The sequence below is a fragment of the Hesperophylax consimilis genome, unplaced genomic scaffold (genome assembly GCF_061612785.1).
Source record: "Hesperophylax consimilis isolate HC1 unplaced genomic scaffold, BYU_Hcon_1.0 scaffold_34, whole genome shotgun sequence".
Classification (NCBI taxonomy): Eukaryota; Metazoa; Arthropoda; class Insecta; order Trichoptera; family Limnephilidae; genus Hesperophylax; species Hesperophylax consimilis.
The window spans coordinates 537,457-1,114,172 of record NW_028301264.1 but is presented as its reverse complement, the minus strand read 5'-3'; the positions used below and the strand labels follow the sequence as shown (position 1 = coordinate 1,114,172).

At 37.3% G+C, this 576,716-nt stretch overlaps 6 protein-coding genes, 3 long non-coding RNA genes and 1 pseudogene across 10 annotated transcripts in view; 2 read left to right on the top strand and 8 right to left on the bottom strand.

Annotated features, from left to right (window-relative positions):
* The window catches only part of LOC149409163 (breast cancer anti-estrogen resistance protein 1-like), a 186,713-nt gene extending 233 nt beyond the window's left edge, over nt 1-186,480 (bottom strand). The window contains exons 1-7 of the mRNA XM_089650089.1: nt 186,328-186,480; nt 111,711-111,854; nt 86,248-86,454; nt 3,255-3,730; nt 2,424-2,632; nt 864-1,016; nt 1-615 (exon numbers count right to left, since the gene is read on the bottom strand). The exon at nt 1-615 is cut by the window's left edge and continues 233 nt beyond it. Coding sequence (XP_089506215.1) covers nt 1-615; nt 864-1,016; nt 2,424-2,632; nt 3,255-3,730; nt 86,248-86,454; nt 111,711-111,854; nt 186,328-186,378 — 1,855 coding nt within the window. The 5' untranslated portion in view covers nt 186,379-186,480. The remainder of the gene's footprint in view (nt 616-863; nt 1,017-2,423; nt 2,633-3,254; nt 3,731-86,247; nt 86,455-111,710; nt 111,855-186,327) is intronic.
* Nucleotides 186,481-211,695: 25,215 nt separating this feature from the next.
* On the bottom strand, nt 211,696-294,387 carry LOC149409160 (uncharacterized). The gene is made up of 4 exons (XM_089650088.1): nt 294,238-294,387; nt 293,860-293,918; nt 285,134-285,360; nt 211,696-211,901 (listed from the first exon to the last, which is right to left on the bottom strand). The coding sequence occupies exons 1-4, from the start codon at nt 294,385-294,387 to the stop codon at nt 211,696-211,698; spliced, it is 642 nt and encodes a 213-aa protein (XP_089506214.1).
* Nucleotides 213,589-214,523, bottom strand: LOC149409162 (nucleolar GTP-binding protein 2-like). The gene has a single exon (XM_089650094.1). It carries the CDS (start codon nt 214,462-214,464, stop codon nt 213,748-213,750), a length of 717 nt encoding a protein of 238 aa, XP_089506220.1. The 5' UTR covers nt 214,465-214,523; the 3' UTR covers nt 213,589-213,747.
* On the top strand, nt 225,118-263,793 carry LOC149409161 (uncharacterized). 2 transcript variants are annotated; one of them, XM_089650107.1, is made up of 3 exons: nt 225,118-226,384; nt 226,957-227,260; nt 261,529-261,636. In XM_089650107.1, the coding sequence occupies exons 1-3, from the start codon at nt 226,235-226,237 to the stop codon at nt 261,531-261,533; spliced, it is 459 nt and encodes a 152-aa protein (XP_089506233.1). In that variant the 5' UTR covers nt 225,118-226,234; the 3' UTR covers nt 261,534-261,636. The 2 variants fall into 2 exon arrangements, with proteins under 2 accessions (XP_089506233.1, XP_089506232.1); XM_089650106.1 differs by having other exon boundaries at nt 225,118-227,260; nt 261,529-263,793.
* Nucleotides 294,388-296,875: 2,488 nt separating the features above from the next.
* LOC149409159 (uncharacterized) lies at nt 296,876-299,982 on the bottom strand. The gene is made up of 5 exons (XM_089650097.1): nt 299,796-299,982; nt 299,263-299,442; nt 298,167-298,275; nt 297,345-297,563; nt 296,876-297,162 (listed from the first exon to the last, which is right to left on the bottom strand). Exons 1-5 carry the CDS (start codon nt 299,939-299,941, stop codon nt 296,902-296,904), a joined length of 915 nt encoding a protein of 304 aa, XP_089506223.1. The 5' UTR covers nt 299,942-299,982; the 3' UTR covers nt 296,876-296,901.
* Nucleotides 299,983-303,263: 3,281 nt separating this feature from the next.
* Nucleotides 303,264-571,090, top strand: LOC149409154 (G1/S-specific cyclin-D2-like). Its single transcript, XM_089650087.1, has 5 exons — nt 303,264-303,497; nt 333,368-333,583; nt 457,097-457,253; nt 570,735-570,817; nt 570,890-571,090. The coding sequence occupies exons 1-5, from the start codon at nt 303,264-303,266 to the stop codon at nt 571,088-571,090; spliced, it is 891 nt and encodes a 296-aa protein (XP_089506213.1).
* On the bottom strand, nt 423,064-427,770 carry LOC149409158 (uncharacterized). The gene is made up of 5 exons (XR_016305248.1): nt 427,513-427,770; nt 427,338-427,436; nt 426,588-426,745; nt 426,157-426,350; nt 423,064-424,876 (listed from the first exon to the last, which is right to left on the bottom strand). It is a non-coding gene; the product is annotated as an uncharacterized LOC149409158 (long non-coding RNA).
* On the bottom strand, nt 434,023-438,196 carry LOC149409157 (uncharacterized). The gene is made up of 6 exons (XR_016305249.1): nt 437,972-438,196; nt 437,760-437,851; nt 437,305-437,412; nt 437,010-437,084; nt 436,564-436,716; nt 434,023-435,479 (listed from the first exon to the last, which is right to left on the bottom strand). It is a non-coding gene; the product is annotated as an uncharacterized LOC149409157 (long non-coding RNA).
* LOC149409156 (uncharacterized) lies at nt 482,063-484,013 on the bottom strand (annotated as a pseudogene).
* Nucleotides 547,993-550,213, bottom strand: LOC149409155 (uncharacterized). The gene is made up of 3 exons (XR_016305254.1): nt 550,038-550,213; nt 548,689-548,774; nt 547,993-548,359 (listed from the first exon to the last, which is right to left on the bottom strand). It is a non-coding gene; the product is annotated as an uncharacterized LOC149409155 (long non-coding RNA).
* Nucleotides 571,091-576,716: the final 5,626 nt, after the last annotated feature.

Genomic DNA, 576,716 nt, shown 5'->3' with positions numbered 1-576,716 from the left:
AGACTAGTCTATGTGCATGCAGCACTACAAACTTTCCGTGAGCCAAAAAGGCGGCAGGAGGTTGATTGCGTTCAACCGACTGCAAAAAGGCATCTATAGCGGTCGTCAGATATTCAAAATACGTCATTGTCTGTTTGGCGTAATATAAAATCAATTGTTTATCATAAGGGGCCATATTATTTTCATTCAATTGTACATTTGTCGTTGAATAATCGGCATCCTTTATAACAGTGTCGAAAGACTTTTTAAGTTCATTCGGCAGAGAATCTTTTATTTCTGCCTGTTTTTTATCTACAGACTCTCTAGATTCTAGTTTAACATAGTCGTATTCTTTGACCCATTCTCCTACGCCGTTGGTTTTGGATTTCTTAAAGAGCAAAGTGGAGTTTCCTTGAATGAAGGATGCAGTCTGGCGAACATCCTCGGTGAGAGCTCGGGCGCAGGCTATCAGCTGGTCCAGAGCATCGGGGCTGGAAGTGTCGTGGTTTTCGTCGTCTGGCCTGCAGAGGAGTTCTATGGACCAATTCAAGGCGTCCAAATTCTCAATAACATTATTTACAAGTCTATCGGCATCTCTCAGTGCCTTAATGAGGGGACGAAGTTTAATGGTCAAACCTAAAACAAATTAAATATAAAATTAAAAATTTCATGTTTTAGGTTTAAGTTTTTTTTTGTGTTCATGAGTTAAGTTAATTTCATGTTTTAGGTTTAAGTTTTTTTTTGTGTTCAAGAGTTAAGTCATTTCATGTTCTGAGTTAAGTCAAATGTTTTCCTTTACACATTTGTTATTGAAAAGTCCAGCAATAAAAGATAATTGATTGATAAGAAAATGATTGATTAGCTGGTTGATAAATAAGTAATACCTTTATCGTGTGCATTGGCAGCATTCCCCAGGGTGCCCTCGGTGAACTGAGCAAGGTCGTGCAGGGCGGCCCTGAGCCGGGTGGAGCCCAGTCTTACGTCCAGCAGCTGATTGCTCATGGCAGCGTGAGAACGCCATCCAGGTCGAACAAAACCTGAACAAATAACCACAAAAGTTATAAAAGAATTTAAATATTTAAGACAATATTAGTGATTTTTAAACGAAAATCTGAAACAGAAAAATCAGAAAAGGAAACGGTCACATCTGGGACTCGAACCCAGGACCCTTGTCTTTCCGGGACAATGCTCTACCAACTGCGCTAATGGGACCCTATCCTACTCGGTCATTTTTAACTGTATCATACTTCGAATAAGAACTACCAACATTGTCTTCATTTTTTCACCGCACATTTTTATTGGCAACTATCTTTATGTATGATCGCAAGATTCAACCCGAACTAAATGCAATCCAGACAGCGTCTTTTTAGATACAGTTAAAAGTGACCGAGTAGGATAGGGTCCCATTAGCGCAGTTGGTAGAGCATTGTCCCGGAAAGACAAGTTCGAGTCCCAGATGTGACCGTTTCCTTTTCTGATTTTTCTGTTTCAGATTTTCGTTTAAAAATCACTAATATTGTCTTCAATATTTTAATATTACAATTTGAGGTTTTACTCAATAAAGTTATTCCGAAAAACTTAATATTCATTCTAGACTTGCAGAAAAGTCAACAGATGTCGCACATTAAAAATAAAAAATAAGATAGGTTTATCTAAAAAGACGCTGTCTGTATTGCATTTAGTTCGGGTTGAATCTTGCGATCATACATAAAGATAGTTGCCAATAAAAATGTGCGGTGAAAAAATGAAGACAATGTTGGTAGTTCTTATTCGAAGTATGATACAGTTAAAAGTGACCGATGAGGATAGGGTCCCATTAGCGCAGTTGGTAGAGCATTGTCCCGGAAAGACAAGGGTCCTGGGTTCGAGTCCCAGATGTGACCGTTTCCATTTCTGATTTTTCTGTTTCAGATTTTCGTTTAAAAATCACTAATATTGTCTTCAATATTTAAATATTACAGTTTGAGGTTTTACTCAATAAAGTTATTCCGAAAAACTTAATTAACAAAAGTTATACACAATGCTTTGCAAAGAATTGCTTGCTATTTTCAGTGTAAGAAGAACAGAATTCTATATTATAAAGATTGTATGTAATAAACAAGTTCCAATACAACTTGACAAATTAATCATAAGATACAGTGAAACTATCTTGCAAGCTATAAAAAAACATAAATATATGTATATGTACATAAATATATGTAGGACAATCTTATGTGCGGTTTTCATATTCAGTAAATTTTTAAATTCAGTTTTCAAGGAACTGCAAAAAAAAAACTTCTCGAGCTTGAAACCTATGATATGTGAATCTTGTGTGCTGGTTTAAACTGTTCTATTCATAAATCTAACAGCTTACTTGTTTAGATTTACTTATAGTTCTAGAATATTGTCTTTGTGTTTCTTCCAACACATTATGTTAACCATTATAATAAGTAGTTGATCCGCACCTAATAATCTAGAAATGGAGTCTGCGGCCTCCATCTGCAGCCTCTCCAGCATGTGGAGGGCCTCCGCCCACTCCAGGGGCAGCGGGTTGGGAGGCGGCACGTCATAGGTCTGGCCGGGCCCGGGGCTTTGGTTGCGCAGCGTGTTGGATGTGTAGTTAGATCCACGCGACTTAGGGATGTCGTAGTCTGGCATGTTGGCCAGGGAAGACCTGGAAAAAATTAAAGTTTGTAAAAACTCCCCTGTTATAAAATCTTATAAATAAAATAAAAAATAACATTTTATAATTTCCTCTATGATATTATTATAATGGAAATAAATTCCCATAATAGTATGGTAATTAGTGTCAATTTTATGTAAAATGTTGCTTATTTTTAAAATAATATACTTTACTTTTCAGCCTAAATGTACTTCAACATGTCTCTGGTAGTAACAAATGCTTCAACGCGACTTTTTTTCAAACTAACAAATAGTATTTTTAGAGTATCATGCCGTGTTACGCAACCTCCTTCTTTAGTCAATGTTTCGGACAGTATTACAGTGTCCATTATCAGGGCAGTATGTGATATGTGTTGCTGTCCGAAACGTTGGCTAAAGAAGGATGTAGTGTAATGATGCACAACATGGCATAATACCCCAAAAATAAATTACTATAATACTTTTGGCTGCGAAAATCGCAAATCATATCCAACAAATCATTATATTTCTTCATGGTTGTTTTCTATCGTAAACATTTAAAAGCACCCTTTATCTATATAACTTATTTATATAACCCCCCTTTCCCCCACTAAAGGGTAGATTAAAACCTACATTAACTAGATAAAAATCAATACCTGTTACTAGAAGACATGGAATCCATTGTAAGTGAGCTGGCACTGCTTGAAGGTGTCAACTGCTGTTGGTGAAACAGTGTCAGGCTGGCGGGGGCCCTGGGCACATCGTACCAGTCCCCAGAGCCCGGGTTAGCTGATACACAGCCTGGAGGAGCAGTTCCGTGCCCCTGACCCTGGAACCTCGGCAGCAGGGATCTCGGGGCATCATAAGTGGCAGAAACTGGAATGGATCGTGGCACATCGTATGTTTCCATTCCTCCTTGCATGTGGGGAGGGAGGTGTGACTGGTTGTTGTGGATTGAGTTAATATTGGGGTGGGGAGAATGAAGGGACAGGTGCGGGGGTGTTTGTGTGCGGGGTGAAGTAAGGTGTGACTGGTGCAGGGATATGTGGGTCTGTGAAGGGGAGGGGGAAGGACAGAGATTCTGCGGTTGCTCGTAGATGTACAAGTCTCCCACTCGATGCGGCAACAGGACCTGAAATAGAAAAAAAAATACTTTGAAATAATAACACACTAACGGGAAGAACACAAGGGTCCCATTAGAGAAAATGGATTTAGTTTTCAAACAGCTATATCTTTGAAAATAATACATATATTTTAGTGATTTTTTTACGTAGTACTCACCACACCCCAACTATAAATTTTTTGTCTCAAATTGAGTTTATTTTTGTAATACGACTCCATAATTTAAAGTTGAAGTCAGTGTTCGGCCATTTAGTGATGTTTTATTTGTAAAAATGTAGGTAATTTTTATTACGTTACAATTTTTTTTGCTCAAAGCATTACATAAAACTTCCTCATTTCTGGTGCAATAAGTGGAAGGATGTATTACCCGTTCTACAGGTTTAAATTTAGTTTACTTTTGATAAAAAATATCCTTCCATACGAAAGACAAGGATTAGATATGCGAAGACTTGGTTCACATTTTTTAATACATATACATTTAGTCGGGGCCCTTACAAAGAGATTAGTATAAATGCTGTATTTAAAATTATCGGACAGCAATGCTTTTGGACCGGCGTAAAAGGTAGAACTACCCTTCCCGGACAAAGTGTGATAATGTCTGCATAATCAATCCATCAACTGCAGGATAATAGCCCTCTAAAAGCATTTAATAAAACAAATAATCAAAGGGTTAGGTAAAAACAAAAATAATTGCATATGAAAATACTTTTCTGTTCAAATGCAATTCAACCATTTTTTCTCGTTTATCAATTAAAAAAGCAACTGCCAGCATTCCCGTGTAGTGGCCATTCACCGTAGTTTCCATTTGCGCAGTTCTGGGTCAATACCTACTCAGCAGTCGGCACTACTATCCAAATACTACGAAACGTAGCGTGTGATGTAGCCTCTCGTACCAAACATCCGTAGTACGCCTAGCTCTACCTATACTAGATGAGTAGGTGAGTAGCTACTACGGTCGTAGCACGTTCCGGCTCGTGGCCACGAAGTATGAATAAACTCTAGGCCGTTTCGCTATTCCAGGAGTTTTTTTTATTCCACGTTCGTTATATACAAAGCCCCTTTCCATTTTTTGCGACAGTTCAGTGAAGTTTATTTTGCATTCATTTAATTTCGTTACATTTACACTATTCGCCGAATCTAGAATAAACCATCATTATGGTTTTATAGGAACGTAAATTACTTGCTTTTGTTTGCAGTTCTTTCGTCCATTTTGTAACTTTGGATTTCCACAAAATCGGGTATACGTAGTTTAAGCAATTTTATTAATGAATTTCATAGAATTATTAAAACTTCATTGTTTTTTTTTTTATTTATGTTCCAGGTCCAGTCAATCCAGTGAAGATGGTAGCCGTGTTTGAGAGTTCCCTTTTATTATTACACCAGTTAAAAATAAATATAATCATCTTACATTAAAAAATAGTATCTAGTCAAAATGTTTCTAAAAAAAATTTAAGTAGTTTATAGCACCTATTTACAAGACTTGACGCAGCCCTGACAGTATGGAAATAATGCGTGGCAATTTGGCTACCTAGTACCCTAGTACCTACGCAAGTCTCGGGTTTAAATGATGTTATTACAAAACCCTTCATCAAAGTCTGAAACTAGGCACTCGGAAAGATATAAGAAAAATTAATCCTAAACTGTTGTCAGCTTTTAAGGGCGTACTTACACGCCTACTTATCTGGGGGCAGTTCTTACCCTTCGATAAGCCGGATCGACTGGTGCGGCGTCGGACACGGAGCATACATATACGGGTTTATATTATAATATTCAATATGCCCCGTGTCACTGGAGTACAGGTAGGCGGGAGGTATTTTATATTTCATGGAGATGAAGAGCCCGATACGTGATACACCTGACCTAGTTGGGTTGGGCTAAAGGATGCCAATCAAGTTGCCACTTCGGGGCAGAATGGATTACCGTGGGATAACGGTAAATTACGTTCATCCACATTGTATACACAGCACGTAAGATAATTACTTAGTACCTACGCAATTTACGGGATACGCCGAATTTTAAATATCTGGGATAGGTTGTAACATTATTGCCAATAGATGGGTGATGAAAAGATTAATTGTATTAATTAATGATGGATCGAACGATTGTGACATTAATTGGTGATTACCAAATACAATAATCTAGTCATCTACGCACACGCACTGGACACAATGTATGTAGGTAGAGATGAGATCTGATAAGGAAGTTAAATAATAGAAGGTTTTAAATATCAACAGACGCTAATTTATTAAATAACAATTATTAAAATACTTGATCAATAAAAATTAACATGAGACTCTAATAAACATCTTATCTCCGGGCGTGTCAAGAATGTACGCAAGTTTAACGCCATCTTGATAAAAATATGACTAAAGAGCAGGTAACATTATTAATTTAAAACATTAAAAATCTTATAAGGAATGTCTTAGTGGGCGCCAGCATAGTATAAAATCACTATGCAAGAAGTTAAACAAGTAATCCCTATTAGAATGATAAGCTACATGATTAAAAAGTTAAAAGAGAAAAAGACCTTTCGTGACTTGCAAAATAGACCCTCATGTTCCAGTGTCGCACGAACACACCGCAGTCTCCTGAGTCCGGCCAGCAACTGAACTCGACGAAGTGCGCTCCGCATTGAGAGCTCGAAACAGTAGTGCCAATTGGAGAAAATTGACCAATGTTTATTCTAATCGGGTAGGAACTGCGCCGCCCAGAAGTAAGCACTTCTACAAGGTACATTGGTGAAAATTACGGGAAACTTTCCGAATTATTTTAGTTAAATAAATAAAAAATAATTCGAGCTATTTTCAACGATATAAATAATGCGACTTAATACGAAAAGAGAAGAATTTTCAAACTCATTGAAGAATGTGAATGTCGAGAGCGCACATCCAAAAATAAACCAAGCAGAAGAATAGTAATATTCTAACCTTACTTTATTGAGGTATGTTATTATAGCCTTCTTGTCACTATATTTCGTGCAGTTGAACACATCTACAATTTCTGCGATACATTGCCAACTGTATGCAATCTAGGTACAAGCGAGTATCTACGAGTAAATGACTCAGTCCTGATATTCTTGTTATTGTGTAATTTTCGATCGAGTAGTTCTGTTGGTATGCTGAAAGTGATTAGTAAATCAGTTCTGTATATAATTCCACTAACATTTAAAAAAATAAAAGTCATGTCGGAAACAAGCCGTCTATCTGAGAGTTTTAATAATTTCATCAATTGTTTTTATTTATAGTTTCTATAGGTAGACATGGTTTTGAAAGAAGCGAGGAGTGCTGCCAAGACATAGTTATGTGGCGGTCTATCTCCTTTGACTACCCCTTTATGGAAACGGCGTGGTGGTTTGTTGGTTAACTATAACAATATCCATTTGGTATTTGACGGCCTCCGTGGTCGAGGGGTAAGGCTCTTGACTAGCAACTAGCATGCCGAAGGTAGTGGGTTCAAATCCCGGCCTGGGCAAGTACATTTTACTTGATTGATTTGTGATATTTCGCAATTTATTCATTTAAAATAATATATAGTGTACTTGCGGCACGATCCAGAGTGGAAGATACTCTCTGTATCGTCTTGGTGTACCGCCATTCAGAATTGAAACGTCGCTTGAAATGACTTTAGCTGTCTTTGGTGACCAGATCTGAATGGCCAGGTACTCCCCCAACTTCATCTTCCCCAATACCTTCAGCCTTACAATATGCCAGAATTGGGGATGTCATAGTTTCACTGGCTCCAGACGGTTGGTAGCAATTGGGACTCTTGTGCGGTATTCACATTTAAATAAAACAGTTATTTTGCAATACCTACAGTAAAATAATAAAAACCTCCCTACACCCCTAAACTCTCCAACGTCCGCCCACAGATGTTCCTGGATCCTGGGAACGCTGGGAACTGAATAAGTCCATTTACAAATCTACATGGTTTACTTAGGATCCCCATTCCCAAGACATTTCCTTATTTATTATTTCCGTGTTCAAAATACATTTGATCGCAAATCTTATACAGATAGGAATTTACGCAGTCTTTTATGAGAGTTTTTATAAGAAATGTTGTATAATGTTATTTTAATGGAAAAGAAAATAGTGGCCATGATACATTTACGTTGTTATACTCGTATGATCAAAAAATCGTTACTTTATCTACAAAGCAGAAAATCCGCGTGTTGAAAGAGCAAAAACTCTTGAACAGTGAATTCTGGCATCATGAAATTTACACATACATTTATGCCTGGAATTTTCAGGTCAGCACATCTATTTTCAGCCAACAATATCAGCTTTTAGATACATATACCATACCCCCTACTAATAAACGTCTTTTAAATTGTACACAATTGATAAACAACGATTCACCATACTTAACGATTGTGTAAAATTTAAAACACGTTTATTAGTAAGGGGGTAAGGGTGTAATAAAATAAGACAAGCCAGATTGCTTGATCCATTTTGTTTTAAATCTTAAGTGATTCCGAATAAAGTGCTAAGTGCCCTAAAGTGATTTTTGACAACATGGCGCTATAGGAAGTATTAATGTGTTACTATACAATATACAAATCCAATGTGGGGGTGGAGAGAAAATCTTCATTCACGACAAACAAACATTACACGGGTTTCGCCACCGTCATCTTTATTAACGCTATAAAGGTTTGATAAATGTTTTGTTTCGTAAATTTTTCGTTTTAAATAATCTTTTGTTTTGTATAAATATTTGAATTAATATTCCTTTCTTAAAAAATTTAATTTACTTATTCCTTATTATGCCCGAGGAAGACATGGCACGATCAAGTGAATCAGATATTCGAGTCGGGCCATGTCAAGAGTCAGAATAATAGAAGAGTTTGTATGAGACGATGTATGAATGTGAATGAGGCAAGGAGTGTGTGCCAAGACCGAGTTGTTTGGCGGTCCGTCCTCTCTGCCTACCCCTGCGGGGAAACGGCGTGATGGTTAGTTAGTTAGTTATTATGCTGTCTCAGTAGAGGTAAAGTCACAAGGATGAAATCCATAATTGGTTTTATTTTGGCTATACAGGGTGTCTGGGGGTAAAGTGCAGTAACTTCGTGGGGGGATTCTACATGATCGTAGGAGTAAAAAAGATAAATAACTTTTTCAGAAATTCTAATTTTTTATTTTTCATACAAAAAGACATACCTGCTAAAAAGCCATAGTGTAGGTGCAAACTTACCCGATAAATTCGCAAGTGAGAACGTGGCAACGTTGCATATTTGTGAGTGGCGCGTATCCATGGAAACCGCATGTGAATTGTAAATAATAACAACACAGAGTTCGCCGTATGTTTTGATATTTTACCAAATTCAAAAAGAGAACTGCACTAAAATCACGTTACACTTTTTATTATAAAAAATATTAATAACTCATTGAACACTTAACAAATTTCATCGCTTTTTTACTAATAGGCCACTTGCATTATATTTTTTATTTTTTTTTTCCGGTTAAGGAAAATATTCTAAGACATTCTGTATTATTATTATTTTTTTAATCGTATTTTTGAAACCCTGGGGATTTTTTGAAAATTTCAATCCAAAAAATCAGACCTTTTTTTATAAACCGGAAAGACGGGACATAATTTTATAGGTGAGAAAAAACAATGATAACATAGCCGAAAATCATTTAAAAAAAAGAACGTTTTCCACACGAATGACACAGCAGAATAACGAGGCATACCAAAAATATTACATTTCATAAATATTTTTTTCCTTGATCCATCTTATTGATCATAAATCATTATAATGTACAACGTCTATATTAATAAATCCAATGTAATATACTTGTACTTGTAAATTATAATAATAATAAGAATATTATAAAATTTGATTTTGATAAAATCAGCACCATAACCATTATACCTCTAAAACACGTACCGACATCTAAATTGTACGGGGTTCTCTTCACATCAGTCAAAAATTCAAACCAAATGAAAAGTTCGCAGAGAACAAACAATAACTCTAGTGAACGAATTCAAAAATTCTTAGATAAATTAAATTTTCAAAGTTGTTTACTCCGCCCGTCAAATTTTGTGACACATTACATTCAAAGCACGATTTACTAATAGCGGGGGGTGCAGGAGGGGGTGCGGGGGACAGTTTACCAGCTGACCGACTGAATTCGGGTGCCGGGGGTAGCGGGGATTAGTTACCGGGGGGGCGCGGGATGTAGATTTGGCAACGACGAAAAAAATAATGCCGTCTAGGCACGTCGGAGAAATTTTTTGTTATTAGCTTAAAAGTAGATCTAAAAGTTGGAATTTCAAAAAAAGTTATTTATCTTTTTTACTCCTACGATCACGTAGAATCACCTCCCGAAGTTACTGCACTTTACCACCGGACACCCTGTATAATACTTGGGTACAAACTGAAATAAATTTAAACTGTCGATTTCCCGAAAATAAATTAAAACAGGGCGTGCTGTAGAAAATAAACTGACAGTAAAGTTAGAGACCTGTTTTCTGACTTTTGCACTGTGTTAATAAGGGTTAAGTACTAAATCCCTGCTACTAACCTATACTACTATATTATGTATATGTATACTAACCCAGTGCAAAAGTTCAAAAAAGATGGCGGTGGTTTCCTCATTTGCATGCAATTCCTTTCATCCAAAGGAACAGATAAACACAGCTGATGTGTGATCAGTGTGTTGCAGTCTTGCATGGTACCTACCTCCTCCCAGCATAGGTAAACAGTACCGAGTATAAACCATACACTAGGCTAAAGGCCTACCGCTGATAACTCCATAGTAACCTCTCTCTCTTCCTCATTAACGTTACTAGTAACATGAAAGAGAGGTCCCGTTGGACCTCCGGTATCAGCAGTCAGCACTACATACAGCGATGCCTGATGGCATTATGTTGACGGAACGTGAGGAGAGTGACAAGGGATCGAGGGTGCCAAGAAGTGCCAAGTTAGATAATTAGAAGCAGAGAACACCGCTGTTTGTGGAGAACATCTCGCCAGCTGGGCCTCCAATGTGCCCTCCGCAATCCAGAGCATACCGGCGGATAAAAAAGCAAAGTCGACCGTCACGATAAATAGCGGCGCCGGCGCAGATACTGAGAAGGTGCTCGGTCTAGCGTGGGACCCAGTCGGCGACCACTTCATTTATGATTTCAAGGAGACGGAAGCAGCTGAGCTCGTCCGGCACCCAACAAAGAGGCAGCTGCTGAGCACAATTATGAAGATCTTTGACCCGGTGGGATTCGTGGCCTGCCTCACCGTGCGATCAAAAATCCTCCTTCAGGACGTTTGGAGGTCCAACGTCGGCTGGGACGAGCGTACCCACGACACGCACGCGGCGCGGTGGGCCGGCTGGATAAAGGCGCTGAAGGCGATTGACATCCGAATCCCACGGCGTTGCCTTCGACAAAAGAATGAAGAGTTTGAGCTTCACCTCTTCTGTGACGCCTCTGAGGCCGCATGTTGCGCAATAGCGTACCTGGTGGAGACAAACCAAGAGGGAAAACACGCCACCTTTCTGGCGAGTAAATGCAAGGTGGCGCCCCTCAAACCTCTTTCGATCCCGCGGCTCGAACTACGAGCGGCACTCATAGCAGCCCGCCTCGCAGTCAGCGTTAGAACTTTGACTTTGACTTTGCTGAAGGGGGCCTACAAGAAGGCCTACAGGGCGATGGGTGCTACCAGGCGCAGCGGTTTTAAGAAAGAGGAGATCGCTGCCCGCAAGGGATGCCTCAGCGCCGCGCGTAGAACCTTCAAGTTGGCCATTCTCTCGGCAAAACGAGCTAACTGGCATAATTGGGTTGAAGAAATAGGTAACGCCAATCCGTGGGAAATCCACAGCGCCTTTGAGAAATCCGGAAAAGGTTCTGAACGGTATCTTTCAAGCGTAATCAATAATTTAGAGGGAAGGGACGTTGAGACAGTGGATGTGGCGTCCACTCTCAATACACTTCTGGGAAAGTTAGTCCCCGTAGACTCAGTAGTTGGGGAAAGCGACCACCACAAACAGATCAGAAATCTGTCAAGGATTCCGCCGAGTACCCTCCCCCAGGAGGACAAGTTGCGCCTTACTAGAGAAGAAATGGATATCATAATAAAGGGTTTAGGTCCGAAGAAGGCACCTGGGCATGATAGAATCAATGAAATAATCGTGAAGAATGTATGGCTCTATGCCCGGAAGGAGTTCTTCCAGGTCATGGAGACGTGCTTGCGAAGAGGAGTCTTCCCTTCGGAATGGAAGAGGGGCGTGCTTAAGATTATACCAAAGGGGTCCGACAAACCACGCTCGGACGTTAAAGCCTTGTGATGAAAGGCTTAAATCACAGTGAAAAAAAACAGATAAACCATAGCTGCAAAAAATATGCAAATTATTTATGAAAACCGTCATTCTAGCGACATCTGTTGATTTAAAAAGTAATTCAGTTTGCTTGCAGTAGGCACTTGTAATAGTTGGAATTAAATCAAGGTTCCGGGACGAAAGCAGAGAGGTCGTAAAATCGTCTAAGACGAGAAAGGAACCCCCTATCTAGGCCTGAAAATAAATATTGAAGGGTGTCAGCCAATTAGATCTAAACGAAAGCTATAAAATTTTGAGTAACCAATCAGTGAACGGAAAGGCGTGTGTCTACGGAAGACAAAAGAAATGAACTTTGGACACGGCGATAAAAAAGATAAGTAATGGCTTCTTCTTTCCCACAAAAATTAGAGGTAAATGCACTATAGAGTAAACATCGACGTTCAAGGGAACAAGTCCTGGGAATGTTTACAATAACTGAGACATTTATGAGGTATCGAACCATTAAAATCAAGGGCTTTGGAAGTTTTACAAGTTTTAAAGCACACACACAAAAATACAATGAAAAAAATTATAAACGTGATAGTATAAGAGAGGGCGGAAAAACTTAGGGAAATTACTGGCAGAATTTTCAACTGTAGTACAATTATTTATGATAGAAAGAGGGTGTCAAGTTCGATAAAGATCGTACTAAAGAGAGGTGAGAGTTTTGGAAACAATGAAAACTAATCGTTATCAATTTAAGATGAAGCGGACATATTGGTAAATCAATTTTGAATGAAAATCTCGCAAAAAAAATAGACATTTTAGAAATGTGCGGCGACCGAATGGAAGGATAATACAGAGATTTTGAGCTGCTACAAAGGTCCTAGGGACATGAAAATTGAGTATCAGAGGAAGGCAGTAAAGTTAAACATATAGCGATAGATTAGATTCAGGAAAAGTAGACATTTTACATGATTATCAGGGTAGATAGATATGAGAGTTACACAAGACTGCAGAAAAGTGACATGAGATAAAAGGTTGACAGTCTCATGTGTATTTCAGAGGATAACAAAGATGAAGCCGGGGCGCCATCGTGGCAGCCGGCAGCGTTTTACAATCGCTCCTCGTTTATTTTTAAAATATTGAGAAATTCTCAATTTTTTCAGTGTAAATATACCATTAAATAATCATTATAATTTTTAGGTTAAGTGAATAAACTCGAAATAATTTTAAAGTTACCAGTGTGGACGTAATTCGGAATTTCAGAATAATGTTTGTTACGATTTAAAAATCAATCTAACAGTGTTTCTAAATACAATACCATAGACCGAATATTTTGTGCCCTGACCATTGACCATTGACCACATGTTTTGTCCCTTCGGGTGCCGGGTCTCATCTCACTAACACCTTGTTTTGTTTTTTCGTGTTACTGAAAATATGTACCCGATAATATAAATGTGCAAGCCGGTTAGTTTATGGCATCAGTATGGTGATTGTGTACGATAGAGAAGAACTAATTGGTTTAAAAAACACTCGTGTGGCATTAAAACCTTAAGCGGCTGCAAAAATTAACTTTTACAATCTAAATCGCAACCCTGCTAAGAAAATAAGATTAAGAGGTTGTCGGGGAGGACGAAATCGCAAAAATAAATCAATAAAAATTAGTGCAGTAACCCACAATCCTGAACATGAGAAGACAGATGAAATAAAAACTTCAATTAGAGGCGTATCCATACAGCGCCATGCAAATTTACAAACCCGGCGACTCGCAGTGGAAAATTGGAATGCACGCTCAGTGAACAACAAGGTGGATGATGTTCACGATATTATTAGCCAGAAGAAACTGAACATCCTATCGATTACTGAGACGTGGCATGAAAACTATGACTCCACCTCCATAAAAAAGTTGCGAGCTCTTGGCTATACGGTCGTAGAACAGGCAAGACGAAAATCGCCGGACGACCCTAGAAATAATAACATCTCATTTGTGAATCATGGAGGGGTGGCGATCATCGGTCGTCAAGGACTGCGTATATCCAAAATCAATATTGGAGATTACCAAACTTTTGAATCTCTGGGATGTTGTATTTCTTCAATGGGGGCGTCTTTCACACTAATCACTATCTACCGACCGGGGTCGAGGATCATCACTGCGGATTTTTATAACGAATTTGCGCAACTTTTAGGGCGGGTAAATCCTGGTGCCCTCATTATAACCGGGGACTTTAATATCAGAATAGATAGAAAAACTGACATTAACACAAGAAATTTTTTTGATGTCTTAGAGTGCTACGGATGTAGGCAATGGGTAGATATTCCGACTCATGACGCAGGCGGAATACTTGATATTTTTGTATCTAGGAATACTGACCCACCGCTAAAAACCGAAGTAATAGACGTGGGTCTCTCAGATCACAGGCTTGTGCGTACCGAGGTAGACTTTAATCCTTCCAAACCTGTCTACAAAACGAAGACGACCAGAGCGTGGCGAAAGTTTGACTTTGCCCTCTTTGAGGAAGAACTGAAGACTTCCATCCTTGCAAAATACGACTTAAATGGTAATGTAAATTCGACATCTGGCCTAGTAGAAGTCTATAATGATATTTTAACTACACTAATAAACAAACATGCCCCCTTTTCGACCAAAACCTGTGCTGTTCGCAAGTCTGATTCCTGGTTTGACGCAGAATGCCGGGAAAAGAAGAGGGCTATGCGCCGACTTGAGAGGACATACAGGAGCGGAAAACTAGCCAGCCAAAGGGAAGCGTGGGTTAGTGTGCACACTGAATATAGGGAAACAATTCGGAGAAAAGGAGCCGATTACTGGATTACGAAGATTGAGAGTGAAGATTCGGACCCCCAGCAACTTTGGAATTCGCTTAAAACTGTCAGAGGTGAGTCTGAAAACTTAACCACGGCAGCGCTCAGTCCGAAAGATTTTTTCGACTTTTTCCAAGAAAAAATCGACAATATTCGGGCCACAACAGCATCTGCACCTCCACCTACGTTCACCACCTACAACGGCGAATCCTTTACTAAGTTCACACACACTACATCGGAAGAAGTCACCGAAATTGTGTCCAGTTCACTAAACAAACAATGTGCTTTAGACCCAATCCCAACGTGGCTTCTGAAAAAGTGTCTGAAACATTTATTTATTTATTTTTATTTATTTATTTATTTTATTTTAAATGCACATTTACAGTTATACATAACCAATAATAAACATACATTTTATTTTAATTTATTAAGTAATAATAGCGTTTTTGAACTGGTGAATATTAAGTTGGAAAATATCTATATCTGGGGACAGGTAATTTAATAATAATAATAATAATATTTGGCTAATTTATATAGCGCCGTTTTCGTGAGAAATCACCTCAAGGGCGCTGTACAAATATATTTCTTAAATATTTAATACTAGAACTACTGACTTATCTCTAGACTTATATCTTAGTAACATAATCATTTTTCCGAGCGGCATTACTAATGGTAAGTTGGTTCTGCATTTTGGAACGACAAAGGTTCTGTGCCTGCGCGCTCTTGTATAATTGTCGGGGACATAAAACTCAAATTTTTCTATAATATCGGGAATACAGACGTTACCATTTAGAAGTTTATATGCTGTTATCAGCAAAGCAGTTTTCCTTCTATCGGTGAGGCTATTTGTTCGCGCAATATACAGGGTGTCCGGAAACTCGTAGTACAAGCGGGAAACTGGTGAATCTACATCACATTTGGAGTCGATTTTGTAGTATAACTTTTTTTTATTTGAGCTTCCGTTTTCGAGTAAATCGAGTTTGAAGTTGATTTTTTTTTTTTTGTTTTTATTTTTTTTTTAATCAAATTCTTATAAATTATTACTGAAGATCAAAGTACCCAACTAATTAAAACTATTTGAAAGTAAAACAAATGAAGAAACTCGAATTTGAAGCATTATTTTGAAATCACCCTTCATTTAACCCGGTGTAATCATAAAATATTTCTGCTCTGCAGGGTTAAAACATCTGTTATTCAACCCTAAACACCAGAAAAAACTTTAACCCTAAAATAGCCGAAAAATATTTTTTTTTGGTTTTTTTTTTTTTTTTTTGAAAATGCTCAAAAAAAAAAAACTTTATGTTTTTTTGGGTTCTCCATGTGGTGTAGATTCTCCAGTTCCCCGCTTGTACTACGAGTTTCCGGACACCGTGTATATGGGATTGTTAGGTATGCATCCACAGGCTTAATGGACAAGTGTAATGTCAATACCAAATCCTGCAAATGTCCTACCTACCCTTTTACCCATCCCAAAATGTCACCATATTAAAAATATTGTTGCGACACATGTAAAATCTGACAAGTGGTGTCAGTTGCTTATCAGAGTTCGGAGTGATAATTAATATCAGACAGGGCGAATATACATATAATTTGTGAAGTGAAATCAACTAATACTCCTGGAGACGTGTGATAGTCATCAACGGGTGAGTCCATCTTTCCTGCATTCCAATCTGGGCTTATCTTGTGCTCCAGAAGCCCAGATTTATACCTTTGATTATTGCACTGTCCATCGGGTTTGTCGGATGCATATATCGTCCCATACCTATCATTCGGAGTAGTTTGGGACTGGTCCTTTGGGCGTGTGGCATAGGGCCTCATAGAGCCTCTGCACCACCTCTAAAATATAGTGGAGTCGCAGCTTCGCGACACCATTTTTGGTTCTTTCGAGCCGGATTACCAACGGGGTATTTAAAATTAACATATTTAAAGTTATAAATAAATATTATTTCCTCTTTATACTTTGTTAATTTGTATGTACTAGGTTGCATTTGTAATTATTGTTGTGTTTAAATTCCTGCATACAATTAATCATGGCGACTAGCGATAGTACTCAGGATATTAAAATCAAGTTAGTAGAATCGAAGATTAATTTGATACATAATCGTGTTAATGAATTATACGAGAAAGCGAAAAGTATTGCGGACAGGGAGACGAGAAGTTCGGAGGATTTTGTTAAACAAACGGTTAATATAGCTACATATTATGCACAATTTAACACGTTTTGTGATGAATTTCATACACTTCAGTTGAAAAAGGATTCAAATTACAATATGAATTTCGATTTATGGAGTAAATTCGAAAATAAGTACTGTTTTGTAGTTTCTATACGCGAAAGCATTATAGCAAAGCAAGATTCATCACGTGATCGACAGAAGTTAAATAATTCACCATTAATTAAACTCCCACCGATCGAGATGCCATCGTTCGATGGTAATCAAGAGAATTGGTCGATATTTTATGAAGCTTTTAAATTAAACATTCACTCAAATCAAAATTTGAATACGTCGCAAAAGATGCAATATCTGATAGGGAAACTCCAAGGAAAGGCGTTATCAGTTTTTGCGGGAATACTTCCGAACGAACAAAATTATTTTTTAATTTGGGAAGCTCTCGAAAAGAAATATCAGGACAAACGCGTGCTAGGTACCTTTTATCTGAACAATATTTTGAATTTAAAATTATTGGCACCTAGTAACCCAAATGAGTTAAATAATTTTATCGAACGGTTTGCGTCTTCCATAGCTGCACTCAAGGAATTAGGTATTGATGACCTAACCGATTTTATAATATTACATGTTGCACTGAAAAAATTAGATATACAGTTGGTGCAAAATTTCGAAATGTCTATACGGGAGAAAGCTATACCTACATATACCGATTTAATAGAATACATTCGGTCGCATGTTAAAATCCTAGAACGAACTGGGCAAAATGATAATAAAGTTGTTAATAATAAAAACAAAGTTACGCATTCATTCGCTGTGGTCGAACCGAAGTCAAGTAATAATAATCGTAACAGGTGACGGAAATGTAATCATTCTGATCATGTTGAATTGTTTAAATGTGAACAATTTAACGAATTAAGACCAAATGCTCGCTTTCAGTTTGTGAAATTAAATAATTTATGTGTAAACTGCTTAAGCGATAAACATAAAACTGTGAAATGTCCATCTAAATCGGATTGTAGAATTTGTAAAAAACGACATCACACCGCTCTGCATTTTGAGAGCACGGTGAATACTGAAAGTCAATCGAAAAACGAAGCCATTACATTAATAGCGCGTAATAATAAACATTATAATAATTTTTCTGCGGGTAATATAGCTACGAATGTACTACTGTCAACCGCGCAGTTATTTGCTTATGACAATAAAAATAATCAAGTAACCGTAAGGTGTTTAATTGATTGCGCCTCGCAACAAAATTTAATCAGTTTAAACACTTGTAATGAATTAAATCTTAAAATAATTCCTTTAAATAATTCAGTAGTTAAAAGTGTTGGTTCAGTAGAGACACCAATATTGGGACACGTTGCGTTAAAAATTAAATCCCGCGTTTCAGAAGATACTTATAAAATTAGTCTATTAGTTGTCGATAAAATAACTGATAAGCTTCCTACACAACATGTTGACACAAAGTCATGTGAGCATTTAGTGGGTTTAAACTTAGCGGATGAATCCTGGAACGTTCCATCCGATGTTGATATCTTATTAGGTGCACAGTTATTTCCATATATTCTGCTGGGGAATAAGGTTTTATCTAAACATAATACGAATGCACCACCGGCTATACAGACAGTATTCGGGTATATTGTAATGGGTGAAATACCTACGTGTACGCCGGAGGTTTCGTGGACGTTCGGCCCCATAACCAATGTAGATTTATATAATGCGTTATCCAAGTTTTGGACGATGGAAGACATGCCTATTAAGTCGTTGATGAGTGCTGAAGATGCAGAATGTGAGAAAATGTACCTCGAGTCAGTCCAACGGGATGAATCGGGAAGGTATATTGTATCTTTACCGTTTAAGATAGATCCTAATAATTTAGGTGATTCGCGCCGTGTCGCGCAGCGTCGATATGAATATTTAGAACGGAAATTTAATACTTCCCCAGAATTGCATTGCAGTTATAATGAAGTAGTTTCTGAATATCTGGAAAAGGGATATATGAGGGTTGAAGTTCCGTCTTCATCTAATATTGATGAGGGATATTTCATTCCTCATCACGCAGTAATTCGTAAAGATAAATCAACAACTAAAACTCGTGTTGTATTAGATGCAAGTACAAAGACCAGTTCAGGGTTGTCACTTAATGATATTTTGTATACAGGTCCAAATTTGCAATCTAATTTATTTACACTTTTAATTAAATTTCGCTTATTCGCTGTAGCATTAACCGCAGATGTTAAGCAAATGTATCTACGTATAATGGTAACGGAAAGCCATCGAAAATATCAAAAAATTCTTTATAGATTTCACAAAGATGAACAAATTGGAGTTTATCAATTTAATTCACTCGCGTTTGGTTTGAAATGTTCACCATTTCTAGCAATGCGAACTATACGGCAGCTATAATAGCGAGCGATGAAAGAAATTGTTATCCGAAAGCGGCGGAAGTTGCAATTAATGATTTATATATGGACGATTTTGTATATTCTGTAAATACTATAAGTGAAGGCATCACTTTGGCTACAGATTTAATGGCGATGTTCAAGTGTGGAGGATTTGAATTAGTCAAATGGTCGAGTAATTCTCCTCATTTACTGGCCCAATTACCAGAGTCGCACCGCGCGACAATGGATTTTTCGGATAAATGTAGCATTTTAGGATTAAAATGGGATCCGATATCTGATTGTTTTCGATTTATGATATGTCCGACGGAGGAAAAAACTATATGTAAAAGATCAATTCTTTCCACAATAGCTCGTTTATTCGATGTATTAGGTTTGGTTGCTCCGGTAATTTTATATGCCAAATTACTTTTACAAGAGCTGTGGTTAGAGAAAGTAGGATGGGACGAGGAACTACCCCAAAGTATTGTTAATAGATATGTCAAATTCAAGGAAGAATTACCGATGCTTTCTAATTTAAATTTACCTCGATATTTGGGAGTAAAGGAGGACTGCACGATAAATATTATCGCCTTCGCAGATGCGAGTATGAAAGCATACGGTTGTGTAATATATCTTCATGTCACGGATAAGGGTGGCAACACTACAATGAATTTGATATGTTCTAAATCCAAGGTGGCCCCTCTGAAAACAGTGTCGCTCGCTCGATTGGAATTATGCGCTGCGCTTATTTTATCTAGACTAGTTAGATCTATTATAGATACTTATAGAAATCGCGTTTCGATAAACGATATATTTGCTTTTTCAGATTCAAAAATAGCACTTTCTTGGATTCACTCGTCCCCGCACCGGTGGCAAACTTTTGTAGCTAATCGAGTTAGTGAAATTCAGGAAAATTTACCCGCGAAACATTTTTATCACATAGATGGCGTTACCAATCCTAGTGATTGTTTATCACGAGGACTACTGCCTGCTCAGCTGGTCGATCATTCTCTTTGGTGGCACGGTCCGCCCTGGGCTGCGAACCCAGTATCCGAGTGGCCTGTCGAAAGATTTTCCCCCTCACGAGAGGAGGAGAACACTTTGAAATTGAAAAAATCGCATACATTTACGATAACGTCAATAGAGGAAAATTCTCCGATATATAATCTCGCTTTAAAAATTTCCTCATGGCCAAAACTGCTGAGAATTGTGGTATATATTTTACGATTTATGCGAAAGTTATCACGCTCAACAGTTATAAATTCCACGGAATTAAACATTGCTGAAATGAATGTATTAAAAGCTTTACAGAATAGGTATTTTAGTGCCGATATACAATTAATACAGAGGGATAAATTATGCTCACCTTCAATCCGAAAACTAAACCCGTTCCTAGATCATAATGGCTTGTTACGTATAGGTGGTAGATTAACAAACGCGAATATACCTTTTGAAAACAAACATCCAGTACTTTTGCCAAGACAGGATCATATTGTCGATATAATTATAGACTTTCACCATCGTGTGAATTGTCATACTGGTGCACATCTCCTTATGTCAATAATTAGACAGCGTTATTGGATCTTATCGGGGAGAAATCTAATACGCAAAAGAGTACATGCTTGTAATTTCTGTTTTAAAACTGCACCTTCTAATATTATACCGCTAATGGCAGATTTACCTACAGCTAGAGTTCAGGAAGCAAAGGCATTGACACATACGGGTGTAGATTTTGCCGGACCAATAAATATAACCCTTTCTAGGCGTCGTGGGGTAAAAAGTCAAAAGGCATATATATGTCTATTTATTTGTTTAACAACGAAGGCTATACATATGGAAGTGGTATCAGATCTAAGCACGGACAATTTTTTAAACGCATTTAAGCGTTTTCTATCCAGACGCGGACCGGTTTCATGTATGTACAGTGACAATGCGACAAATTTCATAGGCGCAAAGAATTGTCTGGATGACTTATATAATTTTTTAGAGGCAAATTCAACTAAAGAAGTTCTTCGCAATGAATTTAACATTCGGAGAATTGAATGGAAGACGATTCCACCCCGCGCTCCTCACTTTGGAGGATTATGGGAGTCAAATATTAAATGCATTAAATCGCATCTGTATAGGGTTGTGGGTACTCAACTCTTATGTTATGAAGAGCTTCTCACAGTTCTGACACAAATAGAGGCTGTACTTAATTCACGGCCATTATGTTTATTAAGCAGTTCTCATTATCCAGAAGCTCTTACTCCGGCTCATTTTCTGATGTCTACCCCGATTCAGCATCTACCTGCTTATGATTTGACTAATGAACGCATTAGTCTACTGAAAAGGAAAGAGCTTTTGGACCACCTCGTTCAATCTTATTGGAAGAAGTGGCATATAGAGTATCTTCACTCTCTGCAGATGAGAAAAAAATGGAATAGTCCCGCGAATAACATTCTAGTAGGTACCATAGTATTGGTGCATCAAGAGGATGCGCCTCCACTTTATTGGCCGGTGGGCGTTGTTGAGGAGGTGTTCCCTGGTAAAGACGGAGTGGTTCGTGTCGCACGCGTAAGGACCCCTTCCGGGAACTTTAAACGACCAGTCGTAAAATTGTGTCCTTTGCCTACACAATAATTATTATTTCTTTATTTCATTATTTTATAAATTTTCGTTTTAACTTTGCAATATTAATAGCGTATTGATAAGAATATTTATATTTCATCTTTCGTTTTACATTTAACTTTTTACTTTATTTGAAAGTACTTAAAATTTCGGAAGGTACTTTCAACGCCGGGAGAATGTTCGCGCAATATATATGGGATTGTTAGGTATGCATCCACAGGCTTAATGGACAAGTGTAATGTCAATACCAAATCCTGCAAATGTCCTACCTACCCTTTTACCCATCCCAAAATGTCACCATATTAAAAATATTGTTGCGACACATGTAAAATCTGACAAGTGGTGTCAGTTGCTTATCAGAGTTCGGAGTGATAATTAATATCCAGCATGCCGGACAAAAAGGCTGATGGATATAACCAGGGATAATATCCGAAGTCTCTAAGATATAAATATCTCAGAAACTTCTTTTGTACTTTCTTTATCATTTGAGAGTAAGTTAAATCCATTGGTCCCCATATTACAGAACCACTTTCCAAAATGCTACGTACTAAACTATAGTATAGCACACGAATCGGGGCCGAGCTGCAAAAATGTCTGGAGTTGCTTAGCACAAATCCTAGCATTCTTAAAGCTTTGTTGCATATCGTTTCTATGTGGACGTGAAATGTTAAGTGCGTATCAAATGCGATTCCCAAATCTCTTGAAATAACAATGTGCTGAAGAGATGAATAAGACATTTTGTAGTTATAGTAAATCGTTTTGTTTGCCTTGGTGTAGCACATAATGGAGCATTTCTTAATATTAAACCCTAATTTATTGGTATGACTCCATTCGACGATAGAATTTATATCACTTTGTAGCTGCAAGCAATTTTCCAAAGATTTTATTAAAAGGAATAGTTTCATGTCATCCGCGAATAAGAGAAACTTGGAAAATTTTATGCAATGGTAAATGTCATTGATAAATAGCGAGAAAAGTAAGGGTCCAAGATTCGACCCCTGTGGAACTCCAGAGTTTGTGATGAAGTTGGAAGAGTGGAAAATACCATAAGTTACGTATTGTTGTCTATTTGAGAAATAACTTACAAATAGACATAGAAGTTTCGCTGAAAATCCAAATTGGTCGAGTTTATTTAGGAGAATAAGCGGATCTACTGAGTCAAAGTGTTGAAATGATAACAACAATATAAGACTAGTGCTGCCATCTATGTATTTAATATGTAAACTTATATGAAATAAATGATAGTCTATTCTCCATCTTTGATCAAACAGCGTTTCATTACAGGTTATGGGCCGTTCGCTTATAAATCTTCGCGATTTTGTTGTTTTTTTTGTTTGACCAGTATAAAAAACACGATTACAAAACGCGATTGAACTGTGTCGTGACGGATTGTTATAATAAAAGTGTACAACTTTAGTATATCGCAGTTTAAAAATGTCGGCGAACTATCTTGTCAACGTACCCAAGCTAACGGGACGTGATAATTACGACATATGGTGTTTTGCGGCACAGAATTTTTTAATCCTCGAAGGCATGAAGCATTGTGTGCAGCCAGAAGTCGGGATTGAAATAAAACCTGCAGATGATGCAAAAACCAAAGCAAAATTGATTATGACAATCGACTCGTCTTTATATGTTCACGTAAAAGATGCTACATCCAGTAAAGAGTTATGGGATAAATTAAAAAAATTATTCGACGACAACGGATTTTCACGGAGAATAAGTTTGCTGAGAAATTTAATTTCGATTCGCCGAGAGAATTGCAGTTCGATGACGTCTTATGTGACGCAGATTATCGAAACAGCACAGAAGCTTTCAGGAACGGGATTCGAAATTAATGACACATGGACAGCATCATTGCTACTCGCTGGTTTGCCAGATCGTTTCTCGCCGATGGTTATGGCATTAGAACATTCAGGAATTCCTATAACGACAGACTCCATAAAAACAAAATTGTTAGATATGGATTCAGCAAGTCATGACGGGAGTGAAGTTAGCGGAGCTTTAGCAATTCGTTCAACTTCAAAGTACAAAGAAAAAAATAATACGAATATGTCTATGGCCAGCAAAAGTTATGTTGGCAGCACTGGCTTGTCAAAGTCAAACGTCAACAAGCATATAAAGTGCTACAGATGTAAACAAATCGGGCATTACAAGAACCAGTGTACAAATACAGAAAATAACTTGTCAAATCAGATAAATAAGGATCGAAAGCAGTATAATGCGTTTAGCGCAGTGTTTCTGAGTGGAAATTTTAACAAAGACGATTGGTATATCGACTCGGGCGCGAGTGTACATCTGACAGCAAATGAAAGTTGGATTATAAATGCGCAGTATGAACAAGAAAAAATAATTGTTGTCGCAAACAGTGAAAAGGTGTCAGTATTGTGTTCTGGCGATGTAAAAATCATGACTAAAACAGATAATCATGAGTATGACATCATGGTGAAAAACGTATATTGTGTACCAAGTCTAACAACGAATTTATTATCTGTTAGCCAACTGATTATGAAAGGCAACCGTGTATCTTTCACTGGAAATGGTTGTTCAGTTTATAATAAAAATAACGAGTTGGTTGCTACGGCAGTGTTGGTCAATGGAGTATATAAAGTGAATTTGCTAAAACAAGACTGTTTAGCAGCATCAGTTGTGTCAGGAATGACTTGGCATCGAAGGTTAGGACACATAAACAAAGATTATTTGAATCAGATGGAAAAAGCTGTGCATGGTATGTCACTTGATAAAAAAGTTGACATAAGCAAATCTTCATGCACAACATGTTGTGAAGGCAAACAATGCCGGTTACCTTTTAAGAGCAGTGGCCAACGAAGCAGTAATCTCCTAGATATTGTGCACACAGACATATGTGGGCCTATGGAGAATGTGTCTATGGGCGGCTCGAGATACTTCTTGTTATTTGTTGATGATCATAGTAGGATGACATTTGTTTATTTCTTAAAACACAAAAATCAGGCTTTGAAGTATTTCAAGATTTTTAAAGCTCAGGTGGAAAATCAAACAAAAAAAACAATCAAAGTATTAAGGAGTGACAACGGACTGGAGTATTGCAATAAAGAATTTGATAATTTCCTGAATAGTGCCGGTGTGATTCATCAGAAAAGCAACCCTTACACCCCACAACAGAATGGATTGTGTGAACGATTTAATCGCACAATAGTTGAAAAAGCAAGATGTCTACTTTTTGATGCAAACTTAGGCAAAGAGTTCTGGGGTGAGGCCACCAATACGGCAGTGTACCTGCAGAATCGGATTGTGGCAGCGGCATTGGAAAATAAAACTCCATATGAGTTGTGGACTGGCTCCAAACCGGATATAAGTCATATCAGAGTTTTCGGTAGCACTGTGATGGTCCATGTAGCTAAAGAAAAGCGAAAGAAGTGGGATAAGAAAACAACCAAATGTATTCTCATAGGATATCCAGATAATATAAAAGGATATAGGGTCTTCAATCCAAAAACAAGGAATGTAACGACTAGTAGAGATGTGATCATCATTGAGAAGGAATCAAAATCTGAAAATTTAATGGAAGTGCAAGGTCAGAATATTGATTCAGTGGGGGATAGTAAGGAACTTGATGATACAGAACAATGTGGTCAGAATGTTGATTCAGTGGGGGAAAGTAAGGAACTTGATGATACAGAACAATGTGAAATTGAACCTGTGCCTAGTCAAGAACACTCAAGTTTCATGGACAGTTTTATAGATAATGATGAAACATATGTTCCCAGTGATTATGAAGATGCAGACAGTGAGAAAGAAAGCCCGCAGTGCCGACCTAACCGGGAGAGGAAGATTCCAGAGAGGTATGGGTTATCAAATCTGTGCGTTGACAGTGAAACATATGATAATGCGGCTGGTTTGTCTCTGCATGACGCTTTAAATGGACCAGAAAAAGAACAGTGGGAGTTGGCTATAACAGAAGAGTTGCAGTGTTTCAAAGACAATGATGCGTGGGAGTTAAGTGATGCTCCAAAAGATGGAAGAGTTGTACAGTGCAAGTGGGTGCTTCGTAAAAAGTATGATAGTGAAAATAAAGTCCGCTTTCGTGCACGTTTAGTGGCAAAAGGTTTTTCACAAGTTGAAGGTGTGGACTTTACAGAAACATTTTCTCCCGTAGTGAGACATACTACATTAAGATTACTTTTTGCATTGTCAGTACAACTAAATTTGAAAACAACACATCTTGATGTAACAACGGCTTTCTTGAATGGTACACTTAAGGAAACTGTTTACATGAAAATACCAAAAGGTTTTTCTGAAAAAACACAAAATGGTCAAGTACTTAAATTAAAAAAGGCCATTTACGGGCTTAAACAATCATCAAGAGCTTGGTATAAAAAAGTAGATGAATGTTTGTTAAGCATAGGTTATATTAGATCTAAAATAGAACCATGTATGTATACAAAAATGAAAGATCAGTTTAAAACTATTGTCGCATTGTTTGTAGATGACTTTTTTGTTTTTTCAAATGATACTAATGAAACTAAGCATTTAAAGGATGTCTTAACAAGTCATTTCAAAATAAAAGATTTAGGAGAAATAAAGAAATGTCTGGGTGTTAACATAACTGTTAACAAATCTAAGCAAACAATAATATTAAGTCAGAAAGATTATATTGATCAGCTGTTGCATAAGTTTAATATGAGCCAAAGTAAACCTGCACAGACTCCAATGGAAACAAAGTTAAATGTGTCAAAAAATGAACATTGTGTTGGTAATTTTCCATATCAACAAATAATTGGATGTCTTATGTATTTAGCGGTTCTAACCAGACCGGACATTGCATATACGGTTGGTTTTTTAAGCCAATTTAATAATTGTTATTCCAAAGAACATTGTTCTTATGTAAAAAGGTTATTGAGATACCTAAAATGTACTAAAGATTATGGTTTAAAGTATTCCGCTAGTGGAAGCTCAATATTAAAAGGGTTTGTAGATGCTGATTGGGGCGGAAACATTATAGATAGGAGGTCATACACTGGAATTTGTTTTACTTTATCCGGTTGTGTTATATCTTGGGAAACAAAAAAACAGAATACTGTTGCACTATCTAGTAGTGAGGCTGAATATATGGCCATCACCGAAGCCTGCAAAGAAGCAATTTATTTGAGAAATTTACAATATGAAATAACTCAAAAAATGTATACTATTGATATTTTCAATGACAATCAGAGTGCGCAAAAGTTAACAGCAAATCCAGTTTTTCATAAGCGCACCAAACATATTGATATTAAATATCATTTTTGTAGAGAATGTGTAGCAAATAATATTGTAAATGTTAAGTATTTGCCAACAGCTGAAATGCCTGCTGATTTGTTCACCAAAAGTTTGGGTTCCACAAAACATTATGAATTTTTGGATAAACTAGGTGTGCAAATTGTTTAATTTAATTGTATTTATATTGTTAGTTATAGTGGGGGTGTTGAAATGATAACAACAATATAAGACTAGTGCTGCCATCTATGTATTTAATATGTAAACTTATATGAAATAAATGATAGTCTATTCTCCATCTTTGATCAAACAGCGTTTCATTACACAAAGGCTTTTGCGAAGTCATTGTATGATACATCTACTTGATTGTTACTATCAAGAGCTTGAGATATGTACTCCGTAAAAACCATTAGATTAGACACAGTAGATCTGCCAGACCTAAAACCGTGTTGCTGGTCAATTATAAAGGGTTCAACTTGGGTATAAATGCATTTATGAATTATTAGTTCAAACAACTTGGCTGGAGAGGATAGGATCGCCACTGGTCTATAATTAGAGACTGAAGCCTTATCACCAGTTTTATGTAACGGTGTAACTTTAGAGATTTTCCACAGGTCTGGGAATATTCCGGAGTTAAGTGAGAGATTATAAATATACGCGAGAGGTGTTAATAAGGGCTCAAAGCATCCCTTTAACACGAATGACGGAATAAGATCCGGTCCAAAAGAAGTTTTGGATTTTAATTTTTTAACAGCAGCGGTGATGTCAGTGTTTGTAATATTTTGAATATCAACATTCTGTGCTTTTGTTGGCGTATTTTTTCCAGGTATAAAAGATTTCAAGTCCGCAGCTTCCTTACTATAAGTTGATGTAAAATAGTCTGCAAATGCTTCTGGAATATCTGCTCCTGAGAAAGACTGATTATTCCAAGTAACATGGTCAACAAACCCGCCATCACTTCTTCTGGACGAGATATACTTCCAGAAAGATTTGGGATCGCATTTGATATTTTTTTCAATAGAATTAATATATTGCACATGTGCTAATCGAATACTGCGTTTTATTTTTGTTCTAAGTAGACAAAACATTTCCCGGTCACTCACCATTCCAGTTTTCTTCCATTTTTTGTAATGTTTGAATTTGAGTTTTATGTCGCTAACAATCTCACTAGAAAACCATTTAGGATATTTTCTACCATTCCTCGGAGTGCGCTTAATTTTGAAACACATATCAAAATATTTATAAATTATGGAATAGAAAAAGTGTGTCGCTAAATTAACATCATTTATGTCCTTCAAAGGTTGCCAGTCATGAGATTGTAAATGGCAATAAAGAGCTTTAAAATCGCCATGTTCGAAGTTCCATCCTCGCCTAACACTATTATCAATATTATTCCACAAGTTTCGTGTTTGACAATTGGTTGTGTTTTTGTTCGGCGAAATCTCTATACACAACGATGGATGATAAGCGTCTTCTTTAACTAGTGAGTATAAGGATTTATATACTTTTAAATCAATGTTGCTGATAACAATGTCCAGCGTGCTTCCCTTCACATTTGTAATAGAGTTGCTTTGTTCCATTTGGAAAAGATTCATAAAATATATGAGATCCATTTCGGTGCCTTTGTTACTAGATTTTAGATTGAAGTCGCCTATTATAATAATCTTTTTATTGATTAAAAAATTAAAATTCTCAGTAACCTTATCAAAAAAATCGGTATATGTTTTATTTGGCGATGCCGGTGGAATGTACACAACACATATGTAAATAACACCGAAATCATTTAGGCATGTCTTTATCCACATATTCTCGTCTTTACTTTCCAGATAGGTAAGTCTCTGGGTTTGAGTTGCACGGTCACGTCTCGCGGCTAGCAGTACTCCTCCTCCCCTTGAATGTCCCGAGGTTCTGTCCTTTCTGAACACGTCATACCGTTGATCGAAGAGTTGACTATTGTAAATGCTGTCGTTAAGCCATGTCTCTGATAGTAATATAAGATCGTTGTTCTGTATTATTACACTTTGTAGGAAATCATCGGTTTTGGATCTTAATCCCCGTACATTTTGGTAAAAAATTGTGCAAGGGAGAGAATTCACTTTTAGGGGGTTCTCTAGTCATTTCGCGGCGGCATTTTCATTCACTTTGGTCCGGTTTTGATTATCATCAATAGGATTTTGTTTTGGTTTTAAGTACCGATAATGTCTTACCGGTACTCCTCGAGGCCATAAATCTTCCCGTAAAAGTTTTTCGTATAGATCCTCCGTTACACCTATACGGAAAGCTGCGTATTCTTGAGAATGTGCGATAAATTTTTCTATTTCACTTTTTGTTATTTCGTTTTTCTCCAGATGTGCCCGGATCTCTTCTACTGTTGTGTCCTTATGTAATCTAGACACGATAATATTCTTTATTCTTGGATATGATTTTATACTCGAAGACTTATCGGAGTTACCGATAGTTAAATTCTTCACTGTGCGTTGTCTGCGTTTAATTTTTATCCAATCTTCCGTATTAGGAGCGGTTTTTGATTCCGGCTCGGAAATTGGAACGTGTGGTTCCGTGGCGTGCGTTTTGGGGATCGCGCCGCTAAAAGATGCGGTTTCAAATTGACCGGCGTCATTTTTTGCTTTGGTGGCCGCTCTAGTTCTCATCCTTTCCTTGGTTTGCGTTACTGCTGACAGGGTAGCGGGCGCGGTGTGCGGTGCAGCGGGGGCCGCTACGTCAGCCCAGCGCTGAGTCGCGGGATTTGTAGGTAGTGCATTTTTGTTGTCACTTTTGCTTGTTACCTGCCGATTTAATGTCGCTTCCACGGCCTTTACACGGTCCAACAACTCGTTAATCGTCCTACTTTGTTCGAGAATGATGCTCTTCAGCTCTAGGAGCACGACGTCACTCATTATTCGATCCAGCAGTGAACAAAATTCGCGAAAAAAAATTTTTTTAATGACAGCGCGACAGTAAGACGTGCGTACCGTATCAGTGATACCGAGTTTATACATATAGTACCATTCCTAGTTTACTTATAACAAATCTTTTGACTTAGGCGAGGTACCACAACTGCTTAAGAAGGCCCTTGTCTCACCAATTCTAAAGAAACCCCAACTAGATTCTGAGGATTTAAGTAATTATCGTACTGTGTCAAATCTACCGTTCATCTCAAAAATCCTAGAAAAAATTGTGATCAGGCAGATAACCGCCCATCTGGCGAAAAATGAACTGCTGTCAAAGTACCAATCAGCTTTATAGGAGGTACCATTCTACAGAGACTGGATTACTGCGCGTGTTGTCAGATTTGATGCTTGCAAATGAGTCAGGTAAGCTAGCTTTGCTATCACTATTAGATCTGAGTGCAGCATTTGACACCATCGACCACAATTTCCTGATCGACAGACTGGAAAAACTTTTGGACTGGGTGGTGAAATTATTAAGTGGATAAAATCATACCTCTGTGGCCGAACCCAATCTGTACAAGCATGCGTTAAAAACTCTCCCTACGTGACCCTGACTTCTGGAGTCCCCCAGGGTTCAGTCTTGGGGCCCCTACTTTTCATTCTGTTCATCAACGATGTTGCCAAAATTATAGATTCATTCGGACTTCTTTCCCATTGCTATGCTGACGATCAGCAAATCTATTTCTACTGTGCACCGAATGAGAAAGACAAATTAAAAGATATTACTGTTAAATGCATTGGTGCCATAACAGAGTGGATGTCTTCGAACAAACTTAGACTAAATCCATCCAAAACAGAATTTCTCTGGACAGCAACAAAAAAAAGTCAGTCAATGTTAGACAAAACTCCTCTCATTACTTCTGGCTGCAACATCATCCCTAAAAATGGCATTAAACTCCTAGGTGTTCATCTAGATGAAGATCTCTCACTCAAATCCCAAATTAACAAAACAGTAAGCGCAGGTTTCTTTCACCTGCGTCAAATCAAATCTATAAAAAGAAATATTCCAGCTAGCGCCACAAAGATGTTAGTAAGCTCCTACGTTGTATCACGACTCGACTATTGCAATGGCATATACGCAAGTCTCCCTAAAATATACACTGACAGACTTCCGTCAGTTTTCAATGCTGCAGCAAGGCTGATAACTGGTGTTCCCAAATATTCCCACATCTCACAACATTTGCGGAACCTTCATTGGCTTAAGTGCCCTGAGAGAATCCAATTCAAACTCTGCTGGATGGTTTTTAAAGCCGTACATGATATGGCGCCACCCTACTTGTCGGAACTCTGCATTCCAAACGATGTTAATGTTAGGCAAGCAACGCTTCGATCAGCATCTTCAACAGCCATAGGTAGACTTTCAGTACCTATGCGCAATCACAATACCAATTTTGGAGACCGAGCTTTTGCAGTAGCAGGCCCAACAGCTTGGAACAAACTCCCTTCATATTTGCGAAAGATCGACAGCTCATCTGAGTTCAGAGCAAAACTAAAGACTCACCTTTTCAACTTGTCGTATCCAGAATGATGAATGATGACCTTTTTTATTGTTTTATTCATCAGTAGTATTTCATTGCTCAGTCCAGGGGATTTTCTATTTGAATTTTTTTTTTCACCGTTATTAACCGTTTATTACGCGTAAACAATTTTTTTAAATATTTTATAACTGACACCACGCGCAGAAATCATAACAATCGGTATTTGTAAATATAAATTAAATATGTATGTTAGTCGTAAATCTCTAGTTTAAGCCGTAGTTGTAAGTCGTTTTGTAGCGGTATTGTGTAAAAATGCCCACTTGGTCATAAAAATATGTATAGCTTAAGTCATTAGTTAAAAGTCTTAGTTGTAAATCACTCGACATTAGTCTTAGTTATAAGTCTCTCTCTATCTATGAAACTTAGTTATAAACCAAAAGTAATTAAGTCTAAGTGATCAATGCATAAATTAAGTTGTTAAGCGCCCTTGAGGTGATTTTCTCACGAAAACGGCGCTATATAAATAATCCAATCATTATTATTATAAACAATCGAAATTCGAACATGATTTTTATTTACGTTAAGGTAATAAACGATTAGAAAAGCGATTAATTTTAACGTGGGACTTATGAGAATGTTTATTTAAAGCAAAAGATATTAAAATAAATAGTTTTGAAATTAAATAAAATTTACGACCGTAGTACCTAAAATCAGAGACGTAAACAGGTGTCCAGACATATAATTTATGTGAAATCTTGTATGACAAAGATAGAGGATGGGGCGGAGATTGGGTCAGGCAATAAAAGTGACAGATATCCCAGAGTCAAATTAGGTATATCTCCCATAGAAGTTTGGAAAACTATATATTAATTAATAATAAATGAAGTATGAAATTTTCCAGGAGACCACACATATGCAAAGCCTGAGAGAAAAAAAAATTAAATATCGGTCATAGCCAAGAGAGAAGAAAATTTTATATTGTTTTAAACAAAGAAAAGAATGGCGAAAAGATGGAGAATATTACAGCCTACCGCCCGGTCACCTTGCTGCCTATAATGGGTAAGGTCCTCGAAAAACTGATTAGAGAACGCCTGCGTCGGACTCTCTCCACCCCCCAGCCCGAGCCAGTTCGGTTTTGTCCCCGGTAAATCTACAGAGCACGCCCTTATGCATGCGCTTGAATGGGTGAAGGTTCGACCTGAGAGGTATGTGGTGGGAATCTTTTTAGATATCACAGGTGCCTTCGATCATGCGTGGTGGCCGATGATACTTACCAAGCTCAAAAGTAGAAACTGCCCCCCGAGGCTCTTTAAAATTTGCTCCGATTTCTTGAACGACAGAACCATTATACTCACTTTCGGTGACTTTGTCATCGAACGTGAGGTGGACATGGGTTGCCCACAGGGGTCGGTTTTGGCCCCCGAATTTTGGAATATTGAGTTTGATGATTCCTCCAGGCTGCCCTTGCCTGCTGGATGTATCTCGGTTGACTACGCTGATGATAAATTGTTCTTGGTTGCAGGGAACAGCAAGAGAGAACTGGAAAGAAAGGCAGGGGAAGGTTTAAACATGATCCTCCAATGGGGGAAGAGAAATAGACTGAACTTCGCTCCCCAAAAGACCATGGGTCTTCTGATGAAAGGGTTTCTGAGTAGAGAGAGAAATCCGACCATCAAAATGGGAGATACCAGAATCAAGTTTGTCGAGACAGTAAAATATCTTGGGGTCACTTTAGATCGATCGTCCTCTTTCTTAGCCCATGTTAAGAAAGTCTCCACCGAGGCTCAGGCCCTTTTTCTGAAGCTGAGGAGAATCTCCACCACGGAATAGGGATTAAGGACACCAGCGATCCGTCTCCTATACAGGGGGGTATTCGTGGCGCAAGTCACCTATGCCGCCTGCGTCTGGGAACATCGTCTGGATAATGCCCTTATACTCTCGGCTCTCAAGAGGGGACAGCGAACTCCCTTGTTGGCACTTTCTGGTGCCTATAGAACAGTTTCTTCGGACGCACTTCCAGTGTTGGCAGGTGTCCTGCCAATCGATCTAGAGATTAGGGAGGTGCTCACTAAGAAAAAGCTGACCAGGGGTCTCCCGGCCAACCACCTCGGTATTACGATTACACCAGGCGGTGCCGGGACCCTACCTGGCCGACTTAAACAAATGCGAGAGCTGACACTCAACGAGTGGCAATCTCGGTGGGATAGGTCGAATAAGGGAAAATGGACCTTCTCCTTCTTCCCTTCAGTTAAACTCAGAATGGAAGGGGCGTTCATTAATACGGACCACTATAAGGTTCAATTAATAATAATAATATTTGGCTAATTTATATAGCGCCGTTTTCGTGAGAAATCACCTCAAGGGCGCTGTACAAATATATTTCTTAAATAGTTAATACTAGAACTACTGACTTATCTCTAAGACTTATATCTAGTGACTTACGACTAAGGCCTATAACTATTATCTTAACGACATATATACGAGTATTTACATATTTAGCAACTTACAACTAAAATTAATATTAACAATCTAATCTTACTAACGCCAGAAGAAGAAGGAAGTTCCATTATATTAGGGTGTTTTATGGTTAGCTGGATATATATGTTAAATTAATGAAATTAATGAATAAAATCAATCGTCAATCTTAAACGCATTTAGATGATTCATCTGCCAACAATTAAACCGATTGACTTGTTATGTTCCCGCTGATATTGTCCATTGTCCATTGGTAGGCAAGTTAATAGAAAAATTGAATTTTTTTTTTTTATAGTGAATAGCTCACAAGAGTCCCAACTGCTCCCGTCTGGAGCCAGTGAGACTATGGCATCCCCAATTGGGGGATGTTGTGAGGCTGAAGGTAAGTGGGGAAGGGAAAGAGGAAGGTGGGGAAGTACCTGGCTATTCAGATCTAGTCACTAAACACGGCTAAAGCCATTTGGAGCAACGTTTCAATTCTGAATGGTGGTCTTACACCAGGGCGATACTGGTAGTATCTTCCACTCTGGAACGTGCCGCAAATATACTATATATTATTTTAATTAATTAATTGTGAAATAACACAAATTAATCAAATAAAATTTATTTGTGCACGCCGGGTTCGAACCCGTGACCTTTGGAATGGCAGTCCAATGCGTTACCACTGGACTATGCCGGCCGTCGGCAATAGTAATAAACGGAATCGCTAGATAATGTAACAATTACAGTATAAAAAATGAAAAAAAATATATATTTGGATAGAATGACGGATTTATGGAAATGAGTGTCTGAAAAAGTGAGTTTTTAGTTTGGATCTAAATTCTGTTGGGCTGGTTATACATCTCAATTCCATAGGAAGTTTATTCCAAGCCTTAGGGCCGGATACTCCAAATGCACGATCACCAAACTTAGTGTTCGGATTTCGCTTAGGCTCTTTCAACCTTCCAATTGCAGATGATTTCGCTGATCTAAGACTTGACTGCCTTAGACCAGTATTTTCCGGAATGCATAGCTCAGTAATATACGGTGGCGCCATTTCGTTGATAGCTTTAAACACCATCCAGCATAGCTTGTACTGGATCCTTTCTGGACACTTCAGCCAGTGAAGATTTCGGAGGTGCTCCGAAATGTGCGAAAACTTGGGTACCCCGGTGATAAGCTTTGCTGCGGCATTGAACACTGATTGTAGTTTATCAGTTTCGCATTTAGGAAGATTTGCATAAATGCCGTTGCAATAGTCAAGACGTGATACTATATATGAGTTCACAAGTAATTTAGTTGCCTCTGTTGAAAGGTTCCTACGAACTGACTTAAGTTGTCTAAGGTAGAAGAACCCCGTGCTAACGGTCTTATTTACCTGACTTTTTAAAGAAAGGTCTGAATCCAGATAAACTCCCAGAAGTTTGACGGTTGTTTTAGCATTTACGTCTTAGCCGGAAATAGCGATTGGTGAGTTTTCTATTAAATGTTGGCGTCTATGTGTGGCTGCCCAGAGAAACTCCGTTTTTGAAGGATTGAGCTTAAGTTTATTTGGGGACATCCAGAGATTGATTGCTTCTAGACACTCAGCTGTGCGAATTTTTAGGCCGTCGATCTCATTTGGTGAGCAGTAAAAGTATATTTGCTGATCGTCAGCATAACAGTGAGATAAAAGACCAAATGACTCGATAATTTTTGCGACGTCATTTGTAAAAAGGATGAAGAGAAGTGGACCCAAAACGGATCCCTGGGGTACCCCTGAAGAGGGTTTTGTGAAGTTGGACTGTTTATTTTCAACCTTTACTGCTTGCGAGCGATTAAATAGATAGGATTCTAGCCAATATTTGACGTTAGAATGTAAACCAAACGTTACTTCTAGTCTCTTAATGAGAAAGTCGTGGTCAATGGTATCAAATGCAGCGCTCATATCCAAAAGTGAAATAAGTGCTAACTTACCTGACTCTATGGCAAGGGTTCTATCTGACAGGACACGAAGTAATCCGGTTTCTGTTGAGTGGAACCTCCTATATGCAGATTGACGATTGGTGATTAACTTATTCGATTAATTACTGTCGGGCCATGGGGAATTCAGGGGGAGACTTCGCAGACTCTCACTGTCACCCCATCCCAACTGTGCCTGCGGCAGTACGGACCAAACCGCCGAGCACATTCTGTGGCACTGTGAGATTTTGATGGATGCCAGAGATGAATCTGGTAAGAGGCGCTCTAGGGGCGGCCGGCTGCTTTTTTAAGCGCTCCGCGTTTATTTTGAAAAATCTTGGGAAGTTCTCAATTTTTTCGGTGTAGATAAAGTGTAAAATAACCGCAATAATTTTTAAGTTAAATGTATAAAAATAAAATAATTTAAGTGTCGCTGATTCGAGATTAATTCAAGTTTTAATACAAAAATTTCAAATATTTTAAGTTCAAATCTGCAACGTTGTCCTAGAAGTGCATAATAACGCTGCATCATCGTTAAAATCAGTCGAAAGAATTGGCCACATGTGCAGTGTGAAAGACAAGCGAGCAACCGTGTCAAGTGTAAATGCGTCAAGTGATTTATAATGGGTATTCTTTGAACTATTGTGACTGTAAACAATATCCGATACGACAGGGCGACACTACTACATCTCAAAAGTGAAAGTGTTTTTTTGGACCCTAAATTAGCCGCAAAAATATCATTATATGACCTTGGACGCGATAATTATACTACTCGTAAAATTAGATCTCGAGGTTGCCGTGCTGGACGCTATCATAAAAAACATACACTGTGCATCAGAAAGGAACAATATGACACAATACTTTGTGATGCAGGACAGGCCGAAAACACTCCTGCTGTAAGTGATCGGGCTACACTCCTAAGTTTTAAAAGTGAAAGTGTGTTGAACCCTTCAGTGACTGCAAAAGAAACCATATACAATCCAGTCCGTGATCCGAATGTGAAATTTAGATACAGGGGGTGTCGTGGTGGACAAAAAACAAAATATTTATGCAGGGAGGAACAATACGTTACGAAAATTATTAATAATAACAATGGTAATGAAAATAATAATAAGTCTCCGTCAGTACAGGATGTTCAAGTAGTCGAACCGATCGACAAACAGAATTACCTACCGTCTAAAGCCCTAAGCGATTCTGATAAATTCCACAACAACTTAAAGGAAATTAGATTAGAACGACATGCCAACTATAGGAGCAGACAGCTTGCGATTGGTTCCTGGAATGCTCGATCCCTTAACAACAAACTAGAGGTGGTGGACGATATTTTCAGAGACCAAAAACTCCATATCCTTACTGTCACAGAAACTTGGCACGAGAACAGTGATTCGTACTCAATTGAGAGACTTCGAGCCTTAGGGTATGTGGTTCTTGAAGAAGCCCGACCTAGTAGGGACCTACCATCAAACAATATCTCACACGTGAATCACGGGAGTGTCGCGATAATATCCCGACCAGGATTACGGCTAAACAAAGTAGCTCTCGGTACATTTAACACGTTTGAGTATATTGGATGCAGGGTTTCTTCTTCAGGAACGTCGTTCATGTTGTGCACCCTTTATAGGCCCGGATCGAAACCAATCTCTGTCGAATTTTATAATGAGTTTTCACAGTTTTTGGAAGTTTCAATCGGACTCTCCGACACACTCATTATAACAGGCGACATTAATATTCGTCTCGAGCGCGTGACATCACCAAACACTGTTAAATTCTTAAATCTATTAGCCAGCTTTGGATGCCACCAATGGGTCGACGTCCCAACTCATGATGCTGGTGGTACATTAGATGTACTAATTTCAAAGAACAGTGATCCACCGCTTTCAGCAGATATTCTTGATATAGGACTGTCAGACCATCGGCTCGTTTGCACTGATATTGATTTTAACCCGCCTAAAGTACCATATAAAACAATTGTATCAAGGGAATGGCGTAAATTTTGCTTTAGCGATTTTCTGGAAGAGTTACAGACCTCTCTCTTATGTACACCCAATGTTTGGGAAACAAAGACCCCTACCGAACTTGTCAAGACATATAATAAAATACTTTCATGTCTGTTAAATAAATATGCCCTGACATCATCAAAAACACGGAAAGTTCGAAAGTCTGACGGCTGGTTTGACGATGAATGTCGAAACCAGAAGAGACTTATGCGGAAATTAGAGAGGACCTATAGGAAAAACTCTTCTGTAACTACAAGAGACGAGTGGATTCTTGCTCAAAAACAGTATACGTGTAAAATTTATTCCAAAAGATCAGACTATTGGAAAGAAAAGATTAACTCTGAGCGAACCGACCCGCGACGTCTTTGGAACTCAATAAAGACAGTAATTTCGGAAGTCACTGTTCCAACGAAAATAGATATTACCCCGGAAGCTTTCTCAATTTTTTTTCGGGAAAAAATTGAATCCATTCGTGCTTACGCATCTCACGCCCCTCCGCCAATATTCACTTTAAATTCTAAAGGAATTTTGTCTTCCTTCAAACCCACAACGCTGGAAGAAGTAATAAAAATTATTTCAAGCTCGCCTAATAAACAGTGCAGTTTTGATCCCATACCGACGTGGTTATTAAAACAATGTTCTTCTGTTTTAGCTCCATTCCTAGTTCATGTTTTTAATAAATCACTTAGCACGGGTGACTTTCCTGAACCACTCAAGTCAGTTGTAGTTACACCAATCCTGAAAAATTCACATCTAGACGCCGATAACTTAGGTAATTATCGGCCCGTTTCAAACTTACCATTTATTTCAAAAATCCTGGAGAAAATTGCTGCCGCACATATAACTAGTCACTTGAATTCAAATAAATTATTCGCAAAACGTCAATCTGCGTACAGAAAGTTCCACTCAACTGAAACCGGACTACTTCGTATGCTATCAGACATAACTCTGGTCGTAGAGTCAGGTAAGTTATCACTTATCTCACTCCTAGGCATGAGTGCAGCGTTTGACACTATTGATCATGAATTCCTCATTAGGAGATTAGAGGAAACATTTGGTTTGAATTCCGACATAAAAATTGGCTGGTATCCTATTTATCCAATCGCTTACAAGCCGTGAGGGTTGGAAATAAATTATCCAACTTCGCAACACTTTCTTCAGGGGTACCCCAGGGATCCGTTTTGGGTCCACTTCTCTTCATCCTTTTTACAAATGATGTCGCCAAAATAATCGAGTCATTTAATCTCTTGTCTCACTGCTACGCTGACGATCAGCAAGTTTATTTTTACTGCGCTCCAAATGAAATCAATTTATTTATTTTTTTATTTTTTTTTTTATTTATTTAATTCAAAAAACAGTTTTTACATAAAAAGCATACTCTGCACATCTCACTAGGGCATTCCTGTATCAAGATGTGCAGCTTTACAATAATATCATTTAAAAAAATACATATATGTAAATTTAAAATAATAACAACATTAAATTAAATTTAAACAAAAAAAGAAAAGTTTATGACACGGACGTTTCGAGACCGGTAGACAAAAATAAACAAAATTTTAGTAACAAATGTATGAAAAAAAATAAAAACAAAAAACAAAATAAAAAACAAAAAAGTCAACAAAATAAAAGAAAAGAAAAGAAGCATTATTAAGTAAGTTGGCAACAATAATATTCTTCTGTTAACTAAAGTACAAGGTACCTGTGCTGGCTTATCAGACACAGGCATAGGGAAACCATACTGACAATTACAACATGGATAGTATGAATAATAGATTATAAGAAAAAATAAAAAATAACTAAATAAAAAAAGGTAAATAATAACCGATAGGTAAGTAGATAATATTATAATAAAAAGTAAGTAAGTAAATATTTTAGCTAGACAATAATTCTTCTTCTTCTTCTTCTTTCGTATGGTGGGGGGTCAGAGGGGGACATCTAGATCTGCGAGCCATTTTAGGGCCTCAGGCGTCGCCATGTGGACCTCATCAATCCCGCCGGGGAATGAATGGAGCGGGCATTCGTTGACCACATGTTCGGTAGTCTGCACCGCACCACATTCACACATCGCCGACTCTTTAAGGCCCCATCTGTGCATCATGTGGGCACAGCGGCTATGGGAGCACCTTAACCTATTGATGGCGGACCAGGTTTTGCGAGGCAGTGAGAACCCAGGCTGTCTCTCGGTGGGGTCCTGTATGAGATGGGCATTTCCCACGTTGGCCGTTTGCCACTCAAGTTTCCACCTATCTTCTGGGGTGAGAGGTAGTCGGAGGAGTCTCTCTCCTTCCACCCAGAAGGGCTTTCGGGACTTCAAGCGGCATGCCGGGTGGGAGACGACATCTTCGTGTAGAGGTATTGCGCTTTTTTGCAGCGCCTTCTTGTATTCCCTCAGTGTTGCAATTTCTCGCCTGATGTTTGGCGGGGTTATGTTTGCAAGTACGGGGAGCCAAGGGAGAGGAGTAGATTTTAAAGTCCCGCTGATGGTTCGCATTGTGGCATTAAGCTGAACGTCTACCATGGAAGTGTGGGCGCTTCTAGCCCATACTGGAGCACAGTATTCAGCCGTTGAGAAAACCAGGGCAATGGATGCTGTTCTGAGCGTGTTGGCGTCGCATCCCCAGCTAGTTCCAGCTAGCTTAACTAAATTAAGCCTTGTCCTGGTTTTTTTACCCACTGTTTCCATGTGTTGCCGGTAGTTCAAGCTCCTGTCCAAAGTAACTCCGAGATAGCGGGGGTGGGGGTCATGGTAAATATTTTTTCCATCAAACTGAACACAGAGTTTGGCATCCGCTTGTGAATTGCTAAGATGAAAAGCTGTCGCAACTGTTTTCGACCCATTTGGCTTTAGTCGCCAATTGTAATGGACCTGTTTGGGGTAAAGGAACGTAAAGAATTTTTTTTATATAAATTAAAATACGTTCAGAGAATAGGGAGGAACGAACAGACTATGGACATCTTTGGGACATACTAGAAGCTTTATTATAGAAACCTACGTCGGTAATAGGTGTTAACCACGTAATAATTGAAAAGAGGCGTGATGGAGCTCAACGAATCAGATCATTCCCAAAATCAATTAAATAATTTTTCGCCAATCACGGAGACTAAGGGCGGTCTAAAGACACGAAACACTCTAGGTTGATTTACTGTTGAGCTAACCTTGGGATCCGGTCTCACGATGCGTGTAAGGGCACTTGGAGAACGACGATAAATTTGCATTCTAAGGTAGAAACGAAGCGATACCCAACCATCGATAACGAGACAGGGGGGTGACGGTTTGGCGAAAGAAGATGGTTTTTTAGAATGTTTTGGTCCAGAAGACATATTACGAGGTGATCCTCATAGCGAGAATTGTTTACGATCGCTGAAGTTCTGAGTGCTATTTCAAGTGTTGACAATGGACACGAATTTTAACTTAAGATGGGATGTTTGGCCGAAATTGCCTAATTATATTAACACGGGGGAGATGCAAGTTGGGTAATTAAGAAAAGACATAAAAGTTAATGGGTCACGAAGTCTTTGATTAACGATCAAAATTTTACGACCTTTTTTGCGCGTAAACAAAGTTACGAGGATAATATATTGAAATTCCTGGATGAAGCGAGAAAAGAGTATATGTGTTGGGCTAAAACTAGACGCAAAAAAACTGTAAAAACAGGGATGTACTGGGCGTAGATCACCGAAAAGAAAGGACCAGGAATCGAAAAGAAACCCGAAAGGTAGTTTAGCTCATGATGGAAGAGGTGTCACCGACTCGGGTAGTGGACAGCGATGGGTTACGAAAAATTACCAGAAGATATGCGGCGGATATCACGAAAAGAGTCAAAACAGGTAGGCGAAATTACAAAAAACGTGTCGAATCAAATTTTGGAACGAATGCCTACGTATGTCATCACCGAGAGGAAGGTATATGTGTCCTGGGATCACCCACGGATCGTGTAGACACCAATCAAATGCTAGAAGGCAGCACACAAGGAAGGATACTGGATTGCGCAAGCGCTGGACATAATAGGTGAAAAGCTTCCGTTAGTTGGGATAATTTATCGATTATATTATCGATATCAATAGCGAATTTCTCGGAAAGATTTCGAAAACAACGATATAGAAATGAGCTACACCTAGTCTATAGGCCGGAAATCAACCAATATTACGGACACAACACGCGTACGAGGAAAAATAATCAAATAATTTTGCGCAATAATCTACATCGCCGAAAATCATTTACGGGAAGGCGCCCGTAAGTCAGGTCACCGAGTACACGCCTGTACCCGTCTCGGCAGGGGGGTAGGTGTCTACCTCAAAATCGGGAGGCGGGAACAAAAAAACCCTGAAACGGGGTTAGGCAATTCTAAACTTAACGGGAAGTGAAACCTTGAATTCATAAAGGCGAAAGTCGCACAAATTTTAAGTCGATTGATTCGAAAGAACATTATTAAATAGCGTTGTTTGGAGGAAATCAGGGCTTTTTCGTTTTAACTTGGTTGGAGTCGGGCTTCGAGAACTTAACGTCGCGACAGTTTGGTGTGCTATCTTTAAACTAAACTGATAGAGAAAAAATATAGTGAAGTTGTGGTTTTAATACTAATTGAAATAATTGAAGTGTTTTAAAATTTAATTAGATTCAACCAAAAAAAAAGGGTAAACTCATAATTAGACGATACTAAATTCACGGGTTGGAGTCTCTTGGTTCAGACTAATATAAAACGATGAAACTCGACTGCGGTAATGTTTAATAATAACGCGTGTGCCATTAGAGGAGGAAAAAATAGAGAACCATAATAATTATCGAATGACCAGACGAAAACGGCTAAGTCAGAGTTCCAAATTGATTGTGAAATTGAAGAGACAGTGTTTTCCTTGCGAGCACGGGAAGGATTTTTAACGGTTTACACGATATAAGAATTTAGTGAAAAAATCGAAGTGAACGTGGCAAATAATATATGAAAGGTTCTAGGGAGGGGGAGGGAGTTTGGGTAGATCTCGGCAAATACTTACTGAGATACTCTAAAATAGTCGATAGGGAGAGATATCTAGACTAGGTACAGTGGAGGCCAACAAATACCTATGCATGTCAACTATCAACTTACGCAGTAGCGGCGTTAGGGTAGGGCGCGGTTGGGCGACCGCCCAGGGCGCCGGATTTAAAGGGGCGCCACAGGCGCCCGGCGCGCCCCATTATATCCCTCGTTCTTTGAACGAGGCCTACTTAACTACTTACTCGTAAATTCCCTAAATATAAGGAAAAAATTGTTATGGTTGCAACGCTAGAATCTAGAATGGAACCTTCGATTGCACCGCATGCAGTTCATTTTACCGGGAATCCCCAACCAATTGGCAACCATAGAGAAAAACAATAAAAAAACATTATCCATCTCTTTTTTTACATATCCTCTTAAATTATTACATCAGCATTTAACTACAACCAACGGCTTATTGACACAAATGAATGTAATGTACCTACTTTTAAAATAATATCAGCTCTTCTATTCAACTGTTAGAATCACCTACCACCTACATTTAAATTGAAATGTATCTAATAATATTATTTTATTTTACTACATCTATTTATCTGAAACTATAATGGCACTACTCCCTAATTCAAACACGAGAAATTGCTTCTCAATTGAATTGGGTAGTTTCGTATACAAACACCTTCATTGTTAATAGTTTTTAAGAACCATAATATGTTTTTACTTCTGTAAATAAATAAAATAAATAAAAATAAAAAAGGCGATTTTACGTACTACCGTCTCCGTGCAAGGCCCCCGCAAGCACCCGCCTGTTCAGTCTGGCCGAGGCCTTAGAGTTAAAAATCCCACGATTTAACATTATATCTTTTGAAGTTTATTCAGCTATTCAACCTGTTTCCTCGGAACATTATCAGTTTCTGGCTACAATTTTTAATTACAAGAAATATGAATTAAAACAGCACTCTAAATTATATTATCACAACGCATATAAACCATTCTTGTGTTGTGACTGCAGTATTTGCGTGCATGAGAATCGCATTAAAAACGCGCATTCATATTTACTGCGGAGAACTAATGCATTCTAGTGTTCTGGCTGCAGCTATTCATGTTTTAAAAAGCTGTATTTGGAAAGGTGCTTTTTTCCAAAGTTATAAGTTTAGGCATCAAGAAAGCTTAGCTTTTGATCGAGCTCGATAATGAATGCTTTCCATATTAGTGGAGGTGTTAAAGTTTATTGTAAATTCGCTTCAATTAATTACGTTATAGTGACTTCTTCTGTGAAAAAACCTTCCCATGTTGTGAAAAAAAAATACCATTCCGATGATTTGAGGGAAAAAAAATAAAGTTCTCTTTAATAATCTTTAAAAAATCATAATTTTCTCGCGAGTTCTGCCAATAAACCATTTCCTTGTTCCGAATGAAATGTTTTTCATCTCTAAAATAAAATTTATTGAGAAAATTATTAGAGGTAATTGGGGCAGAAATCATTCCCATGTTCTGAGTGCAATGCATCATTTTCTATTAAATCATCTCAAATTAATCATTTTCGGGCTAGCTCTGTAAAGAAACTTTTTTTTTTTTTCTTTATTCATGAAATATTAATGTGTACAGTTTTTACAAGCTTTTCGACTACCACACTAGACACACGCCCGTATTATGGTAGTCGAAATTTATATACATAGGTTTATATAATTATATAAATGTAATATTTGATAACTTGTTAATCTAAGTATTTTTTTCTTACATGCAATGTATGTGTATAATAGGTCTTACTTTTACTGGTTCCCAGTTCAGTAGATTGCTCAAGTGTACATCAACCGTATTTTAAACTGTTGATATTAATGAGATAAAATGAACACAATCAGCAAATAAAAAGGTTACTTTACTTGTTAAAATAATGAAAATAAAGTAGAAATTATGAAAATGAACTTGTTGAAATAATGAAAATAAAGATTAATTAATTAATTATTAAACTTTTTTCTTTACAGAATTGAATGAAAAACAAAAATGACTAATAGAGAAAATGAGCTTAGTTTAATGATGGCAGGCATTCCTTGAAAAAGTTCCTTCCCTTTATAAATAACCAATTTTGAACACTTATGACATACAAATTGTGAGTTTTTGATTTTCTGATATCAATACTCAGCGAGTTGAATATTTTGGGAGCAATATAAGAAAACTGCCGCTGGGCGAAAGCTGTTTTCGTTTGGGGAATTTTACAATTTAGGTGTGACGAGTAACGGGTGTTAATTTTTTGTTGTGTTTTATTCACCAAGTCATTTTTCCGTATGTATATGAGAATGGTCTTAACATATAATTGTCGAATATCTAATATTCTGAGTTTTCTAAAAAGTGGTTCTGATGGGTTTGTTGGCTTACATTTGAATATTATCCTTAGTAACAGTTTTTGAATTAAAACCATGGGATGAAGAATCGTTTTTGCACAACCTCCCCATCCCACTATACCATATGTAGTAATTGATTGAAAAAGTGCAAAGTATACACATCTTAGTGTTTGTAGGTTAAGGATAGATCTGAGAGAGTAGAAAATGTAGCATAATTTGCGAAGCCTTTTTGTTGTAGAATTTATATGGGCCTCCCATCGCAGTTGATTGTCTATAATGACCCCCAAGTACTTAATTTCGTTTGATATTATAAGGTTATCGCATGAACAATTTTTGTGAGGTGATGTAGCCATGTTGAAGTTCTGTGAACATGAATGTATGGTAAGTTTATGATAGTTTTGAGGGAGATTAGGTTTGCGTATGGAAAAAAGTAAGTATTTAGTTTTCTCAATATTTAGAGTGAGGAGGTTGGAATCTAACCAGTGTTTTATTTCATTTATACCATGATTTGCTTTTTCAAATGTTGAATTCAAATTTTCATCTGCAAATATGATAACCGTATCATCGGCAAAAGATATTATAGTGCCACCAGTATCCAAATTGCATAACGAGTTAATGTATATTAGAAACAGAAGTGGGCCCAACACACTGCCTTGGGGCACGCCATATGTGATTGGCAAACTTGTACTTCTATACTCTTTAGCGGAGTTAATAATAGTTGACTGGGACCTATTTGTTAGATAGCTCTCAAACCATTTAAGAGGAACACCTTTTATTCCTATCTGTGAGAGTTTTTTCAAAAGTATGCGGTGAGATACAGTGTCAAAAACTATTTCCATGTTATGAGTGCAAAGCAAAATTTCTCTATGATCATGAGTTGGTAAACGCTGTACTATACTACACACTCTCTACTACTATATTTTTCTCTCTCTGCTATCTATCGATCTCTATAACATTTGCTTGTATGTTTAAACGTTTGGGGCGGGGAAATCTTTGGAACTAATTATACTATATTGATGAAATTTTGATACGGAAATAATATAAATCCCGAGGAAATAAATAGATTATGTACCTACTTTTAATGCGGGAAAAATCTCATTCCCACGGGAAAAAGTGGATGATCGTGACTTTTTCGTTCAAGTCTAAGCACTATTGCGAAACACAAGCTAGTAAATAAAACATTTCACAAATATTCTGCTGCCATGTCAATGTTACTAGATTTTTTGATCTTCCTTCCCGTGTTTAACGCTATCCCAAATGTAATGCGTTTTTGGTAGTCCTCGCTAGATAGCGTTGTAATGAAATTTTATTGTAATCAATTTATTTTTAGAAATGTTTCGACTTACAGAGATTTAATTTGTTGCAGATTTTATTGATTACTACTTACCTGATTGGTAAAAAAAATGTCTGAACACGTTGATCTTATCAAAAGAAAACCATCTGGGTCAAAATATAGAAAACGGAAAGCAGAAAAAGAAAAGGAATTTCAAAAAACAAAAAAGTTTATGAATATAGATGACATTTATATAATCAAAGAGATAAATATATCACAACAAAAAATCAAGACCTGAATGTGGCATCTACATCTGGAATACAAACGAATTCATCGGTAGTGGAGCCTCTGTCTGACAAGTCAGATCAGATAGCTGCTGAAGAGATTGTGAAGGAAGTTTCCCGAAGTGAGGGAACAAGTTGTGCTACAATTACAGATGCTGCTCAGGATGACTCCATTGGTGATGTACAACAAATACAAATGCTAGATGACGTTAGTACCTACTGTTGTCCCGAATATAGCGGATCCAGCCACTTGGCCACTCATTCGAAATAGCAAATATCATATAATAACAAGTGGCCCAGTGCAAACTCACATTGATAATTATCCGAAGAACGATACAGGGCGACATTTCTCTAATTCTCATTTCATAAAAAACTAGCGAACAATGAAACAATTCAGCGTCGTTGGTTAATATACTCCGTTTCTAAGGATCGAATTTATTGTTTTTGTTGCAAGCTATTTGATAGTAGCTCAACGTCGAGTTTAGTATCTGAAGGATATAACAACTGGAAACACTTGTCTGAAATGTTAAAAAATCATGAGAATAGCACTTCATAAGCCTGAAATCTTTTTTGCCTAATCAGAATGTGGTTACCCCTGCTTATGTTTTAAATTTTATCAAAGATCGCAACCTACAAGAACTGTATCCACATGTGTGGATAGTATTGCGTATATTATTGACTATACCTGTAACGGTTGCTAGTGGAGAGAGGAGTTTTTCTAAGCTTAAGCTGATTAAAACCTATCTGCGATCGACAATATCACAATCTAGATTGACAAACTTGGCAACTTTGTCAATCGAAAATGAAATTGCTGAAAATATCGATTTTGATAACCTTATAAAAGAGTTCGCCGATAGAAAGGCTAGAAAAGTGAAGTTTTTTTAAATAAATAGTTTTTTTTTTAATAAACGGTTATTCCATTATACCCATTGCCTTTTTTCGTATGAAATTGAATTGCAGTTAGGGGGCGCCGTAAAAATCTCGCCCAGGGCGCTGATAGTACTAAAACCGGCCCTGAACTTACGGTCAGGGAGGAATAGATATTCTATTGAAAGAAATGATCCGCTTAAACATTCCGAAATCTAGTATTCGGTAATTTATGTGCTATCTACGGGGCGGCGTATGAAAGTAGGGATTTTAGCTAGAAAAATTAGATTCAATATGGTTATAGTTCCTACTGGCGAGTAGACGGGTGACATAGATAATCGATTTCGAATTTAATACGAACCCTTAACGGCTTAGGGGCTTCTACATCCTACCTACAGTTCCTGGACGCGGATTAATGTACATGTCGTCGATATCCCGACTGGACTGGTAATATAACGATTTTGGGTGAGTGATCTTGCATGAATATATATTTCCAGAACGCTAAAATTGCGACGAAGATGGGGCTGCAACTGATAAAATAGTATCACATTTAGAACTGTTTGCTTGCTTCTAACAGCTGTGTTTAGCACGAGGCCAATGACCTACTTATTTGTAAGCAGTTAGTGGCGACACACGACCCAAAAGGAAGAAAAGGGACCCCATAAATCACTCGACGTCCGTGCCTGACGACAAAAGTCGTACACTCTACCGAGTTGGCGGCCGCGCAGAGGCACCTCAAATCAACATGGAAGCGACTAGCTGCAACCAACTCATGCTCAAAACAAATAAAAAAATAAAATTAATAATATTTGTATAACCTTATATGTTCACTAACAAATTCCTAAATACCTTTGGCCTCGGCTTAGAACTCACCGTTGGGGTATGTTGTCCGTAAGCTGTCTTGGGAAAGCACACAACTTCCTCGGCTCAGAAGATTTTCTACTTTCCTCATCACGCGATTTCGGGGCGTCAACGTTGTATGGAGAATCACGAAGAGTTCGGAAGGTCATCCCTCTTCGCGGAACCGGGTCGGATGAGAGGACACGAGAGGCAGTATGAAAATTAATGTCAAGTTGGAATGTTTGGGCCTTGATTCGCTGCGAAGGCGTTTAATTGAACGGGCTCCAAGTCTTTCAAAATCGCGTGGAGGGGACGTCGGCGTGATGAACGAGGGTTCAAAATCGGAGGACGAACACATACTAAAGCGGGGTTTACCCGGAGGTTGATGCAACTCGACTGGAAAACCCTCGAGATCCTTTGCAGCAACCTTCGTGAGGTGGATAGTAGGCCTGGCGGCTAGTGGACGTTGAAAGCCTCACCAGAACAAACCTATTTGAAACATGCACGCGTTTAGCATCATGACAAGGGAAGCAATGAAAATTCCCCTTTTACAGTCAGTAAAGTAGTCTGTCGGAGGAAGCGGGGCGGGGTGATTTGGGATATTCCAACAGGTGCATTACCTCTCCCTCTGACGTGAGCGGTCCGGAGGTGTCAAGGCGACTATAAGAAGAAGTTAGACCAGACCTCGGGGAAAGCCAGACACGTATTGGTTCTTGGGGTTTTGCATTTGGAAGAATAGCGACCATTTCATTTGGGGCAGTGAGGTGCCGACCCAGTTTGCAAAAAAAAAACCTTTTTCTCGTCATTCAATCCGTTCCCATCTCCTTTTCTCTCGTTTCCACTTCCATCCGCAACACCCAAAGTTTACTAACCACAGCTAAATCCATTTATCTAGTTTCAGTACATCGTTACAGAGGTCGACGAGAGAGTCCCAGTACTTATGCGGAAACAACACACTATTCAACGAAGGGTTTAATAGCCCGTACACAGGAGGGGGGGGGGGTACGGTTCTATGTCACAATCTAGAATTTATAAACACAGGGGCATTAGAAATGGCGGGGATACAAGGCAATTGTAAAGATATGATAGAAACTACTAGGTCAATTAGCAATAGGGTCCAGTATTCGAAAGTTAGGTGAGACACGTACTCGTTTCTTGTAGTACTCGCTGAGGGTCGATGGACGTTTTTCCCCACACTTTGGCTAAAAAGAACCGGGAGTTACCATGGAAAGGAGACATTAAATACCTACCACCCCATAACGGTGGGCTTCGAATTAACAAATCACACAACGTGAAGTTAAGGGATTTATTGTAGATCAACCCCACAGCGAAGGCCTTATTTTACTGTGTCCAATATCGCAGGGGCGGGGGATGTTCAGAGTTAGCTAGGCTCAGCACGATATCATTTTGCAAAAGCGAACTGAACGCTGGGGATAAAGAGGTATAAAAACCTCATTCAAGCGAGTTAGGACAATTAGGAGGCCGAGTCAACACATTTGGTGCCTTGAGAACCAGGAGCCGAGAGTTTTACAAGTTGGGGTGGCTTCATTGACCTTATAAGCGATAGAGGTACGAGTATGGTGTCTCAAGAAAAAAAAACATGTCAGGAGCGAATAGGAAAAAAAATAGGTCGAAACGAATGTGGGTCAGTTGTAAAATAGTCTAGACAGGTGAACAAAAATTAAGCTGGACGCACTGTTAGACTCTAGTGTCATTTATGATTTAATTACTTACGATGGAGACGGCGAGGCGCCGGACAATAGTGGGAAAAAAAAAGGTTACCTACTCTTACGTATCTACAGCCGGTGGTAGATTTATCGCTCTGAACACGGCAGGGATGTCGGTCGGCTGTTTGTTGGGACTCGTGTGGCGCCGTTTTGGGTAAAGTCGCCTCAGGCGCGCCGTACAAATGAATAAAGAGAATTAATACACAATACGGTAGTTAGTAATGAATAATATAAATTGAGTACTTTCACGAGACTAATAATAAAAGGGAAAGGTTACACAGTTAAATGGAAAAAAAAAAACGTAAGCTGATGTTAATCAACATTTCATGAGAAAAAAAAAAGAGAAAATAAATAAATAGACAAGTTAATTACGGAATCTTTATTTGAGTGGAGATTTGTATTAGTTGATATTGCGAAATGTACGCCAACCTTCGATAAGAAAAAAATATACAAATCAGTTAAATGATCATAATTTGAGAAGGGCTCGCATTTAGATGGTGAAACGTAAAGCATCTGACTAGTATTTTGTAGACCGCTTGTAAAAAAAAATAATATGAAATGAATATTATTCAAACATTTTAAATGCCTTACGAAAGTGGGTAAAAACCGTACTAATATCGGTTTGTCGTTTCGAAGAGACCTATTGATGGTCACTTGAAAATTATTGCAAGCTAAAAGGAACTAATAGACCTTTTCATGATTTACAACGGTCGGGTCATAAATCTTAGAAAGAAAAAAAATATCCACCGAGCATTTGCGAGACGATTTGTAGTACATAAAAACGGTTTGTTATCTTTGGATAGCGTGATATTAAGGGGAAACCTAACCGGTGAACATTTTGAAGGAAACAGCTTCGATAAATAATGACAGATCAAAATCCTGATATATTTCAGGTGAAAGCTATCACCGACAACAAAAGAAATAAGTCCCACAATATAATTGTCGAAACAAATGGAAACATGAGAGATTACCTTATAAGAAAAAAACGTGTCAACTTAGGATTCTTGAGGATATATGTTGAAGACTGCTACCCTTTAACGCAATGCTACCATTGTCTAAGATTTGGCCATACTGCACATAAATGCCTAGATAAAATAAAGGATCCAAGATGTATGCACTGCGCCGGGGACCACCAATACCGGGAATGCAAATCTCTGGACTGCCCCCCCAAATGTGCCAACTGCTGGGATTCTAATCAAAAGAAACAAAAAAATTTCCCTACGGATCACCTACCAAATAGTATAGCATGTAAGTTTAGAAATTATATGTTAAAAGTTGCCAAACAAAAAATTGATTACAATGCAGAATAAATTAACTACGTCAAACTTGGTTATAACGATCACGGAAATAGCGAGGTCATGGTTATAATGAGCAATTATAAAATGATATTTTAATTCGTGCTTGTTTTCATACAATCGTATGCTGTTATAACGAGCTTTCATAATTGATGTAACGTCCAAATATTTTTGTCAACACGATTTCTAAATAGGTAAATACATAATTGAGTTTGAAAAAAAAACCCGATTCTCGAAACCAGTCATAAACAAGACAAAAGGATGCCGCCCGGCGGCTCGGACTTCCCTTAAAATACCATTAGGGACGGATTATCCCAAGCTTTTATGACATTTAGCCTGAGTTGCCGCTCTACGAAACATTTCTATTCGGTAGGTACTATCGCGAACTATGTAAAAAGGGTCATATAAAACCTAAGTCATACGAATATTGGGGCTTCCAATTTGGTTCCCTTTTTACAACTTCTTTCGTTTTGCTACTCATTTTAAATTTGTGTCCGGTTTTCCCAATTTCGTTCGAAAATCAATAAATTTAATGTTATGTAGGATGAGTAGGTACCTACGTACACAGTTTATTAAAATCATATCTTTAGTGATTAGTCAGTCAGAAGTAAACCCTTCGATTACAACCATGTCTAACAAGAGGAAATGTCTCTCAATTCGCGATAAAGTCCATATTATTCGGGAATTGGAACGCGGCGCAAAAAATGTCGAAGTGTGTAAAAAATTTTCTTTGTCATCTTCAACGGTTTCAACATTGTGGAAAAATAAGGATGTTTATTTATCTGCGTTGGAGAATAACATCACAGAAACTAAAAAATTTAGAAAGTGCGTGGTTCCTGACGTTGACGAAGCGTTACTAAAGTGGTTTAGTGTGCAAAGAAGTGCTGGATTTGCTATTGATGGGCCGATTTTGAAGGCGCAAGCGGAAAAATTCGCGAACCAATTCGGAAATGACAATTTTAAATGTAATAACGGTTGGCTTGATCGTTTTAAAAATCGGCATAACATTGTTTATTCAAAAATTAACGGTGAAGCTGCATCTGTGGATCCTGTAATATCAAGTGCGTGGGTTCAGAGTGTTTGGCCAGAGTTGAGAAAGGATTTCCGTGACCAGGACATTTATAATGCGGATGAGACAGGATTTTTTTATAACTTAACACCCACTAACACCTTTAAATTTAAAGGTGATAAATGCATTGGCGGGAAAAAGTCAAAAGTTCGTTTGACAGTGCTTGTGTGCGCCAATATGACCGGAACGGATAAACGAAAACTGTTTGTTATTGGGAAATCACTAAAACCGCGATGTTTTAAGAACAAAAAATTGCCTGTTGAGTACACAGCTAATAACAAAGCATGGATGACTTCTGAGATTTTCCGCAAATATATTTCCGACTGGAACAGGGAGCTTTTTAAGAAGAAGAGAAGCATTCTTCTTGTAGTGGATAACTGTCCTGCGCATCCAAAAATAGAAAATTTATCCAATATAAAACTTGTTTTTCTGCCGCCGAATACAACATCCATATTACAGCCAATGGACATGGGTGTAATAAACAGTCTAAAAAAATTTTATCAGAGGTTTGCGGTACTTCATCTTATTGGCCAGAGGGAGAAAGGGTTGAATGAGAATTTAACAATATTGGATGCGATCATTCTTTTAAATGATGCGTGGACTAATGTATCACTGAGTACAGTTGCCAATTGCTTTATAAAATCTTCATTGAAAACTAGAATTGATGATGTGCATGAAGAATACGACGAAGAAGACAACATGCCATTATCAGAGTGGCTAAGAACGAATAATATTAATGATTTTAATAATGACAATATCGCAGACTTTGTGCGTGTTGATGAGGGTTTATCGACATGTGGACTTCCAACGGATAGTGATATCGTAGAGTCTGTGTTGCATAAAGACAATGAAGGTGATGAAAGCAGCGACGATGATAATATGAGTACAGAACCGGAACAAATTACAATAGGGGAAGCTAGTGATATGATGGATAAATTAGTGAGTTTTTTCGGTAGCAGTGAACCAGATGATGAAACTTTTAATGCGTTAAGTGTTTTGAGGGGGAAAATAAGAAACATTAAAGTGAAAACATTAAAACAATCCTCGATAGTGAATTTTTTTAGTACGATTTAGAGTAAAATAAAAACTTTTGTTTAATGTTAAGTGTTTGTACAATTTATTACATATAATAATTAGTGTAGTTGTAAGTTTAATCGTTGTATATTAGGGTAAGTACCTATATTACATATATTTACAAAAAATTAACGCGTTTGATTTATAATGCATATGTATGTTTTGTGAGAGCTTTATACTATGTAGGTTTATGTATATAAATTCTTATAAACCTATTTTGGATATAACGAGTAATGGCTATAAGGAGCAAATTTAGTCGGTCCCCTCGTGCTCGTTATAACCAAGTTTGACTGTATTTTAATTAAAATCAATAATTTAAATATTCAGCCTGACGGCATAGTGTTAAACAAGCCATTTACAAATCATGAGTCACTGCCGATTGCTTATCAACGGCGGCACTCTTATTTTAAATATATTCAGACGACAATAAACAAAAATAATAATAGAGGTGTTGCAGTACTCATTCTGACGAAATTCATTATTGTTAATATTTTAGATTACCCAATAATTCTTACAAACTGCATTAAAATTGAAATAAATATAAAAATGACATATGTAAACCTACCTTTCAATCATTACTCAAATAAATACTTAGGTATAGTAACCAGAGAGGTTGTAATAAATTATCATATTAATAGCACAGAATTTGAACTAATTATTTTATAAAACATTGCTTTAAGTAATTATCTAGAAGAAGATAATGAAGTAGATTTTTTAAGAACTAACGATCTACAACAGTGGATAAATATTAAAAAAAGTGATGTAGGGGAATTAATTTGTATTCATGTAAATATCAGATCATTATGTAAGAATTGGGATGTTTTGCATGTTTATTTAAGAAATTGTTGGGAGCGTATAGATATTTTAATGATTAGCGAAACAAATATACAAGCTGACCAAATTAATATGTATGAGATTCCGGGCTATTCAAATTACAACTATTGTCGTAATAATAAATCAGGTGGGGGCATATCGCTATATATAAGAAATAGTATGGTATTTAAACAATCACCACTAGAATCAAATTATTTTGAAAATGTTTTTGGTATAATTACTCTTCCAAATAAACAAAGTTTGAGTATATTAGCGATATATCGACCACCGAATCTTAACAAACTATCTTTTATCAGGGAAATTGAATCTATTCTGACGGATTTCATAGGCCTTCGAGACAATGTTTTGTTCTTTGGGGACACTAATATAAACTTGATGAATTTTAATGATCCTGTAGTAAACTCATATGAAAATATTCTTGCAAGCAATTATTTGATCAAATGCATAGACGGTGTGACGCGTGAAGCAATTGTTAGCGGGCGCATAACACAATCATGCATAGATCATATATACGTTAGGTACAGTAACGGGCTTAAAAAAGTGGACTCGCTATCAGCGTGTGTATGCGAGATTTCCATAGCAGATCACTATATGACAGCCGTTAATATTAAATATGATGTGCAAAAAGAACCATTAAAAAACATGAAAAAGATAACAATTTTGTCCCAAAAACATATTGATAATCACATCCGAGAAATACATTGGAATTCTTTACTTAATGAACAAGAAAGTACCTTTTTGTATCATCAAATTAAAAATAATTTCATTAATTTATATGAAAAAAGTACTGTGTCATTTTTTGAAAAACCTACCAAAAGACCACATGCGATCAAAAAATGGATAACTACAGATATTTTAGAGTTAATAAAAAAAAGGGATTTATTGTTTCGAAGATGGAAAAATTCTCCTTGTAATAAAACTTATGAAAATGAATACAGGTACATGCGAAATAATGTCAACAAATTAATTACTAAAAGAAAAAATTGTTATTTTAAAGATAAATTCAAACGTAGTTTCAATAATACTAAGCAAACATGGGATGAAATAAATAAATTGTTGGGAAGAAAAACAAAAAGTAATTGTGATGAAGTCATCTCACGATATGTGTTAAAGGAACAAACGGTGGAGAGTGTAACAAACCAATATGTAAATTATTTCTCAGATAGTATAAGCCAAATGTTGCACAGATGTGATTTTAAGGCATCCAATGTTAATCAAATAGAATTACCTCACAGTATGTATTTACCAAAGGCAACTCTCACTGAGATAAAAAATATTGTTAAGAAAATGAAAAATTCAAAATCCTTGGGAATGGACAACATAAGAATGTACGACATAAAAAGACATATAGATATTTTAGGACCTATTATAACGCACTTAGTTAATAGACTTATTATAGAAGCTGAATTGCCAAATGATCTTAAATGTGCTATTATTAGACCCATATACAAAGGAGGAAAGCACTCAGAAATAGGAAACTATCGACCTATCAGTATAATGCCTGCACTTGAAAAAAATTTTGAAAAATATATTTCCTTAAAATTAAATAAATACTTAGAAAAATTTGACATTATAGACCAAAAACAATATGGCTTTCAAAAGAAAAAAAGCACAGAGCATTTATTACAGGATTTTTCAAATTATATTAATAATGAATTAAACCATAAAAGACATGTTTTAGTACTATTTATAGATAACTCCAAAGCGTTTGATACAATTGACCCACAAAAATTATTAAAAATCTTAGAAGCAATTGGAATTAGAGGTAACCTACTTAATTTGTTTAAAAATTATTTATCTAATAGACATATATGTGTAAAAATATTAGAAAAAATGAGTGGGAGGAAAAAAATCTGTGCTGGAGTCCCGCAGGGGTCGATTTTGGGTCCAACCCTTTATATTATATTTGTATCAATAATGAAAAAAATATTTAAATATGTAAGACACTTTGTATATGCTGACGACACTGCTCTTGTCATATCTGATGAACAATTATCCATTGCGATTAAATATATGCAACATGACTTTACGTCCCTGATAAAATGGTCACATGACGCAGGTCTAATCATTAATACCAAGAAAACTAAATTGATGCACATACGGTCTCCACATGCTTCATTTCAGATCATGCCTAAAATAATTTCACATAACTTTATATGTATTCATCAAAACATTTTACAGCCATGTATGTGTGAAAGTATTGAACTGGTAAATGAATACGTTTATTTGGGGGTGACTGTTGATTGTCATTTCAAATGGGATACACAAATAAACAAAACTTGCAAGCGGCTGAGAGCGATAGTGGGTAGGATATACAAACTGAAATGTTTCGTTCCGGTGAATATTTTAAAAATTATTTACCTATCACTCGCAGAATCAACTTTACGGTATGGTTTAACTACTTGGGGTCACTCTTGTAAAACTAATTTAAACCACCTGCAATCAGTACAAAATTCTATGGTGAAGTTATTAGCCCAAAAACATATTTTTTCACAGAGACGAAACATATCATTGTTGTATCGGAATTTAACAATATTACCGGTGCAGGCCTTATTATGGTACAAAATATTGATTCAACATATATCTGAGTCTGATTATAAAAGAAAAGTGGAACATGAATATAATACAAGGTTTACGAAGAATGAAGGAATGCTTGTTCCAAAATATAATAATAAATACGGACGGCGAACCCTAGAATTTAACGTGCCAAAAATGCTTAACATGTTACCCATTAATATAAAAAATTGCGATTCCACAAATAGATTAAGATATAATACTGAAACAATGGTTACTAAATAGAGATAGTTTATATTAATTTATGTGTGTTAATTGTATAGTTATAGTAATAATATTATGTGTGTATGTATGTAATTGATCATTAACATCCTGTTGACAAACTGCTTTATTGAAGTTTAACGGGATTGTAACTTGAAAACCAATAAAAAAAAAAAAAAAAAAAAAAAAATACAAGCTTTCATACAAAAGGGATCCGTCTATCCTCTTAATATAGAGTTAAACTTCGCAATGGGTGGTGATAACAGATAACAGATATTGTATGCGCTTTTGTACGACGTAGTTTGGAAACGTTATGCGTGCAGACTTCGGTAGTCTCGGAATGTGTATATTACAAAATGGTCGGTAGATAACGGTTTTTCGATACCTAGCAAGCAATATAAAGAGGGAGAAAGAGTGGGATAGTAATAATAATAATGTAAACCGAAGACTAGTGAGATTTGACTTGGTTACGAATCGGGACAGCCGGGATTGTGAGAGAGGGAAGATAATAATTATTTTGTTATGTTTTCGAAAAGGTTTAAATTAAACGTAGTGAGTACAAGCAGGGATACAATACGTTTGCGTACCACGACGAGTTCATTGAACCTACAGTGAACATTACCGGTGATTACTATTACATGTTTTTCGGTGAAATAAATGCAGTGTTCTTGTGAAGTGAATAGTTACAACCATTGGATATAATCTAACTTATTATTTGAATAAAGTGAAAACAGTGATATTATGAGAAAACTACAGCGTGAAATAGTGACTAAATTCTGTGAATAAGAATAAATAAATCCATTTCAATTAGTTCAACAAGTAAACAAAACACGTTCGGTACAATACGAATATTAAAACAAAAGATAGGTAGTCTCGCAAAGCTACTACTTGGATGACTTAGTCATATATTTGTGCGGAAATTTCGATGAACATCTAGGACACGTAAGTGCAGTTTTAGGGAGGTTTAGTATTGTCGGGCTCTCGGAGCAGCCTGACGCGTTTTGGTCGGTCTCGTCTTTCTTCGACAATTACAAGTGAAATTTCATATATTCCGCCCTTAAAAGTGTCAATAAATGTTCCTTACTGTATTTAAGTTGCTTAAGTGTACTAAAAACTAATTTTACTGTGACCAGTGTGGACGTATAGCGACTTTAAGAAAAGATGACAAATAATATTGTTAATCCTAAGATGTGTGAATTCCTGTGCCTATAATACGAGATCAGTGCTTTGAACATTCACCAGATGTGATCATCCCTTCGGCCCCTGCCCCTTGCCCCTCGTCCACCCGCACCAATACTGCAAACCCCGCTGTCCGACGCATACAGTGCTTATTCAGTGCCGTTATAGAATGTGGGCCATATGACATTCCTTAGGCCACAGAATCATCGTTTCTCGGAATCTACCCTGAACCCGCACAAGAAAAGAGTCATTTGGCGACTCATGCAACCCCTGCCGCAACCTCCGCTCCCCACCGCTCGTGCCCTTCCGCGCGTGGAATAATGACATCGGAAATGAAGGATGAAATCGGAATGAACCCGCGCTCTTTGGTTTGCTGTCTACATGGAGTGTTTTAAAACAATTATATAGTGATAAAATAACTATTTTTAGTGGTAGTTTATTTGTTAAGTTAAATGTTATATTAAGCGTATAAATATGTATTATTTGTTTTATGTGTGTAACGATATGATAAGTTGTATAATTAAGATGTTTAAGTAGTACTTGGAAGGGAATGGCCGACAAAGATGTCGATGAGGTTCGCTATCCATCACATCGCCAACCCTTCGGTGGCGCAAAGAGGAGGACGGAACGTGATCAATGTCGAATTGGTACATGGAACATTAGAGGAGGAATGGAAAGAAAGATGAACGAACTGTGTGATACTATGGTGAGCAAATGTTTGGACGTACTTTGTATAACAGAGAGTATGAAAAAAGGTAGCGGTACAATGCAGCATAATGATAGGCTCGTCATTTGGTCTGGGAGACCAGATACGGAGAGGGCTTGTCAAGGTGTTGCAGCGCTACTGTCTCCCAGAATGATTGAATGTATGTTGCAGTATGAATGTGTAAGTCCGAGAATAATGTGGATCAGATTTAAAATCGGTTTGACAAGGGTGTTTCTTGTTATTTGCTACGCCCCTGTTAATTCCGAAAGCGATGAAGTGAAAGATGATTTTTGGACTGGTGTGAATGTTGTAATGAGACTAAAAAATATGAACGAAAGGATTATAATGGCAGGCGATTTGAATGGGTGGGTGGGAATTAGACGTGACGGATTTGATTCGGTCTTAGGTATGTTTGGGGATAAAAGAACGAATGACAACGGGAACAGAATGCTTGAAGTATGTTTAGAGTGGAACCTGTTTGTGTCGAATACTTTCTTCGATCATAAAGGTATCCACCAATATACGTGGGAAAGAGGAAATGAGAGGTCAATTATTGATTTTGTAGTAATTGACTCTAGGTTGAGAGCTGTTACCGAGGACACAAGAGTTTTCAGAGGGGCTGAGGTCGAAACTGACCACTTTCTTGTAGTGTCGAGAGTAAACCTCTTTCGCGGTTGGCGCTCTAAAGTGAAAACGGTACCAGCTCCGACAAGAGTCAAAATAGAAAAACTGCAAAACGATAATGTGAGAAGTAAGTATGTGAATTGTGCAGAGATAAGATTGAATGCGAAGGAAATGGATGGTCTAAGCATAGACGAAACATGGAACCACATAAAAGTGTGTCTTTGTGAATCTGCTAGGGAGGTTTGTGGAATAAGTACGCAAGGTAGGAAGAAAGGTGATGCATGGTGGGATGATGAGATTAAAGCACTGGTCTCAGAAAAGAAGAAAGCATGGTTGTGTCTGATTGCGGCTGGCAGTGCTTCCAGCGAAGAGAAGTATCGAGCGAAAGAAGTATATAAGGAATGTAAGAAAAAAGTAAGAGTTGGAGTGAAAGAACGAAAGAAACGCCTGGAAGAGGAAGAAGGAATGAAAATGACAAACCATTTCCAAGAAAACATTAAGTTGTTTTGGAAAGAAGTCAAAAGGTCCCGGAGTGGCCCAGAAAACGGAAGCATGAAAGTGATAAAATCAAAAGATGGAAAAATGTTGACGAATGAGGAAAAAATAAAAGAGAGATGGATGAATTATTTCGAGGAAGTCTTCGAAAGCGAAGTGAATGACAGTGATTCCAGTGGCGAATCAGATATGAATGACGATGGAGTGAATGTTACCGAAATTAGCATGGATGAGATAGAAAGCTCGATTAAATGTATGAAGAATGGTAAGGCTGTTGGGTTTGACAATATTGCTGCTGAATATTTTAAAGGAGGTAGCCGTGTAATTCTCACATGGTTGTGCAATCTTTTTAACCAATGTTTAAAGGAAGGTTACACGCCTTTAGATTGGAGAAGGGCTGTGATCATGCCATTATACAAAGGTAAAGGGTCACGTATGGAATGTGGGAATCATAGGGCTATTAGCCTGCTTAGTTCAGTTGGCAAGCTGTATGGTAGAATTTTGATTGAAAGAGTAAGAAAGGAAACAAAGGATAAAATATGGGATGTGCAAGGTGCTTTCATGAGTGGAAGGGGGTGCATGGACCAGATATTCTCATTGCGTATGCTCACTGAGAAGTTTCTGGCAAAAAACCAGAAACTTTTCTGTGCCTTTGTAGATTTACAAAAAGCATACGACCGAGTCGACAGGAAAAAGCTATGGAAGGTGTTGTCCAAGTATGGAGTGAATACGAATCTGATTCAGGCAATTGCGTCTCTGTATGAGGGAAGCGTTGCATGTGTTAGGGTAAACGGTGGTTTTACGGGGTGGTTTGATATCACAAAAGGTGTTAAACAAGGCTGCGTAATGTCACCGTGGTTATTCAATCTATACATGGATAATTGTATGCAAGAATTGAAAGAGGTGGGATTGGGCGCGAATTTGAATAATTTGAAAGTATGTTGCCTGTTGTATGCTGATGATGCGGTGCTGATTGCTAATAGTATAGATGATCTACAGTCTCTCGTGTCTAGGATGAACGAAGTATGCATGAAGAATGAGTTAATGATGAATGTAAGTAAGTCTAAAGTAATGGTGTTTGAAAGAGAGAGTACGAAAACAGTGTGCAATATAATTGTGAATGGGGAATACTTGGAGCAGGTGGATGAGTTTGTGTATTTAGGAAGTATGTTTACGAGAGATGGGAAGGCTGACAGAGATATCGAAAGAAGGGTAAATGCAGGTAATTCCGTTAATGGAGGACTAAACGCCGTAGGCGCTAACAAAAAATTGTCCAAAGAAGCGAAGTTAGCAGTCCACAACGGAGTGCTGGTACCTACCTTGATGTATGGAAGTGAGGCATGGAACTGGCAAAGAAAGGATGAAAGTAGATTAAATGCTGTTGAAATGAGATCCCTGAGGCGTATGTGTGGTAAAACCATGTTTGATCGTGTGAGGAATGTGGAGATCCGCAAAGAGTGCAAGGCTGATGTAAGCGTAATGAGTAAGATTAAGAAAGGGACGCTTAGATGGTTTGGGCATGTAGAGCGAATGAGCGAAGATAGGAGTGTAAGGAGGATATATGATGCAAATGTGAATGGTAGCAGAAGTCGGGGACGCCCGAGGAAGACATGGCACGATCAAGTGAATCAGATACTCGAGTCGGGCCATGTCAAGAGTCAGAATAATAGAAGAGTATGTATGAGAAGATGTATGAATGTGAATGAGGCAAGGAGTGTGTGCCAAGACCGAGTTGTTTGGCGGTCCGTCCTCTCTGCCTACCCCTGCGGGGAAACGGCGTGATGGTTAGTTAGTTAGTTAGTTAGTGTCCAATTCAATAAACCAGATTTAATCCAATTCAAGTTTTATCAAGGCTTATTGATAACCGGCCACACATACGGATTATTATTTATTAAAGAAAACGAAAAAATTATAGTCACGCGAGAATTCAAAAAAAAAAACAGGAAAAAAAAACCACATGCAAAATAGCTACGCGTTTTAAATAGATTCATGTTGCGTGCATACCATCATGGAAAAAAAAAACATACAACCGAGACTTCAGTCAGGTACCCATAGAACTTTGCTTCGACCCTTTGGGGGTGCAACAAAAACTTAGCCATAAATGTGTAGTTAAGAGGAAACACGTCTACTGACGAAGCGCCTAGAATATAAAGCAAAGTTACGAGTTTTGTGACAAATGAAACCGTGTTTCGTCTTAATGAAATCACGAGTGGTAGGAGGCGGCAGATTTATGAATGGCATTGTGCCTTACGTTTTGTTTAAAGGCATTTGAGTTAAGACACGTACAGGGGCGAACTTCGTGGGAAGCAGATAAGCCAAAAATTAACGGAAGATTGGAAAGAAAAAAAAGGAAAAGACCCATTCTAGAATTTATTTTGCATTTAGGGAAAATAGGAACATCTCCTCTTAGGGAGGTAAGGGGTACGCAACCTTTGGAGTACGAAAAAAAAAAATTGAAAAGGAAGGAAAACGAGTAATCTAAAACTATTGTTAGTAATGATTTCACCAACTAAACACCAAAACGTGTTTATCCGCTGTAATCCTTACTAAAGGGAGGCTGTAATGGACCTGTTTGGGGTAAAGGAACGTAAAGAATTTTTTTTATATAAATTAAAATACGTTCAGAGAATAGGGAGGAACGAACAGACTATGGACATCTTTGGGACATACTAGAAGCTTTATTATAGAAACCTACGTCGGTAATAGGTGTTAACCACGTAATAATTGAAAAGAGGCGTGATGGAGCTCAACGAATCAGATCATTCCCAAAATCAATTAAATAATTTTTCGCCAATCACGGAGACTAAGGGCGGTCTAAAGACACGAAACACTCTAGGTTGATTTACTGTTGAGCTAACCTTGGGATCCGGTCTCACGATGCGTGTAAGGGCACTTGGAGAACGACGATAAATTTGCATTCTAAGGTAGAAACGAAGCGATACCCAACCATCGATAACGAGACAGGGGGGTGACGGTTTGGCGAAAGAAGATGGTTTTTTAGAATGTTTTGGTCCAGAAGACATATTACGAGGTGATCCTCATAGCGAGAATTGTTTACGATCGCTGAAGTTCTGAGTGCTATTTCAAGTGTTGACAATGGACACGAATTTTAACTTAAGATGGGATGTTTGGCCGAAATTGCCTAATTATATTAACACGGGGGAGATGCAAGTTGGGTAATTAAGAAAAGACATAAAAGTTAATGGGTCACGAAGTCTTTGATTAACGATCAAAATTTTACGACCTTTTTTGCGCGTAAACAAAGTTACGAGGATAATATATTGAAATTCCTGGATGAAGCGAGAAAAGAGTATATGTGTTGGGCTAAAACTAGACGCAAAAAAACTGTAAAAACAGGGATGTACTGGGCGTAGATCACCGAAAAGAAAGGACCAGGAATCGAAAAGAAACCCGAAAGGTAGTTTAGCTCATGATGGAAGAGGTGTCACCGACTCGGGTAGTGGACAGCGATGGGTTACGAAAAATTACCAGAAGATATGCGGCGGATATCACGAAAAGAGTCAAAACAGGTAGGCGAAATTACAAAAAACGTGTCGAATCAAATTTTGGAACGAATGCCTACGTATGTCATCACCGAGAGGAAGGTATATGTGTCCTGGGATCACCCACGGATCGTGTAGACACCAATCAAATGCTAGAAGGCAGCACACAAGGAAGGATACTGGATTGCGCAAGCGCTGGACATAATAGGTGAAAAGCTTCCGTTAGTTGGGATAATTTATCGATTATATTATCGATATCAATAGCGAATTTCTCGGAAAGATTTCGAAAACAACGATATAGAAATGAGCTACACCTAGTCTATAGGCCGGAAATCAACCAATATTACGGACACAACACGCGTACGAGGAAAAATAATCAAATAATTTTGCGCAATAATCTACATCGCCGAAAATCATTTACGGGAAGGCGCCCGTAAGTCAGGTCACCGAGTACACGCCTGTACCCGTCTCGGCAGGGGGGTAGGTGTCTACCTCAAAATCGGGAGGCGGGAACAAAAAACCCTGAAACGGGGTTAGGCAATTCTAAACTTAACGGGAAGTGAAACCTTGAATTCATAAAGGCGAAAGTCGCACAAATTTTAAGTCGATTGATTCGAAAGAACATTATTAAATAGCGTTGTTTGGAGGAAATCAGGGCTTTTTCGTTTTAACTTGGTTGGAGTCGGGCTTCGAGAACTTAACGTCGCGACAGTTTGGTGTGCTATCTTTAAACTAAACTGATAGAGAAAAAATATAGTGAAGTTGTGGTTTTAATACTAATTGAAATAATTGAAGTGTTTTAAAATTTAATTAGATTCAACCAAAAAAAAAGGGTAAACTCATAATTAGACGATACTAAATTCACGGGTTGGAGTCTCTTGGTTCAGACTAATATAAAACGATGAAACTCGACTGCGGTAATGTTTAATAATAACGCGTGTGCCATTAGAGGAGGAAAAAATAGAGAACCATAATAATTATCGAATGACCAGACGAAAACGGCTAAGTCAGAGTTCCAAATTGATTGTGAAATTGAAGAGACAGTGTTTTCCTTGCGAGCACGGGAAGGATTTTTAACGGTTTACACGATATAAGAATTTAGTGAAAAAATCGAAGTGAACGTGGCAAATAATATATGAAAGGTTCTAGGGAGGGGGAGGGAGTTTGGGTAGATCTCGGCAAATACTTACTGAGATACTCTAAAATAGTCGATAGGGAGAGATATCTAGACTAGGTACAGTGGAGGCCAACAAATACCTATGCATGTCAACTATCAACTTACGGTCAGGGAGGAATAGATATTCTATTGAAAGAAATGATCCGCTTAAACATTCCGAAATCTAGTATTCGGTAATTTATGTGCTATCTACGGGGCGGCGTATGAAAGTAGGGATTTTAGCTAGAAAAATTAGATTCAATATGGTTATAGTTCCTACTGGCGAGTAGACGGGTGACATAGATAATCGATTTCGAATTTAATACGAACCCTTAACGGCTTAGGGGCTTCTACATCCTACCTACAGTTCCTGGACGCGGATTAATGTACATGTCGTCGATATCCCGACTGGACTGGTAATATAACGATTTTGGGTGAGTGATCTTGCATGAATATATATTTCCAGAACGCTAAAATTGCGACGAAGATGGGGCTGCAACTGATAAAATAGTATCACATTTAGAACTGTTTGCTTGCTTCTAACAGCTGTGTTTAGCACGAGGCCAATGACCTACTTATTTGTAAGCAGTTAGTGGCGACACACGACCCAAAAGGAAGAAAAGGGACCCCATAAATCACTCGACGTCCGTGCCTGACGACAAAAGTCGTACACTCTACCGAGTTGGCGGCCGCGCAGAGGCACCTCAAATCAACATGGAAGCGACTAGCTGCAACCAACTCATGCTCAAAACAAATAAAAAAATAAAATTAATAATATTTGTATAACCTTATATGTTCACTAACAAATTCCTAAATACCTTTGGCCTCGGCTTAGAACTCACCGTTGGGGTATGTTGTCCGTAAGCTGTCTTGGGAAAGCACACAACTTCCTCGGCTCAGAAGATTTTCTACTTTCCTCATCACGCGATTTCGGGGCGTCAACGTTGTATGGAGAATCACGAAGAGTTCGGAAGGTCATCCCTCTTCGCGGAACCGGGTCGGATGAGAGGACACGAGAGGCAGTATGAAAATTAATGTCAAGTTGGAATGTTTGGGCCTTGGTTCGCTGCGAAGGCGTTTAATTGAACGGGCTCCAAGTCTTTCAAAATCGCGTGGAGGGGACGTCGGCGTGATGAACGAGGGTTCAAAATCGGAGGACGAACACATACTAAAGCGGGGTTTACCCGGAGGTTGATGCAACTCGACTGGAAAACCCTCGAGATCCTTTGCAGCAACCTTCGTGAGGTGGATAGTAGGCCTGGCGGCTAGTGGACGTTGAAAGCCTCACCAGAACAAACCTGTTTGAAACATGCACGCGTTTAGCATCATGACAAGGGAAGCAATGAAAATTCCCCTTTTACAGTCAGTAAAGTAGTCTGTCGGAGGAAGCGGGGCGGGGTGATTTGGGATATTCCAACAGGTGCATTACCTCTCCCTCTGACGTGAGCGGTCCGGAGGTGTCAAGGCGACTATAAGAAGAAGTTAGACCAGACCTCGGGGAAAGCCAGACACGTATTGGTTCTTGGGGTTTTGCATTTGGAAGAATAGCGACCATTTCATTTGGGGCAGTGAGGTGCCGACCCAGTTTGCAAAAAAAAAACCTTTTTCTCGTCATTCAATCCGTTCCCATCTCCTTTTCTCTCGTTTCCACTTCCATCCGCAACACCCAAAGTTTACTAACCACAGCTAAATCCATTTATCTAGTTTCAGTACATCGTTACAGAGGTCGACGAGAGAGTCCCAGTACTTATGCGGAAACAACACACTATTCAACGAAGGGTTTAATAGCCCGTACACAGGAGGGGGGGGGGGTACGGTTCTATGTCACAATCTAGAATTTATAAACACAGGGGCATTAGAAATGGCGGGGATACAAGGCAATTGTAAAGATATGATAGAAACTACTAGGTCAATTAGCAATAGGGTCCAGTATTCGAAAGTTAGGTGAGACACGTACTCGTTTCTTGTAGTACTCGCTGAGGGTCGATGGACGTTTTTCCCCACACTTTGGCTAAAAAGAACCGGGAGTTACCATGGAAAGGAGACATTAAATACCTACCACCCCATAACGGTGGGCTTCGAATTAACAAATCACACAACGTGAAGTTAAGGGATTTATTGTAGATCAACCCCACAGCGAAGGCCTTATTTTACTGTGTCCAATATCGCAGGGGCGGGGGATGTTCAGAGTTAGCTAGGCTCAGCACGATATCATTTTGCAAAAGCGAACTGAACGCTGGGGATAAAGAGGTATAAAAACCTCATTCAAGCGAGTTAGGACAATTAGGAGGCCGAGTCAACACACAATTGAGGAAATAATTAAAGTAAATAGACAATAATTAAAGTAAATATTAATACGATAATTAAGTAGATAATAATAATAATAAGTAACATAATAATAAATAACCAAAAGTTATTTTAGAAGTAAATAAGTGCATGCGCAGTAAGTAAATGAGGATTGTATCGAAACAGAGCTTCCACAAGGAATTATGATAAAAGCGACAACATGGGTGATCCAAAATCATCATTCTCAGCTAGTACGGAGATTTTGACCATTTTCTTGAATGAATTTAACGTAGGTACCTATAGTTTTTATATTTTCTCCAAGCATATTATATAGCAACGGAGCTTTATATGAAAAACTCCTTTGTCCGAAGGATGTTCTGGTATACACCGGCTGATACATTAAAGAAGAACCCATTCTAGTGCTGCGCACTTGTTGAGATCTTTTGGCAGTAATAGTGTTGTTGAAAAATTTACAGAGAGCCTGTATTATGTACAACTGCCTTATTGTCATAATTTTGCTTTCACTATATAATAACTTTGATGGATACATAAAATTTCTCTTATACATTATTTTTAAAATTAATTTTTGCGCAACATTCAAAGGCTCTAAGGTAGTCTTGTTACAAGAACCCCAACAGACAACATTATATGAAAGCATTGATTGAACTAGAGCATAATATACAGTTTTTAATGTAACTTTGTCCAATATGTTTCTTAGATTTTTGAAAATGTATGCTAGCCTTCTTATTTTGTTTCTTAATGTAGTAATGTGATTGTTCCATTTTAAATTTTTATCAATAATTAAACCCAGGTATTTGATGTTGTCTACTCTTTCCAAAGATTGACAGTTACACTCCTGCACACAACAATGTATTTTTAATGAACGTTCCAAAGATGGTTGATTTACAGAGGAAATGCTAAAAGTAATATATTTAGTTTTGTTCATGTTTAAGGTTAACAAGTTTTGATCAAGCCAATTTTTGACTGCCCTTAATCCTGCCTCGCACTTAGCATACGTTTCGTTCCACGTGTCAGCAGCAAACACCAAGACAGTGTCATCTGCAAATACAATTGAAGATCCAGAAAATTTCAGTTTACAGAGGTCGTTAATATATAACAAAAATAGAATTGGACCCAGAACACTACCTTGAGGAACACCATATACAATTGATTTATTTGAGCTAATGTGATGATTAATTATTACTCTCTGTGTTCTATTTTCAAGATATGATCTGAACCAATCTAAAGATTTATTAACAATACCCATTGAACTGAGTTTTTTTAAGAGTAAACCGTGGGATACGGTATCAAATGCCTTCGACAAGTCTAAAAAGACGGCCATTGCTTTATTGCCAGTATCAAGAGCTTCTACGACTGTGGTAATCATTTTTAATGCAGCATCACTTGTTCCCATGTTCTCTCGGAAGCCAAATTGATTATCTGAGAGAATTTCATATCTTTTTACATAAGACATCAACCTAATTTTAGCTAATTTCTCTATTATTTTTGATAACGTATTTAGCAAGGAGATAGGTCGATAGTTATTTACATCTTTGTTATCTCCTCCTTTAAATAAAGGAATAACTTTGGAATTTTTGCAATGATTAGGGAACAAGCCATTCTCAAAACTAACATTTACAATGTGTGTAATAGGTATTACTAGTTCAGAAGCATTTTGTTTGTAGACCATTGCACTTATATTGTCATTTCCACTCGAAAAACCTGATTTTAGCTCATTAATCACATTTAAAACTTCATTACAATTCGTTGGTTTGAATTCAAAGCAGGCATTTTGCATAGATTGTGTTGGATTATAATTTTTTACTAAAGATTCTTCACTGGTGTTATTTGCACTACACAAAAGATTAGCAAAATTTTGACCTATATCACTAAAAAAATTATTCACATGGTTAGTAATGACTGTTGGATTATCATTTATGGATACAATGTTATTATTTACTTTCAGTTTATTTATGGGCACTGATTCCTTTTGCAAATCCAATGCTTGTTTTATTATTTTCCATTCTTGCTTTATGTTTCCTTTTACCTCGTGAAGCTTCCCTTTATAATATGTCTGTTTGGTCGTTTTTATAATTTTAGAACACCAATTTCTGTATCTTTTATAATATGCAAACAGTTCGATATTATTTGGTTCTTTACAACAACTCTTGTGTAATTTGTCACGTTTAATGAGGCAGTTAACAATTCCAGAAGTTATCCATGGTTTCAAGTGCTTTTTATTACAATGGATTCTCTTAGTATATGAGCAATTTCCAATATGTAATTTTAGACGTCTTATGAAATTATCAGCTGCAGTATTGACATCACTGGTGGATAAGACTGTATCCCATGTTTCCTCTTTCAGTGTCGAATTTAGTAGGTCATTATCCACAGTTAGTCTAAGCTTTACGTCTATTTTTTTTGATTTTGTTACTCTGGATTTAGGATATTTCAATAATTCAATTCAATTCAATTTGTTTATTAATTTCAAAAACATTACAAAATTGTTAATTTTAAAGCGTTTTTAAAATAATTTTTATAATAAGAATTAAAAGATTAATATTTACAGTGTGTATATCAACTATACCAGTGATAATAAAGCTTGCCTTTTAAAGGAAGCTTCATCGATGGCAAACATGTCGATATCCGAATTGATTCTGTTCAACAGCAAGATTGCTCTCCCCACAGGCATGACCATTGGCAAGTTAGTTCTGCAGGCTGGGAGATAAAATAGTCTATGTTGTCGGTGACGTAGATAACCATCGGGAACATAGAAATGAATGTTCTCCATGATGACCGAGTTTTCAAACCATCCACGAATCAGTCTAAAGAAATGTGTAGCAATGCGCACATCTCTCCTGACCCGTAGATAGTTCATTCCGAGCATACCCAAAAGAAAGTCAGTGGGATAGAGCCACGGGTAGTAGCCATACTCCCTCATGTAGAGAAATCTCAAGAATTTCTTCTGAACTCTCTCCAACATGAGAGAATACTTAACCTGGTGTGGACTCCAAATCACCGACCCACTTTCAAGTCTACTCCTTACTAAGGAATTAAATAAAACTATAAGCACCCGGTTATCTCTGAAATTCCTTGCAGTGCGTAGAACAAAGCCCAGAATTCTAAGTGAAGTGCTACATGCCGCCTCAATATGAGCATGAAATGTCAGTCTACTATCAAACATGATTCCAAGATCCTTCATTGTCGAGACACGTTTTAAACTTCGGGCGTCCATTTTATACCGGTAATACCAGGTATGACTCGCCCTAGTGAATGACAAAATTAAACATTTAGAAACATTAAACTCAATCCGATTTATTTTACTCCATTCAACAATTCTATTAATGTCTGACTGGAGTTGATTGCAGTCTTCTAAATTTAGTATTTCTAAGAAAAGTTTCAAGTCATCAGCAAAGAGAAGAAACCTAGAATGCAGAATTACTTCTGAAATATCGTTTATAAATATGGAAAAGAGGAGTGGGCCTAAATTACTGCCTTGGGGTACCCCCGATCGTACAAAGAAATGGTTGGATTGGAATAGTCCATGAGACACAAACTGTTTCCTGTCTGCAAGATAGCTAGCAAAAAAAGTAAGTAGTCTTATGGAGAATCCTATTGTAGCCAGTTTATTGAGTAAAACGTCGTGATTTACAGTATCGAAGGCCTTTGAAAAATCATTGTATGAACAATCTACTTGATGGCCTTTGTCTAATGATTTAGATACGTAATCCGTAAACACCAATAGGTTGGTTTCTGTCGATCGACCTTTTCTAAATCCATGTTGTTCAGAAATTAGAAACGGTTCAACTTGTGGTAGTGCGAATTTATGAAGAATCGATTCGAACAATTTAGCCGGTGCAGATAGTATTGCTACCGGTCTGTAATTTTCCACAGAAATCTTTATGCCGCTTTTATAAATCGGACAAATTTTTGATATTTTCCACAAATCAGGAAATACACCAGTTTCTAGGGAAAGGTTAAATAAGAAGCTTAGTGGCAGTTTTAAAAACTCGGCACAACCTTTTAAGAAGAATACCGGAAGAAAATCTGGACCAAGTGAATGTGTATTTTTCAGTTTCCGAATTGAAGATTCTATATCCGATTCATCAATTTGACCAATATCGATATTTTGGGCTCCCTTTACATTCAACTTTGCAGCGGTATTGATATTTAGAAATGGAGACTCATTACTATACACGGATTGGAAGTGTGTTGCAAATGCGTTAGCTACATCCACTCCTCGAACTTCCCGATCACGATGCATCATGGTGTCTTGAATACCACCATCTTTACGTAGTGATTTGACGTAGTCCCAGAACATCTTTGGATCATGTTTGATATCGTGTTCAATGGAATTTATATATGATTGGAAAGCAGTTTGAATGTTGCGCCTGACCACGGCTCTATGCGCACTGAACAGATCATAGTCACATCGACAGCCAGAAGCCTTCCACTTTTTATGGAGAGCATGTTTCACTTTAATGCTCGCGATGGTATCTCGACAGAACCATTTCGGATATCGACGACCACCTCTACTGGGAGGTTTTCTGGGAAAACAGGCATCAAAAATACTATAAATACTAGCATAAAAATGGTGTACAGCCTCATTTATAGTGCAATAATTATAAAGTTCTTGCCAATCTAATTGGCTTATCATATTATATAACTTATCAACATCACCTCGTTCAAAATTCCATCCACAAAAAGCACGCTTGTCATTTTTAGGAATTGTTGTAGCCTTGATGTTGTTTTTGCATGAAAAAATAAATTCTAATGCGGGATGATGTTGATCTTAGGTTAAAAGAGGAGAAGTGCTATGAATAACATGTATGGCTGTATTGCAATAAATTAAATCTAACACTCTTGAATTTATATTTAGAATGTTATTGAATTGGGAGAGACCGAAAACGGCGCATAAAAAATTCAGGTCGTTTTCAATATCCTTGCTACCTCTTGATGAGTGTAGGTTGAAATCTCCTAGCACAATTACATTTTTTCCACCAATAACATCTACATTTTGATGTATTTTGTTGAAAAACAACTGATATGTGTCAAAGTTTGACGCAGGTGGAAAGTACACAATACATACATAAGTTACACACGAATTAAATGTAATTTTAACCCATAAGTCCTCGTTGACAGTTTCCAGAGCAGGTAAGTGCTCTGCCTTAATAAGGCCATTCTCGCTCTTCGCGGCTAATAGACAGCCTCCTCCCTGCCTACGGCCACTACCACAATCTCTGTCTTTTCTAAATACTATGAAACTGTCATCAAAGAGCTCTGGGTTGAACACACTTGAGTTTAGCCACGTCTCAGTGAGTCCAATTATGTCATAATTGTTTGCCAAAACATTAGAAAAAAATGAAGCGCATTTACTTTTCATTCCTCGAACGTTTTGGTAAAAAAAATGTAAATTATTTGTATGTCAACTGGGTTTGAAACCAGGAAGCCGCGGGGTATTCACTTTATTTTCCCATTCTTTCAAATACGAATATTTGGGCCAATTTTCCGGTTTGAGTACCTCACTTTTAATGGACATAGGAATGCCTATCTTAAATGAGGCGTATTCTCCTTTAGATTTTATTTTATTCACTTTAAATGAGGCGGTACTCACAATAGATTGTAAATATGCAGATAAATCACTACTCGAAGTATCAGGATGTAACGGGTACAGGTGGAAGTACGAATGGGTGCTTTCATCCTTTAGATTTCCTCTTATAGTAGCAGGCCGTTTCTTGCGACCAACAACAGTCCAGGGTTGGTCACAATTAGCCGGAGATTCCGTCGAGCATGATGGCCCTGCCGAGGTCTGCATGCTCGAGGGCTGCGTCTCCTTAGTTGGTTCGTGGCCATCAGAAGTTCCAACAGATGTTCCTGCCAAAGATGTAACTGTTTCAGGTTGCTGGCTGTCCTTTAGGCAGGTAGGAATCCTTGCCCTTTTCTCCTTACTCTTTGTGCCAATATGGAGTTCGGTCGAATTCGATCCCTTAACTTGCGAGCGGGTGACTCTGCCAGACGGTTTATTTATGGCAGGTGCGGCGGGTACATTTACAACTCGTTGATTTTCATCAACAATAGTGGATAGTAGTAGGTCTCGCATGCCGGACGGGCCGGGCGTGGGGGACACGAGAGGTGCGAGGGGCAGGAGAGGCACGGGCAGCGGCAGCGTAACGCGTGCATTGCTAGGCGGGAGTTCGTTGTTGGGCCGAGGGGGGCGCGGGGTTTCGGCGGTGGACGCACCTTCGGGTGCGGTGGGCGGACCCTTTGCGCAATCGTTCAATTTCGGAATTTCCGAAGACGAATCACTGACACTTTGTGCACTGTCATTGCAAACTGAGTTTGAAACACTTTTTTCAAGACTAATTATACGCCGTAATACGTCTTTAATGAGGACTGTCTGCTCGGTGATGATATTCATCAAATCACGGAGCGTTAGATCTGCCATTCTAGAACACTCTTACGTCTAAAATAGCTGGCAAAAATATTTTTAAATTCGCACGGAAAAAAAACACGTCCGTACAGATCTGAATATTGTTACTCAAATAAATAATGTAGCAAAATGGTCTGTAATAATAATAATAATAATTGGATAATTTGTATAGCGCCGTTTTTGTGAAAAATCACCTCAAAGGCGCTGTACAATTTATTTCCTTGGATCTACATTTGTTATTTAGACCAACTGTGCCAGCACGAGGTTCGTCATCCGTTCAGGCATGTGTCTGCCGCCAATATAGCGCTGACATGCGTCTGCTGCCAATAAATAGCGCTGACACAACATCCTCACATAGACAACAAACCTTGGCAGCACGCACCGCTGTAACGCTCGACGAAGACAGAAGATGGAGACTCTGCTGCAAGAATAGAATAGGTAGCGAAGGAACTGTACCAGCTGCTGCAGCGAGAGAGACTACCCCGTCCACCAACTGTGCCAGCACGAGGCTCGTCATCCGTTCAGGCATGTGTCCGCCGCTAATATAGCGCTGACATGTGTCTGCTGCCAATAAAGAGCGCCGACACAACATCCTCACATAGATAACAGACCTTGGCAGCACCGCTGTGCAAAATCACCTCATCCTAGTCTACCTTAGTCACTCCAGTCACCCCCCAGCCATTCATGCCACCTAGTGAATCCTCTCGACCCTTTCAGACTCCTTCCTAGCTCCAATACCTAAATAAAATCCAGCAAAAAAAAAAAAAAAAAAACAATTCTTTCTATTGTCGTGATCCGACGATTCACACCTCTGTCTCAGACCCTTAGGGCTCGCTTATCGCAGGCTATAAGTAAAATCTTGAACCAAAGTCAAAGTGAAGTTTATGTGTGTCATCTGTAACAAAATACATAAACAAAAACAGAAAATAAAAACAAAAACAAAAACTTTAAACAAAATATGTCTTATCTGTCCTCCAGGCGACATCCTCGGTTGCAGAGGTCCCGTAAATCCCGACACCACTTGACACTTGAGGGGTCAGGTATAAAATCTTCGACTGCATTGAGAGTCTAATAATACTGTTCTAGCTTCACTTTCAAAATATAATCGGTTTAAAATGCTATAATAATTGCAAATTCCGGCTAAACGGTAGAAGTTACGCGCATTTCGTGAAATAAGAAGGTAAGCACTATATAAAACACGGATGCTGAACATTTTTCAACGATCTCTTAACAAGGGAAACCTTCTGAAAGGATTAAACAAACCGGAGCGGTTAAAACACGTCCGCTCTCTGTGCAAAACTGGTAATACTGGTCCTGAATACAGCACTCTGAGGATCGTCTTTTGACTTAACCATAATGTGATCAATACAACTCTCAGTACTTGATGTTACTCTAGTCGGTGAAATAATTAATGGTTTTAGACCGTGGTAAATCAAAAATGAAAGATATTGTTCACTTTTTATGCTGTTCATATCCAGAATATTTATATTTATATCACCACATAAAATCACTTCATGGTTATGTGTTGATACAGAACGTAGTAAGTCATTTAGGTGGTCAAGAAAGGTATCAATGTGTGCTTGAGAAGGAGATCTATAAACTGCTAAAACACATACATTATAAGGTAGTTGTAATTTAAGACAGTTGGCATGTGGAATAGTTATTTCTTCAACAGAAACTATGACATCATTCCGAGTGTAAACGACAACTCCATCATTTTGTAAATAATTTTTTTTGGTGCTATGTGATGAATATCCAGTAATACTTGGGATATAGATTGAATCTTTCAACCAAGCCTCACTAAAAACGATAATGCCAAATCTATGTTGTATTGCGTCGAGAACAGCTATAGTATCATCGAAATTTTTTTTTATGCATCTTATATTCATACAATATATAGAGAGAGCAGAATGGTTAAGAAATTCATTACATACTGATGGGTCATCTATGTATGTTGATATTGATTTCCTTGTCGTCATTTAGTTCTTCATCCAATATAGAATCCATATTAATACTTTTTTATACATGTTGCTGTTGGTGGTGTGACTCATAAAACAAAAGCAAATAATATGCGATGTAATTAATAATAATAATAAGAATAATAATGGGTGTATATTAATTTGAGCCCGTGAAAACTTGTCGAAAATGTAGGTATATCCCGTGAAGGTACAAACGAAGGAAATTATGTTTACATAATTATCAATCTTAAAGTAAATATTTATAATAAAGTTAATAATAGCAATAAAAGTGGTTATAGAGTGGTAGTAGATCTTTTGGTGGTAATAGATTGGTAAGATAAATAAGTTAGCATCAAGAACGCAACTAAAATGACAAATACATTCAATAACATTAGAAATACACAGAATGTGACTAAAATAGTGCGCAGGTATTTGCAATGATTTTATGATATTAACAAAACAACAATTATTAAATGATATTAACAAAAAAATATAGCTCAGAGCATGGAGCGTACTTAAGTTGTAAAGATGTTGCAAAGAATATGTTGACATAAAATAAATACATACAAAAACATTTGAAATACACAGCGATGTGGCCAAAATAGTGCGTAGGTATTTGCAATGAAAAATTTTTTTTTCAGGTATATGCACAGTTGTTATTTGTATGTTATTACCTAATGACAAATTATATGTGATAACAACAGCTAAGGGTGGTAGGTAAATATAGAATACATCACATTGCTCATTCATTATCCTATTGAAAATTATGAAATGAGTCTTAAATGAACAAGTAATGAATTTCATAATTACCGACTTATTATTCTTAATCAGAGCACGGTGAGTACTCAATCTGTAAATATGTAGGTGCGACGGGTGTGTTGCAATAGAAAAAGAAGTTACAATTACCTGCGAACTATTCCAAAATCTGACCATAAAAGGAATATAGATATATTCATTTATTTTTTCCCAGATTTATATAGATTTACTAGAAGTATGAGGTAGCATGAGATCTTACTGATTGTGATAAAAATAAATGAGTATATAAATATTCTATAACAATATATTACAATATGAGAACATGAAATGATATCTTCATTAACAGCCATAATGACAGAGTGAAATAGAAGTCAGATAGATTGACTTTTTAAACGTTGCAGGTCATTGGCATTATTTATTGTTATGATTTTTGAGCTGTCAATTTTCTTCAGTAAGATACGTCCTGAAGATGTCCATGCATATTTAAAATTATTTTCTCTGGCGAATCGTTTAGTTTGTCCTAGGAGGAATTTTGCTTTTTGTGTTAAGTGATCCGATATATATATTCGTTGGGCATCTTGCGATACTCCTAGATCGTATGTATTTAATTTATTTGTGCTGGGAGTTGTGGCCTTTGTGTATGTTTTTATTTTGCATAAGAAATTATCTCGATCTAGTGTGTTATTAAAGGTCGCAATGATTGATCTGGGATTTTTTTCAGCAATTTTAGGCCCCATTCTATAGATTTTTTTTATTACCGAGTTCACATTTCCTGGAGAATCCTCAAAGTTGATAATTTTTGTTATTTTATTGAGAATTTCTAAATAGTTATTAGAGATGGATTCTGGAATGCCTCTTATTTCAATATTACATATTTGAGACATATATTCTAGTCTGTCGATTTTGACGTCTTGTTGTGAGATTGTATTAGTTAAAATGTTGTTTTGGTTTTTTAATTCGATTAGATCAGCATTATCTTTAACCTGTAATTTTTCCATAGAAGTCACACGCTTTTTTAGATCTTCCTGTTGATCCGCCATGAATTGGAATGACTTTAGTAGATCATTGTTTTGTTTTAATATTTCTTCATATTTGTGATCATAGATGCTTAGTTTATTGTCTACAAAAGAAATCATTGTTGTTTTAAATTTTTCAAGTTCCTTCAAGAATATTTCCAATGTTAACGGCTGATTAGAGCCATCTGTGAATGATGAAGCTAGATTTTCACTGGTTATTGTAGGTGTGGTTGTAAGCTTCGCTGTTTGTGCAATTCGTTTTTGATTTTTGGCAACAGGTGTCAGGTCTTGATTGAGTTCATTCATGTTATTATCGATAAGTTTCTGTTTAGTTGATTTCGGAATTTTAATGCACTTCTTACATTTCCATTGTTGCGATTGAGATTGATTTTTTGCACCTCGGCGAGAAGTTTCCACTATATCCGCACACAAAATGTGATATCCATCTTCACATACAGAACATGCTATAAAGTCGGCCGGAACTTCAATGTTTTTTTCGCATGAAGTACATTGAGTATTCATTCTAAATTCGCTGAGCGTGAAATTCACACTAAAAGAGCACTATTGAATAATTGTTTCCTTTAAGGATGGATAACTTTGCTACACTTGAGATCTTCACTCTTTGATATTCAAGAACTATGGCACCGATTTTTGAGTTTATGACACAAGCTCTCGAGGAAAAACAAAAAACTCTTTTTGGTGCAAAAAACACACTTTTTGTGAAAAGAAATACACTGCACAGTGCGCAATCTTCGATTTAGATGAATATATCAATAGTCTCAAGATCCGTATAACTGAATGTCTAGAAGCAATAACTCGTTGGATGTCTTCAAACAAGCTGAAGCTCAATCCATCTAAGACTGAGTTTCTCTGGGTAGCCACAAACAAACGTCAACATTTCATAGACAATTGACCTATGAGGTACTATTTCCGGCAGCGATATCATCCCAAAAACAACAGTCAAACTTCTCGGTGTCAATTTAGATTCAGACTTTTCGTTTAAAAGTCAAATAAATAAGACTGTAAGCACCGGTTTTTTTCACCTAAGACAACTCAAGTCTGTCCGAAGAAACCTTCCTTCAGAAGCATCAAAACTACTTATCAACTCTTACGTAGTCTCACGTCTCGATTACTGCAACGGCATTTATGCCAGCCTTCCAAAATATCAAATTGACAAACTTCAATCAGTGTTTGATGCAGCAGCACGGCTCATAACCGGGGTTTCAAAATATTCGCACATTTCAGAACACCTTCGTAACCTTCACTGGCTCAAGTGCCCTGAAAGAATCCAGTACAAACTGTGCTGGATGGTGTTTAAATCCATCAATGAAATGGCCCCACCCTACATCTCTGAACTATGCTTCCCGGAAAACACTGGTCTAAGGCAGTCAACGCTTAGATCAGCAACATCAGCAGCTGAAGGCAGACTGATAGAACCTATGCGAAAGCCAAATACTAAGTTTGGTGATCGCGCTTTCGGAGTATCTGGGCCGAAGGCTTGGAATAAACTCCCTCCGGAACTAAGATCCATAACAAGTCCAACAGAATTCAGGTCTAAACTGAAAACTTACCTTTTTAAGCTGTCGTACCCGTAAATCAAATATACCAATCCTAAGAGAAAGTCCAGTTATATTCAATTTTTCAATTACGTCCTAAATCCTGTATCTAAATTTCGCCAATAAACAATTAGATAATGTTAATTAAGTGTTAATCACAAGTGACCTACTAGGTAAGTATTGAATTCTATATTTTCTCCATAAATAGTTAAGTAATAACACTGTAGAAATGTATTATAAGTTTGTACAGCGCCCTTGAGGTGTTTTTGCACAAAAACGGCGCTATAAAAGTCATCCAGGTATTATTATTATTAATTACTGAAGGGTTTGGATGTTATTACGAGACCGGTTTGGACTACCGATCTCGTTTCGAATAAAGTGAATTTTGAATGCTTGCGGAAATTTACGAAGACATGGGTTGAAAGATGGTCGGTTTTGAGAGTCGAGGATTAGCTAATTCAGCACCCAGGTGTATATGCTCCTGAATCTTAGGTACACGCTATTCTTTACTCTTTTACCTTTACGCACTGATCTTCTTCAGTACAATGTTACCTTTATGCACTAATTATCTCTTCCTAACCTTATATGTACCAAATTGTTCCTTGCTATCCACCTTTTAGCCTGACCTCACCGATGCACCCAATCTACTGATCCCCGTCAACCCGTGTACCGGCCGTGAAGCAAACTGATCTCCGTTATACTACCTGTCTGACACAGCTATTTTCATAGCTAAGAAATTTATTTCTTATTTGATGCATCTTACAGGAGTCCTCGTCATCAGCTCATCCTCACCGATCACTAATTTTGGCAACATCTGTAATTTGGTCACACATCCATCGTTCGCTTTACTCATCTTGTTTTAAATTGTTTCCCTCCCAAAATCTTCTCCCTTCCTCCATCCACCTCGTTCCAATTAATCTTTCTTGTCTTTTTCTAATTGTAGGATTGACATATTAGTTCTTACACCAGTACGTAGAGTGAGAGTGTTCTTGCTCCAGATAAGACTGAACTGTTTGTTCTGTTTTGTCCTACTCCCCTTATGGGGGTCGATCTGAACCTCGTCCCCGCGCACTGACTACCGGGCTAACGCATAACGTGGAGTACAAATGGTTTTGCAAACTGCTGGTATTTCTCTCCGGGCCCTTCTCATCGTTTCGACAGTACTTGTTTGTTCAGCTCGTAATTTCTCTGCCAGCTTCATCGAAGCAAATTTTTTTTTCAGTTGTGATGTTTCGTCTTTTCTTGAGATGCGGTTATAATAGTTTCATTATCACATATTCTGGTAGTGACTCATTTGAACTTTCTTTAGTTTTATCTAAATATGGAAATTCATTACATAGGTATTTAGTATCTACGGCTACCACAAGCCAATATTTTTCCAAATTTGTGAGGCTTATTTGCTATATTGCTAGGAAATAGCTTTTCATCGCCCGTTAAATTTTCACCAGGAACGTAACACAGATTACAGTTTTCAATGAACTTGTTCCAAGTTGCCGATGCTAGTGCAAATTTATCAGTTGCCAGTCGTGAAGATCTCGTAATTCACAAATATTTAATAATTTTTTGAATCTGTTCTTACTTATAGTTTCTTTGAATATGAGGATTCCCCATAATGTCGACTATAAGTCTTTTAGAACTTTATTGTTTTCAACATATCGCTTCGCATAAGGTGTTGGGCCTGCAACTTCTCTGAGTACATTTTGTCAATTACGTCGTCCTTGCTGGCTGGAAGTACTCTGAGTATGTGATGTACAGTGTACACGTTCATTCTGTATCTCCAATTTCCGGAAGGTCTGTTACTCTTGCAGAAAAACGTCCTCCAAGTTGTGTAAATCTCCCTCCACGGCTTCCTCTTATTCTAACCCCTCGACCACGACGATTTGAAATCGGATTTCTAGGAAAAGATGTCGATGTCATCTGAAGATCTTCATGATCTTCATGTCCGATGAAAAAATGTTGGGCTCCAAAATAAAAACGGTGTCATCAATTTTACTGGCACGACATTCTTCATCTAACTGATCCTCTGCAATGTTTTGAAGTCTTGCTAGTTCTTCCACTATATCCGACTCGGTAAGATTTCTACGAGCATTCATATCGATATGATATTATGTTATATCGATTAGTAACATGTTTGGGGATAAAAGAACAAATGACAACGGGAACAGAATACTTGAAGTATGTTTAGAGTGGAACCTGTTTGTGTCCAATACTTTTTTCAATCATAAAGGTATCCACCAATATACGTGGGAAAGAGGAAATGAGAGGTCAATTATCGATTTTGTAGTAATTGACTCTAGGTTGAGAGCCGTTACCGAGGACACGAGAGTTTTCAGAGGGGCAGAGGTTGAAACTGACCACTTTCTGGTGGTGTCGAGAGTAAACCTCTTTCGCGGTTGGCGCTCTAAAGTGAAAACGGTACTAACTCCAACAAGAATCAAAATAGAAAAACTACAAAACGATAATGAGAGAAGTAAGTATGTGAATTGTGCAGAGATGAGATTGAATGAGAAAAAAATGGATGGTCTAAGCATAGACGAAACATGGAACCACATAAAAGTGAGTCTTTGTGAATCTGCTAGAGAGGTGTGTGGAATAAGTACGCAAGGTAGAAAGAAAGGTGATGCATGGTGGGATGATGATATTAAAGCACTGGTCTCAGAGAAGAAGAAAGCATGGTTATGTCTGATTGCGGCTGGCAGTGTTTCCAGCGAAGAGAAGGATCGAGCGAAAGAAGTATATAAGGAATGTAAGAAAAAAGTAAGAGTTGGAGTGAAAGAACGAAAGAAACGCCTGGAAGAGGAAGAAGGAATGAAAATGACAAACCATTTCCAAGAAAACATTAAGTTGTTTTGGAAGGAAGTCAAAAGGTCCCGGTGTGGCCCTGAAACCGGAAGCATGAAAGTAATAAAATCGAAAGATGGAAAAATGTTGACGAATGAGGAAAAAATAAAAGAGAGATGGATGAAGTATTTCGAGGAAGTCTTTGAAAGCGAAGTGAGTGACAGTGATTCTAGCGGCGAATCAGATATGAACGATGATGGACTGAATGTTACCGAAATTAGCATGGATGAGATAGAAAGATCAATTGAGTGTATGAAGAATGGTAAGGCTGTCGGTTTCGACAATATTGCTGCTGAATATTTTAAAGGAGGTAGCCGTATAATTCTCACATGGTTGTGCAATCTTTTTAACCAATGTTTAAAGGAAGGTTACACGCCTTTAGATTGGAGAAGGGCAGTGATCATGCCATTATACAAAGGTAAAGGGTCACGTATGGAATGTGGGAATCATAGGGCTATTAGCCTGCTAAGTTCAGTTGGCAAGCTGTATGGTAGAATTTTGATTGAAAGGGTAAGAAAGGAAACAAAGGATAAAATAAGGGATGTGCAAGGTGCTTTTATGAGTGGAAGGGGGTGCATGGACCAGATCTTCTCATTGCGTATGCTCACCGAGAAGTTTCTGGCAAAAAACCAGAAACTTTTCTGTGCCTTTGTAGATCTACAAAAAGCATACGACCGAGTCGACAGGAAAAAGCTATGGAAGGTGTTGTCCAAGTATGGAGTGAATGCGAATCTGACTCAGGCAATTGCGTCTCTATATGAGGGAAGCGTTGCATGTGTTAGGGTGAACGGTGGTTTTACGGGGTGGTTTGATATCACAAAAGGTGTTAAACAAGGCTGCGTAATGTCACCGTGGTTATTCAATCTTTACATGGATAATTGTATGCAAGAATTGAAAGATGTGGGATTGGGCGCGAATTTGAATAATCTAAAAGTATGTTGCCTGTTGTATGCTGATGATGCGGTGCTGATTGCTAATAGTATGGATGATCTGCAGTCTCTCGTGTCTAGGATGAACGAAGTATGCGTGAAGAATGAGTTAATGATGAATGTAAGTAAGTCTAAAGTAATGGTGTTTGAAAGAGAAAGTACGAAAACAGTGTGCAATATAGTTGTGAATGAGGAATACTTGGAGCAGGTGGATGAATTTGTGTATTTAGGAAGCATGTTTACGAGAGATGGGAAGGCTGACAGAGATATTGAAAGAAGAGTAAATGCAGGTAACTCCATTAATGGAGGACTGAACGCAGTTGGCGCTAACAAAAAATTGTCCAAAGAAGCGAAGTTAGCAGTCCACAATGGAGTGCTGGTACCTACCCTGATGTATGGAAGTGAGGCATGGAACTGGCAAAGAAAGGATGAAAGTAGATTGAATGCTGTTGAAATGAGATCCCTGAGGCGTATGTGTGGTAAAACCATGTATGATCGTGTGAGGAATGTGGATATCTGCAAAGAGTGCAAGGCTGATGTAAGCGTAATGAGTAAGATCAAGAAAGGGACGCTTAGATGGTTTGGGCATGTAGAGCGAATGAGCGAAGAAAGGAGTGTAAGGAGAATATACGATGCAAATGTGAATGGTAGCAGAAGTCGGGGACGCCCGAGGAAGACATGGCACGACCAAGTGAATCAGATACTTGAGTCGGGCCATGTCAAGAGTCAGAACAATAGAAGAGTATGTATGAGACGATGTATGAATGTGAATGAGGCAAGGAGTGTGTGCCAAGACCGAGTTGTTTGGCGGTCCGTCCTCTCTGCCTACCCCTGCGGGGAAACGGCGTGATGGTTAGTTAGTTAGTTAGTTAGTAAGGTGGAATGGGTATATTTTAAACTTGAATAAAGAATATCCTAAACAATCCCAGCTTAAAATGGCGCCAACGGTCACATTGACCGTGGCGGTCTTTGTAGGTATAAATCATCATATTTCGATAAATAAATAAGGTAGGTACCTGTTTTTTTTTCACCATGGTCGTTAAATCGTGAATTATGAAAAGTAAAAAAAAATCAGATCATTACCATAAATTTTAAGCAAAATATCGTCATATAACATCGTGAAACGGTCAAAATGACCGCTTCGGTCTTTCTAGTGTTAATATGTATTGAAATATTTAGACTAAGTTTGAGAGAGTTCGGCCGTAGATATTACGAAATAAAAGACATTGATAAAACGGCCAGACTCTCCTTAGCATAACTGGATAATAAGAATTTGTGTAAAATTAAATATAAGAAAATTAATTACGATTTCCCCTGAATATGTTGGGCCGGGGACCCCACACTGAATGAATGTATGTACTTTATAATAAAAACACATAAATTTGTTTTTGACCACGATAGTTTTATTTTCACTCTACCGGTTTCGGAAAATCCCTTCCTTCGTCAGGAGAATATTTAAAGGAGAATGTTTTAAATATTCTCCTGACGAAGGAAGGGATCTTCCGAAACCGGTAGAGTGAAAATAAAACTATCGTGGTCAAAAACAAATTTATGTGTTTTTATTATAAATTATGATGAGCCACAAAGTGAATGCTTTTTACAATTACGGAATGTATGTACAACTGATTGAAAAATAAAAATGCTAGAGAGGAGTGGTTAGGATCGATTAAAAGAGCATAAAGAGTAGAGTAGTTCTAAAGGTTGTGACCTCTGCTAATTAAATCTTAGCGGACGTCACAGCCCGCGTACCGTCAACAACCCGCGAATGAAGGCAGCGCGTCGACCCCGCCCTCTTCAAAGTCGGGAGAGGGGGATTGCGCAATAAATACGGCACGCCAGCCTTCAGCTCCCTCTCTCTCCCCCCCCCCCGCGCCCCTCAATATGCAATAGACGCTCTCACCAGAGCAACAGAACAGTTGCAAGCCTTCATGCAACAATTCCACCTAATGCTATCTAATACCCAAGCATTAATCACCTCACTAATGCAATAAAATCATCATTTATAGCACTCAATAGTCACTCAAACACAACAATGGCTTGTAATGTCTCGAACAACTCGCCAACCATTATTCATCAAAAGGATCCCAAAACGTCCGCCGAACCTACGTCTGTTCGGAGAAAATGTGCCATGGCGCATCGATGAAATACAAAAAGCCCAAACAAATCCTCAGGAAGGAATAAACTTATTGCAGTCAACTCCCGCAAAATTGACGACCACAAACTTGTAAATTAATAATTTATCTTGTAAAATCATGCCCATCATTATAAAGGAGCTAGAGCTTGTAAACCAAGCTAATTACTCTATTTGCCATTCTATCAAAGTCAAAGTCTCTCTGCCTTGGACCGCCACCAGCTACTCTACTCTGCTTTTCCTGACTGCTTCCCTCTGGATCTCAACTTGGATACTTCTTTGACTTGGCTCCCCCCTGGATTTCTGCCCCTGCCTACCTCCTCCCGCACCGAGGATAAAGCAGATTCCGGCCCCGAACTGAGCAAGGACAAAAGCAGATTCCCTTACCGACCGGAGCAAGAATAAAAGTAGATTCCTTTACCGACCCGAGCAAAGGTAAAGCAGATTTCTACCCGGACCTAGCGGCTAACTACGGACTGACCGGCCCCCTATTTTACAGTATGTGTAAAAGACCTAGCTGGTCGATTACAAGTTTAAAATTGTTTGAATTTATATAAGGTGTGGTTGTACGCAACTAATAGGTCCCATCATTATTATTCTTGTTCAATGTTATTCTTGGAAACAGTGAAAGCCCTGACAAGTGCCCAAGGTGATTTATTATTCCGTCCGCCGCCTTTTATTTCGGAACAATGCACCACTAACATAATCACCAGAAACAAGTGTACAAGGAGATGGACCTTCCGAGCGTCACAAGGTTTGTTATCTATGTGAGGATACTGTGTCAGCGCTTAATTAGCAGCAGACACATACCTGGACGGATGACGAACCTCGTGCTGGCACTGTTGGTGGCGCGGTGCACTCTTTCGCTGCAATAGCTGGTCCAGTTTCCTCACCACCTGGGATTCTTGCTGCAGAGTCTCCATCCTCTACCTTTGTCGAATGTCACAGCGGTGCTGCCAAGGTCTGGAATCCATGAGAGGACATTGTGTCAGCGCTCTATTAGCAGCAGACACATACCTGGAAGGATGACGAACCTCGTGCTGGCACTGTTGGTGGACGCGGTGGACTCTCTCGCTGCAGCAGCCGGTCCAGTTTCCTCACCACCTAGGATTCTTGCAGCAGACTCTCCATCTCCGTGTCACCTGTTTCTGTACTTCATTTTATTTAACTTAATTTCAATTTGTAATATTTATATTATTTTTTTTGTAATATCTGCATTAACTGTACAGCGCCCCTGAGGTGATATTTCGCAAAAGCGGCGCTATAAAAATCATCCAATAAATAAATAAATAAATAAATTATTATAATATCGTTTTACCTTATTGGGCTGTGTGTTGAGCGAGCGCCTCCGACTGTGCCCCTTGAAGAGGCTGTGCTGACTGGCCGAGTGCGGGGGCGGCGGCAGCGGGCGCGCGTGCTGGGCGGGGGCGGGGGCGGGGGCAGGCGTGGGCGGGGGTGAGGGCGGACACCCGCCCGTGTCGTACACGCCGGCCAGGAGGCGCAGGCGGTTTCCTGGGCAGATTCCCTGGAGGAAATAAGATTTAAATTTAGTTATAGGAATTGGTGAACAAAACATGCGTGAAGCTGGTTGATAATGTGTCGAAGGTTGAAACGGCTGTCACGAAACTATCAGCTTTGTGATATTTTTTAACTTGGTAAAACGCACCGATTTGAAGCTGCAAGTGATAGAGAAGGGGTGTTTAGACTGTTTAGTATCACATGCATCCTCATCAGATACCATTATCATTCTCTGATGATATTAGAAATACATTGAAAAACTTTCTGAAGTCTCTTCAATTGACTTAAATATGGTGTTTGAAAAGTACCCTCAAATGATGTATAAAGTGGTGCCGCAGGGCCGGCCCTATGCAGGCGCAATTGGAGCAGTCCGCTCAGGGCGCCAAAATGCCAGAGCGCTGATAATACCTAACACACAGCCCTTGAGATTATTTTTCATAAAACTGCGCTACACAAATCATCCAAATATGATTGATTATAGTGATCACCTATCTAAACATGTACTAGTTTTTGACAAGAGGCGACAAAATTGTATTCGCGCCAGGCGCGCCGTTTGGCTCAGGACCAGCTCTGAGTGCCGGTTCAGGATTATTTTATAACTTGAGCGAGAAAGAGAGACTATAATCCATCTTTAATTAAGCAATTTATTTTTAAAAAATACATGTTTAACACACATTAAAATATAGCTTTGTGAAAGTTCATATATTATCTACAATATCTTTGTTTGATAAACTTTTCGAATTCCGCCTCACGCAAACTATATAAATAGCTTTATTATTTTTCGGAATAACTTATTGAGTAAAACCTCAAATTATAATATTTAAATATTGAAGACAATATTAGTGATTTTTAAACGCAAATCTGAAACAGAAAAATCAGAAAAGGAAACGGTCACATCTGGGACTCGAACCCAGGACCCTTGTCTTTCCGGGACAATGCTCTACCAACTGCGCTAATGGGACCCTATCCTCATCGGTCACTTTTAAGGCCGAGTGTAGACCTGTCAAAATCAACTATTTTCGACACACAAGAACTCTGTTGTTCATTTCCAAAACAATATTTTTTCTAACTAGAATTTATTTTAAAAACGTTTGCCTGAAAACAGTAAGATGGCGGTAATGTAAATCTTCGTTATCATCGTTATAAAAGTTATGAATTTCAGTTACCAGATGGCACTATTTTTTTGTATTATTACGCATTGTAAAAAATATACCTACATTCCTCTTCCTAGCATCCCATGTTTGTATTGACATAAAAAAGATAGTGCTATGTATTTGTCTTTGAGAAAGGAATGAGGCAACCGCAAACAACGCATAACGCTGCTTGCGGTTGCTTCTTTCCTTTCGTTTCAATGTGTTTATAAATTAATACTGTCACTTTTTCATACAACATTTTACATTTTATCTTTGGTGACACCTATAGCGGAGCGGGTGGGACTTCAACACTTCTCATTTTAAGCAGCCATATAATGTTGGAGATTTATTGCTTTCCCTACTTGAGATAGACAATAGATAAGCCGCCACCATTCTCGCCTTCACCGCCGCCGTTATAGACATCTGTTTCTGTGGGCCATATAGCCTGTCCGTGTTTCCGTCACTGAATCGCCAAAGACCATCGCCCTTACAAGAGAATCATCTGGCGATTCCTGCAACCCCGCTGCACAACCCCCGCGTCCCTACGCCCTTGGAAGTAAGAAATCCAACTGAAGCCGTGCCCTTTGTCTTCTGTCGGTACGCAGTAATATTTTCAACAATGAAATGACGATGAAATTAAAAACCGATTTACTTAGAAAATCATCGAGTGAAGAGTGCCTCACCATGAGTACCGTTAATTTACCCCCCCCCCCTTCCTTTAATCATAGCTGGTTGATTTTAATTTCTTTGTAATATACAATTACATTTTTACAGCATAACATCCCTTTACTACTTTGTTTTATTGCAAATCATCAATCTTTTACCATGTTCACCAATTCATTACTACGCGGATGACAAAACAGTTCATGATAGATTTTTGTTTTACAAGCCCCCGAAGGGCACGAGGGAAGAGTTTTTTTTTATTAAATCTATTTTTTTTAATTGTTTTATCTACCTATTCTTAATCAAGGTGTCAGATGTTTGTTTAAATAAGCAGAGCTTGGTATGTTTATTTAATTTTTAAATTTGTTTTAAACACTCGAGAATTTTTTGGCATACAAATATGGCGTGTTTGCAAAACATCTTAGTAGTACTATTAGGTACTACCTAGAGTACTTATAGAACCTGAAAATATAGACGAGCCAATTTTGTAGAAAAAACTCCAAGTTAGGACAAATAACGGTAAAAGGTCTGTGAATGTTTTTTTTTCATGACCAGATTTTTTCATTATTACTTCGACGGTCTCCGTGGTCGAGGGGTAAGGCTCTCGACAAGCAATCCGAAGGACGCGGGTTCAAATTCCGGAATGTGCAAATAAATTTTATTTGATTATTTGGTGTTATTTCACAATTTAATTAAATATAATATATAGAATATTTGTGGCACGTTCCATAGTGCAAGATACTCTCAGTATCGCCCTGGTGTAACACCACCATTCAGAATATTAAGCTAGCTTGGAATGGCTTTGGCCGTGTTTGGTGACCAGAACTGAATATCCTGGTACTTCCCCACCTTCCTCTTCCTCGTCTCATTCCCCTCACCTACCTTCAGTCTCGCAACATTCTCCAATTGGGGATAGGCCATAGTCTCACTGACTCCAGACGGGAGCGATTGAGACTCTTGTGTGGTATTCAATTCAAAAATGTACTGCTAGACGTAAAAAGTAAAAGAAAAAAATAATATAACTGGAAGTGGGTGTACAAGCGTGTCTCCTGGGCCACGGAAAAAATATCACTGTGGTCCTGCCCCATGGTTGACCTTGGTTAATCTCGGTAAACCATGGTTATCGTAATAAATATTTAGAAAAAAAAAATCTACTTATTTAGCCCTGAGTGGTTTTACATGTAGGTAGTACAATTTAACATCATTATTTAAATTTAGACCGCAGAACGGGTATTATTTATTGAATAAGTGAATCTACCTGGCTATTCAGATTTGGTCACCAAACACGGCAAAAGCCAATTCAAGCAACGTTTCAACGAAAGATCTGTTTTTGAAAAAATAATAAAATACACAGATTTGGGAAATGAGTTCAAAAGAATTTGGCATTCTCACTATAAAAATATTACCATTTGTAATTTCGGCTACTGGCATTATACCTAGCTCTCTTAAAAAAAATTTAGGCGTATTAGATCTATCAAAAAATTTATATATAAAAATGCAAAAGTCAGTCATTTTAAATACATGTATGATTACAAAATATTATCATATATGGCTTGTAGAGCATTTATAGGCCCTGTTAGAAGTTCTACCGAGCCGAACCCTCTGATATGAAAATATCTGGAGACGGTGAATTTTTTTTCCCATTTGATATCTGGTGATTTGACGTGTTGTTGTTCTTGTATTGTTTTGTATTTATTTTACTTATATAATGCACTTACATAGTGTTGATTGACTAGCTGATCATTTGTGGAAAAGTGAGTGGAAGGGTTAAGTTTTTCCTTTGGGGAAGACTTAACCCGGACAACTAAATCGGAAGTTTAAAAATATTAAATTATATGACAATTATTAAAATATATATTATAATTTTAATTATAATATATATTTTAATAATTATCATATAATTTAATAAATAATAACTTAATAATATAATCGGTTTGAAAAATAAACAATAACCAAGACTCCGACCATGATAGCGCCATCTGTTGGGATATTTAAAAGAAGCTTTTAGTTCGATGTTCTACCGTATTAAAATTTTCAAATAGGCGCCACTAGACGGCCTATTTTAAAAGTAATTTAAAAATCTAAGTGTTCTTTCTTAAATTATAGTATAAAAAATATTAAATTAACTTTAAAAAATGGAAAAATATAATACCAATAATTTATCGTTTAGTTTTGTTAAATAAACGTATCCAAAGTTTTATAATCTGCATTTTAAAAACAAGAACAATTAGTGTTTATGAAAAAATTAAACTACGAACCTATTTTATTTATTTTTTAGTTTTTTTTTTCGTACGTTTAAAGAAAACCCCTTTTTGACGATATTCAGCCTTTAATAGTATTTTTTAAAACGCACGTATTACGGTCTGAAAAAGGTCATATTTTCGATTTGATTTTGATAATTACTAAGCCTATGTTAATTTTAAAAATGTATAAAAAAAATTTACTTGTTGAAAACACTATTATTATCGATTTCCTTAATAATATTATCATTTTTTTAAATTAATAAAAAACTACACTCGGCCTTAACTGTATCATACTTCGAATAAGAACTACCAACGTTGTCTTCATTTTCAATCTTGAATCATACATAAAGATAGTTGCAAATAAAAATGTGCGGTGAAAAAATGAAGACAACGTTGGTAGTTCTTATTCGAAGTATGATACAGTTAAAAGTGACCGATGAGGATAGGGTCCCATTAGCGCAGTTGGTAGAGCATTGTCCCGGAAAGACAAGGGTCCTGTTCGAGTCCCAGATGTGACCGTTTCCTTTTCTGATTTTTCTGTTTCAGATTTGCGTTTAAAAATCACTAATATTGTCTTCAATATTTAAATATATAAATAGCACTTGCACGGAGAAAAGTGAGTATTGCGGATTTATTAAAATGGTTTAAAAACGGGATTTCAGGCCGTTAAACTTTTAGTACATTCCTAATAAATCTGTTAATGCACCTTCATTTGTCTTGATAATATATAATGACGAAATGCGAAAGTATTATGATTTTTATGAACACGTGTTTCGACATCGTGATAATACATTCGTGTTTCACTGAAAGTTTATTAGGAAACCTATCAATTCATTCGTTAAAGGCCTGCAATCCGGTTTTTATATGAGGATTAAGAAAAAAAATTAAGAGATTTAATAAATTAGCAATATTTTAGTATATTAATTTTTTCGGAATAACTTTATTGAGTAAAACCTCAAATTGTAATATTTAAATATTGAAGACAATATTAGTGATTCTTAAACGAAAATCTGAAACAGAAAAATCAGAAAAGGAAACGGTCACATCTGGGACTCGGGTTCGAGTCCCAGATGTGACCGTTTCCTTTTCTGATTTTTCTGTTTCAGATTTTCGTTTAAGAATCACTAATATTGTCTTCAATATTTAAATATTTTAGTATGTTTTCTCCTTGTGGTTTCAACAATTATTACAAGAACCAATTATTTATGTCGGGGGAGAAGGTAAAGGATGCATTAAAGATCCATTTTTCTCCATCAAATATAAATTTGAAGGTTTGGTTATACGCATAAATTATTAAAATAACCCAATCTAACAATCTAAAACCCTATTTTATGTATGTTTATACATCTCCCCCGACTTAAGTGGTTGTTTCCATTTTAGTAAACAAGTTGTTTTTCTTTTAGGTATTTACATTCATATATCTGTGGTATTTACCCATTATATTTTCGTAGTATTCAATAGTTCGTGTTATTATATCAAATTCCCGCTGTGTAGCATGACACCAAGATAAATATAAAATAAAGTTATTTATGTCCCCTTATGAGAATACTTTGGTTAAATGTCAGCGGTTGACATATTTTATAAGAACTGTGACATTTACAAAGTTAGAAGGTGAAAAGAAAGATTAACTTTAGCAAAGGAGTCCATTTCAATTCGGACGAAAGTGATGCTATGTAGATTGCGTAGTGCATTAATTCAGGCGCTCACTCTATTATGAATAAAACTGTACACGCGGAATACGTCATTAAAAAGTGCTAATTAAATACAACATAGATAATAACAACATTATCTTAAAGCTATCTAGATGGTTACGTCAATAATTCTTTAAATAAAAAACTAAATTAATTAAGTGCCTGGTACTTCGTGCGTGAAAAATAACTGATGACTGAATTACAAAGGAGCAGATAAACAAATTTTAGATGGTAGATGTAGCAAAACATAATAATTTGATAATTTGTATAGTTAAAAAGTCATCTCGAGGGCGCTGTAAACAAAAATAATTAAATAAAATTAAAGGCACGGTAATATCATTTCACCAAAACGTCAATCGGACGGTAGAATAAAGGGGTGACAGAAAATATGTTATGTTGGAGAAATAATAGATGACGTAGTCGGGTACGTCCAAGGATGACATATAAGTTTGAATATTAAAAAAGAGTCCCAACTGTGAGCCAGTGGAAATATGGCGTTCTAGATTTTGGGAAATAATGTTGTCGCGGAAAACTGTACCTGAAGAAGGGATAAAATAGAAAGATTGAGTACAATTATCACCTTAAAGAAGATACATTTGCATGTATTTTTTCCCACTGATAGTATCAAAAGTTTCAAAACGTTTTTGGAACTAATTTGGAACATCTGCCTACAGTCCCCTCTAACCCCTGAAATTTCCAAAGGTGGGTGCTTAGCGGACGTTTATCGACTCCGTTTAAATTTAGACTTCCGAAAATGTTATTTTTGGGTTTTTTGTTTCATTCTTGGAAAACCAAAATAATTATTCAAATAAATCATTTTTGATTCATCCAGTACACCACTAGAAGATCGAGGGTCTTTATAAAATGATTTACCTGTGCCTCAGTATTAATTCAGGTCTTGTTAAATAACTCTTCCATTCCGAATAAAAATGATAATTCAACAGAGTGTCTGTACCGAGGTGCAAATATGCAATATGTATTTGAAAAACTCATATTAAATTAACATATTTTGAATCGTTCTCGCCTGATTTTGAACTCACTATATTTGTGTCGAGACCCAAATAGCTTTTTTTTTTTATATTTACTCCACACAGGAGGCCCTGAAGAAAATAATTTCCCCCAGGGCCTATGTCATCTTTGGGGATGCTGTGTGGAGGGTCTTTTTGTGGAGAGGAAGGAGTGAACATGGGTCTTGAAGAGTCCCATGTTGTAGGAGGGAGGAAACACAGAGGCCGGCAGTTCGTTCCACAGCCGAGCTGTTGAACTTAAGAACGAATCGTAGAAGCGACCCGTTCTCATGTGACAAGTGTCAACTGTGTACAAATGTTGGGCGCGCGTTTGGCGTGTATCCCGACTACGCACCGGTGCCGAAGGGATCAATGACGCTAGTTCTTCAGAGCATCTTCCATTGTAATACCGATAGAACAAGGACAGCATACCTACCTGACGCCTGTGCTCTAAAGATTGCAGTCCGTTTGTTAAGATTGGGGAATCTATCAAACGGACCGCCCGTTTCTGCACAGAGTCAAGGGTTTTTTTCAGGTATTTTGGGGCTCCAGACCAGAGATGGCTGCCAAATTCGACAGTAGGGCGCACTTGCGATTTGTACAGGGTGAGCAGTTGTGTACTATTAAAGTATCTGCGGGCCCTGTACAGTACGCCCAGCTTCTGAGAGGCCAACTTTACTCTAGCTTCGATGGAGCCCCCGTACCTGAGCTGGTCACTTATAGTTACACCAAGCATATCAATGGAAGACCTGTTCGGAAGATTGCTTCCGTTGAAGGAGACTAGATTATCATTTGGATCCCTTTTAGACGTAATCAGACAGGATTGGGTGTTTGAAACATTAAATTCGACGAGATTATTTTTACCCCAGGAGGAAATACTCTCGAGATAACCGTCCATTCTCTGCTTCAAAGCCCTCCGAGCCGTTGGAGTTTGTGTGCCCTTTGGGGGCTTGTCAAACAAAAAGCTATCATGAACTGTACTGTCATCCGCGTAACAATGAATCGGTGCACATGTCAAAAGGTCATTGATGTGCAACAAAAACAAAGTTGGAGACAGAACCGATCCCTGTGGGACGCCAGCATTTATGGAGTGCGAGGAAGAGGTGAAACCGTCAGCAACCGCCTGAATCGACCTATCCCTTAAAAAGTCAGCAATCCACGTACACAGGGATGCGGGAAGTCCGTAAGAATGCAATTTGTTGACAAGTCCTCGGTGCCAGACCCGGTCAAAGGCCTTGGATATGTCTAGTGCGACCGTTTGGGTCTCACCGTGACGTTCCAGGCACCGCCCTCAAACATGCGTCACATACGCGAGAAGATCACCGCACGAGCGGTTCCGCCGGAATCCGTATTGACGGTCGTTGATAATTTTGTTCTTCTCGAGGTATGTGAGCAGTTTGTCGTTGATCACACGTTCCATCACTTTGGACAGAACTGATGTGATCGCTATGGGGCGGTAGTTGGCCGGGTTGGAGCGGTCACCTTTCTTGGGAATAGGGTGAATTACCGCTTTTTTCCAACCAGAGGGCACAGTGCCACACTTCAGGGACATTTTGAAGAGCTTTGTCAAAACTGGAACTATTTCCGCAGCACACCTCTGCAATACCAGGGCAGGTATTCCATCAGGTCCACTAGCTTTGTTAACATCGAGCCCCCGTATGACGTGGAGTACATCCCGATGCCGGATCCTCAGCTTTTTCATATAGAAGCCGCAGTGAGGAACCGACGGCGGAACAGCACCCCCGTCGTCGAGGGTCGAGTTTTCCGCAAACATTTTCCCTAAAAGGTTTGCCTTTTCGGTGGCGGTGTTTGCTAGTGAGCCGTCAGGTCTGGTAAGAGGTGGCAAACTGGGTTTGCAAAAATTTCGACCTATTGAGCCCGCAAGCGACCAGAATGCTCTGCTGCCATGCGGGCAGGCAGCCAGCTTTTTGCTGATCTGCAGGTCGTGTTCGAATTTTGACCTATTGATGATTCTCTTATTTTATTTATTTTTATTTTTTATTTTTTTATTTAAACGCCCATTGGGCTTTTACATACATTGTTATTAGTGTTATTACATTAACTATGTGACATTGAAAAGTTTACGTACATATATAAATAAAATAGTTATTATATCTGTAGTACATAAATGTTTTACAAATAATACAGAATACCATTATGGAGAACAGTTTTTTTTCTTCTTTTTTTACTTACTTAGAAAAATAAATGGATTAAAATTAATCAGCATTTATAGGGACTTAAAATCATATTCGAATTGTTATTTAAATTACAATATTAATTTGTAAAGTTAAAACATATATATTAAAGTTAAAAAGTCATAAAAGAAGTCATAAAAGAAAAGAGTGAAAAAACAAAAGCTAAAAAATGGGTTTTTTACTATGGAGTGGAGAAGTCATACATATCAGCAAAGTGTTTATGTAGATTTCGTTTGAGCACTGCTACGGAATCTCTAAATATATCAACAACATTACCAAATTTATTACCAAAATTTTGTATTCGATTTAACGATATGTGCGCATGATAATTAGATTTGAAATTGTTACAGAAAAAGGTGGAATTTTGTCTCGTATTTTTGGAAGGTACAAATAATTTTATTGTGGCAAGAATTTCAGGGCTGTCGATTCTATAATTAATAATTTTATTTAGTAGAACAAGGTCGGAGATAATTCGCCTATCTGATAGCGTAATCAAATTTAGTTGATGCATGAGTTGGATATAATTTATATTTTGGATTGGAATATTAAGTTTAAAGTTAATAAATCTTAAAAATTTGTGTTGTACCCTTTCAATATTGTTGGAATGTACTTTATAAAACGGGGACCAAATAGGCGAATTATACTCTACTTGACTTCTTACTAAAGATGTGTACAGTGTGTTCAAACATTCTAGTGACTTGAAGTCACATGCGGTTCTACATATAAACCCAAGCATTTTTAGGGCTTTATTTGTGATTTCATTTATATGCGGATTGAATGTTAACTGTTCATCAAATATAACACCCAAGTCCCTGATTTGAGTGACAGCTGTCAATTTTACATTATTAAGCGAATATTCATAAATTGTATGATTTCGTATTTTACAAAAACGAATGACCTGACATTTTTTAATATTAAGAAACAGAGAGTTGATGATGCACCAACGATATAGTTTATTTAAATTAAGTTGCAAAGTATAACAATCGTCTAAACTGCGTATTGTTTTATATATTTTCAAATCATCTGCGAAAAGAAGAACTTCTACATCTTTAAATATGCTAACAATATCATTAATAAATAACAAAAAAAGAATTGGTCCCAGGTGAGACCCCTGAGGGACCCCACTTGTGGCTTCGAAAATGTAAGATTCCACAGATTTTATTTTGACACATAGCTCTCTTTTACTAAGATAACATTCAATCCAACTTAACAGATTACCCTTGATACCCAACATACTTAATTTTTGTACAAGGATATGTCGCCTAACTTTGTCAAATGCTTTGGAAAAATCAGTATAATATACTATATTATATTGAATCCACTTGATGCTTCAAGGCAAGAGAATCAGTTATGTAATTTTCGTATATGATCAAGTTACTTAGGGTGGATTTACCTGTGATAAAGCCATGCTGGTTGGGTACAATAATATTATTAATTTGTTTACATATTACATCTAGGACTAACGATTCAAATAGTTTGGGAATAGCGCACAATATACATATTGGTCTGTAGTTCGATACATCGCTTTTATCTCCCTTTTTATGAATAGGCGTAAGATAGCTTTTTTTCCACTGTTTTGGAAAACACCCTGACGACAAAGACTTATTAAATAGTAAAAATAATGGATAAGTCAAACTGCGAACACAAGATTTTAAATATATTGGAGGGAAACCATCCGGTCCAGCGGATTTATTAGTATCTAATGCTTTTATAGCCTTTTCTATAGCGTTTATTTCAATAAAACAATGGTTTAGGTTAAGTGATTCTTCAAGTGATATATCATTTGGGATTTCATTATCGGTAATATTATCATCATAAACACTTTTGAATAAATCTGCAAAAAGATTGACAATGCCTTCGGTATTATCCGCACAATTGTTATTCAGATACATAATATTTGGTAAACTACCATCATTTTTACGCTGAGCATTAGAAAAGTTCCACAATTTTTTAACATTATCATGAACCTCCATTTCTATTAAACTAATATAATCATTATAACATTTTTTAGACAATTCTTTGCACTGCTTTCTTATGTTAGTAAACATTATATAATCATCGACGTTTCTAGATTGCTTATATATTCGGTGAGTTTGTTTTTTAGTATAAATCAATTCTTTTAATTCTTTTGAAAACCATGTAGGGTAAAGGGATGCAATAAAATTAACTTTTGGAACATGACGTTCTTTTGAAGTGTTTAGGATTGAATAAAATTGTTGGACTTGATTCACAATATTGTTTTCATCTTCTAGAAATGACCAGTCTATATGGTCAAGATAATCAATTATATTTGGGTAGTCAGCTTTTTTAAAATTGTACGATGAAGTTTTTAATTTCTGCAATTTTCTAGACTCATTTGTGATAATAATATCTAACGCGGGATGGTGTTGGTCTAAAGGTAACAACAATTCATCCGATTGTTCTACCACTGTACTTAAGTCACTAGAAAATACTAGGTCAAGCCTTCGGTTATAAGAATTATGCACTTTATTTAACTGTTTTAGTCCAAGGAAAAAAGACATATCAAGCATTTCCTTAGATTTGACACACTGCACTTCTGTTTCGTTAATAATCACTTCATTGTTCTTATCGAAAGACCAGTCGATTTTCGGAAGATTGTAGTCGCCTACAATTATAAATTTGGCTTTAGGATATTTATATTTTAGTGTTTCTACATCCTCGATGTGGTTCTTGTATATTTGCAGATCTGACATTGGTGGAATATAAGTACAAGCGATAATGATTTTTGTGGATGAAATATTTAGCATTACAAACATCTGTTCAACGCTTTTGTGTTTAACTGGCAATTTTTTAGATGAAATGTTTTTAGATATGCACACCATTACACCTCCTCCTTTTGATTTGTTGCTTGTAATGGGGTCACGGTCAAGACGATAGATGTTGTATTTATTGAGACCTAATTCCGATGAATTGATGTCCTCATTTAACCATGTTTCTGTTAATAACATGTTATGAATAAGAATTTGACACAATGTTACGATACTTACTTAGCCCATAGATGCGTTAATAGGCTGTTATTGTGTGTGGTTTTTCTAAGTACATTATTGACTGTTAATATGAATGAATAGTGGGTGGCCAAGTTTGACTTTGTTGGTCTTTGAGGGCCAACGCGCCAGAGTCCCTTCCAGTGGTTGAACTGGAAAAGAGCTCGCCAAACCGACCTACCGACGGTAGAGCATAATTCTCCATTCAGGGCGGGGAAAAATATATCCCATCTACATGATGTTTGAAAGGAAGTTGCAAGGTTGTAGAATGAAAGTAATCTGGATAAACTTTGGACTGGCCGTAACAAATTATATTTGATAAATTTCACAGAGAAATACAAAAAAGGTGAAAACTTACCCCCATCGACCAGAACGTAGAATCTATCTACCCTGTCTAAAATAATAAGAACGTATTTAGTTATGAGGAACGAACACTGAGTGCCGCGAATGGCGGAGTAGATGAATCAGCCATGTAGCTAGAGGACGGCAGCATCAGGATGTGGCTGGCCGACGGCCCAGTGTGGTCCAGCCAGTAGGAGTAGACGGCATCAGAATGTGGCTGGCCTACGGCCCAGTGTGGTCCAGCCAAGAGGAGTAGACGGCATCAGAATGTGGCTGGCCTACGGCCCAGTGTGGTCCAGCCAAGAGGAGTAGACGGCATCAGAATGTGGCTGGCCTACGGCCCAGTGTGGTCCAGCCCTGAGTAGACGGTTAATCCGTAAGTTGCCCTTCCACGAAGGCAAGGTGGAACTTAATAATGCTCTGAATCAAAATGCACACGGCGAAAACAGATTATCGGCAGAAATAATCACCGATCGCTTGAATAAACTCGGATTACCACCATGGCCACGCATGGTAAAAACGTTTTCATTATTCACGCCACCCGGGGCGAATTCCACTCGCGGGAAATATGACTAGACTTCTAATCTCGAAGCACAAACTGAACATTTCGGTATTAATCGCAAATCCATGAAATAACTTTCGATTAGAGCCTCAGACCTCCAGAAATAATAATTGACCCCCCGACCGGACAGCCTGTCTCTCTTGTGCTCGGCCGGGAAGTGCCACCATCTTGAATTTCTTCTCACTTCCTGTTAAAGTTCTAAGTTGCCAGAGCATAAACAATAGACAAGATAAATCACAGATTTGACAGGTTCTTACTTAGAGTGAAAATCGTATGTTATTTTCATAACATTACCCCGGTCGCCCCCAACGTGTTTGCCCTCAAACACAGGGAGAACAAAATAAAAGCCTGAGCTAAGAGATACCCTAACTTGGTCTGATGGGTTCCTAAAACATACATGATATAATAACATAAAAAAACGAGTTATATAGCAGAAATGTACTAAAAGTAATAGTATGCTTGCAAAAGGGTGTGCCACAAAATCAGTCGCGCCCATCATGCGTAAGACATGATGGATGAGTCTGCGGCGCATCCAATTGAAGTTCAGAGTATTAGATATAACAAAATCAGAACTTAGAAATAAAGACCTTAAATTGTACACAATTAGCAGTAAGAAGTTACGTGGACGGGGCCCGTAATCACCCGCAGCATGTACGACGCTGGGTGATGTATTCTGACTCTCGTCTGGGACTACCGTAGACGTAGCATCTATAACAGAATAGAACTTAAAATTAGTATACAAATATTATCACTAAAGCATGACATCAATATACATCAAAACATTAAATATGCACAAAGCATCACTGTTCAGATTCACTTTTTTAAATAAGCCAAAGTAGGCTACACTCGTAGATGGTGTACCATCTGCACTTTATCACTGATTCTAAATCCATTTTGGAAAAGAAGAGTTCCTCTATAGAAGAGTATTCCTATCTAACTCCCTAAACTGGTCTCGTGGGTTTAGTTTTTCTGACAGTTATACAATAGAAAACAATATATAAGTTTATTTTACCATTGGTATATGAAATACAGGATATAACCAACCATTGTAAATAAATGGTGCTATAAATAGTCTACAACCATCGTTAAAAATGGTGCCAATCAATTTAGTATTCGTCTTTTGTCCCCGAGGGTTCAATTTGTAAATTGTAGTATTAGTGTAACTAATTACCGAGGTTCTCACAGGAACCAATCAATCACTAATTTATTTTTAGGATTGATTTACATTTTTCAAATGATGAAGTTTTAATATTATATAAATTTATTAATATTAGTTCAGTAGTAACTTGTTTATAGAAACTTAACAAGAATTTTTTTTGTAATAGTAAAGATACTTACATAGACAAATGGGCAATGAGACCTATGTAAGCACAATATATTTAAACTCGGAACATCTTGAAATACTGGGCGAATAACTCCATATGTTTTTACTTAAAGTAATACAATATAAAGGTATATGAACACAGTTTATATGATATTAAGCTTAGAATACAAGAGGATATGCGGGTTCATATCGTCGTATAATCCAAGTTGACATAAAAATAAACTTAAAAATAAATATGAGCTAAGTTGAACTGATCGTGACCAGAAATATGTATGTATTTGTGTTTCGAAGCATCTCACATTTGTATATATATTTTATAATCTACCAAATTTTAACTTATTATTTTAATGAGAAATTATACTCGAGTAATCAACTGGAGTAAAATTAATTTTCCGTGAAGGACAAACTTAAAAATATGTATATTTTATAATCTACAAAATTTTAACTTATTATTCTAATGAGAAATTATACTCGAGTATCAACTAGAGTAAAATTAAATTTTCCGTTTTTCTTCGGCGGCGGTACCTCCACCTCAGAACTCGAGCCCGAAAGAACCCGTCTAACCAAACGGAGCCAACTCTGCACTCGCACTTCCTCTGCGCAAAGGAAGGCGCGTGAACAGAGCGACTCACATTTAGTTTTTTTCCTTTTTTTTTTTGAATCTCCATATTTTAAAGAAGCAACCCTAGGTTTAGAGTTGTTGTGACTCTTCTTCCTACATTCCGATATTAGATGCCCCTTTAATTTACAAAAAGAACAATAAATATTGTTCCCTGAAGAATTTGTTTCAGTATGACACATCTCCTTTTCTCATTGATGTTGTCTATTATTGTCGACATTTTGAAGTTTACTTATGAAACCGCAAGTATTGAATACAAAATGATAATAAATTAGCTAATGACGATAGCTATGAATATATTGCACTCCCGCGAGGCAAATATATAATTAAATGCACTTATAAGCACTGTATAGTATTGGTTGCATAACATAATTATCGAAACTTTCAAAGTGTATTATTATTTTGACAGTTGTTGTCAAAATCGCGATGTTTGTTTACGCTTGACATTCCTAGCTGTCAAGTTGACACATAGTATTGTGTTGCCCGTAAAATAAAATAATATTGCCCGTAAAATAAAAATAAATTATAATAATGCGTACAAATCGTTATTTATGTTGGTTGCACTGATGGCACTTTAATAAGTTCGCACTGTTGACTGACATTTATGTACCTAATAACATTTATAGGTTATGTTTTATGTGAGACACGTCGAAACAAAACAAATACACATGATTACTAAAATGCTTGCAACTTCGATTCAAAATCAAATAATAAGAACAAATACGAACCAACCACGTTGATGCGCCATGTTATGAATAAAAAATTCGGGGCGGAGAAAATAAATAATAGATGCATGATGTTTGAAAGGAAGTTGCAAGGTTGTAGAATGAAAGTAATCTGGATAAACTTTGGACTGGCCGTAACAAGTTATATTTGATAAATTTCACAGAGAAATACAAAAAAGGTGAAAACTTACCCCCATCGACCAGAAAGTAGAATCTATCTACCCTGTCTAAAATAATATGAACGTACGTAGTTATGAGGAACGAATACTGAGTGCCGCGAATAGCGGAGTAGATGAATCAGCCATGTAGCTAGAGGACGACGGCTTCAGATGTGACTGGTATCGGCCCAGTGAGTACCAGCCAAGAGGAGTGGACCGCTGCATCAGGATGTGGCTGGCCAACGGCCTCGTGAGGTCCGGCCATGTAGGTAGTAGACGACGGCATCAGATGTGAGGTTCAGCCATGTAGGTAGTAGACGACGGCATCAGATGTGAGGTTCGATTTAAAAAATGCTCCGAATCAAAATGCACACGGCGAAAACAGTTTATCGGCAGAAATAATCACCGATCGCTTGGATAAACTATGATTACCCCCACGGCCACACATGGTAAAAACGTTTTAATTATGGACGCCACCCGGGGCGAATTCCACTCGCGGGAAATATGACTAGACTTCTAATCTCGAAGCACAAACTGAACATTTCGGTATTAATCGCAAATCCATGAAATAACTTTCGATTAGAGCCTCAGACCTCCAGAAATAATAATTGACCCCCCGACCGGACAGCCTGTCTCTCTTGTGCTCGGCCGGGAAGTGCCACCATCTTGAATTTCTTCTCACTTCCTGTTAAAGTTCTAAGTTGCCAGAGCATAAACAATAGACAAGATAAATCACAGATTTGACAGGTTCTTACTTAGAGTGAAAATCGTATGTTATTTTCATAACAAACAACATATCATGTGGGAATGTGGGAGAAGTTATTTTAAGATGTTGTAATTTAGTTCTCATTCCGCGGACATTTTGGTAGTACCCAAACAATTTTAGGTGCTGTTTAAGTTTTTTGGCACGTTTTTTATTATTTTTTGAACAGAGTTTATGTACTTAATTGTTATGTTTGTTTCCCCTTCCGCTTTTCTCGTTTCAAACTCTTTCCAAACATCCGTCATTTGTTTCCTTTGCAGCTCCGTGAGATCTTGTTTAACTTTGATGCCATTTTTCAGTTTATATTTATTTATGATTATTTGCTTAGCTTGATATGAATCTTGGAGTTCTATTTTTATTGGCCTGATCTTGTCAGTTTTTCTTACGCCAAGCCTATATATTTTAGAAATATTTATCTGTAGTGTATCATCGATAATTTTTAACGTTGAACATACTTTGTTGTTGTCATCAGATATCCTGTTGGTTTGATTCTCGTCTCTACTTTCAGGTACGTTCAGCAGAATTAGATTTTTCGAACGTAAATTCCTTTCTGTTATCTCGGTAATTGCGTCACATATTTCCATTGAAGTAGATTGAGTAGTTCCAGTTATTGCAGGTTGGTTATTAATAATATTTTTGTATGCGGATAGTTCACCCTCCATAGTCCCCATCTTCACTGCCATCTGTCCCGCGACGCCCAGTAACTCGGTAGTTTTTGGCATTATTTTTGCAAGTTGTTCTTTATTGAACTTATTAGATGAGTCGGTAATTATTAAATGTATTTGGTTAATAATTTCCTGAGCCTTCGCCATACATTGATTAGCATCCATTTTTATTTTAGAGGTTCGTAATATTAAGTTAGGAAGTGAGTGATGACCCTGCACCCTGCACACTCAACTGCGTCCGGAGTGTTTCTGCGCTGCTTGCACTTACGGGTGATAGTGACCTACTATGATGTCGCACCGCTCACACGCACTGGAATCAGTAATGTCTGATAATATTTTATAGAATTTAGTGAATAACCGATTGATACGTTTGGATCACTACGATTATGGTAAAATTATATTTCACAGTGTTTAGAGGGATTTTTATAATGTGATTCACACAACCAATTGTTTAAATGATGCTTATAAATAACTATTTTAACTGAAATTCGCAAGACAAATTCAAACGTTACTTGTCACTTTTAATATCACGACAATACATTCCTCTCTTGCATTCCTTTGCCGATTTGTTGTATGCTGATCTGCTTTCGGGCGTTCGAGATGTGTTGTAGGCTCGGTAAGCCGCGTTTTTTCGACGAACTGCTTCGGAGCATTGTCGACTGAACCACGGCTTTGAGCCCACACCAGTTTCTTTAGTAGTCGATTGTATGAAGCCATCCATCGCCGAATTGATGACTTCACCAATCTCCTGGGCACATCTTGAAGGGTCCGAAGTCCGAAAACAAGGGCTTACAGCCCTTCCCACAGAGGTCGTCTAGTTGGTGATGTGATGATTAATTAATTAGTAATCTTTTAACTCCTGGCGTGGAGGTATATTACTTAATGGTGTTCAAAACAATATTAATTATATTTCAGGCACGTGCGTATAATTGATGGATAAAAGTCTCCCCATAAAGTTACCGAAAGTAAGATTCATAGAATTCAAAGGGAATTAATCAACCCCAAGTTGTGTTCCTACTTTCTAGTTCCTTCGGGGATGAAATATCCAAGAATTTTGCGATTATGGGTAATGCCTGCCAACCATTTCGATATAATCTTCAAAAGGGTTGTACCTTCCTTCTGATATATGCTAAAGCAGGTTAAGCATATATCATTGTAGAAAATCGAACTCCAGAATATAATCATTGATTATTTTTGTTTTTTGTTTTTGGGGTGTTATGCCGTGTTGCGCTAACTCCTTCTTTAGCCGACGTTTCGGACAGCGTTGCAGTGTCCTTCATCAGGGCAGATCCGGTAGATCCGAAGATGATGAACACATCTGAATACATCTTCGGATCTGCCGGATCTGCCCTGATGATGGACACTGCAACGCTGTCCGAAACGTCGGCTAAAGAAGGAGTTAGCGCAACACGGCATAACACCCCAAAAACAAACAACAAAAATGCTTTTGGCCGTGAGAATCTAAAAACTTACCTAATCATTGATTACATCATTAATCATTTATGGTTCGATTCGCACCACTTTAGGGTGGCCGTTTTTGACCAGGAAATCTCTAAATATTATAAAATAAAGTCAAGATTCGCGTCTGTCTGTTTGTGCGCTTAATTCTTCTAAACTACGGAACGCATTTTTATAGGGTTTCAACTGTCGTTTGGAGATTTTTTCCGGAAGGTTTATATATATAATACATGCATATTATATTTAAAGAACGTAGAGAAAAGTCGTGTTTTATAATCATCGTAAAAATATATTTTCGGGCGCAGTCGTAAAAAATATAGCAGGTAGTGTAGGTCGGTAGCCAACACATATATGTAAATAATGTATATTTTTTTATTTAACGAATATGTACTGAAAAAGATAACAACTAGACAAAGTGAATCTGTTGTACTGACGTTCAAGAACTAGCTTCCTAAGGGCACCCCTTGCCATCGCTGCTCCCCTGGCACCCCTGCTAGTGGCAACTATCAGTATCGCAACAGAAACAGGTTGGCTCGCTATGAATGAATGAACTTGGTTAGTTGATAAAGCGTGCTGGCTGCAAATCGATATTCGATCTGAAATTGTCGTATCGTTGGTCCATTTAATAGTTTGATGGTCTCATTCATTAATTTCAATAGTTTGGGGGTGTCATTGGTTAATTTCATTAGTTTTATGGTATCATTCATTAATTTCAATAGTTTGGCGGTCACATTGGTTAATTTCAATAGTTTGATGGTCGTATTGTTTAATTTCAATTGTTTGATGGTCTCATTGATTAATTTCAATAGTTAGATTTTTTCATTGGTTAATTTAAATAGTTTGGTGGTCTCATGGAACGTGAATAGTTTTATGGTCTCTTTGATTTATTTGAGTAGTTTGGCTGTGGTGAATACTTTGTGAATCTCGCATCGCCGTTCCTACAAATATGCTCAAACATTTTCAAGTATAAGATGGGTTTTGAAGCTAATTTTTTGAGAATTATTATTGTGTTATTTATTGTTGGTAGGGAGTGTTTAGAGATTGGTTTGAATGGTAGAAGTCGGGGACGCCAGAGGATGTCTTTACGCATCTTTGCACTGGAATGAGATACGGTCAAATGCATTTTTGTCTCCAAATAAACTAAAGTAGTTATTACCTACGTGAAATGTGCAAGATGCTTTTATGAGTGGAAGGGGGTGCATGGACCAGATCTTCTCATTACGTGTGCTCACCGAGAAGTTTCTGGCAAAAAACCAGAAACTTTTCTGTGCCTTTGTAAATCTACAAAAAGCATACGACCGAGTCGACAGGAAAAAGCTATGGAAGGTGTTGTCCAAGTATGGAGTGAATGCGAATCTGACTCAGGCAATTGCGTCTCTATATGAGGGAAGCGTTGCATGTGTTAGGGTGAACGGTGGTTTTACGGGGTGGTTTGATATCACAAAAGGTGTTAAACAATGCTGCGTAATGTCACCGTGGTTATTCAATCTTTACATGGATAATTGTATGCAAGAATTGAAAGATGTGGGATTGGGCGCGAATTTAAGTAATCTGAAAGTATGTTGCCTGTTGTATGCTGATGATGCGGTGCTGATTGCTAATAGTATGGATGATCTGCAGTCTCTCGTGTCTAGGATGAACGAAGTATGCGTGAAGAATGAGTTAATGATGAATGTAAGTAAGTCTAAAGTAATGATAATAATAATAATAATAATTGGATAATTTGTAGAGCGCCGTTTTTGTGAAAAATCACCTCAAGGGCTCAATGGTGTTTGAAAGAGAAAGTACGAAAACAGTGTGCAATATAGTTGTGAATGAGGAATACTTGGAGCAGGTGGATGAATTTGTGTATTTAGGAAGCATGTTTACGAGAGATGGGAAGGCTGACAGAGATATTGAAAGAAGAGTAAATGCAGGTAACTCCATTAATGGAGGACTGAACGCAGTTGGCGCTAACAAAAAATTGTTCAAAGAAGCGAAGTTAGCAGTCCACAATGGAGTGCTGGTACCTACCCTGATGTATGGAAGTGAGGCATGGAACTGGCAAAGAAAGGATGAAAGTAGATTGAATGCTGTTGAAATGAGATCCCTGAGGCGTATGTGAGGTAAAACCATGTATGATCGTGTGAGGAATGTGGATATCCGCAAAGAGTGCAAGGCTGATGTAAGCGTAATGAGTAAGATCAAGATAGGGACTCTTAGATGGTTTGGGCATGTAGAGCGAATGAGCGAAGAAAGGAGTGTAAGGAGAATATACGATGCAAATGTGAATGGTAGCAGAAGTCGGGGACGCCCGAGGAAGACATGGCACGACCAAGTGAATCAGATACTTGAGTCGGGCCATGTCAAGAGTCAGAACAATAGAAGAGTATGTATGAGACGATGTATGAATGTGAATGAGGCAAGGAGTGTGTGCCAAGACCGAGTTGTTTGGCGGTCCGTCCTCTCTGCCTACCCCTGCGGGGAAACGGCGTGATGGTTAGTTAGTTAGTTAGTTACATTTGTTATTTAGACCAACTGTGCCAGCACGAGGTTCGTCATCCGTTCAGGCGTGTGTCTGCCGCCAATATAGCGCTGTCATGTGTCTGCTGCCAATAAAGAGCGCTGACACAACATCCTCACATAGACAACAAACCTTGGCAGCACCGCTGTGACGCTCGACGAAGACAGAAGATGGAGACTCTACTGCAAGAATCCTAGGTAGCGAAGGAACTGTACCAGCTGCTGCAGCGAGAGAGACTATCCCGTCCACCAACTGTGTCAGCACGAGGCTCTTCATCCGTTCAGGCATGTTTCCGCCGCTAATATAGCGCTGACATGTGTCTGCTGCCAATAAAGAGCGCCGACACAACATCCTCACATAGATAACAGACCTTGGCAGCACCGCTGTGCAAAATCACCTCATCCTAGTCTACCTTAGTCTCTCCAGTCACCTCCCAGCCATTCATGCCACCTAGTGCATCCTCTTGACCCTTTCAGACTCCTTCCTGGCTTCAATACCTAAATAAAATCCAGCAAAACAAAATTACAATTTTTCTATTGTCGTGTTCCGACGATTTCACATTCTATCTCAGACCCTTAGGGCTCTCTTATCGCAGGCTATCATAAGCAAAATCTCGAACCAAAGTCAAAGTTAAGTTTATGTGTGTCATCTGTAACAGAATACATATACAAAAACAGAAAATAAAAACTTTAAACAATATATGGCTTATCTGTCCTCCAGGCATACATCAACGGTTGAAGAGGTCCCGTAAATCCCGACACCACTTGACACTTGAGGAGTCAGGTATAAAATTTTCGACTGCATTGAGAATCTTTGTTCTAGCTTCACTTTCAAAATTTAATCGGTTTAAAATGCTATAATAATTGCAAATTCCGGCTAAACGGTAGAAGTTACGCGCATTTCGTGAAATAAGAAGGTAAGCACTATATAAAACACGGATGCTGAACATTTTTCAGCGATCTCTTAGCAAGGGAAACCTTCTGAAAGGATTAAACAAACCGGAGCGGTTAAAACACGTCCGCTCTCGTTTGTAAATCTCACTTTAATATTAATAATATGGCTGTAGCTCGAGAAAGAAGGTAGAATTTGCTGAGTGCGAATATAGAATACCCACGATTATAAAATTCCGTTCAGCGGGTTTTATATTCATGTAGGTAAACTAACTAACTAACTAACTAACCATCACGCCGTTTCCCCGCAGGGGTAGGCAGAGAGGACGGACCGCCAAACAACTCGGTCTTGGCACACACTCCTTGCCTCATTCACATTCATACATCGTCTCATACATACTCTTCTATTGTTCTGACTCTTGACATGGCCCGACTCAAGTATCTGATTCACTTGGTCGTGCCATGTCTTCCTCGGGCGTCCCCGACTTCTGCTACCATTCACATTTGCATCGTATATTCTCCTTACACTCCTTTCTTCGCTCATTCGCTCTACATGCCCAAACCATCTAAGCGTCCCTTTCTTGATCTTACTCATTACGCTTACATCAGCCTTGCACTCTTTGCGGATATCCACATTCCTCACACGATCATACACGGTTTTACCACACATACGCCTCAGGGATCTCATTTCAACAGCATTCAATCTACTTTCATCCTTTCTTTGCCAGTTCCATGCCTCACTTCCATACATCAGGGTAGGTACCAGCACTCCATTGTGGAGTGCTAACTTCGCTTCTTTGGACAATTTTTTGTTAGCGCCAACTGCGTTCAGTCCTCCATTAATGGAGTTACCTGCATTTACTCTTCTTTCAATATCTCTGTCAGCCTTCCCATCTCTCGTAAACATGCTTCCTAAATACACAAAAAAAAGTAGTATTTCATTGCTCAGTCCAGGGGATTTTCTATTTGACTTTTTTTTTCACCGTTATTAACCGTTTATTACGCGTAAACAATTTTTTTTAAATATTTTATAACTGACACCACGCCCAGAAATCATAACAATCGGTATTTGTAAATATAAAGTAAATATGTATGTTATTCGTAAATCTCTAGTTTAAGCCGTAGTTGTAAGTCGTTTTGTAGCGGTATTGTGTAAAAATGCCCACTTGGTCATAAAAATATGTATAGCTTAAGTCATTAGTTAAAAGTCTTAGTTGTAAATCACTCGACATTAGTCTTAGTTATAAGTCTCTCTCTATCTATGAAACTTAGTTATAAACCAAAAGTAATTAAGTCTAAGTGATCAATGCATAAATTAAGTTGTTAAGCGCCCTTGAGGTGATTTTCTCACGAAAACGGCGCTATATAAATAATCCAATCATTATTGCGTACTTATTCCACACACCTCTCTAGCAGATTCACAAAGACTCACTTTTATGTGGTTCCATGTTTCGTCTATGCTTAGACCATCCATTTTTTTCTCATTCAATCTCATCTCTGCACAATTCACATACTTACTCCTCTCATTATCGTTTTGTAGTTTTTCTATTTTGATTCTTGTTGGAGTTAGTACCGTTTTCACTTTAGAGCGCCAACCGCGAAAGAGGTTTACTCTCGACACCACCAGAAAGTGGTCAGTTTCAACCTCTGCCCCTCTGAAAACTCTCGTGTCCTCGGTAACGGCTCTCAACCTAGAGTCAATTACTACAAAATCGATAATTGACTTTCCCACGTATATTGATGGATACCTTTATGATCGAAAAAAGTATTGGACACAAACAGGTTCCACTCTAAACATACTTCAAGTATTCTGTTCCCGTTGTCATTCGTTCTTTTATCCCCAAACATACCTAAGGCTGATTCAAATCCGTCACGTCTAATTCCTACCCACCCATTCAAATCGCCTGCCATTATAATCCTTTCATTTATATTTTTAAGTCTCATCACATCATTCGCACCAGTCCAAAAATCATCTTTCTCTTCGTCACTCTCAGAATTGACAGGGGCATAACAAACAACAAGAAACACCATTGTCAAACCGATTTTGAACCTAATCCACATTATTCTCGGACTTACACATTCATACTGCAACATACATTCAATCATTCTGGGAGACAGTAGCGCTGCAACACCTTGACAAGCCCTCTCTGTATCTGGTCTCCCAGACCAAATGACGAGCCTATCATTATGCTGCATTGTACCGCTACCCTTTTTCATACTCTCTGTTACACAAAGTATGTCCAAGTATTTGCTAACCATCGTGTCACACAATTCATTCATCTTTCTTTCCATACCTCCTCTAATATTCCACGTACCAATTCGACATTGTTCGAGTTCCTTCCTCCTCTTTGCGCCACCGAAGGGTTGGCGATGTGATGGATAGCGAGCCTCATCGACACCTGTGTCGGCCATTCCCTTCTACGAACTGCTTATCTAGTCTAACATACTGATACTTAGGTATAAATCACTAACATACAAATTAGTATAATATTTAACTTAATCCTAACGCCATCAAAACTATTCCAGTTGTCCAAATGAAAAAACTTAATTCTAAAACAAAAAGTATTATAATCACTATAACAATACACTAATCACAATAACAAATGTAGATCCTAGGAAATAAATTGTACAGCGCTCTTGAGGTGATTTTTCACAAAAACGGCGCTCTACAAATTATCCAATTATTATTATTATTATTATAACCATGCTAAAAAATGTTTCATGTGGTCTAGATACATTTTTTGGTGATCGGTAAAAACCACATCTTCCAGGGTATAAATGATCCAAAAAACATGAAAACATGCTAAAAACCATGCTTCTGTCAACACTGGTCACCCCTGAATATTTCACTAAAAACCGAAGGATGAGTGGTATTTTCGTATCGGAGTTGCTGATGAGGATTGGTCTGTTCGGGTAGTCAAAACCAGAGGAGGTCAAAGTTGAAAGGAACGGATAAAAATAAGTATTGCTAATTTATTAGGCACCTCTTCAAATTACTGTTAATCCGGTTAAAAACGGGATTGCATGCCGTTTCCTGATAAACTTTTAGTAAATTCGTAATAATATTGGAAAATTTGTTCATGCGTTTGTCATTGATAATATATAATGATGAAAATATTAGGATTTTTATGAACATGTGTTCCGATATCGTGATAACACATTCGAATTTTACTAAAAGTTTATCCTTTAACCTATCAATTCATTCTTTCTGCAATCCCGTTTTTAACCGGATTACGAATAATTTGAAGAGATTGTTAATAAGTAAGCAACATTCAATGAAATACTGGTAAGTGAGAAAGGTGTTGGTAGGTAGGTACCTGTCTCCCCCTGAGCGCGCACAGCCACCAGCCCTCCGTGCCAGCCGTGTTCTGTTCCAGCACGGTCAGCATGTCTCCTTTACGGAAGGCCAGTTCGTCAGGGGTGTCCGCCATATTGTCGTACAAGGCGCGAGCCATACATCTCTGAAACAATGCACAAACATAACCAATTAATAATTAAACCACTTATGCGTAGGAACTCATGATGACTGGTTAAGTTAGAAAATCAGGAAAAACCGAGGAAGATCGCCGAGGCGTTGTACTGTAATGGTTACCTATTCTAAATTGATGTGTGTAATTTATTTATTTAACGCCCAGAGGGCTTTTACATGGTTGGTAGTATAATTTTAATTTGACAGATACTTTGAAACATAAAAAATAAGAAAAAAAAATACATTTGATAAAAGCTATGCAACAAGTCATACAAACACAAGAAACAAAAACAGAAAATTACAGCTATTTGTAGGTTTACATGATGTGTTTAGGAGTATTGTTGAAATAAATGTTTTAAATGATCCACAAAACTTGCCAAGTTGGTATTGAATATGTCGACATCGCCCAAGTAATGATTTCCCATGGTGTGAAGTCGTTGTATCGGAGAGTGGGCAATGTAGTTACGCTTATGTGTGATGCTGTAGAATATTGTATTTTTTCGTGTTGTTACTGTGGGTGTATGTATGTTTATAAGTTGCAGGAGTTCACAACAGTCGAATTTAGAAATAAGTATTTTGAATAAGAACGTTAAATCGTTTATTTTATCTTCTAATGTGAGTATTTAATAAGAAATTGTATTTAAAGTCTTCGACAGGGATATTTAATTTAAAATTTATAAAACGTAGAATTTTTTTTGTATTCGCTAAAGAATGTTTGCGAACGCTTGGTAAGGGCTCTTTGTCATTCAGATTCCACCCACAACCTTGTAACAGTTTTACTCTTTTGTTATTTCAAAGAACCCGCGAACATCACATTGGCGCAGCCGGTAGGAACAAGTGTTACAAGCGTCTGGAACGTCGGTGTCCGCGGCTCTCCATGGAACGACCAAGGAACCTAAAGAGGATGGAACGTGAAGAGTGAACGAACCTAGTTCTAATTGTAGAAGGCGTCACGATCCTCAGCAATTAGTGTAGGTACGATTAAAGACATAATATGCAGAAGAACCAACATTTGGTGTGGTTCTGCCGCTGAGAGCCCTTTTATAAATTCTCCTTCTGTTACATACAGTGGCGGTTTTCTCTAAAGTGCGTTTGTGCGGCGAACCCCCAATAAAAATATGAGAAAATAAAACAAACTTGTTTTATAATAATATAAGCACATTATAGATAGCACGCTATTAAAATTTCGCCTTCAAAACCCGCGCCACCGAAAAATACGATACATATTCCAAGTGTGTGCGAGTTGAAATCCGCGCCAAACTCTTCATACAAAAGAATTTTAGCCGGTACAGACCCTATGATGGTGACATATACAAAATTTGGTCTTTCTTTGCAAAACTAAGACAAATTGTGTGCGTCGATCACGCGGTATGATATCACGTGACCTCCGAACATTGACGAATGTAACCGAAGAAACCCGAGAACTTCACGGAATGACTGGCCGACGTTTGACTTTTGAACCATAGGGAAGCAAGTGTTATTTTTTATGTTATATTATTATGTTATATTTATGGTATTTAACTTTGTAGTCATTTTTGTACATATTTTTGTTTTCTTGTTTCTGCATTTCTCCAACCGTTTGCTTATGGCATTTGTAAATCTACTACCTATTGAAGTAGACCGATTTTGATTTCTGTTTTCGTATTTTTTTTTAGATAAGTCGTTATATTCCCTAATTATATTTGCGAAAGTTTTGGCAAACGCCCCATTGTCGTCGCTAGTTATGCAATTTTGTGTTTTGTCTTCTCCAGTATTCTTTCGGATTTCAAATTGAAAGCGTTTGCGTATATGTTTATTTATGCGTTTGCGTTTATTGATTGTCGCGAATATTTTGTCATAATTTTTTTATACAATGGCGGAATACAGTGTTGTCTATATAAAAAAAATAATGCCAATACTTATGAAAAAAGGTTGGAAATTAAAAATAAAGGGCCTCCGCGTCCTGACCTCTCATTAAACCAGGTTTGTGCCGCGAAAACCGAGAAATTCACTCGAGTTTTTAAACGTGAGTGGTACGCGAGGTGTACTTGGTTATGTGGTTGCGAGGAAACCAATCGGTTATTTTGCTTCCCCTGTTTAGTTTTTGGAGGCGACCCATCGTGGTGTAAAATTGGAGTAGACGATCTTTCCTTTATTAATAATTATAAATATAATTTAATTCCTATAAAACTTTTCGCATTATCTAATAATTGTGTCTAGTGTAAAGTGATTTAAAAACAATAATATGTAGGTACCCCTCCCACTAACTTTATTTAAGTTGTGTGACTGCTGCCGTATTCGACTATTTGACGAAGGACAACAGTAAGTAAATTTTAATTAGATATGTTTATCTCCTCTTGAATTTCTGAACCCCCTGTTAAAAAGACCACGAACCGCCACTGGTTACATACGTAGTCCATAAGAAATAGGGAGAGTTACCCCTATACCAAAACCAGAAGATGTGAAAGGAAGTAAATTGTACTTTTAAAAATAATATTTGAGTCTTGCATTATCGTCGCGCGATTTCAAATAATTTAAAAAAGAAATGTATTATTTTTTCAAAGATTTTCTTCAGCAACTGAAAGCTTTACAATCCGAAGAAAAAAAAACATAATTTTCTTAACCACGTATGGGTACATTTTATTCTATTAAATACACAAAAGTTTTACTAAATTATCGATATAAAATACAACTTAAGATTCAATAAAAAATGTTGAGCGTTTTGGAGTTTATTAAAATTTGTAGGTGGGTAGGGACTATCATTGATGTGTTGTATTTAGATGAGATATGAAGCGAAAAAATAGGTTCCACCTTTTTATCTTCAAGTCACCTCCAACGCTTAAACTACCGAATCCGGTCTACATGCACCGCTTATCGCGTTCTAATGGTGGAACACGTTTCGAAAAAGTATTAATTATTTGAGATTTTCACGGCCAAAAGTGTTATAGTGATTTTTTTGGGGGTATTATGCCGTGTTGCGCTACCACATTTTTTAGCAAACGTTTCGGACAGCATCTTCATACATAAACACACATTTCACGTCAACCTTAGATTACACATCTGCCCTGGTGATGGACACTGCAATGCTGCCCGAAACGTTGGCTAAAGAAGGAGGATGCGCAACACGGCATAATACCCCAAAATCACTATAAAGTATTAATTAGTACGTAATAGCGCCTCTATTTGTATAACTCAATGAGTACTAAAGATTTTGGTTTCGTCGATTTTTAAGACCAAACGATTATACAATGCGACACTAATGCTGCAGTTATTGTCCCTAATTCCGTCAATATAGAGACTATTAACACTTTTATTATAGTCGTCATGGTAAAGCAAGTTTGATGTAAGGCCGATCCCTAATTTCCACCAATTTGAACAGAGCTATTCCACCATAAAACATGGCGTCATGGGGATATTAGACTTAATGTTGCATGTCCCGGTTTTGGGATTCCCTTTTAGAGTTTCGCAAATTACACCGGATATTATTAGTATTGCCAAAAATACATACTGCCAAAGGTAAAGGGTACCGTGTTTTATGAGAATATGACATGCATGGATATGAAAGGGCTGGCAAGCCGCTAATCGCTCCGTTGTAACCTCTCCCTCTTTCTCACAAACGACGCGTGTATTGGAAAGAGTAGTTATAATGAAGCTCTTAGTGGCAGGACTACATAAATATTCATGAAAATCTACCCACATTATTTTAGGTTAATACTATGACTATTCAAAACTTCTTGTAACCCAGTCAATGAAGGGAAAAAAAGACCCAATGTCGGAACTAATTCCCCGGAAGCTGATTTTTTCACAGATGTTAGAAGACCTTTAGAAATGTATTTTTACAAAAGTCCCCGACTTTCCCCCTTGTGCTTCCTTCCCCACCCCCCCTTGAATATATTTTTCAAAGCCTTTCGGAATACGCTAATATCTCCTTAATGGTTTTATAAAATCAGATTATTTTTTTTTTTTTAGTTTTTAATTAGTTATTATAAAAAAATTGTATTCTTTTATTATTGTGAGAAAAGCTATACAATCGCTACAATTTATTAGTAAAGGAAAAATATCAGTTTTTAAAATAGTATTTCAGAATATATTTGCACATAACTTTTTTCTGAGCCCGTTAACGAAAAAAAATAAATCAACAAAACTTGTAGACAATACTTTTAGCTATAAAATAATGTATATAATGATGGGTTTTAATTTATAATAAGGCACGTAGGCTGTGAATAAAGAGCACGGCTCGCGGCGGCTCGAACGCGCGAGAAATTACAAAAACCTAAGGAAAGTAATGATTAATTCATGTGTTTGCTTTTTTTAATAACAAATTCATTTAACGTTGAAGAGTTTTATTGTTATTTACAAGTTTTAGTTCGGAGGGGAGGGGGGTAATATAAATATTTTCCCCTGCCCAATGAAGCGCTTTCATTATCCACCAACCGCCGTGCCCCGGTCTGGCTAAACAGTCATATTATGTTGTATGATTGTTTGTTACTTACAATTTAAATAAAGTTATGTGAAATAAGCCAAAAATACCTACAACAGCGTGGGACTACCCTTTCACAACATTAAAATATTGCAGACCTTATGTTATGGCGAAGTTCTAAAAAATTTGTTTTTCGAAATTCTCACTTGTTTTATTATGTGCACCTACCTATCAACAATAAAATACCGAAACAACGAATCACTTAAAATAGTGCATAGGTAAATCTAAAATGGTTTACTTTCAAACAAGCTTCTTAAAATATAGGTACCTCTAAAAATATTATAATGACAAAACGGTGTGTAAATTATATTATATACTTATCAATATTATCTATTACAAAATTAAGCAAATATTCAAATAATTTTCTAGTCAAGAGAGTCTTCCATTTATTCGTCATACTGGGGTGTGTTCAGACACGATAATCCGTTACGGTTGTAGCACATGGCAGAGCAGGTAAATCCAGATTTTCTGCAGCCACAGTAATTTCCACATCCAGACTTGCAGGAACAGGACACCAGATAAAGAAGGTCAGGAGCAAATGGTTTCAAAAATTTCTTCTTTCCACCATTTTCATTTACATTTTCATACCTCCATCCCCAGTTTATAGAGTTTAATTTGTTTCCTAACCAAAACTGTACTTGCAAATAAACTCTCAACAAATGTTGATGACACGATTCTGAAGTCGGTGGTAGTTTTGCCAAGTCAAATTTAGATTTAAAAGCTGATTTTGTCGTTAGTCTGGTAAACTTATAGTATCCAACTTCGTTTCAATTAGAGTAGCTACCAAGACCATACATGGCGAGATGAATTTTTCTCCATTTTCATAAGTTCTCTTCAGTTGCATCTTTTTCCAGAAATGCCTCTGCTGCGCGTTTTGCTTCGGGATTGTTTTTCATCATATCAACAGCTTTTATCTTTCCTAACCCATATAAAGATGGGGTCGTATCACAGCCCGTAATGGCATGGGTAAATAGCATGTGTTTTCGAATATCTTTATGTAACATTATAGGTTTCTCTATGACGTAGAAAGTTCTTGAAGGGGCCTTTCCACCAACATCTTTACAGAAAATAACCACTTTTAAATAAATACTGTGCTATTATGTTTTTTTTATCAAATTAAGGCAGTAATCAGATATGGTTGGATAAACCGATAGAAGTGTTTTTTTACATTACACACGGAGTATGAGTATTGCTGATTTATTAATAATCTATTATTATTTTTCAGAATAACTTATTGAGTAAAACCTCAAATTATAATATTTTAAATATTGAAGACAATATTAGTGATTTTTAAACGCAAATCTGAAACAGAAAAATCAGAAAAGGAAACGGTCACATCTGGGACTCGAACCCAGGACCCTTGTCTTTCCGGGACAATGCTCTACCAACTGCGCTAATGGGACCCTATCCTCATCGGTCACTTTTAACTGTATCATACTTCGAATAAGAACTACCAACGTTGTCTTCATTTTTTCACCGCACATTTTTTATTGGCAACTATATTTATGTATGATCGCAAGATTCAACCCGAACTAACCCGAAAGACAAGGGTCCTGGGTTCGAGTCCCAGATGTGACCGTTTCCTTTTCTGATTTTTCTGTTTCAGATTTGCGTTTAAGAATCACTAATATTGTCTTCAATATTTAAAATATTAATAATCTCATCAAAATTATTGATAATTTGGTTAAAACGGGCCTGCAGGCTGCTTTCTGATAAAATTTAAGTTAATTCGTAATAATATCGAAACACGTGTTCATATTCCCGCGGTTATCTTAATAACATACAATGACGAAATGCGAAAATGTTACGATTTTTATAAACACGTGTTCTGACATCGTTAGAATTCATTGGTATTTTATTAAAAGTTTATCAGGACACCTATCAATTCATTCGTCAAAGGCATGCAATCCCGTTTTTAACCTGATAAAGAATAATTTGAAGAGATTCTTAATAATATACATTTTTATCAGTAAGTTGACTCCGTGTACGGGAGGCCTGGAGAAAATAATTTCCCTCGGGACCTATATCATATTTGGGGATGATGTGTGGAGGGACTCTTTGAGGAAAGAAAGGAGATAATAATAAACCTGGGTCTTGAATAAGAAAGAAGAAAGGAGAAAACACAGAGGCCGGCAAATGATTGCTAATTAGGACGAGTCGTGGAAACGACCCATCCTCATGTGAACTGTGTACGCTAGTTCCTCGGAACATCTTCGATTGAAATACCATTACAACAAGCGTGTTTTGGGCGTCTCTAGTGTGATTCAATTCATCATACTTTTTCAAATATCGAATTTCTTTCTTGAGCAGATAATCAATTTCTTTGGCCTGTCCAGAGTAGGAAAGTCTTATGTAAATTAGCGATATCAGTTTTCTTTCAAGTCGTTACAGGTCAAACTTCTAGTGAATAAATACTAATCGATATCATTTTGCAAATAGTAACAGAGTACATACCTACTTTAATCAATCGATGAAATTATCAAATTGATTAGTGCAAAAATAAAGATTAAATACGAGAATGCGTTAATAAACATCGCATTACTTTTTGCCATAAATAACAAAAAATGTCACTTTAACAATATCAGTATTAATTCAATTCGACTGGCCGACGCTAAAAAAAGTTTTTGAGGTAAGACAGTATCGATTGGATATTTAATACTACCTCATACTGTGTCTATTATAATATACTGTGTCTATGTAATAGTAGGTACATGGAGAAAAATGAGTATTGCTAATTTATTAATTATCTCTTAAAATTATTGGTAATACGGTTAAAAACGGGATTGCAGGCCGTTTCCTGATAAAATTTAAGTAAATTCAGAATTCGGAACACGTGTTCATGCACCTTCATTTGCCTTGATAATATACTATGACAAAATGCGGAAATATTAAGATTTTAACGAACACGTATTTCGACATCGTGGTAATAGAATGGAATGTGCATATTTTACTATTTTTGTTCAGTACAGGCAGATAATATACAGGACCGAACAAGTACACCTAACATTATCAGTTTTACTCGATCCACTTGCATGATGAAGGCCTTTCCATAAACTGTGTACCTTCTTTAACATGGCGGGTTTAGTCGAAACAAACAAGATCAAAAAATTGTACATTTTATTGGAAGCATAGTTTGGCAAAAATATTTTTTTCAAAATGATCCCGTCGGTAGTACTCGTAGAACCCAAAACCAAGACGGTCGGTTTACGTAAAAGTGAGAAATAAATAACCGAAGCATAATTACGAAGGTAATAAGAAGAATTTTTTTAAAGAATTATTCTTCAGGAAACGTTGAAACGGTGAGCTCTGGCGGTAACTTTGGTATGAAATTTAACTGGCACTCTAGAATTTACAGGTCATAATGCGCTATGGAGCTTTGAAATGTTTATTAAAATGGATAAGACGCCAAATTGCTTATTAAAAAATGTTCATAGATCAATAAGAAAATAACATTTCGATATAAGTTGAAGCCGGGTAATAAAATATATTGATAAAATATCAATTAAAATATTTTGGAAATAAATATTCTCTGGGTAGGTGTACTTAAATCTACGTCTGAAGGGACCGTACCTTCCTGGATCCAAAATCATACACCCTCAACTTATGCGAAAAATAAGTTAAACAAAAGGTCAACGCTCAAAAAATGCGAAAAATATATTCTTCTAGCCCTAAATTCAGGCTTCACTGATTTTGACCGGAGTTAAATAACACGGAAATAAGTCAGAAATATAAAAAAGGCGAGTTGCGAGGAAAAACTTTTAGGTAAAAGAAAACTTTTGAGGATTTGTAATCGGGAACGCTTGTGTGAAATAATAACAAATGGGCTCGTAAAACGGTTTTAGTGGGAATTTTATCCGTTTATATTAAAAATCGAGTTCGCAGAGGAAATATTACTTTGGTTTATGAGTTAGTATATTAAAAAAATTCAAGCAGGTCCCTATTAGCAAACTGTTCATTGGAAGGCTGAAATCAAAATGAAAAAAATGTCAAAGGTAGCGAGCAGTCGACAGTGGAGTTCTGATACAAACCCTGATTTATGACAGTAAGGCAATGGGCAGAGGATGAACGAAAGTACGTTAATTGGCAACAGAAATGTCACCTCTGAGACGTATAGATATGTACGACCGTATTACGTATGTCACCTCTGAGACGTATAGACATGTACGACCGTATTACGAATGTCACCTCTGAAACGTATAGACATGTACGACCGTATTACAAATGTCACCTCTGAGACGTATAGACATGTACGACCGTATTACGAATGTCACCTCTGAGACGTATAGACATGTACGACCGTATTACGAATGCGGAAATTCGAACATAAAGTCAGATACACAAAAATTTGGACATGGGAGGAACGGAGAAAGGAGTCGAAACAATGTGTAACGCTCAATAGAATGGACGAAGAAGTCGAAGAAACCCTTGAAAGATATGAAACGATCAAGTTAATCAAATACTTGAGTCGGTTCAGGTCAAGCGTCGGTACGACAAAACCGGCGAATGACTGAGAAAAATATTACTATTGCTAATTTATTAAGAAGCTTTTCCATTTAATGGTAATTCTGGTTAAAAACGGGATTGCAGGCCTTACGAATGAATTAACAGGTTTCGTGATAAACTTATTAGTTCATGAAGAACCTAATTTTTTTGCAATACAACGAAAATTATTTGTATCGTCATGATATATTGTCAAGGTAAATCGATAAAACATTCTTAAATTGATGTTTTATTAATAAGGCCTGTTAATTTATTGTGAAGGCAAAAATGGATTTCTCTCCGTGTATGTTGTGAAGACATCTTATCATTGATGTATTATACTAAGTCAATTCATTCTATCTATCCTATATGACAACTGAAATGCATGATGACATGTCATCTATATTTTTCACTCGATCTTTGGTGGTAAGTTGGTTAGTTTGTTAGTCAGTAAGTAAAATAGCGCAATTAAGTAAGTCTAGATCACATGCCTGTTGACCTACTGCGCAAGACAGATTGGAGGTAGAAGCAAAATGATAAATGGGAGCCCTGTGAACAAAGTTAACTAACTTTACAGTTTAATCAAACGAAGTTCTAAATTCGATATACACATATTTGTGTAAGTATCTACGTGGTGTGGACGTCGCGTCGCGTCGTTCGAATTGGTGCCGTACCGACACATTTGGCTAGCGTACTAGCGTCTACTTCAATAAAAAATATTACGTTTGCTTTCTTGCGTTTAATAGTGCTATATTTTCAGTATAGAGTCAACGACCCTTTTTAAAGCAAAGATATTGTTTTCCGTTAAAAGAAAAGTTCCATCTTTTTCGAAGAACTATGTTAACGCAACTATAAGCATCTGCCTTTAACAAACGTTCCTGTATTCCTCCACCCAATCACCTGTCCCTGTCTGGCAGTTTGGAGTACATACTTACCTACACCAATAACATTTCAACAATTTATAATACATTAATAGTCTGTTAAGAAAACCTGTGCAGTTTTTTTTTATTTTTTTTTATATTTACTCCACACAGGAGGCCCAGAAGAAAATAATTTCCCTCGGGGCCTATGTCATCTTTGGGGATGCTGTGTGGAGGGTCTTTTTTTGGAGAGGAAGGAGTGAACACTTTACGATATCTATAAAGAAAATATTGAAAGTATTCAAAAGAAATTTCTGCGTTGCCTCAATTACAGAATGAGCGCACCCAAACGCGGGTACATAAATATGCTCTCGAGTTATAAAGTCTCCACTCTATCTAACCGGCGAACATACCTTGATCTCATGACTCTGTATAAAATCTCTAACAACGTTATTGACTGTCCCGACTTACTGAAATTAATAAACTTCAAAGTACCACCCAGAGTAACAAGGCTTAACGACTTATTCCACATTAGCAGGACGCGTACAAATGCTGGTGTCAGGGATCCAATCAGAAGAATGTGCGAATCACTTAATCAGAACCAAAACCTCAAGGACTCTGACTTATTCTTTGATACACGCACTACTTTTAGTAGAAAAATGAAGACTGTTTTCCTACAAAGTTCATAGTAAAAAACTTAGACATACATACTTGTTTAAATATGTATATATTTTTTAATTTCTGTTTAACATTGTTTATCTATTTATATATATATATATATTATTTTTTTTTGTTTTACTCTCTAAATTTTTTCAAAATAATTTGTAAATTCTTATAAGGATATTGCGCATTTCTTTCATATCTCTATTTGTAAAATAATATTCTTATGTATATATTCCCCTATTTATAAGTTAAAATATTTGTAAATGTTTTTAACTGCTGTTTAAGTTAATTCGTGAGAAATAGTTTGGATGCAGGTAAATTCTCTAGTTGATGTTTTGTATATTCTTGTCAATTGATATCTGTATCTGTTTTTTCTCCTAAATAAAAAAAAAAAAAAATAAAAAAACATGGGTCTTGAAGAGTCCCATGTTGTAGGAGGGAGGAAACGCAGAGGCCGGCAGTTCGTTCCACAGCCGAGCTGTTGAACTTAAGAACGAATCGTAGAAGCGACCCGTTCTCATGTGACAAGTGTCAACTGTGTACAAATGTTGGGCGCGCGTTTGGCGTGTATCCCGACTACGCACCGGTGCCGAAGGGATCAATGACGCTAGTTCCTCAGAGCATCTTCCATTGTAATACCGATAGAACAAGGACAGCATACATACCTGACGCCTGTGCTCTAAAGATTGCAGTCCGTTTGTTAAGATTGGGGAATCTATCAAACGGACCGCCCGTTTCTGCACAGAGTCAAGGGTTTTTTTCAGGTATTTTGGGGCTCCAGACCAGAGATGGCTGCCAAATTCGACAGTAGGGCGCACTTGCGATTTGTACAGGGTGAGCAGTTGTGTACTATTAAAGTATCTGCGGGCCCTGTACAGTACGCCCAGCTTCTGAGAGGCCAACTTTACTCTGGCTTCGATGGAGCCCCCGTACCTGAGCTGGTCACTTATAGTTACACCAAGCATATCAATGGAAGGCCTGTTCGGAAGATTGCTTCCGTTGAAGGAGACTAGATTATCATTTGGATCCCTTTTAGACGTAATCAGACAGGATTGGGTGTTTGAAACATTAAATTCGACGAGATTATTTTTACCCCAGGAGGAAATACTCTCGAGATAACCGTCCATTCTCTGCTTCAAAGCCCTCCGAGCCGTTGGAGTTTGTGTGCCCTTTGGGGGCTTGTCAAACAAAAAGCTATCATGAACTGTACTGTCATCCGCGTAACAATGAATCGGTGCACATGTCAAAAGGTCATTGATGTGCAACAAAAACAAAGTCGGAGACAGAACCGATCCCTGTGGGACGCCAGCATTTATGGAGTGCGAGGAAGAGGTGAAACCGTCAGCAACCGCCTGAATCGACCTATCCCTTAAAAAGTCAGCAATCCACGTACACAGGGATGCGGGAAGTCCGTAAGAATGCAATTTGTTGACAAGTCCTCGGTGCCAGACCCGGTCAAAGGCCTTGGATATGTCTAGTGCGACCGTTTGGGTCTCACCGTGACGTTCCAGGCACTGCCCCCAAACATGCGTCACATACGCGAGAAGATCACCGCACGAGCGGTTCCGCCGGAATCCGTATTGACGGTCGTTGATAATTTTGTTCTTCTCGAGGTATGTGAGCAGTTTGTCATTGATCACACGTTCCATCACTTTGGACAGAACTGATGTGATCGCTATGGGGCGGTAGTTGGCCGGGTTGGAGCGGTCACCTTTCTTGGGAATAGGGTGAATTACCGCTTTTTTCCAACCAGAGGGCACAGTGCCACACTTCAGGGACATTTTGAAGAGCTTTGTCAAAACTGGAACTATTTCCGCAGCACACCTCTGCAATACCAGGGCAGGTATTCCATCAGGTCCACTAGCTTTGTTAACATCGAGCCCCCGTACGACGTGGAGTACATCCCGATGCCGGATCCTCAGCTTTTTCATATAGAAGCCGCAGTGAGGAACCGACGGCGGAACAGCACCCCCGTCGTCGAGGGTCGAGTTTTCCGCAAACATTTTCCCTAATAAGTTAGCCTTTTCGGTGGCGGTGTTTGCTAGTGAGCCGTCAGGTCTGGTAAGAGGTGGCAAACTGGGTTTGCAAAAATTTCGACCTATTGAGCCCGCAAGCGACCAGAATGCTCTGCTGCCATGCGGGCAGGCAGCCAGCTTTTTGCTGATCTGCAGGTCGTGTTCGAATTTTGACCTATTGATGATTCTCTTGCATTCCTTTGCCGATTTGTCGTATGCTGATCTGCTTTCGGGCGTTCGAGATGTGTTGTAGGCTCGGTAAGCCGCGTTTTTTCGTCGGACTTGTGATGAAATAGGTTTCTTCCAAAAGAAAATGTATTTAATGAAAGCTAAACCTCAATTACGAAGAAATCGTCACACTAGAGACACCTAGCGAACTTTATTGAAATAAATGCAGGAGACTGTAATTGGAAAAAAAGAGGCGTTTTAGTGGGATGTGCCTACTCAAATTTATTACTAAAATTAGCCAATCACAGTGGGTTTTTGACAGGACAAAGGAGAAATCTACATTATTTATTAACATGGGAACGAAGACATTGAGTCGGAGGGTAATGTACTATAAAGTAAACATGTTCTCACGGGGGAAACATCGGTTATAAACTTTCGGTGTAAGAAACGAAGAGAGATTGATACAAATGAAAAAAAAAGGATTGATTGTCATTCGAAATCAAGTAAAGTATGATAGACTGCTATCTGGAAAGGACAAGAAACTTCTAATAAGTAAAATTAACGCGTGAGGGTAGGGTAGACTCAGGAGAACCTGAAGAAAACTGTGTAGAGAGGTGAAAACAAAACAAAACTAAGTGATTTAATTATAGTTTGGAATGATGGAGGGAAATACATCTACAGATCAACAAGAAAAACGCGTAATCGATATGCAAATTTGAGAGGATCGTACTAGGAAAATACCGGCCGAGGAACCAATGGTTTTGGATCAGTGAGATTAAATACAATGGCCTGATTCATAAATTTATGTGTTTATATTGAGATAAACAATACAAGATCCACGATCATTAGAAGGACAATTAAGATGGAATTGGTCATAAAATTTAACATGGGACATATGGGACTATTTATTTAAAACCAAATGCATTAGATTGACAGGCAGACACATTAGCTACAATTGATGGCTGAGGTACAAAGATTTCATAATAATGACTCCATATAAATCAAAAATTAATGGCTAATTTTTGAGGGAACAAGATGCAATACGGGTAACGCCTTAATATTTAATTACTTTACAGTGGCGAAACGGTGAAAAGGGGCGAAAATAATGTTCATTTCTGGTCAAATGACATTAAGGTGAATAAGAAATTGAGATGGTTAGAAGTACTACCCTGTACGTTTAAACTGAGATAATGCATAAAGATATAAATGAAAGCATTTGAACTCTGTTTTCCGAGCGAAATTTGAACAGGACGCGTACAGACCGACAGATTGGCAAGAACTAGAATATACACAAAAATAGCAGCATTATGAAGTTGATTTCGGCATCATAGGAGCGTGGAGACAAATTTAAAGTGCCATAATAACCAGAGGAAGGATGAAATAAACGTAAGCACTAATAAACATGATTGGATTGAGGGAATCCAATGCGAACATGAACTTGCCTGCTAAGACAGGAACAATAGTGACTGAATTATGAAGCGCAATCCCGAAAAGAACAAAAATTAGAGGGAAAATTATTTATAAGATAAAGAATTAGATAAGGAACGTTGAATGTGAAGTGTGCGTAGGGAGTACGGTAATGGACTGATTATATTCCCAGAAAAATAAACGAAATTAAGCACAGCTAGAAAAACACATCTAACCTTACGACGAACTCTATGAAAACAATTAAAGGATGCTGATCCAGCCCTGCAACTGCAGAGGACAAAGACGGTAAATTTGAAGGCGTAGCCGAGAGATGACTATGTCGTATGAATAAGTGACCAGATTTAAATAACCAAAATTAGTGACACATATGTATGTTCCAATTTACGAGTTGATTGATGATCTAATTGCCTGAAGGGTGAAATCGACTTAAGTCATTTTGGTATTGAAGACAGTATAAAAACGAGCGCATGAGAGGATTCGAGACAGTTTTCGGGGATTTTGGTGGAGCTTGAAAGTACGGGAGGTGCGAATTACGCGTGTGTGTACGTCGTAAAAAGGTAACTAATAAGTCCCTGGACTTATTAGTTACCTTTTCAATAAAAGTATTAAATTCAGTTTTAAGTCTCTTTGAAAAAAAATCCAATCAGTGAAATTTGAACAAGTCAGTTTTAATTAATTAAACAGTGTTAATAAAATAGGGTTATATTCAGTGACTTTCAATAAAAGTTAAATTCAGTTTTCTAAATCCTCTTTGGAAATCCCATCAGTGGAATCTCATAATAAAATAGAGTCTAAACTCAGTGTTTAAGAGTGTTAAAGTGGAAAGTGCAAAAAGGTGTTTAGTGAATATTTGAATTCTAAACTAATTATTTCATTCAAAGTGAAAATTATTTAAATTCAAATTAAGTGTTTTATCGGATATCTAAAGTGAACGTGATCGCGTATTGATATTTAAAAATAGATTATAATTTAGTATCAATTTTGAAAAAAAATATATTAATAGTAGATACGTACATCTTAGCTTAAAAAGAAACACAATTTAGACAGTTCGAAAAGTAATATCAATGATTAGATTTGATTAAATTTAATCCCTTTGTGATTTTATTGTTCAGTTAAAATAAGTACGTAGAGAACTCGGAAGGATTAAAAAAAAGTGAAAATGATAAAAATAAATATTGTCTCTTTGTTTAAAAAGTAATAATGAAATAAATTTGAAAATAAAGGATTCATCGGATACTTTAAAGTTAAGTTTAAAATTAAAAATAAATGTTACCTCTTTGTCTTAAAATAGTGGTCCGGGAAAAATAACAATAATCACTCTCCTTTGTTTCAAGATAAAAGTAATAATAATAAATGACTAGTTTAATATTAAATATCTAATCATTTGCGATATATTTTGGAAAATATTAACCTCAGTCCTTACGTCAATCAACACTTACGAAAGCTAAATCAATACCTTAAAGCCGCGGTCAAATGGAAAAAAAAATGGTAGTCACGAATCAATTTAATTAAGTCTACATTCTAAACAGCAAGTAGGTAATATTTTGGAACCTTGATCGCAAATTTCGTGTAAACCCGAATGGATATATTTGCATGATCGATCAAGGTGGGTGAGTCAAAAGAAATCAAAATATAAAATAAAAAGTTCAGAAATCAAAAGACAACGTTCCTGAGAGCCGAGAGGGGAGAGAAAATCATTGGCGGCAACGTTCCTGAAAGCCGAGAAATCAAAAAAATGAAATCTTATAATATTTTATATTTTATATATACAGGTTATAATTCGGTCCAGCCTCTGGTTGCGATATTTCAGCAACTAGATCTATCCCAAGAATTAGGTACATATGATACCTATAATATAGTATAACTTTGCACCATTTCACATATAAAGATGTATATATCACGAATACCTATTATCACACTTGTGTCATGCACAAATGTCTACTTCAAATACCTATTACCACATTCGTGTCAAAAACAAATACCTACTTCTAAATATCCTTTCATAATCAGGTACACCTTATTTACCAACATGTACTATGAAAATCCAAAAACGATAATGTACGATTGGTCTTCTAAACTATCAGCTGATGTAGATATTACGTAACTGATATCAGATACAAATATAACCCACAAAGAATTCATAAGACCTTAAAATAGGTCAAAGTCCTCTTAATTACACGAACTGCATTCCAGTCGAACTCTAAAATAAATAAAACATCGTGTCTGGTAAGGGCAGGTTTCTCAAAGCTAGTCCTTCATACCAAATCACAGCAAGCATATTCATGTGTGTTTTATACACTGGCTAGAAGTCAAAATAATATCAATAAGAAAACATCCTAAATACCTAACTACGTACGTCAGAGATGAATAGCTCACTCAAGATACCTATTCGGTTAATTATGGTTCAATTAAGTCGCACATACTAGTTATGTGATCATATCCTAAGTGACCAAATCTAAGCGTCATAATAATTTTGTACGTATGAGTACAACCTATTTCCACCCAATGTTAAATAACTCAGTCAAATTCAATCAAAAGAGGGGGTGGTCACTCCTTATAAAATCCATCAACGAAAACAAAAACAAAAAAATGTGGTTGTCAGACCGCGATACCAAAACTGTAAAAACAAACAAACAAGTATATTACTTAGTATATCGTATTTATTCGTATTTCCTATTAGTATTTATGTATCGAGATATCGGACTCAGGACTCACAACCCTGGGATTTGAGATTCTTGGTTCCCAATGTTTCATGTGAGAAAATGTTACATTGTGAATTATAAAAAAAACGTATGTATACATATATGTATTTGAATGTATAATCCACTGGGTGATGTGAACCCGCCTACAGCTGGCGTTTTAGGCCTAAGAATGGTCATGTCACATCGCTTCTTGGAGTGGTGGCAAGCCTAGGAAACTTGTCATTACAACAACCGTGAGTATATGATTGTTCAGAAGACGAAACCGGTTCGCTTCAGTAGTCGTAAATCCGGAGGTGATGGAATTTGGAGTGTACTGGACCCAGGGGAGGTTCGATCGTAGCGCTAGAGGGTTGTGGATCTGGAGGTGTGGGAAAGCCTCGCAAGTACCTACCACTAGAGGCACCTGACGACGGTGTGAAAGTCTTATTCGACCTTGGTTCACCCGGTTACATTGCAGGAGGAGGCGCCAAATTATTAACAGCAATATTGCTTTCCGAGTTCGTCTTCGTACAAAATCATAAACACTAACCATACTTACAAAGATTAAATCAACATGTATGTACCCCACAGGTCGTCGCAGAATTGGAGAGAATTTTGGAGAACATATGTTTCATAACTAATATTGTACTAACCTATATTCGATTGTTTTAACTATATATGTATGCTATGACACTAAATTAAATGTTATGTATTTTCCACAGGTTTTACGGTTTCTAAAGGAATTAGAACTAGGAGATAGGGATTATCAGGAAAAATTTAGTTAGGTTAAATGATACCAGCGTTCGCAATATCTCGACGTAATCCAATCTCCTTACCCAATCACTAACCTGAAAAGAACCAAAGTTACCACAAAATGAAAGTAATTAAAATCCTATATCATAAATCAAAAAAATTACACAACGTTTGATGGAATTTAATTACAATATAAATACGAAAATATTTGCGTTCAAGGCCGTAAATAACGTATTAATTAGTTAAGTACATATGTCTATAAAGATATATAGTACAAGAGAGCTTTAAGTGGCTTTCTGTAGTTATCAAAGAAATTAAGGGTCCAATTTTCATGGAGGCTTATGTGTTGTAGGGGAAGAATTTTCCAACCCTACGAACACATATGTAAAGCCTTAGAAAAGAAAAACAAATATCGATCATAGCCAAGAGAGAAGAAAATTCTATTTGTTTTAAACAAAAAAAAAGAAATATATAAAATTACTCTCACACCCAAAAAGGTGAAACATTACAGACTGCTTCGGAGCATTGTCGACTGAACCACGGCTTTGAGCCCACACCAGTTTCTTTAGTAGTCGATTGTATGCGCCAGCGCCCTTGAGGTGTTTTTGCACAAAAACGGCGCTATAAAAGTCATCCAGGTATTATTATTTATTATTATTATTATTATGAAGCCATCCATCGCCGATTTGATGACTTCACCAATCTCCTGGGCACATCTTGAAGGGTCCGAAGTCCGAAAACAAACAGCTGACCACGGAAAAGCGTTGAAATGGGCCCGCATACCGAACCAATCTGCTGACCTATAGTGCCACACTTTTCTCCTCAGCCTCTCATTGGTTGGTCTGAGGCTAACGGGGATTGATGTCGTCACTAGGCAGTGGTCAGATGATCCCAGAGGCGCTGTGACGTCAATCTTATAACCGTGTGGCACAGTAGTTAAGAATAGGTCTAACAGATTGGAGCGGTGAGTCTGGACATCAGGAACCCGTGTAGGCTCCTGAACCAATTGCTCTAATCCGTAGCAAATGGCAAAGGATTCCGCCTGTCGGCCAGCCGAGTCCGTTGGGCCTGAGAACTTCAACCATGGTTCGTTATGAACGTTGAAGTCCCCCAGAACAACAAACTCGGCCGAAGGGTAGCGGGGCAAGAGATCATCAATAGTATCGCTCAAATGTTTGAAGAGCTCGGAAGTGTCTGATTCGCTATGGTTCGGTGAGCGGTATAGACATGCGTAGAATCTTGCCGTACTGGCAAGATTGACGCGCACCCACATTACGTCGAATCTGGAGTTTTCCAGACTCAATAGTCGCACACAGTTGACGTCAGCTCGACTATAGAGGCAGACTCCTCCTTTCAGTCGGAATTTGCTTGTGAGGGTAAAGCCCGGGCAGCCCAGATAGGAGGAGTCTGGCGGCTCGGCTATCTGAGTTTCGGATAGGAAAAGAAGGTTGGGACGTTGGGACAAAAGATGGTGATGGACGGAATTTAAATTTGTGTGCAGGCCGCGAATGTTGGCAAAATTTACCAACAGTTTTGGCCCGCACCGGGGACGCCTGCTACTCGCCACTGTAACGATGTTAAAATTGTTGTGTTGTATGTTCATGAATTTTTTATTTTTTATAAGGGTAGGAGGTGAAAGGAAAGGTCTGGAAAGGAAAGGTATGAGGGGTGGGTAGGAATCTGGGGTTCAGGCTGTCCAGGAGTGATGAGCGTTTGGTTCCAGCCCACCCACTGCGGTGCTAGGCGATAGGCTGGGAGAGTCCGGCTGGAGAGGGCGTCCAATGCGCCCCAAACGCTGCTGCTGGGTCCCCTCCGGTCACGAACCGGCACAACAGCAGTTTTTTCACTCGCTGATGGGGCAGCCCACCCTTAGTCGTGAGCCTGAGGGCCGGGCCGCTGTACTATCGAGCGGCCCGGACAGCGGTAACCGGTTGTAAAGGGTCTCCCTCAACCAGCTTCTCCCAACCGGCCCGCCACGCAGAAGGTGGGCCGACGCACCCGCCACCAACACCTGGGCAAACCTTAACCCATGAACCCGGGCACCCCTGCTAAGTCACCAAACGTAGCGAACCACTTGGGGTGAATACCCGCCTACCAAATTATTGAATTTAAGTGAACATATTCCCTCGGTGCGTTAAATTCGAGTATATTACGAAAGCTTGTGCAGTGATCACCCGCAGCGTCATATATCGATTTATATGTCAAGGCCATAATATCGATTTGCAACGAGGCGTGTTTCAAAGACCAAGGGTAAGTCAGAATCCGTTTCCAATTCTAATTGTTAACCACAGCAACCCCAATAATTGTTTCAAGTATTATTTAAAGTCCAAAACAAAACCACATTCGATTGATTAGCATGCAATATTTGCGACTCCAGATTATTTCATAGACCTTTTAAATTTGTCAATCCTTCTAAAATTAGATACTGGCCATCTTGAATAACCAATTTGTGTTTTTTAACCAACTTCTTGTTTCTAGCCAATGAACACTACTCTGGTAACAATGAATTGTGACACTTGATGACACTCTTTTGGAGCTGCCATTGTCTATAAAAATACACCGGTAGTAAATTTAGTCAATTTAAGCAGAAATACCGTATCTCTACTGAAAAAATTCTTCTAAAAAGAGAATCGTGTGAAGTAGGATATTTACGTTATTTTAATATAGTAAGTAAGAAATGTTATCTATATAGGAAGGTTTTGCACCCAGACACTTCAAACGTCTATTATGATTTATGATTAATATAAATATTATTCACGACGGCTAGCTACGAGCCGCTAGAAACTAATTGATGATTGTAAAAATATAGTTTTTTATAGCATATTTCTTCTAGCTGAAATTTCGACAGTCACCAAAACGAATGACCAAACACGAAGTAAAACTGCACTCGAGCAAGCGATTCGCAGTATAAATCTCATCGATAATTCACTAAAAAGAAAGTTGAACGAGACGCCGCTAAACGTACGTTAGGCTGGGCCATGGAGTTTTTTCGTTGAGATTAACACATTCTTTCAGGGGTCTCAACAGTTACGTATAGTTATTTAGATTAGACATAACCCCATTTTGACCCCTTACCGAGACAATGTGTTATTATTATTCATGTTTCAGCAATGTTTCGAGTGTGAAAAACAACAGAAACGGAAGCTATTTTCCACGTATTGTGCACGTTTCACTAATCGTCGGATATCGTTATACGTAAAAAAAATTACGTTCTAATGTACCTACCCAAAATGACCTTATTCTATTAAGGCAACCCGCAGACGAGAGAATTTATTTGCGGGTTTAACAATCAATTACGGTATATGTGGAGGTAAGCACACAATCGACGCGACATTGGGGGATGTTAAAAAAAAATTATATACTAATATTGGAATAGTTTCATACTTTCATGTCACCGCAACTAAAGTCTCTCGTGTGCGGGCGGCCCAAGATACGTGCTGTGGGGGATCAATTAATAAAGTTTTTTGCTTGCATTTTCAGCATATAATAATATTTTTTTAACGAAAAAAAAGGAAAGAAATTTTTTTAATTACTCAATTTTAGATTCTTTATGTACTTGCTAAAATTGAAAAGAAAAAAAAACTTTGGACAGCCTAACGTACGTATACCTAGTTAAGCAAGGTAGATTCATGGTCTATCTATGAGATATGAGAGATGGAAGGTTGCTTGCTGAAAGTGTCCCCCCCGTATGAGGGGGGTGGTGAGTGACCTGTAGGAGGGAGGGGGGTTGTGACCTTACTAGGCCGTCCGATGCATCACCAGTAGTAAACACTCACCTACAGTCAGCGGGCGCCAAGTACCTACCTGGTACAAGCTTGCGGCCGAAACCGGTGCGTCATAGACGGATGCCACGATGACCAACAACAAAGATATCTCATGCGGTTATTTAATGAATAAATGGATCTTTGATTTTATATAGCAGACCATTTGAACAAATTAATTTTAAATATGTATATATAAAGATGTCTAAAAATACGGTATAAATTAGGTTACAAAGTCAAATAAATTACTAAAAATATATATAAACATGCTGAAGTCCCCGGCGTTGCCAGGGCTTCACACAGAGTTTTTCGAAATTAGATGGAGACAGTAATTTTCCTCTTATTTTGAAGCGTACAAAATTTCATGAAAATTCGGATTTAAATGGTGGAAAAACGGGGTGGGGTGGTTTTCCGAAATCTGAAGTAGTCAATCACAGGCTCCTGTTTTGAAGGTCAAGTTTGTAAAGTGTCATTAATCTCACAACAGAACAGTAGATAAGCTGAAAAAATAAACCCAGATCAAGAAACTCTTATTTACAGATATTATGTAGATAACAAACTAACTTACCATTTGTCTGTAGTGGTGGGCATAGAGGATGGTACTTGAATCACTTGATTTGGGACGTAACCGACTTCTCACATTCACCTCATTGAGCTTGACAATCCCAAAGTCGTCCCGTGTAAACAAAGGTATCAATCAAAACTTTTTAAAATCTATTTTTAATCGAATAATAATTTTTTTTTTAAATAACACTTTCGGTTGTGCGTGAGTCCTGCTTAACTGGTAAAATGAACCTTGGAACTCAAATTTGCTTTGAATTAATTGTGTGAATAATTCAGACAAGCGATAAAGTTTGTTTTTTTATGTTATTTTAAAAATTGGAACTGATTTGTGAAGAATTCAGATTAACCCGTGATATTTCACGTGCCTGCGCTAGTAAGCAATATAATTTCGGTTAAAATGTTACAATGAACGTAACGTCCTAAAATTAAAAGAATATACATAGTTTCTATTATTTTTAGTAAATATAATGAATTTATGTCGCAGTCGGTGGTAATGGTTAACATAGTTGCCTTCCAAGTAGTTGCTCAGGATTCGATTCTCGACCGTGTCAGTATACATATATTTAATTAAAGAATGTTGTACTTACACCTTTTTTAATTTTGATTTTTTCTTTAATGCTCTAGTATTAATTATAAAAAAGAAAAGTTCACGGACGCTCAAAATTTTATAGGGAAGTTGATATCATTACTTTTAAATACCTTATTATAATTATAAATAAATAATTTGGTTGAAATTAAACCTTTTTACGTCGCAAGTTTTAACATTGCCATTTATGGTCTACTTCTTTTACTTGTGAAATGTTTTGAGTTGAGTTGGGTCCATTATTGAAGTTGAGTGAAGTTTGGTCTGAGAAATGTGGAAGGCTATGTGTCATTTGCGCTAATGTTATGTCTGCTAATTCACTTTTTAAGATGTCTTCAAAAACTAGTATTTACCTTATTTTTTGTGTTATTTTAAAACTTTTACATGTTACATGATTTAGTTTATTGTATTGTATCTCTACAGTAACTCTTTTAAAATAACTTAAATTTATATTTAATATTGTATCTTCACTTAAACCATAGAAATAAGATAAAAATACTTATAATACCCACACTTAGGCTTCGCCTTCGTGGGATTTTTTTTAATTATGTACATTTATTTCAATAATTTTTTATACATTTTTCAATATTTTATGTAACCATGTATGTATAAAAAAAAAATTCAATAAATAAATAAAAAAATAAAAAATGTGCGAGGTTCGGGAGTTTGGAAACTCCGGCTTTATTGAAGTACTTCTCCAACTTTCTTAGTAAAAGAACATAGAAAAAAAAACAGGAAATAAGAACTAAAACTTGAGATATATGTTATAAAGTTATAAGTAACGCGAACTCACTCGCCAGAAAACATTATAAACAGTTGTGATTTGAAACTTACACGGCCAAAAGAATTATCGTGATTATTTTTTTGGGTTATCATACAGTGTTGCGCTTCCTCCGTCTTTCCAAAGCCAACAGCGTTACAGTGTCCATCTTTATCACATTTACCCTGATGATGGATACTCTAACGCTGACCGAAACGATGTCCAAAAAAGGAGGAAGGGTAACACTACATAATAACCCAAAAAATAATCACGATAACTTATTTTTTTCACGATAAATAGAGCTTCTAAATTTTAATTAAATAGTTTAAAAATTATTCGAAACATGATGTGAACTTTTCACTTACTGAGCTTTAATCGGTAAAAAAATTACATTTTCCTTAAATTTTCATTTCACTTGAAGTTGGGATATTAAAATGCAGTTGGCTGAGAACAGCGAAGTCCTGTTTTGACTTGACTACTTTGAATTTCGTCAGTCTGTAAATTTGTCTGTGTGTTCCGTGTCCGGTCAATCCTGACAAGATGGTATACGCGTTTGATAATATTTTTTCTCCGCCAGAGCGCATGAGCGAAGGTTAGAGAAGTCCACAGTTCACAACGCTTTTAGTAGAAACTTCGACAGTACAGTTTATTCTTACTATTTATTTTCTTATCTAATCGAGTGTGTGGCTTTGATTTTATAACAAATCTAAAAACTTTGAACACTTGACCTTCAAAACAGAAGGGAGGTCACTGTCTACATGAGATTTCGAAAATTGACAACCACTCCGTTTTCTAATCCTCGTGCAACGCCGGGTCTTTGAGCTAGTACTTCATAAGCACTGTGTATGCTCCTTTAATATTATGTCGATGTTTATTATGTATGTAGGTACGTTTGAGGTAGTAGGTATCAGAGGAAGTTAATTGCATTAAAATACTGCAAATTCGCCTAAACAATGGCCAACAATAGCCAATGAATCAAAGGTTAGAACTGTGGTCAGTTCACTCAGTGCTCGAGGCGGGCTTCGTAAACAGCCAATAATTATGTATTTAAATTAGAGACTGCCATTGTTGACCTGTACTTAATTCTAACCGGTTCGGGAATAAAAATATCCGGACTTTCAATACCATGAATACAACGGACAATACACAATAGCACACATTTATCAAGTCCATTGATTGTAGAATGAAGAACTTAGTACACTCTATATTTAATTAATTAGAAGTCAAGTGGATTATAATTCACCTATTTGCTTCACTTTGTTTAAAGTTAATTTTGACAATGGTTCCACGATAACCCAACACAGTGACAATTCACACACCATTAAAAAGTGATATAAAGTTATTAAAAACGATGCAAAAAAAAGTAACATAGGTATAAACCTAACCTTCTTCTTCTTCGATGGCGCTACAGCCCATATCGAGCTTTGGCCTCCTGCAACAGTCGCCTCCAACTCATCCTGTCCTCAGCGGCTGACTTCCAGTTTGTCACCTGGAGAAGTTGTGCTGCATCCCCTCTTACCTCATCTTCCCACCTCAGTCTGGGTCTTCCCACTTTTTTCTTTCCACCTGGGTGACCAGTCAGAATTCTTTTTGGGACGCGTGTATCCGGCATTCTCTGTACATGCCCATTTTGGAGGAGGCCCACCACTTCCCCGCCCTGTTTTAGGTACTGATGGTACCCCTTCAGAGCTCTCGCAAGGACGCTAATTTTTTTGAAAGAATGAGTCTACATTTAAAATTTCAAAACAAGACCTCCAAAATGTCCATGCATACGATGTTATTCGCAGTATGCAAGTGCTGTGTTTTAATAATTTTAGTAAGTTCTATTCTACTTGGTTAATATAATAAAAACACATTTACAAAATGTCAACAATAGGTAGAGAAGAATTAAAATGATACACAGCCACCTACCAAAAGAACAAAAAAGAAAAATGGTAAAGTATGCGCCTCTTTCTGTGGTGAAGGGGGTGTCGATACCCACTAACAGGCAGACCTAGGGAGAGAAAACTGGGCGTTGGATTGGCTTCACGAGAATCAGGTTCCGCGCCTCTAAGCCAGGAAACCGGTTGTGCCTCGACGAGAAGTGTGAGTTGGGGTTGGGAATATCCCGAAGACCATGAGGAGAAAGCGTCGGAATACCTGGGGGCAGGGCGGAAGGTTGCCGATCCACGTTCGGCCCATCCTCAGTCCAGTTCCTGACCTCAGGGGAAGCGCTGCGAGCAGACGATGACACAGATCCCTCATCGTGATTTGATCTTGAAGTTTGATATGCACGGACGAGGTCTTCTGTCACCCCAGAGTTGGGGTACGCCGGACTACATGTACATGTACATGCCCAGCCCATCTCAGCCTGAGGAGTCTCATGTGTGCAGAGATGCTAGGGGCCTTATATATATCGTACAATTCTGTATTGTGCCGGATACGCCACTGTTCGCCCTCTTTTACGGGTCCACATATTCTTCTCAGCACCTTTCTTTCAAAAGTATCCAGCATTTCAGCCATCTTTACCGTCAGTGTCAGCGCCTCACATCCATATGCCAATACAGTTCTTACAATGGTCTTATATATGGTTATTTTGGTTTTTCTGTGGACACTACGTGACTTAAACACTGGCAGCAAAGAGAAGTATGTTTTGTTGGCTGCTGTGATTCTCCTTCTGATTTCTGCTGGATCCTCATTGTTCTCTGTCAGACTGGAGCCCAGGTAGGTGAATTGATCGACCACTTCGTATAAGTAGTTGTCTTTAAATAGGGCACTACTTCTTCTTCTGTGTGAAGGGTTAAGACGATCTCATATTCCAGATGTCCTTCGAATTCGGAAGGGGCGCGGCCTATTGGCATGGGTTATAAAAAACTTGAGAACCAATAAAAGAAAGCCGAACCCCAGACTTATATTTAACCAACTACGCCCATAAACGCACACTGGTAAAATTTGTCAAAAATCCGGTATAATATAATATCGGCATAATGCATAACTCTTCCATTTATCATATAAGGAGATGCACTACGTCGTGTCATATTTTAAATTGAGCCGCTACCAATAACAACCCTTACTTAGATGGCGATAAGGTTTAAATTCCCGCTTAACACCATCCGCCTGTTTTGATTTATGCAAGAAAAAAACATGGCCCAAATTTGCCTTTTATTTTATTTTGTGGATGTTCAGGCATAAATATTTGATTTTTTTAAATTATTTTATAAATAATTTCATTTGCCACATTATACAATAAAATCATCTACAAAAATAAGTTCGTAAGTAGGAGATTTTGATCTTTAAAGCAGTTTTCATAGGCCTCATACATTATTTTTTTCTGGGCTTATAAAAAGATTGATCTAAAAAATACTCGATTATTTTAAAATTCAAGATGTATTCTACTCGCAGTATTTAATTAAAGCATCTGAAACATTTCTAGGCGACCAAATTTTCAAACAAAAAACACATGATTTTTCATTACTACGTATGGAATAAACTAAAAATCTCCAAGCCTGGAAATTTGTTGGATGAAATACTTAATCAAATTTAATTTAAAATAAACCAAATGCTACGCAAAGACAAATTATAAACATAAAAATGAAATAAAAGCCGATGTGAAGTAAATCACAATAATAAATGCCAATTGTCTCAAAATTTTATTTGGAAAGCAATCAACTATGGTATCAATCTATCGATCAAAAGTTTGTCTTATTGGAGATTTACATCATTATTCTGGATAATTGTGATCCCTAAAAAAGTATCTAAGGACTCTCATGGTCTTTTTTAAGCCTTATAAATGAATTCACTCGAAAAATAAACTTAACCCTTGGAACCTTTTAAGACTAAATACGTCCCAAATTTCGTTAAATTTTACCACTGTGCGTCGCTTCGGTACGCAGAAGCGCGCGAAATTTGAAATTGGTTTTACACTCTACACTCTTTAATCTTTGTTTTGTTCAGGTGCGTTATTTACATATTTTTGGCAGAAAGAAGTAATAATAAATTATTGTATGGTTGTTTTTTAAATAGTATCATATAAATCGACTAAATTAAATAAATTACAATACCTAATTATATTTAGGAATTATTGAAACAGCAGTATTTTTTAATCTTTTTTAAGGAAAGATTGCGTAGAGGCCTGTAAAAAACATTTAGATAAGTATATTACAAAAGACATTGCAAGCATCGAAAATTAAAAATTAATTCCTACTCCATGAGTATATTTTACCTAATAGTCTAATCGTGTTCGATAATTATAATCGATGATGACCGATTTATAATAATTTTTTTGTATATTTAAATAATGATTGTAATTTATTTTACTGTGCGGTTATTTTGCAATGTATATTTGTTATTATTCATTATATATACCTTTCTGTTTGATTTCTAAACATAATAACATAAAATAAACAAATATTTCTTGCGTTATTGTTTTTAGGTACCTAATTATGAAAAAAATTATTTGAAGTAACCCCAAATATTCAAGCATATTTTTGTATTTTGTTTTAGGCCACTGAGCGTACCCAGTTTTTTTATTATCTTTCCTCCCCATTGTATAAAACTAGGAATTTAAAAAAAAACGATTACACGTAAACTGATTTTAGTTGAAATAATTTCACAGAACAAAGCGGCACTAAGATAAAGAACGTCTTTACCCCGTCAGCGCCGGGCGGTAACTAAATACAAAAGCGTGTAACCCTTACGTAGACGGCATAGAGTTTATTTCACAATGGCAAATTCAATGGTTACCTCCCCGAAAATCGATCAATATTCGTGTAAAAATGAACAACGCGAAAATGCATATATTGTTTTATTTTGTGAAGTTCTGGTACAAATTTGAAAATTTCCTTCGATTATCAAATAAAAAAATGAATTTCCCACATTATACAATAAAAAAATATCCGAAAATGGGTTTGTAAATGGGATATTTTGCACTAGACAGGTTTTTTTAGGCCTGATACTTTATTTTTTTCTAGGCTAATAAAAGGTCTTATCAAAAAAATGATCGATTGCTGACAAGCCCAAGATGTGTTCTACTTGCAGTATTTAATTAAAGCATCTGTAGTATTTCTAAGCAATCAAATTTTCAAACCAAAAACATCCGATTTTGCATTACTTGGTATTGGATCGCCTTAATGGCTGAAATTGATCTTCCGACAATGTTGATGTCATCCGCATATCCGACAACTTGACTGCTCTTGAAACAAATATTGGAGCCAGTGTCTATTAGTGTTTTTCGTATTACATGTTCGAGCACAATGTTGAAGAGAGTGGGAGCCAGACTGTCCCCCTGTTTAAGTCCCTGTGATACTGTAAATTCTTCCGACAATTCTCAGTCTATTTTGACCTGACATCTTGAGTCTGACATTGTGGCTTTTATGAGCCTAACCAATTTAGGTGGAATCTGGAATTGTAGTAGTATGTCATATAGACACTCCCGATCTATGCTATCATATGCTTGCTTGAAATCAATGAATAGTTGGTGTATGTCTATGTCTATGTCAAATTCCCAGCACTTTGCCAAGATCTGTCTGATGGTGAACAGTTGGTCTGTTGTGGATCTACCGGTGCGGAAGCCTGCCTGATACTCTCCCAGTAGGTTTTCTGCATATTTATCAATTCTTTGTTTCAGTATCATGGTGTAGATTTTATATGCCGTGCATAGAAGTGATATGCCAATATGATTTTCGCATTTTAATTTGTCACCTTTCTTGTGAATTGGGCATATTATGCTTATTTGCCATTCCTCTGGGATTTTTTCCAATGTCCATATTTTAGTTATTAAATTGAGTAGCAGATTTCCCAGATGCTCATTTCCATATTTGAACAACTCTGCCGGGAGGTTGTCTTTCCCAACCTTACCTACGTAACCTATTTAATCTATTTTTTGTTTTATCACTTTTCATGACTTTATACCACGTTTTAAAGGTGTGTTGGATTGTCATCTTGATGAGTTATCCGGTCACCATCGTTGTTATATGGGTTGGGTAGAAACATGTGTGCATACGCTTAGATAAGGCGTGATTATATTATCATTATGATCATCCTATTATCACATTTTCTTTTTTTGTTACAAAACAAGATCAACTTTTAAAAACCAACGGCTCCTCCCTCTCAGGTATATTGTAGCACTTAATCTGATCATGCAAAGTAGATCCACGTAACCAAGAGCAAAGTGAAACCGTTTTAGTGAACTTATTCCAATTCTTTTCGCGTCAAACATCGGTAGATAAGGCTTGAGTTTGTTGAAGAAGCCTACGCCTTAGCAGCCCCGACATCTCACCCCTCAGATCGCACCCCCAGAGGGAGGGAGGTGAATCCTGTTCGTTTTCAGTCCCGGGGGATTATACAATGTCACCCTCCCGAGGCATACTGTACTAACCGCACTTCTTGAGATACTTTATCCAGGGCTGGTGGGCGCACCCCTGGCAGCTGGAAAATATTCAAAAACTCCTTGAACACGTTCTTTCTCGTCTTTTATAAATCTATGAATAAGCAATCTTTGAAGTATCAAAATAATAATATGCTCTTAAAGAGAACTGCAAAAATACGCTGAAAACGCTGCAAGGAAAGGTATTAACAAAATCCATTGTAAAAAATCCGAGGGATAATTAAAACATATATTTATATCATCATTTTCCTCATTTTTTTTACATAAACTCCACACACAGGAGACCCTGAGGAAAATAATTTTTCTCAGGGCTTATGTCATCGTCGGGGATATTGTGTGGAGGGTCTTTTTTAGGAAAGGTAGGAGAGGAAGTTATGGGAAGGAAAAAGATTCGAGGGGTGAGTAGGAATCTTGAGGTCAGTGTGTTCAGGAGTGACAGATGTATGAATTCACCCTTATCCCTCCCACTGCGGTGCAAGTCGATGTTTAGAGAAAAACCTGACGGAGAGGTCGGTCAAAGATAACCACCAACCTGTCTCTACCGATCTGGCCCGCCACGCAGTTTGTGAGCAGACGCATCTGCCGCCAAGACACAGAAAAACCTGAACCAATGAACCCGGACACCCCTTGCAAAGTCACTAAACGTAGTACCTATGGAAGAGGTGTTGGATATCCAATCAATGGTTCCCGGGGCGGCGGTACCCATACCTACATCCCATATTGAAAAAAATACGCTCTCAGTAACAGAGTACACCAGTTGAAAACGACTCCCTTGATTGTGTTAAGAAATGTATTATTTCGTATCTAATAAATAAATATCTAATTAGACTAGACGACATATAAATATATAATAATTGTAAGATAGATAATTGCATGTTAGCTGAAAAGCATGGACCTTTGAAAAATCACGAAATATGAGTTTATTTGTAACGATGAACCCTAAGAAATTTAAACGAAGAAATACACATTTCAAATTTAGAATGAAAATAATACTCTGGTAAAAAAATATTATATTATTGGTAGGTACCTACTTTATCGCTTGTTCGAATTCTTGACGTTGACATCAGTTCCATTATTTAAACCATAGACATATGAATATTAGTAGACCTGCCCTAAGTGATTAAAAGCGTATTATCCCCACTCCCCATACCGGTTCCATTGGAACCGGCTGTGCTGGCGGATGGCCTCAAGTGAAATTTGAAAACGTGACGTCATCATTCTTGTGCGAACTATGGTCGAGGCATCATCGGTTCATTTTACGAAATAACACGGCAAAATGTTGACTTGTACTATGAAAACTTGTAAAAATAGATGTGAAAAAGAGAATAAACCCAATTGTCGTATTACATTCCATATATAAGCATTATTTTACTTTATTTTAAGCATATTCACATCGTATAATATAGATCAGTTTTAGAAACATATTATACTATCACATCGAGAAACGTCTGGACGCGAAACACAAAGCTGGTTGGTTGCTGGGAAGTAACTAACTAACTAACTAACTAACCATCACGCCGTTTCCCCGCAGGGGTAGGCAGAGAGGACGGACCGCCAAACAACTCGGTCTTGGCACACACTCCTTGCCTCATTCACATTCATACATCGTCTCATACATACTCTTCTATTGTTCTGACTCTTGACATGGCCCGACTCAAGTATCTGATTCACTTGGTCGTGCCATGTATTAAAAGTTTGTCTTTGTGTTTAAGTGTTTGTAAATTCTTCGCGTTGACACTATATTTAAAAAAGTTATGAATTCGAAATTTTTTATCTATTAAAATTACAAAAAAATGTGACAGGTTGAAAAAGGAAGCGTATTTCTTGTTTATTTGTTAAAAATAATCAAATAAAAATAATTCTCTTTTAACAATGATTTTCTCTTTTTTTATATCATTATATTTATGTAGAAAACTATCTTACTTAAATGAATTCAAAATTAAACGAATTATAGGTCCCGCAAAATCGAAACATATTTTTTCCCAACTTTTTTGGGAAATACTAGGGAGCTGGTATTACTCAATACGCTTACAGTGACGTTAAGCGCTTACGTCAACGATATAAATTGCGTATACTTGTGTGCGTGAAACGCACACAAGTATTTCAAATCTGGCCTGTTCTTTCTGTCGGAATATCAGTGCGACACTCTATCTAGACTCTATTTAGACATTTACATAATCAAAGCTTATAACCTACAACGATCCTAAACCTAATGAGAAGTTTCTACTGATCGCAGCTTAAGATCTTTTAATTATTATTTTTGGTAAACTAATGTTTTTAAGACAAGGTTTTTTATGCATAGCACAAAGGGTAACAATTATTTTACAAGCAATAATTGTTCGCCTGAAACACTCATCCACATTGAAAAATCTCCTGAACAATTTATTGCTTGTAAAATAATTGTTACCCTTTGTGCTATGCATAAAAAACCTTGTCTTAAAAACATTAGTTTACCAAAAATAATAATTAATATTTGACAAGTTCAAGTATTTTACCTAAAAATGTAGACAATTTGTCTCGACGCCATCTAGTGAGAGAGTTAGCACTTACAATGCCTTTCTCATATAAAATAAAGTTGGTTGTTTTCAGGTGAAAAATGTAACAAGCAGTAATTGTTGAATGAAACACTAGTATATATTGAATAATTTCGCGGGTAAGAGATAAGCCGCCATAGCTCAGTGGTCAGAGCTGTCGACCGGAAATCGAAGGGACACGGGTTCGAGTCCCGTTGGCGTCATGTATCTTTTATCAGGAGATTTTTTAATGTGGATGAGTGTTTCAGGCGAACAATTATTGCTTGTAAAATAATTGTTAAGATCTTAAATAATTGGAAAAATCTTGTAGTAATTTTTCAGTATTTTTTTTTCTTTGAAAGCCATATTGATTTGGATCTATGATAGCGAATTTTTCAATGTAATTATTCAATTTATTTAATAAAAATTTTTCGAGAATTTTTTCTAACGCAGTTAGTATACTAATAGGCCTATAATTTCCCAGTTCAATGTGTTTTCCACCTTTAAATATTGGTCTAGTAATGCTACATTTAAATTCTTGTGGAATTTTTGCTTGCTTTATTATCGTATTGATTAAATGAGTAATTATTGGCCCAAGAGTTTTTATATTTCTTTTTAAATCAAACATTCTTATATTGTCAATACCTGTGCTTTCAGAGTTTTTCATTTTTTTTAACAATGTTTTCAATATCAGTTATAGTAGCTCTTGGTATAAATAAACTGTGAGGCAGTTCTTCCAGTACAATATTAGTAGCTTTGTGATTGCATTTATGTAACATGTTGCTGATGCTATCCGAGAAGTAATTCACAAAATCATTTGACACCATTGATGTATTATTTAGTCTATTTGTATTTAGTCTATGTTTGACACAGAATCCTCAGTTCTATCTTTTAACATATAGGTATCGTGTTATTGTTTCATCACAATCGTTTTTGGGTTTACGTCCGAAAATATTATTTATTTCGTCCCAGGTTTTTTTTGTATCATTAAAACAGTTTTTAAAATTATTATTATAGTAGTTAGTTTTATCTTTATTTATAAGTTTATTGACAAGGTTTCGTGATTTTTTGTATTCTGTTTCATATGTTTTGTTTGTTGGTGTACTTTTCCATTTTTTATATTGTTTATCCCTTTTATTTATTTGACATAATAATTCACTGCTTACCCATTCATTTATTGCATAGGGTCGTGTTTTCGGTTTTTGCACTATCGTTTTAGAACTGCTCTTGTAAAATTTATTAAATAAAGATTTTATTTTTTCATATAATGAAATACAATCCTTATCCTCTATAAGTTTACTCCAGTTATAATCTCTGATATGTCTATCAATATCCTTTTGTGAGATGATTTGAATATACTTATTTGCAAAGTCTACCTGACGTTTATGACATTTTATATTAATAGCAGTGATAAAATGATCGGCAATATTATTTTCACAGACGCAAGCTGTTATTTTCTTGCCTCTAAATTTGGCAAATACCTATATGGTCAATACACGTGCGAGTAATTTATCCATTTGATACAGCTTCTCTGGTTACTACATTGATGCATTTAGTTAAATAATGGTTAGTAAGTAAGTTTTCATACGAAGTTACAATATTATCTTGTTCATCAAGCAAATTAAGATTTATATCTCCAAGTAAGATAATATTTTCCTTACTATTAATTGTCTCAAGATTTGATGATAATTCCGTCAGAAATGAAGATTTACTGAAATTAGGAGGTCTATAGATAGCTATTATATTGACTTTAGTTTTGTCCTGGAGTATGAGCTTTCCTGATATATTTTCAAAATGTATTGATTTTAATGTTTTTAGTCTAAATTCAAATTTGTTTATTATATACAATATAATACCTCCTCCTGACTTATCAGTCCTGCAGTAGTTATATGCATTATATCCAGGAATATTGTAAATACACATACTTTCAGTTTGAACAGATGTTTCACATAGCATCAGAATGTCAATATGCTTCAAACAATTAATTAAATAAATATGCAATACATTCCAATATTTTTGTATAGATCTAATATTTAATTGAATACAAACAAGATTATCAGACGAATTTATGTTTTGTTTTTTTATCCAATCTTCTAAATTATTTACTGTACTACTTTCTATTTCATTATCATTATCTATATAAGAAAAATTATTCTGCGCCATTTAATTCGTGATGGTAATTAATTGTTTTTTTGTTTTGTTTAACAGACATATTTTGAGTATAATGGCGACTTGCACCAACTATCGCAAATTTTATCTTAAATTGTATTTAACTAAACGTATTTAAGACCCTAAATACATTTAACTTAAATGCGTTTAGTTGCGTCCTGCACCACGCAGTTCGGTGGCAATTTTAGTTAAACGTGTTTAACGCGTCGGTAAAACAGTTACCGCGTGGTTACCGCCATTAACGCGTAAATAAAACAGCTACGATGTTTCATTTTACTTGAAGTGTCAAAATATTTTGTGATTGTGTGTGTGGTTTAATAGTGTGTTCATTTATTTTGAAGAAAAAGTTAAAGCAAATAGACATAATGATGAAATAAGACAAAAAGAGCTTCTGTTGTTGGAATTAAAAATAAAACAATTATCCGAGTAATTTTGTTTTTTATTTCTTTTACATATTATATTGTTTTAAAGTATTATAAGAATGCTGTAGGTATGATTAGATGTTTACAACCTTGCAAAGTACTCCTCGATAAGGAGTGTTAGCTTCAAGTTACGAGCACCTCGCTGATGTTTTTATTGGTGTTGAATTTTAACTGAGGTTTAATTTCTTGCACTATGATGTCGTTTTTTTACAGAGACGAAATCTTCTTTGAAACTTCTTGGCACTGAGTGTTTCAAATAAATTTGTTCTTGTGTTTACTTCTCTGACTATAAACGGTCTACTTATAAACTCTATAATTTCTTCATCATCGTCAGAATACAAATCCCAAATGTTCATTGTGAATACAAATTAAAATGATATAGATTTTAACCACAATCAGAAATCTAAGGGATAACCTAAACAATTTTTGACAGTACTGCTTTATGAGTCGGGCTAAACGCGTTTAACTCGGTTAAACAGCCCATTTTGGGTATTTAACTTTGACAGTTCTTTAAACGCATTTAACGACTTAAATTTTGTGGTGCAAGACGCCAAGTCGACTTAAATCAAATAATGTGTTTAAAATTATATTTAAATCAAATTTAACTTATGGTGCAAGCCGCCCTTAATTGAATAATTTAATGTTAAATATTTAACAAAATAAAAGTGATTGTATTTGAAGCTAATTGGTACAAGTAATTTTTGATAAAGGCTTAACAAATATAAAATAAACTGTATGTTCACATCTAGTGTTATATCAGAATATTTGTCATATTTAAAAAAAATTTAAAAGCTGTTTTTATAATTATGAATGTGAAATATAGTACACAGTGAAAAAATGCATGTTTACGTAAACAAAAAAATGTTGTTGAAGGTGACGTTATGATATTACTATTAAAAAAATAATGTAATATAATAATGTTATTTTTGTTAGTTAATTTGTGATTTTTTATAATTTTTATAACGATATTTATGTAATAAAATGTAATAACACTAAATCTACTTTGAGACAGGTTTAATCTTATTTCTAGTCAATATTCTATTTTTTCTTTTGCTAAAAAGCTCATTTTTTTATACACAATACATTTCGTTTTATCGTTTGCAGAATGCCTGATGTCAATATTCCAGTTCATTTTTTTTATTTTTTTATCACAATTTTTACATTTAGGTTCTTTATCTTTGTTAGAACCTTGTCCTATTTATTTGACTTTTAAACGAAAAGTCTGAATCTAAATTGACACCGAGAAGTTTGACTGTTGTTTTTGAGATGATATCGCTGCCGGAAATAGTGATAGGTGAATTGTCTATGAAATGTTGACGTTTGTTTGTGGCTACCCAGAGGAACTCAGTCTTAGATGGATTGAGCTTCAGCTTGTTTGAAGACATCCAACGAGTTATTGCTTCTAGACATTCAGTTATACGGATCTTGAGACTATTGATTTAATTTGGAGCGCAGTAAAAATAAACTTGCTGATCGTCAGCGTAGCAGTGAGACAAGAGATCAAATGACTCGATTATTTTGGCGACATCATTTGTAAAAAGGATGAAGAGAAGTGGACCCAAAACGGATCCCTGGGGTACCCCTGAAGAAAGTGTTGCGAAGTTGGACAATTTATTTCCAACCCTCACGGCTTGTAAGCGATTGGATAAAAAGGATACCAGCCAATTTTTTATGTCGGAATTCAAACCAAATGTTTCCTCTTATCTCCTAATGAGGAATTCATGATGAATCGTGTCAAACGCTGCACTCATGTCTAGGAGTGAGATAAGTGATAACTTACCTGACTCTACGGCCAGCGTTATGTCTGATAGCATACGAAGTAGTCCGGTTTCAGTTGAGTGGAACTTTCTGTACGCAGATTGACGTTTTGCGAATAATTTATTTGAATTCAAGTGACTGGTTATTTGCGCGACAGCAATTTTCTCCAGGATTTTTTAAATAAATGGTAAGTTTGAAACGGGCCGATAATTACCTAAGTTATCGGCGTCTAGATGTGAATTTTTCAGGATTGGTGTAACTACAGCTGACTTGAGTGGTTCAGGAAAGTCACCCGTGCTAAGTGATTTATTAAAAACATGAACTAGGAATGGAGCTAAAACAGTAGAACATTGTTTTAATAACCATGTCGGTATGGGATCAAGACTGCAATATTTATTAGGCGAGCTTGAAATAATTTTTATTACTTTTTCCAGCGTTGTGGGTTTGAAGGAAGACAAAATTCCTTTAGAATTTAAAGTGAATATTGGCGGAGGGGCGTGAGATGCGGAAGCACGAATGGATTCAATTTTTTCCCGAAAAAAAATTGAGAAAGCTTCCGGGGTAATTTCTATTTTCGTTGGAACAGTGACTTCCGAAATTACTGTCTTTATTGAGTTCCAAAGACGTCGCGGGTCGGTTCGCTCAGAGTTAATCTTTTCTTTCCAATAGTCTGATCTTTTGGAATAAATTTTACACGTATACTGTTTTTGAGCAAGGATCCACTCGTCTCTTGTAGTTACAGAAGAGTTTTTCCTATAGGTCCTCTCTAATTTCCGCATAAGTCCTGGTTTCGACATTCATCGTCAAACCAGCCGTCAGACTTTCGAACTTTCCGTGTTTTTGATGATGTCGGGGCATATTTATTTAACAGACATGAAAGTATTTTATTATATGTCTTGACAAGTTCGGTAGGGGTCTTTGTTTCCCAAAAATTGGGTGTACATAAGAGAGAGGTCTGTAACTCTTCCAGAAAATCGCTAAAGCAAAATTTACGCCATTCCCTTGATACAATTGTTTTATATGGTACTTTAGGCGGGTTAAAATCAATATCAGTGCAAACGAGCCGATGGTCTGACAGTCCTATATCACGAATATCTGCTGAAAGCGGTGGATCACTGTTCTTTGAAATTAGTACATCTAATGTACCACCAGCATCATGAGTTGGGACGTCGACCCATTGGTGGCATCCAAAGCTGGCTAATAGATCTAAGAATTTAACAGTGTTTGGTGATGTCACGCGCTCGAGACGAATATTAAGAGTGATTGTATACCTGACAAAATCAACTATTTTCGACACACACGAACTCTGTTGTTCATTTCCAAAACAATATTTTTTCTAACTAGAATTTATTTTAAAAACGTTTGCCTGAAAACTGTAAGATGGCGGTAGTGTAAATCTTCGTTATAAAAGTTATGAATTTCAGTTACCAGATGGCACTATTTTTTTGTATTATTTATTTAATTAGAATATAAACGAATATATACAAGGTAACATTTAATTTAATTGTATGTATTTTAATATTTTTACAGAAAGCCTGACATTTCTTTTTTTTTTATGCTTCCGATTTTGTTGTCCGGGTTAAATCTTCCCCATAGGAAAAACTAAACCCTTCCACTCACTTTTCCACAAATGATCATCTAGTCAATCAACATTATGTAAGTGCATTATATAAGCAAAATAAATACAAAACAATACAAGAACAACACGTCAACTCACAAAAGATCAAATGGGAAAATAATTCACCGACTCCAGATATTTTCATGTCAGAGGGTTCGGCTCGGTAGAACTTCTAACAGGGCCTATAAATCCTACTGATCCCTCAACATAAATATTTAAAAAATCTTTTGTTATCCTACATGTATTCAAAATGACCGACTTTTGCATCTTTATATATAATTTTTTTGAAAGATCTAATACGCCTAAATTTTTAATTAGAGAGCTAGGTATAATGCCAGTAGCCGAAATAACGAATGGTAATATTTTTATAGTCTGAGAATGCCAAATTCTTTTTATTTCATTTCCTAAATCTGTGTATTTTCTTATTTTTTCGCTAATGATAACGCTATCAATGATATTAGTTAATTTTTTAAATTTTTTCATGTAAAACTATATCGGGTCTATTATGACTAATCGCTCGGTCTGTTAGTAAAGTTTTATCATAATATATTTTATAAAATTCGTTTTCCAAAAATGAATTTGGTTCGTATTCATAATATGGTACTATATTACGGCAGTCAATCAAGTTATGTTGCAATCGCTTATATTATTATTATTATTTCTTCATATATCTTTAGTCCTGATTTTCCATATTATGACATGTATGATGAAGTATGTGCCAATTTCTTAATTATGTATATCTCTATTAAAAACATTTTGGCATTTGGTTTTACATAGTTTTATGCACAATAATTAACACATTAAATTCAATAGATAACAATGAATTAAATGAAATAATATAAATAAATAATTTTTTAAGTACTTAAAATTTTAAATACCAAAATACTTTTAACAAAATAAAATTTTATTGATTCTGTGGTCCAGAATAAATATCTAGGTTCAGATATAAATGCTAATACTTCTTTATTTGCGTACACCGGGTTCGAACCCGCGACCTTCGGAATGGGAGTCCAAAGCTTCACCACCGGACAGGCCGGCCGTCAGATGCACGCATTGTAAAAAATATACCTACATCTGGTCAAAAAACAGAGTACCTCTGTTCGTTCTACCTCGGTCAACAATAAGCGTTATAAATAACATTATTGTTTTCTAAGGCCCACAGAAACGCCATCGGGCCCAAAATTCGCTTGTATTCAACAGTCCTTGGTGAAGCAAAACCTCAGGTTTGGCAACATTCAGTTCATTTACAACGATGCCACATAGCACTCAGAACTAAAAAGCGCCTTGCGCGGGTGGACATTTTTGTAAGTTGTTTTACAGTGGACGGTAAATTGATATCCCGACCTAAAAATGTCAGGTTATTTGTGTTTTGTCTTTTCATTCATGTTTTTTTAGAATAATTTACAAAAACAATAATAAATATCGAGATATGGCCCGACTCAACAGGATGACGACCTCCGTGACGTCGCGGGTTACAATCTTGGCGTGCACGAATACCAACCTACATTTTATTTTAATAATTTGTGTTATTTCACAATGTACATAAGTATTACATTTGCGGCATTTTCCAGAGCGTTAGATACTGTCAGTATCGCCCCGATGAAAGACCACAAATCATTATTTAAATTTAGACCGCAGAACGGGTATTATTTATTGAATAAGTGAATCTACCTGGCTATTCAGATTTGGTCACCAAACACGGCTAAAGCCATTTCAAGCAACGTTTCAATTCTGAATGGTGGTCTTACACCAGGCGATACTGAGAGTATCTTTCACTATGGAACGTACCGCGCATATACCATACGTATATTAATTCATTAATTGTGAATAACACAAACTAACCAAATAAAATTTACTTGCCCATTCCGATATTCGATCCCGCAAACTTCGAGGCGAGAGTTTTACAGTATAGTGTACAGAATAGCATAACCTAAGCCAGTGGCCGTTTGGCTTGAATAACTGAAACCGATTAATACGTTGAATATTGGCTTATGACATAGGAAGAGTCAATAGCGAACCATGATAGCGCCATCTGTTGGGATATTTAAAAGAAGCTTTTAGTTCGATGTTCTACCGTATTTAAAATTTCAAATAGGCGCCAGCAGACGGCCTGTTTTAAAAGTAATTTAAAAATCTTAAATTTCTTTCTTAAATTGTAGTATAAAAAATATTAAATTAACTTTAAAAAATGGAAAAATATAATACCGGTAATTTATCGTTTAGTTTTGTTAAATAAACGTATCCAAAGTTTTACAATCTGCATTTTAAAAACAAGTACAATTAGAGTTTATGAAAAAATTAAACTACGAACCTATTTTATTTATTTTTTAGTTTTTTTTTTCGTACGTTTAAAGAAAACCCCTTCAGGTATTTTTTGACGATATTCAGCCTTTAATAGTATTTTTTAAAACGCACGTATTACGGTCTGAAAAAGGTCATATTTTCGATTTGATTTTGATAATTACTAAGCCTATGTTAATTTAAAAAATGTATAAAAAAATTTTTACTTGTTGAAAACACTATCATAATCGATTTGCTTAATAATATAATCATTATTTTAAATTAATAAAAAACTACACTCGGCCTTAACTACTTATGGAGAAAATATACAGTACAATACTTACCTGGTAGGTCACTTGAGATTAACACTATTAACATTATCGAATTGTTTATTGGCGGAATTTAGATACAGGATTTAGGACTTTATTGAAAAATTGAATACAACTGGACTTTCTCTTAGGAATGGTATATTTAATTTAAGGGTACGACAGCTCAAAAAGGAAAGTTTTCAGTTTAGACCTGAATTCTGTTGGACTTGTTATGGATCTCAGCGCCCTTGAGGTGATTTCTCACGAAAACGGCGCTATATAAATTAGCCAAATATTAATATTATTAGTTCCGGAGGGAGTTTATTCCAAGCCTTCGGCCCAGATACTCCGAAAGCGCGATCACCAAACTTAGTATTTGGCTTGCGCTTAGGTTCTATCAGTCTGCCTACAGCTGATGATGTTGCTGATCTAAGCGTTGACTGCCTCAGACCAGTGTTTTCCGGGACGCATAGTTCAGAGATGTGGGGTGGGGCCATTTCATTGATGGATTTAAACACCACCCAGCACAGTTTGTACTGGATTCTTTCAGGGCACTTGAGCCAGTGAAGGTTACGAAGGTGTTCTGAAATGTGTGAATATTTTGAAACCCCGGTTATGAGCCGTGCTGCTGCATTAAACACTGATTGAAGTTTGTCAATTTGATATTTTGGAAGGCTGGCATAAATGCCGTTGCAGTAATCGAGACGTGAGACTACGTAAGAGTTGACAAGTAGTTTTGTTGCTTCTGTAGGAAGGTTTCTTCGGACAGACTTGAGTTGTCTTAGGTGAAAAAACCCGGTGCTTACAGTCCTATTTATTTGACTTTTAAATGAAAAGTCTGAATCTAAATTGACACCGAGAAGTTTAACTGTTGTTTTTGGGATGATATCGCTGCCGGAAATAGTAATAGGTGAATTGTCTATTCAAAGGTCTTGACAAAGACTATACCGAAAAAGAATTCTTAGAAGACATCATTGAACAAAACAACGACATCAAAATGATATGTGAAAAATACCAAGACAAAGAAATATTACAAGTTAAGGCCATCATTACAAACAAAAAAACTAACAGCAAAAACTTAATACTACAAACAAATCCCGAAATGAGACTACATCTTATTAATAAAAGAAAAATTCATCTAGGATTCATGAGAATCTATGTAGAAGACTGCAGTCCTCTTACCCAATGTTTCCACTGTCAAAGATTTGGACACACAGCACAAAAATGCTACAATAGAATGAATAAACCAACATGCAAGCACTGTTCAGAAGATCATCCCATCTCCGAGTGTAAATCCCTGGAACTGCCACCCAAATGCGCTAACTGCAACACAGCTAACAAGAAGAAAGAAATAAACTCCTTGAACAGTAAAATGAATGAAGTAGACCACCGAACAAACAGCGAAACATGTAAGTTCCGATCTTACATGCTTAAATTAGCCAAAGAAAGAATTAACTACGACATTGAATAAAAATCTTATAAATAATTTTGTAAAATACAACCGAAAATGCATTAAATGGATGATTTCTCAAATAACGAATTAGAGTTAAATATTAAAATTCAAGAATATGAATGTATATGTACCGATTCGTGTAACAAAATTATTTCTAAAAACATCAATGATATAATTATTATGCACATAAACATCCGTAGCGCTCAAAAAAATTTAGATGAATTAATTCTAAAAATAAATAATTTAATTAAAAAACCGGACTTTATAGTGTAATCCGAAACCTTTACAAACGATGAGTCACCGTCTTATCACTTACCTGAGTACAACTATATTTCTACCAAATTAGACATCAATAAAAATTCGGGAATAATAATATTTGCAAGCAATAAATTTAGTATTGTTAACATAATAGAACATCCAATACACTTAGTAAACTGCATCGAAGTACATTTCAAACTCGGCAAATCAATATACCATCTAATAGCTATCTATAGAACGCATGGCTCGAATATTATTACATTTATTAATGACCTCAAATACATATTATTAAAATTAAAAAATAAACTTTGCTTCGTCGTAGGAGATTTTAACGTTAATATTAATGAAAAAATAGAAAATAATAACAAAAATGAATACATCAATTGTATGACTGAACAAAATTTTATATCTTGCATAAATAAAAATACTAGGGAAATAAAAGAACATACTCCATCTTGTTTAGACCACATTTGGACAAATGTAAACATTAAAGATCTTCACAAAATAAAATCAATTGTTTGGAAAACTAACATAACTGATCATCACTCATGCTTACTTCTGTATAATAATAATATTAAACATAAAAAACATAATTTAATAACCAAAAAATCAACAATAGATATGACTATTCTCTCTGAAAAATTAAAAAAGGAGGGTTGGAATAATGTTTTAAACAGTGATGATACTGAAATTTGTTCGACTAACTTCGAAAATATTATGTCACAACACATTAAAAATTCGACAACTGAGATAACAACACACATAAAATCAAAATTAAGATGTTTAAAGCCTTGGATTACCAAAGGGCTTATTATATCTATCAGAAATAAAGAAAAACTTTACAAAATAACTTTAAAAAATCCCCAAGATGAAAAAGCATATATTTTCTATAAAAAATATAAAAATAAATTAACATCTTATATTAAAAAAAGTAAGGAAGAGTATTTTAAAAATAAAATATTATCTTCAGAAAATAACCATAAACAAATGTGGAAAACTGTTAATTTCGCCATAGAAAATACAAAAAAAACACAAAACATTAAGTACATTGAACATGATAAAAAAATTATAGATGCCAATATACAGCCTAAACAATGTGCAAACATACTTAATTCCTTCTTTGCAAACGTTGGGAAAAATCTTGCGAAAAATATCCATAAGCCTTCAAACCAAGAAAACCATAAAAATAAAAATATACAGAAACATAATATACTTTCAATGTTTGAAACAACAACAGAATGTGAAATCTCGAAAATAATAGAAAATATGAAAGGAGGTTCGTCTCCCGGTTTTGATTCTATTACGACACACATGTTAAAAACTATGAAACCTCACATAATAAAACCTATCACTCATTTAATAAACTTAAGTTTAACAAATGGAATTTTTCCAATGAACTACAAAACCACAATAATCTCACCTATTTACAAATCTGGAGATCCACATCAAGCAACGAACTATCGCCCAATATGTCTAATTTCTAATATAGGAAAGATCTTTGAAAAAATAGTAAAAAAACAATTGGTAAATTTTCTAGATAATAATAAAATATTACACAAAAACCAGTTTGGCTTTATAAAATCACTCAGCACACAAGATGCTATTGCTAACGTAACTTCATACATTCACGAATCATTAGATAAAGGTAAAAAATGTGCGGGTATATTTATTGACCTTAGAAAGGCATTCGATAGCATATCCCATGAGATGCTATTAAAAAAATTGAATAATATCGGCATAAAAGGCAACGTGATTAAATGGATCACCGACTACTTAAAAAACCGTCCTCAAGTGGTAAAAATCAATCGTGTTAAAAGTGATCAAGAGATTACAAGCTTTGGAATCCCCCAAGGTACAGTGCTTGGACCAATTCTATTTACTATATATGTAAACGATATTTTTTTTCAACCTTTACATGGTCAAATCACGTCATACGCCGATGATACAGTATTAATAATAAGTGATAAGACTTGGGAAAAAGTAGAATTAAAGGCCACAGAAGACATCAACACGCTCAAGAATTTTTTCGACACCAATTTACTGTCACTTAATAATGAAAAGACATTTGTAATTCCATTTGCAATCCATACAAATGATACTCCTAAAAATTTTAACATTGTTATACATAATAATACTAAAATTCACAGCCAAAACTATTGCAAATCAAACTGTACAGTACTAAAAACAACAAATGAAATTAAATATCTAGGAGTAATTATTGATAAAAATCTGAAATGGAAGGAACAAATATGTCAAGTAGTAAAAAAAATTAGAAAATTAATATATGTATATATTTTTAAGAATTAGAAACTTTCTGTCGATAAAAAATCTATATTTAATTTACTATGCCTTAGTTCAATCCACTTTACAATACGCTATTATTAGTTGGGGATCCGCGTATAAATGTAACCTTCTTCCAATTGAAATTATACAAAGAACAATTATTAAAATTATATTAAAAAAATCCTTTGACTACCCAACAGAACGCCTGTTTGAAGAATTTCAAGTACCTACATTTAAAGACCTATATATTAAAAACTCATTAATCCAAATTATAAAAGAAAAAGATAAATATCAATTTTTAAATGAAAACAGAACGCGACTTAGACATGTTTTTCTATGCCCAAAACTAAATACGTCTTTTGCACAACATCATTATACTTACCAGGGAAGAACTTTTTTCAATCGTCTACCAGAAGAAATCAGAAGCATTAATGATAAAACCCAAATACTGCTCTCTGTCAAGAGACACTTTAAAAATATTCTGAAAAAAAAAACTACTGTCACTTAATTAATCTCACAAATATCCTTAGTTTTCCATAACTTTCTTTCTTTATTAAAATTTATTATATTAATATATTATCCTTCACTACTATCAAAAAAAAAAATACTACAGCAAACATACATTTATGTACAATGAATTATCTAAGTACTAACTAACAACAACATTTATGTACACTCCCCTTCCATACACAAGCAAATGCTTTCAATGGAAGAGTAGTAAAAAAACCCAAGATGTAAAATGAATTATGTACCATGTAAACTTATTATTAAAAATAAAAAATAATTCCAAAAAAAAAAAAAAAAAAAAAAAAATGTTATAATAATAATAATAATAATAATATTGGACAATTTTTATAGCGCCGCTTTTGTGAATTATCACCTCAGGGGCGCGACGTTTGTTTGTGGCTGCCCAGAGAAACTCAGTCTTAGATGGATTGAGCTTCAGCTTGTTTGAAGACATCCAACGAGTTATTGCTTCTAGACATTCAGTTATACGGATCTTGAGACTATTGATTTCATTTGGAGCACAGTAAAAATAAACTTGCTGATCGTCAGCGTAGCAGTGAGACAAGAGATCAAATGACTCGATTATTTTGGCGACATCATTTGTAAAAAGGATGAAGAGAAGTGGACCCAAAACGGATCCCTGGGGTACCCCTGAAGAAAGTGTTGCGAAGTTGGAGAGTTTATTTATTTAGTTGAAGGGTTCAACACACTATCACTTTTAAAAGTTAGGAGTGTAGCCCGATCACTTACGGAGTGTTTTCGGCCTGTGCTGCATCACAAAATATTGTGTCATATTGTTTCTTTCTGATGCACAGTGTATGTTTTTTATGATAGCGTCCAGCACGGCAACCTCGAAATCTAATTTTACGAGTAATATAATTATCGCGTCCAAGGTCATATAATGATATTTTTGCGGCTAATTTAGGGTCCAAAAAAACACTTTCACTTTTGAGATATAGTAGTGTCGCCCTGTCGTATCGGATATTGTTTACAGTCACCATAGTTCAAAGAATACCCATTATAAATCACTTGACGCATTTACACTTGACACGGTTGCTCGCTTGTCTTTCACACTGCACACGTGGCCTATTCTTTCGACCGATTTTACCGATGCTGCAGCGTTATTATGCACTTCTAGAACAACGTGGCAGATTTGAACTTAAAATATTTGAAATTTTGTATTAAAACTTGAATGAATCTCGAATCAGCAACACTAAAATTATTTTATTTTTATACATCTAATTTAAAAATTATTGCGGTTATTTTACACTTTATCTACACCGAAAAAATTGAGAACTTCCTAAGATTTTTCAAAATTAACGCGGAGCGCTTAAAAAAGCAGCCGGCCGCCCCTAGAGCGCCTCTAACGCCATCAATTAATAATGTAATTTTGTATTTTTTTAGTATTTTCAAGGGAAATGAGGCAACATCCCTTTGAAATTATTTGTAAAATCAATCAATCAACATTTGAACTTAAATAAAAATAAACTTTATAATTATTAGAACTTTATAATATGTGATTTGAGTGCAGTGTTTTAAAAGTGAATAATCGGACATTTGCTCAAAAATATTGGACATTCGAAACGAACGGCAATCGGTAAATGCACTCCAGATGTTTTCAACGTAATTCTCGGAAACTGGGGAAGTTTGGACCGTTGCAAGTTTTTTTTCTAAGCCCAGGGTAATTTATTAACTGTCGATTTTTATTGCGGGCATAATGCACCACTTCAACAATTACCAGGAACAGGATTACATGGAGATAAATGATGGACTCGCCGAACGTCACAGCAGTGCTGCCAGGGTCTCTTATCCATGTGAGGTGTCAGCGCTTTATTATTAGCAGCAGATACATACCTGGACGCTGTTGTTGGACGCGGTGGACTCTCTTGCTGCAGCAGCTGGTCCAGTTCCTTCACCACCTGGGATTCTTGCTGCAGTCTCCATCTTTTATCTTCGTAGAACGTCACAGCGGTGCTGCCAAGGTCTGGTATCTGTGAGAGGATAGTGTGTCAGCGCTTTATTAGCAGCAGACACATGCCTGAACGGATGACGAACCTCATGCTGGCACTGTTGGTGAACGCGGTGGACTCTTTTGCTGCAGCAGCTGGACCAGTTTCTTCACAACCTAGGATTCTTGCTGCAGAGTCTCCATCTTCTATCTTCGTGTCACCTGTTACTATACTTCATTATACTTAACTTAACTTCACTCTATTTTTGTAATATTTATATTTTTTGTAATACCTTCATCAACTGTAAAGCGCCCCTGAGGTGATATCTCACAAAAGCGGCGCTATACAAATTATCCAATAAATGAATGAATGAATGAATGAACCAGGAATCGAACCCATGATCTCTTGTCTTACAGGACAGCGCGCAGCGTCTTAACCACTCTACCATTGGGTTCAGGTTATTAAAAATTCTTAAACTAAAAAATCCTGGCCACGACAATAAACCATTTTCAATAATTAAAAGTGTCGTTTCAAATGTTATTTATTTGACAGTACAGTATTTATAGCCATTCATGTCGAATGAACCAAATTACCTACCCCAGCATACAGAAGCCGTAACCCTCAAAAACTGCCAACATCTTGAGCGTAAGAAACAAATGAAGAAACTGGTAAAGTTTTCGTTAGCGCTGTTATAAGTCTGTATCCACACTGTATAATCCAGTCCGTATATCACAAACTTGCTCTAGACTTACGTAAAAATACACGAAAGCTTAGCAAATAAAACCCAACGCGCCTATTCGACTGTTGACGCTTGGTTGGTCGAGTTTGTCTAATCCTTGGTGAAGATAAGCCACTGCGGTATTCGAAAAAGACACATCCGGCAGACAACATATTGACGTACCCATACGGCTTAGATCGTATAGTGATCCATTTAGTTCACTTTGACGTCTCTTTTCCGGTTCTTTGTTCACACTTGGGTCTGTCTCAAGTCAAGAACCGGTTTCGCCATTGTCTTTTTGGGATTTTGGATAGTCCATCGTCTACGTGTTATTTGGTGAAGATCTATTTCAAGCTAATCGCTTCCCGAACTTCATGCCAAGTGGTTTAGTACGATTTATTGTTTATGCTATTTTAGTTACGTAATATTATAGTATTTTCACTGTATTCAAGTAAATAATTAGCCAATTTTCTAGTCCTAAGTTCAGTTTACTTCCCGGTCTATATTTTTCTTTAACGCACGGAGAAAAATGAGTATTGGTAATTTATTAAGAATCTCTTCAAATTATTCGTAATCCGGTTAAAAACAGGATCGTAGGCCCTTAACAAATGAATTGATAGGTTTCCTAAGAAACTTTTATATCACGATGTTCGAACACGTGTTCACAAAATTCCTAATATTTTCGCATTCCGTCATTATATAGTATCAAGGTAAATGTAGGTCTATGATCCTATATACATATTAAGAATTTACTAAAAATTTATCAGGAAACGGGTTGAAATTCCGTTTTTAACCTTATTAAAATATATTACTACGCAATACTCATTTTTCTCTGTGCACTTTTACTGCCCACTTGAAATTATATCACTCCATTTCAGTAAAAATGTTGACTGATTCCTATTGTCTTGACTTTTCCTATTGTATTTTCATAATTACTTAACTTTTTGGTGTTTTTTCTCGCAAATTCAAACGTCAACACACAATTATTTTTAAGATACATAACATCAATAAGGCATTGAAACATTAGTTTATTATTTTGCTGGATTAGGTTTAATCCAGAAATTTCATCAAACAATTAACATCTTCATAGAGCATGTTTCTTCTCGTATTATACTTGCCACTATTGAAGATAGTGGTAAACGTCATTTTAAACCCATTGTAATAACAACCTGTCACTGGGTACCTACTACTTCTTGGAAGGATTCATTAACTAATGCCCCGAAGGCCACGTCTAGGGGTTCATTGACAAAGATAAAGCTTTCACCAAGGAAGTGTGAATTGGGTTCATTGTTAAACGCAGGCCATCACTTCCATTGACGACGGATGAATGACAGACCTAAAACACCATTCATACTTACAATTGTTGCTTACAATTTCAATTTCGTATGTAGGTACTTCTTGCTAAAAAATACTTTTGGTTATAAAATCAACTGATTTCTGCAAAAATGTAGAAACTATACATAATTAAAAATTTCATATCTAAAGACAGGTAAAGTTTCAATATGTTTAAAATACGGTAATATTATATTGAAGAATATGGGAATTAATTGAGGATAATTATACACGTAGAAAATGACAGGCCGTTTCCTGATAAACTATCAGTAGATTCCTAATATATCGGAACACGTGCTCATGCACCTGCATTTGCCTTGATAATATGAAATGGCGAAATGCGAAAATATTAGAAATTTTTTGAACACGTGTTTCGACATCCTGATAATACATTCGTATTTTATTAAAAGTTTATCAGAAAAAATATCAATTGATTCATCAAGTGCCTGCAATCCCGTTTTTAACAGGATCACGAATAATTTGAAGAGATTCTTAATAAATTAGAAATACATAAATTAGTACCTACCTAATTTCTTTGATTGACAAAATTTACGGAAAATAATCAGGTCTCAATAGCTTAGTGGTTAGACGATTATCCCGGTCAGACAGAGATCGTGGTTGCGACCGTTACCTTTTTATTTAATGTGTCTTATTCTATTTCATGTTTCGTTTAGATTTCTTACGATTATCTTCTTCTTAAATGATTAAAAAATATTAGATTGATTTGTACAACTATCAAAAGTTATTCCAATAAATTGAAAATGAATATTATTTAACTGAATTACTCTCTTTCGAAATGCCTGTTTGGATGTTTATATCTCTTTATTATTAACGTAAACATTTTTAGTGGAACAGAGTTAGGTAAGTATGTATGTACCAGTATATTATTTTATTAAACTTTAATTTGATCTAATCGCCTCGTTTATGTCGATCATCAATCATATTTAGCCACGCATTCCATTCCTCCCATATTTTAAGTAATAGAATAAATGGGTAGAAGGTATGTCCCAATAACCAATAACACGAAACACGGAGATCGATCATTCAGGTCCATTAGCGCGCAGCCTCCTCGAGTGTTAGCATAATCCATAAGTATGGAGGTACTAAGTGCCACCTCTCATAAAACTCATCTCTTTATGAAATCGAAATTGAAAACGTATTTAAGAGGCACATTACTGATACATATTAGTCCAGTCAGCCTGTGTCGTAGAACACCATTTAGACCAACTAAATAGTATAAAGCTAATTTTTTCCCCATCGACTACTACCATTTAGACAAGTGTTTAGAAAAAAGTCCCCGCCCCTACCCCCCTTGCTTCCCCCCCTGTGCCCCCCCAAACATGAAAAGTGTAAGGGTTTCGTAAATCGCGTCTATCTCAATTATTAAACAATATATCGGATTGGAATTTTTTTTATTCTCTTTGCTGTAACATTTTCTACAAAAAAAGTTCAGTTAACTTTCGTCGTAAATTTTACCGTTTGTTTGTAATTCGTATGATAAGGTAAAAATTTGTATATTTTTTGGCACATAATTTTATATTTTGTCACAGAACTTTTCAGGCCGACATTTTATGAAAAAATATTTCCTACAAAAGTTGTAGCCCCTATTATTACCTTTAAAATGATATAAAATAGTACTTACTTTGTTGGAGATCCAGCGAAATTATCATGGCGGGTTCGGTCGAGGTGGGGCCGGCCGGCGCGGCGTTGCAATGCAGATATTGTTGTATAGTGATAGTGTTTTTTATCTTCAAAGTACACTATTGCATTTTCCATAAATAAAACTAATCGAGTCTCGGTGAAACCTAAATTTCCCACTTTTTAAATTTGTTTCAAATAATAATAAGTCCTTGTATACAGCGAAAATAGGTATTTTAAATAGTTTTTGGTTTGAAAATGCATATAATATTTTTTAAAGATGTTATTTTAGAACAAAATAATTGCAAAATAATCTTAATTTGATCATATCCTAAACTTCCATGAGAGGTTCTTCATTTTCCTCGACTTCAACCAAAGTTACATTGCTGCATGATCCACCACAGCTCCCGCACATTTCTGTGCAATCAAGTGATGCTTTAAAGCAGCTACAATTATTTTTGCAAGCCTTTTTGCAGTTGCAGGAAACTAAGTTTATAACTTCTTCAGGTGCCGGTGGTTTTTTTGAGTGCACTGGGTACAGCATGTTGTCTGTTAAAATCCATCCCCAGTCCGTAGCGCTGATTTCCTTATCTCTAATCCATTTTTGAATCGGATAGTATGTTCGATAGGCGTGTTTTTCAGCAGCATCAGATGTTGGAGGGAGGGACGCCATTTTAAATTTGGATTTTAATGACATTTTTGCAACAGCTTTAAGGTACATTGAATATCTACTGTCATTCAGACTTGCAGACCTTGTGCATCCATATAGTTTCAAGACAAAAGCCTCTCCTACCTCTTTGAGAATATTTTTGTCTGCCTGTTTTTCATAAAACTTTAAAACTTTTGTGCGGAGATCATTTGATGAACTTAGCAATTTGTACGCGTTAATTTTGCCTTTGCCGAATAAATAAGATGTGGCATCACATCCTGTGATAGCATGCAAAAATAATACCACATCCTTCATATCACCAATCTCTTCACGAATCTTGCTGATGTCATACGTTGATGGTGTGCCAAAGGGTTTGTGAAAGAATAGTTGCACATTTTGACACTGTGGTAGCCCTAACAATAGAACGAAAAGATCAGTATCCTGTCCGACAACAACTACAGGCCTCCCACTTTGAATCTGGGAGACATCTATTGCTCTTCCGACCACTTTAGTATCTGCATCTTCCTCCGCCACAATGGTTGGAATGTTTGCTTCATTAAGCTTCTGAGAGAGCTGTTCAATAAGCTGGCTTTTGTTTTTTGGATTTGCCAAAAATTCATTTTGCTTCACAGAGCATTCCATATTAACGTTGAATTTCATTTCTAGAGATGTTTTTTTACTTCTCCGCATATGTTCGACCCCTTTTGTGGTGGGATAGTCAGGATACCCATCGAACACAACATGACAATCTTTCCCATACCGTTTCATTACAGTATCAACATACTTCTCTATGATGCTGCTATATGTTACTTTGTCAGGCCAAATAACACTGTGCAAAAGATACCCTCCATCTACTACATATATTTTTGGGGGCAAATTTTTAAAAACTTCGTTGCTAACTGTCCACTTTTCAAATATTTTCATAAGACTTGATTTAGTTCCCTTTCTTATCATTTTATTGTTTTCAAATAAAGACAAAGGGTATGGGCTAAGTTCATAGTCGAAGTATTGTTTGAGATTATTTGTTCCTTGAGACATACATATAACCCTATTAAACAGCTGATCAGGATTAATTGGCACTTCTTCAGATCTCACATTTATACCACTTACTACGGAGCCTATAGTTTTAACTTTATTTTTTCTTTTCAATTTAACATCTGCAAAATTATTTCCTTCGATGTCTTTCAAGCATTTCATTCCTACATCATACGCTTCATCGCAGTTTACACCCGAACTTGTCACTACTAGACCAGAGGATAAAGAAATTAAATCGTTGCTCTGTCGGAAAGGATTATGGATACGCAGCCACCCGAGAAATTTATTAATATCTTGCAAGTCCCTTTCTCTTCTACTGCATCTAAGTTCAGTGTGCTGTTCGTTAAACTGAGTCAAGCAGCCAGAGAACTTCTCGAAAGCCTCACAAATTTGTAGGGATGCAGGAGCGCAAGCAATGAACTTGGTTAGCGTCCTCTCGCTTAATCCTCGTCCATGAGTAGGCCACCTATGGATTTTGATGATTGCATTAATGTCTGCTCTATGGTCATGTCCGTCCAGATACCGGTAAAAAATCCATCTGTACGCCGAACTGTAAAAAAACCTTTATTGACGAACCTTTCGAAGTCTTCATTTGACATCTTCGATTGTAGACTCAACATTTGTTGTAAGTATATGTGTGCGGATTTGGCGTAGAGCAAATGTCCAGCAGCATGGAAATACGGTATCATTTGCTTGACTGTATTAATGTGCAAATTCCAATCGCCGATTCTCTCTGCCAGAATAAAGTCTAGAGCCAAATTCACCAATTTAAACTCTTGTAGCCACAGTTTTGAAGTTCTACTAGTTTTAACCAAATCTTCATACACTTCTTCTAGTATTGTCATTATTTCATTTGTTTTACACTCTCTCACGGCGTCTTCAACAGTTGTTTGTTTGTTAATTGTTTGGATATGAATATCATTAAAGTTGTTTGTAATCATTTCTTTAAGAGATGAACATTCCTCGAATAGCAGTAACATCAAAGCTGCCTGGGTCATCATGTGAGCTCTATAAGACCTTGCGTAAGCATGTCCTGACATAAGGTGAGGAATTGTTGATTTTCCATAAACAGAGGTCCACATTTCTTCGATTCCACTACCCTCCATAAACTTTCCTAAGCAACCAAGGAAACTCATTAGAAGATGGAATCCGCCTAGTCTGACGATTACTCCAGATATTTCACTTTCTGTAGAAGAACTTGCAACAATGTCTACTGCTTTCAGGAAAAGTGGTTGGTCAAAAGTGACAATACACGGCTGGCCAGCTAACTTGCTCTCTTTAGAAGCGTAAGCTGTGGTGGATCATGCAGCAATGTAACTTTGGTTGAAGTCGAGGAAAATGAAGAACCTCTCATGGAAGTTTAGGATATGATCAAATTAAGATACCGCAATTATTTTGTTCTAAAATAACATCTTTAAAAAATATTACATGCATTTTCAAACCAAAAACTATTTAAAATACCTATTTTCGCTGTATACAAGGACTTATTATTATTTGAAACAAATTTAAAAAGTGGGAAATTTAGGTTTCACCGAGACTCGATTAGTTTTATTTATGGAAAATGCAATAGTGTACCTTGAAGATAAAAAACACTATCACTATACAACAATATCTGCATTGCAACGCCGCGCCGGCCGGCCCCACCTCGACCGAACCCGCCATGATAATCTCGCTGGATCTCCAACAAAGTAAGTACTATTTTATATCATTTTAAAGGTAATAATAGGGGCTACAACTTTCGTAGGAAATATTTTTTCATAAAATGTCGGCCTGAAAAGTTCTGTGACAAAATGTAAAATTATGTGCCAAAAAATATACAAATTTTTACCTTATCATATGAATTACAAACAAACGGTAAAAGTTACGACGAAAGTTAACTGAACTTTTTTTGTAGAAAACGTTACAGCAAAGAGAATAAAAAAAATTGCAATCCGATATGTTGTTTGGTAATTGAGATGGACGCGATTTACGAAACCCTTACACTTTTCATGTTTGGGGGGGCACAGGGGGGGAGGCAAGAGGGGTAGGGGCGGGGACTTTTTGCTAAACACTTGTCTAGATGATAGTAGTCGATGGGGAAAAAATTAGCTTTATACTATTTAGTTACACATAAAAACACAGGCTGACTGGACTAATACGTGAATTGACGTTCGTTGCGCGCGTTGCGAATTTATTTTTGAATTGAATTGAATTTATGTTAACCGCTGTTCCTAGTTCCTAGTGATAATGGCAGACAAAACCGTGGAAGATTATTTAATTTCTTGGAATCTGGAGGCTTACATAAAAATATTTAAAGGTGAGTTTTCTTTTTTCATTTTTTTATTGATTTAGAATTTAGATCATGGAACTATGATATTATATATTATGATAATATCCATTCTATTTGATTTAGAAACTGGCACCTTCATTATTCCATGACTCAAGTACCTACGCAATAGATTTAGAAGATTTGTATTTATTATGTACCTAGTTTGGAAAGTGCGTGTGGACGCTACAGCCAAGATTAGAACTAGCTTTGAAATCGTACCGATGGATGTGTCAATCATAGCAGGTTATGTTTAATTTTAATAAATGTGTATTGCAAATTATTAATTCGGACATAACATTTTGAACATTGAATTCTGTTGTTTTTTTTTGGGTGGGATATGTTTTTTTAAATACAGGGTGACCACCCATTGCTAATGTTTACATTTGAAATTTTCATATAAATGACATAATTTCATTATTAAAACTATTTTATCTCCGCTTAATTCATGATACAGGGTGTTCGGTATCTGCTGTTGTATAAATAAACATTTTTTTAATGAATAATTTTCATTCCTTTGAAAAATAAATTTTTATTTTCTTGTTTTGAAAATTTTTGTATATTCTCGTCGTTTTTTTTCTTTATTTCAGACTCAAGCCATAGACTCGAAAACACTCCTGATAATATCTCAAGATGATATTAAAGAATTGATTCCGACTGTAGGGCACCGGGCACTGCCTACAGCACACATTAATGCGCTCAAGGATGTTATTAATCCACCTGTCATAAGTGTAAGTTTTTAAAAGCAGTAATGATGACATATTGTATACCTAGGCCTTTTTTGGCTAACCATTTGGAAATAGTTGTACCGGACGCGATTTTGATACAAAAATAATAGTATTTAAAATAATAATTCCTGTAATTAATGAATAAATCGACTGCCGGGGGGGTCAAGCAATTCCAAAGGGATAAAAACAAAGCTTGACCCCTTCACCCTTTCTTTCCCCTTTGTGTACATTAGGGTGTCCCAAAAAAATTAAAGTTGTTATTTTTGAACGCATACCCTCTAATTTTGTTTTAATAATGAAAAAACACTTGTAAAAAAAATTTCGTTTACTTTGGACAACTGCAACCCGTGCCGACTTGCATCGAAAGATGTTAGTACTTGTACATTAAGACGCCAGCGAGCAAACGTGTTGATGAGCTTGTAGTAACATGCTTTTTTGTTAGTAAACGAAAATCACTGGTTCAGGCAAGATGTGGTTAGATTTACGCACTTCTAAAAAGAGTATATTTTTAATAGGAGTCGTAAAACACCAAATATCGGGTTCTAAACTACCATCTAATGGACAAGTTCTTGAAGTTTTGTTCTACAATATCCGGAAAGTGAATTTAACTGTCAATTTATACCAAATATAGCCATAGTTGGTATTAAAAGCTGTGTTTGAAGTAAAAATCAGTCAAGTGACTACAAGCCCTGACATACAACTTTTCAAAAAGTTTCGAGATAACTGTAAAAATGTTGATCCCGATAAAATTCAGTGCTACAGAGAAAATCTCACATTGCACCTAACCGCTTCCGAAATCGATGATTTGGTTGACTTTTACCGTACTGCATTGACAACAAAAATACTTGGAGATGACTATTGAGAGTTTTTAGAGCTCTGTGTGATAGTTTTAGGAGGAGATACAGCGAGAAAATTTAAGATTCGGCCTCCAGGTGCTCGATGGATGGCAAAGGCGCTTTATTCCTTGAAAATATCATTAATTTGTGCGCAATTTAAAATTACCGGTAAGTATAAGGCGGCACTTTTAGACGTTTGCCTGTTCATAGTAACATCTTATGTCAAGCCATGGTTACAATGTATTATAGCAGTTAAACCACCTTACCAGGACTTGGGCTTTTTGAAATCGATGAAGGCTTACGAAAAAATTGATGAAAACATCTCAATGGCAGCTTTATTTCTGTTCAGTAAGCAGTTATGGTATTTGACCGATGAAGGATCTATTTTATCGCTGTTTGACGACGCTGTGGATCAAACAACTAAAATAAAAATGCTCGAAATATCAAAAAAATAATTTATCAACCCATGACAAACGTTATATCCCATCGAAAGAAGATCTTGATGGTAAATTGTATGGTAAGTTTATTAAGTAGATTAAATTATGTTTTGTATTGAGGTGTTTGTTCATATCATAATTTAGTGACTTTTGTTTCAGAGAAAAATATTTACGACTTCATTTCAGTCAAGAGCAAGTATTTGTTTGATCGTCTGAAAACAGATGCCAGTTTTCTTAACGAATTCCCTACGATGTGGTCAAATAATGCTTCGTATCAAGAAGTCAGAAAGAAGGTGTTGCCGCTGAGGGTAGTGAATGATACAGCTGAAAGAACTGTTAAGTTAATGCAAGATTTTCATGGCTTAATCTCACGGTCGAAGAGGAACAAAAATAATTTTTGTTACGATGCGTTCAGGAACACCGGAAGATTTATCCTGACTGTAAAAAACAAACTATGAAGACCAAATTGAATCAATAAACCATTTTTAAATATAAAATACTACATAATTGAACATTTGTGCATTTTTAAATTTTATTTATCCATCAAAAATGAAAGTTGAAAATCCTTCCATATTAACTCTGTACCATATGTTTGGCATCAAGTCGGCACGGGTTGCCGGTGTTTAATCAAAATAATATTTATTAAATGAGTTATTCGGATCAAATGAAATAAAATAAGAGGGTATGCATATTTAAATTCATGAAAAAAAAATTCTTCCTTATGTCCTGGGACACCCTAGTGTACATACCCGCTTTTTGTTTCAGATTGAAGATATACCTTCACTTCCAAACAAACAACGCCCATATATTATCAACACGATGACTTCGTTGAAAATGACATTTCCTTGTTGGAAAATAAAAACAAATTACAAAGAATAACGCAAGAAGCTTTTGAAGAGCAAATTTCGAATGTAAGTTAAATAATTTTAGTAAGTTTCAGATACCTAAGTAACTTAGGTTAATTGTTTTATACATTCCGATATATGTATTTTAGTAGTGGCAGCGTAGAATAGCCGTCCTGTGACTGATATTATGATGATTATAGAAGTGGTTATTAGTTATGTAATCTAATATGCAATTTAATTTTGTTTTCTAGGACTTACGCAATCATCTCCTATCAATCAATGAAGGGCAAGCACTTTTAATGCAGTTTGAGTCAAAGGGTCTGTTGGACAATTCTGCCAGACTGTGCAGTAATAATAATAATAATAATAATAATTGGATAATTTGTATAGCGCCGTTTTTGTGAAAAATCACCTCAAGGGCGCTGTACAATTTATTTCCTAGGATCTACATTTGTTATTTAGACCAACTGTGCCAGCACGAGGTTCGTCATCCGTTCAGGCATGTGTCTGCCGCCAATATAGCGCTGACATGTATCTGCTGCCAATAAAGAGCGCTGACACAACATCCTCACATAGACAACAAACCTTGGCAGCACCGCTGTGACGCTCGACGAAGACAGAAGATGGAGACTCTGCTGCAAGAGTCCTAGGTAGCGAAGGAACTGTACCAGCTGCTGCAGGGAGAGAGACTACCCCGTCCACCAACTGTGCCAGCACGAGGCTCGTTATCCGTTCAGGCATGTGTCCGCCGCTAATATAGCGCTGACATGTGTCTGCTGCCAATAAAGAGCGCCGACACAATATCCTCACATAGATAACAGACCTTGGCAGCACCGCTGTGCAAAATCACCTCATCCTAGTTTACCTTAGTCTCTCCAGTCACCTCCCAGCCTTTCATGCCACCTAGTGCATCCTCTCGACCCTTTCAGACTCCTTCCTGGCTCCAATACATTCTTTCTATTGTCGTGATCCGACGATTTCACACCTCTGTCTCAGACTCTTAGGGCTCGCTTATCGCAGGCTATCATAAGCAAAATCTTGAACCAAAGTCAAAGTGAAGTTTATGAGTGTCATCTGTAACAAAATACATAAACAAAAACAGAAAATAAAAACAAAGACAAAAACTTTAAACAAAATATGGCTTATCTGTCCTCCATGCAGACATCCTCGGCTGAAAAGGTCCCGTAAATCCCAACACCACTTGACACTTGAGTCAGGTATAAAATCTTCGACTGCATTGAGAAATCTTCGTTCTAGCTTCACTTTTAAAAATTAATCGGTTTAAAATGCTATAATAATTGCAAATTCCGGCTAAACGGTAGAAGTTACGCACATTTCGTGAAATAAGAAGGTAAGCACTATATAAAACACGGATGCTGAACAATTTTCAGCGATCTCTTAGCAAGGGAAACCTTCTGAAAGGATCAAACAAACCGGAGCGGTTAAAACACGTCCGCAACGAATGAGTGGACAACTATAATCCTATTATAAGTAAGGAATTGCAGGGTAATCCAGATAGATCCATTACAAGCAAGAGATTTTATGAATTTGCTTTTCAAATCACCAAAATCTTTAATAAAGAAAGCGCAGCTGTATATTTCACCCCATAGGTATGTGTGTTTTGGGCCTGCCCAAACAATTGCTGCTAAAGGTAAATTACTAGACACATACAGGCAGCGCCGAAAAGAATTTGCCAAATCAGGACACAAACATCTTTTACTATATTTAAAAAAAAATTATAATAAAAAATTATAATATAAATGTGTGTATGATCAAACGTGTTTTCTTTTTTGAGGCTTTGCTGGTAGCTGGAAACAATATTTTGAAAGACGATTCTTAACAAAATAACTTTTATATGAATGAGGTTTTTAATAAGTACTTTCTAGTCTTACAAAACATAATATTTATTTATTTAGGTTTCATCTCTCAAAAGGGTTGTAATAAACTACCTGCAACTCAAAGTATTTAACCCATGATTCTGAATTATGGGCATAATCCTTCGAGTTGATGGTGGTTACATTTACACCCTGTATTGTTTTCAGCTAAACTGCAAATGCTGCACTTCCTATTTAATATAGATAATCTAACCAAAAAGCTAAGCTACAGTACCTAAAGCTAGCTAGCAGTATAGAGCTAAAACACCTATATCGGTAGGGCTATTCCAACCGAAGTTTAGTTAATCAACCTAACCATTTTGTAATATTTACTAAATAATAAGGTTACTACATCTAAACAGTTAAGTTTTTTTAACCGAACACTACAAAATGGTTTAGGTATATAATTTTTAGTTTAGGTAACACAACTAAACACAAAGCTGTCTCAACCGATTAGTTTAGCTAGAATACCTGAATCGTTAAGCTGTCATAAATACAGTTTAGGTAACACAACTAAAAACAGAAAGTTAGAGAGCTGTCTCAACCGATTAGTTTAGCTAGAATATCTGAATCGTTAAGCTGTCATAAATACAGTTTAGGTAACACAACTAAACACAGAAAGCTGTCTCGACCGATTAGTTTAGCTAGAATATCTGAATCGTTAAGCTGTTATAAATAAACTGCTGTTTAGCAAACAGTAGCTAAAAGTTCGGCAGTCACCACAGCAACTAAACTGTTTAGTAGATAATTACTGAAAATTTGGTAAATCGGACCTAAACATTTCTTTCAGTGTTGGCGCCACAATGCTCATGTTATGAACCAAGAGATTAATAGGGCAATATGCAAATTGCACTGTGCACATACATAATGCCAAGAGAAGTAGCCGGGCAGAGTGAGTAATATCATCTGTGAATACATAGGTAATGTTTAAAATGCTTAAAATCAACCAAGTGTGAATGGTTTATTCTAGGAATTTGTATGGAATGCATGAATCTAACATACAAATCATATTTGGTACACTTGACACGAAATTGAATTTAAAATTTGCCGAAAAATTTATCGGCAATGGATTATAATATTTAGGTAAACTAACGAAGCCATAATTTAGGTAAATCATAGAAGCCAGAGTCTAGTTAGCCTCTTAGAAGTTGGGCGTATTGTACATGGGTGGGGGCTCATCGAAGCCAGAGTCAAGTTAGCCTCTTAGAAGCTGGGCGTATTGTACATGGGTGGGGGCTCATCGAAGCCAGAGTCAAAGTAGCCTCTTAGAAGCTGGGCGTATTGTACATGGGTGGGGGCTTATCGAAGCAAGATTCAAGTTTACCTCTTAGAAGAATTTTGCATCCACCTCTGCAGCAAAAACGGTATCTTAATAAACGGATTGCAATCTTTAGAGCAAGAGCGTCAGGTAGTTATGCTGTCCCTGTTCTACCGGTATTGCAATGAGAGATGCTCCGAGGAACTTGTGCACAGGTGGATAGTCGGGAAACACGTCAAACGCGCGCCCATCATATGTACACGGTTAACATGTGTCACCTGGTCGTTTCTGCGACTCGTTTTTGAGTTCAACAGCTTGGCTGTGGAACAAATTGACGGCCTCTGTGTTTCCTCCCTCCTACAACATGTTCACTCCTTCATCTCCTCAAAAAGACTATCCACACAGCATCCCCAAAGATGACATAGGCCCTGAGGGAAATTGTTTTGTTTGTTTTGTTAATGTAAAAAATATATTTAAAAAGTTGTTTAAAGATGCTGTTAGTTATGATTTGAGATTCTCACGGCCAAAAGTATTATAGTGGCTTTGCCTATTTCAACATATCGCCCGCCGTACAATCTCATTGGTAGTCTACCTTTTGCCATGTTGCGCTACCTCCTTCTTTAGCCAACGTTTCGGAAAGAATTACAGTGTCCGAAACGTTAGGTAAAGAAGGAGCTAGCTAAACAGGCAAAAATAAATAATTGCTGTTGTTTAAGTTTTTATTTTAAACGGAGTTATTTATTTTATTTAAATTTAATATAAAGAATTTGGTTGGTTAAAGTTTTCTTCTTCTCGATCGAAAGTTGGACAACACTTGTCGTCCCCTGATCCCCGATATTTCCGATTCACTTTGGTGATTAGTCTATCGAAGAGTAGAATAATGCCTTCCAGCGTGCTCTTCTCAATAGTGAGGCCGAATGAATTAAAAATTTGAACTCCTTTAGGACCAATCGTGTGCAGCAAATGTTATTAATAAATGTAAGTACTGTACTTCCATATTTAAGAGGAATATAAACGCTGGAAATATTTCGATTCTTGTGCTTTATAAATTTTAAAACCGAGCGCCTTGCACCGTCATATTTTGGCCTGATTTGCACGAGGCAAGTAATTTGAAATAAATATTGTTGCCATGACGCGGTGCTTGCAATACGTAAGAAGCGCCCAGCGAGATCTCCGTTCGCCGATGCTTCCATACGCTTGTTAATACCTTGTTACCTGGTGGATGAATACCGTCCATCCTATTTTGCCAGCAGCGGCTGAGCCGGCAGCGTAGTCAATATTATCGACAATCCTCAAACTATGGGGAACGCTCATAAAAGTAAATATTTATAAAATTTGAATTGATTTTATTTATTTACAATCCAAACAAAAATATTCTGAAAGTGAATTATTAATAGGTACATATAAATATTAATAAAAAGAAACTTGATTAAGTTAAATATAATATGTACCTATATAATATATTAACAAAATGTAACTAATACGTTCTTTTACAAAACTAGGTATATGTACTTTTATCAAATTTACATACACTTTATCAAATTTCCACATCTAAAATTTTTGTAAAATTTATTTACAAATAAATTTTTTGGAAACAAATCAACAAACCAATCTCAATATTAGAAATGATGATGGAACAACTCACAGCTAGGTTTAAATATATTCTACAATAGATGCATCAATTTATGGATACATACACTTAAAAAAAAAGGTTAAAATAAATAACTTGCATCTAGCTATTCTGAATTTATCCTAAAAGAGCATAATTAAAACAAATACAATAGATATCGCGGGTTCGAACCCCGGCAAACAAATCTCAGTATTAGACATTTTCAAGGAACAGCTCACAGCTACATATATTTAAAAATTATTCTTATAAAATATTAACTCTGATCTACCAATACTGAATTTAAGCATTATATTCGTCAACCTAAAATTTCTCAAATGAAAATATTCTACATTAGATACATCAATTTATGGATACATAGACTTAAAAAAAAACGGTGAAAATAAATAACTTGCATCTACCTATGCTGAATTTATTCCAAAAAGAGCATAATTAAAACGAATACAATATATATTATTTTAAAACAAAAAGTAAAATTTCGACGGCCTCCATGGTAGAGGGGAAAGGCTGCCAGCTAGCGATCCGGAGATCGCGGATTCAAACCCGGCAAACAAATATCAGTATTAGACATTATCAAGGAACTTATCTACCCACGAGGTACTATAAGACTGGGGTTATACTCGCAATTAAAATTTACGGATTACATAATATTTTGAATTTTGACAGGTCACTCACAGCTCACAGGAGCGTTTACATATGCATCCGACTTGTGGTAATTAATGATCACGGAAGTTGTTCGGAGGTTCGACCTGTGCCTGTGTAAATGCTCATGCGACCGTTTATATCAATCTGTAAATTTATTTGCGGTAAGATGGCTTCCTTTCAACAACGACACTGAATACACTAGCATAATGAAAAAACTGATTAGATTACTTACCATTTTTACCAAACTGGTAAAAATAGATGCGAAAAAAGAGAATAAACCCAATTGTCGTATTACATTCCATATATAAGCATTATTTTATTTTATTTTAAGCATATTCACATCGTATAATATGAATCAGTTGTTACTATCACATCGAGAAACGTCTGGATGCGAAACACAAAGCTGGTTGGTTGCTGGGAAGTAAATTATGAACATTTATAAAAGTGTCTTAACTAAATACTCTGAAACTAACTACGAATCTGAATATAGAAGCTGCCTTACTTTGCCGAATTTGGACTTCGCAAATTTGTTCATAACGTGGCGAGTAATTTGCGCTCCCATGTAAAAATGTCTATTCATTCAAAGCAGATTTTACTTTTAAGAAGTAAATGGTGATATTATAATGCGAGATGCCTATTTACTGTCAGATTGATTTATTGACGAATCACAGTCATCTTCACTCCCTTCGTTCTTCAACAGTTGATTTTACCCCTCGCCTTTATCTTATCGTCTATTAATTCCTATGTCTGTGGAGAATTCTCAAGAGTTGAAAAGATGTCGACGCGTTTGAATTCGTTTGCCCCAATTCAACTTTCTGAACTGCATCTGGTGGTGAAAAGGAAGACTTTGACGAGGTCACTGGTGGTGGTGGTCGCAACAAAGCTCTGACGAGATCTCTGGTTGTACTGAATTTTTTAATTTTAAACTAGAAAATAATTTACTTTAAAAATAAATTACGGTAAATCGTAGCGGTACGATTTACTAAACCACTTGTGGTACGATTTAACAAATTCTGAGTTTTTATGAAAAAATGACAACAAAACATGTAAACGACAGGTGACAATATGATTTTTCAATCGTAATTTGCAGAAAACAAACATGCTAAGTGAACTTAATTTGAGAAAAAACTAACACACCTACCTTTGAACACGAAATCACCTTACGCAGGAGCCGAAAAGATTAGATGAAAATTGTGAAAAATCAAAAATACTCCACTGCCAGCGAACGCACGATCCAACCCTAAATAAAAATGGCGGGACAACTATGACGCTTCAAACGGTTGGCAGAATATTATCAGGATTAAAAAATAGTGACCCGTAGCAAAAATATCGAGGTGGTACGATTTACCGGCCGGTACGATATACCATACTCTCCCCTAAGTGCAAATAATTAAATTAAATTAATACATTTATGTTATTTCACACTTAAGTAACTAAAATAGAGAATAATATATATTACCTATACCTATTTGCGGCTCGTTCCAGAGTGGTAGCTATAGCTAGAGATGGCGAAATTTCTTTTTAACTAAAAACGCGAAAAAATATTTATATTTCGAAAATAGGGCATTTATAAGTTTTCTTTGCGTTTCAAGGCATTTGAAAGTGTTTCCAGTGATTTCTATTTCGCTTGATTTTGGCCGTATTTCAGCTAAATTATTCTATTTAGCAAAATAGGCGCGAATTTCCCGAAAATACCGGGTATTAAAATAATATGTGAGAATTTAAAAAAATCGATATTTACATTACGATTTTTTATAATTTTGTTACTATTTTATGTGTAAATATTTAATATTATTGTACTGTAGGCTAAAATTGCTTTTTGACATTACACAAATTGTGTGAAATAAATTACGCCTGTTGATGTTAATCGCAATCTGCATTTGTTGTGTTTGTGTTTGACCCGTACTTAGAGTTTCCTTTCTTATTAATTTAATATAAACTATAACTATAAACTATAAAGGTGTTATGCCGTGTTGCGCTAAATCCTTCTTTAGCCGACGTTTCGGACAGCGTTGCAGTGTCCATTATCAGGGCAGATCTGGTAGATCCGAAGATGTGTAAATTTTTGGTTGACGAGTTTGTGCTCATTTGTTTGTGGCCTGGGGCCGTCCAAGTACGAAATGCCAACGGAAGTGGCGACATCTTGTGGCGAATTCTGAAAGCACAGTATTTATGTTAGCCTGGGGCCCGTCCAAGTGCGAAATGCCAACGGAAGTGGCGACATCTTGTGGCGAATTCTAGAATTAGAAAACCGTTTGACAGCGGTTAAAGTACATGTACCCAATATCAAGGTATAAATACAATGGTTTTATATTGTATTATTATATGGTATTGGAGTATACCTAGACATGTTATTTGCGTTTAGCTTTGGTGTAGCCGTCAATTACCGGATACCAAGAGCTGTTGAGCTTAGCTCCGTCGTCTCTATTGATATTAAATGGATTTTTGTAGATTTCAATTGCCTCCATAATCAGGCGTGATCTAAAAGTTTTGGGTCTTCCCAGGACCTCAGGAGCAAATCCAAAGTAATGCCCGGTTTCAATTAAGTGTTCGGCGATTGCCGATTTATCAGGGTGGCCAAGTTTACAAGCACGAAAATGTTCTGCTATCCTTTTGGAAATCGTCCGCTCTGTCTGGCCTATATAAACCTTGTCACAACCAGAGCAGCTGAGTTTGTACACTCCATCTGCTTCCAGAGGAAACTTAGTCTTTGCAGACCTCAGTAGGTCTTGGATTTTGGTGGTGGTTCCGAAGACAGTTTTGATGTTTTCTTTTCTCAACATTCTGTCTGTCACATGGAAACGTCGGCTAAAGAAGTAGTTAGCGCAACACGGCATAACACCCCAAAAACAAACAACAAAAATGCTTTTGGCCGTGAAAATCTAAAAACTTACCTATAAACTATAAACTATAACTATAAACTCGGTCTACCTATAGAATCAATAAATTACAATCACTTGATGAAAGAATTAAACTTACTTAAACTCTCAGATAGAAGACTTATTTCCGATTTGACTTTAATTTTTAAAATTGTCAATGGTATTATAGACAGCCCTGATATATTAAGCCTCATTACCTTCCATATACCCACTAGAACCACTCGATCCAAAATTCTTTTTAATTTTAATAACAATATCAGGACTGCGTCATTTAGAAACTCGCTTATACCTAGATTACATGCAGTTGGCAATGCTTTCTCAGAAGTAGTAGATGTGTTCAACTGCACGGAATATAGTTATAAGAAGGCTATAATAACATACCTCTATCGTAATTATCAATGTTATTAGGCATTATACCATTCTATTCATAAATTATCACAGAACCTAAACTATGCACTTACATCAGATATCAGACAGAAGAGTGTTATCTAATAATTTTATATACTTAATCAAAACTATAATTTTTCCCAAAATTGTTATGAGATGTCTTACTGACAACCCTGATTCAATAAAGCTTACTCTTAGTTCTCAGCAAATTCAACCAAATTCAATATTGGAGGTAACAATAACCTCAAGACTAAACTACTGTACGGATTGAAAATAAAAATGCTAATGTACCTATGTATACCAGATGTTATTTTTGATTAATTTTCAACACAATTTCTCAGTAATTATTCTGTTTAACATAATACTGTTTCGCTCCTGTGAACCACTGTAAACATAAATCATGTATATTGTAAAAGCCTTTTACGGCGTCTAAATAAATAAATAAATATTAAAATTAATTATTTATAATCTTTCACATGGAAATACTTGCAAATGAAGATTAAACATATATTTTAACAAAAATACTTAAAATATGCGCTAAAAAAAATCAGGAAATATATTTTTTTTCTATTTTGCTACAAAACGCTAAATTATGCCTCAAAATGCTATAAAACGCTAAATTTCCTATTGTTAATGCTAAAAAATCTGAAAATTAATGCTAAATTTTGCCATCTCTAGCTATAGCTACTCTCTGTTGCTGTTTGCATAAACAATTATTAAAGAATGTACAGTAGGGTGTATCGATTTTTAACTTTTTTTTGTTTTCAAATTCCAAGTTGAGAAAAAGTTGCTACTAGGTACCACAACTTACCACAAAAAGTTTTGGATTTTTAAAAAAATGTTTAGGTCTCCCGCACAAGGCTTAAAGTTTTAATTTTTTTCAAAAAATATAAAAAAAAAAATTAAATTTAAAAAAATAAAATCGTAACTTTTGTGTTCTGAACTCATTTTATGCCTTCTGTAAGAAAATTAAAATTAATTCCGGTGGTTTAAACTTAAAAAAAAAACATGGTTCATATATGTACACAAAATTACAAAATTTCATCAAAATTAACAAACTTTAGGGCTTGTGCGGGAGACCTAAAATCCATTTTTTATAAAAAAAATCGTTTCTTCCTTATTTTTATGCCCTAATATTACCGTTTTTTAACTTGGAATAAACACAAAAGTTACGATTTTATTTTTAAAAAATTGGATATTTTTTGAAAAAAAATTAACACTTTAGACCTTGTGCGGGAGACCTAAACATTTTTTTAAAAATCTAAAACTTTTTGTGGTAAGTTGTGGTACCTAGTAGCAACTTTTTCTCAACTTGGAATTTGAAAACAAAAAAAAAGTTAAAAATCGATACACCCTAATGTACAGGGCCGAAATATGGTCCGCGGCCCGAAGAGGTTGGACAGCTCTGGTGTAGATCTTTTACCAGTCGATTTGAAATCTGACATTTTGATGAAGTCTCGAGGCATTTCTTTTGATACTTTTGTTGCGTTTTATGTGAGACTATTTAATGCACATTTACATCCCCGGAGGCGGATTTCATCACGAAGGTGTTCCGTTAACGACAGGTAATTATTAACCTCTGCACCAAAGGGGTAAAGCCATTCAATTACATTTATTTGAATTAGTATTTCAGTGGTTTTATATTTTACTCGGTGCCATTTGTTCATAATATGCTCTTCTCAGGTAGTTAAGGTTTTCTAGACAGGTAGTGATTGGTTTTATTCGATTTTTAATCGAAGCTTGTAGGTAATAAAAGGGAATATTTATGTCTAGGATGTTATCTTTAATAAACACGGCTTTCAAAACTGTAACGAAGTAAGTGGATCATATACATATATTATGAGGTATTTTTATTACATTTTAATGTGATCTCGTTTAACTATATACCTACATTTAATTCAATGGTTGCAATGTATGTACCGTTTTTTCCCTTCAATGTTGTTTAATTGGTGTAAAATCGGACGGTCCACTTGCAAGATTCACCCATCAACCTACATAGACGCCGCGTCGGCTGGGAATGCTGTGTTCGTGCTACTGGTATTACAACAGGAGATGCTCCAGTTGGCATGAATTATTATTTGTACACGGTTGACGACATAAGCCCTGAGAAACCTTAGCGCATCGTCACATCAGGAATACCTCAGGGCCTCCTGGGGGAGTAAGTATAAATACGTACTTAATCAATTTTGTTATTTATTTATGAATTTATTTATTGGATGATTTTTATAGCGCCGCTTTTGCGAAATATCACCTCAGGGGCGCTGTACAGTTAATGCAGATATTACAAAAAAAAATATATAAATATAATAATTAAAATAAAATAACTTTGTTTAAATACCACTTTATTGTATATATTTATAACCAACCGGTTTCAGTTCAGCCCGAACCTTCATCAGGGTTAATAAAAACATATTAAACATATTAACCCTGATGAAGGTTCGGGCTGAACTGAAACCGGTTGGTTATAAATATATACAATAAAGTGGTATTTAAACAAAGTTATTTTATTTTAATTATTATAATTATGTATACCCACAAAGTGTTTGCTACAAGTGAAAAAATATATAAATATTACAAATTGAAATTAAGTTAAATAAAATGAAGTACAGAAACAGGTGACACGGAGATGGAGAGTCTGCTGCAAGAATCCTAGGTGGTGAGGAAACTGGACCGGCTGCTGCAGCGAGAGAGTCCACCGCGTCCACCAACAGTGCCAGCACGAGGTTCGTCATCCTTCCAGGTATGTGTCTGCTGCTAATAGAGCGCTGACACAATGTCCTCTCATGGATTCCAGACCTTGGCAGCACCGCTGTGACATTCGACGAAGGTAGAGGATGGAGACTCTGCAGCAAGAACCCCAGGTGGTGAGGAAACTGGACCAGCTACTGCAGCGAAAGAGTGCACCGCGCCACCAACAGTGCCAGCACGAGGTTCGTCATCCGTCCAGGTATGTGTCTGCTGCTAATTAAGCGCTGACGCAGTATCCTCACATAGATAACAAACCTTGTGACGCTCGGAAAGTCCATCTCCTTGTACACTTGTTTCTGGTGATTATGTTAGTGGTGCATTGTTCCGAAATAAAAGGCGGCGGACGGAATAATAAATCACCTTGGGCACTTGTTAGGGCTTTCACTGTTTCCAAGAATAACATTGAAAACATCTGGCGTACAACAGTTACCGATTCTCGTCCCAAGTTCAACTTCAACTTCAGCGAATTTAGAATGTTTTTAGCACAATTTTCGATTATTCATTTTTGAAACACTGCACTCTAGTCACATTACTATTAAGTTCTGATTACTAATTGGTAAGTTAATTTAAAATGTTGATTCAGTGATTTTTTAAATAACTTCAAAGGGATGTTGCCTCGTTTCCCTTGAAAATACTAAAAAAACACAAAGCGGTTGGAGACGGCATGACGCGTCCAGCTGCCACAAAGGGCGCTACCATAAATATACCACTCTCGGCGCTACTCAACTGGCTATTGCATATATTTTAATTGCATACAATAAAAACATTATTTAGTACGTTTTCTGTTTAGACAAGGAAGTTATATTTTTGATATTATAATGATTTGCTTGTGGTGAAGAGATAAACTGGTTCACACTGTCCCAGGTAATTATAAATATATACATATTTATAAACCAGGAAAATTGCACTCATATCAGTTCCACGAATAGCACTTCTGTTTGTTTTTCAGATAGCGTCAGATAAGATAATAAACCCACACAAATTATACAAAATACCACATGCTTTAAGATTGATCAACTTCGGTAAATGCAGTATTTATTACAAGTATTAACATTGTAAATGGTCACATGATGCAGGACTATTAATAAATGCTAAAAAAACCAAAGTTATGCATATAAGGATATAAGATCACCTAATGCCAGATTTCAATTTAATCCTAATATTATTTCTCATAGTTTTAATTGCATCCATAAAAATATCCCGACTAATTGTAAATGTGAAAGCTTAGAATTAGTTACAGAATATGTCTATCTTGGTGTTACAGTAGATTGCTTTTTCAAATGGGACAAACATATTAAAAAAACATGTAAAAGACTCAATTGCTGGCAGAATGTACACATTAAATTTTTTCCTATCAATTGAAACACTTAAAATAATTTATATGTCAATGGCAGAATCTATTATAAGATATGGATTAACCATATGGGGAAATACTAGTATAACCAATCTGAAACAAGTCCAAGTTGTACAAAACGCAATTGTAAAATTACTAGTCGTCCCTAATATTTTTAAACAGAGACATAATACACCGTTGCTTTTTTTTTTTTTTTTATAGTGAATACCTCACAAGAGTCCCAACTGCTCCCGTCTGGAGCCAGTGAGACTATGGCATCCCCAATTGGGGGATGTTGTGAGGCTGAAGGTAAGTGGGGAAGGGAAAGAGGAAGGTGGGGAAGTACCTGGCTATTCAGATCTAGTCACTAAACACGGCTAAAGCCATTTGGAGCAACGTTTCAATTCTGAATGGTGGTCTTACACCAGGGCGATACTGGTAGTATCTTCCACTCTGGAACGTGCCGCAAATATACTTTATATTATTTTAATTAATTAATTGTGAAATAACACAAATCAATCAAATAAAATTTATTTGCGCACGCCGGGTTCGAACCCGCGACCTTCGGAATGGCAGTCCAATGCGTTACCACTGGACTATGCCGGCCGTCCAATGTTATCTACGGTAACATTGGAATTCTTCAATTATATATTTAAATTGAAGTCTTTTAAAACCGCACAAGACTCCCAATTGTTCAAAGAATAATTGTTCGGTAAGAAAAATATGTTTAACTAACAGCACAGAACACGACCACAAAATCAAATACATTTATCGTCATCTACTTACACGACCAAATTTGGAATTAACTCCTTACAATACATTGCACATAAACAATATAACGCATTACCTAGTAATTTAAAACTTCCGGCAACGAACAAAAAAATATTGGCAAAAGCTCTTAAAAGCTATTTCCTTCGCAGTTTCATTAATGACTAACACAATGTTTCTCTGGAACTCCATAATAACATCTGCGTTTATTTATTTTAATGTATTTTATTTATTTACCTTGTCCTTTCTAATGTTGTCTTTCCCAAAATGAGTTTTATAAACTCATTGGTTTGTTATCATTTTGTAATGTATTATCTTGTAATAAACTCATTCGCTCTACATGCCCAAACCATCTAAGCGTCCCTTTCCGAAAGAGAGGCCTGGAAGCGGAAGAAGGAATGAAAATGACAAACCACTTCCAATAAAACATTAAATTGTTTTAGAAGGAAGTCAAAAGGTCCCGGAGTGGTCCAGAAAACGGAAGCATGAAAGTGATAACATCGAAAGATGGAACAATGATGAAGAATGAGGTAGAAATAAAAGAGAGATGGATGAAGTATTTCGATGAAGTCTTCGAAAGCGTCATGTGAGAGTGACAGTAATTCCAGCGGCGAATCGGATATGAATGATGATGTGGTGAATGTTACCAAAATTAGCATGGATGAGATAAAAAGATCTATGAAATGTGTGAAGAATGGTAAGGCAGTTTTGAAAATATTGCTGCTGAATATTTTAAAGGAGGCCGTATATCCAAAAAAATGGTTGGTATATTATAAATCTAAAAACTTAAGTAACCTTGTGAATATTTTTTTTATCCCGAAATTTGATGATGTCACGATTCGTTGTGTGAATAGTGAAATAAAATTTGACGGTGTCACGATTCGTTGTGTGAATGGTGTAACAAAAATTGACGATGTCACGGTTCATTGTGTGAAGAGTTAAGAAAAATTCGATGATATCACGATTCATCGTCTGAATAGTGAAATAAAATTTGACGGTGTCACGATTCGTTGTGTGAATGGTGTAATAAAGATTGACGATGTCACGATTCGTTGTGTGAAGAGTTAAGTAGAATTCGATGATATCACGATTCACCGTCTGAATAGTGAAGTAAAATTTGATGATTTCATGATTCGTTGTGTGAAGAGTGAAATAAAATTTGATGATGTCACGATTAGTGGTGTGAAGAGTGAAATATTGTTTCAGAGTGCCAAAATTTTACCTGTTAAGGCTATACTATGGCAAAAAATCATAATTCAGTATATATTTACCCCGCAGCATAAAGAAAAATTAGAACATAAATACAGTACTAGATTCACGCGCAATGACGGGTTAATAGTTCCGAAATTTAATAATAAATACGGACAGAGAACGTTTGAATACAACATACCGAAGATATTTAATTTATTACCTGATACTATAAAGCAATGTAAATCTATGAATAAGGTTAAATATATGGTGAAAAATTGGCTATCGGAAAAAAAAATATTTATTTTAATATGTATGAAAAATTGTTAATTCTGTAGATATAAGATGTAAATTATAACTTTAAAAAATGTATTTGAAACTAACTTTAAGCACCTGTTGACAAGCCAATTCAATCGGCTTAGCAGGACTTGTTTATTGATATTATGTATTAACTATTTATTCAATAAAATAAAAAAAGCATATCACAGACAGGGCCGCTCCGAGCGCCGAATTGCCAAGGCGCTGATAAAACCTAAAAACTAACAATCCTAACACATTACATTTGAGATTAATTTTCATAAAAACGGTGCTACACAAAAATAAAAATCATCCGAATATTATTGAAAACAGTGATCACTGATCACCTACCTAGGCGTCCATTGGTTTTGACAAGGGGCGCCAAAATTTCACTCGCGCCAAGCGCCGCTTGGCTCAGGGCGGGCCCTGATACACAGAAAGGACTACGGAATGGATATGAATATCAAATTATTTTATTTAACTCCTGTAAAGGATGAATGTAATAGACAATTGAAGTGTACGTTGTTGTCAAAGGAAAATATGAAAGCAGTTCACTGCGAAGTTCCGACATAAATCTGATGGTTCCATGATAAATCAACACATCGACAATTCAACACACCTTTTGAAGTGATATAAAGTCATTAGAAACCAAAAAAAAAATTTTAAACCTAACCTAAACTAACCTACTTAACCCAGTTAATAAAGTTTTTTGTTTTATCACTTTCAATACTTTGTTTCATCACTTTCAATGACTTTATATGTATAACTTTTTAAAGATGTGATGAATTATCATTTTAATGATTTATCCGGTCACCAAATCTGATGGCATTGGTAAAATAAAAAGTCGGTAACCTCTCAAGAAGAAGACATTGTACGTTCAAAAGTTGTAAGCAAAAGTAATAAATCCTTTTAAATAAAATACTAGTAGAAGTCTCTAGTTCCGGCTTTGCCCGGACTTTATGCTGAGTTATTCGAAAAGTGATATTGACAGTAATTTTCCTATTTGAACGTGAGCAAAACTTCATTTAGAATAATCAAAATTCGGCTGTGGAGGTTTTTCGCAATCTCACGTAAACAGTGACCTTCCTCTTGTTTTGAAAGTGTGCCAAATTTCATCAGTCTCGGAATAAAACTGTAGATTTATATAAAAATTTAAATGTACGCCGCCCGCCACAGGCCACAGACACTCTTATTTGTAACGTGATAACAAAGTTATTGTAGAGAAAACAAAGGCTTATTCAATAAAATGTGCACAGTTATGTTGTGTAGGCACCTACCTACAATATTTTCTGGAGGGATGAAACAAGGAATGGAGACAGTAGACAGCCTCTATTCTCATTGATATAGTTTATACTAAAATACCAAAACTGTCCATTGTTTTAAATTAAAATGTATTGTTTGCAAAAATATCAATATATTACAATAGCATTGTTCTGGTAGGAGATAGACCACCGATAGGTTTCTACATCATTTTTCTCAACCATAGACATTTAAATTGTGTCTACGTTTACGACATTATTTGCTGAACTACCAAAAATATTCGATGAATATATGAAAACTAGAAGAGTTTTAAAAAATCGGGTATACCTATCTAGGTATGACAATAAATTATGGATACATTGTATATATGTAATTGTATTTCAATACAGGTAGTAGGTACTTCAACGAAAATCAAGGGTAACTTTTCTGCCCAATGACAAGACAAATTTAATGTTTGGGGCTTAGAGATTTTATTTTAGAAAAATTTAATGAATTGACAACTGAAAATGCTTGATTTTGATTGAAATGGATTCAAAATATTTACGCGAAACACTGTAAAAATTAAAAACAAAAAAATACAGGGACATTGTGCGTCTTGTTGAAAATCAATATATCCACTTACCGGGTTAGTCTTGGGGGTGACGGTGTCTCGCACCGAAGAAGGCATGGTCATTTTCTCAAATCAGGCAATCAACTGCGAATACGGAGTAAACTGCACACACTAAATTACAATATTACTCAATTTTCACGAGTCGCACAAAAAACTATTCAACATTCTCGGTTATTTTACCAAAATATCCGGAAAAACACAACACTCTTTTTCTAAAGTCGAGAATTAAGTCATCTTCACATTAACTGTCAGATTGTACGATATAGTAATGAATTTAATTTATAAACATTCAAAATAGGGATGTTTTAAATTAAAACTTTTTGCGGCCGAGCGACGTGACCATACCCGCAGAAGGTTTCACTCAAACTGATTTTCAGAACCAGTTGTCATTTTTCAAAACAAACCAAACGCCGCGAAAGCCTCTAGCGAATTTTAAGAGAACTAATCACTTGCTTCAAAATAATGCGGGAAACCATAAGTTATTTATTCATTTTTATTTCTCCATCTGAGTATAGGTACGCCATGAGTACGCCCTGCAAACATTTCATTATTGTTTGTTCAAGTTCGAGACGACTTTAGTTGTATGTATTAAAGGTGGCCCTTGAAACATATCCTTAGGATCTTATTTATTGTGTTGTGGGTAAGTAAGTATGGAGTACGCCTACTTGCGTTGCATTTCCAGTAGTGTCGTCATTTGAGGCTAGTTCTTTGTCACGCAAATTATTATTTTTATACGTTTGTTACGCAATATTATTATTGGCGTTATTTGACACTTATTTATGTTTGACAAAGTTTAATTTATTTTCATGATTTTATTGAATGGTTTATTTTATGTAAGAATTTAAATATGTCTTGTTCAATGAGTACCATAAGGTCTTACAGTGAATATATTATATTTTTAATGCACCTTTATGTTTATTTTAATGTCTTGCAATAATTGACATAAAGTAACGGTCTCCCTTGCATTTACTTTTACAAATATTCTGAAACTAAACTGGAACAAAAGATAGTTTGCATTTGCAAAATGTTTAATAATTGTTTATTGTTGTTGTTATACGCCCATAGGGGCTTTTACATAGATTATAAATAAGTTTTACATAAGTTATCGAGTTAGAATTTATACTAAGAGTTATAAAAGTGAAGAATTTAAAAAAAATATACAAGTAGTTTTTGAAGAATATGGCGTAAAGAAACATTTTAAACAACATAATATTTAACAATAACAAAGAACAAAATATAATATAAAACATTACAATAACATATCTAATCGTTAAATCTATTACAATAATTTGTATGATTCCACAAAGTGTTGGTTTAATTTGAATTTAAGATTATAAAGGGAATCATGGAATATATCTATAATACCACCAAACTTGTTGCCCAAATCATGCATCCTATTGGTAAGTGAGTTTGACTGATAGTTGGTTTTATATGTGTCGCAAAAGAATGTTGTATTTTGTCTAGTATTTCTTGTCGGTACATAGAGTTTAATAGCAGCAACGATGGCAGGGCTGTCAATAAGGTTGTTCATGACTCTGTATAATAAAATTAGGTCTGAAATGGTTCTTCTGTCAGACAGCGTAATTAAATTAAGTCCATTCATCAAATTTACATAATTAATGTTTTCTATTGGAATTTTAAGCTTGAAATTTAAGTACCTAAGAAATTTGTGTTGAACCCGTTCTAATTTGTTAGAGTGTACTTTATAGAAAGGAGACCAAATAGGTGAATTATATTCCACTTGGCTTCTAACTAGTGAAATGTAGAGTGTTTTCATGCAATCCAATGACTTAAAATCAGTTAGGGTTCTACAAAGGAAGCCAAGAATCTTTAAAGCCTTATTAGTTATATCATCTATATGCGCTGTGAATGTTAAGTTTGATTCGAATATAACTCCCAAGTCACGAATTTGTGATACTGGTGTTAATTTAACATTATTTAAATTATATTCATGTAAGATATGAGAATGAGTTCTGGAAAATCGTATTACTTGACATTTCTCAATGTTCAAAAATAACATATTTTGTTCGCACCATTTAAAAAATTTATCTAAATTAGCTTGTAAAATTAGGCAATCATATATATTTCGTATTCTTTTAAACAATTTTAGATCATCTGCAAAAAGTAGGACTTGTACATCTTTAAATATGTTTACAATGTCATTAATGAATATTAAGAATAATATTGGGCCAAGGTGGGACCCTTGCGGGACACCACTTGTGGCCTCGAATACATAATACATATAATAATAATAATAATAATATTTTGATGATTTGTACAGCGCCGTTTTTTGCAAAATTACCTAAAGGGCACTGTACAAATATACATATACATAATACATTTCTAAAGTGATCTATGTTATTACTAACTATGTGGAGATAATATACAGTACCATATTTACCTGGTAGGTTTGCACTGTACTTGACTGTACCGCTCGACACTCAACACTATATTTTACACACACCTTTGCTAAATAATTATATCTACCCATGTAGGAACCAGTGGCGGTTTTCTCTAAAGTGCGTTTGTGCGGCGAACCCCCAATAAAAAGATGAGAAAATAAAACAAACTTGTTTTATAATAATATAAGCACATTAAGATGGAGACTCTGCAGCAGGAATCCTAGGTGGTGAAGGAACTGGACCAGCTGCTGCAGTAATATATATGTATAGCGCCCTTCGTGGCAGCAGGACGCGTCCTAACGCTTCCACCAACCGCTTTGTGTTTTTTTGTATTTTCTAGGGAAATGAGGCAACATCCCTTTGAAATTATTTTTAAAATCAATGAATCAACATTTGAACTTAAATAGAAATAAACTTAATAATTATTGGAACTTTGTAATATGTGATTTGAGTGCAGTGTTTTAAAAGTGAATAAATAATCGGAAATTTGCTCAGAAATATTGGACATTCGAAACGAACGGCGATCGGTAAATGCACTCCAGATGTTTTCAACAAAATTCTCGGAAACTGGGCAAGCTTGGCCCTGCAAGTTTTTTTACTAAGCCCAGTATAGTTTATTACCCAACCGCCGCCTTTTGTTGCGGACAGAATGCACCACTTCAACAATTGCCAGGAGCAGGAATGCATGGAGATAAATTATGGACTTGCCGAACGTCACGGCGGTGCTGCCGGGGTCTCTTATCTATGTGAGGTGTCAGCGCTTTATTGGCGGCAGACACATACCTGGACGCTGTTTTTGGACGCGGTGGACTCTCTTTCTGCAGCAGCTGGTCCAGTTCCTTCACCACTTAGGATTCTCGCTGCAGAGCCTCCATCTTCTATCTTCGTAGAACGTCACAGCGGTGCTGCCAAGGTCTGGTATCTGTGAGAGGATAGTGTGTCAGCGCTTTATTAGCAGCAGACACATACCTGGACGGATGACGAACCTCGTGCTGGCACTGTTGGTGGACGCGGTGGTCTCTTTCGCTGCAGCAGCTGGCCCAGTTTCTTCACCACCTAGGATTCTTGCTGCAGAGTCTCCATCGTCTATCTTCGTGTCACCTGTTCCTATACCACATTTTACTTAACTTAACTTCACTCTATTTTTGTAATATTTATATTTTCTGTAATACCTGCATCAACTGTAAAGCGCCCCTGAGGTGATATCTCACAAAAGCGGCGCTATACAAATTATCCAATAATAAATAAATAAATAAATAAATAAATAAATAAAATTATAGATAGCACGCTATTAAAATTTCGCCTTCAAAACCCGCGCCACCGAAAAATACGATACATATTCCAAGTGTGTGCGAGTTGAAATCCGCGCCAAACTCTTCATACAAAAGAATTTTAGCCGGTACAGACCCTATGACGGTGACATATACAAAATTTGGTCATTCTTTGCAAAACTAAGACAAATTGTGTGCGTCGATCACGCGGTATGATATCACGTGACCTCCGAACATTGACGAATGTAACCGAAGAAACCCGAGAACTTCACGGAATGACTGGCCGACGTTTGACTTTTAAACCATAGGGAAGCAAGTGTTATTTTTTATGTTATATTATTATGTTATATTTATGGTATTTAACTTTGTAGTCATTTTTGTACATATTTTTGTTTTCTTGTTTCTGCATTTCTCCAACCGTTTGCTTATGGCATTTGTAAATCTACTACCTATTGAAGTAGACCGATTTTGATTTCTGTTTTCGTATTTTTTTTTAGATAAGTCGTTATATTCCCTAATTATATTTGCGAAAGTTTCGGCAAACGCCCCATTGTCGTCGCTAGTTATGCAATTTTGTGTTTTGTCTTCTCCAGTATTCTTTCGGATTTCAAATTGAAAGCGTTTGCGTATATGTTTATTTATGCGTTTGCGTTTATTGATTGTCGCGAATATTTTGTCATAATTTTTTTATACAATGGCGGAATACAGTGTTGTCTATATAAAAAAATAATGCCAATACTTATGAAAAAAGGTTGGAAATTAAAAATAAAGGGCCTCCGCGTCCTGACCTCTCATTAAACCAGGTTTGTGCCGCGAAAACCGAGAAATTCACTCGAGTTTTTAAACGTGAGTGGTACGCGAGGTGTACTTGGTTATGTGGTTGCGAGGAAACCAATCGGTTATTTTGCTTCCCCTGTTTAGTTTTTGGAGGCGACCCATCGTGGTGTAAAATTGGAGTAGACGATCTTTCCTTTATTAATAATTATAAATATAATTTAATTCCTATAAAACTTTTCTCATTATCTAATAATTGTGTCTAGTGTAAAGTGATTTAAAAACAATAATATGTAGGTACCCCTCCCACTAACTTTATTTAAGTTGTGTGACTGCTGCCGTATTCGACTATTTGACGAAGGACAACAGTAAGTAAATTTTAATTAGATATGTTTATCTCCTCTTGAATTTCTGAACCCCCTGTTAAAAAGACCACGAACCGCCACTGGACTAGGAACTTTAGCATTTTCAGCATTTTTATTCATTTATTTTCGGGAAATCGACAGTTTATATTATGGATTTTGTGACTGGACCTCTAATAATACAACACAATAAGAATAAAAAATATTGGAATTTAAAGAAAATTATATTAAAATAAAATTATTCTTGTGAAAAGTAAGAAAAAAACAATTGTTTTATGGAGCTTATTCTGGTGTAATTGAAAGGTGTCATATTAAGAAATCGTATTGTATTATAATAAACCAGCCTTTAATGTTAATTTATTAATCTCATGTTAGATAACATCAACTACTTTTGAGTTAGGCAGCCACTTTTGATAAAGGACAGAGGAAGGGGGTGGGTAAAATGTAAGTACCCTAAGTTTATGTATATTTTGGACAGCGGAATACCCATTAGCCATTCACAGTAAAGTTGATGTTGGCTTTATGAGAATGGGTTGTTTCTTCGAATCTTTTTTGTGTAAGTCGGCTCGTATTTATTTATTTATTTATTGGATGATTTTTATAGCGCCGCTTTTGCGAAATATCACCTCAGGGGCGCTGTACAGTTAATGCAGATATTACAAAAAAAAATAATATAAATATTACAAATTGAAATTAAGTTAAATAAAATGAAGTACAGAAACAGGTGACACGGAGATGGAGAGTCTGCTGCAAGAATCCTAGGTGGTGAGGAAACTGGACCGGCTGCTGCAGCGAGAGAGTCCACCGCGTCCACCAACAGTGCCAGCACGAGGTTCGTCATCCTTCCAGGTATGTGTCTGCTGCTAATAGAGCGCTGACACAATGTCTTCTCATGGATTCCAGACCTTGGCAGCACCGCTGTGACATTCGACGAAGGTAGAGGATGGAGACTCTGCAGCAAGAATCCCAGGTGGTGAGGAAACTGGACCAGCTACTGCAGCGAAAGAGTGCACCGCGCCACCAACAGTGCCAGCACGAGGTTCGTCATCCGTCCAGGTATGTGTCTGCTGCTAATTAAGCGCTGACACAGTATCCTCACATAGATAACAAACCTTGTGACGCTCGGAAAGTCCATCTCCTTGTACACTTGTTTCTGGTGATTATGTTAGTGGTGCATTGTTCCGAAATAAAAGGCGGCGGACGGAATAATAAATCACCTTGGGCACTTGTTAGGGCTTTCACTGTTTCCAAGAATAACAATAATAACAATAATTGTATGTGTAACAAGCTACCAGCATCTGCTTTTCCTCCTTCATATAATCTGGGCCTTTTCAACATAGTTCCCCTACCTTTACACTGTACAGACAGGGGCTCTCTTGTGAGGTATCACATAAAAATAAAATCAGAATCGTAGCTTCAAGACTTTTATTATTATTACTAGCTGCCGTGTGCCCGGCTTTGCTCGGGGACCTTTGAATGGTTTGGTGGATAGTTTTGAGGGTGTGATGATCTCATAAGGTTTAGCCAGCTTTAGCAATGTTAGACTTGATTACAGAACATTGACTTTTCTCTACTTTCTATAAATATAATATGCATGTATTATTTATATATAAACCTTCCGGAAGAAATTCTCTAAATGATAGTGAAAGCACTATCTAAATCCGATGCATGTTTTAGAACAGAGGTTCCCAAAGTGGTCTATATGGACCCTCAGGGATCGATATCGGCATGCTGGGGGTCTATGTCAGCGAGAAAAAATTGGGGGGTCCATGAGAATCAAATGGGGGTACATACGAGCGGACCTATTAAGACCTATTAAGACTTTATTTAAATTATTAAGAAATTATTAAGAACAGTTTTGATGGCGTTAGGATTAAGTTAAATATTATATTAATTTGTATGTTAGTGATTTATACCTAAGTATCAGTATGTTAGACTAGATAAGCAGTTCGTAGAAGGGAATGGCCGACACAGGTGTCGATGAGGCTCGCTATCCATCACATCGCCAACCCTTTGGTGGCGCAAAGAGGAGGAAGGAACTCGAACAATGTCGAATTGGTACGTGGAATATTAGAGGAGGTATGGAAAGAAAGATGAATGATTTGTGTGACACAATGGTTAGCAAGTGTTTGGACATACTTTGTGTAACAGAGAGTATGAAAAAGGGTAGCGGTACAATGCAGCATAATGATAGGCTCGTCATTTGGTCTGGGAGACCAGATGCGGAGAGGGCTTGTCAAGGTGTTGCAGCGCTACTGTCGCCCAGAATGATTGAATGTATGTTGCAGTATGAATGTGTAAGTCCGAGAATAATGTGGATAAGGTTCAAAATCGCTTTGACAAGGGTGTTTCTTGTTGTTTGTTATGCTCCTGTCAATTCTGAGAGTGACGAAGAGTAAGATGATTTTTGGACTGGTGCGAATGATGTGATGAGACTGAAAAATATAAATGAAAGGATTATAATGGCAGGCAATTTGAATGGGTGGGTAGGAATTAGACGTGACGGTTTTGAATCGGCCTTAGGTATGTTTGGGGATAAAAGAACGAATGACAACGGGAACAGAATACTTGAAGTATGTTTAGAGTGGAACCTGTTTGTGTCCAATACTTTTTTCGATCATAAAGGTATCCATCAATATACGTTTGGAAGAGGAAATGAGAGGTCAATTATCGATTTTGTAGTAATTGACTCTAGGTTGAAAGCCGTTACCGAAGACACGAGAGTTTTCAGAGGGGCAGAGGTTGAAACTGACCACTTTTTGGTGGTGTCGAGAGTAAACCTCTTTCGCGGTTGGCGCTCTAAAGTGAAAACGGTACTAACTCCAACAAGAATCAAAATAGAAAAACTACAAAACGATAATGAGAGAAGTAAGTATGTGAATTGTGCAGAGATGAGATTGAATGAGAAGAAAATGGACGGTCTAAGCATAGACGAAACATGGAACCACATAAAAGTGAGTCTTTGTGAATCTGCTAGAGAGGTTTGTGGAATAAGTACGCAAGGTAGGAAGAAAAGTGATGCATGGTGGGATGATGAGATTAAAGCACTGGTTTCAGAGAAGAAGAAAGCATGGTTATGTCTGATTGCGGCTGGCAGTGCTTCCAGCGAAGAGAAGGATCGAGCGAAAGAAGTATATAAGGAATGTAAGAAAAAAGTAAGAGTTGGGGTGAAAGAACGAAAGAAAGGCCTGGAAGAGGAAGAAGGAATGAAAATGACAAACCATTTCCAAGAAAACATTAAGTTGTTTTGGAAGGAAGTCAAAAGGTCCCGGTGTGGCCCCCTGAAACCGGAAGCATGAAAGTGATAAAATCGAAAGATGGAAAAATGTCGACGAATGAGGAAAAAATAAAAGACAGATGGATGGAGTATTTCGAGGAAAACTTTGAAAGCGAAGTGAGTGACAGTGATTCTAGCGGCGAATCAGATATGAATGATGATGGACTGAATGTTACCGAAATTAGCATGGATGAGATAGAAAGATCAATTAAGTGTATGAAGAATGGTAAGGCTGTCGGTTTCGACAATATTGCTGCTGAATATTTTAAAGGAGGTAGCCGTATAATTCTCACATGGTTGTGCAATCTTTTTAACCAATGTTTAAAGGAAGGTTACACGCCTTTAGATTGGAGAAGGGCAGTGATCATGCCATTATACAAAGGTAAAGGGTCACGTATGGAATGTGGGAATCATAGGGCTATTAGCCTGCTAAGTTCAGTTGGCAAGCTGTATGGTAGAATTTTGATTGAAAGGGTAAGAAAGGAAACAAAGGATAAAATATGGGATGTGCAAGGTGCTTTTATGAGTGGAAGGGGGTGCATGGACCAGATCTTCTCATTGCGTATGCTCACCGAGAAGTTTCTGGCAAAAAACCAGAAACTTTTTCTGTGCCTTTGTAGATCTACAAAAAGCATACGACCGAGTCGACAGGAAAAAGCTATGGAAGGTGTTGTCCAAGTATGGAGTGAATGCGAATCTGACTCAGGCGATTGCGTCTCTATATGAGGGAAGCGTTGCATGTGTTAGGGTGAACGGTGGTTTACGGGGTGGTTTGATATCACAAAAGGTGTTAAACAAGGCTGCGTTATGTCACCGTGGTTATTCAATCTATATATGGATAATTGTATGCAAGAATTAAAAGAGGTGGGATTGGGCGCGAATTCGAGTAATCTGAAAGTATGTTGCTTGCTGTATGCTGATGATGCGGTGCTGATTGCTAATAGTATGGATGATCTGCAGTCTCTCGTGTCTAGGATGAACGAAGTATGCGTGAAGAATGAGTTAATGATGAATGTAAGTAAGTCTAAAGTAATGGTGTTTGAAAGAGAAAGTACGAAAACAGTGTGCAATATAGCTGTGAATGAGGAATACTTGGAGCAGGTGGATGAATTTGTGTATTTAGGAAGCATGTTTACGAGAGATGGAAAGGCTGACAGAGATATTGAAAGAAGAGTAAATGCAGGTAACTCCATTAATGGAGGACTGAACGCAGTTGGCGCTAACAAAAAATTGTCCAAAGAAGCGAAGTTAGCAGTCCACAATGGAGTGCTGGTACCTACCCTGATGTATGGAAGTGAGGCATGGAACTGGCAAAGAAAGGATGAAAGTAGATTGAATGCTGTTGAAATGAGATCCCTGAGGCGTATGTGTGGTAAAACCATGTATGATCGTGTGAGGAATGTGGATATCCGCAAAGAGTGCAAGGCTGATGTAAGCGTAATGAGTAAGATCAAGAAAGGGACGCTTTGATGGTTTGGGCATGTAGAGCGAATGAGCGAAGAAAGGAGTGTAAGGAGAATATACGATGCAAATGTGAATGGTAGCAGAAGTCGGGGACGCCCGAGGAAGACATGGCACGACCAAGTGAATCAGATACTCGAGTCGGGCCATGTCAAGAGTCAGAACAATAGAAGAGTATGTATGAGACGATGTATGAATGTGAATGAGGCAAGGAGTGTGTGCCAAGACCGAGTTGTTTGGCGGTCCGTCCTCTCTGCCTACCCCTGCGGGGAAACGGCGTGATGGTTAGTTAGTTAGTTAGTTAGTTATTAAGACTTCTTCTAATGAAACTATTAAAAAACAATAAACGCACCAAAGAGTTAATATTATGGATTTCTCTTTATGAAGTGTACTTAAAAAAATTAAAGGAGTTGGCTTTAACATTGACATAGTAGATTATTAGCAGTAAAGCACGAGTTGAGGGTTACAGAATGTTGTTGGATTGGTTGGAATTTAGATTAAAGCAGAAAAGATGTACGTAATATGTAAGTGGTGTGGAAAAGAACCAATGAAATTATTACTTTTATCAGAAATTACTTTAAATTCGCAATAATATTAGATAAGATAATAAACATTGTTAAGCATAAATAATCATGTATGTATTTATCTAATTATGTACAAAACACAAGATAGACTTCAGGTACAAACAGGGGCCAAATATTAGTTACTGTAAACATAAAAACTTAAGACATTGAACAGTAAATGGTTAACTTCAAATCAAAAGACAAACAGAAATCCTTGATTCGGCATGCAATCTCTAAATAGTATAACATAATGTCGCTTTCCGTGTCTGTCTGTTTGTGCGCTTAGTTCTCCTAAACTAGGCAACGGATTTTGATAGGGCTTTAACTATCATTTAGAGAATTTCTTCCGGAAGGTTAATATATATAATACATGCATATTATATTTATAGAAAGTCGATGTTTTGTAATAAAGTCGTAAAAAAAACTTTGGGGCACTTACATTGCTAAAGCTGGCTAAACCTTATGAGATACATCAAAATAGTGTACTACCACAGACATAGGAATTTGTCTATGTGTACTACGGAATTGTATATCTTAAAAAAGCCTAATGAAAAGTCCACAAGAGTATATGTCTATCTCCTGAGGGTAACTCCCAGCAACGCCGGGTACACGTCAGCTAGTATACGCATAATTCGAAATGTGGCATAAATCTAATTGAATGAGTCTCTTCAAAATCTTGATACAGTGCTCTTTCACTAATTACTTTAATGCATATACGAAACACTTAAAAAAGTTAAAACGGGCATTGACCAACGTTGGATAAATATTGTTGCAACATAACTAAATGAAACATCGCTATCGGTCGTTGGTAAAATTTCCATTTTTCAGTTTTTTTTTTTTTTTTTTTTTTCTTTATTAAAAATTTTCTTTTGTTACATGCATAAAGAAATAATTACAAAAATCAAGTATTACAAAAACAAGTATTACATCAAGGTACTGTAAAAAATAAAAAAGGTAGCTTTAAGATAAGAAAAATAAAATGATACAATTAAATAAAAAAATATAATAGAATAGTATGCATATACAGGGTGTATCGGCACGTACCCGACAAACTTTAACCAGCTTTTCCTTAGCACATTTGGAGTAAAAAATCTTATGGGCACTTTGCTGTTCGGTAACATTTTTTTTCAATTAAAAACAAAAAATTATAAAATAATCCACACTCCGTCACTGTCATTAGCATTGTTTCTCGTGTTCAACAGCTGTTATTAGCAAGTGTGTCAAAAAGCGTCTTCGCTCTTTCATACACACTAAATAATAATAGTTAAAAATGAGACGAATGGTGCCATGCCATTTCGTTGTGATTGTAAAAGCGCGCCAATGTAGGTACGTACGTATATTATTCAACGAAACACGAATAAAATATTGCCAGATGGGTTGTCAAACTGTGACAAAGGATAAAACAGTGGTGACATGTGGTGAAAATATGAATGATAAATTTTTTATTAAAAAATAATGTTACCGGACAGCAAAGTGCCCATAACATTTTTTACTCCAAATGTGCTAAGGAATAGCTGGTTAAAGTTTGTCGGGTACGTGCCGATACACCCTGTATATCAAAAAAAAAATTCCACATAGGCATCGCCAGTTCGTGGGTATACATATTTTGTGTAGTGCAGTTTATAAAAACAAATAAATAAATAATTCCGTTTTTACAAAATTATAATTAAGAAAGAAGGTTAAAAAATAGAAAATAGAAAAATTAAGGATTTGTAAATTTAAAATAAAATTTAAAAGGTAGGATTTTATAGCATGTAAGTATTTGTGTCAATGGTGGTGATCCAAGTCTTTATTACATTTTTGTATATGCTGTAGGACGATATATTTTTAGATCTAATTTCTACAGTCTGATAGAGTGCATTTGTATCAGACGTAATCGTGTGACACACAAGACTGTAAGGGGCCGGTGATCCCAATCTGTGGAGGCGTGAGATGTCGTCCTTCAGTGGCGTGGAGGGGTAGAACGGGGCCGTCTCTGAAGCCGCTGTAGAGCTGGTCCGTTCGCTTGTCGCTTATTCTTGATACTGATTCCGGGTCTGGTCCAAAGAGGTAGGCAAGTCCGTGGTCCAGGGTGAGGCGAGGGTCAGAGTGAAAGAAGGCGAGCAGAGGCAGAAGTCGGAGCGAGGTAGAGGGCAGAGCAGAGAGAGAGGTGTAGAGCTGGTGGTGGTTGCTGGATATCTATCGTTTCAAGGGACTGTTCCCGTTTTATAAGACCCCGGCGGCCTTCGCTGGCCGAGCGACGCTCACACGGGCCTGCTTTCTCTTTGATTCCTGGAATCGAGGCCCGTGTTTTGTGACGCGCCCGCGGCCCGCCGCCGGGTTAGCTACCGCCTCTCGGCCGGTAATTTCGGGCCCTGTGGTCGAACGTGACCACGGCCTCTCTTTGTTCGGGCACGGTCCTCAGAATCGCGCTGGTGGAACGTTCGGGCGGCAAACCACCTCGTACGCTATGACGGCGCACGGCCCTTTGCTTCGGGTCGCGGCCGAACGTTCCCTCTCGTATAAGCACGATTCTCATAACCGTGCCCGAATTAAGTGCTATACTAATTAAATGCTATTAATCCACCAGCTCTCTCGGTATACTTCTCTGCCCGTGTCTCCTAGCCAAGCTCCGACGTTTCATTTATTGTTTATATATTCATTTACATTACATTTTTACAAACAGAGGGTTATACAAGTTATCTTTTCATACATTGACAGTTTCATTTTTACATAATTTACTCCAGTTTATTTAATTTAAAGACAGGCAAAGTTAAGGAAAATAAAGGATTTTAATATGGGGCGACCACGTCCGATCACGGAGCAGTACGTCCGTTACACTCCCCCCGTGGAGCTCGGCTACACCTTTTTAGCAAGAGGCGTGCTGCGACTGCGACGCGGCGTGGTCCCTGGCGTCCGGTCCCTCTGGCGAGTGGGTCTCGGTGGCGAGTTCGGTGGGGCGGCGTCGGGACAGGCCCCCGGCGGCATGGTCCCCGGCGGCACGGTCCCCGGTGGCATGGTCGGTCTCCGGCGGCGTGGTCCCGGGCGTCGGCAGCGAGGCCGGTGGGGCGGCGTTCGGACAAGCCATCCTCAGCGTTGTCCCGGCGTCGGCGTCGGCGTCGCGCCGGGTGCTCCCATGCGTGATCCAACCGAGGGCTGTCCGGGACGTCATCTGGCCGCTCTCTTCCTTCCGCACCTCCCGCGACACGATAAGCAGCCCGTTATCTTGTCCGATCAGCAGCCGGGGTTTCACCTGCCGGCGGCCGGCCACTGTTTGTCGCGGGAGGTCTAGGTCTGTTACGGTGTGGGCCGTCACCGTGAACGCGTCTCCGTCGCCGCGCACCGACAGTCTCACCCGCCGGGACGTAGCATCGGACGAGCACATCCCATTAGCGCCCCGAATTCGCAGGCCACGTACCGGACCCGCGGCTCCAACGATGTCTGCAACATCTGCCTCGACTAGGGTTATTGCAGAGCCCTCGTCAAGCAGCGCGTGCACGGTCGCATGGCCCCCGGGGCCGCACAATGTCACGGGAATCACTTTCAGTAGCACGTTTCCCTCACTTTCCCACGTGTTCGTGACTGTGTGCGTCTCGGGGTCACGAGTGTATGCGTCATCGTGCAGCAAGCGATGATTTTATTTTATTTTTATTTTATTTTATTTTATTTGGAAAACCAACAGTTATAATAATTACAAAGTATGGTGTATTAAGTGTTAATTATTTAACCAATAATAGGTTTTCACTTAAGTATTTTAATTATTTAGTGAATATATAATATTTATGTAATAAAAAAGTTACATTAGCCTATTGGGATGGGATGGGGAAGGGAGGGGTATGGGATGGATCTAGTCTGTGTAATGTGTAGCATGTACGTAATAAAAAATAAAAATGATAATATAATTATTTATTGATTTTAGGTTTGAAATTGTGGGGTGCTGAGTTAAATAAGTCTAATTCACAGTATGAAGTATTAAAATTGTATGAAGCACGGTGAATAAAAGCAGATGCGGGGCCCGGCACGTGCCCACTCCGCAGTTGGTCCGGTACTCGCACCGTTTTGTATGGTGCGCACCGTCCAGACACTTAAAACACAACCGTGCACTTTTTACAAGTTCCCAACGCGCACTGATTGTTTGTTCGGCGAATCGGGGACACTTGTAGAGCTTGTGCGAATCGTCTTTGCACAGTGTGCACCAAACTTCACTGCGGGGTTCCGGGCGCTCGTCGGTCACGTACACATTTTCACGATACGGGCGGGCGGCCCGCTGATGTTCGACCGAGCTGCTCAGCCGCGCTGCTCGGCCATTGTCGGTGAGGCCCGACCGCGGCACCGCGTTGGTCAGCCGCTTCAGGAACGCGGCAAGCTGCACCACGGTGGCCGCGTGCGTCTGGTCGGCCACCTTACCAAACCACAAGAGGCGTAGGGCTAACGGCATCTTCGAGGCGATTTCGCTGAGGAGGGCCGGGTTGGAGAGGTAATCACCCCGCAGATTCCCCAGCGAAGCCACGATGTTCTGCACCGTGCCCGAGAACTCCACCAGAGCCTCGGTCGATGCGTCCTCTTGCAGTCGGGTTAGCCGCTTTATCCGGTCGAACATGACCGCGGCGACCGAGTGCGCGCCCCCAAAGCGGTGCTCCAGGACGTCCATGATTTCCGGCACCTGCGCCGGGTCCAGGAGGAGAGGGCTGACGGCTTCGCGCGCCTTTCCCTTCAGGGCACGCTGCAGCCGCATCAGATTTTCGGCCGCCGTCATCCCGCAGGTGGCCGTCGACTGGAGGAATTGCGCCTTCCAGGCTTGCCACTCTATGGCGTCGCCAGCGTAGGGCGGCAAGTCCTTTGCGCTGGACTGCCGGGCGATGAGGGATGCCATCCGCTCATCTTCGGGATGGTAGCGAGGTGTGCCACCGGCCTGGGACTGCCGGAGGGCGTCGGCGAACATGGCCGTCACCTGGGCGAGAGGGACACTCCCTTGATGCACCCAGTCTCGTGTCTGCCTCGCTGCCTCACCCGCTCGGTTGCAGGCCCCGTATCCGTCAGCGGGGGGCTGCGAGTTTCCGCTCGGGGCAAATGCTGGAAACTGTGTAGTAGCTTGCGGAACAGTGGGCTCTCCCCCCACTGTGTAGGCAAGGCTGTGACTGGGGCCGCTAGAGGGCGCCGCAGTCTGTGGCAGGCCCACCCTTGGGCCAGTGGTTTGCGCCTCCGCTGCGTACCCAGGGCGCGGCGCAGTGGTGTGTGTCTCCGCTGAGTAGCCAGGGCGCGGCGCAGTGGTGTGCGTCTCCGCTGAGTAGCCAGGACGCGGCGCAGCGGTGTGTGTCTCCGCTGAGTAGCCAGGGCGCGGCGCAGCGGTGTGTGTCTCCGCTGAGTAGCCAGGGCGCGGCGCAGCGGTGTGTGTCTCCGCTGAGTAGCCAAGGCGCGGCGCAGCGGTGTGTGTCTCCGCTGCATACCCGAAGCCGTGGGTGAAGCCGCTAGATGGCGCCGCCGTCGGTTGGTATTCCGCCCGTGGTGTTGTAGCTTGCGGAACAGTAGGCTCTCCCCCCACTGTGTAGGCAAGGCTGTGACTGGGGCCACTCGGGGCCGCCGCAGTCTGTGGAAGGCCCACCCGTGGGCCAGTGGTGTGCGCCTCGGGTGCGTAGCCCCAGCTTTGCTCGGGGCCGCTAGATGGCTGGCTTCCGGGATAGGCTCCGCCGGGTTGCCAGGCTGCAGGTAAAGCGGTCCGCGTGAGGTCCTTCAGCGTGGCGACAAGTTCTGCCATCTGTCGGGCGTGGTCGTCCTGCAGCTTCTGGGTGCGCCGCCTCTCAGCTCTTAGCTCGAGCTGCACCTGCCGGAGCGTGTCCTCGCTAGAAGCCTCGCTTCTTGACGAGGCGTCGGCCGCGGCAGGGGGCGTTTGTGGTGGTGATGCGCCGGAAGGACCAGGCAGTGGGTCCGCTCGGGGATCAGAGGGGGCCAGGGGGGCTGTTGGCCGGAGTCCGGGGGGCGCGGCTGTGGCCGCCCCGGTTGGTGTGGGATCATCGCTTCCCTGCGATGAATCCCCGTCAGCGCTGTTCTTCCCAGAGCGCAGTGAAGGTGACATGATTTCCACAGAAAGATCCGGCGGCGAAGGACCACTTATGTATCAGACGTAATCGTGTGACACACAAGACTGTAAGGGGCCGGTGATCCCAATCTGTGGAGGCGTGAGATGTCGTCCTTCAGTGGCGTGGAGGGGTAGAACGGGGCCGTCTCTGAAGCCGCTGTAGAGCTGGTCCGTTCGCTTGTCGCTTATTCTTGATACTGATTCCGGGTCTGGTCCAAAGAGGTAGGCAAGTCCGTGGTCCAGGGTGAGGCGAGGGTCAGAGTGAAAGAAGGCGAGCAGAGGCAGAAGTCGGAGCGAGGTAGAGGGCAGAGCAGAGAGAGAGGTGTAGAGCTGGTGGTGGTTGCTGGATATCTATCGTTTCAAGGGACTGTTCCCGTTTTATAAGACCCCGGCGGCCTTCGCTGGCCGAGCGACGCTCACACGGGCCTGCTTTCTCTTTGATTCCTGGAATCGAGGCCCGTGTTTTGTGACGCGCCCGCGGCCCGCCGCCGGGTTAGCTACCGCCTCTCGGCCGGTAATTTCGGGCCCTGTGGTCGAACGTGACCACGGCCTCTCTTTGTTCGGGCACGGTCCTCAGAATCGCGCTGGTGGAACGTTCGGGCGGCAAACCACCTCGTACGCTATGACGGCGCACGGCCCTTTGCTTCGGGTCGCGGCCGAACGTTCCCTCTCGTATAAGCACGATTCTCATAACCGTGCCCGAATTAAGTGCTATACTAATTAAATGCTATTAATCCACCAGCTCTCTCGGTATACTTCTCTGCCCGTGTCTCCTAGCCAAGCTCCGACGTTTCATTTATTGTTTATATATTCATTTACATTACATTTTTACAAACAGAGGGTTATACAAGTTATCTTTTCATACATTGACAGTTTCATTTTTACATAATTTACTCCAGTTTATTTAATTTAAAGACAGGCAAAGTTAAGGAAAATAAAGGATTTTAATATGGGGCGACCACGTCCGATCACGGAGCAGTACGTCCGTTACAGCATTGTAGATTTTTGGGGCAATGAAAAAAGCATGTCTCTGCGCAAGCCTAGTTTTGCATAGAGGAACCTTATATGCATTATTTACTCTACTGCTAGAACGATTTTCGTTTTTTGTAAAATGTACATTTCTTGAAAATATATATTTCAGACATTGCATAAAGTAAATTTTTCTTATATCTAAGAGTTTAGCTTCTTGAAATAATTGCAAGGAGGGGAAGGTAACATCTTTTTGAAACATTATTTTTAGTATTAATTTTTGAGCTATTTCTAGCGGCTTAGTGTGGTTATTATAGATACCCCCCCATCCAATTATTCCATAGGATATTGATGATTGTACCAATGCATGATAAACCAGTTTCATTCTTTTGATATCAACTATGTTATTTAATCGTTTAAAAATGTAAGTTAAATACCTAAGTTTATTTACAAGCTTTTCTACGTGATTTGTCCATTTTAGTTGGCTGTCTATAGTAATTCCTAGGTATTTAACTGTGTTCCCCGAATTCATTTCTACACAGTTAGAACACGAAACAGGGTGGCAAGTATTGTTATGAAACCTTATATTTAGGTGAGTTAAGGGAGCCGTCCTTTTGGTGTTATAAAATGGAATATAAATAGTTTTTTCACAGTTCAGAGTTAGAAGGTTTTGGTTTAGCCATTCTTTGACAATGGATGTGCACTTATTTGCATTTTCAGAGACTTCTTTCCAAGATTTACCATCGACTGTGATTGCAGTATCATCAGCATATGAGTATAGTTTTCCCGGAATACTGATATTACACAGATCATTGATATAGATTAGGAACAATAACGGACCGATAACTGTTCCTTGTGGAACCCCATGTCTCACAGATTCTAGTTTACTGATAATATCACCAATTTTTGTACATTGTCTGCGGTCAAGTAAATAATTTGTTAAAAGTGACAGACAATTATTTTTAATTCCTATATTATTGAGTTTTCTAATCAGTTTATTATGATTAACTGTATCAAACGCCTTTTTCAGGTCTAAAAAGATTGTTAAACTTTTCATATTTAAGTCAAGATTGGTGTATATATTTTTTGTTAGATTAAATAAAGCATCATCTGTACTAAGACCTGTTCTGAAACCATATTGATTTGTGGACAAAAGTGCATTTGATTCTAAAAACTCTAGTACTTGTATTTTAATATTTTTTTCTAATATCTTTGCTAGTTGGGATATTAGCGATATTGGTCTGTAATTGTCTAGTTTAGAGATTGATCCAGATTTATGTATTGGTACAATATTGGAGAGTTTAAATGCGTCTGGGAAAACGTTTTTTTCAAAGCAGGAATTAAAAATGTGTTGCAAGGGCTTCGAAATGTATTGTTTAGTAGACTTGATAGCGATGGCGCTCAATTCATCTGGACCATTGGCTGTATTTGTGTTAAGATTATCAATGTGTTTTATTATTTCAGATTCGGTAACACGTTTAAATTGAGATAATTTAGGACAATTTTCAGAGTGTTCGTCCATTTGAGTGGGTTGATGTATATGGTTTTGAAATGCGGGATTGTTATTTATTATATCTGAGGCAACATTTGTAAAAAAATCATTGAATTTATTTGCAATATTTCTTATATCCGTTATGACTATTTTATCATCTGTAACAATTTTTTCAGGGAATGTTTTTACTTTATGTTTTCTATTTGTTATTTCATTTATGACTTGCCAGGTTTTTTTAGAATCATTATCGGCTTTTTGTAATTGTTTAATATAGTACTCATGTTTACATTTTTTTATAAGAATATTGAAAAAATTTCTATAAGTGATGTATTGTTGTCTTAAATTTCCATTAGGTGGAATATTTTTTGTCATACAATAGTTCTCATGATTTTTGTAAATTTTGTACAGTTTATTCCTGTGTTGGCTTGCAATTATCAATCCACGCGTGATCCAAGGTTTTATTTTTTTATGTTTCCTTCTAGGTGTTGATGTTGGTTCAAGACTATTCTTGATATTATCATTTAATATTGAATAGAAGGTGTTTAGTGATTGATTTGGGTCATCATTGGATAAAACTGTGTTCCAATTTTCTTTTTTTAGTAGACTGTTTAGGGTTTGATAGTTAATTTTATTTTTTTCCATTTGTTGTTCTTTAGTTGGATGGTGATACTTTAAGGTACTATGGCCGTAAAAAGTTGGAAAATGATCGGTTATATCAATTTTTAGGACAGCTGATCTAGGTATAAAATTTTTATTGGTTTTGAGAAATATATGATCAAGACAAGAACCGTATCTTGTAGGGCTATTTATATAAGATAGATATCCTTCGCTATACATAACATTAAGATATTCATTTGCAATTGGGCTTAGGATAGAATGTTCTATGTTAATATTTATATCCCCTACTATAAACGAGAAATCTGATTGGTTGCAGTTATTTTCTTTTATGTAATATTTTAACTCTGTGATAAAAGATTTAGAATCTAAGGAAGGGGAGCGATAAACAGCAATTATAGAATATTTTTTATTGCTTAGCGTGAATGATAAATGTATGGCGTTTGAAAACTTAAATTTGGGGATATTTACTGTTACATCAGTTATTTTATGTGTACTATAGAATATCGTTAGACCGTCATGCGTAGTATGTTTAGAGGGAAGTGAGTAAGTGATATAATCAGAGATGGAGTAAGGGATAAATTCACGCATTTGCGTTTCCGTAAGTATAATCACATTTGGTTGAAATCCTAGAGAATTGAGGAAGATACAAAATTCATCAAAATGTTTATAAATACTGCGGATATTTAAATTTATTATGTTGAAGTCAGTAATTCCTTCACTTATGTAGTTTTTTAGTTCTGTAGTATCTTCACATACCTTTGTGTCTATTAACGTATAGACGTCAGTGGGATCCATTATCACAAGGTATAAAAATTCTTCCTTCTTGTCCAGTATATGTATATGCTTATTGCAGTGGTATGTCGTTTGCATCTTTTATACGTATGATAGGGGAGTCGTCGCTCTTTCTAAGTAAGATTTGTCCGTCCTTCGTCCATACATATTTATATCCAAATGCTTTTGTCGTCTTGGCTAATCATAGGAGCTGTTTATTTGCTGGCGTTAGTTTTTCATTGATGTAGATTTTCTGTGTTGACTCCGAGTACTTCATTTCTTGAGGGGTAAGAATTCCTTTATTTTTTTTTTGTTTAATTACCTTATCCTTTGTTTCTTTTGAATTGAATTGAATAGAAATGGTCTTCTTGGCCGGATTGTTGTAGTAGCTTACCAAGGAATTGTTTTTTAATAAGTCGCTGCAGTCTAGGGCCGACATCAGTAGTTCGATGGGTTTTCGTACATTATCATTTTTCTCCACTTCAATTCCTTGTATTTCGATAGAATTTTCAAGCGCGCTCTGTTGGATATGGTTTACCGTTAATTTTAGATTTTTAACCTCTTTTTGCAATTCCTCAATTTTCGCTTCATTTTTTTTTGGTGCTCATTTGTTTTTTTTATGTCTTTTTCGAAATCATCAATTTTGCTTGAGCAGAATTCTACGCTTTTTACTAGGTCTTGAATTTCATTTTTTATTTCCATAAATAATTTATTTATGTCTATATTCCTCTTAAATATGGAAGTACAGTACTTACATTTATTAATAACATTTGCTGCACACGATTGGTCCTAAAGGAGTTCAAATTTTTAATTCATTCGGCCTCACTATTGAGAAGAGCACGCTGGAAGGCATTATTCTACTCTTCGATAGACTAATCACCAAAGTGAATCGGAAATATCGGGGATCAGGGGACGACAAGTGTTGTCCAACTTTCGATCGAGAAGAAGAAAACTTTAACCAACCAAATTCTTTATATTAAATTTAAATAAAATAAATAACTCCGTTTAAAATAAAAACTTAAACAACAGCAATTATTTATTTTTGCCTGTTTAGCTAGCTCCTTCTTTACCTAACGTTTCGGACACTGTAATTCTTTCCGAAACGTTGGCTAAAGAAGGAGGTAGCGCAACATGGCAAAAGGTAGACTACCAATGAGATTGTACGGCGGGCGATATGTTGAAATAGGCAAAGCCACTATAATACTTTTGGCCGTGAGAATCTCAAATCATAACTAACAGCATCTTTAAACAACTTTTTAAATATATTTTTTACATTAACAAAACAAACAAAACAATTTCCCTCAGGGCCTATGTCATCTTTGGGGATGCTGTGTGGATAGTCTTTTTGAGGAGATGAAGGAGTGAACATGTTGTAGGAGGGAGGAAACACAGAGGCCGTCAATTTGTTCCACAGCCAAGCTGTTGAACTCAAAAACGAGTCGCAGAAACGACCAGGTGACACATGTTAACCGTGTACATATGATGGGCGCGCGTTTGACGTGTTTCCCGACTATCCACCTGTGCACAAGTTCCTCGGAGCATCTCTCATTGCAATACCGGTAGAACAGGGACAGCATAACTACCTGACGCTCTTGCTCTAAAGATTGCAATCCGTTTATTAAGATACCGTTTTTGCTGCAGAGGTGGATGCAAAATTCTTCTAAGAGGTAAACTTGAATCTTGCTTCGATAAGCCCCCACCCATGTACAATACGCCCAGCTTCTAAGAGGCTACTTTGACTCTGGCTTCGATGAGCCCCCACCCATGTACAATACGCCCAGCTTCTAAGAGGCTAACTTGACTCTGGCTTCGATGAGCCCCCACCCATGTACAATACGCCCAACTTCTAAGAGGCTAACTAGACTCTGGCTTCTATGATTTACCTAAATTATGGCTTCGTTAGTTTACCTAAATATTATAATCCATTGCCGATAAATTTTTCGGCAAATTTTAAATTCAATTTCGTGTCAAGTGTACCAAATATGATTTGTATGTTAGATTCATGCATTCCATACAAATTCCTAGAATAAACCATTCACACTTGGTTGATTTTAAGCATTTTAAACATTACCTATGTATTCACAGATGATATTACTCACTCTGCCCGGCTACTTCTCTTGGCATTATGTATGTGCACAGTGCAATTTGCATATTGCCCTATTAATCTCTTGGTTCATAACATGAGCATTGTGGCGCCAACACTGAAAGAAATGTTTAGGTCCGATTTACCAAATTTTCAGTAATTATCTACTAAACAGTTTAGTTGCTGTGGTGACTGCCGAACTTTTAGCTACTGTTTGCTAAACAGCAGTTTATTTATAACAGCTTAACGATTCAGATATTCTAGCTAAACTAATCGGTCGAGACAGCTTTCTGTGTTTAGTTGTGTTACCTAAACTGTATTTATGACAGCTTAACGATTCAGATATTCTAGCTAAACTAATCGGTTGAGACAGCTCTCTAACTTTCTGTTTTTAGTTGTGTTACCTAAACTGTATTTATGACAGCTTAACGATTCAGGTATTCTAGCTAAACTAATCGGTTGAGACAGCTTTGTGTTTAGTTGTGTTACCTAAACTAAAAATTATATACCTAAACCATTTTGTAGTGTTCGGTTAAAAAAACTTAACTGTTTAGATGTAGTAACCTTATTATTTAGTAAATATTACAAAATGGTTAGGTTGATTAACTAAACTTCGGTTGGAATAGCCCTACCGATATAGGTGTTTTAGCTCTATACTGCTAGCTAGCTTTAGGTACTGTAGCTTAGCTTTTTGGTTAGATTATCTATATTAAATAGGAAGTGCAGCATTTGCAGTTTAGCTGAAAACAATACAGGGTGTAAATGTAACCACCATCAACTCGAAGGATTATGCCCATAATTCAGAATCATGGGTTAAATACTTTGAGTTGCAGGTAGTTTATTACAACCCTTTTGAGAGATGAAACCTAAATAAATAAATATTATGTTTTGTAAGACTAGAAAGTACTTATTAAAAACCTCATTCATATAAAAGTTATTTTGTTAAGAATCGTCTTTCAAAATATTGTTTCCAGCTACCAGCAAAGCCTCAAAAAAGAAAACACGTTTGATCATACACACATTTATATTATAATTTTTTATTATAATTTTTTTTTAAATATAGTAAAAGATGTTTGTGTCCTGATTTGGCAAATTCTTTTCGGCGCTGCCTGTATGTGTCTAGTAATTTACCTTTAGCAGCAATTGTTTGGGCAGGCCCAAAACACACATACCTATGGGGTGAAATATACAGCTGCGCTTTCTTTATTAAAGATTTTGGTGATTTGAAAAGCAAATTCATAAAATCTCTTGCTTGTAATGGATCTATCTGGATTACCCTGCAATTCCTTACTTATAATAGGATTATAGTTGTCCACTCATTCGTTGCGGACGTGTTTTAACCGCTCCGGTTTGTTTGATCCTTTCAGAAGGTTTCCCTTGCTAAGAGATCGCTGAAAATTGTTCAGCATCCGTGTTTTATATAGTGCTTACCTTCTTATTTCACGAAATGTGCGTAACTTCTACCGTTTAGCCGGAATTTGCAATTATTATAGCATTTTAAACCGATTAATTTTTAAAAGTGAAGCTAGAACGAAGATTTCTCAATGCAGTCGAAGATTTTATACCTGACTCAAGTGTCAAGTGGTGTTGGGATTTACGGGACCTTTTCAGCCGAGGATGTCTGCATGGAGGACAGATAAGCCATATTTTGTTTAAAGTTTTTGTCTTTGTTTTTATTTTCTGTTTTTGTTTATGTATTTTGTTACAGATGACACTCATAAACTTCACTTTGACTTTGGTTCAAGATTTTGCTTATGATAGCCTGCGATAAGCGAGCCCTAAGAGTCTGAGACAGAGGTGTGAAATCGTCGGATCACGACAATAGAAAGAATGTATTGGAGCCAGGAAGGAGTCTGAAAGGGTCGAGAGGATGCACTAGGTGGCATGAAAGGCTGGGAGGTGACTGGAGAGACTAAGGTAAACTAGGATGAGGTGATTTTGCACAGCGGTGCTGCCAAGGTCTGTTATCTATGTGAGGATATTGTGTCGGCGCTCTTTATTGGCAGCAGACACATGTCAGCGCTATATTAGCGGCGGACACATGCCTGAACGGATAACGAGCCTCGTGCTGGCACAGTTGGTGGACGGGGTAGTCTCTCTCCCTGCAGCAGCTGGTACAGTTCCTTCGCTACCTAGGACTCTTGCAGCAGAGTCTCCATCTTCTGTCTTCGTCGAGCGTCACAGCGGTGCTGCCAAGGTTTGTTGTCTATGTGAGGATGTTGTGTCAGCGCTCTTTATTGGCAGCAGATACATGTCAGCGCTATATTGGCGGCAGACACATGCCTGAACGGATGACGAACCTCGTGCTGGCACAGTTGGTCTAAATAACAAATGTAGATCCTAGGAAATAAATTGTACAGCGCCCTTGAGGTGATTTTTCACAAAAACGGCGCTATACAAATTATCCAATTATTATTATTATTATTATTTCTTTATAAAATTCTTGAGTTGAAGGTCGATTCTATCGCTCATTGTTTGTAGTAGTTGGTCTTTGAAGCTTTCAAATTTTTGGTCCATGTCACTTTTTGGGGGCATTTTTTAAAGATGGTTTGTAATTGAGTTTAGTTATTTTAAAATTTGCGATGCACTGACATCTATCGACAGAATTTCTTATTTAGACAGATATGTCTACTGGTCGATAGATGGTGTGACAATTAAAAAAATTATCAAAAAAATTACTTATTTTAACAAAATATAATATATTACGTATATAAGTGCTATTTTTATAATGTTATTGAATTTATCGGCAGATAATTTAATATCACTTCGATTGCCTTGATAATCACTTTTATGCATCCACAAAAAATGAATTTGAAACTGCACAAATGTTATTGAACTATTGAACTGTCACTTCCACATTAAAAGTTGAATTAGTTCACTTGTATAATTTAGTAAGTCACTGTTTATTATGGAAAACTATCAATTTATGTTTATAATTATATTTATACTTATAAAATAGGCGTGAGTAAACTTTTTACTATATTAAAAATGCTTTAAAACGGAGCGAGTTTTGTACGTGCTGCAACTGACATTTGATGAAATTAATATTTTAAAGTGAAATTAGTTTTTTAAGTTTAAAGTGAAGGTGTCATGTTTGTTGCGAAAAGACTCCGTTTTCTAAACCTATTCAAACAAAAAACGTGGATGTACGAAATAAACAGAAACACATGCGACAATTCACAGAGGACCTGATTTAGCTTTCAATTAGAAAAAATAACAGCGGATTATAGTAGTTGTTGGATAATGAAGCAGTGGATTACCAAGAGAGTACTGTATAAATATTTACCCATCTCTCCCTCTGTTGTATATGGAGATATCTTCCTCTATCCCTTCCTCCTTCTTGAAGGACATCCAGTCTAGTTTGGTTTTCTCCAGCACGCTGACCTTGTCCTTTTTACCAATTTTCCCCATTATGGAGGCGAGACCTCCGCCGGTTTTCCTGGCCCCGGGCAAACTTGATGCCGGCAAACTGGATGAGGCTGCCTTTGCTGTAATACAAAATGTGCATAAAGCATTAGGAATAACAAATAATGTATGTTATAAATAAGAACTCTCTAACAGTAGGTAGGTCTTTGTGATGTTCCTACTAGATAGCAGGATTTTATTTTAATGTGATACGGCACAATAGTTCCATGAGCCCGGACATACTGGGTTTAAAGCCAAGGATCTAATGTTTAAAAGACGCAACATTACGTATTTTACAAACCACTGGACAAGTTAAACAACGATTTGAATGTTAGGTTTCCATTGTAGGTTTCTTTCAACGAGAACAATGGGAAGTGGCTGAGTTGGCATCGCGTTTGGGTTCCATCCAGGTGCTCAATTCCTCGGCTGGCAACAAGTTATGTGGGAAAGCAACATTTCTCACTTACTGTGGTGTTAATAGGAGATTTTTAAATATAATATCAGGTTATTCATAACCAGGAATGTTTGTCATTCTTTAAAAAAAATAATAATTTTAAAACTAAAAATTATATTAATAAAAACACAATAAAATCATTTTAAACCTTTTATGTCAGCAATGGACGCATCAGGGACATTTTTATTCACTGGATCAGCTTTCACCGATGTGAACAAGTCCTCTAATGTTTCACTTTGAATAATATCCGGTGCCAGTTTCTTTTTATCGGTCATCACACTTGTGGAAGTTTTACTAACTTGTGACTTATCCGTGTTGACCTAAGTTTTATCTTCATTGATTTTAGGTTTACTCTGAGCTTTCTTGGTTTTCCTAAAAACGAAACCCAAAGATCGTCCTGATACTTTTTTTCGTCAACGGGATCTGCCCTTTTTTCTGGAATATTTTTGGCAGGCGATTCATCAGAGCTCTCATTGGATATCTTAACTTTTTTTCTTATGCTTTTTTTGGACGACTGTTTGGCTAAACGTTTCTGTTTTTTCTTGGCGACTTCTCCTTCGAATTGAGCTTCTGTTTCCTGATCTGCTTCTTCCGATTCACATTCTGAGGCAGCTTCTTCTACTCCGGGCACAAAGTCAACATCACTGTCTGAAGGAAGATCCATAGCTAGAATTCAACAAAATTAAATTTAACCATAAATAAATAATAATTCATCAACTCTTGTTGTGCAGACACAAAATTTTCACCGTCCGTCAGTTGAATTCTATTTTCGTTACAACTTATAAGTTTTTGTACATTGAACTGTCTTACCAGATAATGTGTCCATGTTTTAGTAAAAAAAACCAACCCATAAAGTTTGGACTATAATACATCTGTTTTCAATTTTCGACCTAGTTGTGCCATGTCTTGGGACAGCTAGTAACCAATTTCAAAGAAAAAAAATGGTTTGACTGAGGATTGAACTTTCCTCTCAGGGTGTCATTTAGTGAATAAACAGATGTAATGTCATCCAATTTTAGAGAAATGCACATAACGAGTATGTCTGTTTGATTGCCACCAAAAGTTGATAGAATGCATTGTCATTGACAACAAGTCTGTCTGGTGAGTTTCTTCAAGTTATTTTTAAGTTTGTTGTTACTGGGCTGTTAAAACCTCCGATGAGTCGCATTACAATAAAAATAAGAGGAATATAAACCTCGGGCCTAGAGTCAATATTTTTTTCAATTGCAAATTTGTTACATTGGAAGTTTTAATTTTATTCAGCCCAGCAATATTGTTTTAAAAAGAAACTACAATAATATTTTCAGGATGTTTTATTGGAACAATTTCTATGCATCATAAAAAAGGAAAAAATAAATACATTCAATAGATCGTCTTATTACAGCAATTTTATAAGTCGGCCCCTTCATACATTTTCATAACAATTATAATAATTCAATATGGAAGTAAAAAAAAAACTTTTTGCGCCACAACAATTATCGGACAGTCTTCTTCTTCTTTATTCTGTTTCTGTTTTTGACGTTTGCTACTTCGTAGAAATTACTTCCGATAGTCTTCCTTTTCCCTACCCTGTCGATAGCTCTTCTCTGTTTAGCGGTGGTCTTCTTGACAACATGAGTTTCTCCAGCGACCTTTCTAATTTTCTTGGAAATTGCTTCGTTGATTTCGTGAATTGAGAATGCTCCACAGGATGTCTTTTGTTTCTTGGAGACCTTGTCATCTGGGCCAGCCATGTTGTCCTCAATGTCACTGCAGTCTTCTTCACTGTGGCTGTAGAAGTCGCTGAAGTCTGAAGAGTCTTCCTCTTCTGGGGCCGTGGTTTGTGTAACATCTAAAGATTTATCTGCCGCACTTTCATTCAGGTCTTCTTCATCATCTTCTTCCGCTTCGGGAACTTCCTCGGTCACCTCCAAGGGTTTCACGTCTTCTACATTGTCAAACTGAAGTCCCATGCGAATCCTTTTAAAGTCTTGCATAACCTTGAAGGACTTTCCTTGCTCCACGATTGGATCCACGGGAGGCTGATCATCTTCTTGAGTTTGACATTCATTGGCTGTGTCAGCGGTGGTATCTGAAGTTTTGAGTGGCTCTGTTGAGATTTCTTTGGGCTGGGTTTTACTTAAGGGGATTTCAAATCCAGGCGGTGAAACATAGAAAGGCAATTTTCCTCTTTGCCAATCATTTAATACCATTTTGGATATAGTACTTATATCGGGCTCTCCTTTTTTGAGTAGCTTACCACTCCTTGCAGCAAGTTTTTCTAAAAATTCTTGGGGAGTTTCCCAGCCATCAACTTTGTATGTTTTAGCGAGATATTCTTTCTTCACGCGTTCCATCAGAACCGGAATATAATCTTCGGGACTTTTGACTAATTCTATCCCAACTACTCCTTTCAGAACCTTCTCAGTATCAGTCTCGGCTGAGGGATACACCACTCCGGGGCAGTCTATCAGGATGATCCTCTTCATCAGAGTGATGTACTGCCAGACCTTGGTTTCACCATCAATGGGGGCCACTTTGCACACTTTCTTTGATCAAAGGGATGGGTCAAGGAGGCGTGGAAGGCCACGGTGGGGTAGTCTGCGCTGAGGATGGCCACCCAGCGCTGGGTGACCCAGGCGGGAACCAAGTCCACCTTATTCAGAATAAATATAAGATGTTTGTGTGGCTTTTCCTTCCTTAAAAAGTTTTCAATGTGAGGACAACGTGTCCCTTGAGGGTCCCTGGCATCCAAAATTTGAAGGAGAACTTCTGAAGAATCGATGACCTTGTACAATTCATTCTATATTCTCCTGCTTTGCCCGGCTCCAAAGATCCATTCCCTCACCCCGTCTTTCATCCCTGGATCTTCTTTGATCAGGTCAAGGTCTTTATCTTTATTGTAAGTTTCTGATCTGTCATTGGCGGCCTGCGATAACAACTCTCGATCTGTGAATTTGATGTTTGCTCTTTTCCGACTCTTGTTCGGTCCAAATGTTTTCCCGAAGCCTTCCGTATCTAGCAAATGGACTCGTGCATTTTTGGCAGTTTCATTTAGCAGAGTGATTGGCAACTTTGTGGGTTTCATGACAACTTGGTATGGATTTTTCACAGCTACGCCAAGTTCGTTTTGGAACTTCTGCAACGCATTTTGAGAAATAACTCTGGAGTTGCCGAACCACTTTTGGTTAGGGTCTACGCGCGCTCTGGACCCTGAAGGTAAACTCCCTTGAAATGGGGCGGCTACGATGATATGACCGGTTTTATCCCTCTTGGCTTTGAAATTTCTGTACATTTGTAACCTTTTAATTGTGGATCTGGTCCTGGCATTTCCAACTCCCTTGAGACCTTCTGTGGGCCTGTCTGGATTCATGGAGTGGTTAGATTTATTGAAACCCTGCCTCCGAGGGGCTCCCGTGGTGGAGCGTACTTTACCCATTGTTATGGGTTAAAATAAAAACAACAGACAGAACTTAACAAACCCGCACCAAATGATAAAAAACACGTGCGACGAAACTGACAAGAGAAAAGACAGAACAAAAAACAAGAATGTCTATTCCTTAGGTTGCAAGACTGTATAGTCAAGTTGAGATGTCTTCTCAAGTTGAGAAGATGGAAGAATCGAAACCTAAACTCAATGTTATTTTTTCACTTACCGAATCTGAAGCTTATCTAATATTAGTCCGTATATCAAAGTAAATATTTTTTCTTTATTATTATGTGTATTATATTCAATATAGTGTTTATAAAGCCGAACAAACATCAAAGGCAGAGCCGGCCAGAACGGCAATAGAATAAAAACAATGATTGAAGCATAAATGAACCACTCACGTTAGGTTTGTTCTTTAAAAACCAGGTAGGAACCGGTTAGTTAAGCGAGCAACATACAGATTACAGAATTGAATATTATTTTCGAAGCCTATTTTTTCATAATTGAAGTTGAGAAAGGACAAGAGGGTATGAAATTCAATTTTTAGAATTTACGCAGTGTTTACTAAATTAACAATGAGATATTTTTTTTTCATTTGTGATAAAAGAAAATAGGATGGTTTCAATATGTGAAACAATCAATCAGATGCACGTGAAAGAGTGCCAGGAGAATACAGTACAATATGCAAGAATGCGAAGAAGAAGTTAGGGCCCAGCTCTATCAAATGAAGTAGATACACGAGTATGGTAATGCCAAGATCCTGAAAAAAGGTCGCTTTTCGCTATGTCGGGATAATAAGGTAATAATAATAATAATAATAATTGGATAATTTTTATAGCGCCGTTTTAGTGAAAAATCACCTCAAGGGCGCTGTACAATTTATTTCCTAGGAACTACATTTGTTATTTATACCAACTGTGCCAGCACGAGGTTCGTCATCCGTTCAGGCATGTGTCTGCCGCCAATATAGCGCTGACATGTGTCTGCTGCCAATAAAGAGCGCTGACACAACATCCTCACATAGACAACAAACCTTGGCAGCACCGCTGTGACGCTCGACGAAGACAGAAGATGGAGACTCTGCTGCAAGAGTCCTAGGTAGCGAAGGAACTGTACCAGCTTCTGCAGGGAGAGAGACTACCCCGTCCACCAACTGTGCCAGCACGAGGCTCGTCATTCGTTCAGGCATGTGTCCGCCGCTAATATAGCGCTGACATGTGTCTGCTGTCAATAAAGAGCGCCGACACAACATCCTCACACAGATAACAGACCTTGGCAGCACCGCTGTGCAAAATCACCTCATCCTAGTTTACCTTAGTCTCTCCAGTCACCTCCCAGCCTTTCATGCCACCTAGTGCATCCTCTCGACCCTTTCGTGCCAAGAGAGCGAGTGGTTTATTTATGGCCAAGACTGCCAAACCATTCCGAGATTTTTCACTTAATCTGCAAATGTTATGTAAACCACACAACGCGTCGTATAATAATGCAGCGATAGATGACTTGACCCATCAACCCCCCATAACTTTCAGCATGAGAGCCTTCGAATAACAAGGGCTGGGCAATCATGGACATGTATGACGTACGTACAACGAGCGGGGGAAGATCGAGCGATTGAACACATAGGTAAGTATAATAACCCGAGAAATATAGCATGTGCTAGTTGACCTGGAGAGGCTGGGAGAGAAATATTGCTGGGAGAATGGATAGTTGGAAGTGGACTGACATCGTAATAGTGCACATCTGTCATTTATCTAAAATATATGTGTTGGCACCTAGCATCGTGCTACCTACCTTTATTTCCTTTGTAAAATTATTGTGGCCTATCTACCCAACACCCACCTCCTCTCCTCTCCTATGCCGACGTTAGTTGAGTTAAAATATTCGTCCTGTCAACATTGTTTGATTACGGAGCCCCCCTTTATCGACCGTGTCGAAAATCAAAGCCATCGTGAGCTCGCGCATGGTGAAATTTGTGATTTGTTGTGAACCAGCGCAAAGAAGGATTTGAAAACCGTGGAAGAATAGAAAAGGGTAAGTCGGCATTCCGAACCTTTCCAATTCTTATTATTCCGCGTTGCGACGGTGCTATATCCGTCCCCAACAATATGTATAAAATAATGATTCACCTTTGTGAAAATACATATGTTTTAATTAGTAATTTAATCATAGATTTTAATACTGACTGTACGCAATTTAAATTATTTTTTCAAGAAAATGAAAACTTTGTTAGGTATGTGCTTGTCATAGAAGTTACATTTTTTACGCTAACCTCGTGCTTGAGCCCCTTAAAAAAATAATTTTCCTCAGGGCTTATGTCATTATTAGAGGTGCTGTTTGGAGGGTCTTTTAAAGGAAAGGAAAGAGATAAAGTTCTGGGAAAGAAAAATGTGTAAGGGGTGGGTAGGAATCTAGGGTATGTCCAGAAGTGACGAACATATGAATCTATCCCTCCCGGTGAGGCGCAAGGCGATGGGTCAACAGAGTTCCCAAACCAGCCTCACCAACCAATTATCTAAAGAGTCTAATTAAATAAAGCTGAATCCTTCTAATTAGATAGTATTTCTCCATGTTCTTGAGTAAACGGATCCGAAATGCAACCTCCATTAAGAAAGACCCATACTTAAAAATATATATGTAAATCCACTCTCAAAAAAAGTAATAAATCTTTAATGTATGCCAACGGGTAGTAAACCCCGGGCACGATCGTGCGGCAGGCAGACCGCCGCCCGGCGTTTGTCACCCCTGTCAGTCCATATAAAGTCCCTCCCATTCCTAGCCCATACTCATTTGCACCAGATCTCGGTACACGATACTGTCTCTCCGCTGCTTATCCAGATGTGATAAACCGCGGGCATGGACTGAATTATTCATGAACTGAACGGCTGTAGGATAGGCCTGCAGAAGTCAACTCCTTTAAAGGAATTGTAGGAGAGAATACCGGCAAATAATTGAAAAAAATAAGGCAGAAATATCTACGATTATAATCAATACCTTTAAAACAATAAAAATTCTCCTTTTTAACTAGTTCTTGTACTTCGCAGATTCTGTGTGTGTCGAGTCTAGAGTCTAGACGAATTATTTAATTTTATGATCCGATCTGAGTGCAGTTCATGTTTTTAGAAAGCGTCATTATTTCTCTTTGTAAATAGCGGCCCAGACCAAGTTTTTTAAAGTGAGAATTTAATATATCATTGAAGAAGATGATAATACTGATAAATCTAAGCAATACATGAAACAGAACAAGACTTAGAAAAAAACGGTCTCAAGTGGGAATCGAAATCAGGATAAAGAGAATATTGAATAAAGTCAACAGGAATTCCATATGAATAAAAACTAGGTTAAAAAACCGACTCTTTAGTACTTTGTGACCATTCATGCCAAGCTGCCAAAAATATGGGATAAATAGTTTGCAAGATGATATCGTTAATTCTGATTTCGAAATATGAGATATATCACTTTTCGAAGGTGTGTTGAATTGTCGATCTGTTGATTTATCATGGAAACAATATGACTAGGTCGCAATAGACGAGTGGATAAAGACGTTGTCCCCGTAAGACAGAGATCCTGTTTTTAACTCCCAAATATCACCGTTTTCTTTATACTTTCTGTGTCATGTTCTACTTCATATTTCAGTTAGATTTGTTTATATTATTATCATCTTTAATGATATATCAATTTTTTCTCTGATACTGTTCAGAAATAACACATTTAAACACAATTGAACACGAACGAAATTATCGTAACATCTATTCCAATATACTGAACGCGCGGTCCAGGAATAAACCACGCTCCCTTCATAAATAATATGTATTATCACCAAAACGCAATGTAACGTTCATTCGATTCACTGTCAAAAGCTCAATAATTATATTTACAAACTTCTGAAAAATAGTAATAATTATATGTAGATGGTAGCTAGTTTTATTTTTCAAAAATAAGGGATTGAATGAACCTTTTCTAAGCCTTACGCTGAGGATTAAATTTGATTTAACTTGGCATTAGCTTAATTTAGAGTGGTGACGTGGCGGGTGGTTTTAATTTCAATGATATAAATAATTTTATTAACTAATACTGATCGCATGTCATTTTCCTATGAAAAATACACTGCCTAAAAGTTTATCTAATTACAAACTAGTTGAAATAAGTTTTTCAACTAACGCTCTTGTCTAGAGATTGCATGTCAAAAAATACTGTGTTGGGTGCTTTTAATGGCACAAAATCATGCAAATGTTGCAAACTAAACATAAATTATCTTCGTAGATATAACGTAGTAGTTTTAATGTGCATATCTGCCTAACTACCTATCTGCTTACCTACACTGCTTTTTCTCAATCAATTTATTGATGTTTATTACCTTGCCCACTATTACCTATCATTGGGTAACTCTTAATAGGTATTACACCATTTGTATGAAAACATAATGTTATATTTATCTCAACAATTACATCAAAATAAATGAACATGTGTAATAATTAATCTAAAAGCAGATAAACTTAGGATATCGGAACGGCTGACACAAGTAATAGAATAATATCAAAACAATCTAAAGTTCCACCAAAAATATGTTCATCATACCATTTAAATTCCCAATAGTTTAATAGTATATATCTATATCAATCTTTAATTTGGGAGGTGGTCAATGGGTACCGCCGCCCCGGGAACCATACTCTGGGTTACCAACACCTCTGCCACAGGTCACCTGAAGTGGTTCGCTACGTTTGGTGACTTAACAGGGGTGCCCGGGCTCATGGAGGGTTGTGCGTTCTGGATCACACTGATGAATGGGTCGGCCTACTTACTGCGGGGCGGGCCGGGCTGGGAGAGGCCGGTTGAGGGAGATCCAGTAAACCGGTTATCGCTGTCCGGGCCGCTGGATAGTACAGGGGCCCGACCCTTGGGCTCACGTCCAAGGGTGGGCTGCCCCATCAGCCAGCGAAAAAACCCTGCCGCTTATGTTGTGCCGGTTCGTGACCGGAGAGGACCCAGCATCCAGCGTTTGGGGCGCACTGGGCGACCTCCACAGCCGGACTCTCCTGCCCATTGCCTGGAACCGCAGTCAGAAGAACATACCTTACATTTAGTGTATCCAGTTGCTCCACTCTCCAACTCCCCACCCAACCTTTTTAACCTAATCCTTCCCAACCCATCCTAAATCTCACAAACAAATAAAAAAAACTTAAAAACTATGAACTCACAACAAATTAATATAAACTCAGCGACAGCGAACAGTAGGAGTCCTCAGTGTGGACCGAGGATGAAGGTGAATTTCGCTAACATTCGCGGTCTGCACACCAACCTAACTCCCATCCACCACCACCTTCTCTCACAAAATCCCCATCTCCTCTTCCTTACGGAAACACAGATTGCCGAGCCCCCAGATACCTCCTATCTGAACTGCCCAGGATATCATCTGGAAAGCCTTTTCAGGCCAAAAGGAGGTGTCTGCCTTTACAGCCGTGCTGACATCAGCTGCGCTCGTCTCGCAAATATCGAGAGCGCAAAACACGAAGTGTTATGGGTACGTGTGGATCTCACCGGTATGATGAGAATTTATGCGTACCTATATCGCTCACCAAACCTTGCCAAATCAGACACTGTTGAGTTGTTTAAATACTTGAGTGACACTGTAGATATTCTCTTGCCTCGTTACCCATCGGCCGAGTTTGTAATCCTGGGGGACTTCAATGTTCATAATGAACAATGGCTGAAGTTCTCGGGCCCAACAAACTCTGCCGGTAGATCAGCGGAATCCTTTGCTCTTATCCATGGACTAAGCCAACTCGTAGAATCTCCGACCAGAATACCAGACATCCCATCACATCGAGCCAACCTACTCGATTTGTTTCTCACTAGTGAGCCACTCGGGTACAGAGTGGAGGTGACAGCGCCCTTAGGATCCTTTGACCACTGCCTGATTACCACCTCTGTCCCATCCTCCATGAACCGTCAACCCGACAAACATGTAAAGAGGAAGGTATGGCACTACAGGGCAGCAAAATGGGACGGCATGCGGTCTTTCTTCGGCGCCTTTCCTTGGAGTACTGTATGCTTTAGCTCCGAGGACCCATCAATTTGTGCACGCGAGGTAGGAGAAGTAATCACATCAGCAATGGATTGCTACATTCCCTTCTCCGTCAAATCCTCTGGAGCGGGCACAAAACCGTGGTTTGACCATCGCTGTGCTGAAGCTGTCAGACTAAAAAATACGGCTTTTAATGCACTCCGGAAGATTAGCTCCATGAATAACCTTTCGGAATACCGAAAACGGGCAAGGGATTGTAAGAGAGTTCTTAATAGAGCTAAGAGCGATCACGACCAGAGAATTGCGAAAAAGCTGGCTGACTGCCCCACTGGTAGCCGTGCTTTCTGGTCACTCGCTAGCTCGATCGGAAGAAATTTCTGCAGAACCACTTTCCCACATCTGACCAAGCCTGATGGTCGGCTGGCTAACTCGGCCCGCGAGAAAGCTGAATTATTAGGCAAAATTTTCGCGGAAAACTCAACTCTTCAAGATAACGGAGAGACTCCTCCTTCCATTCCGCACTGCGGTTTTCAAATGGAGGAACCGAAGATCCGGAACAGAGAGGTTCTCAGAGTCTTGAACGAGCTGAAAGTCGACAAAGCCAGTGGGCCGGACGGAATACCTGCCTTAGTCCTCAAGAGGTGTTCTGCAGAAATGACTCCAGTGCTCGCGAAATTATTTAGGCTCTCTCTCAAAGGTGTAAAGGTGCCAGATCTTTGGAAAAAGGCAATCGTCCACCCAATCCCAAAAAAGGGGGACCGTTCCGACCCTTCTAACTACCGCCCCATAGCCATCACTTCCATACTCTCAAAGGTATTAGAAAGGGTGGTAAACAACAAATTGCTCACATATCTCGAGAATAACAATATCCTAAGCGATCGGCAATATGGATTTCGTCGAAACCGATCGTGTGGCGATCTACTCGGATATGTAACGCATATTTGGGGGCGGTACATGGAACGTTTTGGTGAAACCCAAACCGTTGGGTTGGATATCTCCAAAACCTTTGACAGAGTCTGGCACCGGGCGCTTATCGGGAAGTTACCATCGTATGGGATCCACCCAACCCTGCATAGTTGGATTGCGGACTTTCTGAGGGGAAGAACAATTCAAACCGTGGTTGACGGCTCTTCTTCCTCACCGCACCAAATCAATGCGGGGGTGCCACAAGGATCTGTGCTGTCTCCGACGCTGTTTTTATTGCACATCAACGATCTCGTTGAATGTGCACCAATTCACTGCTACGCTGATGACAGCACCGTTCACGAGGGTTATCTTTTTGACAGGCCCCCTTCCACCTATGATGTCCGAACAGCTCGGGAAGTTTTGAAGCGAAAAATTGACCACCACCTAGAGATGGTTCGTGCCTGGGGTAAGGCCAACTTGGTCAGTTTCAACGTCTCAAAAACCCAAGCGTGTCTGATTTCGGCAAAGAGGGAGATCAATGACTGTCTGGTGCAATTTGATGGGAGCACTCTCCCCAATAAAGACTCCATTGAAATGCTTGGAGTTACTATATCAGACCAGCTCAAGTATCGGGGATCCATAGAAGCCCGAGTAAATCAGGCCTCCAAAAAGTTGGGCGTCTTGTACAGGGCTAGGAAATTCTTCAACAGTGACCAGCTGCTGACCCTGTACAAGTCTCAAGTCCGCCCAACTATTGAATTTGGGAGCCACCTTTGGGCTGGTGCCCCAAAATACTTGATAAACCTGCTTGAATCTGTGCAAAGGAGAGCGATCCGTCTGATTGACAATCCGTTGTTAACAGACCGATTGCCTTCTCTAATGCATGGACGCAATGTAGGCATGCTGTGTCTTTTCTACAGGTATTTCAATGGAGCCTGCTCCAAAGAGCTAGCAGCATTGATTCCTGATGCACCTGTGCACGTGCGCGAAACTCGACGGACACGAACTGAACACCTGTTCACGGTTGACGTTGGCTTCATGAGAACGGGCCGTTTTTACGACTCGTTTTTATGTAAGTCGGCTCGTATGTGGAACGAGCTACCGGCATCTGTTTTTCCTCCCTCCTATAATCCGAGCCTCTTCAAGGCCCGCATTAACAAATCCCTTCCTACAGCCCCTACCTTACTCCGCCTCACAACGCCGCCCAACCGGGTGGTGACATAGTTCCCCTGTCTGTGCACTGCACAGGCAGGGACACTCTTGTGAGGTGTCACATAAAAAAAAAAAAAATTAACAAAAACCTACATAAGAGGGGATTCAACCCCACCCCCCATCGACCCCGGTATTGCGGAGGAAAAAAATATAATAGTTTTTTTACATTAGCTCCACACAGAAGGTCCTGAGGAATATAGTTTCTCTCAGGGCCTATGTCATATTTGGGGATGCTGTGTGGAGGGTTTTTTTTAGGAAGGAGGGTCAGTGTATCTAGGAGATCCGCCTTGCCACGCAATTGGATGGGCAGACGCATCCGCCGCTAAGATCCGGATAAACCTCACCTCACGAACCTGGGCATCCCTGCTAGATCACCAAACATCGCAAACCACTTGGGGTGACCTATGGCAGAGGTTGTCCAAAAAATGGTTCCCGGGGCAGCGGTACCAAATTAATAATATGTAATAAATTTTCTAACCCCCCCCCCCACCTTCTTCGTTGCCTCGACACCAGAGTCGACCCCACCCTCCTTTGGGGTCAGGTGAATGCTATAGCTCAGGTTATTCATATTAAATCAAATTCGTTAAGTACACATCATTCTTATTTTACACATACGTACGTTTTTATATGTATACACGGTGTCCGGAAACTCGTAGAACAAGTGGGAAACTAGTGAATCTTTATCGCATTTATCGAACTTTTGTTTGTGAGAAAATGAGTCTAAAGTATATTTATTTTTATTTTAAGTCATTTCTGAAGAAAAAAATAGTTTAGTTTAATCACCAGTTGGTTAATATCAGCTGTTTAACAGATTTTAAAATGTGTCGGTGCGTGAACCCATTGAAAAGTCTGTAAACGTTTTAAAATGTGTAGTTGCCTTGTTTGACGACCGGTCGGTGGCCGAGTTGACATCGCGCTTGGGTCCCACCCGGGCGTAGTGTGTTCAATTCCTCGGCTGGCTAAGTCCTCCCTCACAACACAAGCATCATTTTCAGCTTACTGTGGTGGTACTAGGAGATTTTCAAATATTGTCAGGTTATTCGCAACCCGGGAATGTTTGTCTTTCTTTAAAAAAATAAATAAATAAAAAAATGGACCAAAAAATAAATAACAAATAATAGAAAGGCTCAGGTCGAAAAAAGTTCTTGTTTGTTTCCTATGTGATGTGGATTAACGAGTTACCCGCTTGTACTCTAAGTTTCCTAGCACCATGTTTGATGAAATATTGCTTACATTATATTTAAATTTAACTGAATAAAATAGGTAGAAGTAAATAAACAAATAAAAATTGTAGCAGTGCGTACTTCTGGACGGGCAGTTCCTACCCGATTAGAATTAACATTGGTCAACATTCTACGATTGGCTCTACTGTTTCAAGCTATTGGTGCAGAGCGCACTTCATCGACCTCAGTTGCTTGCTGGACTCGTGGGATTACGGTGTGTTCGTACAGCGCTGGAACAATGAGGGTCTACTGTGCGAACTACGAAAGGTCTTTTTCACTTATATCCTTTTAACAATGTACTTATAATTCAAATAGGGATTACTCATTTTAACTTCTTGCGTAGTTATTTTATAACTCGCTGGCGCCCGCTCAGACATTCCTTACTAGATTTAAGTGTTTTTAAAATTCATTAATGTCACATGTTCGTTAGTCAAAATTTTATCAAGATGGCGTTTTATTCACGTACATTCTTGACACGCCCTGAGATAAGTTGTTTGATAGAGTCTCATGTTTATTTTATTTGATTAATTATTTTAATTATTGTTTTAATAAATTAGCGTCTGCTGATATATTAAAATATTCTATTATTTAATCATCCTTATCAGTTCTCATCACTACCTACCTACATTGAGTTAGTGCGTGTGCGTAGATGACTAGATAATTGTATTCGGTAATTTACCAATTAATGTCACAATCGATAGACCCATCATTAATTTATACAATGAATCTCTTCATCACCCACCCATTGGCATTAAATGTTACAAATGGCAGCCCTTGTGGGTGAACCTAAGTTTGACTAATTAATGGATGCAGTATTTTATTTCTTTCATTGTTTTAATCTTGTATTGGGATGTCTGATTTTTTTTTCATAATTTTCTTGTATAATCCCTTGAAAAAGACCTTTCGTTTTGCATGGTAGATGTTCGGGTGTTGTTCGAAATTCATCGTGTCTCTGAGATTTTATTAATTTTTCATATTACGCAGCTTTTTAATCTGGCACAACTCATGACGTTTTTCGTCTTATTATCGTGTTCGTTAGTACGCTGACGTCACACTTCTTTTATATTTTTTGTTTTGCGGTGATTGTGGTTGTTGTATTGTTGCTTGCATGTTCTAATGATTTTTTTCTACCTACCCTGTTAGTTAGGTATGACGGATTCGACCATTTAACAAGAAGTCGTGCGTTAATCATGTCTAAACCAGAGGATGGCACTTCTTCGGCAAATTCGGCGGTCGCGCTTAACACAGTTCCGGTTCACAAATGGAACTTAACCTTCGACGGTACGGGGAACGTACATAATTTCATTGAACGGGTCAACGATTTGTCTATATCTCGGAACGTAAGTACAGCTTCTCTTTTTTCATCTGCGGTGGAACTTTTTACAGGTCATGCTTTAGACTGGTTTAGAGTCAACCGTTCTTCTTTTAAGTCATGGTCGGACATTGTAATTGCTCTAAAGGAAGAATTCGAGCTACTGGACCATGAAAGACGTTTAGTTGCTCAGATCAGAGCCACGTACCAGCAACAAAAAGAGAACCTGGGTTCATTCATAACACGTGTCTTGACTTTAAACAATCAATTGTCGTCGAAATTACCAGATGACGAAATTCTGGAAATATTGCAATGTAATATGTTACCGAGATACATTCAAAAATTGTCGCTCTCTGTCATCTCGGACATTAATTGTCTAAAAAAATTGGGAAAAATGATTGAACTAGCAGACAGTCGGTCTGATTCCAGACTTTCCCCGCCAAATGCAAATACAGTTAATTATAATAATGTTTCTCATTCCTCCTCAAATAATGCATTTAGCAGAGGGAATAACAGAATGTCTCAGAATAATCCCAATTTCAGGAATCATCGTCAATCTTTTGAGTTCAGTAAACGTAGCCCGTCAAATATGAGTTCTAGGGAGGTGAGATGTTTCCGCTGTGGCCGTCCTGGGGTGAAGGCGCCTTCATGCAACTGCCGGCAGGCAAAAAACTAGATGTCCTGGGGGTCCTGTCTGCGGGCGGCAAGTCGACACCGTTCGCTGACATCACCGCCAGGCATCGGCTTGCTGTGCTGTCGGAAACCAGAACTTTCTTCAAGAACCTTTGGACTTCGAAGGTGGTGAGTGCGGCTAAAAGGGATGGCCGTCCACACATCATTTTCCAGGTTCTGGGTTCCAACTTTTCTGGCCTTCTCGACTCTGGTTCGCATATCTCAATTATTGGTAATAATTTTCATCGTCAATTTTTAAATCTAGGGTTAAATCTTTCTGTTCTTAAGAAAACATTTTCACTCACTTCTGCTACGGGTCATACTGTGGAGTGCGTTCACAAAATTGCGGTTCCGGTAGTTCTTGGTAACGTTAAGAAAATTTTTAATTTTGTGGTTATGCCAGATATAAAATCTAACATCATCCTCGGTTGCGACTTTTGGAAAGTTTTTAACATTTGTCCCAAGTTAACTAAATTAATGAATATTGACTCTGACAATAGTTGCGTGTCTGAGGTAAGAGGACTGGATAGCTTTGAGAACTTAGATTCATCTCAACAATCAATCTTAAATAACGTTATACTGGAATTTAAAGCCTTTTCTGGTAATCGTTTGGGTAGAACGTCTCTTGAAAAACATGTCATTGACACGGGTGATTCTCAACCTATTAAGCAACGTGTTTATCCGATATCTCCTCATTTATTGCCGGAAGCTCACAGAGAACTTGACAGACTATTAAATCTGGGAGTAGTAGAACCCAGCAATAGCTCGTGGAATAATCCTATTGTTTTAGTGCCTAAGAAAAATGGTTCTTTTAGACTTTGCTTGGATAGTAGAAAACTCAACGCGGTCTCGCGACGGGACGCGTACAGTCTACCGTTGATATCTGATATCTTAAATAGTCTCGGAGGAGCACGTTATCTATCAACTTTAGACCTTAATGATGCTTTTTTTCAAATCCCGTTAGAGGAAGATTCTAAAGAGAAAACCGCATTTACTATCCCTAAACGAGGCCTATTCCACTTTGTAACAATGCCTTTTGGTCTTCATGGTGCAAGTTCTCGGATGATGAGGCTAATGGACAAGGTCTTGGGTCCGGAATTCGATGGGAAGGTCTTTTGTTATCTAGATGACATAATTATCATTAGCTCTACCTTTGAAAAACACATTGATCTTTTAAGACGGGTTAAACAAAAGTTACAAGCCGCAGGTTTGACTATTAACGTAGAGAAGTCAGTCTTTTGTCGTGACTCCCTTAAATACCTAGGTTTCGTGATTGATAAGGATGGGTTGAGAACTGACCCGGGAAAAGTAAAAGCTATCGTTGACTTCCCCATTCCAACGTCGCAAAAGAGCTTGCGTAGGTTTATCGGTATACTTTCTTGGTACAAAAGGTTTATTTTAAATTTTTCTTTAATTGCAGCACCTTTGCATAATTTAACCAAAAAGGAGTTTGCTGGTAAAAAATTTGTATGGAATGAACAGGCTGATGCTGCCTTTACTAAATTAAAGAATATTCTGGTCAAGGCTCCTGTTCTTGCTTGTCCCGACTTTAGTAAACCCTTTACAATTAGTTGCGATGCATCGAACACCGGTTTGGGGGCGGTCCTTTCTCAATCTGACGTTAATGGTATAGAACACCCTATTTCCTTTATTTCCAGATCACTATCTGCACAGGAGAAAAATCACTCCACAACCGAGAAGGAGTTAAATGCTATGATCTTTGCACTAGAGAAATTTAGGGGTTATATTGAAGGTTCGCCAATTCCTGTCAAGGTGATCACTGATCACTATAGTCTAAAATGGCTTACAAACTTAAAGTCTCCGTCGGGTAGATTAGCGCGGTGGGCGGTTAGACTACAGCAGTTCAATTTTGAAATAATTCATAGGAGCGGTAAAGACAACATTGTTCCGGACGCACTGTCTCGTGACCCTTTACATGTTGACTTGATAGATCAGTCCTTTTCCACTTCTGACCGTTGGTACTTAAGTTTGGAAGAGAAAATTTTGGCTAATCCGGAAAAATTTCCAGCGTTTAAAGTTTGCAATGGTGTCATCTTCAAACACATTCAGAGCATGGAGGCTCTACACAGGTCTTATGACTGGAAGGAAGTTCTCCCAAAAGAGTGTAGGAAAAACGTCATCGTTCAAAATCACGTTCCGCCTTCTTGTGCACATTTTGGCATCTTAAAAACGTTAAATAGGATTAAACTTAAATACTACTGGCCAAAAATGGCAGCTGATGTGAAGTCTTTTGTAAGTAAATGTCATACTTGTTTAGGTTATAAAAGTTCTAACTTACTGCCTCCTGGTTTGATGGGTGACCCGAAACTTGTACAAAGGCCGTGGCAAATGATTGCGACAGATCTATTAGGTCCTTACCCTAATTCTTACAAAAAGGGTTATACTTACCTTTTAGTGGTTTCTGATTTCTTTACCAAGTATACTAGACTTTTTCCACTTAGGAAAGCAACGGGTAGTGTTATTGCGGAAATTTTGGAAAATGATATCTTTTATAAATTCGGTGTTCCAGATACGATTGTTTTGGATAATGGCCCACAATATATATCGCGTGACATGAAAGCGCTGGCCAATAAATTTCATATCCGTCACTTGTTTTATAATTGCAGATATCACCCGCAGAATAACCCTGTTGAGCGTGTAAACAAGGTGTTGGTAGCAGCCCTGGGTTCTTTTGTGGGATCTGATCACAGATCCTGGGCGTGCCATCTACCTGAAATTGAACTGGCTATAAACACGGCTGTTCATGAAGTCACAGGCTATACTCCGTTCTTCCTTAATTTTGGTAGAGAGATTGTAATTTCGGGAAATGACTACAAAGGTGTAAACTTTAACGCGGTAGACATTAGATTCTCTAAACGCGATTCATGGGCATCTGATTTACATGAATTAAATGACATTTTCTCCCAAGTTCGCACGTCCTTAAGACAATCATACGAACGTAATAAGGTTCAATATAATCTGCGTCGTAGGGACGTTCAATATGAGGTTGGGGACATTGTCTGGAGAAGGTCATTTGCTTTGTCAGACGCTGGTAGATACTTTTCAGCAAAATTAGCCCCCAAATTTATACGTAGTAAAATTATTTGCAAGATATCGCCGGTTGCTTATCAATTAGCGGATATGACAGGGAAACCTGTGGGAACTTTTCATGTTAAGGATATAATCAAGTTAGAAGAAGCTAACTGACCTTGGGGTGGGTTAATTGATGAACTATTTTTCTTATGTTGTAATCGTTATACTTTTATTTGAGAATTAATCCCTTTTCTCTTGTTATATATTAGGTTATTGCTTGCCTAGCCCTCAGGTTTGCAATTTTTCTTGTGTTCTCTCTTTGTGAGGACATGACTAGTATTTTTGTGTCTTCACATTGAGTGGATTTTTGTATAAGTTTTGTTTTGTCCTTGTGTACATGTGTAGTATGTGTTTTGGGGAGTAATTTGTCCATTCCGATTCAACGCGGGGGATTGACGTTTTTTAATCTCAAGCATTGAATCCACATTTTTTTTGGATTTAAGTGCAATTATATTGTATTGAACATTTTGTGATCTCACGATTTGAATCCATTGTATCATTTTATACGTTATCCTAGGGCAGTGAAGTTCACAATCTCAGTTGGCCACTGTTTTGTGCTATTTTTCTGTTCGAGGGATCTTTTAATAGCTGATTTTACTTTGTGAGATGTTACTAATTGTTCTTTAATGAACTAAGTCCGCGATGGCGACTTGTTTTGAGGTACGGTTTGTCCTTTCTAGAGGGACATACTGTATTTCAATTTTGGCATATACGAAGCTGTATTTCGGTTTAACAGTTCTGTACCAAGCTTGGTCCTCGTGTCATTTTAATTGTGTGCATGGTTGTTCTTTATATGTTGTTCCTTAGTACTTTAGTTTGCCTTGGTGTTGGTTGACTATTTTAATTCATTAATTTAGAAAATACTTCATGCAGTTTTCCGCGATAGCCTCAGATGCTCATAACATTCTATTTTTCTCTGGTTTTAGGAAACCATTGGCATGGTGTTTTCTTTGATTTAGTCACTGTTGAATACACTTTTCAAATATTTTTAAAAAAAAGTTTTATGTCATAATAATTAATTTAATAATTTATTTATTTATTTAATATTTATTTTGAAATTTAGTGAGTTTTCACTCGCTCAGGTTATTTGAGATTTACAGATTCATATTTTTGTTAACATTTAAAAATTGCATCCTTTCATGAAATTTTTTTTTACTTTTATTGCTCTTAATGTCCTTGGCTTGAATTATTATTAAATTAATATTTGTTCATATTATGAATGTAAATGAGTAAAATTTTTTACATTTTCTTTTAACAAATACTATGCGTTTTCACATGCAATTGCTGTGGCTTCTCTCTGAGCTCAAGATAAGTCGCATCAATTTCATTTGGACTTAGCTGTATTTTGTCAATATTGGGTCATCAATATATGGTTCTGTTTGAGCCGGTCTCTTCTATCTTATTATGAATTTGGGTTTGTTTCAGGGATAACTTTATAATTTTTCATCTCTGCGCGCAGAGGGCAGTAACTTCAATGTGGATATAGACGTTATTAGTTTCATTTTATAGTGTTTTCTTTTAGCTTCAATTTAACTTTTGTTGGGCGCTCAGCTTTCACTTTTAGCTAGACTCGTTTTATAAATTTTTTTTTTTTTTTAATAAATTTTGTAAGTCTTTACTACAGTTTATCTTTTCATTTGTTATTCTATTCAAGTTTTTGTTTACACTTCAGTAGTTGTTAAATTCCTTGCTCAGTAATCCATTTTGTCAAGCATAGCATACCTTTCTTTTCACTTGCCTCAAGGAAGTCAGTCGCCTTCATCACTCTTCGGTTCTTCACGTCAAGATAACTCAAGATAATACAAAACTTCAAGGTTTACAAACTTTTATCAATTCTTCGAGGAAGCAATTTTTGTTCAAGATCGAGTCTTCAGGGAAGCAACATTCTTCTACGGGAAGAGTTTAATAGGATACTACCTGGCCGTTCACTGCTATCAGAAAGAGGGTGCAGCTTCTCAAGATTGCATTTGTTGTCAACATTGGAGAATGGTGATACAATTATCGGGGCTCATTATCTTCGCCAAGCAAGTTCAATCTTTTTCACTGATGTCAGAAGAGGGTCATTCAGATATTCCATCAGCGAGAATTCTTCCTTCTACTTCCTGGGTGTTGGCGCTTCAATCCTTGCTCAGCGAGCACATCACGGACTTCTACAGAACGTGCTGGACTCTTCTTCTAAGGCATTATCTGAATTTTGTGACTCCTTACCACTTATTGGACTTGGATTTGGAGGCATGAGGAGAAATTCAAAAAAAAATTATCGTGCCGAAATTTTTTTTCCTTTGGAAGGGGGGTAATGTAGCAGTGCGTACTTCTAGACGGGCAGTTCCTACCCGATTAGAATTAACATTGGTCAACATTCTACGATTGGCTCTACTGTTTCAAGCTATTGGTGCAGAGCGCACTTCATCGACCTCAGTTGCTTGCTGGACTCGTGGGATTACGGTGTGTTCGTACAGCGCTGGAACAATGAGGGTCTACTGTGCGAACTACGAAAGGTCTTTTTCACTTATATCCTTTTAACAATGTACTTATAATTCAAATAGGGATTACTCATTTTAACTTCTTGCGTAGTTATTTTATAACTCGCTGGCGCCCGCTCAGACATTCCTTACTAGATTTAAGTGTTTTTAAAATTCATTAATGTCACATGTTCGTTAGTCAAAATTTTATCAAGATGGCGTTTTATTCACGTACATTCTTGACACGCCCTGAGATAAGTTGTTTGATAGAGTCTCATGTTTATTTTATTTGATTAATTATTTTAATTATTGTTTTAATAAATTAGCGTCTGCTGATATATTAAAATATTCTATTATTTAATCATCCTTATCAGTTCTCATCACTACCTACCTACATTGAGTTAGTGCGTGTGCGTAGATGACTAGATAATTGTATTCGGTAATTTACCAATTAATGTCACAATCGATAGACCCATCATTAATTTATACAATGAATCTCTTCATCACCCACCCATTGGCATTAAATGTTACAAAATAAATATTTTAAAAATTCTTCCAAAAAAAATACACTGCATTCTTCCAAAGCTGTCGTCTGTAGTGCTAATTGTGTACTTTATAAGGTTTTTTTTACCAAGTACATAGAATACCAGTTTATTGTTTATCTCAGTTTATTGTCGCACTATCAAAATGGACTGATGCGAGACTCAAGAAAATAAATGTACTGCCGGTTTTTTTTCTGTCATAATAACAAAACCTAACACATGAAGTTCATTTTGTAAAAAAAAAACTTATTTTTACGAATGATGCTGGATGAGGTTTTAATCGGGTTAAATTTAAAATTATTTCATCTATGGTCATTAAGGTAGTGCAGAAGCTGTAATACATATTTAGTCGGTTTTTGAGTAGTAAAAAAAATTGTAGATTTAAGGTCGATATCATCCATTGCGATCTAGTAAAATTCTTTATAACCTTTTTCAATTAACTTCATAGCTTCCTAATAGGAAAAAAATCATTTAAATAATAAGCAAAGGATTTATGAAGACAATGAACAGGTTTCATACGTGCATCTTGAAAAACCGGTAGCAACATTTGTTGAAGAAGCTAGAAAGAGGTTTTAGATTTCGTTCCTTCAACAACAAGGTTCTATCTGACATATAGCCAAAATTGACAAATTATCATAAAAATTCTTACGTTAAAACCTATACAAGATGTTCAAGTTCTGAGATAATTTTTACAAAGTACTATTTAAATTTATTTTTTAGAACAATAAGTTTTCATTTGTAAATTTTACAATAATATAATAACTAAGTTCTATCTGCCACAGATAAAATATTTTTATAGCAAAATGGTTCAATTTCCGTTGAACTTTGAGATGTCCTTTGGACAACAAGATGTCATCTGAAAATGTTATAATTGAATTTTATTGAATGTATTTATTTAGTACCTACAGGATATGCATATTGTAAATTTGTAAGATGATTTGACTGTCCAACTAGGAGGATTTCCCGTTTTAGGAAAGTCAATAAGACTTAAGAAAATTACAAAAAATAAAATTACTTTATGTTTAAAAAGTTTTTAATGCAAAACACATCTTAATTAGCAAAAAAAATCTACAAAACTATTGCTCTGAGTTAAGCTGATTTTCAAAGCTATGAGGTTCTATTTTTGTGTTTTTTTGTGTAAATACCATTTTTATATGGAATGTTATGAAATATATATGGTTCAATTTACACACGTTCTTCATATTTAATTTTTCATAACATAACTTCATTTTTCTAATATGATTTAAGATTTTCACGGCCAAAAGTATTTTTGTTATTTGTTTTTGGGGAGTTATGCCATGTTGCGCTAACTCCTTCTATGGCCAACGTTTCGGACAGCATTGCAGTGTCCATCATCAGGGCTGATGATGGACACTGCAATGCTGTCCGAAACTTTAGCTGAAGAAGGAGTTAGCGCAACACGGCATAACACCCCAAAAACAAATAACAAAAAAAAACATCTATTTTATTTTATTCGTGATTCAAACTTTGAACCTCAATATCCCTGTTTCATGATTTATTTTTGGGGTACTATGCCGTTTTGCGTTACCTTATTCTTTGGCCAACGTTTCTGGCTGCATTACGGTATCCATCATCAGGGTAGATTTGTAAAATACTCAATATATCATATTAATTTTTAACTTATTATTACAAGGTAGCAGGTGCAGTGCCTCCACGATATTCACATAAGAGAGGGTGCACTCAATACCCGCCTTAATTACCTTAAGAATGACCTCCCTGATGGACAATCCTTCAATTTACACTACTTGATTGAAATCTGGGGTAACGCATATGAAACATAATATATAAATGAACTACAGGCAACATAAAACAAATTAATCAAAAATCTATTTCACTTCAAAGCTAGAACATCAAAAAAATATTTGGAAACAAAACTGTTAACATAAAGAAAATTATATGAATATAATAAATGTCTCTTTATATATAAAATAAATAATAAAATCATACATACAAATACTGGACTCATTAAAACTTCCCAAGTACACACGCAATTTACACTTCAACACGATAAAATACATTTAAACACCATACACACTCACTATGGTAAGCAATCCATTGGTTACGAGGGGGAAAACACCTTCCAGACAAAATTAAAAATGAAAAAAGTGCAGTTTCATTTTAAAAAAATTGTTCACTTTTATGCTCAATCAACAAAAAAAGAAAGTGAATAATATTGTAATGTTTTTTTGTTTATGTGTAATGTATTAGTCATTTCTAGTTAAATAAGTGAAAATTTAATTTTCTTTTATCTAGAATAAAACTTTTAAAACAAATTTATTTTAGTTTGGTTTAAATTTGACACTTACGTGATTTAAAAAAATTTAATTTATGTTTTGATTACCAATTTTTTTACATTTAAATATGTAATAGTTGTAAATAGATCATGTAATATGGGATCGCGCTATCCTCCCAGTCCTGCTGTATTAAAAACTTAAATAAAATAAAAACACATAAATTTGTTTTTGACCACGATAGTTTTATTTTCACTCTACCGGTTTCGGAAGATCCCTTCCTTCGTCAGGAGAATATTTAAAACTAATCTACTACACAAAATATTGACACATAAATACAAAAATGTTAAGTGTTTGAGAGAGATTTCGACAAAGTGGAAGGGGTAATTACGGGAATTCCAGGAAGAACAGAGCGGTTAACTGGAAATATGTCAAGAATAGGACTATAAGACAGATTAATTTGGTTATTTATTATACTGGAGTTATTATTGATGGCTTTTCTGATTTCAAGTGCTTCTAAATTATCTAATTTTTTGCCTTTATTACTACGGTGAAGAATTTTAACCCCTGTATCTTTACTAAAAGTATGATCGGTGGAAATGAGATGATTGGCAAACTCCGAAAAATTATTGTTATTTAAACATCTTAAATGTTCGGTGATTCTAATATTTATATTTCCTGTTGTCTAACCTATGTAGAACGATTGACAATCATTGCAACATAGTTGGTAAATGCCTGAGTGGCTAAATTTGTGATCTTTATCTTTAGTATTTTTAAGTAATTTTCCCAAGTCGTTATCAGTATAGAACGCGGGTTTAATGTGGGTAGGCAAATTTTTTGTACTAAGTGAAGAAAAATTGGATATGTATAAGATTTTACGCCATTGAAAGGGATTTATGATTTTATTATTAGTTTCAGGTGTACCAAATTAAAATGTATTCGTCGAAATGAGTTTAAGTTTCTTATTCAGGATTTTATCAATTAAGTGTGTCGAGTAACCATTATTTAGAGCAATTTGTTTTATTTTTGACAGTTCAATTTCGAAATTTACAGCTGATAGTGGGATTTTTACTAAGCGGTGTACCATTGAATGATAGGCAGAATGTTTGTGTGATATCGGGTGGTTTGATGTGTTATGTATAGTTATATCCGTGAATGTCGGTTTACGATAGATTTTAAATTCAATTGTATTATTTATTGAAGTTAGTGTTAAATCTAGAAAATTAATCGATGCATTACTGCCTACCTCTACAGTGAATTGAATTTTTTTATGAAATGAATTTATAAGAAGAAGGAATTTAGTTAGTTGCCGCTCTGTTCCCGTCCAGATACAAAAAATATCGTCTACATATCGTTTCCAAGTGAGAACATTATTTAAGAGTGATGACTTGCTGTTATGTACCAATGCAACCCATGCTATCATTTGTTATCATTGTTATCAATATTCTTGTGCATGCGTAGTTATAACAACAATCAGTTGGACCCTATTAATAATAAGTAAATATTTGTAACAACTAGTTAGTTGGAACCTAGTAATCAATAAATACATAGAGATTGCAATAAACCTAATTGGACCCTATTAATCAATAAGTACATAGTTATAAGAACAATATTGTTAGTTCTAATATTAGATAATTATTTATTATATAAGAGAAATATAGAGAAGAAGCACCAGAGTGAACATTGTAGCCGGACCAGACAGTATCGCTGTCCGTGCATTCCTGTAACGTAATACCGATAAATAAACTATATACAGAAATTATACCGAGTACTGAATTAACATTGACAATCACCTACCGGACCCTAACATTAAAGTGGTGTCAGAAGTGGGATCCTCGAAAAAATATTTCCTGAAAGATTGAGGAACTCTAACAGGGTTTAACGGTACAATTGGTGAAATTGTTAATTCACAAGGAAGCGAATTGAGACAAGGGACTTCTACGGCACATTAAACCGACAGGAACGTCAAATTAAAGAAGAACACATAAAATCTCCGTCTTCTGCTGAAGCTGCTGGAAAATCTCCGTCTTCTGCTGAAGCTGCTGGAAAATCTCCGTCTTCTGCTGAAGCTGTTGGAAAATCTCCGTCTTCTGCTGAAGCTGCTGGAAAATCTCCGTCTTCTGCTGAAGCTGCTGGAAAATCTCCGTCTTCTGCTGAAGCTGCTGGAAAATCTCCGTCTTCTGCTGAAGCTGTTGGAAAATCTCCGTCTTCTGCTGAAGCTGCTGGAAAATCTCCGTCTTCTGCTGAACCGTCTTCTGCTGAACCGTCTTCTGCTGAAGCTGCTGGAAAATCTCCGTCTTCTGCTGAATCTGCCGGAAAATCTCCGTCTTCTTCTGAAGCTGCCGGAAAATCTCCGTCTTCTGCTGAAGCTGCTGGAAAATCTCCGTCTTCTGCTGAAGCTGCTGGAAAATCTCCGTCTTCTGCTGAACCGTCTTCTGCTGAACCGTCTTCTGCTGAAGCTGCTGGAAAATCTCCGTCTTCTGCTGAATCTGCCGGAAAATCTCCGTCTTCTTCTGAAGCTGCCGGAAAATCTCCGTCTTCTGCTGAAGCTGCTGGAAAATCTCCGTCTTCTGCTGAACCGTCTTCTGCTGAACCGTCTTCTGCTGAAGCTGCTGGAAAATCTCCGTCTTCTTCTGAAGCTGCCGGAAAATCTCCGTCTTCTGCTGAAGCTGCTGGAAAATCTCCGTCTTCTGCTGAAGCTGCTGGAAAATCTCCGTCTTCTGCTGAACCGTCTTCTGCTGAACCGTCTTCTGCTGAAGCTGCTGGAAAATCTCCGTCTTCTGCTGAATCTGCCGGAAAATCTCCGTCTTCTTCTGAAGCTGCCGGAAAATCTCCGTCTTCTGCTGAAGCTGCTGGAAAATCTCCGTCTTCTGCTGAAGCTGCTGGAAAATCTCCGTCTTCTGCTGAAGCTGCTGGAAAATCTCCGTCTTCTGCTGAAGCTGTTGGAAAATCTCCGTCTTCTGCTGAAGCTGCTGGAAAATCTCCGTCTTCTGCTGAACCGTCTTCTGCTGAACCGTCTTCTGCTGAAGCTGCTGGAAAATCTCCGTCTTCTGCTGAATCTGCCGGAAAATCTCCGTCTTCTTCTGAAGCTGCCGGAAAATCTCCGTCTTCTGCTGAAGCTGCTGGAAAATCTCCGTCTTCTGCTGAAGCTGCTGGAAAATCTCCGTCTTCTGCTGAAGCTGCTGGAAAATCTCCGTCTTCTGCTGAAGCTGTTGGAAAATCTCCGTCTTCTGCTGAAGCTGCTGGAAAATCTCCGTCTTCTGCTGAACCGTCTTCTGCTGAACCGTCTTCTGCTGAAGCTGCTGGAAAATCTCCGTCTTCTGCTGAATCTGCCGGAAAATCTCCGTCTTCTTCTGAAGCTGCCGGAAAATCTCCGTCTTCTGCTTGAGCTGCCGAAGTGCTGGATGCTGGAAGCTGATTACTTCATAATGTCATTTTTTATGTAAGTTCCTTAAATATTCCTTACCCATTCTATTCGAAATCCTATTTTTCCTGTAATATAAGTTAATTTCATCTCTCTTGCCATTCAATTCTGCTCACTCTCCTTTTTCGTCTATTACAATTATTCACACTAACACTAATTACACAAAATGCCGCCTAAAACAGACACTATTAAACCAGAAAATATTTCTCTAAGTTTTTTTAACTAAACTCATACGTACTTTTGACGGTGATACAGACCAATTACCCACTTTTATAAAAAATTGTGACTATGCATACAAGCTTGCGAACGATGACCAAAAAGACATAATTTTCACTTACATTCAAACCCAAGTTATTGGTAAGGCAGACTTAATTACATCTTGTAGATCACTCGAAACATGGGAAGCATATAAATCATTTTTAATCGAAAATTTCACTGAAAATAAAAGTTTTTCACAAATAGCTCTCGAATTACAATCTTGTACTCAAAATCGTAACGAGTCAATTACATGTTTCACTCGAAGAATCGATAAATGCTACAGTAATCTAATCAGAGTAATTAAAGCAGAAACATCAAATCCTACTGAATTAATTGGAAAAAACGCTATGGTAAAACAGATGGCCCTCCACCAATTTCTTGTTGGCGTAAATTCTAATTACAGTATTGTGATACGCGGTCAAAACCCTAAATCTTTTGAAGAAGCTTCGTACCTTGCACTCAACGAAGAAAAAATAATTCAGTACAAAAATCCTAAAAATCCTGTAATTAGCAATACAACCATAAATAAGGTCAATAAAATAACATGCACTTACTGCCAAAAAATCGGTCATAATTCGTATAATTGTTTCAAAAATCCCCAGAATAAACACAAATCTATAAACCATCTTAACACGAACAATGACGAATCTTTTAAAAGAAGCGAATATTCAAAAACGTGTAATTATTGCAAAAAAAAGGTCATGTCATATCGGAATGTCGAAAAAGAAAATATAATAATCAAAACAAAGGCCAAAATCATGCAACCTCCTCTTCCAATCATTTAAACTCCGGGAATTCCGACCGGACTGCCACGTCGCGGAATATCAACCACATCAAGGCAGAATCCTTAATATTAATGAGTCAACTCCACATATCAAAATCACGTGTCCAAATTCCATTAATCCAAATAATTGTCTGAACCTTCTATTGGACACCGGTGCCGACATCTCTTTGATCAAACTCTCATCTATACAGAGAGACGTTCCGTTCCTGTAGATGAATCAATCAAACTAAATCTCAGAGGTGTAAATAATTCTAATGATCCTACACTAACTCTCGGCATCGTCAAACTCGAATTAAAATTCAATGCAAAAAAATATTACCACAAAATTCACATAATTCCTGAATCAACCAACGTCCCATTAGATGGATTGCTTGGCAATGATTTCCTACGTCGTGTTCGCGCACATATCAACTACGAATCCAATTCTTTACAATTCCATGGTCAACATATTCCTATTTATCACAAAATCGACGCGGGTCAATCTAAATCAATATCTAACTCATTTATAATTGAACCGCGCACCGAAACTCTTATTGAATTTCATGTTCAAAATCCAGAGATCGAAGAAGGTCTCGTTCCTGAAGTCGAAATACTTGAAGGTGTTTATTTATCTAAATCAATAGCTAAAGTCAATACAAATTGCAAGGCTCTAGCTACCATATTGAATACAACCGAAAGGTCTGTAAAAATCCAAGCACTCAGTCTCTTCCTCGAACCATTCGAAAAATCTAAATCAAGTTTGTTAAATCAAAATACATTTACAAATAATAAAAACATATTCAAATTCAAATCATCATCAAACAATGGGGCTGAACGTGAACAAAATATATTAAATTCAGTTCGACTGGATCATTTAAATTCTGAAGAAAAACACTCCGTCTTATCTATAATTAAAGAATACAATAATTTATTTCATTTAGATAATGATACACTCACGACAACAAACGCTGTAGAACACGAAATACATACAACCTCTGAAATCCCAATTTTTACAAAATCATACCGATATCCAGAAATTCACAAAAAAGAAGTCAACTTCCAGATCGCGAAAATGTTAGAACAAAAAATTATTAAAGAGTCGAATTCACCGTGGTCATCACCTCTGTGGGTAGTTCCAAAAAAACAGGATGCCAGCGGGAAAACTAAATGGCGTATCGTAATCGACTACAGAAAATTAAATAATATTACTATCGGCGACAGTTTTCCACTTCCAAATATTTCCGAAATACTAGATCAGATGGGGCATTCGAAATATTTCACTACATTGGATTTAGCTCAAGGTTTTTATCAAATTAATATGAAAAAAGAAGACAGTGATAAAACTGCATTTTCCACTCCACTTGGACACTATCAGTTCAATAGAATGCCAATGGGTCTAAAAAATTCGCCAAATACCTTTCAAAGGCTTATGAATAAAGTCCTTACAGGTTTACAAGGCATCAGATGTTTTGTATACCTTGATGACATCGTCATTTATGCGGATAATATTGAAAATCATTCCATTAAGCTACGCGAAGTATTTAATCGTCTACGAACGCATAATCTCAAACTACAACCAAATAAATGCGAATTTATGAGACGTGAAGTTATTTATCTAGGTCATATAATTTCAAATGAAGGTGTTAAACCAAACCCAGATAAAATTTCAGTTATAAAAATTATCCTGTTCCAAGAAACGTGAAAGAATTGCAATCTTTCTTAGGACTCATAGGGTACTATAGAAGATTCATTAAAAATTTAAGTGTTGAAGCACAACCACTTACCAAATTATTAAGAAAGGATGAACCTTTTAAGTGGGGAAACACTCAACAAGAATCATTTGACAAAATGAAAAATTTCCTAATCTCTGAACCAATTCTTCAATATCCGGATTTCTCCCTGCCTTTCAATGTTACGACAGATAGTAGTAATTTTGCTATTGGTGCCGTTCTATCTCAAGGTCCAATATCAAAAGATTTACCTATTTCATATGCCTCTCGCACTCTCAATAAAGCTGAATCAAATTATTCAACAACCGAACGTGAACTTCTTGCTATCATTTTTGCAGTATAACATTTCAGACCATACCTTCATGGTGTAAAATTTAACATAATTACAGATCACAAACCATTAGTTTGGCTATTTAATGCAAAAGATCCAGGTTCTCGATTAGTTCGATGGCGGTTGAAACTTGAGGAATACGATTACGACCAGTGGCGGCCGGTGGACAAAATATGTGGGGGTTCACCGGATTACAACATTAAGTCATAAAATAAATTAAATAAAGGTACATACCTATTTATAAAAAAAGTTCTATTCTCTGCTCCTTTTGTTTAGCGAAGACCTCTATCAATGCTTAACACTGATAGTGCGTTCAGTCTGTCCTGGCTCAACGTGTTTAAAAAAGATTTTATTATTTTTAACGTTGAGAAACATCTTTAGCTTTCAACTGAGGTCATTCCAAAGGTCATGAATGGCGCACAAAAGTTTTAGTAATTTCACAGTCTCGGGAAAGTCTTCTAATAAACAAGTACTATAAAAAAGTTGTAAAATTGATAAAGCGCCGTTAGCTTTTGACAAATCGTCGCGGGCGTATAATGCACAGAGTTCACCTTTTACTGAACTTTATTTAGGAAGTCATACGTTTTAAGCGTCACATTGAAATCATGTTCTGGGAAATTTGACCTGTATCGATTTTTATTAAATCGCTCATTATGGTGTTTAACTTAGGCACGGTAGCCTGAATCCAATTTTATTCTGATGTCAACTTTTCCTAAAACCCTTAAGCTCAAAACTTTTTGTAAATGTAAATGACAAGAATTATGTTTTATGATTTTTTCAGAAAGGTTAGTTACATCAGTAACACCGCTGATTGTCCAAACTGAATCAACATCGTAAATTAAACACGTAAAACAAAATAAACTATTCAATTGATCACATGTACAGAGCTACGAAGCTTTGTTATACATTGTTTTGTTAAATGTTCGAGTAAACTTCTTCGATCCAGATTTGCACTCTTATTTTATTATCAGTTCAGGTTTTAGGTGGACCGACATTTTTTATCATCACTTTGTTTTCAAAACTCGACCTATTGTTCTTAATGTATTCCACATTCAAACCATTCTTAATTTATACGTTGAAAAAATACAAAAGTAATCATAAATTAGTATAACCTGCAATTGATATGCCTTATTAATAATTGATTGAAGGCATATCAATTGATACAAGATCGATATAACCTGCAATTAAACTTCAAAACTTTCGCAGAGTAAGAAAAGTTTTAAATTCAACCGACAATGCCCGGCAACGGCGAGTACTGACTGAACTGATAATAAGTAATCTGACCATCACTCATCTCTTAATGACAAGTTTTATCCTGTATGCTTGTATCGAAGAAGCGGAACATTCGCTGAAAAATAGCAGATGGTAAATTGAAACCACGATTTCGACAATAATATCAAACATACGCATTTTAGTTTAACTTTCTACTGAATAAACCGTTCCTTCTGATGTGGTGGTAAAACCCCGAACGCCGTCCTTGATGTGATATTATTTGCAAAGAATAGTGTGTACTGGTATGTACCCACGCTTTCGACTGTTCCACACAATATGCGACAAAGCAGTTAAATTTTGGATCGCAATCGAAAACGAACTGCTACGAACATAGGCACAAGTCAAAGTCGGTCTGCAAGTAAAGAGCGCTTAATAAGTAGGTACCCTTTGAATGAGATATTATAACCGAACAGAGTTTCGTATTGTGATTAGCCATGTCGGAAATCTTGTTGGTTGTTCGGCGCTCGGGAGCACATATTAGCTGGCCGCCACTGATTACGACATTATCTTTAAACCGGGTAAGCTTAACTCAAACGCTGAATAGAATAATAGTCTCGAATAGATAGTAAACAAATACTCCATATCAAGATAGATCCAGAACCAAACTCATATGAAGACTTTATTAAATCACACTATTTAAATAAAAATACAGACTGTCAGAATATCGTTGAAATCAATAATAATTTGCTAACTCAGAAGGATAATTGGTGTCATATAATTTCAAACGATAAAGAGATGTCTCAAGGAATCGCTTTTGAAATAAAAAACCTGATAACTAATTTTAATGAAATCGCTAAATCTAAAAGCGACTTAAATGATATATTATTATATTCTAAATATAATAATTTCAAAATATTCCATTTGATTGCAAAATAACATTTTTGGGATAAACCCTCATATCAAGATGTATTCAACTGCTTCAGAAAATTAAAAAATATACTAATCTCTCAAAATATTAACTCTATATCGATCCCGACATTTGGAAATGATATAAATAATTTAAACTCAAATAAAATAAAATCTATCATTTTTTACTTATTCGCTGGAACTAATATTAAAGTAACAATTTGTAAAAATAAAATTTGTAATCCAAATATTGAAGATATACCGGATATCATTAAGGAAAATCATGATTCTCCCCATTCTGGACATTCAGGTTTCCACAGAACGTATCGCCGAGTCAAAGACCGATACTCGTGGAGTCAAATGAAAAAAGATATTCTAAGGTTGCGCCAATACGCAATAGACATTAATTATACACACATCTCATGCACACATACACACATACCTGCGACCACTGTACTGAGATAGTATTGTTGTTCCTTTGTTCCTACCTTCCTTCCCATTCCTGCTAATTTATGTGCCCTTTGGTAGTCAGTATGTTGCAATAACCCAAACCGCTAACAATAAACCGCATCCGCTCGAGATCTCGTCTCCCTTATCTTACGAAATTATTATTCGCGACGATATAGTGCAATCCGCTTGTGTTAAGTGACATTGTTGTGAAGAAAAGACGGGAAGAAACAAGTGCCCCTTTCCCAATGGTGAGTCCTTCCTGTATCCATACAACAAATATTATCTTATGTGCAGTGGGCATTGCTCAATCATTCAAGGTCCTTCGACAATCATTTTTTACACTAACATAAAAAACAACTACATAACTTCTTACACACCATAGTTGGCCCAAACGAGCCTGATATTGAACCGTAATTTCCGTAATTTCGGTAATAAACCATAAGAGTGTTATTGCGTTTTACATACCCGCGTAATCAATTAATAATTACCCGCATTTTATTTCTGGAGATTCCTATCCGATATTACTGGATGAATTGAATGGAAATAACATATTTACCCGCAAATAGAATAGATTTATAATATATGCCAATACCGCTATTTAATATCTATTTCTAATAATAATACCGATATTGTTATATCAACCGCATTTAAAATTAACCGCATTTCATTATAAATTATTTGGTTATTGTAATACATCCCAGTATTGGATGTATTATACATAAAAATAATAATACTTTAATAAGACGTAAAGTGATAAATTTGGTCTACCCGCATTATCTATACTTAACCCTTCACGGCACCCGCACTGAGTTAACCCTACGGGCATAAAAGTTAATTTATTGAATAAAAATTAAATATCAATCAATTTATTTTCTATAAATATTATTATTATAATATTTTTTACCGCATTATATAATAAAATAACCAGAATCAGAAAATGGCTACAAGCGCGTCAGGGTCGTCACGTGACGAAAGACTCTTGAAACGTTTAAATGCCAAATTGGCCGCTAATTTTGCATGTTTACAATCAGTCTTCGACAAGATGAAGAAGGCTTCTGATAGTGTTAACAATCGGCAATCTTTTTTATCAGGCGCAAGTACACTAGAAAGAATTCGGTCCGAATTTATAACGCTTCTAGATGAAAGGGTTAATTGTGAACTGGAATTGAACCCAGAAGCAGTCGCTGAATATTCTCAATTAAATGCTTTTGAGGAAATTTTCGGCAATATTAAATATACCGAAGCGAACATGCTGGCCAATCCGGTTGAAAAACCTCGCCGTCAAATTAAATTACCGCCTTTAGAAATAGCGGGCTTTGACGGAAAATTAGAAAATTGGCCTCTTTTCTATGAGACTTATATCTCGGTTATCCATTCAAATAATTCATTGGATAATTCAGAAAAGATGCATTATCTGATGTCCAAGTTGACGGGAAAAGCTTTAAATATTTGCAAAACTATCACACCTACCGGTACAAATTATCAAGTGATATGGGACGCATTGTGCACCAAATATAATGATCCACGCGTTCTCGCTGAGTCATACTTTGATCAATTGCTGAAAATACCTGCTGTTACTTCGGTTACGCCCGCTTCGCTAGAAAAATTTGCAGATACATACGCGACTAACATTGCCGCACTGAAACAGTTACGAATCAAAGATCTCGCAGAATTTATATTGCTACAACTGGGCCTTAAACGTCTTGACATAGAGACAGTGAAGGCTTTCGAATCGTCTATTCGGAATGATGAAATTTTCCCGTCCAGCTCTGATTTAATTGATTTTGTGAGAGGACAGCAACGAATCCTTAATCGCGCGCAAATCGCACAACCTACGTCGAGCCGTCTTGGCTCAAATAATAATAATTCCGCAAAGACATTTATTAATGTCGAAAAAGGCGACAATCACTCTGTCGAAATTTGTTTTTGTTGTCAAAGGGGATCGCATCCTTTGTATCAATGCTCTAAATTTAATGGTTTAGAACCACGCGAGCGATTTAATTTAATCAAGTCATCGAATATACGAGTTTGCGTGAACTGCCTCAGTACTAGGCACGGCACAAAAGCGTGCAAATCAAAGAGTACGTGCAAATCATGCACTCTCAACCACCATAGTTTGTTGCATTTCAAACAAACTGATCAGCGAAAACCACAACGAGACCAAATACCGTCTCCCGCGTCGCCAGCAGACGTCGATAATGACGATTCAAATTCTGCAAGCCCGGTATCACTGTGCGTGACAAATTCATTTACTAGAGCAAATACTACTGCACTCTTAGGAACTGCCGTTTGCACTACCCGAGATGCTAAGGGCCAGGTGCAGACAATACGCGCTCTGATAGATAGCGGCTCCCAAAGGGATATTATTACGCGTAAATGCTGTTTACGTTTGAATCTCACGGTGCGATCATCGCAAGGCACTTACGTCACGGGAATAGGCGACTCAAGAAATTTGACAAAGGGCATGACTTGTCTAAAATTATACTCTCGCTACGACGACACTCACTCGTATATGATTGAACCTTATGTAGTAGAAACTATAACTAGTGAGTTGCCTACTGTTAACGTCAACCGCGCCTCGTTGTCGTATCTCGACAATTTGCCATTAGCAGATAATACTTTCCACACGCCCGGTGAGATTGATATTATCTTGGGATGTGACATGTTTGCTCGCATTTTTAAAGCAAACAAAATATCAGGTTATCCCGGCCAGCCAATTGCTATCGAAACTACTTTGGGCTATCTCATCCTAGGCACTGCTCCAACGATGACTGAAACCCCAAGTATAAACGCCACACCATCATTTTGTACGTTCGCGAAAAATGATGACTTTTGCCTTTCGCGCTTCTTCGAATTGGAAGACATTCCAGACGAGAAGTTTTTAATGCCTGATGAACAGGAATGTGAAGACATTTTTAAACTCACCACTTCCCGTGACACGACAGGTCGTTACATTGTTGCGTTGCCGTTTCGTAACAGTCCTTCTATCCTCGGTGAATCGTTGCCAGCCGCTGAGCGCCGGTTCCGATCTCTCGAACGCCGATTAATAGCTCAACCCGCTATAAAATTAGAGTACGACAAAATATTGCGCGAATACCTACAGAAAGGGTACATTTCGCCTGTCGATAATTCTGACTTACCCCATTACGTCATTCCGCATCATATTGTAGTTCGCGAGGACAAATTAACTACCAAAATCCGCATGGTTCTGGACGCGAGCATGAAATCCGATTCGGGCTACTCGCTCAACGACATTCTACATACCGGTAAGAATTTACAAGGTGATTTGTTTCGGATTATACTTAAGTTCCGATTGTTTGCAGTAGCTATAACCGCCGACATAAAACAAATGTATCTTCAAATTGTAGTGCAAGAAGAATGCCGTCGTTATCAGCGAATACTTTATAGATTTAACAATAGCGACCCTTTACAATTGTTCGAATTTAATCGCGTCACATTCGGCATGTCTTGCAGCCCATTTTTGGCAATGCGTACACTGCGCCAACTCGCGTCGCATGAACGACCTCGTTTTCCACTTGCTGCAAACTTGGTGGAAAATGGCTCTTTCTATATGGACGATTTCGTCACCAGTTGTTCGTCGGTCGAGGAAGCCTCCGAGTTATCGACGGAATTAATTCAGCTGTTCGCTGCTGGAGGATTTGACCTTGTAAAGTTCTCTAGCAATTCTCCTAATCTTTTGTCCACGATTCCTTCAGCGCGTCGTGTTAAGGAACATGTGGAATTTTATCCTGATGAAAACCTAAAAATACTAGGGCTTCATTGGATACCCGCTTCAGATAATTTCGTATTTGTTGTAAACTCCAACGAAAGAATTTGTACTAAACGAAACATTCTCTCGACGATTGCTCGTCTTTGGGATTTGATGGGTTTCGTTGCACCAGTTGTATTATTAGCCAAGCTTATAATTAAGTCTCTTTGGGAATACAAGCTTGATTGGGACGATACTCCTCCTGGAACTGTTGTCACGCTTTGGCGACAGTTTGAAAAAGAATTGCCATTACTGCAATCTATTAAAATTCCTCGTTCTGTAGGAATCGAACACCAATGTATACTAACCCTTATCGGGTTTTCAGACGCAAGTGAACGCGCATTCGGAGGTGTTATTTACTTACATGTTTACTGTCCGAATACTGATAAAACCACAATTAGTTTATTATGTGCCAAATCCAAAGTCGCTCCTGCTAAGACGATTTCACTTGCGCGATTAGAACTATGTGGAGCACTAATACTTGCGCGATTAATGCATACGGTCAGTAATACCTACGCATCAAATTCAAGAGCTCATACGACATTAGCTTTTTGCGACAGCACGGTTGCTCTAGCGTGGATAAATTCACCGCCTGCGAAATGGCAGACCTTCGTTGCCAATCGTGTGTCACAAATACAAAAACACCTGGGGGCTGAATGCTTCTATCATATAAAAGGGAAAGACAATCCCGCCGACTGCCTGTCGCGTGGTCTCACCCCCGCTCAACTCATAGACCATCCGTTATGGTTTAATGGCCCCGCATTCGCTCAGTTACCTAAAAATGATTGGCCTTTACAGCGTTTTGATTCGAAATCTGTATCTGATCCACCCGAACTGAAAACTAAAGTTTTGATGTCCGTTCAAAACAATAACCGCCTCAAAACAATTGCTCCACCTTTACTGTGTGCACTAGCTTCTCGTGTTAGTTCATGGCCGAAATTAATTCGGATTGTAATCTATGTTTTTCGTTTCATTAAGAAATTACCGCGAACATTCGAATTAAGTCATATCTTAACTGCAGAAATAGCTGTTATAAAATCAATACAGCAAGAACATTTCTCCGAAGATATAAAGGCAGTCAATGATGGGAAGAAGGTTCGGCGAGCTATTGCAAAATTGAATCCGTTTCTTCATCACGGTATTCTAAGGGTAGGAGGCAGATTAAAAAACGCTGAAATAGAATTTGACAGTCGTCATCCCATTCTATTACCCGCGCGTGATCATGTAGTCGATTTAATAATAGATTACTATCATATAAAGAACCTACATACGGGTCCAACTTTACTCATGTCTCTACTAAGACAGAGATTCTGGATACTTTCATCGTGTAATCTGGTCCGGAAGCGCGTCCATCGGTGCAATACGTGCTTCAAAGTTAAGCCTAAACCACAATTCCCAATAATGGGAGATTTACCCGCTTGTCGCGTCCGCGAAGCTAAGGCTTTTCTACACACAGGTGTTGACTACGCTGGCCCGCTACAAATAATCCCTTATAGACGTCGGGGGGTCCGAAGTCAAAAGGCATACATTTGCATATTTATCTGCCTAGTGACCCGTGCGGTTCATATCGAACTCGCTTCAGATCTTTCCACCGAAGTCTTTCTCAACGCTTTCAAGCGTTTTTTATCTAGACGTTGTAATGATCTGCCCTTTCTACTTCAAACTTTTCCTTCTCTTCTTTCTACGATACATTTTCCTTAAGTCCCGTAGGTAACTTTTCCATAAGGCTTTGGTTATATATATATCCGGGGTAGGAAGGTCCTCCCTGCCGTCTTTTCTTTATTACACACCCCTTCAAGTGTGTACATCCTAGTTTGTCTACGTGACGTACGACCTTGAACGTACTCATTTCACGTGACGGTTCAGTATAAAAAGGCTTCACCGAACGTTGTGTTGGGTTTTTGTTTCTCGGTTTAGAAACCTAGTTATTTATGTTTTGTGTGGTATCCCTTGGTTCTTTTGAGATAGAGTGAGTTGAATCCATTACCGCTGTTTTTCAAAACCATTTCATAAACCTTATCTTCTAAGTCGCCTGCTCACCCCCCCCTAGCTACTCGATTCTACCTATCGTAGGGTAATGTGAATTAATAAAGTGTTAGATTTTATATATGTGATATACATACGATAAATTTATGGTGTTAGTTGTCGGCGCCATCCATGTATATATTTTGGGAGGGGAAGGAGAGGAAAGGAAATGAATTTTTTTCAAGTTAAGACTGGCTCCTCCGCTTACCAAACAAAACTGATGGATGATAATTCGAACAAGGCAATCGATATCTGCGTGTCTGGATATCACAACCGGCCGGGTCTCCCCTTGTTCCAAATCGGCAACCTTCACGCCAGAATAAAGAAAACCAGGTCTCTTCACCAATTTCAGAATTGCCCCAATCTCAAACACCTCCAGGATAAACTACTTTACTGAGTGTAGAAGGGGAAAACCATAACATCCCTTTATCACGAATCTAGTCGCGAAAATGTGACACGTAAGGTCCTAAGTTACGTGCCACCTCTAGAAAACGTTGTAACTCCCACGTCGTCGGGGATTTACATCCCTTTCTAGGTCAATACATATATAACACACGACGATCTTGTCGACATTTTGCCCGCTTATTAACGATAGGTTGTGTGCCTACCCATTCAGCCAATTATCATGTGAGATATATGTAAGGTCTACTCGATATGCCAAATTTAGGATGAGGACTGTCTGTATTTTAATATTTGGTTCCAGTATTTATTTTATGAGGTTACTAGCATCCTCGTGTATTAGGTATGGGTAACTTCTACTGAATACCTATCCTCTCAGGTAAGGTATAAACGGATAATTGGTTTGATGTTTTGCATTTAATTTAAAGAGGCTGCCTACCTCTCGAAAGATACCTGTTGAGAAAAGTTGTTCGGTTGGTAGTTTTATTTCGGAGATTACCATCTCCCTCTTTCGACTTTAGATTTGTTTTCGTGCATCCCAATTCGTAACTTAGAAAGTCAAACAATAGATGAAAAGTATTAAATTAGAAAGTCAAATAACAGAAGAAAAGTTTTCATTTTGTTCCGTCTGGTTGCATCCGATCGCTTTCAATTTGGGACGGCATACGCTAGCAAAACTTCCCCTTTGACTGACTGTACTCCGCGCCTCTCGGCCTATATATGAAAAGTCATTGGCCTGTCTCTCACTCACAGCTGATTGACAATCCGTCTAGGGTATTCCTTTTAATGATAACATTATTTGGGCGGCAGGTGTCGTAAACTTAGTTGTATCCGTCTTTTAAAGGGGGTCCTCTGGAATTTAATAAATAATATAAAAAACTCACCCAGTTAGGCACCTCTCATTCTCAGCGTGAAGCTTACCTGGTTACACTATATAGCTAAATCACTTTAATTTTCGACCTCCTCCCTACGCTTATAAAAGGGTAATTAAATATTCCTGTAAATAAAATTGTACCTCCCTAATCTGTTAGGATTCGAACCTACAGTTAATAATCTATTTGATTCTCTGGTTTTTCGGTCTCCGTGGATAGAATGCCATCTCGCCAAATCAATAACCTAGCCCGATTAAAACTTGCTGCCTTTATATACGGTCACTCTGTTTTAAAAACGCGATCATTATTATTATTATTTTCATGTTTTTAAGACAAGTAATTTAGTTTGAACTACACATTTAAATCAACACAACTTTATAACACAATCGCGATTGCACAACACCGGGCGCCCCTGAGGTGGGTTTTTACAAAACGGCGCTCTACAAATTATCCAATTATTATTATTGTCATTATTATTAATTGTTTTCCCACTGAGTCGAATCACTTTCACTTCACACAAACACCGGATCAATAATCTTTCACTTTAATTCAATATTCCGCAATATTCTCTAATACCATTTGGATTCAATAATTAGCTGTAATTTCAAACAACACTTCTGATTTGTATCTATTTCTCGGGGCTGTCAATCCACCAAAGTTCAAAACTCGACTCTCGCTCCGGTCTCCTTTCCCGTGGGAATCTGTTTACTCAAGGCCTGTCTGTCAATAAATCTTCCGTCGTTGTTTAAACAAAAAATTTTTAGAGCACGTTATTTTATTATTTATCGTTTATTTTTGTGGATGTCCAAAACATCACAACGTGGTCCTGTGAGTGTAATGTACTCCGATAATGGAACGAACTTCGTGGGAGCTAAGTCTCATTTAAACTCTTTATTCGATCTAATAGAGTCTCGTAATTATAAGAAGGAACTCTCAAATAATCTACGGGAAAACCGCATCGAATGGAAAATGAATCCTCCTCAAGCTCCACACTTTGGTGGAATCTGGGAAAGTAACATTAAATGCCTGAAGAGTTATTTAAATAAAATCGTAGGCACCTCTCTACTGACTTACGAAGAGATGCAGACAGTGCTTTCTCAGATTGAAGCAATTTTAAACTCACGTCCGCTGTCGGTACTTAGTGTCACCGATGTTTCAGCTCCGTTACCTTTAACACCCGCGCATTTTTTAACACTTACGCCGTTAAAATCAATACCCGCCGCTGACTTGTCCAACGAGTCCGTAAACTTACTGCAAAGGAAGCATCTCGTCGATCATCTCGTCCAGACTTTCTGGAACCGCTGGCGTATGGAATATTTAAATACTTTACAATCGCGGCAGAAATGGAACACGAGTTCAAACCCGGTAACGGCAGGCACAATTGTAATGATCAAGTGTGACAATATTGCGCCTCTTCAATGGCCTATTGGCATAATAGTCAACGTATATCCCGGTTTGGACGGAGTGACCCGTGTTGCTGATGTCAAAACGAACACCGGCATATACCGCAGAGCAGTAGTAAAACTCTGCCCTTTACCGTCGCAATAATAGTCCTTGGCAACTTGGTCATCAGATGGTACATCTATGGCCCTCTTTTTTATTTTCTACATTATTCTATTTAATTTAGTTTAAATTTACCGCTGATTAATTTTATTACTAAATTAATACAATAGCATCACATATTAACATTTTTCTGACCTTTTTACAAATTAATACTAATTTTACCGCGTGTTACTACAATTTTGTTCGTTTTAACGTTAAAGCGTACTGACCTTTTTATGGTTTATGGAAGTGGATTCTTTCATCCCCTTCCAGGCGGGGGGCATGGTTGCGCCAATACGCAATAGACATTAATTATACACACATCTCATGCACACATACACACATACCTGCGACCACTGTACTGAGATAGTATTGTTGTTCCTTTGTTCCTACCTTCCTTCCCATTCCTGCTAATTTATGTGCCCTTTGGTAGTCAGTATGTTGCAATAACCCAAACCGCTAACAATAAACCGCATCCGCTCGAGATCTCGTCTCCCTTATCTTACGAAATTATTATTCGCGACGATATAGTGCAATCCGCTTGTGTTAAGTGACATTGTTGTGAAGAAAAGACGGGAAGAAACAAGTGCCCCTTTCCCAATGGTGAGTCCTTCCTGTATCCATACAACAAATATTATCTTATGTGCAGTGGGCATTGCTCAATCATTCAAGGTCCTTCGACAATCATTTTTTACACTAACATAAAAAACAACTACATAACTTCTTACACACCAGCGATTATATTCATAAATGTGAATCATGTCAGAAAAACAAAATATCTCGTAAACGTAACATTCAACCCATGGAAATAACTTCAACCTCGGAAAAGCCATTCGATAAAATAGCATTGGACATCGTAGGTCCATTACCTTTAACTGAAAACGGTAACAAGTACATCCTTACGTTACAAGATGATCTCAGTAAATTTTCTCAAGCATTTGCAATTCCGAATCACGAAGCCGTCACAATAGCTCATCAATTAGTCAACAATTTTATTTGTAAATTTGGAATACCTAAACAAATAATCACGGATCAAGGTAAAGATTTTACGTCCTCAATTTTAAAAGAAGTTGCAAAACTTTTCAAGATCAACCAAATTCAAACAAGCGCATATCATCCACAATCTAATGGTGCGTTAGAAAGGAGTCACGCTACCTTAGCTGATTACCTTAAGCACTTTATCTCCGATAAGCAAACTGATTGGGACGAATGGATAAACTTAGCAATGTTTTCATACAACACAACAACACATTCCTCAACTAAATATACCCCTCATAAATTAATTTTTGGAAATAAACCAGAATTACCAACTGCTATTATCAGAGATCCAGAATTTAAATATACTTACGAACATTATGCAGATAATCTCCAATTAAAATTAAATAAATCATTATTTTTCGGAATAACTTATTGAGTAAAACCTCAAATTATAATATTTAAATACTGAAGACAATATTAGTGATTCTTTCAAACGAAAATCTGAAACAGAAAAATCAGAAAAGGAAACGGTCACATCTGGGACTCGAACCCAGGACCCTTGTCTTTCCGGGACAATGCTCTACCAACTGCGCTAATGGGACCCTATCCTATTCGGTCACTTTTAACTGTATCATACTTCGAATAAGAACTACCAACGTTGTCTTCATTTTTTCACCGCACATTTTTATTGGCAACTATCTTTATGTATGATCGCAAGATTCGCAATCGCAAGATCGCAAGATAGGGTCCCATTAGCGCAGTTGGTAGAGCATTGTCCCGGAAAGACAAGGGTCCTGGGTTCGAGTCTGTAATGATCTGCCCTTTCTACTTCAAACTTCTCCTTCTTCTCTTCTTTCTACGATAAATTTTCCTTCTGTCCCGTAGGTAACTTTTCCATAAGGCTTTGGTTATATATATATCCGGGGTAGGAAGGTCCTCCCTGCCGTCTTTTCTTTATTTCACACCCCTTCAAGTGTGTACATCCTAGTTTGTCTACGTGACGTACGACCTTGAACGTACTCATTTCACGTGACGGTTCAGTATAAAAAGGCTTCACCGAACGTTGTGTTGGGTTTTTGTTTCTCGGTTTAGAAACCTAGTTATCTATATATGTGTGGTATCCCTTGGTTCTTTTGAGATAGAGTGAGTTGAACCCATTACTGCTGTGTTTTAAAACCATTTTATAAACCTTATCTTCTAAGTCGCCTGCTCTCCCCCCACTAGCTACTCGATTCTACCTATCGTAGGGTAATGTGAATATAATAAAGTGTTAGATTTTATGTATGTGATATACATACGATAAGTTTATGGTGTTAGTTGTCGGCGCCATCCATGTATATATTTTGGGAGGGGAAGGAGAGGAAAGGAAATGAATTTTTTTCAAGCTAAGATTGACTCCTCCTCTTACCAAACAAAACTGATGGATGATAATTTGAGCAAGGCGATCGATATCTGCGTGTCTGGATATCACAACCGGCCGGGTCTCCCCTTGTTCCAAATCGGCAACCTTCACGCCAGAATAAAGAAAACCAGGTCTCATCACCAATTTCAGAATTGCCCCAATCTCAAACACCTCCAGGATAAACTACTTTACTGAGTGTAGAAGGGGAAAACCATAACATCCCTTTATCACGAATCTAGTCGCGAAAATGTGACACGTAAGGTCCTAAGTTACGTGCCACCTCTAGAAAACGTTGTAACTCCCACGTCGTCGGGGATTTACATCCCTTTCTAGGTCAATACATAGTTAACACACGACGATCTTGTCGACATTTTGCCCGCTTATTAACGATAGGTTGTGTGCCTACCCATTCAGCCAATTATCATGTGAGATATATGTAAGGTCTACTCGATATGCCAAATTTGGGATGAGGACTGTCTGTATTTTAATATTTGGTTCCAGTATTTATTTTATGAGGTTACTAGCATCCTCGTGTATTAGGTATGGGTAACTCCTACTGAATACCTATCCTCTCAGGTAAGGTATAAACGGATAATTGGTTTGATTTTTTGCATTTAATTTAAAGAGGCTGCCTACCTCTCGAAAGGTACCTGTTGAGAAAAGTTGTTCGGTTGGTAGTTTTATTTCGGAGATTACCATCTCCCTCTTTCGACCTTAGATTTGTTTTTGTGCATCCCAATTCGTAACTTAGAAAGTCAAATAATAGATGAAAAGTATTAAATTAGAAAGTCAAATAACAGAAGAAAAGTTTTCATTTTGTTCCGTCTGGTTGCATCCGATCGCTTTCAATTCGGGACGGCATACGCTAGCAAAACTTCCCCTTTGACTGACTGTACCTGCGTCTTGTCCTATATATGAAAAGGTCGTTGGCTCGTCTCTCGCTCACAGCTGATTGACGGTTCGCCTAGCACATCCCTGTTAATGGTAACATTATTTGGGCGGCAGGTGTCGTAAACTTAGTTCCTGTACCTCGGTTGTATCCGTCTTTTAAAAAGGTCCTCTGAAATTTAATAAATAATATAAAACTCACCCAGTTAGTCACCTCTCATCCTCAGCGTGAAGCTTACCTGGTTACACTATATAGCTAAATCACTTTAATTTTTGACCTCCTCCCTACGCTTATAAAAGGGTAATTAAATATTCCTGTAAATAAAATTGTACCTCCCTAATCTGTTAGGATTCGAACCCACAGTTAATAATCTATTTGATTCTCTGGTTTTCGGTCTCCGTGGATAGAATGCCATCTCGCCAAATCAATAACTTAGCCCGATTAAACACTTCCTGCCTTTATATACGGTCACTCTGTTTTAAAAACGCGCTCATTATTATTATTATTTTCATGTTTTTAAGACAAGTAATTTAGTTTGAACTACACATTTAAATCAACACAACTTTATAACACAATCGCGATTGCACAACACCGGGCGCCCCTGAGGTGGGTTTTTACAAAACGGCGCTCTACAAATTATCCAATTATTATTATTGTCATTATTATTAATTGTTTTCTCACTGAGTCGAACCACTTTCACTTCACACAAACACCGGATCAATAATCTTTCACTTTAGTTCAAAATTCCACAATACTATTAACACCATCTGGATCCACTAATTCACTGCAATTTCACACAACACTTCTCATTTGTATCGATTTCATGGAGCTGTCAACGCACTCAAGTTCCAAACCTGACTGCCCGTCCCTGCGCCCTGTCCCGTGTGAATGTGTTTACTCCAGGCCTGTCTGTCCATAAATCTCCCGTCGTTGTCTAAACAAATTTTTTTTTTTGAGCACGTTCGTTTAGTTTATTTTATGTGAGTGTCCAAAACATCACAGCCTCCCTTTAGTTCTAAGCCCAGCGGGTAATCTCGCTTCCTCGTGTTAGTCGATGGGATTAGAAATAACTATAGGTAATTTACGTTTCTCGAATACCTCTGTATTTATTTTTTATTTTTATTTTAAATTTTATTTTAATTCTTCCAAAATGTTGAGCGCCCCTGTTCTTCGTTTCTAACCTAGCATCTGTTTATTTTTTGGTTCCCGTGATTATCGGCTTGTTCTACTGGTGAGTTTTTTTCCGCCCTCAGCTTTTTCAAGTGCTTTTGTGTCTCTATGGGTAGAAATTCAATATGTCATGTCACACTTGTTTATTTTCGAATTTTAAACTCTGAGTTAATTGTTTAAACAGTGTTGTTTCATCTCAATACGTTATTTGTATTATGTTCGAGTGTTATTTATTTCCATGTTGATTTGTTTTTATTTTGTGTCCTCGGCTGTGATCCGATGGTTTTTTGTCCGTCTGTGTTATTTATGACTTAAACATTCTCTGCCCTTTAGATCTGGAATAAACAATAATTGTTTACAGTTATTCTAATATCAACAGTATAAAATATGCCATATACTTCACGATATCAGAATGCAATGTTTATTTTAGATTTGTCCCAGCTATCTTATTCTTGTGTTATAATTAATCCGATTTCGATGTTTGTTTATCCTTTGGCTTCGTTGTTTATGAACATTTTAGATGTTTTTTGTCGTCACAGTGAATTCAATGTTTTCCGGGTCTGTCTGTTTATTCTATTTTGCCTTTGAAGTACGATGTCTCTGTTATCATTTTTGACGATAGGTACCATTTCTTTTGCTGTTAGTGTGAATTAATAAGGTTTATGAAATCCATTTTTTCCTCAACAACAGTAATGAACTCAAGCCAGCTTTTATATCTATCTCTCCTGGTTTGCGGCATCAGATGTAATGATCTGCCCTTTCTACTTCAAACTTCTCCTTCTTCTCTTCTTTCTACGATAAATTTTCCTTCTGTCCCGTAGGTAACTTTTCCATAAGGCTTTGGTTATATATATATCCGGGGTAGGAAGGTCCTCCCTGCCGTCTTTTCTTTATTTCACACCCCTTCAAGTGTGTACATCCTAGTTTGTCTACGTGACGTACGACCTTGAACGTACTCATTTCACGTGACGGTTCAGTATAAAAAGGCTTCACCGAACGTTGTGTTGGGTTTTTGTTTCTCGGTTTAGAAACCTAGTTATCTATATATGTGTGGTATCCCTTGGTTCTTTTGAGATAGAGTGAGTTGAACCCATTACTGCTGTGTTTTAAAACCATTTTATAAACCTTATCTTCTAAGTCGCCTGCTCTCCCCCCACTAGCTACTCGATTCTACCTATCGTAGGGTAATGTGAATATAATAAAGTGTTAGATTTTATATATGTGATATACATACGATAAGTTTATGGTGTTAGTTGTCGGCGCCATCCATGTATATATTTTGGGAGGGGAAGGAGAGGAAAGGAAATGAATTTTTTTCAAGCTAAGATTGACTCCTCCTCTTACCAAACAAAACTGATGGATGATAATTTGAGCAAGGCGATCGATATCTGCGTGTCTGGATATCACAACCGGCCGGGTCTCCCCTTGTTCCAAATCGGCAACCTTCACGCCAGAATAAAGAAAACCAGGTCTCATCACCAATTTCAGAATTGCCCCAATCTCAAACACCTCCAGGATAAACTACTTTACTGAGTGTAGAAGGGGAAAACCATAACATCCCTTTATCACGAATCTAGTCGCGAAAATGTGACACGTAAGGTCCTAAGTTACGTGCCACCTCTAGAAAACGTTGTAACTCTCACGTCGTCGGGGATTTACATCCCTTTCTAGGTCAATACATAGTTAACACACGACGATCTTGTCGACATTTTGCCCGCTTATTAACGATAGGTTGTGTGCCTACCCATTCAGCCAATTATCATGTGAGATATATGTAAGGTCTACTCGATATGCCAAATTTGGGATGAGGACTGTCTGTATTTTAATATTTGGTTCCAGTATTTATTTTATGAGGTTACTAGCATCCTCGTGTATTAGGTATGGGTAACTCCTACTGAATACCTATCCTCTCAGGTAAGGTATAAACGGATAATTGGTTTGATTTTTTGCATTTAATTTAAAGAGGCTGCCTACCTCTCGAAAGGTACCTGTTGAGAAAAGTTGTTCGGTTGGTAGTTTTATTTCGGAGATTACCATCTCCCCCTTTCGACCTTAGATTTGTTTTTGTGCATCCCAATTCGTAACTTAGAAAGTCAAATAATAGATGAAAAGTATTAAATTAGAAAGTCAAATAACAGAAGAAAAGTTTTCATTTTGTTCCGTCTGGTTGCATCCGATCGCTTTCAATTCGGGACGGCATACGCTAGCAAAACTTCCCCTTTGACTGACTGTACCTGCGTCTTGTCCTATATATGAAAAGGTCGTTGGCTCGTCTCTCGCTCACAGCTGATTGACGGTTCGCCTAGCACATCCCTGTTAATGGTAACATTATTTGGGCGGCAGGTGTCGTAAACTTAGTTCCTGTACCTCGGTTGTATCCGTCTTTTAAAAAGGTCCTCTGAAATTTAATAAATAATATAAAACTCACCCAGTTAGTCACCTCTCATCCTCAGCGTGAAGCTTACCTGGTTACACTATATAGCTAAATCACTTTAATTTTTGACCTCCTCCCTACGCTTATAAAAGGGTAATTAAATATTCCTGTAAATAAAATTGTACCTCCCTAATCTGTTAGGATTCGAACCCACAGTTAATAATCTATTTGATTCTCTGGTTTTCGGTCTCCGTGGATAGAATGCCATCTCGCCAAATCAATAACTTAGCCCGATTAAACACTTCCTGCCTTTATATACGGTCACTCTGTTTTAAAAACGCGCTCATTATTATTATTATTTTCATGTTTTTAAGACAAGTAATTTAGTTTGAACTACACATTTAAATCAACACAACTTTATAACACAATCGCGATTGCACAACACCGGGCGCCCCTGAGGTGGGTTTTTACAAAACGGCGCTCTACAAATTATCCAATTATTATTATTGTCATTATTATTAATTGTTTTCTCACTGAGTCGAACCACTTTCACTTCACACAAACACCGGATCAATAATCTTTCACTTTAGTTCAAAATTCCACAATACTATTAACACCATCTGGATCCACTAATTCACTGCAATTTCACACAACACTTCTCATTTGTATCGATTTCATGGAGCTGTCAACGCACTCAAGTTCCAAACCTGACTGCCCGTCCCTGCGCCCTGTCCCGTGTGAATGTGTTTACTCCAGGCCTGTCTGTCCATAAATCTCCCGTCGTTGTCTAAACAAAATTTTTTTTTTGAGCACGTTCGTTTCGTTTATTTTATGTGAGTGTCCAAAACATCACAAGTCCCAGATGTGACCGTTTCCTTTTCTGATTTTTCTGTTTCAGATTTTCGTTTGAAAGAATCACTAATATTGTCTTCAGTATTTAAATATTATAATTTGAGGTTTTACTCAATAAGTTATTCCGAAAAATAATAATTCATTTTCTAGACTTGCATAAAAAGTCAATAGATGTCGCACATTAAAAATAAAAACAATAAGATAGGTTTATCTATAAGACGCTGTCTAGGATTGCATTTAGTTCGGGTTGAATCTTGCGATCATACATAAAGATAGTTGCCAATAAAAATGTGCGGTGAAAAAATGAAGACAACGTTGGTAGTTCTTATTCGAAGTATGATACAGTTAAAAGTGACCGAATAGGATAGGGTCCCATTAGCGCAGTTGGTAGAGCATTGTCCCGGAAAGACAAGGGTCCTGGGTTCGAGTCCCAGATGTGACCGTTTCCTTTTCTGATTTTTCTGTTTCAGATTTTCGTTTGAAATAATCACTAATATTGTCTTCAGTATTTATTTTTTTATTAAATAAATCGTTTGAATTCGCAAGAAGTAACATAATTAAACAAAAAATAAATCAAAGGAATTTTACGATAAGAAAAGTGTTAATAATATAACGTACAACCTAAATGATAAGGTATATTTACGAAACGAATCATCCCTAATTCACCATTCCAAAAAACTAACACCTAACTACAAAGGTCCTTATAAAATCTGTCAAATAAATTCACCAGTAAACTATACTATTTTATTAATAAATAAAAAAGTAAAGGTACATGCAAATCGATTAAAGAGAGCTCTTGTTCCAGATTAATCACCGTACTACAGTCTATGTCTATAGCATCTACATCTGGAAATGAATTCAACTGGGCTGAAATAAATTCATCCTCAGGACTTTTTTATGAACATATTAAATCAGTCAAATTTTATGAAACTTCTTGGAATGTTATCACATCTTTCGACATGCAAACATTTCAAAATAAATTATTCACCGTAGAAAAAACTTTTAACAAAACTTATGCTATCTGTAATAACGGCATATTTAAAAAATTATCTTTCTGTGAACCATCCCTTAATATAATAGAACAAATCATACCATCTTTAAAACATCAGGATACAACCTTAAAGAAATTAATAGGTCATTCAAATATCAGACCCAGACGCGCATGGTTTAACGCCATTGGCTCTGTATTCAAAACAATATTTGGTACTCTTTCTGAAGATGATGCAATATTTTATGATAACGCAATAAACTCACTTCAACAAGACAATAACCACGTCACCAATTTATTGAAACAACAGACACAGATTGTAAAAACTGCAATATCTAGTCTAAATAATTCAGTAGCGAATATAGAAAAGAATGAAAATCAGTTTAATATAAATTTTCACAAATTTCAAGCTTATGCCACTGAAATTAACAAACACATGTTTGATGTCGAAATCAAACAAGACATTGAATATCATTTAGCTTCACTTACACTCATTATCACAGAATTACAAAATGAATACATGACACTCATCGACGCAATATTATTTGTCAAAGGCAATATATTACATCCATTTATTATAAGTCCTAACCAATTATCTATTGAGCTAACCAAATCTATTCCTTACCTACCAAGCTCAACATGTTACCCTGTACCTCCTGAAACAAGATATGTAAATCAATTGTTACCACTAATTAAGTTGAAATGTTTTTATCTTAATACAAGAATTATCTTTGTAATGTCAATTCCCTTAACCAATCATATTAATTACGAAATGTATAAACTTATATCTTTACCAGCCAAACGACCAGATAATTATTATGTATTTATTTTACCATCTATAGATTATCTTGCTATAGCTGAAACCAAGAAATATTATTCAATAATTAATAATTTAGAATCTTGTAAAAATATCAATGAAAATAATTCAATTTGTGAACTTATCAATCCATTATATTCCATACAATTAAGACCAATATGTGAAACCCAACTTCTATTAAATAATATGACTGTCATGCCAAATAATTGCAATATTAGAATCACAAATTCAATTGACGAAGTATGGCATAAATTTGTAAACAAAAATCAGTGCATTGTTGTACTTCCTAAACCAACTAGAATAACCATCAAATGTAATCATTCTGATCCATCCGATTTATTTCTAGCAAATATTGGAATATTATCCTTAATGTCGAATTGTAAAATATATACTAGTTCCTCTATAATTTACACAAATTTTAACAACATTAATTTAAATCACATGCTTTCATCTAAATCAATTATCCCTCAATTTAATATACTAGAAAATAATTGTTACTCAGAAACTGGAAATAAAACTATTGCTCTAGAAATTCCAGATATGTCCTCCAAAATTCAGAGTCTTAATAATGAAGAATTAAATACTGCAAGTCGCAATCTAGATGAAATGTATCTTGAAACAGAATCAATGATGAAACAGAATCAAAAGTAACGCTTCATAAAATCTCTCAGAATTCATATTTCTCATACCTTTTAATGAGCATTGTCATGTTTATTTTTTATAGACTATACAAATATTATAAATCAAAAAACCAACCGAATAATTTAGACACTCCAGAGGTACCTACACTTGTTGTAACACTAGAAGACGACAACGACGCTTCAGTCAGTGGTCGACATACGCGACTTACATCGACAGTGAAGTAAGGAAAGATTGTCGAGGTCGACAATTCTTCTAAGGGGGAAGATGTTATGTACCAATGCAACCCATGCTATCATTTGTTATCATTGTTATCAATATTCTTGTGCATGCGTAGTTATAACAACAATCAGTTGGACCCTATTAATAATAAGTAAATATTTGTAACAACTAGTTAGTTGGAACCTAGTAATCAATAAATACATAGAGATTGCAATAAACCTAATTGAACCCTATTAATCAATAAGTACATAGTTATAAGAACAATATTGTTAGTTCTAATATTAGATAATTATTTATTATATAAGAGAAATATAGAGAAGAAGCACCAGAGTGAACATTGTAGCCGGACCAGACAGTATCGCTGTCCGTGCATTCCTGTAACGTAATACCGATAAATAAACTATATACAGAAATTATACCGAGTACTGAATTAACATTGACAATCACCTACCGGACCCTAACAACAGGTATAATTTTTGTCGTGCCATTCGGAAAGAAAATAAACAGTCATTAACAATAATAATTGGATGATTTCTATAGCGCCGTTTTTGTAAAAAATCGCCTCGAGAGCGCTGAACAACTTATTATGAATTATTAGGCTCTATTTAATTAGTTATTTACAATGTAGTAGGAAGTGAAGGTGAAGATGAAAGGTTTTTGACTTTATGGATACGACTGTCTAGAATGATTATCTGGATTATTATTGAAGATCAAATAGATGCGGGGGGAGTCTAATTCAGATCATCACCTAAGTCGTTATAGATGGTACCAAAAGTCATAATACTTCATTTTATTTGCATTTTCTGATACATGGGTTGAGTCCAAATGCAGCATGCAGGCATGTTAAAAAACCAATGGTTGTTGAAGACATGTTGCATTACAGAAAATACTTGTCCATTAAACGTGCCCCAGCTTTCTATGAAAAGAAGAAACGCTTCGATACTTGCCAATAAGATCCTACCGAATGACAAGAAGACAAAACTTTAACTCGGCCAAAACAAAAAAATTGAAGACCTTGTAAAAAGTCCGCACAAGACTGTAGATTTAGGCGCCGGGTCCAAACCGTGTCTTCAACCGATGAGAATGCTCCTTTACGGCCGATGATGATGATAGTAGTATATTTGATGATGAAATCTGCCTCCCGCACCCAGGCTTGGTGAATGTTGGGCACTGGGTGTGCTTTCGTCTCTGCTCGCTTCTGGTGTTGGCGGTTTTCCAAAGGAGGGCCGGCTGGTCTTGAAGAGGTAACACCAGAAGATCTTGGAGCAGAAGACTCGGCGAGGTGAGGCAGATGTTGGGCAGGAGTCACTTGTAGATAAATAAAACGCTTGGTTTTGGTGGTAAAGATGAACTGATTTATTTTTAATTATGTGGCTGCTTATATTGACATTGGGCTAGGAGCCCAAAAGTGGTGGGGGGATGTACCCGCGCCAACAATGCGTTTATAGCCTCCGACAAAATGTTGCATATTCATTTTGTCGATAGCAATGTTGATAGTGGTCGCTTAAATTTGCGAGTTAGAAAAGATTTTGAACGCTTACATGAATGACAATTACATAGTTTAAATGCATAGTAGTTATAGGAATGTGTATCTTGACAACTAGATTTTTTGTTTGTCAAGATACGACAAAAAATAAGAAATGTTTGTAAAATAAATGTGTAAAAATGATCTCAAGCGATCAAATTTGTAAAACATGTTAAGTTAGTATTTTTCCGAGGTCCCCCGTAACATAGCGCTCAGAAAGAGATAAGATTCACTATGCTACGAGGTTCCTGGATTTTTTTACACGCAAAAAAGGTAAAAATATTGTTCAAAAAATGGTTATACATATGGGTGAAAAACAGCTTTTTTAATATCTCCTCAGCGGTAGTATATCGAAAATAGTGTTTATTTGACTACCGCCGAGGGGATGAACAAGTAAAATACATACATTAGTAACATTTAAAAATTGATTTTTCCTAGTAATTTTTACATAGAAAAAATGCTGGACATCGATCTACGCGGCAGGTAAGCCGGCGACGCGGTATCGATGCCGTTCGTAGACAAAGTTTTCAAGCGGCCTGGGCCGAAAATTGGACAAAATGGCCAGTGGCGGGGAGTGGTGATTTTGCCAGTGGCGTGGGGTAGGCACATTTTATAAAAGTAAAACAATTTTATGAAATTAAATAATGTGGTCAACTACGTCCGTTACACTCCCCCCGTTTAGCTATGCTGAACTAAAAAATAGGACGTTTGTTGGTACGTCGCAGCCCGCGGCGGCCAGTCCCTCTAGGATGGTGCTGGGCTGGTGGTACTGTTGATGTTGCATCGGTAGGTGGAGCTGGCAGGATTACAGCGAGCTTCACATCGGGGTGGACGTAAAATCCGGTGCTCGTCTGGATCCTGGCGGTCCTCACTCGGCCGTCTGCAGCAGGGGTGAATGGAGGAACATGGTGGGCTAGCCTTGATGGCGGCAAGGGCCCCATCAGAGGGGGGGCTGGCTTGCTCCTGCGCATCTTGCAGGTGGGGCAGTTGTGGGCGATCTTGCGAATATTTGTTCGCAGTCGCAGCACATGGTAGCTGTCTCGCACCTCAGCCATTGTTCTCTCCTTATTCGGATGATCGTCTTCCTGGTGATGATATCTCACTAGAAGTCGTGCATATGCATGATCACCATCCAAAATTACAGGTGTCCGCACTGCTTGGGGCACGTTACTGAGGGCTTGTAATCTGGAATTCATCCTCAGTAGGCCGTCAGGTCCAAGGAAGGGGCTCAAGGCTTTGAGCCGGCTGTCACTTGGTAGTGGATCTCCTTTCTGGAGCGCATTTATGTCATGATAAAATGTTTCTTCTTGACATTTTCTTGCCCATCGGGCCTCTGCTTCCTTGATTTCATCGGTTCTTAAATGATTATCAGGTTGTTCGTGGCTTTTTCCACGACACCTTTTAATAGAATGATGTATCCGGCAGGTAGTTAGAATAAGATGATTAAATGAGGAAAATTTCTTGATGTCGGGCAGTGTATCTGCCACAGTTGAAGTAAGGCCAACGTTTTGGCGCCTTACTTCAATGTGCCTGGGAGACCCTTTCGCGGGGCCGACTGATTTTCTCGTACCATTTGCAGGCACAGATCCAGCTGGTACTCCTCGTACGGCCGCCTGTATAAGAGGTGCTCGCGGTACGGGGCCAGATGGTCCATGGGGCGTGGTAGAATGCCACCGGGCATGGTGCCTGGGTGGTCTTCTCTGCAAAGATGCTGGCACAGATCCAGCTGGTACTCCTCGTACGGCCGCCTGTATCAGAGGTGCTCGCGGTACGGGTCCAGATGGTCCATGGGGCATGGTAGAATGCCACCGGGCATGGTGCCTGGGTGGTCTTCTCTGCAAAGGTGCTGGCACAGATCCAGCTGGTACTCCTCGTACGGCCGCCTGTATCAGAGGTGCTCGCGGTACGGGTCCAGATGGTCCATGGTGCACTGTATAATGCCTCCCGGCAGTGCGCCTGGGTGACAGTGTGGCTCGTATGGCCAATGTGGTAGCTTCATTCACATGTCCAGAGGTCCCTCCGCCATGGGTGGTCCACCCCAACGCCGTTCGTGATAATATTCGCGTAGAATCACGAACGTCGCGCACTTCCCTCGAGACAATTAAGTTAGCATTGTCTTGCCCGATGAGAAGTGTGGGGGTGATGTAGCGACCGTGGTACCTCTGGACAGGAAGGCTGAGCTGCTTGATGGTATTGGCTTTGATGACGTACTCATCAGAGATTCCGGCGCCGCGTAGGGTGATTGGCACGCGGCGGGACGTCATGTCTGTTGAGCACATGTTTTTTGCTCCGTGTAGTCGTAGCTCACGGGTAGGTCCGGTTGTGCCGAGTTTTTGTGCTGTGGTGGCGTCAATAAGGGTGACTGTTGAGCCCTCGTCCAGAAGCGCAAAGGTTTTAATCTGCCGCTTCGGGCCCGACAATATGACTCCCACCACTTTTAACACGGCACTTTCGGTGTGGCGTCACATATTGTGAACATCTGCCACAGTAATGTCATTATCACGATTGTTATTATAGTTGTGAAGAAGTCGGTGGTGGGGGGATCTGCACTCCCCCACGCCGCACCACTCACTAACTTTGCACTGTTTTGTATAATGTTTGCCATTGAGGCACAATCGGCACAAACCGGCGTCGTTCACTGTTTCAAAACGATATTTCAAGTCTTTCGCGGCAAAAGTGCGACATTCGCTGAGTTGGTGGCCATTTTCACCACACTCGACACACCCGGCGCGGTTATCGAACTCGCGAACTTCACCGTAACTGTTTTGCACTTTTTCCCCGCTTCGATTATTTTCTCGATTATTACCAGACAAAATTTGGGGCATTCGATTATTACCAGACAAAATTTGGGGCTTTCGATTTATTTTCGCGAACTGTTGTTTTTCACTAGAATTGTTGTTGTAAACATTGTTTTCCCGCGATAAAAACCGTTCTGACGCGGCAGACGTGTTTAAACTGTTGTCACAAGTGTCACTTTTGTTCGAATTGTTTTTTCAGCACCGTTTTTTCGCCAAAACTGTTCTGACGCGGCAGACGTGTTCTCTAAACGGTTTTCGTCACATGTTTCACGATTTTGAGCACTGTTTTTTCGCGAAAACTGTTCCGTTATTGAGAACGAATGTTCACGGCGTGGGCGGGACCTCGCGGGGTCAACCAAACCGGACTTTGGGATGGCGTTCGCGACGGTTTTCAGGAAGGCGGCAAACTGGCAGATGGTAGCGGAGGCCTCGTAGTGCCGCACTTCCATCAGCCATGCCAACCGCAAGGTGGGCGGCATCTTCCCCGCGATGTCACTGAGCAGCGCTGGATTCGTCAGATAGCCATCGTTGTTGAGGGAGCGGAGTGATGCCACCAGGTTTTGAACTGTGCCAGAGAAGTCTGCGATGTCCTCCAGAGAGGCCTCAATTGTGAGGTGGGGCAGCTTCTTCACTTTGTCCAGCATCAGAGCAGCGAGTGAAGTAGTCCCTCCAAATCTCTGCTCCAGGACTGCCAGGATCTCCGGAACCTGGGCAGGGTCCATCAGAAGGGGGCCGACGGCTTCTCGGGCTTTCCCCTTGAGGGCCCGCTGTAGGCGGATCAAGTTTTCGCTGGAGGTCATCCGACATGTGGAGGTAGACTGGTTAAACTGTGCCCTCCAGGTGGGCCACTCCAGTGGATCTCCAGAGAATGGAGGCAGGTCCTTGGCCATAGAATGTCTGGCAATAAGGGCCGCCATTCGTGGATCGTCCTCGATTGTGGGACGGGGGCTGTCCTGAGCCCTTGAAGCTCTGATGGCTTCTGTCAGGGCGGAGGCCAGCTGAGCCATGGGACTGCCATCATGCTGAACCCAGGCTCTGGTATGTTGGGCCGTCTCATCCGCCGTAGGTTGGGGCGGGAATCTCGGCATGGAGCTGGTACTGGCTGTGGGCGGGCCATCTGGCCGTGCCGGCACGCCATACTCCTGTTCGCGCAGTGGTACGGGCGGCACATGTCCAGATGGTCCAGATGGTCCAGAGGGTCCAGGTGGTCCAGGCTGTGTCCATGGCACGTCCCACTGCTCCAGCAGTCCGGCAGGTGATCCTGGCGTCGGCGCTGGGTACCCCGGGTGGGGCAGAGGTACGGGCAGCACAGGGCCATGAGGTCCAGGCTGCACCAGTACTGGGCATCCCTGAATGGTCCAGGGTGCTGGTTGCGCAGGGCCTGCTGGCTCTTGCTGCGCTCGTGATGCGTACCTCTGGTCCACCAGAGGTACAGGTCCGGCTGGCACTTCAGGTACGGCTTGCCTCTGTTCTATCAGAGGGGCGGGCGGTACGGGGCCAGAGGGTCCAGGCTGCATCATGTTTGGCCACCCTGCATTGGGCCAGGGTGACGAGGGTGGGGGACCGGCTGGCCTTGGCTGCGCCGCTGCTGAGTACCTCTGGTCCACCAGAGGCACCGGGCTCGGTTGGCCGGGCTGCACCCATCCAGGGCTGTACCCTTGGAAGCGCCAGGGTCCTCCTTGGGCAGGATACCCTTCCAGGAGTACGGGTCCAGATCGGGCAGGCACTGCTGCTGCTGGTTCCTCGTACCTCTGGTCCACCAGAGGCACCGGGCTCGATTGGCCGGGCTGCGTCCATGATGGTGGTGACCTCTCCAGGAGCTTCGAAGGTCCAGGAGGGGCAGGGGCTGCTGCTGTTGGAGCTGATTGAAGAGCTGCTTTAAGTCTCTCAATGTGCTCGGTTTGACTGCGAAGCTGTTGTCGCAATGACTCCATCGCATCCTCTTGAGATGTGGAGGGCGGTGAGTCATGATGTGCAGGTGGTGCCATGTCAGGAGTAGTGCTGGGCGTGGGCATGGGGGTTACGTCAGGCGTGACGTGAACCGCAGCCGTGGCCTGAGACCCAGCGTCCAGGGCATCTGCAGATGGTGTTGAGGATCCATCGTCTTGGATCCGGCTCGACCGTAAAGTTGGAGACATCCTGGTTGAAGGCGTGTGAGAATCCGGCTCGAAGGACCACTTGTACTGGACGGGAGTCCGCACAAGACTGTAGATTTAGGCGCCGGGTCCAAACCGTGTCTTCAACCGATGAGAATGCTCCTTTACGGCCGATGATGATGATAGTAGTATATTTGATGATGAAATCTGCCTCCCGCACCCAGGCTTGGTGAATGTTGGGCACTGGGTGTGCTGTTGTCTCTGCTCGCTTCTGGTGTTGGCGGTTTTCCAAAGGAGGGCCGGCTGGTCTTGAAGAGGTAACACCAGAAGATCTTGGAGCAGAAGACTCGGCGAGGTGAGGCAGATGTTGGGCAGGAGTCACTTGTAGATAAATAAAACGCTTGGTTTTGGTGGTAAAGATGAACTGATTTATTTTTTTTTTTATCATATTGTTACATTTTTTGCGAGGTGCAGTCCAGTTAAGGACTATGTCTCGCTACCTGATGGTAAGTCACCTGGGGGATGGTTTTTTTCTGCCCTAATGCTTGGGCTGCCTTGACAACTTGGGGGCTTAAAAATACTATGTTTTTTTTGTATTTTATACTATATTTTTTTGTATTTTAGACTGAGTTTTTTGTCTGTATTAGTTTAGGATTTGACTAATCGAATACTATCTTTTTTTTGTATTGGTTGTACTTGAAAATTCTTTTTTTAGAGCCAGAATTAGGGTGGGTAGATGATGGATACTGGGTGGGGGTAGGAAGGGTTCACGTAGGGGCTAGGTTTACCTAGGCACGAAATGCTAGGGTTCGGGTGGGAAGTTAATTTTTTATAAAATGGTATGGCTAAATCCACCATGTGTTTGCGGAGTGGGGGGATGTTCGAGCCTTTATTAATTATGCTGTTTCGTACGAACCAAGGGCTTTTGGTGTACCGTCTGAGTGAGGCATTCTGGAATTGCTCGAGTCGCTTTGTGTTTCCGCTGGCCCATATAGGGCTAGCGTAGGTAATGATGGGGCGGATTTGGGATTTGTATATGAGGAGTTTATTGGATAGTGAAGTTTTTGAGTTTTTGTGTAGTAGTGGTGATAGAGCGCCGGCGGTTTGCCGGGCTTTTGTTAGAGTGTTTTTGATGTGGGGTGACCAAGTTAATCTCCTGTCTAGTGTGACTCCAAGATATTTGGCGGTCTTTTGCCATGGTATGACTTGGCCGTACATCGTGATGGTCCCTCGCTGAGCGGTAGTTCGTCTTCTTCTGGAGAAGTAGACGGCTACGCTCTTTGAGGGATTGACGTCTATGCGCCAGCGGTCATACCACTCTTGGAGTCTGTTTACGTCTTGCTGAAGGCGATGTGTAACCATCCTGGGCGAACTGTGGGTAACCATGAGGGTTGAATCGTCGGCGTAGAGCATTACTTTAGAGTTTGGGTTGTCTGGGAGGGGGATATCATGAGTGTAAATGTTGAAGAGGGTGGGGGACAGCAGGGAGCCTTGGGGTACTCCTGCTGTCATGAAACGTGGGGATGAGATTGCATCACGGTATCGCACTTGAAAAGTGCGGTGCCGAAGAAATGATTTTAATACACCAAGCAGTTGGGGATCTATGTCTGTTTGGTGGAGTTTGAGAAGTAGGCCGTTTATCCATACTTTATCGAAGGCTTTGGCTATATCCAGGAAAATGGCGCCTGTAGATCTATTGGAGTTGAAGCCACCGATGACTTGCTCGGTGACCCGTAGTAGTTGGTGGAGGGTTGAGTGCTGGGCTCTGAACCCGTGCTGTTCGTCGGGTAGTGTGGATTTTTCGTTAATGTGCTTGATGAGCCTAGTGAGGAGGATTTTTTCATAAATTTTCCCAATGTTGGAGAGGAGGCTGATTGGACGGTGGTTTTCGCAGAAAAGTGGATCTTTGCCCGGTTTGGGGAGTACTATGACGTGCGCGTGTTTCCAACTTTTGGGGAAATAGCGCAGTCTGAAAGCTGTATTAATGAGGTTGACTATGGCTAGGATGCCTTTTTGGGGGAGGGCTTTGAGAGCGAAGTTTGTGATTTCATCCGGGCCGGGGGCTTTTTTGTTTTTGCGGCCTTTTATGGCGCTGCGTACCTCGGCCGGGGTAGTGAAGTGGATGTTGTCAGGGGGGAGGGTGTCAAAAATGTGGTTTACGTTGCGGTTGACATCGGCGATGTGGTCGGGATCTGCGTGTTTGTAACTGGGGCTAAACTGTTTTTCTAAGCTGTCTGCGAAAGATTCGGCTTTGTCGAGTGAGTCAAAAACTAGTCCGTTTTCCCCGTGTATTGGGTGGTTTGAGGTCGGTGTAGATTTGAGTTGTCTTGATAAGCGCCATAGGGAGCCGTCCTTTGGGTTAATTTCTTGTATTTTTTTGTTCCAGGATAAGTTTGTGTTTTCGGAGAGTCTTTGTCTGATTTGTTTTTGTAGTCTATTAATGGCAGTCTTTATTCTAGGGTCTGGAGTTCTAGAGAAGCGTCGTTTGAGAAAGTTTTTGTTGGAGATGAGGTCGGCTATGTCTTTTGGTAAGTCGTCGGTCGGGTTGTAGGGGAGGCGTACGGGTAAAGGTTTGGATGCGACATTTATGGCAGTGCGTATTGTGAGGGCGAGATTGTCAACCGCAGAGTCAAGTTCGTCGGTGCTATTAATGTTTGATTTTATGGTGATGTTTTCGTCCACTTCCTGCATAAAGGCCGTCCAATCAGTTTTTTGTTTGGCTTTTGAGGGGGGGGGGTTGGTGAATTTATGAAGGGTTAACAGCACGGGGTTGTGGTCGGAGGAGAGTTCGTTTGCGGTTTGTATGGTATACGCCCAGGATGATTTGTGTATGAGGGCAATATCTAGTACGTCTGGGGTGGGGCCGCGTGACGGGAAATGTGTGGGACTCACGGGGCCGGCGACTACTAGATCGGGATGGGAAGCGGCGAATTTATGAAGGATTCTTCCGTTTTTGTTAGTGCGCCTACTATTCCAGTCGGAGTGCTTCGAGTTGAAGTCTCCGGCTAGAATAGTAGGGGTGGGGCCATCAAGAAGCAACTCGAGGTCTTTAGGATCAATTTGTTTTTGGGGGGGGTTGTATATTGAGTTTATTCTTAATGGACCGGAAGATTTTGTGAAGATGGTAATGGAGGTGCTCTCTAGTGTAGAGAGGGTAGGTGTAGTATTGTGTTGGTGTGTGATTTTATTGTTCACGTAGATGGCTGTGCCACCGCCTCGTGAGTGTAGCCGGTCGTTCTTGTACAGTGTGAAGTTGGCGATTTTTGGTGCTTGTGCGGCTGTGAAGTGTGTTTCGTTTATGAGTAGTATGTCTAATTTGTGTGTATTGGTGAATAGGCGAGCTTCGAGCAGGTTTCTGTCGAAACCATTGGCATTCCAGAATGCCAAACGGAGCGCGTGGGGCTGGGTGGTGGTGTTAGCCATAATTTAATTTGAAAAAAGGGCAATAATCTGGGGGGCTGCAGAGAGCAGTATACTGATATAATCTGATGGATTTTGAGCTGAGAGAAATTTTGGTAAGAGGTCGGCGAGGAGTTCGCCGATTTTTTGTAAGTTTAATTTTTTGAGGAAATCTGTAAATGAAAAGGGTGCTGAGTTTATTGGGGGGGGGGGTGTTTGAAGAACCTGAGGGGTTGCGGGTGGGGGGCGGGTTCATGGACTGGGCGTAGGAGATGGAGGGGTTGGTGGGCTTGGATGTAAAGGTGACTTGTGGGTTTACCTCAGGTCGGCGAGCGTAGCGGGTGATAGGTGCTGGGCGCTTTGGGCAGCCCTGGTAGTTGGCGGGGTGTGGTCCGCCGCAGTTTGTGCATGTGGCGTCTCCGTCTTCCCGCTTGTGGGGGCAGGTGGCTGAGAGGTGGTTTTCGGGGCACTTAACGCAGCGGGGGGGCAGGTGACAGCCCCTAGCGGAGTGCCCGAAAAGCTGGCAGCGGTGGCACTGGGAGGGGGCGGTTTTCGGGTTAAGGTATTCCACCTTGATTCGCAGCTGGAAGAGTGTTTCCAGCTCAAATATTTTTCTTCCAGCTTCGCCGTGGTTTAACTGAACTAGAACCAAGGGGGCATCAACTCTGTTGGGACCTGAGCGCATGCGGGTGACGCTGATGACAGGGAGGTTGAGCTCTTCTAGCTCCTCTTGTATTTCCTCCGTGGAGGTAGACGGGGGTATCCCGCGCAGGACTGCTTTCGTCGTCTTATCTTCATAGAGTTGGAAAGTGTGGAAGGGCACTTGGGCTTCTTCGAGAAGGCGGGTGGCTGTGCGAAAGCTTGTGGAGTCTTCTGTATTTAAAACGTAGCCAGTAGGGATTGCCTTTGAATTGGCGACTTTCACTCCGGCTGCCTGAAGTTTTTGGCGCATTTGGTTCCAGTTGGTAGTGGTACGGATGATGATTGGAGGGATTTTTGCCTTGAAAACTTTCGGGGCGGCCGCGGCGGTGGGGTCTGCGTCTGTGGTTTTTGAGCCTGCTGTAGTGATTGTATCGCTAGTCGTTGAGGCTGGGGGCGCGAGGACTTCAAAACGGTTATTTGAGGTGGATGCGAACGGTGAGGTGGGGGGAGGGGAGTTTGCCTTCCTCCTTTTGTTGTTTGTTATCCCATAAGGGGTGATCCAGGGTGGCGGCGGGAAGTTTGGATCCTGTTCGTAATCCTCCATGGTGGTGACGGGCGAGGCCTGGGACGGGAAGAGGGAAGCTACGTCCCCGATGTTGAACTCATCAGTGTTGTTTTGATAGATTGCCGAATTTGAGGTGGAGCGGGGGTCTTGTTGCGAGGTTTGTGTTGATTTGATGTGCGGAATTAAATTGAGATACTCGATGAGAGCCTCTCTGGATGGATTGAGATTTCTCAGGTCGGCCATTGTCTGTTCCATTTTATACACTTTTTGTTAGTTACACTTTAAATAAAATAATAATACATGACACAAGAAAACGAGAAATTAAAACTTTGTCTGATTCACAAATAGAAATAATAAAGAAAAAGAGTAATAATAATTCACTTTTAAAACTGTTATTTTCACTTAAAAACTGTTAAAACTGTTTTGTGGCACTGCCGCCGCGCGGTGGGCCGCGCGGTCGGTTTTGTTTGGTAGAACTTTATTTATTGTTTGGATGGCACTTTATTGTTTGTCACTAAAACACATGCCCTGCGAAACATGGAGACGGGGCACAAACACTTTAAGAGACTGGTGTGTTAATCACTACATAAATTGAACACATCCTCTAAATTTTTGGTGGCTTTTTGGTTCACGGGACCGGTGTGATGACGGGGCACAAACACTTTAACTCTGCGTTGTACGCGGCGTAAACCACAAAGAAACTGGTGTGTTAATCACTACATAATTTGAACACATCCTCTAAATTTTTGGTTTGTTTTCGGTTGAGACGAACGCGAAGGCAACCGCTCAGTAAGGCGGGTGAAGAACGATTTTTCTGATTTATTTTTAATTATGTGGCTGCTTATATTTAATCAGCCTGACTCGTGCCCGACATTGGGCTAGGAGCCCAAAAGTGGTGGGGGGTTGTACCCGCGCCAACAATGCGTTTATAGCCTCCGACAAAATGTTGCATATTCATTTTGTCGATAGCAATGGTGATAGTGGTCGCTTAAATTTGCGAGTTAGAAAAGATTTTGAACGCTTACATGAATGACAATTACATAGTTTAAATGCATAGTAGTTATAGGAATGTGTATCTTGACAACTATATTTTTTGTTTGTCAAGATACGACAAAAAATAAGAAATGTTTGTAAAATAAATGTGTAAAAATGATCTCAAGCGATCAAATTTGTAAAACATGTTAGGTTAGTATTTTTCCGAGGTCCCCCGTAACATAGCGCTCAGAAAGAGATAAGATTCACTATGCTACGAGGTTCCTGGATTTTTTTACACGCAAAAAAGGTAAAAATATTGTTCAAAAAATGGTTATACATATGGGTGAAAAACAGCTTTTTTAATATCTCCTCAGCGGTAGTATATCGAAAATAGTGTTTATTTGACTACCGCCGAGGGGATGAACAAGTAAAATACATACATTACATTTAAAAATTGATTTTTCCTAGGGCCGTCTGTTTCAACAGAATGCTAAATCGTGAGCTAAGTTAAAAATTTAACTGTCAGTTAAAGTAACAAGGATGTTAAATCGGACCGCGCGCTGTTTCAAGTGCCTTTATGCAAAAGTAACAGTTACTAGTGTGGCCAGTCTAAAAAGCAGAATATTCCTCGAAATTACGTGGAAAAACGCACGGCATTATTTTTTGGTACGGCCACACCGAAGATTAAATATGATCTCTGGTTAAGTGACTGTCAAATAGTGTCAAAATACAGAAGTTTGTTGTGCGTCATTATAACCTCTTCCGACTTCTTGTTTGTTATTGTGTTCGAGTTTTTTATTTCAGAATTTAATTTTTACTTACATGATGAAGATCGATTTATAGTTTTAGGAATAATTTCTTGAGAGTATTGGAGGTTTTTTTTTTTTTTTTTTTTTCATTTTCTAGATTCTTATATTCCATGAAGTGGTGAATCATTTAAATTTACTGAATTTAAAGTTAATGTTCTTTATACAAATAGAACGGCGTCATATGCGCCTCACAATTTTTACCTCATATGGGTTTATTCAAATATTACCTGGCTTTTATAGACTTAGAGGCCTTGTATTTTCTCGGTAGGGAAAAAATTTGTTACCTAAAAACCCTACTAAAATTGCATGTATCATCATCCAGCATCAGCACCAGCAGCGACCTACAGCGGCCATATATTACATACGTGTCTGTTTGTGTTGTGTTGGGAATGGGGAGGAAATTTTGGCTGCGCCCTTTTGTTGGAGTCCTTCCGCATTTGCCGTTGGGAGTAAGGAAAATCGCAGAAAACCTTACCCAGGAAGGAGCGGCCGAACGTCAACTTGAAACGTTTGCGGCCTTCAGTAACATCGGTATATGATGTCCTGCATTTTTGAGATGTGTGTGTGTGTGTCTGTTTTTATGTTAATATATACTTATGGGAATATAGAAAATAAACATACATATACTTACAAATTATAAAATATTATATAAATATATAAATAGATATATAAACATTATATATTTGGGAAGAAGGTCGGGAGTTTAGGAAATACCTACTGCTCGCTATTCGTCCGCGTCTAGTTCTGGTATGTGCCATATGTGGTCATGGTCCATGAGGATGTGTTTTGGTAGTCTATGTGTGTATCTGAAAGTCAGGTCGCTCGGAGCATTGTATTGTCCTATGTCTCGTATTAGTTGATTTTTACTAAGTGTGAGTGATTTGTAAAAGCGTTCAGTCAGTCTGTGTGTGAATTCGTATAGAGTTGGAATTTGTTCTCGTTCGTGTAATCTCTTCAAGTTTGTTCTGAGTCTCGTGTTGTATGTGATTTTAATGCAGAGATTTTGAAGTGTCTGTAGATTCTTGTGGTCTGAGTGTGAGATGCTGCTCCATACGGGAATCGCATACGAGAGTACTGGACGAATGAGCGAGTAGTAGACGAGGAGTTTGGTTTTGGGAAGTAGCGGACTCCGTCTATTGAAAATTGGCTTCATCATGCCGATCGCTTGTCGCGTGCGCGTGTGCATCTTCGCTTGGTGAGATTTCCAGTTGAGGCGGGAGTCCATGGTCAGGCCCAGATATGTCACTTCATCTTTCCATTCTATGCTGTGTCCTCCCATTTCGATGTTAAAGTCAGGTGTTCTGTTTACACGTTTTCTCGTGAACATGATGGCTTCAGTTTTCGCCTCGTTCAGTTTCAGGCGCCATTTTTTGTAGTATTCTACGAGCGCGTCGAGCGCCCTCTGTAGGTAAATAGCGGCCATATTCGCTTTCAGCGAGGAAACGTATAGTTTGACGTCATCTGCGTAGATAGACAGATTGCATCTCTCGTCTCGGGGGATGTCGAAGGTAAACAGAATGAAGAGAAATGGTCCAAGTAAACTTCCTTGCGGCACGCCTTTTGGAATCTCACGCATTGAAGATAGCACGTTCCTTATGAACACTCTGAACGATCTATTCTTTAGGTATTCCTGTATCAGTCTCGTTAGGTATATGGGCGTGTTAGTGCGGTGCAGTTTATGCACGAGCCCGTTTATCCATACTGTGTCGAATGCCTTCTCTAGGTCGATGAGCGCAGCAGCGGTGAAGCGATGTTCGTTAAATTTTCTTGCGATGTATTCCGCTACTCTGGTGAGTTGATGGGTCGTGGAGTGCCTCTTTCTGAAGCCGAACTGCTCGTCTGGCAAAGTCTTGTTGTCGTCGTGGTGTGGTACAAGCCTGTTGAGTATAATTTGTTCAAATACCTTGCTCAGCGTAGATAATAGGCTAATCGGCCGGTAGCTTGTCGGCTGCGTTCTATCTTTATTCGGCTTTGCGAAAGGCAGCACGGTCGCTGATTTCCAAATCTGGGGGAAATGCCCGGTCATGAGGCAGGCATTGAACAATTTTGTTGTGTAGATGATGGCTTTTTGAGGGAGATGTTTGAGTAAAATGTTATGAATTTGATCGCTTCCCGGCGCCTTGTTTGTTCTCAATCGCCTGATTGTGACAGCAATCTCGCTTGGCGTAGCAAAGTGAATATCTTCAGCGTTTGTTTGCTCTGCTTCCCTCAAGTCTCGTAGAGAGTCTTCTACGATCCGGTCTGTAGCCGGGTCGGAAAGGCCGTCTGTAGCGGCGTAGGCTCTCTCGAACCCGTCGGCGAGTGTTTCAGCTTTTTCCTGTAGCGAAAGCGCCGTCCCGGGGCCGTTCAGTTTCTGTAGCGGGGGGATTGTGAAGTCTTTATGTCGCAGCGCGCTTGCCATTTTCCATAGGGAATTATCCTTCGGCGTGAGTGATGCGACTTTTTTGTCCCAAAGTTCGCGCTTGAGTTCTGCGATTTCGGTCTTGATTTCCCTCTGCAGGCAGTTATACGCTGTCTTGAAATATTCGTCGCGTGTGCGGTGAAACATGCGTCGCAGGCGATTTTTCTCCTTGATGAGCGATAGAACGTACTCGGGAAGCTTGATCGTGTATGGGTGTATTTCTTTGAGAGGAATGTGTGTATCTTGTGCTGTTTGAAGAATCTCTGTGAGAGTGCTTGTAGCTGCGTCGATTTCTTGTGGCGTGCGCAGAGTTCCCGAAGTGAGATGAATTCGTTCGTTGACTTCTTTTTTGAATCCTTCCCAGTTCGCATCCTTGTAATTGCGCTGTTTTCTGGGGGTCCTTGAAGTTGTGCCGCCTATAGTAAAGCTGACGGGCAGGTGGTCCGAAGACAGTTCGTCTAATGTGCGCAGTGGAGATATTGTCTTAACATTTTTCTCGAGTACTATATCCAATGTACTCGGATATCTAGATAGTCGCGAGTAGTACGTAGGTCTGTCGGGCGCCATTATCGAATAGGTATTTGTCTGCATGTGTGTAAAGAGCGTATTTCCGTTCGCATTTCCTCTGTAGTTATTCCAGTAGTTGTGTTTGGCGTTCAAATCGCCTCCCATCACAACAATTGGTCCCAGATTGAGCAATTTATTGAGATCTTCTCTCACTAGGTTACTTTGGGTGCAGTATACGGAGATGATGGTATGCGCTCTACCCTCTATGGTGACTTCGATAATCGTGGCTTCAGCGTGCTTCAACTTCGGAGTAGGTATTCTTGTGGACGTCATAGATTGCCGAACGAATATTGCGGTTCCTCCGCCTGATCTTCCTTGTCGATCGTCACGATAAATCTCGAAACCTTGCACTCTCAGCGGTACGCTTGGATTCAAGTGAGATTCTGATAGGAGAATAATGTCGGTGTGTAATTCGTTTGCCAAAGCGAGCAGTTCGTCTGTCTTGTTGCGCACGCTAAATGCGTTCCATACGAGGACTTTCACCGTCTCGGTATTAGGCATCGAGGGTGTCTAGGAGCTCAATCAGGATGACGAGCTTGTCTGCTCTTGTTGCGCAGCGGGCGAGCTGTGATCGCATCCTCAGGAGGCCTTGGAGCAGGGCCATCAGGTCCAGGTTGTCATCTGAAGAGGTGGGCGCGCGCACGGGCTCCTGCTGTGGGCGTGGCTGTGGGGGCGGCGCGGTCTCGCGCTGCTCTTGGGCGGGGGCGGTGCCTCCGGCTACGTTGGCCCATGTGCGTCCATCCGTCCTCGGCTGAGGAGGTGGCCTGCTCGGGTTCTGTTCTGCCGGCGGTCGTTGGGCCCTTCTGGCAGGTCGCTGCTGTATTGAGGCGACGTATGCTACCCGCTTGGGGCAGCCTCTGTAGTTGGCGGGATGCGGGCCTGAGCAGTTGCAGCATGCGGCGGGCTCATCTCTCGTCTTCTTGGGGCATTCTGCCGAAGCATGCTCCAGTAAGCATTTTACGCACCTTGCTGTGTGCGAGCAGTTTCGGGACCCATGCCCGAAGTCTTGGCACCTGTAGCACTGGGTGCCGTGCTGTAAATGGTTGCTCCTGTGCTTCTGGAGGCGAATGCGGCAGTGGCACAGGTATTTGACGGCCGCGCGCAGCTGTCCCATGTTAACTTCCTTGTTGAAGTGTGCTAAGTATAAGGGATACTCGATTGAGGCTGTCATCTTGACCACCTTCACAGCTGGGAATCCCTGCGACTCCAGATCCGCCGCGATGTCTTCCACTTCGACGAGCGGCAGGCCCTTGATGACGGCCTTTTTCATCTTTTCTGCTTCGGCCGTGAATGTATGGAAGCCGCGAGCCTCCGCCCGCAGTCCATTGGTGAGGGCGCGATGGTCCTCCATCGTGCGCACGAAGATGTTGGCCGTGCCGCCCCTGTTATACCTGAAAGTAAAATGCTTACCAGCCCCCAGATGTCCTTGCACCGCAGCTGTGATCTGCGCGTGTGTCATGTTCCCCAGGGTCATCACGACCGGGGGAACGCGGTCTCTCCTGCCGGTACCTGCGGGAGAGAAATTATTATTAGTATTGGCACGCTTTATACGCGGCGCGCCGGCGCCTTCGCTTACCTCGGGCAACTCATTAAATCGGTTGCCACACTGGAGCGGTTGTGGTCCCCGTGGGGACATGGGCCTCTTCACGGGGTTGGACGGCCTCGTCCAGCCTCCATCCTGGGGGGCAGCCGTCTCCATCGGCTGCTGCGGTCTCGGGGGCGCCACGTAGGCCGACGCTGGGCCTATCGGGGGGCGCGTGGGGGCAGGGCTGGGTCCTGCTGCCCAAGAGGGGCCTGCTGCGGGCTCCGTCATCTCCGTTTCATCGGGCGTGGTGGCAGTCGTGGTGGTGGATGGTCTCCGGGTCCTTGGGTCCTCGGGGCGGGGCTGTGGTGCGGGGACCGTATAGCGCACGGTCCCGGTCTTCTTACGCAGCGCAATTTGATGGGCGCCGGGCGGTACCACGACCGGGGAGTCCTCGTGGTCAGCGGGGAGCATCCTCGTCGGGAACATCTTGATTGGTGGTAGTCGGTGCCTCCTTTTAAAAAGGGAGCACGTCTCGGGTGCTTGCGGGCGGTTTGCGGGGGCCAGCGTGGATCTGCGTTGGTTGAGTGTTTTTTGCGTGAAAAGTGTTGCCTTGAAAAAGGCAGTTGGGGGCGCGAGCGCCTGCTCGGGGGGGCCGGCGGGATTCCTCCGGCCGGCAAAAGTAGCGGGGCCTGGCTGTGAGCTCACAAGCCAGACAAAAAGACTTTCGTGGTTATGTCACAAACCACAAAAAACTCCAAACCTCTATCTATCTCTCTATCTATCTCTCCTCTCCTCCTCTATCCTCAGAGTATTGGAGGGGCTAGTTTGCTTTGATTGATAATTCCAACCAAACTTTGTAAAAAAAGTTATATATTTATTACATAGTTTCTTTTCAATTATAATATGTATATTGAAACATTATATACAGGGTTTAATATAATAATAAGTTTTATACCAAAGTTTATGAAAAAAGATATACTTTTATTACATTGTTTTGTTCCTAGAAAAATATTTCTGTGGGTATTTAAAAATAAATGACGACCTGTTATAATATATACGATATTACACGGAAAAAATATAATTTACTTTCCAGTAGTCGTAATATCTCCCTCAATTTGATCCGTCACAAGCTTTTGCAAGCTCTTTCGACATGCGATACCGTGCCGAAAATTCGGAATCATCCCAAATGACCATATTATTAACACGGGGTCGAAATGTTTTTGGCTTTCACTGTAAAACATTTTGCATGACGAATTCATCTTCACTACTGTCATCTTCGATAATATTAATCATGATTAATAATCGTTTCGTAACAACACTCAACAGAAGAACCTTACGTATAGAACTGTCAAATATGTCAAAATGGCGGAGTAACTCGAGAATCGCCAATAACTCGCGAGTAACTCTCGGATTTCGGGAAGTTAAAACAAAAGTTAAAAGTGACGTAAAACCAGGAGTTAAATTGATTGAAAAACGCATTTTGGTGAAATTTAACTTTAGCATTTACTTTTACTCTTACTTTTACTATAGCTAGCGTTGAAACAGACGGCCCCTAGTAATTTTTACATAGAAAAAATGCTGGACATCGATCTACGCGGCAGGTAAGCCGGCGACGCGGTATCGATGCCGTTCGTAGACAAAGTTTTCAAGCGGCCTGGGCCGAAAATTGGACAAAATGGCCAGTGGCGGGGAGTGGTGATTTTGCCAGTGGCGTGGGGTAGGCACATTTTATAAAAGTAAAACAATTTTATGAAATTAAATAATGTGGTCAACTACGTCCGTTACAAGATCACTGTCGGCGAAATGCAAATATTTCGTCAACTCACTAAAACGAGCAAGGGATAGTAGTTGCCGAAATACAGAAGTCTTCATTAACCAAGTGTTTGAATAACACGACCTTATACTCGGCATGCGAATAATTCCTAGCATCATGTAAAAAGCAAACAAAATCAAAATCTCATGGCGATTTGTGCCCCTCCATGAACTGCCTCGGTCACCATGAACACGAGAGTCCCTCGAATACTTATTCGTTTCTTCAACAATATGATCCAGAATTTCATCTGTCCAAATAGCACGAAAAGAATCATATGGAGTCAAAAACTCTCTAATTGCTCCTGACTTTTCGGGCACGAACCGTTCTCTTTGACCGGCAAATGAAGAAATGCCAGTCCAAGAGAAGCTGGCTGCGCTCGGATCATCAGGGAACAAATACAAGGAATCTGGTGACGAATGGACGGCCTCGATTTCGTCATCAGACAACAAGGCTCCGTCCATTTCGTCATCAGCAGACTCATTTGACGACTGATGATGAGAGCGCCCCAACGGCCGTGCGGCTCCCGCAGTAGCCTGCGCTCGGCGCGAACGTCCACCACGAGCTGCACGGGCGGTTTGTGCCCGAGGAAAAGCCAGGAACTGGGGAGGGAGCTCGTCATCAGAATCGCCTACCAAAATGGGTGATTGTCCCGAAGACCAGGCCCCTCCCTCTCCGACAACACGTCGTCCCCTCACCCCGCTGCGCCCTCCACGTCGCCCTCCACGGCTCCCGCGTACGGCCGGTGAAACAGGCGGCTGCAGGAACTGGAAATCTGAAAATATAAGAATAGGACACAGGTAATTATGGTCCTGTATATTTCTAAAAGTGTGAATGGTAAAAAACGGCGCTATACAAGTCATCCAAATATTATTATTATTATCATATCAATGTAACAATAATCGCAGTGACAACAGTTCGTGTTTACACTTTGCTCTTGCAAAAAAACTAAAAAAAAACCTCCGAATTCGTGTGCAAACAGTATCTATATGGAAAATTTAAGTGCCAAAAAAGTTTATTTGATAAAACAGTAATAAAATAATACTTGTTGAGAACAGTTTGGGGCTTGATGGAGTCTTCAGAATAACAGACGCATGGTTTTGGTTGCACAAAACTGCATTTGTACTTTATTTAATGTTACGAGTTTAAATTTATTCCCGACCCGGGCAAAACACTTTTACAGGTGGTCAGTTGACCATAATTCCTGCCTGTTACTATTTTTTGGAGAGAAGAAGTGAAAAAATCCACTCTGCGAGGCTTTTTATAACCTAATCAAAATAACACACATTGAAAATCTAATTATCCAAACAAATACTGTCATAGAAGCCAATGGTAATTAAAACACCTGTTTTAACAATAGGCCCTAGCTTTACTACTGACCGCTAGGTGCTAGGCAGTGCCCTGTAAAATAAAATGGTTGTGCACTTAGCTAATAACTTGTACATTTTAAACAATACTATTCTAGCGGATTCTAAACATTTTTATCGAAAGTTTTTAAAACAACCTAAGAATGTGTGTTTGTTCTCATTGAAATGTCCATCCCACCGATGCCTGATGAATGCTGCCATCGGCGTAAAAAAAGAATGCTGGACATGATGACGTCCCCATTACAAAAAAAGGCCCCAGGAATGATTTCTCCAGTGGTTGAAGATGAGGAATCTGACAGGGCATTGGACTATTCCGACGTGTCTGAAAATGAGAGTGAAATCCCAGTGTCCTCAGTCCAGATACTGAACGACACTGAAGCAAGTCTAAGAGCACTCCAAGATGTCCTTGCTGAAAAGCAGTCAAGAGTCTCAAAGGATCAACAACTGCGGATAAGCGCATATGTATCCGCTGTATTCAGAACAGTTTCACAGCTGTTATTGGAACGAGAGGGCTTCAAAGCTGATCTGGCAACAGTCAATGCCAAATTAATAGTGGCAAAGGGAGAGATCGCGATTGAAAAAGCAGAAAACCAACACAGGTTAGAAAAAATATTGCAGTTGGAGTCGGATCTAGGACCAGTGATGCGTAGAGTAGCCGATGCCACGGAAGCAAGCCTATCATTTGCCGATATTGTGAAAAATGGCCCACAGAAGATGATACCATCAATCAACCGCTCAGGACTTAACGTTGGGACCCCCAAACCTGCTGTATGCATCTTCCCAAAGCTGGATTCTACAAAAGATAGCGACGATACGAAACAGCTACTAAAAGATACATTACGACCATCAGAACTTGGAATCCGTGTGACGGGCATTAGGAGCATTCGAAACAAAGGCGTTGTAATTCATACTGCAACACAAGAAGATCAGGATAAAATTCTGAAAACCCCATGTCTAGCAAACTCGGACACTCTAAGCGCTCGATTACCAACAAAACGGCTTCCAAGGGTGATCTTCTTCAACGTTCCTCGTGACCTAACGGACGAGTGCTTCCTGAAAAATGCCTTAGCAGGAACCCAGGACAAAGCAGGCCTAGATTTCGCAGTAAAAAGTTGCAAGCTAAGTCACCTTGCTGGCGCTCGAACTGGATCAACTTGCCACCGGGTCTTCGAGGTTCCTGCCCACATTCGTCACGTGCTGGTGGAGCAGGGGAAAGTCTTTGTGGACTGGAATGTGTGCCGTGTTCGTGACTTCATTGGACTTACAGTGTGCTCCAAGTGCCAAATGATCGGACATTCCTTCAAGTTTTGCAAGGACCAGCAAAGATGTGGACACTGCGCAGGCGAAGGTCACGCCCGGATAAACTGCCCAAAAGCCGCCGCCGAGCCTGTCTGCGCCACCTGTACAAGATTTGGGAAGCCCGCTGCACATCCGACTGGAGACAAGGACTCCTGCCCGGCCTACAAGGCTGCCCTTGCCGAGGACTTTGCAACTATTGATTATGGCGTCTAATTACATTGAAGAAGATGACGAGGTAGATTATGAAAATACTCATAATTTCTGTGATTGGCTAAAGTTTCATAGCAACTACAATATGGAAAATATTAATATTGTTCAGTTGAATGTTAGATCGATTTATAAATACTGGGATACTTTGAATGTCTACTTAAATACTTGTTGGAATCATATTCATGTGTTGATGTTATGTGAAACAGCTATAACACCGAATCTTGTCTGTCTGTATAATATTCCTGGATTTAATTGTTACAACTATTGCCGAACTAAAAAATCTGGAGGAGGTATATTGCTATATGTTCGAAATGAATTCACATTTCAACAGAAAACAATAGAAACAAATCATTTTGAATGTGTGCTTGGCTCTATGACACTTCCAAACAAGAGTATTTTAAACATCATAGCAATATACCGCCCCCCCAACTGTAGCCAACCACAATTTCTTAATGAAATATCTGCCATTCTGCATACTATAAGCCCCAAAGAAAATGCTTTACTTATAGGAGATATTAATCTAGACTTGTTAAATTGTCAAAACCCTATTATTATGGCATATGAAAATATAATGTCGGATAATTATTTAATCAAATGTATTTGTGACGTAACTAGAGAAGCAGTTTTAGCAGGAAAAGTTACTCGTACTTGTTTAGACCACATATTTGTCCGATTAAACAGTGGATGTAAACAAAGCGATTCTCTTTCTTCATGTGTATGTAATAATATTACTATAGCAGATCACTTTTTAACTGCAGTTAATATTAAATATAGTGCAAGGAAAGAAGCCCCAGAACACGGGGAAAGAATTTCGTTTTTATCGCAAAACAAAATCGACAAAAACATTCATAATTTTAAGTGGCACTCCTTGCTTGAGGAACAAGATTGCAATATACTATATAGTAAAATTAAAAACAACTTTAAGAATTTGTATGAACAGAGTAAAATCGTTATGAATTATAAACCCAAAAAAAGACCTCTGTCAATAAAACCTTGGATAACTTCTAATATCTTAGAAAACATTAAAAAAAAAGATTCATTGTACAGAAGAATTTTCCTAGCAATCAATTCATTGAATTGGAATATAAAACTTTCAGAAATAAGGTGACAAAAGAAATTATTAAATGTAAGTCTACCTTTTTTAACAATAAATTCAAAAATTATTTTGGAAATACAAAAAAAACTTGGGATGAAATAAATAAATTATTAGGACGCAAGTCCAAAAGTAGTTGTGACGAAATAATCTCGAAATATATGTTAAATACGAATAATGAAGAAACCGTAGCAGATAAGTTTGTTGAATATTTTACAAATAGTGTTAGCTGTATGATACATAAATGTGATTATTTAGCATCGACCGTCAGGCCGAATGAAGTGCAACATAGTATGTACCTACCCAGAGCTACCTGCCAAGAAATCAATATTATTGTTAGCAAATTAAACAATTCAGTCACCAGGGATTGACAACATTCGAATGTTTGACATTAAGACACATATTAATATTTTAGGGCCTGTTATAACACACTTTATCAATTTAATTTTATCGCAAGCAGTAATACCAGATGAACTAAAAAGTAGCATCATTAGGCCAATTTACAAAGGGGGCAAACATACAGATATTCAAAATTATAGGCCAATAAGCATATTGCCAGCCCTAGAAAAAATACTTGAAAAATACATTTCCATAAAACTTAATAAATATCTAGAATCTTTCTCTTTGTTGGATCCCAACTCCCAACCAATATGGATTTCAAAAGAAAAAAAGTACGGAAATGCTGCTTCAGGAATTTTCAAATCACATAAATTATGAATTAAATCTAAAAAAACAAGTGTTGGTTTTATTCATAGATAACTCTAAAGCATTTGATACCATTGATACAAATAAACTATTAGAAACACTGGAGGCAATAGGAATTAGAGGAAAGCTGCTAGTTTTATTAAAAAATTTACTAACTGATCGACAAATAAGAGTAAAAATTCTTAAAAAGTTTAGCAAAAGAAAATATATCTCAACAGGTGTTGCACAGGGGTCAATTCTAGGGCCAACCCTTTATATTATTTATGTCTCAATTATGAGAAAATTGTTTTCATTCGCTAAACATTTTGTATATGCAGACGATACGGCGCTCGTAATATCGCACGAAGATCTGGTTACTGCAATGAACCTTATGCAACATGATTTTATTGCCCTACTGAAATGGTCGCATGATGCAGGCCTCTTTATAAACGCCAAAAAAACTAAAATTATGCACATCAGATCTCCACACGCCAGATGTAATGTAATTCCTTCATTATATACACACACATTTGACTGCATACATAAAAATGTTGCACAGCCCTGTTCATGTGAAACCATTGATTTTGTCAAAAGTTATGTATATTTGGGTGTTACTATTGACTGCTACATGAAATGGGATATACACATTGCTAATGTTTGTAAACGTCTACGAGCTATTGTGGGTAGGATTTATAAAATAAAATATTTCGTGCCTATAAGTACTTTAAAGTTAATCTACTTATCTCTGGCTGAATCCACTATACGTTATGGAATTACTTCTTGGGGACATTCTTGTAAAACTAATATAAGCTATATACAAACATTACAAAACTCCATTATAAAATTGTTAATCCATAAATATGACAATCAACACAGAAGTAACATTAAATTAATATACAAGTGTCTGAATATTTTACCTGTCAGAGGATTATTGTTTTATAATATTGTAAGTCAACATGTTATATTGTCTGATTCATTGTATAGGGAAAGAGTTTGCCATAAACATAACACAAGATTCACTCAAAATGAAGGACTGGTAGTTCCGAAATGTACTAATAAATATGGTGAAAGAACTTTAAACTATATAGTACCCAAAATTTTCAACCTATTACCAATGACAATTAAAAATAATAACATGTATACTGCTAATGTTAAATATAATCTAAGGAAATGGTTATTTAGGCCAGTGCAATTAGCGATTCGCGATCGAAGTAATTCCGGTAGTCCCAATTTTTTTATATGTTATATAAACTGATGCCCTGATGTAAAATCTGAGTTTCCGACCTTGGCGCACCTGTGCTCGCGCCGCCATTTTGAAAAAACTGTCCGAAATCGGGCCAAAATCTAGTTTTTCCCAAATACCTCATTTCCAATGCAAATTTTGGCTAAAATATGTTAACAAGTATAATAGAACATAAAATAACCTACAACTTTTCTGAATTCAAATATCTTCTATCTCTAATAGGTACCGAGGTAGAAAGTCGTAAAGGTGCGTATATTTTTGAAAAAACAAGTTTTTTGCGCGACTAGGTTTGGTTTTTTATAAATACCTCGTTTCCAGTACAATTTTGTGAAAAATTTATTGATAATAATTTTGTAGAAAATAGAATTTCGTTAAAGAAATAGGTATATAATTTATATTTTTTATCTCTATTACGTATCCAAACTCTTATCCACCAAAACCAGGCCAAAAATTGAAACAGAGGTTAGGTGTTTTAAACTTGGCATTCCTTGATGTTATTTTTCTTTAACAATTATTGTTCTAAAAACATATACGTTGACAAAAATCGTCATGCCTGTGTCAGACCTAGCTATAAATATAGTAGATAGACTATTTCAGCATATCGGTCGCCATACATTCCCAATGGAAACAGCGGCGTAGCTACCTAGGGGCTACGTGGGGCAGTGCCCCGGGGCCCTCAAGCTCAGGGGGCCCTCGAATCCTTACCAGAAATCTCGATCAAACTGAACTTTTGGAAATTTATCCCATTTTCAAAATAAATATGACAGGTTGCAACTTGCAACCCCACTTTAATCATGATAACTAAGTTGAGAGAAATTCAAAAGTTATGCCTAGGGAATTCCCCTAAATTCAGCTAAATTCAGGAAACAGCATCAAACGTTGGGATCTACTGCCAAAATTCACTGGCGAATCGGACACCACTCTAAAAAAACTAAATCCGACTAGATGGTCCAGTAGGGTCAATACGATATCTGCTATAAACCTTCGTTATTTTGATATTATCAAAGCATTATCAGAAATAGTTCTAAAGAGTCCTAATAAAGATGAGCGTAGTGAAGCAGAGAGTACTAAATTTTGAGTGCGTGTTGCTTTGCGAATTCATGCACAGTGTATTGAACGACATCAATTATGCATCCAAAACTTTACAAAAATGCGACATCAATTTGGGCGAGACGAGTAAAGTTTTAGCAGAGACCAAAGCAAAGTTGCACATTTATAGAAATGATTTCTAATTATTCAAGTGCAAAGCCAGTGAAACTGCAAGAAAATATGGTATTGATACCCATTTTCAAGAAAAAAGGCAAAAAAAAGATTTAAAAACATTTTGATGAATTAGCTGCTGATCATCGATTTCCAAACCGAGAAAAAATATTTAAAATTGAGATTTTCAATAATGTACTAGACACAGTAATATCTCAATTAGATACACGTTTTATTGGTATGAGTGCAGTCTGTCATATATTCGATTTTCTAACACCAACATTTTTATTACATGTTGATGAAGCAACTTTATTACAAAAGTGTGACGAATTCCAAAGAAAATATTCAGATATAATAGGCCCTAGTTTTTCACTTCAATTTATTAATATTTACCATCTAGTTTTACCTCAACTAACTCAAGCATGGACTGTTCACCAATTATGTGAGGAAATAATGAGCAAATATGGAGTGCTAGAATGCGACCTAACGGAAGTATTTACAGCAATGTTATTATTCTTTACAATTCCTGTTACTTCTGCAGCAGCTGAAAGATCATTTAGCAAATTAAAAATAATAAAAAATTATTCAAGAATTAAGATGGGCCAAACTCGACTCCGACATTTATCGCTAATAGCAATTGAAAACAAAACCGCATCAAGCCTGGATTTAAACGAAGTCATTGATACTTTTGCGAAAACTAAAGCTAGAAAAAAATTGTAAATATAATTGTTATTTTGTCAGTTGGTAGGCCCGACCTTTATATAATAAGCCCTTGAATCTTCTCTATTTCGTTTTATTAGCCAAACCTACACCAAGTATTAATTGTAATTTATGTTATTACTGTTTAATATTTTTATTACCTGCCCTGCAGTCTGCAGTGCACAAAAAAGAGCTTAAGTAGCTTAGCATTGTTAAAGTGTCCGTATATTTCATATTTTTATATAAACCTAATCAGTTTACATAGCAGTGGGGCCCCATTTTTTTAATTTGCCCCAGGGCCCTTGGTTACCTAGCTACGCCACTGAATGGGAAGACCACTAAAATAGGCCAAGCCACTACATTTGTGCTCGCAGCTTGGTCTGACATGCCTATCAACGTAATCACAACATACATTTAAGATTATTAATACAATTAAGATGATAAGGTACATAAAAAAGATAAAAAACTGGTATTTTCGTAAAATTAACATTTATTGACATTCTTTTCTTTATTAGGTTATCAGCATAACAAAAAATAAAATTAATGGTAGATCAGTTTAGACAGAAGTACGAGCCCTTGACTATAGTTTCTTACTTCTGGCCCTGAATAGCTTCTTCATCTGTCTTATCATCCAAATTTGTGGTGACTGGGTCATCATATTCCTCGTCATCGTCATCAACAAAGGTTTCTACAGCATTCTCACAGGAGTTGCCATTGCAATGAATGCAGAGTAGGGAACATTTCAAACCCGACTTTCTGCAGGAGCACTTTCCAGCGCAACCTTTTTTGCATTGACATGATATGAAGTTCAGCAAGGCCTGAGGTGCAGCTTCCTTCAACATTGTTACTGGAGTAAGTAACCCAACAGCATCCTTTTTCCACCCCCATTCAGTCGGATCTTTATCGTGACCAAGCCAAGTCTGCACTTGCAAGTATGTTCTTGAAGCGCGTTGCTGGTGTTGCATCTTTGATGGGTGGTAGCCGTGATAAATTGAATTTGTTCTTTTTTACTCCTTTAGTCGGGCCATGTCAAGAGTCAGAATAATAGAAGAGTATGTATGAGACGATGTATGAATGTGAATGAGGCAAGAAGTGTGTGCCAAGACCGAGTTGTTTGGCGGTCCGTCCTCTCTGCCTACCCCTGCGGTGAAACGGCGTGATGGTTAGTTAGTTAGTTAGTTAGACAAAAATGATGTACCTTAAATTTTCCAAATTTGATTTCTCGTTGCCGCCATACAAAAGTGCAAATAGTTGTTCGGCAGCCAAAGTGATTGTTTCTGTCTTTGCTTTCGCGTCTTGAAATACACGAACAAGTTCATTCGCTGAGTGGTTCTTGAGAAGAATATTACAAAATTTGTGTTTGCCTTGACCGAACGGAGCTCCAGTTGTATCGCAACTACTTATGGCATGAAGGAATAAAATGTTTTCAACTATTTCAATGTGTTTAAAACATTTGTTCTAGTACAACGCGTTAGGTGATTTACCTTTTCCAACTTTTTGGTAATATACGTTGAGAGGTGAGATTATGACTACATCATGTTGAGATGACAACGAATTTGCTCTGTTCACTATGAGAACGTCAGCATCCTCTTCAGCTTGTACTGTCGTTATGCGGGATCGTGCAAATGAGGTTCTGAGTAGGGAAATAAAACGAGACTTGTTCTTCTCATTTCCCAGAAACTTTTCCTGTGGCGCTTGTGGGTGCATGCTTTCAAAAAACAAAACTTCAGCAGAAGTTGTAACTCTGGCACGCCGTGCTCTTTCCACCCCTTTAATGCTTTTCTTTTCCATAGAATCTGGGTATCCATCGATAACCACTACTGCATTGGATCCATAATGATTTTGTACATACCTGACATATTGCTGGAAAATTACTGAAAAAGGTTGAGCACGACCCCATACAACTTTGTGCAGTAAATATCCTCCATCAATTACGTGTATTTTACTGCTTCCCAGTTCTGTATTATTTGGTAGAGGGTTGAATGATGAATAAAATATAGACTTCGTTCCTTTGCGCATGCCTTCCTCTGAGAAAAGAGACAATGGTACAGGAGAGAGTTCATATTGAAAATATTCTTTAAGTTCACTTTCAGACCTTTTGGCAATACATATATGATGGAATAGCATTAATGGATCTATTGCCATAGTCACACCCTGATTTTTGACACTGCTGGTCACCGCCGCAAGAAAAACGTAGGTTTCCAAAGTTCTTGTTGATAACTTTAGACATAGCTAATTTCCCCATCTTTTCAGCCACGTGACAAGTGACTTTGCGATCCCCGATTGTGCCACTGCTAATAGACATAATCACGTTTGTTTTAGGAAATGGTTCATGGCAAGCAAACCAATCAATGAGAGTTTGAACGTCTCGATCATCCCTCTTAATTCTTGTAGGCCTCATCTCTACATGTTGCTCTGACGTTCCTGATTCAATCCCACAGAATGACTCGATACCCTCACAAATGTTATGCAGATAAACCAATCCAGGAGGGGAGGAGTAGAAGGGTGGGGGGGTAGCCCCCCCATACCAAAAAGCCCTCTAATAAATTTATAGATGTATGTATTTAAAAATGCAAACAAAAATCTAATAACGTGATAATAAACCGTGATAGATTTTCTGTGCGTACCTACCTAGATTTGTTTACTCTTTATATCGGTAAAAAAAACTATATAAACATAAAAACTACACAGCTTTTTTTGAAATTTTATGTTCTACATAATTGGTATCAATAAAATTTTCATGAAATTCCACTGGAAACGAGGTATTTATAAAAAACCAAATCTAGTCGCACAAAAAACTTGTTTTTTCAAAAATATACGCACCTTTACGACTTTTTACCTCGGTACCTATTAGAGATAGAAGAAATTTGTTTCAACAAAAGTTGTAGATTATTTTATGTTCTATTATACTTGTTAAAATACTTTAGCCGAAATTTGCATTGGAAATGAGGTATTTGGGAAAAACTAGATTTTGGCCCGATTTCGGCCTTTTTTTTCAAAATGGCGGCGCGAGCACAGGTGCGCCAAGGTCGGAAACTCAGATTTTACATCAGGGCATCAGTTTATATAACATATAAAAAAATTGGGACTACCGGAATTACTTCGATCGCGACCACCTTTTTGGCGCTAATTGCACTGGCCTAATTGGATAATAATGATTTATACTGATGCCCCTGAAATGGAATTCATATTGTTAGAAAATGGAAAAACAATTATTTTGTAATACCTGACTACCTACCTCTATTTATGAAACTATTGATGTACTTGTTGATAATACTAATTTGTTCATACATTTATTTTTACTTGCTTATTATATAAGGCTTTTATGCTGCTATTTAATCTTTTCTGCAATGTAACCAATTTATGTAATTATGTACCGTTCAAATTGTATCTTATGATTTTATAAATGTTGTCTCTATGTCCCTGCTGACAAACTACATAAGTAGTTTAGCGGGTTTAAATGTGAATAAAATAAAAAAAAAAAAAAATAGATAAATGCTGCAAAAGATAAATAAGAATGTATTAACATATATAATAATGCATATACCTTCTGCGTGACTAACGCTTGCTTGTCCAGCTTCTGCATCACTGTCAGCACTTTGACGCTCCATCTGCTCCCATTCTGAAAATATAATGCAAAGGCAGCACAACATAAATAAAATTGTTTATATATGTATATATAAACAATTTTATATATTTATTTTGTTCATTACAATGTATATACCTTCTACATGTCCACCGCCACTTGCCAGATCTCCACTGGAGCCTTGGGTAGCAGGAGCCACCATCGAATCAGTATCCATGAAGAGCATTTGATGAGCCTCTTCTGTGCTCGCAAAAAACGAAGCAGACTGAAAAAAAATTTGAAAAACATTTGATTTTATTGACGGAATAAAAAAATAAACATTACACAAAGTATTGATTTTAATTATATAAATCACCTCATCAAATGTCTCTTCGGCTTCCTCGATGTCGGATTCGATGGCCTCCTGTACTTCCCCAAAGCTGCTGTTGCTGCTATCGGCTCCAGAGGAGTCTTTGGCTTCCAGCTGCTCTAAAAAAGCATCCGGTATGGATTCGTCAGATTCCATTTCAGACTATTCGTAGAAAAATTATAATGGTTTACTCAAATATCAGTTCACACAGAAAAAATTCGAATTCGAATTTTTCAAAAAAAATGGAAGTGACATCACTAATGCTTGTTGATTGACATAATCGACTCTTTTTGCCAATATTTCTAAAAACGATCAAAAATAACAATATTGTCATGAAATTACTCATGTTTTTGGTAAATATTACAATAGAATACATGATCTTATGGACATATACAATTTCAAGCGGTAATAGCGGCGATTTATTACGAAATCAACGTTCAACGCGATGAAAAATTCGAGCTACATGAAAGTGTGCTGGAAAATAACGATTTTTACATCAAAAACACTTCAAACCACAGACATAGGAATTAATAGACGAGAAGATAAAGGCGAGGGGTAAAATCAACTGTTGAAGAACGAAGGGAGTGAAGATGACTGTGATTCGTCAATAAATCAATCTGACAGTAAATAGGCATCTCGCATTATAATATCACCATTTACTTCTTAAAAGTAAAATCTGCTTTGAATGAATAGACATTTTTACATGGGAGCGCAAATTACTCGCCACGTTATGAACAAATTTGCGAAGTCCAAATTCGGCAAAGTAAGGCAGCTTCTATATTCAGAGTCGTAGTTAGTTTCAGAGTATTTAGTTAAGACACTTTTATAAATGTTCATAATTTACTTCCCAGCAACCAACCAGCTTTGTGTTTCGCGTCCAGACGTTTCTCGATGTGATAGTAACAACTGATTCATATTATACGATGTGAATATGCTTAAAATAAAATAAAATAATGCTTATATATGGAATGTAATACGACAATTGGGTTTATTCTCTTTTTTCGCATCTATTTTTACCAGTTTTCATAGTACAAGTAAACATTTTGCCGTGTTATTTCGTAAAATGAACCGATGATGCCTCGACCATAGTTCGCACAAGAATGATGACGTCACGTTTTCAAATATCACTTGAGGCCGTACGCGAGCCCAGCCGGCTCAATGGAACCGGTATGGGGAGTGGGGATAATACGCTTTTAATCACTTAGGGCAGGTCTACTAATATTCATATGTCTATGCTTCAAACCAACTAAATACATGACGAAAGAGTGGCAGATATATATCTCAACAATAAAATAATTTAAAATTAAACAGTAACTTTGTAAACATCACTTATGCCATACCATAAGTGATGTTTACAAAGTTACTGTTTAATTTTAAATTATAATGTCACATCACAAAGTAACCGCTTCATATGAAGAAATAAAATAATTACTTACTTGTCCATTATTGGGTATTAATGTGAAAACCTCGAAAAACTTGAGTAGGGTATTTGTGAAAAATGCTAACCAACGGGAACGAAAAAGATTGAAGATTCTATCGGCTCAGATAATGAAACCTCTACAATCCATAGATATTTTTGAATACAGACGCGTAGCGTCATTCATTATCGATACTCTGTTTTTTAAATCATGAGAATCGGTATACTAGTGATGGAAATAAATCAATTTTTGTAAAATCTCGCGCGTTTACGTGATAAGACGTTCTAATGTCTTGACCGCTATTATCATATTTACGCCTTTTGACGTTCTAATGTTCTGAGTGGTTAACACGTGTTCAATTCAAACTCAATAAATATGCAAACAACTGCCACAATCAGTCAGTTGTCCGACGACATTCGCAAGTTGTGTTTCTTTGTAAACCCTTACCCAAGGTACCCCCCAGAGGAAAACCTGCATTTACAGTCGATGTCACTGGCGTAGGTGTCCAGTACAAAAGGCATTATTATTGATATTGGTCTGCGAAGCTAATGAACGATCACCAATAAACAAGAATCATAAATCATAAAGAAAATAGTTCCCACAGAGCAAAACTAGCAATTAACAGAATATAGGGAGAATTTAATATTGTTTACTGTGACATACATATATATGCACATTATGAGAATATTGGAAACAACTGAAAATAACTTAAGAAAATTGTGACATACATATATACGCACATTATGAAAATATAGGAAATAATAAAAAAAACAAGAAAAAAATCCTTTAGTGCGGGAATACTTAGCGCATGCACCATTCTCGAGTGCTCCAGCCGAACGTGGATTTACTTGATTTTAAGGGCATTCGGCAAAAGAAAACAGTATAACATTATTACAAATGTATGTTTTATTTCATATTTTAGACATATCTGCTGACACCATATCGAAATCCGGAAACACCCAACCAGAACAAGGAACGTGGTAGAAAGACAATATGGATTGTGGAAAAGACGATTTCCGGTCTTATCCAATGGCCTACGACTAAACATCGACACCACGATGGCAGTTATAGTTGCATGTGGAGTTCTTCACAACATATGCATCAATCGTGGGGAGGAATATCCACAAGATTGGATCCACGGTGTTGGTGATGAACCCAACAATGTGGCATTCAGGAACAATGCAGGGAACAACATCGCCCATTTAAATAGAGACGTTATTGCAAATAATATGTATGTACAAGCATTATAATATTAACAATTACCACTTTCTAATTTCTTTGTAATTGCCTCCTGAGCTCTCCTCTCCAACTTCAATATATCCAGTTGGATTTCCCATCGGATTTCTGCTCGGGCTGCCTCTGCGACCTTCTGCTTCCTGGCATCACTAAGGATTTGCAGTTGTATATCCGATTGGGCTTCTTTTGAGACCCTCGCCGCATCGAGCATTTCCAGTTGGAGTTTCAAGTGGGCAGTCTGCATACTCAGGAGGTCGCATTGCAAAAGAGACTGGACCTGTTTATTGTTATTAGTTAATTTTGTAGAACTCCATTTCAATTTTTATTTATTTTATATATTCAATAATTTGTTATCTAATGTATAAAAACAGTTTGATAATGCCTTCAGAGGGCGAAACAGCTGTAACGCATAATAATAATTACAAAGCAGAACTTGTTTATAATAAACTGTTTTTATACCTTTTGCATTTGAAAGTTTTCAGTCTGGGTCTCTAATAACACTCTTTCCGTCGCAAGTTGGGTGGTAGCAACATTTTGCAGGTCACTAAAGAGCGAGTCCTTTGTTGATTTTCCCAAGCACAGTCGCCTCTTGAATGCCTTCCTTGGAACTACGGGTCGAACAGTTGATACCACTGGCATCACTGGACTTTCAGGAAGTGCGAAAACTGGATTTTCATCCTGAACAAAATATAAGAAGAATGTCAAGTTTTATAACCAGCCACAAGTAATTTAAAAACAAATAATGTGTAAACCTTTCAAAAGACCGTGTAATAAAATAACATTTTACACAAGTATCTATGGGAAAATGAAGAAATTAAAATATTTTGCAGATTAGTTATTTCAAGTTATTGATGGCCGAGCGGTAAGGCTCACGACTAGCAATCCGGAGGTCGCCTGTTCAAATCCTGGCGTGTGCGAGTAAATTTTATTTGTATTACTTTGTGTTATTCCACAAACTGTTCATTAAAAATAATAAATAGTATATTTGCAGTACACTACAGAGTGGAAGATACTCTCAGTATCACCCTGTTGTAACACCACCATTAAAGAATTGAAACATGGAATGAAATGGTTTTAGCCATGCTTGGTGACCAGATTTGAATACCCAAGTACTTGTATAACCATCTTCCCCTTCCTTCCCTAATACCTTCAGTTTCACGACACACCCCAATTGGAGATGCCGCAGTCTCACCGCACTGACTCCGGGCAGTTGGGAGCAGTTGAGACACCAATGCGAACAATGCCATTATTGAGAATTAGGATAAATGAAATAAAAATTACCAATGTCCATTCCGCAGGCTCCACTGATTCCAGAGTCGGCTGCTCTACTTCCTCCCGGCTGGTGGATGCCTGTTGATCATCTTGGACGGCAGGACCATTGCAATCAAACCTTTCAAAATAGAATACAAATATGTATGTCACTAACTCTGTTGCCGAGGGTTACGACTCCCACTCCAAACGCTCTGATGAACAAGGATACTCCACTAGATGCGCTCCTTCACGGCATAGAGAGCTGCCAACACCAACGTTCCGGATGCCTGTGATTGGTCACTCCGGTTTATTGGTGTTGCTACTTACTGTTATGATCAATTATACATACTATGTTCCTATAAACTGTAAACTATTCTATTATTTATGTAAAACTTGTAACTTTCTGCCTAGTTTTTTAATGCTGAATCTTTATGGGGATGATGTTTTTTTCTGTAGTTTTATCAAAGGTTACAGTTAAGAGTTTAGATTAAAAAAACCTTCATTAACAAAACAGTTTTTTCTTTGTTTTTTTTTTTTTTAATTTCCTGAAAATTCAACCTCGTAAGACATTTTACGTCGAGTACTGAATATTTAATATTTGCTCATCAAAACCTAACAAAACTGCATGTATTTTCATTGGTCGATAGTTTAGAGAGACATGACAGCAAAAATAGATTTAAAATCCGTAAATTAACTGCCAAATCCATCCACAAAGAGAATAAAGCTTTTTCTAGTAGCGTGGATTCATTTATTGCAATATATGAGACATTTGTATAGCAAGAAGAGATTGTTTAATTTATAAATGTACCTAACCTTTCATTTCCCAACCCTTATGGGTCAGTGAATGACCAACAACCAACTGAAAACATGAACAAGTCATAAGTAATGTGCGCTTTCCAGCTATTGTTGAACTACAATGACAATGCATTGACAAGCTTTTGGATTCCACTACGTAATGGTAGTACTAAAAGTGAGGGTTTATTTGAGTGCGCCAATTCTGGGTCTACTGCCATATACCGTAAACATAATGTATTCCTAATTGCTCCGGGTACTAATGCTGACTCAGTGGACATGTTCAGTCATCACCAAATACCAATTTAATTAAAAACAAGATATTTTAACTTACGAATTTACCATCCCGGAGGAACTTAATCCAATTGCTGCCTCAACCTTCAGCAGCACTGGATCTTCTATGTCTTGACTGGGCCCTCCACCAGTTCCAAATATTTGGCAACGAACACTTGCCCTCTGTGTTCGGGCATCTCGTTTCAAGTTGTCCCACGCCTTTTTTAGAGCTGCTAGGGGTCTGCAATCATATATAAAATATAACGAGAAATCAATTGGGATGTATACAAATTCTAATTAACCAAACATTGCACCCTTCCTAGAAAGGTAACGCAGAGAGGACAGTCTGTCAAAGCACTTGCCTCGCCCACAATCACACCATATATCATACATACTCTTCTGTTATTCGGACTATTAACATATCTTGCCGTGTCTTCCTCGGGCGTCCCCGACTTCTTCCACCATCCAAATTAATATACTCTCCTTACACTCCTTAGTTCGTTCATTCTACGTGCCCAAACCATATATCTTAATCGAGCTTCAATGGCATTTGAAGAACACATTATTATATGAGATAATCAGTATGTAACTTACCGGTTAATTGAGTTGCTGCTATTAAAACCGAGAACCACTTCGTTCCAAACAGTTTCTTTAGATTTCAAAAGTGTGGCGTAATTTGGGCCGCCTGTAGACCTAGACAAAATGACCCGCGACGAGGTAACTAAATCGACAAGTCGCATTTTCTCATTTGGGGTGAAATTTTTTGAGCGTTTTGCTTTGTCCATTTTGTAGATTTTGAATCTAAAGTTTCAACTGCATAAAACGTCAAACTTGACGTTTTATGCAGTTGAAACAGTTGAAAGAAAAACAAAAAAGTTAAGTCAATTAACACCTTATTTTTTACATATTAAATACGTTTGTTTTAAAAATATGAAATGTTGGTTTATGTATTACACTATTTAAAGTAAATTATCTGTATAAATAATAAATACAATTAGTTAATGCTTCGGTATTAATTTAAAATGTAAAGTTTTTAATTTGACGTCATTTTTTTGTCTATGTAAATAAACAGTGCTACACGCGAGGTGTTATGATCAAAATGTTGGCTACAGGCGAAATGGAGCAAATCACTACGATCACTTAACTGAGCAGCGCCTGGCTCAGGCTCAGAATTCCTTTGATAATCCATCGAAATTGTTGGCCACAACGGCCGTAAGGCAGCGACTGAGCTGACTGAGCTCGTCAGCTCGAGGCTCGAGTAGCCTAAAATTTCTCATTCGCAGGGGCGTATAACTCTCGCATAACCTTGTAACCCTGATGGGAGGAGTTATCCTCAACCCAAATTCTTATAGACAAAGCTGTTGTGGCTGAAAGCTCAGATCTCATTGGCTCAGAGCAAAAATTTTATCTTGATCTCTCGCTCTCTACCGTAGCGACTCGTGTAACAGAAAGAGAAGCTAAGCATGTGTTATGCTCCGATAAAAAAATAACGGTAATTTCCAAGACGCCATTTCGCAGATTGAAGTCAGTTGAAGGTTTTAGCGTAAATATTTTGAATTTTCTTTCACCCATCTAAAAATAATGTTGCGTGCTAGAATTCTTCAAGGTGATAAATTAATGCCGTGTTGTGTTAAAGGTTGCTCAAACGGATTCGATAATCCAGTGCTAGGAAGAAGCAGCAAGAAATACGTTTGTTTGTGTGTGCCATTTCGCGATTGAAATAAAAAATACGGTACTATTGGGATTAAAAAATAATGCGTGTGCCAACGCTTAATCTTCCAATCATCATAAAATATCCGGTCTATCTCCACCAATTGAAAGAAGGACCCGATCCCGTTGTTAAATACAAGTACTAACCTCTCGTTCTTTGATACAATGTTCATGATTCCTGAATGTACTTCATTGGCTAATAATTTGATTAATTTTCCTTTTCAGACCTATCCGTATTCCGACGCGATCTTATACCACGTATTAGGAGACTAAAATTGCTAAACAAAGCCACGATTACATCAAACAAGTTCATTTAAACCTCTCCAGAATTACATCATGTAAGTACCAGTATTTTCAATGATGTTTGCTGACGACAAAGCTGTGAAAATTATATGAAACCCTTGCAGGAGAACTTGAATAACTTCTAGTGGTATTTTGTGTATATATTCTTGTATTTTTGTGCAAGGTCAAATTAAATCCTATTAAGTTGTTGCAGTAAGACAGAAATCCTGGGTTCGATTCCTAGTTGAGACCGTTACTTTTTATTTTTTTGTGTCTTGTTCTGTTTCATGTTTTGTTTAGATATATTAGTATTATCTTCTACTTCAATGATAAATCAATGCTCAATACATCGGTTGTACTGACCCTGTTTTGCATAAATATACCACTATCTAGATCGATATCTTCCGGCTTTTTGTATCCAACAGAAGTATACAGTACTTAACCACAGATATACAAGCAGTACTTACCGTGCGGAGCAGAGCAGTAGACAAGGTAGAGGAAACTCAAGGCCATTTAAAAAAAGATGCGACCATAGACAACATAATTGCTCTCAGCCAACTCTATTCATTCACTAGCCCAAAAAAACTATTATAAAAATAAAAATGTCCTTGAAGCAGAAAAATGTCGAAATGTTTTCCAAGGGCAAGGTTCATCTGACTAAGAAAATAAACTTTTACAGTGCATTTCCTTAAGATGAAACTTGTGAATCTGAGAAGAAGACACCCAAAATGACAAGAAATTTGCAAAAACACTAAAGAAAATTTCCAAAACATGATTGTCCGACAGTACGACGAAAAATTCCCATATCTTTCAGCCTCATGAACTCATGGTTACATATGTTTAAAAATCTTTAATTTCACGAAAACAATAAGATAATACAGGATAACACTAATCAATAACATGAATAAGTTTATCGATATAATAAATAACATTTATACGTTGTGGAGGAAGGCATATGTCAAGTATCAAGCATTGTTCAAAAAACCGAACGAATAACCTAAAACTGTTAATTCACTTTAAACTTGAACTTACGTAGGTAGGTTGAATATAATATGTTTGTAACTCGCTAACACTATACTGGCTTATATTGTATTTTTATCACGAACAACTATGATAGTATTTCGGCAGAAAATGACAACCCGCGTGTATAAATAAACCACTCTCATTTTGTTTGAATGATTTGAAACTGTCAAACGGCAAAATTCCGTCATCTCTTTCTGTTACACGAGTCATTATGGTAGAGAGCGAGAGATCAAACCAATCCTTCTGTTCTCACCAATGAGATCTGAGCTTTTAGCCATATTATTCGTTTTCTATAAGAATTTTGAGGTGGGCGTGGCGGTTTCAAATGAGTTTCAAGGCCAAATCTTAGTTAAATGCCCCTGCTGTTTTGTATTACTGTCCAATGTCCATTGTCTTTTTGAAAATAAAAAATATTTTGATGTGTGCATAGCTGTGGGTTTTTTTTATTTTCCTTTTCCTGCATTCCAGTATTTTTTATTATATAATTTTTTTGGGCTAGTGAATGAACGATGTTAGCTGGGTGCAGGTATATTGTCTATGTTTGCTCTTTTTTTAAATGACCTTGAGACTTCTTTATGGTCCACCATATATTTACCTGTCTGGACCAAACGACCGTTTTATCTGTGGTTAAGAGGGTGACAAAATGGCGCCATACAAAAAGCGCGAAGATATCGATCTAGAGAGTGGTTTATTTATGCTCATTCGTAAATCGACTCCGTAGCAGGACGGTAGCGCGCTCTCTCTGCGCACAGCCATCAATCACGACATCTGTATAAATCGGCCGAAGTGACAGTTTGTAAACATTCGAAAAAACTTTCGAAGATTTTAGTGACAACTTTTAAAAGTGTTTTAAAACAAGTTAAGTGACATTATCTCGTATAACCATACGTATAAAGACTTGCATAATTACATATTATGCACATTAAGTTATAAGTATAAACTATTTTGGTGCTTTTGTGTGAATACGCATTGTTCGCGAGTGTAACAAAAGCGTTTTCAGACTCTGTTTTGTGTGGATTTTGATGAAGTTTTGGTTGACATTTCGTAATGGATCTGTCTTGTGCTGAATACATGGAGGTGCAGGGGCCCCAAAGCCCCCAGGAGGTGGATCCTCAACCTCTTTACGCTCCCATCGACCCCATGATGAGCACTGATCTCAGGATTATCCCCAACCTCCATGCTTTGGAGAAGGAATCCATGCCGAGCTGTGACTACTTCAAGCATGTCCAAGATGACATCCAGCCCTTCATGAGGAAGGTGGTTACGACATGGATGCTGGAGGTAATAATTAATTTCATTCAACCTTTTGAAAATAACTAATATTATGAATACAACAACACTCAGCCATCAGAAGATTTTTATACCGAAATTCTCCCATGTGAATACAATTATTGTAAATAACTTATTTACAATTTTACCGAACGTATTTATTTAATTATAATTTATTTTCAAGATAATCTATCCAATTTACTTTTCCATGAACATGCAAATAAGTCATTAAATTTAGATATTTTATGCTGCGAAAATATTCCACGAATCGCTGTTATTTTTTTGTCTCGAATATATTTTGAGAATATTATGTAACGTTGAAAAGAATGCACTTTGTAACCAAAGCTGGTTACATTGTAATAGAAAATTAAAAGTCAAACAATGTAGAAAGCATTACCAAAGTCCACGCTTTTACGACATGTCAAATTTAACATTTCTGATTTTACCTACATCCGATTACGATATTCGACCCGCTGTAAGCCGAAGAAAGTTGTATTTAACCCATATTATCCCAAGCATATCTAGTGTATCTTCCAGAATGCGACTATTACATATTGCTCAGTAAAATTTAGCCTTCAGGCGCATTCTCACAGTTCGTATTTTTAAAGCTAGTGTAGCTTCCCACATTTGCAGATTCGACCCTACAATAAAACAATTCATTGGCCTGGTATTTTTATAAACATATTGTCTTGTTTGTGTATCATTTATGATTTAAGAATTCGTGACATTTTACTGCAAGCGGCGGCAGCTTTCAAATAGGGCTGTTCGCTTTATATGTTTATGATGACCCTAGTTAAACCATTATGCCTAAAAATATTTGCCAATACCTTTCCCACCCCTGTCCCATAGTAATAAAAACCCCAAATAAAGTTTCATCTCCTTTAAAATAATTCCTTTAAAATATTTGTATTGTTTAAGTCACGTCTGTATCATTAATAATAGTTAAGTGCATTTTATTTATGTTAAGAATGTTGTTTGCCAACGAGCGGGTGGAACATCTTTATTTTTGTAAAACGTCCTTCAGAATTTAGTTTAAATACAGATACCTCCCAGAAAAAGGACAGTATTAGAGTGTTGCTATAGCTGGTAGGTACAGACGTACCTACGCAGGAGCGAGTGTTGAAATAACTGGTAGGTACATGCGTACCTAGGCAGTCAGTCGTGAGATAATTACTAGGTTTATGTAAACCTAGGGAAAACTGAAGAATAGAGGAAACTAGACCTTTATTTCTTTCAGTTTAAGTTTTAGCAGAGGAAAATAAGATCCTCTGCAAATATATTGTGAATTAATAAATTTATATGTCAAGAAGAAGAAGTGTTTTCCTGCATTCCATCTGACGGCGTGTTCTCGTACCACGATAGCAGAAACATATGGTCCTTCGAGCCGCATCGGGAACAGCAGCATCATGGAAGCGGGACAACACAAAAAGACGTCATCTGTCTGCGGCAGCAAGGCGGGAACCAGCAGCAGCTGGATGGAGGCTCAAATAAAAGCTTCAGCAACCAAGGTGCACATCACGAGACAAAAGGCCCGCCTACTTACGGAGATGGCTGAAGCAAAGGCTGCCGAAGCAAAGATGGCTGCAGCAATGTCAGTCTTGGAAGCAGAGGAGCAACATGCGGCGCTCGTTTTAGAAGCTGCATCAAGGACTTCGCAACGGACTCTCGAGGATAGAGTCAATGACTGGGTGGACCAGTCACATCACAGTTCATCATCAGAACTTGGAAATCACGATGAACAGCCTCTTCGAGATCAAATGGAGCAGCAACAGGAACTGCTCCATGATGGGCGGTCATCACTACAACCGCCCACAAGAACTGCACAGCAACAGCCCTTGGCAGGGCAGACTCTCCCGTCGCAAATGGAGTCTCGGGTAGAACAAGCTCATCCGCTGCAATTGTAACAGCGGTTGGAGCAGAACAAGGGTGGGCGGTACACATCACTCCCACCAAAAGGATCCTCAGAGCAGCAGCCCTTGGCAGGGCAGACTCTCCCATCGCAATTGGAGCCTCGGGCAGAGCAGACTCTTCCGCTGCACTTGGGACAGCGGTTGGAGCAGCAGCAGCAGGGCGGGCGGTACGAGCTACTCCCACCCAGAGGAACATCGGATCAGCAGCCCTCGGTAGGGCAATCTCTTCAGCTGCAGTCGACGCAGCCTCAGCAGCCAAGCAGTAGCTACTGGGAGCTGCCTACATCAGAGCAGCCATTCAACTTAGCAGAGCAACGCGACGGGCAACAGTGGCCAGAGTCGCAGGGCCGATTCCAGGGACCAACACCTGCTATAACTGAAGACCGTCTCGCGGAATCAATTGGTAAGGCAATGTCTTTATATAATACCAGGCCCAAAGTTAATGATCTTCCCACATTTAACGGCAATCCAATTGAATGGATTGCGTTCAAATCAATATACTATCATACCACAGACTTCTTAAAAGTATCTGACAGCGAAAATTTATATAGATTACAAAAAGCGTTAAAAGGAGAGGCGCGTGACGCAGTTTCTTCCCTTCTATTATCTCCTTGCAATGTCAAGGAAATAATAAATACGTTAGAAAATATTTTTGGCAACACGGATCACATCATACAAAAAACTATTGGTGAGATCCGAAATTTAAGTAAATTAGATGAGAATATCAGTTCAGACGCCATAATTCGATTTTCTTGTAAAGTAAAAAATTTAATTTCTATGTTAAAATCATTTAAAAATATCGGACATTTGCACAATCCAGATTTGTTATCGACATTAATCGGTAAACTGCCTAGTACACTACGAACGTTGTGGCTTACAGACAAAGATAGGCGGAACACAACACAGCCAATACTCTGCTATTTATCACTTTGGCTGGAAGAAATCGTCATTAATTCACGTGACTCAGGAATAAGTTTTAATTCTAAAATCAGTAACGAAACTAAATTCGCTTCCAATAACCATTTCAAGCAGTATAGTAATAATTATCATCCACGGCAAGCTAATCAACATCAAAATAAACAAAATTTTAATAGGCCTTATGCATCCAAAAATAATCATTTCGAACGTCCGTACGATACGTCAAAAAAATTCCTTTATCACACCACTAATAATGGAAAACCACCGTGCTGTGTTTGCAAAGGAGAACACCAGATTTGGCAATGTGAGAAATTTAAAAATGTCCCAATAACGCAAAGATGGGAAATTGCTAAATATAATAATGTTTGTTATAAGTGCTTAGGGTACGGACATTCCCGTTTTAATTGTAAAGTAAATTTAAAATCACCAAACGAAAAATTTCATGATTTATTGGTTAATCACAATCGGGTGGAAACCGATGAAGTTGTCACAAACACGTGGGAAAGTAATCAAGTACTTTTAAAAATTATTCCGATTACGGTATACGGGCCACTCGGAAGCCGAGATATTCATGCGCTATTAGACGATGGGTCAACCGTCACATTGTTAGACCAAGAAGTAGCCAAACAAATCGGTTTGTCTGGACCAGTTAGTGACCTCTCATTGCATGGAGTCAATGAAATGAGCTCCAACAACGCGGATTCTATGTCAATAAATGTAAAAATAAAAGGTAAAAACGAAGTAGAATCGTACATAGCTAGTGCTCGAACCGTTCGGGATTTAAAGATACCAGCTCAAATGGCGCTATCTAATTCTTACATTTCGAGTAATAAACACTTAAAGAACGCTCCTCACTTTGAAAAGAATGTAAAACCCCAAATGTTAATTGGGCAAAACAACTGGGAATTAATTATTTCCAGAAAAATAGTTCAGGGAGATAAAAATAAAGTATCATTATCTTATACAAAGCTTGGTTGGGTCGCGCTCGGCCATATTTAAAATAAAACGGGAAATAGTGTAGAATTCAATTTTCATGTTCAGGAAAACGAAAATAGCGAATTGCATGAAATTATCAAAGAGAGTTTTAGGATAGACGAGATGGGAGTAGTGAGCCCGAAAATATGCAAAGATGATAAACGTGCATATTCCCTGTTAGAAAGTACCACAAAACGCGCTAGTCAGGGGTGTCATTGGGAGACGGGTTTGCTGTGGAAGGAAGAAGAGAGATATTTTCCTGATAGTCTTCAGGTTGCGGAAAATAGATTAAAAACTTTAGAAAAGAGAATGGATAAAGACCCTGAATTTGCGGAAGCCTACTGCAACAAAATACAACATTATTTAGAGAAAGGATATGCGAAAAAATTCAATTTCAGTGGTAGGTATCCGGATAGCTCGGATAAATTTTATTTACCACATTTTGCTGTTTACAACCCAAATAAGCCAGGAAAGCTTCGGGTTGTATTTGATGCGGCGGCAAAATCAAAGGGAATTTCTTTGAATGATAGGCTTTTAACCGGGCCCGATCTGTATAATTCTCTGCTAGGAATGCTTTTTAAATTTAGGCAAAATAAAATTGCATTCACCGCCGATATCCAAGAAATGTTTTTACAAATTAAAATTATTGATGAAGATACACCGTTTCAGTTGTTTTTATGGAGAGGAAAAGATCGTAAGGTAGCCCCGTCTGTATACGCTATGAATTCAATGATTTTTGGCGCAAAATCATCACCTTGTTCGGCGCAATTCGTAAAAAATAAAAACGCGGATCAATTTTTATCTCAGTATCCCCAGGCCGTCGAAGCAATAAAAACAAAACATTACATGGACGACTATTTAGATAGTGTAAATTCAGTAGAAAGTGCGAAGAAATTAATACTAGATATTACATACATACATGCTCAAGGCGGGTTTAAGGGTGGAGGTGAATGCGAAATTACCTACTACAACCATTTAGTCAGTCAGTAAGATATACATTTTTTTACGGAATTTCTAGTTTTAAGACATTACCTACTACACAATTTTTAGTCATAAGATTTACATTTTTTACGGAATTTCTAGTTTTAAGACATTACCTACTACACAATTTTTAGTCATAAGATTTACATATTCCACGGAATTTCTAGTTTTAAAAGCAGCATAAATATTTGTATTTTAGACATTTTAATAAATTTAACTGGTAATTTTCGTAGACATGCAGTAGGTACCTAATAAAGATAACAGTCGCATTCTTAGCCTATTTTGTGAAGTACTTCACGGGAGGAGGTATGTATCTTCCAGAATGCGACTATTACATATTGCTCAGTAAAATTTAGCCTTCAGGCGCATTCTCACAGTTCGTATTTTTAAAGCTAGTGTAGCTTCCCACATTTGCAGATTCGACCCTACAATAAAACAATTCATTGGCCTGGTATTTTTATAAACATATTGTCTTGTTTGTGTATCATTTATGATTTAAGAATTCGTGACATTTTACTGCAAGCGGCGGCAGCTTTCAAATAGGGCTGTTCGCTTTATATGTTTATGATGACCCTAGTTAAACCATTATGCCTAAAAATATTTGCCAATACCTTTCCCACCCCTGTCCCATAGTAATAAAAACCCCAAATAAAGTTTCATCTCCTTTAAAATAATTCCTTTAAAATATTTGTATTGTTTAAGTCACGTCTGTATCATTAATAATAGTTAAGTGCATTTTATTTATGTTAAGAATGTTGTTTGCCAACGAGCGGGTGGAACATCTTTATTTTTGTAAAACGTCCTTCAGAATTTAGTTTAAATACAGATACCTCCCAGAAAAAGGACAGTATTAGAGTGTTGCTATAGCTGGTAGGTACAGACGTACCTACGCAGGAGCGAGTGTTGAAATAACTGGTAGGTACATGCGTACCTAGGCAGTCAGTCGTGAGATAATTACTAGGTTTATGTAAACCTAGGGAAAACTGAAGAATAGAGGAAACTAGACCTTTATTTCTTTCAGTTTAAGTTTTAGCAGAGGAAAATAAGATCCTCTGCAAATATATTGTGAATTAATAAATTTATATGTCAAGAAGAAGAAGTGTTTTCCTGCATTCCATCTGACGGCGTGTTCTCGTACCACGATAGCAGAAACATCTAGACTTGTACGATTTTTATGAAAATTTGGTCTTAGCACCTTATAATGTATGTCATAAAAAATCAATTAAAAAAATAATAATTTCATTTATTTGCTGAGTTTTGAAACCGATCGATAAATCGATCAGTAGGAATATACCTACGTGGTTGTATTCATAAGATTGTTACTTATTGTGAAATAAAAAACTGTGTGTATACCATGGTGCTGTTCCGCCGTCGGTTCCTCACTGCGGCTTCTATATGAAAAAGCTGAGGATCCGGCATCGGGATGTACTCCACGTCATACGGGGGCTCGATGTTAACAAAGCTAGTGGACCTGATGGAATACCTGCCCTGGTATTGCAAAGGTGTGCTGCGGAAATAGTTCCGGTTTTGACAAAGCTCTTCAAAATGTCCCTGAAGTGTGGCACTGTGCCCTCTGGTTGGAAAAAAGCGGTAATTCACCCTATTCCCAAGAAAGGTGACCGCTCCAACCCGGCCAACTACCGCCCCATAGCGATCACATCAGTTCTGTCCAAAGTGATGGAACGTGTGATCAACGACAAACTGCTCACATACCTCGAGAAGAACAAAATTATCAACGACCGTCAATACGGATTCCGGCGGAACCGCTCGTGCGGTGATCTTCTCGCGTATGTGACGCATGTTTGGGGGCGGTGCCTGGAACGTCACGGTGAGACCCAAACGGTCGCACTAGACATATCCAAGGCCTTTGACCGGGTCTGGCACCGAGGACTTGTCAACAAATTGCATTCTTACGGACTTCCCGCATCCCTGTGTACGTGGATTGCTAACTTTTTAAGGGATAGGTCGATTCAGGCGGTTGCTGACGGTTTCACCTCTTCCTCGCACTCCATAAATGCTGGCGTCCCACAGGGATCGGTTCTGTCTCCGACTTTGTTTTTGTTGCACATCAATGACCTTTTGACATGTGCACCGATTCATTGTTACGCGGATGACAGTACAGTTCATGATAGCTTTTTGTTTGATAAGCCCCCAAAGGGCACACAAACTCCAACGGCTCGGAGGGCTTTGAAGCAGAGAATGGACGGTTATCTCGAGAGTATTTCCTCCTGGGGTAAAAATAATCTCGTCGAATTTAATGTTTCAAAGACCCAATCCTGTCTGATTACGTCTAAAAGGGATCCAAATGATAATCTAGTCTCCTTCAACGGAAGCAATCTTCCGAACAGGCCTTCCATTGATATGCTTGGTGTAACTATAAGTGACCAGCTCAGGTACGGGGGCTCCATCGAAGCCAGAGTAAAGTTGGCCTCTCAGAAGCTGGGCGTACTGTACAGGGCCCGCAGATACTTTAATAGTACACAACTGCTCACCCTGTACAAATCGCAAGTGCGCCCTACGGTCGAATTTGGCAGCCATCTCTGGTCTGGAGCCCCTAAATACCTGAAAAAAACCCTTGACTCTGTGCAGAAACGGGCGGTCCGTTTGATAGATTCCCCAATCTTAACAAACGGACTGCAATCTTTAGAGCACAGGCGTCAGGTAGGTATGCTGTCCTTGTTCTATCGGTATTACAATGGAAGATGCTCTGAGGAACTAGCGTCATTGATCCCTTCGGCACCGGTGCGTAGTCGGGATACACGCCAAACGCGCGCCCAACATTTGTACACAGTTGACACTTGTCACATGAGAACGGGTCGCTTCTACGATTCGTTCTTAAGTTCAACAGCTCGGCTGTGGAACGAACTGCCGGCCTCTGTGTTTCCTCCCTCCTACAACATGGGACTCTTCAAGACCCATGTTCACTCCTTCCTCTCCACAAAAAGACCCTCCACACAGCATCCCCAAAGATGACATAGGCCCTGAGGGAAATTATTTTCTTCAGGGCCTCCTGTGTGGAGTAAATATAAAAAAAAAAAAAAAAATACTTTATTATTTTTTATAAAAATTATATATTTTAAAACTGTTTGGAATTAATTAAGACATTGTGTATATATATGAAATTTATTTTGAATGGAAACCGACAGAACATTTCTGATGTAAAGCGACATTGCACGTTGAACATTTCATAAATGTATTTTTATGACATAATCCTCATCGGGTAGATTTAATTTGATTGACTGGGTGATGGGCCTTTCCATCTAGCCTTATAAAGTCTGGAACCCGTTTTATAACAGCCATTAATGACCTAGGCACCAAAAGTTTCCCAACGGAGGTGTTGGAGGCTTTTTTTATTTTATTCTTTATTTTGGCTTTCACCCATTAAGAGTGATCTTGGCCATACATTACAACATTTTTCTTATTAATAAATACAACAAATTACAGGATAAAATTGACATGATTGACAAAACAACATTGATAAAACAACATAACATAACATAACGTAACATAAATAAACCAAACATAACATAATATAACATAACATAAACATAACATAAGCATAACATAACATAAACATAACATACTTGACATAAACGGTACAGAGCTGGTAACAGTAGATTATCACAAAATTATAAAAATAGGAACATGTGTACAATATAAGTGGGCGCTTTTCGTTATTAAACCAAAGATTTTTCTAAAATTAGTAGCGTTTTTTAAAAATAGAATTATGAAATTGGCAATCTTATAAACAAACACAGCATATGGGAGTAAACAAATGTGATTATAAAACATAAAGAAAAACATAACACAAACATACTATGAACATAACATAAACATATCATAACATAACATGCACATAACATGAACATATCATAAACATAAACCTACCATAAACATAACATGGGTGTAACATAAACATAACTTAACAAAAACAATACAGAGCTGGTAATAATTTTTTTTTTTTTTTTATTTTTTATTATTTATTGAGTTAGTTTATACATTTGAATATAAACTAATATAAACAAGATCATATTTCATTTTGTAATTTTACATATTTTTACAGTAAATATAACATTTATTTTTAAATACATTCATTCTTCCTTCATTCTTCAGACTTTCAGGCATTTCATCATACATTTTTAGTCCTTTGTACATTAGGCAGTTCTGTGATTTTGTTTTTTTCATATGTGGCAATCTAATCCTATTTACATTTCTGGTTTCGTAATTATGAACATCTCTATTAAAAACAATTTCATCCTTAAAATATTTTGGCATTTGGTTGTTCATGATTTTATGTACAAAAATTAACACATTAAAAAATAGTCTCTTTTTTATAGAAATCCAATTTAGCTGTTCTCTCATTTGATCTATGCTTGCGTATTTTCCTTTTCCTAGTATACATCTCATAGCTCTATTCTGTATAACATCTAGCTTTTTCAAGTTTCCTTCATTGGCCAAATACAACATAGTAGAGCAATAATCTAAATGTGGAGCAACTATAGTTTTATAAATCAGCTCTGTAGTGTTTCCATTTAGTTTATTTCTTAATCTTCTAAGAAAATTGACTTTTTTAGATACCTTCTTTAGCACATATTCAAAATTTGCTGCGAAAGTTAGTTTTGAATCTAGTATCACACCCAGGTACTTAATTTCATTTACTTTTTCAATTTTTTCGCCATTAATTGTCAATTTTAACTCTGTGTTATGCGTTTTGTTGCCTATTTCCATATATTTTGTTTTGTTGACATTCAGTTTTAATTTGTTTAATTTCAGCCATTTCGCTATATTTTGTAGGTCTTCATTTAATTTATTAATTGCATCTATGTACTCTTCACATGAAATATAGATTAATGTATCGTCTGCAAATAATCTAATTTTGCAATGTTTTATGGTTTTAATTATATCATTAATGTAAATAATGAATAGAATTGGACCTAATACCGACCCTTGTGGAACACCGAGGTTGTTTTCTATCGGTTCTGATTCTGAGCTTTCCACTTTTGTTACCTGTTTTCTTTCATGGAGATATTCTTTGAAAAGATTTAGAGCTACTTCAGAAAGACCTATATCTTCTAATTTTTCCAAAAGTTTTTTCCTTTCTATCGTTTCAAATGCTCTTTTAAAATCTAAAAATGTTGCAATGGTGATTTTTTTATTATCTGTTTCTTTCTTCCATGTATTAATCACAATGTTTATTGCAGCTTCACAAGAGTTATTATTACGGAATCCTGATTGTTCGTCACATAATATATGATGTTTTTCCAAATACTCAACGAGTTGTTTCTTTATTACAATTTCTAGTACCTGTTCGTATTTTGGTAACATATTTATAGGTCTAAATTCTTCACATTTTCTGGTATTAACAACTTTCGGAATCGGGATCACAATAGATGTTTTCCATGTGTTTGGAAATTTTCCACTTCTTAACGATTCATTTATTATGTTCAGTAGATGAGGTCCTATCACTGGCATTGCATCCCTTAAAACTGTAAAGCTTATTCCATCTGGACTCTCTTTTGATTTGGTGCTGTTTAGAATCTGTAAAAGATATGTTTCATCAATCTCTTTAAACACAAGTTTTTCTCGGTTTAGGGGAACATTTCTCACGCGGTAGTCTTCCTTCAGTATTGGTATACTCTGATGTAATTCCGTTATGCTGTTTACAAAATATTTGTTGAAGCAGTTCTGTATGCTACCCTGTATCTGATGTGGAAATTCAATGTCATGTTTCATCCCTTTATCTTCAGTTTGCATTAATCCTTTTATGGTTTTCCACATTTTTTTTGTGTCTCCTTTTTCACAGATAATTTTATTTTTGAAGTAATCGTTCTTACAAACTTTCAGTTGTTTTGAGTATTTATTTCTTGCATTTTTGAATGCTTTCCAGTCTTGTGAGTTTCTTGAGATTTTTGCAATTTTGTACAGTCTATCTCTTTCATATTGTATTGATTGTAGTTCTATGTTATACCATTTATTTGTTCCTCTTATTTTAGTTGTTTGGATTGGTATTAACTGGTCGATTACTTCTTGAAGGTTATTTATTAATGATTTAGCCTTTTCATTAAATTCCATTTGATGAAGTTCATTCATATCACCCAGAAGTTCAATTAACCTTTCACTGTTATATTTTTTATAATTTCTGTATTTTATTACTTTGCTGGTTTTCGTATTAGTTCTTTTTGTGTTATCTGTAATGTGGATAAGGTTATGGTCGGTTATTTTTGGCTCATCTAGAACTTTTACATTCAAATCTAATCTGTTGGATATGACAAGGTCAATTAACGTCCTGGATTTATCCGTTATTCGTGTCTCACTTTTAACAAGTTGTTTCATTCCCGATGCTTGGATAATTTTTTTAAGTCTTTTAGTATATGTATCATTCAAATTTTTGAAATTTATATTAAAATCACCAGTTAGGATATTATCTTCTTCCTCTTCTAGGTTTTGGGTGCACCAGTTCTCTATAAATGATAAAAAGTCTTTTGTACTTGCATTTGGAGAATGGTAAATTACTCCGTATACTCCTTTCTTATATCCAGAAGTTATCCTGATCGCTAGTATCCAGCAGTTCTTTTCGTATTTTGTGTTAGAAATAACTTCAAATATTATGTCTTTTTTGATAATTATTATTGCTCCCCCTGTGTGTCTACTGTAGGAATCACAGCGTATTGTTGAATATCCTTGAAAAGTAACTTCACTGTCTTCAATATCGCATGTTATGTGAGTCTCGCTTAACATTACAAGTGCAGGATCATTTCGTTCAATCAGTATCTGGATTTCTTCATTATTCGCTATCAGACTCTGAATATTTAAGTATATAATTCCTTGCATTTGGTTGCTTTTTATAAAAAATTTACCTTTTTCTTCTCCAATTCCAATTTCCTTTTGTATACTGGACATTCGAAGCTCCACGCTGGATGATTTGAGTCTAGGTTTATCTTCAACTTGTTTTTAGTATTAATACAATTATTACACTTTTCTGTTCCTCTAATAGCCTTGCATTCTTCACTTTTATGACCACCTGTACATTTAGGGCATACAAAGGAGTCTTTTTTTTAGGGCATACAAAGGAGTCTTTTTAAGACTAATGGGTAATTAAGAATAATGGGTAATTACAAAATTATAAAAATAGGAACCTGTGCACAATAGTAGTGGGCATTTTTTGTTATTTAAAAGCACAGATTTTTCCAAAATTAGAAGCATTATTTTTTTAAAAACAGTTCTATGATATGAATATAAACAAATACAATAAAAGAATCAATAAAAATATACAAATAATATTTAATATTTGGCTAATTTATATAGCGCCGTTTTCGTGAGAAATCACCTCAAGGGCGCTGTAATGCATAAAGAATAGTGTTTTAACTCAGTCAAAATATGCAGAGTTGGGATTAGTAAAAATAGATGAAAATAGGAACCTGAACAAGTGAATACAAATGAAAGCGAAAGAAATTTGGTTTATATTTATTATTATTTTTTTATTTATTTTTTATTTAGACGCCGTAAAAGGCTTTTACAATATACATGATTTATGTTTACAGTGGTTCACAGGAGCGAAACAGTATTATGTTAAACAGAATAATTACTGAGAAATTATGTTGAAAATTAAACAAGAATAACATCTGGTATACATAGGTACAATAGCATTTTTATTTTCAATCCGTACAGTAGTTTAGTATTGAGGTTATTGTTACCTTCAATATTGGATTTGGTTGAATTTGCTGAGAACTAAGAGTTAGCTCTATTGAAACAGGGCTGTCAGTAAGACATCTCATAACAATTTTGGGAAAAATTATAGTTTTGATTAAGTATATAAAATTATTAGATAACACTCTTCTGTCTGATATCTGATTTAAGTGCATAGTTTAGGTTCTGTGATAACTTATGAATAGAATGGTATTATGCCTAATAACTTTGATAATTACGACAGAGGTATGTTATTATAGCCTTCTTATAACTATATTCCGTGCAGTTGAATACATCTACTACTTCTGAGAAAGCATTGCCAACTGCATGCAATCTAGGTATAAGCGAGTTTCTAAATGACTCAGTCCTGATATTGTTATTGAAATTAAAAAGAATTTTGGATCGAGTGGTTCTAGTGGGTATATGGAAGGTAATTAGGCTTAATATATCAGGGCTGTCTATAATACCATTGACAATTTTAAAAATAAAAGTCAAATCGGAAATAAGTCTTCTATCTGAGAGTTTAAGTAAGTTTAATTCTTTCATCAAGTGATTGTAATTTATTGATTCTATAGGTAGACCGAGTTTATAGTTAATGTATCTTAGGAATTTATGCTGAATTTTTTCAATAGAGTCGGAGTGGATTTTAAAGTAAGGACACCAAATAGGAGAATTATATTCGATTTGACTTCGAACAAGTGAGGAATATAAGATTTTTAGTGTTGAAATATTTTTAAAGTCTTTGCCATTTCGGAGAATGAAGCCGAGCATTTTTAGTCCTTTGTTGGTGACTGTTTCTACATGTGAAAGAAAGTTAAATTTTGAATCGAAAATAATGCCGAGATCTTTAATTTCACTTACAGAGGCGAGAGAAACATTATTAATTTTGTATTGATAGTTAAGGGGTTGTGTTGTTCTAAAAAATCTTATAATGTGGCATTTACTAATATTGAGATAAAGTTTGTTAGTTTTGCACCAATCTTGAAGTTTATTTAAATTTAATTGAATTTGAATACAGTCATTTATTGTTTTTATAATTTTAAATAGTTTAAGGTCATCGGCAAAAAGTAGCACTTCAACATTTTTATCAAATACAGTAACAATATCGTTTATGAAAAGGAGAAACAGTATTGGGCCTAAATGTGACCCTTGGGGTACACCGCTAGTAGCTATGAATTTGTGTGAAAGGTTAGAATTATTTTTTACTTGTAGATTTCTATTTGTTAAGTAGCTTTTTATCCATTCCAATAGTTTACCCTCAATTCCGATTTGACTAAGTTTATTAAGAAGAATTTTATGGTTAACTTTGTCAAACGCTTTTACAAAGTCTGTATATATTGAGTCGACTTGGGTTTTGTTTTCGAGTGAACATGCTATAAAATTTTCATATAAGGAGAGATTTGTTAGTGTGGATCTGCCTGGCATAAATCCATGTTGATTAGTTACAATGATGTTGTTAATATGTATGGAGATTTTATCGAGGATAAGTTTTTCAAACAGTTTGGGGATAGTTGAGAGCATGCAGATGGGTCGGTAATTAGTGACATCATGAATATCGCCTTTTTTAAATACAGGTGTTAGATAGCAATTTTTCCATAGGTCGGGGAAGCATCCAGAATTTAATGATTGGTTAAATATATGACATAGTGGATTGGCTATTATTGATGCACAGTTAATTAGAAAGGCAGGACTAATTTTGTCAGGACCCGCTTTTTTCTTTAAGTCGAGTGTTTTTATTTTGCGTATAACATCAGGAACATTTATATGTAAAGCGGGAATGTGGACCGATTCCTTTGGATGAAAGGGTGGAAGTTGAACATTTGGGATATCATTATCGTAAACATTTTTGAAGAAGTCGGCAAACAAATTAACGATGTCATTAGTATCACTACTACTTTTCCCTTCGAAATACATGTATGTTGGTAGGCTAGGTTTGTTTTTTCTTAGTGAGTTTACATGTGTAAAAAAGTTTTTGGTATTTGAAGGAATAGACTTTTCTGCGTTGAGTATGTATGATTGATATAATTTTTTGGAGAGCTTTTTACAGTCAGTTCTATATTTATGAAATATTTTGTAGTCTGAGATAGAGTTGCTCTCTTTGAAATTTTTGTGCCAGATTTTTTTGTTAATTATCAAGTGTTTTAAGTCATTATTAAACCATTTGGGGAACTTAGATGGTTTGAATTGAATTAAGGGAACATATTTTTCAATAGCCGTGTTGATGATGGAGTAAAAAGATTCAAGTTTTTGGTTAACATTTGTGTTTTTGTCTAATAAGGACCAGTCTGTACTTTCTAAGTATTTTGTTATGAGTGGATAATCTGCCCTTGCAAAATTGTATGAATATTTAGGAACACTATTAGAGTAAATGTTTAGGAAGTTGTTAGTAATGGTGATGTTTAAGGGAGGATGGTGGGAATCTTCGGGAAGAAGGGGGTCTATGGATTTACATAATTTTACTGAAGGATCGCTACTAAATGCAAGATCTAGTAAATGGTGATTAGAGTTGTATACGTTATTAATTTGTTTAAGACCTAGGAAATTTGACATTTTTATAATTTCACGAGCATTAGCAGATGTATTAAAATGAGTTGTTGAGTTATCGCTATGGGTAATCCAGTCTGTATTGGGAGTATTGTAGTCGCCGATTAGCAGCATTCTAGCTTCCGGATATTTGAGCTTGAGGGCCTCTACATCTTCAATGTGGTTTACGTAAATTTGTGTAATTGATCCGGGAGGAATATAAACACATCCAAGAATGATTTTTCCTAGGTTCGTCTTGAGTAGTAGGAAAATTTGTTCTATATTTTTGTGTTTGCATTTTAGCCTGGATGAAGTTATAGATTTGGTGACTGATATTAATACACCTCCTCCTCTTGATTTGGTGCTGGTGGCGGTACTTCTATCTAAGCGGTAGGTGTTGTGTGAAGTGAAGCCTAGTTCTTCTGTGTTAAAGGACGGATCCAACCAAGTTTCAGTCAGGAAATATATATGAAAGGGATGGATTGGAATCGATGATCTTAGCTCATTAAGTTTTGTGCGGCAGCCTCTGATATTCTGATAGTAAGCCATGATAGGTTTTAGTTTTTTGATTTACTATTTACAATAACAGGTTTATTATTTTTGTATTTTATTGTGAGTCCAATCTCACCATCTTTGGTTCTTTGTTCTAGTGTTAAACGTAGCTTGGTGAGATAGTTTCTTTGAGCTGGGGTTTGGTCTGAATAAATTTTAATACCGGGGTATTCGGTTATGTTGTTCTTTTTCTTTAGTATGTCTATGGCTTGGATGGAACTGCCAAGGATGACTTTAAGAGGTCGAGGTTTGTCAGGTTTTGTGATTCCCAGACGAAAAGTTGTTATATTGGTTCGGGTGATGGATGAGTTAAGAGTTGTTAGTGTGGTTAAGATTCTCGTTGTATCATCAGTATTTTTTTCTATATGGGAACTGGCTGAGCTTTCAGGGAAGTTAAAAATAATTATGTTTTTTGACCGTTTTTTCCTCTCTTCGAGCTCATCGGCAGCTTCACACATTGATACAGTTGATGAGTTTGTGGATTCTTGTGATGAGTTTGAATCTATCAATTTTGAAGAGACCATGTGCTCGTACGACTTGACCTGTCCCTCGAGAATTCCAACTTTTACACCTACATCCAACATAGTGCCAGAGAGGTTGGACAGTTTATTGAGTAGTTTGGTCATCTGATCTTTAGTTAGTTTTAAAGCGGGATCCGTTATGTTACTGTATAGAGCACTAATTTCTTCTTTCGCTTTATTGATATAAGAAAGAGCATCTGTGGCACTCATCTTGCAAGTTGGAATTTATAAAATTATTTTAATTTTATTTTATATAATATAGCGGTGACAACCCTGCACTTGAGTTGTCTGTGACAAGTTAGATGGGCAATTCACTTGCACACTTCGATACTCTGAATGTGTATGTCAGTAGTACTTCCTTCTGTATGGCGTTTGTTTGTGTGTGTTTAATGCGCTCTGGTGACAGTTGAGATTTGAGATATTAAGTTATAAATAAAGAGTTACCAGTTAGGCAGCTGCAACTATTATTTCACTGTTTAAGTTTAGATTTTAGTTGAGTTTTTGTAATAAAAATCACTACATAGAGTCCTTAGATTAATGTTTACTGTTAAATTTTGTGGAGCAAAAAAAGTATGTGTTCACTGTGACACTTGGTATTGTTGTTGTGTATCTTGAGGAGATTTTGCACAAAACGGCGCTATATACATGAAATAATAATAATAATAAACATTATTATTATACATATGTGAGAAGAAAAAAAATCCATTATAACAATAAGAATTTAACTTACTCCGTTTGAACAATTAATTTTGTTGTAATAAATAGTCACCAAAATTGCGACGCATGTTGTTCACGAATATTGTGAAAAAATAAACTACCGGTGCACTGAGGAAATAAAATAATAATTAGTTTACCCACACACAATCATTATACATATTTAAATAATAATATTTGTCAGTGAATCGAGTATTCTGATTCAGAATGTTTTAAATAATGCGATGACGCCTTACTAAATACGTCACGGATTCGAAACGGTAACAATAAAAAAAATATATGACGAAATAATATTTTACGTCATAAAGAAAAAAAAAATGAACGCTTGGCGTTCTGAGTATTTGGTGGCGGATTGAAAAAAATGTTCAAATTAAAATCAAACCCCGATTGCAATGATAATGACGGAAGAACAAAAAAACTCTCGCGAATCAACACGAACTCGTGAAGCTTCATATATAAGGACCATGTAGAAAATGACGTAACCTCTAAACGACGTGATCGAAAGCGGCGACGCCGTTCAATATCAACAAGTTCGTCGAGCTCGCAATCTAGCGGTTCGGCGTCGAAAAATAGTAGGCGACGTCGGCGCACGAAGAGACGTAGGCGGAATGACAGACATCTGCTCAAAAGATTAGCAAGTCAAGTCAAGACCCTGCAAGATTTTGTTATGGACAGGTCAACGCAGGAAGCCACTGTCAGCACGCCAAGTATAGTGGCACCCTCGCATGCATCTGGGAGCGTTTGCTCATTGTCGCCTGAAAGGCAGTATCAGATGCCGGGCCCCTCTACTGTTCTGAAGGAGTATGCAGTGCCAAAACCTTCTGCAACACATCTGGGTTTGGTGGAGAATCTCCAACGCTTCAACTCGAGCGAGTGGGCCAATGTCCGCTACGCATCCGCTTTAAAGGAATATTTAGCTGATCCAGGCTTCAAGGAGCTGGAGGTGAACTACGAGGTGCTGGCATTTGACACCTCCTCACCAATATTTCCGGCTATGGAAAAGATGCTGGCTGCGGTAACGCATGCCTCATTGAAGCAGAGAGAGTGCCTTCAACAGGCTCTCCAAAAACTCATCAAATGGGGAAGCAGTTCAGAAAGTTCTCTGTCAGGCGAGGCTTTAGAGGAACAACTGGCCAGCCTGTTAGGAGAGGACTCCGAGTTTATAAAATGTTCTGACGATATCTTGCAGATAACCTGCGGAAAGCGAGCTGAAATCATTCAGCACAGAAGAGATAAGATTTTGAGCAGCTGTAAGACTGGAGTGGAACGGAAGCTATTCAGCAGAATTCCTCCTTCTTCCACTCATCTTTTTGGGGAAGAAGCACTGTCCGCACAGTTGCAGAAACTGGGTGGTGTAACAAAGTGCTTTAGTCCAGTGCGCCTACCTCAGGGTAGCCACTCGGCGCACAACCGCCCTTCAACATCTAAGGAGGTTGTTGCCTTTCCCCCCAAGCAGACATCAAAGGAAAAGATGGCATTTCCCTCGTTTCCCCGGCGGGCAGACCACGGGCGAGACCCCCAGTATTCCTCCCGAGCGAGGGGTGGGGGTAGGGAACAGAAGCGTGGCGCGAGGGGGCAGACCTCTCGTGGCCGCTTCAACAGATGACTATCAACCATTTCGGGCCGGTCAACTACAGGATTATTGGATAGAATGGCGGACCCTAGATGCCCCAGAGACCATCTTACGTATGATAAGAGGATACCGCATACCATTCATCCGAAAGCCCTTGTTGATAAGTCCAAGCCAAGCTCTCGCAACGAGATACAAAACAAAAGTAACCCCGGAAATGACACTCGAAATAAGAAAGATGATGAGAGATGGTACATTGGAAAGAGCTGGCGACAATGCCTCCTTCCTATCAACACTTTTTCTGGTTCAAAAGAGCGACGGCTCAAGAAGACCAATCTTCAATTTAAAAGCTCTCAATTTAGATGTAGCTTGGAAAAAGTTTTCTCTGATATCTCACCACAAGGTCCCACACTTTCTTCAAGCCAACGATTGGATGACAAAAATAGACCTCTCACAGGCCTACTTCCACATACCGGTCGCAAAAGCTTACCGTTGCTTTCTGAGATTGTATTACGGAGGCCTTCACTTACAGATGACATGCCTGCCTCAAGGCCTGAGCAGTGCACCACAGGCCTTTGCAGCCATCACAAATTGGATTGCAGAAATCCTGCGGAGACGGGGTATCAGGATCATTGTGTACCTAGACGACTTTCTCCTGGCTCATCAGACCAGAGAGGTCCTCCTTAGTCAAACACGAGAAGCTCTTCAATTATTGGAGCGGTTAGGTTTTTTGGTAAATTTCCAAAAGTGTGTCCGTCAGCCAGCACAGTCAGTGGAATATCTAGGAATTGTTTGGAACCCCCATCTGAATCAGAAGACCTTAACCGAATACAGACGACAAGGTCTTTGGAACTCACTTCAGAGCCTCGTGACAAAGGGAAGATGGACTCTGAAAGTAGCTCAGAGTATTTTAGGAAAGTTGAATTTTGCTACCTTTGTGGTCCCCAGAGGTCGACTCCATACTCGACTGATACAATTACAGTTGCAGTTAATGCTGAAGCTGACCCCTCAGCAGAAATCTCCCATAAAGAAGGAAGTCTTGTCGGAAATGAAATGGTGGATGAACAACTTAGATCATGTTTCAACTCTTCATGTTCCCAGCCCTACACATTTTCTGACCACAGATGCGGCGGATCACGGCTGGGGAGCCCTGATCGACGATGTACCTCTGTCGGGTTGTTGGACAGACAGTCAGAGGGGGGGACATTGCAACATGTCATCGCTATATTAGCGGCGGACACATGCCTGAACGGATGACGAGCCTCGTGCTGGCACAGTTGGTGGACGGGGTAGTCTCTCTCCCTGCATCAGCTGGTACAGTTCCTTCGCTACCTAGGACTCTTGCAGCAGAGTCTCCATCTTCTGTCTTCGTCGAGCGTCACAGCGGTGCTGCCAAGGTTTGTTGTCTATGTGAGGATGTTGTGTCAGCGCTCTTTATTGGCAGCAGACACATGTCAGCGCTATATTGGCGGCAGACACATGCCTGAACAGATGACGAGCCTCGTGCTGGCACAGTTGGTCTAAATAACAAATGTATATCCTAGGAAATAAATTGTACAGCGCCCTTGAGGTGATTTTTCACAAAAACGGCGCTATACAAATTATCCAATTATTATTATTATTATTATTATTATAGGCCGCGGCCTAGGGGCGGCAGAGTTCAGGGGGCGGCACTCGCTCGCTTTGGTAAGCCGTGTATGCGATTATAAACAAAAAAAGGCCCTGTGGATAGACAGAGTTTTATAACTATTAGACGATAAATATCATTTTTTAAAGGCGCTAATTCCTAGTACTTTAGTTAGATAGGTACTTATATTTATGCTACTGCCCGGGCGGCAAGGGTAAAGGGTGGCGGCGGATCGGGGGCGGGTGATGTAACAGTCACCCCCGCTACCCGCCCGTACGAACACATAATATACTGTATCCGGCCGGCCCGGCACACGGTGGGCTGAAAATCGCCTCTCATAGACATAGAAACTTGAATTTTCAAGGGTATTTTTTTTGGCTAGAAATGGATTCTGCTGATCATTACTATGCTATAAAATGTCGTACGAAGCAATTGCGTGTACAAATGAAGGAGTTATAATTTTTTAAAGAAAAATTTGTATGGCGCTGACATTAAAAATGAGGCTATCTCTGGAATCATAAGGTTGGCCGTTCTATCTTTACACACAGATAATACTACTATTTATTTGTATTTTTTTGACATACTTCATATTGTGGCGCAAGGTGCGATTTTTTTTTTAAAATCCTTAAGTTGAAAAAAAATCTTTTTTTTGTTGATGAATCATTTTAATGCTTAAATGCTTTACATATGAGTATGCTTTGTCTAGTTTACAATATTTTATTTACACTGCAAGCCAAAACACTGTGCAAAGTGGGCTGAAAATCGCCTTTCATAGACATAGAGACTTGAATTTTCAAGTGTATTTTTTTTGGCTAGAAATGGATTCTGCTGATCATTAATATGCTATAAAATTTTGTATGAAGGAATTGCGTGTACAAATGAAGGAGTCATCATTTTTTTAAGAAAAATTTGTATGGAACTGACATTAAAAATGAGGCTATCTCTGGAATCATAAGGTTGACCATTATATCCTTACATACAAATATACTACTATTTATTTGTATTTTTTGACATACTTTGTACTGTGGCGAAACTTGTGATTTTTTTTTTTTAAATCCTCAAAGTTGAAAAAAAAACTTTTTTATGTTGAAGATTCATTTTAATGCTTAAATGCTTTACATACGAGTATGCTTTGTCTAGTTTACAATATTTTATTTACACTGCAAGCCTAAAAGCATTTAAGCATTAAAATGAATCATCAGCATTAAAAAGGGTTTTTTTCAACTTTGAGGATTTTTAAAAAAATAATCGCACCTTGCGCCACAATATGAAGTATGTCAAAAAAATACAAATAAATAGTAGTATTATCTGTGTGTAAAGATAGAACGGCCAACCTTATGATTCCAGAGATAGCCTCATTTTTAATGTCAGCGCCATACAAATTTTTCTTTAAAAAATTATAACTCCTTCATTTGTACACGCAATTTCTTCGTACGACATTTTATAGCATAGTTATGATCAGCAGAATCCATTTCTAGCAAAAAAAAATACCCTTGAAAATTCAAGTCTCTATGTCTATGAAAGGCGATTTTCAGCCCACTGTGCGGCAGTGCAAAGCGACAGTTTCGTGTGTATACTTGTGTCCATTTCGGAAACATCGCACTTGTCGCAACTCGCAACGTTTTCTTCGATTTGATATCCTACCAGATTGTAACGAGTCCGAATACATTTCACTTTTTGTACATTGTTTGTTGGCGAATTTTAAGTTAAGTAGAAGTGCGTTCTTGATTACGCTCCAGTTTCTGTTCACAGGGGTGTGAAAGGTGAGTATGTTAACACAATAAAAAATAATACTATTACATATTCTGGTTCTGCTGGGCTAGATAGATAACGCTAACTAAATGATTTCGGCTCGCTAACAAAAACAAAGATTACTCAAGTTAAACATTAAAATTCAGAGTGTCTATAACCTTTATTACAGCGTCATCTAGTCCAGAACTTTTAAAAGTCGGCGTTTTACATATATTTCTTTCTTTTAACAGATTTTTCAAAATACTTCATGTTCATATACTGACGAAAAATGAGTGATGGAAGGAAGCGACTGAGTGGTGCTGAGTACAGAAAGATATCAAAATTAAAAAAAGATGAACAACAACATGCTTTTCAGAAAATCAGGAAAATAGAAACTTTTTTTAAAAGTGAAAACAGCAACGATTCATTAAGTATTTCACAAGAGAACTCGGGGAGTGGGAGTAGTAGTAATAAGGAAGATCAAGGTACTGGTATTCCAATTGAGCTGACGAGTATGCATCATCTCAATCAGTCAGATCAGCCATGTTTAGTAAAACCTGTTCGTCCTTCTGATTCCGACATTTCTGACAGTGGCAGGAATTTGAGGTCACGCTGTGAAGAAGTGTCTCTTGTCGCGAAAACTACTGAAATACAATCAACCACAAAACTGAACAAAGATCCAGCCTTATGGGAAATAAACGATTGGACGAGAGACATTATTGCAAGAAATGGTTTCGAACAAAACAAGTCCTGTGATTTTACAAAAAGTGGGAGAATGTATTCCGATCATCGCCGTTATTTACAAAAAAACTATTTTTCAGAAAAATGAAAAATAATGAAGTAAAAGAAAGGAATTGGCTTGTCTATTCGGAAAACAAAGGCTCCGTATTCTGCGGGCCCTGTTTGGCATTTGGATCTATTGAGAACAGGACCCAATTTGACCAGCAAGGTTTCAATGATTGGAAAAATGCAGAAATTCGAGTAGCTCAACACGAAAACTCTCCAAATCATATGTCCTGTATTCTTGCTTTAAGATCTAGAGGTTTGATTCACGGTTGTATTCAATCTTCACTAACTGCCCAACTAAACGAGGAATTTGCTTATTGGAAGAACATTTTAAAGAGGGTCGTTGCTGTAATGAAAGGATTGGCATCAAGAGGTCTCGCTTTCAGAGGAAGTAATGAAAAATTTGGTGACCCGCACAGTGGGAATTACATAATGCTACTTGAATTAATAGCAGAGTTTGATCCATTTTTAGCCAAGCATATTGAAAGACATGCAAACCAAGGATCTGGAACTACTAGCTATCTATCAAAAACTGTCTGCGACGAGTTCATTTGCTTAATGGCTGAGAAAGTACTGAAATGCATTAGTGATGAGATAAAAGAAGCGAAATACTTTTCTTTAATTGTAGACTCTACACCGGATGCAGCACACGTAGATCAACTGACACTTGTGATTAGATATGTTTTAAATAATGGAGAGCCATGTGAAAGATTTCTTAAATTCTTACCTTCTGTAGGACACAAGGCTCAAGATATGTTTGATGCCATTACTTTAGAGCTAGAAAAGTTAAACATAAATCTAGAAGACTGCCGGGGTCAGTCATATGATAATGCCTCGAACATGTCAGGAATTTATAATGGTTTACAAGCCAAAATTCAAGAACAAGCACCACTTGCTATGTTCGTCCCTCAAAACTCACTTTTTCAGACACTCATTTCCATAAATCCGTCATTCTATCCAAATATTTCTTTTTTTTCATTTTTTTATACCGTAATTGTTACATTATCTAGCGATTCCGTTCATTCAATTTTGCTATTGACTTGCCTACCAGTGGACAATGGACAATATCAGCGGGAACATAACAAGTTAATCGGTTTAATTGTTGGCAGATGAATCATCTAAATGCGTTTAAGATTGGCGATTGATTGATTTTATTCATTAATTTAATTCATTTAACATATAATATATCCAGCTAACAATAAATCCACCCTAATATAATAGAACTTCCTTCTTCTTCTGGCGTTAGTAAGATTAAATTGTTAATTTTAATTTTAGTTTTAAGTTGCCAAATATGTAAATACTCGTGTATATGTCGTTAAGATAGTAGTTATAGGCCTTAGTCGTAAGTCACTAGATATAAGTCTTAGAGATAAGTCAGTAGTTCTAGTATTAAATATTTAAGAAATATATTTGTACAGCGCCCTTGAGGTGATTTCTCACGAAAACGGCGCTATATAAATTAGCCAAATATTATTATTATTATTATTATTGTGCAGCTCATTCATTAAATTTGGTGGGAACCTCGGCCGCTGAGTCTTGTACAGAAGCCTGTCACTTCTTCATGTTGCTGGAAGAGGTATATACTTTCTTTGTGAAGTCAACCGATCGTTGGAAAAAATTGGCTAATGAAATAGGAAAACGAAAGACGCTGAAGAGAGTAAACCTCACACGTTGGTCAGCAAGAGCAGATGCCTGTCAAAGTGTAAGAGATTCCTGGGATGAAGTACTTACGGTTTTAAAAATGATTGAAAATGACGCTACACAGAAACCCATCCCACGAATTGAAGCAAAGGGAATTCGCCTTAAATTGGAAAAACTGGAAACGGCATTTATGATCGTATTTTGGAATGCTATTTTGGACAGATTAAATAAGGTGAGTGCTCAGATTCAGAACTCATCTGTTGATGTACTGACGGTATCTGATCTTTATGGATCTCTTCTCGAATTTACAATAGCAGAGCGAGAAAACTTTGATTTTTTCGAAAAAAGTGCAATTGAAATGAGCGCACTTAAGCAATATCAGGGCGACATAAAGAGTAAGAGGAACCCTAAGAGAAAAAACTTCATAGACGAAGCATCAAATGAGGAAATTGAAACAACCTCCAGAGACTCTTTCAGAGTCAACACCTTTTTGGTAATTCTGGACAGACTGAGAGCTGAATTAAGGTACGATTCCGTGCCACGCGGCAGTCGGCAGACGGCAGCAGCAGACGTCGACTGCAGTGCTGCCGACGGCAGACGTCGCGTAGGTTCCAAAATCGACGGCAGTGACGGCAGTCGGCACTGCAGTTGCGTCCGCTGCATTACTGCCGACGGTTGTGTCTTCCATATATAGTTATGAATAATAAAATGCTGCAAGTGTTATTGCAAGAAGAAGACGATGAAGATGATTTATTATTGTATTACTACTCAAGTAGAAAGCCTATACTGCCAATGTACTTAAATAGACTGGACGAAGGCGCTTATGAAACTTTGATAAAAAGACACCTAGAAGAGAGTGAAGACATTTTTAGAAGTTATTGCCGTTTAAATAAAAAACAGTTTAATTTTGTAATCTCTTTAATTTATAATGATCTTGCTCAAAAAACAAGGCGAAACACAATATCGCCAGAAGAAAAATTGTTCTTGATACTAACTAACTAACTAACTAACCATCACGCCGTTTCCCCGCAGGGGTAGGCAGAGAGGACGGACCGCCAAACAACTCTGTCTTGGCACACACTCCTTGCCTCATTCACATTCATACATCGTCTCATACATACTCTTCTATTGTTCTGACTCTTGACATGGCCCGACTCAAGTATCTGATTCACTTGGTCGTGCCATGTCTTCCTCGGGCGCCCCCGACTTCTGCTACCATTCACATTTGCATCGTATATTCTCCTTACACTCCTTTCTTCGCTCATTCGCTCTACATGCCCAAACCATCTAAGCGTCCCTTTCTTGATCTTACTAAGGTAAGCAAATTAAAATTATTTTGTAACGAATTACACAGAAGAAATGACGAGCTGTTTCACAGCATTTCAACAATTCATCAAATTTTAAAGTTAATTTTCTAGTTCCGCAAAGGTTCTTTTCAAGGTCTGTTATTATAATCAATATTTTGCCAGTTGAACCACAAAGCTGAAATAATAACAGAACTTGAAAATTAACTTTGAATTTTGATAAATCGTTCACACTCTGTGAAACAACCTGTCCTTAGTTATATTAAGCTACTGGTTTAAATATTCCGAAAATGATGGAATTTCTTCACTTGGTTCCGAATAATTATTAATATAATCCATTTTTCCTTCATTTTGTGCACATGACAAATCGGTCGGTTCCGAATAACAGCTAAGTGGAGAATACACATTTACTATTGTATAGGCGGCGATACACATGCCTGTAAAATGGAACAGTAGCTTGCATGCATGTTAATGGCATGTACAAGTTACTGGCACAATGAGAATACACATGCAAGTTAAACTTGCATGCAAGTTGCGTCCTTGCATGCCTGTATTTGCAAGACGTATACACATGCCAGTCACTAGACAGTACGTGTCTCAAATCACTCTGAGACTGAGTAGTCTCAAGCTTTTTGGCAATGGAAAACATTCGAAGTGAATTAAATATCATCGTATTGCAATTGGCAGTACAATGTGTGGCTAATTTAATGAGAGAAAAGCTACTGGCATGCCCGTACCTGTCGCGACGTTCACACATGCCGGTTTCATAGCCCCCCTCGTCCCCTCCCTCAACTTGCATGCCAGTAAATCAAATGTTGTGCAATCTACTTATAGCTACTATCATCAGAAGCACTCGTCATGGCGGTATCAGCGCTTGAAGTAGATGGTGTTGAACTAGCTGCATTGTCTACGGCCATTATCTCGTACTTGGTGAGAACTTCAAAGATATCTTTTTTGGCTTTTATTTGAAGCAAAATTGGTAATTTATTTAACCACCCACATGTAAAAGCCCTCTGGGCGTTAAATAAATAAATAAATAAATAAAAAAAAAAAAACGTGCTCAATATGATTAGCAAACGAGCTGAACTCATCTGTTTTTTCATTTTGAGAGGTATTTTTCAACAGCGAAAGCCGTGATTTCTCTCTCTCTCTCAAAAATGAGAGTATATCATCTCTCTTGCTATGGGGACGTTTTCTTATTTGCTTGTACGCTGCTGTAAGAGGAACAGATATATTATCTTCAGACTGTGTGTCAGCATTCCCTTGCTCGATATTAGGTACAGAATACGTGTCGTCATTCCCTTGCTGAGTATTAATCTGTGCCGACTCTGAGGACTCTTCAGCGGTGATTTGTGATGACTCCGATTCATCATCTATGTTACCAATAGTAGACCTCTCTTGCGGAACATTTTCTAAAAAGGACAATAATCTGTACAAATTCCATTTTGTTCGACTACTTTTCGGAGCTGACGATCCAGTGGGAAGTTTATTTTTGCGTTTAAAACGCATATACCCATCGCGAATTGTCTTCCACTGCTTTTTACAATTCTCACCTGCAATTTAAATATTCAATATTAGATGATCTCTCCTATCTCCTAATCTTATCCTTATTTATTTTATGGTCTATGCATAGTCAGTAATTTAGTATAAATATATGTACATTTAAAATTTAGTTTTCGTTTGTTTCAGATTCATGGCAACAGGAGAAAGTTTTGCTTCCTTGGCATTTCATTATCGTATATCAAGATCATATATATCGAGAATAGTACAACAAGTATTACATTTACTTCGACTAAAACTTGTTCCAATTTGTATGCCTCCTCCTACTAAAAACGATTTTCAAAGAATCGAAAGAGACTTTTGGGAAAAATGGAACATGCCAAATTGCGTCGGTAGCATCGATGGCAAGCATGTCCGTATAAAATCACCACAGCGCAGTGGATCTCTTTTCTTCAATTATTTATTTATTTATTTATTTATTTATTATTTATTAACGCCGATTATAGCGGCTTTTACAAAAAAATAACATTTGTTATACATATTAATACAGAATATACATAGATAAAAAAAATATAAATATAAAATACATAAAAGAGAACAATAGAAATAGTTATTATAAATACAATACAACAATTGTTTATATATTTATATATATATATATATATATATATAAACAATTCATATACAATAAATCCCGGATAAATTAATACTTTAAAACTATATTTGATTATAATCAATCTGAGAAGCGCTGACATACAGTTTTAATTAAATAGTGTTTGTATGAGGTTAAGCTAGTAATGTTTATAGATTCATCCAAAACATATTTATTACCAAGTACATGTAGGCGATTTATTATGGAATTGAGTTCAGCGTTAGATCCTGTATTGTTGCAATGATAGGGTAATTTGAAACGAACTGATCGACTAGGTACATGGAAACATATTAACGAAAGAAGTTCAGGGGAGTTCAACAGGTTGGTAACGATTTTAAATAAATAAAATAGGTTATTATTATTAATATTTTAAATTATAAAGACTACTTCTCGATAGTATTGCTAGCAATAGTTGATTCAAACTACAAATTTATTGCAATTGATGCGGGGTCGTATGGAAAAGAAGGAGACAGCAGTATATGTAAAAAGTCAGAAATGGGAAAGAAAATACACAACAATGCATTAAATTTTCCCGAACCAAAAAAGTTACCAGGAACAAATGATATTTTGCCACATTTTCTAATTGGAGACGAAGCCTTTGCTCTTGATACATTTATGATGAAGCCTTATTCTCAAAGAATCGCAAGACATGACAACCAGAAAGATATTTTTAACTACAGGCTATGTCGTGCTCGGCGCGTGGTCGAAAACGCTTTCGGTTTATTATCTCAAGTTTTTAGAGTATTTTATATACCTATACCGATTTTGCCAGAAACTTGTGACGACTTAATAATGTCTGCATGTTGCTTGCACAATATATTACGAGATGGTTATCTTGAAAACCTACAGATTCCAAGATACCACCGCAATGAAGAAGAAACACCATCTGATAATATGATCAGAATGGCGCGTTCAAGAGGTTTCGCTAATGTTGGAGGCTTAGCGATCCGAGACACACTTAAAAGAATATTTTTGTTCCCAAGTAGGTGAAGTATCTTGGCAAAGAAAGGTTGTAAATCGTACACAATAATTGGTAAAAGTTTATAATAAAAAAATTTAAAAAACTTACTGGTTTTATTGATATCATGAGCGATCTCTTTCCAAACATTTTCTCTTATTCTTTGATCTTTATAATTAATATTCTTGCAATTAAATAAGCACGGATTTTTAGACACTAAATTAATAAGACTTTCGCTCTCTCCGTCTGTCAACACGTCCATTATGTCAAAAGTCGACGGCAGTACTATGCTTGCACTTGCACTCGAGTGCCGTCTGCCGCTAGGCGTCAGTCGTCGACTGCATGTGCCGCGCGGCATTTGTAGTGGTGTGTCGGAAACGGTCCAATACAAGTTCATACAGTTAAGTAGTGCCGTCTGCCGTCGGCAACACTGCAGTCGACGTCTGCTGCTGCCGTCTGCCGACTGCCGCGTGGCACGGAATCGTACCTTTAGAGAGAAGACATGGTGCATATATAATCTTTAAAGAAAATTTTTCATTTTTAACAAGAATGAGTGAACTTTCAACACAAAGAGTCTCAGAAAAAGCTCAGTCTCTTATGCAATATTACTGTAATGATTTAGAAAACGATTTAGTTCAGGAATGTGTACACTTTTGTGGTCACATTTCCTCTAATAAGACGGAAGAGAAACCTGAATCGACATCATTACTGAATCTTTTTAAGTTTTTGAGGAAACAATCTCTGTGTAATGTTTATCCAAACATGGATATAGCTCTCCGCATCGCACTTTGCACCCCGGCCACAAATTGTTCTGGAGAAAGGAGTTTTTCCTGTTTAAAGCGTGTGAAAAATTACCAAAGGTCTTCACTGTCGCAAGAAAAACTTAACTCTTTGGCTCTTCTGAGCATTGAAGCAGACTTAATGAATACTATAAGCTATGAAGATATTATAGATGATTTTGTCAATAAAAAAACCCGAAAAAAATTGTTATTCTGGTTATTAAATTTTACTAATTAAATTAAATTGTACTAATTCGTTTGTTTATTTTATTTTTGAATACCGACATCCTACATTTGAATATTTATTTTGAAAATGGTGTGTCACCTAATGGCAGCCTAGTGAGTGATTATGTTTTTTTTATTATTATTTTTTTTTTATGATAGATATTATCGGTGGCAATTTCCAAGAAGGGGGTAGGGGGCGGCGCAAACGAAGTGGCCTATACTTGTGAAAAGTACAAATACGGCCCTGCCTATACCCTTACGTGTCAAAAATAACCTTTTGAATTTTTTTATGTATATACCTCTCCAATAATAAATGTCATTTGTGTCAGGTGTGTGAGGAGCAGTGCTGCGAGGAGCAGGTGTTTCCCCTGGCCGTCAACTACCTGGACAGGGCTCTGTGCGGCCGAGCCTTCCCCCGTCACCAGCTTCAACTCCTGGCCTCCGCCTGCCTGCTGCTCGCCTCCAAGATCCGCCAGGGCGGGGTCCTCCCAGTCCCCATGCTCTGCATCTACACTGACAACAGCATCACACCGCACGAGCTCAGGGTGAGTCTAATTATTATCACATTGACAAATTTCATTGCACCTACCCTGATACAGCATCACGTCGGACGAGCACATGTTGAGTGTAATCATCAAATTGACCCTTTCCCGGCAGGGATAGAATGGATAGCCACAGAACTCTGTCTTGGTGCACTCTCCATTCGTTTATATTTATACATCGTCTCATACATTGGTACGCTTCTGTTAGTCTGACTCTTGACATGACCCAACACAAGTAGGAATTTGAATCAATACTTGACCGTGTCATGTCTTCCTCGCGTGTCCTCGACTTTATGATACTCGTATATTCGCTTGCGCGAGTTAACTTTTATCGTTCACTTTTATTTTAAAAAAATTAACTCTTATTTGGATATGATTATCCTTTTATTTTATTATAATGTTTTTACAAAAATATAAACAACAGGTAAGATACAATTTCAATTGGAAGCAATCAAGTTGAGCAATACGATAAACAAGTGTTTAGATTCAATCAACAAGACAGACTTATTTGATTAGGAAGATGCGGCCGTTTATATAGCGGTCCTAATTGCTTTATCATGTCAATTACCGGATCGTGTTCTTGATCGGCAAGTTTATTCGCTGGAGGTGCTTAGGTCCAGTTTATTAATTAACAACATTCCAATTACTAATTACTTAAATAATATTAATTACTAAACAATACTAATTATGAAACAATATTAATGATGAAACAATACTAATGACTAAACAAGGTGAAGTGCGGGGTGTAAGGGACGTCCTGCAATATCTTCTTGTAGATGATGGTCGTCTGGAGTAGTTAACTCTCCCCCCCTTAAATGGAAACTCCTTCGGGTTTCGAAGAGTTTACATAATTTCCATAGGATATATCAAACTACATACCATTATTATTAGGCAACTTGTTAGTGTGATATGTAGACTTCCATTGGTTTTTGTCACGTTGGTGGTGATACTGGAATCTTGATGTGGTTTCTCTATTTCGTCTACATGTAATGTGGGTAGCTGTAATACGTGTAGTTCTTCCCTGGAGTACGTGATGACTAACGTTTCTTTGTTGATAGTTCGCCCCATATTAAAAGTTTTTCCTTGTATGCTGCATTCGTCGTTGGTCACGAGTACTGATTTAGAAATAACAATACTCCTTTTATGTTGTGGACAATGTGCTTGTAGTGGTGTGGGCTGGTTACGAAATACATACATCATATTGTCTCCTATAGTATGAGTATATTCTTCTGGGCATATTATTTTGTGAAGGCTGCAGTTCTGCTCGTTGTGGTTTTCTAACACAAAGGTGGTGCAATCGTCAATGGTATTTATTTCTTTGTTGCACAAGCTGATTTGGTCTGAGATTATTTGGCATTTGCTTGCGACATACATTTGTTTTCCATCTCTCAATATTCGTCTGGATAGGAGGTGGGGTTGGAAGCATTGGGAACCAGGTTTGGATATTATAGGGATTATTTCATTATACATGTACACTGTATTTTCTACTAACGGAAGGGACAGAATAAAATGCAAGGTTTGTTTGGTTTTTATGAGTTTGACTTGTAGAAAGCGTTGAATAATATCAAAGTCTTTAGAAAATAATTGTTCTGAATTTATTTGTGATATTGAGTCCATGAAGACTTTTGGTTTAATAATGCTAGGATGGTACATTCCATGAGCGGCAAAGGTGATAGCTTCCGTGATTCTGGATACTAATTCAGTTATTGTCTCCGTTTGGTAAATTAAATGTGTTATCAACAAATCGGTTTGATCTTCGTAATGATCATGGCTTATTTGTGCCCATATAACTAATTGATTAAGTGAAATATTTTTAAGTTTAGTGTAATAATCTTCTAGTGTTCTTGAAGTTAAAGAGATTCGTTGTTGATTCAAATTTTGATTACTTTCTAGTTGTTGCATTATCTTATTCATATCATTATCATCTAAATTTCCCGTTATTACCTTAATTATCGACCCAATACCATTTATAAGACCTCGCTTATGTCTAGTTACTACTAGGTTATCTATCAGTGCATTATTATGATCAATTAAATATTTTAAACGTTCTAAGCCTACATTAGGTAAGGTTACATTATTACTTTTTATAAACTTATTGTAATTAAATTCTAATTGTTGCGACTGTTCGACCAATGTTGATAGGTCTAGTGTGTGGATGACGTGCCATTGGCCCTCGACAGCGCGTGCATCTCCAAGAGGTGCTACGATGAAGTGTTCATTGTCCGTCAGTTGGCGGATTCTCAATGTTTGCGTCAAGGCGATCAACCTGAAATAATTTAACACTATTTTTATGGATTGTCGCTAATCCTCTACGATTTTTATATTCTAAGACGTTATGAGGGAGAATGTTAGTTATCGTAAACGGTCCTTTGAATTTATTTTTATGTTTCCCTCGCGCTGTGATTTTTATTAATATCTGTTGTCCTATTGACATTTCTTGTTGGGTGCTATTTTTATTTACGCGTTCGAGTGTTTTATTTTTTGTTTTAGTTTGCATTTCGTGGATTAATTTTTGAAGGTTTTGACATTGATTAATATGATCGGTTACATAATTTTGGCTAATGACGCCATCGGCTGGCGGTGTTCGATTCCCATGACAAAAATGTATTTCGTTAGGGGTGTGTTTTGTTACACTATGTATTGTGTTATTATATGCGTTCATTGCTTAATTTACTTGTGTTTCCGGGGTAATATCTAATATTGCGTTACGTACTAATCTTAATATTTCCGTAAGTGTAGAATGGAAACGTTCTACATCGGCTTTAGACTGCGAATGACCGGTCGTGGTCACGTGAGCCTTTATTTTATAGGATTCTAGTAATTCGCGGGTAGTAGTGGACGTGAACGTAGTTTCGCGATCAAAGTGAATTTCTTTTGGTGCGCCGATTAAGGAGAACATCTTTACTAATATGTCACATATTGCGACATTGTTATCGACGGTGATTAATGTACAAGATGCCCATTTAGAGAATCTATCTATTATAGTAAGGAATTTTTGTCTACCGAAGTGATAAGTGTCGATTTGCCATATTTCCATCGGACAAGCGGGGGTAACAGTGGCTTCTAGGGGAGCTACAGTGGGGTGCCTTTCGTATTTGGCATTTTGACAAATTATACATGTTTGTAAATATGCCTTTATTTTGGATCGCATGTTATTAAAATAATATGTTCGCTTTACTGTTGCGAGTAGGGCATCTAGGCCCATATGACGTTGGTTTTCAACGTGCGCTAAATGTATTATTTTCTTTTGTTCCTCTATATCGGAAGGTTAATAATAATAATAATAATAATAATTGGATAATTTGTATAGCGCCGTTTTTGTGAAAAATCACCTCAAGGGCGCTGTACAATTTATTGCCTAGGATATACATTTGTTATTTAGACCAACTGTGCCAGCACGAGGCTCGTCATCTGTTCAGGCATGTGTCTGCCGCCAATATAGCGCTGACATGTGTCTGCTGCCAATAAAGAGCGCTGACACAACATCCTCACATAGACAACAAACCTTGGCAGCACCGCTGTGACGCTCGACGAAGACAGAAGATGGAGACTCTGCTGCAAGAGTCCTAGGTAGCGAAGGAACTGTACCAGCTGATGCAGGGAGAGAGACTACCCCGTCCACCAACTGTGCCAGCACGAGGCTCGTCATCCGTTCAGGCATGTGTCCGCCGCTAATATAGCGATGACATGTTGCAATGTCCCCCCCTCTGACTGTCTGTCCAACAACCCGACAGAGGTACATCGTCGATCAGGGCTCCCCAGCCGTGATCCGCCGCATCTGTGGTCAGAAAATGTGTAGGGCTGGGAACATGAAGAGTTGAAACATGATCTAAGTTGTTCATCCACCATTTCATTTCCGACAAGACTTCCTTCTTTATGGGAGATTTCTGCTGAGGGGTCAGCTAGAAAGTCGTCTAGGTACACAATGATCCTGATACCCCGTCTCCGCAGGATTTCTGCAATCCAATTTGTGATGGCTGCAAAGGCCTGTGGTGCACTGCTCAGGCCTTGAGGCAGGCATGTCATCTGTAAGTGAAGGCCTCCGTAATACAATCTCAGAAAGCAACGGTAAGCTTTTGCGACCGGTATGTGGAAGTAGGCCTGTGCTATTTTAATATTCGTATATCGTATTAACTGTAGTGAGTTCTTTTCGATATCTTTCCTATAACATTCGCTCACAATTTCATATAGTTTGTCGTCCTTAATAATTACGGCGTATTTATTCTTATCTAAACATAATTTTACATAATTTAAAAATATATTTCGTGCTTTATCGAGGGGAATGCACCAAACGTGATCCGTACCTGTTTCTTTTGTTTTCAACTTCCGTGATTCCTGATCACTTGTTTCTATAAATATCCTGTTCATACGTGGGGGTGGATGCTCATGACGAATCGGGATTCCTCCTTCATGATCGTCTACATTGCTATGCATGGTGTCGGCGACACTCTGGGCGTCCGAAGTGATTTCCACTCGTAACGAGTCTTGATCATCACTATCCTCACTATGATGGATCTCTACTCTTGATAATGCGTCGGCTACATGGTTTGTGCAGGCACGTTTGTGTTTTATAGTATAATCGTATTCCTGGAGTTTGAGTCTCCATCTTGTTAGTTTAGCATTAGGTTCCCTTAATTTAGTCAACCATATTAACGGTTGGTGATCAGTTTCGATCACAAAATGCTTACCATAAATATAAGGGCGGAATTGTTGGAGAGCCCATATTATTCCAAGTAATTCTTTCTCCGTTGTATTATACCTGCTTTCTGTTTTAGAAAGGGTTCGGGATATATACGCGACGGGCTGAGACTCTTGGCTAAGTACTGCGCCTAGTGCAATATTGCTCGCATCCGTCGTTACGGTGAATTCTTTATTGAAATCTGGCTATTTTAGAATTGGTGCGTTCATTAATAACTCTTTACAAAGATTAAAAGCATTTAAAAATTTATTATCTTGATTATTTATTTTTGCTCCTTTCCTAGTGCATTCTGTAAGTGGTTTTGTCACTTTACTTAGGCTAGGTGCAAACTTCCGATAGTAACCTATTAACCCTAAAAACGATTTAATTTCTTTTACTGTTTTAGGCAAAGGGAATTTACGTATGGCATCTAATTTACTGGGGTCAGGTTGTAACCCATTACTATTCAGTATATGGCCTAAAAATTTAATTTCTTCCTTAACGAATTCACATTTGTTCATATTTATTTTTAAGTTAGCTTCCCGAAGAGCATTGAATATCATTTCTAAACGCCTTAGGTGCTCTTTTTTATCCTTGGCATGTACAATTACATCGTCTAAATATACTAAACAAATTTTACCTATGTATTTACGCAATATATTATTCATCATTCGTTGAAACGTAGCCGGTGCGTTTTTTAACCCGAATGGCATTCGTACGAATTCATAATGTTGATTAGGGATAGTAAATCCTGTTTTTTCTATATCTTCTTCGGCCATTTTAATCTGGTGGTACCCACTTGTTAAATCTAGAGTTGAGAAAATCATCCAATAAATAAATAAACTTGTCGCTACGCGTTTGTTCATTAAGTTTCCTGTAGTCTATGACCATTCTCCACTTTTTGATTCCTGTTTGATCGAGTTTTTTCTCAACGATGTGGACCGGGCTTGCCCACGGCGAGTCGCTAGGCCTAATAATTCCATCGTTAAGAAGTTGGGCAACTTGCCGTTCAACCTCGAGCCTCTGCTCATACGGCAACCTATAAGCACGCTGATATACCGGTTCCTCCTTTAATAATTTAATTGTGTGCCTTACGTTAGGTGAGCAATTAGATACTAATTCTTCAGAAAACAAGTCTTTATTCTTCTCCAATAATTCGTCAAGTTCGGTCATGTCCATTACATGGAATAGTTGAACTTGTTTTGTTGGGGTTTTTAATACATTATTGTTATTATTACTACCATTTAGCATTAGCGTTGCATTCATTAATTTTAACATGTCTATTCCCATTAAGACATCGTATTTTTTAGAGAAATCAAAAATATAAAACCTCATTTTATTATTATTGTCTCCAAATACCTTTTTCCAAAATGGCGTCACAACCGTACCTCTATGAGTCGTTGTGGTGTGCGCCGTTTGTACCGAGAATTCCTCGTCAATATATTCGCAATCAAAAAACAATCTATTATATAAGGCTCTACTCATAAATGATTTAGAGCTACCAGTATCAATTAAAATTTTTATATTTAATGGAGCTTCTATATACGGAAGTCCATTATTTATGTGGTTTAGTTGGACTAAGTTTCTTGGGGATCTCCTTCGCTCATCCAAAAATCCTGGTCCTCCTGATCACATTGAAATAGCTCCTGTACCGTACGTCCATTACCTAAGTCTATGACCGGACCGCTGGACGAGCGCGGCATAGGCGCTGTTCTCATACTAACGTCCAGTTAGTATGAGAACATCAGTTATTGCGTTGCCACGGTTTATAATTATTATTAAAATTATTATTATTTGCGTTAAAATTGTTATGGTTCGGCCTATAACTGTTTTGATGATTTTGTGAGTTATTAAAGGACTTATTGAAGTTATTTTGTCCAAACTGAGTTGGGTGAAATTTATTTTGCATTGGTTGTGGGAAATTAGGGGCATGTTTAGCTTTGTTGTAGTGGAGTTCGCCATGCGCCTCCAACATACGTATCTCGACACACAAAGCGTCGTAATTTTTTGTTAAATTCGAACACTTAATATGTGTGGGTAAAAAATTTAACAATGTGTTAAGTGCCGTGTCTTTATATGGTTCCATTAGAACTTGCGCACTCGCTGGCCCATATTGATCCGAGATTTTTATTTTTATTGAAAATAATATCTGATTCATTTCGTGAATCAGAGTTCCAAAATCTTTATTGCCCCAATTGAAGTTTATTAACTCGGTCTGAAGCAATGTGACCGACTTGTTGTCACCACATTCAATTTTTAATGTTTCTAAAATTTTTTCAATATTATTTTCATGATCATTCATAAGGATCACCTGTAATGCCTTGCCGCGCAATCTCGAAATCACTCTTCCGACATTGCTTGGGGTATTGCCGTTTCGTGCAATGTAACCCCTAGCCGATTTTATAAATAAATTGATATCTTGCGCAGGGCCGCTATACTCCAGAATCGACTCCGAGTATTGGGGAGCGGGTCTCCCATTTGGCTGTGTCATTTTTTTTTTTTTAAACGTAAAAAGGAAATTTATAAAAAAAATTAACAATTTAAAAAAAAAATTACAATTCTTCTTAAAAGACTTTAATTTTATCTCTAACCTTTTGGATAAGGTAGGGAAAAGGATCTATCATTCGGATGGGATAGACGAACAATTGAAAAATGTACTTACATGAATGTTGTTGCAGCTATCTTCAGCATGTTTTCTTCAGTTAACGATTTTTTTTTGTGGTGGTCCTTCACGTTGAGGTATAAAAATACCTAGGGAGTCCTGGCTACGGCCAAGTTTAACAGCTTCCTCGAATTTTTTTATGACCCACGTACTGGGCGCCAGTTAACTTTTATCGTTCACTTTTATTTAAAAAAAATGAACTCTTATTTGGATATGATTATCCTTTTATTTTATTATAATGTTTTTACAAAAATATAAACAACAGGTAAGATACAATTTCAATTGGAAGCAATCAAGTTGAGCAATACGATAAACAAGTGTTTAGATTCAATCAACAAGACAGACTTATTTGATTAGGAAGATGCGGCCGTTTATATAGCGGTCCTAATTGATTGGTCATGTCAATTACCGGATCGTGTTCTTGATCGGCAAGTTTATTCGCTGGAGGTGCTTAGGTCCAGTTTATTAATTAACAACATTCCAATTACTAATTACTTAAATAATATTAATTACTAAACAATACTAATTATGAAACAATATTAATGATGAAACAATACTAATGACTAAACAAGGGTGCGGGTGCATGGCGCGGTTTTAACTTTGACGACTTCCTGTCAGAACTAAAAGCTTCTCCGCTCTGTACACATAGCGCATGGGAAACAGAGTCGCCAACCAAACTAGCAGCAGATTATAACACCATCCTTTCAACCCTTTTAAATACATATGCTCCAATTTCTACAAAAACTCGGCGTCTACGAAAATCTGATGCCTGGTTTGACGAAGAATGTCGGAGCCAGAAGAGATTGATGCGTAAATTGGAGAGGTCCTACAGACACTCGGGGGTTACATCACGGAACGATTGGATACAGGCTCAAATAGAGTACATGATCTTAATCCGTTCAAAAAGGTCTGAATATTGGACAAATAGGATCACTTCAGAGCGTCAAAATCCACGTAGTCTTTGGAACTCGGTTAAGACAGTCATTGCTGATGTCCATGCACCAAATACAATCGACATAGCTCCGGAAATCTTCTCCAAGTTTTTCCTTGACAAAATTGAGTCAATACGAGCCCTAACAACCTACGCTCCACCACCGTATTTTACTAAATGCAATAGAGAAAACCTTTCTGCCTTCAAACCTACATCCCTAGAAGAAGTAAGGAAATTAATTCTTACTTCACCGAACAAGCAGTGTTCGCTCGACCCTATTCCAACGTGGCTACTGAAAAAGTGTTGCAATGAAATTGCTCCCTTTTTAGTTCATCTTTTCAATAAGTCACTTAGCACGGGTGACTTTCCAAAATCCCTTAAATCAGCTATCGTAACTCCATTATTAAAAAAACCACAACTGGACGCTGAAGATCTTTCAAATTACCGACCCGTTTCAAATCTGCCTTTTATATCAAAAATATTAGAAAAAATAGCTGCCTCACAGGTCATATGTCACTTAAATTCAAATGAATTATTAACTAAATACCAATCTGCATATAGACGGTTCCACTCCACAGAAACCGGGTTACTACGTGTTTTGTCGGACATAACTACTGCCATTGAGTCGGGTAAACTGGCACTTCTTTCAGTCTTTCAGTCATTTGACACGATTGACCATGACTTTCTTATTAAACGATTAGATGAATCATTTGGTTTAAACTGTGATGTTAAGACCTGGCTGACATCGTACCTGGCCAACCGTTTACAAGCCGTAAAAGTGGGAAAAAACCAATCAAATTATGCAACCCTTTCATCTGGAGTACCCCAAGGGTCCGTTCTGGGCCCACTACTCTTCATCCTCTTCACAAATGATGTTTTTTTTTTTTTTTTTTTTATTCACATTTAAACCCGCTAAACTACTTATGTAGTTTGTCAGCAGGGACATAGAGACAACATTTATAAAATCATAAGATACAATTTGAACGGTAAAATAATGTCGCTAAAATAATAGAATCATTCGGCCTTCTATCTCACTGCTACGCTGATGACCAGCAAGTTTATTTTTACTGCTTACCAGAAGAAATAAACAGTCTAAAAATTCGTATAACTGAGTGTATAGAAGCAATTACTCGCTGGATGACCTCAAATAGATTGAAACTGAATCCCACAAAGACTGAGTTTCTGTGGACTGCTACAAGCAGACGTCAGCATAACATAGAAAACTCCCCAATAACCATTTCCGGAAGTGACATCACTCCAAAAACGTGCATCAAATTACTGGGTGTCAATCTGGACGCTAATTTTTCCCTTAAAACTCAGGTGAACAGAACTGTAAGCACGGGGTTCTTTCAATTAAGGCAAATTAAAGCAGTGCGGAGAAACCTGCCAACAGAGGCGACTAAATTGCTAGTCAATTCCTATGTTGCTTCACGTCTAGATTATTGCAACGGAATATATGCAAGTCTCCCTAAATGTCAAATCAACAAATTACAATCCGTTTTCAACGCCGCGGCAAGGCTTATCACCGGAGTATCTAAATACTCCCACATTTCAGAGCATCTCAAAAATCTGCAATGGCTCAAATGTCCTGAAAGAATCCAGTTCAAGGTATGCTGGATGGTATTTAAGTCACTTAACGGAATGGCTCCGGCTTATTTATCAGAATTGTGTATTCCAGAAGATTCCAATTCCCGACAGTCAACCCTTAGGTCAGCAACGTCATCAGCTATCGGAAGGTTGAAGGAACCAAAGCGCACACCAGATACTAAGTTCGGTGAGCGTGCTTTTGCCGTGTCAGGACCTAAAGCCTGGAATGGACTGCCACATGATTTGAGAATGATCGCAGACTCGACAGAATTTAGGTCTAAACTTAAAACGCACCTTTTCAGACAGTCGTATCCATAATTTCAGAAACCTCCACTTTCACAGTTGACGGCAATTTAAATTAACAAAATGTAAAAAATACTAAAAATAAAATAAAATAAATAAAAATAATAATTAAAAATAAATAAATAAAAATGATAACAACTAACAATTTGTAGGCTTTTAAGACAGTTAAAATACATTTAAATTAAAATAAAAACTATAGCAGACTTAAGATCATGCGACGACCAGTGTTTTTTGATATAGTGTCCTCTGCGTGCAGTTCTATCTTTTATAAGCATAAACTTTTTAATATAAGTGTGTTTGTTGGAAGTGACTTGCCAGGTAAGTATGTTTTGGTATCTTTTCTAAATAACAAATGTAGATCCTAGGAAATAAATTGTACAGCGCCCTTGAGGTGATTTTTCACAAAAACGGCGCTCTACAAATTATCCAATTATTATTATTATTATTATTATTATTGATGGTCGTCTGGAGTAGTTAACTCGCGTGAAACGTTAGCATGACATTCGTTTCTACGTCTATTCGCTCTACGTCGCTTTTGTGATCTCGTGTGTTTGTCTCTTACATCGGCCTTGCACTATTTTCTGATCTCCACATTCGTAAAAACATTTTATTTCTACTCTATTAAGTTTTTAATAATAATAATAATAATTGGATGACTTGTATAGCGCCGTTTTTGTGCAAAATCACCTCAAGGGCGCTGTACAAACTTATAATCTATGTTCTTACTTAACTACTTATGGAGAAAATATACAGTACAATACTTACCTGGTAGGTCACTTGAGATTAACACTATTAACATTATCGAATTGTTTATTGGCGGAATTTAGATACAGGATTTAGGACTTTATTGAAAAATTGAATACAACTGGACTTTCTCTTAGGAATGGTATATTTAATTTAAGGGTACGACAGCTCGAAAAGGTAAGTTTTCAGTTTAGACCTGAATTCTGTTGGACTTGTTATGGATCTTAGTTCCGGAGGGAGTTTATTCCAAGCCTTCGGCCCAGATACTCCGAAAGCGCGATCACCAAACTTAGTATTTGGCTTGCGCTTAGGTTCTATCAGTCTGCCTACAGCTGATGATGTTGCTGATCTAAGCGTTGACTGCCTCAGACCAGTGTTTTCCGGGACGCATAGTTCGGAGATGTAGGGTGGGGCCATTTCATTGATGGATTTAAACACCACCCAGCACAGTTTTTACTGGATTCTTTCAGGGCACTTGAGCCAGTGAAGGTTACGAAGGTGTTCTGAAATGTGTGAATATTTTGAAACCCCGGTTATGAGCCGTGCTGCTGCATTAAACACTGATTGAAGTTTGTCAATTTGATATTTTGGAAGGCTGGCATAAATGCCGTGTTGCAGTAATCGAGACGTGAGACTACGTAAGAGTTGACAAGTAGTTTTGTTGCTTCTGTAGGAAGGTTTCTTCGGACAGACTTGAGTTGTCTTAGGTGAAAAAAACCGGTGCTTACAGTCCTATTTATTTGACTTTTAAACGAAAAGTCTGAATCTAAATTGACACCGAGAAGTTTAACTGTTGTTTTTGGGATGATATCGCTGCCGGAAATAGTAATAGGTGAATTGTCTATGAAATGTTGACGTTTGTTTGTGGCTGCCCAGAGAAACTCAGTCTTAGATGGATTGAGCTTCAGCTTGTTTGAAGACATCCAACGAGTTATTGCTTCTAGACATTCAGTTATACGGATCTTGAGACTATTGATTTCATTTGGAGCACAGTAAAAATAAACTTGCTGATCGTCAGCGTAGCAGTGAGACAAGAGATCAAATGACTCGATTATTTTTGCGACATCATTTGTAAAAAGGATGAAGAGAAGTGGACCCAAAACGGATCCCTGGGGTACCCCAGAAGAAAGTGTTGCGAAGATGGAGAGTTTATTTCCAACCCTCACGGCTTGTAAGCGATTGGATAAATAGGATACCAGCCAATTTTTTATGTCGGATTTCAAACCAAATGTTTCCTCTAATCTCCTTATGAGGAATTCATGATCAATCGTGTCAAACGCTGCACTCATGTCTAGGAGTGAGATAAGTGATAGCTTACCTGACTCTACGGCAAGAGTTATGTCTGATAGCATACGAAGTAGTCCGGTTTCAGTTGAGTGGAACTTTCTGTACGCAGATTGACGTTTTGTGAATAATTTATTTGAATTCAAGTGACTGGTTATTTGTGCGGCAGCAATTTTCTCCAGGATTTTTGAAATAAATGGTAGATTTGAAACGGGTCGATAATTACCTAAGTTATCGGCGTCTAGTTTTGAATTTTTCAGGATTGGTGTAACTACAGCTGACTTGAGTGGTTCAGGAAAGTCACCCGTGCTAAGTGATTTATTGAAAACGTGAACTAGGAATGGCGCTAAAACAGTAGAACATTGTTTTAATAACCATGTCGGTATGGGATCAAGACTGCACTGTTTATTAGGCGAGCTTGAAATAATTTTTATTACTTCTTCCAGCGTTGTGGGTTTGAAGGACGACAAAATTCCTTTAGAATTTAAAGTGAATATTGGCGGAGGGGCGTGAGATGCGGAAGCACGAATGGATTCAATTTTTTCCCGAAAAAAAATTGAGAAGGCTTCCGGGGTAATATCTATTTTCTTTGGAACAGTGACTTCGGAAATTACAGTCTTTATTGAGTTCCAAAGACGTCGCGGGTTGGTTCGCTCAGAGTTAATCTTTTCTTTCCAATAGTCTGATCTTTTGGAATTAATTTTACACGTATACAGTTTTTGAGCAAGGATCCACTCGTCTCTTGTAGTTACAGAAGAGTTTTTCCTATAGGTCCTCTCTAATTTCCGCATAAGTCTCTTCTGGTTTCGACATTCATCGTCAAACCAGCCGTCAGACTTTCGAACTTTCCGTGTTTTTGATGATGTCGGGGCATATTTATTTAACAGACATGAAAGTGTTTTATTATATGTCTTGACAAGTTCGGTAGGGGTCTTTGTTTCCCAAACATTGGGTGTACATAAGAGAGAGGTCTGTAACTCTTCCAGAAAATCGCTAAAGCAAAATTTACGCCATTCCCTTGATACAATTGTTCTATATGGTACTCTAGGCGGGTTAAAATCAATATCAGTGCAAACGAGCCGATGGTCTGACAGTCCTATATCACGAATATCTGCTGAAAGCGGTGTATCACTGTTCTTTGAAATTAGTACATCTAATGTACCACCAGCATCATGAGTTGGGACGTCGACCCATTGGTGGCATCCAAAGCTGGCTAACAGATCTAAGAATTTAACAGTGTTTGGTGATGTCACGCGCTCGAGACGAATATTAATGTCGCCTGTAATAATGAGTGCGTCGGAGAGTCCGACTGAAAGTTCCAAAAACTGTGAAAACTCATTATAAAATTCGACAGAGATGGGTTTCGATCCGGGTCTATAAAGGGTGCACAACATGAACGACGTTCCTGAAGAAGAAACCCTGCATCCAATATACTCAAACGTGTTAAATGTACCGAGAGCTACTTTGTTTAGCCGTAATCCTGATCGGGCTATTATCGCGACACCCCCGTGATTCACGTGTGAGATATTGTTTGATGGTAGGTCCCCACTAGGTCGGGCTTCTTCAAGAACCACATACCCTAAAGCTCTGAGTCTCTTAATTGAGTACGAATCACTGTTCTCGTGCCAAGTTTCTGTGACCGTAAGGATATGGAGTTTTTGGTCTCTGAAAATATCGTCCACCACCTCTAGTTTGTTGTTAAGGGATCGCGCATTCCAGGAACCAATCGCAAGCTGTCTGCTCCTGTAGTTGGCATGTCGTTCTAATCTAATTTCATTTAAGTTGTTGTGGAATTTATCAGAATCGCGGAGGGCTATAGACGGTAGGTAATTCTGTTTGTCGATTGATCCGACTACTTGAACACCCTGTACTGACGGATACTTATTATTATTTTCATTACTATTGTTATTATTAATAATTATTGGAACGTATTGTTCCTCCCTGCATAAATATTTTGTTTTTTGTCCACCGCGACACCCCCTGTATCTAAATTTCACATTCGGATCACGGACTGGATTGTATATGGTTGCTTTTGCAGTCACTGAAGGGTTCAACACACTATCACTTTTAAAACTTGTTGTAAAATGTTTTTTATGATAGCGTCCAGCACGACAACCCCGAGATCTAATTTTATGAGTAGTATTATTATCGCGTCCAAGGTCATATAATGATATTTTTGCAGCTAATTTAGGGTCCGTAAAAACACTTTCACTTTTGAGATGTAGTAGTGTCGCCCTGTCGTATCGGATATTGTTTACAGTCACCATAGTTCAAAGAATACCCATTATAAATCACTTGACGCATTTACACTTGACACGGTTGCTCGGTTCTCTTTACACTGCACATGTGGCCTATTCCTTCGGCCGATTACCGATGCTCAGAGTTATTGTGCACTTCTAGAAACACCGTGGCAGATTTGAACATAAAATATTTGAAATTTTGTATTAAAACTTGAATTAATCTCGAATCAGTGACACTAAAATTATTTTATTTTTATACATCTAACTTAAAAATTATTGCGGTTGCAATATGAGGTTTAAGTACTTTATCAATGCTTTCACAGTGCAAGGTTTTCAAATAGTACAATAGTCACCGCATCCATGTCGCTCCTATAACTTTTAAAAATACCTACTTGTAAGCATTATTCAACTATAATTGAAAATCGTCATAATAATACAAGTTTTTTAACCCAAAACACTTGGTCATGCCCAGCGGCGTAGCTACCTAGGGGCTACGCGGGGCAGCGCCCCGGGGCCCTCAAGCTCAGGGGGCCCTCGAATCTTTACCAGAAATCTCGATCGAACTGAACTTTTGGAAATTTCTCCCATTTTCAAAATAAACATGACAGGTTGCAACTTGCAATCCCACTTTAATCATGACAACTCAGTTGAGAGAAATTCAAAAGTTATGCCTAGGGAATTCCCCTAAATTCTTGTGTTGTCAATTTGACGGATAGTGATATGTGCGTCATTCCCCAACGACACTTGTAGCGTATTAAAATATGGATAAAAATAAGAAACCCAGTGGTGCATTTAAACGCAAACAACGCCAAGAAAGAGAAGATAGTAAACAAAAATTACCCAAAATTGACAAGTTTTTTAGTCAGCCTTCTGCAAGTACATCTGGCCAAAATATTTCTATTGATAGTGACTCAAATAATGTGGTAACTGGAGTGTTGGTTGAGAAGCCTACTGAAGAAGATTCGACAATTATTGCAGTTGGAGATACCTCCGCCGCCGATCATGTGAACGTGGATGATGTTTGCATGACACACATAAGAGCGGAGGGTTTGGAGGAACCACAGACCTCAAATATTCTTATGACTTGGGAAACTTCACGAACAAAATATTAAGTGATAACTAAAAACGTCAAGTTCTTGATATGGGGCCTTTACAGCCTTCAGGACCTTTTCCAACAGACATCAACCAGAACAATAGGTGTTTTTCAGAATCGTACTACTTTTCGTGTTCTAAATATGGGCCAGTTAATCGTTTTTGGTTGTGTTATTCCAAAATACTAGACGCTGCCTATTGTCAACCCTGCTGGTTATTTACTTCACAAAGGAATAATGTTTGATGTACGGGAATTCGAGATTGGAAGCATTTATCAGAAAGAATTAAACAACACAGTTGTTCGAGTGGCCAAAAAGGCAAAGAAAAGTTAATAAACATTTTGATGAATAAGCTGCTGATCACCGATTTCCAAACCGAGAATATATTTCCAAACCGAAAAAATATTTAAAATTGAGATTTTCAATAATGTACTAGGCACAGTAATATCTCAATTAGATACACGTTTTATTGGTATGAGTGCAGTCTGTCATATATTCGATTTTCTAACACCAACATTTTTATTACATGTTGATGAAGCAACTTTATTACAAAAGTGTGACAAATTCCAAAGAAAATATTCAGATATAATAGGCCCTAGTTTTTCACTTCAATTTATTAATATTTACCATCTAGTTTTACCTCAACTAACTCTAATTATGTAAGGAAATAATGAGCAAATATGGAGTGCTAGAATGCGACCTAACGGAAGTATTTACAGCAATGTTATTATTCTTTACAATTCCTGTCACTTCTGCAGCAGCTGAAAGGTCATTTAGCAAATTAAAAATAATAAAAAAATATTTAAGAAATAAGATGGGCCAAACTCGACTCCGACATTTATCGCTAATAGTAATTGAAAACAAAACCGCATCAAGCCTGGATTTAAACAAAGTCATTGATACTTTTGCGAAAACTAAAGCTAGGAAAAAATTGTAAATATAATTGTTATTTAGTCAGTTGGTAGGCCCGACCTTTATACAAGGTGTCCGGAAACTCGTAGTACAAGCGGGAAACTGGAGAATCTACACCACATGGGGAACCCAAAAAAACATAAAGTTTTTTGATTTGAGCATTTTCACAAAAAAAAAAAAAAAACCAAAAAAAAATATTTTTCGGCTATTTTAGGGTTAAAGTTTTTTCTGGTGTTTAGGGTTGAACAACAGATGTTTTAACCCTGCAGAGCAGAAATATTTTATGATTACACCGGGTTAAATGAAGGGTGATTTCAAAATAATGCTTCAAATCCGAGTTTCTTCATTTGTTTTACTTTCAAATAGTTTTAATTAGTTGGGTACTTTGATCTTCAGTAATATTTTATAAGAATTTGATTAAAAAAAAAAAAAAAAAATCAACTTCAAACTCGATTTACTCGATAACGAAAGCTCAAATCAAAAAAAAATATACTACAAAATCGACTCCAAATGTGATGTAGATTCACCAGTTTCCCGCTTGTACTACGAGTTTCCGGACACCCTGTATAATAAACCCTTGAATCTTCTCTATTTCGTTTTATTAGCCAAACCAACACCAAGTATTAATTGTAATTTATGTTGTTACTGTTTAATATTTTTATTACCTGCCCTGCAGTCTGCAGTGCACAAAAAAGAGCTTAAGTAGCTTATCATTTTTAAAGTGTTTGTATATTTCATATTTGTATTTGATAAAACCTAGTCAGTTTACATAGCAGTGGGGCCCCATTTTTTAATTTGCCCCAGGGCCCTTGGTTACCTAGCTACGCCACTGGATGCCCCGTAGTGGGACCATAATGGCATACTCACTTTTGGGGAATGCTGTGTGGTAAGGCAATGCTTGCGAAGTATCCGGCTCTTTCGATCTAATAATTACACATAGCTAAAGCCATTTACAGCGACGTTTGTTTTATTTTTATTTTATTTGATTCTACGCCCAGCTGAGCTTTTTCATAGATTAAAAGAACAGAATATACCTAATGATCTATAAAAAAATATGAAATTTTTTTGTAATGTGAAACTTATAAACTAAATATAAAATAATATTACATGTAACAGTAAAAAAATAAAATAAAGACTGAAACAGTACTAAAAGATATGCCTCTAAAACTATATTACCTGTAGCTACCATAATTTGTAGGATTCCGCAAAGTACTTGTATAGATTTTTCGATTACGCTTAATTCTATATTTAGAGCCAGTAAATATATCAATAGTATCCCCAAACTTGTTGCCCAGATCGTTCATCCTATTGGTCAGTGTCTGATAGTTGGTTGTGTATGTATTACAGAAGAATGTTACAATTTGTCTTGTGTTCCTAGTCGGCATGTATTTAATAGTGGCAACGAATGGTGGTCTAGAGAATCTTCTGGTTCTTCGAATGCGAATGGTTTCTAGAGTACCTTTTACTATGGTGGAACATGGAACTTTCGTGATGGTTAACCAAAATTATCTAAAGGCTGATAGATCCGTTATTATAAGTAATAGCCTCTCCCCCTTTCACAAACGATGCATGTAACAGAAAGAGACATTACAACGGATCTCTCAGTGGCAGGACCGTATGCTAACTGTCGCATGCTTGGCTTCGTCCGCCTAAAAATATCCTTACACACTTGCTGATTCCGCATTTAAATTATATTTAGTACCTTCTAAGATTGTGCGGTTGTAGTATTATTATTATTTTATCATTCGATCGCTGTTTCCGTTTCGGCCGATCGTTGCTCCTTACTCCTTACGTGACCCGAGAGGTGTCCTTATTTCCTGTCACGGTAGTACTGTCGTGCAGTGTGTTCCATGTGTCGTGTAATTAGTATTCTGGTGCACTTCGTATAGGGAGTTATAACCTGAGAAAATAGATCCTTTCACACACCTCGTGTAATAAGTTAAATCCGAGAATACGGGCCTTCTCTCACACCTCGTGTAAAGAGTTATAACCCGACAAAACACCAGCCTTCTCGCGCCTACATAATTGCGTTTAATAGCGTTTTTAATAACCCTCGACAGACGCCAGTGAATCGATTCGAGTCCGCCGCTCATTTATAATAGTCCCTAAAGACAATTAAACAAGAGATGTAGACTCACCAGTAATTTTCAAGGTTAGTGGTAATTTGTTTTGATCGTTGGCTTAAAAATACAGTGCAGCTCTTTGTAAAATGTGTAATTCTAACTATGATCGCTGTGAATATCTAACTCGTTCAAGTACCCTACCCGCCGGGATGGATATCTACCACCTCATATGTGTTGTCTTGTGAGCTCGCGGTGCGTGTGCAAAAGCGTAATTTGCCTTTGTTTTAATGATGTAAGCACGCGCTTCTTGGTCACACCTGTCTAATTTTGGTATTGTCTCGGGCACTTTGGCCCGCACGAGCTAATATCCTTGGACATCCTGCCGATACAGGAGCAGCCCGCGTGACTCCTTCCGTCAGGGTTCAGCCCACAGATGAAAGGAATTCACCCAGTCCAACTAGCTGCGGCTTGTCTTGAAGTGTCCCCCAATGTGTCCCCTATCGCCTCACTCCTACCTTACTCCTTACAGTTTATTAGCTACCTCTTCTTCCTTGGTCATTTCCTCGCCTGGCTGATGTCACGTGACACCGGGGTGCTTCCTGTGCCTACTTATTAACTTATTAGACAAAAACTTTGACCCCAAGAAGGTAGCCGGTGCGTGACGACGCACGTCATTAAAATCGGCATCGTTATTAGCCTTTTTTCTGTCTTAATGGCTTGAAACGAGTTTCAAACGAACGCAATGAATTTTCTTATCTGTAATTGACAGAATATGATGTAAGACCTACCGGTTGGTGGCTGAATGGTCCAAAGGGTCGATTTTGTATCCAAGAGTCGCGGGTTCAATCGTCTGATACTTCATTGGCAGGCGACATTTTCCGCTTATAACAATGCGGTAATTACTCGTGATGAAATTCACTCGTTAGAAAAAAATTACCCATGCTCCGAAAATTATTTTAAAAAGTTGTTCTGTTATAACATATTCTGGGTATGAAAAAATCACACTTTAAATGAAACATAGACATTTATCGAGAGATTTTTGCTCAATTTTAAACGAGTTCCTGTTTTATTAAATATTTTCACAATTTTCGCAAAATTTTTATCGTTATCGTTTTTTTTATATATTAGCGTGCTCCCTCTAACATTCGTTAGCACAAACCAGGAATTTGCGTCCACCTAAGTCTCTGAATGTTGCGGCTTGGAATGCGAGATCCATTGCTAATAAACACGAAGATATTGTGGATCTGATAAGGAGCAAAGATATTCATATTTTGGCGCTATCGGAGACTTGGCATGAGAATGCAGACTCATACTCCATCAAAACACTTCGGTCAAGCGGTTTCTCGGTGTATGAAGCTGCAAGACCGATCAAAACGGACACAAGCAACGTTAATTTTACAAATCACGGGGGGGTTGCAATTGTAGCGCAAAATGGTATTCGCTTAGACAGTATAGGAATACGTCAGGTGTATACCACTTTTGAGTTTGTCGGCTGCAAGGCTTCAGCTAATGGTGCATCCCTCGTGATAATTTCTATATATCGTCCCGGGTCATGCACACCGACTGCAATTTTTTTCAATGAATTTAGATCTCTCCTGGAGTGCACCTCCAATTACAATTGCGACGTTGTTATTCTGGGAGATATAAATATTCATTTGGAAAAGAAAGCCAATCCCATGACTAAAAAATTTAATAAAATTCTGCGTGACTTCGGCTGCGACCAGTGGGTTAACTCACCTACTCGTGATGCAGGAGGCACACTTGACGCAATAATTTCCCGGGTCGGTTTTCCTCCGAAAATCGTAGATGTTACGGAAATTGGACTATCGGATCATCGTCTCGTCACATCCGTGTTTGCCTTCGATCCTCCAAAACTGGAGTTTAAATCTATTATCTCCAGAAATTGGAGAGAATTCGACTTCGAGACATTTTGCATCGAATTAAAAACCTCGCCTCTCTGTGATAAGGAAAAGTATTGCGAAATGCAAGTAGAAGAGTTAGTTACTCTCTATAATTCTACGCTACTGGCATTAATTGATAAAAATGCTCCTTTCACAGAAAAGATCTGCCGCATTAGAAATTGCAGTAAATGGTTCGATGCAGAATGTCTTCAAAGGAAAAGGGAAATGCGTAAATTGGAGAGGGCTTACAGACGGAACCCAACTCTCAGCAATCGGCAGCTTTGGATTGCAAAGCAAAAAGTGTATAAGGAAGTGTTCGGGCATAATGCGAAGAAATTATAATTATTTATTACCTACATCCTATTGTTCCCACCTTGCCATCGGGATATAGGGATTTGGTCCCCGGCGCTCGCTAGTACAATTTCTACCACCTACGGATACGCGTCTCGGGTCACATTTCAATGGACATTTCTTTCGTGGTCGATACCTAGTGACGGAAATAGATTAATACTGTGTGAGATTGGTGCCATCACGGAAGCTGTAAGGAGATACCAGTACAAGGTAGGACTTTCCTTTAATTCTGGTGGCATCCTCAAATTCCCATTCCCGTTATTTTTCCCATATCGATCAATTTGCACCCGACACAGACGCTTAAGTTTTTTCAAGAGCTATCGAAACATTGGTCTTCAGCCGGATAAGATTAGTTTAATTGCGTAGTAATTGTATTCAAATAGTAAATGGTTCAATAATCGTACGATTAAAAGATTATTTCAAGTAGTAATTATTTCTTACCGCGCGCCGCGGTTGCATTTCATAGGTGGGTAGTAATTTCAGTACATATTTCAAAATGGAGAAGAATGAATCTAAGATTGCTTCTTTAAAGTTAAAAAGGCAAAGATTATTTGGGCGTATACAAGCCGCATATGATCTTATTAAAGATTTAAGTATAAGTTCAAAGTTATGTCAATTCAAGGCGAGAATGGATAAAATCGAGTCGACATATGAGGAATTTCAAAGCATACAATGCGAACTGTCGGACCTGGTTTCACTTCCCGAATTTGAGTCAAAAAATGATATTTTGGAAGTTTCCCGTGTGTTTGATGAACTGTACTTCGAGGTCACGTCGGCGCGTGATACTCTCGAGGCGAATAAGAATGGTCATAATGACTCATCAGGCGAGGAATTGCAGCGCCCGGGTCGAAGTTTTCTGGCACCAGAAATAAAAATACCATCTTTCAGTGGCCACATTAGAGATTGGCCTCCGTTTTTTAATTTATTTAGGAGTCTCGTTCACGAAAATACAGTTCTCACTAATATTGAAAAATTTCACTACCTACTAAGTTCTTTGAAGGGCACAGCATTATCCCTGGTTAAAACAATTCCAATAATACGAGAAAACTATGAATTAGCCTGGGAAACATTATTAAATCAATTTTCGGAGTCGAGAGCATTATTTATACACTATGCAAACTCTATTTTAAATTGCGATTTCACTAGCAATGTGGAGATATTAAATGGTTTACGTGAAAATCTTTCCGGTCTATACGAACTAAAACGACACAAATTATTCGAGGAATTTATTTGCCATTTTGTTTTACAAAAAATAGATTTGAATACGCGGCGGTCCTTTGAATCTAGGATTGATAAGGATGAAATTCCGAATGTCGAAAAATTAATTGATTTCTTGGCAACGCAAAACCGCGTAAATATGCTTTCAGATTTAAAAGAAAATTGTAAGTCTAAACGGGTTTTATTTGTTAAAAACGATTACACGAAGAAAATTATTTGCAATCATTGCAAAGCCGATCACCACATTACAAAATGTAAAATATTTCTTGGATTACAAGTAGACAGTAATAATAATAATAATAATAATAACATGGAATTTATATAGCGCAGTTTAGTGTCATTTCACTTCAAGTGCGCTTAACTACTCGTATAACAAACTTTAAAAAAAAATGGTAATTCAGTATTAATAGTTCTTAAAATTATTCCTACAGTGTGCCTTACCCAATACAGATCTAATATTATAACACTAAATACACTGTTTATACAAAGTGATGACAAAACTTAGAATAACAATAACAGTAGGACAGGACAAAACACGAATATTAAAACTAAAACATAACTTAAAACAGGAGGCAGTTTGTGCTCAGAAATGAGAATTTTCTGAGCAGACACTAAAAAGGTACAATAAGGAGACAACCGAAACCAAACAATTACCGGAAGTTTTAGAATATGGCTTATTATAAAATATTGAAAAGAAGTTAAAATTTATAAATGGTAAGATTTTTTAAATAATTTTGTTTTTAAAGCTCGTTTAAATTCAGCCAAATTCTGGAGATTAGTAAGAGCTGAGGGAAGTCTATTCCAGATGAGAGGGCCTGTTACACTAAAAGAACGATCATAGTAAACAGCTCGATTTGACCTAGAAAGTTCGATTAGACGATTACTAATATCTAGATCTGCTGACCTTAGAGTAAGCTGTCTATTGCTTAAGTTTTGTCGGATACATAGTTCCGATATATATGCTGGCGCCATTCCTTGCAATGCTTTGAAGGTCATTAAGCAGATCTTAAACTCTATTCTTTCAGGGCATCGAAGCCAGTGAAGGCGATCCCTTAGAAGTGGGGTTATACGGCAATACTTAGATTCACCAAAAATCATTCTTGCCGCAGCATTAAAAACTGACTGGATTCTATTGATTTGTTTCTGAGGTAGGCCGGCATATGCACTATTGCAATAGTCCATACGTGAGACGACGAACGAATTTATGAGTGACTTTGCTCCATCAGAGGGAAGGCATCTCCTGATTGATTTTATCTGCCTTAAATGGAAAAAACCAGAACTCACAGCTTTTGAAATTTGCGATTCAAGAGAAAGGATATTGTCCATAGTGAAACCTAGAAATTTTATTTCTGCAGAAGGGATTATATCCGTATCCTGAATACGGATTGGACTGAAGTCAAGGAGAGCTTGCCTTCCAGGGGAAGCTATCCACATAAATTCTGTCTTTGTGGGATTTAGTTTAAGTTTATTGACAGACATCCAACTTGAGATTGTGTTAATGAGGCTAACCACCTGGTTTTTAAGGACGTCTTTTTCGTCCGGAGAACAAAACTTGAAAATCAAACGATCATCTGCGTAGCCTTGTGATTCAAAGCCAGCTGAGTGAATTAGTCGTTCAAGACGATTCGTATAGAGAATGAAGAGAATGGGGCCTAGGACAGAAAGTAGGAGGGACTTCGTCAAAAGAGAAAGATTATGTTTCAATTGTTTAAATCCACATCTAATTAAAAATTGCCGATCTAAATTTCGATGTAGAAGTTGTAACAAGTCACACAATACCCTTTTACATAGTGACGAAAGGTCACCTTCACCGAACCGCGATTCTGAAAACAATAATTTAGCAAACTGTAATGCTGCGTACACAGTGACAAAACGCTCTATTTTACCTACCGCGCTGGCAGAATTCCTTGACATTTCAGGACGCAGAAAACGCGCCAGGATATTAATTGACTCGGGCAGTGAAATTTCGTTCATGTCTGAAAAATTATATAATGCTTTGGGATTAAAATCGAAGAAATGGTTAGGTACTGTCACTGGGGTCAATAATGCAATAGTCAATAATGTGCAAGGTTTAGTTACTTGTAAAATATATCCCATTCAGAATCATTCTTTTGTGTCAGGACAAGCGATAGTTATTTCAAATATTACGTCCAAGCTTCCGCCCGTTAATATGCATGAACCGTTTGAAGAATTCAAACAGTTGAAGCTGGCGGATCCAGATTTTCAATTTCCAGGCGATATCGACTTCTTAGTGGGAACTGACTTGATATCAAAAATATGGAGACCAGGATGTATTTCAAGCCGTAAATGTAATTTGCTGGCCGTGAATACAATATTCGGATACGTAGTCATGGGTTCATGTGTAGCACAAATGAAAGATGACACACAGGCTTTTGTGACGTCAGCTTTAACTGCAGTCGAAAACAACGACTTAAATTACGCGGTAAGACGTTTCTGGGAAGTCGAAGAGATTTCTAACGAAATTATTCATAAAAAGATGATAGTGAATGCGAAAAGATATTTAAGGCAACGGTTAAACGGGATATTTGTGGCAGATATGTAGTAGCGCTACCTTTTAAAAATAAATCGGAAGTAAATTTAGGAAGTACATATGATATCGCTCTTAAGAGATTATATAATTTGGAAAAACGTTTGTCGTTAAATCCAACCTTAGCGGAACATTATCGTAAATATATGAAGGATTTTATAGATCAAGGCTTCATGTCAAGAGTTACCCAATCGACTGAGATACGGAATACCAATTACATTCCCCATCATCCGGTCGTGCAAAAAATTAGTAATGATATTAAAATTCGAGTGGTTTTTGACGCTTCCTGTAAATCAGACCGACAAATTTCTTTAAACGATTGTTTATATTCAGGTCCCAAATTACAAAATGAGATAGGACAAATTTTACTAAAGTTTCGTATATACCCGGTAGTATTTACTACGGATATTCAAAAAATGTTTTTGCAAATTCGAATAAGAGAAGAAGACACTAGCTATCAAAGGATTCTTTGGCGTTTTTCTCCTTTGCAGCCGGTAGGGCAATACACACTTAGCACAGTCACGTTTGGTGTGACTTCTTCGCCCTATTTGGCAATCAGAACTTTACATCAGCTAGTGCAGGATGAGGGTGCACAATTCCCAAAAGCTTCCAAGGCACTGTTGTCGGATACATACGTGGACGATATTGTTACTGGTGATTGGGAGCCAGACAGCGCCTTTCAGCTTCAGAGGGAGCTGAAAGAACTACTTGCGAAAGGAGGCTTTCAATTAAGAAAATGGATGAGTAATTCGCTGCCGGTATTAAAGGACATCCCGAGTGAACATCGGATCCACTCAAGTGGTCAGGTTGTATTTAATGATGAAACATCTGGTTCGTTAAAAATTTTAGGCTTAATTTGGGATCCAGAAAAGGATACCTTTTCATACTCCGTGGAAGAAAAGTTAACGGTATTTTCAAAGCGTGCAATACTAAGCTGTGTTGCTCGCATATTCGATCCTATTGGATTAATAACCCCTGTGGTTTTCAAAGTAAAATGCCTTTTGCAAGAAATATGGAAAATCAAGATAGGTTGGGATGACTCGCTCCATGAAAATATTGTCATTTTGTGGCAAAATTTCTTAAATGGATTACCATCGTTACGTTTTTTACAAATACCTAGACATTGCAATACAATTAAACAGTCAAACTGTATTTTAGTAGGATTTTCAGATGCTAGTGAGTTGGGTTATGCTGCTTGTGTATATTTGGTTACGAAGGAAGCACACCCTAAAGTGACATTACTTACTAGTAAATCTAAAGTTGCGCCACTGAAGACATTGTCAATACCGCGCCTTGAGCTCCTGGGAGCTCATCTGCTTTCAAAACTGATAAAAATGACGAAATCGTCGATTGAAACTCTTATACCAATTACAGATATAATATTATTTTCGGATTCTACAATTGTTTTATCATGGATTAAGGCACCTCCTCATACCTTAAAAACATTTGTCGCGAACCGCGTAATTAAAATACTCGATCTAGTCGAGGACGCAAAGTGGTATCACGTTGTTTCAAAGGAGAATCCAGCAGATTTAGCTTCTCGCGGTTTATATCCGCCTCAAATAATAGATAATGAATTATGGTTTCAAGGCCCTCCGTGGCTAGTTCAGTCGTTACAGAAGTGGCCGTTAGCTTTACCGGAAACATTAAGGGTTGAACAATTGCCAGAGGTAAAGTCTCACGTCTCAACGGTTTATGAGCCGCATGACTATTTTAAGGGCCTAGGATTTTTCCGGTTTTCATCGTGGACACGTCTCGTGAACGTGGTTGCGTGGTCCCTCAGATTCATAAACAATGCTAGGCAACAGAGCAAGAGCGGTTGTAAGCGTGGAATTCTAACCTGCTCAGAAATAAACCACGCGACTATGGTCTTGTTAAAATGCGATCAACAGTTTCATTTTCCTGCTGAATTCCGAAAGCTCAAAGGAGATGGGGTGACCACAGTGTCTTTTCAAAAATTAAATGTTTTCATTGACAACGAGAATTTACTTCGCGTTGGCGGGCGGCTCTGCAATTCTCGTTTAAATTACAATACTAAGTTTCCAATAATCCTTGCGAAGAATAGTAAAATAGCTGAGCTTCTTATATTATATTACCATAATATATATTTGCATGCCGGATCACGAACCTTGCAGTTCCTGATTCAGCAAAATTACTGGATTATATTTGCCCGCAATAAAATAAAGAATTTAGTCTCAAAATGTGTGAGATGCGCACGATTGCGAGCCTTACCAACAACTCCTCTCATGGCCAGCCTGCCAGAAGCCCGTGTCACACCGAGTCGCGTATTCAGTTGTGTAGGGGTGGATTTAGCGGGCCCATATAGCATAAAGGAAGGAAAACGCAGAGGGGCTAAAACATACAAGGCTTATTTTGCGATTTTTGTTTGCATGTCAACGAAGGCGATACATCTCGAGGTACTCTCGGATCTTTCGTCTGAGGCCTTTATCGCTACACTTAATAGATTCGTTTCAAGACGGGGTATCTGTCAAGCCATTTATTCTGATTGTGGTACAAATTTCGTTGGGGCTAAACGCCATTTGATTGGAGCACAAAAATTCTTAAATAAATGTCGTGATGATGAACTTATAATGCGCACATGTTCGGAAAGGGGAATAGTATGGAATTTTAATCCTCCTTCCAGTCCCCACTTCGGGGGACTATGGGAAGGTAACATAAGAGTGGTAAAGAATCATTTAAAGAGGGTATTAGGAGATAGTTCGTTAACGTACGAGGAGTTTACTACTATTTTAACCAAGATTGAGGCCATACTAAACTCGCGACCGCTGTGTTCCTTATCATCAGACCCTGAAGACATTCAAGCTCTCACTCCAGGTCATTTCTTAATAGGTGAACCGCTAATTTCAATTCCCGAATATAATTATTCCGAGGTTAAGACCAACCGACTCAATCGCTGGGAACACTTGCAGAAAATCACGCAACATTTTTGGCAGCGCTGGAATACCGAGTACTTACAAGAGTTACAAAATCGCGTTAAATGGTACAAGGCTACACGTAACCTCCAGGTAAATGACCTGGTAGTCATTAGGGATACCAGGAGTCCTCCTTTAAAATGGCCGCTCGGCAGGATAAAGGAGGTGAAACCAGGTTCGGACGGGGTCGTTAGAGTAGCCTCAGTTCAAACCAACGACGGGGTATATCTACGGCCTGTGACAAAGCTTTGCCTTTTACCCATAGACTAAATAGTAACGTTCGTATATACTTTTTTTTTGTATTTTGCACGTGTATTTTTAGTTTCGCGTGCATCTAGTTTGTAAGTAATAGACTAACTGTTAGGATTAAGTTTCTTTTCATATACCTACTGTTTTCATGTAGCTTATTTGTTTTTATTTTTTTTTTCGGGTTCGACCAGTTTCGATGGTTATTGAAAAATTGTTAATTTTGGCGGGCGGTATATGTTCGGGCATAATGCGAAGAAATTATAATTATTTATTACCTACATCCTATTGTTCCCACCTTGCCATCGGGATATAGGGATTTGGTCCCCGGCGCTCGCTAGTACAATTTCTACCACCTACGGATACGCGTCTCGGGTCACATTTCAATGGACATTTCTTTCGTGGTCGATACCTAGTGACGGAAATAGATTAATACTGTGTGAGATTGGTGCCATCACGGAAGCTGTAAGGAGATACCAGTACAAGGTAGGACTTTCCTTTAATTCTGGTGGCATCCTCAAATTCCCATTCCCGTTATTTTTCCCATATCGATCAATTTGCACCCGACACAGACGCTTAAGTTTTTTCAAGAGCTATCGAAACAGGAAGAAGTGACGAAGAAAAAATCAAACTTTTGGTGTGACCAAATTGAGTCGGAAAAGGACCCTCGAAAGCTCTGGCAAAACATAAAGAGTCTGTCTGGAGAGAGCAACATCAAGGTTGATTCCTCCCTTGAAGCAAACAGCCTCGCAACACACTTCAGAAATAAGGTTGAAAACATTCGGGCCCTCAGTGTAGTAGGATCGCCTTCTGTCGCAGCACCAAGTCCGCTCTCTGGTGACTTCACTACTTTCGCAGCGGTAACGGAAGAAGATGTCACGCGTGCTGTGACGTCTTGTCCTAATAAACAATGCACACAAGACCCCATACCTACCTGGCTCTTAAAGAAATGTCTTCCGGATATAACGCCTATAATTACCGCAATTATCCAGAAGTCACTAGTAAATTCACTTGTACCGGGAACACTCAAAAAATCAATTATAACTCCGATTCTAAAAAAACAAAATCTTGATACAGACAATACGGATAATTACAGGCCAATATCTAACCTACCATTTCTGTCAAAACTGCTTGAGAAAATCGTTGCCAAACAATTGGTGGGGTACTTGAACTCGGCCGGTCTATTTGCCAAAAATCAATCTGCTTATCGACAGTTTCATTCAACGGAAACTGTCCTTTTACGGGTAATTTCAGATTTGATCATCGGGATGAAAGCAGGTAAGTTGGGTTTGGTATCTGTTCTTGATATGAGTGCGGCATTTGACACTGTAGATGTGTAGATCATAGTATTTTATTAAATGTGCTTGAAACCAAATTTGGCGTTCGAGGTGATGTACTCCAATGGATGTCATCGTACCTGTCTGGACGAGTAGCTTCAGTAACTTTCAATAAATATACATCACCTGAAATTCCCATCGAATTTGGAGTTCCCCAGGGTTCTGTACTGGGTCCCATTCTCTTCATTCTATAAACTAATCGTCTCGAACGACTCATTCACTCAGCTGGCTTTGAATCACAAGGCTACGCGGATGATCGTTTGATTTTCAAGTTTTGCTCCCCGGATGAAAAAGACGTCCTTAAAAAACGAGGTGGTTAGTTTCATTGACACGGTTTCAAGTTGGATGTCTGTTAATAAACTCAAACTTAATCCGACAAAGACGGAATTTATTTGGATAGCTTCTCCTGGAAGACAAGCCCTCATCGACTCCAGTCCAATCAGTATTCAGAATACAAATATAATCCCTTCTACGGAAATAAAATTTCTAGGTTTCACTTTAGATTTAGACAATTGTCTTTCTCTTGAATCGCAAATTTCAAAAACTGTAAGTGCTGGCTTTTTCCATCTAAGGCAGATAAAAACAATTAGGAGATGCCTTCCCTCTGATGGAGCAAAATCACTGATAAATTCGTTCGTTGTCTCACGTATGGACTATTGTAATAGTGCATATGCTGGCCTACCTAAAAAACAATTCAACAGAATCCAGTCCGTTTTCAATGCTGCGGCGAGAATGATTTTTGGTGAATCTAAGCACTGTCGTATAACCCCGCTTCTAAGGGATCGTCTTCATTGGCTTCGATGCCCTGAAAGAATAGAGTTCAAGATCTGCTAAATGACCTTCAAAGCATTGCAGGGAATGGCGCCAGCCTATATATCGGAATTATGTGTCCGACAAAACCTAAGCGATAGACAGCTTACTCTGAGGTCAGCAGATCTAGATGTTACCAATCGTTTAATCGAACTTTCTCGGTCAAATCGAGCTGTTTACTATGATCGCTCTTTTCGTGTAGCTGGCCCACTCATTTGGAATAAACTTCCCCCAGCCCTTACCAATATACAAAATTTGGCCGAATTTAAACGGGTTTTAAAAACAAAATTATTCAAAAAATCATATTTAATAATATAAAAATCATTTATATTCTCATGAATCTAAGCTTCTTTTTTAATATACTATAAAAAGCCAGGTTTTGAAGTTTTCCGGTAATTGTTTGGTTTCGGTTTCCTCCTTATTGTACTTTTATGTTTAATGTCCACCTATTATATAATATTTTAATGTTTTCCTGTTTTATATAATATTTTAATTTTAAAGTTCTTATTTTTCGTGCACTGTTACTGTCTTTTATTGTTGTCCTCTACTAAAATAGCACTGTTATTGTTAAATTTTATTCTCTGCTTTTGTGTAAACCGTTTATTCTTTATTTCATATTATGTTATTAATTTTTTTTTTAAAGGAACACAATAGGAAATTTTATTTTTAAGTTTATTATAGTTAAGCGCACTTGAAGTGAAACAACACAAAACTGCGCTATATAAATGCTATGTTATTATTATTATTATATTTACATATTTCCCTTTCAAACCATCTTCTTCTTTTTGAACACTTACTACCGTGCCTTAATTCCGTTATAATATGTATATTATCTTGGAATTCAAACTAAAATACGAGTTTTTGTTTAGGCCTCGAATGTCCAATGTACAAATATGTCATGTACATCAGTACATTCCCTTGTTTAATTACCGCAAGGAGCAGGTGGTAACTGGTGACTTTCATTACGACATGAAATTCTCATGGATGTTTTCAATTATTTTGAGTCACATCCTGTCCAACGCGATTCGGAAGTGTTTGTTTTGATCCACACCTCGCACCTTTACTTCCGAGCTAATTATTGTCACAATTTCCCCGAAAATAGCTTTATCTATACACCTACAGCACCAGCAACGAGCACCGTATAATGTTGTGCGGTTTTGATACATTTTTCTCACGGCCCTGCTAAATGCAATCAATAATGTGCCGTCGCAATCAATTTGACTGCCGAATAAACAATTTGATGCGCGTATTATACAATAATTCGTATGGATGTGATTGCAAATGAAATGCAATACCAAGCGTCTCTTTCTACCCTTTATTCTGTGACACCGTGTGATTTTGTTTTGGTGTTATATGGGCCATTGGGCAGACGCGTAGACGCGTTACATTATGGTAAGCTTTCTTTTCCGGAATTTTGATTAGCTGTTTTTCGTTAATAATGGCCTGTAATCTGTTGAAAGTTCAGCAATCCGTAAATTTTAGGAAAATTAATGAGTAAAATGCATGGCTCTATTCCGAGATGCAGAACTAATCTTCTTATGTTGAATTACTTTACTTCCCTCCGTAGATATTTTCCACGTGAATGCTGCACAATTTACAACGTTAGTACGTATACAACATATTATCTTAATTAATTTGACAGGTATGATGTAATTTTGTAATTATAATTTTAACCGATTTCACATATTAATCAGAAAATCTGTTCACAAACTCGGGAACTTTGGATAGCTAGATTAGAAATATATACACATCACGAATCATGGTGTATTAAAATCGATATTCATCTCAAACATAAAGCATTAAATGTGTTTTATTTTAGGTCACCGCAACCAGATTCACTTCGCCAAGTCATTTCCATCATTAGCTATTTTTCATTTGTAAAACTCGGGCGATTCCGGGTATTAACTGTTAGTTTATATGTGTTCAACCAGTAGGTTTATGAAAGTAAATAATCTGCAGATTCTTACACGTGTATTTCGTCTCAATATTAATAAAAGATTGCAAACATGAAATTTGAACTGCATTACTGTTCGCGCAATATATATATGGGATTGTTAGGTATGCATCCACAGGCTTAATAGACAAGTGTAATGTCAATACCAAATCCTGCAAATGTCCCACCTACCCTTTTACCCATCCCAAAATGTCACCATATTAAAAATATTGTTGCGAAACATGTAAAATCTGACAAGTGGTGTCAGTTGTTAATCAGAATTCACAGTGATAACTAATATCAGACAGGGCGATTATACATATATTTGTGAAGTGCAATCAACCATAACTCCTGGAGACGTGTGATAGTCATCAACGGGTGAGTCCATAATAATAATAATAATAATAATACCTGGATGACTTTTATAGCGCCGTTTTTGTGCAAAAACACCTCAAGGGCGCTGTACAAACTTATAATACATTTCTACAGTGTTATTACTTAACTATTTATGGAGAAAATATACAGTTCAATACTTACCTGGTAGGTCACTTGAGATTAACACTTAATTAACATTATCTAATTGTTTATTGGCGAAATTTAGATACAGGATTTAGGACTTAATTGAAAAATTGAATATAACTGGACTTTCTCTTAGGATTGGTATATTTAATTTACGGGTACGACAGCTTAAAAAGGTAAGTTTTCAGTTTAGACCTGAATTCTGTTGGACTTGTTATGGATCTTAGTTCCGGAGGGAGTTTATTCCAAGCCTTCGGCCCAGATACTCCGAAAGCGCGATCACCAAACTTAGTATTTGGCTTGCGCATAGGTTCTATCAGTATGCCTACAGCTGCTGATGTTGCAGATCTAAGCGTTGACTGCCTCAGACCAGTGTTTTCCGGGAAGCATAGTTCAGAGATGTAGGGTGGGGCCATTTCATTGATGGATTTAAACACCATCCAGCACAGTTTGTACTGGATTCTTTCAGGGCACTTGAGCCAGTGAAGGTTACGAAGGTGTTCTGAAATGTGCGAATATTTTGAAACCCCGGTTATGAGCCGTGCTGCTGCATTAAACACTGATTGAAGTTTGTCAATTTGATATTTTGGAAGGCTGGCATAAATGCCGTGTTGCAGTAATCGAGACGTGAGACTACGTAAGAGTTGATAAGTAGTTTTGTTGCTTCTGAAGGAAGGTTTCTTCGGAAAGACTTGAGTTGTCTTAGGTGGAAAAAACCGGTGCTTACAGTCCTATTTATTTGACTTTTAAACGAAAAGTCTGAATCTAAATTGACACCGAGAAGTTTGACTGTTGTTTTTGGGATGATATCGCTGCCGGAAATAGTAATAGGTGAATTGTCTATGAAATGTTGACGTTTGTTTGTGGCTACCCAGAGAAACTCAGTCTTAGATGGATTAAGCTTCAGCTTGTTTGAAGACATCCAACGAGTTATTGCTTCTAGACATTCATTCCATCTTTCCTGCATTCCAATCTGGGCTTATCTTGTGCTCCAGAAGCCCAGATTTATACCTTTTTGATTATTGCACTGTCCATCGGGTTCGTCGGATGCATAATTCGTCCCATAACCTAACATTTCGGTGTAGTTTGGGACTGGTCCTTTGGGCGTGTGGCATAGCACACCACCTCTAAAAATATATAGTGGAGTCGCAGCTTCGCGACACCATTTTTGGTTATTTCGAGCCGGATTACCAACGGGGTATTTAAAGTTAACATATTTAAAGTTATAAATAAATATTATTTCCTCTTTATACTTTGTTAATTTGTATGTACTAGGTTGCATTTGTAATTATTGTTGTGTTTAAATTCCTACATACAATTAATCATGGCGACTAGCGATAGTACTCAGGATATTAAAATCAAGTTACTAGAATCGAAGATTAATTTGATGCATAATTTTTTTTTTTTTATGTTCTTTATTCAGTAAAGTTTATACATTACAGTAAACGGGTAAATTTTTGGCCACCACACTAGACACATGCCGGTGTTGTAGTGGTCAATTTTATGTTAAGTATAATAATACAAATTAAAAATAAGTTGAATGAAAATAGAAAAATATAAAAATAAAATAAAATAATTTATACTTCTAAAACAAGTATGAAGTATAAAGGAATTAAAAATAATGCAAAATATCTACATAAGTTTAAGATATATGAATATAAAAAATAGGTGTGGAAAACAGAAAAATTTAAAATAATATAAAAAAGTATATCAAAGAGAATACATATTATTGAATTGAAAATAATACAATGAGCATGTATCAAAAGAAAAACTAAAGAATAAATAAAAAGAAAAAATACAAGTACATTTGTGTAAGATTAAAATAGAATTAAAAATGTAGTAAAAATACAAGTACATTAAGTACAAGTGTATTTCTAAAAAAAGAATACAAATACAATATAAAATCAAAGAAAGTACTGAAACTAATAATAAAATCATAAATCCCTTTCAATGGCGTAAAATCTTATACATATCCAATTTTTCGTCACTTAGTACAAAAAATTTGCCTACCCACATTAAACCCGCGTTCTATACTGATAACAACTTGGGAAAATTACTTTAAAATACTAAAGATAAAGATCACAAATTTAGCCACTCAGGCATTTACCAACTATGTTGCAATGATTGTCAATCGTTCTACATAGGTTAGACAACAGGAAATATAAATATTAGAATCACCGAACATTTAAGATGTTAATTTTTCGGAGTTTGCCAATCATCTCATTTCCACCGATCATACTTTTAGTAAAGATACAGGGGTTAAAATTCTTCACCGTAGTAATAAAGGCAAAAAATTAGATAATTTAGAAGCACTTGAAATCAGAAAAGCCATCAATAATAACTCCAGTATAATAAATAACCAAATTAATCTGTCTTATAGTCCTATTCTTGACATATTTCCAGTTAACCGCTCTGTTCTTCCCGGAATTCCCGTAATTACCCCTTCCACTTTGTCGACATCTCTCTCAAACACTTAACATTTTTGTATTTATTTGTCAATATTTTGTGTAGTAGATTAGTTTTAAATATTCTCCTGACGAAGGAAGGGATCTTCCGAAACCGGTAGAGTGAAAATAAAACTATCGTGGTCAAAAACAAATTTATGTGTTTTTATTATAAAAGTACTATTTGGTTAGAAAATAGGGATAAGTTTTATCTTGATGAGCGATTTGCATGTGCGTGTTATGGTAACATAGGTGTATAGATATATATCGGCAATTTTTGTGTAAATCCACGTTTGAGCTACGGCTAAGGATATGTACTCAAATATGGATTTTTTTTAAAAAAAATATATATATATACACCTACATATATATACATACACAGACATACATAAATGCATATATAAATACATTCCTATGCATCTATATATGAACACACACAAACGTAATGTGTATTCACATATATACATACATATACAGATACATGGTTAATTTTATTATAATGGTTTAGAAGTTAGGAACTCATGTATTCTTTAAAAAAGGTTCGTCCCCTTTCAAATATCCAGTTTTGGACACGTATAATAAAAAGGGATATAGTATTAGTAGATTTTATGTCCCTGTCCAACGCGTTGTATATTTTAGGGGCGATGTACCAGAATTGTCGTTGAGCGAATGTGGTTCTAGTTTTTGGGACCACGCATCCCAGATTTGATGAAAAGCGGGTGTTTACTGTTTACTTGGTGTTGAGGAGCCACTAACAAGTCATTTTTTCGTATGTAGCATAAGAGTGGATCCTTTCTCAAAAACAGTATACGTGTAAAATTAATTCCAAAAGATCAGACTATTGGAAAGAAAAGATTAACTCTGAGCGAACCGACCCGCGACGTCTTTGGAACTCAATAAAGACAGTAATTTCCGAAGTCACTGTTCCAACGAAAATAGATATTACCCCGGAAGCTTTCTCAAGTTTTTTTCGGGAAAAAATTGAATCTATTCGTGCTTCCGCATCTCACGCCCCTCCGCCAATATTCACTTTAAATTCTAAAGGAATTTTGTCTTCCTTCAAACCCACAACGCTGGAAGAAGTAATAAAAATTATTTCAAGCTCGCCTAATAAACAGTGCAGTCTTGATCCCATACCGACATGGTTATTAAAACAATGTTCTACTGTTTTAGCTCCATTCCTAGTTCACGTTTTTAATAAATCACTTAGCACGGGTGACTTTCCTGAACCACTCAAGTCAGCTGTAGTTACACCAATCCTGAAAAATTCAAAACTAGACCCCGATAACTTAGGTAATTATCGGCCCGTTTCAAACTTACCATTTATTTCAAAAATCCTGGAGAAAATTGCTGCCGCACAAATAACCAGTCACTTGAATTCAAATAAATTATTCGCAAAACGTCAATCTGCGTACAGAAAGTTCCACTCAACTGAAACCGGACTACTTCGTATGCTATCAGACATAACTCTGGCCGTAGAGTCAGGTAAGTTATCACTTATCTCACTCCTAGACATGAGTGCAGCGTTTGACACGATTGATCATGAATTCCTCATTAGGAGATTAGAGGAAACATTTGGTTTGAATTCCGACATAAAAAAATGGCTGGTATCTTATTTATCCAATCGCTTACAAGCCGTGAGGGTTGGAAATAAATTGTCCAACTTCGCAACACTATCTTCAGGGGTACCCCAGGGATCCGTTTTGGGTCCACTTCTCTTCATCCTTTTTACAAATGATGTCGCCAAAATAATCGAGTCATTTGATCTCTTGTCTCACTGCTACGCTGACGATCAGCAAGTTTATTTTTACTGCGCTCCAAATGATATCAATAGTCTCAAAATCCGTATAACTGAATGTCTAGAAGCAATAACTCGTTGGATGTCTTCAAACAAGCTGAAGCTCAATCCATCTAAGACTGAGTTTCTCTGGGTAGCCACAAACAAACGTCACAATTTCATAGACAATTCACCTATTACTATTTCCGGCAGCGATATCATCCCAAAAACAACAGTCAAACTTCTCGGTGTCAATTTAGATTCGGACTTTTCGTTTAAAAGTTAAATAAATAGGACTGTAAGCACCGGTTTTTTTCACCTAAGACAACTCAAGTCTGTCCGAAGAAACCTTCCTTCAGAAGCAACAAAACTACTTATCAACTCTTACGTAGTCTCACGTCTCGATTACTGCAACGGCATTTATGCCAGCCTTCCAAAATATCAACTTGACAAACTTCAATCAGTGTTTAATGCAGCAGCACGGCTCATAACCGGGGTTTCAAAATATTCGCACATTTCAGAACACCTTCGTAACCTTCACTGGCTCAAGTGCCCTGAAAGAATCCAGTACAAACTGTGCTGGATGGTGTTTAAATCCATCAATGAAATGGCCCCACCCTACATCTCTGAACTATGCTTCCCGGAAAACACTGGTCTGAGGCAGTCAACGCTTAGATCAGCAACATCAGCAGCTGTAGGCAGACTGATAGAACCTATGCGCAAGCCAAATACTAAGTTTGGTGATCGCGCTTTCGGAGTATCTGGGCCGAAGGCTTGGAATAAACTCCCTCCGGAACTAAGATCCATAACAAGTCCAACAGAATTCAGGTCTAAATTAAAAACTTACCTTTTTAAGCTGTCGTATCCTTAAATTAAATATACCAATCCTAAGAGAAAGTCCAGTTATATTCAATTTTTCAATTAAGTCCTAAATCCTGTATCTAAATTTCGCCAATAAACAATTAGATAATGTTAATTAAGTGTTAATCTCAAGTGACCTATCAGGTAAGTATTGAACTGTATATTTTCTCCATAAATAGTTAAGTAATAACATAGACCACTGTACAAATGTATTATCAGTTTGTACAGCGCCCTTGAGGTGTTTTTGCACAAAAACGGCGCTATACAAGTTATCCAAGTATTATTATTATTATTTTAATAGCTGGCGAATATCTAAGACCCTAATTTTAGTAAATAGTATTTTGGAGGGATAGGTAGGATGACATTTAAATATAATTCTGAGGACTAGTTTTTGTACTGTAATTATTGGATTAATGACGGATTCTGCACAGCCACCCCATCCCAGAATAACATATGCTGCTATCGATTGAAAAAGGGCAAAATATACGCTTTTTAGAGTCGTTAGGTCTAAGATGGATCAAAGAGAGCAGAATATGTGGGAGAGTTTACGAAGTCTTTTTATTGTTTCTTTTATATGGGTTTCCCAGCGCAGTTGGTCATCGATTATTATTCCCAAGTATTTAACTTCCTTTGAAGATTTAAGAGTTGAGCACGTGCATTGAATATTAGGTGAGGTTTGAGGAGTCTGTATGTTTATTGTTGTTTATTTGCAAAAACAGTATGAACCAGAACATTGCAATATCGATAATTAACATTTACAAAAAAGTGAATAACAAATAGGTACATTTACAAGTGGGACAAAGAAAAAAGTTTCAAATTTAGATTTACAATTTTAAGTATTGAATAATAATATTTCACGTTTAAATACGTTGTAGGACATGTGGAAAATATCCACATTTCCTGCGAGGCAGTTAATTAACCTAGTGATTCTTCCCAAGGGCATCACCATTGGTAAGTTAGTTCTGCACCTAGGAAGAATCAAAAGCCTGTGTTGGCGGCCTCGCGCAAAATTATCCGGGACATAAAATCCTATTTAAGCCAGAATGTCTGGTATTGATACTAAACCGTTTAGTAGCTTATACGCCATCAGGAGTAATGCAACATCCCTTCTGGAACTAAGGCTGCATACACCCAGCATTCCCAAGATAAATGCTCTTGGAAACAGCCATGGGTAATAACCAAACTCTCTCATGTAGAGGTATCGTAAAAACTTTTTTTGTATCTTCTCGACCATTAGTACATAGACAGTGTCCTCTGGACCCCATACCTGAGATCCATTCTCGAGAATGCTACGCACTAAGCTAAAGTAAAGCAGCCTTATTACTGCAAGGTTGGTCAAGTCTTTCGAATTGTGTATGACAAAACCCAACATCTTAGTAGCTGATTTACAGATCTTTTCAATATGAGCGTGAAATGTTAAGCGAATGTCGTACACAATTCCTAAGTCCTTGCAAGTCACCATGTGCTTCAGTGACGTATCTTTCATTTTGTAATTAAAATATATGGTCTTGTGTGCCCTTGTAAAGCACATCACTGAACATTTTTGGAAGTTGAACCCAAGTTTGTTATCAATACTCCAGTCAATAATTGCATCGATATCTTCCTGGAGCTTTCTACAGTCTTCTATCGATCTTATTCTCAGAAAGAGTTTGATGTCATCGGCGAAAAGTAGAAAACGGACGAATTTAATCTTTCTCTGAATATTGTTTATAAAAATTAAAAACAATAGGGGTCCTAAATTGGATCCCTGCGGCACACCAGAATTTGTAGGATATGCATTAGAGTTGAACTCACCATAGGACACGAATTGTTCTCTTTCACTCAAATAGTTACAAAAGAGTTTCAATAAGTTTTCCGAAAAACCAATTTCTTCGAGCCTATTTAGAAGCACTAAGTGATCAACTCTATCGAAAGCCTTTGCAAAGTCATGGTAAGATGCGTCAACTTGCTCGTTGTTATCGAGTGCTCTCGACAAGTAATCTGTAAATACCATTAAATTTGTAGTGGTTGATCGGCCATGTCTAAATCCATGTTGTTGTTCGATCAAGAATGGTTCAACTTTGGTATAAACATATTTATGGATAATTATTTCCAATAGTTTAGCATCGCTATAGGACGGTAGTTAGTTGTTTGATACTTGTCGCCATCTTTGTGTAAAGGGGTGACTTTCGACAGCTTCCATAATTTAGGAAAAATTCCGTTTTTAACCGTAAGATTAAATATATATAGAAGTGGCTTACATAATTATTATTATTATTTATTGGATAATTTTTATAGCGCCGCTTTTGTGAGATATCACCTCAGGGGCGCTTTACAGTTGATGCAGGTATTACAGAAAATATAAATATTACAAAAATAGAGTGAAGTTAAGTTAAGTAAAATGAAATATAGGAACAGGTGACACGAAGATAGAAGATGGAGACTCTGCAGCAAGAATCCTAGGTGGTGAAGAAACTGGGCCAGCTGCTGCGGCGAAAGAGTCCACCGCGTCCACCAACAGTGCCAGCACGAGGTTCGTCATCCGTCCAGGTATGTGTCTGCTGCTAATTAAGCGCTGTGTGTCTGCTGCTAATAAAGCGCTGACACACTATCCTCTCACAGATACCAGACCTTGGTAGCACCGCTGTGACGTTCTACGAAGATAGAAGATGGAGACTCTGCAGCAAGAATCCTAGGTGGTGAAGGAACTGGACCAGCTGCTGCAGTAATATATATGTATAGCGCCCTTCAATAAAATAAAAATAAACTTAATGATTATTAGAACTTTATAATATGTGATTTGAGTGCAGTGTTTTAAAGTGAATATTCTGAAATTTGCTCAAAAATATCGGACTTTCGAAACGAACGGCGACCGGTAAATGCACTCCAGATGTTTCCAACAAAATTCTGGGAAACTAAGCAAGCTTGGACACTGGCAAGTTTTTTACTAAGCCCAGGGCAATTTATTACCCAACCGTCGCTTTTTATTGCGGACAGAATGCACCACTTCAACAATTACCAGGAACAGGATTACATGGAGATAAAATGATGGACTTGCCAAACGTCACAGCGGTGCTGCCAGGGTCTCTTATCTATGTGAGGTGTCAGCGCTTTATTAGCAGCAGATACATACCTGGACGCTGTTTTTGGACGCGGTGGACTCTCTTACTGCAGCAGCTGGTCCAGTTCCTTCACCACTTAGGATTCTTGCTGCAGAGTCTCCATCTTCTATCTTCGTAGAACGTCACAGCGGTGCTGCCAAGGTCTGGTATCTGTGAGAGGATAGTGTATCAGCGCTTTATTAGCAGCAGACACATACCTGGACGGATGACTTAGCAATGGACTTAGGATGGTAAGCACATTAGAGAACTCGCTGCAAGACGCATTTTAAAGGCTCGTCAAGTTAAGGGGACGGTATCAAATCTCGACTTAAGTACAGTTAGGTATTATTGCTACTTGTAAATGAATCGGTCGGCCGCTAGAACACCTGCGTCTTTTGAGTAGATAGGGGGATGATTGACACGGTTTTGATAAAATACGAAATAAAAATACACGTGCTTTATAAAATTTATATTTATTTACTAAATAATGGATACAACTTGACAGAATAAAAATCATACTAGCAAAATAATGGATATACAGTCACATCTTTTACGCCCTGGACCTTTTTTGACGTCTCAGTTTTTTACTCAAAGTCACATAGAATCTAATCATGTTTTGACTTGGAAAAGATTTTTGGTTCATAAATTTGATTGTATGGTTTGTGTAATGACAATAACTGTTTTTTTTTTAAATATAATATTACCAGAAAGCAATGGGTGTGAAAAAAGGGAAAACGTAAAATTAAGTTACGACAAATATTTTTTGATTATATATTTAGTGCGATAGAAATGGAAAAAAGTTTATTTGTAAATCATGAATGTAATTTGAAAATTTATTTCAATGTTTTTTTCGTACTCGGGAAAGAATATATTTTACAATTTTAACTTAGATATACAAAAAAGTAGAATGAAGTACATAAACTAAGAAAAAAACACAGTCTAAGATAGATATAAAGAAGTTGATAAAAATTGATATAAAATTATCTAAATGTCTTGGTTAAAAATACTTTTTTCATGTTTTTAGCATAATATCCTCGAAAAGTGCCAAAACTTTGGCTTTCTTTGTGGTTAAGGCTATTAAAAAAGTTTTTTGTACATTTTATAAAATACACTATAATTCTTACTATGCATGATACCGGTAATATATTATTTTATATTTATTTTCTCTCTCTCTCTCATATAATAATATTTATATATATATATATATTTTTTTTAATAATTTATTTATAATACTACTACCCGGAATTAGCCATCAACGAAATTCAGTGCATTTATCAATGGATCTGATAGACATTGTTCCCAATCTTAGCGACAGTTTGAAAGGAATCGGTAGAATCGTTGAAAGCACCTTCACACTAGTCTCGCAAAGTCCATCTCGAAACTCCGTAATCCAGATTTTGCACCAAATCGGCAGAAAACTCAAGAAATTCAAGCTGGATGCTGAAGTTATGACGTTAGATCCGAGTTCAATGCACATCCAAACTCCTTAATCCCGATTTTGAACCAAATCAGTAGAAAACTCGAGAAATTCAAAATGGATGCCAACATTATGTTTTTTGACGTTAGATCCGAGTTCAATGCACATCCAAACTCCCTAATCCCGATTTTGAACTAAATCGGCAGAGAACTGCAGAAATCCAAGATGGATGCTGAAATTATGCATTTTGACATTAGATCCGAGTTCAATGCACATCTAAACTCCCTAATCCCGATTTTGAACTAAATCGGTAGGGAACTGAAGAAATCCAAGATGGATTCTGAAATTATGCATTTTGACATTAGATCCGAGTTCAGTGCACATCCAAACTCCCTAATCCCGATTTTGAACTAAATCGGTAGAGAACTGGAGAAATTGATTGATGCCAAAATAATGCATTTTGAAATTAGATCCGAGTTCAAGCCACCACCTACTCCGTTTTACCGACTTCGATAGAAGTCGGTAAAAATTTGTAGAAAACGTGTCCATCGGAATGATGTATTTCGACAAACCTTATTCTTCTTTTCCTCCAGTGGAGCGGTCTCTTTCGGCGCTGTACGCGCGAGTCCCTTTATTATTTCCCATTTATGTGCCCCTTTATTATTTACGTATTGGTACCTGAAAAAGGTAAAAAAAAGTTGAGACCGTAAAACAAGTTTCAAATTATATATTACAAAATAAATAATATTTAATTTCCACTTACCCCTTGGCTATAGCACCAATCTCCTCTGGATTCCTATTAGAAATTTGAAAGTTGGCCGAGGACTGGAGAAAAAACAAAACAAGCGTGCTCTCACTTCCGAATTCACCTCGAGACTGACCATAAATGAACCACTCACTAGATCATTATCTTCGGGTTTTTAGTACTGAGCCCATGGGTCCTAATGTTTGCCATAGATAAAAGTCTGTAACTGAAAAATATACGTCACTACTACACATACTCACCATCGACTAGGATAGAAACTATAAAAAAGGCGTAACCATAGACAATATAATTCTCATTCGGAGCCAACCCATTGGCTAGCCTAAAATCGGCCAATGACAGCGGCCTATAAACATGCATGAAGTTCGTGACAGCGGCCTATAAACATGCATGAAGTTCGTATTGGTTTGTGGAAAATATACGTCACAAGTCACCCATAGAGATTACCGTGTCTTTTTTTCTGACCCACTTTTTTCTCGGAGTTATACCCCCCTGAGACTGACAGTGACTAGCGGTGTTCGGTCAAGCCATGGACAATGATTTCATCCATAGGATTTTGTACGACGGAAAATAATTGAAATATTCGGGAAGTTTAATTGAATCACAACAAAAATCCATATATCTTAAAGTGTTTTTTATTTATTTAAAATGACCTGTATCATATTTACTTTGAGATGACCGATGGATTTAAAAAAAAAATCTCTCTGATAGGAGCTATTCTGCTTCCAGCGAAGGCATTTTTGAAGTTTTACGTAAAGTTGCAATGTGTATTTCATATAGAATAAAAAAGTTTACGATAAAAAAAGTTCATTCACTGGTAACATAAGACATTTTTCTAACTACCCCTATAGAATTTTTAGATAAATTATTAGTGGTATTCCTTTTACTAGGTAAATACAAAGTGATGTTTAGCGCTATTTATGATACTTCCTTTGAGGTGCCAAAAGTGAACTTAAATGCATGTTCTTACATAGACATGATTGACTGGCAACAAAATATATACGAACCCTTAATACTGATGAATATTTCCGATGGTAAGTTACAAGATCTTATTGAAAATGGAGAAGATACATTGTTGAAGTTTATGAGACTGACTTGCCATACCAAGACGAGAGGGATTCATAAAATCTAAATTAGCATCTTGAAAACTCATGCCAAAGTTTGAACCTAAAAATGGTTTTTTGCTTTAAAAATTGATTTTATTCATACCAACATAACTTTCTTAATCTGTGTTTAATTTTGAAATTAATGTTTTTATTAATTAAAATCTACTTTTATTTTATAATTTCATGCATAACATATTATATTTACTTATTATTTTGTTTATAGGGTGTTTAATACAAAACGTCTATAAAAACTTAAAAAATAAAATTTCAAGTCTCTGGCGGGACCTCAAGATGTCGAGCTAGAAGTTCCAAATTGAGAACTGTTATTTAGAATTACATAAAGCAACTTTTCCCTGGTATTCCAATTCGAAATTCGAAAAAAAAAATTTTTCATACAAAAGTGTTCCACCCTAGTGTACATCCTAGTTTGTCTACGTGACGTACGACCTTGAACGTACTCATTTCACGTGACGGTTCAGTATAAAAAGGCTTCACCGAACGTTGAAGAGTTGAGTAGCGCCCTTTGTGGCAGCTGGACGCGTCATGCCGTCTCCAACCGCTTTGTGTTTTTTTAGTATTTTCAAGGGAAACGAGGCAACATCCCTTTGAAGTTATTTAAAAAATCAGTGAATCAACATTTTAAATTAACTTACCAATTAGTAATCAGAACTTAATAGTAATGTGACTAGAGTGCAGTGTTTCAAAAATGAATAATCGAAAATTGTGCTAAAAACATTCTAAATTCGCTGAAGTTGAAGTTGAACTTGGGACGAGAATCGGTAACTGTTGTACGCCAGATGTTTTCAATGTTATTCTTGGAAACAGTGAAAGCCCTAACAAGTGCCCAAGGTGATTTATTATTCCGTCCGCCGCCTTTTATTTCGGAACAATGCACCACTAACATAATCACCAGAAACAAGTGTACAAGGAGATGGACTTTCCGAGCGTCACAAGGTTTGTTATCTATGTGAGGATACTGTGTCAGCGCTTAATTAGCAGCAGACACATACCTGGACGGATGACGAACCTCGTGCTGGCACTGTTGGTGGCGCGGTACACTCTTTCGCTGCAGTAGCTGGTCCAGTTTCCTCACCACCTGGGATTCTTGCTGCAGAGTCTCCATCCTCTACCTTCGTCGAATGTCACAGCGGTGCTGCCAAGGTCTGGAATCCATGAGAGGACATTGTGTCAGCGCTCTATTAGCAGCAGACACATACCTGGAAGGATGACGAACCTCGTGCTGGCACTGTTGGTGGACGCGGTGGACTCTCTCGCTGCAGCAGCCGGTCCAGTTTCCTCACCACCTAGGATTCTTGCAGCAGACTCTCCATCTCCGTGTCACCTGTTTCTGTACTTCATTTTATTTAACTTAATTTCAATTTGTAATATTTATATTATTTTTTTTGTAATATCTGCATTAACTGTACAGCGCCCCTGAGGTGATATTTCGCAAAAGCGGCGCTATAAAAATCATCCAATAAATAAATAAATAAATAAATTGTGTTGGTTTTTTGTTTCTCGGTTTAGAAACCTAGTTATCTATGTATGTGTGGTATCCCTTGGTTTTTTTGAGATAGAGTAAGTTGAATCCATTACCGCTGTATTTTAAAGCCGTCTCATTAACCTTATTTTTCTGAGTCGCCTGCTCTTCAAACTAGCTACGTGAGTCTACCTGTCATAGGGTTATGTGAGTATAATAAAGTGTTAGATTTTGTATGCGTGATGAACATATGATAAATTTATGGTGTTAGTTGTCGGCGCCATCCATGTATATATTTTGGGAGGGGAAGGAGAGGAAAGGAAATGAATTTCTTTCAAGTTAAGATTGGCTCCTCCTCTTTACCAAACAAAACTGATGGATGATAATTTGAGCAAGGCGATCGATATCTGCGTGTCTGGATATCACAACCGGCCGGGTCTCCCCTTGTTCCAAATCGGCAACCGTCACGCCAGAATAAAGAAAACCAGGTCTCATCACCAATTTCAGAATTGCCCCAATCTCATACACCTCCAGGAAATCTACTTTACTGAGTGTAGAAGGGGAAAGCCATGACATCCCTTGTCACGAATCTAGTCGCGAAAATGTGACACGTAAGGTCCTAAGTTACGTGCCACCTCTAGAAAACGTTGTAACTCCCTCGTCGTCGGGGATTTACATCCCTTTCTAGGTCAATAACATAGATAACACACGATAATCTTGTCGACATTTAGCCTGCTTTTTAGCGATAGGTTGTGTGCCTACCCATTCAGCCAATTATCATGTGAGATATATGTAAGGTCTACTCGAAATGCCAAATTTAGGATGAGGACTGTCTGTATTTTAATATTTGGTTCCAGTATTTATTTTATGAGGTTACTAGCACCCTCGTGTATTAGGTATGGGTAACTTCTACTGAATACCTATCCTCTCAGGTAGGTATAAACGGATAATTGGTTTGATTTTTGCATTTAATTTAAAGAGGCTGCCTACCTCTCGAAAGGTACCTGTTGAGAAAAGTTGTTCGGTTGGTAGTTTTATTTCGGAGATTACCATCTCCCTCTTTTGACTTTAGATTTGTTTTTGTGCATCCCAATTCGTAACTTAGAAAGTCAAACAATAGATGAAAAGTATTAAATTAGAAAGTCAAATAACAGAAGAAAAGTTTTCATTTTGTTCCGTCTGGTTGCATCCGATCGCTTTCAATTCGGGAGGGCATATGCTAGCAAAACTTCCCCTTTTGACTGACTGTACACCGCGCCTCTCGGCCAATATATGAAAAGGTCATTGGCCTGTCTCTCACTCACAGCTGATTGACAATCCGTCTAGGGTATTCCTTTTAATAATAATGTTGGGGACGGATATAGCACCGTCGCAACGCGGAACAATAGGATTGGAAAAGGTTCGGAATGCCGACTTACCCTTTTCTATTCTTCCACGGTTTTCAATTCTTCTTTGCGCTGGTTCACAACAATTCACAAATTTCACCATGCGCGAGCTCACGATGGCTTTGATTTCGACACGGTCGATAAAGGGGGCTCCGTAATCAAACGATGTTGACAGGACGAATATTTTTAATCAACTAAAGTCGGCATAGGAGAGGAGAGGAGTTGGGTAGATAGGCCACAATAATTTTAGAAAGGATATAAAGGTAGGTAGCACGATGCTAGGTGCCAACATTTCCGCCCACCTAATTTGAACGAATTAATAATTATGATACAAAATTTAATAAAAGGTAAATTCAAATATATACATGGGTAAATTGTTCATTCAAGTTGTATCCGTAATGCCTCGCAGAAAACAATAAAAAAAAAACTCTTTACTAAATTAAGTATAACTTTTCAAAGAATGGTTCCTGGACCATAACATTGAAAAATATTTAAAATTGGTAATATTCCTTTGGTCTAGAATCTGAGTAAGAAACAAAACGAGAATTAGAGTATAGACATCTAAACAACAACAAAAAAAAATATAGATCCCAATGGTAAATAAAATAAAAAATAAAACACAACAAAAATATGGAAAATGAAAACGTATTTTTATTTTAGATGTATATCTTTAGATTTATCACTAATAATAATTTTATTCTTCCGGTAACGGGCAAAGCTTTATCACTGGTCGAACCAACGAACCAGATTGAGTTTTAACAGTAGCTTCCCTAACTATTCCATCCTTTCCGGGATGAACGTGGATAATTCGTCCTAATACCCACTTCATCGGTGGAAGACGATCGTCCTTTATTAACACTAATTGACCTAATTTAATGTTTGGATTAATTTTGCACCACTTTGATCGTTGTTGAAGCGTATTTAAATATTCTAAATGCCAACGTTTCCAGAAATGTTGCGACATCTTTTGGAGATGTTGCCACCTACTTAAACGATTAGACGTGGTGTCAAGAAAGTCATATTCAGGCAAACCTAGTAGGAATCCACCAATTAAAAAGTGGCCCGGGGTGAGTCCATTCACATCCTCGGGGTCTGAGCTCATTGAACACAAAGGGCGGGAGTTGAGGATGGCCTCAATTCTAGTGAGAACTGTGGCAAATTCTTCATAAGTTAGAACGGTCTCACCTATCACCCGTTTTAAATGGTATTTTACAGATTTTATCCCTGCCTCAAATAAGCCTCCGAAATGAGGACTTGCTGGAGGGTTAAAAGACCAAATAATGCCGCTTTGAATTAGATAATTAGATATAACATCACGCTGTGATGCCAAGAATTTATTTATACCGAGTAGGTACCGATTTGCACCGACGAAATTGGTTCCGTTATCGCTTATGATTTCAGAACATAACCCTCGACGATCTGTAAACCGGCTAAGGGCTGCAATAAATGCTTCAGAAGATAAATCAGACACGATCTCTAAATGAACTGCTTTCGTCGCCATACATACAAATAGACATAAATAACCCTTTGACGTTTTTGCTCCCCTACGTTTGTGATTCTTTATTTCATATTATGTAATTAATTTTTTTTTAAAGGAACACAATAGGAAATTTTATTTTAAGTTTATTATAGTTAAGCGCACTTGAAGTGAAACAACACAAAACTGCGCTATATAAATGTTATGTTATTATTATTATTATTATTATAGTGAAAGGTCCTCCGAAATCTACACCAACTCGAGAAAAAGCACGGCTTTGTTGCACTCGAGAGGGAGGTAAATCGCCCATTAGGGGAGGTAGCACCGAAGATTTCATTTCATAGCAGACAATGCATTTCGACAGTTGTGAGCGAATTTTATTCCGTGCAGCCACTATCCAAAATTTACGCTGAATAGTGAATTGAAGGCTTCGTGGCCCAACATGAAGATATAGTTTATGATTATAATCTATAATTAAATAAGCTAAATGACAGATTTTCGGAAGTAAGATCGGAAATTTACTTTCATATGACAAATTTGAATACTTGAGTCGACCGCCCACCCTGATAATACCGTGGCTATCAAGAAACGGTTTCAAGTTTTGAATTTGCGTTGAACGTGGACTGCCATTTCGCATATTACGTATACTAACTAACTAACTAACTAACCATCACGCCGTTTCCCCGCAGGGGTAGGCAGAGAGGACGGATCGCCAAACAACTCGGTCTTGGCACACACTCCTTGCCTCATTCACATTCATACATCGTCTCATACATACTCTTCTATTGTTCTGACTCTTGACATGGCCCGACTCAAGTATCTGATTCACTTGGTCGTGCCATGTCTTCCTCGGGCGTCCCCGACTTCTGCTACCATTCACATTTGCATCGTATATTCTCCTTACACTCCTTTCTTCGCTCATTCGCTCTACATGCCCAAACCATCTAAGCGTCCCTTTCTTGATCTTACTCATTACGCTTACATCAGCCTTGCACTCTTTGCGGATATCCACATTCCTCACACGATCATACATGGTTTTACCACACATACGCCTCAGGGATCTCATTTCAACAGCATTCAATCTACTTTCATCCTTTCTTTGCCAGTTCCATGCCTCACTTCCATACATCAGGGTAGGTACCAGCACTCCATTGTGGACTGCTAACTTCGCTTCTTTGGACAATTTTTTGTTAGCGCCAACTGCGTTCAGTCCTCCATTAATGGAGTTACCTGCATTTACTCTTCTTTCAATATCTCTGTCAGCCTTCCCATCTCTCGTAAACATGCTTCCTAAATACACAAATTCATCCACCTGCTCCAAGTATTCCTCATTCACAACTATATTGCACACTGTTTTCGTACTTTCTCTTTCAAACACCATTACTTTAGACTTACTTACATTCATCATTAACTCATTCTTCACGCATACTTCGTTCATCCTAGACACAAGAGACTGCAGATCATCCATACTATTAGCAATCAGCACCGCATCATCAGCATACAACAGGCAACATACTTTCAGATTACTCAAATTCGCGCCCAATCCCACCTCTTTCAATTCTTGCATACAATTATCCATGTATAGATTGAATAACCACGGTGACATTACGCAGCCTTGTTTAACACCTTTTGTGATATCAAACCACCCCGTAAAACCACCGTTCACCCTAACACATGCAACGCTTCCCTCATATAGAGACGCAATTGCCTGAGTCAGATTCGCATTCACTCCATACTTGGACAACACCTTCCATAGCTTTTTCCTGTCGACTCGGTCGTATGCTTTTTGTAGATCTACAAAGGCACAGAAAAGTTTCTGGTTTTTTGCCAGAAACTTCTCGGTGAGCATACGCAATGAGAAGATCTGGTCCATGCACCCCCTTCCACTCATAAAAGCACCTTGCACATCCCATATTTTATCCTTTGTTTCCTTTCTTACCCTTTCAATCAAAATTCTACCATACAGCTTGCCAACTGAACTTAGCAGGCTAATAGCCCTATGATTCCCACATTCCATACGTGACCCTTTACCTTTGTATAATGGCATGATCACTGCCCTTCTCCAATCTAAAGGCGTGTAACCTTCCTTTAAACATTGGTTAAAAAGATTGCACAACCATGTGAGAATTAAACGGCTACCTCCTTTAAAATATTCAGCAGCAATATTGTCGAAACCGACAGCCTTACCATTCTTCATACACTTAATTGATCTTTCTATCTCATCCATGCTAATTTCGGTAACATTCAGTCCATCATCGTTCATATCTGATTCGCCGCTAGAATCACTGTCACTCACTTCGCTTTCAAAGACTTCCTCGAAATACTTCATCCATCTCTCTTTTATTTTTTCCTCATTCGTCAACATTTTTCCATCTTTCGATTTTATTACTTTCATGCTTCCGGTTTCAGGGCCACACCGGGACCTTTTGACTTCCTTCCAAAACAACTTAATGTTTTCTTGGAAATGGTTTGTCATTTTCATTCCTTCTTCCTCTTCCAGGCGTTTCTTTCGTTCTTTCACTCCAACTCTTACTCTTTTTTCTTACATTCCTTATATACTTCTTTCGCTCGATCCTTCTCTTCGCTGGAAGCACTGCCAGCCGCAATCAGACATAACCATGCTTTCTTCTTCTCTGAGACCAGTGCTTTAATATCATCATCCCACCATGCATCACCTTTCTTTCTACCTTGCGTACTTATTCCACACACCTCTCTAGCAGATTCACAAAGACTCACTTTTATGTGGTTCCATGTTTCGTCTATGCTTAGACCATCCATTTTTTTCTCATTCAATCTCATCTCTGCACAATTCACATACTTACTTCTCTTATTATCGTTTTGTAGTTTTTCTATTTTGATTCTTGTTGGAGTTAGTACCGTTTTCACTTTAGAGCGCCAACCGCGAAAGAGGTTTACTCTCGACACCACCAGAAAGTGGTCAGTTTCAACCTCTGCCCCTCTGAAAACTCTCGTGTCCTCGGTAACGGCTCTCAACCTAGAGTCAATTACTACAAAATCGATAATTGACCTCTCATTTCCTCTTTCCCACGTATATTGGTGGATACCTTTATGATTGAAAAAAGTATTGGACACAAACAGGTTCCACTCTAAACATACTTCAAGTATTCTGCTCCCGTTGTCATTCGTTCTTTTATCCCCAAACATACCTAAGGCCGATTCAAATCCGTCACGTCTAATTCCTACCCACCCATTCAAATCGCCTGCCATTATAATCCTTTCATTAATATTTTTCAGTCTCATCACATCATTCACACCAGTCCAAAAATCATCTTTCTCTTCGTCACTCTCAGAATTGACAGGGGCATAACAAACAACAAGAAACACCCTTGTCAAACCGATTTTGAACCTAATCCACATTATTCTCGGACTTACACATTCATACTGCAACATACATTCAATCATTCTGGGAGACAGTAGCGCTGCAACACCTTGACAAGCCCTCTCCGTATCTGGTCTCCCAGACCAAATGACGAGCCTATCATTATGCTGCATTGTACCGCTCCCTTTTTTCATACTCTCTGTTACACAAAGAATGTCCAAATATTTGCTAACCATCGTGTCACACAATTCATTCATCTTTCTTTCCATACCTCCTCTAATATTCCACGTACCAATTCGACATTGTTCGAGTTCCTTCCTCCTCTTTGCGCCACCGAAGGGTTGGCGATGTGATGGATAGCGAGCCTCATCGACACCTGTGTCGGCCATTCCCTTCTACGAACTGCTTATCTAGTCTAACATACTGATACTTAGGTATAAATCACTAACATACAAATTAGTATAATATTTAACTTAATTCTAACGCCATCAAAACTATTCCAGATGTCCAAATGAAAAAACTTAATTCTAAAACAAAAAATATTATCATCACTATAACAATACACTAATCACTGCATAATTGTTTTTAATAGTTCATATTGGCAGAAGACAAAAGAAGCGGCTTCATTTCGATTTCGTCCTTCCTAGGGCGTAGGGGCACGGGGGCGGTGCAGCGGGGGTGAAGAAATTGCCAGATGATTGTTTTGTATAGGTCATCTTGTAGGGGCGATGGTCGTGAGCGAATCAGTGACCGAACCACGGACAGGTCGTATAGCCGACAGACGTCTATAACGGAGCCGGTAAAGGTAACGGCGAGCATGGCAGAAAAATACGTTTCCTGTTCAATGCGTACGATTTTCATAAGCGAATCATTTAATTCGCGAGAACTTAGATAAGTCGAGTTTGAATTTCCACTACCAGGACGTTTCTGACAATTATTTACGAAACGCATTATCCAAGCGACGACGCGTTGCAATTTATAAAATGAAGAATATTTACTAATAATCGAATTAGGTACTATTTGAGATGATACAAACGTTTTAAGGTTGCATGTTTTGAGTTCTGGTATTTCTCCGTCAGATTGATTGTACACAGCTGAACAAGGCCAGAGTGCTATTGGTTGGTGAAGCCATTTTGGTCCCGTAAACCACAAAGGGTGTGATATAATGTCTGCTGGGAAAAGCCCTCTTGAACCAGAATCGGCACAATTTTCCTCCGAGACAACATGCTTCCAAACAGCATTTGGTGTATTTTCCAGTATTTGTACAACCCTATTAGCGACAAATGTTTTCAATAAATATGGCGGCGTTTTTAGCCACGCTAGTACAATAGTCGAATCTGTAAATAGAAAAACGTTTTCTATTTGTTCGGCAAACTTTACAGATGACATAATATACTTTACAAGTTTCGTGAGAAGAACGGCCCCACATAATTCAAGTCGTGGAATTGACAGGGTTTTCAAAGGAGCGACCTTCGATTTTCCCATTAAGATGTGAGTGGTATTGCTATTACGCTCTAATAAATATACCACTGCAGAATAACCCAATTGTGAAGCGTCACAGAACCCTACGAGGAAAAGACGACTTGTCATCACCGTGTTGTAATATCTAGGAATATTCAATGTTCGAAGTAATGAAAGTTGACTTAAAAATTTACTCCACGTATTATGAATATGTGGTGGAACATCACGATCGTCCCAATCGACACCTAACTTCCATAGTTCCTGTAATAGACATTTTGCGAAAAATGTCACTGGGGTGATGATCCCAAGTGGGTCGAATAAACGAGCTACCGTTGATAAAATTGTTCTTTTTGTGCATATCTTATTTGAAGGTAGATCGACCTTGTAGGTAAAATTATCAGTCGTTGGACTCCACTGAATGCCTAATATTTTAACAATTTGATCAGTTCCGGCGTTATCAAAAGAATGACCATCTTGCTGGTGCTCTTGCGAAACGTGATCCAAAAGTGACGGTGTATTAGATTGCCATTTACTAAGTTCTAATTTTCCAAGATTTAACAATCCAATGATATCTTGTTTTAGTCTGAGGGCTGTGCTAATCGTTTCTGTCCCTGTTACCAAATCATCTACATAAAAATCATCGCATAGAACCTTGGCAGCGTCAGGATACTTTGATCCTTCATCTTGTGCTAGCTGGCGAAGGGTACGAATGGCCAAGAATGGTGAACTAGACAACCCGTACGTTACAGTTTGTAACTCGAAATCAATAACCGGTTCATTCTGAGATTCTCTCCACAAAATATTTTGGAATTTACGCTGAGATGGAATAATTAATATTTGCCTATACATCTTACAAATATCAGCTGTAAATACATACTTATGAAAACGAAAATTTAAAATCATACGTGGAATTTCAGTTTGCAATTTTGGACCATTCAATAATTAGTCATTTAGAGATAAGTTATTTGGTTGGGTTTTTGCCGACCCATCAAAAACCACACGTAGTTTTGTAGTTTTACTGTCAGGATTCAAAACACAATGATGAGGTAAATAGAATGCATCTAAATTCCGAGGTACCCGTGTCATGTGTCCCAGACCCTCATATTCTTGTATAAAATTTCCGTAATTAATTGCTAACATGGGATCCCTTTTAAAACGAATTTCTAGTTTGTTCAATCGCGATTCCGCAAGTTTTAAGGAATTTTGAGAAGGCATAATTTCTGATTTTGTTAATAATGGTACAACATATCTACCATCACATTCTCGATAGTGATTCGAAGCGTAGATTGTTTCGGCTAATTCGTCGTCCGGATTACTCGTCACAATTGAAGGTGTTTCTTCAATTTCCCAAAATTTTCTAAGAGTATTGCTTAACGAATTTGTTTCAACAAATAAAGACGAAGGCGTTTGAAATGACGAATTTTCCATCTTCCCCATTATAATGTAACCAAATACACTGTTTACAGCACATGGAGAGCCGTGAATTATTTCATGGCCACTATTAAATATATCCAAGTATACGTCAGCTCCTAACAAAAGGTCTATTTTGCCCGACATGTAATATGATTCATCAGCCAATTTTAAATTTTTAAATTGTGACGTTCCACTCGATGGTAAATCATATGACGGATGATTAGAAGTGATTTCTGTAATCACGACAGTTTGACATTGAAGAATAGGCCCTTTTTTATTTCGAGGTTTTATAAAACATTTTGTTTTTCCATGACAAGAATTTATACTAGAATTTCCTAAACCGTTCAGTGAAATACGATGTTTTTTAATTGACAAACCCAAGAGCTGGGCACATCTTTCCGTAATCAGAGAGACTTGACTCCCACAATCCACGACGGCGCGGATAGGTATATAATCATTATATTGATTTCGGACCTCAAGTTGTACAGTTCCTAACAAAACGGTAGAAACGCTCGGAATCGCTGTTGCGGCCAGGGTTGCACTTGAATTATTAAGTTCATTTTCGCCCGATGGTTCGGCGGCAATGTGCAACATTGAATGGTGCTTTTTATTACAAACCTGGCATGTAAATTTTGATACACAATCTTTTACATGGTGCTGTTTCAAACAATTGAAACAACGGTTTAAAGTTTTAATTTTGTCCCTCCTTTGATGGGGACTTAAAGATGTAAAAGATGCACATTTGTAAAGAAAATGTGCACCTTTACATAATGGACAATGAAGGTTATTATCATTCTTATTGGCAGATAACAACGTTTTAAATGAACCTTTTTTTCTCTTTTGTAGTATGTGGAGATAATATTTCTAAAATACGCGTTTGATTTCTCAGAAACTCGAAAATTGAATCCAACCCTGGAATCTCTTCACCGGACAATTTGGATTCAAATTGACGTTTAGTAGTCAGATCCATCGATCGTATCATAATATGACCAACAAATTTATCAAAGATATTTTCTATCTTCATCGCCTTTATAGCGGCGCAATTCTCTTGAAACGTACTGAGTAACCGCGCTATACCTGACGCAGACTCGTTTTGTAATATTTTGAAATTAAGAATTTCATCAACATAATGCGTGAAAAGAATTCTAGAATTTTGGTATTGATTTACCAGAATATTCCAGGCAATGTCATAATTCTCTTCGATAAGAGGCAATGATTGTATAAGTGCCAGTGCCGGCCCTGTAATTACCGATAAAAGATAATGGTATTTTTCTACATTAGTATATGCATTGCTGTCATGTATAAGACTTTTAAATAATGAATGAAATGAGCACCAACTTTTAATGTTACTATCAAAAGTGGGCAGCTTTATCACTGGTGCAAGAATCACCGAATTACTTGCCGTTTTAGGAATTGAATTTTGATTATTACTAGTGATAACGCTTTTCATTTGCATGATCTCGAAATACATTGAATCAACATTATTCGCAATGTTTCCAAGTTCTGACATTTCTGTAATCTTGTCTAATGACAGTAATTGTTCCTCAATCTCGTTTTGAACTGATTCAAATTCTTGTAACCAATCTTTTAACTTTTCACATCTAGCAAGAAACGTATCTTTTTTCTTACTATCATCATAAGTGCTCGCTATGAGCTCTTGCGTGATACGAATACGAGATACTATTCGCTCACGTCGGGATTGCAACAAAAGTACTTTTTTCTCAGCCATTGTATTGAGAAATTAATCTGCACAAAAATGCCGAGTGAATACAACAATTTATTTTAAATATTAACAAATTTGTCACCAGTTAAGTATTTTTTACTACCTACAGGCAATTTTCGCGAACAGCACGGCTGACGCGAATTTTACACATAGATCAACTTTTATGAACAATTTAACCTTGAAATAATTAAATTAACCACAATTTTTTCAATTCATATAAATTATCAGGCTCGAATGACCAATGTTGGGGACGGATATAGCACCGTCGCAACGCGGAACAATAGGATTGGAAAAGGTTCGGAATGCCGACTTACCCTTTTCTATTCTTCCACGGTTTTCAATTCTTCTTTGCGCTGGTTCACAACAATTCACAAATTTCACCATGCGCGAGCTCACGATGGCTTTGATTTCGACACGGTCGATAAAGGGGGCTCCGTAATCAAACGATGTTGACAGGACGAATATTTTTAATCAACTAAAGTCGGCATAGGAGAGGAGAGGAGTTGGGTAGATAGGCCACAATAATTTTAGAAAGGATATAAAGGTAGGTAGCACGATGCTAGGTGCCAACAGATAACATTATTTGGGCGGCAGGTGTCGTAAACTTAGTTGTATCCGTCTTTTAAAGGGGTCCTCTGGAATTTAATAAATAATATAAAAAACTCACCCAGTTAGTTTTCTCTCATTCTCAGCGTGAAGCTTACCTGGTTACACTATATAGCTAAATCACTTTAATTTTCGACCTCCTCCCTACGCTTATAAAAGGGTAATTAAATATTCCTGTAAATAAAATTGTACCTCCCTAATCTGTCAGGATTCGAACCCACAGTTAATAATCTATTTGATTCTCTGGTTTTCGGTCTCCGTGGATAGAATGCCATCTCGCCAAATCAATAACCTAGCCCGATTAAACACTTTCTGCCTTTATATGTTCACTCTGTTTTAAAAACGCAATCATTATTTTTATCATTTCCATGTTTTTAAGACAAGTCACTTAGTTTGAACTACATATTTACGAAATCACGTTTAATTTAACACATTTTATATTATAATCGCGATCGCCCAACCCTTAGCGCCCCTGGGGTGATTTTTCACAAAACGGCGCTCTACAAATTATCCAATTATTATTATTGTCATTATTATTAATTGTATTCTCACTGAGTCGAACCACTTTCACTTCACACAAACACCGGTTCAATAATCTTTCACTTTAATTCAAAAACCAACAAAGCTTTCTAACACCATCTGAATTCACTAATTAACTGTAATCTTACACAACACTTCTGATTTGTATTGAATTCTCGGAGCTGTCGACGTACCCAAGTTCAAGACTCGACTGCCCTCCGATCTCCCCTTTCCCGTGGGAATCTGTTTACTCAAGGCCTATAATCTATCCCATGTTGCTAGTCTAGACAAAAAAAATTTTTAGAGCAAGTGTACAAGGAGATGGACTTTCCGAGCGTCACAAGGTTTGTTATCTATGTGAGGATACTGTGTCAGCGCTTAATTAGCAGCAGACACATACCTGGACGGATGACGAACCTCGTGCTGGCACTGTTGGTGGCGCGGTGCACTCTTTCGCTGCAGTAGCTGGTCCAGTTTCCTCACCACCTGGGATTCTTGCTGCAGAGTCTCCATCCTCTACCTTCGTCGAATGTCACAGCGGTGCTGCCAAGGTCTGGAATCCATGAGAGGACATTGTGTCAGCGCTCTATTAGCAGCAGACACATACCTGGAAGGATGACGAACCTCGTGCTGGCACTGTTGGTGGACGCGGTGGACTCTCTCGCTGCAGCAGCCGGTCCAGTTTCCTCACCACCTAGGATTCTTGCAGCAGACTCTCCATCTCCGTGTCACCTGTTTCTGTACTTCATTTTATTTAACTTTATTTCAATTTGTAATATTTATATAATTTTTTTGTAATATCTGCATTAACTGTACAGCGCCCCTGAGGTGATATTTCGCAAAAGCGGCGCTATAAAAATCATCCAATAAATAAATAAATAAATAAAAATGTGCGGTGAAGAAAATGAAGACAATGTTGGTAGTTCTTATTCGAAGTATGATACAGTTAAAAGTGACCGAGTAGGATAGGGTCCCATTAGCGCAGTTGGTAGAGCATTGTCCCGGAAAGACAAGGGTCCTGGGTTCGAGTCCCAGATGTGACCGTTTCCTTTTCTGATTTTTCTGTTTCAGATTTTAGAGATTTTAGGTTAGAGTAATGCGAAAAACGCAAAATTTTCGAGCAAAAAGGCGCAAGATTTTTTTTTTAATGATTTCGCGTTCGGGGTGCGCTCGAAATTGAATAAAAATATAAACGGTGAAGGAAAAACAGTTTTACAGATCGATGGCGATCGATGAAAACGAAACATTGAGAAAATGCACCAAAATTTGGCCGTTTCGAAACCGTGCGTGTTGCAACACTCGTTGATTTGTCGCCGGGAAGCTCTGCCGATTGACCGGCCGCGAATTAACTTATTGGAGTGTCGCCGTCCCGGCCGCCGAAGAAGAGAAAATCAGCGCTCTCGTACGGCGCGCCGCCATAGTTCCGGGACGATTTTGACAACATCGATTCCCTAACGAAACCTCTCGAGTTTCCGGGAATTATTTCGATACAAACTCTGGCTTAATTTCGCCCAAAACGCGTCCCGCCATAGTGAACCTCGAGTCGAAGCGGCTCCGTGAGAGCGGCGGTCGATTTTCGCTCGCCAGGAATTCGGCAAAAAACAATTGAATGGGACTTTTTTTCTCGCATGCCAAAACGAACCTAGTGTCCTATGTGACTTAGGGGTCGAGTGGTCGATTTTCGCCTAATTTTAAGCGACCAAATAAAAACAAAGAAACTGTGTATTACTGTATATATACTAGCTTTTTTCCCGTTGCAGGCAACTAATGGGTAAAAATGTGGTGCGTGGTGTAGTATTTGAATGTAGATGAGGCGAGGGTGTGGGACTACAAAATTTTATAAAAAGAAATGAATATTTTGAGAAAAAAAAGAGCCAAGGAGCTTACTGATCATTTTTTCACCGAGCCGTTCGGATTCTGTGAGTCGAGACGCGTAATTTGATACCCATATCGTATGTACTGTTTTTGTCACCAACATTCTTCAAAATTTGTTATTTTGGAAAAAAAATTGCTCAATTAACACGCAAAATTTAAAAACTTTTAAAAATGTAATATGTATTTTGGCATATAAATGAAACTATGAGTGTGTGACCACAAATATATTAAAATATATGTATGGATAGAAAGAAATGGATATTTTGAGAAAAAAAAGTGCCAAGGAGCTTTCTGATCATTTTTTCACTGAGCCATTCGGATTTTGTAAGTCGAGACGCGTAATTTGATACCCATATCGTATGTACGGTTTTTGTCACCGACACTCGTCAAAAGTCCCAGCGAGTTTTATTTTGTAAAAAAATATTGCTACTACTACTACCACTACCACTACCATACCACTACCACTATCACTACCATACCACTACCACTACCACAACCACTACCACTACCACTACCACTACCACTACCACTACCACTACCACTACCATACCACTACCATACCATACCACTACCACAACCACTACCACTACCATACCACTACCAATGCCATACCACTACCACTACCATACCACTACCACTATCAGTTCCACTACCACTACCACTACCACTACCACTACCACTCAAACTTCCAGTACCACTACCATACCACTACCACTACCACTACCATACCAGTACCACTACCACAACCACTACCACTACCATACCACTACCAATGCCATACCACTACCACTACCACTACCACTACCACTACCATACCACTACCACTACCACTACCTGTTCCACTACCACAACCACTACCACTCAAACTTCCAGTACCACTACCAGTACCACTACCACTACCACTACCATACCACTACCACTACCACTTCCATACCACTACCACTAACACAACCACTACCACTACCACTTCCATACCACTACCACTACCATACCACTACCATACCATTACCACACCACTACCATACCACTACCACTACCACTTCCATACTACTACCACTACCACTACCATACCACTACCACTACCATACCACTACCACTACCACTACCCTACTACTGCTAATACTACTACTTGGTACAATTTATAAATTTGCGTGACGCTAATGTTGTAGTTTTTCACTACGGGGCGACGGTACCAGTGCAAAATTATTTTTACAAAACTTTATTTTATTTCGTTCAAAAGCATTATCGGAAGATAAACTACCAAAGTAAGTACCTGCACAGATTTTGTCGTTTTTTTTTAAATTTTAAATCAATACTTTTTATTACAATACAACGGACCTAACCTAGAAAACGGGCTAAAACACGCTCTCAGTACCTGCCTACCTAGGACCTCTACCCGGTACCATCTGTGTAGGTACCTGCACCTACTATTAAAAATTTACCGAAAAAATATTGACATAACGCAATTAGGCACCTACTCGTTAAAAAATAAACACATGAAAACTTTAAATATGAATGGATCCCAGGCTAACCTCTTCCAATTTCTGCGCTCCTGGTAGAAATGAAAAATTTGCGTGACGCTATTGATGTAGTTTTTCACTACGGGGCGACGGTATCCGTGTCAAATTATTTTTACCGAACTTTATTTTATTTCGTTCAAAAGCACTATCGATTTTTAAAAATATACTGCCAAGTAAGTACCTACACAGTTTTTATTGTTTCTTTGAATTCACAACATTTCGCTGCTTGTCTACGATCGGCTATTATCTCTGACTAACCAAAAGCCCGATTGTTGGCATTTTTTGTTAAAATAGCAAATGTCAAAACTTTCGCCGGTTACTGTGACACATTTTGAACCGAACGCCATCTGTGGGACGGCCGAATAACGTTCCTTAACCTTCGGAGGATGATTTTTTTCGATAATATTAAAGGCGGACGGCGTATTTGCTGCGGATTGCAATCATCAAGTTGAGCGTGTCGATTTTATAAAAAAAGCATACCGCGTAGTTTTCGCTAGATCACGTGACTTCGCGAAGCTCTCCCGATTAAATCATTTTTTTGCTTGTCGGGCGAACCTGGCGGCCGGAGAGAGAAATGCGCCCTTTCGTAAGGCGCGCCGCGAGCGCTTCCAGTTTCCGCCGCTAGATGCTACTCAAATTTTTGTCGACAAATTATCCCGAACGAAAAAATTAGTAAACATTTTCATACAAAAACCGGATTACACGGTATTTCGAGTTTTCCACGCCAAATTGAACCCCGGGTTTTATGCCCGCAGAGAGGCGTCTCGGTCTACTTTCGCTTGAAGCCTGAAACAAATGAAAGGCAACTTTTTTCAAGCACACGAAAACGATCCTAGTGTCCTATGCGACTTTAGGTGCGAGTGGTCGATTTTCGCCTAATTTTAAGCGACCAAATAAAAACAAAGAAACTGTGTATTACTATATGTACTAGCTTTTTGCCCGTTGCAGGCAACTGATGGGTCAATGTGATAAGCGATCTGATGTTTGAATGTAGATGAGACGAAGAGTGTGGGACTACAAAATTTAAAAAAAGAAATGGATATTTTGAGAAAAAAAGAGCCAAGGAGCTTACTGATCATTTTTTCACCGAGCCATTCGTGTTGTGTAGGTCGAGACGCGTAATTTGATATCCATATCGTATGTACGGTTTTTGTCACCAACATTCTTCAAAAGTTGTTATTTTGGAAAAAAAAATTGCTCAATTAACACGAAAAATATGTATGCTTGCATGTGAATGAAGCAATGAATGTGTGACCACAAATGTATTGAAATATATGTTTGTTTAGAAAGAAATGAATATTTTGAGAAAAAAAAGAGCCAAGGAGGTTACCGATCATTTTTTCACCGAGCCGTTCGGATTCTGTGAGTCGAGACGCGGAATTTGATATCCATATCGTATGTACGGTTTTTGTCACCAACATTCTTCAAAAGTTGTTATTTTGGAAAAAAAATTGCTCAATTAACACGAAAAATATGTATGCTTGCATGTGAATGAAGCAATGAATGTGTGACCACAAATGTATTGAAATATATGTTTGTTTAGAAAGAAATGAATATTTTGAGAAAAAAAAGAGCCAAGGAGGTTACCGATCATTTTTTCACCGAGCCGTTCGGATTCTGTGAGTCGAGACGCGGAATTTGATATCCATATCGTATGTACGGTTTTTGTCACCGACATTCTTCAAAAGTCCCAGCGAGTTTTATTTTGGAAAAAAACATCGCTCTACAAACATGTAAAATGTAAAACTTTTATTGGAAAAAATTAAATAAAAAAAAAAATCTTCGAACTTAATATATTTAAAAAAAAAATTACCAAAAAAATATATTCATAACGCAATTAGGTACCTGCTCGTTAAAAATAAAGAGACAAAAACTTAAAATATGAATGGCTCCCGGGGCGACGGTACCCATGCCCGCCTCTCAAATTTATTACAAACACTCATTCTGGAAAAATTTTTGATTAAAAAATGTTTATTTTACACAACAATAACACCGCTTCACCCTATATAACTTCTGCGCTCTGGGTATAATTTATAAATTTGCGTGACGCTATTGATGTAGTTTTTCACTACGGGGCGACGGTACCACTACTACTACTACAATTACAACTACAACTACAACTACAACTACAACTACAACTACAACTTCTACTCCTACTCCGACTCCTACTCCTACTCCTACTCCTACTCCTACTCCTACTCCTACTCCTACTCCTACTCCTACTCCTACTCCTACTCCTACTCCTACTCATACTCCTACTCCTACTCCTTCTTCTACTACTACTCCTACTACTACTCCTACTCCTACTCCTACCCCTACTCCTACTCTTCCTACTACTACTACTTCTCCTACTACTGCTACTACTACTTGGTACAATTTATAAATTTGCGTGACGCAATTGATGTAGTTTTTCACTACGGGGCGACGGTATCCGTGTCAAATTATTTTTACCAAACTTTATTTTTTTTTTTTTTTTTGTTTTTTTTTGGGGTGTTATGCCGTGTCGCGCTAACTCCTTCTTTAGCCGACGTTTCGGATCTACTTGATCTGCCCTGATGATGGACACTGCAACGCTGTCCGAAACGTCGGCTAAAGAAGGAGTTAGCGCAACACGGCATAACACCCCAAAAACAAATAACAAAAATGCTTTTGGCCGTGAGAATCTAAAAACTTTCCATTTATTTTATTTCGTTCAAAAGCACTATCGATTTAAAAAAAATATACTGCCAAAGTAAGTACCTACACATATTTTATTGTTTCTTTGAATTCCATCTGTGTAGGTACCTGCACCTACTATTAAAAAATTATCGAAAAAATATTTACATAACTCAATTAGGCACCTACTCGTTAAAAAATAAACAGATGAAAACCTATGAATAGCTTCCAGGCTAACCTCATCCAAGTTCTGCGCTCCTGGTAGAAATAATAAATTAGCGAGAGGCTATTGATGCAGTTTTTCACTTCTGGGCGACGGTATCCGTGCCAAATTATTTTACCAAACTTTATTTTATTTCGTTCATAAGCATTATCGATTTTTAAAAATATACTGCCAAAGTAAGTACCTCTACAAATTTTATCGTTTCTTTGAAGTAACATCACTATGTAATAAAACATCTCTTCGGTGCTTGTCTATGATTGGCTGATTTCTGATTATACAAAAGCCCGCCTGTTGGCATTTTTCGGGTCAAATTGCAAATGTCAAAAGTTTATCCGGTTACTGTAAGACATTTTGAACCGAGCGCCATCTGTGGGACGGCCGAATAACGTTCCTTAACCTTCGGAGGATGATTTTTTTCGATAATTTCACCTGCAGACTGCGTGTTTGCGGCGGAATTTAATCATTAGGATGACCATGTACATTTTATAAATAAATCGTACCACGTGGTTTCGTCGTTACCACGTGACTATTTCTTTTCCAATGATGCCATTATTCAAAGAAAAACATTTAGACATAAATTAAACCCATTACCCTAAAAATCGGGATATTTCGTACAACTTTTCGTGAAATTTAAAAAACAAAATCAACGATACCCGATCAATTCAGACACGACGCTCGATAAAAATCAATCGTGTTTTTAATTTACGTTCGAGTAATGCGAAAAACGCAAAATTTTCGAGCAAAAAGGCGCAAGAAATTTTTTTTTAATGATTTCGCGTTCGGGGTGCGTTCGATGTTGAATAAAAACATAAACGGTGAAGGAGAAAAAGTTTTACAGATCGGTGGCGATCGATGAAAACGAAACATTGAGAAAATGCACCAAAATTTGGCCGTTTCGAAACCGTGCGTGTTGCAACACTCGCTGATTTGTCGCCGGGAAGCTCTGCCGATTGACCGGCCGCGAATTAACTTATTGGAGTGTCGCCGTCCCGGCCGCCGAAGAAGAGAAAATCAGCGCTCTCGTATGGCGCGCCGCCATAGTTCCGGGACGATTTTGACAACATCGATTCCCTAACGAAACCTCTCGAGTTTCCGGGAATTATTTTCATACAAAATTCGGATTACTCGGTATTTCGGGTTTTCCACGCCAAATTGAACGCCGGGCTCTACGCGCGCAGAGAGGCGTCTCGGTCTACTTTTGCTTGAAGCCTGAAACAAATGAGAGGCAACTTTTTCGCTACTTTCACGCCAAAACAAACCTTAGAGTGTAAAGCGACTTGGGGTCAAGTGGTCGATTTTCGCCTAATTTTAAGCGACCAAATAAAAACAAAGAAACTGTGTATTACTGTATACTAGCTTTTTGCCCGTTGCAGGCAACTGATGGGTCAATGTGATAAGCGATCTGATGTTTGAATGTAGATGAGACGAAGAGTGTGGGACTACAAAATTAAAAAAAAGAAATGGATATTTTGAGAAAAAAAGAGCCAAGGAGCTTACTGATAATTTTTTCACCGAGCCATTCGTGTTGTGTAGGTCGAGACGCGTAATTTGATATCCATATCGTATGTACGGTTTTTGTCACCAACATTCTTCAAAAGTTGTTATTTTGGAAAAAAAATTGCTCAATTAACACGAAAAATATGTATGCTTGCATGTGAATGAAGCAATGAATGTGTGACCACAAATGTATTGAAATATATGTTTGTTTAGAAAGAAATGAATATTTTGAGAAAAAAAAGAGCCAAGGAGGTTACCGATCATTTTTTCACCGAGCCGTTCGGATTCTGTGAGTCGAGACGCGGAATTTGATATCCATATCGTATGTACGGTTTTTGTCACCAACATTCTTCAAAAGTTGTTATTTTGGAAAAAAAATTGCTCAATTAACACGAAAAATATGTATGCTTGCATGTGAATGAAGCAATGAATGTGTGACCACAAATGTATTGAAATATATGTTTGTTTAGAAAGAAATGAATATTTTGAGAAAAAAAAGAGCCAAGGAGGTTACCGATCATTTTTTCACCGAGCCGTTCGGATTCTGTGAGTCGAGACGCGGAATTTGATATCCATATCGTATGTACGGTTTTTGTCACCGACATTCTTCAAAAGTCCCAGCGAGTTTTATTTTGGAAAAAAACATCGCTCTACAAACATGTAAAATGTAAAACTTTTATTGGAAAAAATTAAATAAAAAAAAAAATCTTCGAACTTAATATATTTAAAAAAAAAATTACCAAAAAAATATATTCATAACGCAATTAGGTACCTGCTCGTTAAAAATAAAGAGACAAAAACTTAAAATATGAATGGCTCCCGGGGCGACGGTACCCATGCCCGCCTCTCAAATTTATTACAAACACTCATTCTGGAAAAATTTTTGATTAAAAAATGTTTATTTTACATAACAATAACACCGCTTCACCCTATATAACTTCTGCGCTCTGGGTATAATTTATAAATTTGCGTGACGCTATTGATGTAGTTTTTCACTACGGGGCGACGGTACCACTACTACTACTACAATTACAACTACAACTACAACTACAACTACAACTACAACTACAACTTCTACTCCTACTCCGACTCCTACTCCTACTCCTACTCCTACTCCTACTCCTACTCCTACTCCTACTCCTACTCCTACTCCTACTCCTACTCCTACTCATACTCCTACTCCTTCTTCTACTACTACTCCTACTACTACTCCTACTCCTACTCCTACCCCTACTCCTACTCTTCCTACTACTACTACTTCTCCTACTACTGCTACTACTACTTGGTACAATTTATAAATTTGCGTGACGCAATTGATGTAGTTTTTCACTACGGGGCGACGGTATCCGTGTCAAATTATTTTTACCAAACTTTATTTTTTTTTTTTTTTTTTGTTTTTTTTTGGGGTGTTATGCCGTGTCGCGCTAACTCCTTCTTTAGCCGACGTTTCGGATCTACTTGATCTGCCCTGATGATGGACACTGCAACGCTGTCCGAAACGTCGGCTAAAGAAGGAGTTAGCGCAACACGGCATAACACCCCAAAAACAAATAACAAAAATGCTTTTGGCCGTGAGAATCTAAAAACTTTCCATTTATTTTATTTCGTTCAAAAGCACTATCGATTTAAAAAAAATATACTGCCAAAGTAAGTACCTACACATATTTTATTGTTTCTTTGAATTCCATCTGTGTAGGTACCTGCACCTACTATTAAAAATTTATCGAAAAAATATTTACATAACGCAATTAGGCACCTACTCGTTAAAAAATAAACAGATGAAAACCTATGAATAGCTTCCAGGCTAACCTCATCCAAGTTCTGCGCTCCTGGTAGAAATAATAAATTAGCGAGAGGCTATTGATGCAGTTTTTCACTTCTGGGCGACGGTATCCGTGCCAAATTATTTTACCAAACTTTATTTTATTTCGTTCATAAGCATTATCGATTTTTAAAAATATACTGCCAAAGTAAGTACCTCTACAAATTTTATCGTTTCTTTGAAGTAACATCACTATGTAATAAAACATCTCTTCGGTGCTTGTCTATGATTGGCTGATTTCTGATTATACAAAAGCCCGCCTGTTGGCATTTTTCGGGTCAAATTGCAAATGTCAAAAGTTTATCCGGTTACTGTAAGACATTTTGAACCGAGCGCCATCTGTGGGACGGCCGAATAACGTTCCTTAACCTTCGGAGGATGATTTTTTTCGATAATTTCACCTGCAGACTGCGTGTTTGCGACGGAATTTAATCATTAGGATGACCATGTACATTTTATAAATAAATCGTACCACGTGGTTTCGTCGTTACCACGTGACTATTTCTTTTCCAATGATGCCATTATTCAAAGAAAAACATTTAGACATAAATTAAACCCATTACCCTAAAAATCGGGATATTTCGTACAACTTTTCGTGAAATTTAAAAAACAAAATCAACGATACCCGATCAATTCAGACACGACGCTCGATAAAAATCAATCGTGTTTTTAATTTACGTTCGAGTAATGCGAAAAACGCAAAATTTTCGAGCAAAAAGGCGCAAGAAATTTTTTTTTAATGATTTCGCGTTCGGGGTGCGTTCGATGTTGAATAAAAACATAAACGGTGAAGGAGAAAAAGTTTTACAGATCGGTGGCGATCGATGAAAACGAAACATTGAGAAAATGCACCAAAATTTGGCCGTTTCGAAACCGTGCGTGTTGCAACACTCGCTGATTTGTCGCCGGGAAGCTCTGCCGATTGACCGGCCGCGAATTAACTTATTGGAGTGTCGCCGTCCCGGCCGCCGAAGAAGAGAAAATCAGCGCTCTCGTATGGCGCGCCGCCATAGTTCCGGGACGATTTTGACAACATCGATTCCCTAACGAAACCTCTCGAGTTTCCGGGAATTATTTTCATACAAAATTCGGATTACTCGGTATTTCGGGTTTTCCACGCCAAATTGAACGCCGGGCTCTACGCGCGCAGAGAGGCGTCTCGGTCTACTTTTGCTTGAAGCCTGAAACAAATGAGAGGCAACTTTTTCGCTACTTTCACGCCAAAACAAACCTTAGAGTGTAAAGCGACTTGGGGTCAAGTGGTCGATTTTCGCCTAATTTTAAGCGACCAAATAAAAACAAAGAAACTGTGTATTACTGTATATATACTAGCTTTTTGCCCGTTGCAGGCAACTGATGGGTCAATGTGATAAGCGATCTGATGTTTGAATGTAGATGAGACGAAGAGTGTGGGACTACAAAATTTAAAAAAAGAAATGGATATTTTGAGAAAAAAAGAGCCAAGGAGCTTACTGATCATTTTTTCACCGAGCCATTCGTGTTGTGTAGGTCGAGACGCGTAATTTGATATCCATATCGTATGTACGGTTTTTGTCACCAACATTCTTCAAAAGTTGTTATTTTGGAAAAAAAAATTGCTCAATTAACACGAAAAATATGTATGCTTGCATGTGAATGAAGCAATGAATGTGTGACCACAAATGTATTGAAATATATGTTTGTTTAGAAAGAAATGAATATTTTGAGAAAAAAAAGAGCCAAGGAGGTTACCGATCATTTTTTCACCGAGCCGTTCGGATTCTGTGAGTCGAGACGCGGAATTTGATATCCATATCGTATGTACGGTTTTTGTCACCGACATTCTTCAAAAGTCCCAGAGTTTTATTTTGGAAAAAAACATCGCTCTACAAACATGTAAAATGTAAAACTTTTATTGGAAAAAATTATATAAAAAAAAAATCTTCGAACTTAATATATTTAAAAAAAAAATTACCAAAAAAATATATTCATAACGCAATTAGGTACCTACTCGTTAAAAATAAAGAGACAAAAACTTAAAATATGAATGGCTCCCGGGGCGACGGTACCCATGCCCGCCTCTCAAATTTATTACAAACACTCATTCTGGAAAAATTTTTGATTAAAAAATGTTTATTTTACATAACAATAACACCGCTTCACCCTATATAACTTCTGCGCTCTGGGTATAATTTATAAATTTGCGTGACGCTATTGATGTAGTTTTTCACTACGGGGCGACGGTACCACTACTACTACTACAATTACAACTACAACTACAACTACAACTACAACTTCTACTCCTACTCCGACTCCTACTCCTACTCCTACTCCTACTCCTACTCCTACTCCTACTTCTACTCCTACTCCTACTCCTACTCCTACTCCTACTCCTACTCCTACTCCTACTCCTACTCATACTCCTACTCCTACTCCTTCTTCTACTACTACTCCTACTACTACTCCTACTCCTACTCCTACTCCTACTCCTACCCCTACTCCTACTCTTCCTACTACTACTACTTCTCCTACTACTGCTACTACTACTTGGTACAATTTATAAATTTGCGTGACGCAATTGATGTAGTTTTTCACTACGGGGCGACGGAATCCGTGTCAAATTATTTTTACCAAACTTTATTTTATTCATTTTTTTTGTTGTTTTTTTTTGGGGTGTTATGCCGTGTTGCGCTAACTCCTTCTTTAGCCGACGTTTCGGATCTACTTGATCTGCCCTGATGATGGACACTGCAACGCTGTCCGAAACGTCGGCTAAAGAAGGAGTTAGCGCAACACGGCATAACACCCCAAAAACAAATAACAAAAATGCTTTTGGCCGTGAGAATCTAAAAACTTTCCATTTATTTTATTTCGTTCAAAAGCACTATCGATTTAAAAAAAATATACTGCCAAAGTAAGTACCTACAAATATTTTATTGTTTCTTTGAATTCCATCTGTGTAGGTACCTGCACCTACTATTAAAAATTTATCGAAAAAATATTTACATAACGCAATTAGGCACCTACTCGTTAAAAAATAAACAGATGAAAACCTATGAATAGCTTCCAGGCTAACCTCATCCAAGTTCTGCGCTCCTGGTAGAAATAATAAATTAGCGAGAGGCTATTGATGCAGTTTTTCACTTCTGGGCGACGGTATCCGTGCCAAATTATTTTACCAAACTTTATTTTATTTCGTTCATAAGCATTATCGATTTTTAAAAATATACTGCCAAAGTAAGTACCTCTACAAATTTTATCGTTTCTTTGAAGTAACATCACTATGTAATAAAACATCTCTTCGGTGCTTGTCTATGATTGGCTGATTTCTGATTATACAAAAGCCCGCCTGTTGGCATTTTTCGGGTCAAATTGCAAATGTCAAAAGTTTATCCGGTTACTGTAAGACATTTTGAACCGAGCGCCATCTGTGGGACGGCCGAATAACGTTCCTTAACCTTCGGAGGATGATTTTTTTCGATAATTTCACCTGCAGACTGCGTGTTTGCGACGGAATTTAATCATTAGGATGACCATGTACATTTTATAAATAAATCGTACCACGTGGTTTCGTCGTTACCACGTGACTATTTCTTTTCCAATGATGCCATTATTCAAAGAAAAAAATTTAGACATAAATTAAACCCATTACCCTAAAAATCGGGATATTTCGTACAACTTTTCGTGAAATTTAAAAAACAAAATCAACGATACCCGATCAATTCAGACACGACGCTCGATAAAAATCAATCGTGTTTTTAATTTACGTTCGAGTAATGCGAAAAACGCAAAATTTTCGAGCAAAAAGGCGCAAGAAATTTTTTTTTAATGATTTCGCGTTCGGGGTGCGTTCGATGTTGAATAAAAACATAAACGGTGAAGGAGAAAAAGTTTTACAGATCGGTGGCGATCGATGAAAACGAAACATTGAGAAAATGCACCAAAATTTGGCCGTTTCGAAACCGTGCGTGTTGCAACACTCGCTGATTTGTCGCCGGGAAGCTCTGCCGATTGACCGGCCGCGAATTAACTTATTGGAGTGTCGCCGTCCCGGCCGCCGAAGAAGAGAAAATCAGCGCTCTCGTATGGCGCGCCGCCATAGTTCCGGGACGATTTTGACAACATCGATTCCCTAACGAAACCTCTCGAGTTTCCGGGAATTATTTTCATACAAAATTCGGATTACTCGGTATTTCGGGTTTTCCACGCCAAATTGAACGCCGGGCTCTACGCGCGCAGAGAGGCGTCTCGGTCTACTTTTGCTTGAACACTGAAACAAAAGAAAGGCAACTTTTTCGCTACTTTCACGCCAAAACGAACCTTAGAGTGTGAGCGACTTGAAGGGTCAAGTGGTCGATTTTCGCCTAATTTTAAGCGACCAAATAAAAACAAAGAAACTGAGTATTAATATATGTACTAGCTTTTTGCCCGTTGCAGGCAACTGATGGGTAAATGTGATAAGCGATCTGATGTTTGAATGTAGATGAGACCAAGAGTGTGGGACTACAAAATTTTAAAAAAGAAATGGATATTTTGAGAAAAAAAAGAGCCAAGGAGCTTACTGATCATTTTTTCACCGAGCCATTCGTGTTGTGTAGGTCGAGACGCGTAATTTGATATCCATATCGTATGTACGGTTTTTGTCACCAACATTCTTCAAAAGTTGTTATTTTGGAAAAAAAATTGCTCAATTAACACGAAAAATATGTATGCTTGCATGTGAATGAAGCAACGAATGTGTGACCACAAATGTATTAAAATATATTTTTGTTTAGAAAGAAATGAATATTTTGAGAAAAAAAAGAGCCAAGGAGCTTACCGATCATTTTTTCACCGAGCCATTCGGATTCTGTAAGTCGAGACGCGTAATTTGATATCCATATCGTATGTACGATTTTTGTCACCAACATTCTTCAAAAGTTGTTATTTTGGAAAAAAAAATTGCTCAATTAACACGAAAAATATGTATGCTTGCATGTGAATGAAGCAATGAATGTGTGACCACAAATGTATTAAAATATATTTTTGTTTAGAAAGAAATAGATATTTTGAGAAAAAAAAAGAGCCAAGGAGCTTACCGATCATTTTTTCACCGAGCCATTCGGATTCTGTAAGTCGAGACGCGTAATTTGATACCCATATCGTATGTACGGTTTTTGTCATCGATATTCTTCAAAAGTCCCAGCGAGTTTTATTTTGGAAAAAAACATCGCTCTACAAACATGTAAAATGTAAAACTTTTATTGGAAAAAATTATATAAAAAAAAAAATCTTCAAACTTAATATATTTAAAAAAAAATTTCCAAAAAAATATATTCATAACGCAATTAGGTACCTATTCGTTAAAAATAAAGAGACAAAAACTTAAAATATGAATGGCTCCCGGGGCGACGGTACCCATGCCCGCCTCTCAAATATATAACAAACACTCATTCTGGAAAAATTTTTGATTAAAAAATGTTTATTTTACATAACAATAACACCGCTTCACCCTATATAACTTCTGCGCTCTGGGTACAATTTATAAATTTGCGTGACGCTATTGATGTAGTTTTTCACTACGGGGCGACGGTACCACTACCACTACTACAACTACAACTACAACTACAACTCCAACTCCTACTTCGACTCCTACTCCTACTCCTACTCCTACTCCTACTCCTACTCCTATTCCTACTCCAACTCCTACTCCTACTCCTACTCCTACTCCTACTCCTACTCCTACTCCTAATCCTACTCCTACTCCTACTCCTACTCCTACTCCTACTCCTACTCCTACTCCTACTCCTACTCCTACTCCTACTCCTACTCCTCCTACTACTTCTACTACTACTTCTACTACTACTCCTACTACTACTCCTACTCCTACTCCTACTCCTACCCCTACTCCTACTCCTACTACTACTACTCCTACTACTGCTACTACTACTTGGTACAATTTATAAATTTGCGTGACGCAATTGATGTAGTTTTTCACTACGGGGCGACGGTATCCGTGTCAAATTATTTTTACCAAACTTTATTTTATTTCTTTTTTTTGTTGTTTTTTTTTGGGGTGTTATGCCGTGTTGCGCTAACTCCTTCTTTAGCCGACGTTTCGGATCTACTTGATCTGCCCTGATGATGGACAGTGCAACGCTGTCCGAAACGTCGGCTAAAGAAGGAGTTAGCGCAACACGGCATAACACCCCAAAAACAAATAACAAAAATGCTTTTGGCCGTGAGAATCTAAAAACTTTCCATTTATTTTATTTCGTTCAAAAGCACTATCGATTTAAAAAAAATACACTCCAAAAGTAAGTACCTACACAGATTTTATCGATTTTTTTTAAATTTTAAATCCATACTTTTTATTACAATACAACGGACCTAACCTAGAAAACTGGCTAAAATACGCTCTCAGTACCTGCCTACCTAGGACCTCTACCCGGTACCATCTGTGTAGGTACCTGCACCTACTATCAAAAATTTACCAAAAAAATATTTACATAACGCAATTAGGCACCTACTCGTTAAAAAATAAACACATGAAAATATTAAATATGAATCGCTCCCAGGTTAACCTTTTCCAATTTCTGCGCTCCTGGTAGAAATTAAAATCTGCGAGACGCTCTTGATGTAGTTTTTCACTACGGGGCGACGGTATCCGTGTCAAATTATTTTTACCGAACTTTATTTTATTTCGTTCAAAAGCATTATCGATTTTTAAAAATATACTGCCAAAGTAAGTACCTCTACAAATTTTATCGTTTCTTTGAAGTAACATCCCTAAAATAAAAGTACATCACTTCGCTATGGCATTTTTCGGCTCAAATTGCAAATGTCAAAAGTTTAGCCGCTTATTATGACACATTTTGAACCGAGCGCCATCTGTGGGACGGCCGAATAACGTTCCTTAACCTTCGGAGGATGACTTTTTTCGATAATATTAAAGGCAGACGGCGTATTTGCTACGGATTGCAATCATCAAGTGGAGCGTGTAGATTTTATAAAAAAAGCATAAAAGGTTTCGTGTTAACCACGTGACTAAATTTTGTCCAATGATACCACTATGCAAAGAAAAACAATTTCACTTAAATTAAAAATCTTTCCCGATAAATGAGGAAATTTGTAATATTTATCGTGAAATTAAAATTTTTTTTTCGTGATATTTAAAAAAAAAATCAACGATACCTGATTAAATCAGACACGACGCTCGATCAAAATTAATCGTCTTTTTAATTTGCGTTCGAGTAATGCGAAAAACGCAAAATTTTCGAGCAAAAAGGCGCAAGAATTTTTTTTTAATGATTTCGCGTTCGGGGTGCGCTCGAAATTGAATAAAAATATAAACGGTGAAGGAAAAACAGTTTTACAGATCGATGGTGATCGATGAAAACGAAACATTGAGAAAATGCACCAAAATTTGGCCGTTTCGAAACCGTGCGTGTTGCAACACTCGCTGATTTGTCGCCGGGAAGCTCTGCCGATTGACCGGCCGCGAATTAACTTATTGGAGTGTCGCCGTCCCGGCCGCCGAAGAAGAGAAAATCAGCGCTTTCGTATGGCGCGCCGCCAGCGTTGCCGGACGATTTTGACGACATCGATTCCCTAACGAAACCTCTCGAGTTTCCGGGAATTATTTTCATAGAAAATCATACTGAATTTTGCCCAAAACGCGTCCCGCCATAGTGATCCTCGAGTCGAAGCGGCTCAGTGAGAGCGGCGGTCGATTTTCGCTCGCCAGGAATTCGGCAAAAAACAATTGAATGGGACTTTTTTCTCGCACGCCAAAACGAACCTAGAGTGTGAGCGACTTGATGTGTCAAGTGGTCGATTTTCGCCTAATTTTAAGCGACCAAATAAAAACAAAGAAACTGCGTATTACTGTATACTAGCTTTTTGCCCGTTGCAGGCAACTGATGGGTAAATGTGATAAGCGATCTGATGTTTGAATGTAGATGAGACGAAGAGTGTGGGACTACAAAATTTAAAAAAAGAAATGGATATTTTGAGAAAAAAAAGAGCCAAGGAGCTTACTGATCATTTTTTCACCGAGCCATTCGTGTTGTGTAGGTCGAGACGCGTAATTTGATATCCATATCGTATGTACGGTTTTTGTCACCAACATTCTTCAAAAGTTGTTATTTTGGAAAAAAAAATTGCTCAATTAACACGAAAAATATGTATGCTTGCATGTGAATGAAGCAATGAATGTGTGACCACAAATGTATTGAAATATATGTTTGTTTAGAAAGAAATGAATATTTTGAGAAAAAAAAGAGCCAAGGAGCTTACTGATCATTTTTTCACCGAGCCGTTCGGATTCTGTGAGTCGAGACGCGTAATTTGATATCCATATCGTATGTACGGTTTTTGTCACCAACATTCTTCAAAAGTTGTTATTTTGGAAAAAGAATTGCTCAAATAACACGAAAAATTTAAAAACTTTTAAAAATGTAATATGTATTTTGGCATATAAATGAAAGTATGTGTGTGTGACCACAAATATATTAAAATATATGTATGGATAGAAAGAAATGGATATTTTGAGAAAAAAAAGTGCCAAGGAGCTTTCTGATCATTTTTTCACTGAGCTATTCGGATTTTGTAAGTCGAGACGCGTAATTTGATACCCATATCGTATGTACGGTTTTTGTCACCGACACTCGTCAAAAGTCCCAGCGAGTTTTATTTTGGAAAAAAACATTGCTCTATAAACAAAAGCAAAATGTAAAAACTCTTTTTGGAAATTTTTTATTTTTAAATTTAAAATCTACCACTACCACTACCACTACCCCTACCCCTTCCCCTTCCCCTACCCCTACCCCTACCCCTACCACTACCCCTACCACTACCACTACCACTACCACTACCCCTACCCCTACCCCTACCCCTACCCCTGCCCCTACCCCTACCCCTACCCCTACCCCTACCGCTACCCCTACCCCTACCCCTACCCCTACCCCTACCCATACCCCTACCCCTACCCCTACCACTACCACTACCCCTTCCCCTACCCCTTCCCCTACCCCTACCCTTACCCCTACCCCTACCCCTACCCCTACCCCTACCCCTACCACTACCACTACCCCTACCCGTACCCCTACCACTACCCCTACCCCTACCCCTACCCCTACCCCTACCACTACCACTACCACTACCACTACCCCTACCCCTACCCCTACCCCTACCCCTTAAACTACCACTACCACTACCACTACCCCTACCCCTACCCCTACCCCTACCACTACCACTACCACTACCACTACCCCTACCCCTTCCCCTACCACTACCACTACTTCTACTACTTGGTACAATTTATCAATTTGCGTGACGCTATTGATGTTGTTTTTCACCACGGGGCGACGGTACCCGTGCCAAATTATTGATCGGTTTTTTTTAAATTTTCAATCCATACGTTATAAAACAACACTGCGGACCTAACCTAGAAAACGGGCTAAATCACGCTGTCAGTACCTGCCTACCTAGGACGTCTACCCGGTACCATCTGTGTAGGTACCTGCACCTACTATTAAAAAAATATCGAAAAAATATTTGCATAACGCAATTAGGCACCTACTCGTTAAAAAATAAACAAATGAAAACTTTAAATATGAATCGCTCCCAGGCTAACCTCATCTAATTTCTGCGCTCCTGGTAGAAATTAAAAATCTGCGTAACGCTATTGATGTAGTTTTTCACTACGGGGCGACGGTATCCGCGTCAAATTATTTTTACCGAACTTTATTTTATTTCGTTCAAAAGTTTTATCGATTTTTAAAAATATACTGCCAAAGTAAATACCTCTACAAATTTTATCGTTTCTTTGAAGTAACATCACTATGTAATAAAACATCTCTTCGGTGCTTGTCTATGATTGGCTGATTTCTGATTATACAAAAGCCCGCCTGTTGGCATTTTTCGGTTCAAATTGCAAATGTCAAAACTTAAGCCGCTTATTGTAAGACATTTTGAACCGAGCGCCATCTGTAGAACGGCCGAAAAACGTTCCTTAACCTTCGGACGATGATTTTTTTCGATAATTTCACCTGCAGACTGCGTGTTTGCGACGGAATTTAATCATTAGGATGACCATGTAGATTTTATAAATAAATCGTACCACGTGGTCTCGTGTTGACCACGTGACTAAATTTTGTCCAATGATACCACTATGCAAAGAAAAACAATTTCACTTAAATTAAAAATCTTTCCCGATAAATGAGGAAATTTGTAATATTTATCGTGAAATTAAATTTTTTTTTTCGTGATATTTAAAAAAAAATCAACGATACCTGATTAAATCAGACACGACGCTCGATCAAAAATAATCGTCTTTTTAATTTGCGTTAGAGTAATGCGAAAAACGCAAAATTTTCGAGCAAAAAGGCGCAAGAATTTTTTTTTAATTATTTCGCGTTTTGGGTGCGTTCGAAATTGAATAAAAATATAAACGGTGAAGGAAAAACAGTTTTACAGATCGGTGGCGATCGATGAAAACGAAACATTGAGAAAATGCACCAAAATTTGGCCGTTTCGAAACCGTGCGTGTTGCAACACTCGCGGTGAAAAGTTGATTTGTCGCCGGGAAGCTCTGCCGATTGACCGGCCGCGAATTAACTTATTGGAGTGTCGCCGTCCCGGCCGCCGAAGAAGAGAAAATCAGCGCTTTCGTATGGCGCGCCGCCAGCGTTGCCGGACGATTTTGACGACATCGATTCCCTAAAGAAACCTCTCGAGTTTCCGGGAATTATTTTCATAGAAAATCATACTGACTCGGATTTTCAGGTTTTACAGACCAAATTGAACTTGAATTCTCTTCCCACAGAGAGGCGTCTCGGTCTACTTTCGCTTGAAGCCTGAAACAAATGAAAGGCAACTTTTTTCAAGCACACGAAAACGAACCTAGTGTCCTATGCGACTTTAGGTGCGAGTGGTCGATTTTCGCCTAATTTTAAGCGACCAAATAAAAACAAAGAAACTGTGTATTACTATATATACTAGCTTTTTGCCCGTTGCAGGCAACTGATGGGTAAAAATTAATCGCGTGGTGTAGTATTTGAATGTAGATGAGGCGAGGGTGTGGGACTGCAGATTTTTAAGTAACATAAATTGCCCCTTTAATAACGCCTGCTCGCGTCCCCTTTAGAGTTACATCCCAGTTTTCAAATAGTATGTGGGCTACGCTAGGTTTGTATAGACTGGTTTGTGATTTAATTCTGATACATATTTTCTGTAACATAAATTGCCCCTTAAATAACGCCTGCTCGCGTCCCCTTTAGAGTTATATCCCAGTTTTCAAGTAGTTTGTGGGCTACGCTAGGTTTGTATAGACTGGTTTGTGATTTGATTCTAAAACCTATTTTCCATGTTATTTTCTGTAACAAAAAGATGCCCCTGACCACAAATGTATTAAAATATATTTTTGTTTAGAAAGAAATGAATATTTTGAGAAAAAAAAGAGCCAAGGAGCTTACCGATCATTTTTTCACCGAGCCATTCGGATTCTGTAAGTCGAGACGCGTAATTTGATACCCATATCGTATGTACGGTTTTTGTCACCAACATTCTTCAAAAGTTGTTATTTTGGAAAAAAAAAATGCTCAATTAACACCAAAAATATGTATGCTTGCATGTGAATGAAGCAATGAATGTGTGACCACAAATGTATTGAAATATATGTTTGTTTAGAAAGAAATGAATATTTTGAGAAAAAAAAGAGCCAAGGAGCTTACTGATCATTTTTTCACCGAGCCGTTCGGATTCTGTGAGTCGAGACGCGTAATTTGATATCCATATCGTATGTACGGTTTTTGTCACCAACATTCTTCAAAAGTTGTTATTTTGGAAAAAAAAATTGCTCAATTAACACGAAAAATATGTATGCTTGCATGTGAATGAAGCAATGAATGTGTGACCACAAATGTATTAAAATATATTTTTGTTTAGAAAGGAATGAATATTTTGAGAAAAAAAAGAGCCAAGGAGCTTACCGATCATTTTTTCACCGAGCCATTCGGATTCTGTAAGTCGAGACGCGTAATTTGATACCCATATCGTATGTACGGTTTTTCTCATCGACATTCTTCAAAAGTCCCAGCGAGTTTTATTTTGGAAAAAAACATCGCTCTACAAACATGTAAAATGTAAAACTTTTATTGGAAAAAATTATATAAAAAAAAAATCTTCAAACTTAATATATTTAAAAAAAAAATTACCAAAAAAATATATTCATAACGCAATTAGGTACCTACTCGTTAAAAATAAAGAGACAAAAACTTAAAATATGAATGGCTCCCGGGGCGACGGTACCCATGCCCGCCTCTCAAATTTATTACAAACACTCAAACTGGAAATTTTTTTGATTAAAAACTGTTTATTTTACAAAACAATAACACCGCTTCACCCTATATAACTTCTGCGCTCTGGGTACAATTTATAAATTTGCGTGACGCTATTGATGTAGTTTTTCACTACGGGGCGACGGTACCACAACTACAACTACAACTTCAACTACAACTCCTACTCCTACTCCGACTCCTACTCCTACTCCTACTCCTACTCCTACTCCTACTCCTACTCCTACTCCTACTCCTACTCCTACTCCTACTCCTACTCCTACTCCTACTCCTACTCCTACTCCTACTCCTACTCCTACTCCTACTCCTACTCCTACTCCTACTCCTACTCCTACTCATACTCCTACTCCTACTCCTACTTCTTCTACTACTCCTACTACTACTCCTACTCCTACTCCTACTCCTACTCCTACTCCTACTCCTCCTACTACTTCTACTACTACTCCTACTACTACTCCTACTCCTACTCCTACCCCTACTCCTACTCCTACTCCTCCTACTACTTCTACTACTACTCCTACTACTGCTACTACTACTTGGTACAATTTATAAATTTGCGTGACGCAATTGATGTAGTTTTTCACTACGGGGCGACGGTATCCGTGTCAAATTATTTTTATTAAACTTTATTTTTTTTATTTTTTTTGTTGTTTGTTTTTGGGGTGTTATGCCGTGTTGCGCTAACTCCTTCTTTAGCCGACGTTTCGGATCTACTTGATCTGCCCTGATGATGGACACTGCAACGCTGTCCGAAACGTCGGTTAAAGAAGGAGTTAGCGCAACACGGCATAACACCCCAAAAACAAATAACAAAAATGCTTTTGGCCGTGAGAATCTAAAAACTTTCCATTTATTTTATTTCGTTCAAAAGCACTATCGATTTAAAAAAAATATACTGCCAAAGTAAGTACCTACAAATATTTTATTGTTTCTTTGAATTCCATCTGTGTAGGTACCTGCACCAACTATTAAAAATTTACCGAAAAAATATTTACATAACGCAGTTAGGCACCTACTCGTTAAAAAATAATCAGATGAAAACCTATGAATCGCTCCCAGTTACCTTTTCCAATTTCTGCGCTCCTGGTAGAAATTAAAAATCTGCGAGACGCTCTCGATGTAGTTTTTCACTACGGGGCGACGGTATCCGTGCCAAATTATTTTACCAAACTTTTTTTTATTTCGTTCATAAGCATTATCGATTTTTAAAAATATACTGCCAAAGTAAGTACCTCTACAAATTTTATCGTTTCTTTGAAGTAACATCACTATGTAATAAAACATCTCTTCGGTGCTTGTCTATGATTGGCTGATTTCTGATTATACAAAAGCCCGCCTGTTGGCATTTTTCGGGTCAAATTGCAAATGTCAAAAGTTTATCCGGTTACTGTAAGACATTTTGAACCGAGCGCCATCTGTGGGACGGCCGAATAACGTTCCTTAACCTTCGGAGGATGAATTTTTTCGATAATTTCACCTGCAGACTGCGTGTTTGCGACGGAATTTAATCATTAGGATGACCATGTACATTTTATAAATAAATCGTACCACGTGGTTTCGTCGTTACCACGTGACTATTTCTTTTCCGATTTGTCGCCGGGAAGCTCTGCCGATTGACCGGCCGCGAATTAACTTATTGGAGTGTCGCCGTCCTGGCCGCCGAAGAAGAGAAAATCAGCGCTCTCGTATTGCGCGCCGCCAGCGTTGCCGGACGATTTTGACGACATCGATTCCCTAACGAAACCTCTCGAGTTTCCGGGAATTATTTTCATACAAAATTCGGATTACTCGGTATTTCGGGTTTTGCACGCTAAATTGAACGCCGGGCTCTACGCGCGCAGAGAGGCGTCTCGGTCTACTTTTGCTTGAAGCCTGAAACAAATGAGAGGCAACTTTTTCGCTACTTTCACGCCAAAACAAACCTTAGAGTGTAAAGCGACTTGGGGTCAAGTGGTCGATTTTCGCCTAATTTTAAGCGACCAAATAAAAACAAAGAAACTGTGTATTACTGTATATATACTAGCTTTTTGCCCGTTGCAGGCAACTGATGGGTAAATGTGATAAGCGATCTGATGTTTGAATGTAGATGAGACCAAGAGTGTGGGACTACAAAATTTTAAAAAAGAAATGGATATTTTGAGAAAAAAAAGAGCCAAGGAGCTTACTGATCATTTTTTCACCGAGCCATTCGTGTTGTGTAGGTCGAGACGCGTAATTTGATATCCATATCGTATGTACGGTTTTTGTCACCAACATTCTTCAAAAGTTGTTATTTTGGAAAAAAAATTGCTCAATTAACACGAAAAATATGTATGCTTGCATGTGAATGAAGCAACGAATGTGTGACCACAAATGTATTAAAATATATTTTTGTTTAGAAAGAAATGAATATTTTGAGAAAAAAAAGAGCCAAGGAGCTTACCGATCATTTTTTCACCGAGCCATTCGGATTCTGTAAGTCGAGACGCGTAATTTGATATCCATATCGTATGTACGATTTTTGTCACCAACATTCTTCAAAAGTTGTTATTTTGGAAAAAAAAATTGCTCAATTAACACGAAAAATATGTATGCTTGCATGTGAATGAAGCAATGAATGTGTGACCACAAATGTATTAAAATATATTTTTGTTTAGAAAGAAATAGATATTTTGAGAAAAAAAAAGAGCCAAGGAGCTTACCGATCATTTTTTCACCGAGCCATTCGGATTCTGTAAGTCGAGACGCGTAATTTGATACCCATATCGTATGTACGGTTTTTGTCATCGATATTCTTCAAAAGTCCCAGCGAGTTTTATTTTGGAAAAAAACATCGCTCTACAAACATGTAAAATGTAAAACTTTTATTGGAAAAAATTATATAAAAAAAAAAATCTTCAAACTTAATATATTTAAAAAAAAATTTCCAAAAAAATATATTCATAACGCAATTAGGTACCTATTCGTTAAAAATAAAGAGACAAAAACTTAAAATATGAATGGCTCCCGGGGCGACGGTACCCATGCCCGCCTCTCAAATATATAACAAACACTCATTCTGGAAAAATTTTTGATTAAAAAATGTTTATTTTACATAACAATAACACCGCTTCACCCTATATAACTTCTGCGCTCTGGGTACAATTTATAAATTTGCGTGACGCTATTGATGTAGTTTTTCACTACGGGGCGACGGTACCACTACCACTACTACAACTACAACTACAACTACAACTCCAACTCCTACTTCGACTCCTACTCCTACTCCTACTCCTACTCCTACTCCTACTCCTATTCCTACTCCAACTCCTACTCCTACTCCTACTCCTACTCCTACTCCTACTCCTAATCCTACTCCTACTCCTACTCCTACTCCTACTCCTACTCCTACTCCTACTCCTACTCCTACTCCTCCTACTACTTCTACTACTACTTCTACTACTACTCCTACTACTACTCCTACTCCTACTCCTACTCCTACCCCTACTCCTACTCCTACTACTACTACTCCTACTACTGCTACTACTACTTGGTACAATTTATAAATTTGCGTGACGCAATTGATGTAGTTTTTCACTACGGGGCGACGGTATCCGTGTCAAATTATTTTTACCAAACTTTATTTTATTTCTTTTTTTTGTTGTTTTTTTTTGGGGTGTTATGCCGTGTTGCGCTAACTCCTTCTTTAGCCGACGTTTCGGATCTACTTGATCTGCCCTGATGATGGACAGTGCAACGCTGTCCGAAACGTCGGCTAAAGAAGGAGTTAGCGCAACACGGCATAACACCCCAAAAACAAATAACAAAAATGCTTTTGGCCGTGAGAATCTAAAAACTTTCCATTTATTTTATTTCGTTCAAAAGCACTATCGATTTAAAAAAAATACACTCCAAAAGTAAGTACCTACACAGATTTTATCGATTTTTTTTAAATTTTAAATCCATACTTTTTATTACAATACAACGGACCTAACCTAGAAAACTGGCTAAAATACGCTCTCAGTACCTGCCTACCTAGGACCTCTACCCGGTACCATCTGTGTAGGTACCTGCACCTACTATCAAAAATTTACCAAAAAAATATTTACATAACGCAATTAGGCACCTACTCGTTAAAAAATAAACACATGAAAATATTAAATATGAATCGCTCCCAGGTTAACCTTTTCCAATTTCTGCGCTCCTGGTAGAAATTAAAATCTGCGAGACGCTCTTGATGTAGTTTTTCACTACGGGGCGACGGTATCCGTGTCAAATTATTTTTACCGAACTTTATTTTATTTCGTTCAAAAGCATTATCGATTTTTAAAAATATACTGCCAAAGTAAGTACCTCTACAAATTTTATCGTTTCTTTGAAGTAACATCCCTAAAATAAAAGTACATCACTTCGCTATGGCATTTTTCGGCTCAAATTGCAAATGTCAAAAGTTTAGCCGCTTATTATGACACATTTTGAACCGAGCGCCATCTGTGGGACGGCCGAATAACGTTCCTTAACCTTCGGAGGATGAATTTTTTCGATAATATTAAAGGCAGACGGCGTATTTGCTACGGATTGCAATCATCAAGTGGAGCGTGTAGATTTTATAAAAAAAGCATAAAAGGTTTCGTGTTAACCACGTGACTAAATTTTGTCCAATGATACCACTATGCAAAGAAAAACAATTTCACTTAAATTAAAAATCTTTCCCGATAAATGAGGAAATTTGTAATATTTATCGTGAAATTAAAATTTTTTTTTCGTGATATTTAAAAAAAAAATCAACGATACCTGATTAAATCAGACACGACGCTCGATCAAAATTAATCGTCTTTTTAATTTGCGTTCGAGTAATGCGAAAAACGCAAAATTTTCGAGCAAAAAGGCGCAAGAATTTTTTTTTAATGATTTCGCGTTCGGGGTGCGCTCGAAATTGAATAAAAATATAAACGGTGAAGGAAAAACAGTTTTACAGATCGATGGTGATCGATGAAAACGAAACATTGAGAAAATGCACCAAAATTTGGCCGTTTCGAAACCGTGCGTGTTGCAACACTCGCTGATTTGTCGCCGGGAAGCTCTGCCGATTGACCGGCCGCGAATTAACTTATTGGAGTGTCGCCGTCCCGGCCGCCGAAGAAGAGAAAATCAGCGCTTTCGTATGGCGCGCCGCCAGCGTTGCCGGACGATTTTGACGACATCGATTCCCTAACGAAACCTCTCTAGTTTCCGGGAATTATTTTCATAGAAAATCATACTGAATTTTGCCCAAAACGCGTCCCGCCATAGTGATCCTCGAGTCGAAGCGGCTCAGTGAGAGCGGCGGTCGATTTTCGCTCGCCAGGAATTCGGCAAAAAACAATTGAATGGGACTTTTTTCTCGCACGCCAAAACGAACCTAGAGTGTGAGCGACTTGATGTGTCAAGTGGTCGATTTTCGCCTAATTTTAAGCGACCAAATAAAAACAAAGAAACTGCGTATTACTGTATATACTAGCTTTTTGCCCGTTGCAGGCAACTGATGGGTAAATGTGATAAGCGATCTGATGTTTGAATGTAGATGAGACGAAGAGTGTGGGACTACAAAATTTAAAAAAAGAAATGGATATTTTGAGAAAAAAAAGAGCCAAGGAGCTTACTGATCATTTTTTCACCGAGCCATTCGTGTTGTGTAGGTCGAGACGCGTAATTTGATATCCATATCGTATGTACGGTTTTTGTCACCAACATTCTTCAAAAGTTGTTATTTTGGAAAAAAAAATTGCTCAATTAACACGAAAAATATGTATGCTTGCATGTGAATGAAGCAATGAATGTGTGACCACAAATGTATTGAAATATATGTTTGTTTAGAAAGAAATGAATATTTTGAGAAAAAAAAGAGCCAAGGAGCTTACTGATCATTTTTTCACCGAGCCGTTCGGATTCTGTGAGTCGAGACGCGTAATTTGATATCCATATCGTATGTACGGTTTTTGTCACCAACATTCTTCAAAAGTTGTTATTTTGGAAAAAGAATTGCTCAAATAACACGAAAAATTTAAAAACTTTTAAAAATGTAATATGTATTTTGGCATATAAATGAAAGTATGTGTGTGTGACCACAAATATATTAAAATATATGTATGGATAGAAAGAAATGGATATTTTGAGAAAAAAAAGTGCCAAGGAGCTTTCTGATCATTTTTTCACTGAGCCATTCGGATTTTGTAAGTCGAGACGCGTAATTTGATACCCATATCGTATGTACGGTTTTTGTCACCGACACTCGTCAAAAGTCCCAGCGAGTTTTATTTTGGAAAAAAACATTGCTCTATAAACAAAAGCAAAATGTAAAAACTCTTTTTGGAAATTTTTTATTTTTAAATTTAAAATCTACCACTACCACTACCACTACCCCTACCCCTTCCCCTTCCCCTACCCCTACCCCTACCCCTACCACTACCCCTACCACTACCACTACCACTACCGCTACCCCTACCCCTACCCCTACCCCTACCCCTGCCCCTACCCCTACCCCTACCCCTACCCCTACCGCTACCCCTACCCCTACCCCTACCCCTACCCATACCCCTACCCCTACCCCTACCACTACCACTACCCCTTCCCCTACCCCTTCCCCTACCCCTACCCTTACCCCTACCCCTACCCCTACCCCTACCCCTACCACTACCACTACCCCTACCCGTACCCCTACCACTACCCCTACCCCTACCCCTACCCCTACCCCTACCACTACCACTACCACTACCACTACCCCTACCCCTACCCCTACCCCTACCCCTTAAACTACCACTACCACTACCACTACCCCTACCCCTACCCCTACCCCTACCACTACCACTACCACTACCACTACCCCTACCCCTTCCCCTACCACTACCACTACTTCTACTACTTGGTACAATTTATCAATTTGCGTGACGCTATTGATGTTGTTTTTCACCACGGGGCGACGGTACCCGTGCCAAATTATTGATCGGTTTTTTTTAAATTTTCAATCCATACGTTATAAAACAACACTGCGGACCTAACCTAGAAAACGGGCTAAATCACGCTGTCAGTACCTGCCTACCTAGGACGTCTACCCGGTACCATCTGTGTAGGTACCTGCACCTACTATTAAAAAAATATCGAAAAAATATTTGCATAACGCAATTAGGCACCTACTCGTTAAAAAATAAACAAATGAAAACTTTAAATATGAATCGCTTCCAGGCTAACCTCATCCAATTTCTGCGCTCCTGGTAGAAATTAAAAATCTGCGTAACGCTATTGATGTAGTTTTTCACTACGGGGCGACGGTATCCGTGTCAAATTATTTTTACCGAACTTTATTTTATTTCGTTCAAAAGTTTTATCGATTTTTAAAAATATACTGCCAAAGTAAATACCTCTACAAATTTTATCGTTTCTTTGAAGTAACATCACTATGTAATAAAACATCTCTTCGGTGCTTGTCTATGATTGGCTGATTTCTGATTATACAAAAGCCCGCCTGTTGGCATTTTTCGGTTCAAATTGCAAATGTCAAAACTTAAGCCGCTTATTGTAAGACATTTTGAACCGAGCGCCATCTGTAGAACGGCCGAAAAACGTTCCTTAACCTTCGGACGATGATTTTTTTCGATAATTTCACCTGCAGACTGCGTGTTTGCGACGGAATTTAATCATTAGGATGACCATGTAGATTTTATAAATAAATCGTACCACGTGGTCTCGTGTTGACCACGTGACTAAATTTTGTCCAATGATACCACTATGCAAAGAAAAACAATTTCACTTAAATTAAAAATCTTTCCCGATAAATGAGGAAATTTGTAATATTTATCGTGAAATTAAATTTTTTTTTTCGTGATATTTAAAAAAAAATCAACGATACCTGATTAAATCAGACACGACGCTCGATCAAAAATAATCGTCTTTTTAATTTGCGTTAGAGTAATGCGAAAAACGCAAAATTTTCGAGCAAAAAGGCGCAAGAATTTTTTTTTAATTATTTCGCGTTTTGGGTGCGTTCGAAATTGAATAAAAATATAAACGGTGAAGGAAAAACAGTTTTACAGATCGGTGGCGATCGATGAAAACGAAACATTGAGAAAATGCACCAAAATTTGGCCGTTTCGAAACCGTGCGTGTTGCAACACTCGCGGTGAAAAGTTGATTTGTCGCCGGGAAGCTCTGCCGATTGACCGGCCGCGAATTAACTTATTGGAGTGTCGCCGTCCCGGCCGCCGAAGAAGAGAAAATCAGCGCTTTCGTATGGCGCGCCGCCAGCGTTGCCGGACGATTTTGACGACATCGATTCCCTAAAGAAACCTCTCGAGTTTCCGGGAATTATTTTCATAGAAAATCATACTGACTCGGATTTTCAGGTTTTACAGACCAAATTGAACTTGAATTCTCTTCCCACAGAGAGGCGTCTCGGTCTACTTTCGCTTGAAGCCTGAAACAAATGAAAGGCAACTTTTTTCAAGCACACGAAAATGAACCTAGTGTCCTATGCGACTTTAGGTGCGAGTGGTCGATTTTCGCCTAATTTTAAGCGACCAAATAAAAACAAAGAAACTGTGTATTACTATATATATACTAGCTTTTTGCCCGTTGCAGGCAACTGATGGGTAAAAATTAATTGCGTGGTGTAGTATTTGAATGTAGATGAGGCGAGGGTGTGGGACTGCAAATTTTTAAGTGACATATATTGCCCCTTAAATAACGCCTGCTCGCGTCCCCTTAAGAGTTACATCCCAGTTTTCAAATAGTATGTGGGCTACGCTAGGTTTGTATAGACTGGTTTGTGATTTAATTCTAAAGCCTATTTTCCATGTTATTTTCTTTAACATAAATTGCCCCTTAAATAACGCCTGCTCGCGTCCCCTTTAGAGTTACATCCCAGTTTTCAAATAGTATGTGGGCTACGCTAGGTTTGTATAGACTGGTTTGTGATTTAATTCTAAAACCTATTTTCCATGTTATTTTCTTTAACATAAATTGCCCCTTAAATAACGCCTGCTCGCGTCCCCTTAAGAGTTACATCCCAGTTTTCAAATAGTATGTGGGCTACGCTAGGTTTGTATAGACTGGTTTGTGATTTAATTCTAAAACCTATTTTCCATGTTATTTTCTTTAACATAAATTGCCCCTTAAATAACGCCTGCTCGCGTCCCCTTTAGAGTTATATCCCAGTTTTCAAGTAGTTTGTGGGCTACGCTAGGTTTGTATAGAATGGTTTGTGATTTGATTCAAATACCTATTTTCCATGTTATAACCTAACCTAACCTCAAAAATACGCAAAATTTAAAAACTTTTAAAAATGTAATATGTATGTTTGCATGTGCATGAAGCATTGAGTGTGTGCCCACAAATTTATTCAAATATATGTATGTTTGAATGTATGTGCCTAAAATTAGCTTTTCGCCCGTTGCAGGCAACTAATGGGTAAATGTACTAAGCCATTTGATGTTTGGGTGTAGATGAGACGAAGAGTGTGGGACTACAAAATTAAAGAAAGAAATATACTGATCATTTTTTCACTACGGGGCGACAGTACCCATATTTAAAAACTTTTAACTGAAAAAAGTTTATTTAAAAAAACAAAAACAATTGAATAAACCGTTTTTAATAGTAAATTACTTTCCCAAACGTCTATGCTCCTGGTAGATTACAGCGTCACCGAGCTAATTTTTCGCAGAAATGGCTTTATAAGAATTATCATTAATTTAATTAAAAAAAATATATATATGCAAAACGAAATATGTTACCTACTGGTTAAAAAAATAAAGGGATCATGCTATGTATGAATGGCTCCCGGGGCGACGGTTCTCATGACCGCCACCCTAAATTAAATGATTATTATTAATCGCGAAATGCAAAAACCTTTAATAAAAAAAAAAATCGTTACTTCAACCTACTTAATATTTATAACGCAAAAAAATTATTTCTTTTAAAAAAAATCAGAATGTGAATGAAGCATTACCTATGTTATTTTTGATTATTAAATGAAAAATCTTTATCAGTGTATGTGGACCCAATTTATTGGAATACGTTTTTAAGTTTGATTAGCCTTAAATATTTGTAATAAAAACTGGTTGTTCCAAAGCATCCATCTATCTATCTATAATTTATCTGTGGTTTTAGTATGACATTTGAGCCACTGCCGTCTCTGTTTACATTTGAGCTGATGAATGTTTTTTTTGCAGCTTAATTTATTTGCTAACAGTTCAATTAAAAACAGTTTATCCGATTACACCTCACATTCAACATATTCATAGTTATGACATGAATACATTTAATTAAAAATGAAACAATCAGGATGTGATTTGTCTACATATCGTTAACGTAGCGTATATTTTCTTTTATAAGTCTTAAACATTTTATACATCGACCCCTATAATGGATGTCTTTACCTATAATGAAATGCATATTGAAAATGGTGGTGGAAAGAAACACGTTATAACATAAATGCTTAAAATATATTTTTATTGGGTAACAAAACATTCAATATAAATGTACAGATATAGTTTGTTGTTTACAAAGAATATGCAAAACATGTTAGATTTGACAAATTTAACGTCTGATTTACACAACACTTGAATTGTGACGTCTTTGGGTTAATGCACACTTCTCACAATACATATAATATGGAATAGTGGTTTTAAAGCTGTAAAAACTTTGAACTGAACAACGCGCTAAGACACTTGTGTTTTGTTGCCTCGCGTGTTAAAAGCGTTTTAACTTTTGTATGAGTCAGAAGTACACTGGAATATGCCTCGACAATTTGGAATCCACAGTATAAACCGTAGAAAAGAAATATACACATTTCACTCTCTTTACTTAAAAGTAAGACATTAAAAATATAATTGTTTACTACCTACAACTACTTGAACTTACATAAATACTTTTTTGTTGTTTGTTTTTGGGGTGTTATGTCGTGTTGCGCTAACTCCTTCTTTAGCCGACGCTGTCCGAAACGTCGGCTAAAGAAGGAGTTAGCGCAACACGGCATAACACCCCAAAAACAAACAACAAAAATGCTTTTGGCCGTGAGAATCTAAAAACTTACCTTACATAAATACATTTTAATTTAGCTCACTGATCTAGCTGAGCAAACCTATTTACCTATGTCAAGCTACCGATTGAAATGCCCTAGTGAGATGTGCAGAGTATGCTTTTTATGTAAAACACTGTTTTTTGAATGAAATAAATAAAATAAAATAACAGATTTTGGAAATAAGTAAAAATCAAACAACGTTTTAATTTCATTAAAGTGTATTTATTTTTTTTAAATCTGATTCGATATAAGTATTTTGAGTTTGAACTTGTTTTACTTTTTAAAGTTTAAACAGAATATAAAAATAGTTAAAATGCTTTTGGGAATCTATTTAATCTGAAACTAAATTTTCCTAATGATAAAAATCAACAGTTCCCTCAAATAGTGACAAATTTAGGTTTACGTTATCATCAAATGATAAGTTCAAGTGACACTGTATGTATTTAACCCTGCGAATAAATTTAAAATGGGAAGATTAGTCTTAAATAGATTAAATTTACTGGTTTAAATAGATATGAAACGACAATACCTAATCTAAAATTTACCTGTAAACAATGTTTTGGGTTGAAACTCCAGCCTGATTTACACCTTGACGACTTCCGTCGACTATTTGAATTTTTAATGAATTTATTGTTATGACTCTGGAGCAAGCTACATACAATTGCCCATGCGTAAAGACGGGTTCTGGTAAATAAACACCAATCTGATTAAAAGTTTGACCCTGCGATTTATTAATTGTTATTTCATAAGCAAGACTTTTTCGTTAATTTTACGTGCATCTACATTTTTGGGACACAGTATCGCTCTGTCACTGAATAAATTTGAATCGCTACAGAATGAGAATGTCCGTAAAGTGCGCTAATAACATCTTGGCAAATCGTACTTGACGGTAAAACTATTTCATGATGGTACGCAACTTTGAGGAGTTGGTAATGTTCCATTCCATTCGTCTGTGAACAAATTTTAAATGAACAAATTGGCCGTCCAATTAAAAACCTTGATCGTTTCCGATTTAAGTAGATATATTAACTGGCAAGCTAGTTATGTAATTAGTTCCATAATTATACCATTCATGGATGATTAGTAACTTTAAAATATCAAAGCGTTGAAGTGTCATCATTTTCATCACGCCTTTGGAAAGACATAGAGAGGATTGTGAAATTAGTTCCAGTTCAAAGTAACGCCGGCTGAAGTTCATTCATTCTCGAGGACTTGAAAACGCAGACAGACATCCTGCAAACGACAAAAATTATGCATATGGTTAATTAATTCATTAATATATAGTATTTTAATGTTATATATTCATTTTTAACTTGGTACAACAAAAAAACCTGCAATAAGAGACAAATGATCAGAAGAATTGAGCAAAATTTACAGAATCGGCGTTAATGGCGATTGTCAAAGTTTCAAATGTAATATCAAATAGCGGGCCAGAACTAATTACATACATTTTGTAATAGATATTACTTGTACCCTATGTTTAAACATATATATTTAAACATAGGGGTTTATTAGCCATCTACGAACACAGTGCACGATCTTGAGATATGTTATTTGAATATTATAATTAAAGAGTCGCCTCATGTTTTCTTGTCTCAAGTGTAGCGTTTTAACTTTTGTATGATAATTTGACGCTCAACATGAATTTTATAGCTATGAATTTTAAATATTACAATGGCGTCCAACGCGTCTTGTATTTTAATCTTATTGCATTGTGTTGACTTTCAAATGTTACAATGATAGTCAATAATTGAAACGCCTGATGTAACTTACTATCTAATAGAATTATGCAAACAAACTTTGTAACTTTAAGGTCCGCTTCGTGTCACTAATAAATATTATAATGGCATTACCAAAACCCAGCTTAACTCAAAACACCAGTTTTTGTAGTTGGGCCCCTGTGATTATAAGCTCCGAACCGAACCAGAAAAGGAACGCAACAACTGCAAACGGCGTTTCGAGCCATTTGCGGTTGTTTCGTTCCTTTCCTATAAATAGCATGAGGCTTTCTAAACGGCACAACTCTGATAATTAAATACATATGCTTGCGTGTAAATGAAGCGGACTGCGTGTCAAAACGTTGCTTTTTCCCCGAAACTAATGGGTAAAAATGTGGTGTGAATAAAGCAAGATGTTATAGTTATGTCATACTGAAAACTGGCGCACGTAAAGATTAAAGGAACCGTTGTGTCTGCGAATATATCCGGCATGATTGTAGGCAAAAAATGAACGCTTTCTCTTTTATCATTTCACGTGACTTTCTTGTAAAACATTATCTGATAATTCCCAACCATCATACTTGTGCCATTGTATACCTGTTCAAGAAACGCTTAAAGCCGGCTGACAACTTTAATTTCAAACTTATATTTTTAGATATTTCTGAAGTTCCACGACGCCCGGTGGAGATTTCCTCCATTGTCAATTGCAAAAAGCAGACAGTAGAGATGTTTCAATAGATGAAAGATAGGCTTTTATTTACGTTATAATAATAGTATGAACATGATAATATTCACCTTGAGAAAGTGCATTGAGGATTCTGCGCTGTCCTTTGTACAGAACGTCGAGTCAAAGCGATGCACGGTCATCACGACTTGACGATATTTCTGAAGCAACGCCAGTAACGTATGTAAGTAACGTAACGCCGGCTGTCATTACTCGGCTTTCTCGAATACTGAAAAGCGCAGACTGCAAAGACGTTTTCAAAACCCTGCAAATGACATTTTAATAACAGTTAGGCATTTTGTATCATTTTATTAATATATATTGCAAAATTTACAGACTCGGCGATAATGGCAATTGTCAAAGTTTTAAAATGTATGTCAAATAGCAGCCAGAACAAACTACACGTAATATGCAGTCGTCTTATGTCATAATACTAATAATCATTTATAACACTGCCGCTAAAACATTCAGAAAAGTTCCCAATTATCATACGTGTACATACCTGTCCAAGAAACGCTCCCAAAAACCATGGATGAAATCGCCTAGGTGTATTTTTAACCGAATTTGGAAAAGCGTAGACGCCATTTTTTTAGATTTTAAAATCCACTTGAACACAACGTCCCGTGAAAGTATCCATTAAAGTATCCATACAGTAGAATCCTGCAAATAACGAATGTAATAACATTAAAATATAATTTAGAATATCATTAAGAAAGGGACGTTAGTTTTCTTTTTAATGAATCTACTATATTTCATTTCGTTTCCCCAAATAGTGATGGGTTTTGACAAATTTAATGATTAGTTCAAGTCACACTGTATGTATTTTACCACGTGAAGAAATCAATAGATTAAAAAGAATGTGTTTCAACACTTTTGCTTTTTGCCCGAAGGTAATGCGAGAGGCATCTGCCTAATTTTATAATTAAATACATATGCTTGCGTGTAAATGAAGCGGACTGCGTGTCAAAACGTTGCTTTTTCCCCGAAACTAATGGGTAAAAATGTGGTGTGAATAAAGCAAGATGTTATAGTTATGTCATACTGAAAACTGGCGCACGTAAAGATTAAAGGAACCGTTGTGTCTGCGAATATATCCGGCATGATTCTAGGCAAAAAATGAACGCTTTCTCTTTTATTATTGGTGGATATGCAATAAGCAGACAGTAGAGATGTTTCAATAGATGAAAGTTAAGCTTTTATTTACGTTATAATAATGACATTAATTAATTAATTATAACATGATAATATTCACCTTGAGAAGATGCTAGAATTCTGCGCTGTCCTTTGTCCAGAACGTCTAGTCAAAGCGTTGTTAGAGACGATATTTCGACAGCCTAGACGTTTCAGAACCCTACAAATGACAGTTAGGCATTTGTATAATCATTTATTAATATAAATTATTACGTTATATTATGGGTAAAACTCACTTTAAGTTCATTTTCGATCAAAGCTTGCAGATAGGCACCATTGTTTTCTTCGTCGCGTTCATGAGTGCAAATTCGATTTCCAATTGGGCAACTTGTCAAAGACACACGGAACTTGAGAATAATCTCAACTCATCTATTATCCATTATCGATATCCATTTCGACGGACTTTCCAATATTTTGAAATACACAGAAAACAAACAGACGCGTAAAAAATGCGGTTATTTAGTTAAAAGAGGACGCCATTTTGAGAAAAAAAAATGGCCACGTGACTACCGATGATACCATTATGAAAAGAAAAACATTTAGACATAAATTAAACCTATTACCCTAAAAATCGGGAAATTTAAAAACATCTTTCGTAAAATTTAAAAAACAAAATCAACGATACCTGATCAATTCAGACCCGACGCTCGATAAAAATCAATCGTGTTTTTAATTTACGTTCCAGTAATGCGAAAAACGCAAAATTTTCGAGCGAAAAGGCGCAAGAAATTTTTTTTTAATGATTTCGCGTTCGGGGTGCGTTCGATGTTGAATAAAAACATAAACGGTGGAGGAGAAAATGTTTTTCAGATAATCCCGATCGATGAAAACGAAACGTTGCGAAAATGCACCAAAATTTGGCCGTTTCGAAACCGCGCGCGTGGCAACACTCGGATTTCTGCAAAATTCGGCAGACCACGTGGTACGATTCCCAGATTTGGAAGCTCTGACGCAAATCGTTTTTTTGCCATAGTGGGGCAGTCCTGGCGGCGGGAGTGTGAACCTCGGTACTTGAGCATGTCGCGCCTCGAACGCTTCCAGTTCCCGCCGACAGAGTTCCGCTAATTTTCCAGCCGTAGAGTTTCCAAATAAAAAAACTGACTGCTGTTTCACGTTTTTGCACGCTGAATTGAACTTGAATTCTATGCAAACAGAGAGACGTCTCGGTCTACTTTCGCTTGAAGCCTGAAACAAATGAAAGGCAACTTTTTTCAAGCACACGAAAACGAACCTAGTGTCCTATGCGACTTTAGGTGCGAGTGGTCGATTTTTGCCTAATTTTAAGCGACCAAATAAAACAAAGAAACTGCGTATTACTGTATACTAGCTTTTTGCCCGTTGCAGGCAACTAATGGGTAAAAATTAATTGCGTGGTGTAGTATTTGAATGTAGATGAGGCGAGGGTGTGGGACTACAAATTTTTAAGTAAGATAAATTGCCCCTTAAATAACGCCTGCTCGCGTCCCCTTTAGAGTTACATCCCAGTTTTCAAATAGTATGTGGGCTACGCTAGGTTTGTATAGACTGGTTTGGGATTTAATTCTAATACATATTTTCTGTAACAAAAAAATGCCCCTTTAATAACGCCTGCTCGCGTCCCCTTTAGAGTTACATCCCAGTTTTCAAATAGTATGTGGGCTACGCTAGGTTTGTATAGACTGGTTTGTGATTTAATTCTTATACATATTTTCTGTAACAAAAAATTGCCCCTTTAATAACGCCTGCTCGCGTCCCCTTTAGAGTTATATCCCAGTTTTCAAGTAGTTTGTGGGCTACGCTAGGTTTGTATAGACTGGTTTGTGATTTGATTCAAATACCTATTTTCCATGTTCTAACCTAACCTAACCTCAAAAATACGCGAAATTTAAAAATGTAACATGTATGTTTGCATGTGAATGAAGCAATGAATGTGTGACCACAAATGTATTGAAATATATGTTTGTTTAGAAAGAAATGAATATTTTGAGAAAAAAAAGAGCCAAGGAGCTTACTGATCATTTTTTCACCGAGCCGTTCGGATTCCGTGAGTCGAGACGCGTAATTTGATACCCATATCGTATGTACTGTTTTTGTCACCAACATTCTTCAAAAGTTGTTATTTTGGAAAAAAAATTGCTCAATTAACACGCAAAATTTAAAAATGTAATATGTATTTTGGCATATAAATGAAACTATGAGTGTGTGACCACAAATATATTAAAATATATGTATGGATAGAAAGAAATAGATATTTTGAGAAAAAAAAGTGCCAAGGAGCTTTCTGATCATTTTTTCACTGAGCCATTGGGATTTTGTAATTCGAGACGCGTAATTTGATACCCATATCGTATGTACGGTTTTTCGTATGACTCTACCCGGTACCATCTGTGTAGGTACCTGCACCACCACTACCACTACCACTACCACTCCTACTACTACTACTACACCTACTCCTACTCCTACTCCTACTCCTACTCCTACTCCTACTCCTACTCCTACTCCTACTCCTACTCCTACTCCTACTCCTACTCCTACTCCTACTCCTACTACCACTACCACTACTACTCCTACTCCTACTCCTACTACTACTCCTACTCCTACTCCTACTCCGACTCCGACTCCTACTCCTACTCCTTCTCCTTCTCCAACTCCTACTTCTACTCCTACTCCTACTCCTACTACTACTCCTACTACTACTTCTACTACTACTACTCCTACTACTACTACTACTCATACTCCTACTCCTACTCCTACTACTACTACTCCTACTCCTACTCCTTCTCCTACTCCTACTACTACTACTCCTACTCCTACTCCTATTACTACTACTACTCCTACTACTACTGCTACTACTTGGTACAATTTATAAATTTGCGTGACGCTATCGATGTAGTTTTTCACTACGGGGCGACGGTATCCGTGTCAAATTATTTTTACCAAACTTTATTTTATTTCTTTTTTTTGTTGTTTTTTTTGGGGTGTTGCGCTAACTCCTTCTTTAGCCGACGTTTCGGATCTACCGGATCTGCCCTGATGATGGACACTGCAACGCTGTCCGAAACGTCGGCTAAAGAAGGAGTTAGCGCAACACGGCATAACACCCCAAAAACAAATAACAAAAATGCTTTTGGCCGTGAGAATCTAAAAACTTACCATTTATTTTATTTCGTTCAAAAGCATTATCGATTTAAAAAAATAAACTGCAAAAGTAAGTACCTGCACAGATTTTGTCGTTTTTTTTAAATTTTAAATCCATACTTTTTATTACAATACAACGGACCTAACCTAGAAAACGGGCTAAAACACGCTCTCAGTACCTGCCTACCTAGGACCTCTACCCGGTACCATCTGTGTAGGTACCTGCACCTACTGTCAAAAATTTACCGAAAAAAAATTTACATAACGCAATTAGGCACCTACTCGTTACAAAATAAATAGATGAAAACCTATGAATGGCTCCCAGGCTAACCTCATCCAAGTTCTGCGCTCCTGGTAGAAATTGTAAACTGGGGTGACGCTATTGATGTAGTTTTTCACTACGGGGCGACGGTATCCGTGTCAAATTATTTTTACCAAACTTTATTTTATTTCGTTCAAAAGCATTATCGATTTAAAAAAAATATACTGCCAAAGTTACCTACACAGATTTTATTGTTTATTTGAATTGACAATATTTCGCTGCTAGTCTATGATCGGCTATTATCTCTGATTGACCAAAAGCCCGACTTTTCTCATTTTCGGTTCAAATGGCAAATGTCAAAACTTTAGCCGCTTATTGTGAAACATTTTGAAGCGAGCGCCATCTGTGGGACGGCAGATAAACGTTCCTAAACCTTCGGAGGATGAATTTTTTCGAAAACTTTAACCGTAGCCTCCATATTTTCGACGGAATGCAATCATCAGTTTGACCGTGTACATTTTATAAATAAATCGTACCACGTGGTTTCGTGATGACCACGTGGTACGATTCCCAAATTTAGAAGCTCTGACAATTATACGGCCGCAAATCTATTTTTTGCCAGAGTGTCATCAGTCCTGGCGGCGGGAGAGTGAACTTCGGTACTTTAGTATAGCGCGCCTCGAACGCTTCCAGTTTCTGCCGACAGAGTTCCTCTAATTTTTGTCTACTTCGAATCCAATCGAGTTGCCAAATAAAATCACTGACTGCTGTTTCACGTTTTTGCACGCAAAATTGAACTTGAATTCTTTTCCCACAGAGAGGCGTCTCGGTCTACTTTCGCCTGAAGACTGAAACAAATGAAAGGCAACTTTTTTCAAGCATGCCAAAACGAACCTAGAGTGTAAGCGACTTGAGGGGTCAAGTGGTCGATTTTCGCCTAATTTTAAGCGACCAAATAAAACAAAGAAACTGAGTATTAATATATGTATATACTAGCTTTTTGCCCGTTGCAGGCAACTGATTGGTAAAAATTAATCGCGCGGTGTAGTATTTGAATGTAGATGAGGCGAGGGTGTGGGACTGCAGATTTTTAAGTAATGTAAATTTCCCCTTAAATAACGCCTGCTCGCGTCCCCTTAAGAGTTACATCCCAGTTTTCAAATAGTATGTGGGCTACGCTAGGTTTGTATAGACTGGTTTGTGATTTAATTCTAATACCTATTTTCTGTAACAAAAAATTGCCCCTTTAATAACGCCTGCTCGCGTCCCCTTAAGAGTTATATCCCAGTTTTCAAGTAGTTTGTGGGCTACGCTAGGTTTGTATAGACTGGTTTGTGATTTGATTCAAATACCTATTTTTCATGTTCTAAGCTAACCTCACCCAAACTACATCACATTTTATTCTATTTGGTTGTTATTCGGGTTATTTAATTTAATTATATGTTGATTATTTGTTATAATTGTTACATTGACTTACGTATTAATATGGATTAATTATACACGATGATATTATTTATTTTATATGGCAATACTTAATTTTTTTTGGTTGGCAGCAGTGTCTATGAAATATTTTGTATCGCGTAATTGACTATGAACGAAATTAAAATTAAAAGTGCGTATTTTTCCGTCTCCCCCGAATAATAAATCATGTTTTGAATTAATAAAGCTAAATCCATTTATTTGAAAGTGAAATATTGCGTATTAAGAGTGAAGCTGAGTGTGAGCAAAAATGTTTATAAATGTAATATGTATGTTTGCATGTGCATGAAGCATTGAGTGTGTGCCCACAAATTTATTCAAATATATGTATGTTTGAATGTATGTGCCTAAAATGAGCTTTTCGCCCGTTGCAGGCAACTAATGGGTAAATGTACTAAGCCATTTGATGTTTGGGTGTAGATGAGACGAAGAGTGTGGGACTACAAAATTAAAGAAAGAAATATACTGATCATTTTTTCACTACGGGGCGACAGTACCCATATTTAAAAACTTTTAACTGAAAAAAGTTTATTTAAAAAAACAAAAACAATTGAATAAACCGTTTTTAATAGTAAATTACTTTCCCAAACGTCTATGCTCCTGGTAGATTACAGCGTCACCGAGCTAATTTTTCGCAGAAATGGCTTTATAAGAATTATCATTAATTTAATTAAAAAAAATATATATATGCAAAACGAAATATGTTACCTACTGGTTAAAAAAATAAAGGGATCATGCTATGTATGAATGGCTCCCGGGGCGACGGTTCTCATGACCGCCACCCTAAATTAAATAATTATTATTAATCGCGAAATGCAAAAACCTTTAATAAAAAAAATCGTTACTTCAACCTACTTAATATTTATAACGCAAAAAAATTATTCGTTTAAAAAAAAATCAGAATGTGGATGAAGCATTACCTATGTTATTAAATGAAAAATCTTTATCATTGTATGTGGACCCAATTTATTGGAAAACGTTTTTAAGTTTGATTAGCCTTAAATATTTTTTTCAAAACACTGGTTGTTCAGCGATCATCGATCTATTTTTTCATCGATCTGTGGTTTACATATGTCATTTGAACTGACATTCGATGTTAAAATATATGCATTATTTTGCAGGTTAAAAGTTAATGCTGATTAATTTGCTAAGAAATTCGAATTTTAATATGACATAACACCGGAAAATTGGAAATTTTATATCTATTATGAACCCACAATAAAGATAAACGGAACATAAATGATATTTTTTTTGATAATTTAAGTCCAATGAAGTTCGATAATTTAAATGTTGGTCTGTTAAATTTTGTAAGAGATATTACTTGTGGGTTAATAAACCCCTATGTTTAAATATATATGTTCAAGTATATTTTATAATCATCTTGGTGATCTGACGTGACAACTGAGCAATACAAAATCTAATATTTTTGAAAATATTTTGATGCTTTCATCAAATTCTGCGAGTAGAACATAATTTTAATGTCAATGAGATACCTTCAGATACTACTTACTGCATCCCCAAAGATGCCATAAGCCCCGAGGGAAATTATTTTCATTCAGGCCTTCTGTGCATTTAGTGTAAAAAGATAGAAAAAATTCTGCAACTTTGACTTATGGCACTTCAAAATCATCTGTACAGTTTGACGCAGTTTGTTGAAAGTCCACTCCATGAAATTATTTATAATAACTGTAATGTCAACATAATGGAAATTTTAACATATTATAAAACTGCTCATCTTGATACAGAAATGCCCTAGTGAGATGTGCATAGTATGCTTTTTATTTAAAAACTTTTTTTGAATGAAATAAATAAAATAAAATAACAGATTTTGGAAATAAGTAAAAATCAAACAACGTTTTAATTTCATTAAAGTGTATTTATTTTTTTAAAATCTGATTCGATAAAAGTAATATGGGAAGAACCAGAAAGAAACCCATATATAGCATATTAATTGCGTTTCATATATTCATATTTCATGTCAAATAAACAACTTATAAACAACTTTTGAGTTTGAACTTGTTTTACTTTTTAAAGTTTAAACAGAATATAAAAATAGTTAAAATGCTTTTGGGAATCTATTTAATCTGAAACTAAATTTTCCTAATGATAAAAATCAACAGTTCCCTCAAATAGTGACAAATTTAGGTTTACGTTATCATCAAATGATAAGTTCAAGTGACACTGTATGTATTTAACCCTGCGAATAAATTTAAAATGGGAAGATTAGTCTTAAATAGATTAAATTTACTGGTTTAAATAGATATGAAACGACAATACCTAATCTAAAATTTACCTGTAAACAATGTTTTGGGTTGTAACTCCAGCCTGATTTACACCTTGAGGACTTCCGTCGACTATTTGAATTTTTAATGAATTTATTGTTATGACTCTGGAGCAAGCTACATACAATTGCCCATGCGTAAAGACGGGTTCTGGTAAATAAACACCAATCTGATTAAAAGTTTGACCCTGCGATTTATTAATTGTTATTTCATAAGCAAGACTTTTTCGTTAATTTTACGTGCATCTACATTTTTGGGACACAGTATCGCTCTGTCACTGAATAAATTTGAATCGCTACAGAATGAGAATCTCCGTAAAGTGCGCTAATAACATCTTGGCAAATCGTACTTGACGGTAAAACTATTTCATGATGGTACGCAACTTTGAGGAGTTGGTAATGTTCCATTCCATGATTAAAACGTCTATTCTGTATTATTTGTAGGTTGTTTAAATACGTAAGCTCCCGATTTGCGAACCGAGCCAGGAAAGAAACGGCGTTTCGAGCCATTTGCGGTTGTTTCTTTCCTTTCCTATAAATCGAAGTTCAGCTCGTGTACATAGCATGAGGCTTTCTAAACGGCACAACTCTGATAAAAATGGAGAAGCAAAGAATGTGTTTCAACACTTTTGTTATGTTGTGTTATGAAATGTTTGAATGTGAATGAAGCAAGATGTTTGTGCCAAATTTCATATTTACGATTTGATGTTCGAATGTAAATAAAGTGAATGCTTTCATTTAAATCAAATAGCTGTAGGTACCTGACCCACCCCCCTGTGGTCTGTGAACAAATTTTAAATGAACAAATTGGCCGTCCAATTAAAAACCTTGATCGTTTCCGATTTAAGTAGATATATTAACTGGCAAGCTAGTTATGTAATTAGTTCCATAATTATACCATTCATGGATGATTAGTAACTTTAAAATATCAAAGCGTTGAAGTGTCATCATTTTCATCACGCCTTTGGAAAGACATAGAGAGGATTGTGAAATTAGTTCCAGTTCAAAGTAACGCCGGCTGAAGTTCATTCATTCTCGAGGACTTGAAAACGCAGACAGACATCCTGCAAACGACAAAAATTATGCATATGGTTAATTAATTCATTAATATATAGTATTTTAATGTTATATATTCATTTTTAACTTGGTACAACAAAAAAACCTGCAATAAGAGACAAATGATCAGAAGAATTGAGCAAAATTTACAGAATCGGCGTTAATGGCGATTGTCAAAGTTTCAAATGTAATATCAAATAGCGGGCCAGAACTAATTACATACATTTTGTAATAGATATTACTTGTACCCTATGTTTAAACATATATATTTAAACATAGGGGTTTATTAGCCATCTACGAACACAGTGCACGATCTTGAGATATGTTATTTGAATATTATAATTAAAGAGTCGCCTCATGTTTTCTTGTCTCAAGTGTAGCGTTTTAACTTTTGTATGATAATTTGACGCTCAACATGAATTTTATAGCTATGAATTTTAAATATTACAATGGCGTCCAACGCGTCTTGTATTTTAATCTTATTGCATTGTGTTGACTTTCAAATGTTACAATGATAGTCAATAATTGAAACGCCTGATGTAACTTACTATCTAATAGAATTATGCAAACAAACTTTGTAACTTTAAGGTCCGCTTCGTGTCACTAATAAATATTATAATGGCATTACCAAAACCCAGCTTAACTCAAAACACCAGTTTTTGTAGTTGGGCCCCTGTGATTATAAGCTCCGAACCGAACCAGAAAAGGAACGCAACAACTGCAAACGGCGTTTCGAGCCATTTGCGGTTGTTTCGTTCCTTTCCTATAAATAGCATGAGGCTTTCTAAACGGCACAACTCTGATAATTAAATACATATGCTTGCGTGTAAATGAAGCGGACTGCGTGTCAAAACGTTGCTTTTTCCCCGAAACTAATGGGTAAAAATGTGGTGTGAATAAAGCAAGATGTTATAGTTATGTCATACTGAAAACTGGCGCACGTAAAGATTAAAGGAACCGTTGTGTCTGCGAATATATCCGGCATGATTGTAGGCAAAAAATGAACGCTTTCTCTTTTATCATTTCACGTGACTGTCTTGTAAAACATTATCTGAAAATTCCCAAATATCATACTTGTGCAATTGTATATACCTGTTCAAGAATCGCTTAAAACCGGTTGCGATTGCAAAGAATGAGCCTTCAAAATCAACGATGAATTAGCGCCCAGGTGTAATTTTAATCGTATCCAAAGAGCTTGAAGAACGGAATCAAACACTTCTCAGGTCACGTTCGTGGAAGAACGACCTGCAGAATAGAAAAGAGACGATTGATTAGAAGAAATGAGCAAAATTTACAGACTCGGCGATAATGGCGATTGTCAAAGTTTCAAATGTTATGTCAAATAGCAGCCAGAACTAACTACACATAATATGCAGATGTCTTATGTCAATACTAATATGTAATAATTTATAACACAGCCGCTCGTGTCAAGAGAAGTTGCGTTACTTTTCAAATATCGCTTCAATAATTATCTAGAAAGAAGAAACATTTCAATAATTGTGCTAGAAATTTATAAATCTATAAATAATAATATTTACCTCGAGAAAGCGTCAAAATTCTACGCTGTCCTTTGTTCAGATTGTCGAGGCTGGTAAATTTGACGGTTTGACGTCCTGTAAATGTCAAAAATTATATTAATGTATAGTATTATAATGATATTCACTTTTAGCTTGGTACAACAAAAAGATCTGCAGAGAAACGCTCGTTTAATGATTAATTTTGTGAAGATATCCATCGTCAATTACAAAAAGCAGACAGTTAAGACGTTTCAGTAGATAAAAGTTGGGCTTTTATTTATGTAACAGTAATATTATGAACAAATTGTTATATTACCTCGAGAAACCGACATAATTCTGCGATGTGTAATCGCCAACCGTCATCATTCTCCTTTGTTCAGAACGTCGAGGCTTCAAAGCGTCATCGTAGAGAAGTTTCAATAACCTGCAAATGATATTTGATAAAACTTAGGCATATTGTATATAGTATTATAATTTTATATTCACTTTTAACTTGGTTCTACAAAAAGATCTGCCGAGAAACGCTCGTTTAATGATTAATTTTGTGAAGATATCCATCGTCAATTACATCGTCAATTACAGGCTAAAGAAAAGATAATTTAGGAATTAATGTAATCTGAAACTCGAAGCCGGCTGCGTTTGCAAAGAATGCTCTCGTGCGATGATTAAACGTTTGACGTTGCGATTTATTTAACGTCATCCAGCGAGCAAGTTCAACTGAAAACTTGTAAAACATTCTGAAAAATTCCCAACTATCATACGTGTACATACCTGTCCAAGAAACGCCATCAATAACCATCGATGAAATCGCCTAGGTGTATTTTTAACCGAAAATCCGCATACAGTGGAGATGTTTCTAAATCCTGTAATGACATTTGATAAGAGTTAGCTATTTGAATAATCATTTATTAATATATATTGTAACGTTATATTCATTTTCAACTCGGTACAGCAAAAAAATAACATTAAATAAGAATATTTACCTGACGAAAAAGGAAAACAATTAATCCAACCACCATGTTTTTTTCGTCACGTTATGAATCCATATTTCTTAAAGAATCCCATGATCACACTCGTCGATGACACACAGAACTTCATTATACAGAATAACATCGACTAACATCGACTAATATCGTGTCCATTTCAGCGGACTTGATAATATTTAAAACACAAACCGATAGTGGGTTTTTAGAAAGCAGCCGCCATTTGCCAAAATACCACGTGATATGGCGTCTTAATATAATGATACCACTATGCAAAGAAAAACATTTAAGACATAAATTAAACCTATTACCCTAAAAATCGGGAAATTTCAAAACATCTTTCGTAAAATTTAAAAAACAAAATCAACGATACCTGATCAATTCAGACCCGACGCTCGATAAAAATCAATCGTGTTTTTAATTTACGTTCCAGTAATGCGAAAAACGCAAAATTTTCGAGCGAAAAGGCGCAAGAAATTTTTTTTTAATGATTTCGCGTTCGGGGTGCGTTCGATGTTGAATAAAAACATAAACGGTGGAGGAGAAAATGTTTTGCAGATAATCCCGATCGATGAAAACGAAACGTTGCGAAAATGCACCAAAATTTGGCCGTTTCGAAACCGCGCGCGTGGCAACACTCGGATTTCTGCAAAATTCGGCAGACCACGTGGTACGATTCCCAGATTTGGAAGCTCTGACGCAAATCGTTTTTTTGCCATAGTGGGGCAGTCCTGGCGGCGGGAGAGTGAACCTCGGTACTTGAGCATGGCGCGCCTCGAACGTTTCCAGTTTCTGTCGACAGAGTTCCTCTAATTTTCCAGCCGTAGAGTTTCCAAATAAAAAAACTGACTGCTGTTTCACGTTTTTACACGCAAAATTGAACTCGAATTCTATGCAAACAGAGAGACGTCTCGGTCTACTTTCGCTTGAAGCCTGAAACAAATGAAAGGCAACTTTTTTCAAGCACACGAAAACGAACCTAGTGTCCTATGCGACTTTAGGTGCGAGTGGTCGATTTTCGCCTAATTTTAAGCGACCAAATAAAACAAAGAAACTGCGTATTACTGTATATATACTAGCTTTTTGCCCGTTGCAGGCAACTGATGGGTAAAAATAATCGACCGAGTGGGTGTGAAAAATAAAAAATAATTTGTAATTTGGTGTTGATGTGGATGAAGCGAAGAGTGTGTTTCGACACTTGTGCTTTTTGCCCGAAACTAATGGGTAAAAATTATTCGAGTAAGTGGATGTGAAAAATAAAAATTATATGTATCTCGGTGTTGCTGTGCATGAAGCGAAGAGTGTGTTTCGACACTTTTGCTTTTTGCCCGAAACTAATGGGTAAAAATTATTCGAGTAAGTGGATGTGAAAAATAAAAAAATAATTTGTAATTTGGTGTTGATTGTGGATGAAGCAAAGAGTGTGTTTCGACACTTTTGCTTTTTGCCCGAAACTAATGGGTAAAAATGTGGTGCGTGGTGTAGTATTTGAATGTACATGAGGCGAGGGTGTGGGACTACAAAATTTTATCAAAAGAAATGAATATTTTGAGAAAAAAAAGAGCCAAGGAGCTTACTGATCATTTTTTCACCGAGCTATTCGGGTTGTGTAGGTCGAGACGCGTAATTTGATACCCATATCGTATGTACGGTTTTTGTCAACGACATTCTTCAAAAGTTGTTATTTTGGAAAAAGAATTGCTCAATTAACACGCAAAATTTAAAAACTTTTAAAAATGTAATATGTATTTTGGCATATAAATGAAAGTATGTGTGTGTGATCACAAATATATTAAAATATATGTATGGATAGAAAGAAATGGATATTTTGAGAAAAAAAAGTGCCAAGGAGCTTTCTGATCCTTTTTTCACTGAGCCATTCGGATTTTGTAAGTCGAGACGCGTAATTTGATACCCATATCGTATGTACGGTTTTTGTCACCGACACTCGTCAAAAGTCCCAGCGAGTTTTATTTTGGAAAAAAATATTGCTACTACTACTACCACTACCACTACCATACCACTACCACTACCATACCACTACCATACCACGACCACGACCACTACCACTACCACTACCACTACCACTACCACTACCACTACCATACCACTACCACTACCCGTACCACTACCACTACCACTACCACTACCCGTACCACTACCACTACCACTACCACTACCACTACCACTACCACTACCACTACCACTACCACTACCACAACCACTACCACTACCATACCACTACCACTACTACTACCACTACCACTACCATACCACTACCACTACCATACCACTACCACTACCACTACCATACCACTACCACTACCATACCACTACGACTACCATACCACTACCACTACCATACCACTACAACTACCATACCACTACCATACCAGTACCACTACCACTATCACTACCATACCACTACCACTACCATACCACTACCATACCACTACCACTACCATACCACTACCACTACCATACCTCTACCACTACCATACCAGTACCACTACCACTCACACTTCCAGTACCACTACCAGTACCACTACCACTACCATACCACTACCACGACCACTTCCATACAACTACCACTACCACAACCACTACCACTACCACTTCCATACCACTACCATACCACTACCATACCATTACCACTACCATACCACTACCATACCACTACCACTACCACTTCCATACCACTACCACTACCATACCACTACCACTACCCTACTACTACTACTACTACTACTTGGTACAATTTATAAATTTGCGTGACGCTAATGATGTAGTTTTTCACTACGGGGCGACGGTACCCGTGCCAAATTATTTTTACCAAACTTCTTTTTATTTCGTTCAAAAGCATTATCGATTTTAATAATATGAACTACCAAAGTAGGTACTTGAACAGATTTGATCGTTTTTTTTTAATTTTAAATCCATAGGTTATATAACAACACTACGGACCTAACCTAGAAAACGGGCTAAAACACGCTCTCAGTACCTGCCTACCTAGGACCTCTACCCGGTACCATCTGTGTAGGTACCTGCACCTACTATCAAAAATTTACCGAAAAAATATAAACATTAGGCAATTAGGCACCTACTCGTTAAAAAATAAACACATGAAAACTATAAATATGAATGGATCCCAGGCTAACCTCTTCCAATTTCTGCGCTCCTGGTAGAAATGAAAAATTTGCGTGACGCTATTGATGTAGTTTTTCACTACGGGGCGACGGTATCCGTGTCAAATTATTTTTACCGAACTTTATTTTATTTCGTTCAAAGGCATTAGCGATATAAAAAAAAATAAACTGCCAAAGTAAGTACCTCTACAAATTTTATCGTTTCTTTGAGATCACATTCCTAAAATAAAAGCACATCACTTCGGTGTGTCTATGATTGGCTGATTTCTGACTGACCAAAAATCCCGATTGTTGGCATTTTTTGTTAAAATGGCAAATGTCAAAACTTTCGCCGGTTACTGTGACACATTTTGAACCGAACGCCATCTGTGGGACGGCCGAATAACGTTCCTTAACCTTCGGAGGATGAATTTTTTCGATAATATTAAAGGCAGACGGCGTGTTTGCTGCGGATTGCAATCATCAAGTTGAGCGCGTAGATTTTATAAAAAAACATACCACGTGGTTTCGTCTTGACCACGAAACGGAAGTAAAACGTCGATTACCAATCGAGAAGCTCCGACAATTATACGGCCGCAAATCGCTGTTCGCCAGAGTGGGGCCGTCCTGGCGGCGGAAGCGTGAACTTCCTTACTTTAGTATGGCGCGCCTCGAGCGCTTCCAGTTTCTGCCGCCAATTTTTGTCTACGTCTTCTTCCGTACGAATCCGGTTGAATTTCCGGAAATGGAGGATACCTCGGTTTTTCGGGTTTTCCACGCAAAATTGAACTCGAATTCTTTTCCCGCAGAGAGGCGTCTCGGTCTACTTTCGCGTGAAGCCTGAAACAAAAGAAAGGCAACTTTTTTCAAGCACACGAAAACGAACCTAGTGTCCTATGCGACTTTAGGGGCGAGTGGTCGATTTTCGCCTAATTTTAAGCGACCAAATAAAACAAAGAAACTGAGTATTAATATATGTATATTTTATCCTGTGTAAATGAAGTGTTTTCTATTATTGTAGCATTCTATGCCTTAAGAAAATTTCAGCTGTATCACATTCAATGTCGTTTTATATACATATTGTTGTGTTCTTCAATTTAATACTAATACTCGCCTATGTATCACTGTGAACTTATAATATAATGTATCACATTACTGTAAAAGCCTTTTATGGCGTTTAATAAATAAATAAATAAATTTTCGTGTATTCCCAATAGCTCTTTCAGCTGATATACGCAAAATGTTTTTGTGTATAGGAGTGAAAGATAGTGATCGGAGATATCAACGAATCTTGTATCGCTTCTCGCCCAGCGAAGATATTAAAACTTATGAGTTTAACCGCGTTTGTTTTGGTCTTACATCCAGCCCATTTCTAGCTTTACGCACTATCAGGCAATTGGCCTCCGATAATAATAATAATAATAATAATAATTGGATAATTTGTATAGCGCCTTTTTTGTGAAAAATCACCTCAAGGGCGCTGTACAATTTATTTCCTAGGATATACATTTGTTATTTAGACCAACTGTGCCAGCACGAGGCTCGTCATCTGTTCAGGCATGTGTCTGCCGCCAATATAGCGCTGACATGTGTCTGCTGCCAATAAAGAGCGCTGACACAACATCCTCACATAGACAACAAACCTTGGCAGCACCGCTGTGACGCTCGACGAAGACAGAAGATGGAGACTCTGCTGCAAGAGTCCTAGGTAGCGAAGGAACTGTACCAGCTGATGCAGGGAGAGAGACTACCCCGTCCACCAACTGTGCCAGCACGAGGCTCGTCATCCGTTCAGGCATGTGTCCGCCGCTAATATAGCGATGACATGTTGCAATGTCCCCCCCTCTGACTGTCTGTCCAACAACCCGACAGAGGTACATCGTCGATCAGGGCTCCCCAGCCGTGATCCGCCGCATCTGTGGTCAGAAAATGTGTAGGGCTGGGAACATGAAGAGTTGAAACATGATCTAAGTTGTTCATCCACCATTTCATTTCCGACAAGACTTCCTTCTTTATGGGAGATTTCTGCTGAGGGGTCAGCTTCAGCATTAACTGCAACTGTAATTGTATCAGTCGAGTATGGAGTCGACCTCTGGGGACCACAAAGGTAGCAAAATTCAACTTTCCTAAAATACTCTGAGCTACTTTCAGAGTCCATCTTCCCTTTGTCACGAGGCTCTGAAGTGAGTTCCAAAGACCTTGTCGTCTGTATTCGGTTAAGGTCTTCTGATTCAGATGGGGGTTCCAAACAATTCCTAGATATTCCACTGACTGTGCTGGCTGACGGACACACTTTTGGAAATTTACCAAAAAACCTAACCGCTCCAATAATTGAAGAGCTTCTCGTGTTTGACTGAGGAGGACCTCTCTGGTCTGATGAGCCAGGAGAAAGTCGTCTAGGTACACAATGATCCTGATACCCCGTCTCCGCAGGATTTCTGCAATCCAATTTGTGATGGCTGCAAAGGCCTGTGGTGCACTGCTCAGGCCTTGAGGCAGGCATGTCATCTGTAAGTGAAGGCCTCCGTAATACAATCTCAGAAAGCAACGGTAAGCTTTTGCGACCGGTATGTGGAAGTAGGCCTGTGAGAGGTCTATTTTTGTCATCCAATCGTTGGCTTGAAGAAAGTGTGGGACCTTGTGGTGAGATATCAGAGAAAACTTTTTCCAAGCTACATCTAAATTGAGAGCTTTTAAATTGAAGATTGGTCTTCTTGAGCCGTCGCTCTTTTGAACCAGAAAAAGTGTTGATAGGAAGGAGGCATTGTCGCCAGCTCTTTCCAATGTACCATCTCTCATCATCTTTCTTATTTCGAGTGTCATTTCCGGGGTTACTTTTGTTTTGTATCTCGTTGCGAGAGCTTGGCTTGGACTTATCAACAAGGGTTTTCGGATGAATGGTATGCGGTATCCTCTTATCATACGTAAGATGGTCTCTGGGGCATCTAGGGTCCGCCATTCTATCCAATAATTCTGTAGTTGACCGGCCCGAAATGGTTGATAGTCATCTGTTGAAGCGGCCACGAGAGGTCTGCCCCCTCGCGCCACGCTTCTGTTCCCTACCCCCACCCCTCGCTCGGGAGGAATACTGGGGGTCTCGCCCGTGGTCTGCCCGCCGGGGAAACGAGGGAAATGCCATCTTTTCCTTTGATGTCTGCTTGGGGGGAAAGGCAACAACCTCCTTAGATGTTGAAGGGCGGTTGTGCGCCGAGTGGCTACCCTGAGGTAGGCGCACTGGACTAAAGAACTTTGTTACACCACCCAGTTTCTGCAACTGTGCGGACAGTGCTTCTTCCCCAAAAAGATGAGTGGAAGAAGGAAGAATTCTGCTGAATAGCTTCCGTTCCACTCCAGTCTTACAGCTGCTCAAAATCTTATCTTTTCTGTGCTGAATGATTTCAGCTCGCTTTCCGCAGGTTATCTGCAAGATATCGTCAGAGCATTTTATAAACTCGGAGTCCTCTCCTAACAGGCTGGCCAGTTGTTCCTCTAAAGCCTCGCCTGACAGAGAACTTTCTGAACTGCTTCCCCATTTGATGAGTTTTTGGAGAGCCTGTTGAAGGCACTCTCTCTGCTTCAATGAGGCATGCGTTACCGCAGCCAGCATCTTTTCCATAGCCGGAAATATTGGTGAGGCGGTGTCAAATGCCAGCACCTCGTAGTTCACCTCCAGCTCCTTGAAGCCTGGATCAGCTAAATATTCCTTTAAAGCGGATGCGTAGCGGACATTGGCCCACTCGCTCGAGTTGAAGCGTTGGAGATTCTCCACCAAACCCAGATGTGTTGCAGAAGGTTTTGGCACTGCATACTCCTTCAGAACAGTAGAGGGGCCCGGCATCTGATACTGCCTTTCAGGCGACAATGAGCAAACGCTCCCAGATGCATGCGAGGGTGCCACTATACTTGGCGTGCTGACAGTGGCTTCCTGCGTTGACCTGTCCATAACAAAATCTTGCAGGGTCTTGACTTGACTTGCTAATCTTTTGAGCAGATGTCTGTCATTCCGCCTACGTCTCTTCGTGCGCCGACGTCGCCTACTATTTTTCGACGCCGAACCGCTAGATTGCGAGCTCGACGAACTTGTTGATATTGAACGGCGTCGCCGCTTTCGATCACGTCGTTTAGAGGTTACGTCATTTTCTACATGGTCCTTATATATGAAGCTTCACGAGTTCGTGTTGATTCGCGAGAGTTTTTTTGTTCTTCCGTCATTATCATTGCAATCGGGGTTTGATTTTATTTTGAACATTTTTTTCAATCCGCCACCAAATACTCAGAACGCCAAGCTTCTCATTTTTTTTTTCTTTATGACGTAAATTATTATTTCGTCATATATTTTTTTTATTGTTACCGTTTCGAATCCGTGACGTATTTAGTAAGGCGTCATCGCATTATTTAAAACATTCTGAATCAGAATACTCGATTCACTGACAAATATTATTATTTAAATATGTATAATGATTGTGTGTGGGTAAACTAATTATTATTTTATTTCCTCAGTGCACCGGTAGTTTATTTTTTCACAATATTCGTGAACAACATGCGTCGCAATTTTGGTGACTATTTATTACAACAAAATTAATTGTTCAAACGGAGTAAGTTAAATTCTTATTGTTATAATGGATTTTTTTTCTTCTCACATATGTATAATAATAATGTTTATTATTATTATTATTTCATGTATATAGCGCCGTTTTGTGCAAAATCTCCTCAAGATATATTAATATTCGTTTTTCAGGTTATGTCGAATTACATTTGCATACCAATGCAATCCTGTATAATTTAATAACATTATAATATATGATACATCTTAGTCATTTTCATTTCAATTGACATAGACTTTTAATCTTCCTGTTATAAGGCATACCTACACATAAATTATTTTTTAATCAATAATTTATTTTTTAAATATATTTTCCTGTTATAGGAAATAATTTATCTTTCCATTAATGATAAAAGGGAGTTATTTTTTATTTTTTAAAAATAATATAATAAAATATATAAATGTGAATTTCAGATTTCTACATCAATGCGTTCAAGTATCACGGGATCGCTTGCTGGTAGTTTTGGAGGAGACTGAAAGAGAGGTCGAAGGAGAAGCTTTTCCTGAGGCTAAGAAAATTATTGAAGAATTTTTATATATGGATGATTTTGTATATAGTATGGAAACTGAAGAGGGTGCAAAGGAAACGTCCTCTCAGTTAATCGCATTATTGAAGACTGGCCAATTTGACCTTGTCAAGTGGACCAGCAATTCGCAAGATGTTCTGGAATCTATTCCAGATTCGCATCGCTTATCAGCGATAAAGGAATTTGATGAAGTAAGCATGCATAAAATATTGGGCTTATACTGGTCACCAAATTCCGATTTATTCTCGTTCGTCACTTCTACACCTAAGACAGGTTGTACAAAACGAAATATATTGTCTTGTGTCGCAAAAATATGGGATATTATGAGCTTCATCGCGCCTGTCGTTTTATATGCCAAGCCACAATTGCGATTGGGATGATGAGCCTCCCGACGATATTGTAAGGATATGGACGCAATTCTGTGAGGAACTTTCCTCACTAAATAGAATACAAATTCCGCGTCATACTGGCATCACGTCCAGTAGCATTGTAACCATTGTTGGTTTCGCAGATGCCAGCGAAAAGGCATATGGAGGTATAGTGTATTTCCATGTCCAAAATCATGAAGCAATTTCAGTACATCTTGCTTGTGCAAAATCGAAGGTTTCTCCTGTGAAAATTGTTTCTCTCGCACGATTAGAACTTTGCGCTGCATTAATACTTGCAAAATTAATGCATAACGTATATAGTAGAAACCTTAGAAAAACGCTTGAAAATTGAAAATATATACGCATTTACTGATTCCACTGTAGCACTTTGTTGGATTCAGTCTTCTCCGCACCGTTGGGGGACATTCGTGGCTAATAGAGTTGCTAAAATTCTATCTGAATTATCGGCTACCTGTTTTAATCATATAGCAGGCACAGATAATCCCGCTGATTGTCTGTCACGAGGGCTTACCCCCAATCAAATTTTAGATCACCCGCTATGGTTTCATGGCCCACCGTGGATGAAATTTAGGCCTGATCGGTGGCCTATTACCACATTTGATGTTACTGTGGTGACAGAACTACCCGAACAGAAGTCTATTTCGTTAGTAATGACTTCTGGTTTAGAAGAATATGATATTCTAACCCTGTCAAAGCGCTTTTCCTCGTGGAATAAATTATTACGATGTTTGGTTTACGTATTTCGTTTTCTTAAGGTGTTGCCATATCGAAAATATATAAGTGGGTCAGATTTAGAGTTCGTTGAGCTTAAAATATTGCGCGAAATACAACGAGCGTACTTTCCCGGGGAATTGATAAATCTACAACAAGGAAAAACGTGCAAACCCGTATTTCAACGTTTGAGACCGTTCTTGAATGACGGACTCATAAGGTTGGGAGGTCGTTTAGTTAATTCGGATTTAAATTATGATCAAAAACACCCCATATTTCTCCCGCGAAAGGATCACGTTTTAAATTTGTTGGTTGATCATTATCATAAAATTCATTGTCACTCGGGTCCCGCATTATTAATGTCTATTTTGAGGCAAAAATATTGGATACTGTCAGCCCGTAGTTTAATTCGAAATCGAGTACATAAATGCAATTCGTGTTTTCGGCTACGCCCTAAAACAATTGCACCTTTAATGGCGGATCATAGAGATTGTCGTGTCATTCAGTCTATAAAACCATTTACGCATGTGGGGATAGACTTTGCCGGGCCTATAAGGGTAACCGTATCACGTGGACGTGGAATTCGTTCTCAAAAGGCGTATATTTGCTTATTTGTGTGTTTGACAACAAGAGCTATACACCTTGAATTGGCGTCAAGTTTGAGCACCGAATGTTTTCTGAACGCATTCAAACGATTTCTTTCTAGGCGTGGTCCTGTGTCAAATTTATACTCAGACAACGGAACTAACTTTGTAGGAGCCAAGAGAAAATTGAATGAATTGCACGCATTTTCGTCATCTTCACATTTTGGTGAAGAATTTGCAATTATTTTGGCCAATAACAGAATAAGCTGGCATTTGAATGCGCCAATAGCACCCCACTTTGGAGGAAATTGGAAATCCAATATTAAAAGTATGAAGACTCATCTTTTTCGGGTAATAGGAGATCAGATTCTATCGTTTGAAGAGGCAACTACAGTACTTGCACAAGTAGAAACCATTCTGAATACGAGGCCATTGTGTAGAACGCTCTCTTCAGACCCCTCCGAGCCCCTTGCGTTAACGCCAGCTCACTTCTTGACGACAACTCCCTTAAAACACCTGCCCGCCATGGAAATCCAGAAGGATAATTTAAACCTTCTATCGCGTCATGATTTACTCGATAAATTAATTCAATCATTCTGGAAGCGATGGAGATTAGATTACTTGCATACTTTGCAAGTACGTCCAAAATGGAATACTCCTACTAATCCAGTAAAGGTTGACTTAGTAGTAATAGTGGGAACTGAAAACGCCCCACCATTACATTGGCCGTTGGGTATTATTGATGAAGTTTTCCCCGCAAAAGATGGAGTAATTCGTGTTGCTCGTGTCAGAACAGTGCTGGGATCTTATATTCGCCCAGTAATACGGCTATACCCTTTGCCAACTCAATAGTAGTCTAGTAGCATTAGGTTAGTCAATGTAGGTTAGGAAATTTAGGATAACTGTAGGTTATGTTAATTTGTTTATATGATAAATGCCATGGTTTTAAAAGGGGTGATTTCGCACCCTTTCAAGGCGGGGGGGATAGTTGCGCGTTAAGTTTAAAATTGAATAGCCTTAAATTTGTACCCTTCACCCCCCTTTGCCCCTTGTCCCCTTTCCGTGATCCGGGCCAAAGACAAGGACTAATGTTAAATAATAATAATACCTGGATGACTTTTATAGCGCCGTTTTTGTGCAAAAACACCTCAAGGGTTATCAGTGTTATCGTTGCATCTTACCCGCGAACATTTCGTGTCATATTGAAACCCGCTTATGTTGAACTCGGCTGAGATTATTTTGGAGCACAATCGTCCAGTGAAACGTTTACCCGCGCAGTGAATTTCACTGTCTTTTGTTTTGTGTTAAGTGAACGAATGTTAATTGTATGCAAACTGATAAGAGAACAGAACCAGCGGCTTAAGGAGAACGAGACCAGGGTAAGTCTTTTGGCCTTTCCTACTCATTTTCCTCTTGCAAACACTAAGGCAATTCAATTTGTTTTTGTTTGGCTTAGTCTATATCGCATCCGCAATACCGCAACCCCCCGCACAATTGCGTACGAAAGAGTTGCGCACAACCAATTTATGAAGAAAATATACAGTACAATACTTACCTGGTAGGTCACATGAGATTAATACTTAATTTTTTTTTTTTTTTTTTTTTTTTATTATTCAGTAAATTTTATGTATTACAATTTTTGTATACTTCATAACTCCCACACTAGGCTTATGCCCGTGTTGTGGTAGTCATAGGTAATTCTATAAATTCAAAATATATGTTTTTTATAAATATATATATACATATACATATACATATATATACACATACATACACATATATACACATATACATATATATATACATACATACATACAATCTATGCATATATATATGCATACATGCATATACACAGACATGCACACATATACATACATACACAGACACACATAAATGCATATATAAATACATACACAGACATACATAAATGCATATATAAATACATTCATATACATCTATATATGAACACACACAAACGTAATGTGTATTCACATATATACATACATATATAGATACATGGTTAATTTTATTATAATGGTTTAAAAGTTAGGAACTCATGTATTCTTTAAAAAAGGCTCGTCCCCTTTCAAATATCCAGTTTTGGACACGTATAATAAAAAGGGATATAGTATTAGTTGATTTTATGTCCCTGTCCAACGCGTTGTATATTTTAGGGGCGATGTACCAGAATTGTCGTTGAGCGAATGTGGTTCTAGTTTTTGGGACCACGCATCCCAGATTTGATGAAAAGCGGGTGTTTACTTGGTGTTGAGGAGCCACTAGCAAGTCATTTTTTCGTATGTAGCATAAGCTTGTCTTAATGAATAGCTGGCGAATGTCTAAGACCCTAATTTTGGTAAATAGTATTTTGGAGGGATAGGTAGGATGACATTTAAATATAATTCTGAGAACTAGTTTTTGTACTGTAATTATTGGATTAATGACGGATTCTGCACAGCCACCCCATCCCAGAATACCATATGCTGCTATCGATTGAAAAAGGGCAAAATATACGCTTTTTAGAGTCGTTAGGTCTAAGATGGATCTAAGACAGCAGAATATGTGGGAGAGTTTACGAAGTCTTTTTGTTGTTTCTTTTATATGGGTTTCCCAGCGTAGTTGGTCATCGATTATTATTCCCAAGTATTTAACTTCCTTTGAAGATTTAACTTTTTCGCCGCTACGCGCATCAATTCATGCGAAAATAATTCGTGCCCCCCACGCTACGCGCATCATATCATGCGTTTCACTTTAGCGGCTTGATACTACGTAAATACGCGACGAATTTAGCAGATAACTGAACCAAAAAATAGTTCAATCCTTTTTCTTACTGACATCTGGCGTTTGCTGGTTAAAATATAATAAATTGTTTACATAAAACATTGTGAAAGCGATGATTCGTTAAATCTTCATTCAGTCATTTGAATGTCGCGCCGCTGAATCGTTGTGTCATCCATAGTATTTCTTAGGTGATCTAATCTGCTTTGATGGACTTATGCGTCGATGTAAAATATTGACCGATTTCTATTTTGCGAATCTTTTTAAGTAATATATTTTTCTGTGATACATTAGTTTGTTTGTGAACTTAAGTGACGTGACGTGTTTTAAAAATAGTTATTTTACTCGAGACTTTTTGATTGACTTTCGTTTGTTTGTGAACTTTTACGTGACGTGTTTTAAAAATAGTTATTTTACTCAAGACTTTTTGATTGAATTTATTTTGTGATTTTATTTCTAAATTTTGTGGACAACCTAAATAGTAATTTATCTGTCTATATTTATAGGCTTACCGTTTATATATCAAAATTGAACTCCCTTAAAAATGGCAAACCCCAGTCTTACGGAAGACGAAATTTATGAAACATTTTTAGACATGGACTCTGATTTAGAAATAAGTGAAGATGATCAAGATATACCAATTACTGAAGAAGTTAGTGACAGTGAAATAAACGCCCCCGGGACAAGCCAAGGTCATGACTCTCGTACACCTAACTTAGACTATACCGTAAATGCAGACTGCTTTTCTTCTTGGACCTCTGGTCCATTTATTCCAATAGTTCATGAATTTGATGATTTTGTGTCAGGTTTTGATCCATCCACTTTATTTTCTGGTAATTCATCGGAAATTGACTTTTTTGAATACTTCTTGAACAAAGAAATAGTGACAAAAATGGTGATCGAAACTAATCGATATTACATAGCCACCATATCAAAACAAGAACCTTCCCAAAAATCCAGACTTCGTAAATGGGTTGACACATCTGTCGAAGAAATGTACATTTTTTTTGCACTGTTAATGTTAATGACGAGAAACCGACATCTTACTATCGAAGAACACTGGTCCACTGACCCATTGCTCGCTAGTACAATTTTCGGAAAAACCATGTCTAGGGATCGTTACGAAATTATATTGCGAATGTTACACTTCTCAAACCCCGACACACAAATTCCTGGTGACCGACTTTACAAAATTAAAATCCTAATTGACCATACCCGAAAAATGTTCAAAAAAACTTTGATACCTTATGAAAATTTATGCATCGATGAGAGCATAATTGTTTTCAAAGGGCGTTTAATTTTCAAACAATATATACCATCCAAACGTCACCGGTTTGGAATTAAAATGTTTGTATTATGTGACGTGAAGACGGGTTTTATATTAGACTTCATTATTTATTGTGGCGAAGGGACTGACATAACTGACTCTGAATGTCTCGGAGTTTCGGGGGCTGTAGTAACGACACTACTTCAAGATTATTTAAATAAAGGACATAATCTATTTATTGATAATTGGTACAGTAGCCCTCAACTATATGATTTTCTCCATACTAACAAAACCAATGCATGTGGTACGGTGCGGAAGACACGAAAAGGCATGGCAAAATTTAATAAACTTAAAAAGGGTGAAATGAAAGCACAACATCGTGGACCTCTGTTGGCTTTAAAGTGGTGCGATAAAAGAGAAGTTCACATGCTAACAACCTTACATGACGACTCCATGGACATGACGGGAAAAGTTGATTGGAAAACTCGTCAACCAATTATGAAACCCAAGTGCGTTCTAGACTATAATAAGTGTATGGGTTCTGTTGACAAAGTGGACTTGATGTTAAGTAGTATTAATTGCCTGCGAAAAACAATTAAGTGGTATAAAAAAGTGGCCTTCCATATTATTGATCTGTATTTATTGAACTCTCATGTAGCTTTTAAATCAATTACAAATAAAAATGTTAGTTTAGCAGATTTCCAATTAGCCGTAATACGACAATTATTGCAAAAATATCATGAAACTTCCCGATCTGAGCCTCATTCTCGCTCTTCACACGATTTACCTCTGAGACTAACTGCTAAGGCATTAGCAAAACATATGCCCCACCCAATAAAGGGAAATAATTCTCAAAAACTTCACCGAGCCTGCCGAGTGTGCGCCATTTCTAAAAAAAGGAAAATGTCCCAGTATAAATGCCCAGAGTGCGATGTGACATTGTGTGTGTGGCCATGTTTTAGAAACTACCATGAAAAACAAAACTTATAAATATTTCTCCTCGTGTTAACTTTTTATTAAAACTTTATTTGTTAGTAGATATAATAATAAAAATAATTGTGTTTTGATGATATCGGCGCAGTGGTCCAAATCCCATCAGACCGGGTAAGTAAATACTATAAACAATATAGCAGTGTGCATGCGATGGCGACAGTTCTTGTTGATTTCTTGTGATGGGTCACTGTTTATAATATTATATCTGTATCCTGCGGTTTATTGTTTATTTATGTGTTTCAACAAACTTCAAGAGGATTAATAAAGCTTTTAAGATAAGCAAATCATAAATCTGTCTAGAAATAAGAGATTTATAGCTGTTTCAAGTGGTAGGTTTTGATTTTCAAAGTGAGTACCGCGTACGAGTGTAATTTTCGGTACATTTGATCGCGGTGGAGTTGAGCACGTGCATTGAATATTAGGTGAGGTTTCAGGAGTCTGTATGTTGAGTGAGCACGAGTGGATGGTAGGTTTGGGGCAGTTATTGGGAAAGCTATGTTTGGGTATGGAAAACGTCATGTATTGTGTTTTATCGATATTAAGTGTAAGGAGGTTTGTGTCTAGCCAATGCTTAACTTTTGTTAGGCCAATATTAGTTTTGTTTGTAACTGATTGCCATGTTTCATCTTCAAATATTAAGACTGTATCATCGGCAAATGAAATTATCTTGCCTCCAATATTCATAGTGCATAGTGTGTTGATATATATGAGAAATAGAATTGGCCCTAGTACACTACCTTGAGGGACCCCATAGGACATGGATAATTTTTTGCTCATATATATTTTGTCAGAGTGGATAAGGGTTTGTTGTGTACGATTTGTTAAGTAGTTTTTAAACCATGTGAAGGCTATCCCTGTAATGCCGATCTGTTGAAGTTTTTTAAGTAGTAAAGGATGGGAAACCGTATCAAATGCTTTTGCGAGGTCAAGGAAAACAGCAAGTGGTTTGCGACCTTTGTCAAGATTTTGGGAAACAATTTTTGTGAGAGCAGCTATTGCATCAGAGGTATTCCTCCCTTTGCGGAAGCCATATTGGTTATCCGATAATATTTTATTATTTTCAAGGAACTTACAGAGTCTATTTTTCACCGCCTTTTCTATAATTTTAGAAATTGTGCTGAGTAATGATATCGGTCGATAATTATTAACAGATAATTTATCACCTGTTTTGAAGATAGGGATTATTGTGGCCTGTTTTAAAGAGTTAGGGAACATTATCCAATTGTTTATTGGCGAAATTTAGATACAGGATTTAGGACTTAATTGAAAAATTGAATATAATTGACTTTCTCTTAGGATTGGTATATTTAATTTAAGGGTACGACAGCTTAAAAAGGTAAGTTTTTAGTTTAGACCTGAATTCTGTTGGACTTGTTATGGATCTTAGTTCCGGAGGGAGTTTATTCCAAGCCTTCGGCCCAGATACTCCGAAAGCGCGATCACCAAACTTAGTATTTGGCTTGCGCATAGGTTCTATCAGTCTGCCTACAGCTGCTGATGTTGCAGATCTAAGCGTTGACTGCCTCAGACCAGTGTTTTCCGGGAAGCATAGTTCAGAGATGTAGGGTGGGGCCATTTCATTGATGGATTTAAACACCATCCAGCACAGTTTGTACTGGATTCTTTCAGGGCACTTGAGCCAGTGAAGGTTTCGAAAGTGTTCTGAAATGTGCGAATATTTTGAAACCCCGGTTATGAGCCGTGCTGCTGCATTAAACACTGATTTAATGTTGTCAATTTGATATTTTGGAAGGCTGGCATAAATGCCGTTGCAGTAATCGAGACGTGAGACTACGTAAGAGTTGATAAGTAGTTTTGTTGCTTCTGAAGGAAGGTTTCTTCGGACAGACTTGAGTTGTCTTAGGTGAAAAAAACCGGTGCTTACAGTCCTATTAATTTGACTTTTAAACGAAAAGTCTGAATCTAAATTGACACCGAGAAGTTTGACTGTTGTTTTTGGGATGATATCGCTGCCGGAAATAGTAATAGGTGAATTGTCTATGAAATGTTGACGTTTGTTTGTGGCTGCCCAGAGGAACTCAGTCTTAGATGGATTGAGCTTCAGCTTGTTTGAAGACATCCAACGAGTTATTGCTTCTAGACATTCAGTTATACGGATCTTGAGACTATTGATTTAATTTGGAGCGCAGTAAAAATAAACTTGCTGATCGTCAGCGTAGCAGTGAGACAAGAGATCAAATGACTCGATTATTTTGGCGACATCATTTGTAAAAAGGATGAAGAGAAGTGGACCCAAAACGGATCCCTGGGGTACCCCTGAAGAAAGTGTTGCGAAGTTGGACAATTTATTTCCAACCCTCACGGCTTGTAAGCGATTGGATAAATAGGATACAAGCCAATTTTTTATGTCGGAATTCAAACCAAATGTTTCCTCTAATCTCCTAATGAGGAATTCATGATCAATCGTGTCAAACGCTGCACTTATGTCTAGGAGTGAGATAAGTGATAACTTACCTGACTCTACAGCCAGAGTTATGTCTGAAAGCATACGAAGTAGTCCGGTTTCAGTTGAGTTAAACTTTCTGTACGCAGATATACGTTTTGCGTTATCTACGTGTCAAAAAATATGGCTTGCATTTTCTTCTCTCCAAAGATTATTTTCATCAAAAATATCCGTGATGGTCTAATGTGATTTATTATAATCAAATTTGTTACTTCTCCGAAGGGGTCTCAATTTGACAAGTCCGTATTCTGACTTCTCTGTCGCCCAAATCCACAATTATTACATAAAATGCATTGGAACCCTGGGAAGACCTTTATCCAACATCGGTACGAGAAAAATACACTTAACCTCTACCAAGAGTCGTACGAGTTTTAGTGCATATGTTTCTTCCAATAAATATATTTTTTAATTGCACATATGTACGCCTCTGAAATCTAATTTTTCAACCGTCACCTTTTTCATAAATTAAAATGTATGCAAAGATTTACATGATATTCGAAACGGGTACGCAAGTATGCCTATCGCGTTCACATAAATATTAGATATTCTTTTCAAATTAATAATCAAACTAGGATTACCTTTGTACCCGTTTAATTTGACTGCGTTGGGAAATCACTGCTTTAACCCTTGCGTTGCATTGTCGTGTCAGGATGTTAATATTTATATTGAAATTACCCCCTAGAGGGGCGGGGGTGCCCCGGGAGGAGCCCCGGAAGCCTTGGGTACTACTTCAATCAAAACGGAAGTTGGTAACAATGAAAAGGATCGTGGTTCCTTTCCACGCACCACGCACTACTTCTTGAGACCTTTTCCTTCTGGGTGTAACTTACAATTGACCTGGACCTTAGGTCAAGTTATATTGTTCAAAGGTGTTGAAGGCGTCCAATTCCAAGTGTGAAAGGTCAAGCAAACCTTTGGTCAAAACATCCGGATGCAATTGACGCATAATCTATTATTGTATAAATCTGACACATTCAACCAGTATTATTTGTTGTTTCTGTTAGCAGCAGCTATTTGTAACGCGATACTCAAATGAATAATGAATGAATCAAATAAATGTGCAGTGGTAGTGGGAACAAATAGCTTTTGAAACTCTTCTGCATCTGGAACGTGAAAAACATCTCCACGCATAGTTACCGTTATTCTTTAGTTTTGTTTTCATATTTAAATTATATCGAATGAAAAGGTTTGGTCGAATTCGAAATCTTGATACCTTAACTAATTATTTTCCTAGGAAGTGATGTTCTTTTATTATGCCGCACGCATATGAAGATGAGATTGGTGTAAAAACGATCACAGAAAGACGAGTAAGATTTTTCATCCCAAGTAGGCTATTTTTTGTCTGGACTCTAGACATAGCCCAAATATCTGTGTAAATTCGTCATCGGCACTATAAATCTAAGATAGTCCTGATTGCCTTTAGGAAAAGTCTCCGCTCCTGCCGGTCTTCTGCTGTCTGTCTTCAAATATTTATGCCTAAAGGTCTAGGCCCTCGAACACTCTTTCGCCTTCGTCCTTACAGAGAAGTGTCTTTTGTGGTCAGCTCGCTTCTATTCTTGCCCTGCGGAGCGAGGTTTATAAATCCATTTTGAAATGCTTGCCTGTAATATATATTTATTTATTGGTATCCGTTGTAATGCTTGCCTGTAATATATATTTATTTATTGGTATCCGTTGTCCTCAGCAATGGGAGATGCTGGTCTTGCAGCTACTGCAGTGGCAGACTTATGCAGTCACCGCCTTTGACTACGTGGAGCACCTCCTCATCAGAACCCACTGGAGCAGCACCCGCCCACTAATGAGGAGACACGCCCACACGCTGGCTGCTCTCTGCTACAGAGGTAGGATTCTATATATTTCACTTCAGTCTTTGTATCCCATTGACTCATCGTTGCCATAACAATGTCATCAATCAAAACCCTGTAATCCATCATTAAACAAATTTTGTTCGTGTTATCGAATTTTATGGCCAAATGAATCAGCCATTTATCTGTACCTAAATAAATAAAGATTTATTAATTTTTCGGAATAACTTTTATTGAGTAAAACCTCAAATTGTAATATTTAAATATTGAAGACAATATTAGTGATTTTTTAAACGAAAATCTGAAACAGAAAAATCAGAAAAGGAAACGGTCACATCTGGGACTCGAACCCAGGACCCTTGTCTTTCCGGGACAATGCTCTACCAACTGCGCTAATGGGACCCTATCCTACTCGGTCACTTTTAACTGTATCGTACTTCGAATAAGAACTACCAACATTGTCTTCATTTTCTGCCAATAAAAATGTGCGGTGAAGAAAATGAAGACAATGTTGGTAGTTCTTATTCGAAGTACGATACAGTTAAAAGTGACCGAGTAGGATAGGGTCCCATTAGCTCAGTTGGTAGAGCATTGTCCCGGAAAGACAAGGGTCCTGGGTTCGAGTCCCAGATGTGACCGTTTCCTTTTCTGATTTTTCTGTTTCAGATTTTCGTTTAAAAAATCACTAATATTGTCTTCAATATTTAAATAAAGATTTGTTTTTATCGCAATACATATTATACATCCTCTGTTTGTTGGTTTCGTTTACTCAAAAGTAAAGACTTCAAATTAAATTTGGTTGGAATAATTTCTTTTCACGAATTTTAAAGGTAATACCCATCAATGTAATATATCATTGAAAAAGAAGATAATATTAATAAATCTAAACGAAACATTAAATAGAAAAATAAAAAAATGTAACGGTCTCAACTGGGCAACGAACCCAGGATCTCTGTCTTACCGGGACAACACCTCTAACCATTTGGCCATTGGAACCTAAATTATATAGCTTTCTAATATTTCTATTTTTGAGATAGATAATTCGTGGTTGAATTCCATTTTAATATATTATTATAAAAAAAATAAAAAACTTTATTCCACTTAATTTTATTTTGACCGTAACCGGTTTCAGCTCGTCAAAGCCACCTTCAGATTGGTACACAAAATTCTTAGTCTACGGTTTATATACACAACATATGGGGGAGGGGGGAGAGGGGTAGTTTATAGGGTTTTAATCAATTTTATTTGTTACTAAGTCGTTTAAGATTGTGGAATTTCTAAATATTTGGTAATTCCAGTAAGCTAATTACCTTGGGTTTGTAGCTCATTTCAATATTTATTAGGGAAAAAACCTCGCAGGTAATATGCATTATTAATGACCTAATTTTTTTGTCAAATCATTATTTATGATGGGATTATATTTGCTTTTTGAAAAGATACATGTTTACATTTGAGAAGTTATTATAGAAATTAAGAAAGTAGGGACTTAGCAACTGATACTAATAGCTTATTAATTACAAAGTCACTTATTGAAGGGGTACATGTTTACATTGAAGTAGGGATGGTCTAACCTTTTTTTTTTTAATAATAAATACTAAATTTTCATAATAATTTCAACATTAAAATATGTAGTTAGGTTAGACCATCCCTACTTCAATGTAAACATGTACCCCTTCAATAAGTAACTTTGTAATTAATAAGCTATTAGTATCAGTTGCTAAGTCCCTACTTTCTTAATTTCTATAATAATTTCTCAAATGTAAACATGTATCTTTTCAAAAAGCAAATATAATCCCATCATAAATAATGATTTGACAGTAAAATTAGGTCATTAATAATGCATATTACCTGTGAGGTTTTTTCCCTAATAAATATTGAAATGAGCTACAAACCCAAGGTAATTAGCTTACTGGAATTACCAAATATTTAGAAATTCCACAATCTTAAACGACTTAGTAACAAATAAAATTGATTAAAACCCTATAAACTACCCCCCTCCCCCATTATAACCAGATTTCAAGGTTAAGGGGCACGTTGCCATTATGATGGGATTTAATCCCTCAATAGGTAACATGATGATAAAAGAAGTAGTAATAAAAAGAGTTATGAATTACAACATATTATTTATTTCTACAGCGTACAAAACCAGAGCAAACTAGAGATCTCAAAATATTCATGATTGAAATTAATCCTAGGGCGTGTGCGTCGGACCGAAGGCCTTCCGCATCGGACTTTTTAATAATAGGTAGCAATGTTAAATGGTGTGACTAGAAAAGTGAATTAAGAATAAGTAACATGAAACGTGCGTGTGTGTGTGACAAAAGTATTCTGACCTGTTATAAAGAGTAGAGGGCGCCAAACATCATTTTACATGACGTTAAATTTAGATGAGAAAGCAATGACCAGCAAGACGATTATAATATGTTGCGTCATTGTTCCCCAAAAGATCGATGTCTCGAATGTTCGTCCAATGTCGTTTGTCGCGTTCGCTGCGTCTTCCGGGATTGCGTCTACAGCCGGCGGGAGCCGCATTGGTACTGGCCGCTCGGGCTCGCTCGAGTTGCCGTCTCACCTCTTCTTGCCAGAATTCAGTGTTTCCATACTCCGAATAATCTTGAAATGTAGCGGGTAGTAAAGAACTGCTACAATGCCCCCTCAGCCAAAAGACTTATGCCTATGAGTCTGAGGTTCGCCTGACACCTCGTGGCCAACAGGCCTTGAAACCACTCCTGCAGTAGAAATCAGTAGTTGCGTAAAGGAGGGCAGCAAGGGGCTTCAAAAATGACGACATGAGTTTCCGACGTCTATGTGGTGGAGCACCTCAGGTTCCAAGTTGTCCAAACAGGGCCCGTCCATTTCAGTTTCAGAAGTTGCCAGAGAAGGACAGCAAAGACGGACAGCATACTAAGATGATAAGTGATACTTCAGTCGCACCAGCACGAAAATGAAGAAGAAGCAAAGCAATCCAGATGATCCTGATGAGCGCATCATGTAGTACGTTGAGGGAAGATGATGATTGACTTGTTCAGTAGCACAGCACGGAGATGAAGAAGAAGCAGAGCAATCCAGATGATCCTGATGAGCTCATTATGTAGTAGGATGAGCGGAAGCAGAAGAAGTCTTCGTGAGAATGTTGGATGTCTAGCCTACCCGAACTGGTCATTGATTAAAGAAGCTAAAATTTATTAAAATAGCAAGCCCTTTTCAAGGAAAGAAGGTGCACACCTTACAAGCAAGAATTATAATATATTTACTTTATAATAAAAACACATAAATTTGTTTTTGACCACGATAGTTTTATTTTCACTCTACCGGTTTCGGAAGATCCCTTCCTTCGTCAGGAGAATATTTAAAACTAATCTACTACACAAAATATTGACACATAAATACAAAAATGTTAAGTGTTTGAGAGAGATGTCGACAAAGTGGAAGGGGTAATTACGGGAATTCCAGGAAGAACAGAGCGGTTAACTGGAAATATGTCAAGAATAGGACTATAAGACAGATTAATTTGGTTATTTATTATACTGGAGTTATTATTGTCAATAATAACTCAATCTCAAAATCAATCAGGAGATGTCTTCCCTCTGATGGAGCAAAGTCACTCATAAATTCGTTCGTCGTCTCACGTATGGACTATTGCAATAGTGCATATGCCGGCCTACCTCAGAAACAAATCAATAGAATCCAGTCAGTTTTTAATGCTGCGGCAAGAATGATTTTTGGTGAATCTAAGTATTGCCGTATAACCCCACTTCTAAGGGATCGCCTTCACTGGCTTCGATGCCCTGAAAGAATAGAGTTTAAGATCTGCTTAATGACCTTCAAAGCATTGCAAGGAATGGCGCCAGCATATATATCGGAACTATGTATCCGACAAAACTTAAGCAATAGACAGCTTACTCTAAGGTCAGCAGATCTAGATATTAGTAATCGTCTAATCGAACTTTCTAGGTCAAATCGAGCTGTTTACTATGATCGTTCTTTTAGTGTAACAGGCCCTCTCATCTGGAATAGACTTCCCTCAGCTCTTACTAATCTCCAGAATTTGGCTGAATTTAAACGAGCTTTAAAAACAAAATTATTTGAAAAATCTTACCATTTATAAATTTTAACTTCTTTTCAATATTTATAATAAGCCATATTCTAAAACTTCCGGTAATTGTTTGGTTTCGGTTGTCTCCTTATTGTACCTTTTTAGTGTCTGCTCAGAAAATTCTCATTTCTGAGCAAAAACTGCCTCCTGTTTTATGTTATGTTTTAGTTTTAATATTCGTGTTTTGTCCTGTCCTACTGTTATTGTTATTCTAAGTTTTGTCATCACTTTGTATAAACAGTGTATTTAGTGTTATAATATTAGATCTGTATTGGGTAAGGCACACTGTAGGAATAATTTTAAGAACTATTAACACTGAATTACCATTTTTTTAAAGTTTGTTATACGAGTAGTTAAGCGCACTTGAAGTGAAATGACACTAAACTGCGCTATATAAATTCCATGTTATTATTATTATTATTAACCGCTCTGTTCTTCCTGGAATTCCCGTAATTACCCCTTCCACTTTGTCGACATCTCTCTCAAACACTTAACATTTTTGTATTTATGTGTCAATATTTTGTGTAGTAGATTAGTTTTAAATATTCTCCTGACGAAGGAAGGGATCTTCCGAAACCGGTAGAGTGAAAATAAAACTATCGTGGTCAAAAACAAATTTATGTGTTTTTATTATAAATTATGATGAGCCACAAAGTGAATGCTTTTTACAATTACGTAATATATTTACTAATTGAAAAAGGTGATGCTCAAGTTGAAAACCTGAATAAAAACTCTAACAAACTGTTTTGTATTAAAAGTGACAGTTGTACATAGGCGAGGTAACCAACAATGAAAAATAAATTCCAAGGCCCAAAAAAATATAATAGTAAAACGTCATGATGACAAATGCAATTAATATTCAAAGGAAAATCTTCTTAAATAAGAAGAATTTACCGTAATATCGAAGATAACAGCTAAATAGTGTATAACCATACAAGTGAATGAAGCTAATAATCAAACCAAAAGCAATGGTAATTAAAAGTTTTGCACTACTTGACAATAGATGGCAGTAGTGTAGAAATAAATTTTAGATAGAAAATCAATAAATTTTCTTGTTAAAAAATATTGAATAAAAATCTAGAGTTTATAGAGCAATTATATAGAAATTAATCTAATCATAATTATTTTATTTTCAAGCACATATTCTTCCGTCACAGAGCGAACCAGCGAATGACTGAAGAATACCGTAGAAAATTGACGAAACACATGATTCGTTCCATACTTTTCCGAGCTCTGGAAAAGCAGGGAAGGAATCAAATTACGAAGAAAATGTTAAAACATGCACTACAATTAAATATGTAAAACATAAAACCCATTACAGAACCAACCACCATAAACCTGTGAAAGTGATAATGGCTTACCGACTATTGATATTGAAATTTTCATAAAAAAATCAACAAAAATATCTTAATTGTAAGCCTGATGAGGGCTATCATGTGCTAAAGAGCCTAAGCCATTATAATGCCACAATAACTCTCCAAAATAAGTGCTGAGGTGACAGCATCAAGATAGAAGTATATTTCCTTCGAATGTAACAATAATCACAGTGACAACAGTTCGTGTTTACACTTTGCTCTTGCAAAAAAACTAAAAAAAACCTCCGAATTCGTGTGCAAACAGTATCTATATGGAAAATTTAAGTGCAAAAAAAGTTTATTTGATAAAACAGTAATAAAATAATACTATTCTAGCGGATTCTAAACATTTTTATCGAAAGTTTTAAAACAACCTAAGATTGTGTGTTTGTTCTCATTGAAATGTCCATCCCACCGATGCCTGATGAATGCTGCCATCGGCGTAAAAAAAGAATGCTGGACATGATGACGTCCCCATTACAAAAAAAGGCCCCGGGAATGATTTCTCCAGTGGTTGAAGATGAGGAATCTGACAGGGCATTGGACTATTCCGACGTGTCTGAAAATGAGAGTGAAATCCCAGTGTCCTCAGTCCAGATACTGAACGACACTGAAGCAAGTCTAAGAGCACTCCAAGATGTCCTTGCTGAAAAGCAGTCAAGAGTCTCAAAGGATCAACAACTGCGGATAAGCGCATATGTATCCGCTGTATTCAGAACAGTTTCACAGCTGTTATTGGAACGAGAGGGCTTCAAAGCTGATCTGGCAACAGTCAATGCCAAATTAATAGTGGCAAAGGGAGAGATCGCGATTGAAAAAGCAGAAAACCAACACAGGTTAGAAAAAATATTGCAGTTGGAGTCGGATCTAGGACCAGTGATGCGTAGAGTAGCCGATGCCACGGAAGCAAGCCTATCATTTGCCGATATTGTGAAAAATGGCCCACAGAAGATGATACCATCAATCAACCGCTCAGGACTTAACGTTGGGACCCCCAAACCTGCTGTTTGCATCTTCCCAAAGCTGGATTCTACAAAAGATAGCGACGATACGAAACAGCTACTAAAAGATACATTACGACCATCAGAACTTGGAATCCGTGTGACGGGCATTAGGAGCATTCGAAACAAAGGCGTTGTAATTCATACTGCAACACAAGAAGATCAGGATAAAATTCTGAAAACCCCATGTCTAGCAAACTCGGACACTCTAAGCGCTCGATTACCAACAAAACGGCTTCCAAGGGTGATCTTCTTCAACGTTCCTCGTGACCTAACGGACGAGTGCTTCCTGAAAAATGCCTTAGCAGGAACCCAGGACAAAGCAGGCCTAGATTTCGCAGTAAAAAGTTGCAAGCTAAGTCACCTTGCTGGCGCTCGAACTGGATCAACTTGCCACCGGGTCTTCGAGGTTCCTGCCCACATTCGTCACGTGCTGGTGGAGCAGGGGAAAGTCTTTGTGGACTGGAATGTGTGCCGTGTTCGTGACTTCATTGGACTTACAGTGTGCTCCAAGTGCCAAATGATCGGACATTCCTTCAAGTTTTGCAAGGACCAGCAAAGATGTGGACACTGCGCAGGCCAAGGTCACGCCCGGATAAACTGCCCAAAAGCCGCCGCCGAGCCTGTCTGCGCCACCTGTACAAGATTTGGGAAACCCGCTGCACATCCGACTGGAGACAAGGACTCCTGCCCGGCCTACAAGGCTGCCCTTGCCAAGGACTTTGCAACTATTGATTATGGCGTCTAATTACATTGAAGAAGATGACGAGGTAGATTACGAAAATACTCATAATTTCTGTGATTGGCTAAAGTTTCATAGCAACTACAATATGGAAAATATTAATATTGTTCAGTTGAATGTTAGATCAATTTATAAATACTGGGATACTTTGAATGTCTACTTAAATACTTGTTGGAAGCATATTCATGTGTTAATGTTATGTGAAACAGCTATAACACCGAATCTTGTCTGTCTGTATAATATTCCTGGATTTAATTGTTACAACTATTGCCGAACTAAAAAATCTGGAGGAGGTATATTGCTATAATATGTTCGAAATGAATTCACATTTCAACAGAAAACAATAGAAACAAATCATTTTGAATGTGTTCTTGGCTCTATGACACTTCCAAACAAGAGTATTTTAAACATCATAGCAATATACCGCCCCCCCAACTGTAGCCAACAACAATTTCTTAATGAAATATCTGACATTCTGCATACTATAAGCCCCAAAGAAAATGTTTTACTTATAGGAGATATTAATCTAGACTTGTTAAATTGTCAAAACCCTATTATTATGGCATATGAAAATATAATGTCGGATAATTATTTAATCAAATGTATTTGTGACGTAACTAGAGAAGCAGTTTTAGCAGGAAAAGTTACTCGTACTTGTTTAGACCACATATTTGTCCGATTTAACAGTGGATGTAAACAAAGCGATTCTCTTTCCTCATGTGTATGTAATAATATTACTATAGCAGATCACTTTTTAACTGCAGTTAATATTAAATATAGTGCAAGGAAAGAAGCCCCAGAACACGGGGAAAGAATTTCGTTTTTATCGCAAAACAAAATCGACAAAAACATTCATAATTTTAAGTGGCACTCCTTGCTTGAGGAACAAGACTGCAATATACTATATAGTAAAATTAAAAACAACTTTAAGAATTTGTATGAACAGAGTAAAATCGTTATGAATTATAAACCCAAAAAAAGACCTCTGTCAATAAAACCTTGGATAACTTCTAATATCTTAGAAAACATAAAAAAAAAGATTCATTGTACAGAAGGTGGAAGAATTTTCCTAGCAATCAATTCTTTGAATTGGAATATAAAACTTTCAGAAATAAGGTGACAAAAGAAATTATTAAATGTAAGTCTACCTTTTTTAGCAATAAATTCAAAAATTATTTTGGAAATACAAAATAAACTTGGGATGAAATAAATAAATTATTAGGACGCAAGTCCAAAAGTAGTTGTGACGAAATAATCTCGAAATATATGTTAAATACGAATAATGAAGAAACCGTAGCAGATAAGTTTGTTGAATATTTTACAAATAGTGTTAGCTTTATGATACATAAATGTGATTATTTAGCATCGACCGTCAGGCCGAATGAAGTGCAACATAGTATGTACCTACCCAGAGCTACCTGCCAAGAAATCAATATTATTGTTAGCAAATTAAACAATTCAAAGTCACCAGGGATTGACAACATTCGAATGTTTGACATTAAGACACATATTAATATTTTAGGGCCTGTTATAACACACTTTATCAATTTAATTTTATCGCAAGCAGTAATACCAGATGAACTAAAAAGTAGCATCATTAGGCCAATTTACAAAGGGGGCAAACATACAGATATTCAAAATTATAGGCCAATAAGCATATTTTTTTTTATTTTTTTTTTTTTATTTTAAATACATAAACGGCTATACTGCCTTTTATAAATAAACATATAACAGAGTACAAAAGTAAGAAAAATAATATAATTACATAATAATAGTTTTAAACTTAAAAATAACATACAATTATTTTGTGTATCACTACCAAAAATAACAAAAAAATAACAATGAGAAATATCATCATTTCATTTCAACATGTCTATATTGTGTATATAAAGTTACATTATGGAAAAATAATTTTTGAGTGCATGTTTATATTGCGCTAATTTTAAAAAATAAATGTCGCCGATGTTGGCATGTTCATTTCCCAAAATGTGTAATCGACTGATTGGTGAGTAATAATGTGATAATGTGTGTGTGTTATTATAGTAGAACGGTAGAGTCAGTCTATTGTAAGCGCGACCAGGGCAATGAAATCGTATTAGTTCTATTAAATCAGGGGTATCCAGGACCGAGTGAATTATTTTATATAATATTAATAGATCACAAATTTTTCTGCGATCTGATAAATTTACGAGATTAGTCCAGTTTAATAACAAATTATAGTCCACGGATTCTCTTGGAATACCTAATTTAAAATTAATATACCTAAGGAATCTATGCTGGACTTTTTCAATCGCTTGAATATGGATATTGTAATGTGGAGCCCAAATCGTAGAGTTATATTCCAAAATGCTTCTCACTAACGTTATGTATAAAATGCGAATAGTATCAATTTGCCAATTTGCAATATTGCCAGCCCTAGAAAAAATACTTGAAAAATACATTTCCATAAAACTTAATAAATATCTAGAATCTTTCTCTTTGTTGGATCCCAACCAATATGGATTTCAAAAGAAAAAAAGTACGGAAATGCTGCTTCAGGAATTTTCAAATCACATAAATTATGAATTAAATCTAAAAAAACAAGTGTTGGTTTTATTCATAGATAACTCTAAGGCATTTGATACCATTGATACAAATAAACTATTAGAAACACTGGAGGCAATAGGAATTAGAGGAAAGCTGCTAGTTTTATTAAAAAATTTACTAACTGATCGACAAATAAGAGTAAAAATTCTTAAAAAATTTAGCAAAAGAAAATATATCTCAACAGGTGTTGCACAGGGGTCAATTCTAGGGCCAACCCTTTATATTATTTATGTCTCAATTATGAGAAAATTGTTTTCATTCGCTAAACATTTTGTATATGCAGACGATACGGCACTCGTAATATCGCACGAAGATCTGGTTACTGCAATGAACCTTATGCAACATGATTTTATTGCCCTACTGAAATGGTCGCATGATGCAGGCCTCTTTATAAACGCCAAAAAAACTAAAATTATGCACATCAGATCTCCACACGCCAGATGTAATGTAATTCCTTCATTATATACACACACATTTGACTGCATACATAAAAATGTTGCACAGCCCTGTTCATGTGAAACCATTGATTTTGTCAAAAGTTATGTATATTTGGGTGTTACTATTGACTGCTACATGAAATGGGATATACACATTGCTAATGTTTGTAAACGTCTACGAGCTATTGTGGGTAGGATTTATAAAATAAAATATTTCGTGCCTATAAGTACTTTAAAGTTAATCTACTTGTTCCGTAACGCCGATCGCTTTTGACAGGCTGTGTGATAACCAATCGTATCGTCAGAAATTAAACTGTATAGTTTAATTTCGCACATGTCAGCTGGAATCACGGAGGCCGTGGGCCGACCAGTCGCACAAAAACCGTTCGTCCCGTCATAACAACATTGCCGGTTCCTTATCGAAATAATTATCTTACGTATTTTTTATCGCAATTTAATCTAAAATAACGAGTGCTACCAACCACGCTAAACGTTCCAGTGCTGACAGATGATGCTCACTATGCAGATTTCACCATCTCCTCCCGGTAAGTTGATTGTGAATTAACGTTATGCATTGTGTTCTCGCATCGCCTGTCACAAGCTATATAATTAATTTATACTTTATCTGTGTGGAATAGCCCTGTAAAGGGCGGCTATTCCAACCCCTGTTCGTTTTTCGAACATTTTTGGTGCCGAAACCAGGGAACTTTAAGATTATTATCTATCTATGCCAAAACGGATAATGCTGTGGAATGTTTCTTAAATTTTTAATAATAATCAATTCGAACAGTAATTAGGTAGGTACCTAGCTCTTGAGTATTTACGACCTACCGCGCATATAATTGTAATAGATTATATTATTATTATTTATTTTCGTTTCGTTTTTGGGTACGTTTCCAATCGTGTTTATTCAACATGGCCCCAGCAATTCAAATATTGCGCCGGAAACGGACATTAGCGAATAATAGATTACTCAAGACACATGAAATAGCAAAAAGCGCTTTGCACGATGCAACTAAGTGCAACTTACTGTTAGCGCATTATACTACTCTGGAAAAGATAGTTCTTGAATTTGAAACGTCTCACGCGGAAATATTAGCTTTAGATGACACAAACGAAATTGATGAGGATAAAATTCGCGAAACCTTTGATGAGATGTATTATCAAATTGTCGAAATTTACCAGGAGTTAACCAGTCAGCCTCTCGATTGTAAGACCGCGAATGCGTGCACAAACGTTAAATTACCAAAAATAAACATTCCAATATTTTCTGGAAATGTCAAGCAATGGCCCGAATTTTACGACATGTTTAACGCTCTGATTCATGAAAACAAATCTTTATCCAACATCGAACGCATGCAGTATTTGTTCTCATGTTTATCTGGAGAAGCTTTAGGGTTAATTCGGACATTTCCAGTACAAGGAGCTCACTACGTTGAAGCATATCAAAGATTAATCGCGCGCTATCGTAACGCGCGTGAACTCGCATTTACGTGTTGGCGGGAAATGCTAAATTTAAATTTTCCGCCCAACGATCCTTTTGAATTCCGTCGCGTGTTCGATGTATTTAATGAGGATTTAACAATTTTAAAAGAATTGGATCTCCCAACAGATAATTGGGACTTCGTGCTTTGTTATTTAATTCTGTCGAAATTAGATTCACCTACAAGATGCGCATTCGAACAACTTCAGTCTCCTACCAAGCTGCCTTCATATTTGAAACTCAAAGAGTTTCTTTATAACAAATGCGAAGCTCTTGTACGAGACTTACATTTTTCAACTCGCGATAGCAGTACTATTGACAAACCTCTTGCACGGAACTTTAATCAGGCTGCCAAAAAACTCACTTCAGCGCTTCTTTGCGATCTTAAGAAAGGACAGCCTAAAACAAATAGGTCCTCGAACTCCACCACTTATCTGAAATGCTCCTGTTGCGGGGAAGACCACTCCATTTCCAAGTGCAAGGTATTTGCACTCAAGTCAGTTCAGGATCGCGTACAGTTTGTTCAATCACACCGTTGGTGTTTCAATTGTCTTCATTCTTCTCATTATCTTAAAGATTGTAAATCTTTGTTTACATGTCAAAAATGTCAGCAAAAACATCATACTTTGCTTCATCGAGACGAAAACGCTTCTTTGGAAGATCAGCATCAACACTCCACGACGTCTACGGACCAGGAGACGTCTTCCGACTCTAAAATTCAGGTCCTCACCAACTTAGGAGACAAGTCCATAGTACTTTTGTCAACCGCCAATGTTGGCATTCGCGATTCATCCGGCCGTTTCCAAACCTTTCGCGCATTGATCGATTCGGGCAGTCAAGCTCACTTCATCACCGATCGTGCTGCGGAGCTCGTAGGCATCCCTCGTCAAGCCAGTTCTCAGAGAGTTAGCGGCTTAGGCCAATCTTCCGCAACCACGTCGGGAGTCATTCAATTAGAGATCGGTGTCAAGGGACGGGTTCTCTTCAACATCAAGGCACTTACGCTGCCTAGTATCTGCGGCAACATGCCAACTGTTCGTCTAGATAAGTCATCGTGGCATCAGTTGAGAAACTTGCCTCTTGCCGATCCTGACTGTCACAAACCGGGACCGATTGATCTTCTTCTGGGTGCTGAGGTTTTCTCTTCTCTTCTGAGACCTGGTAATGTGAATGGTGGTCCACGTCAGCCATCAGCTTTCAATTCTGCATTTGGTTGGCTTCTTCTAGGTTCAGTTGGTTCGAACACTGCTCATGAAACGAAATCTTTCATCGTTACTAACGAGGACCGGCTTCACGAAGAGGTCCAGCAACTGTGGGAGTTAGACACCATTCCCCAATCTTCACACCTTACTCCTGAGGAACAACTTTGTGAACAAATGTACTGCACTGACCACTCACGGGACGGATCTTCGGGAAGATACATCGTATCCTTGCCTTTCCGAGAAAGGGGAAGGGATATCTCTTTCCCAGGGTCGCGTGAGATCGCTTTACGCAGATTCCATTCACTCGAGCGCAAACTCATAGCAAATCCAACCTTACGTGAACAACATTCTGCTTTCATGACTGATTATTTACACAGTGGTCACATGACTCGTGTTCCTGGAAAAGATTTGCACAAGGGAAAGTATCACACACCTCATCATTGCATTCTTCGTCCAGGCAGCGCTAGCACTTACCTAAGAATGGTTTTTGACGCCTCAGCGACGGATGTGAACGGATCCTCGTTAAATGATACCTTGCTTATCGGTCCAAAGCTTCAAAAGAACCTGCTGGAGCTTTTGCTAAAATTCCGTATACTATCGGTAGTGTTTACGGCTGATGTACGACAAATGTATCGCCAAATATTGGTTCAAGAACCAGATCGTGCTTTCCAAAGAATATTTTGGCGTTTTCATTCGTCGGAACCCATCCAAGAGTACCAACTAAACACTGTAACCTATGGTGTCTCCTCCGCCCCATTTTTAGCCTGTCGTACTGTCAAACAGTTGACCAAATATGAAGGTTATGATTTACCGCTAGCGCGTCGTGTGCTAACTTCGGATATTTACATAGATGACATCGTCACCGGTTGTAACAGCTTGGAACAAGCTCAACAAACGAAAACCGAAGTTATCGAGCTGTTCAAACGAGGTCAATTCGAATTGCGGAAGTGGGCTAGTAACAAACCAGAATTCCTCGCCGATCTGCCTCCGGAATACTGCCTCAATTACTTGCGAATCATGGATGTTTACGATAAAGTCCAAATATATTTGGTTTGCGCCAAGTCTCGAGTCGCCCCCACAAAAAAGATTTCATTGCCTCGCCTTGAACTGTGTGCGGCAGTTCTTCTAGCAGATCTATTAAAATTCGTCAAAGATTTATACGTACCATTGCTTCCGATCTCCAATACCTTTGCGTGGTCGGATTCAACCATCGTGCTCGCCTGGTTACGTTCTCTTTCGTGTCGCTGGAAGACTTTTGTGGCTAACCGTGTCAGTTACATTCAAGATGCCCTCGAAGGGACTTCCTGGCATCACGTGTCATCTGGAGATAATCCAGCGGATGTCGCTTATTGTGGTCAATCCTCAGCCGATCTGATCGATCACACGTTATGGTGGGCGGGGCCTTCGTGGCTGATCCAGTCATCCGATTCTTGGCCGTCGTTCGATGGCAATTTCGACGAAATTGAACTTCACTCTGAGGAACGAGTTCGATCTTTATTTGTCCAACAGGACGAAAATCTGGTGGACCTATTACTAGTTAAATTTTCTTCGATTCGGAAGATCCAACGCATTCTCGGTTACTGTCTTAGATTCATCTACAACCTACAGAATAAAGAATCTCGTCGTTTGTATCTTCCATTAAACCGTGCCGAAATTCACACTTCACTTTTGACAGTAGTTAAACGCACTCAACATGTACATTTTAATGATGATATCACGCGCTTGAAAGAGGGCAACCTTATGTCGAAACAAATGCGGAAGCTTAATCCCTTCATTGACGACCACGGTGTGCTCAGGGTGGGTGGCAGGTTATCTCGATCCGGGCTCGAATTCGAGTATAAACATCCTGCCCTACTTCCTCGCGAATCTAAGCTTACTTCTCTTGTGATAGACGCTCTAAATCGAGAACATTGTCACCCAGGCCCCGACGGCGCCGGCGTTGTTCGTATCGCTACGGTTCGTACATCGAATGGTTCTCTTCTCACGAGACCATTAACCAAATTATGTCCATTGCCTAGTCAATGTGACTAATCATCTTCGCTCCGTGGCGCATTCTTTCTTATCATTTTCATTATTATTATTAATATATATATTTTTTCTTTTCTTTCTCTTCTCTTTTTCACCGTTTCTTCGTTCACGCAACGTTCCACAGCATTGCCCGTTTCGTTTTCTAAATTTTCTTTAAAATACACGTTGTTGTATTTTGGTGGGCGGAATGTTCCGTAACGCCGATCGCTTTTGACAGGCTGTGTGATAACCAATCGTATCGTCAGAAATTAAACTGTATAGTTTAATTTCGCACATGTCAGCTGGAATCACGGAGGCCGTGGGCCGACCAGTCGCACAAAAACCGTTCGTCCCGTCATAACAACATTGCCGGTTCCTTATCGAAATAATTATCTTACGTATTTTTTATCGCAATTTAATCTAAAATAACGAGTGCTACCAACCACGCTAAACGTTCCAGTGCTGACAGATGATGCTCACTATGCAGATTTCACCATCTCCTCCCGGTAAGTTGATTGTGAATTAACGTTATGCATTGTGTTCTCGCATCGCCTGTCACAAGCTATATAATTAATTTATACTTTATCTGTGTGGAATAGCCCTGTAAAGGGCGGCTATTCCAACCCCTGTTCGTTTTTCGAACACTACTTATCTCTGGCTGAATCCACTATACGTTATGGAATTACTTCTTGGGGACATTCTTGTAAAACTAATATAAGCTATATACAAACATTACAAAACTCCATTATAAAATTGTTAATCCATAAATATGACAATCAACACAGAAGTAACATTAAATTAATATACAAGTGTCTGAATATTTTACCTGTCAGAGGATTATTGTTTTATAATATTGTAAGTCAACATGTTATATTTTTTTTTTTTTTTTTTTTTTACAGTAATACCGCACAAGAGTCCCAACTGCTCCCGTCTGGAGCCAGTGAGACTATGGCATCCCCAATTGGGGTATGTTGTGAGGCTGAGGGTATTGGGGAGGGGAGGGAGATGGGGAAGAGGAAGGTGGGGAAGTACCTGGCTATTCAGATCTGGTCACCAAACACGGCTAAAGCCATTTCAAGCAACGTTTCAATTCTGAATGGTGGTCTTACACCAGGGCGATACTGAGAGTATCTTCCACTCTGGAACGTGCCGCAAATATACTATATATTATTTTAAATGAATTAATTGTGAAATAACACAAATTAATCAAATAAAATTTATTTGCGCACGCCGGGTTCGAACCCGCGACCTTCGGATCTGTAGTCAAAAGCGTATACCACTAGACCACGCCGGCCGTCAATATTGTCTGATTCATTGTATAGGGAAAGAGTTTGCCATAAACATAACACAAGATTCACTCAAAATGAAGGACTGGTAGTTCCGAAATGTACTAATAAATATGGTGAAAGAACTTTAAACTATATAGTACCCAAATTTTTTAACCTATTACCAATGACAATTAAAAATAAAAACATGTATACTGCTAATGTTAAATATGATCTAAGGAAATGGTTATTGGATAATAATGATTTATACTGATGCCCCTGAAATGGAATTCATATTGTTAGAAAATGGAAAAACAATTATTTTGTAATACCTGACTACCTACCTCTATTTATGAAACTATTGATGTACTTGTTGATGATACTAATTTGTTCATACATTTATTTTTACTTGCTTATTATATAAGGCTTTTATGCTGCTATTTAAACTTTTCTGCAATGTAACCAATTTATGTAATTATGTACCGTTCAAATTGTATCTTATGATTTTATAAATGTTGTCTCTATGTCCCTGCTGACAAACTACATAAGTAGTTTAGCGGGTTTAAATGTGAATAAAAAAAAAAAAATAAAAAAAAAACATACTCCAACACAACAGAAGAGCTGGTATGCTTATGTGTGAAAACAAAAGCATGAAGCTCATGAGCTTATGATAAGGTCACTCAACAAGACATGACAACTTAATAAGTAAGGTCGAGCGCAAAATAAGCACATCTTAATCAATTATACTGAGAAAAACAGCGGTAAACAATAATCATAACGATGAGAGCGGATCCTCTTAAGAGAAATAGATGTGTATGACAATTTTCAGACAAAACACAATAACAATAGATAATAATCATTAGAAATGATGACATAGTAACATACAAAGCAGGTTGAAAAAGAGGAATGGAATTCTTCAGGGAAAGAAAACCATTACTCCCAATCAACAAGGTATCAAAAAGGAAATAAGTTTCCTATACCCACGTGATCAGTGTAGGTACCAGAAACCCGTTCACTTTTCCCTTTGTAAATAATAATAAAAACAATTAATTTTCTGCCCTAATTAAATCTTTAATATGGAATGTTCCAATAGGCTTTCCCTTCATATCTGCCAGTTTGTAAACGACGGCCGAGACCTTATCAATAATTTTGCTTCTTAAAAATTTTGGAGCAAGTTTAGCGGAGAAATGCTTAGAAGCATCGGACAACACGAAAGAGCGTCTCCAAACAATATCACCAACTTTGAATTCCACATGCCTTCTACGAAGGTCATAGTGAACCTTATTCCGTTCGTAAGATTGACGTAAACACGTCCTAACTTGGCAGAAAATGTCATTTAGCTCAGAAACGTCTTGAGCCCATGTGTCACGTTTCAAGAATGTTAAATCTTCCGAAGAAAAATCAGGTGATTTGTAATCTTTGCCTGAAATAATGGCTTCCCTGCCAAAATTTAAAAAGAAAGGGGTGTAACCCGTTACCTCATGTACAGCAGTGTTAATAGCAAGCTCTATTTCAGGTAAATGATTTGCCCAAGTTCGATGATCCGTTCCCACGTACGAACTTAAGGCTGTAACTAAAACTCTGTTAATTCTCTCTACAGGATTATTCTGTGGATGATATCTACAGTTAAAAAACATGTGACGTACATGATATCTGTCAACTAAATGTTTCAATTCTTTCGAAATGTATTGGGGACCATTGTCTGCGATGATGCAATCCGGAACGCCAAATTTTAGGAAAATTTCATCCTCTATAATAGCAGAGACATTTTTCCCATTCGCACTTCTCAGCGGAAAAATTTTTGTAAATTTAGTGAAGAAATCAGCGACAACTAATAGATATTTATAACCTTTCTTGTAGGAGCTGGGAAGAGGTCCCAATAAATCTGTCGAGATAACCTGCCAAGGACGCTGGACCAACTTAGGATCTCCCATAAGACCGGGTGCAGCCTGATTTGAACTTTTCTGTCCTAAACAAGTGTGACATTTAGATACAAATTTCCTTACGTCTGAAGACATTCTAGGCCAGTAAAATTTCAAACAAATCCTATTCAGAGTTTTCATAATCCCAAAATGGGCAAATGTAGGAGGTACGTGATGTAACGCAATCAACTCTTGTCTTTGATTCTTAGGAACAACTTCCTTCCAATCATTAGGCTTATGCAGGGCTTCCATACTCTGCACATGCTTATATAAAACTCCCTCTACAAGTTTCCACTTAGAAAATAGCTCAGGTTTAGCTAAAACGTCACGACACATTTTATTGTACCACCGATCAGTACTAATAATGGGAGATTGAACAATAGATGAAATAACTAAAGGATCGCGAGATAAAGCATCTGGCACAACATTTTCCTTCCCTTTCCTGTGTTCAATAATAAAGTTAAATTGCTGCAATCTGACAGCCCACCGAGCTAATCTTCCAGAAGGTGATTTTAAGTTTACTAGCCACTTCAGACTATAATGATCCGTAATTACTTTTACAGGGATGGGTGACCCTTCAATGTAACCCCTGAATTTCTCCGAAGCAAAAATTAACGCATTAAGTTCTTTCTCAGTAGTAGAGTGGTTCCTTTCCTGAGCCGATAACGATCTACTAATGAAGGAAATAGGGTGTTCCCTGTTTTGTTCATCTAATTGAGAGAGTACTGCGCCTAAACCTTCGTTTGATGCATCACAAGAAATTGTAAACGGTTTATTAAAATCTGGGCATGCTAAGACCGGAGCCGCGACTAGAGTTTCCTTTAATTTAGAGAACGCCGCCTGCGCTTGATTATTCCAAGAAAATGTTTTACCAATGAACTCTTTTTTGGTTAAGTTGTGTAACGGAGCAGCAATAATAGAAAAATTCAAGATAAAACGCTTGTACCATGATATAATACCAATGAAACGTCTCAGGCTCTTTTGTGAGGTAGGTACCGGAAAATCAACCACAGCCTTAACTTTGTCTGGGTCAGTTCTCAGACCATTATTATCTATTATATAACCAAGATATTTAAGAGATTCTCTACAGAATACTGACTTTTCAAAGTTAATCGTGAGACCCGCCTCGAACAGTTTACGTTTCACAAGTTTAAGTAATGCTAAATGCTCTTCAAAAGTACTGGAAATTACAATAATATCGTCTAAATAAAAGAAAACTTTACCATCAAATTCTGGGCCAAAGATTTTACTCATGAGCCGCATCATTCTCGAACTGGCTCCATGAAGACCGAAAGGCATAGAAGTAAATTGAAAAAGACCCCTTTTAGGAATAGTAAAAGCCGTTTTTTCCCTTGAACTACGTTCTAGTGGAATTTGATAAAATGCATCTTTTAGATCAATAGTGGACAGAAAACGAGCTCCCCCCAAGCTGTCTAAAATATTTGAAATGTATGGTAACGGAAAAGCGTCCCTCTTAGAGATCGAATTAATTCGTCTGGAATCCAAGCAAAGGCGGTAAGTGCCATTTTTCTTTGGTACAAGTAAGACGGGACTGTTCCAAGCACTACTGCTCGGTTCAACGACGCCCATCTCCAACATTCTATCAAGTTCCTTGTGTACAACCGGGAGCAGGTGAGGTGAAATCGGATAGTAACGCTGTTTTACAAGTATACTATTACCAGTGTCTATGACATGTTCCTCTAAATGCGTACGACCAAGTTTGTCCCCAGAAATTGAAATATAATCTTTAACTACATTATCGCTCTATACATTCGGGCGCTCTTCGGGGCTGCCGGCTGCTTTTTGGAAGCGCTCCGAGTTTATTTTTGAAATCCTGGGAAGTCCTCAATTTTCCAGGTGTAAATTTAGCATAAAATAACTGCATTAAGTTTTAGTTTACGTGTATAAAAGTAAAATAATTTTTCTGTAGCCCCTTCGGGCTTAATTTAAGTTTTAATATAAATTTTTACATATTTTTAGTTCAAATCTGCCACGTTATCCAAAAAGTGCACAGTGAAAGGCAAAACATCGGTCGTCGGTTTTAAATGCTTACCACATGTGCACGGTGATAGACTAGTGAACAGTTTCAAGTGCGTGTAAGTGATTTATGAGGGTATCCTTTGGGCTATGATGGTTGTAAACAATGTCGTATATGACCGGGCCACACTACTCAGACTTAATAGTGAAAGTGTCTATTTGGACCCTGCAATAGCTGCAAAGATATCGCTGTATAACCTTGGACGCTGTTACATTAGCGCTTGATAACGTAACTTATAGTTATAAGTTGTTACATTAGCATTCAAGCCAAGTAATATACTATAGGTGAGTACACAAGCTGAGCTTGTACTCCAATCTTCAGGGTGTGGATTATATATAGTCAATTTCCCAAATGAAACAAGTCTCTTGATATGAGTGTTTATTGTACAGGTAATACAGGTTATCAACAGGTCTACGAAAGGTACAAAGCTTTTTAAGACCTATCCTTAATATTGGCGATCTACTGAATCTAGGCTCTGATGGAAAAGGTATAATACTAGCTCACGTGGATTACGGCGGATGCGGTGAGACGGTCGGCAGGTGCCAGGGCAGGTGCCATGGATGGATGCAGAAGGGGGGCGCCAAGGCGGCGGCTGGAGGCGCAGAGGCGATGGAGCAGGGCGGGGGCACTGGTTGGAGGGCCAAGGGGCTCCACACAACAGGCTAGGGCGGCAGACACCCAGGACTGAGGCAGGGGTCTACGAGTTCACTGGTCTCAGCCTGGCGTGGACGGTAGGAAGGGCGGCCGGCATCAACAGGCGAGGAAGAGCTGGAGCACGGGTCGGTTCGCCAAAGGGTTCTTCGCGACCCGGCTTTGGTGAGCAGCGGTGTCTGGGCCGTGGGCAGCAGGTGGCCCGGACGGAGGAGACATGACCCAATTATATAATGTTACGTGCTGGTGGACCTCAGGCAGATGGAGACATGACCCAATTATATAACGTATGGGGCTGGTGGCCATCGGCAGATGGAGACAGGACACAGCTCTACAACAAGTGGGCTGTGGTTCTGGGGGTCCCTTTGAAGCTGAGAACTTGTACTCGAGCAGCGGCCCGCGAGATGAAACAACTCCGCCGATCCATATTTACGGCGTCACTTATTTGGCGGTAATGTTAACTTTGAACTCTACATCGTGTGGAGCTCAGCGAGGTCGGCGGTAAACTGCCGCGTTGTTTGCTCGCTGCCAGTACTTGACCTGCGTTGGTCGCTCGCGGGGGGGGCTTGTCCCACTCTTTGGCGCGTGCCCCATGCCCTTATAAGGACACGTTTTGCATCTTAGCCATATGATTGGTTGTAGGTACTTGTAAGCCTACGTGACCAATATCAGGCGGTGATGTCGCGAGCTCCTGCGTATGTATTAGTGTGTTTACACGCTCTGGGTGCATGTTTGATTTCCGGCCGCGCGTGATTGACATACATAACTATACAGTAAGCTCTTGCAAGCTTATGTGCAAACATAACAACGCGTTATTACTAAAACAACTAAAATTAGGTTTCGTGATTGCAGAGCTGGACGCAGTAGGAAAAAACATCTGGAACACAGCATCGAATAATTGAGGCTACTAATAAAATTAAATTAAAAAAGTGTGGTCTCATTTTGAGTAAGGAGTATCCAATTTTTGGTGCTTCTCCAGATGCTTTGGGAGAAGATTTCATTGTTGAAGTGAAATGCCCAGCGAAGGAGTCGACAATGAAAAACTACCTAACCGATTCCATGGAACCTACTCCCAAAGTCATGGCACAGATGCAACTACAAATGCATTTTGCCCGGAAGCCAGCTGCACTTTATTGTGTTGCTAACTATGACTTTGAGACTTCTAAGAAAGTCATACAGTGTAATGTGATGTATGATGAAGCATTATGCAAAGAACTTATTATTAAATGTACCCAATTTTGGTCCAATGCTATATTTAAAAAACTTAAATATAAATGGGTAGATGTGTGACATGTACATATAAAGTGTTTTTATTACCTTCCTTGGATTCCTTCTCATTACTGATATAACCTTTCAATTGAATATAGTGGAACATTTTTCAACGTATAGTATGTTTATATACTATATGTATAGTAATAATCTAAGTACTTTTATTTAGGTGAGTAAAAGAAAAACTATATTTCAGTAGAAAACATTATTTTAATACTTAATACAGTAACGTAGGTTGTATTATTTATTACACAATGTTGATACATAATAAATTAAAAGTAATTATTTACTAAAAAATATAATGTATATACATATTATGCGTTCAAACACCACAATCATCATTTATTCCTATCATAGGTACTATGACACAAATATAATTATAATGGTTCCATGGCAACATGGAAAAGTGAAATTTTAGAAACCCTTTGAAGTCTTTAAAAGTGATGAAAAATAAAAATAAATAAACCATAATCTAACTTAACCTATATAAGCTAGTTTTTTTTCATAATAATAATAATAATAATTGGATAATTTGTATAGCGCCGTTTTTGTGAAAAATCACCTCATGGGCGCTGTACAATTTATTTCCTAGGATATACATTTGTTATTTAGACCAACTGTGCCAGCACGAGGCTCGTCATCTGTTCAGGCATGTGTCTGCCGCCAATATAGCGCTGACATGTGTCTGCTGCCAATAAAGAGCGCTGACACAACATCCTCACATAGACAACAAACCTTGGCAGCACCGCTGTGACGCTCGACGAAGACAGAAGATGGAGACTCTGCTGCAAGAGTCCTAGGTAGCGAAGGAACTGTACCAGCTGATGCAGGGAGAGAGACTACCCCGTCCACCAACTGTGCCAGCACGAGGCTCGTCATCCGTTCAGGCATGTGTCCGCCGCTAATATAGCGATGACATGTTGCAATGTCCCCCCCTCTGACTGTCTGTCCAACAACCCGACAGAGGTACATCGTCGATCAGGGCTCCCCAGCCGTGATCCGCCGCATCTGTGGTCAGAAAATGTGTAGGGCTTGGAACATGAAGAGTTGAAACATGATCTAAGTTGTTCATCCACCATTTCATTTCCGACAAGACTTCCTTCTTTATGGGAGATTTCTGCTGAGGGGTCAGCTTCAGCATTAACTGCAACTGTAATTGTATCAGTCGAGTATGGAGTCGACCTCTGGGGACCACAAAGGTAGCAAAATTCAACTTTCCTAAAATACTCTGAGCTACTTTCAGAGTCCATCTTCCCTTTGTCACGAGGCTCTGAAGTGAGTTCCAAAGACCTTGTCGTCTGTATTCGGTTAAGGTCTTCTGATTCAGATGGGGGTTCCAAACAATTCCTAGATATTCCACTGACTGTGCTGGCTGACGGACACACTTTTGGAAATTTACCAAAAAACCTAACCGCTCCAATAATTGAAGAGCTTCTCGTGTTTGACTAAGGAGGACCTCTCTGGTCTGATGAGCCAGGAGAAAGTCGTCTAGGTACACAATGATCCTGATACCCCGTCTCCGCAGGATTTCTGCAATCCAATTTGTGATGGCTGCAAAGGCCTGTGGTGCACTGCTCAGGCCTTGAGGCAGGCATGTCATCTGTAAGTGAAGGCCTCCGTAATACAATCTCAGAAAGCAACGGTAAGCTTTTGCGACCGGTATGTGGAAGTAGGCCTGTGAGAGGTCTATTTTTGTCATCCAATCGTTGGCTTGAAGAAAGTGTGGGACCTTGTGGTGAGATATCAGAGAAAACTTTTTCCAAGCTACATCTAAATTGAGAGCTTTTAAATTGAAGATTGGTCTTCTTGAGCCGTCGCTCTTTTGAACCAGAAAAAGTGTTGATAGGAAGGAGGCATTGTCGCCAGCTCTTTCCAATGTACCATCTCTCATCATCTTTCTTATTTCGAGTGTCATTTCCGGGGTTACTTTTGTTTTGTATCTCGTTGCGAGAGCTTGGCTTGGACTTATCAACAAGGGCTTTCGGATGAATGGTATGCGGTATCCTCTTATCATACGTAAGATGGTCTCTGGGGCATCTAGGGTCCGCCATTCTATCCAATAATCCTGTAGTTGACCGGCCCGAAATGGTTGATAGTCATCTGTTGAAGCGGCCACGAGAGGTCTGCCCCCTCGCGCCACGCTTCTGTTCCCTACCCCCACCCCTCGCTCGGGAGGAATACTGGGGGTCTCGCCCGTGGTCTGCCCGCCGGGGAAACGAGGGAAATGCCATCTTTTCCTTTGATGTCTGCTTGGGGGGAAAGGCAACAACCTCCTTAGATGTTGAAGGGCGGTTGTGCGCCGAGTGGCTACCCTGAGGTAGGCGCACTGGACTAAAGCACTTTGTTACACCACCCAGTTTCTGCAACTGTGCGGACAGTGCTTCTTCCCCAAAAAGATGAGTGGAAGAAGGAAGAATTCTGCTGAATAGCTTCCGTTCCACTCCAGTCTTACAGCTGCTCAAAATCTTATCTCTTCTGTGCTGAATGATTTCAGCTCGCTTTCCGCAGGTTATCTGCAAGATATCGTCAGAGCATTTTATAAACTCGGAGTCCTCTCCTAACAGGCTGGCCAGTTGTTCCTCTAAAGCCTCGCCTGACAGAGAACTTTCTGAACTGCTTCCCCATTTGATGAGTTTTTAGAGAGCCTGTTGAAGGCACTCTCTCTGCTTCAATGAGGCATGCGTTACCGCAGCCAGCATCTTTTCCATAGCCGGAAATATTCACTTTTAATTTTTAATAACTTTTAAAAGGGAGTCTAAAATGCCACTTGTCTGAGTTATCTGGTCAACATTTATAATACACATACTTTCTTCACTTTAATTAACACATCTTGTAGATTAATTAGAGCGCAAACTATTCTTACGATCTGATCCATGATGGGGATATGATTGTGGTGTGTAGAAGCGTGCATTTTGCACATATCGAATTCCCGTATCCTGCTGATGACACGTTCTACGTGGATTCTTAATGCAGCTATCCTCTTTGCTTGCTTTACTTCTTCCGCAGTACAGAGCACATTAGTAAATACGCTAGGGGGACGTATAAGCTCGCACTGTCGAATTTGAAGAAGATTACTTATATTCTTAAATCCCCTGTCAGCCATTATGGACATGCCCGGCCGCAGAGCATCCAGGTATCCGCAATCCTCGACTATGGTAGCGTCTGAAGCGCGTCCACCATAACCACAAGAAATGTAATTCACCAATCCGTCCGGAGTACAAGACACGAGGTACTTAAGCGTGTTACAACTCTTGTATTCTGACCAGGTTAGTGATTGGATTATTGGGTTTGTTAATTTGAATTTCCAAACAGTCAATAATAGATTGTACCTTGGAATATCTTGATCTAAAACTTATGGGTAAATTATACCTAATTGTGCTTGCAGATGGCCATATAATAAGGCTTTTTAAAAATCTGTCCATTAACAAGACCGTTTTCATAAAAATCCGGCTTACAGATGGTATAGAAATTCCAAACTGCAGAGACAGTATGGCAAATGAGTCATCCAAGCGGATTTTCTTTAAACTTACTAAAATATTTGTTACCGGTGTGGGTATTTTGTTTGCCAAAATGGATATCAGATGGTACATGTTTTTTGGGATTCCTAGGCATAACCTAGGACTCCGTTCAAGGGCCATCAGGCTTGACTTGCGCATCTGAGCATTGAAAATTTGACTCTCAAAGTCGTCACCTGCAAAGTCTGGTGAAGTTGGACGATACGTAATATCCTCCAGTATGATATCTGAATCCGATGAGCCTGTTTCCTGAGGTTCCAGTGGTTTATTTATGGGTTCAACATGTGTCGCACCAGCTCGTGTAGGTCGTATCCTCTCCGCCGTCAAACTGACATCAAACTTCATTGGTGAGCAAGCTATATCGGTTTGTCGCCTTGATGTGGATGTTGCTTTACTACGAACATGACATTTGACGTTAGCTTGAACAGCCTTGTCCTGTGTTGCAAGTGACCAAGTTTGGGTAGCAACATGAAGAGGTCCTGCTTCAGCTACAGCTTGCTCTTCTGGCAGTGCCGAGGTGGAAGGCTGTGGCTCTGGCTCTTCTGGTTGGTTGTTGGTTGCTTGTAGAGCGCTTTTGATAACTTCCATGTGCAAACGCTTCAATCCCGTCTGCCGAGAAGTGGCTATTTTTTTTTTGGCACTCGAATTCATGTGGAATAACATTCTTTTTCAAGTGCATGATACCACCCATTAATCTGCATCTCATATAATTTTCAATGTCTTCTTCAAGCTAAAATATAAATAAATTAACATTAAATGTATGTATGTACATTATAAATGCCATTAAGTACCTATATAAACCTCAATGACTACAGCAGAGATGTTCAGTAGTTTGCAAAACAATCGTAAGATTTGAAAAAAAAAACATGCTTATGCTCGCAAAATTAGAATATCGTTGTTATACTGAATTTATCTTAAATTATGATAAATAAATATAGAATATTTTCAACCCATAGGAACTTACATTAAAATGGTCTTCGCAACAATGAAGATGACTTTTCAAAGAAATACTTGGATTTCTTCTTTGATCCCGTTTCATTGCATTACACCATTTTTTCCTCATTTTCTCGTTCTTGGGAAAGCTTAAAAACACCTTATTTGGCGTTTTTACTGTAGTATTTCCACACATAGGAACCAAACAATACTTGTATCGCAAGTGAGAAGACATCGGAAAAAATATAACGATATAAATCAAACAAACTGGAAGACAACAAACAACACCAACTGTGACTTACGAATCATTTACAAACTGACAGATATCACCTATGGCGGGAATCAGTGTTACCATGTCCCAAAAACAAAAAACCATGTTTTACCAAATTTTGAAGAAAAAAAAAAGCCTTTTTTAAAGCTTTTTTTATTGAGAATTTAAATACGAAAACAACAGTAACGGATTTTATATTTCTCCTTTCAATAATAGGACAATAACAAAAGTTTATATTTAATTTTTTGCTGTTGTCAAGAAAAATTTGTAGAACTTTATTAAATAATAATGAAAATTAAATAACTTTTTCAGGTCCATGAGACGAGGGAGAAAAAATTCTCCCAGAACTCCAATAATTTTTTTCCTACATTTTACAGTACCTAGTTAGCAGTGGCGTGCAGTGATTTTTTTGTGAGCTAGAGTGCTAAGATTGAAAAATACGACATTAATGATGTTGTAGCTGAAAATGATTTTTTTGTTTTCGAAATGTCAATTTATTGTATGAAGATTTTTTAGCCATGGTAGTATAATTAAAAATTGCCTACCTTTGTTAAAAAATCGTCATACAAAAAAAAAATTTAAAAAAAAAATTTCAGCTATAATAACATCATTAATGTCGTATTTTTCAATCTTAGCAATCTGCTCACTGAAAATTCACTGCACTCCACTGCCAGTTAGTTTTGGTACCTACATAAAGTCATGATATATAATATTTCTTTTAATATGTATTCATATTATTTATTGACAAAGACAATAAGTAGATAAATATACATTGTTATCATGTGAACCCATAGGTACCTACTGAAGTTTGAACTACATTCCTAAAGTTTGAGATTTTCCCCACGCGACCCAAGCTGAAAATTCGTATCTCATTCGAAAGTACAGGTTTTTGGTGTCTTGTTCGACATTGTTTTATTGAAAGAACCATGGAGTTAGAAATGACCCAAAATACCATGAAAACATGGTAAAAACCATGCACATGGTAACACTGGCGGGAATCGACGAAGCTGACCTTATAGAGCTATTCGGAGCGAAAACGTCGCTTTGGCGGCTTTTTAAAAATAGCACATTTTAAAGTGTTATAAAAATTTTATTCACCGTCGTAAAAATAAAATAAAAATTACATTACTTTCGTAATTTTTTACTTAATTTTTTTAGACAATAAAAAAAACTGTAAAAACACCCTATTGTAACTTACGGACCATTTACTAACTAACACCTATCACTTATGGCCAGAATCGACGGCGCTGACGTCACAGAGCTATTCGGCGCGAAATGATCGTTTCGGCGGCATTTTAAAAATAGCACATTTTGAAGTGTTATAAAAAATTTATTCATCGTCGTAAAAATAAAATAAAAATTCCATTATTATCGTAATTTTTTACTTATTTTTTTTAGACAATAAAAAAAAACTGTGAAAAGACCCTGGCGCTAGCCTTTGGAGTTATATCTTAACCTATATGATTGATATACCATGCCACCAACTGTTCATAAACTATTATACCATTCATTTGATGTGATTAGATCGTGCATTGTACCTATTGGGCAGCTGTCAGAAGAGGCGCAAGAGGCACGAAATAAAGACTGTAGAAGATTTAGAGAGGTTCCAAGAAAAAAAATCGAGCTCACTTCCTTCTGAAGTGTTAAATTTACTTGTTCCACCCAATTCCGAGTCAAGAACACAATGTTTGCGATCTGATGTCTCCTCTGATGACTCCTCTAAACATAACTTAGATAGCATCTAATTTCAATAAGCATTATGTTTAAGCACTTTCTCACAAATCTATTGGTCCTGTACTGTACACTGTCTTAAAAAAATTAAAGATGTTTATGTGCAGTTAATTTCTCTCGCCGCAAATGTCTCAGATAGCACTAATTTTTCGTTTCGTTACTGTTCTTGTATAATTTTGATATTATTATTTTATTTTCTGACTGTACTTTCTGCAACTAATACTTGTTTTATTAAGTTCTGTTGCTAAATATGACTAAAATTGTTTTCCTGGATTAGTACCTAATAATGATTGTTTTGATTATTTTTTAGCTATTTTTTTATCATTTATTTATACTTTCGCAATTGTTTCGTGAATTGTATTATATTTTCTGACTGTGCTTTTACCTATTTATTATTCTCAAAATACACATATTTTTTACTTTTTAAATTTGTTTTCTTTAAAAACCTCAAATACGGTATTATTATTGTATTAAATATTTAAAAGATTTTTTTCCAATTTTTTTTTTTTTTTGAAAAAAATTAAATTAATCAGTTTCAACCCAAATTTTTTATATATTCAGATTAAATACTCCCCACAAGAGGGTTCCAAACACTTTAAAATTATAAAAAAGTTTTTTTCCATCTAGCTTGTATGAAACGAAACACTGTGCAATGTGCCGGTGCCGAAGGGATTAATGACGCTAGTTCCTCGGATGATTTTCCATTGTAATACCGTTAGAACAATGACAGCGTGCCTACCTGTCGCCTGTGCTCTAATGATTGCATACCGTTTGATACATATCCACAAGGTAAAAATTATATTGATTTTCAAATGTTGAGAACTGTTTTTAGTTGCTAAAAGATTGACGTATTTTTAAACATAATATAGTAGAAATTCGCAAACATCGATTGAATGATCTGATGTTTTTTTAATTTATTTATTTATTTTTATATTTTTGAAACAAACAGTACATAATTTACAGAGATGAAACAATATACAGTAATAAGATACTTCATGTTATGATATGTTTCCTTGAAATGTCTGCTAAGTGGTATGTTTATTCCGTAATTACCAGGTGACTTGTGTAGTTTATAGGTGTGTGTGTGTGACGTGTTTAATGTGAGGGTGAGACGTGTTCATGGATGTGTGTGTGTCTGTATGTATCGCTTCTACGATTCGTTCTTAAGTTCAACAGCTCGGCTGTGGAACGAACTGCCGGCCTCTGTGTTTCCTCCCTCCTACAACATGGGACTCTTCAAGACCCATGTTCACTCCTTCCTCTCCACAAAAAGACCCTCCACACAGCATCCCCAAAGATGACATAGGCCCTGAGGGAAATTATTTTCTTCAGGGCCTCCTGTGTGTGTTATGGATTCTATTGATGAAAACACTTAACACGGTTTTATAATTTTATTTGTAAGTCTTACAATTGTTTATGGTTACATATTATAGTATAGTAGAGTTTTTACAGAGTTAAATGTCTCTAAGTGAAATGTTTCCAAACTGAAATCTAGAATGAATCTGCCTTGAAACAGAGCGTAATGCATCTTATAGTAATCTTGTATTTAACTAGTGTGGTAAATAAAGTCAATTAATAGTAAACATGGAAATTTACAATAGACAAGAGATATGGCGACAATCAAAATGTTGATTTTGATATGCATTGGTGCGACGGACAAATAATAGATAGTGAATGAAGCATAATAGGTTCAAAGGTTGTACAAGTATTAGAAAGGTACATAACACCTTCCTCGTTAAGATGAGATAATGTGGCGTCCACATTATCTCACATCAGTTCGAAGTCTTGTACTTCGTCTGAGCGTTAGGGATTCATCAGTGGACCCGGTAACGTTTTCTTCCATTTCTACGTTTGCTTCTCTTTTGTCTTTTGTTTTACAAATGTTCAAGTAATTTATTAATCTTACACGAGAATCACCTTTAAAATGATCTCTCCTAGATGTGTAACACTTAAATAGTTTATATAAAATGTAAATGATTATTAAACTTAAAAATACATAGGAAAAAAAGTTATTTTTCATAATTCTAATTACAATATGGTCTTCGGGTATATTTTCCAAGTCATCGTACATTTTATTTAACTTATGGCTTGCTAAAATTAAATCATCTTTATCTAGAGTAAATATTTTTGGTATTATTAATGGAATATTTATTTTGACATTTTGTGTTTGATTTATATTGCAACAATTATCATCAGTTATATTGAACAGGGGAATTATTGATTTTGAAGCTGTTTGATTTGATATATTATAATATTGGTCTTCTACATTAACAATCACTGTTGATCAAAAAAAAAAAACACTTCGCGAACACATAATAAATGCAACTATACATAAAAACGTTAAACCTAAATCAAAACATAGAAAAATTAAGCCCTGGATCACCCATGGAATAGTTACCTCAATTAGGAATAAAGAAAAACTATTTTATCAAACCCGAAAACAACCTAATGACTTAACTTTATTAGAATTATATAAAAAATACAGAAACAATCTTACAAATTTAATTAAAAAAACAAAAGAAAATTACTTCAAGGTAAAAATTGAAGATAGTGGTAAAGATAACAAAAAAGTCTGGGCTACAATTAACAACATTATCGGCAACGGTAATAAAAATAAACAAATAAATAAAATAACTTATGACAACGAAACAATAGACTCAATAAAACAACCAACTAAAATTGCAAATATTTTCAACAACTACTTCGCTAAAGTCGGAGAGAAACTTGCCAAAAAAATCGACTCGTTCCAACCTAAAAATACTACCAATACATCCACACAAACTTGCCAAAATATTTTTGAAAAATTTGATAAATGCACCCAAATAGAAATAGAAAAAATTATAATGAACCTACGAGTGTCCGCGAGCCCTGGTTTTGATAATATCTCAGTAAATGTATTAAAACAAATGAGACAATTAATATCTAAACCAATCGCACATATCATTAATAACAGCATACAGCAAGGAATTTACCCAAAAGTATATAAAAATACAATAATAACCCCGATCTTCAAATCAGGAATTACATCTGACGTCTCGAACTACCGTCCCATATCTATTGTATCTAACGTAGCAAAAATATTTGAAAAAGTCGTAAAGTCACAATTAACTAAACATATCACTTCAAATAAAATCATTAATGATAACCAATTCGGCTTCAGAGAAAATTAAGGTACGCAAGATGCAATCGCAAAAATAACCTCTATAATATATAATGCTCTTGACTCGGGAAATAAATGTTTAAGTATATTCATCGATCTAAGAAAAGCTTTTGACAGTATAAGCCACAAGAAGCTAATAAAAAAATTAGAAAATATTGGAATTCAAGGAACAGTTAAAGAATGGTTTAAAAGTTATCTTCATAAAAGACACCAACACGTAAAAATTAACAATATATTGAGTGAACCCACCTATTCCGAATTTGGAATTCCTCAAGGGACAGTTCTAGGCCCAATATTGTTTATCATTTACGTGAATGAAATGCTTACAGTACCAAAAAATGGAAAAATCATATCTTTCGCCGACGACACAGTTTTAATCATAGAAAAAAAAACTTGGGAAGAAGCCTATCAAACTGCGAACGTAGAAATAAACAACTTAAAACAATGGTTGGATGACAACTACCTCTCCTTAAACTCTGACAAAACCTATTTCATGACTTTCACATGATCAGACAAAATACACCCAACAATAAATTCCAATATAACTATCCATAACTCTTGTAATAATTATACTGACAACTGCTATTCACCTAAATGCTCAAAAATCTCAAAAAAAAGTAATATTAAATATTTAGGCATAATTATAGACCAACATATTAAATGGACTGAACATATTGCGCAAACTGTAAATAGAATACGTAAACTTTATTACGTATTCCTCAAACTAAGAAATATATTACATAAATCTTTGCTACTAAAGGTTTACTATGCATTAGCCCAATCAGTTCTGCAATACGGAATAATAGGATGGGGAGGAGCGTATAAAACCAACTTAACCCCACTTGAAATAGTACATAGAAGACTCATCAAAATTATTCTTAAGAAACAATTAGACTATTCAACCCAAAAATTATTCGATGAATTCAAAGTATTAACAATAAATAAAATTTATCAAAAAAACGCATTACTACAAATCCATAAAGACAAACTAACAATAAAGTCATTTAGCACCAGACCGAGAACCTTAGGACAAATAATAATCCCTAAACTTAATACTACAACAGCCCAACATCATTACACATACTCAGCAATAAAATGCTTTAACGAACTCCCTATAGAAATACAATCCGAGAGGAATTATGAAATTTTTAAACAAAAACTCAAAAAACATTTTACTATTAAATAATTTTTAAGTATGTGTTACGATGTGCCAACCTATATTTCAATTATGTACAAAATAAATGCCATCTTATAATTTTCATTATGTATAAAAATAATTTTTCATTATGTATAAAAAAAAAAAACAATTGCTACTTATATTTTTATTATATATAAAAAAATAATTCTTCATGCATCCAAATTGTAACAACTGATAAGTATGTATAGTACTGTCAATTTGATAGTGCTCCCTCCCTAAACACGAGAATTTCTCAATTAGGGAGGTATTGTTACCACTAATATTATATATTATATAAATTGTTTAATTATGTATTATATGTATATTGGTTAATAAATAAAAAAAAAAAAAAAAAAAAAAAAACTAGTGTAAAGTTTGCATTTTGGCTTTATAATTAATATTCCTGTATTCTGTAATTTAACATCGGTTGGTTCAGAATTCTTACATTTAATTGTAACCAATGTTGGTTTAAGGAGCACAAAAATCCATTTCGTTCCTTTATTTGTAGTATGCCAAATTTCGTTAATCGTATTCATTATTCTGGTTTCACAATTCGGAGGCATATGAGAATGTTCGATTAGTAATTCTGTTTCACAAATAGATCTTTCATGTAGATTATAATAAATGTTTGTGGTTTTACAAATCGCTTTATCTAAAATGGTTTGTTTACACGAATCTATATTATCAAGAGTAACATAATTTGTTTTACTCTCGGCGATAGCTAAATATTTAACATTAGGCATAATAAAAACATATAAATCGTCTTGTCTTTTCATAGGCAAAGGTATTAACTTGTATAAATTATAGCTTACATAACTACACAAAGGGTTTGATATAACAAAAATTATTCTTCTATTTACATATGCAATGTCAATTTTTACCATTGACATTAAAATATTAACATTTTTTATATTTGGTGGGACAGGATAAGATACGGAATTCGGTAAATAAGGCAAGGACTTACTTATTTCTTCAATATATTGCTGAGGTGTGATAATAAATGGGTGTATTATATTATTTTTGGAAAGCATTAATGCGTTTATGATAAGCGTATATTCGTTTTGTAATTCTGTTGTGATTAAATTCAATAGGGTAAGATGTTTTTCTATTTCTTGCTTCAATTCTAAATTAAATATGACATCGCTAATGTTTGTAGTAAACGACTTTAATTTTACGAAATTTTGATTAAATATTTCTTCATTTCTTTCAAGATTAGTTATCGTATTATTAAAATTTGTTATAGTTGTTTTCACTATTTGAGTTTGCTGTTTTAACATATTATATAAGTCTTTATCACCTGTGTTTAGAGAATCAATTGCTTCATCATAATAAAGCGCGTCATTATTATCTAAGGTTCCAAATACAGTTTTATACTGTACCTACCATATCTATCCAACCACGTTTTACTTTTATTTTTGGTTGTCCTATAAATTGTTTTAGCGTCTTATCCTTTTGCTTTAATACTATTTTTAGTTGATGTAAAATATTTAAATGCGGTTCGCAAGGAGAAAAACTTTTATGCATGATGTTATCGTCATTACATAATAGTTGTATATTGCTATATGTTTTATCAATTAATATTAACTTATTATCAAAATATATGTCTAAATCAATGTATGTTACTACATTCCAATAACTCTCTATAAAATTAATCATATTAACGTGTTCATAATATATCCCTGCGGACGAAGATATTTGCGTCCAGTTGAATCCATTACCGTAAGGCAACCATGTCATCAATCTGAAACAATAGCCTTTTTTAAACGATTGAAATGTACTTTAACATATTTTTCTTTATTTGTATAGTACAGTTTACTTTCGAATTAATTTTAACAATTCTATAGGGGCCTTGATAATTAGGTGATAATTTTTTGGAATGATTACTCTTCGTTGTTTCGTTTCTTAAATAGACTAAATCGTTAACGTTATAAAGTTCATTACTAGAAATGTTCTTATCAAAGTTCTCTTTTGATCTTATCTTTTGGACTTGACCATGTTCGCGTGCAATTTCTTGTGATTTGTTCAGTTTCAACTTTAAATTGTCAACATAATTATCATATGTATATTTGAATTGAGGTTTTTGTGTTAATGACGTTGGAAGTTCTGGTTTTAAACCGAAAATTAATTCGTATGGCGTATACCTAGTACTGGTATGAGGCGTTGTATTATACGAAAACATTGCTAAATTTATCCACTCGTCCCAATCTGTTTGTTTTTCTGAAATGTAATGTTTTAAGTAATCTGCTAAGGTCGCGTGAGACCTTTCCAATGCACCGTTGGACTGGGGGTGATAAGCTGTTGTTTGGATTTGTTTAATTTTAAATAGTTTTGCAACTTCCTTTAAAATAATTGACGTAAAATCTTTTTCTTGATCTGTAAGAATTCGATTTGGTATTCCGAATACACAAATGAAGTTATTGACTAACTCCTTTGCAATAGTAATTGCTTCATGATTTGGAATTGGAAATGCTTGCGAAAATTTTGTTAGGTCGTCTTGTAACGTGAGAATATATTTATTTCCATTTTCGGATAAGGGTAACGGACCTACAATATCTAAAGATATCCTTTCAAAAGGTTTCTCAGAAGTTGTAGTTATTTCCATTGGATGAATAAATCTTTTACGAGAAATTTTATTTTTTTGTCATGATTCACATTTTTTAATGTAGTTTCTTATGTCTTTTCTCATATTTTTCCAATTATATCTCTCTTTCATTCTATTATACGTTCGATGAAACCCCGAGTATCCTGATTGTGGAGAATCGTGATTCTCCTCTATTAATTTAGCTATATCCTTGGGATCTGGATAACTTATTTTATTTTTACAAATAGTTACCATGATTCCGGAGTTTGCAAATACGTAATAAATAATAGTTTTTATTTTATTCCAATTTAAATTATTATCACTGCGAGCTAGTTCAGGAATTGAAAGCGATTTCTTTCCTTGTGAAATTAATACATTTTTTAATTTAAGAAAACAACAGAAAATATCTTCGTATGTTGGTTTATCCCAAAAATGTTCCATTGTTATAAGATGGTAAACGTTAAATATGTTATTTAGTTCTGAATATAATATATCTCTTACATTCGTTTTACTTTTCTTTATATCATCGTGATTATTGATTAAATTCCTTATCTCCATAGACAAACCTTCGGACATTTCCTTATCATTGGAAATAAAGTTACATAAATTATCTTTCCGTATTAGAAGACATTCGTCTGTTTCAACAATATTTTTGCAGTCAATAATGGTTTTATCTTTATAATGAGACTTTATAAATTCTTCGTAAGAATTTGGTTCAGGGTTTATTCTAAAGTGTAATATTTGAGAATGATCAATTCTAGATAACGCATCGGCATTAGAATTAAGTTTTCCGGGTTTATATATTATATTATACTGATATTCTTCCAATTTTAAACGCCAACGAAGTAAGCGAGAGCCAGGGTCTTTTGTATTAAATAACCAAACTAAAGGTCTATGATCCGTTATTATATTGAATTTTACACCATACAAATAAGGTCTAAAATGTTTAACTGCATAAATTATAGCTAAAAGTTCACGTTCTGTCGTTGAATAATTTGATTCGGCTTTATTTAGAGTTCTGGAAGCAAAGGATATTGGCAAATCTTTAGAAATCTCACCTTGAGATAATACTGCACCGATAGCAAAATTACTTGCATCTGTGGTGACATTAAATGTTTTACTGAAATTGGGGAACTGTAATATTGGTTCATGAATTAAATGTTCTCGAAGTATATCAAAAGATTCTTGTTGTTTTTCCTTCCAAATGAATGGAATATCCTTCTTTAATAATTGGGAGAGAGGTTGAGCGATTTTGCTAAAATCTTTAATAAAACGTCTGTAATATCCAGCAAGTCCTAAAAATGACTTCATATCTTTTGGATTTTTTGGAATAGGGTAATTTTTTATGATTTGAATTTTATCTGGGTTTGGTTTAACTCCATTTTCTGATATAACGTGACCTAAATACATGACTTCATTACGCATAAATTCACATTTATCAGGCTGTAATTTTAAATTGTGTAATCTTAATTTTTGGAATACCTCTTTTAACCTAACCTCGTGAGTCTCTATTGTATCGGCATAAATAACTATATCATCTAGGTATGCGAAACATCTTATTCCTTGTATACCAGCTAAAACGTTATTTATAACCCTTTGAAATGTTGCAGGACCGTTTTTTAACCCAAACGGCATCCTTAAAAACTCGTAATGTCCTAGAGGGGTGGAAAATGCTGTTTTATGTGAATCTTCCGGTTTCATTGGGATTTGGTGAAATCCTGATGCAAGATCTAAGGTGGTGAAGTACTTTGAGTGTCCTAATTGATCTAATATCTCTGTGATGTTGGGTAAGTTGTAAGCATCGCCTACAGTGACCTCATTTAATTTACGGTAATCAATCACTACTCTATATTTTACTTGACCTGTTGCATCTTTCTTCTTGGGCACTACCCACAAAGGAGATGACCATGCTGAATTTGAATCTTTAATTATTCTTTGGTCCAACATTTTTTTTATTTGATCATTTACTTCCTTTTTATGTACCTCGGGGTATCTATATGTTTTTGCGTGTATTGGAATCTGTGTTGTAGTATTTATTTCATGCCTTATCGAATCGGTTTGACTCAATGTATCTCCTTCCAAGTGAAAAATATCGTTATAGTCTCGACAAATTGAAAAAAGTGATCGTTCTTCTTCTTTATTTAAATGTTCAGTCCGTAATGATGCTTTTAAAAGTTCGTACCTATTATCAATATTTTCTGTTATTTTGTTGAATTGAAAAATGTTTTTATTTTTGCATTTAACTTTCCTTTTTATCGTTCTATCATCGCAATCAGCTTCTAACATTTTGCTATCTTTTTCACTAAATTTTTCCAATATCAATTCCATTTTCTTAACTTTTACTGCTTTTTCTGTCGTATTTAAAATAGACGTAATTGCTTTTGACTTTGAATTAACCTTTGTTATACTTCTACAAAGATAAACTCCTTCCATAATCTCTATTTCTGGAACGAGTCCCTCTCCTATTTCAGGATTCAAAACATTGAATTCAACTAAGGTCTCTGTGCGAGCCTGTACAATAATTACCGAATTATTGTTTTTGACATCCGAACTTTTTGTTTTAAAATGGATTTGCATAGAACTTTTACCTATACATAATGTATTGTTGCTGTAATTAATTTTGGCATTTACTTTTCTTAGGAAATCATTTCCGATAAGTCCATCGAGTGGAACATTTGTTGCTCGAGGCAATAAATGCATCTTATTAGAAATTGGGATACCGTTGAATAATAAGTTCAATTTGACAGATCCTAACGTTTCAGTCGATTTTTCAGCGTTAATTCCTCTAATTTTAATTATTTCTTTATCATTGTATACTGTTTCACCATCTAAAACCATAGGGTTAATTAGTGATATATCTGCGCCACTGTCTAATAATAGTTTGACATATTTATTTTTACATTCTTTAATGGGGATTTTGATATATGCTGTAATATTTTCGAGATTATTTAATATTCTACCTGTAACGTATTGACCTTCTTCGTTTCGGTAGGGAACGAAGGGTCTTGGAAGTTTTCCGAAGCTTTCTTTTCTAAGAAATTTTTATATTTCCAACAATCTTTTTTGTAGTGTCCACGTTTTTGACAAAAGAAACACGTTATTGTGATGTTTCGATGCGTGTTTACAGTATTATTATTTTTGCACTGAGAATTTTTTGAAGTGAAGTTACTAAATGATTTTACTTGGTTGACACGTTTATCTTTATTGTGGAAGCAATTTATAGATATATGTCCTGATTTTTTACAAATAGAGCAAAATTTTTGGTTTGAATTACTTTGTTCTGTAAAATTGAGCATTTTTTCTTCGTTAATTGCAAATATTGAAGCTTCTTCAAAGGTTTTTGGGTTTCTAGCCCTCAAAATAATGCTGTACTGCGGTAATGCGCCCATTAAAAATGCTTGAAGAGCCATTTGTTTAATCATAGAATTTTTTCCTATTAATTCAGTGATGTCGACAGTTTCTGCTTTAGTAGCTCTCATTAAATTTGAATAGCACCTTTCAATTCTTTGTGTAAAGTTCTCGAATCTTTATCGAAATAATGTTTCCATGTAGTATTAACTTAGACCATATCGCACTTCTGACACCAATTTTTTGTTATGGATTCTATTGATGAAAACACTTAACACGGTTTTATAATTTTATTTGTAAGTCTTACAATTGTTTATGGTTACATATTATATAGTAGAGTTTTTACAGAGTTAAATGTCTCTAAGTGAAATGTTTCCAAACTGAAATCTAGAATGAATCTGCCTTGAAACAGAGCGTAATGCATCTTAAAGTAATCTTGTATTTAACTAGTGTGGTAAATAAAGTCAATTAATAGTAAACATGGAAATTTACAATAGACAAGAGATATGGCGACAATCAAAATGTTGATTTTGATATGCATTGGTGCGACGGACAAATAATAGATAGAGAATGAAGCATAATAGGTTCAAAGGTTGTACAAGTATTAGAAAGGTACATAACATGTGGAGTAAATATAAAAAAAAAAAATGGAGAACTCAAGCTCCCACTTTATTCTTTGAAGAAGAAAACAAAAACACATATATATTTTTAACAGAAAATAAATAAAGTAACTACATAAACTCTCTTTCTCTCCCTATGTTTATATAAAACAAATTCACCATTCTAAGATAAAAACTTGAAACAATAGAACTTAACAAAATAAAAAATCCACCAAATCTCTAAGAGATCTTCACTAAATCAATTACAAAATTGATGTAAAAAAAAAAATGTTCAGAGCAGGGTTTACATAACTTAATGCCAAGAATTTTAGATGAGGTTTTACAATCAGAAGATAAACCTGTCTATCGTGGTTGAATCAGGGTTTACATATAAAAAATACCCAGCATATTCTCTTCGAATGAACATTGCTTGCTCAAGAAATATGACTAAGGAAGTAACCTAGATGGCATTCTAACAAAAATTTTACTTACCATGTAAGCAAGGAGTCGAAATTTCTTGGACAAACAACATATAATTGGTGTTCAACTATGTGCTTTCGATAATTGACACAGGTTACGAGGTGTACGAGCACAATTCAAGAGATCGACACTTGTACTACAAAATTTACAGCATAACACTGGTACTAGCAATGAGATACATATGCATATATTACTTATAACTAACCAAATTGTACAAAGACACATTCTTACGTAGCAGAGGTAAAACGATAATATCCAGACGGAATTATTTAATAGGTAAGTACGCCAAAGCAGTATGTACTTCCCTTTGTTTGAAACAACACAATTTGAGAATTTCCTTAAGAAACTAAGACTTAAAAATATATATATTAAACTAAATATATTTAATCATAAAACTAGTACATTGAACAACTAAAATAGAAATTACATAATCTTGTGTATGAAAAATTGCTCAATTCTTTCACACACAAAAAAAACAGAATCCTTCTTTCCAAGTCCCCTGGAGACTCTTTGGATACTAATAAAACTTCGATACTTGACAAAAGTATAAGAAAACTCCAATGAACTTGTGAAAGAAGGGTTCAGGTTCAGACCAAAGGATAATGACAACCAAAACTTATGTCTATTATGCTGACGGAACGTACCAATGTGTGTGTGTGTGCGTGTGCGTCGCACTACTAAGCTCACAACAGTAAGAAGACGAATCGTGTCATTTAAAATGAAAATTACTCAAAACGTAAATAAGAATAAATCTCAGTAAAGTTTAAGTGATAATAAAGAATTAAGACCTAAACTAAATTAATGGGCGCCACTGATCACTAGGATATGAGAAACATCTTTTGTGAAGATGTTCCTATTCTAGTCCAACGAGGATAAAAAAATGAAATCTATCATCAGTACACTAGAATGTTGCGTTTATTCCAAGCACAAGTCCTGAAGGTACCAAACTCCAGAACACGTGACCGGAACAAACACATAAAGAAGGGAATGAAGCAGCATGAAGGGTTGGTAGTCCTTTACACTATTTCATTGGCTTCTTATGATATACTAAACTAAACTTAATCTAAGCGAACTATGTCCTTAACATTTATATGTGGTCTTATAGTCTTATGTCATCTTTGGCATGTTCCAGAGGCGTGAATGCCTGCATTGCACGTGTCTTAGAACACTCCAAAGATGAAAACAAAGTACGGTTCCCCTCATCCTCGTACGTAAGATGGTGAAAACCGCCCTTTAGTTTTTGGTTGCTTCCGGAACAATTTTTCTATCTTCTAAAAGTACCATCAACTCCTCCCTCGTACAACTATTGATGTTAGGAATCGCCATTTTAATTGAAAGGAAAAAAAAAATTTTGAGAAATTTTTCAAAAATTATTTTAAAAAACATTAACTCTTAAATTTAAAAAAAAAAATCTGGTACACTAACACGTTACCGCAAGTCGTAACAAATGTGTTCAAATTCTATATAAGTGTATAGCTCGCATTTACAAATGTAATGGACATATCAAATGATCGACAATAATAAACATTATCGCTGTCACTATGTTCAAAACAATATCAACTGACAGGTCCGTGTTACCAGTGGATTAAAACAACAGCACCCGAATATCATTCAGTAGTTAATTTAAAAAAATATATTTTGAGCAAATGAGCGAACGAAGCTAGTTCACGTCAAACAAAACATCAATGTAAAGCGAACGAAGCCACAACGCAACCACGCAATGCGCACATATAAGTACTTCGTAATGCACATTATATATAAACATTAAGCATATTATTAGAGAATTTATACATTAAAAATTATTAAATTACAATTTTTAATCTCAAAATTTGATACGACAGAGAGTATCCCCTTGCCATAGGCTTAAATACGAGCACCTAAAGTTGTTTTAAAACATTATTTACGTTGGAGCGCCAATTTCACGTCTGATGTCACGTCTGATGAGCGTCTGATGAGCATGGACCCTTGTCAATCACCAGGGCTATTATGGGGCTAAGGCAAGAAGACATAATGTGTAAAAGCATTGAAGAACCTTGATCATGTTGTCACGTCTGAAGGTGTTTTGAGAGTCCGCCAGCGGTGAGCAGGTTGCGCCGGGTAGAGATTCGTCTGATGGAGTGCGCGAGGCCATCCTCAATTAAACAGCATCCATCCTAGGAAATAAATTGTACAGCGCCCTTGAGGTGATTTTTCACAAAAACGGCGCTCTACAAATTATCCAATTATTATTATTATTATTGAACGTTTAACGGAACAATGATGATTCATCTTTGTGTCACCTCGACAGCATGCTTGGTAATCCAGTGTAGTCTCCAAGGAATTACGCTTCACAAATAAAACCATTTTTTAATCCAAATAACCGATTGTATATTTTCATCTCTTCAAGCCACAACACTCGAACAAGCACAGGCCGATCTCACACAGGAGTCGAAACGTTGGTTATGTGTTTTGTAAATTTAAACGGAAAGTCTCCAAAGGATAAGTTCAAGGTATCCGCGCGATCTTTTTCTCAAAATTTCAATCTCCATTTTTTCTCGCCTAACGCCACGCGCACCGCGGAATCGTCCTCTCGCGTATTGTTCCCCAATCTACCTACCCGCGTAATTTTTTGCTCGCCCGTCAAACCGATCGCAGGGCAGCCACCCGAAAAACCGTCAACAAAACAATCATCAGGCACTACCGTGGCAATCCAAACTTGCACAATTCTTTGACGTTACACCGTGTCCCTTCGATTTCCGGTCGACAGCTCTGACCACTGAGCTATGGCGGCTTATCTCTTACCCGCGAAATTATTCAATATAGGCGTCATGTATCTTTTATCAGGAGATTTTTCAATGTGGATGAGTGTTTCAGGCGAACAATTATTGCTTGTAAAATAATTGTAGAATTTATGTTCAACCCTTTCGTTTGCCCAGTTAGGGATGAAGACAATGGGTAATATTACTTTATTGTCGTCATCTATATTTTGACTTCCATATAAGCGGTAGTTTGTTTGAAGGCCGAAAGGTTTGTTCTGCGTTTCACTTGCTATAAATATTCTTAAAATGTTTGGATCTCATGACAAAATTAACTACGTAGGTACTTTCATACTGAAGAATACAAAAATATCTTGCCACATGCAAGTATGCTGGTAAGGCACCTACTTGAAATAAATGAAATGAACGATAAGACAGAAACCTTTAAATTTCGAAAGAGAATAGAAAATATTTTTAAATGTAGTAATTTTTTAGAATATTGTAGCGCTTCATATGAGAAATTCAAATTATTTAATTATTCCGTGAAACGTTGGACAGGATCATAGACATATGAATATTAGTATAAAATAAACTTTATAATTATTAGAACTTTATAATATGTGATTTGAGTGCAGTGTTTTAAAAGTGAATAATCGGACATTTGCTCAAAAATATTGGACTTTCGAAACGAACGGCGATTGGTAAATGCACTCCAGATGTTTTCAACGCAATTCTCGGAAACTGGGGAAGTTTGAACCGTGGCAAGTTTTTTTCTAAGCCCAGGGTAATTTATTAACAGTCGATTTTTATTGCGGGCAGAATGCACCACTTCAACAATAACCAGGAACAGGATTGCATGGAGATAAATGATGGACTTGCCGAACGTCGGTGCTGCCAGGGTCTCTTATCCATGTGAGGTGTCAGCGCTTTATTATTAGCAGCAGATACATACCTGGACGCTGTTGTTGGACGCGGTGGACTCTCTCGCTGCAGCAGCTGGTCCAGTTCCTTCACCACCTAGGATTCTTGCTGCAGAGTCTCCATCTTTTATCTTCGTAGAACGTCACAGCGGTGCTGCCAAGGTCTGGTATCTGTGAGAGGATAGTGTGTCAGCGCTTTATTAGCAGCAGACACATGCCTGAACGGATAACGAACCTCGTGCTGGCACTGTTGGTGGACGCGGTGGACTCTTTCGCTGCAGCAGCTGGACCAGTTTCTTCACCACCTAGGATTCTTGCTGCAGAGTCTCCATCTTCTATCTTCGTGTCACCTATACTTCATTTTACTTAACTTAAGTTCACTCTATTTTTGTAATATTTATATTTTTTGTAATACCTGCATCAACTGTAAAGCGCCCCTGAGGTGATATCTCACAAAAGCGGCGCTATACAAATTATCCAATAAATAAATAGTATGTCTGTGGAGAGGATAGTATGTGATTTATAGATAATAATAATTAATTAATACCTGGATGACTTTTATAGCGCCGTTTTTGTGCAAAAACACCTCAAGGGCGCTGATACCTCTATATTTACACGAGAACGTAGGTAGGTGTAGGTTTCATTTTCGTTGACTATTTGGAAAAAAGGAAAAACAATAACAGGGGATTATTATGCATCTTTATTGGACCAGCTAAAAAACAAAATTGAAGAAAAACGGCCTCATTTAAACAGGAAAAAAATCCTCTTTCATCAGGACAATGCCCGTGTTCACACATGTTTACGATCAATGGCTAAAATTGAAGAATTGAAGTTCGAATTGGTCGACCACCCACCGTATTCGCCAGATTTAGCCCCCAGTGACTTTTTCCTTTTCCCAAACTTAAAAAAATGGCTAAGTGGACAACGTTTTTTTTCAAATGAAGAAGTCATCGATCGGACAAATGCTTATTTTGAGGACCTTCCGAAAACTTATTTTTCTGACGGTTTAAAAAAATTGAGAAACGTCTAACCAAGTGTATTGAGCTCCAAGGAGATTATGTTGAGAAATAAAAAAAAATACAAAAATACAAACTGTTTTAATGCTTTTTTCTAAGGACTTATTGACCAACCCTCGTACCTTACTAGGTACCTACCTACCGAAATCCTATAACATAATTTTTATATTTCTTAAGAATTGTGTAAGCAAAGGTAATAAATTTGTCATCTTATATATATGTTGCCATTCCTACCTAAGAACTTATGACTACCAGCTTTAGATAAAATCGTCTACAATAGGTTTCTTGGAGTCCTGCAAAATAATGATTGCACAAAACGTACAAACGACATAAGTACTAGGTACCCACTAGAGGTGAGTCCTGTGATTACTTTCCGATATTGGGTACAATGAGTACACGTACAAAAAAATACCTGGTAAAAATACCCGGTACAAAATACTTCCAAATATTTTATACCTACTTTGAGTATCTGGGTACTGGGGACGGAGATTGACGGGGACCTGAGGCGTGCTGAGGTACAAAATATTCTTAAATATTTTATACCTACCATGGGTATCTGGGGACGGTGAGTCACGGGGACCTTAGGCGTGCTGGGCACTGAGAAGGGAAGTTGAGGGGAAGAACAAGAAGGAATAATATTATTTACAGGTGTTCAAAATAAAAAATGTTTGCAAGTTTTTTTATATGATATTTATTTTTTGTACATTCGTAGCGTAATGTTGTAAGGCGTATATATGAAACACTAACATCATTTTAACAAAACATGTATTATATGGTCATGAAAAATTAACACGTTTACCTACATTGCTGTCTGTAATATCATCTCTATAGGTAACTTACTGTTAACTCAAAACCTGTTTAAAACGCCTCGACATCGGCAGCAGAATTTGGATTTTCTGGTTCATTCCAATCAACGCTAATACTCATTCCTATTCTTCCTGAAAGCATTAAAACAGTTAATTAATATATTTATTGGTTTTGCCAATGTTTTCGTTTCAATTGATCGATTCATAAAACTTTTTCAACACAGGCATTTGGCCGGTGACATTGTTAATGAATTACATGTAAAATAACAAGTTTTCTCTTCTACTAACCATTCTGCGTTGCCCTGAATACATCTTCGTAAAGATGGTAGACCCTGGTGTGAGATTTGATCAGAGTATGCGCGCACAAGTAGTCAGCAATACCTAGGAAATTACCAGAACACTTCATAACCTCACAAAGATCTGTATTTTATTTTCAAGACATAAGATTCTTGTTATTGAATGTTTATGTTAATTTTTTTCGGAACAGTAAAGGGCTGGGGATGTTTTCTCCTCTCAAAGGGTTTGTCGAAGGCTCCACCGGCCAACCCCTTCCCTAACGGGGCAAATTAAGCAATAAACGGTGCCTGAAACAAGCTTTATATGAAACAGAAACATCCCCAAGGAAAGTCATAAATATCTCCGGCACCATATTGTCCCAGGAACTGTCACAATAATAGGCGACGCAGATTGACCAAGGAAAGTGTTTCAATATTGTGCATTGTCAAAGTAATGGTGTTTTCAGGCTACATTGTCGCGTGCCTTGTACACTTTTGACTTTTTCGTGGTAAAAAGTGAAAAAAAATGACTAAAAGCTAATTTGCTATACTTTGTGCTGCATTGTTGACAGTGCAGTTACGACCTATATACGGATTATGTTCCAAGCCTCGCTAAGTTTGTCATTCCAACCAAGCCGAGCTTAAAATCAGCCTTAGTTTATAATGATGCGCATGAAATACCTACATATTATAACCCATATAATTTATGGTTAAAACATATTAGTTAACCTAAACATTAAATAAATATTATATTTGTTATTAATAAGGTAAATAACAAATGTAGATCCTAGGAAATAAATTGTACAGCGCCCTTGAGGTGATTTTTCACAAAAACGGCGCTCTACAAATTATCCAATTATTATTATTATTATTATTATTATTAAGGTTATAAGTTATTAAATAATGTAGGTTAGAGAATTGGATTTCATTACTGTGTAGGTACGTAGTAAGTTTCCTAAGGTTACTTTACAAACGCACACGTCATAACACAAAATGACACCGTATTATAAATAAATAAGCACCTAAGCAATTTTAGAACTGTCAACCAGTGGCGGCTCGTGACATCTGGGTGAATTTTTTTTTATGAAGATTTTCAGGAAATCCGTGCTGCGAACATTTTGTGAAAATCTTGATACAAAAATTCGTATTTTCTAAAAAAAATTAAAAAAATCGTTTTCAGCTACAACATCAATAATGCCATTTTTGTAATATTAGAACTCTAGTACACCCAACAGTTAAGAGCCGCCACTGCTGTTAACATATGGCCGTGACGTGATTCCATCAGAATGACAACTATGCATGCACCCCGGGAACCATTCACTGGATAACCGTCACCTCTGCCATAGATCACTCCAAATGGTTCGCAATGTTACGTGTCTTAGCATGGGTGCTCGGGTTCGGGGGGTGAGGATTGTATAAGTCTTGGTGGCGGATACGTCTGCCAACCTACTGTGAGCGGGCCAGATTTGGAGAGGTTAGTTGAGGGAGATCTTTTTACCTCTCCAGCCTCTCTCGAACATCGACGAATTCAAACGTCTGGCACTCTTGGACATACTGACCCCCAGATTCCTACCCACCCCTCATACCTTCTTCCTTCCCAGATCTTCTTTTCCTTTCGCTCCTTTATTTGCTTAAAGAAACCCCTCCACACAGCATCCCCAAAGATGAAATAAGTCCTGAGAGAAAATATTTTCCCAGGCCCTTCTGTGTGGAGAAAAAATGCTTTTAATTTTCAATTACTACCTATTATTTAAAAAAAAATCGATATTGCCAATTTCTTTTTAGTTAACTTTTGAATACGCCAACCCAATAATAATCCTTTCTATGTAGGTATATTATAGATTTTCAGTTCAAGTATTACAAGCTGAACTTTTTTCATTTTATGAATAAGGAGATACTGGAATGAATATATACGTACATCAATAATAATCGTAAATAATATTTTCATAAAAAAGGTTTTATAATGCTACTGATATTTCGTAAATTTTTTAATTTGGTAATACATCCTTGTGTTGGCACATATCCAGAAAATCTGAAAAAAATAATTATAAACTTTGCAAAAAAATCAATTTCCATATCAGGGTGTTATATCAACATTCCGGAAATAATGTCACCCTTTCTACTCGTGAGACTCGGAAGTGAGATACACCCATAAATTGCTGGATTGCTGTGTAGTTTTTGAACTAAAAGACGGCAGAAGCAAAGGACGCCGAATAGGGCTCAACAAAAAGCATTGTTGTACCAACAATCGCGCCCAATTGTCCCATCGATTGTAAAACAATTTAAGCCAATTGTTGTCCCCTGTTTTGACTGCCGTAATAAATCGTCCGACGAAAGGAGACATTATTAAAAACTGCACGAACATAAAAATTTTCCAAGCAAATGGGACAAATAAAATGGGGAACATTAAATTTACAATGCAATGCATATTAACACAGATATGCCGACAGGGAGGAAAAGCAAAAACTTCACGGATAGTTTATCTTTATTGCCGTTTATTGCAGTTTTAGCAATGTCCTCCAATATGATGCTTTGTTTCAGAAGTAAGACAGTATTTAATAAAATTATTTACATCGATTCATTTGTTCTTCATGAGAACTGACTCCAGAACAACGAATCTGTTTTGTTAATAATAATAATAATAAATAATAATAATAATAATTGGATAATTTGTAGAGCGCCGTTTTTGTGAAAAATCACCTCAAGGGCGCTGTACAATTTATTTCCTAGGATCTACATTTGTTATTTAGAAATGATACCAAAACATACTTACCTGGCAAGTCACTTCCAACAAACACACTGATGCAATGTTGTTAATGCAATAAGATCATTTAATCCTACCTAGATCCTTTTATGCACACAGAAAAGCAGCGCCTAGGACCTAGAGTGAAATATCAGTAATACCTACCGTCTTAATTAAAAATATTATAATTCATATAAATTAGTATAAAAATATTATAGATAGTACTGACAATTCTAAACGAAACATGAAACAGAATAAGACACAGAAAATTAAAAAAAAGATAACATTGACAACAAGGAATCGAAATCAGGATCTCTTGTCTTACCGCTACAGCTTACATTGTATTATAAATTGTAGTATAGGTAATATTACTTTGTCGCTTGTCCGAATTCTCCAAACAAATACTTAAAATTTAGAAAATTACATTTAAATTCAAAGCAAATGTTCTAGAGTTCATCAAAAGTGAGTTACAGACGGAGTAACAACGCTCAACCGAAATCAGTATTTTTAATCATTTATACAACCTTACCTACTAACCATTTACCAAAGGGGTAGACAAATCTGATGGACGCTCAATAAATTAACCGAATTTTTTTAACTATCTACATATATAGTTAATAATATTTTTCCAGTTGGAAGAAAAGTTTAAGTACGTACAAATGCTTAAAGTATCCTAACTTATCTTACCTAACCCCAAATTATTATATCTAAACTTATAGTTAGTTTTGGAAAGTGCTCCATCTTGATCTTTTAAATAACAATATTCTTATTTATTTTAGCAAATGTTGATAGCGTCTCATCTGAAGAATTTCTTCAGTTTCCGTGAAATTCAATATGTATTCTCTAGGATAATAGTATTGCCCTAAATTGTCTTTGATTTATTATCATTATTTTGTGTAAGTTCAACAGTCAGTTGAATTAACGATACCTAACGATAACGTACTTATCCTATCTAATGTGTGTTTTAGAAAAATTCTCACGTTCTTGAACAGAGGGACCCTTATTGGGAGGATTTACTAACTAACCATCACGCCGTAAGTCCATTTTGTAAAATGGACTTGTCGACCTGATCTTGTTGTTGTTTTTGCTTCAGGTGAGTCTGGAATAGATGCATGATCTGGAACATTTTCCTCGGTGGGAACGAAGGCTGGTTTCAGGCGGTCTATCGAAATGCGCTTAGGTTTACCTTTAATGGTGATGACATAGGTCTTGTCATTTCGTTCCTCGACCTTATAAGGTCCCTCGTATGGGTTTTGTAACGGTTTTTTAACACTGTCTGTCCGCAGAAATACGTGCGTAGAAACGGGAAGTTCCGAGTGTACAAAAAATTTTCTTGTGCTGTGATTAGAGGTAGGTGTTAACTAACTAACTAACTAACCATCACGCCGTTTCCCCGCAGGGGTAGGCAGAGAGGACGGACCGCCAAACAACTCGGTCTTGGCACACACTCCTTGCCTCATTCACATTCATACATCGTCTCATACATACTCTTCTATTATTCTGACTCTTGACATGGCCCGACTCGAGTATCTGATTCACTTGATCGTGCCATGTCTTTCTCGGGCGTCCCCGACTTCTGCTACCATTCGCATTTGCATCATATATCCTCCTTACACTCCTATCTTCGCTCATTCGCTCTACATGCCCAAACCATCTAAGCGTCCCTTTCTTAATCTTACTCATTACGCTTACATCCGCCTTGCACTCTTTGCGGATCTCCACATTCCTCACACGATCAAACATGGTTTTACCACACATACGCCTCAGGGATCTCATTTCAACAGCATTCAATCTACTTTCATCCTTTCTTTGCCAGTTCCATGCCTCACTTCCATACATCAAGGTAGGTACCAGCACTCCGTTGTGGACTGCTAACTTCGCTTCTTTGGACAATTTTTTGTTAGCGCCAACGGCGTTCAGTCCTCCATTAACGGAATTACCTGCATTTACCCTTCTTTCAATATCTCTGTCAGCCTTCCCATCTCTCGTAAACATACTTCCTAAATACACAAACTCATTCACCTGCTCCAAGTATTCCTCATTCACAATTATATTGCACACTGTTTTCGTACTCTCTCTTTCAAACACCATTACTTTAGACTTACTTACATTCATCATTAACTCATTCTTCATGCATACTTCGTTCATTCTAGACACGAGAGACTGCAGATCTTCTATACTATTAGCAATCAGCACCGCATCATCAGCATACAACAGGCAACATACTTTCAAATTATTCAAATTCGCGCCCAATCCCACCTCTTTCAATTCTTGCATACAATTATCCATGTAAAGATTGAATAACCACGGTGACATTACGCAGCCTTGTTTAACACCTTTTGTGATATCAAACCACCCCGTAAAACCACCGTTCACCCTAACACATGCAACGCTTCCCTCATATAGAGACGCAATTGCCTGAGTCAGATTCGCATTCACTCCATACTTGGACAACACCTTCCATAGCTTTTTCCTGTCGACTCGGTCGTATGCTTTTTGTAGATCTACAAAGGCACAGAAAAGTTTCTGGTTTTTTGCCAGAAACTTCTCGGTGAGCATACGCAATGAGAAGATCTGGTCCATGCACCCCCTTCCACTCATAAAAGCACCTTGCACATCCCATATTTTATCCTTTGTTTCCTTTCTTACCCTTTCAATCAAAATTCTACCATACAGCTTGCCAACTGAACTTAGCAGGCTAATAGCCCTATGATTCCCACATTCCATACGTGACCCTTTACCTTTGTATAATGGCATGATCACTGCCCTTCTCCAATCTAAAGGCGTGTAACCTTCCTTTAAACATTGGTTAAACAGATTGCACAACCATGTGAGAATTATACGGCTACCTCCTTTAAAATATTCAGCAGCAATATTGTCGAAACCGACAGCCTTACCATTCTTCATACACTTAATTGATCTTTCTATCTCATCCATGCTAATTTCGGTAACATTCAGTCCATCATCGTTCATATCTGATTCGCCGCTAGAATCACTGTCACTCACTTCGCTTTCAAAGACTTCCTCGAAATACTTCATCCATCTCTCTTTTATTTTTTCCTCATTCGTCAACATTTTTCCATCTTTCGATTTTATTACTTTCATGCTTCCGGTTTCAGGGCCACACCGGGACCTTTTGACTTCCTTCCAAAACAACTTAATGTTTTCTTGGAAATGGTTTGTCATTTTCATTCCTTCTTCCTCTTCCAGGCGTTTCTTTCGTTCTTTCACTCCAACTCTTACTTTTTTCTTACATTCCTTATATACTTCTTTCGCTCGATCCTTCTCTTCGCTGGAAGCACTGCCAGCCGCAATCAGACATAACCATGCTTTCTTCTTCTCTGAGACCAGTGCTTTAATATCATCATCCCACCATGCATCACCTTTCTTTCTACCTTGCGTACTTATTCCACACACCTCTCTAGCAGATTCACAAAGACTCACTTTTATGTGGTTCCATGTTTCGTCTATGCTTAGACCATCCATTTTTTTCTCATTCAATCTCATCTCTGCACAATTCACATACTTATTTCTCTCATTATCGTTTTGTAGTTTTTCTATTTTGATTCTTGTTACGGCTACCTCCTTTAAAATATTCAGCAGCAATATTGTCAAACCCGACAGCCTTACCATTCTTCATACATTTAATCGAACTTTCTATCTCATCCATGCTAATTTCGGAAACATTCACTCCATCGTCATTCATATCTGATTCGCCGCTGGAATCACTGTCACTCACTTCGCTTTCGAAGACTTCCTCGAAATAATTCATCCATCTCTCTTTTATTTTTTCCTCATTCGTCAACATTTTTCCATCTTTTGATTTTATCACTTTCATGCTTCCGTTTTCTGGGCCACTCCGGGACCTTTTGACTTCTTTCCAAAACAACTTAATGTTTTCTTGGAAATGGTTTGTCATTTTCATTCCTTCTTCCTCTTCCAGGCGTTTCTTTCGTTCTTTCACTCCAACTCTTACTTTTTTCTTACACTCCTTATATACTTCTTTCGCTCGATACTTCTCTTCGCTGGAAGCACTGCCAGCCGCAATCAGACATAACCATGCTTTCTTCTTCTCTGAGACCAGTGCTTTAATCTCATCATCCCACCACGCATCACCTTTCTTCCTACCTTGCGTACTTATTCCACAAACCTCCCTAGCAGATTCACAAAGACACACTTTTATGTGGTTCCATGTTTCGTCTATGCTTAGACCATCCATTTCCTTCGCATTCAATCTTATCTCTGCACAATTCACATACTTACTTCTTACATTATCGTTTTGTAGTTTTTCTATTTTGACTCTTGTTGGAGTTAGTACCGTTTTCACTTTAGAGCGCCAACCGCGAAAGAGGTTTACTCTTGACACTACAAGAAAGTGGTCAGTTTCGACTTCAGCCCCTCTGAAAACTCTTGTGTCCTCGGTAACAGCTCTCAACCTAGAGTCAATTACTACAAAATCAATAATTGACCTCTCATTTCCTCTTTCCCACGTATATTGGTGGATACCTTTATGATCGAAGAAAGTATTCGACACAAACAGGTTCCACTCTAAACATACTTCAAGTATTCTGTTCCCGTTGTCATTCGTTCTTTTATCCCCAAACATACCTAAGACCGAATCAAATCCGTCGCGTCTAATTCCCACCCACCCATTCAAATCGTCTGCCATTATAATCCTTTCGTTCATATTTTTTAGTCTCATTACATCATTCACACCAGTCCAAAAATCATCTTTCACTTCATCGCTTTCAGAATTAACAGGGGCGTAGCAAACAACAAGAAACACCCTTGTCAAACCGATTTTAAATCTGATCCACATTATTCTCGGACTTACACATTCATACTGCAACATACATTCAATCATTCTGGGAGACAGTAGCGCTGCAACACCTTGACAAGCCCTCTCCGTATCTGGTCTCCCAGACCAAATGACGAGCCTATCATTATGCTGCATTGTACCGCTACCCTTTTTCATACTCTCTGTTATACACAGTACGTCCAAACATTTGCTCACCATAGTATCACACAGTTCGTTCATCTTTCTTTCCATTCCTCCTCTAATGTTCCATGTACCAATTCGACATTGATCACGTTCCGTCCTCCTCTTTGCGCCACCGAAGGGTTGGCGATGTGATGGATAGCGAACCTCATCGACATCTTTGTCGGCCATTCCCTTCCAAGTACTACTTAAACATCTTACTTATACAACTTAACATATCGTTACACACATAAAAAAATACATATTTATACGCTTAATATAACATTAATATAACATTTAACTTAATCCTAAACTCAACCAAAGAAAAAACTGTTCCAGAATGGCTAAACAAATACACTACCACTAAAAATAGATATCTTATCACTTTATAATTGTTTTAAAACACTCCATGTAGACAGCAAACCAAAGAGTCATTATTCCACGCGCGGAAGGGCACGAGCGGTGGGGAGCGGAGGTTGCGGCAGGGGTTGCACGAGTCGCCAAATGACTCTCTTCTTGTACAGGTTAAGGGTAGATTCCGAGAAACGATGATTCTGTGGCCTAAGCAATGTCATATGGCCCACATCCTATAACGGCACTGTATGCGTCGGACAGCGGGGTTTGCAGTATTGGTGCGGGTAGACGAGGGGCAAGGGGCAAGGGCCGAAGGGATGATCACATCTGGTGAATGTTCAAAGCACTGGTCTCGTATTATAGAAACTGGAATTCACACATCTTAGGATTAAAAATATTATTTGTCACCTATTCTTAAAGTCACTATACGTCCACACTGGTCACAGTAAAATTAGTTTTTAGTACACTTAAGCAACTTGTATACAGTAAGGAACATTTATTTACACGTTTAAGGGCGGAATATATGAAATATCCCTTGTAATTGTCGAAGAACGACGAGACCGACCAAAACGCGTCAGGCTGCTCCGAGAGCCCGACAACGAGGTAGGTGTTGATTTAATTAATTCAAATTTCCTCTGTAAACGTCCGGTATAAGTATCGGGTTCTTCTCGTGGAGTACTTGTGAAGAAGTCGCAGGGAAGTTTAAGAGTTCTTCCATAAATAAGTTCGGCTGGCGAACATTTCAATTCTTCACGAACGGTAGATCTCAGGCCAAGTAATATAAGTGGGAGGGTTTCTATCCAGTTTTGCTCACCACTTGCCATGAGAGATGCTTTTAAAGTACGATGCCAACGTTCTATAATTCCATTCGCTTGGGGATGGTACGCTGTGGTTCTTAAGTGTTTAATTCCGAATTTCTGAGTAAGCTTTTTAAATAAATGACTTTCGAATTGACGACCCTGGTCCGAAGTTAAGGTTATCGGTACTCCATGTCGTGCGATCCAGTGGTTCGTCAGTGCTGAAGCTACTGTCTCGGCTGTAATGTCCTTTAAAGGAATTGCCTCGGGCCAGCGGGTAAATCTGTCTATTATTGTTAATAGGTACTGGTACTCGTTGCAAGCTGGCAATGGGCCTACAATGTCAATGTGAATGTTGCTGAAGCGATCTTCTGGTAATAAATACGTTGCGTGGGGGGCAACCGTATGTTTGGAGACTTTAGCTTTCTGACAAGCGATGCAGTGCTTCACGAAGTATCTTATGTCAGCTTTCATGTTTGGCCATACAAATCGTTGTTTGATAGTGTTATTAAACGATTAGATGAATCATTTGGTTTAAACTGTGATGTTAAGACCTGGCTGACATCGTACCTGGCCAACCGTTTACAAGCCGTAAAAGTAGGAAAAAACCAATCAAATTATGCAACCCTTTCATCTGGAGTACCCCAAGGGTCCGTTCTGGGCCCACTACTCTTCACCCTCTTCACAAATGATGTCGCTAAAATAATAGAATCATTCGGCCTTCTATCTCACTGCTACGCTGATGACCAGCAAGTTTATTTTTACTGCTTACCAGAAGAAATAAACAGTCTAAAAATTCGTATAACTGAGTGTGTTGGGGACGGATATAGCACCGTCGCAACGCGGAACAATAGGATTGGAAAAGGTTCGGAATGCCGACTTACCCTTTTCTATTCTTCCACGGTTTTCAATTCTTCTTTGCGCTGGTTCACAACAATTCACAAATTTCACCATGCGCGAGCTCACGATGGCTTTGATTTCGACACGGTCGATAAAGGGGGCTCCGTAATCAAACGATGTTGACAGGACGAATATTTTTAATCAACTAACGTCGGCATAGGAGAGGAGAGGAGGGGAGAGGTCGATAGGCCACAATAATTTTACAAAGGATATAAAGGTAGGTAGCACCATGCTAGGTGCCAACATTTCCGCCCACCTAATTTGAACGAATTAATAATTATGATACAAAATTTAATAAAAGATAAATTTAAATATATACATAGGTAAATTGTTCATTCAAGTTGTATCCGTAATGCCTCGCAGAAAACAATTAAAAAAAATAACTTTTACTAAATTAAGTATAACTTTTCGAATAATGGTTCCTGGACCATAACAAAAATTTTGGTTTTGAAAAATATTTAAAATTGCTAATAACTCCTTTGGTCTAGAATCTGAGTAAGAAACAAAACGAGAATTAGAGTATAGACATCTAAACAACAACAAAAAAAAATATATATAGATCCCAATGGTAAATAAAATAAAAATAAAACACAACAAAACTGGAAAATGAAAACGTATTCTATTTTAGATGTATATCTTAAGAATTATCACTAATAATAATTTTATTCTTCCGGTAACGGGCAAAGCTTTATCACTGGTCGAACCAACGAACCAGTTTTAGTTTTAACTAGCGTCACTAGGGAAGTAATATTGTTAAACAGAAAATAAATAGTTCATGTATCGATCATTTCTACGTGCGAATAAGCGGTAAACTGCCCGCTGGATTAACCAGTACAATCTTCGCATGTGTATGTGACTATAACATTGCCGATCACAACACAACAGCTATAAGTATACGCTATAACTCGGTAGATAATTTAAACTCAAATGATTATAATAAAGTTAAAATTCTTTCGCAAAAACTGGTTGATAAACATATTTGTAATTATGATTGGAAATCACTTCTAAAGGAAACCGAATGTTCTGTTATTTATTTGAAAATTGAAAATTATTTTGATGACTTGTATAAAAAAAGCACAATTGAAATAAGCAAAAAATCAAAAAACCGACCGCATGCCATAAATGAATGGATATCTACTGATGCACTTTATAAAATTAAAAAAAGAGATTTTTTATACAAACGTTGGAGAAATGCTCCAACGAACAAATACTATGAAAAAGAATATAAGTGTTTTCGAAATATTTTAAATAAATTGTTAATAAAATTAAAAACCTCATACTATAATGATAAATTCAAAAATATATTTCAAGACTCAAAAAAAACATGGGACGAATGTAATCAAATTTTAGGAAAGAAATGTAAAAATGATTGTGACCAAGTTGCATCCAAATATTTGATGAAAGATCGGACCGAAGAAAGCGTAACAAATTACTTTGTTGATTATTTCTCTGACAATTTTTGCAATATGTTACTTAAATGTAATCACAGGACAACTGGGTTTGAACCAGAGGAGATGCCCCAAAGCATGTACCTACCTAGGGCTAAAATTGCTGATATAGAAAACATTGTGAAGCAACTTAAAAGCTCTTCTCCTGGAATCGATAATATCAGAATGAGCGATATTAAAAAACATATATTAACATTAGGTCCAATTATAACCCATTTTGTAAACAGAATCTTATTTGAAGCAAAAATTCCAGATGATTTAAAATGTAGTATTATCAGACCCATTTATAAAGGAGGTGATCACACCATTTTGGGTAATTATAGACCAATCAGTATTTTGCCATCACTCGAAAAAATTCTTGAAAAATACATTCAAATTAAATTAATAAAATATTTGGAAGATTTTTCTATTATTGATACTAACCAATATGGATTCCAAAAAAAAGGGCACTGAAGTGCTACTTCAAAAGTTTGCCAGCTTGATAAAAAATAATTTAAATAATAAACATCATGTATTAGTCTTATTTATAGATTATTCCAAGGCATTTGACACTATTAACCATAAAAAATTGTTGAAAATACTAGAAATCATAGGAATAAGAGGGAAACTTCTAAAGCTATTTGAAAATTATTTGAACAACAGGTGCATGCAAATAAAGCTTTTGAACACTTTAAGTAAAAAAAGAAAAATCTTAGCAGGTGTTCCTCAAGGTTCCATATTAGGTCCTATTTTATATACCTATAATTTATGTATCTTTTATTAAATTTATTTTTAAACATGTAAAACACTTTGTGTACGCGGATGATACTGCATTGGTGTTTTCTTGCAGTGATTTGCAATTATGTATTGAACTTTTACAAAAAGATTACATTGAACTTTTAAAATGGTCTCACGACTCTGGCCTAATCATAAATGCAAAAAAAAACTAAATTGATACACATTAGATCACCCAATGCCAAGGTAAATACTATTGTACCCGAAATTAAAACACACAAAATATCAAATTGACAAACTTCAATCAGTGTTTAATGCAGCAGCACGGCTCATAACCGGGGTTTCAAAATATTCGCACATTTCAGAACACCTTCGTAACCTTCATTGGCTCAAGTGCCCTGAAAGAATCCAGTACAAACTGTGCTGGATGGTGTTTAAATCCATCAATGAAATGGCCCCACCCTACATCTCTGAACTATGCTTCCCGGAAAACACTGGTCTGAGGCAGTCAACGCTTAGATCAGCAACATCAGCAGCTGTAGGCAGACTGATAGAACCTATGCGCAAGCCAAATACTAAGTTTGGTGATCGCGCTTTCGGAGTATCTGGGCCGAAGGCTTGGAATAAACTCCCTCCGGAACTAAGATCCATAACAAGTCCAACAGAATTCAGGTCTAAATTAAAAACTTACCTTTTTAAGCTGTCGTATCCTTAAATTAAATATACCAATCCTAAGAGAAACTCCAGTTATATTCAATTTTTCAATTAAGTCCTAAATCCTGTATCTAAATTTCGCCAATAAACAATTAGATAATGTTAATTAAGTGTTAATCTCAAGTGACCTATCAGGTAAGTATTGAACTGTATATTTTCTCCATAAATAGTTAAGTAATAACATAGACCACTGTACAAATGTATTATCAGTTTGTACAGCGCCCTTGAGGTGTTTTTGCACAAAAACGGCGCTATACAAGTCATCCAAGTATTATTATTATTATTATTAATTCAGATTGCCTACATGTTGTTATCCCTGCGTTGTGTACATGTGAAAATATTGAACTGGTTAAAAAATATGTTTATTTAGGTGTTATTATTGATTGTTTTTTCAAATGGGATTTACAGATAAATAAAGTCTGTGAACGACTGAGATCTATTATTAGTAGATTATATAAATTAAAATTTTATGTTCCAATATGCACACTTCGAATAATTTATTTATCACTAGCTGAATCTATCATAAGGTATGGAATTACAGCTTGGGGATTTTCCTCTAAAACAAATATAAATCATGTTCAAGCAGTTCAAAATTCTCTTGTTAAATTATTAGCTCATAAAAGTTTATATGAACAAAGGCATAATGTTCCACACCTTTATCAAAATCTGAAAATCCTCTCGGTAAGAGCAATTATGTGGTATAAAATAATTTTTCAGCACATAAATAGCCCTATGTACATAAATAGACTGGAACACACTTACAATACTCGATTTACATTAAATGAAGGACTAATCGTACCAAAGCATGTAAACAAATATGGAAAAAGAACGCTAGACTACATAATAATAATAATAATAATAATTGGATAATTTGTATAGCGCCGTTTTTGTGAAAAATCACCTCAAGGGCGCTGTACAATTTATTTCCTAGGATATACATTTGTTATTTAGACCAACTGTGCCAGCACGAGGCTCGTCATCTGTTCAGGCATGTGTCTGCCGCCAATATAGCGCTGACATGTGTCTGCTGCCAATAAAGAGCGCTGACACAACATCCTCACATAGACAACAAACCTTGGCAGCACCGCTGTGACGCTCGACGAAGACAGAAGATGGAGACTCTGCTGCAAGAGTCCTAGGTAGCGAAGGAACTGTACCAGCTGATGCAGGGAGAGAGACTACCCCGTCCACCAACTGTGCCAGCACGAGGCTCGTCATCCGTTCAGGCATGTGTCCGCCGCTAATATAGCGATGACATGTTGCAATGTCCCCCCCTCTGACTGTCTGTCCAACAACCCGACAGAGGTACATCGTCGATCAGGGCTCCCCAGCCGTGATCCGCCGCATCTGTGGTCAGAAAATGTGTAGGGCTGGGAACATGAAGAGTTGAAACATGATCTAAGTTGTTCATCCACCATTTCATTTCCGACAAGACTTTTTTTTTTTTTTTTTTTTATTTATTGAAACATATAAACAAGGTTACAATTTTTTTAACAATATAAACACCAATATATCAATCACTCTCCTAATAAAGCAGCTGCTTGTGTTTAGGAGAGGACAACAAAAATATTTTTACATTTGTTTAAATTAAACAAAAAATATTAGTAATAAAACAAAAAATAACACAAAAATAACAATAAAAGTAATAAAAATATAGGTAAGTTAATAAATGATTCAAAGAATTTAAAAGGCAAAAACATATTTCTCAACAATAAGTAAAGTTATGAGGTGTTACAAGAGTATTTTAATTTAATTTTTTTTTTATATTTTTCGTAGTTTTCTTCCGATCGTATATCAAGGGGTAATTTATTAAATAATTTTACACCCTTGAATATATAGTGATGTTGTGCTGTTGTGGTTCGTGCTAGTGGCACGGTTAGTCCTCCAACAGATATTATTCTTTTGCTAATATTCAATTGTGGTAAATTATTTTTACTAAAGAAATCTTTATGTATTTGTAGAAGTGCAATTTTGTCATAAATTTTTGTAAGTGGGGGAACCGGGAAATCTTGAAAAACATTTATAGTTGGGTGGTAATATGGCTTTTTTAAGATGATTTTTATTAGTATTTTTTGAATAGTTTCCAGTGGGAGTAGGGATGATTTATATGCACCCCCCCAAGCCACGATTCCATATTGTAGGACAGAGTGCGCCAATGCATAATAAATATCTTTTAGTATTTTTAATGATACAATATTTCTTAGTCTAAAAAATATATAGATTAGTTTTCTCATTCTGTCTACTGTGGAATTTATTTGACTTTTCCATTTAACGTTATTATCAATAATTATTCCAAGATATTTTATTTCTTTTTTACTACTAATGTTTATACAGTTTGAATTACAGGGTGCGAATTTAAGGAGGCAATTTCTTTCGTGAATTTTTATGTTTAGATTTACATTTGAGTTATTCCCTGTTAGGCTATAAGGTATAAAATGGGTTTTTTCGACATTCAGTGTCAATAAATTTTCGTCAAACCATAGTTTAACGATATTTATTGCATTATTAGCTGATACTACGACCTCATTCCATGAATTTCCTTCAATAGTTATAACTGTATCATCTGCGTAAGATATGATGTTTCCAATGATTGGGAGTTGAAAAAGTTCATTAACATATAATATAAAAAGTAAAGGTCCCAAAACAGTTCCTTGTGGAATTCCAAAATCTATATTTTCTATTTCACTTAATTCGTTGTTTACTTTAACCTGTTGAGTTCTTTGATAGAGATAACTTTTTAACCATGTTTTAGCTTTGCCAGTAATTCCTATATTATTTACTTTATTAATTACTTTTTTGGTTATCTGTATAATCAGTAATTTGTTTTTTTATTACTTTTTCGTGTATTTTTGCAATGTTGGATAATAAGGATATTGGGCGGTAATTGTTTACTTCTTTTGGATCTCCGGATTTATATATTGGGATTATAATGGCTTTTTTGTAGTTAGACGGGAATATTCCGTATTTATTACTTATATTAATTATATGCGTAATCGGTTTGGTTAGAAAATTGCAGTATTTTTTCAAGATTTCTGTAGTTATACCGTCGTATCCTGGCGCACTACCATTTTTAAGTGATTGTATTATGTTTTCAATATTTTTTTCTGAAGTCGGTTTAAAAATTAAAAGATTGCTATTTGTTATTTTATCTTCATGTATGTCATCAGGTTGATAATTTTGGTCAATTTTATATGCAAGTTTTTGACCGACGGTAGCGAAAAATTTGTTGAAAATATTTGCGCACATTTTTGGTTCACGGATAGCATTTATTTTAGTTCCATTATTGTTTATGACATTTATTGTGGACTTATTTTTATTATTTTTATTCATTATTTCATTTATAGTGTTCCATGTTTTTTTAGGGTTTTCTTTGTGAGGATTATTTTCTGCCTGTAATATTTTTCTTTTGTGTCTTTGATAATTTTAATGAGTTTGTTCCGGAATATTTTGTATTCGTTTTTTACTTGGCTATTGGTAGGGTTTTTTTTTGTGTCTATGAAAAGTTTTTCTTTTTTCCGGATAGATATGAGTAATCCTTGCGTAATCCATGGTTTGATTTGCCTTAATTTAGAACTTGGTTGATTATTTATAAAGGTTGTACAGTCTGCGATATGAGCATTTAAAGTTTCTTCAAAGAAGTTTGCGCACATGTCTGGGTTTTGGCAATTTAGTATTGAGGACCAAGATTCGTTACTTAATTTATTGTTTAATTTTACATTGTTCAATTTGGAAATTATGTTAATATTTTTTCTAGAGTCATTTAATCCTAAGTTTTTATTGAAATCATAAATAAAAATATTTGTATGGTGATCTGTTATATCATTTTTCCATATAATAGATTTAATTTTTTCTGTGTGTTTAATATTGCTCCATATGTGGTCCAGGCATGATGGCGATTGGTTTGCAAATTATCTTGTGAAATTATTTACACATGATATAAAGTTCATTTCATTCATAGCATTTATATAATCTAATTTATTTTTACAGTGGTTATTAGGACCAATATTAATATTTAAATCACCTATTACGATACAATTTAGATGGTTTTTGTTACATAGTATTTTTTTTAATTCTTCTATAAATAAAGGTACATCAGAACTGTGTGTTCGATATATTGCGATTATATTGAATGGCATATTATTTAAAACAAAATTTAATGACAAACAGTTTGCTTTGCATATGTGTATTTCGGTAATATTGATATCAGTAAATTTTTCTTTAGCGTATAGGTACTACAATTCCACTATTTTTATTAATCTGATAATTTGTATTGTAATTTTTGTAGTTTGGGATGATTGGTATATTTATGTTTGCATGTTTGTGCGCCTCGGATAGTATTATGAAATCTGGCTGTGAACATAATGTATTTAGGGATACCAAAAGTTCATCCATGTTTTTATTTATACTTCTAATGTTTAGGTGCAAGATTGTTAGTCTATTTATTATATTGTCATAGATCATATTGCATTCACTGGCTGCTTCACATACGTATTCTTCTATATTTAGATTTTTTATCAATTTCGCTTAAGTTAAAATTTTCCATTGTATTTATTTAGGTGTGATAAAATATGTATAAAAAATTCTACGAGTAAATGAATAAGTAATAATGCTCATAATTAGTGTAACACTATTCTTGCTCGATTTCAGTTCATATCTAAAATTGAAGGTTTTGATTTTTTCTATAAGATTTATTTTATGTTTAGATAATACTCGGAGACATAGTGAGTGTTTGTTTAATTGACAGCAATAATTAATTTGATTCGTTCTTCTTTTTATAATAATTACAATAAAAAATAGCGTTTGGAAGAATTTATCAATAGTACAAGTGAACATATAGTGTAGAGATTTATTGCCTATAGAATATTGGCAGCTTGATATATGGGTTAGTAATGTATATAATAATAATTTTGACAAATTAATATATCTATAATTAGACTTTAGTATTCTGTAATTTACTAGCATTCGATAAATGCAGTTGTGGATTGTTATTGTATTTTCTATTTTCTGGTAGGAATATACAAATGTAGAACGTAGATGTAATGAATTGTAAAAATAAACATAAAAGTGTATTAAGTAGAGATGTGTTATCATGAAGAAAATATTTAGGTTTTTTATCTTCAATATAGAGAATGATTTAAATTTTTTGGTTTTAAATACATATATCCTGACTTTAAAGTATGTAGAATGATGAAAGATTTGTCGGTTTTTTAATGTATAGACTATATTATTATTATTTTTTATAGCTTGTGGATATTCAAAAGTACATGCATATTTGTAAGACATTGAAAATAGATATGAAATATTTTTATAGACATCTTTAAAATTTATAACAATATTCCAGTTTTTGTTCCGTGAGAGCAAGTATTTTTTTGTAATATTGACAGTTCGTTTGATTATGCACATTTTTTTTTTAATTGTTAGTATCATTTTTGAATATTTCTTAGAATTTTCAGTTTTAATAGTAAGTATACTTGTTTTATATCCTGGAGATTGATAGGGAACATCATGATTTTTTAAAGAATATATCATAGCATTATTAATTTTGTTAGTTTTTAAAATTTTGAAAGTGCAGGTACATGCATAATATATTGACAATAAACATGAGTTACTATGAAAAATATACCTTGAATCCAAATTAGTATTCAATTTTCTGTTGTGCGAATGCCAGCATTTTTTTATAATATAAACAATTGGTTTTATCATTCGCATTATGATTGGTAGGAAATGACAGTTGAAACCTGTCATTTCGAAAAGTGCAGTTTACACACCTCGGTTGATTTTTTGAGGCACATTCTTTGAACAAGTGAGCAGCTCCACAGTGCGAGCAGGAAGGCGAATTGTTTTTCTCTTTCTGGTTGCACTTCCTTCTTTATGGGAGATTTCTGCTGAGGGGTCAGCTTCAGCATTAACTGCAACTGTAATTGTATCAGTCGAGTATGGAGTCGACCTCTGGGGACCACAAAGGTAGCAAAATTCAACTTTCCTAAAATACTCTGAGCTACTTTCAGAGTCCATCTTCCCTTTGTCACGAGGCTCTGAAGTGAGTTCCAAAGACCTTGTCGTCTGTATTCGGTTAAGGTCTTCTGATTCAGATGGGGGTTCCAAACAATTCCTAGATATTCCACTGACTGTGCTGGCTGACGGACACACTTTTGGAAATTTACCAAAAAACCTAACCGCTCCAATAATTGAAGAGCTTCTCGTGTTTGACTGAGGAGGACCTCTCTGGTCTGATGAGCCAGGAGAAAGTCGTCTAGGTACACAATGATCCTGATACCCCGTCTCCGCAGGATTTCTGCAATCCAATTTGTGATGGCTGCAAAGGCCTGTGGTGCACTGCTCAGGCCTTGAGGCAGGCATGTCATCTGTAAGTGAAGGCCTCCGTAATACAATCTCAGAAAGCAACGGTAAGCTTTTGCGACCGGTATGTGGAAGTAGGCCTGTGAGAGGTCTATTTTTGTCATCCAATCGTTGGCTTGAAGAAAGTGTGGGACCTTGTGGTGAGATATCAGAGAAAACTTTTTCCAAGCTACATCTAAATTGAGAGCTTTTAAATTGAAGATTGGTCTTCTTGAGCCGTCGCTCTTTTGAACCAGAAAAAGTGTTGATAGGAAGGAGGCATTGTCGCCAGCTCTTTCCAATGTACCATCTCTCATCATCTTTCTTATTTCGAGTGTCATTTCCGGGGTTACTTTTGTTTTGTATCTCGTTGCGAGAGCTTGGCTTGGACTTATCAACAAGGGCTTTCGGATGAATGGTATGCGGTATCCTCTTATCATACGTAAGATGGTCTCTGGGGCATCTAGGGTCCGCCATTCTATCCAATAATCCTGTAGTTGACCGGCCCGAAATGGTTGATAGTCATCTGTTGAAGCGGCCACGAGAGGTCTGCCCCCTCGCGCCACGCTTCTGTTCCCTACCCCCACCCCTCGCTCGGGAGGAATACTGGGGGTCTCGCCCGTGGTCTGCCCGCCGGGGAAACGAGGGAAATGCCATCTTTTCCTTTGATGTCTGCTTGGGGGGAAAGGCAACAACCTCCTTAGATGTTGAAGGGCGGTTGTGCGCCGAGTGGCTACCCTGAGGTAGGCGCACTGGACTAAAGCACTTTGTTACACCACCCAGTTTCTGCAACTGTGCGGACAGTGCTTCTTCCCCAAAAAGATGAGTGGAAGAAGGAGGAATTCTGCTGAATAGCTTCCGTTCCACTCCAGTCTTACAGCTGCTCAAAATCTTATCTCTTCTGTGCTGAATGATTTCAGCTCGCTTTCCGCAGGTTATCTGCAAGATATCGTCAGAGCATTTTATAAACTCGGAGTCCTCTCCTAACAGGCTGGCCAGTTGTTCCTGACAGACAACAATACGAATATACACATTACTAACGTGTTTGAATCAGCTCCTGCTAAAATATTAAAAAAAATAACGAATTTAAATAGATCCTGATCATAAGTAATACGTTACTCTAGTGCTAATTTAGTAACAGTGCAGTGAAAGTAGTGCATCACTCCACATACGTGTTGTGTCAACTCAAAACCTAAGTTTATTAAAAATAATCCGCCATTACCGCTATTAGGTACCTAATTCCACCGAGCGCGACTTACTACTCTAGTGTGACTGTGTGCGTGTCCGTACTAGCCGCTCAGCGCAAGTACTCACTCCTTCCCGCCGATACAAGTCAGGGCAGCTAAACCTATCTCGCCAGCTACTTTATCATGGACTCCTGCGATACATATGCATTCATCACATTAGCAAACAATATTATACGTGATTTAAATACGACCATCATGGATCCCACTAATAAATTTACTAAAGAACAAATGGGTAAATTAATGCCTCAACTCTCAGTGCTACTAGGCAATATTAGTTTGGTTTCCACAAAAGTTGGTTTTCTTGAAGGTGAATTGAATGCCTACAGGAACATTTCACCTAATCATTCCAAAAATTTATCAACTACCAACATCGAAACGGAACAACTAACAGGAATTTGCGAAACTTTGAATGAAATGGACGAGAGAAAATCGCGATCTAAAAATGTAATAATGTTCAATGTTCCTGAAAGCTCGGGTAATTCTCAAACTGCAACAATGAGTGAAGATCTGAATAATGTCAAGAATATTCTTAACAATGTTGATAATGTAGATACCTCGCTAATTAAAGTGTATCGATTGGGTAAGAAGGACACTAATAAAACACGCCCCATCAAGGTCGAACTGTCCGATAAATTTCAAGCCAGAACTGTTCTACAGAAAAAAGGAATACCGTATGGAAATGTAATTATCAAGACCAAGAACGACTTAACAATGCTTCAACGGCAAGAAGTACAAAACTTGTGGAAGGAGCTGGAAGATCGAAAAAGCAAGGGAGAAAATAATTTAATTATCAAATATATCAACAATAGACCCAAAATTATAATAAATATACCAAAAAACTTATAACCGCGCCACGTTACATCTTCTACCAGAACGTCAGGGGACTTCGGACTAAACTCAGTGACTTTAGAACTAATGCACCCACCATCACACAGGACATCATCATACTCTCTGAGACCTGGCTGGAACCATCGATATACTCAGCGGAGCTCGGTCTACCTAACCACAGTATCTACCGAGTTGACCGAAATCGGAACACCAGCTCCAAATCAAGAGGAGGAGGCGTCTTGATAGCAGTAAATAAAAAAATTTCATCGAAATTATTAAAAAACAAAAACAATGATGTTGAGCAAATTTTTGTAATGTTAAACGATAAATCCAAAAAAACTATCATCGGATGTGTATATATTCCACCAAATTCTAATATAATAATGTATAAAAATCACTGTGAAGATGTCGAGCTACTCAAATCTAACCACCCTAATCACAATATTATAATTTGCGGTGATTATAACCTACCTAATTGTAAATTTAATGATTTGGATTACTTACCATTAACGGCGTGCGAGAGAGAAATCTTAGACATGTCGAACTATTTAGGTCTATTTCAATGTAACAATGTGCTGAATTGTAGTAATCGGACACTTGATTTAATTTTTTCTACTGATGAGGGTATAAAAGTCTATGAGTCAGCCGAATCCTTTGACCCAATTGATAGTCACCACCCTCCACTTACAATACTAGTACCTATTACAATAGAGTGTGACCCTCTAATTAAAAATTGTAGTCGTAATTTCATTAATGCTAATTACCAGGACATTAATCATGCACTTAACAAAGTAAATTGGTCTGTTCTCAAGGAAGGTGATCTCAACTATAGCGTAGAACTATTTTACTCAACTGAATAGTATCATTTCCGACACAATTCCTCTAATTTATCATAAAGTACGAAAGTATCCGATATGGTTCAGCAAAGAATTAATTCAGATAATTGTTATTAAAAAAGAAACACATAAAAAATATAAAGAACACAGAACAATTCCCAACTATACGGCATTCAACAATATTAGAAGAGATTGCAAAAAAATGACAAAAAGATGTTATAAAAATTACATTAATTCGGTTGAGAACACGATACTTCATGATGTAAAATACTTTTGGAAATACACAAAATCAATGAAAAACAATGATGCTGGTATTTCTGGTAATATACGTTACAGACAAAATAGCTCCAGTAAAATTTATGAAATTGTTAACATGTTTGCTGATTACTTTAAGGACGTGTATGAACCTGATATTCCAGATGACTTAATTCCTTACTTCAATTCGGATATAAATTTACACTTATCGCAAATACACATTGATATTGAAGACATTATAGTCTGTATTAAATCACTTGAACCCAAAACGAGCTCGGGACCTGATAAGATTCCTTCCATCTTACTTAAGAATTGTGTCCAAAGTTTATCTGTTCCGCTTAATATACTGTTCAACAAGTCACTCTCCACAGGACACTTTCCACAAATATGGAAACTTAGCTACCTAACTCCTGTATTTAAAAGTGGTGATAAATCCTTTGTTGAAAATTATCGGCCTATCTGTATTCAATCGTCTATACCTAAACTTTTTGAGAAATTGATTCTTAAGAAAATCAGCTTCTTTGTAAACTCTTGTATCGCAACTTGTCAACACGGCTTTATCTCCGGCAGATCAACTTTGACTAACCTAACATTATATGAAAATTTTATTTCCAATGCACTTGCCAACAAACAACAAGTTGATTCTATATATACCGACTTCAGTAAGGCGTTTGATAAGGTCTGTCATAAAATCCTCATTAATAAACTTTTGAAACTCGGCATTAATGGAAACCTTTTATCTTGGTTTAAGAGTTACCTACTTAGGCGTCAGTTAACTGTCTGTATTAATGATCACTTATCCTACATGTTCGAAGCTACCAGTGGCGTACCCCAGGGTTCGCATCTTGGTCCTTTACTTTTTAATTTATTCATTAACGACGTAACAAACATATTCACCCGTGTTCTCATTCTAATGTTCGCTGATGATATGAAGATATATAGAATTATTGACAATATCGAGGACTGTCTAACACTTCAATCTAATATTAATAGCTTTTACGATTGGTGTCTTAAAAACAAATTAACTCTTAATGTAAAAAAATGTCAACTTATGAGATTCCACAGAAAAAAAACCCATTTTTGTTCACCTACTTTCTCAATAATCACACCTTATTATCTGTGGATGAAATAAGAGACCTTGGTATAACATTTGACACTAAATTAACATTCATTAAACACATTAATAATATAACCAGTAAAGCAATGCAAATGTTAGGATTTGTCTTACGGATTTCAAAGGATTTTAAAAATTTAAAAACTGTCAAATTACTTTACACTTCACTTGTTAGAAGCCAACTAGAATTTAACACCACCATTTGGAGTCCTTACTACAGTGTACATGAGAATTCCCTTGAGCGAGTCCAACATAAATTTTTACGTTATATTAATTTTAAATTGGGAATATTCGTCGAAAACATTAATTACCCCTCTCTGTTACAATTATTGGGACTCGATACATTAAAAGAAAGAAGAATTTGTTTTGACCTATTTTATTTATTTAAAATCGTTACCAACCTGTTGAACTCCCCTGAACTTCTTTCGTTAATATGTTTCCATGTACCTAGTCGATCAGTTCGTTTCAAATTACCCTATCATTGCAACAATACAGGATCTAACGCTGAACTCAATTCCATAATAAATCGCCTACATGTACTTGGTAATAAATATGTTTTGGATGAATCTATAAACATTACTAGCTTAACCTCATACAAACACTATTTAATTAAAACTGTATGTCAGCGCTTCTCAGATTGATTATAATCAAATATAGTTTTAAAGTATTAATTTATCCGGGATTTATTGTATATGAATTGTTTATAATAATAATAATAATATTTGGCTAATTTATATAGCGCCGTTTTCGTGAGAAATCACATATTTATATATATATATATTAATATATAAACAATTGTTGTATTGTATTTATAATAACTATTTCTATTGTTCTCTTTTATGTATTTTATATTTATATTTTTTATCTATGTATATTCTGTATTAATATGTATAACAAATGTTATTTTTTTGTAAAAGCCGCTATAATCGGCGTTAATAAATAATAAATAAATAAATAAATAAATAAATAAATAAAGCCTCGCCTGACAGAGAACTTTCTGAACTGCTTCCCCATTTGATGAGTTTTTGGAGAGCCTGTTGAAGGCACTCTCTCTGCTTCAATGAGGCATGCGTTACCGCAGCCAGCATCTTTTCCATAGCCGGAAATATTGGTGAGGCGGTGTCAAATGCCAGCACCTCGTAGTTCACCTCCAGCTCCTTGAAGCCTGGATCAGCTAAATATTCCTTTAAAGCGGATGCGTAGCGGACATTGGCCCACTCGCTCGAGTTGAAGCGTTGGAGATTCTCCACCAAACCCAGATGTGTTGCAGAAGGTTTTGGCACTGCACACTCCTTCAGAACAGTAGAGGGGCCCGGCATCTGATACTGCCTTTCAGGCGACAATGAGCAAACGCTCCCAGATGCATGCGAGGGTGCCACTATACTTGGCGTGCTGACAGTGGCTTCCTGCGTTGACCTGTCCATAGATACCAAATTGTTTCAATATGTTACCTGCAGAAATAAAAAAATGTGCAAATATAAAAAGAAATTTTTTGTTGAAAAATTGGCTAGCTGAAAGAAATAGTTTGTACTAGACTCTAATACAAACTATTTCTAACTGCATACGCTTTAATTGTTTTTTGTTTTTATTTTTATTGTATTACACCTCTCATGATATGAATGTATACATTTGATATAATCTGTTAAAGTTAAAAGCACCCAATGACAAACTACTTTAAAGTAGTTTATTGGGACTTTTTGATTTTTGTATATTATTTTTGATATTTAATAAAAAAAAAAAAAAATAAAATAAAAAAAAAACAGTAGCTACCCTAACTATTCCATCCTTACCGGGATGAACGTGGATAATTTGTCCTAATACCCACTTCATCGGTGGAAGACGATCGTCCTTTATTAACACTAATTGACCTAATTTAATGTTTGGATTAATTTTGCACCACTTTGATCGTTGTTGAAGCGTATTTAAATATTCTAAATGCCAACGTTTCCAGAAATGTTGCGACATCTTTTGGAGATGTTGCCACCTACTTAAACGATTAGACGTGGTGTCAAGAAAGTCATATTCAGGCAAACCTAGTAGGAATCCACCGATTAAAAAGTGGCCCGGGGTGAGTCCATTCACATCCTCGGGGTCTGAGCTCATTGAACACAAAGGGCGGGAGTTGAGGATGGCCTCAATTCTAGTGAGAACTGTCGCAAATTCTTCATAAGTTAGAACGGTCTCACCTATCACCCGTTTTAAATGGTATTTTACAGATTTTATCCCTGCCTCAAATAAGCCTCCGAAATGAGGACTTGCTGGAGGGTTGAAAGACCAAATAATGCCGCTCTGAATTAGATGATTAGATATAACATCACGCTGTGATGCCAAGAATTTATTTATACCGAGTAGGTACCAATTTGCACCGACGAAATTGGTTCCGTTATCGCTTATGATTTCAGAACATAACCCTCGACGATCTGTAAACCGGCTAAGGGCTGCAATAAATGCTTCAGAAGATAAATCAGACACGATCTCTAAATGAACTGCTTTCGTCGCCATACATACAAATAGACATAAATAACCCTTTGACGTTTTTGCTCCCCTACGCTTGTGATCTTTCAAGGTGAAAGGTCCTCCGAAATCTACACCAACTCGAGAAAAAGCACGGCTTTGTTGCACTCGAGAGGGAGGTAAATCACCCATTAGGGGAGGTAGCACCGAAGATTTCATTTTATAGCAGACAATGCATTTCGACAGTTGTGAGCAAATTTTGTTCCGTGCAGCCACTATCCAAAATTTACGCTGAATAGTGAATTGAAGGCTTCGTGGCCCAACATGAAGATATTGTTTATGATAATAATCTATAATTAAATAAGCTAAATGACAGATTTTCGGAAGTAAGATCGGAAATTTACTTTCATATGACAAATTTGAATACTTGAGTCGACCGCCCACCCTGATAATACCGTGGCTATCAAGAAACGGTTTCAAGTTTTGAATTTGCGTTGAACATGGACTGCCATTTCGCATATTACGTATATCAACAGAAAAATACGTTTCCTGTTCAATGCGTACGATTTTCATAAGCAAATCATTTAATTCGCGAGAACTTAGATAAGTCGAGTTTGAATTTCCACTACCAGGACGTTTCTGACAATTATTTACGAAACGCCTTATCCAAGCGACGACGCGTTGCAATTTATAAAATGAAGAATATTTACTAATAATCGAATTAGGTACTATTTGAGATGACACAAACGTTTTAAGGTTGCATGTTTTGAGTTCTGGTATTTGTCCGTCAGATTGATTGTACACAGCTGAACAAGGCCAGAGTGCTATTGGTTGGTGAAGCCATTTTGGTCCCGTAAACCACAAAGGGTGTGATATAATGTCTGCTGGGAAAAGCCCTCTTGAACCAGAATCGGCACAATTTTCCTCCGAGACAACATGCTTCCAAACAGCATTTGGTGTATTTTCCAGTATTTGTACAACCCTATTAGCGACAAATGTTTTCAATAAATATGGCGGCGTTTTTAGCCACGCTAGTACAATAGTCGAATCTGTAAATAGAAAAACGTTTTCTATTTGTTCGGCAAACTTTACAGATGACATAATATACTTTACAAGTTTCGTGAGAACAACGGCCCCACATAATTCTAGTCGTGGAATTGACAGGGTTTTCAAAGGAGCGACCTTCGATTTTCCCATTAAGGCGATCCAATACCAAGTAATGCAAAATCAGATGTTTTTGGTTTGAAAATTTGATTGCTTAGAAATACTACAGATGCTTTAATTAAATACTGCAAGTAGAGCACATTTTGGGCTTGTCATCAATCGATTATTTTTTTGATAAGACCTTTTATAAGCCTAGAAAAAAATAAAGTATCAGGCCTAAAAAAAACTGTCTAGTGCAAAATATCCCATTTACAAACCCATTTTCGGATATTTTTTTATTGTATAATGTGGGAAATTCATTTTTTTATTTGATAATCGAAGGAAATTTTCATATATGTACCAGAACTTCACAAAATAAAACAAAATATGCATTTTCGCGTTGTTCATTTTTACACGAATATTGATCGATTTTCGGGGAGGTAACCATTGAATTTGCCATTGTGAAATAAACTCTATGCCGTCTACGTAAGGGTTACACGCTTTTGTATTTAGTTACCGCCTGGCCTAGTTACAGCTACCGCTGACGGGGTAAAGACGTTCTTTATCTTAGTGCCGCTCTGTTCTGTGAAATTATTTCAACTAAAATCAGTTTACGTGTAATCGTTTTTTTTTAAAATTCCTAGTTTTATACAATGGGGAGGAAAGATAATAAAAAACTGGGTACGCTCAGTGGCCTAAGACAAAATACAAAAATATGCTTGAATATTTGGGGTTAGTTCAAATAATTTTTTTCATAATTAGGTACCTAAAAACAATAACGCAAGAAATATTTGTTTATTTTATGTTATTATGTTTAGAAATCAAACAGATAGGTATATATAATGAATAATAACAAATATACATTGCAAAATGAACGCACAATAAAATAAATTACAATAATTATTTAAATATACAAAAAAATTATTATAAATCGGTCATCATCGATTATAATTATCGAACACGATTAGACTATTAGGTAAGATATACTCATGGAGTAGGAATTAATTTTTAATTTTCGATGCATGCAATGTCTTTTGTAATATACTTATCTAAATGTTTTTTACAGGCCTCTACGCAATCTTTCCTTAAAAAAGATTAAAAAATACTGCTGTTTCAATAATTCCTAAATATAATTAGGTATTGTAATTTATTTAATTTAGTCGATTTATATGATAATACTATTTTAAAAAACAACCATACAATAATTTATTATTACTTCTTTCTGCCAAAAATATGTAAATAACGCACCTTAACAAAACAAAGAGTAGAGAGTGTAGAGTGTAAAACCAATTTCAAATTTCGCGCGCTTCTGCGTACCGAAGCGACGCACAGTGGTAAAATTTAACGAAATTGAGGACGTATTTAGTCTTAAAAGGTTCCAAGGGTTATGTTTATTACTAGGATTGTTATAAAGTGGTCAATTATTCTCATTTCACGCATTACAGATTGCTTGTGTTTTATATTGTGTTATATATTGTGTTATAATTTTTTAACTTTTAATTTTAATTTTTAATAAACTTCTCTATGTTCCCGCCTTTACACACGAGTATTTTAACTCTTGTAAAGGTTATATATTGTATACATATATGTGTTTTTACAGTTTTTTAATCAATGTTGCAGGCTTAATTACTCATGATTATGTTACATATGTATGCATACAAAAAACTAATAAAAAAAAAAATTAAAAAAAATGTTTGGTCAATGCAGGTTTTGGAATTGTTCATTTTTCGAGTGAGTTCATTTATAAGGCTTAAAAAAGACCATGACAGTCCTTAGATACTTTTTAGGGATCACAATTATCCAGAATAATGACGTAAATCTCCAATAAGACAAACTTTTGATCGATAGATTGATACCATAGTTGATTGCTTTCCAAATAAAATTTTGAGACAATTGGCATTTATTATTCTCATTGTTCTTTTTTTGTTATTTTTGGTTGTGATACACAAAATAATTGTATGTTATTTTTAAGTTTAAAACCACTGTTATGTAATGATTTTATTTTTATTACTTTTGTACTCTATAATATGTTTATTTATAAAAGGCAGTATAGCCGTTCATGTATTTAAAATAAAAAAAATTATTGTGATTTACTTCACATCGGCTTTTATTTCATTTTTATGTTTATAATTTGTCTTTGCGTAGCATTTGGTTTATTTTAAATTAAATTTGAGTAAGTATTTCATCCAACAATTTCCAGGCTTGGAGATTTTTAGTTTATTCCATACGTAGTAATGCAAAATCATGTGTTTTTTGTTTGAAAATTTGGTCGCCTAGAAATGTTTCAGATGCTTTAATTAAATACTGCGAGTAGAATACATCTTGAATTTTAAAATAATTGAGTATTTTTTAGATCAATCTTTTTATAAGCCCAGAAAAAAATAATGTATGAGGCCTATGAAAACTGCTTTAAAGATCAAATCTCCTACTTACGAACTTATTTTTGTACATGATTTTATTGTATAATGTGGCAAATGAAGTTATTTATAAAATGATTTAAAAAAATCAAATATTTATGCCTGAACATCCACAAAATAAAATAAAAGGCACTTTTTGGCCATGTTTTTTTTCTTGCATAAATCAAAACAGGCGGATGGTGTTAAGCGGGAATTTAAACCTTATCGCCATCTAAGTAAGGGTTGTTATTGGTAGCGGCTCAATTTAAAATATGACACGACGTAGTGCATCTCCTTATATGATAAATGGAAGAGTTATGCATTATGCCGATATTATTTTATACCGGATTTTTGACAAATTTTACCAGTGTGCGTTTATGGGCGTAATTGGTTAAATATAAGTCTGGGGTTCGGCTTTCTTTTATTGGTTCTCAAGTTTTTTATAACCCATGCCAATAGGCCGCGCCCCTTCCGAATTTGAAGGACATCTGGATTGCTATTACGCTCTAATAAATATACCACTGCAGAATAACCCAATTGGGAAGCGTCACAGAACCCTACGAGGAAAAGACGACTTGTCATCACCGTGTTGTAATATCTAGGAATATTCAATGTTCGAAGTAATGAAAGTTGACTTACAAATTTACTCCACGTATTATGAATATGTGGTGGAACATCACGATCGTCCCAATCGACACCTAACTTCCATAGTTCCTGTAATAGACATTTTGCGAAAAATGTCACTGGGGTGATGATCCCAAGTGGGTCGAATAAACGAGCTACCGTTGATAAAATTTTTCTTTTTGTGCATATCTTATTTGAAGGTAGATCGACCTTGTAGGTAAAATTATCAGTCGTTGGACTCCACTGAATGCCTAATATTTTAACAATTTGATCAGTTCCGGCGTTATCAAAAGAATGACCATCTTGCTGGTGCTCTTGCGAAACGTGATCCAAAAGTGACGGTGTATTAGATTGCCATTTACTAAGTTCTAATTTCCCAAGATTTAACAATCCAATGATATCTTGTTTTAGTCTGAGGGCTGTGCTAATCGTTTCTGTCCCTGTTACCAAATCATCTACATAAAAATCATCGCATAGAACCTTGGCAGCGATTGCAACAATAACATTTGGCTGTCATCAGTTGTTTTGTTTTGCTCTATCTAAAATTAATTTTTTACCATTCTTTTTTGTTTTCTGGCAAAAAAAAAGTGTAGTGTGTTGTGCCTTGAGGTTTCTTCTCCCTCCTGATCTTCCAGGAGTCACTTTTCGCTGCTGATTTCCAGATATTTATAACCTTTTTTTACTTCTGTCATTTTCCATACTATTATTGTAGTTGTTTACTGTTGTGAATAATGGAGGAAGATTTCCCTCCTGGACCCCCTACAAAGCCCCCAGATCCCTCTCCAGACCCCCCAGACGGGGAAAATGGAGAAATTTCTGACAGTGATTCTGTCATTTTGACTTCTACCAAAAAAAGGAAATTTACTCCTTCTTCCCCAATAAAACTTGACTCTCCTTCGACTTCACAATCCCCACCAGCACTTTCTCAACTTCCTCCAACAAACTTTTATTCTCCTCATTCCCGTGGCCCATTCATAGTATACGCCCAAAAAACTGAGCAAGGAAAAACCATCCACCCTCTTGAATTTGGCAAATTCCTATCAAATAGCAAGAACCTTTCAATCAAGCCTGGAGGTGTAAAAGCCGAGGGTCGCTTCCGAATCTCCGTCGAATTCCTCTCAGGGTCAGCTGCCAACAGTTTCATCAAAAATATCTTCATTTCATCTTATTCAAAGTTCAAGGCATATATCCCTACTTTCAATGTCACTCGCATGGGCCTGGTCAGAGGTATCTCGACCGATCTGTCCATCGAAGAAATTCTGTCTTCACTTTCAACCCCCCAACACATTGGCAATCCCATAAAAGCCAGGAGGCTAAATTACAAGGACTCCTCTGAGGGTATGATTTCCTGGAAGCCCTCCCAATCTGTAGTTATCACCTTTGAAGGTCAATCTCTTCCCTCTCATATATATTTATTCTTCAACTCATTACCAGTTGAAATGTATACTTATCCCACCACTCAATGTTTCAATTGCTGCCGTTTTGGTCATACCAAAGCTGCATGCAGATCTCAACCCAGATGTTTTAAATGTGGAGAAAACCACGCAGCTGACCAATGTCCTTCTTCCTCCTCACCCAAATGTTTTAACTGCTCAGGCTCACATACAGCTATCAACACTTCTTGCCCAGAACAATCTCGCCAAAAAAATATAAAAATTTCTATGGCCTCTCAGAACTTGTCTTTTCTGCAGGCTTCTAAACTATTCCCGCCTGTCAAAAAATCATTTGCTGAGGCTTTATCCAGCAACTCCTCATCCAACCCTCTTCCCTCTTCTACAACAACTTCTTCTCGTTCAACTAAATTCACATACAAAAACGATATCTCTAAACCGGCTCCTGGATACGATCAGCAACAACACAACTCACTGCTCTTAAATCCCAATGGTTCACCTCTTTCAAATGCCACAAATGGGTGTGCAAATAATTATAATCCGTCCTCAATGAACTCTCTAAAACTTTCTGAAAAACTCTCCCAAGACAATTCTTCATTTATCCAAACTCTCATTATGCTTCTAATTGACCTTATTTCTTCTCAAACTAATCTACCGTCCAACGCTGCTACTATTATTTCCACATTAAAATCATTTATTCACAATGACTCTTCAAGATTTCAAAATACTTCAGTGGAATAGCCGAAGTGCTATTTCTAACAAATCTGATCTCCTTAACCTATTAAATTCCAACTTTATTTCTTTGGCTGCTATCTCGGAGACTTGGTTTACTCCATCCACCCACTTTAATGTAGGAGGGTATTCCTGTCTCCGCGACGACCGCCCGGAAGGTTCGGGCGGCGGTGCTGCCCTTTTTATTAAGAAATCCATATCATTTTCCCCAATAAATAATATCAAACCCCCCAATGCTGACTTCCAAATGGTTGCAGCTAAAATAAAGGACACATCCTTTATTTCAGTCTATCTTCCCCCAACAGCCCACTTCAATAAACAAATTTGGTTGCAAATTGTAAGTCAACTAAGTCCTCCTTTCTTTATATTAGGCGATTTTAATGCCCATTCCCCCGTCTGGGGTTCTGCTTTCTCCGACCGAGATGGTCGAAGTGTGATGGATTTCCTAGATCAATCCAACCTTTTCCTTTTGAATGACGGATCTCCTACTAGGATCTCTCGCCCCAGCACAAACCCCAGTGCAGTGGATCTCTCGATATGTTCTACTAGTCTGGGTTCTCTCTCCTCTTGGGTGGTGTCCCCCGACCCTTGCTCCAGTGATCATTTCCCGATCACCATTACTTATCAAACTTCTTTCCAATCGGACAAGTCTCATATTTCGACAAAGATTAAAACGAAACACACCAAATGGGATGAATTTAACTCCCATATGGACAAGTTCCTACTAAATTTACCCAACACCAATATATTTTCCGTCAAAGATGACTATAATAACTTCAAATCAATGCTCATAACTGCAATAAATAAATCAAATCCTCCCCCTAAAACTAAATCTCTTTTAAAAAAACTCCCTCCAACTCCCTGGTGGGATGAGGAATGTTCCAAAGTAGTAAGAATTCGGAAAGCTAAATCTCTTTCCTATCGTTACAATATGACTATGGAGAACTATCTTATATACAAAAACGCTGAATCCAATGCCAAAAGGGTATTGAGGTCAAAAAAAAGATCTGGGTGGTACAACTTCTGCAGTTCAGTATCTCCGAACACTCCAATTTCGGAAGTTTGGTCTATGATCCGAAGATTTCGATCCTCCTTCAGTTCTCCATCTCCTCGAGCGTCTCATTCTAAATGGATAGATGAATTCTTGGACAAAATTGCCCCCCCTTCTGTACCTAACTTAGATGAAATAACGCCTATCTATAATACTCCTATGTCTAATCATTGGCTAGACTCTCCATTCACCTTAATTGAGCTAAAAAATTGTTTATCAATAGTCAAGGACTCATCTCCAGGCAGAGATGGTATACCTTACAGCATAATCAAAAATAGTAATGATAATGTTCTAAACCACTTCTTAAGCATCTTAAACAAAATCTTCCAGACTGGTATAATGCCTGATGACTGGAGTTGTCAAATAATCATCCCTATTTTAAAAACAAACAAATCACCAAATTCTGGATCCAACTACAGGCCGATCGCTCTTTCATCCACCCTCAGTAAACTTTATGAAAAATTAATTAAAAACCGATTAGAATTTTTTGTCGAGAGTAAACAGCTTCTCTCTCCATCTCAATTTGGATTTAGGAAAAAAAATCCACTCAAGATAACCTTGCCATCATCAGCACTGATATTAATTTATCAATTTCTAAACAGGAAGTTTGTCTTGCCGTCTTTATAGATATAGAAGGCGCCTTTGACAATGTTTCCATCCCAATCCTGAAAAAAAAACTTCTAGGCCTTGGCCTTCCCCCCATGTTTGTCCAATCTATTATTAATCTATTTCTAGATAGAAAAATTTTCATTGAACTTCCAGATATTTCTCCTCAAAGTAGGTCTGTTTGGAAGGGTTTACCACAAGGCGATGTATTGTCCCCCTTACTGTATAATATATACACATATGATATGCATGTCACTATTCCCCCACAAGTAAAAGTTATTGAGTTCGCAGATGACATAGCTTTCTTCTTATCATCCAAAATCATCCCTCTCGCCGTCAAATATCTTAATGAAGCCATGAATGCCCTTTGCACATGGCTCACCTTAAATGGTTTTGAACTTTCAATCCAAAAGACTCAGTGTGTCACCTTCTCAAACCGCCATAAAAACCCCCCCGTTCAAATTTTATTTAAAAATTCTCCAATCCCCAACGCTTCTGAAGTAAAATTTTTGGGAGTAACATTTGATAGGAAACTTAAATGGTCTTCCCATATTAATAATTTAGTTACTAAATGCGAAAAAAATTTAAATATCATCAGATCCTTATCTGGCGTTTGGTGGGGAGCTCACCCTACTTGCATTAAGTTGCTTTACAACGCACTTATTCGAAGCCATGTCGATTATGCCTGCCCACTTTTTAGTACTGCCTCAAAAAATGTACTTAATAAATTAGACAAAATTCAATCTAAATCTTTGCGAATTATAACTGGAGCGATGCAATCGTCACCCATCAATTCCCTTCAAGTAGAATGTTCTGATCCTCCTCTTTATTTAAGGCGTCAACTATTTGCTGACAAATTTGTTCTTAAATGTTTAAATTCTAAATGTCATCAGATTATCCCCAGCGTCTCGTTGTTCATTGACTCAACCCATTCATCTACAATCAGAGCTTCAACTAAACCTCTTCCTGACATCTGTAAAAATTTTAAGTCTCTCTCAGAGCTTCACATCATCCAAAATGATCTACTTCCCTTATACAAATTAAAATATAGTCACGTCACCCTATCCCCAACAGTATTTGAAGGGATCGGAATCCTTAAAAGTCATTCCAATCTCCCGGCCCGAACTGTCAATAATATTTTCAATGACATTATTTTATCTAAATGGCCCAACTTTTCTCTTTTATTTACTGATGGATCCAAATCTCCCGACTCTCCTAACTGCGGTATAGGTATTAACGTTTACCACAATAATTCTAATGACAGAATATTTCATTCAATTTCAAATCAATTTTCAATATTTTCAGCCGAGTGCATTGCAATAATAGAATCTCTCAAATATATAATCAAAAATAATTTCGAACATTCCCTCGTTCTCTCTGACTCTCTCAGTTCCCTCCAAAAACTTAAATCCAGTCCTCTTCTTCATCCTGATGATCACTTTGTATGCCTTATTCGAGAGATGATAGCCTCCATTCAAAGCTCTGGTAAAACTGTAACTCTGATTTGGATTCCTGGACATGTTGGTATCATGGGTAATGATATTGCGGATGCCTTGGCAAAACAAGGAGCGTCCAACCCTGTTGTTACCCTCGTAAACCACATTCCCCTATCTGACATTTTTTCCATCATCAAAGATAGATCCCGCAATGTTTGGACAGAGTATTGGCACATTGCTAGTCAATCCAAGGGAGCCTGCTATGCCTCAATACAAAGAACTATTCCATCAAAACCGTGGTTTCAGCAATTCCCTCATTTTTCCAAAAAAGAAATTTCTTCACTCATTCGAATGAGGATCGGACATTGTTCCGTTCCTTCCCATCTTTTTAAAATTCACGTTGTTGACTCCCCAGATTGTACATTCTGTGGTCTAGAAGTGGGAACTTTAGATCACATATTTTTTGGTTGTCCCTCTCTAAACAAATATCCTCTCTTCTATCAAGCCTTATCTAAAATTGCCTCCCCTCCATTCAACATCTCATCTCTTCTAAGTCTGAACTCGACTCCAATTTTCATTATAATTTTGAAATTTGCCCATTTTAATAAAATTAATATTTAAATTCACCTTTCATTTCTCAATAATTTTAAATGATGGCCAAGAACACCCTTGAAGGGTGAAAGCCAGAAATAATGTTAAAAAAAAAAAAAAAAAACCTTGGCAGCGTCAGGATACTTTGATCCTTCATCTTGTGCTAGCTGGCGAAGGGTACGAATGGCCAAGAATGGTGAACTAGACAACCCGTACGTTACAGTTTGTAACTCGAAATCAATAACCGGTTCATTCTGAGATTCTCTCCACAAAATATTTTGGAATTTACGCTGAGATGGAATAATTAATATTTGCCTATACATCTTACAAATATCAGCTGTAAATACATACTTATGAAAACGAAAATTTAAAATCATACGTGGAATTTCAGTTTGCAATTTTGGACCGTTCAATAAAGTCATTTAGAGATAAGTTATTTGGTTGGGTTTTTGCCGACCCATCAAAAACCACACGTAGTTTTGTAGTTTTACTGTCAGGATTCAAAACACAATGATGAGGTAAATAGAATGCATCTAAATTCCGAGGTACCCGTGTCATGTGTCCCAGACCCTCATATTCTTGTATAAAATTTCCGTAATTAATTGCTAACATGGGATCCCTTTTAAAACGAATTTCTAGTTTGTTCAATCGCGATTCCGCAAGTTTTAAGGAATTTTGAGAAGGCATAATTTCTGATTTTGTTAATAATGGTACAACATATCTACCATCACATTCTCGATAGTGATTCGAAGCGTACATTGTTTCGGCTAATTCGTCGTCCGGATTACTCGTCACAATTGAAGGTGTTTCTTCAATTTCCCAAAATTTTCTAAGAGTATTGCTTAACGAATTTGTTTCAACAAATAAAGACGAAGGCGTTTGAAATGACGAGTTTTCCATCTTCCCCATTATAATGTAACCGAATACACTGTTTACAGCACATGGAGAGCCGTGAATTATTTCATGGCCACTATTAAATATATCCAAGTATACGTCAGCTCCTAACAAAAGGTCTATTTTGCCCGACTTGTAATATGATTCATCAGCTAATTTTAAATTTTTAAATTGTGACGTTCCACTCGATGGTAAATCATATGACGGATGATTAGAAGTGATTTCTGTAATCACGACAGTTTGACATTGAAGAATAGGCCCTTTTTTATTTCGAGGTTTTATAAAACATTTTGTTTTTCCATGACAAGAATTTATACTAGAATTTCCTAAACCGTTCAGTGAAATACGATGTTTTTTAATTGACAAACCCAAGAGCTGGGCACATCTTTCCGTAATCAGAGAGACTTGACTCCCACAATCTACGACGGCGTGGATAGGTATATAATCATTATATTGATTTCGGACCTCAAGTTGTACAGTTCCTAACAAAACGGTAGAAACGCTCGGAATCGCTGTTGCGGCCAGGGTTGCACTTGAATTATTAAATTCATTTTCGCCCGATGGTTCGGCGGCAATGTGCAACATTGAATGGTGTTTTTTATTACAAACCTGGCATGTAAATTTTGTTACACAATCTTTTACATGGTGCTGTTTTAAACAATTGAAACAACGGTTTAAAGTTTTAATTTTGTCCCTCCTTTGATGGGGACTTAAAGATGTAAAAAAATGACATTTGTAAAGAAAATGTGCACCTTTACATAATGGACAATGAAGGTTATTATCATTCTTATTGGCAGATAACAACGTTTTAAACGAACCTTTTTTCTCTTTTGTAGTATGTGGAGATAACATTTCTAAAATACGCGTTTGATTTCTCAGAAACTCGAAAATTGAATCCAATTCTGGAATCTCTTCACCGGGCAATTTGGATTCAAATTGACGTTTAGTTGTCAGATCCATCGATCGTATCATAATATGACCAACAAATTTATCAAAGATATTTTATATCTTCATCGCCTTTATAGCGGCGCAATTCTCTTGAAACGTACTGAGTAACCGCGCTATACCTGACGCAGACTCGTTTTGTAATATTTTGAAATTAACAATTTCATCAACATAATGCGTGAAAAGAATTCTAGAATTTTGGTATTGATTTACCAGAATATTCCAGGCAATGTCATAATTCTCTTCGATAAGAGGCAATGATTGTATAAGTGCCAGTGCCGGCCCTGTAATTACCGATAAAAGATAATGGTATTTTTCTACATTAGTATATGCATTGCTGTCATGTATAAGACTTTTAAATAATGAATGAAATGAGCACCAACTTTTAATGTTACTATCAAAAGATAAAATGATGGACTTGCCAAACGTCACGGCGGTGCTGCCAGGGTCTCTTATCTATGTGAGGTGTCAGCGCTTTATTGGCAGCAGACACATGTCAGCGCTATATTAGCGGCGGACACATGCCTGAACGGATGACGAGCCTCGTGCTGGCACAGTTGGTGGACGGGGTAGTCTCTCTCCCTGCAGCAGCTGGTACAGTTCCTTCGCTACCTAGGACTCTTGCAGCAGAGTCTCCATCTTCTGTCTTCGTCGAGCGTCACAGCGGTGCTGCCAAGGTTTGTTGTCTATGTGGGGATGACACAACATCCTCACATAGATAAGGCGCTATATTGATATCCCGGTAGAGTCCATGATGGTACGGGCGAAGCCGGGTATGTGTCCTTTGCGGAGGGGCGCAGGGCCCCCCAGTTGTCACTCGTGAGATTAGTAAATTGTTGGCGGCAGATTGATGACTGGCTGACTACTGACTACTGACTGACTTGAGGTGAAGAAGGATCGAAGCGTGACGTGGGGGGAACCGGCCATGGTGGCCGATTCCTCCATTACGCTGAGTCGGAGATCTCGAGTATGATGATGTCGCGTGGAACTTGTTGACTGGAGTGATGTGGTATGAAGATCGATGATGACTGACTGACGTACTTAGGTCCTTCACCGCTTATATAGCTGCCGATTTCTTTGTTCTCGTCTGCCACGGGTTGGAGTAGCGTCTGGACTTCGAACCCGCAGGACCGCTGACTCGGTTTATTGTCTGGGCGTTTGCATCACCCTATATGCAAGTCAGCAGTCTACGTATGGTAGTATTGATATTATTATTGAAGTCTCGAAAGAATAATTGCTGTCTCGGCTGTTTAACACATGCCGTCTGGTTATGATTTTGATGACTCTAGGAGCGGTGACATAACCGCTACACATTTATATTTTATATGGAGTAAATAATTTTTTTTATTTGAATTCTCCTCAAGGGAAAAGATAAGAAAAGCATCAATTTATATAAAGCATATTATTTGGTATTCATAATGTAAACCAATTTGTTATAAAGGTTAATTGAAAATCACTATTTAGCATTAATTAAGCTTCGCCTTAAGTCCGAGTTCTGTTGATTTTATTTACGAGTAGAGCCGATTTTCCGTCAGCACATATACGTCGTAATGGGGTAAAGTATGGTAGATTGTAGTTCATTATGTTACAATGCAAACATATTAGATAACTCTTTAAAATTATTGTACTGTTTAAATGAATAAATAAAAAAATACAAAAAGTCTTCACAATACCTTAGGAGGAACCTAGAGTTCAAACCCTGTTGATATAAAAAAGCTTAAAACAATAAAAATTATTTTTAAAATATGTAATTATTATAAGTATATATAATATACCTACGTGTATGTTATGTAAACAAAAGTAGGTTTAATATATTTATGCATAAATCTTATAAGAAAAACATTAATTAATTTTTTTTTAAATTGTTTTTAACTTATAGGAGAAATTTTTAAATATGTATTCATTTTTTAAAAGTATGTATCTTTAGATGAGTTATTTTAATTTAATATAAAAAAATCCGTAATATCCGTAGTTTGAGAATTATGGGCATTTTAACTCCAGTTCAGTAAAGTCGCTAGTATTCGTGTAAAAGTTTATTTATCACGAACCAAATATCTACATAATGACTCGTCGACCCTTACTACGCGTAACCGTTAAATGCATGGCGACTTTTGTTTTTATTTTTGTTTATTGAAGACGTTTTTATTCACGTCCTTAGTGTACTTTTCCAGTTTAACAAAGTTTTTTTCAAAAATTTCTTCATTCATATTTAAGTTAGTTATTGTATTATTAAAATTTGTTATAGCTGATTTAACGACTTGTGTTTGTTGTTTAAGAATTTTAAATAATTCTTTTTCATCTTTATGTACAATGTACATGATTTATGGCTTTATTATAAAATAATGCATCAGTGGTTGAGTGGGAGTGGAGTGGGTTGACCGGTCAGTGGTTGAGTGGGCATAGCGCTTGGGTCTCACCCGAGCGTCGCGTGTTCGATTCCTCGGCTGGCTAAGTCCTCCATCACAACACAAGCAACATTTTCGGCTTTCTGTGGTGGTAGTAGGAGATTTTCAAACATTGTTGGGTTATTCGTAACCTGGGAATGTTTGTCTTTCTTTTTTAAAAAAAAAAAAAAAAAAAAAATCTTGATCTAGCGTACCAAAAACAGTGTGAAACAATTTTCCTCCTATGTTTATCCATGCTCGTTTTTGACGTCTTAAACTATTTTGACCAACAAGACTAGTTAAAGTGTCTTGTTCTCTATGCAATTCTTCAATAATTTGCTTCAAAATACTTAAGACGAAATAAGATCCTAAAAAAATATCAGTTATGGGCGTGAACGCGATTTAAGTGGGCGAAGCAAATTAGTTTCACACGCGCTCCGCTCGAATTAAATATTATAATATTTCGGGGTGCAGGGGAATGAAGTACGTTGCAATGGGGAACACCCGACACAACGAACAGTTCGAAGTCAGAGCAGCGATGAAATCCACTAGATGGTACCCATGAGTAAGGTTTGAACATGAAATGCTTAATAATGGGCGTCTTTCAAACTATGTGAATAGTAATATTAAGTTGAATGTGCATGTTTTAGGCAAATTTCGATAGAAACGTTACCTATTGCAGAAGGAGCTCATGATTTTATGATTCTTATCAGATTTCTGTAACCATACTGCTAGACGGTAGGCAGTAACTTATGACTCGTAACCGACGTGTTCTTCATTGACAGATGTCAAAGCAATACGGTATTCAATCACGAATCATTTTCATAATATCTGATCATAATTATATCTGAATATATTGACAAGATAAATAAAATATCAGTCATTTTCAATATTTATTATTATCGTTTACAAAAAGTTACATAAAACAAATAATTATGTAATGTAAAAAGCATAAGATGCAACTTTTTTTTTGTATAAAGGCCATCATTTATTATAATATAAGTTAGAAATAGTAAAAATAATTTTATATAAAAAACGAAAATAATTATTCAATAAATAGCATTTCGTCGAAATCTAAACGACGATTTCCAAATTGACGTTCTTTACATACAATATCTAAGATATGTGGAGGATCACGAACATTCATAGACCTTGTGACTCCAGGATCGATAAGCTCGACAAGAATGCAATCCATTTAAAAATTAGTTAATTTAATAAGCATTTTTTCTTCCCAGAACTTGTCATCTTGAAGTATACGCTCAACTATCTCTAAGTTAGATAATTACAATCATAAAAAGAGTCGTGCTGCGAAATTCTATTTAATACAGTTAAAGAAAAAATATGTCTTCTATTCTCCTTCCTTCCAGAATAACGGGTTTCTTCTCGTCCTGTGTAAACAAAACTTTTACTTTATTTACGTCAATTTTTTTTTTTTTTTTTAATTTTTTTTATTAAAAGTATACAATACAGAATATAGTATATTATATAAAGCATTGTACTCCCAGGAGTTAATAAACTCATTGCGGGAATGACACGCATTACATGAAACATATAGCTGTATGTATTAAATGGACACATGATGGGACATACACAACATTATTATTTCAGATAGTCATTAGTAAGATGAAGTTTGAGCATGTTAGTTTGGGTCTTTTTACATTGACTTGCACATTTGATCTCGTTGGGTAGTTGATTATATTTTGTGTGAGCTATGTATTCCAGGGATCTTAGTCCATATTTTGTTGATTTGATTTTTGGTATATGTAGTTTGTTGTGATTTCTTGTGTTGTGTTGGTGTACGTCGTAATTGTAATAGAGTGTAGTGTTGGAATGTGCCGAGTGTTGAATTACTTTTAATATAGTTTTCGTTATTTCAAAAGTGGGAATGGTATTAAAATGAAGTATTTGGGTGTTTCTGTAGATGTCTTTGACATGTGTGTCCCAAGGTAAACTGAAAATATTTCGCAGGGCTCTATTTTGGACGACTTGGACTTCTGAAATCATTTTTTTTGTAGCAAATCCCCAGATTCCGGCGAGATATATTAGATGTGAGTGAATCATAGCATGGTAAATCGATTTTAATAGAAAGGGAGGAAGTAACCCGCGAAGTCTATATAAAACACCAGTTATATGAGTAATTTTGGATAGAACATGTTAAAATTGGTGAATCCATGTGAGTTGTGAATCAATGAAAAGGCCAAGATATTTTGTAACATCAGCCCTTTCAAGGCGGTTATTATCAAGACTTATATTAAGACATACATTTTTTTATTTGCAAACAGTATGTAATGTGTTTTTTTTATGTTTAGGCTAAGTTTGTTTAATCGCAGCCAGTTTGCCAGGCAAGCTACATCACTTTCCATTTCCTTTTCAAGTTCGTTTAAATCATTATTGTGATAAAGAATCACTGTATCATCTGCATAGAGTTGTATTGTACCCTTAAGTCCCCATTTAGCAATATCATTTATATATATTAAAAATAGTAATGGTCCAAGTACGGAGCCCTGAGGCACGCCACATTTCATCGTTCCCATGCTGCTTGTCCCCTTTCCAACAAAGGTCTGACAGTGTCGGTTAGAGAGGTAGCTACACAGTAACTTCAGGGGAGTGCCTACTATGCCTAGGTGTTCTAGCTTCTTTAGTAGTATCCCATGGTCAACCGTATCGAAAGCCTTTTTTAAATCTATAAATAAGCCTGCAGCATGCTTACCCTGGTCTATATGCTTTTGGAGGGCGTATACAAAATCGAAGGCAGCACATTTTGTGTTAGATTGGTTTCTGAATCCATACTGTTGGGATGCGAGTAAATTGTTTGATAGGAGATATTTAGTGAGCCTAAGCTTAATAACCTTTTCAAAAACTTTAGAGACGACAAAGAGGATGGATATAGGACGGTAATTAGAAGGATTTTTTTTGCAATCATCTTTGTAAATCGGAATTATTTTTGCTATCTTTAGTTGATCTGGGAAGATTCCACTATTCAGGGATTGATTAATAAGAAAAACAAGGTGGTCAGCTAATATATCTTTGCAAAAGTTCAGGTACACTGGTGTAATTCCATCTAAACCTGGAGATGCATTAGACTTTAGTTGAGAGATGATACTGAGAACTTCTGTTTTATTTGTTTTGGCCATGTATAAGGACTGGATTGCTTTTTGATCCGTGTTTATAGTGATAGAATCATCTGGATATGATGCAATTGTAGCTGCTAAGTTTTCCCCAACTGATATAAAGAAGTTGTTAAAAGTTGAAGCTATCTGTGTTGGGCATGTTATTTCTTCATTCTTAATGAGAAGACATTCAATTTCATCTTTCTGGGGTGTCGAGCTATTTGTTAGAATTGCATTTATTATTTTCCATGTCTGTCGCGGATAACGCAGGTTTTCTTTAAATATAGTCGTGTAGTATTTGGTTTTAGCATATCTTCTATAGTTGGTAACTTGATTTCTTGTTTTATTTCTCAGTGCTGTGAATATATCACTTTGCTGATTTTTTTTCCAGATTTTAAACGCATTGTTGCGCTGTTTGATAAGTGCATTTAATTTTGCATCAAACCATGCAGTATTACCCCTCCGTTGGTCTCCTATGCGTAACTCAGATTTATGTTGGGATGATTTTATTGCTGTTTTGATGTATTCATTAAAATTATTATAGATTTCATTGGCATTACTGGTGGTTTCGTGTGGAAAGTTGTGGGATTCTACATATGTTTTTAACATGTTTTTATCGGTTTTGGTGTTGTTTGAAAAAGAATGTATTCTATTATTAGTGTGATGTTTCAAGCTGTTTTGGTAATCTAATATCAAAATGTTATGATCACTTAGGTAGGCATCTATATTTGCAGTAGTTGAGGAAATATTTTGTCTGTTTGAGATGATATGGTCTATTAAAGAAGTAGAGGTATCTGTTACTCGTGTAGGATAGGATGTGTTACATATGAAACAGTTGTATGAGTCTAGCGTGTTGATGTATTTAAGAGATGTATTATTTTTTTGAAGAATGTCAATGTTGAAATCACCAAAGATAAGGGTATCATCTATACAGTTATTTAAAATAGATTCATGATACATTAAGAATTCGTTAATGTTTGAGGTAGGCTTTCTGTTTATAACATAAATATTTAACGGTTTAAAATTTCTATTACGGATATATAATTGAAAACAATATGTATGGGAAATATGTATTTGAAAATTTTTTACGACTTCAATACGTTCATAATAAAATTATATGTTTAAATCAGAATTTTTCTCCGGTGAAATCGGTCCTTTCGGCATCGGATTATTGATATATTAAGTATTTTCGTGATTAAATAAAAACAATATTAGAAACATTATGTTAATTCACTTTTCAATCAAATTTTGGAATTATACACACGAGCGTATAAGTACGTATAGACGGGTATATACAAGTGTATAAATTACCTGCTGTAATATAGATAGAGGTGGTATATTGTTGAGTCTAGAAGCAAGCATTAATTGCACATTTTTCTGTGTTCTTTATTCTGCCTTTGATTTTTTTCACCCTGCTTACTAGCGGATACCTGTTCTTTTTTTCTTTGTTGCCATATGCCTTTGCCTTTGTTGTTATATGATATTGGTCGGTTTTTGTATTGATTTGTTGATTATAAACGTACCTACATGTTATCTGGGTTATAAATGTGAGAATGTTGTCGATATATTTGGGGATTCCGTATTATAGGCCAGTACACATAGCGCCAAAAAGGGGGTTGCGATCGTAATTATTCCGGTAGTCCCAATTTTTTTATATGTTTTATAAACTGATCCCATGATGTATAATCTGAATTTCCGACCATGGCGCACCTGTGCTCGCGCCACCATTTAAAAAAAACCGGCTGTAATCGCGCCAAAATCTAGTTTTTCCAAAATATCTCATTCTTAATGCAAATTTTGGCTAAATTAGCAAGATAATTAAAGTAAAACATAAAATTACCTACAACTTTTGTGAAAACAATTTTCTTCAATCTCTAATAGGTACCGAGGTAGAAAGTCGTAAAGGTGCGTATATTTTTGAAAAAAACAAGTTTTTTGCGCGACTAGCTTTGATTTTTTGTAAATATCTCGTTTCCAGTACAATTTTGTGTAAAAATTATTGATACTAATTTTGTAGAAAATAAAATTTCATAAAATAAATAGGTATATAATTTATGTGTTTTAATTATAATACGTATCCAAGCTCTAATCCACCAAAACCAGGCCAAAAATTGAAACAGAGGTAAAGTGTTTTAAATTTCATTCCTTAATTTTATTTTTCTTCAACAATTATTGTTGTGAGAACATATCAGTTGACAACAATCGTCATGCCTGCGTCAGACCTAGCTATAAGGGGCTGGAAACGGCATGCACGTTAGTGTCATAAGAACTAGAGCCAGCAAATAGTGAAAACTTTTCAGGTTCATTCATCTCTGGTCCGTACTGAAAAATAATGTCAGTTTTTGTTAATTTTTTTAGAGCGCTTATTTAATCATATAAAATTAATATTATTTACTTTATATTTACAGAAATTGTGAAAAAATTACCATGTTGAGTGTCGGTATAGTGTTTAACACAATACTCGTATTTTCTTTATTATTTGCAATATTATCTGGATGAAGTCTTGCGGAATTTTTCCTAAAATGAGAAATATTGTTAATTATTTATACTGTCTCTATTCCCTAATTATTTAGAGATGTATTAAGACATGCCCGACAAACTTTCACAAACAATTCCTGAGCTTATTTGGTGTAAAAAATGCATTTCGGTAAAAATAAAAATATGTCACCGGAAATCAAAATTAATTTACTTCTTATATTCCAAATTCAATATGCTCAGAAGTTTATCGACTGCGTATATATGTATATATCTACATATATAAAATTATTTAAGCTGACATTGTACAATTATGTTCTGTAAAAAACGTATCCCAAAGATCTATTTTTATGTGTGTATTTAAGTAGTACCTTCTCCATTCCGTTAAACATTTTCCTTGGTGCCGTAATTTTGTTCGGGATAAAACTTCTTTTGTCTTCTGTTTTCCCATATTTAACTGAAACGTAAGTATATATTAGCCAAGAGATTTATTATAAATTGGTTCAATTTTACCTTAACTTTGAAAATCATTTCAACGTAAGTAAGTGCAGTAACTTGGGGAGATAATTGCACAATTCTATCTACAACAAATGATCTAACAATCTAAACTTAAAAGATTAATGACTCTTTTTAATATTCGAATGACTTTAGGTACTTTATAGGTGACATATGTCTAATTGTCTGTATGGAGAAAAACTTTCGATGTAGAGTTTTTGTTTTATGGAAAAAAAACTTTCGAATTTCAAAAATTTGTTGTTGGGTAATTTAACTGGTTTTGGTGGATAAGAGCTTGGATACATATTAGAGTTAAAACACATAAATTAAATACCTATTTATTTTATGAAATTTTATTTTCTACAAAATTAGTATCAATAATTTTTTCACAAAATTGTACTGGAAACGAGATATTTACAAAAAACAAAAGCTAGTCGCGCAAAAAACTTGTTTTTTTCAAAAATATACGCACCTTTACGACTTTCTACCTCGGTACCTATTAGAGATTGAAGAAAATTGTTTAAACAAAAGTAGTAAGTAATTTTATGTTCTACTTTAATTGTTTAGCTAATTTAGCCGAAATTTGCATTGGGAATGAGATATTTTGGAAAAACTAGATTTTGGAGCGATTTCGGCCGTTTTTTTTCAAAATGGCGGCGCGAGCACAGGTGTGCCAAGGTCGGAAACTCAGATTTTACATCAGGGGACCAGTTTATAAAACATATAAAAAAATTGGGACTTCCGGAATAATTACGATCGCGAATCGGTAATTGCCCTGGAGTATTAGTAATGAAACGAACTCTTCACAAACACTTTATTGAAATATAAGAGAATACCACTCCTTAGTAAAAAAACTCCTTTTATTTTACCATAATTTATTAGATATTCCATTGTTACAACTAACATGACTGTATAATTAGAAATTAATGTAAAAGCCCAGTAGGGCGTAAATAAATAAAACTAGGAAAACGATTCTAGTGAAGGGGCACTCTATAACATTCTGTGCCGCTGGTTGTGACAACCGGACAGACAGCCGCGTCGCGTGAAAAAAAAGATTAATAGTAAAAAAGTCTACTTGGGCTAGAAATGATATATAATAACATAACGACAATACTTTAGTGTCACCTTTTTTCTCAAGTGCCTACACATTTACGCATTTAACAATGTATTCTTTTGTATTGGTTATTATTTATATTCATTATTTATATAAAAAACCTTTACTCACTTGAGGAAGAAGTTAAATTATAAAAAACAGAAAATTTCACTAATAGATTTCAAAGTATCGTTTGATTAAATAAAAAAATACGTAAAAGAAATGACCGGAGCGACCGGCCGGGTGACACAACCTTACAGGCCGGAACTTTCGCGGCGTCTGAATCAATACGTAGTAACTCCTTGTCAACCCGCACACAAATATACTACGCACAATAGAGAGTTTTGAAGTACTGGCGGTCGTTTTTCGTGTATCTGGCCAGAAATTGGATTTTCACGAGTGTTTTTATTTTAATTAATTCTTATGAATACATTAATAAAATCTCTAATCTTTTGTGAGGGAGTCGTCGGGAAGTTACTAATTCATCGTCTATAAAAATAAAATCTGGTACTTGCCGCTTATCTTACAACATTTTACATTTAATAAAATGTACTTATCGTTTTACATAATATATTTAATTGTAAGGTCCTGTTTTTATTAATCTTAAATATAAATAACTTGCATCCCTTCGAATCCCTCTAGAAACATTTAAGATTTTAGTAATAAGCTCATCAGAAATAATTAAAATGTGAGCGTCGGGGCAAATCCCCGTTATCAGGGTATTGTGTCGCCTTAAAGAAGGTTCACATAAACTTAATGTTTTATAAGTCACCATTACAAATAATTTCTGTTCCTTTATGTATTCTATCAACTAATTTTATTTTCTTCTCATATTCACTTATATCTAGATATGTTATTAATTTCCATTTACTTTCTTCAAAATTTATATTTTTAATATGATTATAATAGAGGCCTGATGAAGATGCAATTTCTGTCCAATTGACGTTTTCTAACGAAAAAGTTGTGGTTGGGTATGGAAAACGTCATGTATTGTGTTTTGTCGATATTGAGTGTGAGGAGGTTTTTTGTCTAGCCAATGCTTAACTTTTGTTAGGCCAATATTTGTTTTGTTTGTAACTGATTGCCATGTTTCATCTTCAAATATTAAGACTGTATCATCGGCAAATGAAATTATCTTGCCTCCAATATTCATAGTGCATAATGTGTTGATATATATGAGAAATAGAATTGGCCCTTGTACACACTTTCTTCAAGCCAACGATTGGATGACAAAAATAGACCTCTCACAGGCCTACTTCCACATACCGGTCGCAAAAGCTTACCGTTGCTTTCTGAGATTGTATTACGGAGGCCTTCACTTACAGATGACATGCCTGCCTCAAGGCCTGAGCAGTGCACCACAGGCCTTTGCAGCCATCACAAATTGGATTGCAGAAATCCTGCGGAGACGGGGTATCAGGATCATTGTGTACCTAGATGACTTTCTCCTGGCTCATCAGACCAGAGAGGTCCTCCTCAGTCAAACACGAGAAGCTCTTCAATTATTGGAGCGGTTAGGTTTTTTGGTAAATTTTCAAAAGTGTGTCCGTCAGCCAGCACAGTCAGTGGAATATCTAGGAATTGTTTGGAACCCCCATCTGAATCAGAAGACTTTAACCGAATACAGACGACAAGGTCTTTGGAACTCACTTCAGAGCCTCGTGACAAAGGGAAGATGGACTCTGAAAGTAGCTCAGAGTATTTTAGGAAAGTTGAATTTTGCTACCTTTGTGGTCCCCAGAGGTCGACTCCATACTCGACTGATACAATTACAGTTGCAGTTAATGCTGAAGCTGACCCCTCAGCAGAAATCTCCCATAAAGAAGGAAGTCTTGTCGGAAATGAAATGGTGGATGAACAACTTAGATCATGTTTCAACTCTTCATGTTCCCAGCCCTACACATTTTCTGACCACAGATGCGGCGGATCACGGCTGGGGAGCCCTGATCGACGATGTACCTCTATCGGGTTGTTGGACAGACAGTCAGAGGGGGGGACATTGCAACATGTCATCGCTATATTAGCGGCGGACACATGCCTGAACGGATGACGAGCCTCGTGCTGGCACAGTTGGTGGACGGGATAGTCTCTCTCCCTTCATCAGCTGGTACAGTTCCTTCGCTACCTAGGACTCTTGCAGCAGAGTCTCCATCTTCTGTCTTCGTCGAGCGTCACAGCGGTGCTGCCAAGGTTTGTTGTCTATGTGAGGATGTTGTGTCAGCGCTCTTTATTGGCAGCAGACACATGTCAGCGCTATATCGGCGGCAGACACATGCCTGAACAGATGACGAGCCTCGTGCTGGCACAGTTGGTCTAAATAACAAATGTATATCCTAGGAAATAAATTGTACAGCGCCCTTGAGGTGATTTTTCACAAAAACGGCGCTATAAAAATTATCCAATTATTATTTTTATTATTATTAAAAGTGGGCAGCTTTATCACTGGTGCACGAATCACCGAATTACTTGCCGTTTTAGGAATTGAATTTTCATTATTACTAGCGATAACGCTTTTCATTTGCATGATCTCGAAATACATTGAATCAACATTATTCCCAATGTTTCCTAGTTCTGACATTTCTGTAATCTTGTCTAATGACAGTAATTGTTCCTCAATTTCGTTTTGAACTGATTCAAATTCTTGTAACCAATCTTTTAACTTTTCACATCTAGCAAGAAACGTATCTTTTTTCTTACTATCATCATAAGTGCTCGCTATGAGCTCTTGCCTAATACGAATACGAGATACTATTCGCTCATTCGGGATTGCAACAAAAGTACTTTTTTCTCAGCCATTGTATTGAGAAATTAATCTGCACAAAAATGCCGAGTGAATACAACAATTTATTTTAAATATTAACAAATTTGTCACCAGTTAAGTATTTTTTACTACCTACAGGCAATTTTCGCGAACAGCACGGCTGACGCGAATTTTACACATAGATCAACTTTTATGAACAATTTAACCTTGAAATAATTAAATTAACCACAATTTTTTCAATTAATATAAATTATCAGGCTCGAATGACCAATGTTGGGGACGGATATAGCACCGTCGCAACGCGGAACAATAGGATTGGAAAAGGTTCGGAATGCCGACTTACCCTTTTCTATTCTTCCACGGTTTTCAATTCTTCTTTGCGCTGGTTCACAACAATTCACAAATTTCACCATGCGCAAGCTCACGATGGCTTTGATTTCGACACGGTCGATAAAGGGGGCTCCGTAATCAAACGATGTTGACAGGACGAATATTTTTAATCAACTAACGTCGGCATAGGAGAGGAGAGGAGGGGAGAGGTCGATAGGCCACAATAATTTTTAAAGGATATAAAGGTAGGTAGCACGATGCTAGGTGCCAACAGAGTGTATAGAAGCAATTACTCGCTGGATGACCTCAAATAGATTGAAACTGAATCCCACAAAGACTGAGTTTCTGTGGACTGCTACAAACAGACGTCAGCATAACATTGAAAACTCCCCAATAACCATTTCCGGAAGTGACATCACTCCAAAAACGTGCATCAAATTAATGGGTGTCAATCTGGACGCTAATTTTTCCCTTAAAACTCAGGTGAACAGAACTGTAAGCACGGGGTTCTTTCAATTAAGGCAAATTAAAGCAGTGCGGAGAAACCTGCCAACAGAGGCGACTAAATTGCTAGTCAATTCCTATGTTGTTTCACGTCTAGATTATTGCAACGGAATATATGCAAGTCTCCCCAAATGTCAAATCAACAAATTACAATCCGTTTTCAACGCCGCGGCAAGGCTTATCACCGGAGTATCTAAATACTCCCACATTTCAGAGCATCTCAAAAATCTGCACTGGCTCAAATGTCCTGAAAGAATCCAGTTCAAGGTATGCTGGATGGTATTTAAGGCACTTAACGGAATGGCTCCGGCTTATTTATCAGAATTGTGTATTCCAGAAGATTCCAACTCCCGACAGTCAACCCTTAGGTCAGCAACGTCATCAGCTATCGGAAGCTTCAACAGATGACTATCAACCATTTCGGGCCGGTCAACTACAGGATTATTGGATAGAATGGCGGACCCTAGATGCCCCAGAGACCATCTTACGTATGATAAGGGGATACCGCATACCATTCATCCGAAAGCCCTTGTTGATAAGTCCAAGCCAAGCTCTCGCAAGGAGATTCAAAACAAAAGTAACCCCGAAAATGACACTCGAAATAAGAAAGATGATGAGAGACGGTACATTGGAAAGAGCTGGCGACAATGCCTTCTTCCTATCAACACTTTTTCTGGTTCAAAAGAGCGACGGCTCAAGAAGACCAATCTTCAATTTAAAAGCTCTCAATTTAGATGTAGCTTGGAAAAAGTTTTCTCTGATATCTCACCACAAGGTCCCACACTTTCTTCAAGCCAACGATTGGATGACAAAAATAGACCTCTCACAGGCCTACTTCCACATACCGGTCGCAAAAGCTTACCGTTGCTTTCTGAGATTGTATTACGGAGGCCTTCACTTACAGATGACATGCCTGCCTCAAGGCCTGAGCAGTGCACCACAGGCCTTTGCAGCTATCACAAATTGGATTGCAGAAATCCTGCGGAGACGGGGTATCAGGATCATTGTGTACCTAGACGACTTTCTCCTGGCTCATCAGACCAGAGAGGTCCTCCTCAGTCAAACACGAGAAGCTCTTCAATTATTGGAGCGGTTAGGTTGGTTGGTAAATTTCCAATAGTGTGTCTGTCAGCCAGCACAGTCAGTGGAATATCTAGGAATTGTTTGGAACCCCCATCTGAATCAGAAGACCTTAACCGAATACAGACGACAAGGTCTTTGGAACTCACTTCAGAGCCTCGTGACAAAGGGAAGATGGACTCTGAAAGAAGCTCAGAGTATTTTAGGAAAGTTGAATTTTGCTACCTTTGTGATCCCCAGAGGTCGACTCCATACTCGACAGATACAATTACAGTTGCAGTTAATGCTGAAGCTGACCCCTCAGCAGAAATCTCCGATAAAGAAGGAAGTCTTGTCGGAAATGAAATGGTGGATGAACAACTTAGATCATGTTTCAACTCTTCATGTTCCCAGCCCAACACATTTTCTGACCACAGATGCGGCGGATCACGGCTGGGGAGCCCTGATCGACGATGTACCTCTGTCGGGTTGTTGGACAGACAGTCAGAGGGGGGGACATTGCAACATGAAGGAGATGACAGCAATTTCAAATGCCTTAACATCTCTGACTCAGAATTTGAGACGCTATACAAGTCATCCAATTATTATTATTTTATTTTTTATTATTAATGGGTCTCCTTCATCTGACATTTCAGATTCTCGCGCTTTTGGACAAGCACAGAATCTCTTTACAAGTGCAGTATTTGCCGGGACGCTACAATGGCCTCGCGGATCATCTATCCCGAGGGATGACGTTATCAGAATGGCACCTCCTACCCCCAGCGGTAGGAGCTGTCTTTCACAAGTGGGGCAGTCCAGTAGTGGATCTATTCGCTTCTTCAAGGGCTCACGTCGTGGATCAGTATGTCTCGATAGATCCCCACGACAAGAGAGCGATGTTTCACAATGCGTTCAGCAGGAGTTGGCATTTCCCCTTGGCATGGATCTTTCCTCCCCCCTGCTTAATGCCACGAGTGCTGGCACACCTGAACAAGTCGTCAGGGGTGTATCTGGTTGTAGCCCCAGATTGGCCAAAAGTGTTTTGGTTACCAGACCTAAAGAAAAGAGCCCTAGACCAACCTCACATAATACCCATGTTGGTCGACAACTTGATAGACTTATCGACAGGACTTCATCCTCAACAGGTCCAGAAGCTCCAACTACAGGTGTGGAAGATTGGGGGTGGAGTGAAGCATTGAACGATTGGTCACAGCAAGAGAAAGCTCTATTGAATGCGGGTTGGCGCAAATCTACGCTTTCAACTTATCACATGGCATGGAAGAGCTGGAAGGAATGGTGCTCCATTAACAATACCTGTCCTAATAACCCTTCGGGATCTCAGCTGGCACGGTTTTTAGCATACCTAAGAGTGAAAAAAGGCTTGGCTCCCAGTACCATAGCGCTTCACAAGTCTGCAGTGTCGGTTTTGTGTGACCCCAATGGCGATTTGAGGACTAGTAATCATCCCTTGGTCAAGCGAGTGATGAGAGGTATAAGGAATTCTGTAAATGAGAAGCCTAGAGCATTTACTTGGGATCCAGGACTCTTGGTGTCTTGGCTTTGTAAAAATCCTCCAAAGGACCTGACTCTTTTCGAAGCATCTCGTAGATGTGCTGTTATTTTACTACTGGCGTCAGGAAGACGAGTACATGATCTGACCTTGCTACATACATCTCCTGATAATCTTGTTGACAATGATGATCACATTATATTATGGCCAATTTTTGGTTCTAAGACGGACACCTCTACACATAGACAGTCTGGTTGGAAGCTTTGCAAAGCAGAGGATCGTAATATAGATCCTATGAATAATACGGTAAATTTCATTTCTTTAAACTCTAATCTAAAACTTTAAAAATGAATGATTTTTTATGTAACGCCTTAGATAAAAAAATGTATATTGAAGAAAATTTATGTCAATCTATGAAAGATTTTAACTTAATTTGCACTGAAAAAGGATTTACCCTATTTCATATAAATATTAGAAGTTTAGAACGAAACATGGATGAATTAGTTATAACATTAAAAGAATTAAATTTTTTCCCGGGCCTGATTGTCTTAACAGAGACACACTCTGCAGGCGAAATCAATTACACTATTCCAGGCTACACATACCATGCGACAATAAACAAAATAAACAAAAACTCAGGTATCGGATTATTTATTTCTAACCAGTATAATGTTCTCAATATTAAAGAAATAATTAATGTTAGTAATGTTAACATATTAAATATAGAATTTAAAGACGTAAATAAATATTACAACATTATTGCTATTTATCGCACGCATACATCGATAGTACCTCAATTTATAGATGAATTAAAAAATATTTTGTTAAATTTTAGAAATAAAAATACCATTATTGTTGGAGATATGAATTTAAATATCGCAAACGACTATTCTAGTAAAGATAAAGACACATATCTAAATATGTTAGCAGAACTCAATTATTTATCGTGCATAAATTCTTATACTAGAAATGTTAAAGGTCAACGCCCCTCATGCTTAGATCACATTTTTACAAATATTCCTGATATCAAAAATATAAAATCAGCTGTCATTCATACATCTATCACTGATCATTATTCATGTATTTTTAACTATAAATTAAGCAATCCAACTTTGCCATTATTTAAACAAAATAATTACTCAAAAAAAGTACTTAATATGGATACATTAAAACACCAATTAGAATCAGAAAATTGGAATAAATTGTTACAATGTAATGATGTCAATATATGTTGTAAAATGTTTGAAGAAAAAATATCTAAATGCATAAATGACTCGACAAATAATAATATAATAACCAAATCCAAAGTGTCGAACTTGAAACCTATAAAACCATGGATTACTCATGGTTTAGTAGTATCTGTACGACATAAGCAAGCTCTTTACAAATTAACTACTCAACAACCAAATAATAAAAATTTACTAAATCATTTTAAAGCATATAAAAACAAACTTTCATATATTATAAAAAACACAAAACAAAAGTATTATAAACAAAAGTTGAATCAGGCTGAAAATGATAGTAAAAGAGTGTGGACAGTTATAAATGAAATAATTGACAAGAAAAAAAACAAGAATAACGACATCGCTACTATATTTCATGACAACATGAAAACATGTTGTAAAGAAAATCCCTCAAAAGCTGCAAACATATTTAACACCTTCTTTGCGAACGTAGGGGAAAATCTTGCCAATCTCATTCATACTGACCCAAATATAACATTTCCAGACTGTAGTATTGATACTGACAATAATATAGCAACATTCCAAGTCACCACAGAGAACGAAATAATATCAATTATAAACGGTATGCAAGGAGGTTCTGCCCCGGGTTTTGATGGAATAACAGTTAATATTTTAAAAAATATTAAAAATCAAATTTCTAAACCGTTAAAACACATAATAAATGTAAGTTTCCAAAGCGGAGTGTTTCCATCAATCTACAAACAAACTACCATTACTCCAATATTTAAATCTGGTAACCCAGAAGAAGTTAGCAATTACCGACCCATATCAGTAATCTCGAACATAGCGAAAATTTTTGAAAAGATAGTTAAAAAAAGGATAAACCAATTTGTAAAATGTAATAAATTAATTAATGAAAATCAGTTCGGTTTTATGGAAGGTAGAAGCACTCAGGATGCAATTGCAAAATTAACAAGTCTTGTTCATAATTCATTAGATAAATCATTAAAATGCATTGGAATCTTCATAGATCTTAAAAAAGCTTTTGATAGCATATCACACGACAAACTTATAAGTAAATTAAGAAACATTGGATTAAGTGGTACAGCTATAGAATGGATAAAAAGCTACCTTTTCAAACGCCCTCAAGTCGTAAAAATCAACGATGTACTTAGTCAACAAAAAACAAGTCACTTCGGCATACCTCAAGGTACAGTCCTGGGACCGTTACTGTTTATCATTTATGTAAATGACATATTCAATCAAAGATTAAATGGAAAAATAATATCTTATGCTGATGACACTGTCATAATAATTGAAGGTACTGATTGGAATAATGTTAATAACTTGGCAAATACTGATATTAATATACTGAAAAATTGGTTCGATAAAAACCTCCTCTCATTAAATACTGAAAAAACAAAATGTATCCCATTCTCTATCAACAAATTTAAATCAATACCAGAATTAAAAATTATAATACATCACCTTAAATGTAACAGAACTAATTGCAATCAAGAATGTTCTATACTTAGTCTAACTTCTGAAATTAAATATCTTGGTATATATATAGATCAACATTTTAAATGGAAAAAACAAATTTGTGAACTTGTAAAAAGAATTAGAAAATGTATTTATATATTTATAAGACTTAGAAATATTCTTAGACTAGAAAACCTAAAAAGAGTGTACTATGCAATTGTACAATCTATATTACAATATGGTATTATTGGCTGGGGAGGAACTTATAACAATATATTAAATCCACTTAAAATAGTTCAAAGATTGATAATTAAAGTAATATTGAAAAAACCATCCAAATTTTCTACTGAGATTCTCTTTTCAATATTCAATGTACCCACAGTAGAGAATATATATAAAAAATATTCAATTCTACAAATTTATAAAGAAATACAGTTAAATAACTTACAATTCAATTCATCAGCAAGATATCAAAAAACTATCAAAATCCCAAAACTTAATACAAAGCACACACAAAATACCTATCTCTATCTAGGTATAACATATTTTAACATCCTTCCATTATATCTAAAAAATATTGAAGATATTCAGGAATTTAAAATAAAATTAAAAAATTACCTAAAACTACTATAAAAGTCCATATCTTACTCTTATTATTATTTCCTTCAAATCTTGAAACTGTATTATTGATAAATCTTGCCTATTTCTTACTTATCCCTTTGGTTTTGCAAATATATTATTTACTTACTTACATGATTCCATATAATTGAGCTAGGATTCACTCACCAAACACAAGAGCCTCGTCTCTTTATGGTGAGGAAAAGCTATTATTATTTACCTTGATAACACTGTATAATATGTATAATTGTATATTTATTGTAAAAAACTTACAAATATTGAATAAAAAAATAAAAAAAAATAAAATATTTTGGTTGAGAAAACTTATGTTCTTGAGTGAGAACAGGAGACATGAAGCTGGTGTTGAATGTCTGTTTATTTCCACACTGGGGCCTGCAAGACCAGCCTCAAGAACTGTTATTGGTGGATGGATTAAAACTATTTTGAAGGACGCTGGGATTGACGCCTCCCCTGGGAGTTTGAGATCAGCAGTAGCCTCAAGGAGTTGGCTGGAAGACTGCCCTATAGACACCATTTTGGAAAGAGGAAACTGGCGTTCAGAAAACACTTTCAAGAAATATTATAAAAAGCAAATCAGAGTTCTCAATGTTGAGGTGCTGAATCCCCCCATTCACTCTCAGTCTTTGACTAAGTTATTTCAAGCAATACAGTAATAGTCACAATTTTGGCTTTAGAATTGTCACCAAGCGATAACAAACACTTCTCACATTATATATTCTGGATAAGCAACGACACACATAATGATGGAGTTTTACCTACCATTAAAACTCTTATTATGTTGTCTTGCTTATCCAGAATATACTTAAGCTCTGCTTGGTGAGTCCAAATTGAATCAAGATGGCGTCTCAGGACGCCAACTGCTAAGGTGACAATAGACAACTGAAGGGTGTTACAAAAAGAAAGGCGGGAAATTCAAGATTACGGCAGCAGATGCGACGGCGCTGGCGAGAAATAAGCGCGATATCTCTAACTAACTAACTAACTGAGGAGCTCAGTATCAAAGTGGGACATAAGCCATTTCGATTATTTTGCAGTAGAGTGAGTTTTTTGTTTCGAATATGTAGGTATGAAATATCTGATTATTTTTTTTACCTGCATAATCCTTGAGCGTAAAGAATCACAAGCCATAAATAAAATTATACAATTTAATACTCTAACTAATTTATTTTTAAATTTAAAAATGCTTATGTCCGCTTTTGATACCAAAACCAGCAATTGTCCGTTTTTGAAACACATGAACCTGTAAGTGTCCATTTTTGAAACAAAGTCTTACAAAGGTCCAAGGTCCATAATATGAAATAAAAGGCTGTTCAAGTTCATTTTTAACAATTATATTTTTCACGAATAACATGATAACAAAATGGTTACAAACAAAAATACTCACTTGGTAATAGTAAGCCAACTCCTTTACACATACAAAATAAAGGGCATAATCTCAATTTTTTAGAGCTGTTGAAAATTAACAAAAATTCTAATAATCTGAGAGATAGTTTCGCTCGCCACTCGTAGATATATTTAAACCGAGTTCAAATATTAGAGACCATACATAAAAATACTTTATTATACTGGAAAAAGAAACCCCTGAGTCATCATTTGGGTATAATTCACTTAACGAACTTTGGTCAAATTTAAACAATGCGGTAATTGGGGAAAATTAAAAGGGGAATAACCATTAATAATTTCTGATATTTTACTAGGAAATTAATAAGAGCATAGGAAAAAAAGGAATAAATTTTCATTATGATTACCTATTAAGAAATAATATAAACATGTCGTCTGTAAGTAAGTGTCCTGAAGTTGGTAATGCTTTCAGAAGGCAAAACAGCTCTCACGCGATGTTTTTTATAAAATAAATAATAATACAATTGAACATTGAAATGAAATAAAAGTTTAAATAGAGTTTTACAAATGAAACAATAACATAACAATAAGAAAACAACATTAAAATAGAAATTCCTCAACGCCTATATCATTTTCAAAACATTCACATGGAGATTCTTCTTCTGATGGTTGATTGATTGTCAAATTATTGTCTATTATATTTTTGTACCACTGCAGGGTTTCCATACACTTCCACTCTGCACCAAAGTGTTTACAGAGTAAATTGTCCACATCGATAATTTTGTGTTCGTTCACTTTTATTCCTATCGCTACGGGTGCTGCATTTATGTCTTCAAAATTATGTTTTTTTTTTAGAATTGATTTTTCTCCTGCAACGTTATTATTGTAAGATAGTTCACCTTTTACAAAAATCTGATTTTTATTGGTTTTACGCAATGTAAATCTCTTGCATTGAGAAATTTTGAAATGCAATTGTCCAGTTGCTTTTATGTGAAGTTTTGCTTCATCCTTCCAATTAAAAGGCTTCCAGTCACTTCCAATTGTTTTTAAAGAACCACGTGTTTTAAAAATCTCATGGTATTCTTCTACGTTTATTATCGTGGCCTTCTTTTTCAAATCTTTTTCAATAAGACCGAATACCCGGTCTGCCGGGAGGAAAGAATGTCCTGTAACGGGAAATATTATTTCCACCTTGGTGATTGATGCTGGAGCATCATTGTGCAACCATTTTGCACACATTGTTAACATAGTTAAATTTTTATTTTGGCCTGCACATCCGTCTGCCACCAACCTAATGTTGTTGAAGCCCACCAATGATTTGGTTTTCAGCTCATTGAAGATTATCGAAGCCACTTCATTTGATGATTTCCTTCCTTGGTTTTCATTCCAGGTGTATATTGAGACATTATCTGGAGATAGATGGTCTTTCGACGTGCCAGTCACGACAGCTAGATTGTAGCAATACAATTGTCTAGAATAATAAGCCGACTGGTCGCTGACTTTTGGTAAAACTAAGTTCTTCTGGCAGTCGAAAGACATAAGAAAACAATCGTCTGGTTTATCTTTCAAGTATTGAAAGAAACAATCAGCTTGTTTTTTTATGTAGTGTTAATTTGAAAACAAGATCATCCCTTTCAATTAGATCCTTTTCAATTTTCAGTTTTTCTTTTAATTCGATGCATGTACTGCATTCGTCTGTACTAGGACTTGAAAAACTTATATTAAAGTTTGTATTGAAGACATTCCTAAAATAAGATTCTTTCACTTTTAAATCGTCAATTACTTGACTATTGTACATTTTCCATATTTTAGAAATGCTAAGACTTGAATCCAAATAAATTCTTGTACTTCTAGCGCGTGTGTAGTGAGACTCAGTTCCTTTGAGCCCCTTAATGAAATTTTTTACCGACTCTAGTTTTTTTTCAAATAATGAATCCTTTCTCGAGCCACCCCTCGTTTCTAAGGGCACCAAACAATTATTTTTTTTGAATCTTTTAAACACTCCAATAACTCTATGCTTGGTAATGTTCAATGCAGACAAAAATGTGTTTCTGCAGGTAGGCAGGTTATTTCCGGCTGAATTTAGGATGCTATATTGAAATGTGGATAATTTTGGTTTACTTGGTTGCTGAATTCCATTGCGGCGTCTTTTGGGTGGGCGTACTCTGCAAAACTTCAATATAAAAGCATCTTGTTTGTCTTTTGCTGGGACGGAGTAGAATGCGTCATGGAACTTTTTTAAATCATTCATCGTTAATAGCCTACACTGTAAGCCACGGCGATGATCACACGTTGGATATCTGGGAAAGCCTTTTGACGAATACCTAAGTTAAGTAAAAACATGAAAATATTAATTATTTGATTCAATAATAAATAGCAAATGCATTTAAATCTTGTCCTTTACAAAAATTAATTAGTTAAAAAAATATTAATGTAATACCATTTTTAAATTTTATGTATCGATTGAACCACCCCGCAATTCGCACATGACATTTGAACAAATTCGGCTGGTTTTAAAATCAAACAATAATGCCATTATTTCAATAGGAAACATTTCTAATTTTAATTGTATTCATCAAAATATGTTTATTAGTCTTAAAAACGCAGGATTCGAAGTTCATATCGTCTAATTTATATAAGAAAACCTCATTGAAATGAGTACAGATTTGGAATAGTATTACGGGTGAACTGACTTACTTTAACGTCTTTTCTTTAGCTCGTTTCCAATTTTCGGGGTTGATTAGGCGCTTGCGAGCATTAGTAATCTCCATTTTATCCAATTTTGATCAATATAGTGCTGGTAAACTTAAATAAATCTCAAATTTCGTCCTAAAACCGTCAACCTTCTTTCACATTCGGCGTTTGGTGACTGACTGTCAAAACAACAGCCGCCATGACACTTTTTGTGATGCTTTTGTATTGTGTGTCCGAGTTTGTTGCGAATATGAGTAGCAAGTGTCTGCTTTTGAAACAAAGTGTAAACTTTAACATGCGATTTCTTGTATTTATAGTCCGTTTTTGATAGACTTTCTCAGTTATTCAGTAAGAGAATCAGACATACTACCATAATCAATCAAAATATGCATTTTGGAAAAAGTGGCGTATGTCCCACTTTGATACTGAGCTCCTCATTACTAACCATCACGCCGTTTCCCCGCAGGGGTAGGCAGAGAGGACAGACCGCCAAACAACTCGGTCTTGGCACACACTTCTTGCCTCATTCACATTCATACATCGTCTCATACATACTCTTCTATTATTCTGACTCTTGACATGGCCCGACTCTAGTATCTGATTCACTTGATCGTGCCATGTCTTCCTCGGGCGTCCCCGACACATTATATATTCTGGATAAGCAAGACAACATAATAAGAGTTTTAATGGTAGGTAAAACTCCATCATTATTTGAACACGGTATCATCGTTTTGTACCGAGATTTATTGGTGTGTAATTTCTGAAAAGTGTATAAACATATAACTCATGTGTTGCACAATCCTAAATAAGGGAATCAGAAATTAAAGAATTGCGTCAGTGCTCAGAACAAAATTTATTGAGTTTAATTATCAAAATACTTAATCATCTATTAAATTACATTGTTATCAAGTTAAATAGCAAGAGACTCTACGTTCATTATTAAGATCAGGGCATGTTCAGATCGTTAAACAAAATCTGACTAGTGATGCGAATATACAATACTAATATGTTAATCTGCGGGTAGTAAAAATTAAAAGGATAAGTTTCACATCTCAAATATTAGTCTCGCTTGATTGTATAGGGCGCCAGCTCTTCCCAATCATCTTGTGAAGAACAAATTTATAAAATTAAAGTAAACCATTTTGTGAAATCTAATTAGCATGATGACAATCGCTCACGTTTTTAATGGCGCAAATCTCTCTGGAATCCGTTCCGTGACGCACCTCCTGACTGTTGTCCGATTCCCCTAGAACTGGCTTGCAATCTCTGAGGTCTATGAATATGTACCCGGCCGTCGCTGTGTTCACAAATGCACGCTTCTTGTGTTAATTAGTTCTTCCAAGCGCTTGACACCGGGGCGAGTAGTTTCAAATCGTTACAGTTTATCTTTTATGCTTTATAGTCAATTGGTGAATGAATATCATTGATTTATTACTAAATTACGAAACCAGCCGAGTGAGTACTTGTGGAGTACGCCACATACTTATATTATGTTTTAGTGCTCCAATTTGGGGTGTATTCTGGCACCCTATTAAGGGCGATAAAATTCCTCCAATGGCTTTGGATTGAATGTATTGCAATGCGCACACCTGCCCCTAACCCCCGCCCTCCCTCCCCCGATCCTCCTGAAATCCTTTCATTATAATGTATATATATATTTTTTACTCCAAGGGAAGAACGAACTTTGGTTCGAGAACTGATATCAAAAAAATGTAGATTTTTTGTTGTTGTTTTAGATTATAATCTTGTTTGATTGTCTGTGCATCATTATGAGTTGTCATTTCATTGTAAAGGTATATAATTTAAATAAAATCTTTTTTATTTAAATTATATACCTGTATATTACATCACAAAGTAACCGCTTCATATGAAGAAATAAAATCTTTTTCATTAAAGGGCCTTGATGCCCGAGAAAAATTTGAAAACCAATGACGATTCTAGCCATTACTATACGATACGATAGTAAAAGGTATCTATAAGGTTCTCTCGCCCCGGAAAATTCTTCTTGAAATCTCGGTGAGACGTTAAATGGTTTTACTAGTTGTAAACGATTTTCTTGTCAATTCGATTATTAGTACTTGGCGGAAATCCATCGTTTTAAGTATACATAAACCATTTTTAAACTTTTTTACACTTTTTATTGTTACGTCCACTGCTCGGGCCAGTTATAATTGTTGCATAGTATTTGGTTCTGTTGTTTCCCGCCCGCGTTCCGCGCCTTTCACCTACATCAGTCAGTTGTGTTAAAAAGTATCGCGCCGCCCGCAAGGTTCAACCGACCTATCGCTTCCGCATAACCTATCTTGAGGTATTAAAACCACCGCGCCGCGCTGTAAACAGCAAATGTTATACTGCAAAAGATCGCCGTGAAAAAGTGCATAAAAATAGCAATCTTTAACGCATTGACCATTTCGCAAATCCAATATCACTATTCTCTTTCCTGACCTCTGTTCCAATTCTAACAATTACCCTACCGGTGATTACCGCGGAGCAAAGTGGAAGGTGCCGACAGCTTGGAGATATTGGTAAGTCAATCAAACAAATTCACAAAATACCGCAAATTACAGTCCATTCACGCCGCAACACCCACCTTAAGACTGATAAATTTTTGATTTAAGTAATTATATTAATACATTTTAGATTAATAATTTACCAATCAATAAATATGGCTTTATTTATTATTTAAACAACTTTATAAATAACTATTAAAGTTTTATCATTATGCATTTGTCTTTAATAATAGATTCCTAGCAATATTTTATGGAGTTGTTAATGTTAATATTTTATTGCGATAAAAAAATATTGGAAATGTTTTAGAGCAGTGGTGGCCGCCCTTTGTCCTTTCACCATTGACGAAACAATATCAAAGTCATTATTATTCCGCTATCTCGGCGCGCGCCATATTGCCCGCCGTAGTATTCAAATTATAGTCGCGGATTCATTCAACTCGCTTCAGCTGTTGGTTCGTGTGTTATTATTTATTATTATTGTTATTATAATCGGCGGGCGTGTTATTACGTCTCGATTCTGACGTGTCTATTCCCCATAAAGCTCCGGACCAGCCCTCCTGCTGAAGCTTACCTGTTTTACAAGCCTCTGCCCGTTTTGAAAACTCGATTTTATATAATTCACATTTGTGGTCTGGCAGCAAGTTACTACTTGCAATGTCACTCCATTGATTGAAAATATCATAAGAAATTATCATTTGCGTTTTTAGATTTATCATTACAATTTTATCGTTTTATTTGATGACTGGACTCGAGTCTGTTCCTTGAGGTACTCCCGCTTCGCAACAGAAAAACGGCTTGAAAGAAGTAGTCACTTTCCTGGGGAGGTCTCTTTGAGTGTAATTGACGTGTATTACGCTCAATTATAATGCATTCATCAGTGACCGTGAATCTGTAACGGTTTCCTCTGTGCCTTCTTTTTTTTTATTTTTTATTTCTTTTTATTTTTATTTATTCTATTCAAATAACACCGAATAACAATACACTCGATCTCAATACGCCGATTCAATCAAGTGTTGGAGTAACGTACGGCGAGTTTACTTTATCGGGACAGAAGTTTGATGTTTCCGAGTGTTATATTTTAATTAATTCTTATGAATACATTAATAAAATCACAATTTTTTTCTAGAGAGATTCCTCGGGAAGTTACTAATTCATCGTTTACAAAAATAAAATCTAGTGCTTCCCGCTCATCTTATAGTTGAAAAACGTTTTATAAAATTGGCAAACCGTTTTACATAAGATATTTAATAGTAAGGTCCTATTTTTATTAATCTTATATATAAATAAATTGAATCCCTGGGAATCCCTCGAGAAACATTTAAAATTTTAGTAATACGTACATCACAAATAATTAAAATGTGAGCGTCGGGGCAAATCCCCGTTATCAGGGTATTGTGTCACCTTAACATTTTCCAGTCTACAAGATCCATTGTTCCTTGGCTCCCTGCAGCTGCCTTCGCAGTTTCTTGCTTCCATATATCATAATATCATTTCTTGGTAGAATCAGAAACAAAGTAAATAAAGAAACATGCCAGATAATATACAATACAATTATATCACCACACTTTAATTACTGTTCAAGTATTCTTTTTCTCTGCAATAAAGAGAAAATGAAAAAAATGCACGTGAATTAATTACGATTTCTTCCAGCCAAAGTGATAAATAGCAGAGTATTGGCTGTGTTGTGTTCCGCCTATCTTTGTCTGTAAGCCACAACGTTCGTAGTGTACTAGGTAGTTTACCGATTATTATTTTTATTTTTTGTGACACCTCACAAGAGTGTCCCTGCCTGTGCAGTGCACAGACAGGGGAACTATGTCACCACCCGGTTGGGCGGCGTTGTGAGGCCGAGTAAGGTAGGGGCTGTAGGAAGGGATTTGTTAATGCGGGCCTTGAAGAGGCTCGGATTATAGGAGGGAGGAAAAACAGATGCCGGTAGCTCGTTCCATATACGAGCCGACTTACACAAGAACGAGTCGTAAAATCGGCCCGTTCTCATGAAGCCAACGTCAACCGTGAACGGGTGTTCAGTTCGTGTCCGTCGAGTTTCGCGCACGTGCACCTCAGGATCATCAGGAATGCCACCCGAGATAACCTAGATATTATTATGCGCATGGCGCATGCATCTTTTACAAAACGTAAACATCGATGTTCTTGCATACCTACCCTAATTATTTTTTGGTTTTTGGTATCGTTTTCGCTTCCGACTGGGTTTTTTCTTTTTTCGTTGTTGACAGTTTGGCATTTTTCTTTTTAAAAATTTTGGAGTTATATCTCTGGCCTTTATTCAGCCAGCTTAATGTTGGTTCTCGCAAAATAATCTACAAAGTAGTCGACCGATATTGCTGAAATTTTCAAAGTTTATTCTTATTAGTGACAGGAGTGTTAAGAGAATGGTTTGAATTTTATAAAAAGTCGGGGGCGTTGAGGAATACTTAACGCAATATCTTTGCACCGGAATGAGATACGGAGTCCAATTAAAGTCGATGAAATGTAGTTTTTTAACAGTAACATTATGGGATACAGTAGTGAATGGTGGAAGAAGTCGGAGACGCCCGAAAAAGGCTTTAACAATAGCAAAACATAGCGGGATCCACTAGTAGTGTAATGCAAAAAAAAATATTGCAAGAAGGAACATCGATTAATCACTTCGGCACTGGACAGAAAATCAGTAGAAGTGTCAGGGTGTATCAACAGGTACCCGAAAGACTTAAACCAGCGATTGCTGAGAATATTTGGAGTATAAAAATTTAATTAGTCGTCATTTTGCTTTCCGATGATATATTTTTTTCGATTAAAAAATAAATATATTTTTGTCTACCACACGTCGCCACTGATAACACTGCTACACGTCGCCACCAATCACGTGATACACGTTCTCGTATGTATGGTGCTGCCCATTGATGTATTATACTAGATTGGCCCTGTCTATATTAAATCCATTTTAAAAATGACCCCACATAGCGCGTACGTCACAAATATGGAGATGAACTTAACAACCCAACTCTGTTTAAACTCTTTGTACAACCGTTCAAACTCGTAAGCGAAACCACGGAGAATTTGTTGTCAGAGGTGTTGTAATATGGACATAAAACCAAAAAGAAACTAACACTTACAGCAAATTTTATGTGCTGAATAAGGGCTGAATCAGGAAAAGAATTGATAAAAAACACAAAATGATTTTAATTTATTTTATTTGTGTTTTTGAATTTTATACAGGTCCTATAGAACCAAAAACGTTTTTATTTTTATTACTGTGCATAGGTTTTTTTTTTTAATTTACCATAGTTTTTATATAGAATGGTATATAAATATTGAAGAAAGCAATCACTTTGTGACTTGACATCATTTTATTTTCTTTGGTTTTATTCCCAGTCGGGCTTTTACATGCATTTTAATACAGAATATATCTAGTAAGCTATCGAAAATTATACAAAATAATTAAAGCTGATGAATATAAAATAATATTAGTAAAACGTTTAACAGTAACATAAAAATTATAGAGACTAGAACAACACTATGTAGCATTAAATAATTATACCACTATCATTCAATTAAAAGTTATTTTGTCTTCAACCACTTTGTTAGAATTGAGACATTGTGTCAAATAGTCTATCAACCTTCTTCAAGATAGCATTATTGAAAACTAACCTAAGTACTAAACGACTTTTCATTAAACATAATGTAAGATTAACATAAAGAGAGAGATAAATCATATAATGTTGCGTGTTCACAAGTGAGCTGAACCACGACTTATTAAGAAATATAAGATTGCTTCGTTCCTTTCCCATAATTCGTAGTTCGGCTCGCGTTCCGGTTCGCAAATGAATAAGCAGCAATGATGAGGACAGAGCTTCAGGGATCGTATGGGAGAGGGGTAAGGGGGGAGGGGGTGGAGGTAACATGATTACAATACATACTTATTTATTTATTTACGCCCGTTAAATAGAATTTTACGTGTTATTTACGGCATTCACGCACATCGGTTGTTGCAATTCTGGTAGAGGAACAACCGGCTTGTCGATTACAGAAGAAGTTTCAGCAGGATCCAGAACCAGTCCTGTTCGAGAAGAAACAATGACGGTATCTCCTTTCGCAGGACCTGTGGCCATGGTGGACAGCAAATGTCCAATAAACAACGACATTATCAATTAAAACCTGTTTAAAAAAAAACTTAAAAATTAAAACCAATCAATACATAATAAACTTGCTTAAGTTTTCACACGAAAATCAAACCAAATAATTACCGGAATAACAGGCAAAGCTTTTCAGTCTACACGTCGGAAGCCGCTTGCAGTTGAATAAATATGTTTGGCAGTTTGAAAATGGCCTTGTAAGCCGAAACAGCTGTCACAATAATAAAAAACTAAAACACTTGCAGAACTTAATAATAATATTATCAAATTTAATCTAAATTAAATTTATAAAAAAATTAAATGGAGTTCTACGAATTAAACACAAAAACAATAAATAGTTGTATTTAGTCTATGGTGCTGCCGGAACGAGACGAAGTGCGAGTCACGTGATGCCCTAGGTTGCGCCCAGTGGCGACGAGTGAAATGGCAAATATAAATAAAAAAAAATAAAAAAAATTCTAAAAAAATTGTCATCGGAAAGCAAAATTACATTTTACTCCAATCGGTTTAATCGATTTCACCAGAAGTAAGATAAAAAAAATAGCACCCATAACATTTGTAATTTTATAGATTTATCTCTTCAATGTAAATTGGGGATGATGTGTGGAGGGTTACACGATTCCTGCCATTTTTATAATTTACATCATAAACTTATGAGCATTATTTGTCATTGTTTCAGATACGGACTTCTTACACGTGCGGCCATCTTTGATCGCAACTGCTTGCCTGATCGCCGCCGCCCGAGGATTGGGAGCTAGGGTCATCACGCCGCCCACCACGACCAGCGCCCCTTCTGGCTCTTCAAGCTCTGCCGGCAACTCGCTGACGGTGGACGGTCTGGCCGCAGTATGCGCGCTCAGCGGCTCTTGCCCGATGGCAGCCGAGCGCGCCGTACAGCACGTGGAGCGCCTCGTGGCCAGTGAGACCGCGCCCCCCCAGAGTACCTATCAAGCGGGGCTGCCGACCCGCCGGGCACGCCAACCGATGTGCAAGACGTGCTCTTCTAAACTAGCCGACAAAACCTACTCCTTATGATGGACTACTAGACTATCCTAAGGTTGTGATGTTTCAAAAATCATATCTGATAAGCGCCGTTAAACGTCGATTCTTTGCTCATTTCAGCTTTTGATAAAATTGTGATCAAACTGGCAACAATTTGATGAAAAGCTAAAATGTGCCGAGAATAAGGTATTTTCACAAACTAAAATACGTTGAAGATTTAAATGGTTTTGATCATCATACTAAAAATGTATAATTTTAACATTTTTACTCATGGTCACATTCCTAAACGGTTTAACTTGCTACAAACATCATTATGATGTAGAAAACTCCACTGGCTGGTAAGACTGTTGTCACCAACGTTGGCCGGCATGATGTCAACAACGCCATATTCACGACAATGTCGTGTTGGCGGCAAATCTAAATGGCACACTTAATTATTTGTCAAAATAAAAATAAAATATAAACTTCATCATTACCATAACTTTTTTCAAGAATTAAAAGAAAACAGTGAAAATACCCTATCGGCGTTTGACAGGGACCGTTCAAATCTCAAAAATTAAAAATGGCGCTAATTGTCAATTAGGTGATTATCAAATTTGAGAGAGCTTGAAAAATCCTAACCTAAGTATACCCACAAGCTCTTCTGTAGAAGAGAAGACAATATAATTGATCTCATATTTGCCCAACGAAACAAGACTCAAATTCACCTATATTAGTCTCATTGAAATTACTTTGTTTTATGTACTGTCACTTCAATGGTGACTTCAATGAATAATCCAAAAGCTATTTTTCAGCTACTTGCCATTCTGTTTGATGGTTCCTACTTTAAAAAAACTTATCGGCAATGAAGTGCCTATTGTAAGTAGTATTTTTTGTAGAACTCCCCTCCAGCCTACATCTAGACTTAGGTACTAGATTTACCAAAGCTTTGATGTAGGCTTTTTCTGTAGATATTATACATCTCAGTTTTAGCTCCTTAATGGATCCTCAGGATATACTTATCCTTTTTAGGTTCTTGTTAAGTATCCACTGCTGTACAGTATTTTTATACCGTTAAGACCATTATTACTTATTATTATTACCAACGTGTATGTTATAGATATTACCGTATTACGTTAGTAACTTAACCCACCCTGCTTTCAACCAAAGTTATATATTTAATAATGCTATGCGTCATAACTAGATTAACCATTACTTGAAATATTTGACACAATAACTTCTGGTAGTCAATTTTAATGTAACAAAATAGAAAAACTAGTTTTTAAAGTTATTAATCAGGGTGGCCACGAATCTAGACCATCTTATTAAAATCGATAATAGATACGATTTAACCCCATTACAAACAATAAGAATCTGTTTATTAGAACACCATTAACACAAATAGCATACCTACTTATTTTTGCATTTTCTAAAATAGTTACTTTTTTTCAGAAAATATTTTGTTTAGCCTTATTCTATTCATTTCTTGGGCTATGACTTTTTCCTTTTTTTCTACTTAGGGACAGTGAAATGATTTTGAAACATTGACCGACACTTGCGGCAAACAGAGGTTTGTGATACAACACATGCTGTATTTTTTAAAAGAGGAACAAAATGTTGTGTTTTCTGAAGTCAATGGAAATCAGTAGTAATTTTTTAACTGTCAATCATCTGATTGTGCTACGAGTGTTAGTGTTGTGACAGGCTATCTACCACTGCAGTACTTTTGTGACTTTCCTAACTGCTGTGTCATATCGCATCTGAATATAAGACATATATGTACATTGTGTCATATTACATCTCTAAAATGATGTCAATAGTCATAGTATCCATAAATAATGTGTTAAATAAAATCTGCAGTACTAGAATAAATATTAAAATATCAGGATAAAATATTAAAACTGCCGGGAAAACCTGGAAACATTTTGATTACCGGTATTCTGTGGCCACCTTTCCGAATTGAAACTAAAACGGTTTGTATGTAGAAAGTAAAATGTGCATTGGCGAGTTGCACCCGTATATTTCTCACCGATTTTTCTAAAATAATTTATTGCTGTTGTCAGTTATCAGTTGTTATCGGAGTTTAAGATTATGTTTTGTTAATTCCAACACGCTGTCAGTAATTTCTCAGTTAAACTTTGCACTAACTTGAATTCTCAGCATTGTGTGACAATGTGTATGTGCTACATACTAGAATAGTTGTGAATTTGAGGAGAAATATTGCAAACTGTTGGTTTTTTTTAGGGATTAGGAAGTGTCTGATATTTCGACAGCATATTAGTTTCAATTTGTAGAAAATACGTAATGTTAAGTAGGCCTAAATTTGTATTTTATTTTTTAGTTTATTTCAGTTAAATTAATTTTTATTTCTATAATGGGAAGCCTTTTGTTGTGAATCAATCTTACTCTAGTAAGTTCACAGATTTATTTTTTATTTCAACGAAAATTCAGGATAACTAATCCATTTTTTTTTATCACAATTCTTTTGTGTTTCTTTTTAAATCCTTACATGATGTAGGTACTTACCTAAAAACGCGATCTCAGAATGTAAAGTATTTGAAGGTTATATTATTTATTGTAATCAATTTGTAAAGTGAAATAAAATAATATAATAAAATATATTTAGTAAAAGTTTTCATGAAGGCTTAGGAAAATGTTTTACATTTTGCTAAGGTATGTGATCTTTGGAGTAAAATTTTCATTGAACCGCTTTGAATTTTATCTATACGACAATATTGCAAATTGTTTATATAATTTTATAATTCTTTAACAAAGAAAAAACATTTAAAACCTCTTTTTTTTCTGCTAAATTTTTTCAAATTCGTGTTTATCAAAATGTTGCTCCAAAGATGTTATGTTTGAATATGTATATATTTCTGTACATTGTACATAAAAAGATATTTACTAACATATCGATCGATATGCTTCTAAATACTTGAAAAACGGCTATTTTTTTAGTACTTTTACACGGTTTCAAATTAAACCTCTCCTTTGAAACGCCAAAGGGAAACAAATAAAAATTTAATTTTTTACTCATTACATTAGTATTTTAAAAAAAGCACACACACTAATTATGTATTATTTTTTTGGGTTGTACTTATTGTACAATCCTTTTGCATTCGTTTTTTAATATCAGCGTTAAACAATATCATTTCATTTCTTTGATTGATATTTAATATACGATTATTGTAAGATTTGGTAATTTTACGAATCGGTTGTGCCTAGTTCTATCAATGTAGAAACTTTTACGGTTAAATAAGTTTTATGTATTATGATCTCACGCACCTCAAGAAAGTGTTGCTGATACTCTGTTTGTACCAATGTACTAAATGTAACATAAATGTTTGTACTTAAATAATGTTTTTTACAATAAGTGTAAAGGTTGGAATTACCACCAAACACATTTCTTTTGTATTAATCTCTAGATATTTTCAAACGAGGGTGCACAATTAGTTTTATGTAATTAATAATAATAATTCTCGATGAAGAATAATTATGTGAAGGTTGTGTTATATTAAAACCTTAGGTGCCTTCACCTGAGTGGTGTGTTTTAGAAAATTTAATTTAAAATGTGGCACTGTTTTTTTTTTTTTTTGAAAAGCATTTTTGTCTAACAGATTACGCTGTTTTTTTTTAAAAAAAAGCATGTTTTTACCTCTCACAAGTGACATCAAGGTATATAAAAACATATGAGTCGACAGGAAAAAGCTATGGAAGGTGTTGTCCAAGTATGGAGTGAATGCGAATCTGACTCAGGCAATTGCGTCTCTATATGAGGGAAGCGTTGCATGTGTTAGGGTGAACGGTGGTTTTACGGGGTGGTTTGATATCACAAAAGGTGTTAAACAAGGCTGCGTAATGTCACCGTGGTTATTCAATCTATACATGGATAATTGTATGCAAGAATTGAAAGATGTGGGATTGGGCGCGAATTTGAGTAATCTGAAAGTATGTTGCCTGTTGTATGCTGATGATGCGGTGCTGATTGCAAATAGTATGAATGATCTGCAGTCTCTCGTGTCTAGGATGAACGAAATATGCGTGAAGAATGAGTTAATGATGAATGTAAGTAAGTCTAAAGTAATGGTGTTTGAAAGAGAAAGTACGAAAACAGTGTGTAATATAGCTGTGAATGAGGAATACTTGGAGCAGGTGGATGAATTTGTGTATTTAGGAAGCATGTTTACGAGTGATGGGAAGGCTGACAGAGATATTGAAAGAAGAGTAAATGCAGGTAACTCCATTAATGGAGGACTGAACGCAGTTGGCGCTAACAAAAAATTGTCCAAAGAAGCGAAGTTAGCAGTCCACAATGGAGTGCTGGTACCTACCCTGATGTATGGAAGTGAGGCATGGAACTGGCAAAGAAAGGATGAAAGTAGATTGAATGCTGTTGAAATGAGATCCCTGAGGCGTATGTGTGGTAAAACCATGTATGATCGTGTGAGGAATGTGGATATCCGCAAAGAGTGCAAGGCTGATGTAAGCGTAATGAGTAAGATCAAGAAAGGGACGCTTAGATGGTTTGGGCATGTAGAGCGAATGAGCGAAGAAAGGAGTGTAAGGAGAATATACGATGCAATTGTGAATGGTAGCAGAAGTCGGGGGCGCCCGAGGAAGACATGGCACGACCAAGTGAATCAGATACTTGAGTCGGGCCATGTCAAGAGTCAGAACAATAGAAGAGTATGTATATTCAACAACAAAAATCATCACAAGTCTGACGTTTGTCATTTCGCTCCCTATTAATCTTATATTTTCTTCTAAAAACATCGACCCTTATCCTAAAATTTTAATACCAGCTGATAATATTCATAGAAGTGCATTAAAATACGAAAGTGAGTGTTTGTCTGGAGTGTAAAAAGTGCTAAATCTAGAGTTTTAGTTATTCTTCAAAAATCTTCAAGCTACCCACAGTATTGTAATCTATTGCAGCCGCAAGCCAAACATAAGATGGATACAACATGCAAATATTGCGTTAAGCAGCTGAAACTGGCTGAGTGTATAAAGTGTTCAACCTGCAAATGCACTATCCATTTCGAATGCGCTGATATTTCGGCAAGTGTTTTTAAACGCATGTCGCAAGGTAAAAAGGATGCGTGGAAGTGCAATAATTGTATCCTAACCCTGGACAATTTAGATACCCAATCCTGCTCCTCAGATCAAAGCAACGTACTCCTAACTGTTGAGATCAGAAAAATGGCACTACAAATAGAAAAAATGAGCAGTAAAATGGCGGAATTCGAAAAAGTCATCATTTATAATAATAATGTAATGGAAGATTTTTCAAGTAATATGAAATCTATAAACGAAAAATTAGCTAAAATTGATAAGCTAGAAATGGAGGTCTCAGAATTAAAACAAACAGTTTACATGTTAGAGAGGGGAAACGACGAAAGGGACCAGGAACTTCTATCCAACAATATAGAAATACATGGAATGCCTGAGACCACCAACGAGAATCTACCTACCATGATGTCGAATATCGCGACAGTCATTGGATGCCCTCTCCATCAAAGCGACATTGAATACGTTAGCAGAATCAGTAAGCGCCATCGTACACAAGCCACGACAGATGGACGTCCGGGTAACATAATCGCCAAATTCACCTCCCGCAAGAAGAAGGACGAATTTGTCGCAGCCATCAAGAAAAGAAAAGGAATCACTACCAAGGCCATCG

Coding starts and splice junctions, on each gene's coding strand:
- LOC149409154 (XM_089650087.1), top strand. CDS start 303,264: ATGGATCTGTCTTGTGCTGAATACATGGAGGTGCAGGGGCCCCAAAGC. Junction 333,584..457,096: donor TCACACCGCACGAGCTCAGG/GTGAGTCTAATT, acceptor CGTTGTCCTCAG/CAATGGGAGATGCTGGTCTT. Junction 570,818..570,889: donor GAGGATTGGGAGCTAGGGTC/ATCACGCCGCCC, acceptor CTGACGGTGGAC/GGTCTGGCCGCAGTATGCGC.
- LOC149409159 (XM_089650097.1), bottom strand. CDS start 299,941: ATGCGACTTGTCGATTTAGTTACCTCGTCGCGGGTCATTTTGTCTAGG. Junction 298,276..299,262: donor TCCTCCGGGATGGTAAATTC/GTAAGTTAAAAT, acceptor CTATTTTGAAAG/GTTTGATTGCAATGGTCCTG. Junction 297,163..297,344: donor AAAACTTTCAAATGCAAAAG/GTATAAAAACAG, acceptor AACAATAAACAG/GTCCAGTCTCTTTTGCAATG.
- LOC149409162 (XM_089650094.1), bottom strand. CDS start 214,464: ATGGTATTAAATGATTGGCAAAGAGGAAAATTGCCTTTCTATGTTTCA.
- LOC149409160 (XM_089650088.1), bottom strand. CDS start 294,387: ATGGAATCTGACGAATCCATACCGGATGCTTTTTTAGAGCAGCTGGAA. Junction 293,919..294,237: donor CCGAAGAGACATTTGATGAG/GTGATTTATATA, acceptor TTATATTTTCAG/AATGGGAGCAGATGGAGCGT. Junction 211,902..285,133: donor TTTGGCACTTGGAGCACACT/GTAAGTCCAATG, acceptor TTTGTATTACAG/CAAAGGCAGCCTCATCCAGT.
- LOC149409161 (XM_089650106.1), top strand. CDS start 261,551: ATGTCTATAGCATCTACATCTGGAAATGAATTCAACTGGGCTGAAATA.